This window comes from Adiantum capillus-veneris, chromosome 23 (assembly GCF_014529385.1).
Source record: "Adiantum capillus-veneris isolate H3 chromosome 23, ASM1452938v2, whole genome shotgun sequence".
In the NCBI taxonomy this organism is placed as follows: Eukaryota; Viridiplantae; Streptophyta; class Polypodiopsida; order Polypodiales; family Pteridaceae; genus Adiantum; species Adiantum capillus-veneris.
Genome location: NC_140953.1, coordinates 80,821,745 through 81,398,460, shown reverse-complemented (window position 1 = coordinate 81,398,460; position 576,716 = coordinate 80,821,745). Strand labels below are relative to the sequence as shown.

Below are 576,716 nucleotides of genomic sequence, written 5' to 3'. Positions count from 1 at the left end.
ACTTGAAGTGGCCACAGTAGGTTGCTTCTTGCTCAACCATGATATACATGAACTGCCAAGCATGAAACAAAAACCACTTGTGGACACTCGCGTGTCAAAACAACCAGCCCAATCTGAGTCCGAAAAAGCATGTAAGTCTGGTGGCAATGATCCCCCCTTGGGATAAAACAAGCCAAGATGTAAAGTGCCACTAAGGTAGCGGAAAATCCTCTTGACTGCCTGCCAATGCTTAGACCCTGGGCTATGCATAAATCTGTTGACCTGTGAGACTGCAAACTGAATATCCGGCCTCGTGTTGCATACATAAATGAGGCAGCCAACAACAGTTTGGTAAAGAGTGACATCAGCAGGATCACCAGCATCATGTAGACTCAACTTCAAACCTGTTTCCATGGGAGTGGCAATAGGTTTGCAATCCTCAAGTCCAAACTTACATAGCAATGTCTCTATGTAACTTTTCTGACACAAGGCCAAATCTTTTCATCTTGAAAGTAGCATTCAAATCAGCCTTAAATTCAGCAATATGTCTCTCATTCGATCCAGTGATGATCAGTAAATCATCTACATAAAGAACCACAGTGAGAAGCACATCACCCTCACGCTTTACATACAATGTGCTTTCTGTTGAACTGTTACAAAAGCCTTGTTTGACCAAATGAGTGTCAGCTTTCTCATACCAAGCACGAGAAGATTGCTTCAACCCATACAAAGCCTTGTTACATTTGCACACTTTGTCCTCTTGTCCTTTCTTGACAAAACAATGAGGCTGCATTACATAAACTTCCTCAAATATGTCACCATTCAAGAAAGCAGTAACAATGTCTGATTGATGTACATCTCAACCAAAATGAGCTGCCAATGTACATAGAAAACGCACAACAATCATACAACAATTGGAAGCAAAAGTCTCTTCATAAGCTATGCCTTTTTGCTGTGCATAACCCTTTGCAACAAGTCGAGCCTTATGGCGATCAATCTCACCATCCGGCTTGCTTTTCAACTTGTAAACCCACTTTATACCAATGGCCTTTTTGCTAGGAGGCAAATCACATAAAGTCCATGTGTCATTTTCTAAAAGTGCATGATATTCTCATTGCATGGCAGCCATCCAATTTTCTGAATTCTGTGCTTCATCAAAAGACAGAGGCTCCTCAACATCATGTAAGCTAGACACAGCCAAAGCATAAAAATTTGATGCATAAGATGCATGGCGAGAGCCTGAACGAGTACAACTAGAAAAATGTGCATCCAATCTACTATCACGCAAAGTGTGCACCAGCCATTTTAGCATACCTCTAGCCTGCTCATTTTCAGCCCTTTCCTCATCAAGTACATCATGTACATCTGCATGAGTAATAGACTGATTTGTAACATTTTTAGAAACCCCCATAGGCTGTACATTTGCCTCATTGGAACGTACATTCGTATTCCCACCACTGAAAAGAGAACAAAGTGTCATAAATGTCCAATGAGCTTACATTACTGTCTCTAGTACATGACAGCAAGGGCTGAACAGAATCTTCCACAAACACTACATCCCGTGAAATCAAAATATGTTTTGTTTGTGGATGATAACCTGTAACCTTTGCTTTCAGCACTATAACCAACAAAAATACATTTGACAGCCTTATCATCCATTTTTCTGCGCTGTGCTTGTGGCACCAAAGCATATGCCAAACAGCCAAAAACACGCATGTGCTCAATAGAAGGCTTTCTATCATGCCATGCTTCATATGGAGTAATAGACTGCAAAGCTTTCGTAGGACGCCTGTTAATACATAAGTGGCACACATGAGAGCCTCAAGCCGAAAAGAATGCGGCAAAGCTTGGCTTTTGACCATACATCATGACATTTTTGTAAGTGACCTGCTTTTCCTCTCAGCAACACTATTTTGCTGAGGTGTATAAGGCACTGTACATTGGTGTTTTATCCCACGACTAGCCAGAAATGCATTGAATTCATGAGACATATACTCCCCCCCTCGATCGGAACAGAGGGTGCCCATAGTACATTTGGAGACAATTTCAGCCATAGCCAGAAATTGTTTGAAGCACAGAAAAACTTCAAACTTCGCTTTAAGCGGAAATACCCATGCATGCCTGGAGTAATCATCAATGAAAGTCATGAAGTAAAGGTAATTACCCAAGGACAGAGTTTGCATGGGCCCACAATTATCACTATGCACAAGCTGCAATCTGCATGTGACCCGAACTGAACCATCCTTTTGAAACTTAGAACGCTGCATCTTGAAGTGTTTGCATTCGTTGCTCTGTTTGAAAGCTATCAATTTTTTCCTCCCTCCCTTGTAGAATTTTCCTATCATGTAATGTGCTCTAGAAAGAAAGATATGCCCTTAATGGTGTTTAATGTGCACACACCAAAAGATCCTGCTTCAACCCTTGCACCTTCCACCAGGACCTCATGGCGAATGTTGATCATATGAGCACACCTGGTGGACTTCAATACCATGCTCATGATTGTGCTGGTGTCAGTGGCATCTGATTGACCATTCACAGCCGCTTGCGCATCTTGGGCCAACTTCAATCTCTTGGGTAAGGAAGCTTGGTCTTGAGCTTTCACCCGCTTCATCTTGACCTTCTGTTGCATATTGCAGGTGGGAGGATATCTTCTTTTAAGTCTCTACAACACACTTTCATATTGCCCAACAGTGTCCTGACCTTGTGGTGGTGGTCAAATTCTTGGATCTCTATAGAAATCTACAACTCATATTGGCCTTCACCTTGGAGCCTACACTCTGTGTTCTCCCATATAATGCTAGTGAGGTCTTTAATGAAGACGCCACTTTCACTAATTTGCTGTATGGGAATTGCCAAAATACATTCTTTTTGAATGACACGCATAATATTTTTCTTTTGATCTGGTATCATTTTTGCACTGGAAATAAAAAAAACATATGAACTATAGTTTCATGGGTGCGCTGGCTACTCTTACACTAGTTCAGACAACCCATAACCATGACTTGAAGACCTCAAAAAAATGTGCATGATTATAATGATACAGATTGAAAACCATTTTCACTTTAACATGCAATGTTTACTCGTGTAAAATGCGAAAAAAGCAAGTAACTCTTAAGAAAACCATCCAAGTCAAACAATACAGGTTAAAAACTTGAAAATTTTAGCATATTGTCTGAAACCATAGTATATGAGTTTATATTTTGCATGTTGCACTCTCACACTAGCTTAAACAAACTATACCATGACTTAAAGACTTCAAAACATTGTGCAAGATTATATTCATACAGGTTGATAATCATTTTTACTTTAAAATGCTATGTTTAATCGTGTAAAATGCAATAAAAATAAGTCACTCCTAAGAAATGCAAATCCAGCAGAATAGGTTAAAAACCCAAGAAATTTCAAAATATTTTGATAGAACAAAAGACTGAGTTTATATTTTGCACGTTATCACTTCAAAAAAAATTACCAACAGAAGACATATGCATCATGATGTACATATTGCCAATTTCATTTTAGCTCATTTTAAAACATTCAAAGTATACAAACCACTCATAAATTACAAGTTGCAAAGAACGTCTTGCTCTTTAAAAAGATTAAAATGAATGTTTTACATGCAAAATTTTTGCATATACTTTTTTAAATCGAAAGTTTATTAGCTATTTGTAGACATAGAGAAATAACATATATTACTTATGTAGTTGTAGCATTTAAAATAACAACAATGATTGATGAATAAAACATTCTTTTGAATATGATTATATAGTATATATTTTCACAAAAACACTTAACACTAGAATGGTAACCTAACAGGACATAAAAGTGTTCTTTTAGGGTTTTGGGAAAAAATTCCAAAACCATAGTAGATCCACTCATTTTGAAAAATCCTTTCATGAGCTTATAGTTCAATAACTACTACATATGGAAAAAATGAGAAACTTGTAATTTTTCTCATCCCTTGGTCACTACAAGCCTCCAAAGTTTATGGACCAGTGTATTTTGCCCAAAATAGCAATTTCTTACGGTTGATTGCATATAAATAAGAGTGGGGATTTTTGTAGGACATGAGATAAAATGCCTCGTTAACTTCAGTGGGTTGGTGACCAAAACATATGGTTGCTTTTACCTCACTAATTTTTTTTTGGGCAAAAAAAATAGGTACAAAAAGTTGCATTTTTGCCATTCTGCGGACCTATCATCAAAGTTTCTATAGTCACGCTCAATATAGATACTATATACATGTTTTCTTAGTTCCCTTTGGGCCTTTGGATTCAAAAGGAGCCATGGATCATGTCAAAAGGATAATGGTTCTCTTACAATTGGAACTTTGGGGGCGATGATAAAGTGCTAAATACAACAAACATGAAAAAATTGGGTTTAGCATTATATATCTAGCCAAGTTTGTAGTCTATGATTAGATATGGTTACTACCTACAAAATACACACAATTGGCCTAAGAAACTAGCAATATTGAGAAAGTTATAGTTGCTACTCTAAAATGTATCGTATTCTTCAGCAATCAAAAAACTCAACCATCATCATATACTATGCTAGAGAGTCTCTGGGGGAATAGAAAATGGCTCGGCTTTTGCTCTTGCTTCTTTGAGTATCGATCTCTTTCTCTTTGCTGATGACTTCCCTGAATCCATGAATCCTATAACTCCAATTTCAGAACTTAACGTCTTTTTCAGTCCTGAAAGCCAAAATTAAGCTTTTAACTATCCAAATGACTTAAAAATTGAAACATAAGCTATTCATGGCCTAAGGATGCAATGTATGTGGAAAAATGTGCAATTTGGGTGCAAAATCATGCTGGAGACATCATATGCGTATGATGTCTTTTGTGTCAAAATGGCTTGATATTGGTTGTGCTTGTAGCTGATAGTGCATACATCCATTCTATATGCCTGGATTTGAATTTGGGTCCCATTTGGTCAAGTTATGACCATTTTAGTCCTAGTCAGGCTCTTTGCAAGATATTGAGAGGGAATTGGATTTTGTGATCCAAATTGGATGAAACTTGGTGGTTTGCTCTCAAATGGCATGTAGATCACTTCTGTGTGGTAGTTGCAACTCTGAAATGCAAAAATCAAGTAGGGAGACATCATACGCGTATGATGTCTTTTTGGGTAAAATTGAACCATTTTGCATTGTAAGCTTGGATTTGGCTTTGTATAGGCTTAGACAATGATTTGATGAAATTTGGGTATAGTTTGGACCAAAATTGGCTCTGGAGACATCATACGCGTATGATGTCTTTTGTGTCATTTTTGCATGAGATTGATTCTGTGGGCTCCTCATATGATAGTAAAGGACTGTGTGTACTCAAATCTTGACTTGAAGTTGAGTATGATGAATTTTGGCAAGATTAGGCTTTAAATAGAGGATTTTTCGCTAATTGGGCTAATGGAGTGATCCCCTTGACCAAATGGTACCAAACTTCATGTGTGGCATGTATTTGATATATATAATGGATATATGATGAGAAATGATCAATTTTGGCTTTGTATGTGCAAATTGACATCATACACGTATGATGTCTTTTTGGTCAAAATGGTACTTTTTGGTTCCAGATAGCTTGTGCATGTGTTGAACAACAATCCTACAAAGTTTCATTGAGTTTGGAGCTATTTTGGCAAATTTAGGGCCATAAGTCAGTTTTATGCCCTACTTTGCGTCTTTTTAGTTTCCAAGTGGTTTTTCAACTCCAAATCTCATGATATTTTGTACATTTGATGTTGTTAGCATATAGAAAGAGGCTATGCATTCATGTGTTCAAGATGATGTGAAAATCATGCAGTGAGACATCATACACGTATGATGTCTCTTCTTGATAAAAAGTGTTTTTTGTGCAAAGCATGGTTTGTGCTAGTGTCCTAAGCCCTGCTAACTAGTTTTCAACCTTAAAAATCATCAGTTTAGTTAAAAGCCCCCTTTGTAGGCATTTGAGTCTCCGAAGTCGTCTTTTGGTGTTGGAGTTGATTTTGTTCGATTTTCCTCCTCGAGAATTGCATCTCGAGCTCATTTGAGGTGTTGGGAAGTCGTCTATGTGGTTGGACTCGACTTTGGTTCCTTCTTTTCCACCTTTAGCCATTTGGTTGCCCGAAAGCGTCTTTTTCACCATTGGTAAGTGAAACGGCTTTCTCTTGGGTTTTGCTTGTACACATGTGTCATTGATGGCTATTTGAAGCTGCTTGTGAAGTTTCATGGCCATTGTTCGTCAATTTTGGCCGTTATGCCAAAATGACGCTTTGTGTGTTTGCCGCCGAATCGGTTGTTTTGACCCACTTTTGGTGGTCCAAACCTGGAGATACTCCATGGTTGCATTGTCCTCAATGTTGTTAAGCTTCCTGAGAAGTTTTGTGTCGTTTCGACAACTTTTTCTTGTTTGCCGCTTGCAGGCTCTATTGACCTAGGGTTTTTCCAGTTGGTCTTTCTCAAGCTTTGAGATTTAGGAACTCATCTTCTACACTAGGGTAAACCACCTATTGGTTCTTGCATGGTTTGGTTAGGCGGTTGTGCCTCTACCTAGCATTCTACCCATTTCCACGTCTGCTCTTGTTTCTTTGTTTTGGTTAGTTTTCGCGACAAAAATTAGTGGTAAGCATCAAAAGCTTATGGCAACGAGTCTAGCTCTCATATATGGAGTCCTCTAAGCTCTTGTAGCAGTGGTAGAAGGCTGTAGAAGGTCGGATGCTCCTATGTGCTCTTTGCTCTTTCCAAGTGGGTAATAGTGCAAATGAGCTTGTAAGTGAAGTCAAAAATACTTAACTCTGGACTTCCCGGCTCACTTGTTACCAAATTTGACATGTGCTCCTATCTTGTTGTGTATTGCACTTTAGGATTTGAAATTTCTCAATTTGGATTCCGTTTGACCTGTTTCTGAGAAATCTGTCCACTTTGCCAAAATTCTACCATTTCGGGCTTTCCACAATTTTTTCCGAATTGTACCCAATTTTTACCATGGGTTGCCCTTGTCATCAGGATCATCACCATCTATTCTTTTCTTTTTTCTGATTTCGTTTCACCTGCTTTTTTATTTTTCTTTTACTTTTATTAAGAAAATCCTAAAAAATAAAGAAAAATAGCAAATTGAAGCCAAAAATTTCCAAAAATACACAATAATTAGCTGGTAACCTTGTGTATATGTATATACACTTATTTGTGGTTTCGCGGTTGGATTACCACTTATTTCCACTTTTTGGCTCCAAAAACACGCATATTTAGTCGTATTTACAAACTTAGAGACTCAAATTCATCATTTGATCTCTTATTATTGCAAAACAAAGTATATAAGGGCATAAATATTATCAATATCTGACATTGCCCCTGTAATATCATTTTCTTCTTCTTTTTTTTTATTGCTTGTAGTTCCTGTATACCTGTATACCTCCCCCCCTCCTAGTCTGAGTCCTCCCGGATGACTATGAAGTGTCTAAGGGGGAAGCATTGTAGTTGTTGTGGTCATGCCTGGTCAATTCAATTGTAGAGCGATGAAATAGCAATATTTCCAATAATACCGCTCTTTGTTTGATTGTCAGGTTTTTGGGCAATATTTGGGTTGTCCGTAGGACTTTTAGAGTAGAATCAGTATCTGGATTCTTCTTTACATTGTTATCCTTTTTTTCAATCCAAATCTACTTCCGATTTGCTTGTGCTTTCCACAAACTCTTTGCTACCCAAATCTGCTTGAATTTAGGTTGTGATGTCTCTGTCCTTGAGTACTTAGGATTCTCTGGTGATTGTACTGAAGGCACAAACTCTTTGCTACCCAAATCTGCTTGACTTTAGGTTGTGATGTCTCAGTCCTTGAGTACTTAGGATTCTCTGATGATTGTACTGAAGGGAGTTTCTGCTTACAAATCTTTGGAATCCAAATTCCCTTGCTATGGCTTTGTGCTGTCATCAACTTCTTTGGAATCCAGATCTGTTTCACGAAATTTGACTGTTTGAAATTACTCTGTTGTCTGGTGTTGAAGACTTTGTTTTCCACCTTTGTCCTCTCTGGCACAACCTTCTTTTGCCTCCATACCAACTTTGAGTCTGTCTTTATCTATGGTTGAGTTGTGCTTGTATTTTCTGTCTTCTTTACCCATGTCTGAGATTTCTTCTTTGAGGGGCATTCCAGTTGTGTAGAAGTGGCTTTTGGTTTCCATTGCTCCTTCTTAATCTCTTTAGGTCGTTTACCCTTGTCATTGAATTCTTCGGCTTGTACCTGTACGGTTGCTTCGGAGAACGGAATTGATTGACTTTCCTCCTCAGATTTGATGTTAACTGAATTAGAGCTCCAATTAATCATCGCATTGTACTGCTTTTGCCATGGTTGTCCTAGCAACAACGGATGTTGCGTAGCTTTGTCTTCAACCACATAAAACAAATGTGGATACATATATTGATTTATCTGTACGTGCAGTATTGTGCATCTGATTGCTTTAATTGAGTGTTCTGAATAACTCCTCAACTCCTGTTTGGCAATTTGCAGTTTAGTGTCATGTTTCAATTGCTTGTACAAACTGACTGAAAGCAGGTTAGCCTGTGCTCCTGAATCCAATAGTGCTCTGGCTTTAACCTGGTTTGTGCCCACTTTGACCTCGATGATGGGTTCTACTTTGTCTTCACCCATTTCAGAAACATTGACTGCGTTTATTCGTAAGGCTCCTTCATTGTACTGTCTCTGACGCAGTAGTCTTCTTTTCTCCATTCTTTCTTTTGCTTCTGATTGCGCTTCCTCAACAATCTTTTTCTTTTTCTGAAGTCGCATCTTATCTTGATGTATTTTGAGAAGCATCTCTTGGGTTAGTGGCAAATGATACTTCTTCAATCTGCATCCACTAATCCAGTTTGGCATTTCTTCTCCGTCTAATGTAGCAAGCTTGACGGCCCCACTTGGTGATAGATCTTTAATCACAAGAGGTCCCATCCCTCGCTTTTTAAGTTTTTTTGCATGTTGTTTTAGAGTGTATACTAGGACAAAGTCCCCAATCTTAAACTCTTTAGTTCACACATGCTTATCAAAGAACTCTTTTTGTCGCCTTTTCTTAGCGTAGATTGAAGCCACGGCTTTTAAGCGAAGCTCATCTAGATTTTCAAGGTCGTTTATTCTATCTGAAGGCTCATGTCCTGTCCACTCTAATTCCTTAGCTACTCTCAGTGTTGGAATTAAAAATTCTGTTGGTAAAATAGCATTCAAACCGAAAACCATGGTATATGGGGTCGTTCCTATGAATGTTTTATATGCTACCCTATACGCCCATAATGTCGAATGCAATTTCTGGTCCCAATCAGTTCTGGACTCAGATACAATCTTTGTAAGGATTGTGCATATGGTTTTGTTCGTCGCTTCAGCTTGTTCATTGGCTTGTGGATTATATGGAGCTGATTTTCTATGTATTACCATGAATTCATCTAGAAGGATCTCTATCACTTCATTTATGAAGTGTGTACCTCGATCGCTCATAATTTCTATTGGTAATCCATATCGTACAAAGATGTTTCATACAGAAATTGTGCCATGGTCCTGGCATCTGCTTTTTGAGTTGCTTTTTCCTCAACCCACTTTGTTAGATAGTCCGTCGTCACAATGATGTATTGTGCATGAGTCCTGTATGCAGGAGGTGAGATAGGTCCAACATAATCAATCCCCCATTTTGCAAAGGCTCTTGCTCCCATCATTGTTCTAAGCGGCATATCATCTCTTTTCAGTGGTAATTTTGTCCACTGACAGTCATCACATCGTTTTACGTATTCCTCAGTGTCCATGTGTAATGTCTGCCACCATATTCCTGCAGCTTAGACAATTTTTGATGTCTTATCACCTGAGAAATGGCCTCCACCTACTCCTCCATGAGCTTGCTCTAGGATTATCATATACTCAGACTTTGATGCGCATATCCTAAGCTGGTTGCCCTTTCCTCTCTTATAGAGTTGATTTCCTATTAAAGCATAATCTCGCGCTTCTGTCTGTACAGCTCTCTGACGCGCTTTTGAGGTTCCCTCTGGAAAAGTTCTATTTGTGAGATATTCAACAATATATTGACTCCATTCAGGAGTGATCATTATCTGATAAAATGTTGAATACTCAGCTTGCGGTTTTGAGGAACATGTAATACATAATGTGATATATTCATGTACACTCTCTTTCATTCCTGGCCAGTAGACTCCCAGTTGTAACAGATTCCTGTACGTGTTCCTTCTTGAACAATGAAAAGCACATTCCTGAACATGTGCTTCTCGCAGATATATGTTATATTCTTCAGGATTGATGCACACCCTTAAAATGTTATCGCTTCCTAAGTGATACAACCTTCCTGCAATCAACTGAAGATTTTTGGATTGCTGAATAGTAACTTGTTTCTAGTTGTATTCTTTTCTATCATACTCTCCTCCATAGGTTAATAGACTAACAACATCCTGAGACCACTTTGGTATCATTTCTATGTTGAATAAGTACGCATCTGGCATGTCGTCATGTACACCTATAGGGTCTTCTCCATTCGTCAACCTTGAAAGGTGATCCGCTCTAAGATGTGTCTTTCCTTTCTTTACTACTACCGTGAAGTCGAATTCTAATAAGATGATGAACCATCTCACTATCCGTCCCGTATTGCATGGTTTGTTCACTAGGTAGAGCAAGGCTTGATGATCTGTGAAAAACACAACTTATTGGCTAGAAGATAATGCCGAAATTTCTTCACAGCATAAATCATTCCTAATCCCTCTCGCTCTATTGTTGTGTAATTCCTTTCAGCGTTGTTGAGCTGTTGACTAGCATAGCAGAATGGAAAATCCATGTTTCCTTCTTCTTGTTGAGCCAGGATGCATCCTATTGCATATGCCGAAGTATCTATATGCACATGGAATATCTTCTCCCAATCCGGTGATTTCAAGACTGGAGCAATAATGAGTGCCTCTTTGAGTTTCTTGAAGGATTCCTCACACTCCTCTGTCCATTCGAAATTACTATCAGCTTGTAAAGAGGTTGGCCTATTATAGCGTACATGTAAATGAATCGTCTATAATATCCACAATGTCCCATAAAGCTCTGCACTTGTTTTGCATTGGTTGGTCTAGGCATATCCACTATTACTTTTATCTTTTCCATATCCGTGGATATTCCATTATGTGAGACAATATGTCCCAGAATTCTGCCTTGTCGAACCATAAACACACACTTCTCAGGATTGAGACAAATGCGATATGTCCTACATTTCTCGAATACCTTTCTTAGGTGTTCTAGATGCTCATCTCTCAGAAGAGAGTGTACACACAAATCATCCATGTATATTTCTAGAAATAACCTCAAGTACTCTTTGAAAGCATGTGTCACCAGCCTTTGGAATGTTGCGGGAGCATTAATTAAACCAAATGGCATAACTCGATACGCATAAATTTCCCACTCCGTTGCAAAAGTTGTTTTGTGTTGATCCTCTAGCGCAATGGAAAGCTGATTATATCCTGAAAATACATCTAGAAAGGAATATGCTCTTTTCCCCGATACACGTTCTAAAACATGATCAATTATTGGCAAGGGATAATTGTCCCTAATTGTTGCAGCATTTACTTTCTTCAAATTGACACACACTCGGAGTTTCCCATTTTTCTTAGGCACTACCACAATCGGAGATACCCAGTCCGTGTGTTCAATCTCATATATGAATTCAGCTTCCATTAGCTTGTCTATTTCTTCTTTGATTCACTTAGCAAACGTGTCATTATACGTGTACGGTCTCTATCTGCTAGGCTTAGCGTCTTGTTTCAATGGAATAGTGTGTTGGCATATTGATGGATTGACTCCTTTCATGTCCTTGTACGACCATGCAAACACATCCCTGTATTCTCTGAGAAGACTTAAAAGTCTCTCTTCTTCTTCAGGAGACAAATCTGTAGCTATGTATACCGGTCTCGGATCCTCTCCTGGAGCTGCTAAATCAACCTTTTTAGCGTCCTCCGGTCCATCATAGGATTCGTTCTCCTTTCTTTCTCTGGTAGGCTGGGTTAATATCACCTTCCTATCCTCTATCGTAAATTTCCTGTAGTGAGAGGAAACATCCATGTTTCCCTTGATATTGGCGTTTTCGTCCTCACCACTCTCGATTTCAGTCGTCCAAACTTCTTTCAAAGTTTTCTTTAACTCTCTGTACTTGTTTCGACGTTGTAATTTGGACTCTTTGTTTTCCTTGTTTCTCATGTTCTTTTTCGCTTTATCTGTTTCTGTTTTCGTTTCACTGGGTTGAACTTGATTTCTTGAGCTTCGTTTGTCTTTCCGTGAGCTCGCTTCCACATTTCCTCTCATTCTTCCAAAAATCTTGTCCTTGACACAATCTTCCGCCTTTACTAGCATTAGGAATTGGTTTTTCCCTCTTATCCTAGGCATAGGATTGTTTCTAACCCCTTTCGTTTTTCTCTTTTCTCTATAGCGTTTCTAGCGTTTTTCAGTCTGATTTGGGAAGTCGTAGAATCTGACATCCTTTATGGTTTCCTCGTTCTCGCTTGAGTTGTCTGTGGACTCATTGTCAGCTTCATTTCCCCATTCTGGATGATCGAGAATGTCGTGAAACATCTCCTCTTCATCTTCCTTGTCTGGTGTATCAATCTTTTCAGTCTCCTTTTCGAGTACAGCTCTCATCATGAAGTACGGAACCACATCATATCCATCTTTATCATAGAACTTCATTGTGGGACCGTCTTGAATTGCACAAACATCTAGGGTTGCTAGAATGTGTGTCCATTCTAATGTTCAAGTGCATCCTCTGGAAAGGGTTCACCTATATAAGTTTCGTCTTCAATTGCCCTTCCTAAAACACATTCTTCGTGCTTCAGACTTCCACAGTTCGAAGCTCCACACATCCATAACTCTTTGGGTTTGCCTACCCAAGCTGGAAACTCTGATCCTGCCAAAGTAGCTGAATCAAACTCTTCAATTGGTGTTCGGTTCACATCCTTGTAGCTATGGTCTTTTAGGTTCACACGAGTAGTGGTTTCCATATGTCTCAAGTATATGTGGTCGTAATCCCAATCCTGGACCATTTTCAATTGTCTCATGAACGGTCTTCCAAGTATAATATCATAGTTATTCTCCTTGCCAAAGTCAACAATAGCAAAAGTATGCTTGTACTCAATTCCGCAAGAAGTCACTACGACTTTCTCTAATAGTCCCAAAGGTCCCTCCATATGTCCATCCGCTAGTTGGAGTTTCAACCTCGTTTTTCTTATCGCCGATTTCCCCCATTTTTTCCATATTTCTTTCGTAGCAATGGCTACCCTAGCCTCGCTGTCAAGTATTGCCATTGTGTTAACTCCCTGGAATTGAACTGGTAAGGTTGTATTCCCCTCTTCCCCTTCACAATACTCTCCGACCTTGTTCAAACGTATAGGCTTAGCATTTTTTTGTGGCTTACTCAGCTCTCATATGCCCTCTTTGCAGTTTTGTAGTTGGGTCTTTTATCCCAAATTTCTCTAAGCATTTTCCTACAGTTGCCCACATGTTTAGTCGTAGTCTCAAAAGCTCAACTAGGGTGATAGTGCATGTCACTGGTGTTGGCAAAATCTCTATCAATCCTTGCGAGTCCATAACTTTTTCCGAAGAGATTCCTCGTGAGGGAAGCGCTCTAATCTCAGATTTTGCTTCATATTCTCCTAATTATGAAGGCAAGGTATTTAGCAAATGAGGTGTACTCACACTACTGTTCTAACACAGCCTCCATCTCCCCAGTAAGAATGCAGATCTAAATCCACTTGAGATCCTACCTCAAATTCCTCTATGGAAGGATTCCTGATGTCCTTTTCCCCATTAGTTTAATTAGCTTGACAACTCAGCTCGTCTGCAAAGTCTGCCTCTCTCACTTGTTTTCAAAACTCATTGTAATCCTCATCTCTTCCATAAGACCTCTGTATCACAGGATGAAAACTCTCTATTTCTTGATCTGTTGTGTTCATCACTATACGTTCATCCCCGTGCATTTTTTCAGGCTTTTGTGTACTGTTAGGCTTTTCAACTACCTGAGAGAGGATAGTCTCTTGATGAATTGGGTTTTCTGCTCCACAATTCATTGGTTCTCTAGGTGGTGCTAACAAGGCTTGTGCAGTCTCTATCATTCTTTGACACATTTCGAGTCTCTGCTTTTACAATTCCGCGTTTGGATAAGTCAACCACCGTTGTTCTTGAGTTTGGTTGCTCTTTAATCTCGCTTCGTAAGCTCTCATCAGTGCATCCAATGGTTCGTGTACTTTGTCGACTAACACTGATCCCCCTGAGCTCACGCTCGTTGTCTCTTTGACGCTCTTCAGTTTCGACTTTTCAGAGTCCATTTCCTGTATTCCGTTTTGACTCTCAAGTTTCTCTAATATGTCTTTTGTTTGTTTTAATTCCTTAGCTAGAATCATGTCTTGTTGTTCTTTTTTCAGTTTCATGCGTGCTTTCCTAGCTTTCCATGTGTTTCTATGGCTTCGTCGTCCTTGACTAGCCAATTCAATCTTTGACTTTCCATTCTCTGGTTCTCTAGTGGTTTTCTTTGCTTGAGCTCTAGTAACAACTTGCGTTGGTATCAGAGTTTCATTTTCAGACCCACTGCTAGTAGGAATCGACTCTAGCATGTTCAATGTCGTCTTTTGCACTTTGTTGGGATTCTTTGAACAATCCTCAATGAAGAGAGTGACACCACACTCTGTGCAATATGCATTTATTCTAATGATCTCTGTGTGTGGACAAACATTCATCAAATGGTCACCTCCACACTTATAACAGGGTCCTAATGCAGGTCTTTGTGTCCCTTGATTTGCCCTTTATGGATAAGCTGGTCTTTGGCCTGACAACCCTCCATGAGCTATGAACATAAGTGTTCTTGCGTCATAATAAGTCTGAACAGGCACTTAAGCTTGTTCTTTCTGATTCTCTAGGGTGGGTACATATCTAATGCCCACTGGTCTCGCTCCTGGTAAAGGTGGTTGTTGCCCCAATACCGGCTGTGGTCTTTCTATCCCCATAGGTCCTGGTACGTTTCCGGTTGGGTATCGAGGTACTGGATGTACCTAAGGTGGTGCTATTTGAGTTGGAGGCGCATACTGACGCTCCTCACATAACCCTGGTTGTAATAGCACTCCTCTGTTGAGTGATTCGTCCGTTTTTGTTCCATCGCACACCATTTCGTTAGTTTAGGCATTGGTTTAGGGTAAGGTGCTATTATTCTTATAGCATCCTCTATCATTTGTTCCATGTTCGGCACTGTTGTTGTTTGGACATTCTTCTTAGTGGCGGTCTCGCTAGCTATGGATGATGATCTACTGGATGCGACATCCGTATCCATTGTCACCTCTCCATAAACCGCACAGTTATCCACTAAGTACAATGCTTCTCTGGTCACTTGCTCAAAACTTGTACAAGCTTTCAAGTGCAAATCTTTCTTGAGAGTGTCATTTCTCAGCTCATGGAAACCTCCGCCATTCAGTGGTTGAAACCATGTCAATGTCTTCCCTTCTAAAGTAAGACCAAATCCTTCGTATTGTGTGTGGAAATCTGTTATCTGCTCAGCTCTTAAGACTTGCTTAAAGAGTGAGACATGTGCATACGGATCTCCTGATTTGCTATACTTCTTCGGCATACACTTGGCCACTTAAAATGGTCTCATGCGTCTATTGTCTGCCACCAATCTCATTGCTCCTGTATCCCAACTAAAACTTTCTCTCGTGTCATGGACTTCATGGGCTGCTCTAGTTGGCTCCCTTGCTACGAATCTACTACTAGGAGGCAAATGTGATGGTGCTGTTGCAAACATCGGACCTACCGTAGTATGTGTAGGGAATGGAACTGCACTACCTCGATTCGTAGACATTGAATTTCTAGAATGTAATGTTCCCATGGGGCTTGGCATAGAATACTGAGGTCGACTGAAAGAATCAGCTACGTGAGTCCTATCTCCACCTGTTGCCATCGGGTCTGGCACTACATTTGTAGGTGCTGGTCTTTGTGAGCTAGGAGTGACATAATACTGATGGAGTGGTCCCCCAAAGTATGTGTATTCTTCCAACTCCTTTTTATCCATTGTCGAGTATTGCCTTCCATACTTGTCGTATGCGACAATCTTCGTTTCTGATCCCTCTGTATAGGTGAAGACATAAAGTCTTTTCCGCTCTGTCAACTCTCCGACGTAGGGTTCCTCACATCTATAATAGAGATCTTCCTCTCCATTATTATACTTGTATAACCTCACGTAGACATTGTCTCTGTTGACTACAATAGAGATCTTCCTCACACATTGTTGGTGCTTTCTCCTCAAGTTCCTCATCTAATTTGGCTTTTGTGCCCATCAATCCCCACTTGTCCACAATGTTAGGATTCAGGACTACCAAGTAAATGATACCTTCATCATCTAGGTACCTATCTCTGCTATAGCTCACAGGCAGTAAGTCCTTGAACTCACTCGGTCTATCTTATATCTTTACACAATAGCGGTCCATACCATCTCTGTAGATCTTGGCACCTTGCTCATTGTCGTATTGATACTTTATGAACAATAGCTTCATTGTGGCTGAAGGGTTTGATGGTCCTGCTGCCATGTTTTCTCTTTCGTTTAAGTTCAAGTATCCTAAGTGTTAAGTGAAAATCTCGTAAGATCTCTCTGAAGAAGTATTGAAAATACTTCCTTCAAGGATCAGCTCTAACGGTCACACTACACTTTGGTTTACACTCTCCTCGGTTGATATAACACTCGCTTGTTCTATTTTGTCTCGGTTGGTTATTCTGGAGATATCTACCGGATCTCAAATTCATCAATCCCCCTAGAGGAACCTAACTTTTCAATCTCAACAGTTTGTTTATCCCAATTGTCTGTGAGCAAAAGTGATCCAAACTGAATGATACTTGGTGAAATGGTTTGTTTTGTCAGTTGGAAGACTTTTGTTACCTCAAGTGAAATTTTTGTATCATATTTTCTCAAAAAGACATTATACACGTATGATGTCTTTTTTCACAGATTTTGGATATTTTTTCTTTACTCACTCCTAGTAGCACCCTTATATTCTGTCCACTCACAAAATTCAATTTGAACTCTGTTTGTGCAAGTTATGGCCAGATTAGGCTTTTCTTGGCAATTTCCCGATTTTTGACTTACTTGGGGTCAAATGTGATCCAAATGACATGAAACTTGAAATACAAGCTCTAGACAACTAGTACAAAGGATCTGTGATAGCAAAATATCAAAATATGCCCAGAATTAGGTTAGAGACATCATATGCGTATGATGTCTTTTTGCTCAATTTTGGTCAAGATTCAATATTTAAGCTTTTCACAGTGTTTGTAACTTGACCAAAATGTGATCCAAATGACATGAAACTTGAAATACAAGCTCTAAACAACTAGTACAAAGGATCTGTGATAGCAAAATATCAAAATATGCCCAGAATTAGGTTAGAGACATCATATGCGTATGATGTCTTTTTGCTCAATTTTGGTCAAGATTCAATATTTAAGCTTTTCACAGTGTTTGTAACAATGTTGTCAAGTCAAATTTGAAAAATCACTTCAGCAAGTGCCAAAAGACATTATATGCGTATGATGTCTTTTGTCCCAGGTTTTGCCTGTTTTCAATTTTAAGCTTCTCCAAGTGTTTATCTTTGAGTTTCAAGTGTTTTTATCAAGTCTGAATGCAAAAATAAGCTAGATTAGGCTTTTCTTGGCAATTTCTCGAATTTTGACTTACTTGAGGTCAGATGTGATCCAAATGACATGAAACTTGAAATACAAGCTCTAGACAACTAGTACAAAGGATTTGTGTTAGCAAAATATCAAAATATGCCCAGAATTAGGTTAGAGACATCATATGTGTATGATGTCTTTTTGCTCAATTTTGGTCAAGATTCAATATTTAAGCTTTTCACAGTGTTTGTAACAATGTTGTCAAGTCAAATTTGAAAAATCACTTCAGCAAGTGCCAAAAGACATTATATGCGTATGATGTCTTTTGTCCCAGGTTTTGCCAGTTTTCAATTTTAAGCTTCTCCAAGTGTTTATCTTTGAGTTTCAAGTGTTTTTATCAAGTCTGAATGCAAAAATGAGCTCTGAATCAATTTTCCCTATTCTTTGCATTTTTTGCACTCTGACTTGGTATTTTGAGTTTCTAGGGTTGTTAAAGCCCTTGTTTTAAGTTGATCTTAGGGTATAACCCCCCTTGTGAACAGTCTGGTGATGTCAAACTTTCTGTTTTGGTCTCTGTTTAGCCCCTAAGACATCATACGCATATGATGTCTAAAGTTGCAGAATTCCAGTTTTTCAACACAGAACTCTTCCAAGAGCTCTCCTAAGTGCTCAGCAACACTCAGTCCCACAGAAAATTTCTCTGAACTTTGTTTATGAAAGTTTCACTACCAAATCAATGGTTTAGTGATCTAACATGCTACAAACACATCAAGAAAATAACTCACTGATTAATAGCTCTAGATCAGGATCAAATCAAGTCCTACCTAAGCTACTTCTAATCATAAAATGGGTTTTTACAATTGTGAGTATAAAGAGATTCACTACCACACACGGACTAGTAAATACCTCAATCTCAACAACCACTCAACACCAACAAAAATCAATCTAATCTAAACTAAAAAACTGTCAAACACGAAAGACCCAGGAATACCACAAGTTTCCTAGTACCTCTCAAAGATCCTCGGAGTCCACCACTCCTAGACCTTTCTAACTAAAATATACAAAGCAACAAAACAAATCACCTCGTAGGATTAGTCTAAGGTCACCTACTTAGGGCTCTCGTCCCCGGCAGCGGCGCCAAATGTTGTGGCGGTTATGCCGCTAGCGGTGGCTATGATAGCGAGAACTCAACCGACAAATAATAATGTCAGACGAGGACGGAGCTTGACCTGCAGGCGCATGGAAACAAATAGGTGGGTGTCAAATCACCTACTCGACCTTCTAATGACAATCACTACCAAGGAAATCAAATCTAAGTTCTCAAATACACAAGTGACTGAAATCCGTATTACGAACAAATGCTATCCGAAACATGATCTAGAGTCATCGAATCAACCTCAAACTCAAAGGGAGGTCTCTACACTAGGTAAGGACAATACCCTATGAATCTACAATACAATCTCAACCTGTAACCACTTCGTGCGGTAAACGCGTATGAAGACAGGCCAAAATATATATATATATATATATATATATATATATATATATATATATATATATATATATATATATATATATATATATATATATATATATATATATATATATATATATATATATATATATATATATATATATATATGTGACTGAATCTTGACTCTAATGGTACTAATGTGTAGCTCTACTCGCTGCGGTTCTATAGATATATGGCACGCTCAATTCCGACACACAGGTAGGGAGAAAACTCACCTCGCATAGAAGCCGAATACGCACATGCTTGGTATCGGTGCGTAGCTCTCGCCGTTGCTAACACAATGGCAGTGTCGCTTCTCCAATGGCGGCTCCGTAGCTCACGTAGCAAGAGGATAGACTCTCTCTCTCACACACACACACTCTCTCTCTCACACACAGTCACGGTGCTCAAAAACTCACCTTGATTAATGATTCAAAATTTTTTCTTAGGTTTACAAAAATTGGCTCTTATACCTCAGCCTTGGAGGTGTGAAAACATCTCTAATCTAATTACATAAGCAGGTGAAACTACTTGGGGAATACAAGCTGGAAGCTCAATTGAGTCCCGCTAATTACAATGAATCGGCTCCATAAAAAAATGAAATTTCAGAAAGACATTTATTACAATAAGTGTTTACAAAAACATGAGTGTGAGAAAAAATGTAGAGGTGTGGTCCTCGGCTCAACAATTGTTCGTTGGTTTATACTACTGATTGAGTTTGACTTCACGGTAGTTGTAAAAAAGGGGACCACACACAAAAGAGCAGATCATCTTTCACAACTATTTCATGGGGAAGTACCTGAGGGTGTCGATGATGACCTTCCTGATTCATATCTATTTAACATCAAAATGGTGCCGAGATAGAGCGAAGAGGTCATTCCTCTACTCACAATTGGCTCATTGCAGATAGAAAGACAACCATCAATTATCCATTAAACACAAAATCTCCAGCTTTTAGCAAGACGACTTTACATACAAGAAAAGGATGAGATATTGAGACTATGTGTATAGCCCGAAGATACCACCTACTACCTCAAACAGGCTCATATACAAAATACAGGATTTCACAAGGGTGAAACACAGACAGGCCAATGGCTACAGAGACTGCACGTCTATTGGCCATACATGGAACACAGTGTCCATACATATGTAAAATCCTACGATAGTTGTACAAAACAACCCCAATGGAACATGCCACCGTGTTTCGAGTAGTACAAGCACCTAAATGGAGTGCTCACATAGTTGAGTACTTAAAAAACCAGACCTTTCCAGAGGAATGGAGAAAAGCAAAAATGAAAATTGTAGAAGAAGAGGCCAAAGAATATCTTCTCATTGCCAACCAACTATATAGGCGGGGAAAGGAGAAACAACTACGGTTGTGTGCTACAAAAAGTGAATATTATGTTATCTTAGAACAAGCACACTCAAGACAGCCAGGGGGACATTTCTTTTCTGATAAAACGGCAAGGCTCGTGCTACACTTAGGCATATGGTGGCCAACCCTGTTCATGGATGCAGAGACATATGTCAAATGTTGTGATGAATGTCAACACACAAAACCACCCTAAAGGACAGATGAAATGCCACTTAGGCCAATGATGGGATTACGTGCTTTTGCCAAATGGGGCATTGACTTCATTGGTCCCATCATACCTCTAGGATATAGGACACACGCACAATACATCATAGTAGCAATAGACAACATGACGAAATGGGGGGAAGCAAAAGAAACCCCAAAAAATGATGCAAGAACTACAACTCAGTCCCTTTTTGAAAACATCTTTACGAGATATGGACTACCAATCTAAATAGTGAGCGATAGGGGAACACACTTTTTAAACGATGTCATTGAAAGCCTCCTTGACAAATTCATGGTGGTCCATCACAAATCGGCACCCTATCATCATCAAGCTAATGGGTAGGCAGAGAGTACCAACAAAATCTTATGCACCGTACTCAACAAAATAGTCAGCGACTCAAGAAATGATTGGGATCAAAAGCTACACACAACCTTATGGGTTTACAGAGTACCTTTTCAAACTTCCATCGAAACGACTCTCTTTAACCTAGTATTCGGTATTAATCCAATCCTACCACTGGAATTCCTATTCAAAACTCTAAGAGTGGCAACACAATTAGGATGGATGGGCCATGAGCTATCGGAGAGACTAGACATCCTGGAACAATTAGATGAAACCAGACTTAGAGCGATAGCTAATATATGCTCAAAAAAAAAATGAAAGCTTTCCATGATCAACATGTGATTGGCAAGGAGTTCCAAAAAGGGGATTACGTTCTAATGTATACCCTCAAACAACACTCCAAAAAACTCAATAAACGAGGGATGGGGCCTTTTGTAATACATGATATATCACAAAGTGGCACCATCAAGCTTGCAACAATAGCAGGAGAGGAGATGCCTAATTGCATGAGTGGCTGCAGATTAAAGAAATATTTGCTTCTGTTGACACCAAAATAACTCACAACACTACATGCAATAGCTCAGCGTAGACGTCACGCACAGGACATTCGGGAACAAGCACAACAACAAGCCAAACTCAAAATATTTTAAAATGCAAAGAGTAAGCAAACTTCTAGGGAAAGGCACAACAGAATGTTGCTATTGAGACTGCTCCGATAGCATCCATACAAACGACAGCTACATGGTTAGGAGAAATGGATCTATGCATTCATTTACAACTTACCGATGGTACCACCGAGCGAGCTTTAGTGGACACACGGGCCAGAGCTAATGTGGTTAACTACTCCACTTTTAGAAAAATCATGTATGAACATCTAATGCCAAACACTATGGGGTTCAAATTAGCAAACAAAGGCACTATGGACAGTCTGGGCCACATAAATTTACCAATCACCATTGTTGGAATTGTTAATCCGCATCAATTTCATGTGGTCGACGATCAGCATATTAACGAAGTAGTTATTCTAGGAGTGCCATGGATGCACACTTATCAAGCCACGTCAAACTGGCAGGACAATACCTTACTCCTCGAACACGAGGGCCAATCCTTTGCCACACCATTTGTTAGCAGCAAGCTAACACAAACATCATTTATCGGAGTTCTCTTTGTAGAACATTTATTATTTTGATAAATGAGGAATATTGTAACTCCTATTCTCTCGGATAAACTCTGTAATTAATGAGTCGGGGCTACAAGCTTCCAGATTGTATCAACCAGTCATTACCCAGCTTTGGTAGAACTCCAGATTATTAGTTTTGACCACCCAAAAACCTTGGCTAAGGTATAAAAGCCAATTTTTGTAAGTTTTTTATAAGTTTTTGGATAAGAAATACACAGCGAGAGCTAACGACGCTCACTTCTCTCCTTCTCGCGCTTCCTACTCCCTCTCCGATTGTCACATCGCGATTGCGTTTGTTGTATTGCAACCGCAGATAAGAGCTCTACGCATTGACGTAAGCCATTCATAGTCTTTTGTAGCTTTTGGCATCGTCGACCCACGGCCTAATTTCATCATAACTAGGAATTTCCACTTTTAAATCAAAAACTAAGCATAGGCGGGGTATTGGGGCATCATTGCTAAGCATTTAGATGCATTCTGGGTTGAAAACGACTAGGTCAAAAATCCACTGCTGTTAATAATCGTGATTTTGAAACTTGACCTAAAGTGGGGTTTGAGACCATAAGCATGTCTGCTTAGGTCTTATAAACTTGTCCTAGAAGCTTTGTTACGTTTGGATGTCATTTGATGCTGTAACGGATGTGATTTGCTTGCCGATGAGCGATTTGCTTTTGGTGATTTCAGTCACTTGAGGGTAGCTTGAGTTAGAGGCGAATTGTTACTTGTTTTCCAAGAGATTGACAACCTCTTGTAGCCTCTATGCACTAGTTGAGTCAGCTTCGTCCCATGGATTGACAATTTGATCGTGGTTCTCGCTAATACTACAATAAGATAGGATGGTGAGGTTAGACATGCGTCCCACATTTGGCGCAGTTGCCGGGGATTGAAGAGACCTAAACTAGGAAAACACGAGCGTTTTGTGTAGTTGTCCTTGAACTTCCTCTAGGTTCGCCTAGAGTTTAAAACTCTCTTTTAGAAACCGCATAGCATAAGATTGTCATCTTTTGCTGTGTAGAGGTAGCTTGGAAGTAATCGTACTTGGTGAGTGCCTTTAGGATTGTAGAATTAGATTAGTATTTGGACAATGATTGGTAGACGAGACAAGTCTTAAGATCAAAGCTCTAAAAAACATAAGAAAACGAGTGTTTGTGGATACTTTCCACGACCCCATTGCATGAGAATCTAGGAGTAGGGTAAGTGGGATCCGAAGTGGATTTCAGAACATTGCTCTCTCTGAAAGAATCAAGTGTGAGTTGTTATTAGACTTGATTCATAGGCTTAAAATAGCTCATATAAAGACTGTCTTTGAGAAAATTGCAAAAAAGTGCTCATTGTAAGCCTAAAGTTAATAATCGCGATTATTAACTTTCTACTCTAAATTGACCAAGGTTCATACCATTGCCTCATTGCATGTGTACAAAGAACTTTTGTAAAGGCCCAAGAGATTTGGATCACTAAACTGGCAAAAAATCTGGGTAAAAACTAGGTTGTATTGACTTTTTGAATCTTGAGTATAAATTGGGGAAAAATTTATCCAAACTTGTTGAAATTTGATTCATAGGTTTATGTTGATATGATAAACATGTGTACATGCTCAGTTGACCAAAAAATTATAAAAATTTGTCAGAAGTAAATAATCGCGATTATTTACATCTGCCTTATTTTTTAACTTTTTTGACCAAGTCTGCATACCACTAGTTTCAACATGTTGTAATAAGCCCACAAATCATCACTGGATTGAAAATTGTGACTAAAATTGCAAAGTCAGTCTGCGAACAGATAATTGATGACCATTGGACCATTGGACCAAAAATTGTCCAAACTTGAAACTTGGCTAGTGACCTTAATTGAAGGTGCTTAACAGATCTCTGTCAAAGTTGGGGCAAAAACTTGCAAGAATATAGCTATAGTAAATAATCGCAATTATTTACATCTGCTTCAAAACTTGATGGTTTTGCAAAGCTGAGTACACCACAAGGTCAGGCACATCAAGTAGACCTCACAAATCCATTTTGGTGAAATTTGGATCCCAAAAGTGAGACTTAAGCCAGATTCTCGAAATCAGAGTCTCCGGACACCAAACAGTTAATAAACTTAATCAGATTTTGTCCAAACTTGTTGAAACTTGTCCAGGGACTTTAACAAGTTGTATAATTGCTAAACCAATAAAAAAAGTGCCAAAAACTGACAAAAGTAAATAATCACCATTATTTACTTTTGCTATCCACAGACATCAATTTTGACTTTTGAACTTATACAGTGATAGACCAACATAATATAAAGCCACGGGGCAATTTTGGGTTCAATCGGATCAAAATTAATACATGTACATTCAGTTTACAGGTTACAGATTAGACCTTTGATTTTTTGCTAAAGTCGAATTTGAAAGTCAAATTTTGACTATCATAGCTCGATTCGAAGTGATACACAGAGACCAATCGCGAGAGTAGCAAAAACTCTATTGTCCTTATAGAAGAATAGCCTAATTGATAAAGTTTGTATAGATATCAGGTTGCGGACGAGGAATCAGTGGCTTGACAAAAAGTTGCAATTGAATCAAGTGGAAATTGACAATAAGTCAATCCAAAGATGAGTACTCTATCGAGGGCTTTATAAGTCTATATGAACCTTAGATCTGGTCGTGTACTAGAAAATCAGGGCATACTCGGAGAAACCTCCAGTAGAGTATCTACCGAAGAAAGCGTGAATCAAGGCAATTTCTTGCACACAATTCCTGAAGAAGTTTCAGACACTTTTTCAGATTCAACATCCGAAATGTCTTCTTACTTGACTCACTCGGAAACTGGAACGACAATGTGCTATAAGCATATACTATCTTTTTACTAGACTAACCGTCATGGAGCCCAGGTTTACTTGGACCCTAACGAGGAGTATGCAATTCACATTGATGACCATGGTATTGAGTTTGAAGAAGATGTGAGGGCAAACAAACAAGGAAAAATGTACATGGATCGAAGCGAAACTCAGTATTTACAAGTCGAAAACCTTGACGTGATAGACAAATGGGGGTTAGAAGTAAACACCATAATCCCGATTATGTCAGCAAAAGAAGGACCGCCAACTTTAGAATTCGAGGGATACGATCAAGTAGACTTGAAGCCTTTGAAACGGCTTAGTACGGATAATCCTTGGATTGGAGTCTATTATTGGGAAGATAGAAACATGAAATATCTTCTGTGGACTTCTCATGCCAAACCAAGACAATTAACGGCCATGAAGATAATCTATATCTTCAAGATCAAAGATAAGGGATATGCAGACCTACCAACCTACTTGTTTAGGGATTGTTATAACAACAACTTTGTTATGATGAATCCTGAGGAGGTAGAACAAACCAAATACCAAGGGTATTCCATACGGGATCGGATATTGGGGCAAGGACCAGAAACATTTCCAAGGGATGAACACCCTGAGAGATCATTTGAGAGTAATGTGAAGAAACCAGAAACCACCTCATCACGTAGAAAAATGGGTGATACTAAAGCCACTCCAGGGCTACATGAGTCACTATTTCCAACAGGCTGGTTTGAAGGACTCGGAACAGGACCAACTCCCAGAAGACCTAGAGTTGAAACAAACAGACACGTCAGACGAGTTGATTTATAGAAATGGGTTAAAAAATACAGCAGATTAGAGGAACCATACGACCACTTAGCAAGCTTTAAGCAAGTGCTAAGAGCAGAGCGTATATTCGATTTCCATACTCAATTCGAGGGGTTTGGAATGACATTAGAAGGAAAAGCATTGACATGGTTCCAAAACATTCCACCAAGGTTAATCATGGACTTGAACACATTAGCTCAAGGTTTTGTAGTTGCTTGTTCAAAAATGGGAATCAAACATAATATGGTAGCTCACATCTATAGCTTTAAATAGAAACATGGTGAGTCTGTTAGGGATTGTGCAACTCGAATAAAACAATACATTGCTAGTGCCCAAAGATGGAGATACCTGCAGAAGAACAACTTGTATCTTTGTTTCTGGAGAGACTGCCAAACAAAGAACTTCATGCTATACTCTATAGTAAAAAGCATACAACCCTAGAAGCGTGTGTGTCAGATGCTATTGACTTCACTAACAATACATTGCTAGTGCCCAAAGATGGAGATACCTGCAGAAGAACAACTTGTATCTTTGTTTCTGGAGAGACTGCCAAACAAAGAACTTCATGCTATACTCTATAGTAAAAAGCATACAACCCTAGAAGCGTGTGTGTCAGATGCTATTGACTTAGGAGACAATTGCCAGATCTTCAACAAAGAAGATGTCCCTAAGGATAACCAAAGTGAGAAAATAGCATCCTATAAACCAGCACAAGTGGGGACGGCTGCTGCGGCACCACTCTCAGCCATAGAAGATATGCTAAAAAGGATGAACGACATGATAAACAACATGCAAAAAGCACCTATGAGAGTACCAGGACAAGGGATACCTCCACAGGGACAACCAATTAGGCCACAAAAATGGTGTGCAATTGAGGGTAAATGGACCAACCATGAGATCCACAAATGCTACTTCAGACCAAAGTATGATGGGAATTCTTAGTACGTGCCCATGCGGCCACAAGGACAACCCATGTATAGATATCAGCCTAATATGGCCCAAGCTCAAAGACCACCAATGGGTATGGAAAGACCTCAACCTGTGTTGGGACAACAACCTTCATATCCAGGACATAATGCAGTGCATGTAAAGTACATGCACTCTGAAGGAGTCATAGATGAACAAGCATTAGTGCCTGTTACACACTATGTAGAACCTAGTCCATCTACAGTAATGGTAGAAGGAGATTGGTATAATCCACATCCACCACCAATGGAAGAAACTGTGACTTATGCTCCACCAAAGCTAGCACCAATGTATTATGTAGCTAATCAAGGTGTCAGACCTCCCATGGGAAGACCCATGATGAAGCCAAGAACAGGAAACTATCATAATTGTGGTGTTGGTGATCATTGGAAAAATGAATGCCTAGAGCCTGACAAAAACCTCAAACCAATTGAAGCCTATTGCATACAATGTTGCAAAAAGGGAGGACACTTTCCGAAAGATTGTCCTAAAAATCCTTTGAACAAGGGTAAAACTGTAGTAAACGTAGTCCAAGTGATGCCTAGTAGCTCATCAGAGAGTGAGCCGATTGTTCCAATCAAGGTAATCACTAGAGCCCAGACAAAGAAAAAGAAACACAACTCCTCTAATGATTCGTAAAATACAAAAGTTTCTTCTCAAAGAATCAAAAGGAGTAGAAGAAAAAGATATGAGATGAGAAAACAAAAACAACGGGTTGAAATTGAGGAGAAAGCAAAGAAGCTAGACCATGACAAGTTGAAAGAAACTGGCAATGAATTCAAGGAAACAACCATGAAATCTGGAGGATCTATTCTGGTTGATAAAATCTTTGAGCCTATTAATGCCGCCTTTAAAGCCTACCAAGCTGGACTTAAAGCAGGCCAAAACATGAAAGACAAACGGAAAAACTATCCATCTCCAGACATGGAAGCAGCTAAGCTGGAAGCTTATCAAAATTTGGTAAGGATCACGCAGGAGATGCTGGAAAAACAAAAATCCAAGCTTGAAAGTATTGCAGAACCTGAAGAGCTTGTGGTAAAAGAAACAAAATCAAAATCCAATGTGGTGGCATAACCCCACCTTGAAACAAACGAACCAGAGCTTATAGTGCCTGACAGCGAAGATGCCTTTGACGGAATTCCATTCGTAGAGGAAGACTGGCCAGGACACTTATGGAAAAAAGTGAGAGAGATCAATGATGGGAGCCTAACTCTAAAGTCAGCTTCTATAGAGGAAGTCTGGTTGGATAACCTACCTTCTGATATGAACTTGGATATACAATCCTTGTACGGGGATTGCAGATCGGAAGCTTCATGAATGTCGAAACCATTGACCTTGAAACATTACCTTCTTACTTGGAAGATAACAAAGATGAATCCATCGTATGCAGGACCACTCAAGTAAAAAGAGCTGAACAAACCCTAGAAGTAGACAACATTCATTCAATCATGTCAATACCCATCCAATGCACTCTTACCTTGGGAGAACTGTTAAAACTCAGACCATACTTATGGAATGATTTACAGAAAATTCTAGAGAAGGTGGGGATAACGGGGTTAATCTCAAAGAATTTGGGAAAATTGAGAAATGAAATGGAAAACAAAGAGATTCGATCAGTTCCTAAGAACAAAGTCAGATATTATAAAGGTGAAATATAATGACATTGAAACCAAGGCAATACTGGATAGTGGAGCTGGTGTAGCCGTAGCCACTAGAGTAGTATGGGAATCCTCGGGACAGCCAACCATTAGACAAACTCAAATGAAATTACAATTGGCTGATGGACACATTGAGAGACCACTAGGGCTGCTTGAAAAAGTAATAGTCGATTCCTGTGGACTTGAATATCAACACACTTTTGCCATAGTAGACTTTGGGAAAAAACTCAACTATGAAATCATATTGGGAAGACCTTTCATGCGATAGGTACAGCTTATCCAAGATTGGGAAAACAACTATCTGTACTTGAAGCAAGATCTATAACAAGAGTCAATCTAAAAGATCACACTTATAGAGATATCATGAAAACACCCATCCAAGAGTTTGATTCAGTCTCTTTGGCTGAAACTAAACTCCCATCCTAGTTAAACAAAGACACTCCTATTTGGATGTGTGGAGCTTCGAAAAACAGAAGCTTAAGACGAGAAGAATGAATCCTAGAAAGGGACTGCACCGACAAAGCCTACGTACCTGAACCCTTTCCAGAGTATTTATTTGAGCCATTCGAGTGGACTCAAATTTTAGCAATAATGGATGTATGTGTGAATATGCCTATGCCTACTCAATTTTGCAATGAGGATGGCTACGACATAATTCCCATCTAAATGATTCAATCCTCAACATTGAAAACAAAGATGAGGAACCCAAGGACTTAATGAAAGCTCAACAGGTCTTTTCAGACCTCTATTACGATGAAACTAATGAGTTATATGAACACTCATCTACTTCACAAGATTTGGGGTCAGAAAAAGAGCATACGAGAGCTAAGTTACTCTTAAAAGGAGGGGAGGAAAAGTTTTTTGTCTTTCCAAACCAGAAATCAAGAAGACAAAAGTGGTATAGACGAAAGAGACACACCGGAATGGTGAAAACACGACCTATGCCATCATTCTCTAGTAAAACACAATTCCTGATGCAGGTAGATACTAATGATTGCGTCAAGGACAACATAACTGGCAGATATCCTCCAAACAAAAACTCAAAAATGTCTCAAACATCGAGAAAAACAAGGAAGGGTACTCAAGAAAAATCAAAGGATAAGAAACCACTCATGACCAGAGCCGAGCGGGAAAAGAAATATCAAGAGTTGAAAAAAAATCTAAAGGAGATATACACGTCCGAAATGGAAACAACGGAAGAGGATGGTAAGGATGTAATTCCTGTTCCATCCCATTACAAAAAATATACTCTCCAAGATTGGAAAATCATAGTTGAACAACCTATTAGGGAACTACGGAAACAAGGCGAGTCGTAGGAAGGGCCTGAAAAAGCTAAAAAGATAGAATTGGCTGAACACGGAGAAGAGCCTAAACCTGCTTACATTGAGAATGACCTAACAGAAGAAGACAAAAAGCTTTTGCTAAGCTTGTTAAAGGAATACCAAGATATTTTTGCTTGGTCTTATAAGGATCTCAAGGGTGTTGATCCAAAAATCTGTCAACATACCATACCCATGAGAGATGATGCAAAACCAAGTAAGCAGATACCATACACGTATAGCGAAACATTTGCCAGGAAGATAAAAGAAGAGATTGAAAAACTGAAGGAAGCCGAATTCATTTACAAAATTGAACACACAGATTGGATGTCTCCAATTATGGTAGTATCCAAGAAAAATGAAAAATTACGAGTGTGTGTTAATCTCAAAAAGGTGAATGCAACCATTAGAGAAAAATTTCCTCTTCCAATAACTGAGCATGTTTTAGAACAAGTTGCAGGAAAAGAAGCTTACAACTTCTTAGACAGCTTTTCGGGATACTGTCAACTTTTGGTTGACCCAAAAGATCAGTACAAAACTGCTTTTGCAACAGAATGGGGTATATTTGCCCATCGGGTTATGCCATTTGGGTTAACTAATGCTCCAACCACGTTTCAAAGGTTGATGAGCCATGCTTTCAAAGAATATCTTAGGAAATTCTTAGAAGTATATATGCATGATCTATGCATACATTCATCAATCCGGGTGATCATTTTGAACACCTCAAAAAGGTATTCAAAAAATGTAGATTTTTTATAGGATTTGCTTAAATCCTGAAAAGTGCACATTCATGGGAAGACAAGGAAAAATTCTTGGACATATAGTGTCTAAAAATGGCATAGCTACTAATATTGAGAAGATTCATGTCATTGCTCTTTTGCCTAGACCAACAACAGTAAAGGGGGTACAAGCCTTCATGGGGAATCGTGGATATTACCGACGATTCATCTACATGTACACTATAATTGAAAAACCCATGTCTAGCTTGATTACGCACTTTGAATGGACCGAGGCGTGTGAAGAATCCTTCAAGAAGCTTAAGCAACCTCTCACCTCAACTCCAATATTGAAAGCACCAGATTGGGATAAGATATTCCACGTACATGTAGATGCTTCTAACTTTGCTATCGATTGTATACTAGCTCAACCAAGAGATGGGAAAATTGACTTTCCTATTTCTTATGCTAGCCGACAATTAAACATGGCATAAAAGAATTACACCACCACCGAAAGAGAAGGACTAGGAATGATCTATGACATTAAAAAGTATAGATATTACTTATTAGCCAAAAAGTTTTTGTTCTTTATGGACCACCAAGCTTTGTTGTATTTGGTCAACAAGCCATGCAACACGGGGAGAATAGTGAGATGGTTCATCATTATTCTGGAATTTGATTTCATTGTGGTTGTAAAAAAAGGCACTACACATCAACGAGCAGATCATTTGTCAAGGATTGTTTCAGGAGAATACCTAAAGGGGTTGACGATGATCTACCAGATGCCTATTTGTTCTCCATAGAAACGATACCTAGATGGTCGAAAAACATTGTGTCATTAATGGCAATAGCTCAAGTGGATTCACAAATACCACTTCCTATCACAAGCGGATTAATCGAGCAATCGGCTATGTATCAATTACTAGCTGGAAGACTATAAAAAAGAAATCAGGACGGGATATTGTTTTTATGCATTAATCCTGAAGAAAAAGAACAGTATCTAAGTCAAGCACATTTTACCATAGTAGTACTTCACTTTGTGGAAGACCAAACTATGCAACAAATCTTGAGACTTGGAGTATTTTGGCCGACTATGATGAGAGATGTTAGATCTTTTGTAAAGGATTTTCCTCAATGTCAAAAACAGACACCCATTCCTCATGTTACATTGTTTCAAATGTCACCTGTTCCTAAGTGGAGTAATTATCTGGTTACTTACTTATCGAGCCGAACATTTCCTGAGGATATGAGTAAATGCCGTCAAAGAGCAATTGAAACTAAAGCAAGAGACTATGGTCTTATTGGGAACCAATTGTATCGGAGAGGTAAAGATCAACATTTGCTTCTTTGTATAAATAAAAACGAGTATATTTCGATTATAGAACAAGCACATGCTGGATTAGTTGGAGGTCACTTTTCTAGTGAGACCACCGCAAGAGCAATCTTGATGGCAGGCATATGGTGGCCAACACTTTTTGCAGATGCTAAAGAATATGTTCGAAGGTGTGATGCTTGTCAACAAGCAATGCCAACACGAGTAGATAGCATGCCCTTAAGACCAATGATGGGAGCTGGAGCTTTCGCAAAATGGGGTATAGATTTTGTTGGATCGATACAGCCACCTGCTTATAGAACCCAAGCTCAATATATCATTGTAGCTACGGACTATTTGACCAAGTGGACCGAAGCTAAAGCAACTCAAAAAAATGATGCCAGAACCATTGATGTATTCTTCTATGAGTGTGTATTCACTAGATATGGATTGCCAATAGAGATTGTCACTGATCGGGGAACTCATTTCCTCAATGAGGTAATAGAGTATTTGCTTAATGAGTTTATGGTCATCCATAACAAGTGAGCTCCCTATCACCCACAAGCAAATGGACAAGTTGAGCATACGAATAAAATTCTTAGCTCGGTACTGACTAAAGTGGTTAGTTCAGGAAGGAGAGACTGGGAAATGAATCTCCATGCTCCTCTATGGGCTTATCGAGATTTCATTCAAAACAGCTTTAAACGCCATACCCTTTAACCTTGTTTATGGTCTTGATGCCATACTGCCAATAGAATTTCTATTGCCGACATTAAGGGTAGCACAGAACCTTGAGTGGACTAGACACAAATTGTCAAAAAGACTCGAAGATTTAGAAAATCTAGACGAGCAAAGGCTAACTGTTGTAGCTCATATCTATGCACAAAAGTGGAAACAAAAACAGTTTTTTGATTCCGACTTAATCACAAAAATCTTCAAGAAAGGGGACTTAGTTTTAGTTTATTCCCTTAAGCAACACATTCTCAAGTTCAAGAAAAAGGGAAACGGACCGTTTATCATTGAAGATGTATCTCCAAGTGGATCAATAAAATTGTCCACCCTAGATGGTGAACCAATGGCTAATTGGATTAGTGGATGTCGTTTAAAGAAATACAATTTTCCACTAACCAATGAATTGCTAGAAAGAGTGAATGCAGCCAAACAAAGGAAGATCAAACGATAGCAGGTTATTAATGAAGCCCTAGAGGAAGCTCGGCTTCGGGTACTCAAGCGAAAAGCTGCTCTCAAGAATCAACAGATATCGATTCCCATCAACACTCTGGAAATAGATGATCGACAATGGGAATTACCTAAAGATGCAATTTCAACATATGATGACTGGTTGGACGAAATGGATTTGCGCGTCAAAGTACAGCTCAACAATCATAGCACCAATGATTTGGTTGACACAAGAGCTAGAGTAAATGTAGTCAGTTATTCCACATACAAGAAGGCAACAAGTCAAGCATTGACGGCAGGAATAGCGACAATCAAAGGATGTAACAAGAACCCAACTCCAACATTGGGAGTAGTCAACTTGAACGTGATAGTACATGGATGTTCATGTCCTCATCAGTTTGTATGCTTACCAGATGAGCACATGAATGAAACGATGATTCTTGGAATTCCCTGGATGCGAACATACAAAGCAGTATCAGAATGGGATACAAATCAGCTTAAGCTATCACCTAAAGGAGGGCAGCTCATTGTTCCAATTGCACCAAGCAAGGAGGAGTGGAAAAGAAGCAATCAGCAGACCAAACCACGCAGTAGTCAATCTTCTCCATCCCCTCAACAATCAAATGCTACATGTAGGATGCAAGGAGGTCAGACAAATTTGGGTACCTAAAGCACAGCTTAAGGATAAGCGGATTCAAATCTGGGTGCCTAAAACTTAAGTGACAAAACAAAAGAAGATTCCAAGGGTTAAAATATAGAGACAAGCATCTCCGAGCAAGGAACTTAACATCGAAATGGTTTGGAAGAAAAAGGATCACTTATCTTCTCCACAAACCCTAAAACCAATCAAGAAATGGCGAGTTAAGTCTCCAACAGACTCTACCACACCATGCAGCACCAAGTCGACCAAGCTACCAATGGCGAGAAAAAGCTCAACAACAGTCAAAAGTTCTACCAACAGCTCAAGCAATCAGTGTGCTAAAGCATCCTCATGGTACAATCAAGCAGAGAGCACACAAGCTACAAGATTTTCTCTTTGGAAGACATCAACAGTAAACCTCGACATCGAAAATCCATGAGTTAATTACTCAAGACCCAACTCTTGCACAACATATTGGTTTAAATTGCATTGATCTTCATAGCATGATAGAGCCAATCACGGCTATGCATAGACACAATTGTTCAACCCATGCACACAGTCGTCCTGGAGTACGCCATCTAGGAGGGGTGGAAGGGCACTAAGTACTAAGTAATTAAGGACAATGTTTGAAGAGGGAGGAAAAAGTTCGATGTTAACGTGTGATTTTTTGCAAAATTATTTATTAATGCCCTTATAATTCATCATTGAGGAAAAATTCACTGATAATATCTTCCCGAAAAGTGTAAATAGTGTATATACTATCAGAAAATCATAAAAAATAGTCATTTTTGGGTATTTTTCATCATTTTTATTGATAATGAGACTTAAAATTAGAAAACTCCAACAGAAAACAATAAAGCTATGTTTTTCAAGGGATTCTCTTAATTATTGGATTTTTACTTTACTTTTTTATAGCATTTTTTCTATTTTCTTTGATTTTTTCAAATAAGCAGGTCAAAAATTAATAATAAATAGCCGAGAAGCCCAGATGGAAAAACGGAAGACACGATAGTGATCAAAAAGATGAGGTGGACAAACACAAAAAATTTCAATGAAATCAGAAGATGGAAGTGGGATGCCTAAATTAGGCGGCCAGGCCTACTTTTGCAAAATTCTTGCAGAATGAGCTACAGGAATCCGATCAGGGAAATTTTTGAGTCTAACATAGATTTCACGGCCTAGTAGGACTAACGGGGGAATCTGGGGAAATTTGGTTTGGGAAGTCCGAGTATAGATATCCAAGGTAGGCTAAAACCACCTCATTTCCACTTGGAGCCTTTGCAGAGAGAGATTTCGGTCTCTTTCGCGCGACTTTTCCGGAGCCCACAGTTGACCATTTTCAGCGCCGTCTGAAATGAAACATGAGGGGTAAGTTCTTTACTCAACAATGATCCATTTTGTATGGCCGGTAGCTAGTTTAAAGCCCTAGAAAAAACCCTAGAAATCGAGCAGTGCACGAAGACCTACGACCTAAAACTGACCATAGCGGCCTGCCAGCTTGACCAAATCAGATGGGATTTGAACCATAGCATGACCTAACATAATAGAACCTTTCTATACCATCAGATGACCATTTGGATGGGGTCGAGGGGGTCCCTAGTATAAATGTTAGGTTTTTGGCAAATGCCAGAATTCCGATCTGACTCCACAGATGGCTTGCTAATGAGGTCCAGATACAATGTATATGATTGGTTTGGTGAAATCCATTAAGCAAATCCCTCAAAAAGCAGAAAACGGCTTGAAGGTTACAAAGCGTCAAATTCGATATACGGGATCAAACTTACTCCAAATGAGTCAAAATTGGACAGGTTGCTTCACGACTATGTTGCGGACAAGTCCAAAGCCTCAAAGTTGGCCGACGAACCCAACAGGAAGTGTAGTCACAAAAAGCAGTGATTTCATATTCGACAGTGCACAAAATGATGCCGGCATGACCAAATTTGACCAAATTCAATTTAGGACTTGTATTAGGTGTATGAAACATGTCTAGGTCAAAATTGATAGGTTTTGCAAAGATTTTTTCACTGTTGTAAATAATCGCGATTATTTACTTTTGCATCAGTTTTGCTTGGAAATTGTCACCTCACCTCACCTATCATCTGTACACACCTATTACATGCCAAAAATCAAGTATGAGCCAAAATGACCACCCATTACTTGTAAAACTGTCAAAAAACGCAAAGAAGTCTTTGCAAGCCAAATTCTTGGTTATGGACAACATTTCTTGATCCAAATCACTTCATATCTCATACGCAAGGTGTATACAATGCCTAGAACCAATTTGTACCAAAAAATGTCAATTTTGGAAGAAAAGTTAATAATCGTGATTATTTACTTTTTGGTCAAAATTGAGAAATTTTGATATTTTGCCATCATACATCCAAAGTACATGATGTGTTAAGCCCACTAACCAATTTTGAATCAATTTGGAGCTCAAAATCTCAAATTTCCTTTATATCTATTGTTTCAGAAACCTAAAGCCAAAATCTGGTACCATTTTTACCCTGTGCATCCAAATGAGCCCATATTTCACCCAGAGCATGTATTTGGTATATAATTCAAGCCTATACAGCCAAGTTTGCAAAAATTTGAAAATTTTCCTCAGCTGTAAATAATCACTATTATATACTTTGGTTGCAAAAATTTGTTTTGACCACACAGTTTTGTTCCTTGCATGTTTTTATGCATCTTTGCTTGTCCAAAAATTGATTTGAAGCAAATTGGACCAAATTGTCATCATTTCAGCCTAAAGGACATTTCAGAGATAATTTCGATAAATCTACTAACTTTGCACTCTATTCAGTGAATAGGAGCCATGCAAGCAGAAAAGAAGCTCAACCAAATGGAGAAACTACAGGAACTGCCCGCTTATCAACTAGACCCCGAGTCAGTCAAAGCAGCAAAGGCATCCTACCTCTCCAGAGAACAGTTAGAAGAGCACCACACTATGGTCTTCACTGGCAGGTTCAAAAGTAAAGAGGGGCATCAAGTGGAGTTGCAACTCCTGCCCAAAGAAGTCTATGATGTAGCTGCCAAGCCAGAAACAAAGAAGCTAACCACAGGCTGGGGCTCAGGGATTTCTACGAACAAGAGCCTTGCAGAGTGGATTTCAGAAGGCTTATGAGCTTCTATCAACCATCAAAGAAGACGGAACCGCACAGATATCCGACACCCAAGGGAACAAGGTCGAAGTAGTGATCACAAAAGAGATAGTGGCAGAGGCACTTAGACTGCCCACAGAAGGAATGACCATGCACGCAAGGGATAGAAAAACCGCAGGCACATTTACCAAAGAGATAGCCGCGGATACATTCACCGACCTCATTAACAAACAAGTGGAAGAGCCAGCACGTTTGTACCACCAGCACTTCCATTTCTTGGCAAAAAGGCCACTAAGGTACACTACACCAAATCACACCGTGGCCACCACATTCACTCAGGTTCTCAAGTCGACAACAAGACAACCAGTGGACCACGTGCAGTATGTCTTGACAACCTTGAAGGGCACCAAGAAGGAAGGCAAAATCAGGTACTTGGGTACGCCAGAGGTCTTGACTCGAATAGCATATCATGCCATCAGCATGGCCGACAACCTATCGCCTGCTCTAGATCAGAATACATGGATATTGGCAGCACAACCCTCTCCAAGAGCTATAAGGCCAGGAAAAAGATCGTATAAATCTGATGAAGAGTCAGCTGACAGCTTGCCGGAAATGCACAGCAGTGAGAGCTCTGACAACGAAGAAAAGAGAGCTCGGAGAGAAGAGATGAAAAGAAAAGTTGTGGCCGCACACCAAGAAGAGCCAGCTCAAAAACAAGCACGCTTTGAAAGACAGAAACAGGCGTACCAATGCAGTAGGCAAGCACAAGGGAAGGACCCAGAAAAATGGGTACCTACTGGACTTAAAGGCCCTCAAACAAAGCATCATACAAGAAAAGAAACTGAAGATCCAACAGAGCGTTTAGAAAGAATATACCAAGAGGCTGAAGCTCTAAAGCTGAAGGAGGCAGAAGAAGCTGCTAAGAAAGACAAGGAGGCAAAAGACCAAAGGCAAGCCGAGGAAACGGCTAGACAAGAACAAAGTTATGGATCTCCCCAACCCACCTCACCGCCTACAGAACAACAAGACCATCCCATGCCTAGCCCACCACCATCACCGGTGGGCAAAGACACCAATGAAGAAGTGGAGCCTGAGAAAGACAAAGATTCTGAGTCCACCAAGAAAACAGAATCCGCACAAGAAGCTGACCAGCATGACAGACAAAAAGAAAAAGAGGTCGAGCCGGAACAGGAGAAGGCCGAAGAAGATACTCAAAAGCCAGAAGAGAAAAAGGCAAGTGGATCCTAACAAGAGTGATAAAGAAGCAAATGCACAAAAAGAGTCTACCACTGCACATGAGACAAAACTTGAGCCACAGAAGGAAGAAAGTCCAGCACCTGAAGAGACAGCAAGGTCAGAGCGAACACTCTCTACTTCTACTCAGCCAAAAACTACCGAGGCATTAAAGCCTCAGGATACCCAAGAAGAAAACGGACCATCTACCTCTACACAAGAACCACCAGCAATTACGATGCACCAGCAAGCCATACATGAGGCTGTAGGTACATCTCAGCTGGCACGACAAGAGGAGTGGCAGTCAAACGACGAGGTAATAATCCAAGTCAATGAATATCCACGGCAGATGCAGGAAATGACGGAGAGACTCTGCTCAACAGCACTAAACCACAACACAAAGGCCAATGAACTTAAGATGGTGATCGACGCTCTCCAAGGAGAGTTAGAAGACAGGATGACTGTCATCACCGATCTTCAAAGGCACGTGCAAGAGATGAAGGCAGAAGCGGAATAGCATCAGTTAGCCAGAGATAGGCAACAAAAAAAAATGGAGGAGTTAGGTGATCTACTCACTAAATTGTATGATGCCTGCAAAGCAAAAGACGAGCAGCTGACAGAAGTTACGAATGAACTTCTTATGACATCTCTGTCAGCTCAAAAAATTCAGGTGCAATTAGATGTTGCCAATGCCTCGTTACAGTATTTTGAATAACATCTAATTGCACCTGAATTTTTCCAAATACTGATCCAATTCTTACGGCAAATCAGAGAAAATCCAGTTGTGGCCTCAATCAAAGGAACTGACGAAGTGTACAAGGCACTCGAGAAGAAAAATAAAGACCTTGAATTGGATTTAAAACTAGAACAATCATAGTGCAAGGACCTTGCACTGATGCGGGTTCAGAGAGAGGAGGAGCTTCTAAAGGAGATAGCAAAACTAAAGCGAATTAATCAACTCCTCAGTGATGGGAAACCAAACACGCAGGAAGAGGCAGGCACTTCAGAGCCGCCACAGATAGACATACCCTCGGTCGCGTTTGCTGAGTTTGAGACACAGTCCACAGCAGAGCCGAGTGGTGATGAAGATTTTCAGATTAACATCACGGATGAAGACACGGTGCCAATGATCCAGCTGTCAGAAGCTGAAGAAGATGCACTCAAGGAGAAGATCACCCTAGCGGTGGATGAGCATGCGAAAGCTACAATGGATTGGGAGTTGAGAGTTTTATACTCTGTCAAGCCACTCAACTCACTCTGTCAACGTTAGATCAACGCTCAATGGCACCAACAATCCCTGCCGTACCCTCTCATCAAAGTGAAATTATTACAAGTGAAAGAAAGCCTGTACAAAGATATGCAAGAAGATGGCGCAGATAAAGACCACCCAAAGTGGAGGTTAAGCTGGCTGAACGAGAATCTGAGATACCTGATTCTATTCACAAGAGCACCTGTAGCCCTCAAAGAGATCCAACCTTCTGTCCTGTATCCAAAGTAAGCACATGGCAAGCGCATGAAGCACTGGAAAAGAAGAGGCCAACTTGGCTTAACTTCCCCAGGCTGCGAGCTCCAAAGAGAGGCCAAGCGACAAAGGAATACATGGTGAAAACCCTAACGGGCGCCATATCTTTCTTCAAGAGTCTACCAGACCTCTCCTGCGCCATGTTATATAAGATCTACAGAATGTTGCTAACATGTATACAAGTTTTTAATGAGCTTGAGCAAACAGGAGCCCTATGGCTATCATTTTTGGAAGGAAACAAAGGCTTATGCTACGATCTGAGTGGGCAACCTTCAGAAGAAGTCCTTTATGGATTCTATGCTAGATGTATGTTCTTGCCATTGAATCATATGCTGGCCTTTGAATAAGCTTTCTACACTACATTCTTTACCTGGCGAACGAAGATATTTGCGTCGATGATTAGCAACCTAACATCCAGGTTTGTAGTCTACTCAGTGGTGGAGCTGAAGAATAAGATGACAATGCAATTTTTGCAAGTGCCCGACAAAGAACGAAGAATCAGATACCAAAAGGCACTGGATGCGCGAAAAGACCACCTCGCCAGCCGTCAACCCAAAGACTATTTCAGCCCATAAAGCTGTGTCAAGGGACGACACAGGCGAGAAGGGGGGAATGTTAGCAGCAAGCTAATACGTACACCATTTATCGGAGTTCTCTTTGTAAAACATTTAATATTTTGATAATCGGGAATATTGTAACTCCTATTTTCTCGGATAAACTCTATAACAATGAGCCGAGGCTACAAGCTTCCAGATTGTATCAGCCAGTCCTTATCCAACTTTGGTAGAACTCCAAATTATTAGTTTTGACCACTCGAAAACCTTGGCTAAGGTATAAAAGCCAATTTTTGTAAGTTTTTTATAAGTTTTTGGATAAGAAATACACAGCAGGAGCTAACAGTGCTCACTTCTCTCCTTCTCACGCTTCCTACTCCCTCTCCGGTTGTCACATTGCAATTGCGTTTGTTGCATTGCCACCACAGGTAAGAGCTCTACGCATTGACGTAAGCCATTCATAGTATTTATTAGCTTTTGGCATCGCCGACCCACGGCCTAATTTCATCATAACTAGGAATTTATACTTTTAAATCAAAAACTAAGCATACGCAGGGTATTGGGCATCATTGCTAAGCATTTAGATGCATTCTAGGTTGAAAATAACTAGGTCAAAAATCCACTGCTGTTAATAATCGCGATTTTGGAACTTGACCTAAAGTGGGGTTTGAGACCATAAGCATGTCTGCTTAGGTCTTATAAACTTGTCCTAGAAGTTTCGTTATGTTTGGATGTCATTTGATGCTGTAACCGATGTGATTTTCTTGCCGATGAGCGATTGGCTTTTGGTGATTTCAGTCACTTGAGTGTAGCTTGAGTTAGAGGCAAGTTGTTAGTTGTTTTCCAAGAGATTGACAACCTCTTGTAGCCTCTATGCACTAGTCGAGTCAGCTTCGTCCCATGGATTGACAATTTAATCGTGGTTCTCACTAATACTGCAATAAGATAGGATGGTGAGGTTAGACATGCGTCCCACACCATTTGTACAAACAGACCATGTATGGGAACCTCTACCATCACCACATGAACAAGCTCAGCGATATTCCACAACAGTGGTCAAGAAAATATGTGTTAAAAAATCCATCATGAAAACCAATCCTTAGCAATTGTGGATACCAAAACGACAAACCAATACAAAACCTACATTGCTTACACAAAAATAAAACCTCCACGAATTGCCTACAGCTCTTGTTACACGACCTAAGCCAATAGACCACTATCTTCGACAACCAAACATTGTCAAGTGGGTATGGCAACCAAAACAAAATCGCTCACATGATGCCTCTTATAGCAAATTCAAACCCAAGCAATTTCAGTGGCGACCAAAACAAAGCCAAAAAGCATCACAACCATCAGCATCAAAACTTTTGCAGGTCACAGCAAACACAAAGCGCGTCTTCTCCAATTACTATTGTTCAGACCATGCAGCTTCAAGGCAACCTCGCCACCAACAACACTGAACATAGTGTTCAGAACCTCTCTCTTGCACAGCATTTAGCTTCCCCATGCATATCCTCCATCAGCATCATAGAGCCACACTATATGGCTATGTGTAGACACGCGCTTTGTTCCAATGCACTCTAACACATGTTCGTCGAGGATGACTCACTCTAGGAAGGGGGGAAAATGCAGCAGGATTATTGCTTGTATATATTATTATTATCATCTTACGTCTTTTCTTTTCCTTTTCTTTCTTTTTCTTTAAAAAGTCTTTGTCTTTGTGAAAGCTCCTTTGTGGGTGTAGGAATAGATGTAGTGTAATCCCTCAATCAATCTAGGTCATATTTGGTTACATTCCATAGGACATTAGGAATAACAATCTTCCCATTTGGGGCTCGTCTTAGAGTAGCGGAGGTGGGGAGACATTTTAAGTCCCTTAAATCCTCCCTAGCCCCCAAAGAGTCCTTTTTGCCCGGAATGTGGTCCTATAGGGTGTGAGAAACATTCTTGATTATGTGCATGGGATCCAAGAGATATTGTACTTTTAAGTCCTTCCAATATGAAAGCCTAAAAAATATGAGTACCTTGGTATATCTTTTGGTGGAGTAAACGAGGGTGGATCACTATTGTAGTGCTCTTTCCAAATGGTTACCTAATCTGCCATTGTAAGGTTTAGTGGTGTCTTTCCATTTGTTGGATCTTTGTATTTGTTGTGACTTTGGAGCATAAAACAATGGTTGTTTGGATAGGCTACCTTGTGTAAGTAGTATGGCTCCTTCGTCACCAATGATGGCCCACATGTAGGACATGAATTGTGACCTGATGTGGAAAACCATGCATTCATATCAAATCGATAGAAAGGGAACAGGGAGCTTCAAACTTCAAATGACAGAAAGAGAGAGAAGAATGAACGTAACATTGGCCAAGATAGTCCTGCATGGTCCACATAAGGGTACCCGTTTCACAATGGCCTCTCTTGTCTCCTTTGGAAGTGAAACATCCACAATGGGAATGCCCTTCCACAACTCCTCAATGAGGGGCTTGAGGTAGACATCAATATTTCCACTTTGTACTTACCTAGTACAAGCAAAGAGAGAAGTATATTTCCCTTCTTGGTAGTCTCCCATGGTGGAATTATGTAGTTGATGATTACCAGGGCCAAGTGCTCCATGATGTAGACTTGTGTCAAAGGGTGTAACACTGTCACTTGCCAACCCAAGCCGCAAGTGTGGAGGCTCTAGACCGAACTCAGGACAATGAGTTTCAATGTGCCTCCATGTAGGTGAATCGGCAGGGGCATACATCATCCCATCAATTGAGTGGTGGTTGGCGGGCCACGTGAGAAGATCCACTATAGACCTACTTTGAAACATGTGGTGAATCTAAGGGATAAGTGGAAAATGTCTCAATACCTTGCAGAGTACGTGAGTCCTGCTCACACAGTTCTTGTAGGGTGCTTCCCCACACACGGGACATGATGTAGTGAGTGCATGTTCATTGGGGTAGAGTACGCAATCGTTGATGCATGCATGGATGCTCTCATACTCCATGCCAAGTTCGGTGAGAAACAACCTTGCTCATCAATGATTCGGAGGCATGTGGTGATGTTTAGGAAGCATTTTGCCCAACAAACTACAACAAGAAAACAAATTACTCCAAATGCAATGAGAAAGCAACAAGAATTTATAATTTGCAAAAATGCTTAAATAGAACTTACCCAAGAAATGTATCTACACTTGCATTGCTCCAACCAAATTTTGCTTGCAAGTTTAGGAGATCCAACAATGCTCGAATTACCGAGTACTAGCCACCATTGTAAAGAGGTGTTCAAGCACTTGATAGAAATCTCTCCTCCATTGCCAGTGTTCGTTTCATACAAGTTCTACATTCCTCCTCACACATGTTGGCTTCATGTGCCAACAAATCATCCACCATGTCAAACATGTGCTCGTCCTAAAATTTGAAGTGCCTATAAGACGTGTATGGAGGCGCTATTGAAGTGGAGCTAGTCCCATAATCACCTCTTGCTATGCCTTCCCTCAATAGCACTTGCCATTGTCTTTCAACCTTGCGTGCCTCTCTACCACCACGAAACACAAAACAATGGATAGCATCCTCAAGCGATAGGGGGGATCCACTTTCATCTACTCGAGCATAGTGAGAGTAAAACTAGAGTAAGTTCTTGTTAGTAGCAAGCTAACTCGGATAACATTTTTCGGAGCTTTTATTGTAAAAACACTTATTATTTTGATGAATCAAGAATGTTGTAACTTCTACTTTCCAGATAAACAGTGTAATTGATGAGCCGGGGGCTACAAGCTTCCAGATTGTATCAACCTATCTTTAGTTAGAGCTCCAGATTATTAGTTTTGACCACAAAAACCTTGGCTAAGGTATAAAAGCCAATTTTTGTAAGTATTTTATAATTTTTGGATAATAGAAACAAAATATGAGCTAACCGCGCTCACTTCTCTCTATCTCTCACTTCCTACTACCTTCCCAGTTGTCACATTGCAGTGCCGTCTGTTGCGTTGCAACTGTAGGTAAGAGCTCTACGCATTGACGTAAACATTTCATGGTAATCCGTAGCTTTTGGGATCGTCGATGATCCACGGCCTAGTTTCATCATAAGTAGGAATTTAAGCTTCAAAATCATAAAATAAGTGTAGGTGGGATATTGAGGCATCATTGCTAAGTATTTAGATGCATTCTGGGTTGAAAACGACTAGGTCAAAAACTCACTATAGTTAATAATCATGATTTTTGCACTTGATCTAAAGTGCGATTTGGGACCATGTGTGCTTAGGTCTTAAAAACATTTCCTAGAATTTTTGTAACGTTTGGATGTCGTTTGATTTTGTAACGGTTAAGATTTGTTTGCCGATTAACGACTAGCTTTTGATGATTTCTCTCATTTGAGTGTAGGCACTTGAGTTAGATGCGAGTTGTCTGATGTTTTTCGAGAGATTGGCAACCTCTTGTAGCCTCTATGTACTAGTGGAGTCAGCTTTGTCCCATGGATTGACAAGTATAATCGTCGTTTTCGCTATGTCTACAATAAGATAGGAGTGAGGTTAGACACCCGTCCCACATTTGGCACCGCTACCGGGAATCGAAGAGACCTAAACTAGAAAAAAACACGAGCGTCTTGTGTAATTGTCCTTTAACTTTCTCTAGAATCACCTAGAGTCAAAACTTTCTTTTCAAAACCGCATAGCTTAAGATTGTCGTCTTTTGCTCTGTAGAGGTAGCTTGGAAGTAGGTTGTACTTGCTAAGTACCTTTTAGGATTGTAGGATTGTAGGATTAGATTAGGGTTTTGAGAATGATTGATGGGCGAGAGAAGCCTTAAGATCAAGGCTCAAAAAACCATTAAAAAAACAAGAAAATGAGTGTTTGTGGACACTTTCCACAACCCCATTGCAGTAGAACCTTGGAGTAGGGTAAGTAGGATCCGAGGTGGATTTCAAAACATTGTTCACTCCAAAAAAATCAATTGTGAGTTGTTTATGTGAAGTTGCAAAATTTCAGGTCTGCGGCTTGAAACAGCACCAAAAGATTGTCAACCAATGAATCCGGCTGGAGATTCTGCTTTAAAAGCTGTATGAACCAGTGGGTAAGCGTAAGGACGTATTTGAGGTAAAAATTCAAGAGTTTGCAAAAACTCAGATTACTTACTTTTTCTTGACATTTTAGGCCTAATTAAGTTTTGACTTGACTCAGAGGCTTAAAATAGCTCATGAAAAGACAGTCCACTGAAAAAGTTGAAAAAAGTGCTCATTTTAGGCCAAAAGTAAATAATCGTGATTATTTACTTTTAGCTCAAAAGTAACAAAGGTTGGTACCAGAGACTCTATGCATGTGTACAAACATCTATTTAAAGTCCCATGGAATTTGGATCACCAAACTGACAAAAAACTTGATAAAAACTAAAATCTGTATGGATTGTCGAGAACTTGAGTGCAAATTGGGAAAATTTTGTTCAAACTCAGTGAAACTTCACTCATAGACTTATATTGAAGTGTTAAACAAATGTACATGCTCAGTTGATAAAAAAGATGCAAGAATTTACCAGAAGTAAATAATTGCGATTATTTACTTTTGTCCCACTTTTCAACTTTTTTGACCAACCCATTATACCACTAGTTTTAACATGTTATATTAAGTCCACAAATCAAATCTGGTAAGACTTGGATCATTGAAGTGAAAATTGTGGCCAAATTTGCAAAGTCATTCTGCAGACACAAAAATGTTGACCATTTGAACATGGATTATCCAAACTTGATGAAACTTGGCTAGGGAGCTTAAGTTGAGCTGCTTAACCATTATGTGTCAACATTGTGGGAAAAAGTTGCATAAAAATATCGAGTAAATAATCGCGATTATTTACATCTGCTACATTTTTGCACATTTGAGTATACCACAAGGTCAAGCATGTCAAGTAGACCACACAAATTAAATTTGGTGAAATTTGGATCACAAAAGTGAGACTTAAGCCAGATTCTTGAAAAACTGAGTCTGCGGACACAAAGTAGTTGATAACTTGAACAAATTTTGTTCAAACTTAGTGAAACTTGTCCAGAGACCTTAATAAGTTGAATACTTGGAAAATCAAGCCAAAAAGTGCAAATAATTGAGAAAAGTAAATAATCACGATTATTTACTTCTGATACACAGAGGCAATACTTTGGACTTTTGAGCTTGTACGGTGTTAGAACAACATAATACAAGGCCACCAGTCAATTTTGGGTTCAATCAGATCCAAATTAATACATGTTCACTCAGTTTCTAAGTTGCAGATTGTCCTTTGGCTTTTTGCAAAATTAGAATCTTAAAGTCTCAATTGCTGACTCACTTAGCTCAAATTGAAGTGATACACATAGACCAATCACAATAGTTAGCAAAAATTGTACAGTCCTTGTGAAAGAATAGCTAACTTGATTAAAACTGATACAAGAATCAGGTTGGAGACAAGCAATTGAAAGCTTGACAGGAGTTGTAATCACGTCAATTTGAAGAAGCTGATAACAAGTCAATCCGACGGTAAGTACTCTATCTAGGGCTTCACAAGTCTATATGAACCTTAGATTTAGTCGTATACTAGCAAACAAAGGCATATTTGGAGAGACCACTAGTAGAGTATCCACCAAAGAGAGTGTGAATCAAGGCAATCACTTGGACACTATCTTTGAAGAAGTCTCATACACTTTTTCAGAATCAACATCTGAAATGTCTTCCTATTTGACTCATTCAGGAACCGGAACGACAGTGCGATATAAGCACATACTCACCTTTTATAAGACTAATGGCCATGGAGCTCAGGTTTACCTGGATCCTAATGAAGAGTATGCCATTCGCATTGATGACTATGACATAGAGTTTGAAGAGGAAATTGGGGCAAACAAACAAGGAGAAATGTATATGGATAAAAACGGAACTAGTATTTAAAATTTGAAAACCCTGATGTGATAGACAAATGGGGGCTAGAAGTAAATACCATAATCTTGGATATGGCAGCAGAATAAGGACCATCGACTTTAGAATTTGAGGGATACGATCAAGTTGATTTGAAGCCTTTGAAACGGCTTAGCACAAATAATCCTAGGAGTTGGAGTCTATTGTTGGGAGAATAGAAATATCAAAGATCTTCTATGGACTTCTCATGAAAAATCAGGACAGTTAACACCCATGAAGATCATCTATATCTTCAAAATCAAAGACAAGGGTTCAACAGATCTACCAACCTACCTTTTTAGGGATTGTTATAACAATAATTTTGTCATGATGAGTCCTGAGGAGGTGGAACAAACCAGATACCAAGGGTACTCCATAAGAGATTGGATATTGGGCCAAGGACCAGAAACTATTCCAAGAGAGGAGCTCCGTGAGATATCTTTTGGGAGTAATGTTAAAAAACCCAAAATCACCTCATCATGAAGACTAGGAGTTGAACCAAATAGACGTGTCAGACCAGATGAGTTTTAAAAATGGGTCAGAAAATACAGTGGATCTGGGGATCTCTATGACCACTTAGCGAGCTTTAAGTAAGTGCTAAGAGAAGAACGCATATTTGATTTCCATACTTAGTTTGAGGGATTTGGAATGAAATTAACAAGAAAAGCATTGACATGATTCCAAAACATTCCACCAAGGTCAATCATGAACATAAATACGTTAGCTCATGAAGGATTTGTAGTTGCATGTTCTAAAACGGGGATCAAACATAATACTTTTGCTCAAATCTATAGCTTCAAATAGAAACAAGGTGAATCTGTTAGAGATTGGGCAAGTAGAATAAACATTCTTTCCATCAAGAAGTGAGTACGCCCATTTTCCCATGACTTTAAGTCACTTTCTTCTTGGATGACACTAGGTATGGCTAAGGGTCTATGGACTTGGTGAGGTTGTTGTTGCGTAGGGAACACGGTGTCTATAATCTGGATCGCCTAGGTGCTGGTCCTAGATCCCTTTGGGTATCTTCTACCAAACTCGTTAATTGCTTGACTCGCTCCATCTCCTCTGGAGGGTTTGGATAAGTTCCTATACAATACATTGCAAGATGTCCAGAACTAGAAATACTTGCAGAAGAAAGATTAGTATCATTGTTTCTAGAGGGACTGCTAAACAAAGAACTTTATGCTATATTGTATAGCAAGAAACATATGACCCTAGAAGAGTGTGTGTTAATTGCTATTGACTTAGGAGACAATTGTGATATTTTCAATAAAGAAGATATCCCTAAGGATAATCAAAGCGAGAAAACAGTATCCACCAAACCAACACAAGTGGCAACCGCTACTGCAGCACCGCTTATAGCCATAGAAGACATGCTCAAAAGGATGAATGAAATTATAAATAACATGCAAAAAGCACCTAGGAGGGGACTAGGGCAAGGGATACCTCAACAGGGACAACCAATTAGGCCGTAGAAATGGTGTGCAATCGAGGGTAAATGGACCAACCATGAGACCAATGAGTGCTATGACCGACCAAAGTATGATGTAAATGTTCAATATGTGCCTTTGAGGCTACAATGACAACCCATGTACAAGATTTCGGCCTAATATGGCCCCAGCTTAAAGGCCATTGATGGGTATGGAAAGACCTCAACCTGTGTTGGATCAACAACCTCCATATCATGGACATAATCCAGTGCTTGTAAAGTACATGCATTCAGAGGGACTCATAGATGAACAAGCACTAGTGCCTGTTACACCCTATGTTGAGCCTAGTCCGTCTATAGTAATGGTAGAAGGAGATTGGTATAATTCACATCCACTACCAATATAAGACCTGTGATTTATACTACACTAGAACTTGCACCGATGTACTATGTAGCTAATCAAGGTGTGAGACCTCCGATGGTAAGACCCATGATTAAGCCAAGGACTAGAAACTGTCGTAATTGTGATGCAGATGATCACTTGAAAATGAATGCCCAGAGTCTGAGAAGAACATTAATCCAGTTGAAGCTTTTTGCATACAATGTTGCAAAAAGGGAGGACACTTCCCTGAAGATTGTCCAAAAAATCCTCTAAACAAGGGTAAAGCAGTAGTGAACGTAGTCCAAGTGATACCTAGTAGCTCATCTGAGAGTGAACCTATTGTTCCAATCAAGATAATCACCAGAGTCCAGGCTAAGAAAAAGAAACATAACTCCTCTGATGATTCGGAGAATACTAAGGTTTTCTCTCAAAAGACCAAGAGAAGAAGAAGTAAAACATATGAGACGAGAAAACAAAAACAAAGGGTTGAAATTGAGGAGAAAGCCAAGAAACTATTCCAAAAAGTGAAAGAAACTAAAAGTGAAATCAAGGAAACCACAATGAAATCTGGAGGATCAATTTTGGTAGACAAAATTTTTTGAGCCAATCAATGCAGCCTTGGAAGCTTACCAAGTGGGACTTAAAGCAGGCCAAAACATGGAAAACAAATAAAACACTATCCTTCTCCAGACATGGAAGCAACTAAGCTTGAATCTTATCAAAATCTGCTAGGAATTACTCAAGAGATGCTGGTAGAACAAAAACCCAAGCTCAAGAGTATAGCAAAACCTGAGGAGCTTGTGGTAGAAACCAATAAAGAGAAATACAAAGTGGTGGTAGAACCCCACCTTGAAACTAAAGAGCTAGAACTGATAGTGTCTAACAGTGAAGATGCCCTAGATGGAATTTCGTTCGTAGAAGAAGACCGGCCAGGACACTTGTGGAAAGAAGTTGGAGAGATTAATGATGGGATCCTAACTCTGAAGTCAGCTCCTATAGAGAAAGTTTGGCTGGAAAATCTACCTCCTGATATGGACATGGATGTACAATCCTTGTATGGGGATTGCGGCCCTGAAGATTCAAGTATGTCTTGACAGGCTGCTATGGTCAGTTTTTGGTCGTAGGTCTTCATGCACTACTCGATTTCTAGGGTTTTTTTAGGGGTTTAGACTAGCTACCGGCCGTACAAATTGGATCATTGACGAGTAAAGAACTCACCCCTCATGTCTCGTGTGAGACGGCGGGCAACTGTGGACTCCGAAAAAGACGCGCAAAAGAGGTTGAAAAGCTCTCTCTGCCAAGGCTGCAAGTGAAAATGAGGTGGTTTTAGCCTACCTTGGATATCTATACCCGGACTTCCCGAACCAATTTTCCCCAGATTCCCCCGTCAGTCCTACTAGGCTGTGAAATATATGTTACTCAAAAATTTCCTTCATCAGATTCCAGTAGCTCATTTTGCAAGAATTTTGCAAAAGTAGGCTTGGCCGGCTAATTTAGGCTTCCCGCTTCTATCCTCTAATTTCATTGAAAATTTTTGTGCTTGTCTGCCTTGTCTTTTTTATCACCATCGTGTCTTCCATTTTTCCATCTGAGCTTCCTTGCTATTTATTATTAATTTTTGATCTGTTTATTTGAAAAAATCAAAGAAAACAGCAAAATGCATTAAAAAGGTAAAGTGAAAATCCAATAATTAAGAAAATCCCTTGAAAAACATAGCTTTATTGTTTTTTGTTGGATTTTTTTTATTTTTAAGTCTCATTATTAATAAAAATGATGAAAAATACCCAAAAAGGACTATTTTTTGATGATTTTTTTATAGTATATGCACTATTTACACTCATTGGAAAGATATTAGCAATGAATTTTCCCTTGATGATGAATTATAAGGGCATTATTAGGTAATTTTGCAAAAAATCACACGTTAACATCAAACATTTTCCTCTCTCTTCAAACATTGCCCTTAATTACTTAGTACTTAGTGCCCTTCCACCCCTCCTAGATGGCATACTCCGGGACGACTATGTGCATGGGTTGAACAATCGTGTCTATGCATAGCCGTGGTTGGCTCTACCATGCTTTGAAGATCAATGCAATTCAAACCATTGTGTTGTGCAAGAGTTGGTTCTTGAGTAATTAATTCAAGGGTTTCTGATGTCGAGGTTTGTTGCTGATGTCTTCCAAAGAGCAAATCTTGTAGCTTGTGTGCTCTCTATTTGATTGTACTATCAGGATGCTTCAGCACACTGATTTCTTGAGCTGTTGGTAGCACTTTTGTTTGTTGTCGAGCTTTTTCTCGCCATTGGTAGCTTGGTCTGCTTGGTGCTATATGGTGTGGTGGAGTCTTTTGAGACTTTACTCGCCATTGCCTGATAGGTTTTACAGTATTTGGAGAAGATAAGTTTTTTCTTCCAACCCAATTTCATGTTAGGTTCCTTGCTCGGAGATGCTCGTCTCTGTGTTTTCACCCTTAGAACCGTCTTTTGTTTTGTCGGTGAAGTTTTAGGCACCTAAATTTGAATCGGCTTATCCTTAAGCTGTGCTTTTGGTACCCAAATTCTGTAGCATTTGCTTGTCGAGGGGATGGAGAAGATTGACTACTTCGTGGTTTGGTCTATTAATTGCTTCTTTTGCATGTCTCTTTGCTTGATGCAATTGGAACAATGAGTTGCTCGCCTTTAGGTGATAGCTTTAGTTGATTTGTATCCCAATCTGGTATTGCTTTGTATGTCCGCATCCAGGGAATTCCAAGAATCATCGTCTCATTCATGTGTTCATCTGGTAAGCATACAAGCTGATAAGGACATGAACATCCATGTACTATCATGTTCAAGTTGACTACTCCCAATGTTGGGGTTGGGTTCTTGTTGCATCCTTTGATTGTCTCTATTCTTTTTGTCAGTACTTGAACATCCATGTACTATCACGTTCAAGTTGACTACTCTCAATGTTGGGGTTGGGTTCTTGTTGCATCCTTTGATTGTCGCTATTCTTGTTGTCAATACTTGACTTGTTGCCTTCTTGTACGTGGAATAACTTACTGCATTTACTCTAGCTCCTGTGTTGACTAAGGCATTGGTGCTATGATTATTGAGCTGTACTTTGATACGCAGGTCCACTCTGTCTAACCAGTCATCATCTGTTGAAACTGAATCTTTAGGTAATTCCCATTGTCGGTCATCTATTTCCAGAGTGTTGATGGGAATTGGTATATGTTGATCCTTGAGAGCAGCTTTTCGTTTGAGTACCCGAAGCCGAGATTCCTCTTGGGCTTTATCAATAACCTGCTGTCCTTTAATCGTTCGTTGCTTGGCTGCATGGATTCTTTCTAGCAATTCATTGGTTAGCGGAAAATTGTATTTCTTTAAACGACATCCACTAATCCAATTAGCCATTGGTTCACCATCTAGAGTGGACAATTTTACTGCTCCACATGGAGATACATCTTCAATGATAAACGGTCCGTTTTCCTTTTTCTTAAACTTGGGAATGTGTTGCTTAAGGGAATAGACTAAAATCAAGTCCCCTTTCTTAAGGTTTTTTTTATTAAGTGGGAATAAAAAAATGTTTTTGTTTCCGTTTTTGTGCATAGATGTGAGCTATAACAGTTAGCCTTTGCTGATCTAGCTTTTCCAAATCTTCAAGTCTTTCTGACAATTCATGTCCAGTCCACTCAAGATTTCTTGCTACCCTTAATGTCGGCAATAGAAATTCTATTGTCAGTATGGCATCAAGACCATAAACAAGGTTAAAGGGTGTAGCATTCAAAGTTGTTTTGAATGAAACCCAATAAGCCCATAGAGAAGCATGGAGATTCATTTCCCAGTCTGTCCTTCCTGAACTAACTACTTTAGTCAGTACCGAGCTAAGAATTTTATTGGTATGCTCAGCTTGTCCGTTTGCTTGTGGGTGATAGGGAGCTAATTTGTTATGTATGACCATAAACTCATTAAGCAAATACTCTATTACCTCATTGAGGAAATGATTTCCCCGATCACGGACAATTTCTATTGGTAGTCCATATGTCGTGAATACATACTCATATAAGAATGCAGCAGTGGTTCTGGCATCATTCTTTTGAGTTGCTTTAGCCTCAGCCCAATTGGTCAAATAGTCCGTAGCTATGATGATATATTGAGCTTGGGTTCTATAAGCATGTGGCTGTATTGGCCCAACAAAATCTATACCCCATTTTGCGAAATCTCTAGCCCCCATCATTGGTCTTAACGGCATGCAATCTACACGTGTTGGAATTTTTACTCGTTGACAAGCATCACACTTTCGAACATATTCTTTGGCATCTGCAAAAAGTGTTTTACGCTGATCTTTGGGGTCAACCAAAAGTTGATTGTATCCTGAAAAGCCATCTAAGAAGCTGTAATTTTCTTTTCCTGCAATTTCTTCCAAAACATGTTAGTTATTGGAAGAGGAAAGTTGTCTCTAATGGTAGCTGCATTCACCTTTTTGAGATTAACACACACTCATAATTTTCCATTCTTCTTGGGTACTACCACAATTGGAGACACCCAATCTGTGTGCTCAATTTCGTAAATGAACTCGGTTTCCTTTAGTTTTTCAATCTCTTCTTTTATCTTCCTGGAAATGTTTTATTATACGTGTATGGCCTTTGTCTACTTGGTTTCACATCATCTCTCATGGGTATGGTATGTTGACAGATTTTTGGATCAACACCCTTGAGATCATTGTAAGACCAAGCGAAGATATCTCAGTATTCCTTTAACAAGCTCAGCAAGAGCTCTTCTTCTTCTTCTTCTTCTTCTTCTGTTAGGTCATTCACAATGTAAGCAGGTTTAGGCTCTTCTCCTAGTTCATCAAAGTCTAGTTCCCTTCGTAAGCAATGTAAGCGATTTTTAGGCCCTTCGTAAGACTCACCCTGTTTCCGTAGTTCCCTAACATGTTGTTTGATTATGATTTTTCGATCTTGGAGAGTATACTTTTTGTAATGGGATGGAACACTCATTACATCCTTACCATCCTCTTCCGTGGTTTCTATTTCGGTCGTGTATATCTCCTTTAGATATTTTTTCAACTCTTGATATTTCTTTTTCCGCTCGACTCGGGTCATGAGTGGTTTCTTATCCTGTGGGTTTGCTTGAGTACCCTTCCTTGTTTTTCTCGATGTTTGAGACATTTTTGAATTTTTGTTTGAAGGATATCTGCCAGTGACTTTGTCCTTGACACAATCACTTGCATCTATCTGCATCAGGAATTGTGTTCTACTGGAGACTCATGGCATAGGTCATGTTTTCACAATTATGGTGTCTCTTTTTTGTCTATACCATTTTTGTCTTCTTGCTTTTTGGTTTGGAAAGTCAAAAAAAATTCCTCCCCTCCTTTTAAGAGTAGCTTAGCTCTCATATGTTCTTTTTCTGACCCTGAACCTTCTGAGGTAGTTGAGTGCTCATCTAACTCATCAGCTGCATCGTAATAGAGGTTTGAAAAGACTTGTCGAGCTTTCATTAAGTCCTTGGGTTCCTCATTTTTCTCTTCAATGTTGAGGATTGAAATCATTTCGATGGGAATTATGTCGTAGCCATCCTCATTGCAAAATTGAGTAGGCATAGACGTATTCACACATACATCCATTGTCGCTAAAATTTGAGTCCACTCAAATGGCTCAAACAAATGCTCTGGACAAGGTTCAGGTACATAGGCTTCATCTGTGCAGTCCCTTTCTAGGATACATTCTTCTCGTCTTAAGCTTCCGTTTTCTGAAGCTCCACACATCCAAATAGGAGTGTCTTTGTTTAACTAGGATGGAAGCTTAGTTTCAATGGAAGAGACTGAATCAAACTATTGGATGGGTGTTTTCAAGATATCTCTATAAGTGTGATCTTTTAGATTTACTCTTATTATAGATCTCACTTGCTTCAAGTACAAATAATTGTTTCCCCAATCTTGGATAAGTTGTACCTGTCGCATGAAAGGTCTTCCCAATATGATTTCATAATTGAGTTTTTTCCCAAAGTCTACTGTGGAAAAAGTGTGTTGATATTCAATTCCACAGGAATTGACTATCACCTTTTCAAGCAGCCCTAATGGTCTCTCAATGTGTCCGTCATCCAATTGCAATTTCATTCAAGTTTGTATAATGGTTGACTCTCCCCAGGATTCCCATATTGCTTTAGTGGCTATGGCTATGCCTGCTCTACTATCCAATATTGCCATGGTTTCAATGTCATTATACTTTCCCAAATTTTTCGAGATTAGCCCCGTTATCCCCACCTTCTCTAGGTTTTTTTGTAGATGATTCCATAAGTATGGCTTGAGTTTTAATAATTCTCCCAAGGTAAGATTGCATTGGATGGGTGTAGACATGATTGAATGAATGTTGTCTATTTCTAGGGTTTGTTCAACTCTTTTTACTTGAGTGGTCTTACACACTATGGATTCATCATCGTTATCTCTCAAGTAAGAAGGTAATGTTTCAAGGTCAATGGTTTTGACATTAATGAAGCTTTAGATCCGTAATCTCCGTACAAGAATTGTACATCCATGTTCAAGTCAGAAGGTAGGTTATCCAACCAGACTTCCTCTATAGGAGCTGACTTTAGGGTTAGGCTCCCATCATTGATCTCTCTCACTTTTTTCCATAAGTGTCCTAGCCAGTCTTCCTCTACGAATGGAATTCCGTCTAAGGCATCTTCGTTGTCCGGCACTATAAGTTCTAGTTCTTTTGTTTCAAGGCGGGGTTCTGCCACCACATTAGATTTTCCTTTAGTGTCTCTTACCACAAGCTCCTCAGGTTTTGTGATACTTTCAAGCTTGGGTTTTTATCTTTCTAGCATTTCTTGCATGATTCTTACCAAATTTTGATAAGCTTCCAGCTTAGCTACTTCCATGTCAGGAGAAGGATAGTTTTTCCATTTGTTTTTCATGTTTTGGCCTACTCTATGTCCTGCTTGGTAGGATTCCAAGGTTGCGTTAATAGGCTCAAAAATTATCAACCAGAATGGATCCTCCAGATTTCATGGTTGTTTCCTTGTTTTCACTTCTAGTTTCTTTGAACTTTTCCTGGAATAGCTTTTTTTCTTTCTCCTCGATTTCAACCCGTTGTTTTTGTTTTCTCATCTCATATCTTTTACTTCTACTTCTTTTGATTCTTTGAGAGAAAAATTTCGTATTCTCTGAATCATCAAAGGAGTTGTGTTTGTTTTTCTTGGCCTGGGCTCTAGTGATTAATTTGATTGGAACAATCAGTTCACTCTTGGACGAGCTACTAGGTATCACTTGGACTACGTTTATTATTGTTTTATCCTTGTTTAAAGGATTTCTATGACAATCTTCTGGAAAGTGTCGCCCTTTTTGCAACATTGTATGCAATAGGCTTCAACTGATTTGAGGTTTTTGTCAGGCTCTGGATATTCATTTTTCCAGTGATCATCAGCACCACAGTTATGACAGTTTCCTATTCTTGGCTTAATCATGGGTCTTACCATAGGAGGTATGACACCTTGATTAGCTACATAATACAGTGGTACAAGCTCTGGTGGAGCATAAGTCACAGTTTCTTCCATTGGTGGTGGATGTGAATTATACCAATCTCCTTTTACCATTATTGTAGATGGACTAGGCTCCGCATAGGGTGTAACAGGCATTGATGCTTTGTTCATCTAAGACTCCTTCACAATGCATGTAATTTACAGGCATTGCATTATGTCCTGGGTACGGAGGTCGTGTCCCAACACACATTGAGGTCTTTCCATACCCATTGGTGGTCTTTGAGCTTGGTCCATATAAGGTAGATATCTGTACATGGGTTGTCCTTGTGGCCTCATGGGCACGTACTGAACATTCCCATCATACTTTGGTCTGAAGTAGCAATAGTGGGTCTCATGGTTGGTCCATTTACCCTCAATTGCATACCATTTTTTGTGGCCTAATTGGTTGTCCCTGTTGAGGTATCCCTTGTACTGGTCCCCTTATAGGTGATGTGTGCATGTTGTTCATCATGTCGTTCATCCTTTTGAGTATATCTTCTATGGCTGAAAGTGGTGCTACAGCAGCCGCTCCCACTTGTGCTGGTTTAGTGGATGCTGTTTTCTCGCTTTGGTTATCCTTAGGGACATCTTCTTCATTAAAAATATCACAATTGTCTCCTAAGTCAATAGCATTTGACACAACTCTTCTAGGGTTGTATGATTTTTACTATAGAGTATAGCATGAAGTTCTTTGTTTAGCAGTCCCTCTAGAAACAAGGATACAAGTCGTTCTTCTGTAGGTATCTCTAGCCCTGGGCATCTAGCAATGTATTGTTTCATTTGAGTTGCACAACCCCAAACAGACTCACCATGTTTCTATTTAAAGCTGTATATTTGAGCTACCGTATTATGTTTGATCCCCGTTTTGGAACAAGCAGCTATAAATCCTTGAGCTAATGTGTTCAAGTTCATGATTGACCTTGGTGGAATGTTTTGGAACCATGTCAATGCTTTTCCTTCTAATGTCATTCCAAACCCCTCGAATTGAGTATGGAAATCAAATATACGTTTTGCTCTTAGCACTTGCTTAAAGCTTGCTAAGTGATCGTATGGATCCCCTGATCCACTGTATTTCCTGACCCATTTCTGAAAATCAGCTGGTTTGATACGTCTATTTGGTTCAACTCCCGGTCTCTTGGCAGTTGGTCCTGTTTCGAGTCCTTCAAACCAGTCTATTGGAAATAGTGACTCATGTAGCCCTGGACTGGCCTTCATGTCACCCATTTCTCTACGTGATGAGGTGGTTTCTAGTTTCTTCACATTCCTCTCATATGATCTCTCACGGTGTTCATCTCTTGGAATGGTTTTTGGTCCTTGTCCCAATATCCAATCCCGGATGGAATACCCTTGGTATTTGGTTTGTTCTACCTCCTCAGGAGTCATCATAACAAAGTTGTTGTTATAACAATCCCTAAACAAGTAGGTTGGTAGGTCCGCTGATCCCTTATCCTTGATCTTGAAGATATAGATAATCTTCATGGTCGTTAGTTGTCCTGGTTTGACATGCGAAGTCCACAGAAGATCTTATATGTTTCTATCTTCCCAACAATAGACTCCGATCCTAGGACTATCCGTACTAAGCTGTTTCAAAGGCTTCAAATCTACTTGATTGTATCCTTGGAATTCTAAAGTTGGTGATCCTTCTTTTGCTAACATATCTGGGATTATGGTGTTTACTTCTAACCCCCATTTTTCTACCACATCAGGCTTTTCGACATGTACATACTGAGTTCCATTTCTGTCCATGTACATTTTTCCTTGTTTGTTTGTCCTAATCTCTTTTTCGAACTCAATACCATGGTCATCAATGCGAATAGCGTACTCCTTGTTAGGGTGCAAGTAAACCCGGGCTTCATGGTGGTTAGTCTTATAAAAAGAGAGTATATGCTTATAGCGCATTGTCGTTCCGGTTTTCGAGTGAGTCGAGTAAGAAGACATTTAGGATGTTGAATCTGAAAAAGTGTCTGAGACTTCTTCAAGAATTCTGTGCAAGGAATTTCCTTGATTCACGCTTTCTTCGGTGGATACTCTACTGGAAGTTTCTCCAAGTATGCCCTGATTTCCTAGTACATGACCAGATCTAAGGTTCATATAGACTTCTGAAGCCCTGGTTAGAGTACTCACCTTTGGATTGACTTGTCGTCAATTTCCACTTAATTCGATTGCAACTTTCTGTCAAGCTATTGATTTCTCGTCTGCAACCTGATTCCTGTACATATTTGATCAATTTAGCTATACTTCTATAAAGTCGGTAGAGTTTTTGCTAACTCTCATGATTGGTCTATGTGTATCACTTCAAATCGAGCTATGGGAGTCAAAGTTTGACTTTCATATTCGACTTTAGCAAAAAATCAAAGGTTTAATTTGCAACCTAGAAACTGAGTGAACATATACCAATTTTGATCCAATTGAACCAAAATTGCCCGGTGGCTTTGTATTATGTTGGTCTAACACTGTATAAGTTCAAAAACCAAAACTGATGTGCCTGGGTAGCAGTAGTAAATAATCACGATTATTTACTTTTGCTAGTTTTTTGTACTTTTTGGATTGGTTTGGCAAGTATACAACTTGTTAAAGTCCCTGGACAAGTTTCATCAAGTTTGGACAAATTAGAACCAAGTTTATCAATTGTTTTGTGTCCACAGACTTTGATTTCAAAAATCTGGCTTAAGTCTCACTTTTGTGATCCAGATTTCACCAAAATTGATTTGTGAGGTCTACTTGATATGCTTGACCTTGTGGTATACTCAAATGTGCAACTTTCTCAAGTTTTGAAGTATATGTAAGTAATCGCGATTATTTACTCCAGCTATATTTTTTGCAACTTTTTGCCCCAAATTTGACACAGATCTGTTAAGCACCTCAAGTTAAGGTCACTAGCCAAGTTTCATCAAGTTTGCACAATTTGTGGTCAAATGGTCATCAATTTTCTATTCGCACACTAACTTTGCAAATTTGGTCACAATTTTCAATCCAATGATCCAAATCTTACCAAATTTAGTTTGTAGGCTTATTACAACATGGTTAAACTAGTGGTATACTGACTTGGTCAAAAAAATTTGAAAAATGGGACAAATATAAATAATCGCGATTATTTACAACTGACAACTTTTTTCATCTTTTTGGTCAACTAAGCATGTACACATGTTTATCACATCAATATAAGCCCCTGAATCAAATTTCAACAAGTTTGGGCAAATTTTTCCCCGATTTACACTCAAGACTCAGAAAGTCAGTACAAACTTTAGTTTTTATCCAGTTTTTTGCCAGTTTGGTGATCCAAATCTTTTGGGTCTTTACAAAAGTTGTTTGTACACATGCAATAAGTCAATGGTATGAACCTTGGTCAATTTGGAACAGAAAGTTAATAATCGCGACTATTAACTTCAGGCTTGAAATGAACACTTTTTTGCAATTTTTTCAAAGACAGTCTTTATATGAGCTATTCTAAGCGTATGAATCAAGTAAAAACTTAATTTGGCCTAAAATATCAAGAAAAGGTAAATAATCTGAGTTTTGGCCAACTCTTGAAATTTTTACCTCGAAGTATCTTTGAGCTTACCAACTAGTTCAGACAACTTTTAAGCTTACTCTCCAGTCGGATTGAGTGGTTTCAAGTCTTTTCGAGCTGTTTCTAGTTGTAGACTTGAAATTCTGCAACTTCCAATGACAACTCACACTTGATTCTTTCAAGAGAGCAATGTTCTGAAATCCACCTCGGATCCTACTTACCCTACTCCTAGATTCTCATGCAATGGGGTTGTGGAAAGTGTTCACAAACACTTGTTTTCTTGTCTTTTATGGTTTTCTGAGCATTGATCTTAAGACTTCTAAAGGCACTCAGCAAGTACGATTACTTCCAAGCTACCTCTACACAACAAAAGACGACAACCTTAAGCTATGCGGTTTCTAAAAGAAAATTTTGAACTCTAGGTGAACCTAAAGGAAGTTAAAGGATAACTTCACAAGACGCTCGTGTTTTTCCCTAGTTTAGGTCTCTTCAATCCCCGGCAGCGGCGCCAAATGTGAGACGCATGTTTAACCTCACCATTTTATCTTATTGTAATATTAGCAAGAACCACGATTAATTTGTCAATCCATGCGATGAAGCTGACTCGACTAGTGCATAGAGGCTACAAGAGGTTGTCAATCTCTCAAAAACAACTAATAACTTGCGTTTAACTCAAGCTACACTCAAGTGACTAAAATCACTAAAAGCCAATCGCTCATCGACATACAAATCGCATCCGTTACAACATCAAATGACATCCAAATGTAACAAAACTTCTAGGACATGTTTATAAGACCTAAGTAGAAATGCTTATGGTCTCAAATCCCACTTTAGGTCAAGTTCCAAAATCGTGATATTAACAGCAATGGATTTTTGATCTAGTCGTTTTTGACCCAGAATGCATCTAAATGCTTAGCAATGATGCCCCAATACCCCACCAATGCTTAGTTTTTTATTTGAAAGCGTAAATTTCTAGTTATAATGAAATTAGGTTGCGGGTCGGCGACGCCAAAAGCTACAAAATACTGTGAACTGCTTAGTCAATGCGTAGAGCTCTTACCTGCGGTTGCAATGCAACAAACGCGACTGCAATGTGACAACCGAGGAGGGAGTAGGAAGCACGCGAAGGAGAGATGTGAGCGCCGTTAGCTCACGCTGTGTATTTCATTATCCAAAACTTATTAAAAAACTTATAAAAATTGGCTTTTATACCTTAGCCAATATTTTTGGGTGGTCAAAACTAATAATCTAGAGTTCTATCAAAGCTAGGTAATGACAGGTTGATACAATCTGGAAGTTTGTAGCTCCGGCTCATTAATTACAAAGTTTATCCAAGAAAATAGGAGTTATAATATTCCCGATTTATCAAAATAATAAGTGTTTTACAAAGAGAACTCCAAAAAATGGTATCCGTGTTAGCCTGCTGCTAACATGGACACATCGAAAGACCCTTAGGATTGCTTGAAAAAGTGATAGTTAATGTTGGATTGATTATCAACACACTTTTGCAATAATAGATTTGGAAAGAAACTCAATTATGAAATCATCTTGAGAAGACCTTTCATGCGACAAGTACAACTTATGCAGGATTGGAGAAACAATTATATGTACTTGAAGCAAGTGGGATCAATAACAAGGGTTAATCTAGAAGATCACACTTATAGAGATGTAATGAAAACGCCCATACAAGAATTTGACTTAGTCTCGCCGGTTGAAACTAAGCTTCCATCTTTGTTGAACAAAGACACACCTATTTGGATGTGTGGAGCCTCAGAAAACAAGAGCTTGAAACTAGAAGAATGTATCTTAGAAAGGGATTGCACAGATGAAGCTTATGTACATGAACCCTTTTCGGAGCATTTTTTTGAGCCATTTGAGTGGACTCAAATTTTGGCAACAATGCATGTGTATGTAAATACGTCTATACCTACTCAATGTTGCAATGGGGACAGCTATGACATGATTCCCATACAAATGATCTCAACCCTTCAAATTGAAGACAAAATTCAAGAATCCAAGGACTTAATGAAAGCTCAACAAGTCTTTTCAGACCTCTACTATGATGCAACGGACAAGTTGCAAGAACATTTAGCTACCTCAGATGATTTGGGGTCGGAAAAAGAACATGTGAGAGCTAAACTACTCATGAAAGGAGGGGAGGAAAAGTTTTTTGACTTTCCAAACCAAAAACCGAGAAGACAGAAATGGTATTAAAAAAAAAGAGACATGTGAAACTTGAAATCTAGACCTATGCCATCACTCTCTACTAGAACACAGTTTCTGATGCAAATAGATGCACATGATTGTGTCAAAGACAAAATCAGTGGTAGATATCCTTTAAACCAAAAGCAAGAAATATAAAAAACATTGAGAAAAAAAAGAAAGGAAACTCAAGCAAAACCTAAATTCTAGGACAAGGATTCAACCATGACACGAGTTGAACGGAGAAAGAAGTATCAAGAGTTGAAGAAAGTTCTAAAGGAGATATATATCACTGAAATGGAAACCACTGAGGAGGAAGGTAAAGATGTAATGCGTGTTCCATCCCATTACAAGAAATATATTCTCCACGACCAAAAGATCATTTGTTGTCAGGGAACTAAGAAAATAGGGTGAGTCCTACGAAGGACCTGAAAATGCAAAAAAGATAGATTTGGCCGAACCAAGAGAAGAGCCTAGACCTGCCTACATTGCAAACGACCTGACGGAAGAAGAAGAAGAGCTTTTGTTAAGCTTATTGAAAGAATACCGAGATATCTTTGCTTGGTCTTATAAGGATTTTAAGGGTGTTGATCCAGAAATCTGTCAACATACCATACCTATGAGAGATGATGCGAAAGCAAGCAGACAAAGGCCATACACTTATAATGAGACATTTTCCAGAAAGATCAAAGAAGAGATAGAAAAGCTAAAGGATTCCGAACTCATTTGTGAAATTGAACACAGAGATGTGTGTCTCCAATTGTAGTAGTACTCAAGAAAAATAGAAAATTAAGAGTATGTATCAATCTCAAGAGAGTGAATGCAGCTACCATTAAAGACAACTTTCCTCTTCCAATCATGAGCATGTTTTAGAATGAGTTGTAGGAAAAGAAGCTTACAGCTTTTAAGATGGCTTTTTGGGATACAATAAACTTTTGGTTGATCCCAAGGATCAGCATAAAGCATAAAACTGCCTTTACAACTGAATGGGTTATTTTTTCCTATCAGGTTATGCCTTTTGGAATAACTAATGCTCCTACCACCTTTCAAAGATTGATGAGCCATGCTTTTAAGGAATACCTTCCAAAAAAATTGCAAGTATATATGGATGATTTAAGTGTACATTTATCAATCCGGACTGATCATTTTGAACACCTCAAAAAGGTCTTTAAAAAATGTAGACTTTATAGGATTTTCTTAAATCTTGAAAAGTGCACATTTATGGGCAGACAAGGAAAAAATCTTGGACATATAATGTCTAAAAATGGCATCACTACTTATATGGATAAAATTCATGTTTTTGTTGAATTACCTACACCGACAACAGTCAAAGGGGTTCAAGATTTCATGAGACATTGTGGATATTACAGACAATTCATTTGTATGTGCGCTATAATTGTAAAACCTATGTACAGCTTGATTACACTCTTTGAATGGACTGATGAGTGTGAAGAATCATTCATGAAGCTTAAGCAAGCTCTCACTTCAGCCCCAATATTGAAAGCACCAAATTGAAATAAGATATTCCACATACATGTAGATGCTTCCAATTTTGCTATTGGGTGTATAGTAGCTCAACCAGGAGATGAGAAAATTGATTTTTCTATTTCTTATGCTAGTATGGCAGAAAAAATTATACAACCACCAAACAAGAAGGATTAGGAATGATCTATGCCGTAAAAACGTATAGACATTACCTATTAGCTAACAAATTTGTGTTCTTTGTGGACCACCAAGCCCTATTGTAATTGGTCAACAAGCCATGAAACACAGGAAGAATAGTGAGATGGTTCATCATTCTTTTGGAATTTGATTTCACTGTAGTTGTGAAAAAGGGCACCACTCACCAAAGAGCAGATCATTTATCAAGGATGATTTCAAGAAAACCACAAAAGGGAGTAGACAATGATCTAGCAGATGCATATCTATTCACCGTGGAAATGATACCCGATGGTTGGAATATATGGTATCATTGATGACCATAGTTGAAGTGGATTCGCAAATACCACTTCCTATTACAATTGGATTAATTTAGCAATTAGCTATGTATCAATTACTAACTAGAAGGCTATACAAAAGAGATCGAGATAGAATATTGCTTTTGTGTATTAATTTTGAGAAGAAAACCCAAAACCTAAGTCAAGCACATATTACCATAGTGGGACTTCACTTTGCAGAAGACCAAACTATGCAACGGATCTTGAGACTTGGACTATTTTGGCAAACTATGAGGAGTGATGTTCACCCATTTGTAAAAAACTGTCCTCAATGTCAAAAACAAGCACCCATACCTCATGTGACATTGTTCCAAATATCACGCGTTCCTAAGTGGAGTAACTATCTAGTTACTTACTTATCGAGACGAACATTTCCTGAGGATATGAGTAAACTCCGCCAAAGAGCAATTGAAATTGAAGCAAGAGACTATGCTCTTATTGGGAACCAATTGTATTGAATCGAAAAGGATCAACATCTGTGTCTTTGTGCAAATGAAGACGAATATATTTCCATTATAGAACAAGCACATGCTAGATTAGTTGGAGGTTACTTTTCTAGTGAAACCACTACGAGAGCAATCTTAATGGCAAACATATGGTGGCCAACACTTTTGTAGATGACAAAGAATATGTTTGAAGGTGTGATGCATGTGAACGAGCTAAAATGCCAACCCGTGTAGATAGCATGCCTTTAAGAACAATGATGGGGACTAGTGCTTTTGCAAAATAGGGTATAGACTTTGTTGGGCGAATACAGCCACCTGCTTATAGAACCCAAGATCAGTATATCATTGTAGCTACGAACTATTTGACCAAGTGGATAGAAGCTAAAGCAACCCAAAAGAATGATGCCGAAACCATAGCCGCATTCTTGTATGAGAATGTATTCACAAGATATGGACTGCCAATAGAAATTTCCAGTGATAGGGGAACTCGTTTCCTCAATGAGGTAATTCAGTATCTGGTTAATGAATTTATGGTCATCCATAACAAATCGACTCCCTATCATCCACAAGCAAGTGGAAAGCTGAGCATACAAATAAAATTGTTAGCTCGGTATTGACTAAAGTGGTTAGTTCAAGATGGACTCATTGGGAAATGAATCTCCATGCCACTCTAGGGGCTTATAGAGTTTTGTTCAAGACAGCTCTAAATGCTACACCCTTTAACCTTGTTTATGGTCTTGATGCCATACTCCCCATAGAATTTCTATTGCCGACACTAAGGCTAGCAAAGGATCTTGAGTGGACAGGACATGAATTGTCAGAGAGGCTTGAAGATTTAGAAAAGCTTAATGAGAAAAGACTAACAGCTATAGCTCACATCTATGCCCAAAAGAAAAAACAAAAATAGTTTTTTGATTCCCATCTAGTCACAAAATCTTCAAAAAGGGGACTTAGTTTTAGTACTATTTCCTTAAGCAACATATTTCCAAGTTTAAGAAAAAGGAAAACGAGCCGTTTATCATTGAAAACGTATCTCCAAGTGGAGTAGTTATGTTGTCCACCTTAGATGGTGAACCAATGGCTAATTAGATTAGTGGATGCCGTTTAAAGAAGTACAATTTGCCACTAACCAATGAATTTCTAGAAAAGGTGCATGCAGCAAAGCAAAGAAAGATAAAATGACAGAAGGTCATTGATGAAGCCCAAGAGGAAGCTCGGCTTTGAGTACTCAAAAGAAAAGTTGCTCTCAAAAATCAACAAATACCTATTTCCATTAAAACGTTGGAACTAGATGACCGACTATGGGAATTACAGAAGGATGCAGTGTCAACAGATGATGAATGGTTAGATGGAATGGATCTTCTCATCAAAGTACATTTGAACATGTTACCATATACATGTGGTAGTGATGTGTGTGAACACACTAAGACCGCCGGGGCATTTTTTCCCTCTTTAGGAGGTTTTTTCCCCCGAGCATTGTATATACGCCCATCACTCTAGGGCTATCAATCTTTTCATTGCACACTAAGTAATACACTCTCTATTGTGTGCCTTGAGCTTCCTTCGTCTTCTCCAAGCTGTGTGCATCTCTCTACAACCCTAATTCCAACAATTGGTATCAGAGCAAGTTGCGTCTTCCCGGGCTTAGTCACCAGCTGCTCCAGCACACACCTGCTCACTTTCTTCGATTCCAGTGAGCTTTGGTAAGCGTTCGTAGGTCGAGAAATATTTTGGGCAAGCTCGTAGAGCTCGGTCTGCTCAGATTTTTGATTTGGCTCATTTCGGCCTCCGTTTCCACTACAGGCAGGTCTGCACAAGCAATTTTGTCATTTTGTGCAGAATTTCTGTAAGTGCGGTTTTCTGCATAACAAGTGCCTTATAGTCTTCTACGGTTTGTGCTATATAGCACGTCTTGTTCCGGCTCCATTTCTCCTATTTTTGGACAGTTTTCACATCAGGTGCAGCATTTACCATGGCTGACAACAAAAACACAGATGTGTTCAAGATGTTTGCTGCTGAGGACAGGTTGGATGGGGACAATTACCCTATGTGGGCTTATATGATGCAACACGTTCTTGTGTCAAAGGGCGTGTGGAATATTGTGCAGGGCATTGATGTACGTCCTGGTTCTCAGGATGTAGGCGATGTTGAGGATGTTGCAGGTCTTGCTGCAAGGATTGCTGCTGTTAGAGTTGCTTTGCCTACGGCAGAACAAGCTCATTGGGATGTTAAGGATGCGCACGCTCATCCATTGATTGCGTTGTCTGTGAAGCGCACCATTGTTCCTCACATCCGTTCAGCAAAATCTGCAAAACAGGCTTGGGATATTTTGGCTGGTCTTTATGCAAGCCGCAATGAGGCTAAAATTGCTTTGCTGCATAAAGAGCTGGAGTCGAAGATTATGCATGAGGAAGATGATATGGACACTTTCCTTGCTAGTGTCAGGATATCAATGAGCAACTCATTTCTGCAGGTGAAGTCATTTCAGACAGTTCCCTAGTGCAGACTATTCTTGATGCATTATGCACATTGCTGTTGCAAGAGTCACTTTCTAGAAAAAACAGGACTAGACAGCATGCAGGAGAACAGGATTTTATTGCTTCTCAAAGAAAGGGTGGTAACAGTAATGCAGCCACTTCTTATGGTTCTGCTGCGAGTGGCAAAAATTTTGTTCCTAATCCTTCTGCTGGCAGCAATTCATCTGGAAATTCTGGTGATAAGGGCAAAAAGAAGATGCGTTGCCATTATTGTAAAGCTAATGATCACTTGATCAAGTCGTGTCCTAAATTGAAGGCCAAAGAGGCTAAGAAGAAAGAGAGTGGTTCCACTGCAAATGCTGGTTCCACTACAAATGCAGCCATTGTTGAGTCTTATGTCAAAGGAGATTGTAATGCTGATGTTGATGCAGAATTGGCTTTTAGTGCAGAGTGCACTTACAATCCTGTTGTCCATGATGCATACATGTCAGTTGCTGTAGATTCACATGTGTGGTATTTGCACATTGGTGCTACAAAGCACATTACCTCACATCGTGAATTGTTTACCTCTCTCAAGTCTGTCCCTCATGGCAATTCAATCACTTGTGCCAACAATGCCTCTTATCCGGTTCAGGGAGTTGGAAAGATTGTGCTTACTGCTGCTAATGGCAATTCTTTCACACTTGTTGATGCACTTTATGTACCTGGGATCAAGAAGAATCTCTTGTCTATATCCACACTTGCTAGACTTGGACTTGTAGTCAAATTTGTGGATGACAGATGTACAGTTCATGATCTCAGTTTTGGTGATGAAATTGTTGCATCTGGACTTTTGTGGTCTGGGCTGTATAAGCTCACTTTGTATGACAAGTGTGGACAAAATTTTGCAAATGCAGTTGCAGATTCAAAGGCTATTTCAAATGCAAAACTTTGGCATGCACGTTTTGGTCATCTGAATTTTGCCAGTTTGCTGCGTTTGCAGAAATCTGATATGGTTGCTTCTTTGCCGCCTCTTGAAGCACCTGTCAAACATGTTTGTGAAGGTTGTATTCTGGGTAAAATGCAGCGTTCTAAGTTTCCAAAGGATGGTTCAGTTAGGGCCACATGCAGGTTGCAGCTTGTGCATAGTTTGTGGGCCCATGCAAACTCCGTCCTTGGGCAATTACCTGTACTTCGTGACTTTCATTGATGATTACTCCAGACATGCATGGGTATTCCCGCTTAAAGCGAAGTCCGAAGTTTTTATGTGCTTCAAACAATTTCTGGCTATGGCTGAAAATGTCTCGAAATGTACTATGGGCACCCTCCGTTCCGATCGAGGGGGGGAGTATATGTCTCATGAATTTAATGCATTTCTGGCTAGTCATGGGATAAAACACCAATGTACAGTGCCTTATACGCCTTAGCAAAATGGTGTTGCTGAGAGGAAAAACAGGTCACTGACGGAAATGGCACGATGTATGGTCAAAAGTCAAGCTTTGCCACATTCTTTTTGGCTTGAGGCCATCATGTGTGCCACTTATGTACTTAACAGGTGTCCTACGAAAGCTGTGCAGTCTATCACTCCATATGAAGCATGGCATGATAGAAAGCCTTCTATTCAGCACATGCGTGTTTTTGGCTGTTTGGCATATGCTTTGGTGCCACAAGTGCAGCGCAAAAAATTGGATGATAAGGTTGTCAAATGTATTTTTGTTGGTTATAGTGCTGAAAGCAAGGTTACAGGTTGTATCATCCGCAAACAAAACGTTTTCTGGTTTCACGGGATGTAGTGTTTGTGGAAGATTCTGTTTAGCCCTTACTGTCATGTACTAGAGACAGTAACGTAAGCTCACAGGACATTTATGACACTTTGTTGCCTCTTTTCAATGGTGGAAATATGAATGTAAGTTCCAATGAGGCAAATGTACAGCCTATGGGGGTTTCTGAAAATGTTTCAGATCAGCCTATTATTACTGATGTAGATGTACATGATGTACTTGATGAGGAAAGGGCTGAAAATGAGCAGGCTAGAGGTATGCCAAAATGGCTGGTACACACTTTGCGTGACCGTAAATTGGATGCACCTTTGTCTAGTCGTACTCATTCAGGCTCTCGCCATGCATCTTATGCATCAGATTGTTACGCTTTGGCTGTGTCTAGCTTACATGATGTTGAGGAGCCTCTATCTTTTGATGAAGCACAGAATTCAGAAAATTGGATGGCTGCCATGCAATCAGAATATGATGCACTCATAGAAAATGACACATGGACTTTATGTGATTTGCCTCCTGGCAAAAAGGCCATTGGTACGAAGTGGGTTTACAAGTTGAAATGCAAGCTGGATGGTGAGATTGATCGCCATAAGGCTCGACTTGTTGCAAAGGGTTATGCACAGCAGAAAGGCATAGACTATGAAGAGACTTTTGCTCCCACTTGTCGTATGACTACAATGCGTTTTCTATGTGCATTGGCAGCTCATTTTGGTTGGTATGTACATCAATCAGACATTGTTACTGCTTTCTTGAATGGTGACATATTTGAGGAAGTTTATGTAACGCAGCCTCGCGGTTTTGTCATAAAAGGACAAGAGGACAAAGTGTGAAAATGTAACAAGGCTTTGTATGGGTTGAAGCAATCTCCTCGTGCTTGGTATGAGAAAGCTGACACTCATTTGTTCAAACAAGGCTTTTGTAACAGTCCAACAGAAAGCACATTGTATGTAAAGCATGAGGGAGATGTACTTCTCATTATGGTTCTTTATGTTAATGATTTGCTGATCACTGGACCAAATGAGAGACATATTGCTGAATTTAAGGCTAATTTGAATGCTACTTTCAAGATGAAAGATTTGGGGCTGTTGCATAATTACTTGGGTATACAGTTTAAGCAGTGTGATGGTGGTATTGCCTTGTGTCAGAAAAGTTACATAGAGACATTGCTATGTAAGTTTGGACTTGAGGATTGCAAACCTATTGCCACTCCCATGGAAACACGTTTGAAGTTGAGTCTACATGATGCTGGCGATCCTGCTGATGTCACTCTTTATCAAACTGTTGTTGGCTGCCTCATTTATGTATGCAACACAAGGCCGGATATTCACTTTGCAGTCTCACAGGTCAGCAGATTTATGCATAGCCCAGGGTCTAAGCATTGGCAGGCTGACAAGAGGATTTTCCGCTACCTTAGTGGCACTTTACATCTTGGCTTGTTTTATCCCAAGGGGGGATCATTGCCTCCAGACTTACATGCTTTTTCGGACTCGGATTGGGCTGGTTGTTTTGACACGGGAGTGTCCACAAGTGGTTTTTGTTTCATGCTTGGCAGTTCATGTATATCATGGTTGAGCAAGAAGCAACCTACTATGGCCACTTCGAGTTGTGAGGCTGAGTAGAGGGCAGTCTTCACAGCTACGGTTGAGTGTGTATGGCTCAGACGCCTTATGGCTGATTTGGGTGTTGGACAGGACACTACCAACACTATCTACACTAACAGTCAGAGCGCATTGGCAGTTGCGAGGAACCCAATTTTTCATGCTCGCACAAAGTACATTGAGGTGCATTACCACTATGTCAGGGAGAGGCTCTCAGCAGGAGAGATCAGCTTGGCTTATGTGCCAACACGGGACAACCTTGCAGATCTTTTCACAAAGGCATTGTCTCGTGAGAAGCTTGAAGCTTTTCGCAAAGCTTTGCGCTTACTCCCCTTTGTGGACTGATCATGTCCTTAGGGCATGGAATTTCCCTTTACTCATGTGCCAGCTCTCGTTCACCGCATCACTCCAGGGGGGATTTGTTACCATATACATGTGGTAGTGATGTGTGTGAACACACTAGGACCGCCAGGGCATTTTTTCCCTCTTTAGGAGGTTTTTTCCCCCGAGCATTGTATATACGCCCATCACTCTAGGGCTGTCAATCTTTCCATTGCACACTAAGTAATACACTCTCTATTGTGTGCCTTGAGCTTCCTTCGTCTTCTCCAAGCTGTGTGCGTCTCTCTGCAACCCTAATTCCAACAGAACAATCATAGCACAAATGCATTGGTCGATACACGAGCCCGAGTAAATGCAATCAATTATTCCACGTACAAGAAAGCAACAAATTAGTCTGACTTCAGGAATATCCACTATTAAAGTATGCAATAAGAACCCAACACCGATTGGGAGTAGCCAACTTAAATGTGATAGTACATGGATGTTCATGCCCTCATCAATTGGTATGCTTACCAGATAAATACATGAATGAAACAATGATTCTTGGAGTCTCATGGATAAAAACGTACAAGGCAGTACCAGATTGGGATACCAATCAACTCAAGCTATCACCTAAAGGCAGACAACTCATTGTTCCAATTGCACCAAGTAAAGAAGAATGGAAAAGAGATTACCAGCAGAACAAACCACAAAGCCATCAATCTTCTCCAACCCATTGACAAGCAAATTCTACAAGTATCATGCAAGGAGTCAGGTATATCTGGGTACCAAAAGCAGAACTCAAGGACAAGCTGTTTCAAATTTGGGTGCCCAAAACATCATCTATTGTACAAAAGAAGGTTCCAAGTTTCAAAACACAAAGCAGAGCATCTTTGAGCAGGGAACCTAAAACAAGATGGATTTGGAGGGAAAAGGAGCACTTATCTTTTCCCCAAATTGTAAAATCGATGAAGGAGTGGAGGGTTAAGTCTCAAAAAACTCAACCACAACATTTCATTGAAGAAAAACCAAGATACCAATGGTGAGTTAAAGCTCAACAACCACCATTATTGATACCGACATCTCAAGAAATTAGCGTGCCAAGGCATCCCGATGCTACAATAAAGCAAAGAGCACACAATCTACAAGAATTGCTCTTTGGGAGACAGGAAAAGAAAACCTCGACCTCAGAAACCCTTGAGTTAATTACTCAGGACCCAACTCTTGCACAACATAATAGTTTAAATTGCGTTGATCTTCAAAGCATGGTAGATCCAACCAAGTCTATGCATAGACACGACTATTCAACCCATGCACACAGTCATCCCGGAGTACGCCATCTAGGAGGGGTGGAAGGGAACTAAGTAATTAAGGGCAATGTTTGAAGAGGGAGGAAAAAGTTGGATGTTAATTTGTGAATTTTGCAAAATCACCTCATAATATCCTTAAAAATCGTCAAGAAGGAAAATTTACTGATAACTTCTCCCCGATGAGTGTAAGTAGTGTATATACTATCAAAAAACCATCAAAAAATTGTCTTTTTTGGTTATTTGCATCATTTTTTCTTGATATTGGGACTTAAAAATGAAAAATTCCACCAAAAAACAATAAAGTAGTGTTTCATGATAGATTATCTTAATTATTGATTTTTTACTTTACTTTTTAACGCATTTTATTAGTTTCTTTGAATTTTTTCAATAAACAGGTCATATATTAATTATAAATAGCAAATGAGCTCAAATGGAGAAATTGAAAGGTATTTTGATGATTAGAAGGACAAGGCGACATGCACCAAAAAATTTTAATTGAATCGACAGATGGAAGCGGGAAGCCTTAATTAGGCTACCAAGGCCTACTTTCGCAAATTCTTGCAGAATGAGCTAACGGAATCCGATTGAAATTTTTTTTGAGTCTAACATAGATTTCATGGCCTAGTAGGACTACCATGAGAATTTGGAAAAAAATAGTTTGGGAAGTCCGAGTATATATATCCAAGGTAGCCCAAAATCACCTCATTTCCACTAGTCACTCTTGGAGGAGAAAACTCTCTACCTTCTTCATGCACGATTTTCGGAGTCCACAGTCGTCCATTTATGGCACCGTCTCACACGAGACATGAGGGTTAAGTTATAATCTTATCAATGAACAATTTTATACGGCCAGGTAGCAAGTCTAGGCTCAGGAAAAACCCTAGAAACCCAGCAGTGCACGAAGTCCTACGATACAAAATTGACCATAGTAGCCTGTCAGCTCAACCGAATTGGACGAGACTTGAATTGTAGCATGCCCTTATATAATAGAACACTTTTATATCACCAAATGACCATTTGGCAGGGGTCAAGGCGGTCCCAAGAAGATAATCTAGGTTTTTGCCATATGCCAGAATTGGATTTTGACTCCATAGGCAGCTTATAGACTGCGTATATACACAATGTAACGGGATGGTTTTATGAAAACAGTCAGTGCAAGCTCTTGAACATCAAAAAACAGCTCGAAGGCTACAAAATGTCAAATTTGTCACATATGAAGTCAAACTGACTCCTGGGCCAAAACTGGATGGGTAGCATCAGGACTATGTAGCAGACAAGTCCATAGCTTCAAAAGTGACTAGCCAATTCTACAGGCCATCTAGTCACAAAAATCGGTGATTTCAGAGTCGACAAGAGCACGAAGTGATGCCAACATGATCGAACTTTACCAAGTTCATTTTAGGACTTGTTTTAGATGTATTAAATATGTTTAGATCATCAAATTGTCAATTTCCTTGCAAAAAAAGTGACTGTTGTAATTAATTAGGATTATTTACTTTTGTGCTTCTTTGGCTTGGAATTGATCTCTTCACTTCACCTATCACTTGTACACATCTATTACAAGCCACATGTCAAGTATGAGCCAAATTAATCAAGAAAAACTATAAATTTGTCGAAAAACGCGCCAAAGTCTTTTCAATCCAATTTTTGAGTTATTTGTTATATTTTTTGATCCAGATCACCCCATGTTTCACACACAAAGTCTACATCATGCCTAGAATCAATTTGCAACAAAAGATATACATTTTGATGAAAAAGTTAATAATCGTGATTATTTACTTTTTTGCCAAAATGGGTGCAAATTGCAACTTTGAACTTATGCGACCAAAGAACATAATGTCCCAAGTCCACTGATCAAGTTTGAGCAAGTTTGGATCTCTAAAACTCAAAATCTCTTTATATCTACTATTTCAAAGTCTGAAAGCCTAAATCTGGCACCATTTCCAGCCAGTACACTCAAATGAACCACACTTTACTCAGAGTACCTAAATGCCATATGTTTCAAGTCTATGATGTCAAAAATGCAAAAGGTTGAAGAAAATACCCAGCTGTAAATAATCATGATTATTTACTTTTATTGTAATTTTTGCATGGACTGCATGATTTTGATCTCTACATGTTTTTATGCATCTATGCATGCTCCAAAATTGATTTGAAGCAAAATGGACATCATTTGTCAGCAATCCAAACTCAGGGCATTTCAGAGAGGATTCGTAGAATTCTCTAACTTTGACACTATACTCACTTAGCAAGAGCAATGCAAGCTGCCAAGAAGGCATAGAAAAGGGTGTCCCAAAAAAAAAATTTGCAAGAGTTGCCACCGTACCAATTAGATCCAAGTTCAATGAAGACGGCAAAGGCAACTTACTTGTCAAAAGAACAGTTTGAAGAAAACAACACAACTGTTTTCACTGGCAGATTCAAGGAGGAGAAGTAGAACCCCCTCCACGGCCACAAGCAGAAGCCACAACACAAACCACAGAGCCACGAAATGAAACGGCCCAAACCTCTAAACAACCTCAGGTAGAGCCTGAAAATTGGAAAACAAATGACAAGTCATCATGCAAGTGAATGAATATGCCAAGCAGATGTAGCTGATGACGGATAAGATGCAAACACCAGCACTTAGCCACAGTGCTAAGGCTAAGAAGCTTGAACTAGTCATTGATGCTCTACAAGGAGAGACGGCTGACCAAATGAACATCATTGCAGATCAAAGACAGATCCAAGAGCTGAAAATTGAAGCAGAACAACACCAGATTGCAAAAGAGAAACATCAAAAAGAGATGGAAGAGCTGAGAGAGCTTCTGACTAAATTATCCGATGCCTACAAAAGTAAAGATCAAAAACTGATAGAAGTAACCAATGAACTATTAACCACTTGATTTTCCACTCGAAGAACCATAAGAAGTGGCTGCATTGTTGTTACCCACCCTTTCTTTGAGCAACAATAAAAGCATGTTCAATTGCACGTTGTCTAGTCCTGTTCTTTCTGGAAAGAGACTCCTGCAATCGCAATATACATAATGCATCAAACTTGACTAGCATAAGTCTCCTTGGGTCATAAGTCTCCAAGTACTAGCACAAGTCTAGTAAGAATCTGGTAAGACATCAAGAACAGTTTGCACAAGAGAACTGTCTGAAATGACTTCACTTACAAAAATAAGTTGCTCATTGATATCCTTGACACCATCAAGGAGAGTTTTCATATCATCTTCCTCATGCATAATCTTCGACTCCAGCTCTTTATGTAGCAATGTAATTTTTGCCTCATTGCGGCTTGCATAAAGGCATTGCATAAAGACCAGCCAGAATATCCCAAGCTTATTTTGCAGATTTTGTTGAATGAATGTGAGGAGTAATGGTGCACTTCACAGACAATGCAATCAACACATGAGCCTGTGCATCCTTTACATCCCAACGAGCTTGTTCTGTCATAGGCAAAAGAACTCTAACAATAGCAATCCTTGCAGCAAGACCTGCAACATCCTCAACATCATCTACATCCTCAGAACCAGGATGTATATCAATGCTTTGCATAATATTCTAGACACCCTTTGACACAAGAACATGTTGCATCATGTAAGCCCACATAGGGTAATTTTCCCCATCCAATTTGTTGTCCTCAGCAGCAAACATCTTGAACACATCTGTGTTGTTGTCAGCCATTGCGAATGCCTGCACGTGATGTGAAAACTGCCCAAAAAGAGAAGAAACCAAGCGAGAACAACACGTGCTATATAGCACAAACCATAGAATACTGTAAAAGGGACCTGTTATGCAAAAAATGGTAGTGATAGAAATTTTGCACAAAATGACAAAATCGAAGAAAGTGAGCAGGCGTGTGATGGAGCTGTTGGTGACTAAGCCCGGGAGGATGCAACCTGCTTTGATACCAATTGTTGGAATTAGGGTTGCAGGAAAACACACACAGCTTAGAGAAGACAAAGGAAGCTCAAGGGACACAATAGAGAGTGTATTACTTAGTGTGCAATGGAAAGATAGATAGCCCTAGAATGAATGGGCATATATACAATGCACGGAAAAAAAACCTTCGAAAGAGGAAAAAATGCCCCATCAATCCTAAGTGTGTTCCCACACATCACCTTCATAGGTCTAGTAGACTGCAAAAGATAGTGTTTTAAAACCCTAGCCCCTAGGCTTTCATTGATGATGTCGGTGATACTAAGTTGGTTATCCCCCTCCACATGACCCTTCCCATTGGAATCAAAAGACACAACATTGTTGATTCTTACCTTTCCAATTGGTGTTTGCATTTTTTCTATGACTAGTTGTATTAAGCTCACTAGCTCATCCTCATTGTCTGAAATGTCCACATATAATTTTGGTTGGCATGAAGCTATGCCTCCCTTGTGAGGTTATTGTGGATAGGTTAGTGTGCCATTCATGCTAATGGCATGCTTTAGAGAGGTTAGTGTAGAGCTTGAGAGAGAGACTATTGCGCAATGCAATATAGAGTATAATTGCAAATGATAGACTTATATTTATTGAGCAGAATGTGCCTCTATATAGGTTTATACAAAGAGACTGTCTTTTGACACATGAGCACAAGATGTGGCTGCCTATGCACAAACACAAGTGGCTAGTCATTGCACATGGGTTGTAAGAGGTTCTTATTGGTTTTATGATGGCAGTGTCTAGTTACTCTTCACAAAGTTCAATATTTGCAAGCCACAAAAAACAAGCTCCGAGTGTGTAGAATCTCTATTGACAGACAGCTGCATAGGACAACTTTTCAAAATAAGGAGTTATTCACGGCTTTGGAATCTATGGAGAACTTTAGTGGGTCCAATGCTTCTATGGGTGATGACAATAAAGCATTAAAAAGAAAAGAAACGGTCGATGACGAAGCAGTGTGGGCAAGTCGGTGTATGGATGGGGATAATGCGCCAAGACTAGTAGCACGTGTGGGAAGGCCCACTATCTTGAGGCAAATAGGCACACAGCTAGTATGAAATGGGAAAAGAAGATAGAAGGCAGCTTGCTCTATACGATGAGGGCAAGAGTAGGAAAGTGGGTGTAGTTTTGTAGCAGCCAAGCACTGTAGTAGCAAGAGGATGCAGCAGGGATGGCGGGTGAGAATGGGTGCACCAAGAGCGGAAGATTGCTGATGCGCCTGTAGTACCGTCAATGGAAAGGCTCGGGTGAGTCTCTTGATGAGAGCAAAGCCGTGGTGTGAATGGGTCATGGTAGTTTTCTCTAGAGTTGAGTTGGTAGTTGGCGACAAGTAGTGAGGTCACCAGGTCGACGTGTTGTTGATTTGGCAAGTTTTACTGCAAATGGATGAGGCAGATGAGACTGATGGTTGTGCTAAAGTAGGCAATCCCTGTGTTGAGCTTCGATCTGAGGTTGTGAAGCTCGTGTTGATGGGGTTAGGAAAGTGCAGCAATGAGGTTAGGTGGTCGAGTGAGGTTGAATCAGGGGTAGGTGCTACACTGGCTTGGCCTCGCATGGCAATAAAGGGTAGCACTTCACAGGCTGAGTTGCTGGGGTTAAATCTGGATGGGCACCCTCCTTGCTCTCCTTTTTTATAAAAAAATCACGTGCGTGCGCGCACACACAAAACACACACACACACACGACAAAGCTCACAACATCAAGAGAAAGGGATAGCATTTAAGGGACATTCTCCAACGTATTCAAAAGAATTTCAAAGTCCTTTTGCATAGCATAAACAATTTGAGGTCATTTTCCCACATGGTTTTTCCCTCTATTGTACATATATGTGCATTTATCTTCCTTTGCATTTTCACAATGTGCCTTGGATCAAAACATTAACAACAACACCATCAACACATTGGCTACTACAACAAATGACAAGAATGCTGACAACAAAGTACAACACCTTTTGCAAATTTGTGTGGAGGAGAAAATCCTCCAAAACAAACAACAAACCAAAATGTGGTTAAGCATTCTCTCTTGTGTACCTTACCCTCTATTTGTGCTAGGGGAGGCTTGTGTGTGCCTACACCCGGATATCTTGTGTGCTTACACCCTTTGTGTTTAGGGGAGGCAAATTTTTGTTCAAGGGGAGGCTTGTGAATTGTGTGCCTCACCCTAGTGTGTTTTGAGGGGAGGATTGTGTGAGTGATATGCAACCAAAATCCCAACAACTGGCTTGAGCCTCAAGCTCCTACACTTTGCATCATCATGATCCTCAAGCTCTTGAAAGCCTCTGGCCACTATCAAGCGAGTTAGTTCTAATGGTACCTCCGTTTTCTTCATCATTTTCATGTTGATGTTGACCTTCTTCATGCATGGTGTTGGTCCGTTCTGACAAAGTTGTAATCTCCATGGCAAATGGAGTAAAATGCACATACATTGCAATGGTGGTGCTCATTGATGATTTTTGTTGTTTATTTAGTGATCTTCTTATCCTAGCCGCATGTAGTGAATCACAGTTGATTGAGGCATGTGTAGATTTACTCTTGAGTCTGCAATACTTTGTAGCATGGTTGGTCTTGCCACAAATGCGCCAAGGGTTGATTTCATAACAATCCTTTGAAAGGTGATTTGTTTTGCCACAGTGTGTGCACTTTAAGTTTCTTTTGTGATTGTGGTTGTAGTGGCTGGATGAGACCACATAAGCACCATTTAATTGTTGTTGACTGCCTTTGAGTTTCTTTTCGTGCTCTTGAAGAGAGTTTATCGTAGCTTCAACTTTATGGATTGCTTATGGAGCGTGGAGAAGATGTGTCATCTCTAATCAATAGGCTCAAAAGTATTTGCACACAGTTGACATATATAAAATGCCATGTAGATAATGAAGATCAAATTGTTGTGCTTCTCAAAGTGGTACCAGATAAACATGCAGTTGAAAGATTTTGAAGAGAAGAATTAGTGCACACACACACAATATTCAAAATGACTATGCAAAATAAATTAAGCAAAAAATGCATAAAGCAAGAATAAGCTAATAAATTAAGCACACATGTATTGTAACTACTCTAGAAAGAGTAGTGGCCCAAGGTATACACCAAGAACATGCTCAAGAACAAGAGCGATTGGCAAATAGATTAGTGGTGATTCTATTATGCAATACATGGAAGTGTGATTAGCAATTGCAATGGCTAAGGGAGAGAGAACCACTGTAATCTATCATAGTGAGAATGCTTAGGATCAAAAATAGATTAGGGATTACCAATCGAAGCCAAGCTCTAATACCAGTTGTTATGTTATGGTGGATAGGTTAGTGTGCCATTCATGCTAATGGAATGCTTTAGAGAGGTTAATGTAGAACTTGAGAGAGAGACTATTGCACAATACAATATAGAGTATAATTGCAGATGATAGACTTACATTTATTCAATAGAATGTGCCTCTATATAGGCTTATACAAAAGAGACAGCCTTTTGACACATGAGCACAAGATGTGGTTGTCTATGCACAAACACAAGCGGCTAGTCATTACACATGGGTTGTAAGAGGTTCTTCACATGGGTCTAGGTGGAAGAGGTTGTTCACACAAGAGATGCAAGAAAACCACGCATCCCAACATCCCTCAGCTACACCAAAATGAAGAATAACGTAGCAACTTAATAAAGAACCATCAAGCAAGCAAGTAGTATGCATTGTCGTCTACATAAAATTGTAGCTCCAATGTAACCCCACCATTGACCATCCCATCAACATAAGAAATAACAGAGATTAATGTGACATTAGGAGGCAACAAACTCTGAAGATAAGATAAGCTAACAAAGAGCTACTTCTAGACTGATGGTGACCCTCACTTGTCAACTCAATGACACCTTCCATGTGCAGGAAATATAGTAATGGTATGCAAGAGTGTTAGCTAATGAAAAGAAGAAAAAGGTGAAGAACAAAGTTTTTAGGGTCCCTTATATATATAAACAAAAGATAACGAGTTTCTCTTTTATGATGTTGGCAAGGGTTTAAGGGTTGAGTTTGGAGAACAATAACACAAGATTTTGTTTTCTAGGAGAGAAAAGTAGAAATACATATTTTTATGTGAGGATACTTTGGTTGTGACATATATTCACATTTGTGGAAGGTAACTATATTGTATGGAGGTTGAATACTTGGCACTTTGCATGGAGTATAAACATAACTATTTTTCCATCATTACTAGGAGAGATAAGTTGCGAGAATCTATTATTGTATGGAGGTTGAATATTTGGCACTTTGCATGGAGTATAAACATAACTATTTTTGCATCATTACTAGGAGAGATAATTTGCATGGACTAGAGTTGCACTTTTAAGGATATAGTATCCTCTTATCTTTTCACTGAATTTAAGGTGAAGGCATAGACTCTTGTAATCCACCTCAAAATCAGTACCACCCACTAGTGTCACTTGTGTATTGTCTCAGTTATGTCCCACACACTAGTGTCACTTCATGTATTGTCTCAAGAAGAGCTGAAATTTGGGGCATCTTCCTCACAATGAACCACATATTTGTCTTTTCTTACTATAATAAATCCTCTTTGAGCTACCATGAGCCACTTTGAAGTGATAATAATGTGGAGGATTTTAGCAATGAATGGGAGCCATCAAGAGATGAAGTAGCTGATAGTGACTCTACCAACTATCATGAGAGGGGAGACTAGGTGCATGGTGTTGAATTTTATGAGGATACATAGGAGGAATTGAAGGAGGAAGAAGATGATGATGACAGGGATGAGGACAAGGGAGATGTTGTGAGTGGCGGTTCTAAAAACAAATGAGAAGGCTATAGTGACGAGGATGAAATGTCCTCTAAGGAGGACTAAAACAAGAATGTGTGATTATGTCCTGAGTAGTGGGCTTGGCCCATCAACAATTTGTACCTTGAAGTTATTCCACTTATGTAGCTTGAAGTTAAAGCTTCCACTTAGTAAGCAAACCACTTATGTAACTTAACACCTTGTACCTTGAAGGTAGAAGTTTTAACTTAGTAAGCAAACCATAATTAACTTAGTAAGAAAATATGTCAAATTTGGTTCATGTTTGGAAAGTATTCTCTTCAATATGCACAATGATTGTGATTGCCTAAGTAAATGTTCATTAAATAGAAATACTCGCTTTTGTGATGACTAAGACCCACCAATTCATGCAAAGTGTGTGGCACGAGATCGTTCATAGATTTCAAAGTTAACCTAATTCCAATGGAATTTGCATGTAGGCAGAGTTCACTTGTAGATCAAAAGATTACTGCCATTTTTGTATGCACTTTCTCTACTCATGTACACATACAACCTTCCACTCTTTAAGAAATTTCATTTCTTTACAGCTCACTACCATGGCAATCAATTGGTTAAAGGCCATCCCTTCGTGCGTCACAGATGATGCACATCATAGTCGGCTCACCTACGTAGGCACATGTGTGCCTACGTGTGCCTTAGTACCTACCATGACATTCCATTGGATGAACACAAAGTTTTCTAGAATTTAGAGACCAACATTGCTTATGGTAATGCTATCAAAACTTACTCAAATAGATAGCCAAGAGGTGTTCATTACAAGTGAGTATGTATCTAGATGTCTCAAGCTATCTTTGAATGGAATTTACAAGAAATCAAAGTTTTCAAGGGTGAAAATAGCTATGGCACAAGAGTACTTTTTCAAGCAACAACAGGGAGAATCTTATGTGGTTTATGGAAATATTGAGAAGATTAGAATCATATATGAATGGACCCTCCAACACAAATGGATCCACCTCAAGGGTGATAGAATGGACAAAGAATATTTGGGATTGGTCCCAAAGGTAGAGGTAGGATAGCAAGTGGCAAAGATATGACACTCTATCAAGGATTTAAATGCCCAAATTGTAGCTTCAAACTTGATAAAGAATCTGGTGGCAAAATTGGCACCAATCGACCCTAAACGCAAAGATAAAGCAAAGGTGGATGTGTCAAAAATTGGAGAAAGATGTTGTTCTGACATAAAGTAGTAAAAAATCCACAACAATAGTAGAGATTATGCACATGCCAGAGACTGCACACTGCCAAAGAAGAGAAAAACAATGGCACTTGGGTGGCACATTATCCAATTTGCTTACCGGTTTGGAAAACCAATAAGCAAATCCACATGGTCTTTAAGTGAGAATATTTTTTGCAATTTCAATAAGCAAGTTTCCAAGACGCCAAAGGATGTGTCAATTGATGCACATATCCTCTCAGCAAACCATGGTTACTTCGGGTTCAAAACGTGGAAGCCAACTTCAACGAGTACTTCTTGTGTGCGGAAATTGCCCAAGGAATTCATAAAACATAGATGGCTTGGTATGTCACAATTGATCTTTCCACCTTGCATAAACATTAACAAGATCAAGCTAATTGCTTGCAATCTCTAGGGCCCCAATAGATTCAATATGATAATCAATGGTTCGCCGTTGAGGTGCACATTACTGTAATCCAAAGGGAACAAGAGGGACAAACCTCTCAGCACATCGAATAAAGGCAAAGGTTTCTAGTTTTGAGTGATCACAACAAGAAGGAGGCTTAGGAAGCCAAGGCAATTGTAGCCAAAGCTACAAAGAAAGAAAAGTAGGTCGTTGAGGACCATGTGGAATTTCACAATGGATGACCTATCACAAATCGGCACCATTGAATAAAAAAACCACAAGATTAGGTCAAGGGTTGCCTCTACCAACAACGCGGAATCCATGATCGCTAATAACCAAGCGGCTCCTTTGCAAAGTCTATATAACACACACATGCTGAAAAAATCAAGAAGAAGTTGAAGTAATATGTCAAGGTGTTAGCAAATGCTTTTGATCTACCTCTCACATGTAAAGTCCTAAAGGAGTGGAAAGAAGATAATGAAGACAAGTATGATGATGAAGTGTCGTAGGAGGAAACTACTTATACAACCAGCAATGATTCTATTTCTTATGATCAAAATTGGCAAAGGTCTCTATTCACAACTATAGTGCAACACTTAAAAGGATTGAGCCAAGATATACTTTGGGACAATGTCACTATGGCAAGGCCGTGACATTGGAATCAACTTGCACAGTTCGTGGAGAATCACTCACTATTACCACAATGCACATTTCGGCCTTTGCAACCTCGACCAGTGAGCTTCAAATTGAATCCACCCCCATTAATAGCTCCACCAGATGATTTGTAGCCGAAGGTGGAAAACCCTAAAGTGTTATAGTGGTAACCCACTAAGCCATGTAATAAGTATAATGATGAGTTTCTAAGTTATACCTTCTATTTTCAAGCCTTGTAATTTTCCTGTTGTAAAAGTGGAATGGCTGCTTTTATGATCTGTTGCCAATATACAAGAGGATATCCTACCAAATAATTGATTAATGGAAGAAAAAAAAAGATTGCTTTAGAGTGCTCCATATTTAAAGTTTTGTTGAAGATTTTGAAGTTTTATTGTTGCAACCTTGAAAGTTGTAACTTGAACTTGATGAAGTGTAAAAGTGTGAAACCTATGCCAAGTATTTGTCACAACATAGATGGAAGGTCAAAGTCGTCAAAAGTCCTTTTTAAACCATTAGGTGTGCTATATTCCATACTTCCAGCATTGCATTATAGAATATAGACTTTCTCCCTCCTATGTGCAATCTCAGTGCTTCATTCCATTTGAGGGAGGTGCATAGAGCATGCACAATTTCATATAACTTTGCAAGCACAGTGCTTGTGTTGGTCTTGACTATCCAGCATCTAGTAGGCTTTGTAGGCGATCTAAGTAGTCCTCATAAAACTTCATGGTAGCAAAATTTACCTGAGCTTTTAGACTCCTCAAAGCAAACCTCCAAGATTGGGATGTAGGACTAGATGATTCTTTTATCATGTTGGATGAAGCTAGACAAGTGCAATTAGTACTTTCTAGCATACCTTAAGATAGCAAGGCACTTTCTATAGACCTTGAGTTTTTTATATGGGTCCTCCTTTAGCTGCAAACAAAAAACAAGGAAACTTGTACTTATTACCTATAAAGGAGGAGGAGGGGTAAGATTTCCAGCACATCTTACCTCAACAATCACATTCATAGTGTCCTCCACCAAGTGAAAGATGTCGCTTGATGGCCTTTGAAGCACACACAAAAGCATATGGGGGATTAGCAAGTGGGAGATGCCACCTCTTGATGGCCTTTTTCTACACACAAGAAATCATGCTTTGGGGAGGCATGGCTACAAGAAAGGTCCACAGATTAGGTGCTTTTGCAAGAAAGAATTGTGTTGGTAGTCTTTTATTCTATCTAGTATAGAGGTGTAATTTCAAGTAGGTTGTTTTTTTTTGGGTCGGGGGAGGGGGGGGGGGGGGGGGGGGGGGGGGGGGGGTGATGTTTCCTGTATGCATAGAAATATTAGCAAGGATAGCTTGAAAGTGATGTCCTGGGTCAAGTGATGATGTTGTGGATTTTACAAGGCCTTATTTGCTTCAATCAAATCCACCACCAAAGGAGATTTATGGTTCCAATAGGTTGTCAAAATGTGTCATTCTCCAAGGGAGACCAAGTAGCGAGTTTGTGACTCTCTAAGAGATCTATGAGAGGAGAAGAAGCAAAGAGAATAGACTATAGTTTTAAATTATTAAATGTTAGTTGTAGATAAAAATGGATGTTTGATATAGATGAGAGAGAGAAAAAGAAGAATCTGAGTGAACAATTTTCTATGTGCATTGGCAGCTCATTTTGGTTGGCATGTACATCAGTTAGACATTGTTACTGCTTTCTTGAATGGGGACATATTTGAGGAAGTTTATGTAACACGGCCTTGCGGTTTTGTCAAGAAAGGACAGGAGGATAAGGTGTGCAAGTGTAACAAATCTTTGTATGGGTTGAAGCAATCTCCTCGTGCTTGGTATGATAAGGCTGACACTCATTTGGTCAAACAAGGCTTTTGTAACAGTCCAATAGAAAGCACATTGTATGTAAAGCATGAGGGTGATGTACTTCTCATAGTGGTTCTTTATGTAAATGATTTGTTGATCGCTGGACCAAATGAGAGACATATTGGTAAATTTAAGGCTAATTTGAATGCTACTTTCAAGATGAAAGATTTGGGGCTTTTGCATCATGGGTATACAATTAAAGCAGTGTGATGCCGGTATTGCCTTGTGTCAAAAAAGTAACATAGAGACATTGCTATGTAAGTTTGGACTTGAGGATTGCAAACCTATTGCCACTCCCATAGAAACAGGTTTGAAGTCGATTCTTCATGATGCTTACTGGTGATCCTGCAAATGTCGCTCTTTACCAAACTTGCTATTTGGATGCCTCATTTATGTATGCAACACGAGGCTCGATATTCAGTTTGCAGTCTCACAGGTCAAAAGATTTATGCATAGCCCAAGGTCTAAGCATTAGCAGACTGTCAAGAGGATTTTTTGCAACTTGGGTGGCACTTTACATCTTGGCTTTTTTTATCCCAAGGGGAGATCATTATCGCCAGACTTACATGCTTTTTTGGACTCACATTGGGTTGGTTGTTTTGACACGCGAGTGTCCACAGGTGGTTTTTGTTTCATGCTTGGCAGTTCATGTATACCATGATTGAGCAAGAAGCAACCTACTCTCGCCACTTCTAGTTGTGAGGCTGAGTACAGGGCAGTCTTCACAGCTACGGTTGAATGTCTATGTCTCAGACGCCTTATGGCTGATTTGGGTGTTGGAAAGCACACTCCCAACACTATCTACACTGACAATGAGAGCGCATTGGCAGTTACGAGGAACCCAGTTTTTCATGCTCACACAAAGCACATTGAGGTGAATTACCACTATGTCTGGGAGAGGCTCTCAGCAAGAGAGATCACCTTGGCTTATGTGCCAACACAGGACAACCTTGCAGATCTTTTCACAAAGGCTTGTCTCGTGATAAGTTCGAAGCTTTTCACAAAGCTTTGGGCTTACTCCCCTTTGTGGACTGATCATGTCCTCAGGGCATGGCACTTCCCTTTACTCATGTGCCATCTCGCATTCACCACATCACTCCAGGGGGGATTTGTTACTATATACATGTGGTAGTGATGTGTGTGAACACACTTAGGACTATCAAGGCATTTTTTTCCCTCACTAGGAGGTTTTTTCCCCTTGCATTGTATATATGCCCATCATTCTAGGGCTCTCTATCTTTCTATTGCACACTAAGTAATACACTCTCTGTTGTGTGCCTTGAGCTTCCTTCGTCTTCTCCAAGCTGTGTGTATTTTGCAACCCTAATTCCAACATGTCTGAGACTCTCTCCCATCCTTGTAAAGTGGAGGCCTCGTCCATAGACCCTTGCATTTGTTGAACCATCCACCGCATAGCAGTATATACCACCATATTCATCAATCATAGCTCACATATCTTCATTAGAAGCAAAGTTATTTCCTGGGACTCGCCTTCATTCACCACTGGACATGACTCCTGCATTGGAATCTCGACCATCTTTGGCAACATTACCTCTCCACTGGCAATACACTCAACTCTAGCATCATCAAGCCATCATGCTACAACCAACTGCTCTTTAATGTCAATCAGATCCACTTGCCTATTAGCTTCAGCTGTTTTGTACTTCAATCACCTCTTCTACTACTGCATCATGCTTTGCCAAGGTAGAGAAAAACTCTCCCCACACTGTATCATCTTGGTCGTCAGCCATAGATAGGGCCACTTCACCCCTTGCGGAAAGAATCTACACCATCTCTATCTCCATGCCTCCATTTGTAGGCATAGAATCCTCTACTTGGTCTCCATTAAGCACAATGGCTTGCTTTGTTACTCGCTCTTCTTGAACATTGGCTATCACCATATCATCAAACACATAATAAGGCAGCTTTACTATTACCAGCTCAAGTTTCAAACTCTATTTCCTCGCCATAGGATGTGGAATTATCCGCTCTATCCTCCTCTCTCTCACTCCTAGCAGCTTAAGCTTGTTTCTTCTTCATCGCTGGCATCACTTTGTATCTTCATCTTCATCCGTTTGCTGCTTCACAAATGCTTGACCATCTCCATGGATTTGCACATTTTCTTTATCCTCTTTTGAATCCTCAGTATCTGCAACTTCGTTGCACTCTGCTACCTTTTCAACTTTCCACAAGAATAGGCTTTACCACTTTAATCCTCTCTGTAACCTCAACATTTGCTACTGCTTTTTCACCCTGGTTCACTTCAACATGAGGCTTATCCTCATTGACAAGCTCATCCACCATCAGCACATGCACCTCACAAACCGGAAACTCCAAGGAGCATAACCAACCATAGGCCTTACCTCAATAGGCTATGCACTTTAAACAACCAAAACCACCTTTGGTTGGATCAAAGAACACTCCACTACCACTGCAACAGGCACAAAATCTGCAGGCTTCAACAAGCCGATCTCTAGCTTTTGCTTTACCTTTCTACTCTTCATCTTGGCTAGATAGACCATGTCTTCATATGTATCCGCATCGTACTCGACCTTTTCTCTAATCCTCATATGCAAGCACTCTAACAGCTTTGATAGCTTCAAATACTGATTGCCTTTTATCCCAGTAGCAATTTTTAGCTGCTTCCAATAGGCTTCAAACTGTTCAAGAAAAACGAAAAAATATTTACTTACATCCTGGCGTACGGCCTTCAACTTTGCACCAGCTTCCTCCAGAGTAATCACTTCTCAAAACAGCTCCAAAAACTAATTTTGTAGCTCCTTCCATGATCCTCAATCACTTCTCTTTAAATCATCGAACCAAACCTTTGCCCGTCCGTGCATCAGCAGCGGCATCATATGCAACTTCTCTGCATCCGTCACCATATGCATCAATAGCAACCATAACTCGAAATCTGCTAACCAAACTTCAGGATCTTCAACCCCCGTAAGTATGGGGCCAAAACTTGGCTCCACCATCTCTATCATCTTCAAATTCGACGACCGAACACTTCGACCATCCGCCAACCCCTTTGTCGACTACCTAACACCGCTTCAGAATTCGAATAGGAGGATCCAGCTCCTCACTGGGTTCACCAGAAGATAGAGAGGGGGAAAGGGGAACACGCCCAAAACACAACACAATGCCTCACTATAGCCCAGGGTATACACAGTGCCCCAATCCACTAGAGTTCACCTTCAAAACTCGACACTAGCAAACCACTGCTTTCACACACCCATATGCACACTCGCTTTGAAACGCACCAAACAGACCCGATCATTTTTCTCTACTCAACTCGCAACCTCCCACATGCACACAACCTCTCTCTATCTCTCTTTCCATAATAGACCTCAGGGGGGCACACACGCCGACACACGCCCAGAAATGCACGTACACAAGCAGAGAAGAGAAGGGAGAAGGGGGATCGATGCCAAGAGACAGCACACCAATGATGGTTCCATTAGCATCAACACAACCATGTACGAAAATGCTCAGTCAGCATAGCTTCGACGAGCTAAAAATCCGAAGCCTCCAGCCCTCTTTGGCTATCCATTCCCATCCAAAATGGCCAAAAAAAAACCTTGTAAATGCATGAGAACTCCCTCTTATAGGAGGTGCCAACCCCAAAAAAAAAAGAAAAAAGATGGGCTCGTCTGCTTGTGCACCTCAACAAGAGCTTCTTTTGGTATTTCTCCATGGACTACACACATTTGGCATTACCTTGCATGGAGGACACCTCGGCAACTTCTACCTTCTCACTTAGCTGCTTATGACAGCTCCCCTTTTTTGGCCTTGTCCGCCCTCATTTCATCCTTGGAGATGCCTATTTGGAGCTCCCCAACTTGCTCCTTCTCTCTTGCCTCATCTCTCCTCTCTCTCATGCTCTCATATGCATATGATTCATCCCCTACCCCAAGCACTCGCGAGGTTGCTAGGGGGGGGGGGGATGGGGCTTTCTTCCTTCCCTTCAAAAGAAGAGCACAGGAGAGAGCCCTTTGGGGCGTGCCATGTCAGCACACCGACCGTCACCGCCCACTGGCGTCTCCACTGCTGCCCATCGGCATCAAATCCAAAACACGGCCAACCACCACCCAACACCGTCGCACGGAAAACGAGCCACCACCCTCGCCTGCACAGCGGCCAAGAGGTTTGACCTCCATCGCCACATAGTAGGAGAGCTCCCTCTATCTTGTACACTTCCATAATGGGCCACGATCCGAGACTTATACATCACCCTCTAGGCTTTGAGCTGCACATATGGGATTTTTGTCAATGCCACATGGATGCTAACTTCCTCCAAAAGCCTCCAAAGTTCACCAAAACTCTCCAACTTAATTTTATAAAAAAACAATTTTTTGTCCGCATTGGATGTCCTGCCATTCACTGCCCACAAATCCAACCCAAAATTTGTAAAGCCACCAACAAAGTTTGCATTATCGATTTCAATTCCCCCTCATATTTCTGCATTCCAAGATCTAAAAGGCCACAAATCGAGGCCGCAAAAATGCGAGGAAACCATTTGTAGCCAACCCCAAGCACCTGCACCCAGATTGTGACCGGCCACAAGTTCGAATTGCGAGCTTTGATTTTCATGTAGTCTCCTCTTGTTAGCTCAATATGGTGCATACTACCCTTGCAAACCATGTCAAACTCCAAAAACCTCCAAATGGCACAACTTCTAATGCAGTCGGGTAGGCACATAACTGACCCCCGGCAAAAATTCCAAGCCCTGTATCTTAATATCCGTGACTTTGATCGCCAATCTAAAAAGACCAGCAGGCTCCATAAATAGAAGAGAATCTCATGATAGATGTGGACAATTCAATAGAAGAAAATTCTTGAACTTTGAACAAAACTTTGACTATACAGATTCGCCATAAGATGAGCCAAGATTGAAAACAAATAATTCTTGAACTTTGAACAAAACTTTGACTGTACAGATTCACCATAAGATAGCCAAGATTGCAAATGCAAAATTCCAAATTGAACTTTATATTCTTTAACATGTTTTAATTGTATACAATGTTTCTTCAAGGAAAAATTACAATGTCTATTGTTTTGGATTATGGTGTTTTGAATGTACTTCTTTGTCAGTGAAAATATTTCTTATTGCACTAGGGGTGGTTTGTTGAGCTTGCTTGAATTTTACTCATTTTCCATTCCCAACATATAATATACTCCTTGTTTGTCGAGCACATCCTCTAAAAAACAGGTTTATAATTAATCATAGGTCTAACACCACAGTTCACTCGGCCCCATTGCAGTATTGTTACACATGTAAAATGGACACTGATGTTGGGGAAGATTCTCCTTATATGGATGTACTACTTGGGATGACTGAGTCGGACAATGTGGATTGGGTCCACTGGTGATACCTCTAATGACTAGGCCATGATATCCTCATGTGTCATAATCCCCTAATGAATCTATCAAGCAATTGATTATTACTGAATTGCTCATTTGGATTACAACGAGAATTCAAATGCTTCAAGCGACTAATAAAGTCTCTCACCGACTGTCCTTCCTCTCGTTGAGCTTTCCCTCTTGTATGTATTCTTTTAAGAACAATCTCCTAAGGGTAGGGTAAATCTTTTTTTTTTTCACCCTTAGGGTTCTATACCAATCCCGAGCCTTCCCACTTAAGGTTAGGCTTAAAGCGTTACTCTTATGCAAGTCATTGTGTTCTCCTAGAGAATTGCATATTTGTTCAAACACTTCTATATGCTTTCTCACATCCTCGTCTCCACAAAATTTTTGTGTGAGCTTGGCTATTTGTACTGCCTTACTTCTAGGCTCTCTATCAGGTGTGTTACGCATATTCTCAGCAATAGATCGACCGATAGCTTGAGCAAATGTTGCCAAGTCACCTAAGTGAGCAGGCACCGTGGGTGAAGGTGCTCCAGAGACTACATGTGGATTAGGTATTGGCATTGGGCTTGGCGCATAGGAAGCCCTTGAGTTCCAAGTTTGGTACGGTGTTCTGCCATGTGGTGGCCCAAAGTTCATATGTGTGGCCCTAGGCATAGCAGACGTCGGATGTGACATGCTAATGCTAGCCGGTATGGTCCCATTGAAATAAGAGATTGGGTAATGTGGTTGTGGAGCATAGGTTGTTGAAACAAAGGAAGGGGTAGGGGCTACACAAGTACGAGGACCCATAGGTGTATACAATTGGTACACACTTGTAGGTACTGTTGCCGGCATTGAGCTACCATGTAGTGGTGCTTTACTAACAAATGAGGTCCATGGCGTGTTTCTTGGCATGTCCAACATTGGGATAGGCATGGTAGCCGTGGTCTCATCAAGAGAGAGATGAGCTAAAATTGGGAAGGTAAAGCTATCACTTGTGGGCTCAGATTGCACTAAGACCCCTTGCAAAAAAACAGATGGAGGATCCATCGGACTTACCGAGGGAGCCTCCATTTGCGATAAGGTTGGTTGTTTAGCCTTCCCTGTATCCAAGAATCTCATGAGACCCGTTGAAGGCATGTAGATTCCCTTGTTCTGTCTCTCTAGCTCAATAACCCTATGGATGACCTCACAAACTCTTTGTTGTTGATCCTCTACACTAGTAGCACCCGTTGTGGATTGTAAGACATCTAACCAACCCACGTGATAGGTGTGACCTGTGTATAGGTTAGTTAGAGTTTTTGTTTGTAGTTCGTACTCCCAGTTCTCATTTAGTAACGCTCCATCTAGGATTGAGGTGCTAGGGGTGTCTTTTGAACTAGATGCAATGTGACTCTCTATGGGTTGACCGTTAGTGGTCGCTAATTCAGGAGCACTCGATTGCTCGACTAGCATGGTTGGTGACATAGGGGCCTTTCCTTAAGTTCTCTCCATTGCTCCGCCTTGCATAAGCTCTCAATTTCTTTTTCCATCGCTGCAAGGATATGTACCGCTCAACCTCTTGCACTTCGGCAAGGCTTCTACCATTAGGTAATATAACCTCGGAGGAGAATAGCTCTGAAGATTCAGGGGGTGCAGTGAACAGAGTATTCACTTGCACACTCTCTAGAAGCATGGGATTTACATTGGTAAAAAATGGCAAATCTACCGAGGCTCTACTAAAGGTTTCCTTCAAGCGACTAAGCACGCTCGGCCCGGACCGTGGGCCCATGGCATGCATGTGTTGGCTTGAGCTATCGGGATTAGGCATTGGGTAACCCTCCATGATGTCGTAGTCAGAGGAAGAGTCACTAGACGCTATGTTTGGGTCTTGGGTTGTACTACCTTGGGTCTCGGTCGAGGGCCCAGTACCTACGGTAGGTGGGTATTGAGAACCCGCGTAAGTCGAAGTGCTCGCTAGTTGCTCGATCTCTAGCACATGACTAGAGCACAGATGCATGTGCCTTTGGCAGCATACAAGCGTCGGAAAATACCCTCGAAGATTTACCACTTGATTTTTTGGGCGTTTTGCACCTCGTTTTCACTCGTTTTTTGATATTCTTTTAATGTCTTTTTATTATCAATTTTTGGATTGGAGTGTGTGATAGCTTGAAACAACATATCGCTCAGGGGGACTTGGTGTGCTTTACAGCATAGCGTTCGGTTACCCGAAGCTCCGTTGGTCCTCAAAAGGGTCGATTTTTACTTAGACATGAGGCTAAAAATAAGTAATTCTAAAGGGTGACTGAGGCTTGAGCCTGAGCGTGGGCTTGGGCTTGGGCCTAGGGAATATTCTTGATCTCGATCCTACCTTTAAATTATTATTTTTTACTTTTTTTTTGGATAAGGTCGTCGCGGTTGCGTCGCGTGCGCGAGCACACACACACACCTAACCTACCTGCTTGCAACTAACAGAGCTATTGTTACACACTAACAAAAATACTACAACAACTAATTAACTAACGGATCTACTTACTGTACCTCATAGATCTAATACCTTAAAGCTGACACCTTATCAATAGAAAACACTACCTTACAACAAAAAAGCTAACACCTTATTAACAGAAAGCAGTACATTGCAGCAAAAGCAAAGGTCACAAATCCTTCTCAAAAAGCCACACACCTTCTTTCTCTACCTTTCCTACATTTCATCATGCACCACAAAGCAGCAGAGAGTGCTATTCAAGCTTAATGCAGGGCATTTTCCCGACAATAGCACCAAGAATGTGCACGTCTATCGCACGTGTCAATGCAAGGGACTTGCCGTACACTGTGTGTGAGCCACAAATGGCTGCAAGCACACAGCCAGACTAATCTAGCAAGCTCAAGAGAGCAAGGGTGTGTCACTCACCGCCCTACAGTCGCCTTCAAGGAGGATTCCTCGCCACAAAGAAGAGGGATCTACCGCCGTTCCGCGCTCAATCGCCGCGTTGTCGCAATGCTCTCTCTCTCTCTCTCTCTCTCTCTCTCTCTCTCTCTCTCTCTCTCTCTCTCTCTCTCTCTCTCTCTCGCATACACACAAGGAGATGAAGAAGAAGAAGAAGATGGAGCAAGATCACTCTTCAATTGGACAAATGAGAGAATGAGTGATTTTTAGGTTTAGGTGACTTTTATATGAGCTCTCCCATTCACATTTGAGCGCCCATGCTTAGCCAACTAACCCTTGAATGTTCCAGTTAGAGTGCACCTCTCATTGGTGATCACTCTTACCCTTTTCCTATTGGACCGACAAGCCCGGCCCATGACTACTAGAAGTGGACGCCGGTGGTTAACAGGCCGGTACATCTGAGAGGGCCATTTTAGTGAGTTCTTTGATCAACGATATATTGCTTTGTAACTTACTTGTCCTGCAAAATAAGAAGAATTATATTATGATCGTGGATAGTATGAAGCTATTCAAGAGCCCAACCTTGGGTTCTGGGGCACAATGAGTAGGCAACGGTTCGAGGGCAGCATCCCCATGGAACTTTTGAAGGAATATTCCTAGAATGTTCCTTGTGATACTAGGCCATATGTACTTGCCATTAGTATTATGGTTGTTGGCTGGTGGCAGGTGGTCAGTGGCCGATGGTCGTAGACCGTGGGTTGGCATAATTAATACCACACACACACACACACACACACACACACTTATTTGCCAACCAACCATAGCACTATATAAGGAGGCCATATCCATTAACCATAGCATCCTATATTGAAGGGTAATTAGCCCCTTGTATTCTTGCCTACTAGCTCTAGTTGTCTATCGCCCTCTAAGCTCTACCTTGAGAGCGCACAGGTGGATAATGGCAACACTTTTTAATAGTGCTAATTTAGATTTTGAATTTCCAATCATCTACTTTGCATTGTATCTCTCTCTCTAATCTCCTTCTTGCAAGATCCAACCCAAGAGGAAGGGACAGAGCAATGTAATTCTCAACCTCCTAAAGCAAAGGAGCCCTTGATGAATTCAAGGGAATCTAGTTCTAACTGACAAGGACTTTTGATCAACATACGGTGCAACAGATTCCATGAAGCTAGAATAAAGTAGATTCAAACTCTTGGAGAGATATGGAAAACTATACAAATCTAGCTAAGAAGTAGAAAAACTACATGCATACAAGAGCCTTGTTGACATAACACAAGCTCTTCTTGAGGAAAAAGAGACGGGACAAGAACAACCACCTAAGGAGGATGCAAAGCAGAGATTGCTACAAAATTCAAAGACACCATAGATGCAATAAAAGACCCCCTAAGGATGGGCCAAAGTCAAGGTCAAGGCCCTTGGACTCAAGAATAGCAAAAGACACCAAAGATCTAATGGCTCATACCTCAAGTAGATGTTGATTGGTCAAACCATCTAAGGAATGTAGTAAACAAGCCCAAGATGGTAGAAAGACCTTTGAGTCTATGCCAATTGAGGAAGTGGTTCTTGCTGAATTGGCATTTAACATAGAGATGAGATCTTTTATGGTGGTGAGGCGGACTCACAATTATTTGCAGATTCTAATGTTGACACACTTAGGACCTTACCTTCTTATTGATGCCTATCAAGACAAATCAAAAGTTAAGAAGCTATTATCTCATATTAGTAAGGAACATGTAATAGGGATGAACACAACTACAATCTTTTTTATCCACACCATGAGCATATTTATGGAATGATTTCCATGGAAAACACTAAGAAAACCAACCATCAAACCACTAGAAAAGTAATGCCAAGCCTTTTGTGGAGAAACCACTTGTGTGAATGAATCTTGGGGGGATCATTGATCAAAGTCTCCCTATATCACATGCATTCAAGAGCTTATTAACAATACCCCACTCTACATGTTATAATGTTGGCATATTGGGAAAACCCCCACCTCCCTCTAATGTAGACCTAAAAGTATACATTTTGGGCCTTTAATAATCCTCTCCGATTAACTCACATGAAATGATACAAATTGAAAGTTACTGTCATCGGGCATGGATCACTTCTGCTCAGGATTGTCAAAGTTATTGAACACATTTCTCTACACATGTTCTATATTTTGCTAGCAAGGAAGTGGCTATAATATATTTTTCTTGGAATACTGTAGATTTAAAAGCATAATGTTCACATGCATTGGGTTGGGAGTGGAGTTCACTTTGAGTAAGCATATGAATGGCTTCCAATGATTCCAGTGGGGAGGTTTTTCTAAGATGCAATGAAGGTATTTTTAGGAAGATACAAACTACAAGGGTATGATACTTGGCATTTCAACGGTTTTGAAGGAGAATAATTGGTCGATACAACATCGTCAAAGCTTCAATGTTTCTAGGACAAAGAGAGATCATGTGAAAAGTGAATCTAGTTCCTACTATGCACTAACTTCACAATTTATCAAGCAAGGGGGTCAAGTGCAATAAAATAGATACTTCTAGGAGACATTACCCAAAGTAGAATCTAGGCTCTACAATAAATCTATTAATGGTCAAAATCTAGGGCTAAAGTACAACTTGTTCTATCATTTATTAGAATAAATCAAGATAGAAAACTCATCTATGAGGCTAGGTATGGAATTGGTATGGACAAAAGCTTGTCAAGATCAGCAATAGTTACTTATCTTGGATGAAGTACCAATTGCTTGCCCCAAAAATACCATTGTACAAGGTAGGATGGTGCCATCTACAAGGTGCTTTGAATGATGGACGAGTTTCAACTTGGTTTGACATAGGTCCTCCAATACTAGAGCTAACAAAAAATCAACAATAAGCAATGCGAAATTTGGACTCAGACAAAAATCAATCACCAAAAGGTCAGCATGGAAGAGTAGGCATAAGGATATTTATAAATTTCGTTTACCTAAAAAACCTCCTAGGAATGGGGGAGCCACACCTACAAGAATCTCTATGAAAAAATATTCAATGGCCATATGAAAGACGTGCACTAATGGAGGAAGAGCCGGTAGAAATAGCTACAGGTCAGGAGCTTGAACAAAGACTAGGATATAAGGAATGTGGATGGAAACACATTCTTAAGGATTGTCCAATTCTTTTGCAAAGCCCAAAGGAGTCATGAAACCTTAGTTAGGTTTAGCTTGTTTTAGGCATAAAATCATCTTAGCATAAGCTATATTTTTTGGTGTATAACCAAGAATCATTTCCACACACACACACACACACACACACACACACACATATACAAGCTAGCATGTGTATAACCAAAATAAAGAGAAGATTATTAACATGAGATGACACAAGAATGAGGACTAGGTTTCATAAGAGCGAAAGCTCTCTCAAAAGGTTTTTCATTACTCATGCTCTTGGAGCTCTTTACAACAAAAAGAAGATTAAGTATACATAGGACCATGGAGGCTAAGATATCCATGACCCAAGCAACTTAGCCACTTCCTTGATCATCACATGTCGTTCTCCTCTTGTTCAAAGCATCAATGAATAATTGATACAAGAATCCATAGGGTCTTGTTTATGAGCTTGACAAGAAGAAACTCCATGACATATAGTGAATGTATTACTAGTATAAGCTCCTAAAATTTAAGACATTCTTGGATAATCCCATCAGATGACCTCTGTATTTTGAAATCGGCTTTTGACTTCTTCTACAAAGTTGTAGAGCTTCAAAAGAGCTAGATTTTTTTTTTTTTGCAATCCAACCTTGTATGAGCAACTTATGCCTGAGTTAGTGAAGAATAATTTTTCCATTTTTTTTTCAAAAATATTAACTTTGAATTTCTAGAGGAGGTGGAAGAGTTCAAAGTATGGCATTGTGAACATGGAGGCTTAGCTTCTTTTGGCATTTTTGAAGAATTTTATGAATGTTCTAGGCCCTCATGCCCATCCACATGCCCTTTTATCCGCTTTACCTATCGTTCCCACCCACATTAAGCCATACTTTGCTATTTTGCATCTTGTAAGATCTTAGGGGAATTTTCCATGCACTTATAAAGTGGCATTCATATTTTGACACTTCCTTAACCATGAGCATTGAGTGCACTTTCTTGCATGCCTCATTGTCCTTCAATAAGTGCATTCTTGTGCTCTCTCTCTCTCTCTCTCTCTCTCTCTCTCTCTCTCTCTCTCTCTCTCTCTCTCTCTCTCTCTAAGCATAGCCATTTCTTGAAAGAGAAAGGCCATGGTAAATGCTAAAATTCATCAGAATTTAATTTTGATGAAAAGTCACCTACTAGATTAGAGATACTGTTATGGAGCAACTTCACTATGAAATTCTATACACTCTGAGCCATTATACACCATCAACTAAAGATCTTTGAAGAGGAACAAGGCATTAGGAGGTTCCACTATGTACACATTGTGATTTTAAGACATGTAATTCTAAAAGCCACTTACCACGATAGATGCAGGGAAATGTGAATAGTGTAAAATCAAACATGTGCTCCAAAATCAAGGATTGGTAAGCTCAAAGCAAGTGGCTAGACTTAAAATGTTAATTAATGTCAGCCTCATCAAGTGGCTAAGGGTCTTTCTGATGGGGTAGTAAAGCCCAATGTGCCGCGCCTAAGTGTTGGGCGGCCGGAGACTACCGGGAACTAACACTGACCATTCATTCTACATAAAAGAATAAGGACTCATAACCCTAACACTATTGTGTTTGGAGTCCACCCAAACCTGTGTATCCTCTCTTCTCCATTGCTGCACACACACATACGCTCTTGCACGCGCTCTTCAACTAGTATCAGAGCTCAGGGATTGGGAGCACCATTCGAGCTCGGCGGGGAGCCAAGCGGAGAAGCAGCAAAAACTGCAGCACATTTTTGTAGATCTGTTTTGGCCTACCAGATCTGTTTTGGCCTACCAAAACATCTTCATTTAAGCCGATTCCTTCCATCACAGACCGGTTTTTTGTCCTCTTCAACTTTGCAGAAGAAAGTTTTCTCAAAATCTTCACCAATTTTGAGATACGTCACTCAGACTGCCTGTAGGTCGTGAAGTAGAAGCTGTAGAGTTTTACAGATCTGTTTTGATCTGTAAAAACAGCTTATTTCAAGTCCATTCCTGAGATCCCGAACCATTTTTGAGTGGTTTACAACTTTGCAGAAGGAAGTTTTTGCAAATTTTGCATAGTTTGAGAGATATTCAATTCAGACAGCAGGGTGATCTACCCTCGTCGGTTTTTCTGTGTACAGGTTTTCATTGCAGACTCTTTCTACAATGTCTGTCACATGCATATTTGATGTAAGGTCTTAAGGGTCTGCTCTATCAAACAAACCGCCATAGCGGTTACAGAAAAGGGTTTCTGTGGTTGATGTAAGATCTTATGCGGTTTATGTATTGTGATGGAAATATGCAAAGCCTATTGTTGAGGGTCGTGGTAAGGTTTTATTGACCTGGGGGATTCTCAAGTGTGGAGATCCTTTCGGTGATATAGGTTTTCGAGCGAGCCCCCGACATCCCCATAGTTTCGGCATCGACATAGGATGTATGTTTATGCAGTTAGTGCAGTATTGGTGTGCATCTGCTGACCCTCCATTGTTGGCATTGCTGTCATCTTTATGCGTATGCCTTTGACAGTGTTCAGTTGGTTGGAGACACTCTTCTCGAGTTGGAGACATTGATAGTGACAGTTCTTTGAGATTTTATCTTGCCGGTTTAGCAACTTTGATCAGCATTTCAGTCATTGTACACATTTGTTTTGGGTTCAGAAGTCAGTTTTGCAGGGGAGACTCTATCGAAATTTTCTAGGTTTTCTATCATCTTCTTTAGTGGAGCGGATCTATCACTTTTGTTCTTTGTCGAGTGATGGCTTCATCATCGGAGAACTCTTTGTTCAACATTGAGAAGTTAGATGGCACTAACTTCCCATTTTGGAAGGAACAAATTTACAATGTCTTAGTACAGAAGAAGCAGATCCGGCCGATAAAGATGAAAGGGATAAAGCCTGAGGATATGTATGAGTATGATTGGCAGGAGTTGGATCAGCTTTCCAGGTCCACCATCATGCTGACTTTGTCAAAGAATGTGTACTTCAATGTGAACATGGAAAAGACTAGTTATGAGCTGTGGAAGAAGTTATGTGACATGTATGAGAAGCAAAGTGTAGCATCATAGGTTTATTGGCTAAAAACGTTAGTTGATTTGAAGATGGATGGTTGCACACCCATGTGCAACCATCTCAATGAGTTCAACACAATTTTTAGTCAACTTTTTGCGCAGGGAGTCAATTTTGACAATTCGGTCAAAGCAATGTTCTTTCTAGTTACGCTGCCAGAAAGTTGGGATACTTTTCACACAGCCATAAATAACTCAGCACCTCCTGATGGTTTAACATGTGCTAATGTTGAGGGCAGTTTGCTTACTGAAGAGGTTAGCAGGAAGAATCTTTATACTTCTCATGGTACTAGCAATGCTCTCGTTGTTCGTGGTCGATCACAAGAAAAGGGCAAGTAGAATCAGAGAGGAAAATCTCGTAGCAAATCACGTGGCCGAAAAGACATTGAGTGCTATCATTGTCACAAAAAGGGTCATATGAAGAAAGACTATCGAAAGTGGAAACAAGAGAAAGGTAAAGACAAGAAGTCGAAAGAAGGCAAGACCAAGGAAAGCAGTATAAAGATTGAAGAGATCAACAATGTTTTTGTTGAAGAATCTGATGGAGACATTTATCTCACATTTGCCATAGATTCATCTTTTTTGGTTGCCACTGATGACTATGCTTTACAGGATTGGGTTATTGACTCAAGTGCATCGTTTCACGTGACTCCTCACAGAGAGTGGTTCAGTACATATGATGCAGCTCGTAAAGGTCGTGTTCGGCGACATAGTTGGTGTCGGCGATGTGCAGCTAAAATTTCAGAATGGTTCTTCATTCATGCTCAAGAATGTGAGACATGTGCCGAAGCTTACCAAAATCTTGATTAGTACAGGACAATTGGATGATGCAGGATATTACTGCACGTTTGGTGATAGTTCGTGGAAGATCACCAAAGGTTCGTTAGTGGTAGCACATGGTTCAAAGTCTGGGACTTTGTACATGCTACATGTATCCAATGTTAAAAACCATGTAATTTGTGTAACCGAGCAGCCAAGTGTTTGTTTGTGGCATTGCCGGTTAGGACATATGTCTCAAAAGGGAATGAAAATCTTATCTCATTTTGGTTATGTGCCTGGCTTCAATTTCTCAGACTTTTCAGTTTGTGAGCATTGTCTTTATGGTAAACAAAAACAGTTACCACACAAAAGGGGAAGCACTTGAAAAAGTAAGCCATTAGAGTTAGTGCATAGTGATGTTTGTGGACCTATGCTAAACGTATCCATGGGAGGCTCATTGTACTTTGTTACATTCATTGATGACTTCTCAAGGCAAGTGTGGGTATATCCTCTCAGGAAGAAGGATGAAGTTCTTTCAAAATTTCAGAATTTTGTGCCATTAGTGGAGAATCAGTCTGGCAAGAAAATAAAGTGCTTGAGGTCAGACAATGGTGGTGAGAACGTCACTAAAGCCTTTCAGAATTTTTGTGATTCCAAAGGCATCAAAAGAGAGTTGACTGTTCCATATAACCCTCCACAAAATGGTGTTGCTGAGAGGATGAACCGTACCATACAAGAGAAGTTACGTAGCATGTTGTCTAATGCAGAGTTGCCTAAAGGATTTTGGGCTGAAGCGTTAGCAACTGTTGTCCATCTTATTAATAGATCTCCTAACAAGGCTTTAGGTGAGAAGGTACCTGAAGAGCTTTGGTCTGGGAAGCCACCTTTTTACAAGCATCTTACAGTCTTTGGCTGTGAAGCGTATTGCCATGTTCCAAAGGAGTTTCGAAGCAAGTTGGCTCCTAAGTCAAAGAAATGCATATTTCTTGGCTATGGAAATCCTGGCGAGATGGGATTTCGGTTATGGGATCCTGAAGCTAAAAAGATAGTTTGCAGTAATGACGTATACTTTAATAAAGAAAAGATGCATACGAAGCATGTGCATACAGTGGAGGTCAGGAGAGTTATCTTCCAAGAAGATGGAATTGTCCACAATAGGGCTGAAGTGCCTACTAACAGACAACAAGTACAGAATCCTCCTGCAGTTCAAGATGTTGCTGAGGGACAACCGGCTCAAGCAGTTATTAGAAGGTCTATAAGAGTTTCAAGGCCTCCTGATAGTTTACTCCCTCATTGGACTACATTATGTTGATAGATTGCGGAGAGCCTTCCTGCTATAAGAAAGCCATGTCAATGGATGACAAGGCAAAGTGGGAGAAAGCTATGCAATTAGAAATGGACTTGTTGCATAAGAATCAAACTTGGAAGTTGGTTCGGTTGCCTAAAGGTAAAAAGGCATCACCATGAAAATGGGTGTACAAGCAAAAAATTACACCTCATGATAATAAACCCAAGTACAAGGCACGACTTGTTGCTAAAGGATTTAAGCAGCAGCAGGGTATTGACTTTGATGAGATCTTTTCTCTGGTTGTGAAGATGACTACTCGGCGGTGTGTACTTGTGTTGGTTGCTAAAGACGACATGGAACTTGACCAGATGGATGTCAAGACGGCGTTCTTGCATGGTGATCTTCAAGAAGAAGTTTATATGGAGCAGCCAGAAGGTTTTTTTGAGAAGGGCAATGAAGACTTGGTGTGTCAGTTAGAAAAGACGCTTTATGGTCTAAAACAGTCATCAAGGGAGTGGTATCGTAAATTCTACTCGTTCATGCTCTTTCAAGGCTACAAACGTAGCAATATGGACCATTGCCTCTACACTAAGTGAGCTAACGTTTGTAGTTTGCTAATTTTGGTCCTTTATGTGGATGATATGTTAATTGCCGGAAAGTGCAGAGATAAGATTTCAGCCTTGAAGTCAGAGTTACATGCAAACTTTGAAATGAAATACATGGGTAAAGCAATCCATATCCTTGGCATGCGCATTAAGCAAGACCGATGCAAGAAATTGGTCTATTTGTCTCAATCTCAGTACATTGCTAAAGTGCTCAAGCATTTCAATATGGAAAAGGGGAAGGCATTGAGCACTCCATTGCCTCCATATGTGAAACTTTCTAAAAATGATTGCCCTAAGTCTCAAGAGGAAAAGGTTGAAATGGCACAAGTGCATTATTCATCTACAGTTGGGAGTTTGATGTATGCTGTGATTGCTACACGTCCTGATATTGCTTTTGCAGTGGGAGTTGTTAGCAAATATATGTCAAATCCAGGCAAGAAACATTGGGAGGCAGTGAAAGGGGTTATGCGATATTTGAATGGTACAAAATACATGTGCATTTGCTTTGGAAGAAAGGAAGCATGTGTAATTGGTTACACGGATGCGAAGTATCACTTCATTTGTAAGATGCTTGAGGACAAGTGATTGCAGCTTGCCAAGATTCACACCACTGAAAACCTGTTGATCTTCTAACAAAGGGCTTACCTTCAGAGTGGTTTGCACATTGTCGGGCACTCATGGGCATTGGTAGATAATCATGGTCATTGTCTACCTGTATTGTATATATATATACATTGTCACCCCAGCTTAAAGGCACATTGTCCTTTGAGTGGGAGGTTGTTGGGTTGGTAAAGCCCAATGTGCCAGGCCTAAGTGTTGGGCGGCTGGAGACTACCGAGAACTAACACTGACCATTCATTCTACATAAAAGAATAAGGACTCATAACCCTAACACTATTGTGTTTGGAGTCCACCCAAACCTGTGTCTCCTCTCTTCTCCATTGCTGCACACACACACACACACACACACACACACGCTCTCGCACGCGCTCTTCACTTTCAAGTCTATCTCATGAAAATAATGCAGATTCCTCAAGTCACATTGACAAGATTGGAGGATTTCTCCAAGATGAGTTAATTGGGTGGAACAAAGTACCATCTTGTCCAAAATGGAAGCATTTGGGTGAAATAAAGTACAACTACATTAAAATGGAAGTAAGTGGGTTTCATTTGGCTCCAATAGAATCTATTTTAAGCCACTTGAAACCCACTCACACAAAGACTCATCAACTCTAATTTGATGCAAAAGGATGTAATTAGTATAAGTGATGCCATTAGACCTGCTTGAGTGAAAAGGAGCATATTGGTGATGAATGAGGGCAATTAAGAACCCAATTGACCTCATTGGATGTGAAGGCCATGCCAGGGATCGTCGGTTGCACCACCTCCAAATGGATACACTACGATTCCTAACATCCCTACCGCTTGAGACCAACACCAAGACAGGACTCCTGCTCTTTGATGCCAACTCATGTTGGAATTAGGGTTGCAGAGAAACGCACACAGCTTGGAGAAGATGAAGGAAGCTCAAGGCACACAATAGAGAGTGTGTTACTTAGTGTGCAATGGAAAGATAGATAGACCTAGGTGATGGGCGTATATACAATGCTTGGGGGAAAAAACCTCCTAAAGAGGGAAAAAATGCCCCGACAGTCCTAGTGTGTTCACACGTATCACTACCACAAATCCCCCCTCGAGTGATGCGGTGAACGAGAGCTAGCACATGAGTAAAGGGAAGTGCCATGCCCTGAGGACATGATCAGTCCACAAAGGGGAGTAAACCCAAAGCTTTGTGGAAAGCTTCAAGCCTCTCACGTGACAATGCCTTTGTGAAAAGATCTGCAAGGTTGTCCTGTGTTGGCACATAAGCCCAGCTGATCTCTCCTGTTGAGAGCCTCTCCCTGACATAGTGGTAATGCACCTCAATGTGCTTTGTGCGAGCATGAAAAACTGGGTTCCTTGCAACTGCCAATGCGCTCTGACTGTCAGTGTAGATAGTGTTGGCAGTGTCTTGTCCAACACCCAAATCAGCCATAAGGCATCTGAGCCATACACACTCAACCGTAGCTATGAAGACTGTCTTGTACTCAGTCTCACAACTCGAAGTGGCCACAGTAGGTTTCTTCTTGCTCAAACATGATATACATGAACTGCCAAGCATGAAACAAAAACCACTTGTGGACACTCACGTGTCAAAACAACCAGCCCAATCTGAGTCCGAAAAAGCATGTAAGTATGGCGGAAATGATCCCCCCTTGGGATAAAACAAGCCAAGATGTAAAGTGCCACTAAGGTAGCAGAAAATCCTCTTGACAGCCTGCCAATGCTTAGACCCTGGGCTATGCATAAATCTGCTGACTTGTGTGACTGCAAGCTGAATATCCGGCCTCGTGTTGCATACATAAATGAGGTAGACAACAACAGTTTGGTAAAGAGTGACATCAGCAGGATCGCCAGCATCATGTAGATTCAACTTCAAACCTATTTCCATGGGAGTGGCAATAGGTTTGCAATCCTCAAGTCCAAACTTACATAACAATGTCTCTATGTAACTTTTCTGATACAAGGCAATACCACCATCACACTGCTTAAAATGTATACCCAAGTAATGATGCAACAGCCCCAAATCTTTCATCTTGAAAGTAGCATTCAAATCAGCCTTAAATTTAGCAATATGTCTCTCATTTGGTCCAGTGATCAGCAAATCATCGACATAAAGAACTACAATGAGAAGTACATCACCCTCACGCTTTACATACAATGTGCTTTCTGTTGGACTGTTACGAAAGCCTCGTTTGACCAAATGAGTGTCAGCTTTCTCATACCAAGCACGAGGAGATTGCTTCAACCCATACAAACCCTTTCTTACATCTGCACACTTTGTCCTCTTGTCCTTTTATGACAAAACCGCGAGGCTGCGTTACATAAACTTCCTCAATATGTCACCATTCAAGAAAGCAGTAACAATGTCTGATTGATATACATCCCAACCAAAATGAGCTGCCAATGCACATAGAAAACTCACAGTAGTCATACGACAAGTCGGAGAAAAAGTTTATTCATAATCTATGCCTTTTTGCTGTGCATAACCCTTTACAACAAGTCGAGCCTTATGGAGATTGATCTCACCATCCAGCTTGCGTTTCAACTTGTAAACCCACTTCGTACCAATGGCCTTTTTGCTAGGAGGCAAATCACATAAAGTCCATGTGTCATTTTATATAAGTGCATCATATTCTGATTGCGTGGCAACCATCCAATTTTCTGAATTCTGTGTTTCACCAAAAGACAGAGGTTCCTCAACATCATGTAAGCTAGACACAGCCAAAGCATAACAATCTGATACATAAGATGTATGGTGAGAGCCTAAACGAGTACGAGTAGACAAAGGTGCATTCAATTTACAGTCACGCAAAGTGTGCACCAGCCATTTTGGCATACCTCTAGCCTGCTCATTTTCAGCCCTTTCCTCATCAAGTACATCATGTACATCTGCATCAGTAATAGGCTGATCTGTAACATTTTCAGAAACCCCCATAGGCTGTATATTTTCCTCATTGGAACTTACATTCGTATTTCCACCACTGAAAGAGGCAACAAAGTGTCATAAATGTCCTGTGAGCTTACATTACTGTCTCTAGTACATGAGACAGCAAGGGCTGAATAGAATCTTCCAAAAACACTACATCCCGTGAAACCAGAGTAAGTTTTGTTTGCGGATGATACAACTTGTAACCTTTGCTTTCAGCACTATAACCAACAAAAATACATTTGACAGCCTTATCATTCAATTTTATGCATTGTGTTTGTGGCATCAAAGCATATGCCAAACAGCCAAAAACACACATGTGCTCAATAGAAGGCTCTCTATCATGCCATGCTTCATATGGAGTAATAGACTACAAAGCTTTTGTAGGACACCTGTTTAGTACATAAGTGGCACACATGATGGCCTCAAGCCAAAAAGAATGCAGCAAAGCTTGACTTTTGACCATACATCGTGCCATTTCCATAGTGACCTATTTTTCCTCTCAGCAACACCATTTTGTTGAGGTGTATAAGGTACTGTACATTGGTGTTTTATCCCATGACTAGACAGAAATGCATTGACATCATGAGACATATACTCCCCCCCTCAATCAGAACGGAGGGTGCCCGTAGTACATTTCGAGACATTTTCAGCCATAGCCAGAAATTGTTTGAAGCACATAAAAACTTCAGACTTCGCTTTAAGCGGAAATACCCATGCATGCCTGGAGTAATCATCAATGAAAGTCACGAAGTAAAGGTAATTTCCCAAGGACGGGGTTTGCATGGGCCCACAAACATCACTATGCACAAGCTGCAATCTGCATGTGGCCCGAACTGAACCATCCTTTGGAAACTTAGAACGCTGCATATTACCCAAAATACAGCCTTCACAAACATGTTTGACAGGTGCTTCAAGAGGTGGCAAAGAAGCAGCCATATCATATTTCTACAAACGCAGCAAACTGGAAAAATTCAAATGCCCAAAACGTGCATGCCAAAGTTTTGCATCTGAAATAGCCCTTGAATCTGCTACTACATTTGCAAAATTTTGTCCACACTTGTCATACAAAGTGATCTTATACAGTCCACGGCACAAAAGCCTAGATGCAATGATTTCATCACCAAAACTGAGATCATGAACTGTACATCTGTCATCCACAAATTTTACTACAAGTCCAAGTCTAGCAAGTGCAGATACAGAAAAAAGATTCTTCTTGATCCCAGGTACATAAAGTGCATCAACAAGTGTGAAAGAACTGCCATTAGCAGCAGTAAGCACAATCTTTCCAACTCCCTCAACTAGATAAGAGGCATTGTTGGCACAAGTGACAGAATTCCCATGAGGGACATACTCGAGAGAGGTGAACAATTCACGATGTGAGGTAATGTGCTTTGTAGCACCACTGTTGAAATACCACACATGTGAATCTGTAGCAATTGACAAGCATGCATCATGGACAACAGGATTGTAAGTGTGCTCTGCACTAAAAGCCCATTCTGCATCGACATCAGCATCACAGTCTCCTTTGACAGAAGACTCAACAATGGTTGCATTTGTAGTGGAACCAGGGTTTGCAATGGAACCACCCTCTTTCTTCTTAGCCTCTTTGGCCTTCAACTTAGGACACTTCTTGATCAAGTGATCATTAGCTTTACAATAATGGCAATGCATCTTCTTTTTGACCTATCACCGGAATTGCCAGACGAAGTGCTGCCAGCCAGCAGAAGCATTAGGAGTAGAAGTTTTTCCACTCGCAGCAGAACCCTAAGAAGTGGCTGCATTGTTGTTACCACCCTTTCTTTGAGAAGCAATAAAAGCCTGTTCAACTGCACGCTGTCTAGTCCTATTTTTTCTCGAAAGGGACTCTTGCAACAGCAATGTGCATAATGCATCAAACTTGACAACTTCTCGATTTCCTTGGGTCATAAGTCTCCAAGTACTAGCAAAAGTCTGGTAAGAATCTGATAAGGCATCAAGAACAGTCTGCACAAGGGAACTGTCTGAAATGACTTCACCTGTAGAAATAAGTTTCTCATTGATATCCTTGATACTAGCAAGGAAAGTTTCCATATCATCTTCCTCATGCGTAATCTTAGACTCCAACTCTTTACGCAGCAAAGCAATTTTAGCCTCATTGCGGCTTGCATAAAGACCAGCCAAAATATCCCAAGCCTGTTTTGCAGATTTTGCTGAACGGATGTGAGGAACAATGGTGCACTTTACAGACAACAAAATCAATGCATGAGCCTATGCATCCTTTACATCCCAATGAGCTTGTTCTGCCGTAGGTAAAACAACTCTAATAGCAGCAATCCTTGTAGCAAGACCTGCCACATCCTCAACATTGCCTACATCCTCAGAACCAGGATGTACATCAATGCCCTACACAATATTCCAGACGCCCTTTGACACAAGAACGTGTTGCATCATATAAGCCCACATAGGGTAATTGTCCCCATCCAACCTGTCCTCAGCAACAAACATCTTAAAGACATATGTGTTGTTGTCAGCCATGGTAAATGCTGCACCTGATGTGAAAATTGCCCGAAAATAGAGAAATGGAACGAGAACAACACGTGCTATATAGCACAAACTGTAGAAGACTGTAAGGCACCTGTTATGCAAAAAATGGCACTGACAAAAATTCTTCACAAAAAAATGACGAAATTGCCTGTGCAGACCTACCTGTAGTGGAAACGGAGGTCGAAACGAGCTCGAATACAAAAATAGAGCAGACTGAGCTCTACTAGCATACCTGAAATATTTGTCGACCTGCAAACGCTCGCCAAACCTCACTGTAATCGGAGAAAGTGAGCAGGTGTGTGCTGGAGCAACTGACGACTAAGCTCGAGAGGACGTAACCTGCTCTGATACCAATTGTTGGAATTAGGGTTGTAGAGAAACGCACACAGCTTGGAGAAGACGAAGGAAGCTCAAGGCACAAAATAGAGAGTGTGTTACTTAGTGTGCAATGGAAAGATAGATAGCCCTAGAGTGATGGGCGTATATACAATGCTTGGGGGAAAAAACCTCCTAAAGAGGGAAAAAATGCCCCGACAGTCCTAGTGTGTTCACACACATCACTACCACATGTATATGGTAACAACTCAAGGGGGTGATAAAATTCAGTTTTTCTCATATGGAATCCTTAACGCCAAAATGTCTTTTCTTGTTGATTCAACTTTCAAATCGAAGCCATCATACTAAATTTGAACTCTACCTTCTAGGGTCAACTCTGAGAGTTCTCTAATTCACCCTTGGTGTCAATGACGCTTTTTTTATAGTTTTGACTGAGCACAGCCGTTTGTGCGTTCCCTTAAGATGAATGCATTTATTAACTACACAAATCCATCGTTTCTAAGTTTGATTTTCGCTCCATAAATAGAAATCCCTCTCCCCATTATTGACTTAACTTAATGGACAACATAAAATTGGGTTCAACCTTCCGGCTAACAAATTAATCCTCCAAAATCCACCCTCCCACCAAACTGTTTGATAAATGCACCTTTCCCAAGGTAGTTATATGATACTAGGAAAACGTTATTCCAAACATGTCAAGCCAAGAATACATTTAAAGCATTAGAAAGCAGGATGAAAATCGTTGCATACCCTTATAAGTGTACCTTTATCAGTCGTTCCCAGATTTTTTCTTCTTAGAATATTTTTTTTCTTTTTTGGTTTAGTATTATTAAAGTTATCTAGTTATCTTTCAAGCAATCACATATACTTCTCTAGGCATATTTCTATCCTCGACCCAAGACTCGGGTATCCTGTCTCCTCTGCCACGTGTGGAGGCGACACATTTACACAATTTTCAATTCTTATTTTTCCTTATTTTGTTTGGTAAAGTCTTATAATTAATCTACCTTAAGTTCCTTTTAGATATATATTCCAAGAAGTAGAGCAAAGGTCTGGTTGATGAGAACAATTATGGGATAGCCCAATTAGGTTCCTAGCCTTTCCAAGGTTTCTTTATACCAAATATCTGATCCCAGCTTGGATCCATTTTCCTTCCTCCATTCCCGTCAACAACAGGTCTACCCGGACTAAGCCAATTTCTAGACGCATCTATGGGTCTCACCACCCAACCGAGACTCACTCCCATCCAATCTCAATTCTAGGACATTGAATGAACTCAAGCTTAAAATATAGACCAACAATTATCAGTCCTAGCCAGAAAGGAGATCCTTTGTTGCATTCCACATGTAACACCTGCATCGGTCTTTTTCCAAACATGTAAAACAAATTTCACACTTAATCTTCTATATTATGCTAAGGCTATCCACATCAAAACTTCTCAATAAAGTTTTTAATCCTAGTTGAAATTTGCATTAGGTTCATTAAGTTATAATCCCTAAGTTTCTAGTTACTTCTAATGTATACTCAAAGCAAAACCTTAAGAAAACAACAAGTCTCTTGGGAGTTAAGATTTTTGTTTCAACATAAGTTTCAAGTTAACCCCATCTTGTACGATTCCCATTTGTTTTTTTCGTATCACTTGCCATCCATGGTGTATCTCCATGGAAGTGGTGGGAGTTTTATATTCAAGCAACACGGTTGTCACTTCCGTGAAGCTATCCCTTTACTCTCTCTCTCTCTCTCTCTCTCTCTTTCTCTCTCCCCCCCCCCCCCCCCCCCCCCTTGTAGTTGCAAAACAAATCTGAAAGTAAACAAACTTGAAATGAACAATGCATATGTTCTCTACAATGACCCTTGCCTAAGTGTGAACCATAAGTAGTAAACACTAACATTTAGAATGCATCAACTTGTGATCTTAAGACAAATAATCTAAAACTTCCTTTGATTGATTAGGTCTCCCCAATCTCAAAAAAATAAAAAGTCTTTCAAAACATATTAAGTGTATAAGTAAAGGGTGAGTTTAGGAAATGAAAGGACGGACGAAGGTGGAAAGTCTAAAGACATATAAAGGTGGAAAGTCAAAAGACCTTATGTGTCCTTATAAAGAGGTGGTCTACTTCACATTGTAAGATTAAATGATTAAATGATTATGAAAGATTAAATGATGGTTTATGCAAAAGTAGAATCCTTGGAATGAGTGATAGTGTAAGAGTAATTTGCAAAATTCTTAAGAGTGTACATACTAGTGTCATGCAAAATGCTCATGCAATGGAGTAGGAATGATTAAGAATCTCTTCTTTAATATGGGATTTAGGCTTACCTCCACTACCATGGAGAGGATGAATCACGTAGCTAAGAGAGGCTTAGAGTTTTGGGTGTTTTCCAATTGACAAGATGGGAGATAACCTTTCTTGGAATGGAAAAATCCTTTGATTATGATAAAATTGCCCTTCAAAATTCAACTTCCTCTTGAGAGAATAAAATATTAACTTAATATCATTAAAAATCTTACACACATAATTATACAAAATTAAGAAAAAGTTGTGAGCTTTTCATGGGAGCATTTTATTTGGAGAAATTACGATTCCTCTTTTGGAAAATAAGGTTGGTTTCCAAAACAATTCCATTACTTAGTAGCCTTTGATTTATGGCATTTACCTTTATAAGAGTAATTTAGGAAAGAGAATAAAAGTAACTTAAAAATCAATAAAAGGTTTATGCGAGAGATTAAGAGATAATTAAGGATAATACTCACCATTCATCATGCATACTATTTAGGTAAATATGATCTCCAGTCACCTATGGTTAAAGAGAGTGCTTCTACTCTCTCTATGCCATATTAGTGTGATAATCTAAAGAAACTTGAAATAATGAAAATATTTATGTAAATATGATCTCCAGTCACTTATGGTTAAAGAGAGTGATTTCTACTCTCTCTCTATGCCATATTAGTTTGGTAATTTAAAGAAATTTGAAAAAACAAAACTTGAAATAACATCGTGGTTAGTTGTTAGCAACGTTGTTAGTTATGATTAGTAATGAATCATAATTAGAAAGAAACAACAAAATTAAGAAGGTGTTCTTCTTTCCAAGCAAGCAAGGGAAAGGCTTGCTTATGGAAATGTGAGAGCTTAAGCATAAAGTGAAGTAAGCATGAAAGGTAAATCACTTTTAAGCAAGTGCAATAGCATAAAAAAAACAAGAAAACATTACTTTACTGTGTGTATGGTAGATTCTTCTCCTCGCCTTAGGAATTATCAGAGAATCTTGGTGGCACAGCCATCTCTTTCCCTCTTCACTTCACTTGAAAACCACCAATTGCGCTACTTGGAATGAGAGAATGAAAAGAGACAAGGGAGATTCAAGCTATGGAAAGCTTGAGGGTTAGGAGAGAGGATAGGGAGAGTGTAAGAAAAGAAGAAGATCAAGTCATGACAAACTTGATTAGGGTTTTGGATATGGCTTCTCTTGGAGAGAGGAGATGTGTGTAGAAGGGGTGTGAGAAAGAGGCTTAGCTATGGCTTCCTCAAGCTCACTCTCAAGTTTGCACCTTGAAAAATGAAGGAGAGAAGTGTAAAATGAGAAGAGAAACCCTCTTTTTATGCATAAATGCCTTCACTTATCTTGATAGCTTACCTTCCTTATCGATAAGTTCTTTTTACTTATTTTGATAACTTATCTTGCTTTTCAAAACTTCTTCAACAAGTTACTTACTCACCTTATCCTTACCTTCTCTTTTTGTATCCTTATGCTAATTTTATTAGGAAAAAAAGCTAATTTCTCATGCATTGGTTATGTCCATGTCCTCATGGTGCAAACCAAAAGCGTCTTGCGAGTAGACTAGTGTGCTTGGATTTAGCCCGAATTTACCCCGAACAATTTTTTTTTGAGTCAATGGTTTAGATGGGGTTAAGAGTAAGGACTAGCAGGAGGCCCTTACATCGGACCAAATTGCATACAAATTAAATAAATGTATGATCAATTGGCCATTTGAGCGTAAACAAGTCCAATTGAATGCAAACACCAACCAATGGCATCCATTTGTACCAAGAGTGCCCTACATTTGTTTATGCCATGGTGTACTTCAGTGCGCTTGATTGGGCAATTTTGAGGGAAATTAAGTTGGTTGCAATAGAGGGTGATAGAGTTGAAATAGGTGTAGATGAATACAATAAGGTCCAATTATGCACTTGAGACCCAAGTGCATGCCTTGATACCAAATTAGATTTCAAGCACAATCAAATCCCAATAGAGTTAAGTTGAGCACGAAGGGGCACAAATTGCATGCAATGAGGATCCACTTGCATCCATTTGTATCAAATTCCAGGCATTATAAGGAACTGGATCCAAATGAACCAATTTTGGATCTCTTCTGTGGAAGCAATCATACTCAATCAATTTTTTTAAAAAAGCCAATTGGGTGCGAGAGAATTAAATAGAGTCCAACGGGGTATAAGAGAGTGCAATCAAACCTAAAATTGGGCGTGCAAGTCAGAGTGAGAATCAAGTGCAATCACGACCCAATTGGGGTCAAACTTCAACGCAAGTAATCTACAACCAATCAAGACCTAATTTGACACAATTTAGTCACAATTAAGTGTGATCTAGCCCAATTGTGATCCAAATCAAGCAATTTGAGACCAAACTACTATATTTGAGTACAATAATAGAGCCCATTTGGATACAATTGAATCCAATATAGTCAAATTGAGCACAAGTGAGGACAATTAACACGCAATTGCATCTATCGATACTCTATTGCACTCAATTGGGCACATGTGAGTACAATAATGTCCTTTTCGTTGCAATTGGACTCAATAGAGTCAAGTTGAGCATAGGCCCAATGGCCCTCAATTTGATCTCAAGTACACGCGTTTATACCTAATTGCACCTCATTGGAAACAATTGCATTTGATCATGTCTATTTCAATGCTCTCTTCATTGCCGAAGCAATCATTGAAAGTTCTCAATAGCTTCTTCTGGTAGTACTACCATGACGGTTAAGTGTTGTTTGTGGTTACAAAGATGGACTATTTAGTCCACAACATCCACGGCACTAAGTAACACCCATCATTAAATAAGGGGCGGTAGGGGAATTGACGATCGAAATGAGTGGGTGGAATTTCGAGGCAGGGTAAACTCGGAGAACACAAAAACAAAGGCATACAGAGGCTCCCCCAATCCCCACGACTCTGGATTTGGACCCACGACCTAGCGGACCAGGTTTCAAATCATGTGGGCTAACCACCTCATCCGTGCGCACATTGTGTATCCCATCTCATGTTTATAATGTTATATTGTGAGCCAAAACATGATGCCCGGGTTTTGGGGTTTAATTATTGTCCGAGTTTAGTTTTAATATGACACCTGCGGATGCGATTGCCCCGGTTTTCGTGTGTGGGCTTTTGAGCTTTGGATCCCTTCACCCTCCTTCAATAAATGCTTGGTGTTACTTAGATCTGAGGACCACTATGGCTGTTCAAATGAAAATATTGGCTCTCACCAGTGTTCGAGAAAAATCACTTTTCCAAACACACGAAATTTCCTTTCTTGAATTTTCCAAGAGGAAATTTTAGAAATTTTGAGTTTTTACACTAATTTTCTCTATTTTGAAGCGGAATTTCTCCTTTTCCCCTTGCCTTCAACCAGCATTTTTGAAATTGAAAACGGCAGGATATTAAGCTGAGACACATTTTTCCCGAACACTGGGGCCCATCACCCTCCTTCACTAAATGCTCGGTGTTACTTAGTGCCGAAGAACAGCATGGCTGTACAAATGACACCGTTTGCAAAATCTCGTTTCTAACGCCTTCTTCCGAAGGAATTGAATGTTCCTCGATCGCCAAGCTGGCCAGCGATGCGATGTTCTCGGAATGGAGGGTTTCTCATTCTGCGATTTGGATCGCTCGTGGCCATCAAGTCGTAGAAGGGCGTTTTGCTGAATTGAGCGGTTGAAGAATTTCTGCGCTTTCCTTGGCCTTATGCTTTCTTTTGTTCTACTCTACACGCTCGTCTGAAGGGACACGCAGTTGTAGAGATGGGACCGCCTAATGCTGCTGAAGCCAAAAGGCTTCCTCCAGAGACTGCTACATTTTACCGGTGTCTCGGATTTGAGGTATAACGCTGTCTGATATCCTATCAGCATGCACATATGGAGACGCAAAACACACCACACTCTTTTTTTTTCTTTGGGAAATCTTGTTGAACACCACACACACTCTCTCTCTATCACTCAAGTGTGGTAGATTGGTTATGCCACTTCCCTCTGGAGCACGAACAGAGAAGTGTTCTTTTGTGAAAGAGGGTTAAAAGCATTTATAGGAAAGCTGATGCATCTCTGAGGTGATATCACTAACATCTTAGACAAAACATAAAAATTGCCCAAGGGAAAGCTTGAAAAACTGAAAGGGATCTGCATCAAAGCGAAGGAACATGCAACCGTTATATTGATGCCACAGGTCCAACAAAGCCCAAAATTTGACCCACATGAAGAAGACAACAAATTGTTGTAAGGAAGGTGGGAGAATGCCAAAAGCCCAAAGCCTTTTGTGGAAGACCATAGAGGGGAAACGGAGCAGCATACAAGCTGCTATGTGGTGAAGAAAACCTCTAGTAATTCCACAATCCACAACGAGAAGAGCAGATATGACGTGCACTGAGAAAAGAGCCCACCGAGAGAACTCCAAACAAGCATTGCCAGAGAAATAATTGCTTCTTCAAAGGCAAACGGCTCTTCCCGAGGGCGGAGAGTGGCTTCTTCCACCAGGTATCAAACTTGTGCATTAACCATAGGGCATTGCAGTGGTCAGCAATCTAGGGTTGTGGTAGAAGAAGAGAAAAAATCTTACTAGCCGACATAGCTTCAAAGGACGTGTCTTGGAAAAGACATGCAAGGCTCAAGCATCATTAAGCAAAGGCGGATTGGGCAAATAATCAAGCATCATGTGTTGAATCTCTCTCCAGAGCTGACAATAATATACACCCAATTCAAAACTTAGAGGGACAACGAGAAATTAAAAATTGTAGTCCGCCTCATCAACCACATCACCAACCACTCGAAGGCCACAACGAGAGAGAAAATATGCCTGACGAGGCGAATGGTCGACCCAAGTAACAGAAAATGCTTGACTCCAATGAAGACTCTCCAATCGAAGTGAATTTTCTTCCTGCTGCTATCGACCATGCCATGATAAATGAATTGTAACATCTTTCCAAGCAAAAATCAAAATGGAAGTAACAAGATATCTAAGAATGCATCCTTCCATCTTGCCAAAAACGACCTCCCAAAGAGATGGCTGCCAATGACCAAAGGAGGAAAGTAACAACATGCCGGCACAAGTAGGCAAGCATAAGAGCCCAAGGCTGAGTTTGTTGCACAAGAGTAGGCAACATCATAGCTTTCCTAGCAAGAACATGTCGGCGCAAGTCCAAGATATTGAAGCGCTTGGAAGTGCAAAGTTTCCATATCGACATCAAAGGCAGGCCTTTTTTGTGAGCATGAATACGCCACAAATGAGACAAAATATGATATAAGAGAAGTGAGACAATGGTGAGGCCAATGCAACAATGACAAAAAGAATTGAACCTAAATCATCGAGATACTTTGAACAATTTGCAAGCGAACATGTAATGGCCATGTGAATATTTTCCAGTAATGCAATTTAACATTCAAGCGTTGCATAACCCAATCCACTTTTTGAATGTGAGTGACATTTCATCCAATTGGATACCCCAAATGCCTGGCAATCACATCCGGAGGGACAATCTCTCTTGGTCACAACAGATCATGTCAATCACAAGGATTTAGCAGGAGAAGCTTCGATTTGCGCTCTAAGACCAATTGCAAGCCCATACAGCTCCAAAGCATCCATAATCACTTGAGTATCAGCCTGGCAAATGCGAGGCATAAACAAAAAGTTGTCGGCATAAGCATGCCCAATGAAGTTGTGTCCCGATGGTAACTATAAGCCATGAAGACGACTAGCGGAAGTCAAATGATCAAGATGCATCAACAAAGGTGTGTGGCAATGGCATACAACAATGCACTAAGGGGGATAGCCCTTCCTGACTAAATAGTCAAGAGGCCAAGATTTTGTCAGTTCACCTTCAAAGATCCCCGAAGACGAACTGCAAGCATACAAGAAATAAACAATATAAGATACCGCATCGTAGTTGCAATGTAGTCCCATTGCACAATGTCAAAAGCCTTTTCAATGTCAGCTTGCATAACAAGTATATATTGTTGCGTTTACTTTGCATATTCCATGCCAATTAGAACATTGGCCAAGCTGTCAGTGTTTTGGCGACGTGGTGTGAAACCATAGTGCGCCTGATGAATTGCTGTAAGAAGGTGATCTTTAATTCGGTTCACCAACAACTTAGCCAATATCTTATAAATAACAGGCATCAAAGTAATTGGCCGCCAATGAGAAAATTGCTCGCAAAGTGTTTACTTCGGCAACAATTCAAGCAAACCCTCTTTCCATGATATTGGCAAGTCTTGTTTCTTCTATGCCACATTCATCATGAAAAGCAAAGGCTCTCTAAGAGTCTCCCAAAAGGAGAGGAGGAAGTCCACAATAAGCCCATCCCAGCTAGGGAATTGCCAACGGCCCAATGCAGCAACAACTGTTGTGCTTGACAAACCGCTATAGATGACTGAGGAAGAGTAGCAAACACTTGTCTATAATGCGAGACCATGGCATCAACAAGTTCCTGTTTGGATGATGTCCAAGCGCCTGACACGCTTAATGTCCTGGGCAATCCTCGTGCGATGCAAATGCTTAAAAATTGTTTCGAAGCACAACCTCAGTCACAAATTGCTGGCGTGTCAAGCCACTGAAGAACGGAGCCGACTTGCAGATCCCAACCAAAGGGCCTAAACCCTAAGAAGCAAAAGCAATAGAAGAAGATGACATGGCAAACTGTACGGAACTCTGGATTTTGCGTTGGCTTGCTGACATGGCAGACTGTACGGAAATTCCGTGTTTCACATTGATTGTTGACGTGATAGACTGTACAGAATTCCGCGTTTCACGTTGACTGTTGACTTGGCAGACTGTACGGATTTCCATGATTTGTGCTGACAGGTGCTGAGTGGCACTATAAGGATTTTCGTAATTTGCGTTGGTAGCTTTTGGACAAGATGCTTTTGAGTTTAAGGCTTTTTATGTAAACTGCTTTTGGGCCTAGGGCCTTTAAATATGAGGCCATGGGCTCATTCTCTAGCATGCTTCAATGAGAAGATGCAGAGCGTGGGGTATCGGTTTGTACTATGTTGATGCAATATAAAGAAATACCGAAAGGGGCGCCAAGGTTTGGGGCCAATACTCTCTGGGGTGGAATTCCGCTACTTTGTGTCGCGTGTCGTCTCTCTCTTTCAGTTCAGTTGTTATTGAAGTGCTAAAAGTCTGTTCAGTCTATTCTTTTCTATTGGCACGTGGTGCTTGTCTTGTGATAGTGGTATCAAAGCATCAGGCGTGTGCTTTTCTAAAAGTATACTGGTCCTACGAAAGAGCAGACAGAGCAAACCAAAGATTGCTAGAATTTTATTTGAAGTATCTTCGGGTCTCGACCCCGGACTTATTAGCCACTCCTACCCTTACTTCATCGCGCATCGGGCGCGCTCCGGTCTTCACCGCTCATGTCTTATAGGGCATAAGCCAAAAAGATCACTTGGAAGAGAAGGATCCAAGATTTGTTTCGAGTCATTGTTTTTCTCAAAAGCAGTGCCATGCTATGATGATGTCTATAGCTACCAAGTCGCACACTCCAAGGACTTCGCAAGCTTTCGAGAAAATTTTTGCCCATAGTTATATGGGTTTTGACATCTTTCTTCGTAGTGCAACTTTTGGCAGAGTGGGGTATCCTGAAATGCTGCCATGGAAATCCTAGCAGATTATAACTTGAATTTCTCGACATCTCTCAGTAGGTGTCTCCTTTCGAGCTGATAACCTTGGACGTCCAGTGTGATTGTTATGTCTTGGGACTACCATCGCCGCCAAAGGAACACTGTCTGTCTGAGAGCTGATGGGCACACAGAGAGGCCACTTGGTTGCTAGCCGGCCTCACGTTTCTTGGGGTCCCATGGTAGAGGGTCCAGCCCGCACTCTCGACGATTGGCTCTAGTTTTTAGAATCTTCCGAGGAGGTTTAGAGCATACAGTTACGAGGCATGAGGCGAGGGGGCAGAACATGTGTCAGGATATTACAGAGGCTATACCAGCTGAGTGGCACACCCTCTTGAGGCATCGTCTTCTAGATGGATGGGGACCTTCACACGGCTAGAGGTCCTCATTGCAGTTCGTGCCTGCTCTGAGTCAGTACCACACATGTTCTTTGAGGTGTAGGGAGAGGGTCGCCTTCATAGAGTTTTAGTAGAGGCACCATCTGTAGTAGTGCTGTTTCCAAAGGATCCGAGTTGTGGGCATCTGTGAGAGGACTTGTGTCAGAGATCTTGACCCAACAGATTTCGAGTCAGGACACTGATAGCTGTGGGCTTGGGAGAGTCGTCCTTTGGGACACGAGTGCAGAGGGACTCTGGAGAGTGGTTCTGGCGGGATCCTTTCTCTTCGGCCGATCTCCCAGGGATTCCTTTTTACCAATACACAATTTGTTTGGGGTGACACATACTAGCTGCACGGAGCGAGGTTCACCCAACAGTAGCACTTCACTGGCAGGAGGAGGGCCTCACAATCGAGTTCTTGTAAGGCTTCTTGGAGCGGTTGTGGGACGAGGAGAGCTACCATGTTTTAGTGGCTGGTTGTGCATAGGGCTACAGTAGTTGTGTCACGTACACATCCAACCCTATGTGTCCGTGGACAAGCTACGGCATGACCAGGGTTTAATTCAGTCAAGTCAATCTAGAATAGGAAGTGATCTGGCACTTTTGTGAGTCTGTTCGCAGGCCGTACATGTCCAGACACTTAGAGTAGATGCATATCCTCTGGTTGCACACAACAGGACCATTAGATTCCAGTCAGAAACCATCAGGAGCATTTTTACAGTGCATAGGCCTATTTTCCCTATTTTTGACATTTTTCACTTGTTATTTTTAAGTGACTTTTGTTGGAAAGTAGGTAGGGCAATTTTGTTAAGTTTGTATAAATAGAAACCTAGCGCTAGCACTTTCTGGCAGAAGAGGCAGCAGGAGCATCTTGCTCAACAGGCAACTTCTCAGCAGGACACCCCTGAATAGCCTAGCGTTTTTGCTCCACAGCGGACTGGCTAGCGTTTTTAGACAAGGACTCAGATCAGCAAGCGTTTTGCTTCTGCATCGGCTTTGCGACAAGACTACAGCAGGTTAGCCTAGTGTTTTGCATTGCAAGGCCACCGGCAGCAGTAGAAGACAATTTTCAGCCCTAACGTTTTTGCATCAGCATAGCGTTTTGCAGTTTCACCGTGACGGAACACCAAGAAGCATCAGCAATTTCAGTTTTCAGCCCTTAGACACAGCAGAACAACCCCCCAACCTCGCAGATCTCACCTTCCCGTAGCAGATCCTTGCTGCATGGTCAGATCCCGCAAAGTTTATAGTGTCAGCCCGGAAAATGCGGATTTCAGCATCTGCGTTTTTAGCGCGTCGTCGTCGCATCGTCGTCATCGACATCGTCACCGACATAGAGTCAGAATTCAGCAGATACAAGATTTGCAGATTTCAGCCCTTAGCGTTTTCAGATTTCAGCCCGTCTCGTCGTCGTCCTCATCGTCGGCAAGTCCAAGCATTGTAGAGATTTGTGCAATCATAAGTAGACCGCTGTCGCCGTAGAGAGTGGGGCCCTTGGAGGAGGGTTTGACAACATTCTTGTCTCGTATTTCTTCTATCTCTATCTCTCAGTCTCATGCACTTTCATTCACAGTGTCCATTCACTTTGTTTGTGTCCATTGCACTCTCTCATTAAAAGAACGGAAGGCTCTCCCTTCCGTAAGTAAAAGGAACCCTTGAGCACAGTTCGGAGCACTCATCTTGAGCAAAGTTCAACATTCATTTCCGCTGCACCTTACAAGTTGGGAGTTGGTTGGTACTTAGCGGCTTCTCGACAGCCTGTGCTGCCTATGGCCATCCTTTGGAGAGCCAGCTTCATTGTTTGTGGCACTGCCCCATGGCATAGCAGGTTTGGCTTCAGGTTCTTTGGCTGGAGCCAACCCTTTCCACAGCTCGACAATACACTTGGGGTGCTGCAGCTTGGTCCACACTCACGGGCCTTGCACTCCACTTTGAGCTTGTTTCCACTAGCACGATGAGGGGGGTCGACCTACACGTGAGCTTTCCATAGAGCTCATCCCCCAGGAGTGGTGTAGTGACAAAGAGTGGTGTTGGGAGCTCATCTTGTCAAAGTCGACGATGCGGAAGTGTAGAGCAACGGGGCGAATACGCGCGCGAGAGAGAGAGAGAGAGAGAGAGAGAGAGAGAGAGAGAGAGAGAGAGAGAGAGAGAGAGAGAGAGAGAGAGAGAGAGAGAGAGAGAGAGAGAGATGAAATGAAATGAAATGTTATATTAACGTCTTCAAAAGGCCAAAGTGACCTATGGGACTAGAAAGTTACAATGCGGTGTATCTAATACAAAGTCAGATTAACAAAATAAGTTAAACTAGGATAACAAAATATAAATACTGCGGGATCCTAAACTAAGCAGTACAATGTGAAGACAATATGGGAGGGGAGTAGAGATCCATCTTCATCTGCACTCTGGACGACGAAAGAGTATGGCTCAAATCCTTTGCTGTAGCCTCCTTCGAAACTGTGTAGCTCCTCTTCTCCATCGAGGTCGTCTAGATCTCCCTAGCTCCAATGCTCGTTCTATGAGAATGCCAGTAATGCGGGTAGACCTCTCCACTGTTGGCTGCTCCTCTGTCTGTTCTTCTTGTTGTACAATATCTAGTGTAAAGAAATTTGTGATCTGTCTCTGGGGTTCTCTCTTTTCAGCTCTCCTCAGTAAAGTTTCTCTATGCCTGTGTAACTCAAGTAGATATAGACCAAGACATCTTTGATCCTCATAACTCATGATCCTAGATAGAGGCCCAAAACCTTCTCTGAATAGACAATGAAAACGGCCTCGTATCTCATAGTACACCGTGCAATGACATATGTAATGTACTTCTGTCTCTGGCTCTAGATGGCATAAGCGGCATATCTTGCTATCTGCTGGTGTCCCTCTGAATCTGCTAGTCTCAATCTCGAGCTGACGTGAGGACGTGCGTATCTGGCCCATGGCACAACGCAAACCATGAGAAAGATGCGTGTCCATATAGCTAGGTCGAATCACAAACCCATCCCCTGTGAGGTGGAGAAGATGCTCTCTATAGAAAGCCATCTTTGTGCCTAACTCCTGTAACGGCTCTATCCATGTCCTCCTCGTGTCCAGCTGGATCAGATCCTGACGAATAAGTCTATTAATCTCTACCCGTGTTAGAGACCTCAAGGGTGCCTGTAGAGTGTATTGAAAAGGAGGCAACCTGTCCATGGTGAAACCATGTGTCTGAAACCATGATGCCATGTGTGCATACCAGCATGATGTATCCCCATTAAGAGCTAATTGTCTGGAGGACTCTAGAGCCACCCTGGCATATTTGTCTCTGGTAGTATCCCATAGACTGTGTACAAAGGAGACTGATCTGGTAAGTGCCTCAATCTCTATAGGGGGGGCAGCTAATTCCGCTCGAATGATATCATGTGGTACGGAAGCCTTGGCTCTAATCAACTGAGAGATCATAGATACCAGGGGCTTCTCCATACGCCTCCAACCATCTTGGCCCATAGAAGGTCCCCAAACCTGCACCCCATATGACAGAGTAGAGGCAACCAAAGTATCAAAGAGCCATAAGTTTGTCCTAGGTTCCTGGAGCTGAACCTGCGAACACATCCTCTCCATTCCTCCCAGAGCCGCACCAGCTCTAGTTAGTCTAGTCTCTGCTGCTCTTCTCAAAGAAAATCTCGGCCCAGTAAAGACTACCCCCAGGTAAGTGTATGCATCTGTATACTCCACAATCTCCTGACCATATTTGAAAGTAGGTACTGATCTCTTGACCCATTGCGGTGTGGTGTTAAACACCATACCCTTGGTTTTACCTAGGTTTACACACAGTCCACTATCCTCTACAAAACTGCGTAGTGCATCCAAATGTCGTTGCATACCTTCTGGTGAGTCAGATATCAGCACAATATCATCAGCATATAGCAACAATGGATCCACGTCCCTGCCAACTGGGCACCCCTGTCACCCTCTCTGTCAATGTAATCAGACACCTCATCAACATACATACCAAAGAGAGTAGGAGACAATGGACAGCCTTGTTTCACTCCAATAGTAGAGTGAACTAAATTAGATACCCCTTCCGGAGTGCGTACATGTCCTACCACCGATCTGTACAAAGCCATAATCCCCCAAATCACCTCTATGGGCACCCCCATCTCCTGCAATCTGCGCATCAATCGAGCTCTTGGTACCATGTCAAATTCTTTGCGAAAATCCACAAAGCTACAGTAGATCCGTCTCCCATGTGCTCTGCCCTCCTCAATGATGGCCCTGAGTGTCAGAATATGATCAAGAGTGGAGAAACCCCTCCTGAAGCCGGCCTGACCCTTTGCTCCTACACCCTCGCCCTCTGCCCAATTACTCAAGTGTTGCTCCATAATAGATGCATACAACCGTGCCAATGTGTGTCCAACCATAATAGTGCGGTAGTTCCCAAGCTCTGTAGTGTCACCAGCCTTGAAGATGGGCACAATAGTAGACAACCTCGAAGTCTCAGGTAATCCCTCACACATGCCACGATTGAACAACACTGCGAGAACCTCCATCAGCATATCCCTGGCATGTATAAAGTGCTCCGCTACTAGACCGTCATGATCATATGCCTTCCCGGTCCTCATCTTGTCGATGGCCCTTTGTACCATCTCAGGTGTAAAGAAAGTGCTCGTAGCTGGGCAAGGCTTGGTAGGGTCTGGAAGGGGTTCCTGTCCAGGAACCGTATATAATGATGTCGCATATTGGCCCCACATATCAGGTGAAGTAATCACTGCGGGAGGGGAGTGCTCATGGAAGAGTCTCCATGCCTGTCCTGAGTCCCTACTCAAGAACATCTGATATAAGTCTCGCTCCATCTGAGCTAGGTAAGCTCGCTTCTTCCGTCGCACAAGGCGTCGGAAAGCAATCCGAGACTGTCTGTAAGTGATGACTCCTAAAAGAAATCCCTCTGAAGCTGGGCTCTCATCTCTCTGCACTCCTCATCATACCAACTATTCTGGGGCATGCTCCCAGAATGTCGTCTCTTGCCCGGCTGAGTGTGTGGGTATGCCACTGATGCAGCCCCATGCAGTGTCTCAGTCAGTGTAGCGCGGATTATGTGTCGTGCTCTCTACAGTGGGTGGTCCTCAGTGCAATGTGCGTGACAATCTCACTCAAACAGACGGAAAAGAAAGGAAACAACAGACATCAACAGAGCTCACAAAGGCACAACAGCAGACCAGAACATATGACTCGACTATCTCAAAGATTGATACAGACCGCGTGGCAGCACACTCAGCTCCAGCCCAGGACTCACAGGTACAATGGGGGTGTCGAGGCTCAGATGTGCCTGGATGGTGAAGATGTGCTCTGTGTATAGACTCGCTATAGACGACTACGTACAAGATGTGAAGAAGATGACGATGTGAAGAAGATGATGATAATGACCCAACAGCCCATAAATGTCATCCACCTAAGCCAATCTCCAAAGTGAGTGGTGGTGGTGACCTGGCCACGATGTCCACTAGACCACCGTCCGTATCCTGCCACGTTGCACTGCCCAACCTAGCCCAGAGAGTCCGTCCAGTGTGAACCAGACCAGACGGTTCACACCAAACCAACTGTACTAACTAAGTGTCCTGTGAAAGTGACACTGTAGCCTGCTACAGGTTGCCCGCCACAAGACCGCTTACCATCTCGGTGAGAGGAAATATTGAAAAACTAGGAAATACTGAAAAACTGTGAAATAAAACCAGTAGGTACCGCATGTACATCTTTCTTGAAGCAGGTGCTTGGCCCAACCATGCAAGAAATGAATGTAGCTGGCAAGAGAATTCAACACTTGGAGGAGGAGGTTTCTCTGCTCGAACACAGGATGGCGGATTCTTATACAGAGATGATGACAGTTAAGGAGAATTCTAGGAAGTTCCAAGTAGAGTGTGAAGAGCTGCAGCAAACTCTTGGCACTTCTTGAGCTGAAAACCAATGAAGTGTAGTTGCTCTGAAGGAGGCATATGAGAGGCTCCTGAAGGAATTGCAGAGGCCAATCGTAGTTGTTGAGGAAGAGCATGAAGTGTTCACGAAGCAGATTGGAATGTAGACTCTTTGACGAGGTTTCTTAGGTTGCAAAGGGAGCTTGAGGCTAGTGAAGGCACAATGTAGATCAGCGGGGTGGGGGAGATGAGGCTGAGGCTGAGGCTGAGAGGGGTGGGGAAGTTTAGATAGGGGCGAGTGGTGGAAGGGGGGGGGTAGGGGCGAGGGGAAGGGAGGGGGTGGGTAGGGGCGAGGGCAAGAGAGGGTAGGGGCAAGGGGATGGGTAGGGGTGAGGGGAAGGGAGGGGGTGGGTAGGGGCGAGTTGGGAGGGGTGGGGTAGGGCGAGGGGTAAGTATGGGGAACGAGGGAGAGAGGAGGGCAAGGGGTAGGTAGAGGGAGAGGGTGAGTGGGCAGGGGGTAGTGAGGGAAAATGGCATTGCAGCAGATACATATGATGATCAAGGACATCATCAAACTTGAAAACAATAGTGTTTTGGTTGTATCCCGTCTCTTTGAAGCTTCGTGAAGGGAGTTCGCTAGACACCGAGGAGAGCTTTGTTCTGGTTGGAGAAGCAGATGGTGTTGATGATGAAGGTTGGTGAACTCCTGTAGAGGGGATTTCTTCCTGCTTCTATGCTTCTTCAAAGGCTCAGGTGGCTCATTAAGTTTAGTAACTATGGAAACATCTGAAGAGGTTGTACCTTCAGGCAAAGAGTGAATAGAGACTCCATAACAAGGCATAGATTTGGTAGCCTCCAACCACTCCAGTAGATCTTCGTCGACCCTTCAGGTGTAGTAGGCTGTTCTTGTTCAGTTGGTTTCCATTGATAAAGAAACTTGCTGCGCCACTGGATCCATACCTCCTTCTAAGAGAATGGGCTGCATCGGAGAGCCAGAAGTATGTATCCACATTGCGTCGTTTCCCCAATCATGAAGTGCTTTAGTGTGTCGCAGCCATGGTCTTCCAATGAGCAAGGGAAATCCGCCCTCAACCTGGGGAAGACGAACCACAACAAAATCCAAGTTAAAAGTAAAGTCTTGTACCTACAGAGGCACATTGTCCACTATGCCCATTGGGTAGATTGTCCGCTGGTCGGCCAATGTAACTGTGAAGGGAGCAGGGCGAGTAGGCTGTAGACCTAGAGCTAACATAGTGAACTCGGGCATCAGGTTGATGCCAGATCCACCGTCCACTATCCAATCCAAGTTAAAAGTAAAGTCTTGTACCTGTAGAGGCACATTGTCCACTATGCCCATTGGGTAGACTGTCCGCTGGTCGGCCAATGTAACTGTGAAGGGAGCAGGGCGAGTAGGCTGTAGACCTAGAGCTAACATAGTGAACTCGGGCATCAGGTTGATGCCAGATCCACCGTCCACTATCCAATCCAAGTTAAAAGTAAAGTCTTGTACCTGTAGAGGCACATTGTCCACTATGCCCATTGGGTAGACTGTCCGCTGGTCGGCCAATGTAACTGTGAAGGGAGCAGGGCGAGTAGGCTGTAGACTTAGAGCTAACATAGTGAACTCGGGCATCAGGTTGATGCCAGATCCACCGTCCACTATCACTCCTGAGAATTGCTGACCCAAAACGGACAGTGTCAGACGAGGGCTTCTATAATCAATGAGTGGAGCAGCAGGATTGGATATCATATAGGACTCTGATGGTCGCACTCGGAGGTGCCCGCCACTAGGACCTGCTCCAGGATAAAGTGACTGAATAACAGCAAGGGTGTCACTTTTAAAATTTGCATCTAGTCGCAGCATGTCATAGAGGGACACTTGTTGGAAGGTGTTCTTCAAGACTGTCTCTGCTGTAATCTTTTCTTGTTTTACCAGTGGTTTCTCGGGTACCTTGATCTTTTGTAGATCGGAAACTGCTTCCAAGAAAGCGTCATTAATATCGGAGAGCAAAGATTTGGATTCTTTCATGGCATTGGGGGATGGCTTGTTAATAGCTGCTGCAGGCAGGGTAACCACTGGTGTGAGACTGTGTGGGGGAGTTGAACTTGCTGGAATGCCAAGACCGAGAGGCTAGAGCGGCTCTCTGGGCCCAGGTGAGGACCCCCGATGGCTCCTCTGCCAACTGCGGTGTCTTATTTTGAGGGGTAACCACGTGGGTAGAAGGGGGCGGCTGAGAAACGGTGCTCACTGCTATCAAATTGAGCTTGGGAAAGGCAAACTCATTCTGGCTTTGACTTGAGTTCGAAGCCGTGGATGCACGAAGTTTAGGGCAATCCTTACTGTAGTGATCCTTTGTTTTAGGGCAATGACGACAAGGAGGGGACCCTTCTGGCAAGGGGCATTTGCTTTGGTAATGCCCATATTCCCCGCATCTGTAGCAGAAAATGGGCCGATTCAAAGGGCGAGTCGAAGGGCGAGGTGGTCCTTGCTCTTGGTGCATTGAGTTGGAGGTGGAGGCATAGAAGCTTTGAGGTGATGAGGGAGCAAGGGTATGATAAAAGCTCTGAGACGGAAAAGTACTTGGCATACCTTGCATAGGAGGGGCTGTCAGCAAAGGTGGCATATGGTGTGGATGGCCACAAGGCGAAACCATGTTGGATGCTGGCCCTTGTTGAAGAGTAGGACCAAGACTTTGCTGTATTCGTCGCAATCCCTTGAGGTAGTAACAGTCCTTGTCCTCATGTCTAGATTTTTCACAGAAGTGGCAATAAACCCGAAGGGGGCATTCCTGTGGAGGGTGCCCTAGAGAGCGGCATGAGCTACACCAAACCGTAGCCTTAGTCTCTTGCTGACCCTTGAGCTCTTCTAGCTCGCGCTTGATCTGTTCCAATGCCTCGTGATGTGGAGGCTTCTCATGTCTAAGAGAGAAGGACCTTTCCTCTTGAAGAGCTCGCTGTAACTTTAGGGCTTCCAGTTCCCTGCGTAAAGAAGTTAAAAGGATCAGGACTTTCCAAAAACATAGAGGGGGTCTCTATGTGAGGGGGGTTGGTGAACAGCTTCCTAGCCCCCTCTATCCTCGTAGCAGCTGCAATGAACTCCTCCAGAGTGGCGTCGGGTCGCTCGGAGACTCTCGTAGATTTTGCTGAGAAGTTTTGGGAAGCGCCTTCTCTACCCACTTCTTAACCATAAATTCACCTGGTTGTTGGGGAAGCTTGGCAACCAGAGACTTGGTTTTCGTCAGAAGTTCGGCAAACGTCTCCTCTGGCTGGAGCACCATGTTGGACAACTCATCCAACACCTTCTCCTGGTAGTCACCCGGCTTGAAAGCTGCACAGAACTGTTGTCTTAAGGCTGCCTAAGTTGCAAAATGGTTCTCTGCAAACTGGCTGTACCATTTTTCTGCTAAGCCATCCAAGGTGGATGGAAATAGTACCAAATAAGCATCTTCTCTGTTAAGACCACTACCCCTACAGAGAGATACAAACCTCCTTGCATGGTCGTCAGCATCTTCTGAAGAGAGTCCTTTGAATGTAGGGATCTTGATGTTTACCTTAGCCAAAACGCTAGCCAACGGCTCCATGACCCCTTGCTGAGCCTGTTGCTCAGTAGCCTGCTGTAGCAGAATAGGAGATAGCTTTATTGGAGAAGGTGATCTGGAAGATGTGGAACCGGAGGGAGGAGTGGGTGATGTCGTATGTGGAGGTATGGGTGATGAGGTTGATGGACTTCTAAGAGGTTCCAAGGGTCGTCTTTTGTTGTAGTACTTCAGAGGACTCAGGAGTGCGCTTTGACGCTCGACTGACCGCCTTGTATGGGTCATGCAGCGACCACCAAACCAACCAAGCTTTGGGCAAGAAAACCTTGAATTGGTTGAAGACTGGTCTAGACTCTACTAGGCCAGGCAAGTGACTAGACTAGGCTGGACCAGGGACGACGAGGACTAGACCAGGGTTGAGGAGGACTAGACCAGGGTCGAGGAGGTCTAGACTAGGGACGAGGACAGGTTGGACCAAGGCGAGAGAGGACTAGACCAGTTGGGCCAGGCGAGAGGAGAACAGTGCAAGGCAAGGTCGACGAAGCTAGGCAAGGTAGGCGAAGCTAGATAGACCCAACTAGCTTCAAGGTTTGCACCTCACAGAGTGAGATTTCAGTTGAGGTCCCACCGTGATCACCAAAATGAGAGCACCTGTAGCGCGGATAATGTGTCGTGCTCTCTACAGTGGGTGGTCCTCAGTGCAATGTGCGTGACAATCTCACTCAGCTCCAGCCCAGGACTCACAGGTACAATGGGGGTGTCGAGGCTCAGATGTGCCGGGATGGTGAAGACGTGCTCTGTGTATAGAATTGCTCTAGACGACTACGTACAAGATGTGAAGAAGATGATGATGTGAAGAAGATGATGATAATGATCCAACGGCCCATAAATGTCAGCCACCTAAGCCAATCTCCAAAGTGAGTGGTGGTGGTGACCTGGCCACGATGTCCACTAGACCACCGTCCGTATCCTGCCACGTGTCACTGCCCAGCCCAGCCCAGAGAGTCTGTCCAGTGTGAACCAGACTAGACGGTTCACACCAGACCAACTGTACTAACTGAGTGTCCTGTGAAAGTGACACTGTAGCCTGCTACAGTCAGTAGAGTGGTGCACTCTTGCACTGAGAGGCCTATACCATTTGTGCGAGCTGTGCCTTCCAATAGACGGTCCCAGATCTCCTCTGTATAAACGAAATCAGTATCTGATGTAAATGTATAGCGGGTGTGTGACCTGCCTCCTGATGTCTGGGTTGTACTATACTGAAATTTAACGGACAGTGTCAAGAGAGCATGATCTACTGCTGTGCTCACTGGCTTGGCTCCCACTGTGAAATCCTGAATGCAGGGGACAAAGCTCAGTTGTGTCATAACATAATCCACTGTACTGGCCCCATGTTTGTGTGGAAAGCATGTGAAACCGGCTGCTTCAGGAAATCGCTGTAAGCCATTAAGTATGGCTAACCCATGTGTAGTCGTCATTTCCATGAGGTATCTCCCATACTCCGTCTGCTCTCTGTCATCTGAGGCTCTGTCAAGTCTCAACTCACCCACATCCAGCTCTCTAAGCATCTCATCTGAAGTGTCGTAGAAGACTGTCTGCGAGTTGCCCGTTCGGGCATTGAAGTCCCCTAGCAGAATGATATCACCATCCCTAGAAAACTCCCATATGTCATCATCTAGAATAGAGAAAAGCGACTGTCCTTTGGATGCAGCATACACTGATGTACTGGGAGGAAAGTAACATATAGCAATTTATAGGAATCGACCTGTGTCAGCTCTCAGTCTCACCCACATATATCTAGCATGATCATCTCTTCGTACAATATGCAGTAATGGTTGTAGTGTAGCGCAGATAGTGTGTCGTGCTCTCTACAGTGGGTGCTCCTTAGTGAAATGTGCGTGACAATCTCACTCAAAACAGACTGGAAACATGAAACAATAGATAACCACGCTCACAGACAGAACAGCAACAGCAACAGTAGACCACACAAATGACTCAACTATCTCAAAGCACTGATACAGACTCTGGCGTGGCAGCACACTCAGCTCCAGCCCAGGACTCTCAGGTACAATCAGGGTGTCGAGGCTCAGATGTGCAGGGAGAGTGAAGAAGTGCTGTGTGTCTAGACTCTATGCTCCAGACGACGACGCTGGACCATATATCCAGAAGATGATCCACCAACGGCCCATAAATGTTAGCCACCTAAGCCAATCTCCAAAGTGAGTGGTGGTGGTGACCTGGCCACGATGTCCACTAGACCGCCGTGCGTATCCTGCCACGTGTCACTGCCCAGCCCAGAGAGTCCGTCCAGTGTGAACCAGACTGAAACAACTGTACTAACTGAGTGTCCTGTGAAAGTGACACTGTAGCTTGCTACATGTAGTTCCTCTTTGAATAGCACTGCTACTCCTCTTGAACCTCTTCTCCCATGCTTAGATCTCGCATTTGTCTTGTGAGTTGTCTCCCATATGTATCCCATCACATGTGGCATCACCTATCCAGGGGCCTGATGAGTCTCTGAGAAGAATACAATATCCTTGTCTTTGAAACTGTCCTCAAATGCACCCACGTCCAACCTCATAGACCCATTACAAATCCAGGTAGCTATCTTCAGTATGGTCCCATAGGTCTCGCACCATCATGCAGTGCGCCGCTCTAAAATCACCACCCGTCCATCTCTGTAAAAGGCTATCTTTCCCTTCTCCCTTGCCGTTCTAATCTCTGGCATTACCTCTCTCATATGTGCGAGTTGTGAGAGAGTCAGGTCATCACCGAGGAAAATACCTGTCTTTTTGAGAGTAGGCCTCAAGAATTCCTTCTTCTCTTCCAACGAGGGGAAGCGTAGTATGAGAGCTCTCCCCTTTGAAGACTCTCCCGTGCCATCACTTTTCTTACCAACCCTCCACGCCTTTGTGTGCAAAGGCTTCTCCATCCCGATCACGGATGTAAGGCTTGTGACCTCTTTCTCCACATTGTTTATGTCCTTAAGACCGGTCACTCTCACATGTAGTGCTCGCATCCGCCTTCTTTGTTCCTCTTCGAGGGTCATGTTGATAAGCGTCGGTGTACAAGAGGTTTCTTAACCTTTCCCTTTCTTGGCGACCTCAATCCATTTTTCGGCCTCGTCCGCCTTTTTCTGTGTCCTTGTTATCATCTCCGCCCATGAAACTGTCTTTGCCACCCTCAGTTTCTCTTCCTCTGTGATCATCCTTACCTGTTCCTTGATTTCCTTGATTTCATCTATTAACGAGGGCTGAAATTCGCCTTCCTCTAGTCCACTGCTTACTCTATCAGCAAGCTCCTGTTTAAGGACTGAGACTTCTTTGTTGAGTGTCCGTATCTCGACGTTTGGGTTCTCCTGTTTGAGGGCTGAGACTTTTTCTTTGAGTGTTTGTATTTCTGCGTTAAGGCTCTCTTTCTCCTTCTTCCATTGTGCGCCTTTATTGAAGACTATCTGAAGGAGGTTGGCCTTCTCCTGCCACCATCCTTCCATCTCTGTTTTCCACTCTATTTCCCTCTCCATCTGCGCCATCCGCTTGTTCGTGAGCATGAAGGTTGCCTTTGCACGCGACTTGCAAACAGGTGAGACATTGACGGCTTCCGTGTCCTGTGCAGGGTCTTGTGCAGGGGAGATTGCTTCCATGTTTTGTTGTTCAAGAGATGTATCGGGCTCACTTACCATTTCGCAGAAGACATACACCAGATGGGGTCCCAGACCCCCCTTCAAGGGCCCCCCACTCCGTTGCCGGAATGGTATTTACTTTCGGTTGCACGAACCTAATGCAATATGCTGATGCAACACTGGGATGACAACAGATGCTGATGCAACAGTTCTTCGCGAAGGAAACCTAGGAACTCCGCACTGAACACTATGGTATTGCTGTTCTGCGCGCACACACACACACACACACACACACACACACACACACACACACACACACAGAGAGAGAGAGAGAGAGAGAGAGAGAGAGAGAGAGAGAGAGAGAGAGAGAGAGAGAGAGAGAGAGAGAGAGAGAGAGAGAGAGAGAGAGAGAGAGAGAGAGAGAGAGAGAGATGAAATGAAACGAAATGTTATATTAACGCCTTCAAAAGGCCAAAATGACCTGTGAGACCAATCTATTACAAATAGTGAATCTAATACCATGTCTGGGTACAAAAAGACTACAACAAAAATACTACTACTACTAGAATCCATCCTCATCTGCACTCTAGATGTCGAGAGAGTATGGCTCGAATCCTCTGTTGTAGTGTCTGTCGATGCTGTGTAGCCCCTCTCCTCAATCGTGGCCTTCTGGATCTCCGTAGCTCCAGTGCTTGGTTGATGAGAGTGCCGGTAGTGGTCGAATGAGTGTGGGCCGAGCTCTGCAATGATGGCTGCTCCTCTGGCTGTCCCATATCTAGTGAAAAAAAATTTGTAATCTGTCTCTGGGACTGTCTCTCTCTAGCTCTCCCCAGTAAAGTGTCTCTATATCTGTGTAACTCAAGTAGATATAGCCCAAGACATCTTTGATCCTCATAACTCATGACCCTAGAGAAAGGATCAAAACCCTCTTTGAATAAGCAGTGGAAATGGCCCCAAATCTCATAGTACGCTGTGCAATAACATATGTAATGTAGCTCTGTCTCTGGCTCTAGCTGGCATAAGCGGCATATCCTGCGATCTGCATGTATCCCTCTGAATCTACCAGTCTCAATCTCCAGCTGATGTGAGGATGTGTGTACCTGACCAATGGCACACCGCAAACCATGAGACATATGTGTGCTAGAGGGGTAGTGAGGGGCGAGGGACAGTAGGTAGAGGCAAGATGGCGTAGAGAGGGGCGAGGCTGTTGGTTAGGGTCTAGTATTCAGAAACGACAAGGGTCTAGTTCAAACAGCAATGCAGAAGGCCAGAGAGGGCAACATGGAGAGATTTAAGATGTTGAATCTGATGCTGTCTGAGGCTAAGTGTTTGCATATTCATCTGTTAGCTCCACATTGAAGGCTTTGCACTCACCTGGAGGTAAGAAGGGCGAGGAGTTATTCCTAAGAGAGGAAAAACTTGGTTGATCAATTTTACACAGATAGAGCGGAGAGAGAGTGAGGGTATAAATTTTATAGAGAGAGAGCACTGGTAATAGAATGACCAAAAGCCGCACTTAGAAAACATTGGAAGAAGAAGAAGAAGGAACTCAGTGCTACTGGAAAGAAGAATGGAAAGAGAATTATTGCGTAGAAATGTTTCCTAATGACCTAAAGTGTGTTACATTAGAGAGACCGCATTTTGAGCTTCAAAAAGTGTGAAGATGGACGATATGTTGGTGGAGGTTGTCTACTATTGTGCCTATCTTCAAGGCAGGTGATCCTACACAGCTTGGGAATTACCGCACTATTATGGTTGGGCACAATTTGGCACGATTGTATGCTTCCATTCTTGAGCAGTAGTTGAGTAATTAGGCAGAGGGTGAAGGTGTATGGGCAAAGGGCCAAGCTGGTTTTAGGAGGGGTTTCTCCACTCTTGATCATATTCTGACACTCAGAGCCATCATTGAGGAGGGCAGGTCACATGGGAGATGGTTTTATTGTAGCTTTGTGGATTTCAGCAAAGCATTTGACATGGTACCGAGAGCTCGATTGATGCGCAGACTGCAGGAGATGGGGGTGTCCATAGTGTTGATTTGGGGGATTATGGCTCTATATAGATCAGTGATGGGACATGTTCGCACCCCGGAGGGGATATCTGATTTAGTTCACTCCACCATTGGGGTGAAACAGGGTTGCCCATTGTCTCCTACTCTATTTGGTATGTATGTTGATGATATTGTGTTGATCTTTGACTCACCAAAGGGTATGCAACGACAATTGGATACGTTACACAGTTTTGCAGAGGATAGTGGATTGTCTGTAAACCTTGGTAAAACCAAGGTTATGGTGTTTAACACCACACCACAGTGGATCAGGAGATCAACACCGACTTTCACATATGGTCAGGAGATTGTAGAGTATACAGATGCATACACTTACCTTGGGGTTGTCTTCACTGGGCCAAGCTTTTCTTTGGGGAGAGCAGCTAAGACTAGACTGATTAGAGCTTATGCGGCCTTGGGAGGCTTGGAGAGGATGTCTTCGCAGGTTCAGTTCCAGAACCTCGGACAAAGTTATGGGTCTTTGATACTTTAGTAGCCTCAGCTATATATGGGGTGCAGATATGGGGACCTACTGTAGGCCAGGATGGTTGGAGACGTATGGAGAGGCCCTTGGTATCTATGATCTCTCGACTGATCTGAACCAAGGCCTCCGTACCCCTCTTTGGAGAATTGAGTCTCGGCATTGTCCATAAATACATCCAGATATCTACGTATACAGCCAATGTAAGTTTGAGCAGTTTTGATGCTTGTACGGAGAGCTAAGTGTTAAAATTGAAAGTTATGACCAACTTACAAGAATTGCATAATCCTGTTTTTTGGGCAAAATTAGCACTTTTATGATTTTTTTGGTGGCTTTCTTGATATCCAAATTCAATTTTTATTGTGTAAGTGTAATGTATAACATAAATCTAATCTTCCTTGAGTTTTGGGGGACCTAATATGCTATATAGCATAGTATATGATGATAGTTGAGTTTTTTTATTGCTAAAGAATACGATACATTTTAGAGTAGCAAGTATAACTTTCTCAATATTGCTAGTTTCTTAGGTCAATTGTGTGTATTTTGTAGGTAGTAACAAAATTGTGTCAAATGTAAGTGTTCTTTTGACGGTCATGTGTTTTGTTAACATTGAGAGCTGGTTGATCGTTAAGTTTGAAAAGATACAGGAGAGGGCGAAATGTAGTCCAAATTTTGACAAAAAGTTTGTTTGTCATCAATGCCCTCCTGTAAAGTTGTGGAGATTGATGTTCCAAGTATTTCACATTTCGACATACATATTTGGAAATTGATAAATTGGTGCATAGCTGCAAATTTTCTATGGTGTGGAATCGCCAGTCTTGTTTCACTATTACCTGCAATTTAATTTGGACACATTTACATTAGTTCTGTTGTCTAAAAGAACATTGTATTCAATTTATGCAGGGAGGTCGAAGAAACAATCTCGTCTACGTTGCACCAAATATATTGATTCATACATGTGGAAATTCTGTACAATTTCTTGATCTGGTCACCAAGTCTCAATCTAATCTTCCGGTTAGTTTGTCTTCCATGTGGGTAGAAGTTAGCATCGCCAAATAATCATTCACAGTTATCAGAAGTGTTAGTGCACATCTTCATGCATAGACCCTTTGTAGTATATAATGAATGTTTATGGTGAATGTGCAGAGTGTAGGCGGTGATGGCATTGGGTGCGTAGCTGTGCACCCATCAAAGACTTTCTTTGCAGTCTGTGAGAAAGGAAATCATCCTAATGTGTATATATATAACTATCCTTCATTGACCACAGACAAGGTATGTAGTCTTTGTATTTGACTTTTCGCTTATTGACTATGTCTCTGTGCTGTATGAACAAAGGTCTTTTCACGTCAAAATACTAAAAACAGTGAAGATCTTCTATAGATAACATTATCGTAGAATCATGCTGGGATGTCCAGTTAAATACTAAAATCAATGGAGGTCACATTCCTTCACATTGTATAAATAACATTGTTGTAGGATTCATGCTGTGATGTCCAAGTTAAGGCATTCAAGACTATACTCTGTTCTTTGTCTGTCTACCTTTCCTTGCCTTTCAGATAATGACGAACTCTGGTGCAAGTACTTAAAAGCATTACGGAAATTATTATTCCGTGAGTATGGGCCATTACTCAGGAAAAGTGTGCCATAGCTTATACTCCATTGGTTAGAAATTCACTAGAATATCCCCTAGAAATTTTGGACATTTCCAATAGAAGCCAGTAAAAATTGGTTGAACATTTTGACAGTTATTGACTTTTCAATCTCCTTCTGTGAAATTTATTCCTATGTTCTTTTCTGACATTTATATGGGAGCTCCACAAGGCCAGACACTGCTATATTCCAGATTGTGCTAGTCTAAGTACGGACACTCTTTTTAATCCTTCACCTTTAACAGATAGTAAGAATACCATCCTGTAAGCCTCTTCAGGCCCTCATGCCTTGAAGTTGATTGCACAAAAGATGTTTCCAGTCTCTTGTCGAGCCAGAATCAAACATGGCCGATCTTTCTTCTCCAGAATTTTGTTAATTCTGTGTTTTCTTCGGTGTAGCCGTGTACATGATTAGTGTCATTTAGCAATTTAATCTGAATTTGTACAAGCATGGAACTTTACAAAAGTCAATCAATGAGATGGGAACGTTAATGGGTGCTGAATTCTCCTTTTCCTTGTTCTCAAAGTGAAACTTACAAAATAGTACCAATGTTTTTAGCAAAGTACAAAATTCAATCCTAGATTTATAAAAAATGTATGAATAGTTGAAAGATGTCAGGACAAGGATCCATAAAGGGAGATGGAAGGCAAGGGGCTATATACAAAACAAGACTGTATCTAGGGTGGTCACGTGGCGATTCACCAGTCTCTAGCCCTCTAACTGGCAAGTGACTGACAAGGTGGCAAATCGACAAAACACCCACTATTGAACTGAGCATAGCTAACACTTGAACTCGAAAAGAGCATTGAAATGAGACACGGTGGAGCATAGTTCTCCACTTAAAAGCACTCCCTCCTAAGTCAGCCACCCCTTGCAGAAGTACTTCTTTGTTCATTGATTATCACAGATACATCTACAGGGGAGTCGCTCTACAACGTATAACGATACAATGCAAAGAGGCTCCCAATGCCTCACTTTTGAAGGCATGTAGGCCCAAAAGCAACTGATAAGAAAAATTAAGCCCATAATCATTGGCGCCCAAAAGGTCAACGCCCTCAATAACCGATGCCGGAAAGCAGTCCTGTGTCTACACTGCCATGCCAGCAGGCCATATGGCCATGCCACTTCATCACCCTCAAAATATGTCGCATCTCACGCATGCCTGAGCTTTGACTCGGGTCCTTTGGTCCAACCCGGTTCTACCTTGGCCAATGCTTTCCTCATCCAGTCTGGTAAGGTCATACTACGTCATCACTTTGGGACATAACCCCCCTCTTAAGAGAAGAGTAATTACCCTCGACTATGCCTGCAAACCGGAGAGTAAATAGTAAACCATCAACAGATGTAACTATAGAGGACACCACCGCACATCTGCCAACTAGGAAGAACAATTGGATCAGACTTTAGCACTTAAGAAACTGAGAAAGAGATCACACTATAGACACGGAGTGGTGGAGTTCCACTCCCAGAAGCATTTGCCCCAAACCATGGCGCCCCTTTCGGTATTTCTTTTGTATTGGTCTTGACATGGAGTACAAATTCTGGAAGGAGCACTGTCCAGTTTTGCAATTGCCTGAATTGAGAATAGCCTCTCTTGGGCATTCTTTATAGGCTCTTGCTTTTCACCATTAAAAGACAACCGGCTTTTAATATTTTAAAAACTCTTCAAAAAGTCAACTGCTATATAGCGCTACTCCAAAAGCTTTGGAGTCTGGTGTCAGATCTAACACGTCATAACTGAAAATTTGCATCATGTTTTACAAAATCCATGTCACATTGTACGAACTCCACGTCAGCAATGGAAACCCTTTGTCTCTTCTTTCTTGGTGAGGCTGGCACATCATCACTTTTGTGACATACCTCCTTAACAGAAGAGTAATCGCCCGAATTTATCCCTGCAAAAAATTCAACCCGATTCTTGAGCAAACACTGCCACCATGTATACATGTCAATGACCATCAGTCCAAGAGAGTACATTCTCTAGCATGCATCACACAGTACAGCTCCACGATCAGATTTCTATCCAGCTATCTCATCCTTGTTGGATCTATGGATATCCTTGCATAGTGATGTCAGTCATGAGACCCAGATCGTACTGATCTTTTATAGATGTCTTGATGCACTAAGACTGCATACCCAGTCTATCTCATCTAAGTTGGAACTATCAATGCACCAAATTCATATGCTTCACAAAATGCTATGCAATTGGTATAGATACACAAACGCAGTCACAAAACATAAAGACATAAATTGAGTTCATTTGGACAGTGCTCAGATTGTAGTATGCTCGAATAGAGTTAAATTCGAGCTACAACCAAATGATCCCCAGACTACAATCGATGCCATTCAGAGGTTCCATCTACAACTAAACGATGCCCAGACCGTAGCTTGCCCCGTTTAGAGGTTCTTGTACAACAAAATGATGCCCATACCAAAGTATGCCCGTTTTAGAGGTTCATCAAACAACATTGAAACTAGCATTTAAATCAGTATCGAACAAGTTCACACTACACCAAACAAAGTCAAACAAGTTGAAACGAAATTTAATTTAGTTTAATTAGTACTCAAATAGTATTTCCAACATATTCTCAAAATCTCAAACAAAATCTTAAACAAGTGGTTCTTCTTGTTGCGTAAGGGTGAATCTCTACCTGCCATGCTCCCACATGCTTTTAAATCCTTCTTCCTCCATCCTGCTACTTGATATCTGCAAACAAATAACAAGACCATCCAAAAAATAAGTTTAACACATGCTGAAATATTTTGTAGGAGAAGGATTGATTTGAGCTTTGATACCATTGTAACTGGCAAAGCATTGACAAGGGGGGAATTGACAATGTACCCACGATTGAACAGAGAACAACAAACACTTGAAGTTGAAAAGAGCACTAAAAACAAGACAGGATGGCGCGGAATTCTCCATCCACAACCGCTAGCACTTAGGTCAGGCGCCCCTTGCAGTACTTCTTTGTCAATGTTAGTGGCTTTGCAACTTGCAACCATACAATCATTTGCAAAGAGGTCCCTAAGACCCTGCATCCATACTACCATGTCAGTATGTTGTACTACCATGCCATGTCATCACCTGCAAAATGCGCCGCATTGCTTTTACGTAATACGTGCACCTGGGCTCTAACTCGGGTCTTTTGTTGCGGTGCCGCTTCGACTAGGCCAATGTTCTCCTCAATAGGTCCGGTATGGTCATGCCACATCATCATTTTGTGAAAAACCCCACATGGTTCTAGGCCAAGGGCTTGAGGAAGCGGCTTGGAGGTCTCGTTTATAGTGTTGGCCAATTTGAGATCTCACAAGAGATGTCAAATATCTGGTTTTCCCTTGCAACTCTAGTGCACCATATTTTGGATTGATCAAAATGTGAAGTACCACTCAGCGACTCCAAGACTTGTTCTGTAAGTCAACATCAAAGTACTCCCATCATTTAGAAGCCAAAAGGCGATCTCAAATAAACCTGCCCATTGATTACCTACGTTTGGTTATTACTCCCACAAAGCTCTACAAGTGTGCAGTCCATGTATTTTTGAGAAGGTCTGGATAAGTGGACCCATTTAAGGGCAACAACATAGGAGTCTCTAATTCTAACATTACTATGAGGCAAGGCTGACACGTACGGCCACGTAGCATCAATTCATGCACGAAAACATATGATACTAACCACACTACAAAAATAAGTGTACCCATTTAAGGGCAACAACATAGGAGTCTCTAATTCTAACATTACTACGAGGCAAGGTTGACACATATGGTCACATAGCATTAGTATATGTACGAAAACGTGTGGTACTAATAAAAACTACAAAAATTATAACGTACTGTGTATGTTATGTACGTGACAAAAAGACTTTTATTCTAGCCAAGAGTCTACTCTTTAAAAAATAATCATGAAGGAAAAGAGGTTATTGGCATTAAGGGCTAGAAAGGCTAGAGCCCAAACACATGGAAAAAAGCCAAAAATACACCCCACAATGTTCAAAAATGGTCATTTTGATTGGTTCACATAGGCCCCAACATTGATATAAAAACTATCGAACTGGTCTAGAACAAAACGTAATAGTTCATGGTACAAAACATAACGTACTAGTTGTCCCATATGTCGAACATGATCAACCTTGCTACGAGGTTATCAAAACATAATTTGTTTTTTTGGCAATGTTGTTTAAGCGTGAGAGAATGGTGGAGGATTTTAGTGTGCATGAGTTGAGGGCAAAACTATTTAGCAAGGCCATACTACTAGGATCTTCCTAACCATATCCAAAAGTGTCTCCTAAAGTAAATTGTTATGATTACCATGTCAAGAAAGAATTCCCTCCCTTGTTAGTCAGTAGTATTGTCCTCTTCCAAGTGCAAGCAACAATGCCCTTTTAAGTGGGGACCTCAACTCTAGTCTTTTTTCAATTGGCCTTTTTCTTGATTCCTCTAGTGTAAACACCTTGTATGGGTCACCCGAGGAGGAGGTTCCTAGCTGGTTGCTACGAGTTCTCTCCGCCGTTCCCAGCATGTGGTGCATCAATTAGGTGGCCATGGTGATGCCTACGCGTGGCTCTTGCCCGATGGTACGCGGCCCTTGCCCGACCATGTAACATGGCTAATATTTGGAAGGGATAAGCACCTCCCCCTGTGGGCCCTATGGTGTGTCGAAAAAAAAAAAAAAAAAAACACCTTGTATGGGAAACATTTGCACACTTAGCTAGTGTGTTTCATATGGTTGCAAAAAAAAAAAAAAAAAAAACACCTTGTATGGGAAACATTTGCACACTTAGCTAGTGTGTTTCATATGGTTGCAAAAACCACATTAATCCCTTTGTGCAAGGGTATGACAAACAAAATTTGCAGCTACATCTGTAGGAGCTCTCATAAATCTGTTACTCATAAAATATGTTCTTTGAAATTTGGGGAATCTCACTAGGGGACCTTATAAATTTCTTTGATAGGCTAGCGTTGTGTTAAACTAAAGCACTCTTGTAAAAGGAACCAAACACAAAAAAAGCGTGACTCTTCCTATATGCCTGTTTAGTGCTACCCATTATTATGGCTAATGATTGAGTATGCGTTGGACCACCATAGATACGGTTTTATTGACAACCGACCTCTAATCTATAGTTGTCCAAGCTATGCATGATAAACGTGATTATCTTACTCTTCCTGTTTGGACAAGCAGCAAAGTTAAGGTCACATATTGTCAAGTTTGGATCTTTGTACTTCTTTGGTCATTTTCAGGCTCTTCTTCGTAGGTTTGTAGTAGTATTCATATATGACATTATGTATCAAGAATTTGTTCCTTTAGAAGTTGTTGTGTGGAGTTTGATTTCTAGGATTAAGTGAACAAAATAATTTCCTTGTGTCGATAGAGTATGAAGTTGTTGAAGAGATGCACTGTCATAAAACTTGTACTCTTCTAATCTTCAGTTTTTTCACAAAAGCACCAAAAATCTTCATGTTGGAAATGAATTCTCCATTATTGATCTTCATCGCAAGATTTTCAAAACTGTTGTGAATGACTTTGCAAGAAAATTCAAATAGGCGAAAATATACTGAGAATAAGGCATTGCATAAGCTTGTCGAGCTGTAGAAAGAGTCTCAATCAAAGAAGATTCCGAAGCTGAGTCAATAACTCCCAAAAGATCAGTTAAAAGGATAAAACTTTGCTACAGGATTTTAGAAAAATTAGAACTTTGGTTAAAAGTCACAATAGAAAATTTGTGAGCAACTTGATAACACCAAAAACCTTCGTTGAAAAATACCGGTATGTGATCACCAAATCGCTTTTCTGTGGGGTGTGAAGTCCCTCAAGGTTTCGTGCAAGTCGACCTTTTCAACCTCTCTCTCCAAGTGACCTTTCCCATGGTCTTGCCGACCAAATATATTGAGGCTATGGAGGATGAAAGCAAAGCTCTCCTGGCTTTGATACCATGTGGATGAATACAGAGAAGAGAGGGTGATGGAGATGGAGGAGAAGCCTACGAGTAGGAAAAGAGAGACTCACGTGCAAAAAAAAATTTCTATATCAAAATTGAAGCTATACGATAACTTATAAAGCCTTAAAGGCCCATTCAAGCACTGACCATGCCCACACCACTGTCATCCACTCAAATTAGTGGTGTATGTTTCCTATCTCAAATAGGTAGCTTTATTGCTAATAGGTGTTAGCTTCCGCTGTAGGGACACCATTCCCATTTCCTGGTTGCCCTCCACCTATAGGTTATGGTACACATCAGCCTTCAGGGACCATACTCGTGGACTCAACCTCCCTCCAAAGTCACGAGCCGCCTAGTTTAGAGGGCTTACAGTAGCAGCTTGCACAACCGAGATCTCATTGTATATACTATCTTGCAGTGTCTTGGTTTATATCTACCTCACAGATTATCAGCTTTGGGTCTTTTACTTCCTACATGGTGGCTTTATCTTTTGCTCACCATTGGTCTTGTAGTGGGAAAATTGTTGCCCAGGTACAATGCTGGCAATTTCTATAGCACAGTGGAGTGTCATGAGATGATTGGACTGGGTGGATCTATTCATGATGTTGATGTGGCTACTTTTGGACGAGCAATTTGGGGGGAGGTGGATGAGTGATAGTAGGACCATTGGCGTGGCCTAGGCACTACTAGGCCTACCTGCTCTACCTCATCCACTCACCGGTGGTGAGAGATATGCTATTATTGTATGTATATCATTCTGGGACATTAAAATTATTGTCATCATCTTAGTGTCTATCAGTGTCTGTTATTGAGTTGGAGTTTAGAGTCACAAAGCACTCTGTCCTATGCTATCTAACCTTGACACCCCTTTTATGGTCTTGAGCTGATGCCCTGCCAGCAAGTGTCTCATGCTCTTATCTTGCAGGATATCGAGGCTTGATTGAGCAGTTCCCCTGTCTCTCTTGTCATCTCTCTCTAGTCTGTGTTTTGTTCTATTGTTCCGGTTTTGTTCTTTTACTCAGTTTGAGTTAATCACATTCTAGTGAATACTGGAGTGAGACAGTATAGTGCTCTGACGCCACCCACTTCACGCACCGAGCATTGGAACAGAATTCTTTGCTACAATTCTCGTGAGGCGTGTGCTGAAGAACATACTCAAAACCTCTTTGTTGAACAAAGTGGTGTGTTAGCAGGGTGTCAAATCTTTTATGCTGGTAGTGCATACAGGGAATGTCATCTTTTCTGCCACTCTTGCCTTGAGCCAAGATATTCCAAGCTTCTAGTGTCAATCATCTGATTTTCCGAGCACAAAAATAGTTGTCTAGGCCTGTCTCTAAAATGCCCATCAAGCATAGGGCCTCTTGGGGGGTTCAGACTACCAATGGGAGTAATCTCTCAACAGAACCTTATGGTGCAAAAAAGACACACAGCCAGAGCTTCCCTAGGTGCCTAACGGGTCAGGCACAAAAAACTGTTCTGATAATGATGGCCCATGCATGGAGCCTGCGTATTGGGATGGGCGTCCTATTCATTGATTATCAGACAGCAGAAGAGAGTCCTGATTAAACTGTCGAAAAAGTAGATGGAAAAAAGGTTGTGGCCAGGGAAAAGGGTCATCTTCAATGGACTGCAATCACCTCAAGACAATTTTCAGAATGTTTGTATTATCGTCATTTCCTTAGTGATCATGAAATTAAGTTTTCTTCAGTTATTTAGAATGTGTTGAAAAGTTAATCTGCTTGGTGCAAAACTTCTTTTTGTATAAATTCCAAGGGATAGAGTTTAATTTTTGCTAACAGTTGTGCACCTTTATGGTAGGTCCTGAAGCTAGGGACTGAAAAAGTCTATACAGCAGCCGCATTCAACTTTGATGGTTCTCAGCTGGCTACTGTATGTGCACCTTGGTCTCTTCTGATATTCTTCTTTGCACTCTCGTTTCGTTCTCAGCTGGCTACTGTATGTGCACCTTGGTCTCTTCTGATATTCTTCTTTGCACTCTCGTTTCGTTCTCTCTGCAAACCCAGAGGACACACACATGTACATTGTTCTGTCTCATAGGCTGACCTCTAGAAGAACTTAGTAAATCTCTTTTCTTTATTTCTTTCTTTCTCTGAAAAAATTATGATTTCTTATGTTGCTCTCCCAGGTAGGGGGTCATCCAGATTACTGGTTGACAGTCTGGGACTGGACAACTGAAAGCATCGTGCTTCAGTCTAAGGCTTTCTCACAGGATGTTTTTCAAGTAGGCATGTTGAAATCTACTGGTTGTAAATCTGAGGAAGTGTAGTTTCCATTTCAATGTTCAATTATGTTTCAGAATTTGCTACCCCTGTATGATAGGTATCATTTTCAAGGCACTTTTCGGGGCAACTCGTGACTTCTGGAATAGGCCATATTAGATTTTGGAAAATGGCGAACACTTTCACAGGACCAAAGCTTGAGGTACGGTTTTTGAATTAGCGTATTGGTATCCCTTTTTTGTTTGTAATTTCATGTTATATGATATGCCACTTCCACAGCCGTGTGGAATCGAGCAGTTGTGGATTACTCTAGGTGCTGTGATCCTTTTAGCTGAGAAAACCACATCTTTTTTGTTGCCTTCACTTAGCTGCGATTGTCCTTCACCTCCTCGGAGTAATCCATATGTATTCTTTGGCCTCTACCGAGCCTCCCTTTTGTCTAGGTTGTTGCCACTGCTGCCTTAATTTATCCTTTGCCTTCTACATCTCAGCAGCTCAGCCTAACCTCTGAATCCAATCTTCATGAACCGTCCAGCTTGCATCTCTACTGTGTGGCTCCATTTCCTTTCAATGATGCTTCTTGTCGGCCCTTATACTTCATGTTTTTGCTAAAACAGGGCTGTCTGTAATGTTTACTATGGTCATAGAGGTTGTTACTGACCATGAGGAACTGTCTTTCTGGAGGTCTTTAACGCTGAATTCTAGGGGTGAGCACTGATTGTGCTCAGGGTCTCTGTAGCAGACTTGGTTTTTGAACCTCTAGAGATGTGATATCAAAATAACCTCTGTGATGGGGACAAGAAGATAGTGTGCCAAGCTGGTCTAATTCTACTCTTCTGTCGCACATACCATGCGAACCAACCACCATAACTGAGAAAGAAGGCCATTGTGTAGCATCCCATGAGTAGTCCTAACTCACGTAGTGGCCTGAAGAACCTCTTCTTAATCACAGTGCCAAAGAAAAATAAGAGGAGAGCTTTATTGTAGTAGAAGCAGGGATGGGGGTGATTTCCTAAGTTCATTTGACATGCATAACAAGCTGAAAAGACAAGCACAATGCCACCCTAGTTATAACAAGGTAAAGCTCCTCCCATGCAAGTACAGTTAACCAGAAAACCAAACGGTCTGTCCCATTTGATACACGCACCAAACGCTTTGCCAGAAAAATCAATGCATCTTGTTTAGCATCAATGAACTCCTATGGGAATAGTTTTCTAGTCTTTCCTGCATCTACAATATGCAAGAAGTAAATACCCAAACAAGTGGATACAATAATATTGCTGAATTGTCATTGTCATCTTTACGGATCACTCCACCCATCTGAGATCGTTGCCAACCTACTTTGACAAGGACCGATGGATTGTCTATCAAGACCTTTTGCTCATCAAGCATTGTGATGCGCATCTTGTTGGGTCCAAAGGCCCTCTGGCCACCCCTCTTGTATATTTGTATACTCACTTATTCTTTGGGTGTGAACCACCCCTAGGGTCACTTAAGTGGCCCTTATAATATGTACCCTAAAATAATAAAACATAACGTTGAAAGGTGTACCGAACAGCACACGCAAAAGACCTGTGTCGATTTCTCTCTCTCTTGCTCATCTGCAACTTCATGCCCCCATTGCCTGCACTCAGAGAGCTTTTCGCTCCTTCAAACTGGTATCAGAGCAAGGTTCAAGCTTTCCGCCTACGCATAGCAGGTGTGTCCTACGATGTTAAAATTCTCTTCTTCTTCTTCTCTCTTCAACCTTAGCCCACAACGTCTTCTCTCTCTTTACCATGCTTTCGTTTAGGGTTCGCTGCTGTATTTTAGGGTTCGCGACCTGTTTTTAGGGCTCGCGACCTGTATTTTAGGGTTCAGAGGATCAGAGGCAAAGGATCAGAGGCATTCTAGCACGACACCCAGATTGTCATTGAGGGCCTATTCTCCATTTTCACATTTCACACTTCATTTCAGTTTTCATTTTTACTTTCAGTACTTTTTGTACTTGTACTTCAGACATTGTATTAGATTCACCACTTTTTATCTGATGGTCTCATAGGTCATTTTGGCCTTTTGAAGACGTTAATATATCATTTCATTTCATTTCATTTCTCTCTCTCTCTCTCTCTCTCTCTCTCTCTCTCCCCCGCTGCCCCTGCGCTCCCACTCTCTCTCTCTCTCTCTCTCTCTCTCTCTCTCTCTCTCTCTCTCTCTCTCTCGCTCGCTGCCCTGCTCTGCACCCGCACCCACACCCGCACCCGCTGCCCCTGCTCTCCCTCTCTCTCTCTCTCTCTTTACAAGTTTGGGGTAGATCATCTTGCATGGTCCACACGTTTTGGTGGAGATATCAAGAACTACCTACACACCAAGCAAGGAAGTTAACTCTAACTCACTCTCTCTCTCTCTCTCTCATCACGCCATCTCTCTCTCTCTTTACCATGCTTTCATTTAGGGTTTGCTGCTGTATTTTAGGGTTCGCGACCTGTTTTTAGGGCTCGCGACCTGTATTTTAGGGTTCGCGACTTTTTTTTTTTTTTGGGGGTTGTTGGACAGATCTGCGTTTTAGGGTTTGCTGCATTTTCTGCACTTTAGAAACATCAATCCTCTCTTCTCTCTCTCTCTCTCTCTCTCTCTCTCTCATGTCATCCCCAACCTCACCTATGGCAACAAGCAAACTCAAATATATGCTTCACTCCAAACGAATTTCCATCATTGAATTGGAAATGAAAGCATGGAGAAAAGAGATGGAAGATTGGAGGAACGCGAAGACCGTTTTCCTCCGAGAAAATGAAGAAAAGGAGAAGAGGTGGAAGGACGAGAAGGATCATCTTCTCAACAAGATCGCCACGTTGGAGAATAGCATTTTGGACCTCCACAAAGAAGTGTTGGAAACACGGTCAAAAAATGGGCTTGAAGAGGGGGAATTTCAGCCCTCTTTGAGGGAAGAAATTGACAACATCAATGAGGAGAAGAAGTCATGGGCCGCGGTCATATCCGAAACGCAAAAGAAAGTAGAGGAGGCCGAAAAATGGATTGAGGTTGCCAAGAAAGGGAAAGGTAAGGAAGCTCCTTGTACACCCACTCTTATCAACATGACCCTCGAAGAGGAACAAAGAAGGAGGGTGCGGGCTCTACATGTGAGGGTAACCGGCCTCAAGGACATAAACAATGTGGAAAAAGAGGTCACAAGCCTCACATCAATGATGGGGGTGGAGAAGCCTTCACACACAAAGGCATGGAGAGTGGGCAAGAAGAGTGAGGGTCCCGGAGAATCTTCAAAGGAAAGAGCTCTCATACTACGCTTCCCTTCATTGGAAGAGAAGAAGGAATTCTTGAGGAAGAGACCTACTCTCAAGAAGACAGGTATTTTCTTAGGCGATGACCTCACTCTCTCACAACTTGCGCATATGAGAGAAGTAATGCCCGAGAGTCAAGCGGCAAGGGAGAAGGGGAAGATGGCCTTTTACAGAGATGGTCGGGTGGTGATTGTAGAGCGGCGCTCTACATGATGGTGCGAGACCTATGGGACCACATTGAGGATGGCGACTTGGAATTGTAATGGGTCTATGAGGTTGGATGTTGGTGCCTTTGAGGACAGTTTCAGAGACAAGGACATTGTTTTCTTTTCAGAGACTCACCAGGCCCCTGGCCAACTGTTGCCACATGTGGTGGGATACAAATGGGAGACAGCCCACAGAACAGTCACGAGATCTGAGCATGGGAGTAGAGGTTCAGGAGGAGTAGCGGTGTTGTTTAGGGAGGAGCTACAGCCACTACTACATATTGTACGGAGAGATGATCAGGCTAGATACATGTGGGTGAGGCTGAGAGCTGACACAGGTCGATTTCTATATATTGCTATATGTTACTCCCCCCCCCCCCCCCCCAGTACGTCAGTATATGCTGTATCCAGAGGGCAGTCGTCTTTCTCAATTCTAGATGATGATATATGGGAGTTTTCTAGGGATGGTGATATCATCCTCCTAGGAGACTTCAATGCTCGAACGGGCAACTGTCAGACAGTCTTCTACGACACTTCAGATGAGATGCTTAGAGAGTTGGATGTGGGTGAGCTGGGGTTTGACAGATGCTCACATGACAGAGAGCAGACTGAGTATGGGAGATACCTCACGGAGATGACGACTACACATGGGCTAGCCATACTTAATGGCTTACAGCGGTTTCCTGGAGCAGCAGGCTTCACATGCTTTCCACACAGACATGGGGCCAGTACAGTGGACTATGTTATGACACAGCCGAGCTTTATTCCTTGTATTCAGGATTTCACAGTGGGAGCCAGACCAGTGGGCGTAGCAGTGGATCATGCTCTCTTGACACTGTCCGTATCTTTTCAGTTTAGTACAGCCCAGAAATCAGGAGGCAGGTCACACACCCGTTATACATTTACACCAGAGACTGACTCGGTTTATACAGAGGCGATCTGGGATCGTCTATGCACAGTTGCTCCAGGCCTCTCTGTAGAGGAGTGCACTACTTTACTGACTGAGACACTACATGATGCAGCATTAGAGGCATACCCACACACTCAACCGGATCGGAGGCGACATTCTGGGAGCATGCCCCAGAATAGTTGGTATGATGAGGAGTGCAGAGAGATGAGAGCCCAGCTTCAGAGGGATCTTCATTTAGGAGTCATCACCTACAGACAATCGCGGATTGCTTTCCGGCGCCTTGTGCGAAAGAAGAAACGAGCTTACCTGGCCCAGATGGAGTGAGACTTGTATCAGTTGTTCTTGAGTAGAGACTCGGGCAAGGCATGGCGACTCTTCCATGAGCACTCCCCTCCCCCAGTGATTACTTCTCCTGATGTGTGGGGCCAGTATGCGACATCGTTATATACGGTTCCTGGGCAGGATCCCCTTTCAGATCCTACAGAGCCATGTCCACCTACGAGCACCTTCTTTACCACTGAGATGGTAAAGAGAGCCATTGACAGGATGAGGACCAGGAGGGCTTACAATCATGACGGTCTAGTAGCGGAGCACTTTATACATGCTAGGGATATGCTGATGGAGGTTCTTGCAGTGTTTGTTCAATCGTGCCATGTGTGAGGGATTACCTGAGACTTGGAGGTTGTCTACTATTGTGCCTATATTCAAGGCAGGTGATCCTACAGAGCCTGGAAATTACCGCACTATTATGGTTGGACACACACTGGCACGATTGTATGCATCCATTATTGAGCAGGAGTTGAGTAACTGGGCCGAGGGTGAGGGTGTACGGGCAAAGGGACAGGCAGGTTTCAGGAGGGGTTTCTCCACTCTTGACCATATTCTGACACTCAGAGCTATCATTGAGGAGGGCAGGTCACATTGGAGACGGATATATTGTAGCTTTGTGGATTTCCACAAAGCATTTGACATGGTACCGAGAGCTCGACTGATGCGCAGACTGCAGGAGATGGGGGTGCCCACAGTGTTGATTTGGGGGATTATGGCTTTATACAGATCAGTGATGGGACATGTACGCACCCCAGAGGGGATATCTGACTTAGTTCACTCCACTATCGGGGTGAAACAGGGTTGCCCATTGTCTCCTACTCTATTTGGTATGTATGTTGATGAGGTGTCTGATTACATTGACGGAGAGGGTGATAGAGGTGCCCAACTGGCAGGGACGTGGATCCCATTGTTGTTATATGCTGATGATATTGTCTTGATCTCTGACTCACCAGAGGGTATGCAGCGACAGCTGGATGCATTACACAGTTTTGCAGAGGATAGTGGATTGTCTGTAAACCTTGGTAAAACCAAGGTCATGGTGTTTAACACCACACCGCAGTGGATCAGGAGATCGGCACCGACCTTCACGTATGATCAAGAGATTGTGGAGTATACAGATGCATACACTTACCTTGGGATAGTCTTCACTGGGCCGAGGTTTTCTTTGGGGAGAGCAGCAGAGACTAGACTGACCAGAGCTTATGCAGCCTTGGGAGGCTTGGAGAGGATGTGTTCGCAGGTTCAGTTCCAGGAACCTCGGACAAAGTTATGGCTCTTTGATACTTTAGTAGCCTCAGCTATGATGTATGGGGTACAGGTATGGGGACCTTCTGTAGGCCAGGATGGTTGGAGACGTATGGAGAGGCCCTTGGTATCTATGATCTCCCGATTGATTAGAGCCAAGGCCTCCGTACCTCACGCGATCATTCGAGCAGAGCTAGCTGCCCCCCCCATGGAGATTGAGGCGCTTACCAGATCAGTGTCCTTTGTGCACAGCCTATGGGATACTACTAGAGACAGATATGCTAGACTGGCCCTTGAGTCTTCCAGACAGTTAGCTCTACAGGGGGACACTTCATGCTGGTATGCACAGATGACTTCATGGTTTCAGACGCATGGCTTCACCATGGACAGGTTGCCCCCTTTCCAGTATTCTCTTCAGGCACCCTCGCTGTCTCTTACATGGGTGGAGATCACTAGACTCATTCGTCAGGACCTGATCCAACTCGACACCAGGAGGACATGGATAGAGCCGCCTCAGGAGTTGAGCACGAAGATGGCTTTCTATAGAGAGCATCTTCTCCACCTCACAGGAGATGGGTTTGTGATTCGACCCAGCTACATGGACACACATATGTCTCATGGTTTGCGTTGTGCCATTGGTCAGATACGCACATCCTCACTTCAGCTCGATATTGAGACTTGTAGATTCAGAGGGATACCAGCAGACAGCAGGATATGCCGATTATGCCAGAGAGAGCCAGAGACAGAGTTGCACTACATATGTCATTGCACAGTGTTCTATGAGATACGGGGGCGTTTCCACTGCTTATTCAGAGAGGGTTTTGGTCCTCTATCTAGGGTCATGAGTTATGAGGATCAGAGATGTCTTGGACTATATCTACTTGAGTTACACAGGTATAGAGACACTTTACTGGGGAGAGCTAGAGAGAGGCAGTCCCAGAGACACATTACAGATTTCTTTTCACTAGATATGGGACAACCAGAGGAGCAGCCACCACTGCAGAGCTCGTCCCACACTCATTCGACCACTACTGGCACTCTCATCGACCGAGCATTGGAGCTACAGAGATATAGACGACCGCGACTGAGGAGAGGAGCTACACAGCATCGACGGAGACTACAACAGAAGATTCGAGCCATACTCTCTCGACATCCAGAGTGCAGATGAGGATGGATCCTCACCATTTCTTCCATCTTTGTTTCACACACTGTTACATCCAGTTTACCGGGTACCTATTGTATCAGCTGCTACACCCACGTAGTTTTAGATTGTAGTAGTAGTAGTAGTATTTTGTTCCACTTCTAGTTCTTTTCTAGTTCTTTTGTACCCAGACATGGTATTAGATTCACTATTTTGTAACTGATTGGTCTCATAGGTCATTTTGGCCTTTTGAAGACGTTAATATAACATTTCATTTCATTTCATTTCTCTCTCTCTCTCTCTCTCTCTCTCTCTCTCTCTCTCTCTCTCTCTCTCTCTGTCTCTCTCTCTCTCTCACACAGCATCGACAGAGGCTGCATGAGAGGATTCGGGTCACTTTGGCTCGACATGCACGACGCCCGGTCAGACTACTGACCATGGAGGAGATTGATGAGATCCGCCAGCGACCGATGCTATATCTCCTGTGATCTAGCTATCCCAGCTAGCTGTTTAGCTGCTTAGTCCACACCTAGCAGTTTAGGATTCCATAGTATTTTATTTTGTCATTTTGTCATTTTGTCATCTTGTTACTCTGACTTTGTATCAGATCCACCACATTGTAACTTTCTGGTCTTATAGGTCACTTTGGTCTTTTGAGGACATTAATATAACATTTCATTTCATTTTCATCTCTCTCTCTCTCTCTCTCTCTCTCTCTCTCTCTCTCTCTCTCTCTCTCTCTCTCTCTCTCTCTCTCTCTGTTTCACACACTGTTACATCCAGTTTACCGGGTACCTATTGTATCAGCTGCTACACCCACGTAGTTTTAGATTGTAGTAGTAGTAGTAGTATTTTGTTCCACTTCTAGTTCTTTTCTAGTTCTTTTGTACCCAGACATGGTATTAGATTCACTATTTTGTAACTGATTGGTCTCATAGGTCATTTTGGCCTTTTGAAGACGTTAATATAACATTTCATTTCATTTCATTTCTCTCTCTCTCTCTCTCTCTGTGTGCCCTGCTCTGCACCCGCACCCGCACCCGCACCCGCTGCCCCTGCTCTCTCTCTCTCTCTCTCTCTCTCTCTCTCTCTCTCTCTCTCTCTCTCTCTCTCTCTCTCTCTCTCGCTGCCCTGCTCTGCACCCGCACCCGCTGCCCTTGCGCTCCCGCTCTCTCTCTCTCTCTCTCTCTCTCTCTCTCTGTGCATTTTCATTGAGAAGGGCAATAGAGACTAGATTGACCAGAGCCCATGCAGCATTGGGTAGATCGGATAGGATGTGTTCACAGGTTTAGTTTCAGGAGCCTCGGACGAAGCTCTGGCTCTTTGACACTTTGGTGGCTTCTGCATTGCTTTATGGAGCTGAGATTTGGGAACCTTCACTGGATCATCACGGGAGGACTGGCCGTAGTGATGGATGGGGGGACATGGAGAAGCCTCTGGTGTCTATGATCTCCCAGCTCATTAGAGCCAAGGCTTCAGTACCACGTGCTATTGTATGAGCAGAGCTAGCTGCCCCACCACTAGTGGTTGAGGCGCTCACCAGATCTGTCTCCTTCATACACCGCATGTGGGAACTTCCCGGAGATAGATATGCACGCCTTGCACTTGAGTCCTCTCAACAGTTAGCCATGCAGGGAGATACAACATGCTGGTATGGCGAGATGACATCATGGTTTCAGGCGCATGGGTTCAACATAGACAGATTGCCTCCCTTCCAGTACTCACTGGATGCTCCCTCTTTGACTCTTACACAGTTCGAGATCACCAGGCTCATTCGCCAGGACTTGACTCACCTAGACACCAAGAGGACATGGATATAGCCAGCACAGGAGCTGGGCACGAAGATGGCTTTCTACAGAGAGCATCTTCTCCAGCTTACGGAGGATGGTTTTGTGACGAGGCCCAGATACATGGACACCCACTTGTCTCATGGGATACGATGTGCTATTGGCCAGATACGCACATCTTCACACGAGCTGCGGATCGAGACTGGGAGATACAGCGGAGTACCACCAGAGGCTAGGACATGCCCCCTGTGGGACATCGAGCCTGAGACAGAGTTGCACTACACATGTCACTGCTCCGTCTACTACGAGATACGAGGTCGCTTCCATTGCTTGTTCAAAGAGGGCTTTGGACCATTCTCTAGAGTCATGCGGTACGAGGATCAGAGATGCCTGGGTTTGTTTTTGCTCGAGCTGCGCAGACACAGAGAGAGCCTGATGAGAGGAGAGGCTAGCCAGTCTTAGAGACAGATCACAGACTTCTTTAGAGCTACCAATGGACACCCGGAGGAGTTACTACCAGAGCAGAGCTCGTCGCCTTACACCAAAGGCACACTGATCGACTGAGCTGGGGAGATCCAGACGCCCACGACTGCGGAGGACTACATAGCATCAACGGAGGTTGCATCAGAGGATTCGGGTCACTTTGGCTCGACATGCACGATGCCCAGTCAGACTACTGACCATGGAGGAGATTGATGAGATCCGCCAACGACCGATGCTGGATCTCCTGTGATCTAGCTATCCCAGCTAGCTGTTTAGCTGCTTAGTTCACACCTAGCAGTTTAGGATTCCATAGTATTTTATTTTGTCATTCTGTCATTTTGTCATCTTGTTACTCTGACTTTGTATCAGATCCACCACATTGTAACTTTCTGGTCTCATAGGTCACTTTGGCCTTTTGAAGACTTTAATATAACATTTCATTTCATTTCTCTCCCTCACCCGCTGCCCCTGCCCCTGCCCTGGCCTTAATTTTTGTAATGATTGTATCTATGGAGAGCAAGTGAAGTTCTCTTATTCCTCTGGTGTCACTCGCAAATTGCATGTTCTTGATTTAGCACATTCTGATGTTTGCACTATGCCTGTGCATTCACATGGAGGTGCACGATACTTTGTGTCTTTCATTGATGATCATAGTAGAAAGACATGGGTGTATGTACTAAAGAGTAAAAGTGATGTGCTTGACTCATTTAAAAAATTTTATGCATTTGTGACCACATAGAAAGGACTTAAGTTAAAATCTATTAGGACGGATAATGGGGAGAGTATGTATCACGTGAGTTTAACAGCTTTTGTGAAATGCATGGCATTAAGTGGGAATTGACAGCCCCGTATAATTTATCCATAGTCACAAGGGACGCATGTGGAGGAGTGGGGACGCGGAACGGGGCTCAAATGGATTTTTAGTGTAAAAAAGAGGCTGGGACGGCAAGTGGAGACGAAAAAGTGGGGACGGGAAGCCCAAAAATGGGTGTCTCCTGTGTCTATGAATCCATCATTAAATGGTGTGGCTGAAAGATATAATCGCACAATCTGTGAGAGAGTGAGATGCATGTTGTCCGCAACCAATCTCCCTCAAGAGATTACTGGATACTGTGGTGAGCGCATCAAGAGTTCTTGCGGGATGAGATGGTTACACAGGGATCTAGGTGTATCAAGACTACTAGACGGATGAGATGAGTAGGATTGAAACACTGCGTTCAGTATGAACTAAGTGTGTGAATGAAGAGTTGATTTCCGAAGATGAATCTAATTTATATATGAAATTAATGTTTTCTTGAAGAACTTGCTATTTGTGTGTAGATAACAGGTGAAAATCGAGAATGAGATGATTTTTGGAGCAATTACAACTCCCAAATGAACCTGATATCGAATCATGAATTTTGAATCACGAATGATTCAATGGAACTCTTGTGCGTGCATCAATTAAAACGGCAGTTCATGTGCACAATCGCTCTCCAAATCGTCCGTTAGATAATGGCTTCCTTGAAGAGGTTTGGTCTGGCAAACCGGCTTCATATGACCATTTATGAGTTTTTGGTTGCGATGCATTTGTGCATAGACCTGTTGATCAGAGGACCAAACTTGACCTGAAATCTATCAAGGGCATCTTCATGGGATATGGAGATGAGGGAGAGATGGGTTACCGAGTTTGGATACCTCAGTACAGGAAGTTAATACGTAGCCGAGATGTAGTTTTCATGAGGTTAAGTTGCTGAAAAATGCTACACATGAAGTCATTGACAAGAAGAAAGTTAAGTTTTAGCATAATCAGCCAGCCATAAAGCCACCTTTGGCTGAAAATTTGATTCCTTTTAATGCTGAAAATGAGCAGCAAGAGAGGTTTCAGCCATCTATGGATTTCATTTTGTTGACTGATGAGGGGGAGCTTGTGAAGACAAAAGTAAGTGGAAGCTTGCTATGAAATCTGAGATGTAGTCACTATATGCAAATAATACATGGGAGCTTGTGCCTTTGCCCAAAGGTAGGAAAGCTGTTCCTAACAAAGGGTGGGTTTAATGTTAAATGTGTTGATGACAAACCCAAGTACAAAGCACATTTGGTTGCTAAGGGTTATGCACAAAAGGAAGGCATGGATTTTCAAGAGATATTTTCACATGTGGTGAAGATGTCTACGCTCCATGCTTTGTTTGCTTTATGTGCTATCTTGGATTTAGAGTTAAATCAAATGGATGTAATCAATGCTTTCCTACATGGTGACTTGGATGAGGAGCTGTACATGCAGAAGCCTGAGGGTTTTGTCATTCCAAGGAAAGAGCATTTGGTATGCAAACTAAAACGCAGCTTGTATGGACTGAAACAAGCCTTTAGACAATGGTACAAGAAGTTTGATACTTTTATGCTTAACCATGGGTTCTAACGCAATCATGCAGATCACTGCCTTTACACTAAAAAGGCTCCTGAGGGTAGTCTTATTGTGCTAGTCCTATATGTGGATGATATGTTGATTGCAGGCAAGCATAAGGAAAATTTGAATGCTTTGAAAAAGGAGCTGAATTCAGCTTTCTCAATGAAAGATTTGGGTGTAACTGAACATATTTTGGGTATGCGCATTGCAAGGGATAGAAAGAATCGTCTTTTATTCCTTTCTCAAGACAAGTATATCAAGAAAGTGCTTGAAAGATTTAGGCTGATGCTAAGCCTCTGGGTGTGTCTTTGCCACCACACACAAAGCTTAGCAAGCATGATTGCCCAAAAGATGATGCAGCTGTCCATGCTATGAAAAGCATTCCTTATGCATCAACCCGTGGTTCTTTGATGTATGCCATGGTTGCTACACGATCGGACATTGCGTATGCAGTGGGAGTTGTTAGTAGTTTTATGTTTAATCCTGGCAAACCACATTGGGAGGCATTGAAGATCATTTTCAGGTACGTGAAAGGTACACATGACACATGCATATGTCATGGAAAGGGTACATTGTTGTGGGGATTCTGTAATTCAGACATGGCAAGAGATCTTGACACTTGGAGATCTACTAGTGGTTATGTCTTTACATTCACTGGTGGAGCTATTTCTTGGTGTTCAAGATTGCAAAAGATTGTCGCACTGAGCACTACAGAAGCTGAATATATTTCAGTCAAAGAAGCTTCGAAAGCAGCCATCTGGCTTGGTCGTCTTGTGAGGACTTTTGGTCTTCCAGCACATGCTCCAGTGCTTGGTTGTGATAATCAAAGTGCTGCATGCCTGGCTAAGAATGCCATGTTTCATGCTTGTACCAAACACATAAATGTTCGGTACCATTTTATACGACAGATATTGGATGATGGCCTTGTCACATTGACAAAGGTCAGAACACAGGATAACCCAACTAATGTTCTCACTAAGTGTCTTGCTAAGACACAACATCAACATTGCTTACACTTAGTGGAGTTACTTAAAGGTACCACATCGGGCTTTTAAGTGGGAGATTGTTGGGTCTAAAGACCCTCTTGCCACCCCTCCCGTATATTTGTATACTCACTTATTCTTTGGGTGTGAACCACCCCTAGGGTCACTTAAGTGACCCTTATAATATGTACCCTAAAATAATAAAACAAAAACACTGAAAGGTGCGCCGAACAACACACGCAAAAGGCCTGCGTCGATTTCTCTCTCTCGTTCATCTGCAACTTCGTGCCCCCATCGCCTGCACTCAGAGAGCTTTTCGCTCCTTCACATCTTATTATAGTCTAGCCCTGAACAAGATTCTCAGGGACCAACTGTAGCAGGAAAAGTGGATCGTGCTCTCTACTGTCGGTGCTCCTCAATGTAATGTGTCACGCTTTCTACTGTTGGTGCTCCTCAGTGTAATGTGCTTCTCACTCCATCAGAATGTAAAAACTATAGAGCAATAGAGCAAAGCAAAATCAAAAGACACAACAGTAGACTCCAACTCAATGAAACTCGACTAACTCATGAAACTAGTACAGACTCTGGTTGGCTGCACACTCAACTGCAAGCCCAATCATAGGTACAATGGGGGTGTCGAGGCTCCAATGTGTTGGGAGAGTGCAGATATGCGGTGCTGGACACAAGATCCAAGACTCAAGACGCTAGACCATAGAACGTCTGGGAATCATACGACGACTAAAACCAACTGAGCATGTATATAACCATAAAGAGTAGCCAACGGCTAATAAATATCCTTGACAGTCCAGCTACATCTACCTCCAAACTATGGTGGTGGTGAACTGGCCATGGTGTCCACTAGACCACCACTCCCTGTTTCTACCACGTGTCACTACCCAAACGAGAGTCCACCCAATGTAAACCCAAGACAAATTGTAACTACCTATCTAGTGCAAGTGACACTCTAGCCCTGCTACAAGTTGCTTGCGCCATAAAACCACTCATCGTCTCGGTGAGAGAAGACCCGGGAAATAATTATGTAGACCAAGACAATTGAAAGGAATTGCGTATCTTCAACCAAGAGAGTGTGTCATCATCATTGCAACACCCAAAGTATCTGCCTCTGGAGGTGGAGCCATAAGATCTATCGTGGAAGCGTGCTGAACTATGGGCGGCTGTACCTTGCTTTCTACAAACTGGGCTTTTGTGAAAGGAGCAGCCACCTACTCAGGAGCAGATGGAAGCACCTGCCGTGAACCGCACTAAGCTCACCGACTGACACGGCCATGGCGATGTGCGCCAACAAATCCCTCACAAGGAACTCTGTGTGTTGGCTGAATCTGTTGCATATAGGCTGGTTGTTGTTGAAACCCTTGGTGAATATAGTTGAACTGCTGAGACTCAACACAGCCTAATCTCGTGTGTTCAGCTGCTGAGCCCCCATATCCCCTTGCAATAGCATTTCACGAAACCCTTGAACTTGAACTTTCAAATCATCAATAATTTGGGATTTCACGCGCAAAGCCTGATGCAAAGCAAAGATTTAATGCTATAATGCTCTCAGCCACATGCAAGGATCCCTCCATGGCTGGATAAGTGGCTGCATGCAGCTGGTGAGTTAGCAACTAACCTCTTTGTGCCAAGCTCAATGATAGCTATAACAATTTTGGAATCCTGCAAGATCTCCGCAGATAGCCTGACAACGAAGCTGAGTCTGCCGCAATTGGAGTCTAAGATCCAACATAGTGGCAATTGGTGTGGGGCTCTGGACATGTAATGCAGGGGAGCGCTCGACAGGAGCGGTAGGTGAACGTGAGGTAAGGAGAGGCGACGAAGCAATAGCAACAAGTGGTATCTGAGAGGTAGTAGCTGTGGCAGGAGTGAAGATAACAGTGGTAGCGAGAGGCGTTGGTAAAGGAGTGAGTTCAAATATAACTACAAGAGTAGATTCTCCCAGAGAGGTAATGCCTGAAGAGATCGAGCCGGGGATAGAAGAATTGACCATAGGTACAATGAAAACAGGAGCGGTGGCAAAGTAAGATGGGCGTGAGATGTGTGTCAGACGAGTCCGGCTCTCTGACTAAAGCAAGGGAAGGAGAGACTCAACCCTGTCCTTCACGACTTTGTGCCTTTTTTTTTCTTCGCATGATCTGCAGCACTTCCCAGAGACTTTCTTTGTGTCTTCCACCTTTGAAGGGCTAACATGAATATTGATTTCCTAGGCCAACATTGGGGCTGCAAAGCACTGGAAGCTCACTCGAGTTGATTGCACCTTTGCTCTTAATCCCTTTGCCCTCGACTACAGTTATGTGAACAATATCTGATGAAATCCATAGGGCAAATTATGTACCAGGTAGTAAAGACCATCATGATGTTGAAAAGTAGTGGGGATGCAGAATTTTCATATCCTCTGTTTGGCATCTTGCATGAGGAAATAGTACGTCATAAAATATCTAACTAACCCAAATGATTTTCTGATATTGAACTCATCATTTCATGTGGGAAAATAAATCGGAACAAGAGTTAGAATATAGACATGTGCTGATGGATCTATCTCAACACGGGACCAAAGGGAATGGGTCCAAATGGGAGATGGTTTGTCAAAGAGCAATGCCAACTAATGGAGCTTGAAAGACATTAGGGTTAGCTTTATTAAAGACCTCCAAAGGTTAGTGCCAAAAGTCCTTAGACCTAGGGCCTTAGGTTAAGCTAGGCCCATGCTTTAGGTGTTTAATAGTTAAAGTGCTAGGCATGCTTGATGGCTAAGGTCCTTGGCCAAGCTGGCCTTGTGCCTGAGGTGTCTAAGACTCAAGTCCAAGTTAAAGCTGAGGGGGGACGAGCCTACAAGCTAGGGGCATGAGAGAGAGAAAACCCATGCTCATACTAAGCCTGTACTTGTTTACTAAGGTGCTTGAGAAGCTTCCCATACTTGGATGGTAAGGTGCTTGAGTCAAAGAGGTGCCGTACAAAGGAGGGGGCGAGTCCAAAGCTAGGGGAATGTTTTGACTTAACCTCTCACTCACCCAAAGGGCACCCCTTCCTCAAGGGCCACATGGACACGTGAGGTTCTCCCCACGCTTATCCACATGGTGTGCTTGAATCCTATTGGCTAGGCTAAAGAGGGGTTCAATGAGCATTTAGATTAATTAATCAAATATCCAGATATTATCAAGCCCTCTCTCTCAAAGGGGTAAGGAGAACACTTGTCCTAATGCTACCCTTGTTGCTTGATATGCTTTATGCATGTGATTGGCTAGGATTACAGGGGTCCAATCATATTCAAGCTTGAGCTACAAGGGGGGGTCGACCAAGCTAAGCAAGGGGCTTGCTTGAGGGGGTATACACCCTCACCCTCTCACACACTCATTTTATACATGATCACTATGTGAAAGTGCAAGAGCTTCTTCTCGAAGCTTGAGAAGCTGAGAGCCTACACCAACACTCTTGGCTATGGATTGCAAATCCAACCAAGAGCCATGCTTCAATATTATGCTTGCCATCTTCTTCATCTCCATTACTAAGTTACTATGCTATGCTAAGCACTATGAGTGGTTGAAACCGGCCCGTAGGGTGGTAGGTGTTGGCTTTCACCTGAAATTCTTTACTTTAGACACACACAGAGCACTTTGCAAAGGAAAGCTGCGACGGGAATTAATACTTAATCACACACACGGCTCGGAAGCTAGAATGCTCCGAGAAGACGCCGACAACCTGTAGGCCTCAAAATTGGTGCCCCTTTCGGTATTTCTTTGTACTTGAGAGGGTAAATTACAAAATAGAGTCATGGGAATCCTTTACCTGTATCCCGCTAGATACCACCTGATTTGGCCAAATTTCAGCAGCATAACAGCCCCAAAACTTGCGCGAATTCAATTCCCCTGCTGGATCTCACTTGCACTAGTGTATACCTCTGATCCCTTCCCAAAAACAGTAAATTCAGCATGCTGTATTTATTGGTTTTTGCTCTGTTTTCAGCCCCAAACAGTCCCCTAGTTGTCCTTTGCCAGTGGGGCACGATTCCCAAGGGTTTTGGCGTCCTTATGGCTGAAAAACAGTCAATTTTCTGCACATACACGGCGCTGAATTTGCACCTGTACGGTGAGGTTATGACCCTCACCGATGCCTGCTCTCACCGATGCCTGCTTTGGAGTAGCAGCTAGCTACCCCTGTTCCTGCTCAAGGAGGCTCTTGCCTCAGCACAAAAGCATGAACCCACGCAGCTGTACGTCAGTCAAATGAAGAGCCCTCGTGTGGGGCATCACATAACTGCACGTAGGGGAGAGAGAGAGTAGCGTGTAGCGTGCAGGGCCTCACTCCTAGCACCACACTGTACATGGGAGGGAAAGAAAGCACTCCATAGCTCTTAACCTGTGACAAAAACCAAATGAAGCCTCTTCCCAACTTAAAATTCAGCGCCCATTTTTCTGCATGAGGCAAGTTCATAAAAAATTGCCACTTGGCGCATTTACAAGCATTTTCCCGTTTCGGGTTTGCCGCCTAAAAATCTTCCAACTGGTCGCTCAGTTGACTTCGCGACAGAGTTGTAAAATGTTCCCCTAGTCATACCGGAGGTAATGACGCGAACATATTTCACGGCCCAAAATAGCAGTTTCCTAAATTTTAGGAAACGATTCCGTTGGGCTCCCAATGATCTTGTGACCATCTATCCTCATTGGGACCGCATCCAAAAGTGCAATGTGGCCCAACTATTGGATACTTTCAGTTGGTAGTCCCACCTTGACTTTATGCCTTTATTGAGTTCACTTCCTAGTATCCAAAACTTGCTAAGTGCGACGGGGGGGGACCTATATGATCTTGCTTTGAGCCTAGACATCCTCTTACTATACAAATTCTAGTGCCGACCACTTCCCGTTTACGGGTGAAACTACCGTTCACATTGGCCATACAATGTCCGACCGTTTGCTACTTCAAAAAGAGGGTCTCAAAACTAAAACAAAACCCATTGGAAAGAAGCCAACAACTAAAGTTAGCAGTTGCCACGTCCTTGTGACATAGTTAACAGCTGCCACGTCCTCGTGATAGTGATGGTATGAAAGGACACTACTTTTTTCTCGTATGTTACTTCTTCTTCCTCTTCCCTACCCTCATTTCCTACTCTCTCTCCACCTTCGAAGGTGTTTGAGGTCTTGCGACCGAGGCCGGGAATAAGTTAATGCTTTCATTAGATTAAGTTACGGGCATAATTGTGGTGCATGAAGCTCTCTATCTTCATTGCACCATCAAGGTCTCAAGGAACACAAGGCTTGTATTGTACCAAGTCTCTCTTTATGGGAGAAGCTATAATACAAAAGCCTTTTGGAGGGGGACCGGCTCCACATAAATCCGGTCCTCAATTGTTGTCAAGTTCTTTGATTCTCTGTATTGTTCATGCCAAGCTAATTAAGTATAATGGTTATGTTGCTACCTCTAATTAAGTTCTCTCTCTATTTTCTCAAAGTATTCTCATAAAAATGCTCACTTCAGTTCTTCAAATTCTGCTATTCTCAATGTTCATAGTCCAATTCCGTTACATAGTACTTGAAGATTGCCATAATCTCTTTATTCTGCTGGTACTCGGACTGACCTGGATGAAAAAAGTCGTGGCATGCCTTGATGATCGCTTCTTTCGAGAGGTGAGAGTACGTATGGGTAGCTGATTTCACAAAGGGAAAGGTTGTCATTTCCATAGCATGACCTAGCCGAGTGGCAGTAAGGGTGTGGCCTCTCACCTTTGGAAAAAGCTCATTGTCCCAACTCAACATGCTCAAAAGAGGGGTCATGATAGAGCTAGCAGTAGTCTTCTTTTATGCAAGGGAGAGGCATTCTCTGGGTATAAGCTATGGACAACAAATGCAATACATCGCCATACCATTCCAAGGTCGTCCACGCTGAAGAGTTTGATATCTGGGAATTCATCCTCAACAAACTTGTAGCTTCTTCACCTGTTTGTTCTTGAGAGAGCTGGTCGGACAAGACATGATGCTTCTCGGCGCGAAGAACTACCTCAAAATCAAACTCCTGAAATAGAGGTAGCCACCTTCAAACCGGGCCTACAACTTGTGGCTTATTCAGCCAATAATGCAGAGCATGATGGTCAGTAATAACTATGAAGTGAACACCCAATAAATAATGACGGAATTCTTATAGTACATAAACAATAGCCAAACCTTCCCTCTTTGTTGTGTTGCAGTTGCGCTTGGCTTTGGTGAACTGGTGACTTGCATAATGAATGGGGCGATCAAGGTTGAATTCTTTGCTAGGTTGAGTCAGAACAACACCCACAACACTCTTACTAGCATCGGTATGTACATGAAAAGTGAGAGACCACTCTGGGGAAACTAAAATAGTGCCTCAGTCAGGCGCTCTTTTAGGTGAGCAAAAGCTTGGGCTGACCATTGAAAGGGTATGGCAACACTGATTAGGCGGGTTAGGGGCTGGGCAACAACCACATACATAGGAATGAACGTGATGATAACTTGTGTGGCCTACAAAGCTCTGAACATCCTTGGGGTTGATTGGGGGAGGCAACTTGATGATTGCCACTATCTCATCATGGTCAGGAGCTAAACCTTTGGCAGATACCACATGACCCAAAAACATACCTTGAGTGATCAAAAAGTGGCATTTGTTAGGATTGAGCTTAAGGCCACCTCCTTGCACTTGAGGACGATTGGAGAGAGCTGAGCTAGGTGCTCCTCCAAATTCTCCACTGGGGTGGTGGAACATTGAGTGCCGGAGAATTTTGAGAAATCATTTATGAGAATTCAAAGATAATCAGCGAGTAGAGGACCTTGTCCTCTGGTCGGCCAAAGTAATTGTGAAGGGGGCGGGTCGGGTAGGCTGTAGACCTAATGCCGACATAGTGAACTCAGGCATGAGGTTGATACGAGATCTACCATCCACACTCACACGTGAGAATTTCCACCCCAAGATGGACATGTGAGACAAGGGCTTCGATAATCAGTGAGGGGAGCAACGGGGTTGGAGATCATATAGGACTCTGATGGTTGCAATGGGAGGTGACCGCCACTAAGACCTGCTTCAGGGTATAGCAATTGAATAACAGCAAGGGTGTCACTTCGAAAACCCGCATCTGACCGAAGCATGTCATAGAGCGGCACTTGTTGAAAGGTATTCTTTAGGATCGTTTCCACTGTAGGTTTAATGGAGCTGTCGAGGATCCAAGTGTGCAAGGAGAGTGCAGATGTGCGGTGCTAGACTGAACACAAGACTCAAGGCTCTAGACTCATAGAACGTCTAGGAAGCATACGGCCACTTGAACCAATTGAGCATATATACAACCATAAAGAGTAGCCAACGGCTAACAAAATGTCGCTGACAATCGAGCTACGTCTATCTCCGAACTATGGTGGTAGTGAACTGGCCACGGTGTCCACTAGATCACCGCTCCTTGTGTCTGCCATGTGTCACTACCCAAATGAGAGTCCACCCAATGTGAACCCAAGACCAACTGTAACTGCTTGTCCAGTGCAAGTGACACTGTAGCCTTGCTACAGCAGCCTTGGTCATGGCTCACTACCCGTTTCCATTCATCAGTCCCCTAACACATCAAGGAGTTATTGCACTCAACGAGACTGTGTGCATTCTCCATCTCAGCCACTGTTTTCCGCTCCTTTTTCCACATGCGCAAACGCGGCTTGCCGTGGTGCATGCGTATCACTTTCCTCCTCCATTTCCTTTTAGATCTCACGTTTTAGTCTTTTTGTTTGAAGAGCTTTAATACTTGGATTGACTAGTGCTTGGTTGCATGCTTTTCATGCCATATGTTCTCCAATCTTTATAGTATTCTTCTTTAATTTTGCAAGTTAATGATTTTGTGATCTTGAGAATGCTTTAAATTGTTGGTGTTTGAATTTTTGTAGGGTCTTATTGGGAAGTTTGGCCAAGTGCCCCTTAGTGATATTTGCGCATTTGTGGAGCTACCTGATGGAAAGGTGATTGATGTTCTTGCATGGAGACATTGTGTATATGCATTTTCTGATAAGTAGAACTAGTAAACACACTTGCTGATTTTTCTGAACACCTTACATGGATTCGTAGTCCACACTTGTTGTGAGGAGGCATGGCAAGCCACACCAAAAGATTCTTACTAGCCTATGCTAGCACATGTAAAAGTATATAAATATGTAGAAGCCCAAAAATGGGTAGTATTGGGACTCCAACAATCCTAGCTCACAAACGTTGCACTATGCTCATACAAGGTCTCTTGATATTTTGATGCAGTTCATATCTCATTTTCTCTATTGAAGCATAATTTTCACTTTGAAAGTTTGGATTCCACTATTTGGGCAATACTTGAAGCCACATGACCAACCCTTTACCCACATAATTGATATGGCATGTATATCTGCTATATGCTGAGAGCACCCCGCTTAGACCAACCACACTTGTTATGGAATGGGCTTTAGAGGGTATATTGGTATCATGCACTAAATGCCACTGTTGGGCGGCTAGAAAGGAATATCAATTTCACTGAGGAAAAGAGGACAGTTTTATGAGGGGATGGGAACTCTCAACAACCCCTAGTCAAAACTAGCAAAACTGCATTCGCAAGTGGCACGATTGTAATCTGAAGTGCACTTTTCTGGAATCCCCAGTTCAAAAGGCCATTTCTGATAGACACAAAACTCCTTGAAGAAAATGGTCTAATGATGGTGAATATTGTAAAAGGATCAAAATCTGCCCTATCGAAGGTGGAAAAAGGTCAGTGTTTGGGTACGAACTGGTACAACTATTGAAGTATGGTATGGTACAAATAAGTGTCATTCACAAGTAAGTTTGTACATTGTATCAGTGGCACTATTTTTGTAGGAAAGGATCAGCATAGAGCTGTGACTTCTATGCTGTAGAGGATCACATCTTGAGATGTGACACTCGAAGAATGGTTATCAGCTACATATAACTGATGCAACTATGCTAAAATCTGCAGTCACAAAAAACTACCTAAAAGACAAATCACTATTGCAGGTGTGACCATACATGAGGCACAGACATCATTTAAAGTAACTGATAGCCTTGCTTCGCATGACCATTGCCTTCATAGACATGTAGGGTTGTGCCATTCACTGATCCATGACGAGAGGTTGATGCCACTGGTTGACATGTTATGAACGACTGGATAGAGTGGAGCTTTGTGTTTACATGTGCCCTCAAGCACCAAACCCTAGACCAATTTTCTATCATGTAGCAGGAACAGTGTGTCATGCTCTCTACACTGGGTGCTCCTCAGTGCAATATGCGTGAAACCTCACTCCAACGGAAAGGAAACACAACACAAAAATGGACAAAAAGTGGAAAAGACATAACAATAGACTTGGAACACCATGGAACTCGACTAACTCATGGAACCCGTACAGACTCTAGCTGGCAGCACACTTAGCTTCAAGCCCAGGACTCATAGGTACAATGGGGGGTGTCGAGGCTCCAACGTGCAGGGAGAGTGCAGATCTGTGGTGCTGGACCCAAGACATGAGGCTCAAGACGCAAGACCATAAAAAGTACATGATGCCTACGACGACTAGAACCAACTACACATATCTACAATCATAGAGAGCCACCAATGGCTAGCAAAATATCCCAGTCCAGCTACATCTATTGCCAAACTATGGTGGCGATGGTCTTGCCACGGTGTCTGTAACAAACTTGGACACCCCAAGTCAAGATTCTACGGCGACACAGCAGAGATTCACTTCAAAACAATTCACAATTCACAATTAGGTCGACATGGCCCGGCGTAGTTCCGTGCCTAGAGATATTGGCCCCAAAGATTGGCGCCCCTTTCGGTATTCTTTTTGTATTAATATATGTTCAAAGTACAAGAGAGTGGGTAGGTGCTCACTCTCAGACTCTGTGTCCAGATGCTCTGAGCAGTGAGGCCTAGCCCACTTAGTTACTGGTACAAGGGATGCCCAAAAGCAGAGCCCCAAAAGCATTAACCTGAAAAGCTTCTCACTCAAAAGCAATTATCCCAAAATCTGCAAAAAGCTGTCAGCGCAATTTTCGGCAGGCTGTACGGACAGTCAGCGCGAATTGCGGAGATCCGTACGCCAGCCACATCAACAGAATTCAGCGCTTTCTTTCTTTTTATTCTTGTGTCCGCAGGGGTCCCCTCGCCACTTAGCCCATAAGCTAGGACAACTTAGGGAGTTGCCACGTCACTAGTTTGTGACATACCCCCCTCTTGAAAGCATTGTAATTGCCCTCGATTATGCCTGCAAAACTGTCTTAGCAGACACTGGCTGTTAGTACCGACGCACTAGGCACAACACATCTAGCACATGTACCAATCGGCAGTCACATCATAGGACATCACTTGACATCACAGGACATCACATGACAAATCACATTCAAAATCATTCCAAATCTTAGACCATGATTAATCGGCAACGTATTTAGCAATCGCATCTAGAGCTAGTCGGGACCTCACAGATGCCCGATTAACTAATCCATATTACAATCATGTCTATAGAGATTTATGAGACCGAAATGTTGCAGTCATTTCTTCTTTCAGTTCCTGCACTCAAACAAGTCAAGTACAAATCAATCAGTATCATTTTTGGGAATTCCAATTCATAAAGTCATACAGCAGAATACTGTCAGCTCAGCAATATCCCTGAAACCCAAATGGACATCAGTGACTCTATATCAAAAATCGGGGCAATCTGTTGACAAAGGAGCGGAGTGACTCCCCTCTTGTGCAAACCCGCTACACTAGATTCGCCCATGCTGAATCGGGGTTTTATCGGAGTAGAATATGCTAAACCAAATGCTTCAAGGTAAAGTTCCACAATCTGAGGAGTATTTGCTAGGTCCTCCTCCTCCATCCACTTCACATCCAATGCAGGATAGTTCTTGAATTTAACCAAGGACCGCCTAATCACTTTACCTTTAATCTTTCTATCTTTATCTGTTCTGGAACGAGTATCTCCGCGCTTTCCTCCACTTTTGGTTGCTCATCTGGCTCCCCATCATCGGACACATCGCCTTTAAAAGGCTTCAAGAGACTCACATGAAAAGCATTGTGAATTCTCCAAGTATCAAGCAGCTTCACTCTAAAGGAGATATCATTTATCTTTTCTTTTATCTGGAAAGGTCCATAATATCTCATGCTAAGCTTTGGAAAAAGCCGCTCCTTTCCCTTTTTCTTTCTCAAGTGTGCCTTCTCAAATCGTAAGAGCACCCAATATTCTTCCTTTAATTTCAAATTGCGACGGGGTCGATCTGTTGCCTTTTGGTGTCTTTCCTGAGATTTCGCTAAAGCCTCCCGGACCTTGGCAGAAGCAGTGTCCAAGTCCCTCGTGTACTTGTCGGCTTCAAAAATCTTATCTTTCATGCTTAGGAAGGATGGAACCTTTGTAGCACCTTCAACAATCTCAAATTGAACCTTCTCTGTCGAAGAGTGGATTGTGTTATTATAGGCAAATTCCACCAAGGGCAAAAACTTTTCCCATTGAGTTTTCTGATCAGAAATGTAAAAAACTTCAATAAATCCAGTACGACTGAATTTGCAATCTCAGATTGCCCATCTGTCTGCGGGTGGAAAGATGACGAGAACTGTAACCGTGTGCCAATGTTCTCCCAAATAGCCTTCCAAAACAAACTCGTGAATTGGGGATCTCTGTCAGAAACTATTGTCTCAGGCATGCCATGTAATCTGAATATTTGGGCAATGAATAGTCTCGCTAAATGATCCAGCTTGATTGTTTTCTTCACTGGAATGAAATGAGCTTGCTTGCTAAATTTGTCAATAATAGTCCAGATACCATTGTGCCCACTCTGTGTCTTCGGGAGAAAGAGCTTTTGGCGGTTATCCATGCTCTTACTCAGTGGCGACACTACCTATTCGGAGCCGATTTTACGGTCTTCACTGATCATCAGAGTTTACGCTACTTTCTTGTCACAGAAGCAACTTTTGGAAAAGCAGATACGGTGGGCTAACAACTTGTCACCGTTTCACTTCCAGATTGTCCATGTACAGGGACAGAAGAACTTGGTGGTAGATGCTTTGTCTCGGAAGCCGTTAGTCTTTGCTATTTCTTCGATTCATCATAGAAGCTTCGAGGACATGGTCGATTAGTACGCCACATATCCAGATTTTTCAGATGTATTCAATCGAATACAGAATGGGGAGGTAGTAGCGGGATATTCCATTCGGGATGGCTACTTGATGAAGGAAACGATGTTGTGCGTTACACAGCCGTTGAAAGAAAAGATTCTAACTGAATGCCACTGTCCACCTTTTACGGGTCACCGCGGCATTGACACCACCTTGAAAGGTGTGGAACGATACTTCTTTTGGCCGAGACTCAAGAAGGATGTGGACGATTTTGTACGGAGTTGCTTGGTATGCCAGAAGGTCAAGTTCGACAGGCATAAAGCATAGGGATTGTTAGAGCCTCATAAATCTGTGCTGTCAATTCCGGCCTTGAAAACAATCGGCTCTCATAGGCAATGACATGGCCTTCTTGCATTAAGACTGCACCCAGACTACAACCACAAGCATCACAATATACTTCGAATGACCTTTTTTTTTTCCAACAAAAAGATCCTTCTATTTGTTAATGAAACTGCCCATAGGGCTACAACCACCTCTTCTAGAGAGGGCTACAACAATCATAAGGGGGAGACTCTCTCAATGAAAAAACAACATATGTACAATGAGGCTAAATCAAGAGATGGGAGGAGGGAAAAGCCACAAAGGTGGACGGTAGTGCCATCTCATCACCCCTTGGACCATGGTGAAGAAAGGCCCAGGGCGCCAGAGTCGAAGGAAAGCCTCTCTACGCTCTTGCAGGTGGATGGAGCTGCCCTGGAGTCTCTCAAACTGTCTTCTAAGAGTATGGACCAGCTCTAGCCAAAGATCTCGAACAGTCTCTGCTGGTAGTACAGGGCAAACCTCAAAGATGCGAAAGCAGCGGGCCCACCAAATGAACCAGAGTGTCAGGCCACAGATGAGCTCCCAACACTCCTCTCTCTCATTGCAGGCTGGGGTGTAGGTCGACCCCCCTGCATCACTATCATCCTGTTGGTGGAGGACAACTCAAACTAAAGCGCCTCGCTTGTGCGAGTGGACCAAGCAGCTGCCCCCCAAGTGTACTGCCGTGTCGTGGAAAGAGCTGGCATCAGCCGAAGGACATGAAGCCAAACCTGCTGTGCCAAAGGATAATCCCAAAGACAATGGCGTTGACTCTCCACAGGATGGTCACAAGCTGTGTATGCTACTGAGAGACCACTATGTACAAGCCAGCTCCCAACTGTTGTAGCCCGATGTGCAACTAGCCACTGGAACAAAGTGACTCGCCGCGGCTATCTGGAGTCCCACAACCTCGCCCAAAAAGCTGACAGGAGCTCAGGTGTGAGACCCTCCTCCTGCCAATGAGGTGTTGCAGCAGGATGAGCCTCTCTCCGTGTTGTTGGTATGCGACGTGCCAGACGAACAGTGTATTGAAAGAAAGGGACACCTGGGTGGTCGATTGAGGAGAAAGGGTCCCTCCAAAACAACTCCCCAGGATCCCACTGCACTCGTGTCGGTTTACAACACTCCCAAGCCCACAGTGGCAGTCGCAAGAGGTGCTGGGTCATGATCTATGACACAAGTCCTCCCACATATGCCCACAACACGATTCCTCTGAAAACAGCACTTTGCCACCTGTGGGGCCTCTACTGAAACACGGTGTAAACGACCCACACCCTGTAGCTCAAAAAACAGGGAGGGGACAGTGTCTGAGCAAGACCGAATTGCGATGAGAACCTCCAGTCGTGTGAAGGCTCCCATCCATGTGGGCGTTGCTAACTCGAGAGGCGTGAGCCACTGAGCTGGTACTGCCTCTGTGATGTTCTGACACATGCACCCCTCTCATGCCTTGAAGCTGGATGCTCTGAAGCTCCTCTGACAAGCCTGAAAACTATAGCCAGTCACCTAAAGTGCGTGCTGGACCCTCTGCCATGGGACCCCAAGAAACATGAGGCCTACTACCATGGGGTTCCGAACCAGAGGCTGTCTCAGGCGCTCCTCCGTGCAAGTAGGCTGATGCTGCTCCAGGCCTCTCCGCAGCTACTCCCAGGAACGGAGTAGACTCACAGCAAAACGGTCCTCCAGTCTCCTCCTCAAGCCAACTCTGCGCATCTTTGTGAAATCCATTTGGTCGAAGGTTGCCAGGGGCTTCCAGCTTGAGGCACTCTAGCACTAAGCCGTTGAAGCAGAAACTCCTTCCAGGGTTCCTCCCCTGGAAGTAATCCTCTGACAACAAACTTCCCAAGAAGGGCTCTACTCTTTTGTGCTGGGTCTATGATCCCCAACCCTCCTTGAGAACAAGGAAGAGTGATGACCTGCCAGGCCACTTTGACCCGGGCTATTTGGGTGTCACGTCTCGACCAAAGGAACTTCCTGATCAGCCTCTCTACCTGGCTGATGTAGGAACTTGAAAAGATCCAACAAGAAGTGATGTACCACATAGTAGCCAACAACACCTGGTTGGCCACTACAAAGAAAGTCGTGCGGAGCTTCAATGTAACAACTTCCTCTTGATGGAAAGGAGGAGGGGAGCAATCTGCTGCTCCGGAGACAAGTCCAAACCAACCTGACAGCTAAAGTATCGAACTGCAGTCCCTGGGGGAATCCATTGAACCCTCACCTGGCAACCAATCAAACGTAAGAACACTACCAACCAAGAAATCCACTCTCTTTCTCCAGTTGATCAATGCGCTTGATGCACAACAAAAGGTCTCAAGAGCTTGCTCACACCTGTGAAGGTTGGCCTCCTGGGCCCTCCAAGTACAAGGCTGAGTCGTCAGCAAACTCAGCATCCAGTGGCTCATCTCCCTCAATAGGGAGCGCTAGACCACGAAGACCAACCTGCTAGACCACGAAGACCAACCTGCTGTGAAACCAAAAACCTGCTCATCACCTCAGCATAGAACAGAAAGAGGAAGGGGGCAAGTGTCACAAATGGGTGACGTGGCATGGCATGGGCTGAACACACTGCAAGTGGGGTAGCAGATACACACACCCTGGTTGAAGTGGCACCCGGAAATCCCACTGAAATGTTGACGTGGCAGAAATTCCGCAAGATGCTGACGTGGCTGTACCGTAAGGCAGATTCCGCGTTTTGCGCTGTAAATAGTGGTAGTGTACGGAAATTGCAAGATTTGCGTTGATTTGCTTTTTGGAGCCCATTGCTTTAATTTTGGCAAGGCTTGGGATACAAATTGCTTTATTTTTGGAAGGCTTTTCACTTACAGCTTTTGGGGCTCTGCTCTTGGGCATCCCTTGTAACCTTTAAATATGTGGGTAGGTTCTCACAACTCAGAGCATTTGGACGTAGAGTCTGAGAGTGAGAACCCTCCCACTCCTTTGTACTTTGAACTCAGATTTTTACAAAAAGAAATACCGAAAGGGGCGCAAGTCTTTGGGGCCAATATCTCTAGGCACGAAACTTCGCCGGGCCGTGTCGAATCAACTGTGAACTGTTTTGAAGTGAACCTCTGCTGTGTCGCAGTAGATTCTTGACTTGGAGTGTCCAAGTTTGTTACAGCAAGAGGGCAACCTTGTCTGACCGAACGTGAGAGCATGAAACGATCACCTCTACCACCTGACAAAAGTACCTGGTTGTGTGCCCGTCAGTAGAGAGCTGACACACCTCTGATCCAGGCATCTGAGAAGCCCATCCTGCGTAGAGTGCCCTCCAAAAAGTCCCAGTCAACTCTATCGTAGGCCTTCTCAAAATCCAAAAGAAGTATCACCAGATCCTCACCACGGAGGCGCGCAAGGGCAGACGCCTCCCAGAAAGTAAAGATGTTGTTAAGGATACTACGCTCCTTAACAAAACCTGTCTGTCTCCCACGTATGATGCTTTCTAGAAGTGGCTGAATCCTTAAACTGAGAGCCTTGGCAAGAATTTTGTAGGCTGAGTTGAGGATGGTGATGGGCCGCCTCTGTCGAATCTCATCCAAGGAGCCACCCTCCTTGGGAATGAGGTAGATCAGGCCCTCACTCATGCTGTCAGACTGTCACAAACTGGTGACGTGGCTTCCCAGTACACACACACTCTGGCAGATGATGTGGCTGCCTCTGCCTTCTGCTGAAAACAGCCCCGCGGGAACCCTAACGTGACATGCTGATGTGGCAGGCTGATTGACAGGCTGACGTGGCAGTAGCGTACGGAAAAAGATAGGCAGTTTTGGGCGGCAGCTCTTTTTGCTTTTTGACTACGCACTTGCGAGAAAGAAAAGAAAGAAAGAAAGATTTTATTTACGTCTTCAAAAGGCCAAAGAAAATTGGCCTATGAGACAAATCCATGTACAAAAATGTGAATATCCTCTGGATATCTGGTATGTGCAAAATGACCGGTTAATAATGGCATCCTGTGTACAAAGTGTAGTGTGGTAAGTGACCGGGTAATAACAAAGCATCTGGTGTGCAGATGTGGGGGTGACCGGGTAATAACAAAACATCCGGTGTACATAGAGAGGCATGTATGTGTGTAGTGAGAGTGAGGGGAGGAGGGAGGTGTGGTACATCAGCTCCATCCAGTAGTGATGGCAGGGTGTAGTATTTGGTACATCCGTGAGCCTGATGTGAGGACTCTGGCTATGCCCGCCATGTCTAGTGTCTGCTCTGCCCTCCTCTGAATATATACTGTATGTCGATCCCTGATGGCCTGGACCTCTCGTCTGTGTCTCTGAGAGGCCCTGGAGCGATATCCTGGTAGTCGTGGTCTCCGCCTAGCTCTGGCCTCCTCAGCTCGTATCAAAGTCATCCCCTGATGTGTGGATGGCTGGGCTGCATGGGTACTCTAGCTTGGAAGTAGTCTGTGAGGTGTGTCTGCCTGTCCGATCCTCCACCTTCCCCCGTCTGGAGGGCTCTCTCTCTATGCTGGTGCATCTCCACCAAGAGTCTCCCAAGTAGTCTCTAATCTAATGATGTCATCATTGTCTGTAATGAGACCTCTGGCCTGTCAAATAGAGTGGGGTACCGTGATCTGATCTCCTCATAGTGAGGGCATCTGCAGTGGGTGGGGTCCGCTGTCTCATATCTCTCCAAGATATCGCTGCCTCTCGACTCTGAAGTGTATGGTACACATCCACCATTGTGTCTCCTCAAAGGCTCTCCTCTTACGTCTAGTAAGAGTACCCATCTGTCGGTGCATCTGTCTCTCGGATATCTGCCTAGTAATATGTTGTGCCCTAAGCCTCTGATATACTCTGATATAGCTGTCTGCACTCATCATCGTACCATCTATTCTGGGGCATCGTCCCAGATCGTGGTGTGTCGCTGGAGTGCATGGTCGAGGGAAAGCTCTCGAGCGTTGCTGAGTGGAGTATGGAGGTGAGCTCAGTGGTGTGTGTGGAGAGTGGGGCGTCAGGGTCTAGCTGGCTGATCCCTGTGTACACATGGTATCTGTAAATCTCGAAAAGCTCCTCACTGAAGTGTATAGTGGTATGCTGCATGGGGGACTGGGGAGGTGGTGTCGGTAAACTTGTCCTGAGAGAGAGGCTGAGATATGTATGATCCGCGCTGATGGGCCGTGGTGGTATGGTAAAGGAGCGTACAATATCCATGGCCCCTGTGGAGCCTAAGATGTAGTCCATTGTGCTCTGGCCTTTCCTGCCTCCTTGTCCTGTCTTGCCTCCCTTCTGGAAGCAAGTGTATCCACCTGACATAGGCCAACGGGACATCCCGTTGTAGATCAGGAGGTGGTGCCTTGATCCTAGTGCCAGTAAGTGTGATCCGTATTCGGTAGGGTCACTCCCTCTGTCCTCTGATGTCCTCCCTAGTCCCACATCCTCCGCCGCTATGGTATGGAGTAGGGTGGAATCATCAAAGTCTTATATCTCGCACTGTCGGCTCTGTGTGCGGGCATTGAAATCACCTACAAGTAGGATCTCTCCCAATGCCGCGTAGTGTAGGAGGTCCTCCGAGAGAACCGAAAAGGGTGACTGTGACTGTGGTTCCTCCTCCTCCTCCTCTACCATACTCTCATCGGCATTCTCCTTTGGTGGCTCCTCCTCTGTCGTAGATGCGCGTCGTATCTCTGTATGGTCTGCGAAATGTGACCCGCGTGGGGGGAAGTAGCACAGTGCAACATGTATGGCTCTGTCCGGGGCTAGTTGTATCCTCACCCACATGAAGCGGGCCTCTACATCTCTGCTCACTACTGTGACCCTGGTCTGTAGCTCTCTCCTCACTAAAAGAGCAATCCCCCTTGATCCTCGTGATGTCCCCTGTCTCCCTGTGGATCGTTTGTATGTGGACTCCCAGTGGTAGCCCCGGACATGTGGTAGACCTCTCTCTTGGCTCTCGTGTGTCTCTGTCAGCATCACAATGTCTCTCCCCTCCATCACCTCCTCGAGTCTGCCTGGCTGAGTCCATAGGCATCCGTCACAATTCCATACTCCGAGTGTGATCTCATGTCGTGTCGCCTCCATAGTGGTCTCCGTAGTCTCATAGGCCACGAATCCCTATGCGATGGGTTTTCCATCTATGAAGATTCGTCCATCTCTATAGAAAGCCTTCTTGCCTTCTTTCCTTGCTTGCGTGATTTTGGGCATACAAAGCTTTTGATGCTCCACTTGTGTCTTGGTAAGATCCTCATCAATGTAAATGGGGGCTCCTCCTAATCCTCTCAATGCAATCCTCTTCTTTAGGAAGGCGATTTTGTCCATGAGGTCTTTGAATTGTAGCATGAGCACCTCTTTTGAGGGTCTTTCCCTACCCTCCATGCTTTAGTGAAAGGGGTGTTGGTGTACCCAATTTTGGCACACAATGTTCTCCCGTCACTTTCCGGTGATGATCCATGCTCCTCTTTGATACCACTTACCCTTACATTGAGCATACGGGCTTCTCTCATCTTCTCCTCCTCGAGGGTGGAATGCATCCATAGTGTCTCTTCATGCCGCTTCTCTTCCTTTACTTCCTTTGTGATTTTTTTACGGACGACATCTACCCATCCTTCCTTGGTGGCCTCCATCTTGACCTCCATGGCTTTTGTGAGCTCCTTGGTGATTTCCTCCTTGATGGCTTCCTTATCGACCTCATGTATCTCCCCGTCTTCCTTGAGGTCTTTTGATGCCGCCACTTCTCCCTTCAAGACGCCGACCTCCTCTTTGAGTCCCGTGATTTTCTCCTCTAGTTGCTTCCGCTCTTCCTCCATTTGCTTTATCTTCTTCACCATCTTGCGTACCTCGGCGAGAGAGAGAGAGAGAGAGAGAGAGAGAGAGAGAGAGAGAGAGAGAGAGAGAGAGAGAGAGAGAGAGAGAGAGAGAGAGAGAGAGAGAGAGAGAGAGAGAGAGAGAGAGAGAGAGAGAGAGAGAGAGAGAGAGAGAGAGAGAGAGAGAGAGAGAGAGAGAGAGAGAGAGAGAGAGAGAGATGAAATGAAATGATATATTAACGTCTACAAAAGGCCAAAATGACCTATGAGACCAACTGATTACAATGATGAGTCTAGTACCAAGTCTGGGTACAAACAAGGAAACTGATAGGAGTGCTACCGACTCCTATGGGTGGCTGGTAGGCTGATCAATGGTATCATGCCATAAAGGTACAAAGTGGGGATAAATGTCACCATGATACAATATAACAGTAGTATGAAGCCTATCCTGATCGACACTCTGGGTGTCCTGCTAGAATCCTGTGGATCCTTTGCCGCAATCTCTGCCGGTGCTGCGTGGCTCCCCTCCCCATCAGTCCCGGTCGTCTCGATCTCCCTAACTCTATAGCTCGATCAATGAGAGTACCGCTGGTGTGTGGATGGGTGGGAACCGAGCTCTGTGATGGTGGTGTCCCCTCTGCCTCTGTGGTACTCAAACTGAAGAAATCTGAGATGCGTCTTTGGGACTGTCTCTGTCTTTGCCCTCTCAATAGAGCGTCTCTATGTCTCTGTATCTCAAGTAGGAATAATCCGAGACATCTTTGATCCTGATATCTCATGACTCTATCTAGCGAGTCAAAACCGTCTCTGGAAAAACAATGAAAGCGTCCCCGTATCTCATAGTAGACTGTGCAGCGACATATGTAATGAAACTCTGTCTCTGGCTCTGCATGGCATAACTGACATATTCTACTGTCTGCTGGTATGCCTCTGAATCTACCTATCTCAATCCCAAGCTGGTGTGAAGATGTGCGAATCTGGCCTATAGCACATCGTAACCCATGAGATAGATGTGTGTCCATGTAACTGGGCCGTGTGACAAAACCGTTTGTCGTGAGTTGGAGAAGATGCTCTCTATAGAAAACCTTCTTCGTACCCAACTCCCGTGCTGGCTCTATCCATGTCCTCTTGCTATCAAGCTGGATAAGATCCTACCGAATGAGTCTAGTAGTCTCCATCCGTGTAAGAGCCAAAAATGGTGCATCAAGAGAATACTGGAAAGGGGGCAGCCTGTCCATGCTGAAACTGTGCCTCTGAAACCATGAGCTCATCTGTGCATACCAACATGATGTATCTCCCTGTGATGCCAGCTGTCTAGATGACTCAAGAGCAAGCCTGGCATACCTGTCCCTGGTGGTGTCCCATAAGCTGTGTACAAATGATACTGATCTGGTGAGAGCCTCAACCTCCATAGGTGGGGCAGCCAGCTCCGCTCGTATGATGTCATGTGGGACTGAGGCCTTGGCTCTAATCAGCCTAGAAATCATAGATATCAAGGGTCTCTCCATATTACTCCATCCAGCACTGTCAACAGACGGCCCCCAAATCTAAACCCCGTAGTGCATAACTCAAGCGACCAGAGTGTCGAAAAGCCATAGCTTTGTTCGAGGTTCCTGGAACTGAACTTGCGAACAAATCCTCTCTAAACCGCCTAGGGCTGCATAGGCACGAGTCAATCTAGTGTCTGCTGCCACTTTCAGTGTGAACCTCGGTCCACTAAAGACCACCCCAAGATATGTGTATGCATCAGTGTACTCCATATTGTCGTGCCCATATGTGAAAGTAGGTGCTGATCTCCTAACCCATTGTGGCGTGGTATTAAATACCATGACCTTGGTTTTACCAAGGTTGACAGACAATCCACTATCCTCTGCAAAACTATGTAATGCATCCACATGTCTCTGCATACCCTCTGGTGAGTCTGATATCAACACGATATCGTCAGCATATAATAAAAGAGGGATCCATGTCCCAGCAAGCTGAGCACCTCTGTCTCCTCCTCTGTCAATATATTCAGAGACCTCATCAACATACATACCAAATAAAGTAGAGGACAGTGGGCATCCCTGTTTCACTCCGATAGTGGAGTGAACTATGTCAGATATCCCCTCTGATGTGCGTACATGGCCCATCACTGAACTGTACAATGCCATAATCCCCCATATCAGCTCTGTGGGTACCCCCAATTCTATAAATCGGCGCATCAATCTGGCCCTCGGTATTGTGTCAAAAGCTTTGCGGAAATCCACAAAGCTGCAGATATCCGTCTACCATGTGCTCGACCCTCCTCAATGATAGCTCTGAGTGTAAAGACATGATCTAGTGTGGAGAAACCTCTCCTGAAACCAGCCTGCCCAGGTGCCCGTATGCCCATAATCTCTGCCCAACTGCTCAGCCTATGCTCAAGGATGGATGCATATAAACGTGCCAATGTGTGTCCTACCATGATAGTACGGTAATTCCCCAGCATTGTGGGGTCTCCTGTCTTGAAGATAGGTACAATAGTAGATAATCTCCAAGACTCAGGGGAGCCCTCACACATGACACGGTTGAATAACCGTGCAAGCATCTCTGCCAACAAATCCCCAGCATGTATAATGTGCTCTGCTACCAAACCCTCATGATCCTGTGCCCGTGTGGTCTTCATCCTGTCAATGGCCTCCTTTACCATCTCAGTGGTAAAGAAGGTGCTCGTAGCCGGACATGGCTGTGGTGGATCTGGTAGTGGTGGTTGTCCAGGTACGGTGTATAAAGATGTTGCATACTGCCCCCATAGCTCTGTAGAAGTAATCACTGGTGGGGGGAGACTGCTCATGGAATAGACGCCAAGCCTCTCCTGAATCTCTACTAAGGAAGAGCTGATATAAATCTTGCTCCATCTGGACCAAGAAAGCTCGCTTCTTCCGTCACACTAGTTGTCGTGTAGCAATACGAGACTGTCTATAGGTGATCACTCCCAATGTAAGCTCGCGCTGTATCTGAGCTCTACTCTGTCGACACTCCTCATCATACCAGCTGTTCTAAGGCATGTGCCCAGAACGACGTCTCTGACCAGGCTGAGTGTGTGGGTATGCCTCTGTCGCTGCCCCATTTAATGTCACTGTAAGCATAGATGTGATCTCCTCCACTGTGTATACTGGCTCTGATGTGCATAAAAGCCTACGTATCTCCTCTGCATAGACTGAGTCAGTCTCTGGTGTAAAAGTATAGCGTGGATATCTACCACCCCGTGAGGCCTGAGATGTACTGTACTCAAAGGAGACTGAGAATGTCAAAAGTGCATGATCTACTGCTATCCCTACAGGCCTGGGCCCCACTGTGAAGTCCTGAATGTGAGAGATAAAGCTCGGATGTGTCAGAACATAGTCTACAATGCTGGACCCATGCCTGTGTGGAAAACAAGTAAAACCTGTAGACAATGGGAAAGTCGGTAAGCCATTCAGTATGGCTAAACTGTGAGTAGTCGTCATCTCCCTCAGGTATCTCCCATACTCTGTATGCTCTGTGTCGTGTGAGCATCTCTCAAGTGCCATCTCCTCTGGCTCTAGCTCTCTAAGCATCTCCTCTGAGGTGTCATAGAAGACCGTCTGTGAGCTGCCTGTACGGGCATTGAAATCCCCCAGGAGTATGATGTCTCCATCTTTGGAGAACTCCTAGATATCATCATCAAGTACAGAGTAAGGAGACTGTCCTCTGGGTGAAGCATATACTGAAGTGCTGGGAGGAAAATAGCATATGGTGATGTACAAGAAACGTCCAGTCTCTGCCCTCAGCCTCACCCACAAGTATCTGGCCTGATCATCTCTCCGAATTATGTGCAGTAGTGGTTGGAGCTCCTCTTTGAAAAGAATTGCTACACCTCCTGATCCTCTAGTCCCATGCGTAGATCTGGTGTTTGTCCGGCAAGCGGTCTCCCATCTGTATCTTGATATGTGCGGCATCAACTGTCCTGGAGCTTGATGAGTCTCTGAGTAGAAAACAATGTCTCTGTCTCTGAAGCTATCCTCAAAGGCCCCCACATCAAGTCTATACGAACCATTACAATTCCAAACCGCCATCCTGAGAGTGGTCCCATAGGTCTCGCACCGTCATGTAGAGCAGTGCTCTGTAATCACTACTTGTCCATTTCTGTAGAAAGCTAACTTTCCCTTCTCCCTTGCTGCTAGAATCTTTGGCATGACCTCTCTCATATGTGCAAGCTGTGAGAGTGTAAGATCATCTCCTAAAAAGATACCTGTTTTCTTGAGGGTTGGCCTCTTCTTTAAAAAGTTTTTCTTTTCTTCCATGGAGGGAAAGCGCAAAATGAGAGCCCGTCCTTTTGAACTCTCCCCATTACCTTCACTCTTCTTGCCCACTCTCCAAGCTTGTGTGTGCGAGGGCTTCTCCACCCCCATCATGGACATGAGGCTCTTCACCTCTTGGTCCACATTATCTGAATCTTTTAGGCCGGTCACTCTCACGTGTAGAGCGCGTACCCTTCTTCGTTGTTCCTCTTCAAGTGTCTTGTTGATGATGTCAGGTGTAGCCGGGATTTCCTTGCCCTTTCCCTTCTTGACAACTTCAATCCATTTTTCAGCCTCATCCATCTTCTTTTGTGTTTTGGAGAGAACGTCCACCCATGAGGTCTTCTTTTCTCCTTCCTCCTTTATTTCTTTGACTTGTGCTCGTATACTATTCAGCTCATCGATCATTGATGGCTGAATTTCTCCATCTTCAAGGTGTCCTCCCTCTTTGGTTTCGTCGAGTTCCTTCCTAAGGGCTGAGATGCTACCTTTTAAAGCTTGAATTTCATCCCAGAACTCCTTGCGTTCTAGTTCCCTCGCCTGCTCCTCCCTCTTGTTCCATTCAAGAATTAAATTCTTCTCTTTCTTCCACTCATCCATGTGGGCTTTGTATTCTTTCAACTCCCTTTCAATGGCTGTCATCCTCTTGCTTGTGACCATGTAGTGCGCCGCCATCTTTCCTGCCTTATTTGTTTCAGTTATTTGATTCACTTTCTAAGAGAGAGGAGAGAGCGACCTATACGCACCGCATTATGCATACATTTGTTTCCACATTCAGCCTACATGGCATATATTTGCTTTCCGTACGTGTCAATGTGCAATTTCTGTGAATTCTGCAGTTTCCAAATTCCTTGATCCCTGCAGTTCTGTGGGGAGCTGACTGCGTAGAGGCAAAACCACCACGCTGAGGGGTACTCTTGCGAGGAAATCATGCACAGTGTGTGCAGGACAGGTCACGTTCAGAGCTTGCAGGTGAAGACGTGCAGGGCTGGAGCATGTTAGCACGTGCAGGGCGTGCACAGGTGGGTAGAACGAGACTGGGCTGCTGTTACACTCTCGCGCTGCTTGCTGCCCCACAGGCCCAGCGCGCTGCTTGCTGCTACAGTCCCACGCTGCTTGCTGCCCCACAGGCCCAGCGCGCTGCCTGTTGCTACAGTCCCACGCTGTTGCCCCACAGCCCAGCGCGCTGCTTGTTGCTAGAGAGAGAGAGAGAGAGAGAGAGAGAGAGAGAGAGAGAGAGAGAGAGAGAGAGAGAGAGAGAGAGAGAGAGCTTTTATTAAAAAAAAAAGCTTTTGCTTTATTTGTGGCCAAGTATGGCATGAGAGAGAAAACCTCTTTTAGCTTTTTGGAAGAGCTTTTGATTTTCAGCTTTTGGGCCCTGCTTTTGGCATTCCTTGTGAACCTTTATATAGGTAGTTGGGCTCTCACTTCTCAGAGCATCTGGACGCAGAGACTCAGAGTGAGTCCCGGCTACCCACTTGTACTTTGCAACAGATTAATATAAAAAAGAAATACCGAAAGGGGCGCCAATCTTTGGGGCCAATATCTTTAGGTACGGAATTCCTCTAGGCCAGTGTTGAATCAATTGTGAACTGTGAACTATTTTGAAGTGGTTATTTGTGCTGTCGCAGTAGATTCTCGACTTGGAGTGTCCAAGTCCGTTACAGTGGTATCAGAGCACGGCCCATTTCTCTTCTACGGGAAATCTGATCCCTAATTTTTCTTCCGTGGAATTTATGGCTTCACGCAAAGATCAGGCGATTCGCTTTGCATCCGGAGATGCGGGAAGGGATCACAACGAAGATTCAGGCAAGGAGTATGGCCCGCCTCAGCCTACTCAGGCGGAGCGCCGAGAGATGGAGCGTCAATGATTGATCGGCGATGCAACAAAGATGATGCTCAATTTTGCGAAGGATCCAAAATTTGCAAAATATATGGGCGAGACCTCTTTCGATGAGGTGCATACGTAGTGGCAGAAGACCACAAAACCACCCCCCAAATCCGCTCTCAAGAAACCTCCTACTCTCAGGAAGTATACAGAGGAAGAATTAGAAGAGGTGGTTGATGCACGAATTGCTCAGCTTTTTGACGCGCAGAACAAAGTTAAAAAGCACGACAAAAAGTAGAAGAAAGACAATGACTTCCTAGGTTATTTGGGTCGTCAGTCTACTTTTGAAAAGGAAAGAAAGTAGAAGAAGCGTGTTAGATTTGAAGGAGTACCCAGTTCTTCTTCTTCTTCTTCTTTTGACAGTTCTTCTAGCTCATCTGACTCGAGTGAAGAAGACAGAAAAGGCAAAAAGCGAAACAAAGGCAAAGCTTCGGGAAGGGCAAGAAAAAGACAAAGAAGCCTAAGTCTCGCCTCGTGGTTGACAGTTCTACAGAGGACTCGTCTTTAGACAATTCGGACTTTGATGACAACTTCTTTTACGCAAAGAAGAAGAATTTTTAGAAAGCCAACCAGTATGACTTTCTGGAAGACAAAAGCAAGAAAGTCCGAGAGTTTAAGGAAGGTGGATAGTCAATTAAATTTGACACATTTTCTGGTTATAGAGATGCTTCGAAGGCTTTGACTTTTGTACAACAGTTTGACATCGCTTTCGCGGGAGGGCGTTACTCAGAGCACTCTAAGATTCGGAGAGCTGCTCTTATTTTAAGGGGAATGCTCGAACTTGGTGGTCCACGCTTCTATTAAACAAGACTGTGCCAGTTAAATGGCTGAAATTCAAGAGGCTTTTTATTTCTTCTTGGCTGACTCGAGAGTATGAACGCGACATAAGAACTGCTTGGCACCATCTTCGGATGACCAAGAAGGATACAGTGGACGCTTATTGCGAGAGATTCTGGAGCTCTTTTCTACTAGCCTCTTCATTTAAGAAGATCTCATTCAAGGAATAGATTGAGCGGTTTACCTTGGGTCTTCCTACAGAGATCCGAGATCACTGCTTAGAACAAAAATCAGCTTCCATTCAGGAGTTGATGAGTGCGAAACGGGGTTTTGCCATTCACTCTGGCAGTTTGATCTACCCCACAGATGAGATCATGATGCAGAGAACTGAACAGACTTCGGAAAATGAAAGTAGAAAGAAGAAGAGCACCCCAGAAACGAAAGAAAAGGATGCACGACCCTAGCTAACTCGGCGAGAGAGGATCAACTATATCAAAGAGGGGAAGTGTTTTGAATGCGGAGAAACTGGACATATCTCGGCGAAGTGCCCTAACAAGGCACCGAACGAACAGGATGAAGAAAGGCCAGAAAGTTCCAAAGCAGCTGAGTGACGTGGCAGAAAAGGCAGAATTGGTACCACATTGCGTGGAACCCGAACCGAATCAAATGAATGAAAGTATAAACTTTTGCCGCTTTTAGGGAAAAGGGAAAGATCAGGAAGCTCTTCTGAAGAAGCCAAGGCAAACTTCTTGAATTGGCGGCTTGATTTGGAATTACGTCCGACAAGCTGAGGCCACAGGCGGAGGTAGTTTGAGTGGCACTTGGACGGGATGTTGCTATTACACCAATCATTGGCAAACTTCGTTTGCAATGACAGAGGTGTTTAGGGCACGAGGATTTCTACGTAATTTCCTTGGGAGATTGTGACGTTCTACTCGAAATCCCTTGGTACCACAAGAACAACGTCGTGGTTGACTACCGGGCCGAGAAAATGACTTTGACAAAAGAAGGGCTCAGAGATTGTACTTGATGAACTTCAGTTTCTTTCCTCACTTTTCTGGAGAGAGCTGAATGATGATTGAAGGTCGAATATGTTTTGACCTGAATGAAGAACGCCGCGATTTTTCTCCACACTCATGCCGATTGCTTTTCAGAGGGCCTGTCAGGCGAGTTGTCACCAGCTCGTCCCGAGGATCATATCATTGATCTGCTACCTGTAACCACACCACCGAAACGGCCACCTTACTGTGTGAGCCGAGCCCAGAGACACTTGTTTGGGACACTTTGTCTCAGCAATAGGAGTGCAGATGAACCCGGCCAAGATAGAGACTATCCGTGATTGGCCCGATCTGAAGAATGTCCATGAAGTTGAAAGCTTCTTGGGCTTATGTTCTTACTACAGACGGTTCATCAGAAAGTTTGCAGAGGTTGCTTACCCCTTTGCATTTGTTTACATAGAAAGGAGTCCTTTTCTCGTGCTCTCCTCTTCTAGTCCGACAAGTCATGCCACATCATCACTTTGTGACGTACCCCCTTTGATTCTTTGACAATTTGTTGATGCTCAAAGTTTATATGTAGCAATTCTCTGATCTTCATTGTGGTTGAAAGGAGGTTGCTTGTTGTGAGAAGTCTCCAAGATTTATGTTAATTTCGCTCGGCTGCCAAATGTGCCAGTAATACAAGTGGAAGAAGATGGTTTAAGAAATGCTCGGCACCAGCCTTCAACATACATTATCAATGGCACAACCATGACGGGATAGTGGAGCATGCCAATGTTAGAGACGTGTTGTATAAATCTTTTCTATCAAAAGATAGTTTGACTGTCAAGATGTCAAATGGTATCTATTGAGGCATGATCTGTACATGGTTTGTCCCATGGGATGTTTTCTTTGTTGAAGATGTTTAATTTCTCCTCTTAGAGGAGAGGTTGAGGGTAATTTGAGTTGATTTGAAGGTTTATTCTCCTTACAAAGCATGGGGTTAAGATTGAGGATGCTCTTGTTTAGTATTTAGAGCCATGCAAGCCCCCAACACCCCCCCCCCCCCCCACCAAAAAAAAAGAAAGAAAGGTAGAAGCTCACAATCCCTTGGGAAATTGTAGAAGGAGAAATGTGTCATGTGTTCCATGTTGTGTGCTCTTTGGTGGGTGTCTCTTACTGCAGTGCGCACCAAACCTCACTCGGACGTAACATGGTACAACAACTACTATGACAACTAAATCAAAACAACAATAGTGAAATAACAATATGAATCGGGATATGAGTATCATAAACTTAATTGTGAACCACTTTAAGACTCAATGACTGGTGAACCACTAGACCCCCATAATACACATATGCCCTAGTAGGCAGCACTCACAGCTCTTGACCAAGGACCAGCAAGAAACAAGGAGGTGCACAGGTTGAGTAGTGCATGAAATGTGTTGGTGATGATGGAAGTGTGCTAGTGCTGTGTTCCAAACGAGAATCGATAGCTAAACTCAATACAATTGATGTAATCACTTCCAGGGAGGGATCGGATGGAAATAGAGAGATGACTACAATCTGCAAAACTGTAGAACACTTTATCACTTCAAATCAACTTGAATAACTGACTTGAAAGAGAGAGGGAAGTGTGTGTGTTTGTGTGTGTGTGAGAGAGAGAGAGAGAGAGAGAGAGAGAGAGAGAGAGAGAGAGAGAGAGAGAGAGAGAGAGAGAGAGAGAGAAATGAAATGAAATGAAATGTTATATTAACGTCTTCAAAAGGCCAAAGTGACCTATGAGACCAGAAAGTTACAATGCGGTGTATCTCATATAAAGTCAGATTAACAAGATAAATTAAACTAGGATAACAAAATATAAATAATGCGGGATCCTAAACTAAGCAGTACAATGTGAAGGCAATATGGGAGGGGAGTGGAGATCCATCTTCATAGGGATCCATCTTCATCTGCACTGTGGACGACGAAAGAGTATGGCTCGAATCCTTTGCTGTAGCCTCCTTTGAAACTGTGTAGCTCCTCTTCCCCATCGGGGTCGTCCAGATCTCCCTAGCTCCAATGCTCGGTCTATGAGAATGCCAGTAGTGCGGGTAGACCTCTCCACTGTTGGCTGCTCCTCTGTCTGTTCTTCTGGGTGTACAATATCTAGTGTAAAGAAATCTGTGATCTGTCTCTGGGGTTGTCGCTCTTCAGCTCTCCTCAGTAAAGATTCTCTATGCCTGTGTAACTCAACTAGATATAGCCCAAGACATCTTTGATCCTCATAACTCATGACCCTAGATAGAGGCCCAAAACCTTCTCTGAATAGACAATGAAAACGGCCTCGTATCTCATAGTACACTGTGCAATGACATATGTAATGTACTTCTGTCTCTGGTTCTAGATGGCATAGGCGGCATATCCTGCTATCTGCTGGTGTCCCTCTGAATCGGCCAGTCTCAATCTCGAGTTGATGTGATGACGTGCGTATCTGGCCAATGGCACAGCGCAGACCATGAGAAAGATGCGTGTCCATATAGCTAGGTCAAATCACAAACCCATCCCCCGTGAGGTGGAGAAGATGTTCTCTATAGAAAGCCATCTTTGTGCCCAACTCCTGTAACGGCTCTATCCATGTCCTCCTCGTGTCCAACTAGATCAGATCCTGATGAATAAGTCTATTAATCTCTACCCGTGTCAGAGACCTCAAGGGTGCCTGTAGAGAGTATTGAAAAGGAGGCAACCTGTCCATGGTGAAACCATGTGTCTGAAACCATGATGCCATGTGTGCAAACCAGCATGATGTATCCCCATTAAGAGCTAATTGTCTGGAGGACTCTAGAGCCACCCTGGCATATCTGTCTCTAGTAGTATCCCACAGACTGTCTACAAAGGAGACTGATCTGGTAAGCGCCTCAATCTCCATAGGGGGGGCAGCTAATTCCGCTCGAATGATATCATGCGGTACGGAAGCCTTGGCTCTAATCAGCCGAGAGATCATAGATACCAGGGGCTTTTCCATATGCCTCCAGCCATCTTGGCCTATAAAAGGTCCCGAAACCTGCACCCCATATAACATAGTAGAAGCAACCAAAGTATCAAAGAGCCATAACTTTGTCCTAGGTTCCTGGAACTGAACCTGCGAACACATCCTCTCTATTCCTCCCAGAGCCACACTAGCTCTAGTTAGTCTAGTCTCTGCTGCTCTTCTCAAAGAAAATCTCGGCCCAGTAAAGACTACCCCCAGGTAAGTGTATGCATCTGTATACTCCACAATCTCCTGACCATATTTGAAGGTAGGTACTGATCTCCTAATCCATTGCGGTGTGGTGTTAAACACCATAACCTTGGTTTTACCTAGGTTTACACACAGTCCACTATCCTCCGCAAAACTGCGTAGTGCATCCAAATGTCGTTGCATACCTTGTGGTGAGTCAGATATCAGCACAATATCATCAGCATATAGTAGCAATGGGATCCACGTCCCTGCCAGCTGGGCACCCCTGTCACCCTCTCTGTCAATGTACTCAGACACCTCATCAACATACATACCAAATAGAGTAGGAGACAATGGGTAGCCCTGTTTCACTCCAATAGTAGAGTGAACTAAATCAGATACCCCTTCCGGAGTGCGTACATGTCCTACCACTGATCTGTACAAAGCCATAATCCCCCAAATCACCTCTATGGGCACCCCCATCTCTTGCAATCTACGCATCAATCGGGCTCTTGGTACTATGTCAAATGCGTTGCAAAAACCCACAAAGCTACAATAGATCCGTCTCCCATGTGCGCTACCCTCCTCAATGATGGGCCTGAGTGTTCGAATATGATCAAGAGTGGAGAAACCCCTCCTGAAGCCGGCTTGACCTTTTGCTCGTACACCCTCGCCCGCTGCCCAATTACTTAAGTGTTGCTCTAGAATAGATGCATACAACCGTGCCAATGTGTGTCCAACCATAATAGTGCGGTAGTTCTCAGGCTCTGTGGGGTCCCCAGCCTTGAAGATGGGCACAATATTAGACAGCCTCCAAGTCTCAGGTAATCCCTCACACATGGCACGATTGAACAAGACTGCGAGAACCTCCATCAACATATCCCTGGCATGTATAAAGTGCGCGGCTACTAGACCGTCATGATCATATGCCTTCCCGGTCCTCATCTTGTCGATCGCTTTTTGTACCATCTCAGGTGTAAAGAAAGTGCTCGCAGCTGGGCAAGGCTTGGTAGGGTCAAGAAGGGGTTCCTGTCCAGGAACCGTATATAATGATGTCGCATATTGGCCCCACACATCAGGTGAAGTAATCACTGGGGGAGGGTAGTGCTCATGGAAGAGTCGCCATGCCTCTCCTGAGTCTCTACTCAACAACATCTGATATAGGTCTCGTTCCATCTGAGCTAGGTAAGCTCGCTTCTTCCGTTGCACAAGGCGTCGGAAAGCAATCCGAGACTGTAAGTGATGACTCCTAAGAGAAGATCCCTCTGAAGCTGAGTTCTCATCTCTCTGCATTCCTCATCATACCAACTATTATGGGGCATGCTCCCAGAATGTCGTCTCTTGCCCGGCTGAGTGTGTGGGTATGCCACTGATGCAGCCCCATGCAGTGTCTCAGTCAGTAGAGTGGTGCACTCCTCCACTGAGAGGCCTGTACCATTTGTACCAGCTGTGGCTTCCAATAGACGGTCCCAGATCTCCTCTGTATAAACGAAATCAGTCTTTTGAGTGAATGTCTAGCGGGTGTGTGACTTGCCTCTTGATGTATGGGTTGTACTATATTGAAATTTGACGGACAGTGTCAAGAGAGCATGATCTACTGCTATGCCCACTGGCATGGTTCCCACTATGAAATCCTGAATGTAGGGGATAAAGCTCGGTTGGGTCATAACATAATCCACTGTACTGGCCCCATGTCTGTGTGGAAAGCATGTGAAACCGGCTGCTCCAGGAAATCGCTGTAAACCATTAAGTATAGCTAATCCATGTGTAGTCGTCATTTCCATGAGGTATCTCCCATACTCCGTCTGCTCTCTATCATCTGAGTATCTATCAAGTCCCAACTCACCCCCATCCAGCTCTCTAAGCACCTCATCTGAAGTGTCGTAGAAGACTGTCTGCGAGTTGCCCGTTCGGGCATTGAAGTCTCCTAGGAGAATGATATCACCATCCCTAGAAAACTCCCAAATGTCATCATCTAGGATAGAGAAAGGCGCTTGCCCTCTGGATGCGGCATACATTGATGTACTGGGAGGAAAGTAACATATGGCAATATATAGGAATCGACATGTGTCAGGTCTCAGTCTCACCCACATATATCTAGCATGATCATCTCTTCGTACAATATGCAGTAATGGTTGTAGTTCCTCTTTGAATAGCACTGCTACTCCTCCCGAACCTTTACTCCCGTGCTCAGATCTCGCATTTGTCCTCTGAGCTGTTTCCCATCTGTATCCCACCACATGTGGCATTACCTGTCCAGGGGCCTGATGAGTCTCTGAGAAGAACACAATATCCTTCTCTTTGAAACTCTCCTCAAATGCACCCACGTCCAACCTCATAGACCCATTACAATTCCAGGTAGCCATCTTCAGTGTGGTCCCATAGGTCTCGCACCGTCATGCAGTACGCCGCTCTAAAATCACCACCCGTCCATCTCTGTAGAAGGCTATCTTTCCCTTCTCCCTTGCCGCTATAATTTCTGGCATTACCTCTCTCATATGAGAGAGAGAGAGAGAGAGAGAGAGAGAGAGAGAGAAATGAAATGAAATGTTATATTAACGTCTTCAAAAGGCCAAAGTGACCTATGAGACCAGAAAGTTACAATGTGGTGGATCTGATACAAAGTCAGAGTAACAAGATGACAAAATGAAATACTATGGAATCCTAAACTGCTAGGTGTGAACTAAGCAGCTAAACAGCTAGCCGGGATAGCTAGACCACAGGAGATCCAGGATCGGTCGTTGGCGGATCTCATCAATCTCCTCCATGGTCAGTAGTCTGACCGGGCGTCGTGCATGTCGAGCCAAAGTGATCCGAATCCTCTGATGCAGCCTCCGTCGATGCTGTGTAGTCCTCCTTAGTCGTGGGCGTCTGGATCTCCCCAGCTCAGTCGCTCGGTCGATCAGTGTGCCTATGGTGTGAGGCGACGAGCTCTGCTGCGGTGGTAACTCCTTCGGGTGTCCAGTGGCAGCTCTAAAGAAGTCTGTGATCTGTCTCTGAGACTGGCTGGCCTCTCCTCTCATGAGGCTCTCTCTGTGTCTGCGCAGCTCGAGCAAAAACAAACCCAGGCATCTCTGATCCTCGTATCGCATGACTCTAGAGAATGGTCCAAAGCCCTCTCTGAACAAGCAATGGAAGCGGCCTCGTATCTCGTAGTAGACGGGGCAGTGGCATGTGTAGTGCAACTCTGTCTCAGGCTCGATGTCACACAGGGGGCATGTCCTGGCCTCTGCTGGTACTCCGCTGTATCTCCCAGTCTCAATCCGCAGTTGGTGTGACGATGTGCGTATCTGGCCAATAGCACATCGTATCCCATGAGACGAGAGAGAGAGAGAGAGAGAGAAATGAAATGAAATGAAATGTTATATTAACGTCTTCAAAAGGCCAAAATGACCTATGAGACCAATCAGTTACAAAATAGTGAATCTAATACCATGTCTGGGTACAAAAGAACTAGAAAAGAACTAGAAGTGGAACAAAATACTACTACTACTACTACAATCTAAAACTACGTGGGTGTAGCAGCTGATACAATAGGTACCCGGTAAACTGGATGTAACAGTGTGTGAAACAAAGATGGAAGAAATGGTGAGGATCCATCCTCATCTGCACTCTGGATGTCGAGAGAGTATGGCTCGAATCTTCTGTTGTAGTCTCCGTCGATGCTGTGTAGCTCCTCTCCTCAGTCGCGGTCGTCTGTATCTCTGTAGCTCCAATGCTCGGTCGATGAGAGTGCCAGTAGTGGTCGAATGAGTGTGGGACGAGCTCTGCAGTGGTGGCTGCTCCTCTGGCTGTCCCATATCTAGTGAAAAGAAATCTGTAATGTGTCTCTGGGACTGCCTCTCTCTAGCTCTCCCCAGTAAAGTGTCTCTATACCTGTGTAACTCAAGTAGATATAGTCCAAGACATCTCTGATCCTCATAACTCATGACCCTAGATAGAGGACCAAAACCCTCTCTGAATAAGCAGTGGAAACGCCCCCGTATCTCATAGAACACTGTGCAATGACATATGTAGTGCAACTCTGTCTCTGGCTCTCTCTGGCATAATCGGCATATCCTGCTGTCTGCTGGTATCCCTCTGAATCTACCGGTCTCAATCTCGAGCTGATGTGAGGATGTGCGTATCTGACCAATGGCACAACGCAAACCATGAGACATATGTGTGTCCATGTAGCTGGGTCGAATCACAAACCCATCTCCTGTGAGGTGGAGAAGATGCTCTCTATAGAAAGCCATCTTTGTGCTCAACTCCTGAGGCGGCTCTATCCATGTCCTCCTGGTGTCGAGCTGGATCAGGTCCTGACGAATGAGTCTAGTGATCTCCACCCGTGTAAGAGACAGCGAGGGTGCCTGAAGAGAATACTGGAAAGGGGGCAACCTGTCCATGGTGAAGCCATGCGTCTGAAACCATGAAGTCATCTGTGCATACCAGCATGAAGTGTCCCCCTGTAGAGCGAGAGAGAGAGAGAGAGAGAGAGAGAGAGAGAGAGAGAGAGAGAGAGAGAGAGAGAGAGAGAGAGAGAGAGAGAGAAGATGTCGGAGCGGGATGCCCCTATTCACAGTTGGTTACCCTGAATTGCCACTGTCAGAGTTGTAGTTTCTGTATTTCTTTATCCAATAGAACTTGAGTAATTGAATTGAAATACAGAGGGAAGGGGGAGAGAAGATGTCGGAGCGGGTTGCCCCTATGCATAGTTGGTTGCCTTGATTTGCGACTGTTGGAGCTGTTGTTTGGGTATTTCTTATCCAATAAAACTCTTCTTGTACAAGGATCGGAGGGCTGAAATTGAGAGTTGGGGCTCAGGCAATGTCACAACGTCAATCTGCAAGTGAATTGTGCGTGTGCAAGGGGGGGGGGGGGGGGGGGGGGGGGGGGTTTGCTTATATAGGCTGTAAGGGATAGATCAGAAAAGCTGGGCGCCCAGATTTTTTGCCTCCTCCTCTTTTTGGGGATCTCCTAGCAAAAGCAACACCTTCTCCACACTCCAATTTTAGGGCGCTAGAGTTTTTAAATCCCTAATGAGTACCGTAAAATGAGGCACCAGCTTTTTAGTTAAAAATAGCAGTAAAATTAAGCAATTTTAAAAGAATCAGTTTTAGAGAGAGAAGAATCTGCCAATTCTAGAGAGAGGACATTGCCGGTTCTAGAGAGAAAATCTGCGGTAGATAAAGAATCAGAAATTCTGGTTCAGAGAGAAAAAATCAGCAGGTTCTAGAGAGAGAAAATCAGTGTGTGGCATAGAGGATTCAAGCTTTGACAAAGAGATTGGCATGGAACACCTTGAGAGAGAGAGTCTGTGATTGGTCAAATGAACGTAGTAATCAGTTGCATCTATGATCTTGATGCAAAAACCCTAACCCTAAATCCAGTCACCACTGATAATCCATTGAAGTAAGCACTCCCCTGGGTGGAAGAGCTGAAAGAGCATGTAACAGGCTAGACAGCGGCCGTGCATTTGTCGTTAAGCAACTGTTTAGTGGGAAAACACGGCAAGCACGAGGGGTCCCAAAACCCCGGCAAGATGTTCGAGGTCAAGCTCGTTCCTGACCTCCACTCGAAGGGGACGAAAACGTTCTGCCTTTGCAGCTTGGCTGAAGCATACGAGCTGTTTGACCGGCTCGAGCTTGGCGACCCTTTTCATCCTTTGCCAGTTACCATATATGTACAGTTACGAAGATCTATGAGCAAAATATCCACCAGTTGTCTCCGTAGTATAGTATAAAAGGTCCACTAGCTAGTGGGCAGACCCACTGGTCTAGACTGAAAAGGTAGACTTGACCAGGTCAGCCCACTGGTCTAAATCAAAAGCAGGCTAAGCTTAGGCTAGCGGCTGTCCTAGACCTTAGCGGTAGTCCTTGTAGCTGGGCAAGAAAACCCTTGTGCGTGCTTTTCATTCATGTGCCCTAAAAGGGATACTGTACAATATTTTAAAATCATAGTCGAGTGGTAAGCTGTGCATAATGGGAACAAGAAACACTTCTTGTCTTTGTCATAGCTTCTATTGGGCTGAGGCAGATTCGCCAGCAGGACACTTGAATGCAAGAAAGCTTGGTCTTGACATTTGTAAACATGCTGCATTATAAATTCTGATGTGATATACCTAAGAGGATGCTGGTGTGCACTTGTGCATGACCTAGTTGTTGATGTGATCAATTTTTTCAACTGCAATAGACGATGGAAATTAGTCCTGTTTCCAGGCACATGTACTGATGTTTTAGTTTTCCACTTTTAGGTTCTTTCTGGAACGGAGACAGGGACTGTGTTGGTTTGGGATGGTGGTCTGATAAAGTGTCAGCTTAGAAGACCTGGCGGTTTGCCATGCCATAATGGGATGATAGAATTTTTACAGTTGGATGAGAAAGAAAATGAGATGCTCACTGCAGGAGCAGATGGCTGCGTTCGCTTTTGGAGCCTTCAGGTACACGCCAAGTATCTTTGGTTGTTTTCTGGTTGGTTTGTATGTCTGTTACCAAAATTAGATGTCTTTTAACACCATCTGATCTTTTTTTAAGTCCTTTTCTTTTCATTTAAGGCTTCTCTCAAGAGCTAAAGAAATCAAATAAATGTGTCCATGGATCAGCATGTCATGCTATGGTGTATTTGAGATCACTCTGCCATCAAAGGACATTTTATGAATTCTCTAATCTAAAAAAGTGGAACCAATTATCTAGATATGAGAGGAAAGAACCTTTATTGTAACAAAAGGAAGAGAAAGTTAGACCTTATAAAAACTTGCATGATTAGGTAATCAGCGATAATGTAAAAGATTTGACTAACTTTCAACAGCTCTTGCACTTTGGGGAAATTTTTCAGAATTTGGAAGGAATAGAGCTCTTACCATGGTGAAGGAAATTGTTTACCTAGTTTTCTGACAGTAGGTTGGAAGCTATTGCTCGATTGCAGTATGTATTCCTAGCTAGCTAAAAGATTGGCTTTAGGAGCATGGTAAGCTGGCTTTATCTGGTTAAGGTTGTGAAAACTATCCAGATTTCTATTCTGTTTGGACATGCGAATGTAGGTGTGAAAACAATCTGGATTCTTTTGAGAACAGCATTCCCAGGCTGTACATGCATACTGATATAAAGGGAACCAAAAGCAGGAATGAAAATGGCAGTAGTGTCGGGAATGGGGAAACAGGAAAAAAGTGGAGTTTGAGAAGTTTTAGGTAACTATGAAATGGAATGAAATGATATGTTAATTTCTTCAAAAGGCCAAATCACCTATGAGACCAGTCCGTTACAAAATGGCAAATCTGATACCATGTCTGGGTACCAAAAAAGAGATGCTAAAATGAATCTAGAAGTGCTACTAGTTGGAACTGTGTGGGGTATGTGGTATCTTTGATACAATGGGTGCCCAATACAAGATGGTGATATAATGGGTCATGAATCTATCCTCATCTGTACTCTGGATGTCGAGATTGAATGGCTTGAATCCTCTGCTGCAGCCTCCATTGTTGTTGTGAAGCTCCTCTCCTCAGTCGGGGGCCTCTCAATCTCCCTAGCCCCAGTGCTATGTCAATGAGAGGACCGTGGGTATGAGTATGAGCTGTGATTTGCAGTGGTGACTGCTCCTATATCTGCCCATTAGTACAGGATGGAGCTAGATAGCTTGATGCATTCTCATGATTGTACTACCTTGAGCATATAGACATGCATATACCCCTAGAGATAGAGCTCCATCCCTCCTCAGATACCCCACTACCTACACTCAGTTCAGTTTTGTATCAGTTTTTGTTTCATTTGTCTTTCCGATAGAAGGATGACATACACACCATGTACATTTGATTTGTCTCATAGGCCGATTTCGGCCTGACATAGACGTTAAAAATCTTTCTTTCTTTCTTTCTTTCTTTCTCTTCAGATCTCCTCAGTAAACTGTCTCTGTGTCTGTGTAACTCAATTAGATACAGCCCAAGACATCTCTGGTCTTGATTGCTCATGACTTTGGAAAAGGGTCCGAAGCCTTCTCTGAATAGACAGTGGAAGCAACAACGTATCTGGTAATACACTGTGCATTGACATGTATAATGCATCTTTGTCTCTGGCTCTATATGGCATAGGCGGCATATCCTGCTGGCTGCCGGTATACCTGTGAATCTACCAGTGTCAATCTCAAGCTTTTGTGAAGGTGTCCATATTTGACCAATGGAACAACGTAAGCCATGAGATAGATGTGTATCCATATAGCTGGGTCGAATCACAAACCCATCCCTTGTGAGTTGGAGAAAGATGCTCTTTATAGAAAGCCATCTACGTGCCCAATTCCTGTGTTGGCTCTATCCATGTCCTCCTGGTGTCCAATTTGATGAGGTCCTAGAGAATGAGTCAAGTAATCTCCACCCGTGTAAGAAACAACGATGGTGCATCAAGGGAGTACTGGAAGGGAGGCAAGCTGTCCATGTTGAAGCCATGTATCTGGAACCATGATGACATCTGTGCATATCAGCACGATATGTCCCCCTATGAGGCTAACTGTTTGGAGGACTCAAGGGCCAATCTGCCATATCAATCTTTGGTATTACCCATGAGCTGTGCATAAAGGAGACTCATCTGGTAAGCGCCTTCATCTCCATGGTGGGAGACTGCTAACTCCGCTCTAATGATCTAATGTGGCACGGACGGCTTGGCTCTAATCAGTCGAGAGATCATAGATACTGAGGGCCTCTCCATACCTCTCCACCCATCCTGACTCACAAAGGGTCCTCAAAGGCTCAAACCTGAACCCCATATAGCATGGCTGAAGCTACCCAGGTATCAGAGAACCAAAGCTTTGTTTGGGGTTGGAACTGAACTTGTGAACACATCCTCCAAGCCTCCCAAGGCCGAATACGCTCTGGTTAGTCTAGTCATGGGTGCTCTCTTCTTAGGGAACCTTGGCACAAGGAATACGACCCCAAGATAAGTGTATGCATCTGTCTACTCCACAGTCTCCTGACCATAAGTGAATGGAGGTGCTGATCTCCGGATCCACTGCTGTGTGTATCGTGTTAAACACCATAACCTTGATTTTACATGGTTTATAGACAATCCATTATCGTCTGCAAAGCTATTAAATGCATCCAAATGTCGTTGCTTACCCTCCGGTGAGTCAGAGATCAACACAATATCATTAGCATATAACAACAATGGAATCCATGTCCGTGCCAGTTGGGCACCTCTATCACCCTCTGTCACTGTAATCAGAAACCTCATCTATATACATACCAAATAGAGTGGGAGACAATGGACACATTATTGGAGTCGATCGACGCATCCTTGACCAAGTGACATGCATCCCATCTTCAAAAACCATTTCTTGATGTCAAGCATCCACCCCGAACTTAGTATTTTGCTCTTTGCATGTCTTTTGGACCTTTTGACTTGCTTCATATGCGATTCTAGGAAGTCGATACAAAGGGCTACGTTGTGTCTTAAGCATGTACTCCACAACCCTTTGCATGCCCAAGACCTCAATGGGAAGCGATCCGGACTCAAGAAGTAAGAGTATGTAGGGTGTTTGTGTCTTGACTTGAAGAAAGTTGGTGAGAAAACGCTTTTGGACATTTTCAAACTCTTTCCAAGTAGACTTCCCGATGCTACCACTCCACATCTCCACTCCATAAAGAAGCACCGATGTCCCAAATGTGTCAAAGAGGTACTTTTTGAGAGCCCAACACTTGATCTCTCCAGTATTGCACATGTTCTCAAATGCATAATAAGCCCTCTTTCCGGCTTCCAAGTGATTCATTGCACAATCCTTCCATTTATGATTCGATGGAACCTCAAGGCCAAGGTACTTGAAGCTATCTACCACTTTAAGTTGCTCATTGTTGTATACAATGCATGGATTTTCGTCATTGAGGGTCTTTACAAGCATAACCTTGGTCTTGGATCCATTCACGATCAACCCGCTATGTAGGCAAAAGCGTTCCAAGACACTCATAAGCTTCTGTACATCTTCTAAGGTATGTGCCAAGAGCACTACATCATCAGCATAAAGCAAAAGCATGATCACCGCATTTCCGATCTTAACCTCTTCTTTGCCTTCTTGTTGCATAAAATCAAGAACCATGCATTCCAATTCATCAATGAGTAGCCCAAAGAGGGTTGGGGAAAGTGGGCATCCTTGTTTGACACCAATGGTGCTTGCAAAAAATTCTGAAATTCCATCTCCCATACGTAGTCGACATATCACGTTTTGGTAGATGCGAGAGACTTCATGCATAAATTCTCTCGGTACTTGAAGGCTTTGCATACGTCTCCAAAGATTTCCTCGCGGTACCATGTCAAAAGCTTTCTTGAAATCCACAAAGCAACAATACAACTTTTTTCCTTTTAATCGAGACGCTTCTATAAGAACTCGAAGAGTGACAAGGTGATCACTAGTACTATGATGCTTTCGAAAACCTACTTGGCCAAGTGTACGTTTGTCGTTCTTTTCCGTCCAATCACTTATCTTCATCTCCATGATACATCCAAATAACTTTGCCATCAAAGAACTAACCATTATAGTGCCATAGTTGTTCACATTGTTTACATCTCCTCCTTTGTGCAAAGGTTTGATCCAATTTGCACTCCAATAATGAAGCATGCCATGCTGAAGTGCAAGGTTAAACATACCGTATATCCAATATCGTGTTTTCTTGCTTGTCTATTTAATCTTTTTTGCCTTGACACCTTGAAGGTCCCCTGCCTTGCGATTAGCAAGTTTCTCAAGCGCGCGGCATATATCTTCAATGGTAAAGAAGGGAGGCATAAAAAGAAGGGAACTACAACACTCCATCTTATCAACATTGGATTGCTCATAGAGGTTCTTGCAATGCATATACATATCCTCAAGAGTCAAGTCATCAAATCTCTCAACACGCTTGCCTTTTAGATTTTGCCAAAACTTGCCACATGCATGTGCTTTCTCTTGCGCTAAAAGAAGTTGTTTTTTTTGACTTTCCACCTTCTCCTCTTTTTTTAAACAAGTGCTTTGTATGTGTGAACGTTCCAAGTAAACTTCCTTGTCTTTGCTTGCATCCAACCTTAGCAAGTGTTTTTGCGCTTGACTACATTCCATGTCAAACCATTTCTTCTTGCTGCTACCCTTCTTAGACCTTTTGCAAGACATATGTTTCACCGAAAACCATTCCTTTGCACGAGAAAATTACTTCTTTGAAAAATTTCCACTTGCATAATGTTGGGCCCTCTTGATGCTCTATCATGCTTAACATTTGGTCCACCATATCAGCATATATAAGTGCTCATTTGAAGTCTAAACATAGGTACGAATGATTCACATCATGATTGGAGGCTACATGCTCGGGTCTTTTACCACACTTGAAGTCAATACATAACATCCTATGATCCGATTCCGGATTCCATTCACGAAGTATAAAGCTTTGTATGCATTCTAGAGTGGCTTCCAAAAACAACATATAGTCAATCACGCTATCACCATTGTGTTTTCTATATGTAAAGTCATTGGTGCCTTGCCATAAAGATACACCATTTGCAATGAGCATTCCGGTACTATTGTACATATGTAGAAGTGACTTTCCATAGTCATCCAGTTCTTTTGCATCATTAGAACTTCGATTATACATGTATGAGCCATCCATTCTTCTTGAGACATGCGGCATGTCGACTTGTTGTGTGTCGTGTTGTAACGTATTTGTGCGAGCATTCATGTCTCCTGGTCCTTGTAATGAGCAATGTTTTCCTTCAGTTCAACAAAGGGCTGATCTCTATCCATATCCAAACGAGTATAAAAGTTGGGGTAATAGTGAGAAATGTAGCAACCAGCCACAAACATGACTTGACCATTTGGTGGGCTGATTTCCAGCCATAAGTAGCGTTTATACTTATCTTCTTTGACAATGGAAACATCTTTCATACCCTTTTTGATCATACATGCTATGCCTCCTTGGCCTCTACGTTGCTTTGTATTTTTGGCCCACATCAAAGAATGCCCATCGTATTTGTCAAATCAAAGAGTTCGTTGCGCATCATGCTCCCATGTTTTGACAAGAAGTCTCACATCGAAGTCATTGGTAAGCTCATCAATGCCAATTCTCGCATTCCATGAATACCCGTTACAATTCTAAGAGCTTATTCGCAACTGTGAGTTGGTCTCATAGATCATGTGTCCCTATTTGTTGGCTGGACTTGCATCCTCCTCAAGTGACTTTTCTTCTTGAGATGACACCTTAACCTTCTTGTTTCTTTCCTCATATGCATTGCGACGTACATTTTGTTGCATAAGAGTGAGATCCTCATATACATTACAACCCGTTCCTCTGAGGTAGACCCAACTATTGTCAAGGATAATCTTTCTCTATATCTCATCAACCATGGTACATACAATAGGTCTTTCTCCCGAGCGAGGGACTCCTTGTTTTCCAACTTGATGTGCACCATAAGCCATGATTCTAGACATGCCAAAGTACGTAGCAAAAAACTCTTCAATAGCAATCGCAAGAGATTGGGGTGTTTCCATGCTTTCCTCCTTGATTCCACGAATGACGATGTTCTTTGAACGTTTTTGCCGTTCTTGCAATTCTTCAGTTTCCACATTCTCTACATTCTTTGCTTGGATAACGACTTGCGTGAGAGAGAGAGAGAGAGAGAGAGAGAGAGAGAGAGAGAGAGAGAGAGAGAGAGAGAGAGAGAGAGAGAGAGAGAGAGAGAGAGAGAAATGAAATGAAATGTTATGTTAATGTCTTCAAAAGGCCAAAATGACGTATGAGACCAAAAAGTTACAATGCGGTGAATCTGATACAATGTCTGAGTACCAAAAATAAAAAAGGTACTATAGAATCATAAACTGCTAGATGTGAACTAAGAAGCTAGCTAGAATTGTGTAGGATATAGTTGGGGGGGGGGTTAAAGTAGTGAATGAGGGATAATACAACACAATGTGTGTGTCTGTGTGTGTAGATAAAATGGGTAAGAGCTGACACAAAGGTGGGTACAAGATAAGCAGGGTGTACAATCCTCAAAAGAGCTAAATCACAGGAGATCCATCATCAGTCGCTGGGGTAAGAACCAATACAAAGGTTGGTACAAGATGAGCAGCGTGTATAATCCTCAAAAGAGCTACATCACAGGAGATCCACCATCGGTCACTGGCGGATCTTATCAATCTCCTCCATGGCCAGGAGTCTCATCGAGCGTCGTGCATGTTGGGCCAAAGTGACTGGAATCCTTTGATGCAGCCTCCATTGATGCTGTGTACTCCTTCACAGTTGGGCGTCTGGATCTCCCTAGCTCAGTTGTTCGATTGATCAGCGTGCCTTTGGTATAAGGAGAATGTGAGCTCTGCTGTGTTAGCTGCTTCTCCGGCTACCCAATGTCTGCGCTACATAAGTTTGTGATCATCTCTAAGGTAGGCTAGTCTCTCTTCTCATTAGGCTCTCTCTGTGTCTGCGCAGCTCGAGCCAAAAGAGTCCCAGATATCTCTGGTCCTCATATCCCATGACTCTAGAGAGTGGTCCAAAGCCCTCTCTTAAGAGGCAATGAAAGCGGCCTCATGAGTCATATCTCATAGTAAACTGGGCAGTGGCATGTGTAGTGCAACTCTGTCTCAGGCTCCATCTGACATAGGGTACATGTCCTGGCCTCTACTGGTACTCTGCTGTATCTACGAGTCTTGACCCGAAGCTGGTGTGAAGGTGTGCGTATCTGGCCAATAGCTGGTGTGAAGTTTTATCAAGGTTGACAGACAAACCACCGTCGTGGGCAAACCTATGCAAAGCATCCAAGTGATGCTATATCCCCTTCAGAGAGTCGGAGATCAACACAATATTATCAACATATAACAATAGCGGAATCCATGTCCCTGCAAGCTGTGCACCTCTATCCCCATCTCTCTCCATATAGTGAGAATCCTCATCTACATCCATACCATATAGAGTAGGAGAGAGCGGGCAGCCTTGCTTCACCCCGATCGTGGGTGAACTAATGTAGATAGCCTGCGTACATGCCCCACTATTGACGTGTATAATGCCATGATTCTTCAAGAGTCAAATCAGCTCTGTGGGAACCCCCATCTCCTGTAGTCTGCGCATCAATCGAGCTCTGGGCACTGTGTCAAATGCTTTGCGGAAGTCCACAAAGCTACGATAGATCTGTCTCCCATGTGATGTGTCCTCCTCAATAATGGCTCCGAGTGTCAGAATGTGGTCAAGAGTAGAAAAACCTCTCTTGAACCTTGCTTGCCTAGCTGCACATATACCCTCCCTTTCTACCCATCTACTCAGCTGTTGCTCAAGAATGGATGCGTACAATCATGCCAATGCGTATCCAATCATGATAGTACGATAATTCCCAAGCTCCATAGAGTCTCCTGACTTGAAGATAGTTACAATAGTAGATAGAATTCAAGTATCAAGCAGACTCTCACACATGTCACGGTTGAACATCACTGCTAGAAGCTCTGCGAGCACATCCCTGGCATGTATAACTTCTTCTTCTTCTGCTTCTTCTTCTTAGGGTTTAGACCCCTTGATCGAAATCTGCAGGTTGGCTCGGTTCTTCACTGGCTTGACATGTGAGCAATTTGTGACAGTGTTCCGAGAACATGGTCTCTGCTTAGGTTGGGTCTGTGGGTATGCCTCTGTTGATGTTGCATCATGCAATGTCTGTGTCAGTATAGTAGTAAGTTCCTCCAGAGGTTTCTCTGGTTTCTCAGTGCATAGGCGTCTGTAGATCTATCTATGTAGACAGTCCGTCTCCCGTGTAAAGGTGTAGCGAGTAGGGTCTGCTACTCATGGCATGTGTGCTACACTAAACTGGAAAGAGATGGTCATCGACACAAGGGCATGATCTATTGCCACACCAACAGGTCTGGGTCCAACTGTGAGGTCGTGGATACTAGAGATAAAGCTCGGCTGTGCCATGACATAATCCACTGTGCTGGCTCCATGTCTGTGTTGGAAGCATGTAAAACCTTTTCAGCGGGAAATCTCTGTAGGCCATTCAAAATGGCCGATCCACGTGCAGTTCCTATGTCTATCAAGTGCCGTCCATACTCAGTATGTTTCACTTCCTATGATAATCTGCCCATCTTTGCAACATCCAGCTCCCTCAGCATATCCTTTGAAATATTATAAACTACTGTCTTGTGATGGGCATCCTAGCATTGAAGTCCCTGAGGATGATAATGTCACCATCCCTAGAGAACTACCATATGTCATCATCCAAAATAGAAAAGGGGGACTGTCCTCTAGGTGGTGCATATACTGATGTACTCGGAGGAAAGTAGCAAATAGCAATGTAGAGATATCTTCCTGTCTCTGCCGTCAATCTCACCCACATGTACGTAGCCTGGTCATCCCTGTGGGCTATATGTATCAAGAGAGAGAAGCTAATTGAAGCCTTGTGGTGGCCATAGTTAAGGCGCAGCCTTTGAAGTTCGAGCACATCTTCTTTAGAACATAACCTTTCACACATGATGTTTGTCAAGAATAAAGGCTTTCCAAATTAACAAATATGCCACACTTTCGATCCTCTACTTCAATCGTACGATGAGGGTTTGGTTAAGGACCTTCAAGAAAAAGAGGTTGTGTGAGAGGCTAGGAGTAAGAGTGGCAGGCTCAGTGTTTTTTCCCTTTTTCTGTCTCTTTTTTTTTTTTGGCGGGGGGATGGGGGGGTTACGGGGTGGGGGCCGAACATGAAGAGAAGAAGCGGGGACGGGGTGTGAGGGGTTTGAGGATGATAATGTCACCATCCCTAGAGAACTATCATATGTCATCATCCAAAATAGAAAAGGGGGACTGTCCTCTAGGTGGTGCATATACTGATGTACTCGGAGGAAAGTAGCAAATAGCAATGTAGAGATATCTGCTTCTCTCTGCCGTCAATCTCACCCACATGTACGTAGCCTGGTCATCCCTGCGGGCTATATGTATCAAGAGAGAGAAGCTAATTGAAGCCTTGTGGTGGCCATAGTTAAGGCTCAGCCTTTGAAGTTCGAGCACGTTTTCTTTAGAACATAACCTTTCACACGCGATGTTTGTCAAGAATAAAGGCATTCCAAATTAACAAATGTGCCACACTTGTGATGCTCTGCTTCAAGCTTACGATGAGGTTTTGGTTAAGGACCTTCAAGAAAAAGAGGTTGTGTGAGAGGCTAGGAGTAAGAGTGGCAGGCTCAGTGTTTTTTCCTCTCTTTTTTTTTCCCCCTTTTTTTTTTTTTGGCAGGGTGGTGGGGGCCGAACATGAAGAGAAGAAGCGGGGACGGGGTGTGAGGGTAGCAGTAGAGAGAGTGGTAGCATCGATTATTATCAGCTATCTGTGGCATTGCACTCCTATCTGTGGCATTGCACCGTGCCCATTCCTGATAAAATATTCAGTTTTTGAATGTTACCATGTGCAACACAAATTGTGTAGCTTGTAGGGTATGGTTGTATTCACAAGTAGGACCTCCACTGCTGGGCGAAGCCACTATTGAGCCTTTTCATTGAGTAATTATCATTCTTATCAATCTTGCCAAAATAATATTGTCATGCTGAAAATCATAAATGCAATGTTTCTGAGTCATTGAAACTTATGCAAGCAGTAATTCAAGTTTCCCCCCGAATCTTAAAGCCAATTGAAGAATTCGTTGTGGGAGTTCTGTGAAAAGTAGAGGCAGAAAGCGATTGTTAGTGCACTAAAACTCTTCCAAATTTGTAGAAAGTGCTTTAGCATCCCTTACCTTCCATGGCTACGAAAGTGCCAATATACTCCTTTATAACCCAGGCCAGAACATTCACAGACAGTGGTTTAGAATCCTGTACCTTTGTTGATGCCCTATCGCATCTGAAGGGATCTAGTCTCTGACAATTTCTTGTAATTCTATCTACTTTGACAATCACTGTTCCAGGGACCTACTAACAGCTTTTGTCTTTTAATGCTTCAACACATCCGATGCTTCTAGTAAAGAGTGGAGTTGCAAAACATTCTTGTCTGCAAATATTTGTTTTCTTTTGCTAGTTGATTTCTTTCTTTGAAAACAAACTGATTTTCTGAATACTACCTCCTTTTTATTGGTTAACTTGTTCTAAAATTTCTACTATGCCCACATATATTGCTGGGTGTGGTTTGCTGCGTCCTTTCTTGATTTCTCTAGTATTAGGTTTAAAAAAAAAAAGATTTTTTGAATACCACCTCCTTTTTGTTGATTACCTTGTTCTGAAATTTTAGTATGCCACACATTTATTGCTGGGTGTAGTTTGCTGCCTTTTTTGTTGATCTCTCTAATATTAGGGGATGTAAAGTGGCTGGATGCAGCTGATGATGGAGATGAGAAGACTGTGTGTGAGGTCAACCCTTTACGTGAACTTCATGTGGATGACAATTGCTCAATCAAAGGGATAATAGTATCTGATGACCACTGGCTTATTCAGGTATAGACACAAGATGCTTGAACTCTAATTGTTGTGGAGCGAACTTACCTGCAGAAAATGAATGAACTGTGATTTAAAATGTGCACTTTAAGGTGGTTGTCTCTGCTTACTTCCAGTAAAGGTGGCACAAACACCTCTCAATAATTTCGTAGTACATAACTTGAAAGACTTTTAGCGTGAAGTCAAGTCAACAATGTAGTTACGAATTTTAAACACAGGTTGTCATGGAATTTTCTATGAAGACAAAACAGTTGGGACGTGACAATGTCCTTTAAATTTAAATTGCAGTGCCCATTATTATATGATATATCCCATGAAGAAACTAGGAAACTCTACATTTGCATGCTTTGAACAGTGAAAACATCCTTTTAATTTTTGGATAGAAGCATGCCACAACTAACTTGACCTTACAGAATGCCGTGCAAGAGTGTATCAGTAATTTCTGCTTGACACGAGGAGCCGGCTGGTTACAACTACTTGGGGGGGGGGCGGGGGGGGGGTAGAGAGTGGTGGACTTGGGAGGGGATCTTGGGCTAGACGAAGGAGGGAAGGGGTGTGAGGGTTGACCCAGGGCGGGGAGGAGGCTAGGTGTCACTGGGAGGGGCTTCTTGGTTTCTTTTTATTTAAGTCTTTCTTGCTTTTCTCTCAAAAGTTTTGAAATGGGCAAGCGGACACCTCCTGGAGCTCTAGGATAATGCACGGCTGGTGTGACAAAGGCCAAGGCTAATGTTTGAGCTAGGTGGCATTGAAATCCACGGTATGTGCCGGTTTAAGGTATCTGGTTGATTTTTTCAAATGTGGACAAAGTTAGTTATAAGGTTATGTGCCAAGTGAATTAATGAGAGGGCAATATTTGTCCTGAAAAATTCACCTGTCTAGGCCAACTATGGTGCTGGTAGCCTCCACAATGGAGTGTTAGCATATGGGGATTGTTATTGACCAAAGTCCCTAGTCTAGACTATTGGACTAGTTGGACCTACTTGTGATGCTGACCGGGAGACTTCTGAACGAGCACTTTGGTGGGAGGTGGACGACTGATAGCCATGCCATTAGCGTGGCCTAGCACCTTCCTAGTCTATTCACAACCATAGCCTACAGGGTGTACCACATCTACTCACCACTTGTGCGAGATATTTAATCATTGTGTATATCAGACTAACAATATCAATTGGGAGAATCCGTATCTGGTCTTCTAGTGAGTCTTGTATTCTTGAGTCTTGAGTCACACCTACACCAAAAAAGTCTCCATTGCACAGTGGAGCCTCTATAGCCTCGTATCCTGATAGTCCTTGGTATCGAGCTAACTTGTGTGCTACCAGCCTGTGATTCAGATGGTACATTTTGATTACAAGAGTTCAGCCGAGTATTGAGTCTACTATGTTCTTCCATTTTCATTCTTACAATTGTGACTACCTTTCCTTTTGGTGTCTTTCAATAGCTAGCTATGGTAATTTGGGTTTTCTTCTAAACGAGGTTTCTTGTCCATGCGAGAGAGAACTAGCACGACACAAATTTACTTTATAGGTGGTCTCATTATTTATACGCCCAGTGGGACCCATCTAAAATCTCAGTTAGAGTTGGACTTAAGGTTGCCATAAACAACTACTTTGTAGCATGGTAGTCTAAAGCTAGTCTGTGCTTGTCCAGGGTATCGCTAGTCCTGATGTAGTGCTCGTTGTCACAAACTGCTGACGTGTCAAGTCACTGAAGAACAGAGCCAAGCTTCAGATCACGGTTGAGGGGCCTAAACCCTAAGAAGAACAAGCAACACCAAAAGAAGTCCTACCAACTAATGGGACCCCTGTTGGAATTAGGGTTGCAGAGAAACACACAGCTTGGAGAAGACGAAGGAAGCTCAAGGCACACAATAGAGAGTGTATTACTTAGTGTGCAATGGAAAGATCGATAGCCCTAGAGTGATGGGCGTATATACAATGCTCGGGGGAAAAAAACTCCTAAAGAGGGGAAAAATGCCCCAGCGGTCCTAGTGTGTTCACACACATCACTACCACATGTATATGGTAACAAATCCCCCCTGGAGTGATACGGTGAACGAGAGCTGGCACATGAGTAAAGGGAAGTGCCATGCCCTGAGGACATGATCAGTCCACAAAGGGGAGTAAGCCCAAAGCTTTGCAGAAAGTTTCAAGCTTCTCACGAGACAATGCCTTTTTGAAAAGATCTGCAAGGTTGTCCTGTGTTGGCACATAAGCCAAGCTGATCTCTCCTGCTGAGAGCCTCTCCTTGACATAATGGTAATGCACCTCAATGTGCTTTGTGCGAGCATGAAAAACTGGGTTCCTCGCAACTGCCAATGCGCTCCGACTGTCAGTGTAGATAGTGTTGGCAGTGTCCTGTCCAACACCCAAATCAGTTTTAAGGCGTCTGAGCCATACACACTCAACCATAGCTGTGAAGACTTCCCTGTACTCAGCCTCACAACTCGAAGTGGCCACAGTAGGTTGCTTCTTGCTCAACCATGATATACATGAACTGCCAAGCATGAAACAAAAACCACTTGTGGACACTCTCGTGTCAAAACAACCAGCCCAATCTGAGTCCGAAAAAGCATGTAAGTCTGGCGGCAATGATCTCCCCTTGGGATAAAAGAAGCCAAGATGTAAAGTGCCACTAAGGTAGCGGAAAATCCTCTTGACAGCCTGCCAATGCTTAGACCCTGGGCTATGCATACATCTGTTGACTTGTGAGATTGCAAACTGAATATCCGGCCGCGTGTTGCATACATAAATGAGGCAGCCAACAACAGTTTGGTAAAGAGTGACATCAGCATGATCGCTAGCATCATGTAGACTCAACTTCAAACCTGTTTCCATGAGAGTGGCAAAAGGTTTGCAATCCTCAAGTCCAAACTTACATAGCAATGTCTCTATCTAACTTTTCTGACACAAGGCAATACCACCATCACACTGCTTAAACTGTATACCCAAGTAATGATGCAACAGCCCCAAATCTTTCATCTTGAAAGTAGCATTCAAATCAGCCTTAAATTTAGCAATATGTCTCTCATTCGGTCGAGTGATCAGCAAATCATCAACATAAAGAACCACAATGAGAAGTACATCACCCTCACGCTTTACATACAATGTGCTTTCTGTTGGACTGTTACGAAAGCCTCGTTTAACCAAATGAGTGTCAGCTTTCTCATACCAAGCACGAGGAGATTTCTTCAACCCATACAAAGCCTTCTTACATCTGCACACTTTGTCCTCTTGTCCTTTTATGATAAACTTCGTCAAATATGTCACCATTCAAGAAAGCAGTAACAATGTCTGATTGATGTACATCACAACCAAAATGAACTACCAATGCACATAGAAAACGCACAGTAGTCATACGACAAGTGGGAGCAAAAGTCTCTTCATAATCTATGCCTTTTTGCTGTGCATAACCCTTTGCAACAAGTCGAGCCTTATGGAGATCAATCTCACCATCCGGCTCGCGTTTCAACTTGTAAACCCACTTTGTACCAATGGCCTTTTTGCCAGGAGGCAAATCACATAAAGTCCATGTGTCATTTTCTATGAGTGCATCATATTCTGATTGCATGGTAGCCATCCAATTTTCTGAATTCTGTGCTTCATCAAAAGACAGAGGCTCCTCAACATCATGTAAGCTAGACACAGCGAAAGCATAACAATCTGATGCATAAGATGCATGGCGAGAGCCTGAACGAGTACGACTAGACAAAGGTGCATCCAATTTACTGTCACGCAAAGTGTGCACCAGCCATTTTGGCATACCTCTAGCCTGGTCATTTTCAGCCCTTGCCTCATCAAGTACATCGTGTACATCTGCATCGGTAATAGGCTGATCTAGAACATTTTGGCATACCTCTAGCCTGGTCATTTTCAGCCCTTGCCTCATCAAGTACATCGTGTACATCTGCATCGGTAATAGGCTGATCTAGAACATTTTCAGAAACCCCCATAGGCTGTACATTTGCCTCATTGGAACTTACATTCGTATTTCAACCACTGAAAAGAGGCAACAAAGTGTCATAAATGTCCTGTGAGCTTACGTTACTGTCTCTAGTACATGACAGCAAGGGCTGAACAGAATCTTCCACAAACACTACATCCCGAGAAACCAGAATACGTTTTGTTTGCGGATGATACAACCTGTAACCTTTGCTTTCAGCACTATAACCAACAAAAATACATTTGATAGCCTTATCATCCAATTTTCTACGCTGCACTTGTGGCACCAAAGCATATGCCAAATAGCCAAAAACACGCATGTGCTCAATAGAAGGCTTTCGATCATGCCATGCTTCATATGGAGTAATAGACTCCAAAGCTTTCGTAGGACACCTGTTTAGTACATAAGTGGCACACATGATGGCCTCAAGCCAAAAAGAATGCATTAAAGCTTGACTTTTGACCATACATCGTGCCATTTCCGTCAGTGACCTGTTTTTCCTCTCAGCAACACCATTTTGCTGAGGTGTATAAGGCACTGTACATTGGTGTTTTATCCCACGACTAGCCAGAAATGCATGAAATTCATGAGACATATACTCCCCCCGTCGATGGGAACGGAGGGTGCCAAGAGTACATTTCGAGACATTTTCAGCCATTGCCAGAAATTGTTTGAAGCACATAAAAACTTCGGACTTCGCTTTAAGAGGAAATACCCATGCATGCCTGGAGTAATCATCAATGAAAGTCATGAAGTACAGGTAATTGCCCAAGGACGGAGTTTGCATGGGCCCACAAACATCACTATGCACAAGCTACAACCTGCATGTGGCCCGGATTGAACCATCCTTTGGAAACTTAGAACGCTGCATCTTACCCAAAATACAGCCTTCACAAACATGTTTGACAGGTGCTTCAAGAGGTGGCAAAGAAGCAACCATATCAGATTTCTGCAAACGCAGCAAACTGGCAAAATTCAGATGACCAAAACGTGCATGCCAAAGTTTTGCATTTGAAATAGCCCTTGAATTTGCAACAGCATTTGCAAAATTTTGTCCACACTTGTCATACAAAGTGAGCTTATATAGCCCACGGCACAAAAGGCCAGATGCAACAATTTCATCCCCAAAACTGAGATCATGAACTGTATATCTGTCATCCACAAATTTGACTACAAGTCCAAGTCTAGTAAGTGCGGATACAGACAAGAGATTCTTCTTGATCCCAGGTACATAAAGTGCATCAACAAGTGTGAAGGAACTGCCATTAGCCTTAGGACATTGCTTGATCAAGTGATCATTAGCTTTACAATAATGGCAACGCATCTTCTTTTTGCCCTTATAACTAGAATTTCCAGACGAATTGATGCCAACAGAAGCATTTGGAACATAATTTTTGCCACTCGCAGCAGAACCATAAGAAGTGGTTGCATTGCTGTTACCACCCTTTCTTTGAGAAGCAATAAAAGCCTGTTCAATTGCACGCTGCCTAGTCCTGTTTTTTCTGGAAAGTGACTCTTGCAACAGCAATGTGCATAATGCATCAAACTTGACAACTTCTGGATTTCCTTGGGTCATAAGTCTCCAAGTACTAGCAAAAGTCTGGTAAGAATCTGGTAAGGCATCAAGAACAATCTGCACAAGTGAACTGTCTGAAATGACTTCACCTGCAGAAATAAGCTGCTCATTGATATCCTTGACAATAGCAAGGAAAGTGTCCATATCATCTTCGTCATGCATAATCTTCGACTCCAGCTGTTTATGCAGCAAAGCAATTTTAGCCTCATTGCGGCTTGCATAAAGACCTGCTAAAATATCCCAAGTCTGTTTTGCAGATTTTGCTGAACGGATGTGAGGAACAATGGTGCGCTTCACAGACAACGCAATCAATGCATGAGCCTGCGCGTCCTTAACATCCCAACGAGCTTGTTCTGCCGTAGGCAAAACAACTTTAACAGCTGCAATCCTTGCAACAAGACCTGCAGCATCCTCAACATCGCCTACATCCATGCCCTGCACAATGTTCCAGACGCCCTTTGACACAAGAACATGTTGCATCATATAAGCCCACATAGGGTAATTGTCCCCATCCAACCTGTTCTCAACAGCAAACATCTTGAACACATCTGTGTTGTTGTTGTCAGCCATGGTAAATGCTGCACCTGATGTGAAAACTGCCCGAAAATAGGAGAAACGGAACGGGAACAACACGTGCTATATAGCACAAACCGTAGAAGACTGTAAGGCACCTGTTATGCAGAAAACGGCACTGACAGAATTTCTGCACAAAATGACGAAATAGCCTGTGCAGTACTGCCTGTAGTGGAAATGGAGGCCGAAATGAGCCCAAATCAAAATTCTGAGCAGACCAAGCTCTACGAGCTTGTCCAAAATATTTGTCGACCTGCGAACGCTCGCCAAAGATCACTGAAATCGGAGAAAGTGAGCAGGCGTGTGCTGGAGCAGCTGGCGACTAAGCCCGGGAGGATGCAACCTGCTCTGATACCAATTGTTGGAATTAGGGTTGCAGAGAAACACACACAGCTTGGAGAAGACGAAGGAAGCTAAAGGCACACAATAGAGAGTGTATTACTTAGTGTGCAATGGAAAGATAGATAGCCCTAGAGTGATGGGCGTATATACAATGCTCGGGGGGAAAAACCTCCTAAAGAGGGAAAAAATGCCCCGGCGGTCCTAGTGTGTTCACACACATCACTACCACATGTATATGGTAACAACCCCGTCCAATGGGGCCCAAGTGACATAAAGGAATAAAAATAAAGGAGGACACACACACACACACACACACACACACACACACACACACACACACACACAAAAAGACACTTGCCTAGGAATTGATGACGTGGCAACAGTACGGATGCTTCACGAATTGCATTGACATGCTGATGTGGCAGCCTGTACGGATTTCTGTGATTTGCGTTGCTGACGTGGCAATGGTACAGATTTTCATAAATCACGCTCATAGCTTTTGGGCTAGATGCTTTTGAGTTTGAAGGGTTTTCATGTAAACTGCTTTCATAGCCAAGGGCCTTTAAATAAGTGCAGAGGACTCAGTCTCTGGCACGCTTCGGTGAGAAGGTGCAGAGCGCGAGTACCGACATTGTACTGAGTTCAAGTAATGAAAAGATATACCGAAAGGGGTGCCAATGTTTGAGGCCAATACTCTTTGGGGTGGAATTCCGCTACTCCATGTCGCGTGCTCCCTCTCTCTCTCTCTCTCTCTCTCTCTCTCATTTTCAGTTGTTATTGAAGTTCTAAAAGTCTGTTCACTCTATTCTTTTCTAATGGCACGTGGTTCCCATTTTGTGATAGTGGTATCAGAGCATCTGGCGTGTGCTTTTCTGAAAGCATTCCGGTCTTACAAAAGAGCAGACAGAGAAAACCAGAGGCTACTAGAATTTATCTGAAGTATTCGCTCCCGTCTTCACCGCTCTGTCTTATAGGGCATAAGCCATAAAGAACCCAAGACATGGCATTCATGGATTCAACAAAATATTTGCAGTTTCTTCTCAAGGAGCTTCAGGACATTGTTTTGCGGCATTCTCAACAGAATCTTCCGATGCTGCGAAGTTTTCAACAATTTTTGAATTACATGTTACGCCCTCTAATGCCTCCAGTGGTACCTCCTCCAGCACGAGGAAGTACAAGAGCTTCCAACCGGAAACCTTCCTAGCCGTCTGTTCCGATCGGGGGAATCTTCAGGAATATGGTTCAACCATCTGACCGTGATCCAGTGCAATTGCCTGTGCCACCACCATTGCGCCCACCTCCCCCACCACCACGCCACCAGGCCACAATGGTTGGAGCCCATATGGATACCCTTATTATCCATACCCGGGATACGCGTCTAACCAACCCAAAGATTTCAAGGATGGCGGCATGACAGTCGAAATTTTCACTTTTTACGGGGTGAAAGATCAGAAGAAAGCATTGCAACTCCTATAGTAGTTCGACAACATCTATGCTTTGGGGAACTATATAGAAGAATCCAAGATTTCTAGAGCAGCGGGATTTCTTAAAGATAATGCTATGCAGGATTGGAGTTCAATCGCGACATAACCGCATGCTTCAAGGACCTGGCAAGCTTTCAAGACAGATTTTGCACGCAGTTACACGACTTCTATGTTTGAAGTTTGGATTTTGGCAGAGTGGGGCAACTTGAAAATGCTTGCTACCAAAACCATGGATGACTATAACCAAAGGTTTCTCGATGTGTACCTTCTGGTGTCCTTTATGTTCGTTCCCTTGGAGGCCCAATGCGAGCAATACACCATTGAACTACCATCACCATTGCAGGAATATTGTCTCTCCAAGCAAGTCTCCACCATGCAAGAGCTTATGGACCACGCCGTAGTCGGCTACAAATTGATGCAGGGAAAGTTGGAGTTTACCGCAGTAGAACCTCCGGCCACTAACCACAACTCTCGACAACAACGAGCAAGTTCTCCAGAGTCTCGTGACACCCAGCCTCAAAGGCCTCGTTTGACACAACGTCAATGAGAAACTCTTTTACAAGAAGGCTGATGCTTCGGATGTTTTCAAAAACGACATACATTTACTACATGTCCTGAGCAAGCCTCGACGTCTTCAGAGCAACCTTCTGCTCCCACGACAGAACGATCCGCAGGGCCACCTTCAGCCAAGAGAGCTAGACCCTCTATTGGACTAGTCCCTGGTATCTATGGCATACGCCTTGAAAGTACAAATGAGTTGTGTCGAGCATATGGCAAAGTCAACGGCTTCAAAGCCTTATTTTCTTTGACCCGGAGCTACAGAGAACTTCATCCATCCAGAATTCTTGAAGCAGATGCACTTTGATTATGATGTAGAGGGTGGAGAAATTGAAGCTGAGCTAGCCACAGGGCAAACTTAGAAAGTGGTACCGCTCATTGGTGCTCTTCTAGTGACTATCCAAGATAAGCATGGAAAACCCGATTTCCACATTGTGAAGTTGGGCAATTGTGACGTTCTCTTGGGCATGCCCTAGCACGACAAGAATGATGAGACTCTCTAGGTTCGGAACCGAACCATCGCTGTGATGCACAAGGACAAGCTATCGTTCTCAAAGTTCGGTTGTCCAAACAAAAGCCTCAATGAACTCTCTAGTTGTTTTGATAGCTAGATACTTTTGAACACTATTTGAGAAAGTTTTATTTGAATTTTTTTTGAAATGGATGCTATATTTTTTCAACTTGTCTTGGTGCCGATTTGAATTGTTTGACTCTGGTTTGAATACTGGTTTCAATGATTGGTGATTTTTACTCACGGGTGGAGAATTGAGAAACGCTGTTTTGGTATTGTTTGAACATCTGAACGATGTAGATAGGATTTTTGGGGAGCGGAGCGTTTCGTTGTATGCTTGAAAACCGCGGAACGACGCAGACAGGATGTCTGGGGAGCGCTTTTTTGTCTACTTGAAAATCTCCAAACGACGCAGACGGGATGTTTGGGGAGCGTTTGGTTGTATGCTTGAACGTCCAAGCGACGAGACTGCGGTTTGGGGAGCGTTTTGTTGTACAGTTTTTTGAGCTCATGGCCCGGTCCTTTTTAGGTTATTTGCGGGGGGAGTGACTAGGTAGTCGTTGAGTAGCTTCATATCGCAGATTGTTTGTCTCGGAGGAGTGTGCAGTGGCGCTGTTCGTTGTCTCTTGTAACATGCATATGTAAGCATTTATGTTGCATTGTGATGTGCCAACCACTGAATATTCCTAATTGGATGAGATTGCCTGGGTATGTAATTTTAGTGCATCAAGAAACCCATGGAAGATCAGTGCGATCTGGTTGTGATGGCTAATTTTACTACGCCGGAATATCAAGAGTTCCGATCTGGACGAAAGGAGAAGCCAACTCCTTGATCAAAAGAGTCAAAAGGAGAAGCCAACTCCTTGATCAAAAGAGACGAAAGGAGAAGGTAACTCTTTAACAAAAAAAAGGAGCAACTGATTGTCCCTCGGAATGTTCTTCGGAAATTTTTGAGCTAACTTGAGTTGTTTTGCAAATATGTTGTAATCGCGGGCGATACTTTCTTTCAAGAATGGGGGATGTCACAAACTGTTGACGTGTCAAGTCATTGAAGAACAGAGCCAACCTACAGATCACGGCCGAGGGGCCAAAATCCTAAGTAGAACAAGCAACAATAGAAGAAGAAGTCCTACCAACTTATGGGACCCCGTCCGATGGGGTCCAAGTGACGTAAAGGAATTAAAATAAAGCAGGACCCATACACACACAAAAGTCACTTGCGCAGGAGCTGATGACGTGGCAGTAGTACGGACACTATACAAATTGAAAGACATGTTGACGTGGCAACCTGTACGGACTTCCGCGATTGCCTTGCTGACGTGGCAGCTGTATGGATTTTTGTAAATTATGTTGGCAGCTTTTGGGCATCTGCTTTTGGACTAGATGCTTTTGAGTTTGAAGGCTTTTCATGTAAACTGCTTTTCATAGGCTAAGGGCCTTTAAATAAGTGTAGAGGGCTCAGTCTTTGACACGCTTCAGTGAGAAGGTGCACAGTGTAGTACCGGCATTGTACTGAGCTCAAGTAATATAAAGAAATACCGAAAGAGGCGCCAAGTTTTGGGGCCAATACTCTCTGGGGTGGAATTCCGCCACTTCGTGTTGTGTGTGCTCTCTCTCTCTCTCTCTCTCTCTCTCTCTCTCTCTCTCTCTCCCACTCTCTCTCTCTCTCTCTCTTTCAGCTTCAGTTGTTATTGAAGTGCTAAAAGTCTGTTTAGTCTGTTCTTTTCTATTGGCATGTGGTGCCCACCTTGTGACACTCGTTCAAGTACTACTAGTCCTGGTCTTGTACTCCTTCAGGTACTACTACTCTTTACTCTGATCTAGGGTTGACTACCATCTAATCGGGTCTAGAAGTGGTCCACTGGCTGCCTTGGTCTAGTGCTCGGCCAAGCGGGTCTACTTGATCTAGAAGTGGTCTGTTGCTTGCCATTTTCAGTGCTTGCCAAGTAGGGAAACTTGGTTTAAGGAGGTCTACTTGCCCACCTTGTCTACTTCATCCAAGGTGGCTCAAACCTCATCATCAATAGCCCATGTATAACCCATGCTAGGCAATCTAAGGACACGCTTGTGAGCCCGCTGAGGAGTCTTCTTTTTTCATACTAGTGCCAACACTTCATTCCACCTGGAAATCCTTCCGGACCCCTCCTAGCATTTCACAAGAGTCAACATCAAGTTTCCCACATTCAAGGACTGTCCATTGAAGATACAGATGATCACGTCAGACGGTTTGTCTCATTATGCAGAGGGCGTGATCTCAACCTCCAAGATGTCAAGAAATGGTACAACCATTTGAGGTGAAGTACTTTACTGAGTGGGATACTTTGGAGATGCCTGTAGTGCCTTCTTACCAGGATACTATCAGGAGAAGGCCCTCGATGAATTGGAGAATATGTGAGACATTGGGGGAGCTCTAACCATGGCTAGGACTCTTGTTACTAAAGTACCCCAAAATCCTGGTAACTTTAGGATACCGAAGTGGGGTGGAGAAAGTTCTTCCCAAGCCTTTGCAACAAAAGCTGAGGGAGTCATTGAAGTAGGATTGCACTCCACGTTAGATGAATTCATTGGTGCCGGCACCTTGGTGATCATCTCCCATCTGTCTGTTTTGGAGACTACTTCTGACCCAGCTTGCCTTTTCCACCCCTATCCAATAAGGAGTGGAACCCTAGTGTGTTCAAATTGCCATGAATGCTCATCTGAGATTGCGGGCTCAGGTGGAATGGGCCAAAACTGAGTGTTTTTTCGCCACTTAAATAGTCTCAAGGTGAACCCACTTTTTTGTCTTGCAAGACTGGGGTAAGGATAGCGTTGATCACATGCATAAAAGAACTTTCTATTGTATTAAGGTGAACTCAGACCTTGACTTTTCCTGGGTTGACACAGACAATCACATAACATAAAAAATTATAATGTATTGTGGATGTTATGAATGATAAAAAACAGAAGACGTGTTATTTTAGTCTAGAGTGTGGTCTTTAAAGAATAAACATGAGAGAAAAGAGCTTGCTGGGGCCCAAACACGAAAAAGACATCCCACAACGCTAAAAATGGTTATTTTGGCCTGTCAACAGTGACCCCACCATTGACTTGCAAACCTGGCTAGAGCAAAATGTACTAAGTCATGGTATAGAACCACGTCGTGTAAGTTGTCTCGTACGTCGAACGTGAACAACATCTACTCCTGCTGTATCGCAAGATTTGATTAGGATAGCTTTGATCATATGCACATGATAGCTTCTTGTTGGCATAAATACATAACACAGAGAACAAATCCAACACAGAAACTGTAATAATATTATTACATTTGTTAGTTATCACTTTACATTTCCAAGTTTCAAATGTTCGTCTATACATAGAATTGACCTATAATGCATGACGAAAATGGTGTTAGTCATCACTTTATATTTCCAAGTTTCAAATGTTTGTTTATTCATAGAATTGGTTATGATGCAGGATGAAAATGGTGTTTTATGGAAAGTTCATGTGCCTTCATTTGAAGTTGAAAAGGTGCTTGAATTCCATGCGGGTTTCATAACTGGGTTGTCAGTTTCTCCTAGCAACCACTTTTTGGCTACTTCAGGTTCTGATTGCTCGGTAAACTTTTGCATCGTCACGCAGTTTGTCCTTTTCAAGCTTCAGATCAGTTTCCTATTCATTGGCCCATGTTGCAGAGAACATGAGTTGGGGCTTGACATCTCTATCCCTCACTCTGACATTCATCTCTCTCTAAAAAAGACATGCATGAGTGTATGTGGATCCCTATGCAGGCATTGAAACAATGTTGAATACAAAGGAAACATGAAAGAACTTGGGGGCTATCTGGGGATAATAATCTGTATTAGAGATAAAAATCCTCAATTGATTCTTGTCCGTGTCTTGTGTATGGCTCCTCGTTGATTCATGTTTGACTTCTTTAAATCATAGAGGCTCTAATAGTGGAGACAAATACAGGTAAGGCTCTTCCATTTCGAAAAAAAGCAGCAAGTGTATGCAAGGTGGTTTGCAAGTGGAGCAACATCAATTCTTTGGCCATCAAAGACAGTTGATCCCCATTATAGGACAGTTATTACTGGTTTCGCAGATGGTGTGATTAGGATCTTATCAAAGGGTACTCATCAATGGAGGCTTATTGATGCACATAAGCCGCATACAGTAAGAAGTTTCTTGCTGGTCTTTGACATCAAGAGTTGCAACATGATTGTGTTAAACTTTCCTACAATCATAATCATTCGATTTCAATTAACAAAGAAACACATAAATCTTGCGAGTGTTTAAATGTCATTAGATAATGAGCTAGGCATTAAATGTCATTAAACGTCATTTTATGTTTTTTTGATGAGGAACGCTAGATTTTTTCTAGAGAATAGAGGCTCCTAGAGCTCCTGTTCAATCCAAAACTTGGTAGAGGGCTAAAATTTTCTCTCAAACTATCCAACAGATGCCTTTCCTCTTTTTAGTTAGATAACATTTTTACTTTTACGTGAAAAGATTAATTTAAAACACCTTGTACTAAAGATTTTGGACTGCTATTCTTTGCTTTGAAGATGGATGTGACAGCTTTGAATTACACTGTCGATGGGGATCTTTTAGCAACCTCCTCGTTGGACTCAACAGTTTTCTTTTTTCACTCATCCAATGGATACAAGCCACTAGGGTATAATTCTTATATACAAAGAGAGGTTAACCATATATTTTATGTTTGTATTAATTCACGACCTAGGGTAAATCCCTTCCGTACAAAGGGAGGCTAACAACTATTCTAACATCAAAAGAGTGATCTGAAAGACATGAAATTTCCAACTTTTTAAAGTCTCTTTGTTATCAACTATTATGTCCAAACAAATTTCTCTTGGTAGATTTATCAAAGCGCTATTAAGTCCGAACAAATTTTTCTTGGTAGATTCATCAAAGCCCCTGGCCCAGTTACTTGTATTGATTGGTCCCCAAATGGATTGAATTTACTTCTTGGATGCAGTAATGGAAAAATCATGGAGATTGCTCGACCTGGTACCATTTGCAAACAACTTACTTGTGACACACCCTCTGCATCATTTAATAACTGTTGGCTTTTTCTGCAAACTTTCCACCCAAAAAGCTCATGTTAATTTTAGGCTGTGTTTAAGCTTTAGAACTTACAGGGATTGTTCTTTTAGCTGCATCTTTGGAGGAAATCATTATTGATCTAAGGTTCTGCACTTTGTGCAGAATGGAGTTTATCTAGAGGCAGAAAGGTGAACCAGCAAGCGGTTGTGCATCCGTAGCTCTCTTGGAGAGAGTGCGGCCTACATGAAGACATGGCTACACAAGGAGATGCCGGCTACTAGGATGTGCTCTTGGGTATCTCAACTGAATAACGACAAGATTGTCATTCTTGAATGTGGAATCTAGGTGAAGCATGTCGTAGAGGGAAACTCGCTGAAACCATCAATGTGTGGTCAAAGAGGCTTGTTCTTCTTTGTTGCTTGCAGACGGCTTGACAGATTGTGGGATGGGAGTAGTAGCTAGAAGAGACAATCCTAAAACTACCCTTTTGGTCCGTGTGAGGACTCCAACTGGTTCCTCTTATTGCTACAGCTTGTCTTCTTGAGCGACTAGATGGGTGGAAGGTGGTTGCATAAGGGTGGTACTAACTAATATCAAATTGATCTTTGGGAAGGTGAAGTCTGATAATAGTTGGCTCAAGCCCCGATTTGACGATGTTGAGTCACGTTGTTTTGGGAAATCCTTGGTCTAATGAAATAAAATGTTACACTAAACGTCTTCAAAAGGCCAAAATGACCTATGAGACCAAACCGATACTATCCAAGTGGATAAAATAAAATGTCTGGGTACAAAATAAAATGAAGTAAAATAAAAGCTGAAATGAACATCATTGTCCGAGGATGTCCGACATTGGGCGCTGTTTGAGGATGCACTACATCGGTCATTGAAGAGCATTGTCAATGTGTGTCTCTGTATATAGTTGTACTAGATGTCTTCCATGTAATGATCCTTGGTATTGGGGTAGTAGCAGCATGGAGGAGACCCTCGAGGAAGAGGACACTTGCTTTGATAGTGCCCATAATTGTAGCAGGGCTACAGTGTCACTTCACAGGACAGGCAGACAGTTGGACAGTTAGTTACAGTTGGTTTGGTTCACACTGGACGGATCCTCTGGGTTGGGGGGTGACACGTGGCAAGGTACCGACGGTGGTCTATTGGACATTGTGGCCAGGTCACCACCACCACTCAGTTTGGAGATATACTTAGTTGACTGGACATTAAAGAGCCGTTGGTGGCTCTTTATGGTTGTACATATGAGTAGTCGTTTTGGGGCCAGTGGCATTATCTTCACGTAGTCGTTTAGAGTGAGTCTATACACAGAGCATGTCTTCACCATCCCTGCACATCTGAGCCTCGACACCCCCATTGTACCTGTGAGTCCTGGGTTGGAGCTGAGTGTGCTGCCATGCCAGAGTCTGTATCAGTCTTTGAGATAGTCGAGTCATATGTTCTGGTCTGCTGTTGTGTCTTTGTGAGCTCTGTTGATGTCTATTGTTTCCCTTTTGTTCAGTCTGTTTGAGTGAGATTGTCACGCACATTGCACTGAGGACCACCCACTGTAGAGAGCACTACACATTATCCTCGCTACAGGTGCTCTCATTTTGGCGATCACGCTCGGACGTCAACTGAAATCTCACTCTGTGAGCTGCATCTTGAAGCTAGTTGGGTCTATCTAGCTTCGCTTACCTTGCCTAGCTTGGCCGACCTGGTCCAACTGTTCTCTCGCCCTGGTCCAACCTGTCCTCGTCCTTGGTCTAGACCTGCTCGACCCTGGTCTAGTCCTCCTCGTCCCTGGTCCAGCCTGGTCTAGTCACGCATGGTCTAGTAGAGTCTAGACCAACAGTTCAAGGTTTTCTTGCCCAAGGGTTGGTTGGATTGGTGGTCACTGCATGACACATACAAGGCGGTCAGTCGAGCGTCAAAGCGCACTACTGAGCCCTCTGAAGTACTATAATAGAAGACGACCTTTGGTACCTAGTAGAAGTCCATCAACCGCATCACCTATACCTCCACATATACCACCCATTCCTTCATCTGGTTCCATATCTTCCAGATCACCTTCTCCAGTAAAGCTCTCTCCTATTCTGCTACAACAGGCTACTGAGCAACATGCTCAGCAAGGAGCCATGGAGCCGTTGGCTAGCGTTTTCGCTAAGGTAAACATCAAGTTCCCTACATTCAAAGGACTTTCTTTAGAAGATGTTGACGACCATGCAAGAAGGTTTGTATCTCTCTGTAGGGGTCGTGGTCTTAACAGGGAAGATGCTTATTTGGTACTCTTTCCATCCACCTTGGATGGCTTAGCAGACCAATGGTATAGCATTTGCAGAGAGTCATTTTGCAACCTGGGCAGCATTAAGGCAACAGTTTTGTGCAGCTTTCAGGCCCGGTGACTACCAGGAGAAGGTGTTGGATGAGTTAGCCAACATGGTGCTCCAGCCAGAGGAGACTTTTGCAGAGCTTATGACTAAGACCAAGTCTCTGGTTGCCAAGCTTCCTTAGCAACCCGGTGAATTCATGGTTAAGAAGTGGGTGGAGAAGGCGCTTCCCAAAACTTCTCAACAAAAACTCCGAGAGAGTCTCCGACCCGACGCCACTTTGGAGGAGTTCATCGCAGTTGCTACTAGGATAGAGGGGTCTAGGAAGCTGTTCAACAACTCCCCTCACATAGAGACCCCCTCTGTGTTTTCGGAAAGTTTTGCTGATCCATTGACTTCTTTACGTAGAGAACTTGAAGCCCTAAAACTACAACGCGCTCCTCAAGAGGAGAAAAGTATCTCTCTTCGCCAGGAGAAACCCCCACATCTTGAGGCTTTGGATCAAATCAAGAGAGAGCTAGAAGAGCTTCGGTCTCAACAGGAGACTAAGGCTATGGTATGGTGCAACTCGTGTCGCTCTCCAGGACATCCTCCATAGGATTGTCCCCTTAGAGCTTATTGCCACTTCTGGGAGAAGTCTTGGCATGAAGACAAGGATTGCTATTATATCAAGGGATTACGGCAGATACAACAAAGTCTAGGTCCTTCTCTCCAACAAGGGATTACGCCTGCATCAAACCTGCTGTCACCATATAGCCATCATAACCCGATGCCACCTTTGCTGACAACACCTCCTATGCAAGGTATGCACAACAACTTTACATCCCCCAGCTTTTATCATGCTAGTACTCCTTCAGTTCCCCAAAGCTTCTACATGTCAGCATCCTGTCCAATGCAGCAAGGGCTGAGACCACCTCGCCCCTCAAATAGGCCAATTTTGTGCTACAGGTACGGGGAGTATGGACACTATCAGAGCAAACGTCCCTTACCAGAAGGGTCCCCTCCTTGGCGACATTGCCCTGAAGCTAAGGATCACTATAGTAAGGATTACCCAAAACAACGAGCGTCCACATCTGCAAGCACAAGCCAGAACCAACAGGAGTTTACATTTCCAAAGCTTAACCTCATCACAGTAAGCTCCATTCCACAGGCACCGCCTTCCACTCTTGTAGTTGCCTCTCAAGAAGGGTTGAAGCAAGTGGAAGAGCTGGCTAGGGTGCTCACACGGGCACAGAGAGCTGCTCTTGGCCTCAGCCTCCCTGGTGGTCCAATCTTTCCATCTCCTGTCACACAAATGAGTCAAACTCCAGTAGTAGCTGACAAACCAGCAGGTAGTGTCAAGAGCCAACCTACCTCGCCTCTATCAGATATTGATGGTGCCTTCATCGAAGTAGTAGAGGAGTTGCAGAAGCTTAAGATACTAGAGCAAGCTTTAATCAAAGGAAACAAGCCCACAACAGAGTCTATCTTGAAAAACACTTTTCAGCAAGTGTCACTGTACGACATGCTTCGACTTGATGCAAATTTTAGAAGTGACACCCTTTCCATCATCCAGTCTCTGTACCTTGGTGCAGGGCCTAGTGGCGGGCACCTACCTGTGCAGCCCTTGGAGTCCTACATGATTTCATATCCAGCTGCTCCCCTCACCGACTACAAAAGTCCTCGTGTCACTGTGTCTATTCTTGGGCATCAATTCTCAGGCGTCATAGTGGATGGTGGCTTTGGGATCAATCTGATGCCAGAATTTACTATGTTGGCCTTACGTCTGCAGCCTACCCGTCCTGCTCCATTCACTGTTACATTGGCAGACCAGAGGACAGTCTACCCTGTGGGCATAGTAGAGAAGGTGCCTCTGATGATACAAGACTTCACATTTAGCTTGGATTTTGTGGTGGTCAGTCTTCCTCAGGTGGAGGGAGGATTTCCTTTGCTGATTGGTAGACCATGGTTGAGGCATACTAAGGCACTTCATGATTGGGGCAACGACGCCATGTGAATACATACTCCTGGCTCCCCCATGCAACCAATTCGGCTCGAAGGAGGTATGGATCCAGTGGTTCATCACAGCTCATTGTCAGTACGGTCCAATCCTGACCCTGAGCAGCCCATTCCACCTGACGGGTCTGACGAAGACCTGCTGCAGTGGTTGAAAGCTACCGCCTCGATGCCATGCTATGTGGTCTCTATTCAAAACTCACATGTACCGGTAACACTCTCTCTTCCAACTCCTCAGGCAGACACAGATGTGAGAAGTCCTACACTAGACAGTAGTCCTACAGCAGACAGTGGACCAGTCCGAGACGTACGTGGGTCAGCCCCAAATTCTCATGATTCAGATGATCCTCCTATGGAAGCCCTCGGCCTCGGGGAACCTATCACACATCACCGAAGGGGGAAAAAATCTCCTCTGCATGAACTCGCCAATGATTCCCCCCTTCCTCTAACATCTCCCAGGTCGGATGTCCCGCCCACTCAAAAGCACTCTGTTATGTGTGTGTCTGAAGATTTACCCTTCGATGAGCTTCCACCAGGATGGTTACAAGAAGAGTATGCGGAGTTTCCAATCGATCAAACGCCAGCACATGATGTCTCGAAGCTCCAAGAGGCAGCTCATTTTTCAACTTCTGAAGTACCCTCCGCAGTTACACCTCCTGACCCTGTCAAAAAAGTCAACCTGGGCGACCTTGACAACCCTCAGCATGTCCTCTTAGCAGCTTGGTTACGGGAGCATCCCACATTACTTGACTAGGTAGTTTCTTTTTTTCACTCGTTTAAGGATCTAAATGGACTTGTAGGTGGAACTGCAGTTACAGCTAGATTCCCAGGACTTCTTCCAGAATTTGCTCCGCATGTTAATGAAATTGGGAGATGTATGGGTTTTGTGGTTGGAGATGCTGCGATTCTTGATGATGAGGATCGCACAATCTCCATAAGGATGGTGCTCTTCCCATCCTTGGCCGAAGAACCCTCCGCAATTTATTTCGCTCCCGACCATTCATGGGGGAGAAATTTTACAGAGGGTTTTCTTTATTGGTCTTCCTGGTCACTGCTTTGTTTGTGGCAGAAAAGGCCATGTTGCTGCAGATTGTACTTGACGCAGGATTTCTCCTGATCAAAGGCAGCAAGCTTCAAAACAAGATGCACTTCATGCGAATGGGGGATTGGAAGATCACTTGGTAAGGAGAAGAAGTGAAGCAGAGAAAGTTAGGAGGAAGGAAGGGAAGAAAAGAAGACGATGAGCTAGGAGAACAGAGGCTCCAAAGCTTGTGTATAGAAGAAGAGAAAATGTTTCTCCTCTCTCCTCGGATACTACTTCTTCACCAACTCTTCATGATCCGCCAGTTGATCCTCAGGGCAGTGGTTTGGATATCAACAGCAGTTCCGAAGGCATAAATTCAGCTTATGAGCGGCATTTTCCTTCTTTGGTAGAAAGTGCTAAGAAGTCTGCTGAGTTTTTGAAGACGCCTAGGAGGTCTTCAAGACTTAACCCCCATATCTAGCCTTGATTTGAGGCAATCTTGTATCTTAGATTGCCCTAGGTTTTTATTTTTTGGTGATACCATTTATGGTGTTCTCTCTGTATTATTCTGATGTAATTTTACCTGGGGGTCAGTGCCCTTGAGGTGATTTTAATAGAAAGATTTTTTCTTTTGGGGAAAAAAAAAAGGATGTTTTTGCTTGGTCCTACAAGGATTTGGAAGGGATCCCACCAGAATTGGGTCTCCACACAATCCCTCTGGTTGAAGGGGCTAAGCGTGTCAGAGGCTGAGCTTATAAGCTCAACACGAAGTATGCAGAGGCTGTCAAGTCAGAGCTCGAAAAAATGCAAGAGGCAGGGATCATTGTACCTGTGGAGCACTCTGAGTGGTTATCACCCATGGTGATAGCGCCTAAGAAGCAGTCCAATAAACTTCGGGTGTGTGTAGATTACCCCGCGCTGAATAAGGTAACTATTCCAGATGGTTTTTCCACACCTTTCATTGAGCGTGTGCTCGAAGATGTAGGAGGGCATGTTTTGTACAGTTTCATGGATGGGTTTAGTGGATACAATCAGTTGGGCATCCATCCAGGTGATCAGTTGAAAACGGCTTTTGTGACTCCCTGGGATATTTTTATCTACACTAGAATGTCTTTTGGGTTGAAAAACGCTCCACCTTCTTTCAATCGAGCGGTATATCTCATCTTTTGTCCTTTGCTTACGGATCATCTTTGCATCTTCATGGACGATTTTTTGACCTTCTCAGGTGCTCAATGTTCAACCCCCGTGGAAAATCCAGAGGAACACCTCGCTCAGCTCTCTGCAGAGAGGCACGGCTAAAACTCAATCCTAACAAATGTCACTTTTTGGTCACTGAGGGCACACTTCTAGGCCATGTGGTGTCTGCCAAAGGTTTAGCACCTGACCCAGAGAAGATAGTGGCAATCTTGAAGTTACAACCTCCCATCAATCCGAAATCATGTACAGAGCTTTGTAGGCCACTCAGGATATCATCGTAGGTTCATACGAATGTATGCACAGGTGGCTCAACCATTGACCCGACTCACTAGTGCTACACTGCCCTTTAAATGGTCAAAACCTGAGGCTGAAGCATTTGAATACCTCAAAAAGCGCCTCACTGAAGCACCTATTTTAGTGGCTCCAGATTGGTCTCTTCCTTTTCATGTGCATATGGATGCCAGTCAGCTTGCTGTGGGGGTTGTGCTGACTCAGCCTAGTAAAGAGTACAACCTGGATCGCCCTGTTCACTATGCAAGTCGCCTGCTCACCAAAGCAGAGCCCAACTACAGCACCACAGAAAGGGAAGGTTTGGCTATGGTGTATTCTTTACAAAAGTTTTGTCATTACTTGTTAGGGGTTCACTTCACTATCATCACAGATCATCATGCGCTACGCTATCTTCTGAATAAACCCCAAGTTGCAGGAAGAGTCTGGAGGTGGCTACTGATATTCCAGGAGTTCGACTTCGAAGTAGTGCTTAGTCCAGGCAAGCGGCATGTCATGGCCGATCATCTCTCTCGCATACACTCAGGTGAGTCCGAAACTGGGGTTGATGATGATTTTCCTGATAGTCATCTCTTTAAGGTCGACACGATCCCAGAATGGTATGGAGATGTGTTACTCCATGTGTTACATTTGCTTTCTACTGGCCTATATCCTGAAAATGCTTCTCCCTTGCAAAAAAGAAGACTCTTGTTGAAGTCTAGATCTTTCTCCTTGATTGGTGGACAGCTTTATAAATCGGGGCCAGATGGTGTGCTGCGAACGTGCGTCTCCCCTCATGAGGTAGACCACATTCTAGAGGATGCACACAGTGGTCCTACAGGTGGCCACTATCCCAGTCACATCACGACACAAAAAATTTTACAGACGGGCTTGTGGTGGCCCTATATATTTCGAGATGCTATTGCTCATTGCAAGATTTGTGATGTTTGCCAGCGATGTGCGCCTAAGCCTAGCAAGCAATCAAATCGCCCTCTCCAGGTATCTATGGCGTGGTTGCCCTTTGAGAGATGGGGTTTGGACTTTGTTGCTCCAGTTACTCCATCTGCTCAACCAGGCAATCGTAAGTATCTCTTGGTAGCAACAGATTATGCAACAAAATGGGCTGAAGTGGTGGCTACCATCGACTGCACAGCCGCCACTGTCGCAAAATTTTTGTATGAAAATATTTTTTGCAGGTTTGGGTGTCCTCTGGAAGTCACCAGTGATCGAGGTAGTCATTTTGTCAACGACTTGATCTCCACTCTCCTCACAAATTACAAGATTTTTCATCGCAAATCTTGCTCTTACTATCCTAGAGAAAATGGGCAGGATGAAAGCACTAACAAAGTACTAATCGCGCTTCTCAAGAAAGCTTGTCATCTGTATCCAACCTCTTGGGCTTAGGCTATCCTCGGCACAGTTTGGGCTTATCGCACCTCCTTCAAGGCAACCACTAACTACACCCCATTCCAGCTAGCTTTTGGCTTAGAGGCAATTGCACCATATGAGTTCAACTCAGGTTCAGCAAGAGTGGGAAGCGTTCGTGTCACAGCTGGGAGTGCTTCAACAAACCTCTCTCGTCTCTCAATGTTAGAAGAAAGCAGGAGATTAACTTCACATGCTCTCCAAGCCGAGCAGATTCGTCGCAAAGCGTGGCATGATCGCCATCTCCGAAGGCCGAAAATAATGCAGGGCTCCCAGGTGCTACTCTATCAAGCTAAGTATCTGAAGAAAGCTAAGAAGTTGATCCTAGGCTGGCAAGGGCCCTTCAGGGTACATGAGATTTTGCCACAGGGGGCTGTCCAGTTAGTCACTTTGGAAGGCGTTCCTTTGCCACTGGTAAATGGCTCCAGAATCAAGTGCTATTACTCCTCTGAGTAAACGGTCTGCAACTATTCCGCCATCTGTAATTCTATGTCCCATCTCTCTCCTCCCCACTATCTTTCCATTAGAACGGGTGTTCTGTTACTCTGTCAGTTTCTGCTCTTCTCCCCACTATCTTTCCACCAGAATGGGTGTTCTGTTACTGTCTCAGTTTCCGCTATGTCTGTAAGTTTCCACCTTTCCTCTAAGGTATCTTTTCTCCACTAAGTCTTGGCAATTGGGTATTGTCTTGAACTTCTTCAGTCCAATCACTCCTCCTCTAATTGTTTCTATCCTCAGTGTTATTTGCCGTTAAGTACTAAGGTCTTTCCAGTTAAGCTTCTAGTCGGAGTCTCCAAAGGTCGTGGTTTTGTTCAGTTTGAACAAGTGGAATCTGCTTAGATGGCGATTGAGAAAGTGAACGACATGTAATCAAGGACTTGATGAGGCTCACAATTCAATAATGTCTATGTGAAGAATATGGCAGAGTTTATGTCAGAAAACCTTCGGTCCCATTAGCAGTGCAGCTCTTATTCTAACTCCAGGAAGGGGCCATTAGAGCTTCTGTCCTTTTGCACTCGAAAACTTGCTACGAGTAAAAATTGCTTGCGAGCCTTAATCTCCTAATAGCCTTCTTTTCTCTAAGCTTCAACAACCAACATATCTAATTCTCCCATTCTGAATCTGTGTTGGTCTAATTCTCCCAATCTGAATCTGCAAGCAGAAACTTGTCTTCCTTCTCTTTGTATCTGCCCACTGCGTCCTTCTCTTCCCGGTGTATCTGCCCACTGCGATTCTCGCCCCTATTCTCTCCCTCGACCCTATCTCTCTACCCAACCTCTCGTCCCTACAATCTACCCAACCTCTCGCCCCTACTCTCCCTCACCCCTCTCGGCCCTACCCTAACCACCTCCTCACCCCTACCCTCTAACCTCGCCCTCACCCTCGCCCATACCCTATATCCTCGCCCCTACCCTCTAACCTCTCCCTCGCTCCTACCCTCTACTCTCGCCCCTACCCTCCCCCTTACACCCCCTCGCCCCTACCCTACCCCAACCCCCTCGCCTGACTTCCCTCGCCTCTACCCTCCCCTTACTCCCCTCGCCCCTACCCTACCCCAACCCCTCGCCTCGCCCCTACCCACCCTCTCCCTTCGTCCCTACCCACTCTCTCTACCCTCGCCCCTACCCACTCTCTCCCCTCGCTCCTACCCACTCTCTAAGACCCTCGCCCCTACTCTCCCTCACCCCTCTCAGCCCTCCCCTAACCACCCCCTCGCCCCTACCCTCCCCCTTACACCCCCTCGCCCCTACCCCACCCCAACGCTCTCGCCTTACTCCCCTTGCCCATACCCTACCCAAACCCCTCGTCCTCACCAATCCCCTCGCCCACCCTCCTCTTCTTGCATCCATCCGCCTGCTCATCGCTTTTTTGAAAGTGCCGCCTACTCGTCTTCCTGCTTAATCATTGCTTTTTTAAAGTGCAGCCTCTTGCGTAATCAAGCGTTTCCAAGTACAGCTTTCTGGGAAATATTTTTTCCAAGTACAGCGCTACATCTCTGAATCTGGGAGTTCCAGAGTTCACCCTGCACACTGGCCAGGCCAGGTAGCTAGCTTTACGATGGCTGGTACAAGCAAACAAGTTAGGAGGAAGAAAGCTCTCTCTCCACAGAGGCCAACTGAAACATCCCAAAGTTCTGCAGAGGAAGAGGATGTGGATACCTCCCGCCATGGCCTCACCGATGTATCCTCCACTGATCACAGTGATGAGAATTACAAGGCGTCCGACTCAGGCTCTGCTTCCGACTCAGTGTCTTCTAGCAAAGAGGAAGAGGAAGATAATGAACAAGAAGATGCTGTGAAAAACCAAAAGAAGAGGAAAGCCATCATGCAGGTACTGAGTCATCAAATTCCTTGGCGTCCTTCTTCCAAAACCCAAACCAAGTTCACTTTGAACTTCCATCTGCAGCAGCCTCATCCGTCTCTTCCAGAAGTCTTATCAAAAGACCAGCTACATACGCTAGGTCTCTCAGCATTAGCAGACACCGTCTGCCTTCTGATATTCCCATGGATATGGTGCATGCAGTTCTCAAGTTTTTTCCCAAAGTTAGAGGACACCCACTGACTGCTACACGCATTGGTAACGCTTTGGGGATGACAACCTTTCCTGCACTAAAACCGGCTACGAGAACCTATTCACAACTTTCGAAAGATGCGACAATTGAGGCATGCAAAGAGCTACTTAGTACGAGTCATGCTGACTATGCAAGGAAGAAAAAGCTCTGGGCCATTTTCAAGTACTACTTTTTGGTCAGAGATCCTAAAGTCGGCAAGGGAAAGGGCAGATGTGACGTGCCTACTATATTCTCGCACTGCGAAGGCCTATACTGCCTCATCCACACCATCCTGTGTGGCTTTCATCAAATTCTATTTACCTCTTTACAGTCGTGGGCAAAAAGATTCGGAGCTCAGGTGCAATCTGTGCAATCTAGCTTTCAATGCTTTGCAGCTCCCATGTTGGCTTGGGTCATTAATATACTTGTTAGTCCTATGGAGGTGGATGCGGATATGTGACGTAAAAGCTCTAAAGCAAAAGGGAAAGATATTGAACACACAATGGATCTCCCTGGGAAGCCAAAGAAAAAGAGGGCAAAGGTAGTGAAGGACACCGTAGAATCTTTAGTATCCCTGCCAGTTTCGGAAAGCCAACAGCTTTGAGTGAAGCAACCTGTTCGACGTTCCTCGCATTATGCCGCTACGGATTTCATGGTAAGTTCAGGTGGTGCAGATCACACTATGCATGTCACAATTGTGGCTTCTACAGTGTGTGTTCCTATCTCTATTGCTGCTATTTTTACCCCTACCACAGTGACTAGCTACCACGTCCCAATGGGAGTTGCTTCTTCTCCTATGCCTAGTCCTGCTACAACCACTCCCACCATCTCTACTCCGACAGAGAGGCATGCTCCCAGTCCACCACGAGTAGTGCCACTTGCCACACCAGTCCCACCAGCTGTACCACTTGCCAGCTCTCTTCACACGGACATTGTTTACAGTTTACAGGACCTTTCACAGGGTCGGATTCTACATCATTTTTTCGGCTATCTGAGGATATATTGCAGGAGTCTAGGCAAGCCATTGCCACCATTGAGCTTGGAGCAGAGCGTTTAGCAGCCACACACCAGCGTCACGCAGCTACTTACGCAGCTATGGAGGGATCTCTGCGAGTTGCTGAGAGCGCCATTGCCGATAGGGACGCCACTATTTTCGCACTCCAACAAGCCCTGAAGTTAAAGTCTCAAGTGATTAGTGACCTTCAAAATCAAGTACAAGGATTTAGAGAATTGCTCTTACATGAAAATAGGGCAACCCAGCCTACGATGATGGGTATGGGGTATGGGTGGACTGGAGCAGGTATACTAGTGCAGCATGCAACAACGGGTCCTTCTCAACAATTTATGGGACTTTACTCACAGACTCCAGTTCCCGTTGAGTACTACAATCAACAACAACAGTATCCTTCTCAGGGGTTTCAGTCGTCACCATTGCCTCAGATGCAAAATGTGACTTGTTGTGACGGAGTTGCTGGAGCACATCGCCATGGCTGTGTTACTCGACGTCCTCAGTACTCTACAGGACTGGTGCTACCATCTGCCCAGCAGTAGCAGGTGGCTGGTCCCTTGCCAGGGGACACACTTTCTGACACTAGAGCTCACATACAACAGGGCCCCAGAATCAATTTGATGGCTCCACCTCCAGAGGCTGATACTTCGGATGCAGTAGTGGCCACCACTCTATCTCTTGGATGACAGATTCAGGAGCTCACCATTGTACATATGAGTAGCTAGTAGTTTTCTTTCATCACCGAGACGGTGAGCGGTCTTGTGGCGGGCAACCTATAGCAAGTCTACAGTGTCACTTCACAGGACAGGCAGACAGTTGGACAGTTAGTTACAGTTGGTTTGGTTCACACTGGACGGATCCTCTGGGCTGGGGGGTGACACGTGGCAAGGTACCGACGGTGGTCTAGCGGACATCGTGGCCAGGTCACCACCACCACTCAGTTTGGAGATAAGACTTAGCTGAGTGGACATTTATGAGCCGTTGGTGGCTCTTTATGGTTGTACATATGAGTAGTCGTTTTGGGGCCAGTGGCTTATCTTCACGTAGTCGTTTAGAGTGAGTCTATACACAGAGCACGTCTTCACCATCCGTGCACATCTGAGCCTCGACACCCCCATTGTACTTGTGAGTCTTGGGCTGAAGCTGAGTGTGCTGCCACGCTAGAGTCTGTATCAGTCTTTGAGATAGTCGAGTCATATGTTCTGGTCTGCTGTTGTGTCTTTGTGAGCTCTGTTGATGTCTATTGTTTCCCTTTTGTTCAGTCTGTTTGAGTGAGATTGTCACGCACATTGCACTGAGGACCACCCACCGTAGAGAGCACGACACATTATCCTCGCTACAATAATCATCACAGCTGTAACACAAAATCGAGTAGCTGCGTGGCCAAGAAGGCAGACTGGGTGGTGGTTGTGTTTGCTCAGGGATGGAAGCTTTCCCCGTGTAGAAGCTCTAAGGTGGTAAAGATGTATTATCATAGTAAAAGCTTGGGGGTGGAAAATGAGCCTACATAAGAGGATCCGTCAACAAAGGAAGCATATGACTTGGGTGGCCATAAGGAGAAACTAGTTCGATGTGGGAGCAAACCCATGTTGAAGAGTAGGAGTGAGGCTTTGCTACAGATGTCGGAGCCCCTTGAGGTAGTAGTAGTTCTTTTCCTCATGTCCCCCTGTAGAGCAGGGCTACAGTGTCTCTGGCACATGATAGACAGTTAGTTACAGCTGGGTTGGAGTTCACATTGGACGGACTCTTGCTTGGGCATTGACACGTGGCAAGTGATATAGACAGGGGTCTAGTGGACACTGTGGCAAGATCACCACCACTGTAGTTCGGAGATAGGCTTAGGTGGATTGGGATATTTTGCTAGCCGTTGGTGACTCTTTAGAAAATACATATGTGTGGTTGGTTCGAGTATTCTCGAGTCCATGCACAACATGTCTACACCATCCCTGCACATTTGAGCCTCGACACCCGCATTGTACTCGTGAGTTCTGGGCGTGGAGCTGTGTGTGTTGCCATGCCAGAGTCTATATTGGTTCATTTGAGTTAGTCGAGTCCCCTGCTATTCAGGTTCTACTGCCGAATCAAGAAAAAGCACAGCAGTGCCCTAGCCGTGATTTCCCGACAGCAGTATGAACTTTGGGGGGAGAGACCAAATGGGAGCGGATCAATAGCCTTGGCCTATGGTTCATATGGTGGAACAGGGGCTTCACCATTTTTGAGGGTCAATCCAGGACTCCCTGGTGAACCTTAGATTGAAATTAGGCTTGCCACCAGACTTTACAATTGTTTGGTCTTGTCATGGATACTTTGCTTTGCAAATTGCCTATGACAGTGCGAACCTTCTAGTTGGGATTGGTTCATGCACTCAAAGGACAGTATGATGGCATCCATGGTAGTTCCAAAATGGCTATTTGACTGCACCAGGTTTTCATTGAGCTGCGTAGACCGGGACCTTTCTTTATGGTGGATCACAGCATTCACTGCCCCATTATAGATGGTATTCACCCCTCCCCCGCCCGGGGGGGTCTAGTGGACACTGTGGCAAGATCACCACCACTATAGTTTGCAGATAGGTTTAGCTGGATTGGGATATTTTGCTAGCCGTTGGTGACTCTTTAGAAAATACATATGTGTGGTTGGTTCGAGTACTCTGGAGTCCATGCACAACATGGCTGCACCATCTCTGCACATTTGAGCCCCGACACCCGCATTGTACTCGTGAGTTCTGGGCGTGGAGCTGTGTGTGCTGCCATGCCAGAGTCTATACTGGTTCATTTGAGTTAGTCAAGTCCCATGCTATTCAGGTTCTACTGCAGAATCAAGAAAAAGCACAGCACTGCCCTAGCCGTGATTTCCCGACAGCAGTATGAACTTTGGGGAGAGAGACCAAATGGGAGCGGATCAATAGCCTTGGCCTATGGTTCATATGGTGGAACAGGGGCTTCACCATTTTTGAGGGTCAATCCAGGACTCCCTGGTGAACCTTAGATTGAAATCAGGCTTGCCACCGGACTTTGCAATTGTTTGGTCTTGTCATGGATACTTTGCTTTGCAAATTGCCTATGACAGTGTGAACCTTCTAGTTGGGATTGTTTCATGCACTCAAAGGACAGTATGATGGCAGCCATGGTAGTTCCAAAATGGCTAATGGACTGCACCAGGTTTTCATTGAGCTGTGTAGACCGGGACCTTTCTTTACGGTGGATCACAGCATTCACTGTCCCATTATAAATGGTATTCATTTTGGAAGTGACCCCCCCCCCCCCCCCCCCCGGGGGGTCTAGTGGACACTGTGGCAAGATCACCACCACTATAGTTTGGAGATAGGTTTAGCTGGATTGGGATATTTTGCTAGCCGTTGGTGACTCTTTAGAAAATACATATGTGTGGTTGGTTTGAGTACTCTCGAGTCCATGCACAACATGTCTGCACCATCCCTGCAGTTTTGAGCCTTGACACCCGCATTGTACTCGTGAGTTCTGGGCGTGGAGCTGTGTGTGCTGCCATGCCAGAGTCTATATTGGATATTGGTTCATTTGAGTTAGTCGAGTCCCATGCTATTCAGGTTCTACTGCAGATTCAAGAAAAAGCACAGCAGTGCCCTAGCCGTGATTTCCCAGCAACAGTATGAACTTTGGGGAGAGAGACCAAATGGGAGCGGATCAATAGCCTTGGCCTATGGTTCATATGGTGGAACAGGGGCTTCACCATTTTTGAGGGTCAATCGAGGACTCCTTGGTGAACCTTAGATTGAAATCAGGCTTGCCACCGGACTTTGCAATTGTTTGGTCTTGTCATGGATACTTTGCTTTGCAAATTGCCTATGACAGTGCGAACCTTTTAGTTGGGATTGGTTCAGGCACTCAAAGGACAATATGATGGCATCCATGGTAGTTCCAAAATGGCTAATTGACTGCACCAGGTTTTCATTGAGCTGTGTAGACAGGGAGGTGTGAATTTTAGTTTGATTTTGATGATTGCAGGCTTTGAAGTCAATTGAAGAACAGTGTTGATTCGGAATATTTTAAACCAACAAACAGAATGTGTGTAAATATGTTTGAACTCTAGTTTTGCTTGATGATTTCAGGCTATGATGTTGATTCAACAATGACATTTGAGTTGCAACTTCCTGCCAAGTTATACGCTTTCTCTCCACCTGAACTGAAAGAACTCCCTCAGAAGGCTCCAAGTAGCAATAGAGCTAAGGTGAAATTGCTGGTTTTGCCTTACTGATGGAAGCATGGCACTCAAGCTGCTAATACGCATATAACAGATTTTGTTCTGTCAATTACAGGAAGAAAACACCTTGACGTGTGATGAAGAGACTGGAAAACTAATTCCCTCCCATGAAAAAGAAAATGAAGAAGGCAAACATGTTCAAGGTGAGAAATCTGGAATAGATGAAGACAGTCATGTCAACCTGCCACTGCAAATCAAGGATCAGCTTCTAGAAGAAAATAGTGCTGCACAGCCTAGACGGAAATCGCAAAATCCAGAGGTTGATTCTGAAGGAGCAAAACTGAATCAAACTTCTACCACATCAGCTGGAACTGTCCTGAATGAAGACTCTAAAAGAAGTACAGGGCAGAATGAATCTGGGCAAGTTGCATCATCAGCTTCTCAGAACACCTCCCAAGATGCGTCTAGGCATAGTGTTCATGAAGCTGCCCAGGAAGGCAACAGCTTTTCAGTGAGGGCCTTGTTATATACGAAGAGCAACCTGAACACATTTTATGTGGCATTAGAGGTAAAGACGATGAAATGATCATAATCAATTTTATAAGAGGTTTGTTTTCTCTTTTTGACCAAAGAAGGAAATAATTAGCAATGCTGTTTAAAAATGTATTTGATGGTTTAAAACTGTTTGTTCATAAACACTGTTACTTGGGAGTGTTTTATCCAGATCCAAAAAGCCAACAGGGACGACCCCCCCCCCCCCCCCCCCCCCCCCCCCCCCCCCCCCCGCCCGCACCTGGCGGCTTCCCTTCCTCGCTCTTCTCATTTTCTTTTTGAGAAAATTGCTCAAATACTCCAGAAAAATGTGAAAATTCTCAATTTTGCCTCAAGTTTCAAAAATTCCGAACATACCCCTCATATTATGCCAAAAATTCACAAAATGCCCCTGAAAATTTTCTAAATTTACGAAACCCTTGTTAATCTCACAAAGATCTTTAGAGACTTCCTATTTTGCAACTCTCCATAGTAAGTGTGATTCTTTCTCAATAGAGGATGAGAGAACTAGGATTTTCAATGGTATTATGGGCTCTCGAGATGAATGGCTCATTATTTGTCCACACAAATGCCTCTATTTGTAAGTGTATTGAGGAATTGCACGTCTAATACAGTTATGAGATAGCTGACTATGGTAAACAAGAATAAACTATGCAAAATTGAGGCAATTTGTTCAAATTTGGTCAAGAGTATTTCAATTTTTTTGAAATTTGAGGGGTATTTTTGGAATTTCCACAAATTTCAGGGGCGTTTTGGTGATTTTTCCTTTCCCCCCTCCCCTTTTCGCAGATTCATTTTGGTAGAGTACAGCATTTTCTGTACACTACATCATGGATCTTGAATGGACGTTGCGAGCATCTCACTGCTACCCCAAATTTGTGCATTCTATAGAGTCTTTTGGAGCTCTGATAAGACCCAAAATTGCTCTGCTTCTAATACCATATCTACGTAATCAAGTTACATCATTTTGATGGTGCTTTATTATGAATCAAGGAACTCTATTCTTGACTATTTCATAGGTGGCAATACTTCAAAAATTTGTTTTCATTCCTTATTTGTAAAAGTAATGTTATACACAAGGAATTATGTGCATTGGTGATCTGCATGGCATGACTTGCAGAGGCAACCTTACACATGTGCAGGCTCATCTTCTGTAGTCATTGGTAATTTGCATGACAAGATTCTTACATGTCACTGCAGAATTCCTTTTATTTTAGTGGTTTCAGGTTCTTATAGTAATCCAGATTAAAAAACTTTGAGGAGAAAATTTGTTTTCTCAAAAATAGCTTCCATACTATACGAACATTGTATCTTTGGATTGTCTAAGATCTTTTCAAATGGTTTGGCTTTGGAGACAGGGGAGTGCATCAGGACTTATTTTTGAGTGCCATATTGACATGAAGGAGGTTATGGGAGTGACAAAATGGCATTCCATCCCTATCAAGTGTTTACAGTGAGTGTTTAATTGGATATTGATGTGTTTTGCGGTGATGTTTGTATATATAATTGGCTAAATTTTCGGTCTTATTAGATTGACCACTCACCATCCCTTGAAAAATAGGATGCGTAGACCAGATGTCTACAAAATTTTCCTCTATTACTTAGTTTTAAACAACAGTGTTACTGAAATAGTCTCACATGCCTCTCAAATATGGATGATAAACCACCAAATCTCACCCATAATGTCCTCACTCTTGAGTGATGTCTATGGATCAGCTACCGTCACTTCGAGTGCTCTCAGGATGAACCCACACTCACATTGCATTGTCCAGGAGATGAGGAAGATTATCGGGCGTAAAATCCGGGAGACTGTCTTTTTGACCAAATCTTTTTTCATTAAGAGACGCTGTCACAACTGATGGTGAGGCATGTGGACAATAGTACAGGGGCATAGTCACAACACAGTGTAAAATCCTGGGTTAATGGTTGATTGCTTCATAGCTGCTTAACGATCAGTTTCTACACTGGAGTTATTGGTGAGAGTTGCTGATTGATCTAAGACAGTATAGAACTTTCTTTGATTGGCTCTGGTACTGGCCCTGTTGACGATTTGACAGTCAAGAAATCCGTGTGTTTTTGGTGAGTCACCAATTCAGACCTCCTTTTTTAGGCAATCTTTGCATCAATCCCTTTATGATTGTGTGTCTCTACAGGAGAATGACCCGTCATTGTAGGCCCTTTTCTCAGGTGCGTTTTGACTATGTCTGTTCAGTATGAACTTGGGCATTTCTTGTATATGACATACTCTGTGGGTTCTCCTCATTTTGAGGTTTCCCACTAGTAATTTAAAAAGTGATACACCAAAAAAGAGCACATGAATCGATTGCTCTAGAGCACAACTCTAAACATCAGATGCAGGACATTTGTATAAAATATCCAAGACATTTGTCCAAAAAGCATGTTCATAACTGGAGTCCCACATCAAGATATGGTGCAAACTGATTGACCACCAAAAGTTTTTTTTTCTCCATTCATGAGTATTCACAAGAAACAGGCCAAGCTCAGGAATTGTTTTATTCACTGAGGCACTTTTTACAATCTCGACATTGATAGTAGCTTTTGATGCAGGTATTCTTCATCTCAGCAGTTCATTATTTCAGGCCATGATGATGGTGTTGTTCGAGTTCAAACAGCTCCTACACCTGGACAGTTGTCTCTTATGCAGCAGCATGTCTTCTGGGAGGTACAACATCTTTTATCTTATCATATGTTTCTCAGTTCATTTTGTAATGCCCTGGATGGTTCTAGCACATCAATACTGAATTTCTGTGTAATTGTGACCTGTCGTATGCTGTAGGGAAGACCACATGATGGCTTCACTGGTGCTGTTGGTGGAGCTATGATCAGTTTTAATCATGAATACCTTGTAAGTTCTGTATTTGTTTCTTAAGTTATGTCAAGCAAATACAATTCTGATGTCTTCCATTTTTTGGCACAGGTAAGTGCTGCTTATGATGGGAGTTTTTATGTACATGAACTCAAGCTTGAGAAGACTAAACACATGGATATACAAATGGAGGATGATAAACTAGGTACGGACCTGTCAAAGTCGACGATGCGGAAGCGTATAGACCAAGGGGAGAAAGCACGAGAGAAATGAAATGAAATGTTTTATTAACATCTTCATAAGGCCAAAATGACATGTGAGACCAATCTGATACAAAATAGTGAATCTGATACCCTGTCTGGGTACAAAAAGACATTTATGTACCCTGTTTTATACGGTCAACATTTATTTTGAGAATTTTACCAATGGCTTACTACATTATGGAAAACATCTTGAAAGAGTTTCTGGAAGTAATTCACATCTGCTAGTAAAAACTAGTTCTTGTATACACAGACAGAGGAAAGGATGAAGTGGGAGACTTAGGAATCGGAGTATACAGTATTGAAGAGGGTAGACAAAAAACTGAGCAAGACAACAAGCTAAGAATTGCTTTACAAAACAAGAGCAAATTGAAAGAGAAAGTAGAATCCATTCGTAGCTCCATTGCTGAACTCTTGGAAGCGAACAATGAGCGTGATATAAATGAGAGGCTGCCCTTGGAGGACTTTGAAGTGGATCCCAGCATCAGAAGGTTTTTTCAGCATCCCCTGTTATGAATTAAAAAAAATTGCCACTCAACTGACTGCTTACATGGTTTTAGACTTTTAAAAATGGACACTATGCTTGCATGTGAGAATGAATATGAAGCAAGAGCGTCTACTGAAAATCCATGAAGGCTTCTTGTAAATTTTCATTTCATACCCTCTTTTAACTAGATTCTTGTTTCTGTGTGAAGTATGATTGAAGTAGAAATCCAAAGCAAGGTTGCTGAAGTTAAGCAAGAACTGCAGTGGGAGAGTGAAAAGAAATCTACAGCCCTTGCAAAGTTGCGAAAACTTTTCCTAGATCCTTTAGAGGTAACATGCACATGTTAAAATAAAATCAATTATCTTTAGCTCCGATCATGTCATTTAGTTGAGTTTAGATTCTTGTTGTCAAAGAGAAAAATGGGACTGATGCACTATGCACTACAATACAAGTCTCAAAGGAACCTCATGAAGCCGGCTGGCTACCTTCTTCCATCCCCTTTTTCCCTCCCTTCTTGTAATCATGGAACCTGGACTAGTTGTGCAGTTATACTTTCTGCAGTGAATTGTGGACAGCAGAACGAGGCAAAGTTGTCAATGATGGTGTAATAAGAACTATTGGCATGTCAGTAATCCTCTACCTCTACCAACAAGGACACAAGATTTGTAAAACTCGGAATGTTTTCCCGAGTATGAATAGCGGTCTTGAGCTACTTGTACGCGGGCCCTAAACCATGCAAGCATGCTGCCACCTTGTTATTATCGTCAATCGTGACACCAACAGATGCAAGGGACTCACATACGTCCATAATCTTCAAAACATAGCCCATTTTCTTCAGATACTTACCAATTATAATGCCCATGAGAATGATGAACAAGCCCTCTCTTGATTGAACTTTGTGAGACTATGATGGGATAGGGAAATTTTATGTTTTGAGCCTAAGCCATGCAAGGATACATCACTTCTGTTATTGCGGTCTTTTACAGTAGTCAGGGATGACCTACAGGGCTTTGAAAATAAATTTGGTTCTGAACCAATAAGTGTGCAGAGGACTAAAATCTTCCTATGCTTGGGATGGTTGGAGTTTCATAGCAGGATATGTTTGACTCGACCGTTTGCTAATAGTGTGTATCAAATTCAGTGCAAGAAAAAAATTGACTAACTAATCTTGCCAAAAGAATTATGTAAAATGAGCAAACAAACTTTTCAGTGCCAAAAATTTGTAGATTTCTTTTCAAGGCAAACTGTTTCTTTGGGGAGTCATAGTAAGGGGTTTATCTCTAGCTACAATCTTCAAGCATATAGAACTTTCAAATGGCTTCTTTTTCTTATGCAGTATTTATCTAAGAACATTGGAACTAGTCAAACATATGTAGCAGGGCTAGTGTCACTTGCACTGGACTGCCAGGTACAATTGGTCTTGGGTTCACACTGGGTGGACTCTGGCGTGGACAGTGACACTTGCCTAGATAGTGACACGTGGCAGATACACTGATGGCATGGGTGGTAGTCTAGTAGATACCGTGGCGAGTTCACCATCACCACAGCTTGGAGATAGATTTAGCTGGCCTATCAGGGATATGATGCTAGTGCCCTTTATGATTGTAAATGTGTAGTTGGTTCTAGTCGTCCTATGCTTCATCTACTTTCTATGGTCTAGTGTCCTGAGTTGTGTGTCTTGTGTCTAGCACTGCACGTATGCACTACTATTGCACATTGGAGCCTCAACACCCCCATTGTACCTGTGAGTCCTGGGCTTGGAGCTGTGCGCGCTGCCCGCCACAGTCTATACTGGTTCTATGAGTTCGTCAAGTTCCATTGAGTTCTAATTGTGTTGTTGTGCCTTTGAGTTGTTTCCGTTGCTATATTGTGTTTTTCTTTCTTTGGAGTGGGGTTTCACATATATTGCACAAAAGAGCACCCATAGTAGAGAGCATGACACACTTTTCGTGCTACAAGTGCTCTCTTTTGGCATGCCCCTTGGGACTCAATTGAAGTGTCACTCTGTTGAGTGTACCTGGTTGAGGAGCTTTGTCGAGTCCACCTTCGCCCTTGTCCAGCTTGGTCTAGTCCACCTTCGCTTCGTCCAGCTTGGTCTAGCTGGTCTAGTCTCTTTCGCCCCTGTCTAGCTGGAATGGTCTAGCTGAGTCTAGCCTAGTCTACTTGAGTCTGGTCCAGTGGGTCTAGATTATCCAGAAAGATCAAGGTTCTTCGCGCCCAGAGCTTGGGTGGGTTTGTTGCTACTGCAGGACACATACAAGGCAATCTAAAGATCGACAAAGCCCACCACGGAGCCCTCTAGAGTACTACCACAGAAAGTCTTTTGTGCTGAGTAAAAGTCCCCCCCGCCCTGCTACCCCTACTTGCTCAACACCTACCTTGAATCCCTCAACCAGGTCCTCACCACCCCTGTCTTCTTCCCCAGTATACTTCCGACCAACCGTGTTATAGCAGGCTCTTCAGCGACAAGCTCTTGAGTAGGCAACCATGGAGGAGCTAACAAATATTCTGGCTAAGGTGAACATTAAGTTTCCCACTTTCAAAGGACTCTCCACACAAGATGCAAACGACCATGCTAGGAGATTTGTATCTGTGTGCAGGGTTCGTGGCCTCAATAGAGAAGACACCTATCTAATGCTCTGCCCATCAAGCTTGGATAGCTTAGCGGATAAATGGTATAGTGTGATTGTTGAACCACTTTACTACTTGGGCAACGCTAAGGTGACGATTCTGTGAGAGTTTCAGACCAGGTGACTTCAAAAGAAGGTTTTAGATGATTTGGCAAACCTAGTGCTCCAGCCCGATGAAACTTTTGCAAAACTCATGGCAAGAACAAAGTCTCTGGTCGCCAAGCTTCCCCAAGCAACCAGGAGAATTCATGGTCAAGAAGTGGGTCTCCAAGACTTTTCAACAAAAAGTACGAGAGAGTGTGCGACTTAAGGCAACTCTGGAGGAGTTTTTTGCTGCTACTAATAGGATAGAAGGGGCAAGGAAGCTATTCATCAACCCTCGTCAAGTAGATACTGCCTTAGTATCCATGGAAAGTCCGTTTGACCCCTTGATTTCTTTACGTACAGAAGAAGCATTGAAGTTACAATGAGATTTTTAGGAGGAGAGGTTTCTCTCTTCAACATCAGAAGTCCGCACATGAAGAAGCTTTGGACCAAATCAAGAAAGAGCTAGAGGAGCTTTGAGCTCAACAGGAATCTAACATTGTGGTCTGGTGTAGCTCATGTCGCTCTCCAGGGCATCCTCCACACGAATAACCCCTTTGGACTTATTGCCATAGTAACAGGGAATGGCCGTTTTCAGGTCTCCGTTCCCCGTTCCCATTCCAAGTTCCCGTTCCGAATCCCCGTTCCGTATTTCAAACGTGAGTACCCGTAACAGGGAATGGCATTTTGTTCCGCGTTCCCGTTCCCCGTTTCCGTTCCGGTTTCGCGTTCCTGGTAACTATGCTTATTGCCACCTCTGTGAAAAATCTGGAGATGAAGACAAGGGTTGCTCGTACCTAAAGGGATTGCGGAAACTACAACAGAGCCTTGCTCGTACTCTTCAACAAGGGTTGGTACGTGCATCCAACATGGTTTCCCCCTATGGACATCTAAACTATATGCCCCCTTTGCTAGCTACACCTCCTACGCAATGTATGCACAACACTTTTCCATCTGAAAGGTTTTATCAGGGTAGTGCTCCCTTGGCCCCTCTGAGCTTCTACATCTGAGCCTCCATCTCCATGCAGCAAAAGCAAAGACCACCTCATCCCAAGACTTGCCCATGGAATCGGCCCATATTGTGCTATACATGTGAGGAATATGGCCACTACCAAAGCAAACGCCCGTTGCTCGAAGGGTCATTATAGTAAGGACTGTTAAAAAAAAATGCACAAATATATCTTTGAGCCCATGCTCAGGATCACTACAGTAAGGAGTGATAAAAACAACAAGCATCTATATCTTCGAGCGCATGCCAAATCCAACTTGAATTCACCTTTCCTAAGATCAATGTGATAGCAGTTAGAACCATCCCCTAGCCGCCACATTCTGCCTTGTGTGGTTGCCCCTCAAGACAAGTTGCAACTAGTAGAGGAGCTCGTTGGTGTCCTCACTCGGGCACAGACGGTAGGTCCAACTCTTCCCTCCCCAATGAATACACCTCTTCGAGCAGCTGACAAGCCATCCCATAGTACCAGGAGGATCTTCATCTATGCTCTCCAATTTCGATGGGGCTTTCTTGGAAGCAATAGTAGCTGACCTACAACAGAGCAAGGTATCAAAGAAAACACTTGTAGAAAACGAAAAGCGTATAGCAGAGAATATTTTAAAGAATACCTTCCAACAAGTGTTGCTCTATGACATGCTTCAGCTAGATGCAGGTTTCCAAAGTGACACCCTTGCTGTGGTTCAGTCACTTTACCCTAGAGCAGGTCCTAGTGGCGGCCACCTCCTAGTGCAACCATCAAAGTCCTAAACGATATCCTACCTTGCTGCTCCTCTCACTGATTATAGAAGCCCTCGTCTCACTGTTTCCATCTTGGGGGGGCAATTCTTAGGACTGACAGTGGATGGTGGATCTGGCATCAACCCAATGCCCGAGTTCCCAATGTTGGCAGTAGGTCTACAGCCTATCCGATCTGCCTCCTTCACAGTTACTTTTGCCAACCAGGGGACAATCTATCCATTGGGCATTGTGGACAAGGTTCGTCTGCAGGTACAAGACTTCACCTTTACCTTGGATTTTGTTGTGGTTCATCTTTCCCTTGTTGAGGGAGGATTCTCATTGCTCATCGGTAGACCATGGCTGCGGCACACTAAAGCTCTACATGATTGGGGCAATGATGCCATGTGGATACATACTCCTGGCTCCCCAATGAAACCCATTCGCCTTGAAGGAGGGATGGATCCAGTGGTGCAACATAGTTCTTTGGTTGTGGAGTCCAACCCCGAACTCGAACAGCCTACTCCATCTGACGGGCCAAAAGAAGACCTGTTGGAGTGGTAGGAAGCTACCAAGTCTATGCCTTGTTATGGAGTCTCTATTCAATCTTTGCCTGAGAATACCCCACCTTCCAATGTCCTTATAGTAGCTGGCCACAGTGTACAGCCTAGCCAGGAAGCAAGTGTCGAGGTCATCGAGGTTAATGACTCAGTTATTGCTACAGTATGAGCCTTTGGGCTCGGTGAGCGTATAAACCATAGAGGAGCAAAGAAATCTCCTTTGCACGAGTTCGCCCAACACTCAACCTCCTCTATGTGTGACTGTCTGATCAAGGCAAAGCTCACCTCTGTGTCCGATGAGTTACCCTTTGAGGAGCTTCCTCAAGAATGGCTACAAGAAGCATATGCAAATTTCAATATTGATCAAACACTAGCTCTGGCTCATGATGTCTCTATGCTCCAAAAAGCAGTCAACTTGGGTGGATAGCAGCACTCGCCTAGACAGTGACACGTAGTAGAGACACGGGTGGCATGGGTGGTAGTCCGTGGCCAGCGCACTGCCACCACAGTTCGGAGATAGACATAGCTGGACTGTCATAGATATTTTGCAAGCTCTTGGTTTCTCTTGTGTCTTGAGTCGTGTCTCTTGTGTCCAACACTGCACATCTGCACTACCCCTACAAATTGGAGCCTCGAAACCCCCATTGTACCTGTGACTCTTGGGCTTGGAGTCGAGTGTGCTGCCAGCTAGAGTCTGTACCGGTTGTGTGAGTTCATCAAGCTCCATTGAATTCTGAGTTGGTTGTTGTGCTTTTGAGCTGTTTGTTCCACTGCTATGTTGTGTTTATCTTTCTGTTAGAGTTGGTTTCACGCATATTGCACGGAGGAGCACCCATAGTAGAGAGCATGACACACTTTTCCTGCTACAACCTATTCATATCTTGCCCGGTGGCCTATCAAGAATGAACTTCTATTTATTCAGTGTAGCATGCAGTAGGAAGGCATAGTAATTTATCAAATCAGTGCCTTTTTGGCCGTGACGACTCTATGGGGAGAGATGTAAATGCTATGATCATTGCTTTCGAATAGGCCATGCGTAATGCTTTTATTTTTAATTCTTACGGGGATAGGGGCCATATTAGACGCATTTGAGGTTTATTTCTTTGGTGGCTATCTTTGCTGATAGTTTCAGAGGTTATTTACAAGGAACAAAGCTGTCCTTGATTGCACACTATCCATTCTGTATACATGATTTACATTTTTGGAATCTGCCGAGGCTTTGAAAAACATTTATGAGTAGGCCATGTGCTTCATATCTTGAGTTCTTCTGATGAAACAACCAATACGACTAGAAAAACCATGTGAAGGATACTAGGAAGTAATAGTTTATAATCGCCTACACAGACATACTGAGTAAGCTTTTGGGCTAAGGGCTCTGAAGAAATTCAGCATAACAAAGCAATGTCTTGAATCGTCAGTGCCCTGCCCAGGGAAAAAGGGAGTGAGCTGTACGCTGAGACTGTCTCTGCAACTCTATTTGCACCATACCAATTAGCAAAAGCTAATTCCTGGCATTAACAATTTGTTGGGTTTATGCGCTCAGAGGCTGCATCTGCCCTAAAAGCTTGAGTCCTGAGTACAAAGCTTAAGAAACAAGACAACAGAATGAGAGAACACAAGAGGATGCAGATAGGAATCTTTCTCATCCTTTGAGTTTTCTTTTTCTGTTGCGCTCTGTGACATTTCCTTTACCCTTCCAAAACTCATGTTGACTTGCCTGTGCCAACTCCACCATGCCTGTTGGTTTTTTTGTTCTTACAATCAAGCTCCTTTCCAACACTCTAAGAAAAGGACAGATTCTCTTTGGTATTGAAGGGCATTCATTTACTGGTATCTTGAACCTTTTGGCTTGCAGGTTGAGCTCATTCTTCTACATGCATTCAAAACAGGTGCATGTGTTGCCACCTTTCGTACAGAAAAAATTGATCCAGATCTTCAGGTAATGAGCTCTTAAAACGTTGTTAGCTCATATGGACAATTTCTTCAGCATACTCCACCCTAAGAGTTTGACTGTATCTTCAAAGTTAGCAATCAATGAGGCAAATGCTCAGAAGGAGAGACCACCTGCACCAAGGGTTTCTGTTTTGACATTACTCAAAGATCCAGAGGAGGTTCCAAGGGAGAGGGTACATTGTGCAATTTTTATTCCAACCTAAGCTGCAAGCTAAATTGTAAACACATGTGGCAGCTTGTTGATGACTTCTATCTTAGTTACTCCATAAAATTTGTAGCTTGTGTGCTTGCTACATCACCTGACAAAGTTTTTTTCTTTCTTGAAAGAATGTAGCTACAATTGATCATGATGATCCTGAGGAGCATCACTTCAAGGCTCAGGACTCAGCAGCATTGCAAGACATGAGGCGCTTGCGATTGAAAAAAATGGTTGCTGATTATGAGAAGTACATTGATGGGAAACAGAATATGGTTATTCATCTCTCCTGCTTAGCCTGTTATTACAGCAATGGCATAAGAGATGCAAGAATTTTGAAAAAATGGTCTTCTTGTTTTTACAGAAATTTGAGAATGAAGATGACATCGCAGCTATCAGGTATGCTGAAAACAACATGGGGGATTTCAAACTCAAGTCAAATCTGGAGCATGTACGGCCAATCAACCAACAAACAAATGCAAAGAAGAAAAGAAATGAAATGCTCCTGTTGAAAGAAGCAGTTTTCAAGCAGAAAATAGAATTCAACAAAGAGTTTCTTGCTTTAAGGGACATCAAAATGCAGATATCTGATCAAATACACAAAAAAACTGCTAAAATACAGGAGATCAATTACATATTGAGGTATTTTTTTTGTCAAACTTTGTACAGTATTAAAGGACTGCTGCTATTCCTGTTAAGCATAGTATGTGACTTGTCTGGTCTGACCATGCATGATCAAGTCTTTCTGTCTATGTACTTGCACAGATCTTTAATTTATAGTACTTATTCTTCAGATAAGCTTGGTATTAAGAGTCCAAAAACATCGGGTCTTGTTTTTTCCCTTTTGTCTGGAAAAACAGAGCGGTATAACTGTGTACTTTCATGTCCATGCACATGAAAAATCCTATTACCACTAGGTGCATAAAGCTCTCCATACCAAGTAATCCTTTGGGCAAGAGTCAACTCTATGTAGGTCATGCTGAGTTTCCCTTATCGGCCAAGATTGCCGCGCACTGATATCCTGTAGCTTCCATCGCCATCCCCACCTGCTCCCTCTCCTCACCCTTCCAGCTCGCCCCCCCCCTCCCTTGGCCCTCCCTACCTAATTGCCTACCCTGCCTGCTGCCCTCACCACAGCTTCAGACCCTCGCCTACCCTGCCTGCTGCCCTCGCCAAACACCCCCCCCCCCCCCACCCCCCCCCTCCCAGCTCGCCTCCCATCCCTACCTCGTCCATCCCTAGTTGCTCGCCTCCTTACCCTTGCCCTCCCCTCCTAGTCGCCTATCCCCTCCCTCCCCCCCCCCCCCGCCAAGCTACAAAAGGATTGATATGGAGAGCTATGTCGGGAAGGAGATGGATGCTGCAGGGGCGGACGTTCCTCTTCGAGGAACCTTTTCAGGAGACCCTTATGAGGCCCTCTGACCCCCCCCTTCCGCTTCTGCAATAGGTATTCATCTTTCTTCTCACACCTTGCGCGCCATTCACGAATCTACCGTAAGCTTGGAGTCCTGTTTTTTGGCCTGTAAAGTGGTGGGAAGTCTATGCTCAGCAAGGCTATTGAAGGACTATTTTCAAGCTTCACTTCCTCACGTCAATTTTAAGATTGTGAATGTCTCCCCTCTCGGGAGGGGCTTCTTCAGGGTGCAGTTCGAGTCTAAAAGTCAAGCCATGGAGGTCTTAGCACAGGGCCCTGTGGACTTTCATTTTGCCATAGGCTTTCTTGCCAAATGGACATAGGGAATGGATCTAAATGGACTTGTAGGTGGAACTGCAGTTACAGCTAGATTCCCAGGACTTCTTCCAGAATTTGCTCCGCATGTTAATGAAATTGGGAGATGTATGGGTTTTGTGGTTGGAGATGCTGCGATTCCTGATGATGAGGATCGCACAATCTCCATAAGGATGGTGCTCTTCCCATCCTTGGCGAAGAATCCTCCGCAATTTATTTCGCTCCCGACCATTCATGGGGGAGAAATTTTACAGAGGGTTTTCTTCATTGGTCTTCCTGGTCACTGCTTTGTTTGTGGCAGAAAAGGCCATGTTGCTGCAGATTGTACTCGACGCAGGATTTTTCCTGATCAAAGGCCTCAAGCTTCAAAACAAGAGGCACTTCATGCGAATGGGGGATTGGAAGATCACTTGGTAAGGAGAAGAAGTGAAGCAGAGAAAGCTAGGAGGAAGGAAGGGAAGAAAAGAAGACGACGAGCTAGGAGAATAGAGGCTCCAAAGCTTGTGTATAGAAGAAGAGAAAATGTTTCTCCTCTCTCCTCGGATACTACTTCTTCACCAGCTCTTCACGATCCGCCAGTTGATCCTCAAGGCAGTGATTTGGATATCAGCAACAGTTCCGAAGGCATAAATTCAGCTTATGAGCGGCATTTTCCTTCTTTGGTAGAAAGTGCTAAGAAGTCTGCTGAGTCTTTGAAGACGCCTAGGAGGTCTTTCAAGACTTAACCCCCATATCTAGCCTTGATTTGAGGCAATCTTGTATCTTAGATTGCCCTAGGTTTTTATTTTTTGGTGATACCATTTATGGTGTTCTCTCTGTATTATTCAGATGTAATTCTACCTTGGGGTCTATGCCCTTGAGGTGATTTTAATAGAAAGATTTTCTCTTTTGGAAAAAAAACAAAACTCTATGTAGGTCACGGTTCTAGAGACTCTGATTTAGGAAGTTGCCAATGACACCTCTAACACCTCGGATCCTTGCTCGGTCTCAAATGTTTAGTACCAACAGAAAGGCTTGCACTACCTATGCCTCCCAAATATGACTCTTGAGCCAGGATAAAAAAGCGTGACAGAAGTCTATGAAAGCGTGACAAAAGTCTATGTAGAAGGAGAAATATGTCATGTGATCCGTGATATGTGCTCTTTAATGGGTCTCTCTCAATGCAATGTGCACAAAACCTCATGTAGCAGGGAGAACCTGTCGTGCTCTCTATAGTGGGTGCTCCTCAGTCCAATGTGCCTGAGATCTCACTCCAACAGAATGAAAGCACAGAAGACAGTGAATAACAGAGCACAACACCACGACTCAACAGTGGAACCGGAACAGCATGAGTATCGACTAACTCAAAGAAACTAGTACGGACTCTGGCATGGTAGCATACTCCACCCCTGCCCAGAACTCACAGGTACAAATGGGGGTGTCCAGGTCCAACTGTGCAAGGATGGTGCAGACATGCGTGTGCATGAACTCAAGGTGCTAGACTCAAGACGAATGACCATACAAAGTAGGTGTTGATAGATTCGACAACTAGAACCAGCCACACATATGTATATCCTAAAGAGTCACCAACGGCTAGTAGATATCCCAATCTAGCTAAGCCTATCTCCAAACTGAGGTGGTGGTGATCTGCCACAATGCCCACTAGACCACCATCCGTAACACTTGCCACGTGTCACTGCCCAGGCGAGAGTCCGTACAGTGTGAACTCCTAGCCAACTATGACCAACTGAAACTAATTGCCTGTCCTACGCCAATGACACTATAGCCTTGCGACAGGTTGCTCAACCACAAGACCACTCACCGTCCCGGTGAGAGAGAATAGTGAACTAGAGAGACAATGAAACTAATAGTAAATAATGCAGTTCAACACGTCTGAAGAAGAAGTTGTGGAGCAAAATTGATGAAATGGAGGGAATTGCAGAATATGGTGAAGAATTATGGCAACCTGCCATTGCAAGGGAGGATGAGCAGAAAGCAGAAACTCAAGAGGTAGGGCAACCTCCCTCAGGCAACCCTACCGCAGTGAGCCCAAGCGTTGCCGCATCTAGGAGTAGAGAGACATCATGAGCTGGGTCATCCACTTTGAGGGCGACATCTTTGTGGTGTAACCCGCCTTGAAGAAGCTTGGTGAAGTGTAGCACAGCAGATACAGAGGATAACTTTGGCTTGGTCAAATAGTCAGACATAGATGGGGTTTAGGTTGATGTGTGTGTGAACTCTTGTAGATCTTTAACATTGGCTGCTGGCTCAGGTGGCTCATTTCGCTCCGACATTGTAGAAAATTTGGATGAGGGTGTATCCTCAGGCAAAGGTTGAATAGAGACTCCATAAGAAAGCATAGACTTGGTAGCTTCCAACCACTCCAGCAGATCTTCGTCTTACCCGTTAGGTGGAGTAGGCTGTCCCAATCCAAGGTTTGTTTCCAGTGACAAAGAACTATGCTGCACTTTGGGATCCATGCCTCTTGCTAGGTCTACCAATGAGCAAAGGAAATCCTCCCTCAACTTGTGGAAGACGAACCACAACAAAATCTAAGCTAAAGGTGAAGTCTTGTGCCTGCAAAGGCACCTTGTCCACTATGCCCAGTGGGTAGACTGTCCTCTGGTCGGCTAATGTAACCGTGAAGAGAGTAGGGCGGGTAGGCTGTAGACCTTAAGCCAATATGTGAATTCGGGCATCAGGTTGATGCCAGATCCACCATCCACTATCATTCTAGAGAATTGCCGCCCCAAGACGGACACGGTGAGACAAGGGCTTCTATAATCAGTGAGGTGAGTAGCGGGATGGGATATCATATAGGACTCTGATGGTTGCACTGGTAGGTGCCCACCACCAGGACCTGCTCTGAGGTAAAGTGACTGAATAACTACAAGGGTGTCACTTTGAAAACTCGCATCTAGCTGCAGCATGTCATAGAGCGACACTTGTTGAAAGGTGTTCTTCAAGATTGTCTCTGTTGTAAGCTTTTCTTTTTCTACCAGTGGTTTCTCTAGTACCTTGATCTCTTGTAGATCGGCAAGTGCTTCCAAGAAAGCTTCATCAGTATCAGAGAGCAAAGATTTGGATCCTTTCTTGGCACTGGGGGATGGCTTTTCAACAGTTGAAAGTGGGGTATCCACTGGTGTGAGAATGTGTGGGAGAGTTGAACTGACCGGAATGCCAAAACCGAGAGCGGCCCTCCAGGCCAGAGTGAGGACACCCGCTGGCTCCTCTGCAAACTGCAGCCACATGGGCGGAAGGGGGTGGCTGAGGGGTAACCACATGGGCGGAAGGGGGCGGCTGAGGGATGGTGCTAATTGCTATCAGATTGATCTTGGGGAAGGTAAACTCATTTGGTTTTGACTTGGGCTCAAAGCCGTGGATGCACAAAGTTTGGGACAATAATTTTTGTAGTGATCCTTCGCTTCAGGGCAATGGCGACAAGGACGGGACCCTATTGGTAGGAGGCATTTGCTTTGGTAATGTCCATATTTCTCCCATCTATTGCACAAAATGGGCCGATTCAATGGGTGAGTCGAAGGGGGAGGTGGTCCTTGCTCCTGGCGCATGGAGTCGGAGGTTGAGGTGTAGAAGCCTTGAGGGGATCAGAGAGCATGGGCATGATAAAAGCTCTGAGAGGAAAAAGTACTATACATACCTTGCATACGAGGGGCTATCAGCAAAGGTGGCATGTGGTTTGGATGGCCATAGGTGGAAACCATGTTGGATGCAGGAGCTGGCCCTTGTCGAAGAGTAGGACCAAGACTTTGTTGTATTTGTCGCAATCCCTTGAGGTAGTAGAAATCCTTGTCCTCATGTCTAGACATTTCAGAAAAGTGGCAATAAGCCCGAAGGGGCATTCATGTGGAGGGTTCCTTGGGGAACAACATGAGCTACACCAAACCATAGCCTTAGTCTCCTTCTAAGACCTGAGCTCTTCTAGCTCTCGCTTGATCTGTTCCAAAGCCTCGTGATGTGGAGGCTTCTCCTGTCTAAGAGAGAAGGACCTCTCCTCTTGAAGAGCTCGCTGTAATTTTAGGGCTTCTAATTCCCTACGTAAAGAAGTCAAGGGGTCAGATGAACTTTCCAAGAGTATAGACGTAGTCTCTACCTGAGGAGAGTCGGTAAACAGCTTTGTTGCCCCCTCTATCCCAGTAGCAACAACAACAAACTGCCTCAAAGTGGCTTCAAGTCGGAGACTCTCTCTAAGGTTTTTTTGAGAAGTCTTAGGAAGAGCCTTCTCTACCCACTTCTTGACCATAAATTCACCTGGTTGCTGAGGAGGCTTGGCGACCAGAGATTTCATTCTGGTCATTAGCTTTGCAAAAGTCTCTTTGGGTTGGAGCATCAGTTTGGCCAACTCATTCAGAACCTTCTCTTTGAAGTCCCCTGGTCTGAAAGCTTCACAAAACTGTTGTCTCAATGTGGCCCAAGTAGTAAAGTGGTTTTCTGCAAACTGATTGTATCATTTTTCTGCTAAGCCATCCAAGGTGGATGGGAAGAGTACTAAGTAGGCATCTTCTCCGGCGACGACCCTGGCAGAGGGAAACAAATCTCCACGCATGGTCGTCGGCATCCTCGGTAAAGAGATTTGATATTCACCTTAGCCAGAACGCTTGTAAGCTCCTCCATGGTTGTCTGTGCAAGAGCTTGTTGCTCAAGAGCTTGCTGTAACACCGTGGGTAACAACTTTACCGAGGGGGGTGTCTGGGGAGGGGTAGAACTGGTTGAGGGAATGGAGGTAGCTGCAGGGGAAGGTAGGGGTAATGGGGCTGGTGGACTTCTACTTGGCACGAAGGGTTGACGCTTTTTATGGTAGTACTTCAAAGGACTTGGCAGTGGGCTTTGTCACTCTCTTGAGTGCCTTGTATGTGTCATGCAGTAACCAAAAGCCCACCCAAGCTTTGGGCACGAAGACCTTTAACTTACTCAACAGTGGTCCAGAGTCCAGACTCCACTAGGCCAGAGCGAGTGACTAGACCTATTGGCTAGACCTAGACGAGAGGGGAATAAACCAAGCTGAGAGACTACTAGACCAGGACGAGAGACTAGACAAGCAGGTCGAGAACTAAGCAGGTCGATGGGAAACTAGATGGGACCAAGCTGAAGCTGGCCCAGACCAGCGCAAACCAACCGATTGATACAGAGAGCTTAAACCAGGTAGCTCTCGACTAGACTTTCGACAGAGTGAGACTTCACTTGAGGTTCCACCGGGCGTGCCAAAAATGAGAGCACCTGTTGTAGCAGGGATAATGTGTCGTGCTCTCTACAGTGGGTACTCCTCAGTGCAATGTGCGTGAGATCTCACTCCAATCGAATGAAAACACAGAAGACAATGAATAACAGAGCAACAACACTACGACTCAACACTGGAACCTGAACAACATGAACATCGACTAACTCAAAGAAACCAGTACAGACTCTGGTATGGCAGCACACTCCGCTCCAGCCCAGAACTCACGGGTACAAATGGGGGTGTCGAGGCTCAACGCTGCAAGGATGGTGCAGATGTGCATGTGCATGAACTCAAGGTGCTAGACTCAAGAGACGAATGACCAGACAAAGTAGGTGATGATGATAGATTCGACAACTAGAACCAGCCACACATTTGTATATCCTAAAAGTCACCAACAGCTAGCAGCTATCCCAATCCAGCTAAGCCTATCTCCAAACTGAGGTGGTGGTGATCTGCCACAGTGTCCACAAAACCACCATCAGTAACACTTGCCATGTGTCATTGCCTAGTCGAGAGTCCGTCCAGTGTGAACTCCTGAACAAATGTGACCAACTGAAACTGACTGCTTGTTCTGCGCCAATGACAGTGTAGCCTTGCTACACCTCACTCTGACGTAACATGTTACAACTTCTAAATTAAAATAGCGATAGCAAAATCACAACTAATGGAACTAAATAGCAATAGGAAAATGACATCATGTACTAGAAGAAAAATAGCATAAACTAAAGTGTGTGGACCATTCTAGACTCAATGATTGCTGAACCACTAGACTCTCAGTGTCTACACATGTTTTTACCCTAGACATCGAGCCCTTCGCCTTTGGCTTCAAACACAGATGGAGCGTGACGAATGCTGATGCACCCTTTCCGTGGGGTCCAAGGTTGAGGCCCAAGTTTTTGCTACCTATAAAAGCATCTGACTGAGGCACCTATTTTAGTTGCCCTAGATTGGTCCTCTCACTCTCCATGTACATACTAATGCTAGTCAGACTACTGTGGGTACTGTACTGACTCAGTCTACCAAAGAATTCAACCTTGATCGCCTTAATTCACTATGCAAGTTGCTTGCCCACTAAAGCCGAGCGCAACTACAACACATCAAAGAGGGAAGGGTTTGCTATTGTTTATGCATCGCAAAATTCCGTCATTATTTATTGGGTGTACACTTCACAATAATTATTGATCATCATGCTCTGTGTTATCTGCCGAATAAGCCACAAGTTGCAGCCGGGTTTGGCGATGGTTAATTCTATTTCAAGAGCTTGATTTCAGAGTAGTTCTTCGCGCCGGGAAGAATCATGTAATGGCTGACCACCTCTCTCAAGTACAAACAGGTGATGACTTCCTAGATAGCAGTCGGTTCAAAGTGGACACAACCCTCGAATGGTATGGTGATGTGTTTCATTTGTTGTCCACCGGCTTATACCTAGAGAATGTCTCCCCGTTGTTGAAAAGAAGATTACTGTTGAAGTCTAGACCATTTACTTTGATTGGTGGTTAGCTCTACAAGGCTGGACCAAATTATGTTGTGCAGATGTGTCTCCTCATGAAGTAGAGCATATTTCAGAGGATGCCCACGGTGGTCCCACTTGTGGGAATTACCATGGTCACATCACAATACAAAACATTCTACGGAGTGGTTTGTGGTGGCTCTATGTATTTAGGGTTGTAATTTCTTATGTGAAGGGTTGTGATCTCTATTAGCGTTGTGCACCTAAACCCAGTAGGCAGTCCAACCATCCTTGATGGGTTTCAATGGCATGGTTGCCCTATGAACGATGGGGTTTAGACTTAGTTGCTCCAATTTGCCCCCTAACTCAACCAGTCAATCTGCTAGTTGCTACAGATTACGCAGGCCTCAACCGACTGCCCTGGTAACACTGTGGTAAAGCTCTTGTATGAGACTATATTTTGTAGGTTTGGGTGTCCCCTTGAGATCACCGATGATCAAGACAGGCACTTTGTCAACGAGATGATCTCGACACTACTGACCAACTACAAGATTTGTCATCGCAAGTCATACTCATACTACCCCAGAGCAAATGGGAAAGCGGAGAGCACTAACAAGGTTCTAATTGCACTCCTCTGGAAAGCGTGCCATTTGCATCCAACTTGATGGCCTGAGGTAATCCTTGGCACCCTTTGGGCATATCGCACCTCCTTTCAAGCAACGACCAACAACTCATTTTCAACTGGCTCTTGGCTTAGAAGCCATTGCTCCATTTGAATTCAATTGTGGATCATCTATGGTGGGCAGCCTTCTTGTCATAGCTAGGATTGCCTCTACCCATCTCTCTTGTCTATTCATGCTGGAAGAGAGTAGAGTGTTAGCTTCAAACACACTCCAGGCAGAGAAACTTCATCGCAAAGCATGGCATGAGTGTCATCTTCGCAAGCCTAAAACAGTGCAAGGCTCCATGGTGCTACTCTTTCAAGCTCGTTACCAGAGAAGGAAAGAAGCTTATTCTTCTTTGGCAAGGACCATGTAGAGTGTAGGAGATTTTACCCCAAGGTGTAGTGCAACTCACCACCCTTCAAACCGAGACAGACTCTGGCATGGCAGCACACTCAGCTCCAACCCAGATCTCATAGGCACAGTGGGGGTGTCGAGGCTCAGCTGTGCACGGATGGTGCAGACGTGCTGTGTACAACTCTGACGAGAGACTCTAGATGACTGACCGCACAAAAGTAGATCATGCGTCTCGACGACTGGAACCAACTACTCATATGTATCCCCTAAGAGTCACCAACAGCTGGCAGATATCCCAATCCAGCTAAGCCTATCTCTTTACTGAGGTGGTGGTGATCTGGCCACGGTGTCCAGTGGACCACCATCGTAACACTTGCCATGTGTCACTACCCAGGCGAGAGTCTGCCCAATGTGAACTCAAGCCCAACTACAACTACTTAACTACTGTTTGTCGTGCATCCATGACACTGTAGCGCTGCTACAGGTTGCCCGCCACAAGACCACTGACCGTCTTGGTGAGACAAACACTGAAAAAATAACAACTCACAGAGAATACTGAAACTAGAGAGGGCATTGAAACTGGCAGAGGAAAATGTAGACCAACTAGACTGAAGAAGCTGCGTGTAGAGAAGATAATAAGTTTTGAGGGAGAGGGATGTAGTCAACTGTAGGAGATGATGAAGAAGTATTGATACTGCCAGCACGAGAGATAATCTGCCAGAAGCAGAAATGGAAGAATGTGCCAGCATGAACAAAAGCTTGAAAGTCACAAGGGGACTGTAAATGGGCCAAAAGGCTAAGAGTTGGCTAGCAGAAGGCTTTCGGGCTCACGTCATCACTTGAATTCGCGAAATTTTCTTCGGTATTCTTCAAGACAGCTCAAAATTAGAATTTACCAATACCCTTCTATTTCTTTGTGGAGGATATTGTGAAGTAGGGGCGAGGGGAGTGAGAGGGTGGGTAGGGGCGAGTGAGTGTGAGGGGGTGGGTAGGGCCGAGTAAGGGGAGAGAAGGGGCGAGGGGAGTGAGAGAGTGGGTACGGGTGAGTGAGTGTGAGGGGGTGGGTAGGGGCGAGTAGGAAACAACAGACAACAGAAAAAAGCAAGAGACACAGACACAATGAAAACATAGCCGATACCACTTGAGTTGTCATAATGGTAGCAGTCCTACTCCGCTCCTTCGCGAGCTTTCCCAGTGTGAATGCTTTTAGTAAAGGCCAACTGAGCAATCAACTTCTGTGACTTCTACGCTAGTTGTTGGCTCAAGTGGCTCATTGGGCTCAATTACGGTAGGAACATAGGAAAAGGGTGTGACCTCAGGCAAAGGTTGAATAGATAGTCCATAACAAGTCATAGACTGCGACTTCTTTGAGCTCGCTGCTGCTGTTGCGCTACCCACTCGCCATCGCACCCTCCCCCTGCCCCTCCCCCCCCTACCCTCGCGCGCCACCGCTGCCCATTCCCCCCTGCCCTCGCCGCCCGCACCTGCTGCGCGTACGCCAGCGCGCTGCCCAGCCTGCCCGCAGCCCTATGCCCACCCTGCCCACCTGCTCGCCAGCTTTCCCCCACTCTCGCCTGCCGCCCCGTTTTCTGCCTCAGCCCCCCAGCCCCGCCTCCCAATCCTACCTCACGACGGCCATCCTGCTTGTCGGGCCTCGCCAGTACCAGTGACGGGTTCGGTCCTGCAAAAGCTTCGTTTTTCGACTACGTTTCTCCGTCCCTCCCCTACAGCAGCAGACACAAATGGAGGCTCCAGCTTCGCCACAGAGGGACTCTGATGAAGCCCCCTCGCCCGACCCCGCTGAGCCCACCATTCGACTTGCTCTCTCGCCTACAGAGCAAGTGAGCCTTGCGGCAGAGGTAGAGAGATTGCAGGCGACTTCGGTCATCTGTAAGGTTCTCGGCACTCGACCTAGCAGAGGAGGGCTGCGAGACCTTCTCCAGGCCCGCCTTCTCTCAGAGGTGGGCAAGATCTTGGATGTCCAGATTCTCGGACGGGGGTACTACCAGATTGAGTTCGAGACTTCCGAGATGGCTTCCAAGGTCATTGCTATGAGTCCACTGGCCATCCGAGCATCACGCGCCCACTTTTGACAGTGGCGACATGGTTTTGACCCGACTTCGGATGTGCTAGTAGAGGAGGCAGACATCCCCATCTCTGCCTGCTTTCCGGGTTTACGGAGGGAGTACCTACCACTTCCCTCCAGGATTGGCTCCGCCATCGGGACAGTCCTGGAGACACCTCGTACGGCAGCATCAGTAGCTGCCAAGGCGGCTTGCATCCCTTCAGTTCGAGTTTTGGTCAGAGATACCCACACGCTCCCGAAGGTCATCCTTTTGCCTCGGGTGAGTGGGGGTTGGTTTCGACAGAGTGTGGAGTACTCGGGTCTCCCGAACCAGTGCTTCATTTGCAGACAGATGGGCCACCTAGCGAAGGCCTGTCCACGGAGGAGACCACGACCCGCACCCCAGCCTCAGCCCCAACCTGCCAAGGCTGGGCCGTAGCCACAGCCAGCGACAGAGAGCACAGATTCAACGCCACCCTCCGAGCCTGGTGCTCCAGCGGAGGGGGGGTGGCAGCAGGCCCGTGGCCGTCGACGCCAGGGGCCACAGCGTCAGCCTGGCACTCAGAGTGGCCCCCAGGTGCCTACTCAGCAGCAGTGGGTTCCCGCGGGGAACCGCTTTGGGCCTCTTGAGCAGGAGGAGCCTCCACCTATCCTTCACCCTCGCCAGCCGCTCCGCCTTTCGATCTCCCCTCCTCCTCCTCATGCCCTCCCCCGCCCTCTGCTACCGCTCACCCCCCACCTCGCCCCCCCCATGTCTCTGCTGCCCCACCCCGCTTCTCCTCTCCCCCGCCCCCCCCAGCCCCTTCTCCCCCTCCTCCTGCTTCAGTACCTCAGTCGGCTCAGGAGACTGGACCCTCGCCGGCGGCTAGGAGATCTCTTGGCAGCGCCTTTGCCACGAGTCGCCTAGCGAGAGAGGGTCAGCCCTTCATGCGGCCCCCTCTGCAGTTTCAGACATCTTCTCTTGCAGCTATCCCGCGTGGTTTGACGAGCATTGACCTCCGACGCCGCTGGGATTTCTTCGATTACGGGTTTACTCGTTTTCTTGGCGACTCCGCAGCAGACCACGAGGCAGCCTGCTTCAGAGTCCACGCTTTGTTCCTCGCCGCTAGGGGGACAGAGGCCTTGGACTCAGTAATTGGTTTCTCCTTCCCCCTCTGTGGCAGGACTGAGACAGAGTGGTCCCTCGACTCAGTGGTGGGATGGTTGCATACACAGGTTCTCGAGTTCTCTCACCACATGGGAGAACTTGGCGTTACAGATTTGCTGCAGACGTTGTGGCCACTGGCCAAGTTTGCGGTGACACCCCCAGACTCAGCAGGATGTAGACACATTGTGGTGTACTTTTTTGCTGATACGCAGTGTTTGGCTTGCTATGTATTCATTCATGAGGACTCCTGGACAGAGGAGGTTGCTTTACGCACGGCTCGCTCTGCTTGGGCTTGGACTAGGCACTCATTGCAGTCTCGCCTATCTAGAGGACGCTCAGATGCGGATTACTCCCCATCCAAGCCTGCTTCGAAGATAGCTCGTCTTGCTGCTGCGGCAGCATCTGTTCTCTCTCGCTCCCCATGAGGATCGTCTCGTGGAACGTGCAGGGACTAGGTGGGCCCCAGTTTCAGCGACAGCGGGGCCGATTGCGTCAGGAGCTTCAGCGTTGCCTTGTGGGAGGCGAGATTGATCTCCTTATGCTTCAGGAGCACCATTTGTCTGAGAGCCGCATTCGGCGATGTGGTCAGATTTTGCGTGGACGCTATGATACCTTTTGGTCAGCTGCTTTTGGACCTGGAGGCATCCAGGGTGGGGTATGTATGACTATTGCGGACTTACTACAGTAGGCCATTGTGGACAGAGGGATTATTGTACCAGGCAGGGCTCAGTGGATTACTATGTAGGTTCAGGGTAGCCTTGTGGGTTTCCTGAACATCTATGCGCCCAATGTGGCGAGTGCTCGTGCAGAGTTTTGGTCACAGATTGTTGAGTCTTTGCCACAGGTTGACCAGTGGTGTGTAGGAGGGGACTTCAACATGTTGGAGGACCCTTCTGACAGGATCGGAGGCAGCCATGCTACTGTGCATGGAGTCGAGCTAGCAGCTTGGGAGAGGTTTTGTATGACGCTGAGGGTCTCGGATACATGGCAGCATTCTGGCTTTGTGAGGCCTCCAGAGAGTCTTGCCTTCTCTAAATCGGACCGCGGAGTGGGAGGAGTGAATCTATCGCGCATAGATCGCTTCTACACTAGTGACCACTTCAGTGACTTGGGGGGATCAGTGGGCATCCTGGCAGGGATATCCTTCTCGGACCATGCACCAGTGATTCTCACAGTGGCAGATAGGCAGAGGAGTGGGAGCACGATGCTTCGCATCCCAGAGCAGGTCTTGTTGGACTCAGCACTCAGAGAGAGGGTCGAGGCTCTATGGACAGAGGGCATGGACAGCCAGTCTCCACCTGCAGACAGAGTGGCCTCAGGCCTAGCTCAGCTTAGCCACTTCTTTCTCCAGGAGTCTCTGGCTCGACGGGCTGCAGCGAGAGAGGAGGAGCAGCGTCTCAGACGAGGCATTGCTTCACTACATAGGATGCAGGAGCAGCATCCAGACAATCCATGGTTGGAGGAGCAGTTACAGCAGGCTCGACAGGAGCTTGCTTGCACAGAGGAGAGGCGCCATGAGTTTGCCTTTCATCGACAGGCATCTCAGTGGACTCAGGTGGGTGACAAGGTGACAGGTGTTTTTTTTGAGACAGTGGGACCTCGGCACTCGCATGCCAAGGTCAATCAGTTGAGGAGACCCGATGGGTCAGTTGTTTGTGAGCCTGAGGATATGCGTGCAATCGCTACTGACTTTTACCGTGAGCTACTGTCGGCTGAGCCCGAGTCAGAGAGACGGGATGTATGCTGGGAGCAGGTTTGGGCACAGATGCCCTGTCTTGTGACTCAGGAGATGCGGCAGAGGCTTGAGTTACCTCTTCAGCTTGAGGAGCTGCACACGGCTCTTAGGGCCCTCCCTCGTGGTAGCTGTCCAGGTGAGGATGGGTTGACTCCCAGCTTCTTCTTGGAGTACTGGGACCTGCTTGGCCCAGATCTTTGTAGTGCCTTTCAGTACATTCTGCACACAGGAGTGATGCCGGATAGCATGAGTGAGGGCCTGATTTACCTCATTCCAAAGGAGGGTGGCTCCTTGGATGAGATTCGACAGTGGCGCCCCATCACCATTCTCAACTCAGCCTACAAAATTCTTGCCAAGGCTCTGAGTTTGAGGATTCAGCCACTTTTGGAGAGCCTTATACATGGGACTCAGACAGGTTTTGTCAAGGAACGCAGTATCCTTGACAACATCTTCACTTTTTGGGAGGCTTCTGCCCTTGCACGGCTCCGTGGGGAGGACCTTGTGATTCTTCTTCTCGATTTTGAGAAGGCGTACGACAGAGTCGACTGGGACTTTCTAGAGGGCACGCTACGCAGGATGGGCTTCTCAGAGGCTTGGATCAGAGGGGTGTCAGCTTTGTACAGACAGGCTCACAGTCAGGTGCTTTTGGCAGGAGGTAGAGGTGAGCGCTTCATGCTCACACGATCGGTCAGACAGGGTTGTCCTCTTGGCCCCTTTCTCTTTCTGTTCTATGCGGAGGCGATGAGCAGATTTTTGGTGTCACAGCAGGTTGGTTTGAGGGGCTTAGCACTCCCTCTACGGGGAGATGAGATTCTGGATGCTGAATTTTCCGACGACTCAGCCTTGTACTTAGAGGGCCAGGAGGCCAATTTACACAGATGTGGGCAGGCTTTGGAGACCTTCTGCTGTGCATCGGGCGCACTGATCAACTGGAGAAAGACAGTGGCTTTCTCGGTTGGTAGTGCTCCTGTGCCAGATTGGATGCCAGGAGAGGGTTTCAGGTGGATTCCTCCAGGGACTGCAGCTCGGTACTTGGGTTGTCAGGTTGGTTTGGATTTGTCCCCCGAGCAGCAGATTGCTCCTCTTCTCCTGTCCATCAGGAGAAAGCTGTTACATTGGAGCTCAGCCCGACTTTCGTTGGCTGGTAGAGTAGTAGTTGCCAACCAGGTGTTGTTGGCGACTATGTGGTACATCACTTCTTGCTGGATCTTCTCGAGTTCTTGCATCAGCCAGGTACAGAGGCTGATCAGGAACTTCCCTTGGTCAGGTCGCGACAGTCAGATTGCCCGAGCCAAGGTGGCTTGGTTGGTCATCACACTTCCTTGTTCTCAGGGAGGGCTTGGGATCATTGATCCAGCACAGCAGAGCAGAGCCCTTCTTGGGAAGTTCGTCGTCAGAGGACTTCTTCCAGGCGAGGAGCCCTGGAAGGAGTTCTTGTTGCAGAGGCTTCGTGCCAGGGTGCCTCAGTCAGGAGGCCCTTGGCAACCTTCGACCAGATGGATCTTTACAGAGTTGCGTCGAGTTGGTTTGAGCAGGAGACTTGGAGGACCGATTCGCTGTGAGTCTGCTTCGTTCTTGGGAGCTATTACGGTGTGGCCTAGAGCAGAGACAGCCGACGTGCACGGAGGAGCGCCTACGGCAGCCCCTCGTCTGGAACCCCATGGTTAGCACTCAGCGAGGCCACTTGGTTGGGAGTAGGCCTCATGTTTCTTGGGGTCCCATGGCAGCAGGTCCAACGCGCTCTCTAGGTGACTGGCTAGAGTTCACAGGTTTGTTAGAGGAGGTGCAGGTTGTCCAGCTATAGGGCATGAGAGGGGTTTAGAGCATGTGTCAGGACATCTCAGAGTCAGTTCCAACTGACTGGCTCACGCCTCTCGAGCCAGTGGCACCCCGGTGGATGGGAGCCATCACACGACTGGAGGTTCTCATTTCAGTCAGGGCTTGCTCAGAGACTGTCCCAGCCCTGTTCTTCGAGCTTCAGGGTGGGGGAGGACTACAGAGAGTTGCAGTAGAGGCCCCGCAGGTAGGAGAGTGTTGTTTCCAGAGGATCCGAGTTGTGGGCATCTGTGGGAGGACTTGCGTCATAGACCCTGACCCAACAGCTCTTGAGACAGGACACTGGAGGCTATGGGCTTGGGAGTGCTGTCCACTGGCACGAGTACAGTGGGATCCTGGTGAGTGGCTATGGAGGAACCCATTCTCTTCTGCAGACCGCCCAGGAGTCCCTTTCTTTCAGTACACTGTTCGGCTTGGATGTCATATACTTGCAGCACAGAGTGAGGCCCGCCCCGCTGCAGCACGTCATTGGCAGAAGGAGGGTCTCACACTTGAGTTCTTGGCAGCTTTTTGGCAGAGGCTGTGGGACTCCAGACAGCCGAGGCGAGTCACCTTGTTCCAGTGGTTGGTTGCACACAGAGCCACAGCAGTAGGGAGCTGGCTTGTACATAGTGGTCTCTCGGCCGCATGTACAGCCTGTGACCAGTTGGTGGAGAGTCAGCGTCACTGTCTTTGGGATTGTCCCTCAGCCCAGCAGGTGTGGCTACGAGTTCTTCGGCTGATGCCTGCCCTCTCCATGGCTCGACAGTACACTTGGGGGGCAGCGGCTTGGTCCACCCTCATGGGCCCGGCACTTCAGTTTGAGCTATCTTCCACCAGCAGGATGATAGTGATACAGGGGGGTCGACCTACACTCCAGCCTGCTACAGACCTTACTCCACAGGAGTGGAGCAGTGAGAGAGCGGAGTGTTGGGAGCTCATCAGCGGCCTAGCTCTCTGGTTCATCTGGCGGGCCCGTTGTTTCCGCATCTCTGAGGCTCACCTTTTACCACCAGCAGAGACTGTTCGTGACTTTTGGCTAGAGCTGATCCATACTCTCAGAGGACAGCTTGAGGGACTACAGGGCATCTCCGACCGCATGCGGGAGCGCCGCGAGGCTTTCCTTCGACTCTGGCGCCCTGGGCCGTTCTACTCCATGGTCCAGGGGGTGCTCAGATGGCACTACTGTCCACCTGTGTGGCTTTTCCCTCCTCCCATCTCTTGATTTAGCCCCATTGTACATATGCTGTTTTTTCATTGGGAGAGTCTCCCAACCATGCTTGTTGTAGCCCTCTCTTGCAGAGGTGGATGTAGCCCTATGGGCAGTTTTCATTAACTAATAGAAGGATCTTTTTCTAAAAAAAAAACAAGGCATAGACTTGGTAGCTTCCAACCACTCTAACAGATCTTCCTCTGACCCTTCAGGTTTAATAGGCTGTTCTTGTTCAGGGTTGGTTTCCATTGAGAAAGAACTATACTGCACCACATGATCCATGCTTCCTTCTAGGCGAATGGGTTGCATTGGGGAGCCAGGAGTAAGTATCCACATGGCATCGTTTCCCAATCATGAAGTGCTTTAGTGTGTCGCAACCATGGTCTACCGATGAGCAAGGGAAATCCTCCCTCAACCTGGGGAAGACGAACGACAACAAATCCAAGTTAAAGGTGAAGTCTTGTACCTGTAGAGGCACTTTGTCCACTATGCCCACTGGGTAGACTGTCCGTTGGTCGGCCAATGTAACTGAAGTGAGCAGGGCGAGTAGGCTGTAGACCTAGAGCTAACATAGTGAACTCGGGCATCAGGTTGATGCCAGCAGATCCACCATCCACTATCACTCGTAAGAATTGCCACCCCAAGACGGACACGGTGAGACGAGGGCTTCTATAATCAGTGAGGGGAGCAGCGGGATGGGATATCATATAGGACTCTGATGGTTGCATTGGGTGGTGCCCGCCACTAGGACCTTCTCTGGGGTAAAGTGATTGAATAACTGCAAGGGTGTCACTTCTAAAACTTGCATCTAGACGCAGCATGTCATAGAGGGACACTTGTTGGAAGGTGTCTTCAAGATTGTCTCTGCTGTAAGCTTTTCTTGTTCTACCAGTGGTTTCTCTCGGACCTTCATCTTTTGTAGATCGGAAACTGCTTCCAAGAAAGCTTCATCAATATCGGAGAGCAAAGATTTGGATTCTTGCTTGTCACTGGGTGATGGCTTGTCAACAGCTGAAGGCAAGGTATCCACTATTGTGAGAATGGGTGGGTGAGTTGAACGTGCTGGAATGCTAAGACCGAGAGCGTGTCTCTGGGCCCGAGTGAGGACGGCCGTTGGCTCCTCTACCAACTGCTGCTTATCTTGAGGGGTAACCACATGGGTAGAAGGGGGCGGATGGGAAATGGTGCTAACTGCTATCTAATTGATCTTGGGAAAGGTAAACTCGATCGGGCTTTGACTTGGGTTCGAAGCCGTGGATGCAAGAAGTTACGGGCAATACTTACTGTAGTGATCCTTCGTTTCAGGGCAATGACGGCAGGGAGGGGACCCTTTGGGCAGGGGGCATTTGCTTTGGTAATGACCATATTCCCCGCATCTGTAGCACAAAATGGGCCGATTCAATGGGCGAGGTGGTCCTTGCTCGTGGTGCATGGAGTTGGAGGTGGAGGCATAGAAGCTTTGAGGTGAGAGGGAGCATGGGTATGATATAAGCTTTGAGAGGGAAAAGTGCTCTGCATACCTTGCATAGGAGGGGTTGTCAGCAAAGGTGGCATGTGGTTTGGATGGCCATGAGGGGAAACCATGTTGGATGTAGGTGGTGGCCCTTGTTGAAGAGTAGGACGAAGACTCTGTTGTATTTGTCGCAATCCCTTGAGGCAGTAGCAATCCTTGTTCTCGTGTCCTAACTTTTCACAGAAGTGGCAGTAAACCCGAAGGGGGCATTAATGTGGAGGGTGCCCTGGATAGCGGCATGAGCCACACCAAACCATAGCCTTAGTCTCCTGCTGAGACTTGAGCTCTTCTAGCTCACGCTTGATCTGTTCCAATGCCTTGTGATGTGGAGGCTTTTCTTGTCTAAGAGAGAAGGACCTTTCCCCTTGAAGAGCTCGCTGTAACTTTAGGGCTTCTAGTTCCCTGCGTAAAGAAGTTAACGGATCAGAAGGACTTTCCAAAAACACTGAGGGGTCTCTACCTGAGGGGAGTCGTTAAGGGCGAGGTGGTCCTTGCTCCTGGTGCATTGAGTTGGAGGTGGAGGCATAGAAGCTTTGAGGTGATTAGGGAGCAAGGGTATGATAAAAGCTCTGAGACGGAAAAGTACTTGGCATACCTTGCATAGGAGGGGCTGTCAGCAAAGGTGGCATATGGTGTGGATGGCCACAAGGCGAAACCATGTTGGATGCAATTGCTGGCCCTTGTTGAAGAGTAGGACCAAGACTTTGCTGTATTTGTCGCAATCCCTTGAGGTAGTAACAGTCCTTGTCCTCATGTCTAGATTTTTCACAGAAGTGGCAATAAACCCGAAGGGGGCATTCCTGTGGAGGGTGCCCTAGAGAGCGGCATGAGCTACACCAAACCGTAGCCTTAGTCTCTTGCTGACCCTTGAGCTCTTCTAGCTCGCGCTTGATCTGTTCCAATGCCTCGTGATGTGGAGGCTTTTCTTGTCTAAGAGAGAAGGACCTTTCCCCTTGAAGAGCTCGCTGTAACTCTAGGGATTCTAGTTCCCTGCGTAAAGAAGTTAACAGATGAGAAGGACTTTCCAAAAACACTGAGGGGGTCTCTACCTGAGGGGAGTCGTTGAACAGCTTCCTAGCTCTTTCTATTTTAGTAGCAGCCGCAACAAACTCCTCCAGGTTGGCGTCAGGTCGGAGATTCTCTCTGAGTTTTTGAAAAGAGGTTTTGGGAAGAGCCTTCTCCACCCATTTCTTAACGATAAATTCACCTGGTTGCTGAGGAAGCTTGGCGACCAAAGACTTTGTTTTGGTCATGAGCTCTGCAAAAGTCTCATTTGGTTGGAGCATCAGGTTTGCCAACTCATCCAGGACCTTCTCTTGAAAGACCCCAGGTCTGAAAGATTCACAAAACTCTTGGCGTAAAGTGGCCCAAGTCGCAAAGTGGTTCTCTGCAAACTGGCTGTACCACTTGTCTGCTAAGCCATCCAAGGTAGATGGGAAGAGTATTAAGTAGTCATCTTCTCGGTTGAGGCCATGACCTCTTCAGAGAGAAACAAACCTCCAGGCATGGTCGTTAGCATCCTCTGTGGAGAGACCCTTGAAAGTCGGAAACTTAATATTCACCTTAGCTAGAACGCTTGTGAGCTCCTCCATGGTTGTCTGTGCAGGAGCTTGTTGCATTGGAGCTTGCTGTAACACAGGGGATGAGAATTTTATTGATGGGGGTGATTGGGGGGGTGTAGAACTGGTTGAGGGACTGGAGATAGTTGCAGGGCAAGGTCGGGAAGGTAAGGGTAATGGGACAGGTGGACTTCTACTGGGCACGAAGGGTTGATGCTTCCTGTGGTAATACTTCAGAGGACTTAACAGTGGGCTTTGTCGCTCTTTTGACTGCCTTGTATGTGTCAAGCAGTAACCAAAAGCCCACCCAAGCTTTGGGCATGAAGACCTTTAACTTGCTGAAAACTGGTCCAATCGCCACTAGACCAAGGCAAGAGAGATTATACAACTTAGCTGGACCTGGAGGAGAGAGACTAGACCAAGGTGAGTGACTGGACCACTTGGGTGTACCTGGACCAGAGAGACTAGACCGAGCCTGGCTAGACCTGGACGAGAGAGGACTAGACCCAGCCTAGAGACTGCTAGACGAAGACGAGAGACTAGACAAGCAGGTCTAGACGAGCAGGTTGCAAACTAAGCAGGTTGAGGGAGAAGCAGAGAGGACCAAGCTCAAACCTGTGTCAACAAACCGAGTGATACAGAGAGTTTAAGCCAGGTAGCTCCTCGACTCGACTTTCGACGGAGTGAGACTTCTGTTGAGGTCCCACCGGCGGGCGTGCCAAAAATGAGAGCACCTGTAGCGGAGATAATGTTTTGTGCCCTTTGTAGTGGGGGTGCTCCTCAGTGCAATGTGCGTGCTATCTCACTCCATAGAATGAAAATACAAAAGACAAAGAACAACAGAGCAACAACAGTATGACTTAGCAGATCATGAACATCACGAACATCGACAAACTCAAAGAAGCCGATACAGACTCTGGCATGGCAGCACACTCAGCTCCAGCCTAGATCTCATAGGTACAATGGGGGTGTCGAGGCTCAACTGTGCATGGATGGTGCAGACGTGCTGTGTAGAACTCTGATAAGAGACTCTAGATGACTGACCACACAATAGTAGATCGTGCGTCTCGACGACTGGAACCAACCACTCATATGTATCTCCTAAGAGTCACCAATAGTTGGCAGATATCCCAATCCAGCTAAGCCTATCTCCTAACTGAGGTGGTGGTGATCTGGCCACGGTGTCCATTGGACCACCATCGTAACACTTGCCACGCGTCACTGCCCAGGCGAGAGTCCGCCTAGTGTGAACTCAAGCCCAATTGCAACTACTGAACTAAGTGTCTGTCCTGCACCCATGACACTATAGCCTTGCTAACATCCTCTACAAAATCAATGAATCACAAGCCACACTTCAAAAGGAAGTATGATGTCTGGGTTCTTTACTAGCGAGTGGCTCCAAGGAAACAGCACTCCAATGTTTACTGAGTTTCCGGGTGCTGTTCCGCCCCGTTCCGGGTCATTGTTCCGGTTACACCACCCTGTTCTGGAACGGCGTTCCGTTCTTGACTCCGTTTCGGTAGCCGGACCTGTCCGGAACGCCGTTTCGGAACATTTAGGGTCCGTCCTGCCCATTCCCTGTTACTTTGGTTTGCTCTCGAATCAAAGAGTTCGCAGGTGCTGTGCCATTCCAACGAATCTTTGAAGAAATCTTGTGAAAGCCATAACGAAGTTGTGCCATTGTATGGCACCCCATGACTTTTCCCAAGAAGCGACCAAAGACAGTTAACTTCCCAATAAGATACTTACTAATGACCAAACGCATTGCTAATGGCATGTGCACATAGGAATTCCATCGTTTGTGTGCAAGATTGCTGTTTGGAAGTATAAAACAAGCTTTCTTGGCTATAGCATGCTTGTGTATTTTCAATATGTCCTGTTCTTCATGTTTTTTTGGCATAGATACTTTGCTCTCTCTCTCTCTCACAGACTCACAAGGAGTTGTCTAGGCACTTTATTAGCGTGTATATTGAAAATTGGAAAATACTGTCTAAAGGCTACCAAATACTTTTTTTCCCCCTCAAGGTCGCTTGATTAGTCAATTTGGTTTAATTTTTTTACGAAGCAGGGTCAAAGATGAGATTCTCTATGAACCACATCCTTTCAAAGACGAAAAGCCTGAAGAGAGGGATCATGTTTCAGAGAAGGTCAATTTGTTTTACTATGTTTCTGATAAATATTGCCCACATACTTTCCGAAAGGTGCTTCTCATGTATGAAAGAGACCGTGTTTTAAACAACGATGACCTGTGCAGATATTGTGACTGTTATAGCCTCGTTACATGAGCTAGCTTGAAAATGTCTGGAAGTAGGTGATGACTGACATGGTTAGTGTGTTCACAAAATTACTTGTGTAAAGGTGATGTGCAGCTCCTTTGGATGACCATATATATATATATTTAATGGCTCTCATTGCAATGCAGAGAAATATGGACATGTTGTTTGTATTTAATTTACCTCGACCACCATTTAATTCGTTCGCCATGCATTAAGTTTCCTTTGAGGAGGAGAAGGAATTGTGGGTGGTTTAGAGAGTAAAGAGAATTATCGTGTGTGCACAAACCAAGAAGGTGAATTAGAGTCCTAATGATGATTTTTTTAGTGTACAAGTAAGAATGGTCTTTATTGGACATAGGAATGTGCCGAAGAGAATTGTGTAGGTAACCTGCCTGTGTTAGCACAAGGGCTGCAAACAGCACAGCCAGCCCAAGTGTATCACTTGGTAAGGCCACATCTGCAAACAGCTAGGCCTGGCTGAAAACAGCTGCAGCTTCCCAAGGGCGCAAATCTGCAGCAGCACCAGGAACCTGCCATTGTGAGGGCTCCAGGTCTAAATCACCAGAAACATGTTGGGGTATTTAAGGTTTCAGGGTTGAATATTTCATCCTTCGGCTAAGAAAGTTTCTTTGTTTCTTGTGTATAAACAGAAGAAAATGACTTACACCTTATAGTTCGTAAATGTATCTGTAGGCATGCCTATTTGAAGCTGGCAAGACAGTGGGCACTTAGAATGTTATGAAACGTTGGAAGGTTCAAACACACCAGAAGACGAGACACAACCTTAAGTTTAGTGAAGTCTTAACGTTTACAACTAGAGAGACACACAAGCGGTCATGAATGGAACAGATATCAAACCACAACAATATTGGAAACAACTAAAGAGATACCTGCACAGGACACCAGAGGGGCAGAGTTGCCTCTCAAAGGCATTGGCCCCTAAACAGGCGCTCTAGTTGTATGTGTTAGTATTAATAAAAAAAATTGTGTCAGACTGCTCTGTGGGCCCGCTCACTGAATCTGGCTACAACTGGCACATAGGCTGCTCACTTATACGCTTTGTGGTTGCTAAAAGAAAACAAAACAGCTTTTAACAACAACTCAACTTTCAACTGTTAAAAGAAACTGCCCTCTTTGAGTTTGCCTAGAAAAGCACTTGCATGCTGGCTGCCACATCACAAAAATCTGTACGCACTGCCACATCAACATCAGTTTTTACGATAGACTAAGCAACAGTAGACTAAGGAACACACTCAGCTCCAAGCCCGTGACGCACAGGTACAATGGGGGTGTCGAGGCTCCAATTGTGCAAGGAGAGTTCAGGACTGCGGTGCTAGACACAAAACACAAGATTCTAGACTCATAGTTAGTATGAGGCATACAATGACCAGAACCAAGTACGCATGTATACAATCATAAAGAGCAACGAATGGCTAACAAAATATTCCTGATGATCCAGCTACGTCTATTTCCGGACTGTGGTGGTGATGAACTGGGAACAGTGAGAGGGTAGTGGTAGCGGGGGTGGAGGACTTCTAGTCGGCATGAAAGGCTGGCGCTTTCTATGGTAGTACTGCAGAGGGCTGCGTAGTGGGCTTCATTGATCTTTAGACAGCCTTGTATGTGTTATGCAGTAAGAACAAACCCACCCAAGCTTTGGGCACAAAGACCCTTGAACTTGCTGGACAATCTAGACCAAGCTAGACGAAGCTGGTCGATGGCGAAGGTGGACTAGACCAAGCTAGACCAGACCAGTCCAGACTAGTAGACGAAACCAGGCGAGGGGCTAAACTAGCTAGCTCCTTGACGATGTATGCTCAGTGGAGTGAGACTTGAGTTGAGGTATCACCGGGTGTGCCAGAAATGAGAACACCTTTACAAAGAAAAGTATGTCGTGCTCTCTATTGTGGGTGCTCCTCAGTGCAATATGCATGAAACCTCACTCCAACATGATGAAAGCACTATAGAGCAGTGGAACAAGCAATTTCAAAAGACACAACGACAGACTCAGAACTCAATGGAACTCGACTAGCTTATGGAACGAGTACAGACTCTGGCTGGCAGCGCACTCAGCTCCAAGCCAAGGGGCCAGGACTCAAAGGAACGTACAATGGCAGTGCGGTGCTAGACACAAGTCACAAGACTACAGACTCATAGCAAGTATGATGCATATGATGACCAGAACCAACTACGCATATATACTTTCATAAAGAGCAACCAACGGCTGTTAAATTATCCGTGATAGTCCAGTTACGTTGTTGGGAAACAAGCAAACTGAAACACCTCTATAGTGATGTCAACCAAGAGCGTTGAAAGAGAACTACAAGACACAAAAAGCTTTGCCAAATCCTTTTGAAACACCACAAGTCCAATAAGAGTAGACCCTTGGGAATTTACTAGCCGTTGCCCACCCAAGAGACTATGTCACATAGGAGCAAAACCCTGCCAAAGCACGGATTTACAGCACACGCCGACCAATGCATATGAAGACAAGGACCTCCCCTTTCATAATTGAACATCACAAACCCATAACTTCAACATCAATTCCACAATTCATAGATACATGCCCTCCCAATCTGCCTATACACAATTTGCCACTAGGCTGCCATAGCCATAACCCTGCAGAGAACTAGTCGTAACCTGATGAGCACAACTCCAATTGGGGCACTTTAAAGCTTGAGATAAAGCTTGAAAAATGACCGGCGAGAAAGCTGAAGATGACTAAAATTGATTCCATACGCCTCCATGAGCAGAATTGACGCGAACAGAAAGCTGTCCGAGCACAACTACACGTACAGAAGGCTAGTCGGGGCAAAAAACTGCATCCAAAAGCATCAAGAAGCCACAACGAGATAAAACCTATAAATTTCTGATGTTTGGCTGAACCTTTTCTAGTTTGTACATGAGTTTTTGTTATATACAAGTTTCGCTTCAAAAAACTCACTCACGGGCACTTACAGTAGCCTGACAGCTGTCACTAGACTAGTGACTTGTAGTGCATGTACATGTGCTTGCTAAAGCAAGCTAAAAAACCCACAAAAAGAAAGCCCACACACCCTTTTTACATCGGGCGTCATGTCCGTATGTACAAATTTACGAAAAACGGGGTGTCAAAAATGCGCCCAACAACGTCTATCTCCGGAGTGTGGTGTGGTGAACTTGCCACAGTGTCTACTAGACCACCACTCGTGTGTCTGCCACGTGTCAGTGCCCAAGCGAGAGTCCACCCAGTGTGAACCCAAGAGCAAGTGTAAGTGCTTGTCGAGTGCAAGTGACCCTGTAGCCCTTGGTCTTCCTCTATAGAGTGTATTGGCTATTGGTGTTCCGAGGCATCTGGTAGGAATGGTTATGTTGGTTCTTAATGCTCCTCTCTGAGGGTACCTCCAGTTTCCAGATTATAGCCAACAAGCAGTAGAGGAGGAGGCTCATCCTTTCAGGAATGCAGGAGCTAGAGCATTATGTTGTTGGCAGCTGCACAGTGGCTTTCTCTTGCTTGTGAGTTTCAGAATGGTGATCTACACCCTCAGCCTCCTAACTACAAGCAGAACAATAGCCTCTATCCCAGTCACTTACCATGATGTAGGCTTCTTGAAATGTGAAACAACTTTGAACCAGAGCACTTGGGCACTTGTTGATTATTAAGTACAGGTGCTGTTTTTTCATACCTTGTACATTATTGTGATCAAAACAAAGTCTACATGAAAGAAAGGCAGGTGTTATTTTTCATCCTGTCAAGTCCCTAAAAGTCTTATTGGTTGCTGCAGGATATAGAGGAGCACTGTCAGAATCTTAAGAGAATCGAAGAAATGCAGAAGGTTTGTAAGTCTTTGTCATAGTTTCTGAACAATTGTAGCTTGACAGTGAGGAAAATATATAGTGTTTTCATCCGTATCTCGTAAGTAAGTCATTTTGACAATGGACAAATCTTACGCGACTTACTTGAGTCTCCATTTCCAGGCACAGGAGAAGAAGGGCTTGGACTTCGGTGGCATGTCAACAAAGCCAAAACCAGACGAGAAGAATGTTTCTCTACAGCCCTCCGGCAAGAGACTGTCCCTCGATGAATCTAGCAGAAAAGAAGTTGACAAGCTGCAACGAGCTAATGTATCAGCCCAAACAAGGGTTTTTGCTTTGTCAGCTTTGGAGGTACAATTTCAAGGGAATGAAGTGGAACATACGGACACAAATGAACTGATTTCTGGAGCAAAATGTATTGTTTTGTAGCTTCATTCCTATCTTCATGAAACATTGCAGCAAGAAGAGCAGGATGCAATGCAGATCAAGCTGAAGTTTCAGAAGTCCAAACTTCTGAAGGACATAGAGCTCATGATTAGCAGCTTTGATAATGCTTTGCAAGAGCTACGGCATAAGCGTTTTCAGCTTGAAATAAATATCAAGAGAGCTGACTTGAAGATGATCACTTTGTATCAGGTGTAGATTATTCTAAGCTGCAACACATACTTATTGTGCATAACTACTTTGCTTTGCATGGATATCAAGATACTAACATGTTCTTTCAACTTTTCTCAACTCCACTCTGCTTTGTTCTTGCAAATTTTAAAGTTTTTCAATGAGGGAGTCTATAATCTTTTTGCAATGAGATGTGACGCTCGCTGCCTGCCCTCACCCTCTCCCCATGCGCGCGTACTCCCCCCCCCCCCCCCCCCACCCCCCAGCTGGTCGCGCACTGACCTGTCCTGCCCTGCCCTGCCTGCTGCCTATAGTCATCACTAGTGCGCAGGCCGCCCCAGCCCGCCACGCCTCAGCCCCTTTCACCGCGCCTCAGCCCGCCTGCCCCGCCTCACAATCCCACTCTCTACGCATCGCCACTCTCCCCTCCACCCCTCTTTTCTGCTCGGCTGAAGTCATCATCTCCTTCGACGTACTCGCTCACAGAAGGCTACCACTCGTCAACGACTCTTCGCCCTTTCTTCATGGCAGCAGACACTGATGGAGGCTCATGCTCCACCTCAGAGGGACTCTCAGGAAGCCCCTCGCCCGACCTTGTAGAGCCCACCATCCGACTTACTCTCTCGCCGACAGAGCAAGCGAGCCTCGCAGCGGAGGTGGAACGCCCAAGCGACTTCCGTCATCTGTAAGATTCTCAGCACGAGACCCAGCAGAGGAGAGGTGTGTGATCTTCTCCACGTCCATCTTCTCGCAGAGGTTGGCAAGATTTTGGATGTTCAGTTCCTCGGACGCGGCTTCTATCAGATAGAGTTCGAGATCCGAGATGGCGTCCAAGGTCATTGCGACGAGCCCCTTGGCCATCCGAGCAATTTGATCCCACTTTCGACAGTGGAGGCATGGTTTCAATCCAGCTACTGATGTTCCAGTAGAGAAGGCAGACCTACCCATCTCCGTCTGCTTTCCCGGTTTGAGGAGGGAGTAACCTGCCACTTTTGTCCAGGATAGGCTCAGAGATTGGGATTGTCCTGGAGACACCTCGCATATCAGCCTATAGCAGGCTACAATGTCACTTTCACACTGGACGGACTTTGGACGGACCCTTTGGGCTGGGGAGTGACACGTGGCAGGGTACCGACGGTGGTCTAGTGGACCTCGTGGCCAGGTCACCACATGGCTGACATTTATGAGCCGTTGGTGGCTCTTTATGGTGGTACATATGAGTAGTAGCGGTTGGTGATGTGATCATCTTCTTCACCTCTGATCTTGTACGTAGTCGTCTAGAGTGAGTCTATGCATAGAGCACTGCTTCACCATCCCTACACATCTGAGCCTCGACACCCCCATTGTACCTGTGAGTCCTGGGCTGGAGCTGAGTGTGCTGCCATGCCAAAGTTTGTATCAGTCTTTGAGAGAGTTGAGTCATATGTTCTGGTCTGCTGTTGTGTCTTTGTGAGCTCTGTTGAAGTCTATTGTTTCCTTTCTGTTCAGTCTATTTGAGTGAGATTGTCACGCACATTGCACTGAGGACCACCCACTGTAGAGAGCACGACACATTATCCGTGCTACAGGTGCTCTCATTTTGGCGATCACGGTGGGACCTCAACTGAAATCTCACTGTGTGAGGTGCAATTCTTGTAGCTTGTTGGGTCTATTTAGCTTCGCCTACCTTGCCTAGCTTCGCCGACCTTGCCTTGCACTGTTGTCCTCTCGCCTGGTCCAACTGGTCTAGTCCTCTCTTGCCCTAGTCATCTCTCGCCCTGGTCCAACTTGTCCTCGTCTCTGGTCTAGACCTCCTCGACCCTGGTCTAGTCCTCCTCGTCCGTGGTCCAGCCTGGTCTAGTCACTTGCCTGGTCTAGTAGAGTCTAGACCAGTCTTCAGCCAGTTCGAGGTTTTCTTGCCCAAAGCTTGGTTGGTTCGGTGGTCGCTGCATGACCCATACAAGGCGGTCAGTCGAGCGTCAAAGCGCACTCCTGAGTCCTCTGAAGTACTACAACAGAAGACGACCCTTGGAACCTGTTAGAAGTCCATCAACCTCATCGCCCATACCTCCACATACGGCATCACCCATTCCTCCCTCCGGTGCCACATGTTCCAGATCACCTTTTCCAGTGAAGCTCTCTCCTATTTTGCTACAGCAGGCTACTGAGCAACAAGCTCAGCAAGGGGCCATGGAGCCATTGGCTAGCGTTTTGGATAAGGTAAACATCAAGTTCCCTACATTCAAAGGTCTCTCTTCAGAAGATGCTGACGACCATGCAAGGAGGTTTGTATCTCTTTGTAGGGGTCGTGGTCTTAACAGGGAAGATGCTTATTTGGTACTCTTTCCATCCACCTTGGATGGCTTAGCAGACAAATGGTACAGCCAGTTTGCAGAGAACCATTTTGCAACTTGGGCAGCCTTAAGACAACAGTTCTATGCAGCTTTCAGGCCAGGTGACTACCAGGAGAAGGTGTTGGATGAGTTGGCCAACATGGTGCTCGAGCCAGAGGAGACTTTTGCAGAACTTATGACCAAAACCAAGTCTTTGGTTGCCAAGCTTCCCCAGCAACCAGGTGAATTTATGGTTAAGAAGTGGGTAGAGAAGGCGCTTCCCAAAAGTTCTCAGCAAAAACTACGAGAGAGTCTCCGACCCAACGCCACTCTGGAGGAGTTCATCGCAGCTTCTACGCGGATAGAGGGGGCTAGGAAGCTGTTCACCAACCCCCCTCACATAGAGATTCCCTCTGTGTTTTTGGACAGTCCTTCTAATCCTTTATCTTCTTTACGCAGGGAAGTGGAAGCCCTAAAGTTACAGCAAGCTCTTCAAGAGGAGAGGTCCTTCTCTCTTAGACAAGAGAAGCCTCCACATCTCGAGGCATTGGAACAGATTAAGCGCGAGCTAGAAGAGCTGAAGTGTCATCAAGAGACTAAGGCTACAGTTTGGTGTAGCTCATGCCGCTCTCCAGGGCACCCTCCACAGGAATGCTCCCTTCGGGTTTACTGCCACTTCTGTGAAAAATCTGGACATGAGGACAAGGATTGTTACTACCTCAAGGGATTGCGACAAATACATCAAAGTCTTGGTTCTTCTCTTCAGGAAGGGCCAGCACCTGCATCCAACATGGTTTCTCCCTGTGGCCATCCACACCATATGCCACCTTTGCTGACAGCCCCTCCTATGCAAGGTATGCAGAGCACTTTTACCTCTCAGAGCTTTTATCATACCCATGCCCCCTCACCACCTCACAACTTCTATGCCTGCACCTCCGACTCCATGGAGGAAGGACCACCTCGTCCTTCGACTCGTCCAATGAATCGTGCCATTTTGTGCTACAGATGCGGGGAATATGGTCATTACCAAAGCAAATGCCCTCTGCCCGAAGGGTCTCCTCCCTGCCGTCATTGCCCCGAAACGAAGGATCACTACAGTAAGGATTGCCATAAAATTCGTGCATCCACGGCTTCCAACCCAAGTCAAAGCCAGAATGAGTTTGCCTTTCCCAAGCTCAACTTGATAGCAGTGAGCACCGTTTGTCAGCCGCCCCCTTCTACCCACGTGGTTACCCCTCAAAATAAGCCGCCGCAGTTGGCAGAGGAGCCATCAGGCGTCCTCACCCGAGCCCAAAGAGCCTCTCTCGATCTTAGCATTCCAACAAGTTCAACTACACCACACATTCTCAGACCAGTGGATACCCTGCTTGGAGCTGTTAACAAGCCATCCCCCAGTGCCATGAAAGAATCCAAATCCTTGCTCTCTGATATTGATGAAGCTTTCTTGGAAGCAGTTTCCGATCTACAGAAGATCAAGGTACCAGAGGAACAACAACAGGTAGAAAAAGAGAAGCGTACAGCAGAGACAGTCTTGAAGAACACTTTCCAACAAGTGTCCGTCTATGACATGTTGCGGCTAGATGCGAGTTTCAGAAGTGACACCCTTGCAGTTATTCAGTCACTTTACCCTGGAGCAAGTCCTAGTGGCGGGCACCTCCCAGTGCGACCGTCAGAGTCCTATATGATATCCAATACTGCTGCTCCACTCACTGATTATAGAATCCCTCGCCTGACAGTGTCCGTTTTGGGTCAGAAATTCTCAGGAGTGATAGTGGATGGTGGATCTGGTATCAACCTGATGCCCGAGTTCACTATGTTAGCTCTAGGTCTACAGCCTACTCGCCTTGCTGCCTTCACAGTTACATTGGCCGACCAGCGGAGAGTCTACCCAGTGGGCATAGTAGACAATGTGCCTCTGCAGGTACAAGACTTTACTTTTAACTTGGATTTTGTTGTGGTTCGTCTTCCCCAGGTTGAGAGCGGATTTCCTTTGCTCATTGGAAGACCATGGCTGCAACACACTAAAGCACTTCATGATTGGGGAAACGACGCAATGTGGATACATACTTCTGGCTCCTCGATGCAACCCATTCTCTTAGAAGGTGGTATGGATCCCGTGGTGCAACAAGTTTCTTTGTGAATGGAAACCAAACGTGAACAAGAACAGCCTACTACACCTGAAGGGTCAGATGAAGATCTGCTGGAGTGGTTAGAGGCTACCAAATCTATGCCTTGTTATGGAGTCTCTATTTACTCTTTGCATGAAGGTACACCCTCTTCTAATGTTTCCACAGTAACTAAACCCAATGAGCCACCTGAGCCTATGAAGAAGCATAGAAGCAGTAAGAAATCTCGACCACAAGAGTTCACCACCCTTCAAACATCAGCCTCAGTGATGTCTGCTGCTACGACCAGAACGAAGCTCTGCTCTGGGTCTGGCGAACTCCCTTCACAGAGCCCGGCCTGCTTGACGAATTCCTTACTCTTGATAATTATCTTGCTAATGATAGTTCGTTCTGTCGTTGGCCCTTACCTTGCTCATCATGGTCTGTCACCTCTTCTCCCTTTCCCAACTCCCAACTCTACCCACCTCTCTCCCAACTCGAACCTACCCACCCCCTCCCTTGGCCTTCGCCCTAGTCCCCCCTCACCACCTACCCACTCAACCTCACACCCTCGCCCTAGTCCCTCTCCATTGCCTAGCACTCGACCTATTCACCCCACTCCCTCCGGCCCTCGCCCCTCCCCACCCCCTACCCTCCCCCTCTCGCTCCTACCCTCTCCTCCCCCTTCCCCCTCGCCCCTACCCTTCCCCTCACTTACCCTCACCCCTACCCTCCCCCTCTCGCCCCTACCCAATCCCTCCCCCCCTCGCCCCTACCTACCCCCTCTCGCCCCTACCCTCCCCTCCCTTGTCCTCGCCCCTACCCACCCCCTACCCTCCTCCTCTCGCCCCTACCCTCCCCTCCCTTGCCCTCACCCCTACCCACCCCCTACCCTCCCCCCTCGCCCCTACCCACTCCTCCTCCCCCCTCGCCCCTATCTTGTCCTCCCTCCCCACCCTCGCCCCTACCCTCCCCTCCCTTGCCCTCACCTCCCCTCGCCCCTACCCACTCCCCCTCACCCCTATCAAGTCCTCCCTCCCCACCCTCGCCCCTACCTACCCCCTCTCGCCCCTACCCTCCCCCCTTCACCCTCGCCCCTACCTACCCCCTCCCTTGCCTCGCCCCTAACCAGCCCCCCTCACCCCTGGTCAGGTTGGCATCCAAGTCGGGAATGCTTGTTGGGAGCGCTACTGCCTCGAGCATGGCATCCATCCAGATGGACAGATGCCCAGTAACAAGACTGTTGGTGGCGGTGATATGCCTTTAACACCTTCTTCAGTGAGACGAGACGGGAGCGGGAAAGCATGTTGAAAGGCATAAGGCGTTGCAAGCAGGACAATGTTTTACTCCACTTTTGAGGCATGTAAGGTCATGGTTGGGCCTAGCACCTGCTTAAAGAAATGTACGGATGCAGCACCTAGTGGTTTTCTTTCACAATTTTCAGTATTCCTCTCACCGAGACGGTGAGCGGTCTTGTGGCGGGCAACCTGTAGTAGCAGGCTACAGTGTCACTTTCACACGACACAGTTAGGACAATTGGTCTAGGCTGATTCACACTGGACGAACATTGGACGGACCCTCTGGGCTGGGGAGTGACACGTGGCAGGGTACCGACGGTGGTCTAGTGGACCTCATGGCTAGGTCACCACATGGCTGACATTTGTGAGCCGTTGGTGGCTCTTTATGGTGGTACATATGAGTAGTAGCGGTTGGTGATGTGATGATCTTCTTCACCTCTGATCTTGTACGTAGTCGTCTAGAGTGAGTCTATGCACAGAGCACTTCTTCACCATCCCTGTACATCTGAGCCTCGACACCCCCATTGTACCTGTGAGTCCTGGGCTTGAGCTGAGTGTGCTGCCATGCCAGAGTCTGTATCAGTCTTTGAGAGAGTCGAGTCATATGTTCTGGTCTGCTGTTGTGTCTTTGTGAGTTGTGTTGACGTCTATTGTTTCCTTTCTGTTCAATCTATTTGAGTGAGATTGTCACGCACATTGCACTGAGGACCACCCACTGTAGAGAGCACGAAACATTATCCGCGCTACACAGCCTCTGTAGCTGCCAAGGCGGCTGGCATCCCCACAATACGTGTTCTTGTTCGGGACACCCACACATTTCCGAAGGTCATCCTACTACCTTGGGTGAGTGGTGGTTGGTTCCGTCAGAGCGTGGAGTATTCGGGCCTCTCGAATCAGTGCTTCATTTGCAGAAAGATGAGCCATTTGGCAAAGGCCTGTCCTCGCAAGAGACCTCGACCCACAGTGCATTTCCAAGGCTGAGCATGCCTAGCAGCCAGACACTCAGGACACACATGCTGGTGCCTCGACTGAGACTAGCGATCAGATAGCTGACGATTGGTAGCAGGTGCCTGGCCGCCGCCGATAGGGGCCGGCTCGCCTCACTGCACCCCCCCCCCCCCCCCCCACCTCCACCACCTCCACTGCACCCTTGCACCTTCTCTCTCTGCAGTGGGGCCCTCAGCTTGATCTCCCGCCCTGTCCTCCAATCCTCCTCAAACGTAGGGGACTGGACACGCGTTTGCCGCGAGCGATCTCTTGGTAGTGCCTTCGCTTCAAGCCGTGCGGCTCGAGAGGGACAGCCCCACATGAGGCCGCCTTTTTACATGCAGACTTCTCCTTTTGCAGCAGTCCTCCCTAGAGGTTTGACTAGCTTTGACATTAGCAGACGTTGGGACTTCGTCCATGCGGTTCCTGGGCGACTCTTCTCCTGACCTGGAGGAGGCTTGCTTTTGAGTCCATGTCCTCTTTCTTGCAGCTAGAGGCATTGAGGCTTTGGACACAGCGGTAGGTTTCTCCTTTCCGATGTGCGGTAGGGATTCCACAGAGTGGACCCAGCACACAGTCTTGGACTTGCTCTAGACTCAGGCTGCTGATTTCTCACACCACACAGGGGACTTAGGGGTGACAGATTTGGTGCAGACACTTTGGCCTCTCACCAAGTTCACCGTGACGCTTCCGGATGCTTCGGGTTGCAGGCACATTGTGGTGCATCTGTTTGCTAACACTCAGAGCCCTCCTTGTTATGCATTCGTACATGAGGATTCTTGGACAGAGGATGTAGCCCTTCGAGCTACACGCTCGGCTTGGGTCTGGGTGGGACAGTCACTCCTATCTCGCTTGTCTAGAGGTCGTTCGGATGCGGATTACTCACCATCCAAACCGGCCTCAAAGATAGCAAGGCTGGCTGTTGTGGCAACATCTGTTTTTTCTCACTGACCCCATGAGGATCATCTCATTGGAATATGCAGGGATTATGAGGGCCCCAGTTTCAACGTCAGAGGGGTCGGCTGCATCAAGAGCTTCAGAGATGCCTTGTGGGTGGTGAGATTGACATTCTTATGCTACAGGAGCATTATCTTTGTGAGAGCCGCATTCGACGATGTGGTGAGATTTTGCATGGTCGCTATGAGACGTTTTGGTCAGCTTCATTTGGACTTGGAGGCATCTAGGGAGGGGTATGTATGACTATTGCGGACTCTTTGTAGCAGACCATAGTGGGAAGAGGGATTATTGTGCCAGGCAAAGCTCAGTGGATCACTATGCAGGTTCAGGGTTGCCTCGTGGGCTTAAAAGCATGGCCTAATCCAAGGAATCTACATGAGCTAAGAAGCTTTATTGGTATGTGCGTATACTATCGATGCTTCATAGCAAAATTCTCTCAAATAGAAGGACCACTACATGAATTAATTAAGAATAACGTTAAGTATGTATGGACATACTAAGGAGAAAAATGATTTTTACAAGCTCAAGGAGAAGCTTACCTCTCAACCAGTCCTCATTCTTACGAATCTCTCAAAGCCATTTGAGGTCCAATGTGATGCTTGTGGTGGATGCCTTGGAGCAGTCTTGCTTCAAGAAGGGCATGCCATAGCATATGAGAGTCAAAGACTCAATACGATGGACGAGTCTTGGGAATTTATGAGAAAGAGATTTTAGCTATTCTACATGCCCTAGACACATGGAAGCACTATTTATTGGGGACTCCATTTATTCTACAAACCGAACACCAAAGTCTCAAGTATTTCATGACGCAAACCAAGCTTTCGTCAAACAAATGAGGTGGGAAAATTTTTGTTCGAAATTTAATTTCCATATTGCTCACATTTTCGGGTAAACACAATCAAGTGGCGGATGCACTTTCACGACGACCAAAAGTTAATACGGTGTCTATAGCTACTCACAATGATCTATCTTCTATGATAGATGAGTATGCTACTGACCCTGACTTTAGAAACATAATGACAGCCCTTGCTTTGGGGAAGAAAGAGGATCCATTCACCTTGCAAGATGGTTATCTTCTCCACGGAAATAGGCTATGTATTACCCATTCCCTTCATGAGAAAGTTATATATGAATCCCATGCTCCTCCCTATGAGGGGCATAGAAGCATTCAACCTACTCTCCGAGGAGTAGAACGTACTTCTATTGGCCTACCATGAAAGTGGACATACAAGAGTATGTTTCAAATGTGTAGTATGCCAAAAGACTAAGTATGATAGAGGGAAGCAACCTGGATTCCTCCAACCATTGCCTATCCCAAATTCACCATGGGAGAGTATATCCATGGATTTCATCTTTGGGTTGCCCAAGTCTATCCATGGGAATATGGGAATATGGACAATAGTCGATAGGTTTAGCAAGCAAGCACACTTTATTCCTATAAAAAGATTATTAAGGCACACCAAATGGCAACTCTCTTTATATCTCAAATTTTTTAAACACCATGGATTACCAACATCCATCGTGTCAGACAGAGATCCTAGAATGACCAGTAACTTCTGGAAAGGTCTCTTTTAAAATCTAGGAATAGATGGAATTTCTCTTCGGCCTATCACCCACAAACGGATGGCCAAAGTGAGATAGCCAATCTTACGATACTCGATCTACTCAAGACTTACGTTACCGAAGTAGATCAAGGCTCACAATGGGAAAAGTACTTACTTCTTGTAGAATATGCCTACACTACAATATAGGGGAAAAGCACCTTTTGAGATCATTGAGGGAAGACCTAAAAGTCCCTTGCTACTCAAAGTACATGGGAAGATCTTCGTTGCCAATGAGTATAGCCTGGACCTACAAGAATCTTTTCAAAGATTAAGGAGGCTCTATCCATGTCTCAACAAAGGCAAAACGCTATTGCTGATGAGCATAGAAGGGCCTTAATGTTCAAAGAGAATGATTGGGTCTTACTTAAGTTTCCTAAGGCTCGATTAGGCAAACAGCGGGCAAAAATCCTACGGGACATCAAAAGTACTATGCTAAGCTAGCAAAAAGATACTATGGTCCTTTCCAAATCTTGAAACCTATCAATGAGACGGCTTACAACTCAAGTTGCCAACCATTGGCTCATACACAATGCTTTTCATGTGAGCCTACTTAAGACCTACAAAGGAGAGCCACCAATGAACCAATTATTGAAGACCCTCCCGAAGTTGAAGACCAAGAAGAGGTGCTACAACCCGAAGCTTATTCTATGGCATGAAGACAAGGTACTACGACATGGTAAGATTATCCGACAGTATCTTATTAAGTTAAAAAATTATCCTTTTGAAGATGCTAGATGGATGCAAGGAATACAGCTCAAGGATAGTATTGACCTTGTCAATGCTTACAATGCTTCATTAGAGTAAGCAAATGTACAAATTTCTTTTATTGACCCATGTTTTTGTCTTATAGACTAGTTTCTTTTTAATTGTGAAAAAATTTAAATAGTATGCATGCTTAGAATCATGTTCGTGATGACGAAGTCTCTCAAACACCAAGTAGAATTTGTCACTCTACTTTGGGAGAATGAAATGGACTAAAGAGCACACATTGCTTGTGGCAGCAGCTGTGTCTCCCAAGCACCACTGGATTGGTCATCCATCTGGAAAGATGTCGTAGGTAAAAAGGGATCCTCTACCCGCTAAGTAAGACATAACTAACCACTAAGGCTTTATCTCTTCTACCTCATAGTGAGGACGGAGTATGATTTCAAGAGAGAGGTACAGTCATAAAATCTAATATCTACATCCCCAAATGATTCTCTCATATTAAATTGATCATTGAATGTAGGAGAATAAACGGGGAACAAGGGTTAGGATATAACATGTGTTATAGATCTATTCAAACACGGGACAATGGTCTTGGGGCCCAAATGAGAGATGATCTATCAAAGATCAAGGCCAACCAACGGAGCATAAAGACCTTTAGGGTTAGCTTCATTGAAGACCTCCAATAGTTAGTGTAAAAGTCTGTCCTTAGGTAAGCTAGGGTTGAGCTTGAGGTGGGAACCGGCCCAAGCTTATTGTGCTTGAGGTGCTTCACGTGCTTGATGATGACTAACAGCTTGAGGTGCTTGATGACTGAGATGCTTGAGGTACTTGAAGTGCTTGATGATTGAGATGCTTGAGGTGCTTGTCATGCTTGAGATGCTAGGGTTGTACTTGAGGTAGGAAGCCGGCCCAAGCTTGAGGGCCTTAAGGGCCAAGCTTGTGGTGGGAACCGGGATCAAAGTTGAGTGACTTGAAGGTGTGCAAAGTCAACACTAATCCCTACAAGGAGGGGAGCAGGCCTACAAGAGGGGGGATGAGAGAGAACACCGACACACTCACTCAACGCAAGCTTAGTACAAAGAAATCAAAGGGACACTTGCTCAAGTTCCTCTTCATGTTGCCCTCATGGTGTGCCTAAAGCCTATTGGTTGGCCACCCAAGGGGTCCAATGATAATTTAGAAGATTTAATTAATTACTTTTACATTTATCATAGTCCCTTCTCCAAAGGGGAAAGGGGAACACTTTGTACCAAGGCTACCTTGTTACTTGATTTACATTCTTGTGTGTTTAGTGTGTCCCTTTTGTGATGGAGGTCGTGAGCGCAAACTCGGTACTTCTTGAGAGCTCTAGCCCCTCCCCCTTGAGTGGTTTGCATGCAATGGCATCACCAGCAAGAGGTTAGCTAACATGGAAAAAATTTTGAAGGCGTAGAAGACAGAGATGGAAGAGTGGAAGATGGAGAAGGCGATCTTTCTTCAGTGGAAAATCAGCGAGGCCGAGCTTCGAATTGTGGAGAAAATGGAGCATCGGGCCGAAATTGAAGACCTCAAGAATCAGATTTCAGCCCTCAAGAGAGACCTAGCCGAGGCAAGAGCCAATGGTGGACTAGAAGAGGGAGAAATCCAACCATCAGTGATAGAATATCTTAAGGTAATCAAAGAGCAAATGCAAGCCATTAAGGAAGAGGAGAAACAACAGGAACCAAAAACGTCTTCATAGACAGATATGATTACCAAAACCCATAAGAAAGTGGAGGAAGCGGAGAAGTGGATTTCGGTCACAAAGAAGGGCAAAGGCAAGGAGATATCAATCCCCACTCCCACCATCATCGACATGACACTTGAGGAGGAACAACGAAGACGTATGAGGGCTTTGCATGTGAGGGTTACCGGCCTCAACGATCGGGACAAAATTGATGAGGAAGTACAGGAGCTCATGGTACTGATGGGGATGCAAAAAGCGACACACAAGAGCATGGAGAGTTGGTAAGGAAAGTGGAGGCACCGGGGAAACATAGAGAGGAAGAGCTCTCATACTGCGCTTTCCCTCTATTGAGGAGAAGAAGGACGTTTTGAGAAGGAGGCCCACTCTCAAAAAGACTGGTATCTTCCTTGGTGACGATCTCACCCTTTCACAGCTTGCCCACATGCAGGAAGTCATGCCAAAGATTAGGGCCGCAAGAGAAAAGGGGAAGACATCTTTTTATAGAGAAGGAACGGTGGTCATTATGGAGAGACGCCCTACATGACGGTGCGAGACCTATGGGACCACATTGAAGATGGCTACCTGGAATTGTAATGGGCCTATGAGGTTGGATGTTGGGGCCTTTGAGGACAGTTTCAGAGACAGGGACATTGTATTCTTCTCGGAGACTCATAAGACGCCTGGACAGGTGATGCCACATGTGGGGGGATATAGATGGGAGACAACCCACAGGACAGTCACGAGATCTGAGCATGGGAGTAGAGGTTCAGGCGGAGTAGCAGTGCTATTTAGAGAGGAGCTACAACCACTACTACATATTGTACGGAGAGATGAGCATGCTAGATACATGTGGGTGAGGTTGAGAGCTGACACTGGTCGATTTCTATACATTGCCATCTGTTACTTCCCTCCCAGTACGTCAGTATATGCTGCATCCAAAGGGCAGTCGTCTTTCTCTATATTGGATGATGATATATGGGAGTTTTCTAGGGATGGTGATACCATCCTCCTAGGGGACTTACAATGCCCGAACGGGCAACTCTCAGACAGTCTTCTACGACATTTCAGATCAGATGCTTAGAGAGCTGGATGTGGGGGAGTTGGGGCTTGACAGATGCTCACATGACAGAGAGCAGACGGAGTATGGGAGATACCTCACAGAGATGACGACTACACATGGGTTAGCCATACCTAACGGCTTACAGCGATTTCTTGGAGCAGCCGGATTCACATGTTTTCCACACAGACATGGGGCCAGTACAGTGGACTGTGTTATGACACGGCCAAGCTTTATCCCTTGCTTTCAGGTTTCACAATGGGAGCAAGGCCAGTGGGCGTAGTAGTAGATCATGCTCTCTTGACACTATCTGTTTCACTCCAATATAGTACAGCCTAGACATGAGGAGGCATGTCACACACTCGTTATACATTCACACCAGAGACTGATGCTGTTTATACAGACGAGATTTGGGACCGTCTATGGAAAGGCACAGCTGGTACAGCTGGTATAGGCCTCTCAATGGAGGAGTGCACCACTTTCCTGACTGAGACACTGCATGGTGCTGCATCAGTGGCATACCCACACACCCAGCTAGGCAGGAGACCACATTCTGGGAGCATGCCCCAGAATAGTTAGTATGATGAGGAGTGCAGAGAGATGAGATCCCAGCTTCAAAAGGATCTTCTTTTAGGAGTCATCACTTACAGACAGTCTCGAATTACGGGCGCCTTGTGCAACGGAAGAAGCGAGCTTACCTGGCTCAGATGGAACGAGAATTATATTAGATGTTCTTGAGTAGGGATTCAAGAGAGGCATGGCGACTCTTTCATGAGCACCCCCCTCCCCTAGTGATTACTTCACTGTGGGGCCAGTATGCGACATCGTTATATACGGTTCCTAGACAGGAACCCCTTCGAGACCCTACAGAGCCATGCCTAGTTACAAGCACCTTCTTTACCATTGGGATGGTACAGAGTGGCATTGACAGGATGAGGACCAGGAGGGCATATGATCATGACGATCTAGTAGCGGAGCACTTTATACATGCTAAGGATATGCTGATGGAGGTTCTTGCAGTGTTGTTCAATCGTGCCGTGTGTGAGGGGTTACCTAAGACTTGGAGGTTGTCTACTATTGTGCCTATCTTCAAGGCAGGGGATCCTACAGAGCCTGGGAACTACCGCACTGGACACACATTGTCACGGTTGTATGCATCAATTCTTGAGCAACGCTTGAGTATTTGGGCAGAGGATGAGGGGGTACGGGCAAAGGGTCAGGCCGGTTTCAGGAGGGGTGTCTCCACTCTTGATCATATTTTGACACTCAGAGCCATCATTGAGGATGGCAGGTCACATGGGAGACAGATCTATTGTAGCTTTGTGGATTTCCGCAAAGCATTTGACATGGTACCGAGAGCTCGATTGATGCGCAGACTATAGGAGATGGGGATGCCCATAGAGTTGATCTGGGGGATTATGGGACATGTACGCACTCCGGAAGGGGTATCTGATTTAGTTCACTCTGCAATTGGGGTGAAACAGGGCTGCCCATTGTCTCCTACTCTATTCGGTAGGTATGTTGATGAGGTGTCTGATTACATTGACAGAGGGGCCCAGTTAGCAGGGATGTGGATCCCATTGTTGTTATATGCTGATGATATTGTGTTGATATCTGACTCACCAGAGGGTATGCAGAGACATTTGGATGCACTGCACAGTTTTTCAGAGGATAGTGGATTGTGTGTAAACCTTGGTAAAACCAAGGTTATGGTGTTTAACACCACACCACAGTGGATCAGGAAATTAGCTTACTTGGGGGCAGTCTTCACTGGGCCGAGATTTTCTTTGAGAAGAGCAGCAGAGACTAGACTGACTAGAGCTTATGTGGCTTTGGGAGGACTAGAGAGGATGCATTCGTAGTTTCAGCTTTAGGAACCTAGGACAAAGCTATGGTTCTTTGATACTTTGGTTGCATCTACTATGCTATATGGGGTGCAGGTTTGGGGACGATCTGTGTTGGGATTAAAGCCCAAGTGGCCTCTAATGCGGATATGGCTGGCCGCCCGCCTAACTCACTTACCTTTAACTCTTTGTATATACTAACTTATACTTTGTGAATACTAAGGTAATTGGGAGATAACCCTTCTAACAGTTCTCTGCGTACTGTACTGTGTAAGCTCACTGTGTGTGTGTGTGAGAGAGTCGACCCACGCTCCGCTCCGCGACTTCAATTGGTATCAGAGCCTTGGTTCAGTGCGGATTTGCGCAATCGCGCGCGCGCGCACTTTTCCGGCAGATTCTGGATCCGGAGTTCGAAAATTCACACTCGGCGTTCGGGGAGCGTTTCCATCAGGCGACCTGGGGTTTTACCCCCCTTTCGAAGCCGTTCATGCCCTCAGAATTTCGTTCTGAGCACTATAGCAGAAGATAGATTTCAGCCGCAAAGAAATCCGTCTTGTGTAGATTGGCAAGCAGGAGGTGGCCGACATCAATATCGGCATCGACATACATCACTCATTAGTCTTCAGAGCATCATCTATAGACCAGGTACACATATATATCATCAGATATATTTATTGCAGTCTGCATTGTTACTTCTTGTGCTTGCCAGGTTCCAGGGGAGGTGTGGCCATACGACGGCTTGACACCACTGGCATGTATTGCAGATTGATGTACTGTGATTGTGGGTCTGCTAGTTGTGAGTCACGCTAGCAGACAGACCGCCGCAGCGGTCATAGGACAATGATTGGTCTATTATAGGATGTATGCTAGTTCTGGGCAGTTTGCTGAGCCATCTGAGAGAGTCGTGTGTGAGGTTTTTTGAAGCCAAGCACTGGGGGCTGGGTTACCCAGTGTGAGGTGGCTTAGGTTGCTGGAGTTCCCCTCTACACGCATCCTCTTCGGCGACTTTTATCCCTTAGGATGTATGACTTTGTGTAGACACTGGATTGCATCTTATGCGTCAGGCCGTTGAGACATTGTTCAGGGTTCAGTCGTGAGACAGATACAGGTTCTGTCATCGCCCAGAGAGGAGACAGTGTATGCTTACAGGACAGCATATTACAGAGATTTTTTAGATTTGTCACTGGTCAGCTATTTATGATTGTTTTCTGAGCTATCTTTTGGTTCCCATAGCTCAGTTTACAGGGGAGACTCTGTCAAAAATTTTCAAAATACTGACAGTTCCTGAGGAGAGGTGTTCAGCTTGTTGATTACAGCTTGTTTACTGTGTACAGAGGCCAGTTTACAGGGGAAACTCTGTCGGATTTTTCTAAGGAGTAAGCAGTTTGGCAGATATGGCATCTTCTCAAAGTGAGACTCTTTACAACATAAAGAAGCTGGATGGCACAAACTTTCCATTCTGGAAGAAGCAGATTTGGCAGGTTTTGGTGCAGAAAAAACAAGTGAAGCCACTGAAGCTCAAAGAGGAGAGACCAGAAGGTATGGCTGAAGATGAGTGGGAAGAGCTTGACGAGTTAGCTTGTTCCACAATCATGCTGACACTGGCAGAAAATGTTTACTTCAACGTAGCAGAAGAGACTACAGCGTATGGCGTATGGCAAAAGCTATGTGGTATGTACGAGAAACAAAGTGCTGCTTCTCAGATTTACTGGCTCAAGAAATTGGTGGATTTGAAGATGAAGGAAGGGACAGCCATGTCAAATCATCTGAATGAATTTCACACAATTTTCAGCCAGTTAACAGCACAGGAGATAGTCTTTCCAGATTCAGTGAAGGCTATGTTTCTCTTAATCACTTTGCCAGACAGTTGGGATACTTTTCGTATAGCGTTAAGTAATTCTGTCGCGCCAGAAGGTCTTACAAGTGCCAATGTAGAAGGCAGCTTGCTCACAGAGGAAGTGAACAGGAAGAACATTGACAAAGGCAAAGGCAATAGTGCTTTGGTCGTTCGAGGGAGACAACAGTTTAAAGAGAAGAAGGGTAAGAAGGCACAAAACCGAAGTAAGTCTCGTGATTCGAAGTCAAAGGATGACATAGAATGCTACCATTGTGGCAAGAAGGGTCACATGAAGCGAGACTGTACGAAGTGGAAACAAGAAAAAGGAAAAGCAAAGAGTTCTGAGCAAGATGAAAAGAAGATTTCAGTGAAGATTGAAGAGGTGAATGTCACAGGATCTGGTTCAGACAGTGATTCTGGTATAGCAGCTGGTGACATCTTCCTTACAAGCAATCTTGATTCTGTTTTCTTGACTGCAGAGGATGGACATGCTATGAGTGATTGGATTATCGACTCAGTGGCATCTTTACATGTTTCTCCGCACAAAGAGTGGTTTACATCATATGTGGCTACTAAAGATTATGTCAGACTTGGCAATGAGCAGGTTTGTGACATACTTGGAGTGGGAGATGTGCAGTTGAAGTTTCAGAATGGCTCTTCTTTATGGCTCAAGAATGTCAGACATGTTCCAGCAATCCGAAAGAGCTTGATTAGTACAGGGAAGTTGGATGATGCGGGTTATGTGACAGTTTTTGGGAACAGCGCTTGGAAGATCTCCAAAGGTTCGATGACTGTAGCACATGGCAGCAAGTCAGGAACTCTGTACACTTTACATGTTTCAAAGGTTAAAAACCATGTAATTAATGTGATTGAGTAGCCAAGTGTGTCACTGTGGCATCGTAGGTTGGGACATATGTCAAAAAGAGGAATGGAAATACTTTCTCATTATGGTTATTTGCTTGGCTTTTCATTTCAAGATTTCGAGTTTTGTGAGCATTGTGTTTATGGTAAGCAAACACAGGAACCGCACAGATCAAAGAGGAATCGTAGGGACGAACGGTTAGCTCTTGTACACAGTGATCTATGCGGACCAATGCCTAGTTTGTCACTAGGGGGAGTAGTGTACTTTTGTACATTCATAGATGACTATTCTCGCAAAGTATGGGTTTACTTCTTGAAGCACAAGGATGACGTGCTCAAGGTCTTTAAGACATTCTTGCAGCTGGTGGAGAATCAGAGTGGTCAGAAGCTGAAGTGCTTGAGAACTGACAATGATGGAGAGTACGTTTCCAAAGCTTTTCAAGACTTTTGTGAAGCAAAAGGAATTAAGCGGGAACTTACTGCACCATATAATCCTTCATAGAATGGGGTTGTAGAACGTATGAATAGGACCATACAAGAGAAGGTCAGAAGCATGTTGTCAAATGCTGAGTTGCCTGATGGATTTTGGGCGGAAGCAGTGGCTACAGCAGTCCATTTGATCAACAGGTCTCCTAGTAGGGTTCTGGATAAGAGTGCAGTGGCCGAGATGCTACGGACAGGCAAGGCACCTTCGTATAAGCATCTCAGAGTCTTTGGTTGTGAAGCTTATAGCCATATTCCTAAGGAGTTCAGAAATAAGTTAGAACCAAAGAGCAAGAAGTGTATATTTCTTGGCTACGGAGAATCGGGCGAGATGGGTTACCGGCTTTGGGATCCTGAGTCCAGAAAGCTTATTCGTAGCAATGATGTGCATTTCAATGAAGCCAAGTTTTACGCTAAGCCAGAAAAGACAGAGGAGATCAGAAGAGTTGTCTTCAGGGAAGATGGACCTAGTGCTAGCACATCAAGACAGCATGGTCAAGCTCAGGAACAGCTTATAGTGGCTAGAGAGGCAGAATCAGTTGTGGTGAGACGTTCTGAGCGTGTCTCCAAACCACCTGATCGTTATGTGCCATCTCTAAATTATGTCATGCTCACAAATTGCGGAGAACCATCTTGTTACAAGGAAGCATTACAAGTGGTTGACTCGAAAAAATGGCAGTTGGCCATGCAGTCAGAGATGATAGCTCTGCATAAAAACCAGACATGGAAGTTGGTTAAATTACCACAGGGCAAAAAGGCTCTACCTTGTAAATGGGTTTACAGGTATAAGATCACCGCTCATGATAGTCAGCCAAAGTACAAAGCAAGGCTTGTTGCCAAGGGCTTTAAGCAAGAACAAGGCATTGAATTTGATGAAGTCTTCTCTCCAGTGGTCAAGATGACTACATTGAGATGCTTTCTTGCATTGGTTGCTATATTGGATTTGGTGTTGCACCAAATGGATGTCAAGACAGCGTTCTTGCATGGTGATTTAGATGTGGAAATTTACATGCAGCAGCCAGAAGGGTTTCTTGAGAAAGGCATGGAACATTTGGTATGCCAGTTGTTAAAGAGTCTTTATGGCTTAAAACAATCACCGAGGGCATGGTACCATAAGTTCCACCAGTTTATGCTTTCTCAAGGCTACAAACGTAGTGAGTTCGATCACTGTCTATATACAAAGAAGGCTAAGGATGGCAGTTGGCTGATCCTTATTTTGTATGTGGATGACATGTTGATTGCTGGCAAACACTTGGAAGAAATTTCAGCTTTGAAGTCAAAGATGGCAAAATCGTTTGACATGAAAGACATGGGTGAGGCAAGTCATATACTTGGTATGCGCATTGAGAGAGACAGATCAAAGAAGTTGATTTGGTTATCTCAAACAGAGTATATTGACAAGGTTTTGCAACGTTTCAATATGGAGAAGGGAAAGGCATTGAGTGTTCCATTGCCACCATATGTGAAACTTAGCAAACAAGATTGTCCTGTGTCTGAGGAAGAAAAGGCTGAAATGGATAAGATTCCATATGCGTCTGCAGTGGGTAGTTTGATGTATGCAATGATTGCTACACGTCCGGATATTGCATTTGCAGTGGGAGTGGTTAGCAGATATATGTCAAATCCCGGCAAGAAACATTGGGAGGCAGTGAAAGGTATCATGAGATACTTAAAACATACAAAGAGTATGCGCATATGCTATGGTAGTCAGGATTTGAGTGTCAGAGGATACACTGACTCAGATTATGCAGGAGACTTGGATAAGAGGAGATCTACATCAGGCTATGTCTTTACATTGGCTGGAGGTGCCATATCATGGCGATCTCGATTACAAGATTGTGTTACACAGTCTACTACTGAAGCTGAGTATGTTGCAGCAAATGAGGCATGCAAAGAAGCTATTTGGCTTGGTAGATTGGTAGCAGACTTGGGAATCAATGCAGATATGCCAGAGTTATATTGTGATAGTCAAAGTGCTATACAATTGGCAAAGAATCCAGTGTTCCATTCGAAGACTAAGCATATTGATGTGAAATATCACTTCATTAGGGAAGTACTTGAAGACAAGCATCTACAACTACTGAAGATCCACACCAAGGACAATCTTGCTGATCTACTCACAAAGGGACTTCCAGGAGAGGGCTTTGTGCATTGTCGTGAGTTATTGGGCATTGGATAGATGGCAGCCATGTAAATCTTTGTACATTTATGTTCATAGATTTACAGTTACTTAAAGTGCCACATTGGACTTTAAGTGGGAGGTTGTTGGGATTAAAGCCCAAGTGGCCTCTTATGCGGATATGGCTGGCCGCCCGCCTAACTCACTTACCTCTAACTCTTTGTATATACTAACTTATACTTTGTGAATACTAAGGTAATTGGGAGATAACCCTTCTAACAGTTCTCTGCGTACTGTACTGTACTGTGTAAGCTCACTGTGTGTGTGTGTGAGAGAGTCGACCCACGCTCCGCTCCGCGACTTCAATCTGTAGGCCAGGATGGTTGGAGACGTATGGAGAGGCCCTTGGTATCTATGCGCTCTCGGCTGAATAGAGCCAAGGCGTCCGTACCACATGATATCATTCGAGCGAAGCTAGCTGCCCCCCCTATGGAGATTGAAGCGCTTACCAGATCAGTCTCCTTTGTACACAGCCTATGGGATACTACCAGAGACAGATATGCCAGGCTCGCCCTAGAGTCCTCCAGACAGCTAGCTCTACAAGGGGATACATCATGCTGGTATGCACAAATGACATCATGGTTTCAGACACATAGCTTCACCATGGACAATCTGCCTCCTTTTCAGTACTCTCTACAGGCACCCTTGATGTCTCTGACACGGGTGGAGATTACTAGAGTCATTCGTCAGGGTCTGATCCAACTGGACACGAGGAGGACATGGATAGAGCCGGTACAGGAGTTGGGCACGAAGATGGCTTTCTATAGAGAGCATCTTCTCCACCTCACAGGGGATGGGTTTGTGATTCGACCTAGCTATATGGACACACATCTTTCTCATGGCTTGCGTTGTGCCATTGGCTAGATACGCACATCCTCACATCAGCTCGAGATTCACACTGGCAGATTCAAAAGGAGACCAACAGATAGCAGGATATGCCGCTTATGTCATCTAGAGCCAGAGACAGAGTTTGTACTATGAGATACAAGGCCGTTTTCATTGTCTATTCAGAGAGGGTTTTGGGCCTCTATTTAGGGTCATGAGCTATGAGGATCAAAGATGTCTTGGACTGTATCTACTTGAGTTACACACGCACAGAGACACTTTACTGAGGAGAGCTGGAGAGAGACGGTCCTAAAGACAGATTACAGATTTCTTTACACTAGATATTGGAACCCGAGAGGAGCAGACACCATTGCAGAGCTCTGCCCGCACTCATACTACCGCTGGAGCTAGGAAGATCTAGACGCCCGCGATTGAGGAGAGGAGCTACACAACATCGACGGAGACTACAGCAGAGGATTCGAGCCATACTCTCTCGACGGAGACTACAGCAGAGGATTCAAGCCATACTCTCTCGACGTCCAGAGTGCAGATGAGGATGGATCTCCACCATATCCCCCCCCCCCCCCTTCTTTCATTGTACTACACAGTGTATTTTGTATTTTGTTTCAGTTCTTTTTGATTCCGGACATGGTATCAGATTCACTATGTTGTAACGGCTTGGTCTCATAGGTCATTTTGGCCTTTTGAAGACGTTAATATATAATTTCATTTCATTTCTCTCTCTCTCCCCCCTAGCATCCCCTCTTCTTGATGGCCGTATAAGAGCCACACCTCTCTCACTTGAGAGGTTGACAATGCACCGACCCCCCTATTCAGAGCGTTCTATACACACTAGAGCTCTCCATTGAAGCTTGAGGATCAGTCCTTGTGATGTATGTGGATACTTTGAGCTCCCATCACCTAGAACAAGGTTTCTTTTGATCATAGGCTTCCGTGGGAGAAGACTGGTCGGGAGAAGTGGAAGGAGACTCTCCTTCTCTCGCGATTAGCTGCTGTAAATTCTCTGTTTTCAGCCCCTAAACACCTCGACTAGCGTGAATTTCAGCAAAGCATTCATAGAATCTCGTCCTTCTCAACCTACCCTGAGCATACACCAAGAATGGTGCGATTCCATCGCGAAAAGGCCTCCATTTTAGCATTGAAACGTGCACAGGTTACAATTTCCGGTTATGCGCAAAAAATTACAGCGAGCATATGTCTGTGCGTTTTGCGTGTTTCTCCCTTGTGTTTATTGCAAGAATGACTAAGTATGAAGGTGACCAATTAGCGGAAGATAGACTCTCTTCTCTTAGAGCTTCCGAGGAGGTTTGTGGAAGATAGACTTTTGCTTACGGGAGTTTCCAAAAATCTCACAGAAGAGGGGAAGAATCCTCCTAACAATTAGAGAGTTCTCTCAGTCTCTCAGTCAGAAGCAGAAAAAGGACAAGAAAGAATGGAGGACGGGCGTTTACCCCATTCCTGTGCTTGTAAAGATTCTCCCTTAGTAATAAAGATATTCTCTTAATGGGGACCAACCCATTTTCTGGTCCTCAATGATGTGTCAAGCTTTGCCTCTCTCTCCCCAATTCTCGAGTATATGAATTGCATTTAAAAGTGTTGCACTTCCGTGACATGAAGTGTTGCACCTCCACAGCCACCCAATCCCAAAGGCCTTGAGCCGTCATCCGTCGACCCATAAAATACAGCACTACTGACTTTTCATAGCATGCTTTCAAGCTCTGTATTGCGTCATCAGGACTGAAGTCCACTTGCATCGCCATGCCATCAACCCTCTTTCTCTGGCTAAACATATTTACCCCGTGCAACACCTCTTCAGACATAGTACGCTCCCCAAAAGAAAATGGTTTCAACGTTTTTCTCATGGCATCTTGTATTGAACAACTTTCCGAACCACGTTTTTTTCCCTCAGACGCAATCACCAAGTTAGTCGACACAACTAAATCTGAAATCGGCCCACATTGCATTTCATCCGCTCTCTGTTTATCATCCCCCATCAAGCATACATTTGCAAACAGCCCGCTTCAACATTGGTCAACTGATATAACTGGTTCAGAACAGGGTTCAACCTGATAGAATTTGGAAACTGCACGTGCTCTATCTTCTTGGAGAATTTTTCTCCCTATTGAAATAAAGACGGATGCTTGCATACAGCCTGCGTTCACAATGTCCATCCCGACTGTTGCATCATAGCTCAATGAACTATGAGGACTCGGCCTTGAAGACAATGTGCAAGCACATGAGACCTAACTCCAGAGCACCTGTTTTCGACTGGTGGTCTGTTCTGGTTAGACTGGTTCCATAGTTACCCGGAACGCGGAACGGGAACGGCGATGGGATCCCCGCGGAACGGGGGAACGGCTAGGGGTTCGGAACGGGAACGGCGCGGAACAGGAGGTATAAAAAACACCCAAATAGTGCATTTTTTAGCTTCTTGTGTTTAATATACGAGTATTAGAGTGCTTTGACTCTAATACTCACAAAAAACTCGTTTTGAAGACCATTCAATCTTGCTATGACTAGATGATGTGTGTGTGTGTGTGTGAGAGAGAGAGAGAGAGAGAGAGAGAGAGAGAGAGAGGGAGAGACTTGAGAGAGTGAGAGGGAGAGGGAGAGATTTGAGAGAGTGGGAGGGAGAGGAAGAGAGCTTGAAGGCTTAAAGCCTTGAGCCTTGAGAGAGTGAGTCTTGAGAGGGAGAGATCTTGAGAGTGTGAGAGGGAGAGAGCTTGAGCCTTGAGGATTAGCTTGTGGAGAGAAAGGGGGAGGGGGGTGCATTTTATGAGTCCTTGAGGCCTTGCACACTTCAAAAAGAAGCCCAAACATTTACTTCAATTTTTTCAATTTTTGCCAAATTTGTTTGTAGCCGTTGGCCGTTCCAGGGGCATTCCGGAACGTTTTGGGGGCGTTCGGAACGTTCCGGAACGGCCGTTCCGGTTTGCACTGGCCACCCGGAACGTCAAACGTTTCGGGACGTTTCGGAACGTTCGGGAAGGGAACTGCCCCCCCGGAACGCCGGAACGGGGGCTAGGGGGCGTTCCCCGGTAACTATGACTGGTTCAATGCGGGGTTCAATTGGTTCAACCTCCAAGTTTCTGTTCTTCTTCCCCTCCTCACTTGGTTAATTATCTTAAACGACCCATAATAACGATTGGAGATTTTACCTCTTTCCCTTGATGAGTCGCTTGTTTCTTTAGTCTTGCCTTCTTAAACTTGAGTAAGACCAATTGACCGAGTGTTAAGTCGAAATTCCTTCTGTGCTTGTCCGTAGTTTTCTTGGTTTTTTCTGAGAGCGTAAAATTGCTCTCCCGGACAAACTCAGCCGCTACAAAAATCTTATCCTTAGTTAAAAGGATCAGTGTAAGCAAAGGCTTACCATAAAGAATTTCAAAGGGTGCTTTCCCTATAGACGAATCTATGGTATTGTTATACGCATACTCAACAAGGGGCAAATACTTCTCCTAGTCAAATTGTCTGTCAGACACATATGATTTCAATATATCCAGTACCGTGGAAGTGGCTATCTCGCTCTTCCTATCGGTTTGAGGATGATATGTAGAAGAAAAAATCAACTTCATACCAAGGTTATCAAACAAGTCACTCCAAAAATTCCTTGTCATGCGAGGATCACAATTACTCACAATAGACTTGGGCATCTCATGATGCTTAAAGACCTGTGCTAGAAAAATCATAGCCATATGATTTGCTTTGATTGTTTTGTTTATTGGAATAAAGTGAGCTTGCATGCTTAGTCTATCCACAATGGTCCAGATTGCATCATTTCTAGTCTGAGTTCTTAGGAGATCTATAACAAAATCCTCATTCCCAAGGAGGGAGGCTCCTTGGATGAGATTCGGCAGTGGCGGCCCATCACTATCCTCAACTCAGCCTACAAAATTCTAGCCAAGGCTCTGAGCTTGAGGATTCAGCCACTTCTAGAGAGCATTATACATGGGACCCAGACAGGTTTTGTCAAGGAGCGCAATATCCTTAACAACATCTTCACTTTTTGGGAGAACACATAGTCAAGATATTCATTAGCAATATCTTTAAGTAACACGGGATGCCTTAGTCAATTGTCAGTGACAGGGATCCACGTTTAATGAGTCTTTTTTGGAAGGCATTGTTTGAGAACATGGGCACTACACTAAAGTTCCCATCTTTGTTTTATCCACAAACTGATTGGGCGGTCAGAAGAGACAACTTCTACTTTCCTAGATCTGCTCAAATGTTATGTGTCAGAGCACAAGGCAACTTGGGAACACCATCTCCCATTGGTTGAATATACTTACAATAAAATCGTGCATACATCAACAGGAAAGGCACCATTTGAGATAGTGGAAGGAAGGAAGCAAGTCCCACCCGTTTTGCAAACTAAGGACAAGATATTTGAGACGGACAAGCACGTGCAAGACATGGATGAAGCGTAAAAAAAGATAAAGATTGCTCTTGAGAAGACTCAAGCTAAGCGAAAGAAAGTTGTTGATCGTCACTGTCGTGAACTTGTATTTTCACTTGGTGATTCAGTACTTTTGCGCTTTGAAAAGGCCAAGTCAAGGAACGTTTGTTTCCAAAGCTCAATATGCAATATCATGGTCCTTTTCAGATTTCAAAAAAGATCAACGATGTAGCTTATAGGTTGAAGCTACCAGAAGGCTAAAAAATACATAATGCTTTTCATGTTAGCCTTTTAAGCCCTTTGTTGGTGTTGTGCCAGAGAATATGCTTGATAAGGAACAACCCAAAGAGGAAGAATTGGATGAGAGTCTTGTTCTTAAACAGATATTCGCACATAAGGAAAGGAAGGTTGAGGAAAGATTGCAAGACGCTACTTGGTGAAGTTCAAGAAGTACCCATCGTCGGATGCCAAATGGATGGAAGAGTTTGAACTAGTTGTGCACCTCAGTTGCTGTAACTGTATCTTGAAGCCTTTCACATAGAACCCACAGTGACTTGTTGTGGCTCTATGGAGCAAGGTGAGAGCATGGTTCATGATGCTCAAAGGAGTAGTTAAGAAATTGGATCTACTCTTTCCATACAGAATTTGGCTAGAGAAGTTTGTACTTGAGAGTACACTAGAAAGCTTCTATGCTTGATATATGTGTGATAGCCAGGTTGGTGGGGTTTTTTAGTCGTCCAATGCTACATTTCTTAAAGCATGTATATCTTTGATTCCCATCATAGAATAAATGTGATATCAAGAGATGTCAGCATGTATTATTGGCATGCAAGCGAGGTCGCTTGCAGTATTTCAAGGGTGGGGTATGTCACCAAGAGGTGTATTTTTCCTGTCGCCTTCTTTAAATATGTACTACATACCTTTTATTTATTTTATTTTAACTTGTTTTACCCGAAACCCTTGAAAAGATGCAAGTGGACATTGCATAGCTAGTGTGAAACGGCTGTGGCCGAACGGATTTCTCACATTGGGAATCTAGGGGTCAGACTGGTCGGGCCAGTTAGCACTGAATTCTGATGAGTATGGAACGTCGTGTGCACCAAAATGGAATTTGGGCCACTCGGCAAGTCATTACAACTTTATAAGTTGGTGGGTACTAGGAAATTAAACCAAAGAGGCAAATTGGACACATACCAGTAGGAGAGCAACCTGTAGACCAACTGAACTTTCTAAATATCTCATCCTAACTGGGGGGAGAGGGACTAATTTTTGAGTTATTATGAACACAATGTGTGTGTGACTAGTGGGTGCAGGTGATCACAGCTTGAATGGAAAGCTTGCCTTCTCCCTTGTCTCATGTAGCGCAACGATTTTCTCTCGCACATCTCTCTCTCTCCTCTTTGCACATATGGTAATGCCCCAGTAGTTGGGCTTCTCACTTGACCATGTACAATTCTGGGGGTTTTATTTGCGTTCGCCAAGGCAAAATCCTTCCGAATAGGTACCGGACTAGCTAATTGCTAATTCCCCACAGGTACGCACAGTTCCATGGCGAAGATTGCGAAAACAAAAATTTTTCTCGTGTGAAAACTCGTCTAATTCAAAGAACCGTCCCATTGCGTGCCGGAGCACCTGAGACAACGTAGGCGTGTTCGCTCCGCTCAAAACGATCCAAAACAAAAAATTACAGCCTGCTGTGTTTCTGTGCAGGTTTCGGGTTTCACACCTTTACTTCAAGAAATCACCAGGGGAGTCTTGGGAAAGGCTTGGGATCGTGAACAGGGTTTTGGGCACTCGACAGTGACAAAACAGAGAATTACACCACGCTGAATTTGACCTGCAGCTCACTGGAAAGCTTCCAAAATGCAAGGGAATATGTCCTAGAGGTGTACTTTGAGCTGCAAAGATTCCAAAATGCAAGGGAATATTTCCTAGAGGTGTACTTTTGACATACAGCGGTTTTGGTGCCGTTATGGTGCTGAATCAGGTCGGAAACCTACGATTTCAGTTCTTGACAGGTTTGGACAGCTTGGTGAGAGTTTGATCTAAGTGTTTGGATCGTCGATTTTTAATTGAATAAAGAACTATAGAAAGAGCCTCCAGTCTTTGAGGCCTACAGGGTGTCGGTCTTCATGTGCGCAGTGACTATCTAGTCTTTGGACGCATCTATGCTCTCTTTTCTTCTCAATGCTTTGTGTAAGGTTAAGAGGTAATTAAATTAGTGCTGCCCTCTACTGTGTACAGGCCGGTTATATCCTCCCTTGGAAGAAGTCCTCTGACCACAAGCTTCCCGAGGAGAGCTTTATTGTCGTGCTAGGTTGATGATCCGCAACCCTCCTTGAGAGCAAGGTAAAGTGATGAAATGCCAAGAGACTTTGGCGCGAGTCTAATGTGTGTCTTGCCGTGACCACAAAAAGTTCCCGATCAACCTCCATAGTGCTAATGCAAGAGCTCAAGAAAATCCAGAACGAAATGTTGTACCACATAGCTGCCAACATGATTTTGGTTAGCCACTACAATGCTGCCCAGCAAGAGAAGCCATGTTGATCTCTAATGGAGCAGTTACTTCCTGACAGAAAGGAGGAGAGGAGCAATCTAGTGCTTTGGTGACAGATCCAAACCAATCTGACAATCCAAGTAGCGTATTGGTGTCCCTAGGGGAATCCACCGAAAGCCCTTTCCAGGCGACCAATCGGGCATGGGAGCAGTGCCAACCTGGAAAGCCACTGTCTATTGATTAGTGCTCCCGATGCACAACAGAACACCTGAAGAGATTGCTCACACTTGTGCAAGTTGTCATCCCAGCCCTCCAGAAACATGTCCGACTCATAAGCAAACTCAACGTCCAAAAGCTCATCTCCCCGAATAGGCAGCTACAAGCCAAGCGAATCAATCTCTTGTAAGATCAAAAACCTACTCATCGCCTCAACAAAGAAGAGGAATAGGAAGGGAGCATGTCGAACCGGTCGTGTGAGCATGAAGTGTTCTCCTCTTCCCTTTGCCAACAACACCTAATTGTGCACACACCGGTAGAGAGCAGACACTCCCCTAATTTATCCATCTAAAACCCCATTCGACGCATAGTGCCCTTAAGGAAACCCCAGTCAACTTTTTCATACACCTTCTTAAAGTCAAGGAGTACCACAAGATCCTTCCTCAAAGACGTGCGAGGGCAGTCACCTCCCAAAAGGTGAAAATGTTGTCAAGGATGTTGCACTCCTTGACAAAGCCCGTTTGTCTCTCATGTATAATTCTCTCAAGTAGCGGTTGAATCCTCAAACTCGGGCCCTTTGCTAAGATTTTGTAGGCTGAGTCGAGAATGGTGATGGTTTGCCGTTGCGAATTGCGTCCAAGGAGCCTCCCTTCTTGGGGATAAGGAAGATCAAACCCTCACTCATGCTGTTTGGCATGAGTCATGTACCTGTTGCTAGCCATCAGCTAACTCGCCACCCATCTTGGAAGAAGTGTTAGTCTGTGCAACCTGTGTCTTTGTTTGCTGTTGTACCTCTGCAACCTTGAGAGGTTGAGCATGTGTCTCAAGTCAAGGTCTTTTGCGAGGACATGCCTTCACAAGATGACCCATTTGTCTACATATGAAGCAATGCATCACCCATAGGAGTTTGTACTAGAGAGGATGGACCAATCCATCCATACCATGTAGTAGGCGGAGTCTAGTAATCTCCGGTGTTGTGCTGTTGAGCCTCCATATCTCTGTGTAATAGCATCTCTCCCTAAACTTGAGCTTTTAGGTCGTTGATGATTTAGGATTTCATTGTCATGGCTTGGCGCAATGCAAAAATTGTAGTATCTCTAATGAGACAGGCACCATGTGCCAACACAAAAGAATAGACATAACAAAACAATTGAACTGAAAGAGATGCACGACACACGAGACGTGAAGTGGCGGAGCTCCATCCTAAGAGAGCACTGGTCCAAAGCTTGGTGCCCCTTTCGGTATTTCCTTATATTGCTTCAACATGGTACAACTCCCATGGCTCTGCTCTACATCTCTCGTGGGTAGACTGCCAGAGTAAGAGCCCATGGGTCATATTTAAAGGCTCCTGGCCTCCAAACACAGTTTACATGAAAAGCATTCAAGTTCTAAAAGCATCTTGCCTCCCAAAAGCTGACGCCCAAAGTTGCCAGCACGTTTCACGAAAATCCTTACAGCTGCCACGTCATTAGCGTAAAACGCAGGCATCCATACAATTTCTGCATCATCAACAATTTGCGCAAGGAAAAATGTGTGTGCGAAGTTTTTATTTTACTTCATGTCTCTAGGTCACTTGGGCCCCATCAGAGGGGTCCCATAAGTTGGTGGGAGAACTACTAGAACTAAGCTAACCATCGGCACAGTAGAACTAGTTCTCCCATAAGCTGCTGGGAGAACTACTAGAACTAAGCTAACCATCGGCACAGTAGAACTAGTTCTCCCATAAGCTGGTGGGAGAACTACTAGAACTAAGCTAACAGTAGAACTAGTGGCAGAAGTAGATGGAGAGCATCATGGAATGTGCGTTACCCTAGTGTGGCTCTCTGATAAAAGAAAAGGAAGTAGTGACTCCGCCGTGTCTTTCATCACCTTGGCCCTGTTCTTCTTTAGTGGTTGATCTACAACACTTCCAAGAGATTTACTCTTTGTTTTTTAATTAAACCGTCGCGTATCGTCATCCACGTCTACTGGGAAACATGGGGGTTACAAAACATTCGAAGCTCGACTAAGTGGATCGCGCTTGGGCTCCAAATCTTTTTGCCCTCGATTGTAGTGATATAAAGTATCTGATGAAACCCACAAGGTATAGTGTGTATCAGGCAGGAATGAGAGTGTGGGCGGGGGTGGGTAGGGACGAGAGTGTGAGAGGGGTTTGGTAGGGGCGAGGAGGAGTGAGTAGAGGCAAGGGAGAGGGTGGATAGGGGAAAGGGGAAGAGTGGGTTTACTAGAAGGTTTTACAAACCAAAATTTTGCAAAATCTATACTGGACTTCGTCCGTTGACAATTTGGAATAGACTATTGTTATCTCATTGGGAGGGTAGACTAAACTGTGGTGCCGAGGGTTGAGCTACAGAATGGAATTTTAGTCGTAGTAGATGGAGACTGTGAGAAGGTGAATGAATGCATGAAAAATAGAAAACTAGGAAAGAACAGAGGAAACACATGAAAGAGGAAGTTGTGTAGTTTGCCGAAGTCAGAGATGGAATTTTAGGTTTAAGGAAGATCGTACATGAAAAGCCAGAGGTAAACACAAGAGCTTAGAAAACCAACTGACATTATCAACAGAGTAGTGGAAATGAAGTTGCACTATCACCAAAATCAAGCAAGAGAATACAAGGAAAACCTTTTCCTCCTGCTCGCTGCTGTTCCTGCACGCTCCCCCCCCCCCCCCCCCCCTAATCTTGCCTCCCCCCCTCGCCATCGCTCTCCTCTCCCAGCCTTCGCCCTCGCGCTGGGTGCTACCCTTGCCGCACGCTGCCCCCCCCCCGCTTTCTCCCCTGCCTGCGCGCTGTCTGCTTCGCGAGCGCTTCTGAGCCTGCACCCAACCAGCGTGCAGTCCCGCCCGCTGTCCCCTCTCGTTCGCTGCCCGCTGCCCACGCCGTTCCAGGTCGTCCTTATCCTCCCCCCCCCCCACCCCCCCCCCCCCCACCCTTTACGCATTTTCGCCCCCTCCCCTCGGCCGCCCCGAAGGCCTCGCTTGAATTGCCTTGCAGTGGATTCAACGTTGGATTCTTCTTTCCCAGTTCTCAAGCGATAGCCTTGTCGCCCTCCCTTTTCCTTCAGAGCAGCATACACTAATGGAGGCTCATGCTCCGCCCCAGAGGGACTCCTCCGAAGCCCCCTCGCCTGACTCTGCTGAGCCCACCATTCGACTTGCTCTTTCGCCGACAGAGCAAGCGAGCCTAGCCGCTGAGGTACAGCGTTTGCAGGCAACTTCGGTCATCTGCAAGATTCTCGGCACCCGACCTAGCAGAGCTGTGTGACCTCCTCCAGGCCCTCCTCCTTGCAGAGGTGAGCAAGATCTTGGACGTACAGATTCTCGGACGAGGTTACTATCAGATCGAGTTTGAGACCTCCGAGATGGCGTCCAAGGTCATCGCCATGAGTCCACTGACCATCCGAGCAGCACGAGCCCACTTTCGACAGTGGAGACATGGTTTCGACCCTGCTTCGGATGCTCTAGTAGAGGAGGCAGACATCCCTATCTCGGTCTGCTTTTCGGGTTTGCGGAGGGAGTACTTACCACTTTTATCCAGGATCGGCTCAGCCATTGGGACGGTCCTGGAGACACCTCGCACGGCAGCCTCAGTAGCTGCCAAGGCGGCTGGCATTCCCTCAGTTCACATTTTGGTCAGAGACACCCATACGCTCCCGAAGGGTATTCTTCTGCCTCGGGTGAGTGGGGGTTGGTTTAGACAGAGTGTGGAGTATTCGGGCCTCCTGAACCAATGCTTCATTTGTCGACAAATGGGCCATCTAGCGAAGGCCTGTCCACGGAGGAGGCCTCGACCTACACCACAGCCTCAGCCCTTGCCTGCAAGGGCTGGCTAGTAGACACAGACAGAGATACAGCGCACACATGCAGAGCCACCCTCTGAGCCTGGGGCTCCAACGGAGGAGGGATGGCAGCAGGCCCGTGGTAGACGACGACAAGGGCCACAGCGTCAGCCTGGCACTCAGAGTGGTCCTTAGGCGCCTACTCAGCAGCAGTGGGTTCCACGGGGAACAGTTTTGGCCCTCTTGAGCAGGAGGAGGTCCCTGCTCCAACTCCCACCCCAGCTTCACCCTCGACAGCCCCTCCCTCCCCAGAGTTCCCCCCCTCTTCCTCATCCTCCCACCCGCCTCCTGATCTCGCCGCCTCCTCCCACCGCCCATCTATCTCTGTCGCCCCCTCCCGCCCCTCTTCTCCACCGCTCCTCCCCAGCTCCATCTCCCCCCCCTCCTACTCCAGTTCCAGAATTGACCCAGGGGGCAGGGCCTTCTCCGGCGGCTAGGAGATCTCTTGGCAACGCCTTTGCCACGAGTCGCCTAGCGAGAGAGGGACAGCCTTTCTTACGGCCCCCTCTGCAGGTAGAGACATCTTCTCTTGCAGCTATCCCTCGTGGTCTGATGAGCATTGACATCTGGCGCCGATGGGACTTCTTCGACTACGGCTTCTCTCGTTTTCTTGGCGACCCCTCAGCAGACCATGAGGCAGCGTGCTTCAGGGTCCATGTTCTGTTCCTTGCCGCTAGGGGGACAGAGGCCTTGGACTCAGCAGTTGGTTTCTCCTTCCCCCTTTGCGGCTGGGCCCAGACAGAGTGGACTCTCGACTCAGTGTGCCATGCTATGTATACATTCATGAGGACTCCTGGACAGAGGAGGTTGCTTTACGTACGGTTCACTCTGCTTGGGCTTGGGCCATGCACTCGTTACAGTCATGCCTATCTATAGGACGCTCGGATGCGGATTACTCGCCATCCAAGCCACCCTCCAAGATATCTTGTCTAGCTGCTGCGGCAGCATCTATTCTCTCGCTCCCCATGAGAATCGTCTCATGGAACGTGCAGGGACTAGGTGGGCCCCAGTTTCAGCGTCAGCGGGGCCGACTGCGTCAAGAGCTTCAACGTTGCCTTGTGGGAGGAGAGATTGATCTCCTTATGCTTCAGGAGCACCACCTGTGTGAGAGCCGCATTAGACGTTGTGATCAGCTCTTGCGTGGACGATATGATACTTTTTGGTCAGTTGCTTTTGGACCTGGAGGCATCCAGGGTGGAGTATGTATGACTATTGCGGACTCTTTGTAGCAGGCCTGTGGGCAGAGGGATTTGTAGCGCGGATAATGTGTCATGCTCTCTACAGTGGGTGGTCCTCAGTGCAATGTGCATGACAATCTCACTTAAACAAACTGAACAGAAAAGAAAACCATAGACATCAACAAAGCTCACAAAGACACAACAACAGACCAGAACATATGACTCGACTATCTCAAAGACTGATACAGACTCTGGTGTGGCAGCACACTCAGCTCTAGCCCAGGACTCACAGGTACAATGGGGGTGTCGAGGCTCAGATGTGCAGGGATGGTGAAGACGTGCTCTGTGTAAAGACCCACTCACTCTAGACCACTACGTACAAGATAATGCCACTGGCCCAAAACGACTACTCATATATACCATCATAAAGAGCCACCAACGGCTCATAAATGTCAGCCATGTGGTGACCTGGCCACGAGGTCCACTAGACCACCGTCGGTACCCTGCCACGTGTCACTCCCCAGCCCAGAGGGTTCGTCTAGTGTCCGTCCAGTGTGAACCAACCTAGACCTGTCCTGTGAAAGACACTGTACCGTGAAGGACACTGTAGCCCTGCTACAGGATTATTGTGCCAGGCAAGGCTCAGTGGATTACTATGCAGGTTCAAGGTGGCCTAGTGGGTTTCCTGAACATCTATGCGCCCAATGTGGCGAGTGCTCGTGCAGAGTTTTGGTTAGAGATAGTTGAGTCTCTGCCGCCGCAGGCAGATCAGTGGTGCATAGGAGGGGACTTCAACATGTTGGAGGACCCTTCTGAAAGGATTGGTGGTAGCCACGCTACTGTGCATGGAGTTGAGTTGGCAGCTTGGGAAGGTTTTGTATGACTCTGAGGGTCTCGGATGCATGGCAGCACTCTGGTTTTGTGAGGCCCAAGACAGTCTTGCCTTCTCTCGATTGGACCGCAGAGTGGGAGGAGTGAATCTATCGTGGATAGATCACTTCTACACTAGTGACCACTTCAGTGACTTGGGAGAGTCAGTGGGCATCCTGTCAGGAACCTCCTTCTCGGACCATGCACCAGTGATCCTCACAGTGGCAAACAGACAGAGGAGTGGGAGCACGATTCTTCGCATCCCAAAGAGGGTCTTGTTGGACTCAGCACTCAAAGAGAGGGTACAGGCTCTCTGGACAGAGTGCTTGGACAGGCAGGATTCTCCTGCTGACAGAGTGGCCTCAAGCCTAGCTCAGATTATCCATTTTTTTTCTCCAGGAGTCTCTGGCTCGCTAAGCCGCAGCGAGAGAGGCGGAGCAGCATCTCAGACGAGGCATTGCTTCGTTACAGAGGATGCAGGAGCAACATCCAAACAGTCCTTGGTTGGAGGAGCAGTTACAGCAGGCTCAACAGGAGCTTGCTAGCACAAAGGAGAGACGACATGAGTTTGCTTTCCACCGACAAGCATCTCAGTGGACCCAGGTGGGCGACAGAGTGACTGGTGCTTTCTTTGAGGCAGTGGGAGCTCGGCACTCGCATGCCCGAGGATATGCGTGCAATTGGTACTGATTTTTACCGTGAGTTACTGTCTGCAGAGTCCCAGTCGGAGCGTTAGGATGCATGCAAGGAGCAGGTTTGGGCACAGATGCCTTGTCTTGTGACTGAGGAGATGCGTCAGAGGCTTGAGCTGCCACTTCAGCTTGAGGAGCTGCACACGGCTCTTAGGGCCCTCCCCCATAGTAGCTGTCCAAGTGAGGATGGGTTGACTCCCAGTTTTCTCTTGGAGTACTGGGACCTGCTTGGCCCAGATCTCTGTAGTGCTTTTCAGTACATTTTACACACAGGAGTGATGGCTGACAGCATGAGTAAGGGCCTGATCTACCTCATTCCCAAGGAGGGTGGCTCCTTGGATGAGATTCGACAGTGGCGCCCCATCACCATCCTCTAACTCAGCCTACAAAATTCTTGCCAAGGCTCTGAGTTTGAGGATTCAGCCACTTCTAGAGAGCCTTATACATGGGACCCAGACAGGTTTTGTCAAGGAACGCAGTATCCTTGACAACATATTTACTTTTTGGGAGGCTTCAGCCCTGGCACGGCTCCGAGGTGAGGACCTCGTGATTCTTCTTCTCGATTTTGAGAAGGCATACGACAGAGTTGACTAGGACTTTCTAGAGGGCACTCTACGCAGGAGGGGCTTCTCAGATGCTTGGATCAGAGGGGTGTCAGCCTTGTACAGACAGGCTCATAGTCAGGTACTTTTGGCAGAAGGTAGAGGTGATCATTTCATGCTTACACGCTCGGTCAGACAGGGCTGTCCTCTTGCCCCCTTCCACTATCTGTTCTATGCGGAGGCGATGAGCAGGTTTTTGGTGTCGCAGCAGGTTGGTCTATAGGGCTTAGCACTCCCTATTCGGGGAGAGGAGCTACTAGACGCTGAGTTTGCCGACGACTCAGCCTTGTACTTAGATGGCCAGGAGGCCAACCTTCACGGGTGTGAGCAGGCTCTGGAGACCTTCTGTTGTGCATCGGGCGCACTGATCAACTGGAGAAAGATAGTGGCTTTCTCGGTTGGTAGTGCCCCTGTGTCAGATTGGATGCCAGGAGAGGGTTTTAGGTGGATTCCCCTAGGGACTGCAGTTCGGTACTTGGGCTGTCAGGTTGGTTTGGACTTGTCTCCCGAGCAGTAGGTTGCTCCCCTTCTCCTGTCTATCAGGAGAAAGTTGTTACATTGGAGCTCAGCACGACTTTCTTTGGCTGGCAGAGTAGTAGTTGCCAACCAGGTGTTGTTGGCGACTATGTGGTACATCACTTCCTGCTAGATCTTCTCAAGTTCTTGTATCAGCCAGGTAGAGAGGCTGATCAGGAACTTCCTTTGGTCAGGACGTGACACTCAGATAGCCCGAGCGAATGTGGCTTGGAAGGTCATCACTCTTCCTTGTTCACAAGGAGGGCTTGGGATCATTGATCCAGCACAGCAAAGCAGAGCCCTTCTTGGGAAGTTCATCGTCAGAGGACTAATTCTAGGTGAGGAGCCCTGGAAGGAGTTCTTGCTACAGAGGCTTCGTGCTAGGGTGCCTCAGGCAGGAGGCCCTTGTCAACCTTCGACCATATGGATCTTTACAGAGATGCGCAGAGTTGGTTTGAGCAGGAGACTGGAGGACCACTTCACTGTGAGTTTGCTTCGATCTTGGGAGCTCTTGCGGCATGGCGTGGAAAAGAAACAGCCTACGTGCACGGAGGAGCGCCTACGGCAGCCCCTCATCTAGAACCCCATGGTTAGCACTCAGAGAGGCCACTTGGTTGGTAGAATGCCTCATGTTTCTTGGGGTCCCATGGCAGCAGGTCCAGCGCGGTCTTTAGGTGACTGGCTAGAGTTCACAGGTTTGTCAGAGGAGGTGCAGGGTCTCCAACTACAGGGCATGAGAGGGGTGCAGAGCATGTGTCAGGACATCTCAGAGTCAGTACCAGCTGAGTGGCTCACGCCTCTTGAGCCAGTAGCACCCCGGTGGATGGGAGCCTTCACACGACTGGAGGTTCTCATCTCAGTGAGGGCCTGCTCAGAGACTGTCCCATCCCTTTTCTTCGAGCTTCAGGGTGGGGGACGCCTACAGCGAGTTACAATAGAGGCCCCGCAAGTAGCAGAGTGTTGTTTTCAGAGGATCCGAGTTGTGGGCATCTGTGGGAGGACTTGTGTCATAGACCCTGACCCAGCAACTCTTGAGATTGGACACTGGAGGCTATGGGCTTGGGAGTGTTGTCCACTGGCACGAGTACAGTGGGATCCTGGTGAGTGGCTATGAAGGGACTCCTTCTCTTTTGCAGACCACCGAGGAGTCCCTTTGTTTCAATACACTGTTCGACTGGGACGTCATATACTGGCAGCATAGAGAGAGGCCCGCCCTGCTGCAGCACCTCATTGGGAGGAGGAGGGTCTCATAGTTGAGTTCTTGGCAGCCTTTTGGGAGAGGTTGTGGGACTCCAGACAGCCGAGGCGAGTCACTTTGTTTCAGTGGCTGGTCGCACACAGAGCTACAACAGTTGGGAGCTGGCTAGTGCATAGTGGTCTCTCGGCCGCATGTGCAGCTTGTGACCATTTGGTGGAGAGTCAGCGTCACTGTCTTTGGGACTGTCCCTCGGCCCAGCAGGTGTGGCTAAGAGTTCTTCGGCTGATGCCTGATCTCTCCACGGCTCGACAATACACTTGGGGAGCAGCGGCTTGGTCCACCCTCAGGGGCCCGACACTTCAGTTTGAGCTATCTTCCACCAGCAGGATGATAGTGATGCAGGAGGGGCGACCTACACTCCAGCCTACTGTAGAGCTTACTCCACAGGAGTGGTGCAGTGAGAGAGAGGAGTGTTGGGAGCTCATCAGTGGCCTGACACTCTGGTTCATCTGGCGGGCCCGTTGCTTCCGCATCTTTGAGGCTCGCCCTATGCCACCAGCAGAGACTGTTCACGATTTTTGGCTAGAGCTGATCCATACTCTCAGAGGACGGCTTGAGGGACTCCAGGGCAGCTCCGACCGCATGCGGAAGCGCCGAGATGCTTTCCTTCGACTCTGGCGTCCTGGGCCTTTTTCCACCATGGTCCAGGGTGTACTCCGATGGCATTACCGACCAACTGTGTGGTTCTTCCCTCCCCCCATTTCTTGATTTAGCCCGATTGTACATATACTGGTTTTTTCATTGGGAGAGTCTCCCATCATGGTTGTTGTAGCCCTCTCTTGAAGAGGTGGTTGTAGCCCTATGGGAAGTTTCAGTAACTAATAGAAGGATCTTTTTCTCAAAAAAAAAAAAGCAAGAGAATACAAGAACTCATAAAGGAAAACACTCTGGTTACAAATGATTAGAGATGAAAGCGAAGAGAAGAATTGTGGTAAGAAAAGAGTGACAGCTTGAACTAGGAGGATAGGGATGCTACAAATTTAAAGTTCCAAATCATTTGGGGAGGAGAAAAGCTAGACATATGCCTAGTTTGAGTGATAATAGTACTTTACTCTAGATCCATTTATATGCAGCGAAGAAACACTATCTAGAGTGGTTAATTGCACCGCTCCTTGTGGTCAAATTTCTTGCACTCTATATATATGGCCCTTGCAAGGCGGGGACGAGCTTCTTTGTTTTTTTTTGATAGCGCGCAACACCAAGGACCCTTGCATGATTTTTGGCCTGCGAACATGACAGCCATGCCACTCAGAGAAGTGCGATATGCCCAGAGAGTGTCGAGGATTGCGGGAGTCCATGACGTTGGATGCAAATGGCATGCTTTTCGAAGGAGCACAATGAGAATTTTGTTAGTACTCTCTACTTGTCCATTGGCTCTGGGGTAGTATGAGCAAGACTTGTAGTATGGGTTCATTGCCTATCCATGAAACAGTAAAGTATGTGCCCAGTCACATCTTCGAGTACACGCTCGGTGAAAGGTGCTGGCATTCGGGATTTTGTTCAGAGTGCGATAGTCAATGCATATGTGGATTTTATTGGATTGCTTCTTAGGTGCGATGACCGTGGGTGACAGCCACTAGAATTTCTCCATAGGCACAATGATCCTTGCTTCTTGCATATTCTCGAGCTCCAGTTTGACAGCTTCATCATACTTGGGGTGTGAGGGTTGCTGAGGTTGACTTCCTCGACCGGTTCAAGAGGGAACACCTGTGAGGTTGTCTTAGAAGAGGAAGACGTCACTACTTCTTGGAGCTTTGAGACATAATGAGCGGGTGTCTGATCCTCGATATTGAAATCAGCATATTCTTCATGTAACCATCCTTGTGGAAATTTGTCAAAGGGAAGTTCATTAGGGGTAGAAGAGAGCTTTACCTGGGTCGGGGAGTCAGACACCGAGGAGGTTGAGAATTGGGGAAACTCTTCTAGAGGAGATTTATAACCTCTTTCTTTAATGGTCTTTAAGAGGCTCATCAAGCCCTTAGGCCTCGACAGTAGGAGCATCCAAGTCAACAGCTACCATGACCTCAACACTTGCTTCTGGTCTAGGTAGCACAGTGGGCCAGCTACTATAAGGACCGGGTAGATGGGGTATCTTCAGGCAAAGATTGAATAGAAACCACACAACAAGGCATAGACTTTGTAGCTTCCAAATACTCCAGCAGGTCTTCCTTTGGCTTGTCAGGTGGGGTAGGTTGTTCGAGTTTGAGGTTGGACTCCACTGCAAAGAACTATAATGCACCACTAGATCTATGCCTCCTCAAGACCAATGGGTTTCATTGGGGAATTAGGAGTATGTATCCACATTTCGTCATTGCCCCAATCATGTAACGCTTTAGTGTGCCGCAGCCCTGGTTGACCGATGAGCAAGGGAAAGATGCCCTCGACCTCAGGAAGGCGAACCACGACAAAATTGAATCTGAATGTGAAGTCCTGTGCGTATAGAGGCACGTTGTCTACTATGCCCAAGGGGTAGACAGTCCTTTGGTCAGACAAAGTTATTGTGAATGGGTCGAGCCTAGTAGGCTGGAGACCCAATGCCAACATAGTGAACTCATGTATCAGGTTAATGCCATATCCACCATTCACGATTACACTTGAGAATTGGTCCCTAGGATAGACACAGTGAGACGAGGACTCCTGTAATTAGTGAGGGGGCAGCGGGATAGGAGATCACGTAGGACTCTGAGGGCGCCGCTGGGAGGTGTCCGCCACTAGACCCTGCACCGGGGTACAGAGATTGAATGATTGCAAGGGTGTCACTTCAATGATTGCGTCTACCCGAAGCATGGTGTAGAGTGGCACTTGCTGAAAGGTATTCTTCAAGATAGTCTTTGTTGTAGATTTTTCTCTTTGGATCAGAGCGTTCTCTGGTACCTTGATTTGCTGCAAGTCACCTATTGCGTCCAAGAAGGCCACATCAATATCAGAGAGCATTGAGGTAGGTAGGCCTTTGGCACTATTGGATTGCTTGTCAGTTGCTAGAGGTGGAGTAGGTTGTGAAACTTGGGATGGAAGAGTTGGACCTCCTGGAAGAATGAGGCCTAGGGCTGCCTCGATTGAGGACACTAACGGGCTCCTCCACCTGCTACAACTTGTCTTGAGGGGAAACCACATGAGTAGCAGTTGACGGTTAAGGGATGGTGCTCACCGCTATTAGGTTAATCTTTGGAAACTTAATCTCTGGTAAGTTCTAATGCTGGCTCGCAGACGTCGATGCCCGTTGTTTGCGACAATCCTTACTATAGTGATCCTTAGCCTCAAGGGCCGAAGGCAATGACAACAAGGAGGAGACCCTTCGGGCAGGGGACATTTGCTTTGGTAATTTCCATATTTCCCGCATGTGTAGCACAAAATGGGCGTGTTGGATAGGTGAAATCGGGAGATGAGGTGGTCTTTGCTCGTGCTGCATAGAGGTGGAGGGTGAGGTGTAGAAGCTTTGAGGCACTCAGAGAGCATTAGCATGATAAAAGCTCTGAGATAGAAAATGGCTCTCTATACCTTGCAAGGGACAAGGGTGACATGTAGTTTGGATGGCCATAGGGGGAAACCATGTTAGTTGCAAGTAACAACCCTTGTTGGAGAGTGGCAATAAGCTCGAAAGGGGCATTCGTGTCGATGATGCCTTGGAGAGTGACTCGAGCTACACCAGACTATAGCCTTTGACTCATGCTGAGCCGTGATGTCTTTTAGCTCTCGCCTCGTCGAAAGCCTCTTGATGTGGACGCTTCTCTTGTCAAAGAGAGAAGGATCTCTCCTCTTGAAAAGCTCATTTTAACTTTAGTGCTTCTAGTTCCTTGCATAAAGAAATCAAGGAGTCGGATGGACTTTCCAAGAGTAATGAGGCAGTCTCTACCTGAGGTAGGTTGTTGAATAGGTCCCTTGTCCCTTCTATCCTTGTACCAGCAGTGACAAACTCCTCCAGAGTAGCTTCAAGTCAGAGACTTTCTTGCAGTTTTTGCTAAGAAGACTTGGGGAGAGCCTTCTCCACCCACTTCTAGACCATGAATACTCCTGGTTGCTCAAAGACTTTGTTCTTGTCATGAGTTCTGCAAATTCTCATTTGGCTTGAGCACTAGGTTAGCCAACTTATCCCGAACCTTCTCTTGAAAGTCACCTGATTTGAAAGCTTCACAAAACTGTCACCTTACAGTTGCCCAAGCAATAAAGTGAGTCTCAGCAAACTGACTACCATTTATGTGTTAAGCCATCCAAGGTTGACGGAAAGAGCACTAGGTAGGCGTCTTCTCTGTTGAGAACATGACCCCTTGAGAGGGATACAAATCTCCTAGCATGGTCGTCTACATCCTCTATGGAGAGTCCTTTGAAAGTGGGAAACTTTATGTTCACCTTAGCCAAGACGCTTGTGAGCTCTTCCATGGCAAAGATCCTTGAACTTGTTGGATAGTCCAGACCCACTAGACCAGACCCGACTATACCAGACTCGGCTAGACCGCTCCTGCTAGACAGGGGTGAGAGAAATTAGACCAGCTAGACTAAGTTGGATGAGGCAAAGACAGACTAGACTAAGCTGGATGAGAGCGAAGCTGGTCTCGACCAAGCTAGAGCACATCAGCAAACTAGACCAGGCGAGGGTTGAACCAGCTAGCTCCTCAACCATGTATGCTCAGTGGAGTGGAGTGAGCCTTCAATTGAGGTTCCACCAGGCATGCCAAAAATGAGAGCACCTGTAGCAGGAAAAGGGTGTCGTGCTCTCTGCTGTGGATGCTTCTCAGTGCAATATGTGTGAAACCTTCTCCAATAGAAAGAAAACACAACATAGCAATGAAATGAGAAACTTACAACAGAACAATAGACTCAGAACACCATGGAATTCAACTAACTCATGGAACTAGTACAGACTCTGGCTGGCAACACACACGACTCCAAGCCGAGGACTCACAGGTACAAGGGGGGTGTGGAGACTCCAATGTGCAGGGAGTGAAGATGTGCAGTGCTGGACACAAGACACAAGACTCAAGACAGTAGACCATAGAAAATAGATTAAGCATAGGATGAATAGAACCAATCACACATGTATAATCATAAAGTGCCACCAACGGCTAGCAAAATATCTCAGTCCAGTTACGTCTGTCTCCAAACTGTGGTGGTGGTGATCTGGCAACGGTGTCCACTAGAACACCACCCGTATCACTGCCATGTGTCATTGCCCAGGCAAGAGTCTGTCGAGTGTGAACTTCATACCAACTGTAACTAACTGCTTGTACTGTGCAAGTGACACTGTAGTTGTGCTACAGTGGACTCATCAAAATGATATTGGAAGCCATCTCGGAGTCTCAAACTCAATCTAGTAGTAACAATTCTAGAGTTGTATGTCGATGATGTTTCCCCATTGGGGGGGGGGGGGCAGAAGCAGCGAGCGCGTAGTTCCTACAAAGTTGCATCAGCTGCATGAGCCACTACTTGTTGCAAATAATTTTTAACGTACAGCCGAGCTAGTTATACAGAAAACAAGAGCTGACGTTGGTGCTATCAAGACATGCCACTACAAAGGCACCGAATGATGTCCCAATTCCACTTTCCTAATTATTCTCTCCTATGTCGGGGGTAAAAAAATCCAAAAATATTGTCTACGCTGTGCTATAATGGTCTACGTGAAAATGATCATTGAAAGAGCTTTAAGACAATATATGACATCAAGCATTTTGCCTCTATTGCAATCTTGATGGTCTTAGTATATTCTATGCCCTATAACTGTTTTCGAATTTCCATCTTTTTTAAGCTATTTGCAGTTACGTTCAAGTCTTTTGCATTTATACTTGCAATGCGGACCTGCTAGAGAGTAGCTATTGAATCTATTATGCATGACATCTTTCAGGAATTGAAAGTTTTAAGAACTATGCAACCAAAAGAAGAGGTTCTAGAGTCTAGACATGCTGCCAAACTAGCAGAATTGGTGGAAATTTCTGTAAGTAACAAGTACCATCTATAATTTTGCAAGAAAGTGTGAAAATTATCACTTAGACATGTTGCCAAACTAGGCAGAACTGGCACAGAAAGTGTGAAAATTATGATTTATGCATACATAAGTTAATGCATTGACTACTAAGGATTATATTCCCCACTTATCTCTGCTCACAGGGAAAAGTTTCAGAACAAGATAATGTTCTAGAGCAGAAGAAACAAGAGCTTCATGCTCTAAATGAAAAGAAAAAACAGGTACTCTCACAAAGTAGCTGGATTTGTGTTGTGCTACTGTAATACTAGAATGCAGTCCAGAAATGAAATGTTTTGATCTGTTTGTTTAAGTGATAAAGTAATAGAAGTTTTGACTCCTAGGAATGCTGCAAACATTATCCAGTTCATTCTGAAAAACTTGCAGGGTAAATGGCTTGTCTAGGAAGAGAAAACTGAAGTCCTTTTTCTTTCAACATTATTGCAACCTTTTAAAGCGCTGTCTGCAGAATTAGTTTTGCTTAAGCAAGGAGGAACCGCGATGAAAAGATTGGGGCATTAGGTTGCAGCAACAACTAGTTGAATGCTATTTTTCAAGTTTCAAGTGTAAAAAATATCTTGCAGCACTGTTACGAAGGGAAGGACCAGTACTTGCAGATAGGTTGCAGCAACAACTAGTTGAATGCTATTTTTCAAATTTCAAGTGTAAAAAATATCTTGCAGCACTGTCACGAAGGGAAGGCCTAGTACTAGAACTTGTAGACGTTGATAAAACCAAACAAATGCAATCATATCCACAAAATCCTCTGACGATGTGTCCGCATAACCCTGTGCTGGTATTCAGGGCCATTATTGGGTCACATTGTGCTATCCATCCATCTTCTCAATCACTTGAAAATTTTATGCACAGCCAGCCTGACTCTACTTGCATTCTAAAAATGTTTTGCTAGTTTTTGCTGATGGCATCCAAGTCTTATGCCCTTACAACCACATTTCCAAGTTTGTGCTATCCAGCCATCTTCTCAATCACTTGAAAACTTTATGCACAGCCAGCCTGACTCTACTTGCATTCTAAAAAGGTTCTGCCAGTTTTCGCTGATGGCGTCCAAGTCGTACGCCCTTACAACCACATTTCCTGCTTACAACACAGTTGACTACTGAATGAAACCAGCCAATGAAGCAGAGCTGCAAGGTCCTTAAGTAGCTTTTGAATGAAGAAGCAAAAGGATTTTTCTGGGCAAAGCAACCCAACTGCACAAGCTGATGGGAGGAAACCCTGCCTTACCCAGACTTGTGAATGCTTTCCTGGTTTCCATAGCTTTATCAATTGTATCTTTGAAGTCGCTCCATGATAACCTTCAAAACCTGAGCGAAGTTTTTCTGCCCACATCCTGATTAACAATAAAAACAGCACCCGACTGAAGTTCCAGGAGGGGGGTAGTCTGATAAACCTTACTATCCCGAACAGAATCTGAGTGTGTTCCTTGAGGCATCCTGAAACCGCCGGCCCATAGACTTTAGCTTTCACTTTATTCTTTACTTGAAAAACTTTATGACACAGAGGAACTTCATGAATAAACCTATGACTGGAATTAACACTTCACACAAACCACGGCCTGGCAACTAGAGCACTACCAAGCAGACAACAACACCTTGTAGGCCCCAAAGATTGACGCCCCTTTCGGTATTTCTTTAAACGTGAGATAAAACCTGCGAGTTCCTACGAGCTGTCCCACTTTTACTGGGCTTAAAGTGGCCTACTCTAGCCCGACTTTGGCAGCATAACCGCAATAGGAGGCTTCACAGACAAAATCCCCATGCCAAAGGTGACTTTCCCAACGCATACACACACATTCCCAAACCTGGCGAGAATGTGTAGCACGCTGAATTCTCTGTTTTCTGCCCTGAAAATGCACCAGATCACCTGTACAATGATCCCATCACTTCCCCGAATTTCTTGGGGGTATTAGGGATTTATTAGGGTCGAAACCCTAACCTAAAAAAATAGACAGCAGATTGTAATTCACTATTTCGAGCTCTGTTTCCCGTGCCGGTCGCATCATAGCAAGCCCTCAAGCTCCCGTAGCTTTAGGGCTACTTGGCCTTTGAATCGGACGAGATTTCTCGCATGAAATCTCTCCGAATTCACCTGTATCTGCGGAGGATTAGCAACTAGCTAATTGAGTACGCGTGCAAGAGGCTCTTGCCTCGGCAATCGTGCATGAACCCACACGATTGTACATACAAATGAAAAGCCCTCGAGCGGGGCATCACTTTTTTGTATTCAAAGGGGGAGAGAGGTGCACGAGAGTGGAATGATCACGCTACATAAGACAAGGGAGAAGGCAAGCTTTCCATTAAAGCTGTGATCACCTGCACCCACTACTCACACACACAGTAGTTGCCTTATGCCAAAAATCAGTCCCCCTCCCTCAATTTGGGCGCCCCCTCTTCATGCAAGCTGGCAGGTTGCTCTAGAGCTGCCAAGTGTCGAGTTTGCCTCTTTTGAGTTAATTTCCTAGTACCTACCAACTTATAAGTGTAGCAAGGGGCCTAAATGACTTTGAAATGAGTCTAGACTGTCACAAGACGGGCACCACGTGCCAATAGAAAAGAACAGACTGAACAGACTTTTAGCACTTCAATAACAACTGAACTAAGAAATGAAATGAAATGTTATATTAACGTCTTCAAAAGGCCAAACTGACCTATGAGACCAGAAAGTTACAATGTGGTGGATCTGATACAAAGTAGTAACAAGATGACAAAATGACAAAATAAAATACTATGGAATCCTAAACTGCTAGGTGTGGACTAAGCAGCTAAACAACTAGCTGGGATAGCTAGATCACAGGAGATCGACCATCGGTCACTGGCGGCTCTCATCAATCTCCTCCATGGTTAATAGTCTGACTGGGCGGCGTGCATGTCGAACCAAAGTGACCCGAATCCTCTAATGCAGCCTTTGTCAATGCTGTGTAGTCCTCCACAGTCGTGGGCGTCTGGATCTCCCTGGCTAAGTCGCTCGGTCGATTAGTATGCCTCTGGTGTAAACCGATGGGCTACTATGGAATCCTAAACTGCTAGGTGTGGACTAAGCAGCTAAACAACTAGCTGGGATAGCTAGATCACAGGAGATCCAGCATCGGTCGCTGGTGGATCTCATCAATCTCCTCCATGGTTAGTAGTCTGACCGAGCGGCGTGCATGTCGAGCCAAAGTGACCCGAATCCTCTGATGCAGCCTCTATTGATGCTGTGTAGTCCTCCGCAGTCGTGGGCATCTGGATCTCCCTGGCTCAGTCGCTCGGTCGATTAGTATGCCTCTGGTGTAAACCGACGGGCTCTGCTATGGTAGTAACTCCTCCGGGTGTCTAGTGGCACCTCTAAAGAAGTCTGTGATGTGTCTCTGAGGCTGGCTAGCCTCTCCTCTCATCAGGCTCTCTCTGTGTCTGCGCAGCTCGAGCAAAAACAAACCCAGGCATCTCTGATCCTCGTACCGCATGACTCTAGAGAATGGTCCAAAGCCCTCTCTGAACAAGCAATGGAAGCGGCCTCGTATCTTGTAGTAGACGGGGCAGTGGCATATGTAGTGCAACTCTATCTCAGGCTCGATGTCACATAGGGGGCATGTCCTGGCCTCTACTGGTATTCCGTTGTATCTCCCGGTCTCGATCCGTACCTGGTGTGAAGATGTGTGTATCTGGCCAATAGCACATCGTATTCCATGAAACAAGTGGGTGTCCATGTATCTGGGCCTCGTCACAAAACCATCCTCCGTAAGCTGGAGGAGATGCTCTCTGTAGAAAGCCATCTTTGTGCCTAGCTCCTGTGCTGCTGTCTGTATCCATGTCCTCTTGGTGTCTAGCTGAGTCAAGTCTTGGCGAATGAGCCTGGTTATCTCGGACTATGTAAGAGTCGGAGAGGGCGCATGAAACCATGATGTCATCTCCCTGTACCAGCATGTTGTACCTCCCTGCATGGCTAACTGTCGAGAGGACTCAAGTGCAAGGCGTGCATATCTGTCTCTCGGAAGTTCCCATAGGCGGTGTATGAAGGAGATAGATCTGGTGAGCGCCTCAACCACCAGTGGGGGGGGCAGCTAGCTCTGCTCGTACAATAGCACGTGGTACTGAAGCCTTGGCTCTAATGAGCCGCGAGATCATAGAGACCAGAGGCTTCTCCATGTCCCCCCATCCATCACTGCGGCTTGTCCTCCCATGACGATCCAGTGAAGGTCCCCAAATCTCAGCTCCATAAAGAAATGCAGAAGCCACTAAAGTGTCAAAGAGCCACAGCTTCGTCAGAGGCTCCTGAAACTGAACGTGTGAACAAATCCTTTCCAATCTACCCAATGCTGCATGGGCTCTGGTCAATCTAGTCTCGGCTTCCCTCCTTAATAAAAATGTTGGCCCACTAAAAACCACTCCAAGGTACGTGTAAGCATTTGTATACTCCACCTTCTCCTGGCCATATGTGAAGGCGGGTGCTGACCTCCTAATCCACTGTGGGGTGGTATTAAATACCATGACCTTGGTTTTACCAAGGTTGACGGACAAACCACTTTCTTGGGCAAACCTATGCAAAGCATCCAAGTGACGTTGCATCCCCTCCGGAGAGTCGGAGATCAACACAATATCATCAGCATATAACGATAGTGGAATCCATGTCCCTGCCAGCTGTGCACCTCTATCACCATCTCTCTCAATGTAGTCAGAAACCTCATCTACATACATATCAAATAGAGTAGGAGAGAGCGGGCAGCCCTGCTTTACCTCAATAGTGGAGTAAACGGGTGTGGATAGACCCTCTGGGATGCGTACATGCCCCACTATTGACTTGTATAATGCCATGACCCCCCAAATGAGCTCTGTGGGTACTCCCATCTGCTGTAATCTGCGCATCAATCTAGCTCTGGGCATTGTGTCAAATGCTTTGCGGAAATTACAAAGCTACAATAGATCTGTCTCCCACGCGATCTGCCCTTCTCAATGATTGCTCTGAGCGTCAAGATATGGTCAAGAGTAGAAAAACCCCTCCTGAAACCTGCCTGCCCGGCTACACGTATCTCCTCCCTCTCTGCCCATCTACTCAGATGCTGCTCAAGAATAGATGCGTACAACCTTGCCAATGTGTGTCCAATGATGATAGTGCAGTAGTTCCCAGGCTCCATAGGGTCTCCTGACTTGAAGATAGGTACAATAGTAGATAGGCTCCAAGTATCAGGCAAGCCGTCACATATGCCACGGTTAAACATAATTGCTAGAAGCTCTGCTAGTAAATCTTTGGCATGCGTGAAATGCTCAGCCACTAAGCCACCATGATCATATGCTCTCCCAGTCCTCATCCTGTCAATGGCCTCCCTCACCATCTCAGCGGTGAAAAAAGCATGTGTGTGTGGGCATGGATCGAGGGGTCGGGAAGGGGGGGCTGCTCAGGAACTGTGTACAAAGATGATGTATACTGGCCCCAAGCTGATGTAGAAGTGATGGCGGGGGGAGGGGGGGGGGGGGGTGCTCATAAAAGAGCCTCCATGCCTCACGTGAGTCTTGACTCAAGAATAGCTGGTATAGATCCTGCTCTAGGCGAGCCAGAAAAGCCCTTTTCTTCCGCCGCACTAGGCGTCGGAAGTCAATCTGTGACTGCCTGTGAGTAATGTCCCCCAAAAGCACCTCCTTCTGAAGTCTAGCTCTAGTGTCCCAGCATTCCTCATCATACCAGTTGTTATGGGGCATGCTTCCCGAACGGCGTCTCTGCTCAGGCTGGGTATGTGGGTATGCCTCTGTGCACAGGCGTCTCTAGATCCCATCTGTGTATACAAAGTCCGTCTCCCGCGTAAAGGTGTGGCGAGTAGGAGCTGCTGCCCGTCGCGTGTGTGCTACACTAAACTGAAAAGAAATGGTTAGCGACACAACAGCATGATCCACTGCCACACCAACAGGTCTGGGTCCAACCGTAAGGTCCTGGATACTAGAGATGAGGTTCGACTGTGCCATGACATAATCCACTGTGCTGGCTCCATGTCTGTGTGGAAAGCACGTAAAACCCCCGGCAACGGGAAATCTCTGTAGGCCATTCAAGATGGCCAATCCATGTGCAGTCCCCGTGTCTATCAAGTTCGTCCATACTCAGTGTGTTCTCCATCTTGTGATAGTCTGGATAGGCCCATCTCTGCAACATCCAACTCTCTCAGCATCTCCTCTCAAGTATCATAAAATACTTCTGATGATGGGCAGTCCTAGCATTGAAATCCCCTAGAATGATGATGTCACCATCTCTAGAGAACTCCCATACATTATAATCCAGAATATAGAGAAGGGGGACTGTCCTCTGGGTGGTGCATAAACTGACGTACTCGGGGGAAAGTAGCAAATAGCAATGTAAAGATATCTGCCTGTCTTTGCTCTCAATCTCACCCACATGTACCTAGCTTGCTCATCCCTGCGGGCTATATGTATCTGACGTACTCGGGGGAAAGTAGCAAATAGAAATGTAAAGATATCTGCCTGTCTTTGCTCTCAATCTCACCCACATGTACCTAGCTTTCTCATCCCTGTGGGCTATATGTATCAATGGCTGCAACTCCTCTCTGAATAGCACTGCCACTCCTCCTGAGCCCCATCCTCTGTTCTTTGATCGTGTCTCCTGTCTACAGGCTGTCTCCCATCTATATCCACTAATGTGAGGCATAGATTGCCCCGGTGCCTGATGTGTCTCAGAGTAGAAGATGGTGTCTCTTCTCGTAAAACTATCCTCAAAGGCACCCACATCAAGGCGCATAGATCCATTACAATTCCACGTGGCAACTTTGAGTGTGGTCCCACAGGTCTCGCACCGTCATGTGAAGCGCCGCTCTATAATCACCATTCGGCCTTCTACAGCATTCGGCCATCTCTGTAGAAGGCCGTCTTTCCCTTCTCCCTTGCCGCTTGAATCTCTGGCATTACCTCTCTCATATGCGCCAGCTGTGTGAGAGTGAGGTCATCTTCAAGGAATATGCCCGTTTTCTTTAGTGTAGGGCGCTTCTTCAAGAAGTCCTTCTTTGCCTCCATGGATGGGAAACGGATGATTAAATCTCTCCCTTTTGAAGTCTCCCCATTGCCTTGTGTCTTGTTCCCTACACTCCATGCCTTTGTATGAGTAGCCTCACTACCCATCATGCGGAGAAGTTCTTCAACTTCCCCTTCCACATCATCTCGGTCTTTTAGACTGGTTACTCTTATATGCAAGGCTCTAGTTTTCCTTCGCTGCTCTTCTTCTAGAGTCATGTTGATGATTGTAGGAGTGGGGGACGGATATGGTTTCTTTCCCTTTCCCTTTCTTAGCGACTTCTATCTATTTCTCGGCCTCATCCGCCTTCTTCTGTGTCTTCGTGATCACATCCATCCACGAAGACGTCTTTACCACCTTCTGTTTCTCCTCCTCTGTGATCATCCGTACCTGCTCCTTGATGACCTTGATCTCGTCTATCACCGAGGGCTGAAATTCCCCTTCTTCCAGTCCACTGCTTACTCTATCCGCAAGTTCTCGCTTGAGGGCCGTGACCTCTTCTCTAGGTGCCTGTGAATCCGCCTTAAATGCTTGTAGCTCTGCGTTCAAGTCCTCTTTCTCCTTCTTCCATTGCGCGCCTTCATTAAGAAACATTTGAAGAAGGTTGGCCTTCTCTTTCCACCATCCCTCCGTCTTTGCTTTCCATTCTTTCATCTCCCTTTCCATTTGTGTTATCTGCTTGTTTGTAAGCGCAAAATTTGCCTTCGTATGGGGCTCACATATCGGCGAAATGATCATGGCCTCCACTGGCAAAGCGCTCATGGCCTCCATTGGCGATGCGTATATAGCTCGATGCTTTGGCTCGGTTGAGTCCATGCGGACAGGGCACACTAGAAACCTATCCAAAAACAAGGATAGGTGAGCGAGGGTATATTCTCCTCAGCTCGGCGAACCCCCCACGGCTTACAATACAAAATGGTGGGGGGGGATCGGGGCACGTTGGCTCACCCAACTACTGGCATACAAAGATGTGGGTTCGTGGCCCACTCGAGGAATCAGCATAACCTTCAAAACAGCTCGACGCTCTGGCTCTTGCAGAGTCCAGGCGGAGAAAAGAAAATACCACAAAACAAACCCGATGCGGGTGTATACATCAACTCAGCCCACTACGGGCGTAAGCAACTGAGGCAGCTCAAATGAAGGCCTTGCACTCGCTGTCCTGCACACTCGTAGAGAAATGCACGTGGTCCCCCCAGCAGGGTCAGCTCACGGCTCAGACAAGCCCCTGTTGGGCGCTGGCTCAATCACGCGCAGCCCCCTCTATGGGAGAAGCCAGCCTGCTGCCTCAGCTTTGCTGCACCTGCGCCCTCTTCAGCCTACACGCTGAACCTACTGCAGTCTCTGCGCGCCTTGTACTTGCTACGTCACCTGCGTCACCTGCACACACACAGAGAGAGAGAGAGAGAGAGAGAGAGAGAGAGAGAGAGACGACACGCGACATGGAGTGTCGGAATTCCACCCCAGAGAGTATTGGCCCCAAACCTTGGCGTCCTTTTGGTATTTCTTTATATTGCATCAACTCAGTACAAGCTAGTAATCCAAACTCTGCACCTTCTCTAGGAAGCATGCGAGAGAATGAGCCCATGGCCTCATATTTGAAGGCCCTAGGCCCCAAAAGCAGTTTCACATGAAAAGCCTTCAAACTCCAAAGCATCTGGCTCAAAAGCAATGCCAAAAAGATTCCAGTGTAAATCACGAAAATCTGTAAAGTCTTCCATGTCATCGGTCAGTACAAAACACGGAAATCCATACAGTCTGCCACGTCATCAGTCAACGGAAAATCCAGAGCGTCCGTACGACTGCCACGTCATCCGCAAGCCTTTGCGTGTGTGCGGGTCTTGCTTTATTTTACTTCCTCTGTGTCTCTTGGGCCCCATCGGACGGGGTCCCATAAGTTGGTAGGACTTCTTCTACTGTTATTGCTTGTTCTATTTAGGGTTTAGGCCCCTCGGCCAGCATCTGCAAGTTGGCTCCATTCTTCAGGGCTTTGACACGTCAGTAGTTTGTGACATCTCCCGTTCTTGAAAGAGAGTAATCGTCCGCGATTACAGCATATTTGCAAAACAACTCAAGTTAGCCCAAAAAAAAATTTCGAGGGACATTTCGAGGGACAATCAGTTTGCTCTTTTTGTTAAGGAGTGAGCTTCTCCTTTTGGCTCTTTTGATCATGGAGTTGGCTTCTCCTTTCGGCTCTTTTGATTAAGGAGTTGGCTTCTCCTTTCGTCCAAATCGGAACTCTTGATATTCCGGTGTAGTAAAATTAGCTATCACACCCAGACCGCACTGTTCTTCCACGGGTGTCTGATGCACTAAAATTACATACCCAGGCAATCTCATCCAATTAGGAATGTTCAGTGATTGCCACATCACAATGCAACACAAATACTCACATATGCATGTTACAAGACATAGAAACATAAAGTCGCCGATGAACACTCCTCCCTCATAACCTAACAAGGTCCAAGCCGAGAGATATTCAACGACTCCCTCATCACTCCTCCCGCATAACCTAAAAGGTCCAACAGGCCGGGAGATATAGAGGCCTTTTATAACCAAACGCCCCTCAAACCGTAGCCTCCGGCGTTTGGAGGTGCTGAGAGTAACCAGTGCTCAGACTTCTTAATACTCCTTCCGCATAACCATCTAGGTTCGGGCCAGGAGTCACAACAACAATTATTTAACAAGCATACAACCAAACTCTCACCAGGCATCGGCCTGCGTCGTTCTGAGGTTCAAACTATACTAAAACAATATTTCTCACTTCTCCACCCTGGAGTAAAATCACCAATCATTGAAACCAGTATTAAAACCAGAGTCAAACATTTCAAATTGGCACCAAAACAAGTTCAGATCAGATACCATCCATTTCAAACAAATTCCAACAGGATCACCAAACAAGTTCTCAAACAGATTTCAAACTTAAAAAGCAATCTCGACACTTGTTGAGCTCGAAAAGTCGACTAACTTTCCATCCTAAAACTTGCACCAAAAATTAGGGTTAGGTTCATTCGATGAGGTCGTAGCCGAGCACAGCATGGTCCATCAGCTCCTGGACAAACAATGTTTATTTGGCGACGATGGTAGTCCCAAGATAGCAATCACACTGGACCTCCAAGGTTATCAGCTCGAGAAGAGACATCTACTGAGAGATGTCGAGAAGTTTTAAGATATAATCTGCTAGGGTTTCCATGGCAAGCGTTTCAGGATACCCCACTTTGCCAGAAGTTGCACTCTGAAGGAAGATGTCAGAAACCATATAACTTCGGGCAAAAATTTCCTTGAAAGCTTGCCAAGTCCTTGGAGTGTGCGGCTTGGTCGCTATAGACATCAACATCTGCATAGCACTGCTTTTGAGAAAAAAATAGTGACTCGAAACAAATCTTGGATCCTTCTCTTGCAAGTGATCTTTTTGGCTTATGCCCTGTAAGACATGAGCGATGAAGACGGGAGCACGCCCAATGCGCGATGTATGAAGAGTGGGAATGGCTAATAAGTCCGGGGTTTAGGCTCCTCGGCCGGCATATGCAAGTTGGCTCCATTCTTTAGGGCTTTGACACGTCAGCAGTTTGTGAGCTACACACCCTTTCACTACTCGGATTCTAGTGTTGAATGGCCCGACCATCTCGTGGAAACTTGCCCTTCCCGATAGCGCGTCCCAAAAATAGGGTCCCAAAAATTAAAGAAAAATCAAGAAAAAGAAACCAACAACTAAGGCTAGTGGTTGCCACAACCTCATGACACATCCTCCAGAGTCCCTCCTAGCTCTAGAAATCTGTGGATAAATCCTCTCCAAATATCAACAATCTGCCCTTGTAGATCAGCATCAGAGACCAGCCCAGCTATCTATCCTAGGAGTTCTAGATCAAAGGCTATGTAGCAAGCTACAATGCCACTGGTACAAGATGGGGAGTTAGTTACAGTTGATCTAGAGTTCACGCTGACTATCGCCTAGGCAGTGACCCGTGGTAGTGATACGGGGGTGGTCTGGTGGACACCGTGGCCAGATAACCACCACCAGAGTTTGAAGATAGGCTTAGCTAGATTGGGATATTTTGCTAGCCGTTGGTGGCTCTTTATGGTTGTATGTCACAAGGCGGACACCACGTGCCAATAGAAAAGAGCAGACTGAAACATATTTTTAGCACTTCAATAACAACTGAACTGAAAGAGAGAGAGACGACACGCGACACGGAGTGGCGGAATTCCACCCCAGAGAGTATTGGCCCCAAACCTTGGCGCCCCTTTCGGTATTTCTTTATATTGCATCATCAAAGTACAAGCCGGTACTCTAGACTCTGCACCTTCGCCAGGTAGCATGCCAGAGAATGAGTTGTAACCTCATATTTAAAGGCCCTTGGCCTAAAAAGAAATTACAGTAAAAAGCCTTTAAAACTCAAAAGCTTCTCGTCCAAAAGCAAAGCCAAAAAGCTACTAGCGTAAATCACGAAAATCCGTACAGCTTGCCACATCATCAGCCAACGCAAAACGCAGAAATCTCCCTGCTGCCCTTAGGGTTAGGGTTAGGGTTTTTACAGTTTTAGGGTTTTTAGCAACAAAATTAGGGTTTGTAGGTTTTAGGGTCAGGGTTTCTAGAATTAGGGTTTGCAGGTTTTAGGGTTTCTAACAGAAATTAGGGTTAGGGTTTCTGCCCTCAGGCAGCCACGTCATCACTTTGTGACAGTTTAGGCCCCTCGACAACATCTGTAAGTTGGCTCCATTTTTAGGCCTTGACACGTCAACAGTTTGTTACATCTCCCCTTCTTGAAAGAGAGTAATTGTCCTTGATTACAGCATATCTGCAAAACAACTCAATTTAGCTCAAAAAAAAAAAAAAAAAAAAAAACAGAGGGACAATCAGTTTGCTCTTTTTATTAAGGAGTTAGCTTCTCCTTTCTACTCTTTTGATCAAGGAGTTAGCTTCTCCTTTTCGGTTGTTTTGATCAAGGAGTTAGCTTCTCCTTTTTGCTCTTTTGATCAAGGAGTTAGCTTCTCCTTTCGTCCAAATCGGAACTCTTGATATTCTGGCGTAGTAAAATTAGCCATCACACCCAGACCGTACTGATCTTCCACGGGTGTCTTGATGCACTAAAAAATTACATACCCAGGCAATCTCATCCAATTAGGAATATTCAGTAGTTGGCACATCACAATGCAACACAAATGCTCACATATGCATGTTACAAGACATAGAAACATAAAGCCGCCGATGAACACTCCTCCCGCATAACCTAACAAGGTCCAGGCCGGGAGATATTCAACGACTCCCTCATCACTCCTCCCGCATAACCTAAAAAGGTCCGGGCCAGGAGATATAGAGGCCTTTTACAACCAAATGCCCCCCAGACCGCACCGTGCGTCGTTTGGAAGTGCTGAGAATAACCACTGCTCAAACTTCTTAATACTCTTCCCGCATAACCATCCGGGTCGGGGCCGGGAGTCACAACAACAATTATTTTACAAGCATACAACCAAATGCTCCCCTCCCTAGGCATCGGCCTGCGTCATTTGGAGGTTTTCTAGCATACAACGGAACGCTCCCCAGGCATCGGCGTGCCTCGTTCCGAGGTTTTCAGACATACAATGAAACGCTCCCCAGGCATCGGCCTGCGTCGTTCCGAGGTTCAAACAATACCAAAACTGTATTTCTCACTTCTCCACCCTGGAGTAAAATCACCAATCATTGAAACCAGTATCAAACCAGAGTCAAACAATTCAAATCGGCACCAAAACAGGTTCAAAACAGATACCATCCATTTCAAACAAATTCCAAACAGGATCACCAAACAAGATCAAACAAAACTCAAACTTAAAAAGCAATCTCGACATCAGTCAAGCTCGAAAAGTCGACTGACTTTCCATCTTGAAACCTGCACTAAAAAATAGGGTTAGGTTTCTTTCATAAGGTCGTAGCTGAGCACAGCATGGTCCATCAGCTCTTGGACAAACAGTGTTGCTTTGGCGGCGATGGTAGTCCCAAGATAGCAATCGCACTAAACCTCCAAGGTCATCTGCTCGTGAAGAGACATCTACTGAGAGATGTCAAGAAACTTCGAGTTATAATCTGCTAGGGTTTCCATGGCAAGCATTTTAGGACACCCCACTCTGCCAGAAGTTGCACTCCGAAGGAAGATGTCCTAAACCATATAACTTCGGGCAAAATTTTTCTTGAAAGCTTGCCAAGTCCTTGGAAGTGTGCGGCTTGGTAGCTGTAGACATCAACATCTGCATGGCACTGCTTCTAAGAAAAACAGTGACTTGAAACAAATCTAGATCCTTCTCTTGCAAGTGATCTTAATTGGCTTATGCTCTGTAAGACATGAACGGTGAAGACAGGAGCGCGCCCGATGCGCGATGAAGTAAGGGTGGGAGTGGCTAATAAGTCCAAGTTGGAAGGCAAAGATACCTCAAATAAATTTCCAATAGCTCTGTCTGCGCTTCTGTAGAACCGGTGTGCTTGCTTTCAGAAAAGCACACGCCTGATGCTCTGATACCATTGACACAAGGCGGGCACCACATGCCAATAGAAAAGAGCAGACTGAAACATACTTTTAGCACTTCAATAACAACTGAACTAAAAGAGAGAGAGAGAGACGACACGCGACACGGAGTGGCGGAATTCCACCCCAGAGAGTATTGGCCCCAAACCTTGGCGCCCCTTTCGGTATTTCTTTATATTGCATCATCAAAGTACAAGCCGGTACTCCAGACTCTGCACCTTCGCTAGGAAGCATGCCAAACCTCATATTTAAAGGCCCTTGGCCTAAAAAGCAATTACAGTAAAAAGCCTTTAAAACTCAAAAGCTTTTGGTCCAGAAGCAAAGCCAAAAAGCTGCCAGCGTAAATCACGGAATTCCGTACAGCCTGCCACGTCATCAGCCAGCGCAAAACGCGGAAATCTCCCTACTGCCCTTAGGGTTAGGGTTAGGGTTTCTACAGTTTTAGGGTCCATTCTTTAGGCCTTGACACGTCAGCAATTTGTTACATTGTACATATGTGTGGTTGGTTCCAGTCGTTGGATATCAGATTATCATCCATTTTGTATGGTCTAGTGTCTTGAACCTTGAGTCTTGAGTCCAGCACCGCACATCTGCACCCTCCTTGCACATTGGAGCCTCGACATGCCGCATTTTACCTGTGAATTCTCGGCTTGGAGCTGAGTGTGCTGCCAACGAGAGTCTTGTATGGTTCTATAGAGTTGTTGAGTTCTGATGAGTTCTGAGTCTACTATTATGCTTGAGTTGTTGCTCCATTGGTGTGATGTTTTCTGTGTTGGAGTGAGGTTTCACGCATATTGCACTGAGGAGCACCCACTGTAGAGAGCACAACACACTTATCCTGCTACAGGTGCTCTCATTTTTGGCACGCCCAGTGGGACCTCAACTGAAGTCTCACTCCACTCCATTGAGCCTTGAGGTTGAGGAGCTAGCTGGTTCAGCTCCTCGATTGGTCTTGTCTGCTTGTACGGTCCAGCTTGATCTAAACCAGCTTCGCTATAGTCCATCTTTGCCTCGTCCAGCTTGGTCTAATTGTTCTAGTGCGATCTCTCACCCCTATCTAGTAGGAGTGGTCTAGCCAAGTCTAGCCCAGTCTAGTCGAGTCTGGTCCAGTGAGTATAGACTACCCAGCAAGTTTAGAGATCTCGGTGTCCAAAGCTTGGGTGGGTTGTTGTTATTGCATGACACATACGAGGCAGTCCAAAGATCGGCAAGACCCACTACTTAGACCTCTTAAATACTACCATTGAAAGCGCCAACCTTTCGTGCCGAGTAGAAGTTCACCAGCCCCAGTATCCCTACCCTCCCACGCATCTACCTCCACTCTCTCAACCAGTTCTTGACCTCCCATGTCACCTTCCCCAACACAGTTCTCACCCACCGTGTTACAGCAAGCTCTTGAGCGACCGGCTCCTGAGCAGGTAGCTATGGAGGAGCTGACAAGCATTCTGGCTAAGATGAACATAAAGTTTCCAACTTTCAAAGGATTCTCCACAGAAGATGTAGAGGACCATGCTAGGAGATTTTTCTCCCTCTCAAGGGATCGTGGCCTTAGCAGAGAAGACGCCTACCTCGTGCTCTTCCTGTCAACCTTGGATGGCTTAACATATAAATGATACAGTCAGTTTGCTGAGAACCACTTTACTACTTTGGCAGCACTAAGGCAGCAATTTTGTGAAGCTTTCGACTGCGAAGAGAATGTTCTAGACGAGTTGTCAAACTTAGTTCTCCAGCCAAATGAAACTTTTACAGAACTCATGACTAGAACAAAGTCTCTGGTTGCCAAGCTTCCCTAGAAACCAAGAAAATTTATGGTCAAGAAGTGGATAGAGAAAGGCTCTTCCCAAGACTTGTGAGCAAAAACTCCAAGAAAATCTATGACCTGAAGCCACTCTGGAGGAGTTTTTTGTTGTTGCTACTAGGATAGAGGGGGCAAGGAAGCTTTTCACTGACCCTCCTCACATAGAGACTGCCTCAGTACTCTTGGAAAGTCTATCCGACCCTTTGACTTCTTTACGCAAGGAGCTAGAACCACTGAAGTTACAAAGAGCTCTTCAGGAGGAGAGATCTTGCTCTCTTTGACAAGAGAATCCTCCACATCAAGAGGCTTTGGACAGATCAAGGGGGAGCTTCTATGAAAAGTCTGGACATGAGGACAAGGATTGCTACTACCTAAAGGGATTGGGGCAAATACAACAAAGTCTTGGTCCTACTCCTCAACAGGGGTTAGCACCTACATTCAACATGGTTTTTCCCCATGGCCATCCAAACCACATGCCACCTCTGCTAACAACCCTTCCTATGCAAGGTATGTAGAGAAATTTTCCATCTTAGAGCTTTTATCACGCGAATGCTCCCTCGTCCCCTCAAAGCTCCACATCTCCACCTCCATCTCCATGCACCAGGAGCAAGGACTTCTTCGCCCTTCGACTCGCCCATCCAATCGGCCCATTTTGTGCTATAGATATGGAGAATATGGAAATTACCAAAGCAAATGCCCCTTGCAAGAAGGGTCCCCTCCCTGCCGTCATTGCATTGAAGCTAAGGATCACTACAGTAAGAATTGTCCGAAACTTCGCGCATCCACATCTTCGAACCCAAGTCAGAGCCAAAATGAATTTACCTTTCCCAAGATCAACCTGATAGCATTTAGCACCGTCCCTCAGCTGCCACCTTGTGCCCATGTGGTTGCCCCGCAGGACAAGCTGCAATTGGTGGAGGAGTGTGCGGGTGTCCTCAGTCGGGGCCCAAAGTGCAACTCACGGTCTTAGCATTCCAGCAAGTTCAACTCCCCCACATTATCTCACCAGTGAATCCCCTAGTACCAAGAGGATCTTCATCTTTGCTCTCCGATATTGATGGGGCTTTCTTAGAAGCAATTGATGACCTACAACAGATCAAGGAAATAGAGAAGGTTTTGATCCAAAAAGAAAAACCTACAGTGGAAACTATCTTGAAGAATACCTTTCAACAAGTATCACACTACAACATGCTCCGGCTAGATGCGGGTTTTCGAAGGGACACCCTTGCAATTATTCAATCACTTTTCCTCAGAGCAGGTCCGTGTGCGGGCACCTGTTAGTTCAATAGTCCTAGGATATCCTATCCCGTTGCTCCCCTTACGGATTATAGAATCCCTTTCTCACCATGTCCATTTTGGGGCGGCAATTCTCAGGAGTGATGATAGAAGCCCTCGTCTCACCGTGTCCATTTTGGGGTGGCAATTCTCAGGAGTGATCATGGATGGTGGATCTGGAATCAACCTGATGCGTGAGTTCACTATGTTGACCCTAGGTGTGCAGCCTACCCGACCTTCTCCCTTCACCATTACGTTCGCGGACCAGAGGAGAGTCTACCCATTGGGCATAGTGGACAAGGTGCCTCTGCAGGTACAAGACTTCACCTTTAGCTTGGATTTTGTTGTTGTTCAACTTTCCCAAGTTGATGGAGGATTTCCTTTGCTCATCGTTAGACCATGGCTGCGGCACACTAAAGCACTACATGATTGGGGAAATGACGCAATGTGGATACATACTCCTCGCTCCCCAATGAAACACATTCGACTTGAAGGAGGCTTAGATTTATTGGTGCAACATAGCTCCTTGTCAATGGAGTCCAAACCTGAATTGGAGCAGCCTACTCCATCTGATGGGTCAGAAGAAGACCTGTTGGAGTGGTTGGAAGCTACCAAATCTTTGCCTTGTTATGGAGTCTCTATTCAATCTTTGCCTGCGGCTACTCCCATCTCCAATGTTTCTACGGTAGCTGAGCTCAGTGAGCCACTGCAGCCAACAGCAACTATGAAGGTCACGAAGGTTGATAACTCAGCTTCTTCCTTTGGGGAAGCCTTTGGCCATGGTGAGCCTATAAACCATAGAGGAAACAAATCTCCTTTACAGAGTTTGGCGAGTCCTCAACCTACTCTGTGTCTCCAATACTATAATTCGCCGAGCTTCCCAAAAGATGGCCACAAGAAGTAACTCGGGGTGTCTCTCTCCTCCAAAAAGCGGCAACCTCTCATCTACAGAAACATCGTCAGCAATACCCTCTCCAGAACCAGCTCAAGAAACAAACGCGAGCAACTCTGACAACCCCCAACAAGTTCTTTCAGCTGCATGGCTGTGGGATCACTCGGTGTTGCTCAACCAGGTACATGTATCCAAGTGGAAAATCGCAGATCGTTATTCACCTAACTTCTTTGGTGTTAAAGTGGACCCAGCTTGCTTTTCTCTAGGCAATCCATCCAGAGGAAAAACCAATACAAAATTGGCTGGTGGTGCCGAGCTGTGGAGGTGGCCAGTGAAAGACTATTGCTATGGACAGGCGAATTCGGTCAGCCAAATCTCAGTCCCGTTCTGGTCTTGCTGCAATGGTATCACAAGAGGGTTCTCTACTGGTGGTGGATTACGAACTTCCAGTAGCAATTTTGGGTTTCTTCCGTATGTCACGTGTGAACGTGTGTTTCAGCTTATGGGATTCTTCCGTGTCCACCGTGACCCCCTGACCCACCCCCTCTCACTCTTCTCCTACTCCCCTCTCCTCGCCCCTCACCAACCCCCCTCGCCCCTCACTCCACCTCCTCTCCTCACCCCCTCCCCTCTCACCACCCCCCTCCCCCTCCTGCCCCTCACCACCCCTCTCACCCCTACCCACTCCCTCGCCTTTACCCACCCCCACCCTCTACTTCTCTTGCCCCTACCCACCCCCTAGCCCTCTCCCCCTCACCCCTACACACCCCCACCCCCTACTTCTCTCGCCCCTACCCACCCTCCGTTTTGAAGACGTTAATATAACATTTCATTTCTCTCTCTCCCCACCCCCACCTCTCTCCGTCGTCCAGAGTGCAGATGAAGATGGATCTCTATGAAGATAGATCTCTCCTTCCCTCCCAAATTGTCTACACATTGTATAGGTCAGTTCACACATTTCACGCCTTTCGCCCATTGTCTCCTACTCTATTTGGTATGTATGTTGATGAGGTGTCTGATTACATCGACAGAGAGGGTGATAGGGGTGCCCAGTTGGTAGGGACGTGGATCCCATTGTTGCTATATGCTGATGATATTATGCTGATATCTGACTCGCCAGAAGGTATGCAACGATAGTTGGATGCACTACGCAGTTTGCAGAGGATAGTGGATTGTGTGTAAACCTAGGTAAAACCAAGGTTATGGTGTTTAACACCACACCGCAATGGGTCAGGAGATCAGTACCTACTTTCAAATATGGTCAGGAGATTGTGGAGTATACAAATGCATACACTTACCTGGGGGTAGTCTTTACTAGGCCGAGATTTTCCTTGAGAAGAGCAGCAGAGACTAGACTAACTAGAGCTGGTGCGTCTCTGGGAGGAATGGAGAGGATGTGTTCGCAGGTTCAGTTCCAGGAACCTAGGACAAAGTTATGGCTCTTTGATACTTTGGTTGCCTCTACTATGTTATATGGGGTGCAGGTTTGGGGACCTTCTGTGGGCCAGGAGGGTTGGAGGCGTATGGAGAAGCCCCTGGTATCTATGATCTCTCGGCTGATTAGAGCCAAGGCTTCCGTACCGCATGATATCATTCGAGCGGAATTAGCTGCCCCCCCTATGGAGATTGAGGCGCTTACTAGATCAGTCTCCTTTGTACACAGTCTGTGGGATACTACCAGAGACAGGTATGCCAGGGTGGCTCTAGAGTCCTCCAGACAATTAGCACAGATGGCATCATGGTTTCACACACATGGTTTCACCATGGACATGTTGCCTCCTTTTCAATACTCTCTACAGGCACCCTTCAGGTCTTTGACGCGGGTAGAGATTAATAGACTCATTCGTCAGGATCTGATCGAGCTGGACACGAGGAGGACATAGATAGAGCCGATACAGGAGTTGGGCACAAAGATGGCTTTCTATAGAGAGCATTTTCTCCACCTCACGGGGGATGGCTTTGTGATTCGACCTAGCTATATGGATAGGCATCTTTCTCATGGTGTGCAATGTGCCATTGGCCAGATACGCACGTCCTCACATCAGCTCGAGATTGAGACTGGTAGATTCAGAGGAACACCAGCAGATAGCAGGATATGCCGCTTATGCCATCTAGAGCTAGAGATAGAGGTACATTACATATGTCATTGCACAGTGTACAATGAGATACGAGGCCGTTTTCATTGTCTATTCAGAGAAGGTTTTGGTCCTCTATCTAGGGTCATGAGTTATGAGGATCAGAGATGCCTTGGGCTATATATACTTGAGCTACACAGGCATAGAGAAACTTTACTGAGGAGAGCTGAAGAGAGACAACCCCAGCGATAGATCACAGATTTCTTTACACTAGATATTGTACACCTAGAAGACAGACAAAGGAGCAACCAACAGTGAAGAGGTCTACCCGCACTACTGGCATTCTCATAGACCGAGCATTGGAGCTAGGGAGATCTAGACGACCCTGATGGAGAAGAGGAGCTACACAGTTTCGAAGGAGGCTACAGCAAAGGATCCGAGCCATACTTTTTTGTCGTCCAGAGTGCAGATGAAGATGGATCTCTATGAAGATAGATCTCTACTTCCCTCCCAAATTGTCTACACATTGTATTGCTCAGTTCACACATTTCATGCTTTTCGCCTTTCACACCTTTCCGCTTAGTTTAGGATTCCGCAGTATTTATATCTTGTTATCCCTAGTTTAAAAATTTATTTTGTTAATCTGACTTGGTATCAGATGCACCGCGTTGTAACTTCCTGGTCTCATAGGTCATTTTGGCCTTTGGAGACGTTAATATAACATTTCATTTCATTTCTCTCTCTCTCTCTCTCTCTCTCTCTCTCTCTCTCTCTCTCTCTCTCTCTCTCTCTCTCTCTCTCTCTCTCTCTCTCTCTCCCCTGCGCGCTGCCAGCCCTCGCCTCCCCTCTCTCTCCCTGCGCGCTGCTCCCTGCGCGTGGCTCCCTCCTGCGCGCTGCCTCCCCTGCGCGCTGTCCCACCCCTGTGTGGTGCTCCCTCCTGCGCGCTGCCCCCCCCCCCCCCCTGTGCGCTGCTCCCTGCACGCCAAGACGACCAGCTCATCCACTGAACACACACACCCCATCCCCATCCCCTGCCCGCTGCCCCCTGCATACACACAAGCCGAGTGTTCTCTTCCCCTTCTCTTCTCTTCTTCACAATATGAAGAGAGGGTAGCTACGAAGACAACCATGTCTTCCCCCATCATCAAGACGCCGACAACGAAGACAACGTCCTTCATGCTCACGAATAAGAGGCTTGCACAATTGGAGAAGGACATGAAGGAATGGCGGATGGAGAGAGAAATATGGAAGGAGGAGAAAGCCAACTTCATCAAGCTATGGAACAAAGAGAAGGAGGACATGAGAGCGGAAATCCAAAATCTCAAAGAGGAGAAGGAGAGAAGGGAACGGGAGAACGAGAAGGAGAGGGAGAGATGGAGGAAAGAGCAAGTAGAGATGAAGGCACAAATCGATCTCCTTCATGCTTCCCTCACATCCCTCACCCCCGAGGAAGGAGAGATTAAAGGGGAGGCTAAGGAAGCCCTCAAGGAGGAGATCACCAAAGCCCTCACCGCAAGCATTGAGGACAAATTAGAGGCCACCAAAGAAGGATGGGTCGAAGTGGTCAAAAAGAACATCAAGAAGGTAGCAAGAGAGGAAGCCCAAAAAGATGAGGTACTCATCGTACACACAACCATCGAAGAGGAGAAGATGCGACAAGCTCGCCGTCTCAATGTGCGAGTGACCGGCATCAAAGAAGAAGAAGGGTCTACACCCGAGAGCGATGGGAAAGCCTTATGCAAGAAAGTGGGATACAAGGAAGAAGAGATCCCTTTCTCCAAAGTTTGGAGAGCCGGCAAAGATCCAAAGAAGAGAGCTCTCATCCTCCAATTCGCCTCCGAGGAGTCTCGAACTTCTTTCCTCCGAAAGAGGGTCATCTTGAGAGGGCTAGAAGGCCCCCCGATTTATCTTGATGATGACCTCACAAAGATGCAACAAGATCACCGCCGCGCGTGCATGCCTACAGTCCACCAAGCCCGCAAAGAAGGGAAGAAGGCAGTATATCGAGATGGTAGGGTTATCATTGATGGCAAGACCATCGCATAGGGACTCACGGCTTGTGGGACACACGAGGAGATTCATGTCACGGTTTGGAATTGCAATGGAGACCTATGGACACACCCAGAGAGACTTGAGGAGGTGATGAGAGGTCGAGACATGATTCTACTTACAGAGACACACGAGAGCCCAGAGAGAGGGTTACCACGGATACATGGATTCCAATGGGAGTCTCTACATCGGGGATGTATGCGCCAGCACACCACTCGCGGTTCAGGAGGAGTGGCCATACTCTTTAGACAGGGGCTTCACAGCAGACTACAGATTGTTGCCCGGGACCCACAGGCCCGATACATGTGGATTCGCCTCGAGCTCTCACGAGACAGGATCGTCTACATTGCCCTTTGCTACTTTGCTCCCACAGGCTCCAGATTCGCCCCTATTGAGCAGGAGTCACCGTACGCATGCCTCACGGAGGAGATTATGGAGTACTCTACACTGGGTGAAGTCTTCCTTATGGGAGACTTCAATGCTCGTACGCGCAGTGAGCAGTGTGAGGCATATGACCACGAGGACCCTGAGGCACTACACACTCTAGATGAGGAGGCTACTATGAGAGATACAGCAGACAGAGCTCCAGTCACAGCCTACGGACGACACCTACTTCGACTTGGCTCCCAGCACCGTCTCGTTATTTATAACGGGATGGCCCAGTGGCCCACCTCAGGGGGCCTGACTTGTATGCCACATGGAGTTACAGAGGGAGGGGGGAGTACAGTCGACTATATTCTGGGACCCAGGGAGGCTACACACCTTATCACATCCTTCACCATTCCACCCATACCCATCAGAGCCGACCACACATACCTCTCTTTCTCCATCACCGGAGATACCATCCCACACAGCTCCACAGCACACACTCCACACACCACCATCCATTTCACACATGAGCTAGCCTCTCTTTACTCGGCCGAGGTCGAGCATGGCCTATGCCTCCTCCACCCATCCACACCACTCTCAGTTCTCACATCACATATCTCTTCCGTTCTCCACACTTCAGCTATTAGCTCTTTTCCACACACCACTCACACAGGACGCACTCCCCCCCCCGGGACTATGCCTCAGAACCGCTGGTATGATGATGAGTGCAGAGAGTTATACCGACGCCTCCGTGCACGGCGAGCCTTAGGAGAGATCACAGAGAGAGAGGCCAGACGACATATGAAGACGCTGACACGCCAAAAGCGGCGAGCATTCGAAGAGGCACAGGAGCTTGAGCTATACCGCCTATTCATGAGCATAGATAGCGCGACGGCATGGCGCACCCTGCGCGAGCCACGTCCGACTACAGCTATTGAGGATCCACAGATATGGCATGATTATGCAGAGCGCCTTTATGAGGTGCCAGGGCAGCCTCCTATCCCACAGCCACACGGGCCACGCCCCACGTGCTCCTCCTTCTTTACAGCAGAGATGGTAGAGAGGGCCATATGCCGCATGCAGCACAGATGATCAGCTGACCATACTGGATTATAGAGTGAGCACATCATTTATGCGGCCTCCACTATAGCCCCGTTGATTGCACATGTCTTCAACCGGGCTATAGGGGAGGGCTTCCCAGAGGAGTGGACACAGCACACCATAGTGCCTATCCACAAATCTGGCGACACCCTGGACCCAGGGAACTACAGGACTATCATGATTGGCCACACGATGGCCAAGCTATATGGAGCAGTACTTGAGGCACAGCTCAGCTGCTACGCAGAGACCGAGGGTTTACGAGCTCCAGGCCAGGCAGGTTTCAGACGAGCTTTCTCCACCACTGATCACATCTTCGTTCTGCGCTGCCTCAATGATGGGGCAAAGGCGCGGAAGAAGAGGCTTTACTGCTGCTTTGTGGATTTCCGCAAGGCCTTTGACACAGTCCCACGCGAGAGACTCTTCCAGCGCCTTCACAGCATTGGGGTACCAACAGAGATGATTTGGGCCATATATACTCTCTACGAGAGGGTGACGGGTCGAGTTCGTTGCCCAGGCGGCTTTTCAGAGACCATTGCTAGCACCATTGGTGTTAAGCAAGGATGCCCACTCTCCCCGACACTCTTTGGGCTCTACATCGACGAGATCTTCGACTACATACTACGAGCAGGGGGAGAGGGGAGCGACTTGGCAGGTACTCCGGTCCACATCATGTTATATGCTGATGATATTGTGTTGATTTCAGAGTCACCCGAGGGCTTGCAACACCATCTTGAGGCCTTGGACGAATTCAGCACACACAGGGGGTTGACTGTGAACCTTGGCAAAACCAAGGTCATGATCTTTCACACATCCAGTGCAGTGAGGAGCGCTGCCACCTTCACAGCAGCAGGAGGACAGGTTGATGTAGTCACCTCCTATGTCTACCTTGGCATCACATTCACCAGCCTACCAGGACCCTTCACTATGAGGCAGGCTGCTGCTGACAGGCTCACCCGAGGATATGCAGCTCTGACCATGCTAGAGCGGAGATGCCACCAGGCACACTTTCAGGAGCCCCGCACGAAGGGGTGGCTTTTCGACACCTTAGTCACCCCGGCCCTGATGTACTCGGCGGCAGTATGGGCACCAGGATTGACAGCTGACCAGTGGACACAGCTTGAGAGGCCACAGGTATGTATGATCTCACGCTTGCTCCGCAGCAAGAAGACAGTGCCACATGACATTATTAGAGCCGAGCTCGCCACACCACCTATGGTTGTAGAGGCACTATTCCAGAAAGTCTGCTTCATCCAGAGGATGAGAGAGCTACCTCCTAACAGACTTACTCGTAGAGCATTTGAGGCAGCTATACAGCTATCAGAGAGTGGGCATGAGAGAGCATGGTACTCACAGGTCAGAGCATGGTTCGAGGGACACGGTCTTGACATGGAGAGCCTACCACCATTCCAGTACGACCCCCACTCACCATCTGTTCACCTCTCTCGCAGTGAGAGGAACTTGGTATTGAGACAGGATCTGTGGCAGCTATACACCAGGAGAGTCTGGGAGTCACCTGGCTTGGGGACGAGGATGTCAGATTACAGAGACCAGTTTCTCACCATACTGTCTGGGGGGTTCATACAGAGACCACGCTATATGGACACATATATGCCACATAGCTCACGGGTGGCGATTGGTCAGCTGAGAGTGGCTTCACACAGGTTAGAGATTGAGATCGGGAGACATACTGGTGTTCCCAGGGAGGAGCGAGTCTGCAGAGCCTGCACAGAGGAGGTGGAGAGTGAGGAGCACTTTGTATGTAGATGCAGAGCATACACTGAGATCAGAGGCAGGTATGAGGCCTTATTCAGAGGACAGCCCACTCTCCGAGAGATCATGGACTCTCGAGATCAGAGACAGCTCGGACGCTTCTTACTAGAGATACAGAGCCATCGGGACACACTACTACAGCCACGCACAGCTACACAGACAGAGGGGAGACAGTCGCAGCTCACAGACTTCTTTTAGAGGATTGCCGCCCCTCCCTCACCAGACACTCAGAGGGGAGTGACACTCCCACAGGCGGAGGTGAGCCGAGCTAGACGACGACCACGAGTCACAGGCTACAGGGGCGCGAGCTCCCACCACCGACAGATCGAGGAGATCCGAGCCCGGGAGCGCCATGCCACTGAGGAGCGAGTAGCTCAGATGAGGGCCGACCCGACAGCTTTCATCCGGGTAGCCTTGGCACCAGCCCCGCCCATGTACCACATCTTACATCCCCCCATTTGTACAGGATGGAGCTAGATAGCTTGATGCATTCTCATTCTCATGATTGTACTACCTTGAGCATATAGACATGCATATACCCCTAGAGATAGAGCTCCATCCCTCCTCAGATACTCCCCTACCTACCTACATTCAGTTCAGTTTTGTATCAGTTTTGTTTCATTTGTCTTTCCGATAGACGGATGACATACACACCATGTACATTTGATTTGTCTCATAGGCCGATTTCGGCCTGACATAGACGTTAAAAATCTTTCTTTCTTTTCTTTTCTTTCTTTCTCTCTCTCTCTCGGGTGAGTAGACCAGCAGCACAACGGAGCTGATTGCGGGGGAAGGCAGGGCTGGTAACGCGCAGGCTAGGAGGTTGACACAGTTACTATTCCATTGCGAACGCAGGCAGTGAGGCAGTCCCACAGAGGGTGCTGCATGCAGGTGGCAGTCAGAGCCCTGAGCGGGCCTATTGGAACCGCAAGCCAACCCAGCTAGGGGCTGTGTGTCTTCCTTCCTCTATAGGTGTTGGAACGGGAGCAGACCCCGCTGGGGCTGCTCTCTTATCTTTGGCGTGGTACATTCCCTACACCCTGCGGGGTATCCTTTTGTTCGCAGGTAGTCTCAATCCAGGGGGCTATGTGGTGTATGTTGGAGAGCTTTGGACAGGTTCGGATTCAGGACAGTAGGTGCAAGGCCCTCCATTACATCTTGCTTTATGGTTGATGCCTGCAGTGGGCTGTGGTCGTGCATTCACCCACTGTGGGTTGTGGATCATTGACTCTCCGCGTGGTCTCAGCTGATCTAGAGTGTTGAGACATTTTTGAGGCTTTCAGCTGGTCTCTCGAATGGGACTCGAGCTCACATCTTTGTATGCGAGGAAGGGTGAGCCGTGGTGCTGCGAACCCTATTTGACTCCTTTTTCTAGTGTGCCTGCCACTATAGATCCGGACATAGATTCTCTTTAATGGACTCAGCCGAGCCAGAGCATCGAGCTATACCCGCATCGCCAATGGAGGCCATGAGCGCTTCGCGAGTGGAGGCCATGATCATTTTGCCAGTATGCAAGCCCCATACGAAGGCAACCTTTGTGCTTACAAACAAGCGGATAACACAAATGGAAAGGGAGATGAAAGAATGGAAAGCAGAAACGGAGGGATGGTGGAAAGAGAAGGCCAACCTTCTTCAAATGTTTTTCAATGAAGGCGCGCAATGGAAGAAGGAGAAAGAGGACTTGCACGCAGAGCTACAAGCATCTAAGGCGGATTCACAAGCACTTAGAGAAGAGGTCACAGCTCTCAAGCAAGGGCTTGTGGATAGAGTAAGCGGTGGACTGGGAAGAAGGGGAATTTCAGCCCTCGGTGATAGACGAGATCAAGGTCATCAAGGAGCAGGTACGGATGATCACAAAGGAGGAGAAATAGAAGGTGGTAAAGACATCTTCGTTGATGGATGTGATCACGAAGACACACAAGAAGGCGGATGAGGCGGAGAAATGGGTAGAAGTCACAAAGAAAGGGAAAGGGAAAGAAACCACATCCGTCCCCACTCTTACAATCATCAACATGACTCTAGAAGAAGAGCAGCGAAGGAAAACTAGAGCCTTGCATATAAGAGTAACCAGTCTTAAAGATCATCTCCAGTCTTAAAGACCGAGATGATGTGGAAGGGGAAGTCGAAGAACTTCTTCGCATGATGGGTAGTGAGGCTACTCATACAAAGGCATGGAGGGTAGGGAAGAAGACACAAGGCAATGGGGAGATCTTTAATCATCCGTTTCCCATCCATGGAGGCAAAGAAGGACTTCTTGAAGAAGCGCCCTACACTAAAGAAAACGGGCATATTCCTTGAAGATGACCTCACTCTCACACAGTTTGCGCATATGAGAGAGGTAATGCCAGAGATTCAAGCTGCAAGGGAGAAGGGAAAGACGGCCTTCTACAGAGATGGCCAGGTGGTGATTGTAGAGCGGCGCTCCACATGAGGGTGCGAGACCTATGGGACCACACTCAAAGTTGCCACCTGGAATTGTAATGCATCTATGCGCCTTGATGTGGGTGCTTTTGAGGATAGTTTTACAGGAAGAGACATCGTCTTCTACTCTGAGACACATCAAGCCCCTGGGCAATCTATGCCGCATATTAGTGGATATAGATGGGAGATAGCTTGTAGACAGGAGACACGATCAGAGCACAGAGGGCGAGGCTCAAGAGGAGTGACAATGTTATTCAAGGAGGAGTTGCAACCATTGATACATATAGCCCGTAGGGATGAGCAAGCTAGGTACATGTGGGTGAGATTGAGAGCAGAGACAGGCAGATATCTTTACATTGCTATTTGCTACTTTCCCCTGAGTACGTCTGTTTATGCACCACCCAGAGGACAGTCCCCCTTCTCTATTCTGGATGATGACATATGGGAGTTCTCTAGAGATGGTGACATCATCATTCTAGGGGATTTCTATGCTAGGACTGCCCATCATCAGACAGTATTTTATGATACTTTGGAGGAGATGCTGAGAGAGTTGGATGTTGCAGAGACGGGCCTATCCAACTATCACAGGATGGAGAACACACTGAGTATGGACGACACTTGATAAACATGGGGACTGCACATGGATTGGCCATCTTGAATGGCCTACAGAGATTTCCCACTCCGGGGGGTTTTACATGCTTTCCGCACAGACATGGAGCCAGCACAGTGGATTATGTCATGGCACAACCGAGCCTCATCTCTAGTATCCAGGACCTCATGGTTGGACCCAGACCTGTTGGTGTGGCAGTGGATCATGCTCTTGTGTCGCTGACCATTTCTTTTCAGTTTAGTGTAGCACACAGGCTACGGGCAGCAGTCCCTACTCGCTACACCTTCACGCGGGAGACGGACTCTGTATACATAGATGGGATCTACAAACTCCTGTGCATAGAGGAGCCAGGGCAACCTCTGGAGGAGCTTACTACTATACTGACACAGACACTACATGATGCAGCAGTAGAGGCATACCCACATACCCAGCCTGAGCAGAGACGTTGTTCGGGGAGCATGCCCCAGAGCAGTTGGTATGATGAGGAATGTCGGGACACTAGAGCTAGACTTTAGAGGGAGGTGCTTTTGGGGGACATCACTCAAGCAGTCACAGATTGACTTCCGACGCCTAGTGCGGCGGAAGAAGAGGGCATTTTTGGCTCGCCTAGAGCAGGATCTATACCAGCTATTCTTGAGTCAAGACTCACGTGAGGCATGGAGGCTCTTTCATGAGCACCCCCCCCCCCCCCCCCCCCCCCCCCTGCCATCACTTCTACAGAGACCTGGGGCCAGTATAAATCATCTCTGTACACAGTTCTTGAGCAGCCCCCCCTTCCCGACCCCCCCCCATCAGGAAGTCAACTATACCTTTTCAACTCCAATCGAAAGTTTTTTGTCCATCCATACTTGAAACACAAATGGGTACTGCCATCTTTGGTTATGGTTATTGTGATTACAAGAAGAGAAGGGGGAGTTTGAAACTGATGCTCGAGGAGGAATTGTAGCGTGGGAAAGTTCGCCATGCCCACTTTGAACCAACCTCTAAATTTTAAAAGGCCTTTTAAGTGAGCAGTGAATTGCTAGAGGAAGTCAACTATACATTTTAACCTCTAACCAAAAGCATCATGCCCATCCCTACTCGAAATATGAAGGAATACACCTTGCCACCTTTGGTAGTGGTGTTGAGATCTCCTGTGATCTAGCTATCCCAGCTAGTTGTTTAGCTGCTTAGTCCACACCCAGCAGTTTAGGATTCCATAGTATTTTATTTTGTCATTTTGTCATCTTGCTACTCTGACTTTGTATCAGATCCACCACATTGTAACTTTCTGGTCTCATAGGTCACGTTGGCCTTTTGAAGACGTTAATATAACATTCATATCATTTCTCTCTCTCTCTCTCTCTCTCTCTCTCTCTCTCTCTCTCTCTCTCTCTCTCTCTCTCTCTCTCTCTCTGTGCGTGTGTGCACCCCCTACTTCTCTCGCCCCTACCCACCCCCCAACCCCCCCTCGCCCCTACCTAGCCCCTTGTTATCTCTACTCCCTAACCACCCCCTAGCTCACTCGTATTGACCCTAGCCCATACCCACCCCCACATCCTCGCCAAGTTCTTGTAGATGTTTCAATTGTGTCCCTTGCCGGCTGCTTGTAGATCCCACCCCAGTCTCCCTGTTGCACGCTTGCATTTGGCATCTGCATTTTTCCATGGATTGGATTACCTTTGCCTTGTTCAGCTCGCATACCTAAATTGGTTCATATTTCCTCTTAGTATTCTACAGTTTCAGTGTTCTCTTTCACCCAGATGGTGAGTGGTCTTGTGGCAGGAAATCTGTACGTTAGTTAGTCTGGAGTTGGTTTATGGCGGGAAATCTGTAGGCACAAGACAGGCAGTTAGTCACAGTTGGTCTAGAGTTCACACTCAACGGACTCTGGCTTGGGCAATGACACGTGGCAGTGATACAGGTGGTGATCTGGTGGATACCATAGCCAGATCACCACCACTGCAGTTTGGAGATAGGCTTAGCTGGATTGGGATATTTTGCTAGCCGTTTGTTAGGTGCAACGGAATGATTGTTTGCGCTTTGCTCATATATTAACTTAGCAAAATTGCCCTACCTACTTTTGTAGGAAAGTCACTTAAAAATAATAAGTGAAAATCCCACTAAATAGGCTAAATGCACTGGAAAATTCCCCTAACTGATGCTAATGGATTCTGATGGGAATTCCGATGATCATGTTGTGTGCAACCGGAGGATATGCATCTATGCTAAGTGACTGGGCATGCACGGTCTACGAATAGACTCACAAAAGTGCCAGATCACTACTAATCTAGACTTGACTGAACTAACTGAACCCTACTGTGGTGTAGCTTGTCCACGGACACATAGGGTTGGGATGTGTCATGTGACATCCCCTCCTTTTCAAAGTGAGGTACTGGTACCGAACTGTATGGCGTCGAGGGAGATCGCCAACAACATCCGGAATCTTGGAAGGGACTCTTCGCCGGCCAACTCTGCCGTGTGGGCCGAGCGGTACTTGAACTTCATAAAGGTCTGCAATGCTTGTTTCTTTGGGCCGCGCCGAAAGCGACTCAAAGTCTTCTGTGGCTCCTTTGATGCTTCAACTTCGTCTAGAGTCCTGCTTCTTTCGTCTTCAAGAATCTCCATGGCTGAAAATTCCTGAAACCATCTCCAACACAAAACCATGAGCATACCCATTCCATGTAAAGTGAAGGAAAAAAAATTGTGTCTTCTCTAAAGAGTGTGTATGCAATGTAGATGAACATAGAGATGGAGTGACAACCCGTTCATCAAACACATGCAAACAATGAGATCGAATCTTTTCTGTTTGATCAAAATCATTGAACTGTGGCAAATCACAATGGAAATGCCCATGCTTGGTGCTCATACTATCATGTGCTCGTTCAGAAACTGTGTCATGCCAAGGAAGAGACATGAAATACGACTTCCTGACATACAAACTTTTCAACTTTTCATGAACAATCCGCATACATTCTTGATCATGCAAATCATCATGCTTGTGAGAAATCACATCTTGATCATGCAAGTCATCATGCTTGTCATTGGCATCCAAATCATCATGCTTATCTTTGTCAATCAAATCATCATCATGCTTCACACAATCATGCAAATCTTGTGTGTCATGCTTTGGAGAAGAAGAGACTGAGAGAGTCTTCTTTTCCCAATCTTGTTGCATCTGTGCTTGTATTCGAGAAAAGAGTCGCAACATCTCTTGCCTTATTGCTTTGTTCTCGCGATCAAACTTAGCTTGCATTTCTTTGTTCTCTCGGTCAAATTCTGCTTCTCTTGCTTTGGCTTCCAAGGGTGCTGATGGTTAAAACGCCAGAAATGCTGAGGTTCTGTTGTGGATGAAAACGCCAAGGGAAGTGGGAGGATGGCGAGGATCTACTGCTTGGGGGGGGGGGTTACTGCTGAGAAGTTGCCTGTTGAGCGGGAAGCTCCTGCTGCCTCTTCTGCCATAAAGTGTGAACTATAGACTCACAAAAGTGCCAAATCACTGCTAATCTAGACTTGACTGAACTGACTGAACCTTGCTGTGGTGTAGCTTGTCCACGGACACATAGGGTTGGGATGTGTCACGCGACACCGTTGGTGGCTCTTTATGTTTGTACATGTGTGTAGTTCGCTCCAGTCGTCGGATATCAGATCATTATGCACTTTGTATGGTCTGAGTGTGCCGCCAGCCAGAGTTTTGTATGGTTCTATGAGTTGTTGAGTTCCAGTGAGTTTTGAGTCTACTATTGTGCTTGAGCTGTTGTTCCATTGCTGTGTGATGTTTTCTTTCTGTTTGGAGTGAGGTTTCACACATATTGCACTAAGGAGCATCCAACGTAGAGAGCACCACACACTTTTCAATGCTACAGGTTGTCCCTCTGCTACAGGCTGTCCCTGAAACCACTCACAAGAGTGCAACACATGTCCGAGAAAACCAGGGCACATATCACACCAACTTTGAATTATGCAACACATTAAAGGGGAGGAAGGCAACCATAAAGAGGCATCAATGAGGATCCAGCAAAAAGATGTCTGCTAGTTCCCCCTGTGAGGATGTTTGCACTCCAAAAGGTACCCCTTGCAGATGCAAGGGTGTCCAATCTCACCCACTCTCTTAGGAGTGTTATCCATCGATGCAATGTCTAAGCACGTCTGTGTGTTAGAATTCCTGGCCAAGAACCTTTTTAAGTTTTCAACTCTTATTTTTGCTATATGCCAATGATAGTGTGCTCATTTGGAACTCAGCCAAAGGCTTGAGCAGCACTTGGATGTGCTGTATCACTATTATGCTGATAGATGTTTGAGAATGGATTCTGGTAAAACACAAAAAAGAAGTTGCTCAACACGACACAAATCTGGCGAATCTTTTGAGCTCAATTAACGTTTGGATTGGAGTTGGTGGAATATTTCAAATCAAGTATATGTGGGAATCGCTCGTACCTACTAGTCATGCAGCTGAGGCTGAGGGGGATATGAGGATATGAACCCTTGGGGCAACTGTACAACAATGTGCATGCATCCAATTTTATGAAGTTACAATCACCCTAAAACTCTTATATGTGTCACTTTTATGGCAACCTCATCCCTACTATGTAAACTGGAGCCATTGCAAGGCCATGTTGCCTTGGGGAGAGATTTTTATGATGACCCACGGTAGACCACTTTGATAGCACACATGATTTTGTAACCAATTAACTGTCCTTCGTGAGTGATTCATCAATGGTCATAAGGGCCTTGTTTCAATCGCAACATTCTTGCAGAGGATATGGGAGCTGTCAGGACAGAGACACCCACACTTGGCACTTTTATCTGCCAAGCAGCTTGCAGTAGAGTTGAACACACAATGTTGGTATTCTCATACATACATTTGGCTGAGCTCCCATAGTTTGAATAGTGCCAGGAAGATTGAGTCGGATTGACGCACTTCCTCCCTACAGCCTGGTCTTTTCTTTGAAATGGATCTTCGTGGCTTGCAGTTGAAGAAGGTGCTAGATAGACATCATGATAAAGGATATGAAGAGGATATGGTTGAGCCCTCCATTGCCTTCAGGTACAAAAATGGAACACCTTCGGCACCGTTTTCCTCTCCTCATATGTTTTGTCAGCATGCCCACCCTACAAGGTATCTACCAACAATAAAATCTTATTTGCTAACTTGTAACAAGGAGGTGGAGACACAAGAGCATTACATTTGCATGTGAGTTGTACTATACAAGATTAGGAGGTGATATCTGGTGTTCAATAATGCACGGGGTCCTCTTACTTGAGCTTAAACAACCCTCTCAGAGCCACCTTCATATGTTGATAGAGACTTCTCATATAGACTTCTTTACAAACAGTAGCACCATACCTACTTCTATAGCTACTGCAGCTCCCTCCAAAAATGTATTGCATCAGATGCCAACGCAGCATGGGTCTATGTCAAAGCGAGGCACCCCAATCTTCCAGGGCCATGTCTATCATCCATCATCCGGTGAAAGATCAATACCATCATCACCCATCACTGGAGGCATTGATCGAGACTCCATGACCCCTCCTTTCTTCAATTTCTCAGAGGGAGATAATGAGATAAGCAGATCATATTCATGAAAAACTAGTCATGCAATTAATATGGAACGTTTGTAATCTTATCTCATTAACAGCTATTTTGCTTAGATCAGGATTTACATATTGGTTATATTCAATGATGAGACACTTACAATGGTGGTACTTTGTTTTTATCTCAGCGGTCATTTTGGTATTTTCCAAAAAAATGTTGATAATCTTTCTATCTTCAGGCTAAATGACAATAATTTTTCTTTATTAGCTGATGGAAGAGTTTGAAGAACGACTTGGGGAAAACCATCCAGCAAAGGAAGCTCTCTTGAAAATATATTTGCGAAAAGTTAAACTTTCCAAGGGAGTGGAAGACGAAGATGATGAAAATCTGGATGAGGATATGGACATGGATGATTCAAAAGGCTCTGAAGACGATTTTGATGAAGATGAGGTTTGTTTTCGTGTGACTTTTATGCATATGCTGAAATGCAGAGTCTGCAGTTTTATACCAAACAAGCTCTGAAGCTATAAACTGATAATTTACTACTCAATGCAGGTTGTTGAAGTTTGCCCCCCTGGCTGTGATCAAGAGCTTTACCAGAAGGTCTGTCAACTACGAGGGAGGAGAACAGTTGAAGACTCTTTCTTGCAAGAAAGCAACAAGCTGCTGGATGGTATGCACCTTCTTCGCTAAATTTGATTTCAAAATTTTGTTTGCAAAGTGCTCCTCTTTGCCAAAATTTCAAAACATCTTACAGAAAGTTCCTTTGTGTAACATTAAACATGTGCATCGTGATTCCTCTCCATATCTCTATTCTCCATATTTTGTGTTCCTTCATCTTCTTTTTTCGACAATAAAGAGATTTGAAGGATGTGGCTTATCACCTAGGCATCAATCGGCAATCTCCCACTTAGGACTTTAGTGACATATCACACATCAGTAGTACACCACCCTTTTGTTTATGTTGTAAAAAACGTCCTGCTTGCCTATTCTTTTGTTGCTGCTCTAGTTTCCAACTTACTTAAAGGATCTGCATAAGGATATTTCCTTAGTTGCTCTCGTTGATCATGTCCCCACAAATCTTGAAAATTTTTCTGAAATGAGAAAATCTTGCTATGGAGATATTAGCATGATTGTCAAGGCCACTAGCTTGGGTGGACTTCTTCATCCCACAACTGAGACAATTCTTTTTATTAGCCTTGGGAAAAGATGCTACCTTCATAGCAAGAGAAAAAGGAAGAAAGAAAACGACTTATTAACGTCTTCTAGATCCTGAAGCCGGACTATAAGACAGAGCATGGCATATGCGTGTGTCATCTGGGTATCCCAAAAAAAGGAAAAAAGTGCTGAAATAAAACCTGCAACAAAATAAAATTGACTGACACGGAGGGGTGTGTACATGTGTATGAGGGATGAGGGGGATGGAGCTCTTAACTCTAATGGATGCATAACCATATACATAGAGAGCGAGAATAAAAGATGCACAGTGCACAAATTGACTCATATCATTGAGGACCAAACGTTTGGGATCCATAAAAGCAGGTCTCAGTTCTATTATACCTGACTCAGTGGGTTGTTTTAATGCCTGAGCTAGTTAAAGGTTTATTTGACAGGATGTCTCTACAAAATACAACAATATTCCTTGTTTACCTTAGGAAAATCTGCTAGATTCTTAGCAAGAGAGAATAAATGACAACAAATGGCATTGAATTACATCTTATTATTGAGGACAAAAATTTTGGGATCCATAAGTACAGGTCTCAGTTCCTGTATACCTGATTCTTTGGGTTGCTTGTTTCTGTTCCCTAGACTCTCTTCATGGTATCAGCCGCAGTAATTTGTGCTATCTTGTCTTGCATCCAAGGAACTTTGCTCCATTCTATCTCATGTTTTGAACTCAATGCAGTGGCACAAAGGGAAAAAGAGAGTAAATTGAAGAAAAAGAAATCCATTGAAACAGCATTAGCAAGCCTTGAGAAAGAGATGGAAGACTTCCAAAAGGAAAAGCAAAATTGTTTGAATCAAATAGATGCAGTTCTAACACTGTACATGCACCAAGTGAGCTCTTCTATCTGTTTCTGCTTCATTTTTTCATGTTATAAGCTCCTACCAGTTGGCCTCTGATTTGTTTTCTCGTACCAGTTGGTTTGCTAAAAAGGATGCTCTTATGTATGAATTCAAATCGTTTGTGATTTTCAGCTGGAGCATCTCCCTGATGCTAAGCTACCTGATGACCTTTCTCAAGCCCTCATATTCAGCAACACGGTCATCAATGAGCTTAAAGAAACTATCAAAGACCATGGAACTGAAACCGCCGCACTCAAAAAGCTCCAAAAGGAGCTCAAAAAGGAACACATCACTCTTGTAAGAGAAAGGAAATCTCGAGAATCCAAAATAGAGGACTTGGAGCAACGTGTTACTGATGTTCAGATGCTTAAGTTTGGACAGGTATTTTCATATCAAAATTTAGTTGCTGCAAGGGGTCCCTCTGCTAATTCAGCAGCACACAAGCACTTTTGTATTATTTAACTTTTACAGCAGTGGCTTTATTACCATCATCAGTTTCCAATTGGAAACTGCAATGTGTGTCTCATTTTCCATTTTTTTTCTTGCCTGTGCTTTTTTTTTTTGAAGCCATTAGGAGATAGATACAGATGTCCAGTAATTAGATACTATAACATGCTCCTTGGCACACAATCTCCTAAATTACTCACAAGTTAATCCACTTTGTAAGTGAAGATCATCGATTTGGAAGTTCTGGACACAATGAGTGCCAAGAAAGATAACGACGAGCTGAAACTGCAAATAAAAACTCAAGAAGCACAAAATGCTACTGAAGTTGCTAACTGGATTAGACTAATCGATGATTCGATCGATCAAATTGCGAGTAAGTTAGATTCCAAATCAGATCTCCTTCATTTTCTTAATACCCTTTGGACGCATGTTGTATGGATAATTTTTGTAAATGTGCCCCCCCCCCCCGGTGAAAAAGCACATCAAGTATAAAACATGGTATAGGAACGCCCATATACCATGGGTCAAGAACCATACGTAGACATTGCCCATTGACAGGCCTTGTGCTACAAAGTGATATGCTATTCAAGTGGCAATTACATCCACCATGTCTAGAAAATTCTTGCAAGGAATAGCACAACTGCTCTTTGTTCTGTGAATAAGTAGCACATTTTGATCGATTGCTTACCTTGTATATTATTGTTATGATCAGTCTTATAGCTAAGCCTTCAAGCTTGTGTTCCTGCCAGGGGCTATGAAAGAACATGCTGCTTGTTTGCATGTCTCTGCTGATTTGCAGGAAAGTATACAGCTCCTTAACAAGGTAATTTTATTATCCTTTACTTGTACCTGCGGTTTAAAGTAACTCTTGTTGTCATAATGGCGCCCAAAAGAACAAGAAAATTTTGTCGAAAGTTGATAAATTCTTGTTCAACCTTGTGAGACAGAACATGAAGCAAAAGGCTGGAAGCCCATATAGGGACATATTTGTTGAAAAAAAGAAGGCGGAACTGGAATACGATCATTTGTGCAAGGTTATACCCTATTTCATTCCTACTTGAAAGAACATAACATTCTGTAATCTATGACATCTTTCTGTATTGTTGTGGTATGTGTGTGGGTGAATAAGAAGAGGAAACTGGAATAAACTTTCAATCACCCAAGTGTGGTAGATTGGTTATCCCAGTTCCCTCTGGAGTATCAGGTTTCGGGTGCAAGATTCGTTGGATAGATCTTTGGGACCTACGACATTAAAATTTCTCTCCTCTTCTGCGGATGAGCCATATGCAGTGATGCAAGAATGTAGTGTTTCCTTTCAATATTCTTCCTACAAGGGAACAAAAATGAATGAGCCAAAGACATGTGAATTTCCACAAGTGCAACACAATTGTGTGTGTGTGGTTGCTGCAAAGGTTGATACCAAAGGTAAAGCCAACCTGGCAGATTCCTGATGATTGGCAAATTCCCAAGAAAACTGCAAAACCTCGTGTTTCGCCTGTCTCAAGGAATTATGTACCTACTTTGGACGGGAGAGGTGGTGGAACTTTTGCATCTGCATCCCATGATCATAAGTCGCTAGTTGAAGCGTGGGATAGAGTGGTTCATTCATACAAAGACGCTCTGCTTGGGTCGACATCTGCATCATTGCCGATGTATCAAAATCCCCAGCAAGGGATGCATATGGCATCAGTTTTATTAAATGTTAGTACGGAGCCGGATGTGCCTATGGGCAATCCTACTTGATGATTGTGCCTTGTGGTTCTCTTGTAAATATTGTACAGATGCATTCTCCTCTTAGATGTTTTATGTATAATGTGCGTGGATTGTGCAACCATGACAAGTGGAAGCTAATTTGGCACTATGTATATACAAGTAAAGCAAATATAATGGTATTACAGGAGCATAATCAACACCATTTCATTGGTCAATCATCGTATTATGCGGGATTCTAGATTTCTTATGCTGGTATCGGCTCTTTTCCCGGAGTTTTAATGATGGTGTGTCATGAATTGCAGCCTGTTTTGGCCCATAATGATCCGGCGGGGCATTGGATGGTTGTTCAATGTCTCGTGCAAGGAAATATTTTGGAATTTGCTAGGATTTATGCTTATACTGCCTCGGCACAAAGATCTTGTCTCTGGCAAGATTTGGTCAAATATCCCTGGCGTTCACGTGCTTTTTGGTGCAGGGATTTTAATAATGCACCGGCAAACACGGACAATACAATTGGCCATTTGCATATGTTGAACTTTGAACTCAGAACGTTCTTCCTGAGATGCTATGGTCAGTGACACAGGTGTTTTGGATCTGTGGGCCAGTACTCGCTCCTCGGAGCGGGGCTACACTTTTGCTCATAATGCTCGCTCGGAATATAGAGCACGATTAGTGGATCGATGGTATGTATTGTGCTCTTCGCAATATGATATGTTTGCTTGTGACATGAGGATTGATCGCTCTTTTTCTCTTCCTCTTTGGCTCTTGATCCATATTGAGGCATTGGATGCACATTCCCCACTTCCCACTAAGCGATTGTTGCATATTAATAATGCATATCTCTCGCACAAGGAATTCCAAAACTTGATTGAGGCGGTGATTCCTCCACTTATTTCTCATATGTTTATCAATGTGGACGTGGCTTGGTATCGTTTTGTCATGCGGATCCAAGCAGTCATAAAGGATTATGGTTTGTGGTACATGCACCGGTTGAGAGATAAAGTACAGTAAGACAAGGTGACTGCTCAAGCCTTAGAAAGTCTTAAGAACACGAGACGGCTTACTCAGTGGGAACAAGATGAATTATTGCAGTTAAAGCCTCTTTGATGCATAATAACAGGAGGAAACTTGAAAAATGGAAAGTTAGATCAAGACAGTATGCTTTAATGGATAAAGGTTGTTCATCGAGATAGTTCTTTAAGCATTTGCATCACTCGAGGCAATCCGTATCTATCAAAAGGGTTAAGGTCGATAGTGGGAAATGGACGGTTAATAAAAGTGGACGGTTAATAAAAGTCAATTGGCGGATTTCATGGTGGATCATTTTCAACGGGTTTTGGCCAAGCCGGAGGCTCCCTCAAGTGAGGTTTGCAAGACAGATAGCTACTGTTGTCATATGTGCATCCTATATTGACAATGAATGATACAACTATCCTTGAGGCTAGTTTTACTAAGGCTGAGCTACATTACAGCTTGTTGCATCTTGGCCATTGGAAATCTCCTGGATGGGACGGTCTTACGGTTGAATTTTTCCTTCGCTTATGGGAGTCTCTTAAACAGCCTCTACTTTTCATGATCAATCATGCATGGACTACACAATCATTGCCGTAGTCGTGGAAGGAAGGATTAGTGAAATTGTTGCCCTAGCAATCGTTATGTGAATACTTCTTACATTGACGTCCGATCACGCTTATGCCAGTAGTTTATAAATTGTTGTAAAAAATGATAGCTTCTCGTATTAACAACTATCTGTTCTCAGGTATACATCCTGCTCAATATGGATTCATCTTTCGCAGGCAAATTTTGGATAATGTTGCTAATGCTTTCGTTTAGATTGAGTATGCAAAATATATTGGACAGGACGTATTTATCATGCAGGTTGATATAGAGAAAGCATTTGACACTATTCAATGGGACTTCATTGCTCAAATCATGACGGCTTTGGGCTTTAGTTCTAGATTGTGTCGGGTGGTCTATTTTCGATATGAGAATAGTCAATCTGCTGGAATTCTTGATGGTGAGCTGACTAGGTTATGGGATCTTGGTAGATCGGTTCGGCAAGGTTTCCCTTTGAGTGCTATGTTGTATGCTATTGCTACGCACCCTCTACTGTTGTATCTGGACTCCTTAACCATGTATGGGCATTTGCATGAATTGGAGTTTCCATCTCATGATCATTTTGTGGTGCAAGCGTATGCGGATGACTCCATGTTTTGGCTTTGAAATAGACCTGAGGATGTTCAATGCATTATGAAAGCACTACATCTTTGTGGGCTGGCTGCAGGTCTGCAAGTGAATTTTCAAAAATCTAAATTGTTATCGTTGCGTCAAATGGATTGGCACTCGGTATTATGGCAAGGTGAGATAGTGAATCCTGATCAAATTGTGAGACATCTTGGATATCCATTGGCTTGGTCAGTTAACATTGAAAAATTATTGGATTGGGTTGAGAACAAATTGAGGTCTAAATTGCACTATTGGAAATTATCCACTTGGCCACTACATGTAAGACTCAGAATAGTACAATTTATATTGGTGGCATACATGCAACTTTTCTTACCTATATTGCATTGGCCACCCCGTCGTCTTTGGGCCTTGATGTCTCGGATACTGGAGCACTTCTGGTCTACTTCTTCTCAGAAAAAGGGTCTGCGTCTACTTGCGATGGATAAGTTATGTACTCCAAAGCGTTGTGGTGGTGTGAATATTTTGCATTTGGGTTCTCATGTTATAGGAAGAAAGGCCACTTTGTTGTTGGTGTTGGTTGAGAAAAAGCAGCCTTGGTCGCAAATGTTTGCGTTTCGGTGCTCTCATGCGGTTTCTACACCAGCTTTTGGCCATTGGCAGCCGTCGTATTGGGATGTGGTTTTTGGTAAGTTTGAGGCCACAATACCTGGATGCCCCTTTGCTTCCAGTCTTGTAGTGGATAGGAAATTGGTCACACGGGAGTTGTTGTGGCATGGTAGAGATGATGCCTGTGGAAACTCACTTTGATTAGAAAGTTTACATTGGAGTTAGACTTTTTATCAAACTCTTGTTCAATGCTCTCCTAAACAGGCTTATTTTCTCTCCCAAAAAGGTATTGACAGCATAACTGATGTGACAAACGCTACTAGACAAGTGCTCTCATTTAGACAGGCCGCTCTTACCTTTGGGCTTGGGATGCACTATAGGCGCATGTGGAACAATATTGAAAACCTGATTGACTCCATATCTCCTGTTCCACCGCTGGTTATGGAAAACCGAATTTGTGATTGGTGCTACGCTAGTTTTTCGATCTCTTCGATTCTGCAAAGAAAGTGTACCGTCATCTGCAATCGTCCTCCTGGATCCATGAACACTGTAATAAGGTATGGAATACGCACAAGAGCGTTACATGGTGGCGGAGTAAAGTCTTGAAAGTGTGGCATGTGAAATTGCCTTTGAAAGAGCGACTGTTTATGTGGAGATGCGTCGTTGGGGTTCTCCCGATTGGCAAGTTTCTGCGATCTCGAAGATTGGCCTCTTCGCAATGTGTCCGATGTGGTACAGCATTTGAGAACATTCCACATTTATTGTGGTCTTGTTCTCACACGCTACAATTTGTGGATTGCATCTCCATGGCTCTTTGCACTAGTTTTCCTGCCATGCATTTCGGTAGATTTTTTTGGATCTTTGGAGTACTTCCGCCACTGCTTCGGCCGTATGCATACGCTTTTGGCTGGGTTATATTCTGGGCACTTTGGACGGTGTGGAGAGTACGTAATTCCCTCATGTTTCAGCAAATTCGAGTGTTATGTTTCCTTCTTCAAGACATCTCTTCTACAGGCTCTCCGAGTTGCCTTGACTTGGATGAGCTTCCCGTTAGGCATTACGAGCTCTACTTTGATTGTTTCTGATTTCCTGTTATCATGGGTTTTCCTCGTCTTGAGGTTTCCCATTGGTAATTCAATATGATATTACAAAAAAAAAAGTGTGTGTGTGTGTGTGTGTGTGGAGAGGCGTTAATCCAAGGTGAGTGGTTGAGCGAACCCTACTGCACTGCGCATCCTCTGTGCAGCGCGCCAGAACGAAGGTTCGCCCTCGTCTGTACGCGTCCCATCAGTGCTGAAGCAGCGGGCAATTGTCAGCCAGTTTGTCAGCGACAATGTGAGCAGGTCTTCACTTCAACAGCGGACAGAGCTCCAGTCCTTAGCGTGATTTGCAGCAAGGGTCTCTACGCATGTGTGGGAGGACCACTTGCTCCTTGCATCAGGGATCTACCACAAGTTAGGGTTCGGTCTAGGTGCTTATTCACCTGTGCAGTTGTGTGCGAGTGTGTAGGTAGGTGTGTGTGGGTGTGTGTGAAAACAGCAGGGTTTGTGTACAGCCAGCCTCTATGTGTGTGTGTGTGTGTGTGTGTGTGTGTGTGTGTGTGTGTGTGTGTGTGTGTGTGTGTGTGTGTGCGTGTGTGTGTGTGAATAGCTGTCAAGATTTAAAACACCAAAAAGAAAAGTGTGTGTGTGTGAGCTTCACATGGATTCGGTTGAGCAAGTGTATATACAAGCGCCGGAAAGCAATGGAATCTTCGGATATGGATGCTCTAAGCTTCATCAAAGAATGTTTGCATAAGGACTTCGAGGATGCACGTCAAGCCTGGGAAGGATCCGCTCCCGATGGAAGTGCGCATCTCTATATAGGAGCTTATGGATCTTGGTTCTCAATATGCACTTAACGCGGCGATTCTTTTTTTCCCGGGTAGAAGGCGTACGGCTCAGGATGTAGGCCAATGGGTTAATTTCCTATTCAAACGGCAAGCAGTTCGAGGGGTTTACTTTGGCGCGCCAGGGTTCTATGAAGTCTTGCTGGCCGACATGGATGCTCGGGATGCTCTGCTTGAAATGTCTCCTCTTTTCTTCAATATGCAGATAACTCATGTACTACCCTGGGCTCTCACCAAGGACTATCAGAGTCTCATTCGTCACAAGTGTCCCGTCTAGGTTGAGGTGGTCAACTTTCCTCTCACTTGGCTTTCTTCCTTTGTTGGCTGCTCAGCTGGGCAAAGTCATTTGCCCTCCTAAGCTAGACACAAACACAAACCGTTTTTGTATTCTATAGGACACAGATATCCCCACACCAGTAGGTATTTCGATCGATTCTGGGGATGTAGTGGTTGGAAAGCGTCCATTTAAGCTTAAATGAGGCAAATTTGCAAATTCTTGGTTCCGTTGTGGCAAATTTGGTCATATGTAGTCCGAATGTTTGGAACCAAATTTGTAACCACCTCCTTCGGCTGTCCCTACTCCTCAACCTCACTCATCTCCGAAATCTTCTACTAAAGTTCACACCAAAGGTGCTTCAACCTCCTCCCCGATAGCTGGGGCGAACAAAGGCAAAGGAAAACAATTACAATTGTCTGCACTTTCTGCTTCTCCAAATATTAAAGACAAAGGAAAAGAACAGGTTTCAACCTCTCAAACTTGGATAGTGCCCAAGAAACCTGCTAAAGCTGCTACAGCCCGTATTCCACCATCTTCTCTTAATTATGTGCCCCCTTTGAAGAATGTTGCTCAGAAAAAACTCCCTTGTGATGACAACACTTCTTTGGCTGAAGCTTGGGACAAGGTGGTTTGCTCTTACAAGGAAGTTGTTACAAGAGAAGCCTCTTCATCGCAAGGCGTCTTTATTTTCCATCATCCGTGTCTAGGACTTGATCCACCTCCTCAGGTACCTACAGCTTGGGAGGATGTGTCGATGGGCAGTGGCGCTTGAGTTTTGTCCCCTTTTTCCCGTTTCCTCGTCCACTGTATCTACCATATAGAATGGATAGCTCTTTGGATTTCATCTCGTGTAATGTGCGTGGGTTATGCAATCAGAACAAGTGGCGGCTTACCTAGTAGTATGTACATACATGTAAAGCAGACATTGTGGTTCTTCAAGAGCATAACCAACATCAATTTGCAGGACAGACTTCTTACTTTGCGGGCTACTAGATAGCTTATGCAGGATCAGTTGGCTATTCTGGAGTGCTTATACTTGTTCGACCTTCCCGACCTTCGTTTTCCACAGCTTCTGTAGATAGGGCACGGTTGTGGAGTGATATCTTCTCTTATTGTTGGCGTTCCAATGCATTGCTCTATGGGGATTTTAATAATGCACCAAACCTTGCGGATAATACTACTGGGCATTCTCATATGCTTCATATGGAACGGCAATCATGGGATCAATTTATGTTGACATATAATGGGCTTGATTTGTGGCCGTTTTTGCATGCGACTGATCCAGGATTCACTTTTTAGCATAATGCTCAATCTATGTATCGCGCTCGGCTAGATCGTTGGTATCTTTTTCACATGCAACAGTATGATGACTTTGCATGCGAGATAAGGATTGATTATGCTATGTGTCTCTCGGATCATTTTCCGTATGCTTGAAAGTTCGTTTTGGCTCTTTTGATGTCAATGACCGCCTACCCAAGAAGAGACTTTTGTACGTCAATAATGCTTATCTCAAGCATGAGCCTTTTCGCGCTATGATTGTGGATATCATCCCGCCTTTGATCTCCTAGATGTATGTTGATATGGACATAGCCTGGTTCCGCTTTGTTATGCGTGTTCAATGTGTTATCTAGGATTATGGCAGGGATTATTTGTCACAATTAAGGGAACAGGTTAATCAAGCAAAGGATGCTTGTAGCAGCTTAATGCACTTGGCTTATCATTCTTCTCTTAGTGACACTCAAATGACTGAGTTGCTTTCTGCTCGCGCTATGTTACGGCACAATGATGAGAAGAAATTGGCCAAATGGCAGACTGGAGTTCGTCAACAGGCTTTTGCAGATAAAGGATGTGCTTCTAAACAATTCTTCCAGCATTTGCATCACTCCAGGCGGTCTCAAGCTATACAGAGAGTTAAATTACCGTCAGGGAAGTGGACCTCTACTTTCCGAGAGCTAGCACTAGCCCTACACTCTCATTATGGCAAGATTTTTGAGGCCTCTTCTTCTCCCATGAGAGAAGCTCGCCAAGCACATCACATGTCTCTATCGCCTGTTACTCCCATTCTTTCAATGCGGCAGGCTCGAGACTTGGAAGCTGTTTTCACTGAGCCGAAATTGTATGCAAGCTTGCTTGATTTGGGTCGATGGAGAGCTCTTGGTTGGGATGGTCTCTCTATGGATTTTTTCTTGTCTTTCTGGGATTATTTGAAGTTGCCTCTGTTGTTCATGATGGATACAGCTTAGGAACAGCAGGAATTGCCCTCCTCTTGGAAAGAAGGTTTGCTCAAATTGTTACCTAAGCATGCATTGTGTGAAGAATTCTCTCATTGGCGGCCTATTACACTCATGCTCGTGGTATATAAATTAATGGCAAAAATGCTTTCTAACAGACTCAAGTGCTTTCTTTATGAAGCCTTGCATCAATCTCAATACGGCTTCATTCCATGACATCAAATTACTGATAACCTCGCGAATGTCATCATTGGCATGGAATATACTCAACAGGATGTCTTGGTCATGCAGGTTGACATTGAAAAGGCATTTGAGACTGTTCTTTGAGATTATATTGCGGATAACATGCAACACTTGGGATTTGGTCCTAGGCTATCCCGTGTTGTGCTTTTCTTGTATGCACACAACACTTATGTAGGCTAGCTGGATGGATCTCTCATAGAATCTTGGCCTTTGAAACGGTCGGTAAGGTAGGGCTGCCCTCTGAGTGCTTTGCTTTATGCGATCGCTACTCATCCCTTGTTTTATGTATTTGAATTCCTTGACTTCCACTGGTAGGCTACATGGCTTGACTTTACCTTTTGGAAGGCAGTTTGCTGGTCAGGCCTATGCAGATGATTCTTTGTTTATGCCTCACAATCACTATGATGATGCACAGCAAATTATGCATACTCTTCACTTGTTTGGATTGGCAGCAGGTCTCAAAGTTAACTTTTGTAAATCCAAGCTATTGCCTCTGGAAGAGTGTGACTGGCATAGGATATTGTGGCCCGAGGAGATTGTTCCTCCACATGTTCTGGTTAGCCATTTGGGTTATCCGCTGGGTTGGAATGTATCGTCTATGCAGAAACTGGATTGGGTGCTCCAACGTCTGCATTGCAAGTTAAATTACTGGAAACTGTCCACGTGGCCACTTTATGTGCGTCTCAGGATTGTCCAATGCATCCTTGTGTCTTATGTGCAGTTTTACTTGCCTTTGTTATCCTGGCCTCAGTTGTGCTTGCAGTCCCTCATGTCTAATATTTCAGAGCATTTTTGGTGGACCTCGTCTAGCAAGAAAGGTCTTCAGCTTCTATCTATGGACAAGCTGTGTTCTCCCAAGCGGCTTGGAGGGTTAAATATTTTGGACTTGCGACGTCATCTTTTGGCTTGGAAAGCTATGCTGTTGCCATTTTGGTGGAGCAACAGCAACCCTGGGCTCTCATGGTCACGCATTTGTGTACGCACGTTGTCACCCCATCTTTTGGTCATTGGAAATCGCCTTATTGGGATGTTGTTTTTGGGAAGCTTGAAGGACACATTCCTGGATGTCCCTTTACTTCTTCTCTCATTGTTGATTGGAAGGTTGTCACTTCGCATTTGGCTTGGAATGGTCGACAATCCTTTGTGGGTAACTCTCTTCGTTTGGAGAGTCTGCATTGGAGCAGGGCCTTCGCTTCGACCTTGGTTCAACGGTCTCCTCGCCAAGCGTATTTTCTTTCCCAAAAAGGAATCTGTCAAGTGCATCAGGTGGTTGATAACTCAGGTTATGTTCTTTCGTTCGCTGATGCAGTGTCCCGCTTTCGGTTGGGTCCTCACTATTCTCCTCTCTGGCGGGAAATTCAAACGATGCTTACTGATCACTCACCCATTCCTCCTTTGGATGTGGACTCTTGCTTCTCTGATTGGAATCTGGCTCCTACCCGATTGAACTACATCTCAGCTGGCAGTGTCTATCCCATCCTTCAATCGGATGTATGGATTGTGCATCATGGTAATCAGTTGTGGTCACTGTCTGAGTCATCCGTGTGGTGGCAACACACAATGTCTCGCATTTGGCAGAGTCACCTACCTTTGAAGGAACGTGTTTTCTTGTGGCACTGCTTGGTGGGAGCTCTACCTGTTGGCAGTGTCTTACATGCTTGGCATATTGCGCCTTCTCGCTGCCCCAGATGCCTTGAAGCTAAGGAAACCGTGCCACACTTACTGTGGCGTTGTTGCCACTTCAGAGCCTTCATTGGGCAAGTGTCGATTGCTCTTCAGCTGCGTTTTCCTTCCAGATCTTTTCACAGACGCTTTTGGCTTTTTGGGGTGCTCCAGTCACCGCAATCTCAATTTGCGGTGTTCTTCACCTGGTCAGATTTTGGACCCTGTGGGCCATCTGGCACCATAGGAACTCCTTAATGTTCCAAGGCACTTATGTTGACCCCTTTCCCTATTTCAAATTATCTCTTGGTCAAGCACTGCATTTTGCTTATAACGCTGGAGACATCACTCTTGATACCTACAAGATTTACTTTGACTATTTTCAGTCTTCGGAGCCTCATAGTGCTCCACTTTTTGTATCCCTTTCTTTTCGTAGGTTTTCCTCGCTTTGAGGTTTCCCACTTGTAAATCAATCAAAGCAGATTTTAAAAAAAAAGTGTGTGTGTGTGTGTGTGTGTGTGTGTGTGTGTCCTGTAATGTGATCACTCGGCATTTGGGTTATCCAATTGGATGGAATGTTACTCACTCTCAGAAAGTTAATTGGGTTATGCAACATTCGAATGTCAAATTGCATTACTAGAAGTTATCTACCTGGCCCTTGCATGTTCATGTGCGAATTGTTCAGAGTATCTTGATGGCATATGTTCAGTTCTTTTTGCAACTGATGCATTGGCCTCGTCGATGTCTTCAATCTCTTATGTCGGACATTATGTCCCATTTGTGGCGGACCCATGCTCTGAAAAAAGGCCTACACTTGATGTCGATGGAGAAGCTTTGCACTCCTAAACGTCTTGGTGGACTAAATATCTTGGATTTGCGCAGGCATGTTCTTGCGAGGAAAGCTATGTTGTTGCCTACTCTTGTGTAACAAATTTTAGCCTTGGACTCTGATGTTTGCATTTCTTGGTCAGTATGTTGTAACTTCTGCTTTTGGCCATTGGCAACCCTCTATCTGGGAGGTGGTTTTTGGCAAGATGGAAGGGCGCATTCCTGGATGTCCTCTTGCTTTCACTTTAGTCTCTGCCTGGAAAGAGGTTACGATACATTTATCGTGGAATCCTCGGCAGGAAGGTGATTCGATCCGTTTGGGAAGTCTCCATTGGAGCCGGGCATTCTCTCTTACTTTGGTCGACCGCTCCCCTCGTCAGGCTTGCTTTCTCTCTGGCCGTGGCATTCGTGTGGTTGAGGATGTGGTCGATGAGGCCGGGTATACTTTTGAGTTTTCCTTTGCTACTCGCCGTTTTGGATTGGGCATGCATTACCGTCAGTTTTGGAGAGAGCTTCAACGCATGTTGCTCGACTTTTTGCCTGTTTCACCTTTGCTTGATGGTGATCGCATGTATGATTGGGCCCTGCGGGAAATGCCTTTTCGAGATATTTATGCAGGTCGAATTTATGCTCTTCTGCTACCACAGCCATGGCTTGATGGTCATTGTAATGCCCTTTGGCGTATGCATAAATCTGACCTCTGGTGGAGGAGGCTCCTCTCTGCTTTGTGGAAAAGCCATTTGCCTTTGAAAGAGCGCCTGTTTCTTTGGCACTGTTTGCTTGGAGTGCTTCCCGTTGGCACTTTTCTTCGGGAGCGTCATATTCGTCCTTCTTGCGTTCGTTGCTCGACTGCAGAAGAGGATATTTGTCACTTGTTGTGGGATTGCTGCGTTACTAGAGACTTCCTTCGCCGTGTATCGGCCTGTATGCGACTTCGTTTTCCTGGGGTTGTCTTTCACAAAAGGTTCTGTGCATTTGGCATTTTTTCACCGACACTAAAGCGTTTTCCGGTCTTCTTTACGTGGGTCAGATACTGGGCTTATTGGACCTTGTGGAGTCAGCGTAATGCTTACATGTTCCATCGTACTCATGCGGACTCATTCCCTCTCTTCAAGATTTCTCTTAGGCAATCATTACGATTTGCTTTGGACGTTGGTGATATCACCTTAGAGATGCATCAGCTTTCTTATGAATGTTTTTAGCTACTCTCCATAGCTCAGTAGTTCTGGGCTTTTCCCCTTGTATATGATGCTTTCAGTGGGCTTTGAGGTTTCCCACTAGTAAATTAATCAGATCAATTTACAAAAAAAAAAAAGTGTGTATTCATGTATACATCTATACATACATACATGTAGAATTTCAATCTGAATCTATAGAACTCGATTCTACATGTCTGTTGCGGATACATGCGTGAATAACACATTATCAAGTTCACATTTTCCTAACAACTAAGTCACTCATATCATTGAAGCAGGTGGTTGCAGTTCAGAAGCAACGAATTGAGAAACTAAATCAAGAATTGAAGGCAATTAAGGATGAGAGACGCACAGTGTTTCCATGATGATGTTTACAAGCATTAGCAAAGAAGGTCATTCCAAAGCTTGGACTACAAGCTTTTTGTGGGGACATATTTGTGTAATGTTCAGTAGGGCTTTGTAAAGAAGGGGCTCATTACAGATGTAGAGGTACACAAATGTGAAATTGTTATATATTTTGTGGGGCTTGTATAGAAGAGCTTGGTGTATCACACAATGCCATGTGTGTTGTAAAGAGAATTTCCTCTCAGCTTTTTGGCTTTTTAAAACAAGCCTTAGTGAAGAAGTGAGGGAGGCATAAACTCGAGTATTGCATTAGGTTTTTTATTTATTTATATAAAAACTTTGCATGTGAAGCGTTGAACTTTTACTTGCTTTTAGATTGCAAAGGGCCCTCTAAACATTTAAATATGCCGTTTGACTTTCTCTTGTTTTAGAATCCATATGTAAGTGCCCCCCTTGCTTTGTATGTCTTTATGGACATTCTACTTCGGCACAGCTCACACTGCGCAAAAAAGGAATAGTAGAAAAAGTTGCTCCTTGTGTATGGCTTCCAAAGTGAAGCACAAGGCAACAAGAAAGTGATCCAAAAAAAAATTATCATGTCAAGCACTTTAAAAATTGCAATTTTTTCTCTTTAAATATTAAAAGTTTAGTTGGCCCAAAGTGTAAATAAATTATAAAGCTTATGCACCTCTCTCTTAGTCATTGAGAGTTTTGAGGACAATAATATAGCTTGTTGGTTGATACCAAACTTAGTTGCCTGAAGTTAATGACCGGCACATAATCAAGAGACTACTAACACAATTGTTATGTGAATAGTAGACTAGATGTTGGGAGGTGTAGCTAAATATGCATGTAAGCTTGTGAGATCCTATGTTTTCATGACTTGATGAGCATGGCTTGTCTTGTATTAGTAGCATTTTTACACCACACTTTTTGATATTCTAAGATTATCCCACCTTTTGCTCAAAACATTCAATTATGTGTGCACAATACAAGTTATACAACACTTACATAATAGAGCACTTTTGCAATTGCAATGTCAAATGCCTTTTTCATCCCTATGATGATGTTTTTTCATTCAATGGTTACTTTTTTGTTTGGATATTTTAGAAAAAAAAATTCTTCCCCACAAACTTGCACAAATGAACGAGAGGGACGGTGATTGAAAGGTTGCATGATAACTTAATGGATGCAATAAATAACTCATTTTGGGAAATTTATTTTTTACACACATGCAACCATCTTCAAATTTCGTATATCTGGAAAATGGAACATCTTGAACAAAGATCTATATAAGTGCATAAAGAAATTTGATCTTAATTTCACTACTTTAGGTTCTTACTTTCACCGTATAATTGACATGAAACCCAATCTATTTGTGATTATCACCATTTATAGATTCGAGTGTGGGCTTCAATCGAATCACTAATTAAATGACCCATTTTCCTTCATGAACTTGTAACTTCTTTTTCAAATTCAAATTTTTAACCACTCTTATAAATGTAGTTCTATGACTATTTGTAACTAGAAAAGACCCTCCCAATGAACTTGTGTGCCATAACACTTTATTTTGAAGTGGACATCTAGGCCCCCAAGTGTGTGAGAGCGAACAACCTCCTGATTGTAGATTGGAATCTTAAGTTAGTAGTAGCTTTTAAATGTATGGTTTGACAAATGATAGGTCTATAGGTGCACTTAAGCTTGATTAATTCATATGCAATGTTGCCTTGTGTTGAAACATTCTCAAAAGATTCAGGTTCCAAACCCTTCCGCTTGCCCTTTCCAATCTTAAGACAAAATATAAACATTAACATCAAAAGAAATTGTGTAATTCATGAGTGGTAAAAATGATCGGATTAGGTGATTCTAATTTTTCTTTTAATCCTTTTGCACCAAATATGTGCACTCTCTGCTTTTGAAAATGGATTTTCTTGCTTATACAAATGTTTTCGTAGGGAAACACGTTCCATATTAGCGCTTACCTCAGATTTCCCAATCTAATTAATCCCTATTTCAATCCCATGTAGGTAAAATTGACATAAATAAAATTCTTTTATTGGCACAAATATATAAATTTCAACATACCTCTCTTTAGACATGGAATTTGGGAAACTGGACAATTTTTGGATCATAAGAGCTCATAAGCATAGTTATCTTTGTTTTGGAAACTATGGATCCATAAAGGTAACTTGCATTACTTAAATATGTGTGGGCCTTGTGTGTGTAAGAATATCTATAACCAATCTTGGTTTGAAGTTTTGATTCATTCCTTCACATGGTACATGTTGGGTTATTTCTTCCTCTCAAATATGTTAAGTTGTAAACTAAAACCCATATTCTTCCTTTTCTCACATCAATGCATGAAATGTATGTAAGGATGCGTTTTGTGGGTGTTGGTGTCTTTGTTTGGGTTTAGAGATGCCTCAATAAAAAAAGTTCTCTCATCACACATTGGTGCCCCTAAGTAGTTTAGTTTGATGTGCTAACAAAGAACATGTTGAACTTGTTTCCCTTTCATTTTTCACAAAACATTTGTAGAAAACATTTGTATAAGCAAAAAAAAAAAAAAAAAAGTGGAAAGTGCACATATATGTTGCAAAAATATCAGAAGAAATATTAGCATCACCTAATCCATTCATTTTGCCACTCATGGACTACCCAATTCCTTTTGACGTTAATGTTTACAATTTGTCCTAATATAGGACTAAGCAGGCACAAGGACTTGAAACTTGAAACTTTTGAAATTTAATTTGATGTGAAATTTACACAAGGACGAAATGTGCACTTGATAAAAAGGAACTCACAAGGCATTAGCTTGATTTAGGCTTGAGGTGAATCGTTTGCTCTCACATGTTCCCTTATGCATGATGGTTGAGATTATGAATAGAACCAATGCACCTCTTTTGCTTTGTGAAATTTTATTTGACTTGTTTGCCTAGTTGCTCACACACATTTCTTCCTTTGGGTATGTTTGAAGTAGCTACACCCCATTATCTTGCATTGAGTGAGGTCTCTTCAGCATTTGAGAGATTGGGCATTGAATGAGTAGGAAAGAGTAGACAAAGTGTTCCAAGTGAATAGTCAAGAAGTAGAAATGATTTAGCTTGCAATTTTATGAATGTGTATCTCTCAAGAGTACCAACATAGTGTTGTGTATATATGTTTTCCATGCTCTAGGTAAAGTTCACGTTCACCATATTGATATTTTTAGTATGTTGGTGCGACTCTATACTACCATGTCCACGCAAACATCCATACATATTAGACTTTTAATGTATTCAAGAAATCTATTCAAAAAATCACACTTGGATTCTTTGCCATTTGATTTGTGTTGCCTTACTAAAGAAAGCACCTGCAGGTGTTATAAGTGCTCTTCGTAAGAGGCACTATACATTAGAATGTCATAGAGAAAAACAATGATCAATTTACCCGGATATGGTTTCAAGATATTACCCATGAGCATCATGAAAGTAGCTAGCCTATTGCATAACAAAAAACTCGTAGTAATGTCCAAACCTTGTTCAAAAAGCAGTTTTAGGTATATTAGCAAGCCTAATTCTCACTTGATGATACCTTCACCACAAATCTATTTTTGTAAAAATCCAAGCATGGGTGAGTTTATCAAACAAGTCATCCACTCCTTACAACATATATTTATTGTTAGTAACAACCGTGTTTAAACCACGATAACCTACACACATGCACATACTATCATCCTTTTTCTTCACTTGTAGAACGAGGGTTGCCCGTGGTGAAGAACTAGGTTGAATGAACCCTCTACTGAGATAGTCAGCAAAGTTGAAGTTCCACCTCAATAGCCTCAGAGTGACTCATTCTATAGAGTAATTTACTAATGGGCTTTCTTCTATGTCATGTAACATAGAACGCGACGACAATAACCTTGATGGTCAGTTTCATAGAAGCACATCTTTGTATTTCATTAACAGTTCTTTTAATTTACTAGCAACATCTTCTTGTTCTAGTGGTAGAGGAGTATCAATAAGTGGAAGATAAGAGAGAGAAGATTGCGGCGTTGAGGGATCTTTGTTTTGTAAAATGTTATCAACATTTGATGAGAAATGACAGAGAATAACACTCTCAATCCGGTACCACATCTGACCGATCCATATTCGTAACATGAAAATCCAAGGATATAAGATGCCCTTGAATCTCAAGAGGTACATGTATCCTTGTGTATTTCATAATTCAAGATCATAGGTGTTAATTATGGCTACCTTTGTAGTAGTGAAAACTAGAGGTCTAGGGAAAATTGAGCCACTTTACTAACTTATAGTTAATGAAATTGTGTGAGGCACCATTATCTACCAGGATTCTCACCTTCTGACCTTAGATAATCCCATGCATATGCACTAGTTTGTGTGGACTAAAAGTTGGTTTCCACATAGAGGCCATAAGACTACACTTGTGAATCTCTTCGGTATGTGTTACTTTCACATTAGAGAAATGAGAAGATTTTCTAAAGAAAGAAATTGCACCATTATACAGCTTTCTCCCTACCCTGGGTAACATATTTTTCCTTGGACAATCATTTTTTCTGTTTTTATTTTCAAAGAAGTTAAAACATAACTTATCCTTATTTCTTTTCCAAACTCCTCACTAAACAAATGGCCCTTAGACCTGTTCGGCCTTTTGGATGCATCAGATGCAGCTACCATAGATTTTCTCTTAATATTATGACCATGAAATGCACGTTCATTTGAAGTGTCAGGCATGTGTGTGCTATGCTTTTTTTTTTCATCTAGATCATCATAAATTTTGAGTTTTCACTAAATCTTCCTCGAGCATCTTGGGGTCCTAGGTTTTATGTGCTTCTTAAGCTCTAGTTTTAACCCACTGATGGACCCACTCACCTGCTCAAAGGTGTCTAGACCCTCCACCTTGAAGATCACATTGCGACAGTGTGTGATAAGTAGTCTCTTATGTTGACGCTATTGCAAGCATTTCAATTTCTATTTGTTTCGTCGGTGGGAAAAAAATATTTGCTAAATACACCCTCAAAGGCTGCTTATGTATGTGGTATGACGCCCTTCTCCTAAAGTGACATCCATCATTTATAGAGGCTTTATCCTGTAGTTTTAGACTAGTTTTTAGTGCCTTGATTGCATCCGCAATTCATCTAAATCGTGAATTCTATCCCATTTGCTCAAGAATATATTCATCGTATGTTGCCCTTCTCTTAGAGTGACATCCACCATTTATAGGCTTTAATGTTATACTAGTTTGCAATGCCTTGACTGCATCTAGAGTTTGTCTAAGATCATGTATTCAATTCCATTTTCACAACTTTCATTTACTCAAGAATTTCCTCTCCTTAAAAGGTTGGTGGCTTATTGTTTTTCAGTAAATCATCCGCCTCTTTTCTGAGAGAGACGTGGCGACATATATAGAGCGGAGCCTTGCTCTATGGACCATGGGTGTTCATTCTAGGCATAGAAGCCAAAGAAATTGGATATTGCATGTTAAACAGGGTCCTCAGCCAATTGTTAGATGAGTTGCACTTGTAGATCAGCTAGACATTTTACTCACAGTCGCATTCAACAATCAAAATTTGACTCCAAAATAGACATTCCTATTTGTAGTGCTCTAAATCCTTGCATATCAAGGAATTCTATAGTGTCGACCTGGCCAATTTTCATGCAGCACCCTACCATGAGAGTAGTCATGCAACAATAAGCTCAACAAGTGCAAGGTTTTAAAAATCAAAAGCATGATGCATGCGCATGTTCGAATCCATGGTGCAACAGTGCCATGTAAGTAAGAATAAAAGGAATACATCGCTCCAAAATTGCATGAAATGCAAGAGTGAGATAAAAAGAGCAACCTCCACAAGAGAATGCAATTGCTCGTGCCAAAATCGGATATAATATCGATTACGATTGCAAAAGTTCTCCAAATAACAAGCCTTTCTGGATAAGTAGGAGAGGTTATCAAATAAATGAAAATAGCTTCCATTTTTCAGAAACCCTTCACTCGACATGTTGCAAATCTTTGAAAAAATCTTCTTAATAAATGTGCCAAAAAAATTGCAAAATTTGCAGTGTTGTAGCTAATGGACTGCCTTGATGGTCGATACTAGAAGTAGGGACAAACCCAGAGGGCTTCACAACAGTCGAAGAGGAAGCCTTTAGGATTCATGGGGTGTGCATGCACGCTTACTAGTTTAATTGGCCAAGGTTATTCACCCTTGGCTGCCCATTGCGTGTAAAGAAGGTCACATAAACTCCATGGCGAGCAGGGTCGATAATGCCACACACACACAGAGAGAGAGAGAGAGAGAGAGAGAGAGAGAGAGAGAGAGAGAGAGTTCTTGATTTGGTGGTCGATGACACGCCTCCCTTCGTGCTAGAGATGTTGCCCATGTTGCATAGCGTGAGCCCTTCACCTTCCTCCTCTAAACATTTGCATGCTTGCAAAAGGATGCCCCTACTTTTAGCTTTGATACCACTTTGAGATAGGGTGGTCTCGTATGGTCATGTACATTTTGTCCACGTACGAAGACGTACAATATTCATCGAACTAGAAAATTTTATGTCGTACGACATGGTTATGTACGTACAAAAATAAAAACATGCAATCCTTAAGCCTAGATTCTACACTTGAGACAATTAGACAATTGATTATCACATTGGACAAGAAGACAACTTGCAAGTGCCAAGTGCCAAGTGCCGACACTCGAGAGTCAAGAGAATGAGACACAATGGACATGAACCGCGATTCGCATTACATATGTCATAAATCAAAAAGCTAAGTTGAGATTTCATAATCGAGATGATACAAAAAAGTAGGCCTTCTAAGCCTCAATCTTGCAAAAACTTGAAGTAGGGGCAAAAAAGATATGGGAGACACTAAAGTCTAAGAGCTTCCTCCGCTCTCATCATCATCATATTCCTCTTGTGAGATATGCTCATAGATGTCATCTTCATACTCACATGAATTGGATTGCGGTGTGTCATAATCTCCCTCACTAAGGATATTTCCCTCCTCGACATACTCCGGCTCTCTAGGGTTCATAGTGTTGGATCTATGACTAGGCACATCCTCCAAAACGGAGGCTGCCGCAATGAGCCGCTTCTCGAGCCTCGCCGCACATAGGTTGTAGGAGTAGTAGCCTCCATCTCAATCTCAGTATGTGTCTCTTAGGTGTTGTTGATGCTCTACCACATCCATGACCACGGCCACGAGCATGGGAAACTCTTGCACCTCTACCTCTTGTAGCCGCAGGCGTAGGGACTCCACGCATAATGATCGTCTTGCGTGATCATGTGCGAGAAACCCGGCGGTCAATATCCTCTAGCTCCAAGTAGAGCTCACGGAAAATTTGCTCCTCCGTCATATCACGCTCTTTGTTGACACTTTTGAGAGTCTCAATTGACAGCTTTCAATCATCAACATTGACCTATTTGACAAGTTATAGAAAAGAGTCAAGACAAAGCTAGCACATAGCCCCTATGAGTCAAGAAGCAAGTGTGTAGAAAGAGGGTTTACTTGTCTAGCCATAGGCATATCATGCATGGAGCGCAACATTCGGAGATTGGAGCGACAATAGACGAGCTGCTCCAATTGCTTTATTGATAGTTTTTGCAATTTTTTGTGTGGATAAGCGAGTATGCGGACAAATTTTTCTCGCATGCACCGGATGAGCAATCCTATATTATTCTAGCAGGCTACAATGTCACTTTCACAGGACACACAGTTAGTACAGTTGGTCTAGGCTGGTTCACACTAGACGGACTCTATTGGCTAGGTAGTGATGTGGCAGTAGGGATACGGACGGTGGTCTAGTGGACATCGTGGCCAGGTCACCACCACTCAGTTTGGGGATAGATTTAGATGGTTGACATTTATGAGCCATTGGTGGCTCTTTATGGTTGTACATATGAGTAGTAGTTGTTGGGTCATCAGATCATCTTCTAGATATATGGTCCAGCGTCATCGTCTAGTAGTGAGTTTATACACACAGCACGTCTTCACCATCCCATCACATTTTGAGCCTCGACACCCCATTGTACTAGTGAGTCCTGGGCTGGAGGTGAGTGTGCTGCCACGCCAAGAGTCTGTATTAGTTCTTTGAGATAGTCGAGTCATATGTTATGGTCTGCTACTGTTGTGTCTCTGTGAGCTCAGTTGTTGTCTATTGTTCCTTTGTTTCCAGTCTGTTTTGAGTGAGATTGTCACACACATTGCACTGAAGAGCACCCACTGTAGAGAGCACGACACACTATCCGCGCTACGGGTGCTCTCATTTTGGTGATCACGGTGGGACCTCAACTGAAGTCTCACTCTCTGTGAGGTACAAATCTTGAAGCTAGTTGGGTTTATCTAGCTTCACCTACTTTGCCTTGCACTGTGTAGCCTGTCGGTCTGGTCCTCTCTCGCCCTGTTCCATCTGGTCTGGTCCTCTCCTGCCCTGGTCCAACTGGTCTGGTCTCTCTAGCCTGGTCCAATCAGCTCTCATCCAGGTCTAATCCCTCCTCGTCCTTGGTCCAGCCTGGGTCTAGTAGAGTCTAGACCTGTCTTCAACCAGTTTAAGGTTTTCTTGCCCAAAGCTTGGTAAGCTTGGTTGGATTGGTGGTCACTGCATGACACATACAAGGCGGTCACTCGAGCGTCAAAGCGCACTACTGAGTCCTCTGAAGTACTACAATAGAAGACGACCCTTGGTACCTAGTAGAAGTCCATCAACCTCATCACCCATACCTCCACATATGACATCACCCATTCCTCCATCCGGTTCCACATCTTCCAGATCACCTTCCCCAGTAAAGCTCTCCCCTTTTCTATTACAGCAGGCTATTGAGAAACAGGCTCCTAAGCAAGGGCCCATGGAGGCATTGGCTATGGTTTTGGCCAAGGTAAACATCAAGTTCCCTACCTTCAAAGGACCCTCTTCAGAAGATGCTAACGACCATGCAAGGAGGTTTGTATCTCTTTGCAAGGGTCGTGGTCTTAATAGAGAAGACGCTTATTTGGTACTCTTTCCATCTACCTTGGATGGCTTAGCAGACAAATGGTACAGCCAGTTTCCAGAGAACCTCTTTGCAACTTGAGCAGCCTTAAGACAACAGTTATGTGGAGCATTCAGGCCAGATGACTACTAGGAGAAGGTTTTGGATGAGTTGGCCAACATGGTGCTCCAGCCAGAGGATACTTTTGCAGAACTTATGACTAAAACCAAGTCTCTGGTTGCCAAGCTTTCCCAGCAACCGGGTGAATTTATGGTTAAGAAGTGGGTGCTCTTCCCAGGACTTCTCAGCAAAAACTCCGAGAGAGTCTCTGACCTGACGCCATTGTGGAGGATTTTGTCGTGGTTGCTCCTAGGATAGAGGGAGCTAGGAAGCTGTTCACCAACTCTCCTCAGGTAGAGACCCCCTCTGTGTTTTTGGAAAGTCCTTCTAATCCTTTAACTTCTTTACGCAGGGAACTGGAAGCCCTAAAGTTACAGCGAGCTCTTCAAGAGGAGAGGTCCTTCTCTCTTAGACAAGAGAAGCCTCCACATCACGATGCATTGGAACAAATCAAGTGCGAGCTAGAAGAGCTCAAGTCTCAGCAAGAGACTAAGGCTATGGTTTGGTGTAGCTCATGCTGCTCTCCAGGGCACCCTCCACAGGAATGCCCCCTTCGGGTTTACTGCCACTTTTGTGAGAAGTCTGGACATGAGGACAAGGACTACTACTACCTCAAGGGATTGTGACAAATACAACAAAGTCTTGGTCCTACTCTTCAACAAGGGCTAGCACCTACATCCAACATGGTTTCTCCCTGTGGCCATCCACACCATATGCCACCTTTATTGACAGCCCCTCCTATGCAAGGTATGCAAAGTACTTTTCCCTCTTAGAGCTTTTATCAAACCCATGCTCCCTCATCATCTCAAAGCTTCTATGCTTCCACCTCCAACTCCATGCACCAAGAGCAAGGACCACCTTGCCCTTCGACTCGCGCATTGAATCGGCCCATTTTGTGCTATAGATGCGGGGATTATGGTCATTATCAAAGCAAATGCCCTGACGCCATTGTGGAGGATTTTGTCGTGGTTGCTCCTAGGATAGAGGGAGCTAGGAAGCTGTTCACCAACTCTCCTCAGGTAGAGACCCCCTCAGTGTTTTTGGAAAGTCCTTCTAATCCTTTAACTTCTTTACGCAGGGAACTGGAAGCCCTAAAGTTACAGCGAGCTCTTCAAGAGGAGAGGTCCTTCTCTCTTAGACAAGAGAAGCCTCCACATCACGATGCATTGGAACAAATCAAGTGCGAGCTAGAAGAGCTCAAGTCTCAGCAAGAGACTAAGGCTATGGTTTGGTGTAGCTCATGCTGCTCTCCAGGGCACCCTCCACAGGAATGCCCCCTTCGGGTTTACTGCCACTTTTGTGAGAAGTCTGGACATGAGGACAAGGACTACTACTACCTCAAGGGATTGTGACAAATACAACAAAGTCTTGGTCCTACTCTTCAACAAGGGCTAGCACCTGCATCCAACATGGTTTCTCCCTGTGGCCATCCACACCATATGCCACCTTTATTGACAGCCCCTCCTATGCAAGGTATGCAAAGTACTTTTCCCTCTTAGAGCTTTTATCAAACCCATGCTCCCTCATCATCTCAAAGCTTCTATGCTTCCACCTCCAACTCCATGCACCAAGAGCAAGGACCACCTTGCCCTTCGACTCGCGCATTGAATCGGCCCATTTTGTGCTATAGATGCGGGGATTATGGTCATTATCAAAGCAAATGCCCTCTGCCCAAAGGGTCCCCTCCCTACCGTCATTGCCCTAAAATGAAGGATCACTATAGTAAAGATTGCCCTAAACTTCGTGCATCCACAGTTGCGAACCCAAGTCAAAGCCAAAATGATTTTACCTTTCCCAAGCTCAATTTGATAACAGTTAGCGCCACTCCTCAGCCACCCCCTACTACCCATGTGGTTACCACTCAAGAGAAGTTCCAGTTGGTAGAGGAGCCAGCGAGCATCCTCACCCGGGCCCAGAGATCCACTCTCGGTCTTAGTATTCCAGCACGTTTGACTCCCCCACACATTCTTACATTAGTGGATACCCTACCTTCAGCTGTTAACAAGCCATCCCCCAGTGCCATGAAAGAATCCAAATCTTTGCTCTCCGATATTGATGAAGCTCTCTTGGAAGCAGTTTTCGATCTACAAGAGATCAAGGTACCCGAGAAACCACTGGTAGAACAGGAAAATCTTACAGCAGAGATAGTCTTGAAGAACACCTTCCAACAAGTGTCCCTCTATGACATGCTGCGACTAGACGCGATTTTTGGAAGTGACACCCTTGTTGTTATTCAGTCACTCTACCCCGGAGTAAGTCCTAGTGGCGGACACCTCCCAGTGCGACCATCAGAGTCCTATATGGTATCCAATCCCATTGCTCCACTCACTGATTATAAAATCCCTTCTGACAGTGTCCGTTTTGGGTCGGCAGTTCTCAGGAGTGATAGTGGATGGTGGATCTGGCATCAACCTAATGCCCGAGTTCACTATGTTAGCTCTAGGTCTACAGCCTACTCGCCCTGCTCCCTTCACAGTTACATTGGCCGACCAACGGACAGTCTACCCAGTGGGCATAGTGGACAATGTGCCTCTGCAGGTACAAGACTTTTACTTTTAACTTGGATTTTGTTGTGGTTTGTCTTCCCCATGTTGAGGGCGGATTTCCCTTGCTCATTGGAAGACCATGGCTACGACACACTAAAGCACTTCATGATTGGGGAAACGATGCAATGTGGATACATACTTCTGGCTCCCTGATGCAACCCATTCTCTTAGAAGGAGGTATGGATCCCATGGTGAAGCAAGTTTCTTTGTCAATGGAAACCAACCCTGAACAAGAACAGCCTACCACACCTGAAGGGTCAAACGAAGATCTGCTGGAGTGGTTGGAAGCTACCAAATCTATGCCCTGTTATGGAGTCTCTATTCACTCCTTTCCTAGAGGTACACTCTCTTCCAATGTTTCCATAGTAACTAAACCTAATGATCCACCTGAGACAGCTCAAAGATTGAAGGTCATAGAAGCTGCTCCTGATACACCCTTGGTGAAAGTCTTTGAATTTGATGACCTATGAAGAATCATAGAAAACGGAAGGAATCTCCTCTACAAAAGTTCACTCCCCCTCAAACATCAGCCCCATTGGTGTTTGCTTCTCCAACCAGAACAAAGCTATCATTTGTGTCTAGCGACCGCCCTTCACAGTGCCTGTCCTGCTTGATAATTTCCCTACACATTATAGTTGTCTACTCCCTCCTCGCCCCTATCTACCCCTATCCCCTCAACCCTACCCTACCCTCCCCCTCCCCAACTCGTCCCCCTTCCCCTCCCAAACTCGCCCCTTCCCCTCCCCAATTCGTCCCCCCCCCCCCCCCCCCCCCCAACTCGTCCCCACCCTCTCGCCCCATCCCTCCCAACTCGTCCCCCCTCTCTCCCAACTCGCCCCTCCCTCACCCCCAACTCGTCCCTCTCTCTCCCAACTCGTTGCTCCCCCTCCCCAATTCGTCCCCCTATCCTCTCCCAAATTCGTCCCCTCCCCCTCCCAAATTCGTCCCCCATCCTACCCAGCTCGTCCCCTCCCCCTCCCAAATTCGTTCCGCCCCCCCCCCCCCCCCCCCCCCCCCCCCCCCCACCCAACTCGTCCCCACCCCCTCACACCCTCTCGCCCCACCCCTCCCAACTCGTCCCCCCTCTCCCCCAACTAGCATGCAAAATATATGCACCGGGGTGTCCCATAGTCAAAACTAGTTGGCTCCCAATGGAGACACCAAAAATGATTGTACCCAAGTAGTCCAAAAAGCACAACAACCCTTGTAACTAGGTAAAATGTGCTTCACTTTCTACTAAACATCACTGCAAACATTATTTTCAAGGTGATTTTGACATGTTTGAAAACTAATTCTTTCCTTGCTCTGTTTTCTATTTAATTTGCTTATTTGAAAAGAGTTCAAATAACATTTATGAGTCCGACATATTTATAACTTATTTGGCAACACCACAGAGATACCAAAAATTGAATTTTGCGTTGAAAATCACTTTAATTTTGAGTACCAAGCAGTGCTTAGTCTAGATATGCAATAATGCATGTGCTTCCAAAAATATACAATTTGAAATGAAACAAGTCACTTTTCTTTCTTTGTTTTTAGTGAAATACGCACAAAAAAATTGGACTGAACATGGCCTTGTTCATACTCAAACATATCCAAAAATCTTATGCTCATTCATTCTTTCTCTCTCTATTTCATTTATGTGTTTTTAAAGTTTGCATTGTAGTAAGAAGTTCAATTGTCTTGGTTTCTAATTCTTGCTCTCACACACATAAGCATATTGCCCATCACACACATAAAGAGGAAATTAAAGAATGATTGTGCTATTAAATTGAACTTATATTCCCTCTCTTGCTCCCAAATGCATACATTAAAGCAATGCAAGTCAACTCTCTCTCTCTCTCTCTCTCTCTCTCTCTCTCTCTCTCTCTCTCTCTCTCTCATGAAACGCAATCGTTCTCATTTTCAAGATCATTTACACACAAGTGCAGGATGTCAAAAATTAAACACACATACACATACTTTTGAAATTTGTGCTCTAACCTGATGCAATTGGTTCTCTCTTTCTCTTTTTCTTGAATTTGAGCCTTGGCAATTTCATCCTTTCTCTCTGTTCTATCTTCAAGACATCAATACAGGTTCTTTCTCTCCCTCTTCAATCACAAACACATCTTGGAAATTCTGTCTCTCTCTCTCTCTCTCTCTCTCTCTCTCTCTCTCTCTCTCTCTCTCTCTCTAATACTCACACACCCATGCAGTCAATACAGACACATTGTCAAGAAGCGCACACACACACACACTCAATGCTCTCAATCTTATCTCCTATGCAATGTTAATGGCTCCTCAACCAATTTGTTGGTTGTAAAATACAAAAAAAAGGCAATGTAAGCATACATCATCAAAACTTCATGAAATCAATTTTAAATGCGCTTGCAATGATGATATTGAAATCTCAAGTGAAAAACTCTTCGACTCTTTCTGGTGAAACAATTCATGTGCAACACCACGTGAGCCCTAGAAAGATCTTGCTTTGATCTTTTCCGAGGTGGCGATGAAGAGCAAGAAATTGCATACGCACCAGTAGATTTAGCACTTGGGAGAGGCCAATGTTTTGTAATCCTTCGAAGCTCTATATGACCGTAAGAGTGAGGAGCTAATGTCTTTGCAATTTTCTTGACATCTACACTTAAGTAAAATAAAGCATTGAAATCAAGATTTTGCATGAGTCAAAGTAGAGATATTTGATGTTTGCAATCTTCTCTACCTACACATGCAAACCTCACCATCTGTATTAGATTAACAACAATACAATCTGTCTTCATAGCAACAATCCAACAAAGTAAACAACCCTCTTTGTAACAACAAAATTCTAACAAGGAAATGTTGGAATTATACATAATTGAAGCATCCCTATGGACGGAGTCTATGATCCACCTTTGTAAGACCTTATAATTTGATGTGTTAATTTTAATACAAATGGCGGCACCTCATCAACAACTTAAGAAGTCATGCAACATGCTCACAATTTGATTGACAATGTTTTGTTGTAGATGTGGAGAATTCAATTGTCTATTTCAATGTTTAAATGCAATTTTGCATTGTTAATGTAGTTGTTCATGAGTCTTTTACAGACCTTAAGGCTGAGCTGTGAGCTTCATCAATGTCGCAAAGTCACCTTGTGAAAATCACAATGGGATACAAAGTAAGAGATTTGTAGTCAAAACACACGAAAGAATATTTAATGACTATAAGGTTATTCTACTAAGAGTTTTTGTTTCAACACAAAAATCAATACCATTTTCAAACCATATTAGCTATTGTTTGAGTCCTGCAGTATTTAGCTTTGTTCTTTGAAACATCACCCAAGACAATTGCAAGAAAAAATGAACCACCTCTAGGATCCTCCATCATCCTACTACATCGATCACTTCCTATCCCCATGGAGCACATCGGAAACTCAAATGAATTGAGACTTGCATCAATGTATCCAACACTGTTTAATAAGTACGACACATTACTCGGGTGAAATTTAGGAACTAAGCCTTGGGTGCTGTAGCATTTCTTACTCCTTTATCTACATCAATCTTAACATTTTCAGAAAACATCAACCATCGCATTTACAAAGACATTATTGCTTACCAAATTGCTAAAAAATACGAAAAACGTAAAAAAGGAACAAGCATGAGCATAAGTTCAGACAAATCAATAATAATATGCAAATTCACTAACACAAGCATATTGCTACATATCATTGAAATTTGTTTGAAGACCTATATCACATCCTTAAAAGGATCATCGATTACTATAAGTTCCATGTGAATAAAACAATGTATTTCAATTTGTGCAAAAAGTATTGGGATACGTCTAAATCAGACATGTCATATAGATCCATAGTAGCAAACAAACACCATAGCACACATGTTATATGAAATCAAGAGTGCATATTGACATTCGTGAGCATGAAAATCAATTGTTGTCTTTATAGTCGAAATGAAGCAAACCATTTTACTTACACAAATATGCAATGCAAGGGTTCTCCTCCACAATTTTGTTTGTGCAATACTAAGAACAAGTGCAGTAAGAACACGAGATGAGGTTCACAATTTCAAGGTCCATGGCATCAGATGAACACATAAAGGTGAACATTCTTGTAAGCCTTTGAGGAGGGACGCAACACAATCAAGACCATCCCACCAATTTTCCATTGTTGTGTTTGAGTACTACTCTTATGCTGGACATAGGCTTAAGGTTGCATATTCCAAGGTTCTTTCTAATGAACAAGAGCCACATTCATTTCATATGCATATCAAATGTGTGCGCCCACAAGGCTTCTACTTCAATCCATGGAGCCTACCAAGAGTATCAAGAAAAAGGGATGAAGAGATTGAATGAGCACATCATATACAATTCAAATTCTCGGTCCATGATTGTATGTTTCCATACTCAAGCATTAAGACCTTCTTAAAAAGTCACAGTTACCAACACAAGGGGTCCTCAAAATGCTAAAGATCTTATGTGAGCAAAGTATTGATGACTAATCACAACTTTTTGAGGCTCTTAATGCCAAAAAAAAAGGAGAGAGAGAGAGAGAGAGAGAGAGAGAGAGGAGAATGGGGATGGCCTTGAAGACAAAAGTCATGTGTGGCACTTTGTAACTCAAAATCTTGGGGGCCTTTACACATTGGTATACATAGTTGCACCCCCCCGCCAATTGCAACAACACACACACACACACACACACACACACACACACACACACACACACACAGAGAGAGAGAGAGAGAGAGAGAGAGAGAGAGAGAGAGAGAGAGAGAGAGAGATGGGGATGGCCTTGAAGACAAAAGTCATGTGTGGCACTTTGTAACTCAAAATCTTGGGGGCCTTTACACATTGGTATACATAGTTGCACCCCCCGCCAATTGCAACAAGAGAGAGAGAGAGAGAGAGAGAGATCCATAACAAATTCAATTCATACCAGCAAAATAATTGAAAATTTAGAAGAGATGAATGACTTGCAATGAGAGTTTGTCCTATCAAAGCATTAAATCCTAAGAAAAATAGTATTCTAGAATATAGAACTTCTATTGTAGTCTATGAGTACAAGCATTGTATGGTCTACAATGACTCATGAGTACATTTCTTGATAATTTTAAAGCACAAAGAACCATGCATCATACCAATACGACATAAATCCATGGCTCCACAAACTGATTTCATTTGATGCATGCATGTGGCAATTCATATCACAAGTTTCTATGCCACCTAAACTTTAAAAAAAACAATGCAAAATAAAAAACTCAAATGTTCACATGATTCAACATAGCTATCAAAATATCCAAAATAGTTACAATCCCCAAAAGAATGGCATCTTCTATTGTAACCCACACATAGTGCTTCTGATCCACAAGGGGTTGCAATAACACTGCCACAAGTGAGTTCCTTGGATTGTAAAATATTGGCCCACTTCAACTCTTCAAGAAAAACCCCATTCTACTACTTGTCCACAGATTTGTAGAGAGACATTTTCAAGAAATATCATGAGGCCCGATTGGGCTATCTACACCGTACTCCTCCCCGTCTAAGGAGGAAGACTCTTCCCATGATTCAACATCTTGTAGCTCATAGCAATTACTTCTCTCAATTTTGACAACTGCGTGTTCACAAATTGATTGTTTTGTGCCTCCCAAGCTTCTCGCATAGCCTTGTAAGCATTAAGTCTAGCACAACTTCTGTTGGATGTTTGCACTCTTGTGCATATGTAAGAAAAACTCCAACATATAATGTTTCCGGAGCAAGTGCGACGGTTTCATTGCATGCCTGTAAGGTAGTGTGTGATATGTTCCCCACCAAATTAGATGCACCTGACATGTCCTCAACACCTTCGAAAATAGTTTTACCACAACTATTGTGACACGTGCAACCTTTATAAATTCCAATGCAGAGGTAGCATCCTGATTAAATTTTACCATGATGACGTTGGCTTTGATAATCTGCAATTCCTTGATGCTCATCATGGGCAAGGGTGCAAAGTCACCAATAGATGCTAGTAAGAATCGTAACACATCTTCATGGGTTGACCAGCAATATGTTTGCCCTCCATGGCTTCTTCGAGATGGATTCTGAAAACTCTTTGCATTGAGCATGTTGCTTTGGAGCATGAACATCAGAGCTCTTGTGCCTTACCATCTCCACTGAGGTGGACACTTGAACATGTCAAAAACTTACCCTTGTACCACCATCATGCAATTGCAACTTCTTTTCAGCAGCATACACCTGAAGCACCTCTTCCCACTATTCATTACAGGGCATGTCGAAAAAACGCTCCAAGAGCATGGGAAAGGCCCTCAAGTTAAAGACGACGCTCTCTAGAGCCTCATTTTCATATTCTAGCACCTGAATTATGGATGATACACAACTAGAGGAGTGTGTGCATCTAGTAGAAATTTAGCTGGGCTACAAGGATAAATTAGACAAAGAATTCTCTAGCTGATTTATTGAAGATATCAATTGAGTTGCACTGAGAGAGAATGGAGAGACAAGTCTAAGGTTTTGAGGACCAACTCCCCTCTTGAAAATTGATCTTATCCTTTGACTTGGCATAGTCTCAGTAAAATAGTAGGAAATCACTCTTAGTAATTTAACATTGTATCGATATGAAATTCTATCGGAATCATTGATAGGGCAAGACAGATGCATGTAAACCAATTGAGGTTTTTTTTAAAAAACAATTCACATTACCAAACCATATTGAAGATCACAATCAGATTATGGTTCCAAAAAAACACAAACATGGTCAAAATCTCCATGGCAAAGTCGAATTCTAATAACTAGTGAAATTTTGTTGAGCTAAAAGGAATTATTAGACAAATGTTCCTCCTACCAAGTCCTTGAAGCTATCAGTTGACTTACACAATCAAATAATGTAGAGATAAGCCTGAGGATGTTTGTGGGTTCCAAACCCCTCAAAAAACGATCCGATCCATAGAGAACTGGCATGCTGTTGATAAACTAGCAGGGGATCATGTCCACTACTACTACTACTACTACTACTAATTCAATATATGAATATGAATATGCTAAACCCCTTAAAAGATGATCTGATCCTCAAAAACCTGGCATACTCTCGATACACCAGCATGCATCACTTTCTAATATTGCTACTTCTATTAATAGCATTGATAGAGGATGCATGCCACGATACATCTTAATGTGTTCGGTATTTGGGTACACAAAATCTAGGAAAACTTGCTACAAATTTTTTTAGTCAAGATTCAAAGATTAATAGTATCGTACAAAAGGTACGAGACAAGGTGGGCTACATAGGGTAATGATGTGTACACTTTGAACATTAAATTGAATAAAGAGACTCATTAAACCGATATGTGTGGTGAACTCAAAATAGCCAATATGCAATAATAGACTTGTAAGTGATGGATGTAGCGTGGATAGTGTGTCGTGCTCTCTACAGTGGGCGCCACAGTGGGCGCTCCTCAGTGCAATGTGTGTGTCATCTCACTCAAAACAAAATGAAAACAAAGGAAACAATAGATAACAGCTGATCAACACAGAGACACAATAACAGACCACAACATATGGACTCGACTATCTCAAAGAACTAATACAAACTCTGGCGTGACAGTACGCTTAGCTCCAGCCCAAAACTCACGGGTACAATGGGGTGTCTAGGCTCAGATATGCAGGGATGGTGCAGACGTGTTGTGTATAGACTCGCTACTTTAGATGACGACGCTATACCATATATAAAGAAGATGATAATCATGACCCAACAGCTACTACTCACATGTACCACCATAAAGCGCCACCAATGGCTCATAAACATCATCCATCTAAGTCTAACTCCAAACTGATTGGTGGTGGTGACTTGGCTATGATGTCCACTAGACCATCGTCTGTATCCCTGCCATGTGTCACTACCCAGCCCAGAGAGTTCGTCCAGTGTGAACCATACCAGACCAATTGTACTAGCTATGTGTCATGTGAAAGTGACATTATAGCCTGCTACAGGTTGCCCGCCACAAGAACGCTCACCATCTCGATGAGAGAAACAACTAAACTGCTAAAAGATCGTAAAACTGCAAATTAAACCACTACTGCACTGCACTGTCATGGTGAAAAATAAATGCTATGCAGTCACTCAAGAGAGTGATTAGTCACCACACCACCTGAAGCATCAGTCTCTGGAGGTGGAGCCATCAAATCAATAGTGGAACTATGTTGTATGTGGGCTCTCCTATCCGTAAACTGGGCCGCCTGGGAAGGGGCCAATAACCTACTACTAGGTAGAGGATAGCACATGTTTTATAGTGTACTGAGAGGACGTTGAGTAACACAAACATGGCGGTGTGCTCCAACAATACCATCGCAGCATGAACTTTCTATGTCTGAGGCAATGGCGAGGATTGAAACCCCAGATGATACTGTTGATTGTAGTACTCAACTAGAGGCTCTGTGTAGAGTCCCATAAATTGTTGAGAAGGACCTATTGCTGCATTCTGCACTGGTGCACTGGATCCAGTCCATCCATACCCCACGCCCATCATCGTACGCTGGGTAGCCCTATTTTCATGTAAAAGCAAACCTCTAACTCTTTGTACTTGAGCTTGAAGGTCATTAATCATTTGAGACTTTAACTTCAAGGCCTGTTGTAGTGCAAAAGTAGTAGCATCTCGATCGACGATGTCGCTCTTAGCGACTCGCAGAGATCCCTCCATAGCTGCATAAATAGTTGTGTGACATTGGTGTGTAGCTGCCAATCACTCTGCTCCAAGCTCAATGGTAGCAATGGCCTGCCTAGACTCCTAGAATATATCCTCAGATAGGCAAAAGAGTGATATAGAGTCCGAAACTATGGAAGATCCCCTAATAGTATCAAATGGGAGAGGGCTGGCAAGTGGCACTATTGGTGGCAGTGGGGTGGCAAGTGGCACTACTCATGGTGGACTGCGAGAATGCCTCTCTGGTGGAGTAGAGACGGGTGGAGTTGCTGCAGTAGGACTAGGCATAGGAGAAGAGCTAGTCATTGTGGTAGGAGTAAAAATAGCAGCAGTAGAGAGAGGGACACACACTATAGAAGCCACACCTGTGACATGCATAGTGTGATCTGCAGTACCTAAACATACCATTGAACAAGTAGCGGGAGTATGCGAGGAACGTCGAATAGGTTGCTTCACTCGAAGCTACTGGCTTTCAGATACTGGCAATGATACTAGAGATTCTACTGTGTCGATCACCACTCTCACCCTCTTTTTTTTTTCCCTGGTAGATTCATTGTCTGTTCAATAGCTTTTCCTTTTGCCTTAGAGATTTTACACCGCATATACGTATTCACATCCATGGGGCTAACATGTATGTTAATGACCCAGGCCAACATGGGAACTACAAAGCACTGAAAGCTAGATTGCACAGATTGCACCTGAGCTCTGAATGGTTTTTCCTGTGATTGTAAGGAGGTAAATAGAATTTGATGAAAGCCACACGGGATGGTGTTGAGATGAGGTAGTGTAGGCCATGGCAGTGAGAGAACATAGTAGGCACGTCACATCTGCCCTTGCTTACTTTAGCAGCTCTGACCAGAAAGTAGTACTTGAAAATGGCCCAGAGATTTTTATTTCTTGCATAGTCAGCGTGACCAGCACTAAGTAGCTCTTTGCATGCTTGAATGGTCGCATCTTTCAAAAGTTGTGAGTAGGTTCTTGTAGCCGGTTTTACTGAAGAAAAGTTTTTCATTCCCAAAGCATGACCAACGCGTGTAGCCATCAGTGGGTGCCCTCTTACTTTCCGAAAAATCTTGAGAACCTCATCCACCATATCCATAGGAATATCAATAGGGAGATCGGACTCCTCTAATGGTGACAGACCTAGCATTTGTAGCTCATCTTTTGATAAAACTTCTTGAAGAGATGGATGAGGCTACTGCAGATGGAAGTTCAAAGTAAATTTGGTTTGAGTTTTGGAAGAAGGAGGCCTAGGGATTTCATGGCTGAGCACCTGAGTGTTGGACTTCTTATTTTTGTCTTTCACATCATCTTCCTATTGGAAATCATCTTCCTGTTGGCTTGAAGACTTTGAGTCAGAGACAGAGGCAGAACCGGAGTCAGACGCTTTGTAACTCTCATCACTATGATCAGTGGAGGACAGATCCGTGAGGCCATGGCTAGAGGTTTCTACGTCTTCTTCCTCCCCAGAACTTCGAGATGTTTCAATGGGTCTCGGTCGAGGGTTTTCTTCCTAACTTGCTTGCTTGTACCAGCCATCGTGAATTGTTCTTGTTTTGAACGCCTTTGTGCATGTATCCTCACAAACTTACAAACGCACTAAAGCGTACATGCACATAGTTAGCTGAGCAGAGCCTGAAAAGCATGAGATTTTTGAAAGAGGTCCTATCTATGGAGAATGTAGAAGGAGATGAACGTCATAGTGCTGCAACTCGATGGGGATGTTAAGTGAAGGTAGGACTAAAGGAAGGAAGAGGGTGCGCAATGGCGAGGGTAGGCTTGGGTAGGGACAAGGGACTGGGTGGTGAGCGGCAAGGGGAAGAGAGATAGGGGCGAGCGGGATCAGGGTAGGGGCGAGAGGGATTACAGAGGGGCCAGAGTAGAGAGGGGGCGAGGGGGATTATGGTCGAGGGGGATGAGGGTATGGGCAAGGGGGATTAGGGTAGGGGCAAGAGGGATTAGAGAGGGGCGAGAGTAGAGAGTGAGCGAGGGGGATTAGGGTAGGGGCAAGAGTAAAGAGAAGACGAGGGAGATGAGGGTAGGGGCGAGGGGGATTAGGGTAGGGGCAAGGGGGATTAGGGTAGGGGCGAGAGGGATTAGAGAGGGGTGAGAGTAGAGAGGGGACGAGGGGATTAGAGAGGGGTGAGAGTAGAGAGGGGGCGAGGGGATTAGGATAGGGCGAGAGTAGAGAGGGGACGAGGGGAGGGGAGATAGGCGAGGGAGGGGAGGGTAGGGGCGAGAGGGATTAGGGTATGGGTGAGGGGGATTAGGGTAGGGACGAGAGTAGAGAGGGGACAAGGGGAGGGGAGATAGGGAGAGGGAGGGGGTGAGGGGCAAGTAGATAGGGGGTGAGGGCAGTTAGGCCTAGGAGGTAGTACGTGGGTAGTGAAGGCTTATGTAGGAACTGCTCGACAAATTAGGAGACTATAGACAACTTTGTGACTGAAAGAAGAGTGGGAACTTAGAAAAGTCTCCCAATGCTCCAAGTGTGTTCCACTAGAAGAAGAAGATGATGAAAAGAGTTCGAACTTCATAGGAAACTATCACAGGAGACCTTACAGATCCAGTCGAGGAGTTCAACTAGAGAGACCCCAATAAGAGTGGCAAACAATACAGATGATAGAAAGAATTATAGGAAGAATGATTGGATTTCAAGAAGTTCAAGACGAAACAAGTACCCCAATTACGCAGTGTAGAGGAAGTATATCTTAGGAGGAAATGTGGAGACTCCTACAAGCATAGCAGAGACTGAGAGTGTGCAGAGACATTAACATAACACCAACTCTAGTGGAAAGGTACTGAAAAGAAAAGAGATGGAGATTTAGGAACCTATACTATAGGCATAAAATTACAGTTGGCGAAACAACTGCAGACTGTTTACTCAGAGGGATAATAGCACTTGATTCTGGAGCCATTTACCAGCGGCAAGGGAACATCATCCAAAGTTACAAGCTGGATTGCTCCTTGTGGAAAAATTTCCTGTACCATGAATGGACCTTGCCAAGCCAGGACTAACTTCTTTGCTTTATTTATATATCTAGCTCGATACAGTAGCACCAATGATCCTTGCATAATTTTTGGTTTTTTGAGATGGCGATCATGCCACGCCTTGTGATGAAGTTGAGAAGCCAAACGGCGTCTTTCTTCCAATAGGGCGAGACGAGAAATAGAGGTAGACCCCAAACTCCCATTGGCATGGAGACTGCCTACCCATGGAGATCCTGAGTTGAATTCAAAGGGTGCTATTGCTTCCAAACCAAAGGCTAACTGAAATGGGGTGTGGTTGGTAATGGCTTTGAAAGAAGTGCGGTAAGACCAAAGAGTACCGATGATAGCTTGAGCCCAAGACGTCGGATGTAGACATTCTTTCCGCAGAAGGGCTATCAAAACCTTATTGGTGCTCTCGGACTCCCATTTGCTCTAGGGTAATAGGAACAAGACTTAAGGTGAAAAATCTTGTAGTTGGCGAGCAAGGTTGAAGTCATTTCATTAACAAAGTGATTGCCCCTATCACTGGTGATCTCCAGGGGACATCCAAACCTGCACAAAATATTTTCATATAGAAAATTGGCTACAGTGTTGCCATTGCAATTAGTTGTTGCCAGTACCTCTGCCCACTTGGTTGCATAATCTGTAGACACCAGTAGATACTTTCGATTACCTGGTTGGGTTGGGGGAGCAATTGAACCCACAAAATCTATGCCCCATCTCTCAAAGAGCAGCCATGCCATAGAGCCTGCAGAGGACAGTTGGATTTCTTGCTTGGTTTAGGTCCACATCGCTGACACACATCACATTCTTTCGCATAGGGAACTGCATCCCAAAAAATGTAGGGCCACCATAGACCACTCTGTAGAATCTTCTAGGCGGTTATGTGACCAGGGTAATGGCCACCAGTGGGACCACAGTGGGCATCCTCCAAAATATTCTCAACTTCATGAGGGGAGACACATTGTCTGCGAACACCATATGGTCCGGATTTGTAGAGCTGGTCCCCCAATTAGAGTGAATGGCCTCGACTTTAAAATCAATCTTCTCTTTTGTAGTGAAGATGCATTATCAGGGTACAGGCCAGTAGATAGCAAATGCAATACATTGCCGTACCATTCCGGAGTGGTATCCACCTTAAAGTGACTGCTATCTGGAAAGTCATCTAACCCCTGTTGTTTCTTCACTTGAGTGTATGCGAGAGAGGTGGTCAGCAAGGACATGATGTTTGTCGGCCTGAGTACCACTTCGAAATCAAACTCTTGAAATAAGAGTAGCCATCGCCATACTCGACCTGCAACTTGTAGCTTATTAAGCAGATAGCGCAGGGCATGGTGATCAGTAATAACTGTGAAGTGGACTCCTAATAAATAATGGAAAAATTTATGTAAATCATACACAATAGCCAAACCTTCCCTTTCTATGGTGCTATAGTTGCGCTCTGCTTTGGTGAACAGGCGACTTGCATAGTGAACAGGGCGAAGTTGTACTCCTTACTAGGTTGAGTCAGCACAACACCCACAACCAATTTGTAAGAACTGGGGAACTAGACTCTAGGATCCTCCTCCCAACCTCCCTTTATATAGGCGGGCTCCTAGCCCCTTGCCCTAGACAGATCCCCTATCCACACTGCCTAGCCCGACCCTTGGCCGTAGTCTGTGACTAACCTAGTTCTTAGGGTACAAGACCCTTGTCCTGACATTACTTCCCCCTTAAGGAAGAGTTTTCATCCTTGAAAACACAAGTAGTACTATCTTCTTAAGAATACTGATGTTTTCTTTATTGACGTCCCATAAGTGAGCCAGTTGTCTGTAGGACCGATAATTGGTGCAGTGAGGAGGTTCAATGAAACCAAGAGCAACATCTTGATTTTCAACATTGTTGTCCGTTTGCAACCACTTGGGTCGGAATGGTAACTCCAGTTATAACTCACTTGAGTATTGTAAAGGAGTAGCCACAACTAAGAGTTGCCGAAAGGCATAACCAGTGTTCAGATCTTCTGAAGGTACTGGAATAATTCAAGGAAACCTTGGCGCAACTGTCCCTGAAGTTGAGAGCCATATTTCCAACTCCCCACCACAAGAGGTGTTCAAAGTCGAAAAATCGTACTTAAAGAAAATTCTAGAATAGGGAGAAAATCATCTATTTAGAAATGTGTTGTTTTAACGTATGCTCTTAGCAGATCCTTTAGTGCAATATTACTCTTTGTAATCTGTCTATCCCCTTGGATAACTGACAGTACTGAGGTGTGTTTTCCTCACGGTTTACAGACAATTGTCCCAAATGACTGGTAAACGGGGAATCGCAGTAGTGTACAACCATCGTGGTTAACTTGAGAAAATCTACAAACGCCCAAACCGAGCCATGACCTCTATTGGTGATTAGTAGACCCAAAAGTTATCTCCTAGAGATAGTGCACATAGAGTGCAAAATGCTTCATAAGCAACAACCTGAGGAATATGCATGCCGTTCCAAATCAGCCTTTGCTAAGCACTAGGGCCCATAACACCTAGTGTGCATGCATTTAGCAAAAACTAACCCGAACCCGTATATCCATAATAGTCCTTGTCAATACTTATGGCAAAATGTGATGCGCCTAACACACATTTAAAAGGAATGTAAATAGGTCTGAAAAGAAACTAAATACTTTTAGTTGCAATCTTTTGCAAGCCTTGATGAAACGTCTCAATCACAGTAGAAGGTGAAACATTGATCACTTATAGACAGTGAAACTTTTTCATTAGCAACATATAGCCTTGCTATATGTACAAACAACCATCTGTAATGTTGTTTAGCGGTACTTGTACCTTAATAAGTCATTCTGAGTATCCGACAATTTCTGGCCACGAAATTGCTCCTGATACGTCGTGCTAAAAATGGTCTATAAAACAGATGTGACCAGCACCTAGGGACTTTGTCGTGACACATAATTGAAATAATGGCGCCAGTGTCAGTCCAGAGACTCATATTCTCCACATGTGGAATATGTCTCATGTGAGGATGTGTAAAAAGGAACATCCTTCAAGTACAAGATGTACTTGTGTGTGGAGGTAACTGCAAACACTCTACGACGGGAGTGAGAGGGACCCTCATTAGTCTTGCTCCACTGGCTAAACCGAACTCCTTGAGTTCCTAGACCATGTTGTATCCCATGTGACAACATGTGCCAAATTGAACCCTACAAGTAGGTTCGTAACTGCATAAGGCAGAAAGACAGATTGGACACTTGGCCCAAAATACTTTGTGCCGACATGGGTATGTAATATTCAAGCGTACTTAGACGTCTTGAAACACCAAGAAAAGCATACTAAACATGGAATTGACACCAAATGAGTACACTTACCTGTATGCAAATGCAATAACATACTGTACACTTACATGTATGCAAAATGCAATAACATAATGTACACTTACCTCTATGCAAATGGAAAGGAGCATGTCCCGTACCTGTAAAACAAATAGTATTGCACTGGGAACCCTGGTTGTTGCCTTTGCAACCCAAGCCCTTGAATTAGAATCTACGTAGTCAAATCCCTTGATAAGACTTCTTTGTAGAAACTGCTCAACTAGGAGATAACGGTAACCAACATAGTTAACCGTGTACAGATTGAGTGGAATCAACTTAAAAAGTATGTTTGTCTGCTACCGCGTGGTAGATTGCGGAATTCTTTCCTTGAAAGTAGAACTGGGAGAGATCAATTGTGATCCTCAATGCAGATCAAACTGTGATCCTTAATGCCTATGGGGTGATGTAGCAATCACTCGTTGGGTCTTACCCCAAAACCGTATGTCCATAGATACTTTGTAGTGCTATAGAGAGAGCAGGAGACCCACATGAGTGAACTACCGATCCCTTACAACCATGTTGTCACCCCTGATTGCTGCGTCTATACTCCGTGGTAGAGATCAGCCGGTGTGAGGTTAAGATTATGAAAAAACGCACATGAGCATTTTCACTGAAAACATGTAGTGCAAAAATGACACCCTAAACATCCGTAATGACATCTATAATGACAAGACGCTTGCTTGTCAATTAACGTCAATGTGTACTCCATTGGGTAGAGTTGTTCGATCTTGAGAACAATCATCCAAGGAATACCAACAAGTGGATCTTATCCTAGATTTAGCAATGGCCCGTAGCCAGCGTGCGTGGTTCATAGACCTTATGGCAATGAGTGTTCAATCGATAAACCGATGAAAATAAATGTGAATGGCACCTTGCCCAATTTGTAGCTGAGAATTGTAGAGCATCTTGGCTCAGGAGAACTCAGTAGTGAAACATGAAACAAACTTCGTAGAAAATTTTCATTTTGTTCGTTAGAGAAAGAGATGAAGAACGAATAGAAGAGCATGCTGGGCTGAGGAACTTTCCTTAAATTGCTAGTGTGTGTGTGCCCAGAATGTGTGCTCTTAGACATTTTATGCATGACTGCCAGCTTATCCTATAAGCATGCAACCATCTGACTGTATGGTGTTCGCATCGCGAGAGGGAACACAAATCACATCTTGACCATCTACCGTGTATGGGTTGTGAATCCAGTAGAAGTTTTAGGTTGTTTTGTGTGCCTTGATAGCAACCGAAAATTATGGGAAACAATGCATAACTAATAGTGTCCTTGACAGAGTGATTTGTGAGAGCGTACTTTATACCCGGGGGATTCACTCTATATACAAAACAAGACGCCACCTGCGAGCGGATAACTTTGATAAAACCCCTATATACGACTCGTATTAGGGAATATGACCCCCCTTTCTATGCTTATACGACAATCAATGAAGAAAACTATCATACCCCTATCTTACATATAATATTTAAGTCTCACATGATCTAACTAAGTAAAACTAATCAAACTGTGTGTAGCATAATGACTGATAACATACTAAGGAACCACTTCTGTTGATAACTACATGTACCCTCAATGTGTCTTAGTTTGACTTTCAAACTATGTGCCTGATCAACCTGCACTCTAGCTACTCGTCCCCCAATTCTGACCCATCCAAAGCCTTTGTAAATCAATTTTTTGATATGCTCCAAATCAACCCTTATCTATGACCGGCTTGATGTAAATTTTGATGTGTGACGTGATATAAAACTTCCCCAAAATTCATCGGAGTTCTAGTGCACACCTATGACCAATCGTTATAAGTAATCAACCCGGGTTAGTCCCCCTCTTATAAATATGATACCCCCCTCCCTTATTTTTAAGCTTGGGGGATAAATTATTGGGGGACTGCCCCTAACTTATACGCTTATGTAACTTGTAAAAAAAAACCCCCTCCCCTGCACTTACGTGGTGCGGTAAGTTTTCCATGGTGAATCACCCGGGACATTATACCATCTGGGTAGCATGCCTTGCATACAAAACGGAAGCCCTTGGCTACCGTGACAACGTGAAAGTCAACACCCTAAGTGCCTTGCACCGGTTAGACTGGTAGGGATTCGATGAGATGATATCCTGAATAATGTAGGTGCCCCAAACTTGGTTGCCAACTGCTCTTGTCGCCGAGGCAATCGGAGTACGAATTAGAAGCCTTGTGTCATGTGAAATGGGCCAAGAATTTGGCTTTTCATAATACTGTCCAAAGTAAATGCGAAACGTAAAGTTGTAGGACACGTGTATCATATACACCCTAATTCAGTGATCTTGCATGCATCTCAGAATGTTTTCGGCAAATCATATAAGCCGAGATGATGTGACTGGTCGTACAAAAAATGACTACGGTAGAAAAAACAATTGGGGCATAACAGTACCCAATTCAAAAAAACGTACAATACGCTGAAAATCCATATTGAAGTATGAGAAAATGGCTAAGCATAACATGTTCAAAAGCCATATACCTACTCTGTCGTGCACCAAAACTGGAGTTAATTTATGTCAAATCACGAACTCATGCATCATGCTTAAGTTGTCCGACATGTGGGCACTGCTTTTTTTGATGTGTTCCTAAGCAAATAAAGCATAATTTTTGACTTTTTGCACGTTCAAAGTCGGATGGTGATAGGCGCTTCCTGATCATGTTGGTCGTGCCCCGATTTGTTCTGACAACTGAATTATTTCGAACATGTTGGACCTCTTTGGTCATAACTGGTAAATTGACAACCCCTTGGGTTGTTGGCAAGCGGGAAGCTGATTCTTGTAGCATTCTGTAAATTAGTTGTGTGAGATTTTCTACTTGCGTCACCAATATTTGGACCATTACAGCTAGCTTGCGAAATCGTGCATCAAAAGTTTGCCAGTCTTGTCGAGTGACATTCTCCCTGGCATCCGGAAATTGACTATCATCCTCTAGAATATCCGACACACTCTGAGGAGGAGGGTTGATAAATGAGGAAACAGAGATAGATCACTTGGGTTTGCACCATCCATCCCTGTTGCCACTATGATACTCTCCGTGAGAGTATTCGGCCCCATGACCTCCACAGGTGGAGCCAATTCCAGGTATACAAATTCAAACATGTGTTGATCATCAATTTCCACACTCATGGCAAATCTGTCACAAAATTCTTGAATATTGAGCAATTCATAAGTATCTTCTCCTGCGGTAGCGTCGCGGGTACTCTCCTTGAGAGTATCCGGCCGCGAGCCGTCATTGGCAGGGTTGGGAGTACTTTGCTCAAAATCGAATGTCATGTTGATATCTGAATCCATGGCTACACAGTGCAGAAAGAAGTACTCAGAAAAAAAAATCTAATTTTGGTAGCACTTGCAAAGTATGGCGAACTCCCCTTTGCGTGTCGTAGCACTTAATCGTCGAATAAACAATAATTTGCACCGGCGGGGTACAAATGGAACTCCGCACGTATATGGTTGAAGCTTTACCTTGAGTCGAAGCTTAATTGAAATTGAACTCCGCACCGTGTATGGTTGAAGCTTTACCTTTGAGTCGAAGCTTAATTGTTGGAAGCGTCGACTATTATGTTGCTTGAACGCCTCTTGAAGTCGTCGCCCCAAAAATATTCAGGTGCTGTAAATTTCTACAGGTACTGAGCGTAGTCCAACTTCGGGAGATTCGATGTGAAGCCGAGAGTTTGCCTTCCTTGTGTTGCTCTGGCTTGCTTTACTGACTTGGTTTGCTGAATTTCCTGTGGTAAGGGCCTCTTATAGTGGCCAAGGCCTAAGGTTAATGGCCCAAGGCCTCTCCAATGTGAAAATAGTGTTTTTTTTAGCAAAAAAAACGTAGGTAGCGACTCAGAGCAGCGTGAGTTCGAGGAGATGATGGTGTCGACAAACGAGACTGGCTATGGCCGCAAGCTCTTGGCAGCTTCCCTACCTCCCCATGGAGCCCCTTCCAAGCCAGAAACCTCGCGAAATCACCAATCACACACACACTTCCAAAACGGGACAAGCCGCCCGATTTGGCAAGGAAATTGTCTAAATTTGGAAAAGCCCCAAAAAAGCCACGGTTCTCACCCAAAGAGCTTGCTTTTAGGGACCTAAAGAGACCACGCCTAGAGAGAGAAAGTGGAAGAAACTCCCTAGCTTTGATACTGAAGGAGTACGAGCGGAAGTGCGACACGAGAGAGAGTGCGAGAAGAAGAGCACGACGATATGGTGAACTCGCTCTACTGTAATGTGTAGAGCATAGTGAGTTCTTATTAGGTTTTAACAAAAGAATATGTGTACATACCTGGCAGCCCGCCCACTTACCTGGGCGACCACATTGGGCTTTATACCCCAACAACCTTCCACTTAAAGTCCAATGTGGTACTTTAAGTGTGAGAGAAGCTACTATACAAGCTAATATACAAGAGGTGTAGAGAAGTGATGTACTACCATACACCTAACTGCTTGCAAAAATGCGCAAAGCTCTCTGAGGGAAGTCCTTTTGTAAGTATATCAGCAGGATTTTCTATGGTGTGAACTTTGACAAGCTGAAGTTGCTTATCCTCAAGCATTTCCCTGATGAAATGATACTTCACATCCACATGCTTTGTCTTTGAGTGATAAACTGGATTGCGAGCAAATTGTATAGCACTTTGACTATCACAATATAACACGGGCATCCCTTCTTTGATTCCCAAATCTGTTACTAGTCGATTAAGCCAAATTGATTCTTTGCATGCCTCTGATGCTGCAACATATTCAGCCTCTGTAGTAGACTGAGTAACAAAATCTTGTAATCTAGAACGCCATGATACTGCTCCACCAGCCAATGTAAAGACATACCCTGATGTAGACCTTCGGTTGTCTAAGTCACCTGCATAATTTGAGTCTGTAAAACCCTTTACACTTAGCTCTTGACTCCCATAGCATATACACATACTCTTTGTAGCTTTCAGGTATCTCAATATTCCTTTCACTGCCTCCCAATGTTTCTTGCCTGGGTTTGACATGTATCGACTTACTACTCCCACTGCAAATGCAATGTCTGGGCGAGTAGCAATCATTGCATACATCAAACTACCCACTGCAGACGCATATGGAATCTTATCCATTTCAACATGTTCTACTTAGACACAGGACAAGCTTGTTTGCTAAGTTTCACATATGGTGGCAATGGGACACTCAATGCCTTTCCCTTCTCCATATTGAAACGTTGCAAAACCTTGTCAATATACTCTGTTTGAGATAACCAAATCAACTTCTTTGATCTGTCTCTCTCAATGCGCATACCAAGTATATGACTTGCCTCACCCATGTCTTTCATGTCAAACAATTTTGCCATCTTTGACTTCAAAGCTGAAATTTCTTCCAAGTGCTTGCCAGCAATCAACATGTCATCCACATACAAAATAAGGATCAGCCAACTGCCATCCTTAGCCTTCTTTGTATATAGACAGTGATCAAACTCACTACATTTGTAGCCTTGAGAAAGCATAAACTTGTGGAACTTATGGTACCATGCCCTCGGTGATTGTTTTAAGCCATAAAGACTCTTTAACAACTGGCATACCAAATCTTCCTTGCCTTTCTCAACAAACCCTTCTGGCTGCTGCATGTAAATTTCCACATCTAAATCACCATGCAAGAACGTTGTCTTGACATCCATTTGGTGCAACACCAAATCTACTATGGCAACCAATGCAAGAAAGCATCTCAATGTAGTCATCTTGACCACCGGAGAGAAGACTTCATCAAAGTCAATGCCTTGTTCTTGCTTAAAGCCCTTTGCAACAAGCCTTGCTTTGTACTTCGGCTGACTATCATGAGCGGTGATCTTATACCTGTAAACCCATTTACAAGGTAGAGCCTTTTTGCCCTGTGGTAATTTAACTAGCTTCCATGTCTGGTTTTTATGCAGAGTTGTCATCTCTGACTGCATGGCCAATTGCCAATTCCCAGAGTCCTTCATTTGCACTGCTTCCTTGTAACATGAAGGCTCATTGCAATCAGTCAACATGACATAGTTCATAGATGGAACAAACCGATCAGGAGGTCGTGAGATCCGTCCCGATTTATGTAAAATAGGTGGCTGAGGCTCAGCCACAACCTGTGGTTCCACTCTATCCTGTCCTTGCTCCTCTTGAGCCCTGACATTTTGTCTTGCACGTGCAGGTCCATCTTCTTGGAAGACAACTCTTCTAATCTCCTCAACCCTCTCTGGTTTAGAATGATATTTGGCTTCATTAAACTGAACATCATTGCTGCGGATAAGCTTTCTGGATTCGGGATCCCAAAGTCTGTACCCCATCTCACCAGTATTACCATAGCCTAGAAAGATGCACTTTCTACTCTTTGGCTCAAGTTTGTTCCTAAATTCCTTTGGAACATGAGTATATGCCTCACAGCCAAAGACTCTGAGATGCTTGTATGAGGGCATTTTGCCCGATCATACCATCTCTGCCACTGAATCCTTCTGCAAAACCTTGCTAGGAGATCTATTTATAAGATGAACAGCTGTTGATACAGCTTCAGCCCAAAACCCATTTGGCAGTTGTGCATTAGACAACATACTTCTGACCTTCTCTTGTATGGTCCTATTCATCCTCTCAGCAACACCATTTTAAGGAGGATTGTAAGGAGCAGTAAGTTCACGTTTTATACCTTTTGACTCACAAAAGTCCTGAAAGGCCTTTGAAACATACTCTCCACCATTGTCAGTGCGTAAGCATTTAAGCTTCTTGCCACTCTGATTCTCCACAAGTTTCACAAACGTTTGAACACTGAACGCTTCATCCTTGTGCTTGAGAAAGTAAACCCATACTTTCCTCGAGTAATCATCTATAAATGTCATAAAGTAAGAAGCTCCCCCTAGAGATAGGTTAAACATAGGTCCACACAAATCACTATGAACAAGTGCCAACGGTGTATCTCTTCTACTGCTTCTATGCTTATGTGGCTGCTGTGTTTGCTTACCATACAGACAATGTTCATAGAATTCAAAATCATTAAATGACAAGCCAGGCAAATAACCAGAACGAGACAAGATCTCCATTCCCTTCTTGGACATATGTCCTAACCGGCTATGCCACAAAGAAACGTTCGGCTGCTCGGTTACATTGATTACATTTTTAGAGACATTTGATACATAAATCATGTAAAGTCCTCCAGACTTTACTCCATGTGCTACTGTCATAGAACCCTTGGATATCTTCCACATGTTCTGTCCAAAAGTGGTGACGTAGCCAGCATCATCAAGTAAACCTGTGCTGATCAAGCTCTTTGTAATTGCGGGAACATGTCTCACATTCTTCAACGTGAAAGAAGAGCCATTCTGAAACGTCAATTGAACATCTCCAACACCTAATATCTCACATGTATGCCCATTGCCTAGCCAAACATGATCTTTAGTGGTCACATAAGAGGTAAACCACTCCTTGTTTGGAGACACATGAAGTGATGCCCTTGAGTCTATAATCCAGTCACTCAGTGCATTTCCATCAGATGTTGTAAGAAGAGCTGAGTCCAGTGTATTCTTCAAGAAGTAGATGTCTCCTGACACTAGACTGTTATCCTCTGCAACAGTGTTTGCCACATTTATTTCTTGAATCTTCACTGAGGACTTGTTCTTCTCACCATGGTCTTCAGCTTTCTCTTTGCCTTTTTCTGCTTTCCATTCTCTGCAGTCTCTTTTCATGTGACCCTTCTTGCCACAATGGTAGCATTCTATGGCACTCTTGCCTTTAGCACTGCGGGACTTGCTACAAGACTGATTCCTCTTTCCACATTTGTAATTTTCTTTGGTCCTTCCCCTGACAACTAAGGTTGTTCCTTTGCCTTTGTCCATTGTCTTTCTGTTGGTTTCTTCAGTAAGCAAACTGCCTTCTACACCTGCTATGGTCAAACCATCTGGAGGTGCAGAATTACTCAAAGCTATGCGAAAAGTGTCCCAACATTCCGGCAATGTGATCAACAGGAACATAGCTCTAACAGGTTCATTAAACTTGACACCTTGAGCTAACAACTGACTGTAGATGGTGTTGAATTCATTCAGATGATTGGACATAGGTGTCCCTTCTTTCATCTTCAAGTCAACAAGCTTCTTAAGCCAGTATACCTATGAAGCTGCACTCTGCTTCTCATAAAGATCACTCAGCTTTGTCCATGCTTCATAAGCCGACATCTCGTCTGCTACATTGAAGTAAACGCTTTCTGCCAAAATCAGCATAATGGTAGAAAGTGTCAATTCATCCATTTTGCTCCATTCATCTTCGTCCATATCTTCTGGTTTTATCCCCTTGAGCTTTATAGGTTTTATCTTCTTCTTTTGTACCAACACGTGCCAAATCTGCTTCTTCCACAATGGGAAATTGGTTCCATCCAGTTTCTTGATATTGTAGAGAGTAGTGTCCTGCGATCTAGCCATAACTACGCTTCACAGTAGTTTACTTTCCTAGGAAGAATTCGACAGAGTTTCCCCTGTAAACTGACCTCTGAACCAATATAAACCTGTCAAATGAACCAAGAAAGCTTCAGATTCTGCAGAAATTTTGGCAGAGTCTCCTTTGTAAAATGGCTCTGGTGCACTCAAAAACAGACCAAAAACAGCTGAAAAAACCACTGTCTCTCTAACACTGTAAGCTGTGGGTAAACCTGTCCTGCACCTGTACTGTCTCTCACTGTCCTGTCACTATCCTATAAGCATAGACTACGACAATGCCTCAACGGCAGTAAAGCAAAGATGCAATCCCAACTATCTAACTCACAATCAATACATCCTAGCTGCCTATCTAAGGGTGCTCGAGGGATCGCTCCAAGACCTGTATCACTGAAAGGATCTCAACATTGGAGAATCCCTCAGCTCAATAAAACCTCACTCGACCCTCAACAAAGGCTGCAATAAATCTGACAGTACATAGACTTCCCACAAAGTCATGCATCCACAAATTTCCCACTGTATGTTGTAACCGCTGCGGCGGTTGTTTGCTGCGTGACTCACAGCCAACGAACCCTCAACAGACATACATCATCTCTGACAATACATCCCATGTGGAAGTACCTACAATGTCAAGATGAAATCTGGAATATCAAGCAACAAACACAAGCTACCTGATGAACTAGTGGATGTCGCCTACAGTCTGTGTGTAGGTGCGCCCGTGTCGTATGTGATACGCCTCCAAGAACTGTGAGCCGTCCTTCGTTGTGTAGACAGCCACAAATCAGCACTCTAGAAGTGCAAATATCCTCAATACTTGCAGTCATAGGCCGAAACCCCAAATTTGCAGAGTCGGATCTGCACCTGCCAAGACCACGTAGTCGAAAATGGCCTGCGCAGAGCTTTGTCGAAGCCGAACGGTGGCCGAGATGACCTCAGAATGAAATTCTGAGAACACCTAGCCCTTGGGTCTTTCCCATAGGATTTGGGGCCATGTCTTCGCGTATAGAATCTCACTCCAATATGAGCAGGTGACTCTGGCTACCTGCAAATGCTGCCCCAAGCCTCGATCTAAGCTCTGATACCAGTTGAAGGAGTACGAGCGGAAGTGCGACGCGAGAGAGAGAGAGTGCAAGAAGAAGAGCATGACGATATGGTGAACTCGCTCTACTGTAATGTGTAGAGCATAGTGAGTTCTTATTAGGTTTTAACAAAAGAATATGTGTGCATACCTTGCGGCCCGCCCACTTACCTGGGCGACCACATTGGGCTATACCCCAACAGATACCAGTGTAAGAACTAGGGAACTAGACTCTAGGATCCTCCTCCCAACCTCCCTTTTTATAGGCGGGCTCCTAGCCCCTTGCCCTAGACGGGTCCCCTGTCCACACTGCCTAGCCCGACGCTTGACCGTAGTCCGTGACTAACCTAGCCCCTTGCCCTAAACGGGTCCCCTGTCCACACTGCCTAGCCCGACGCTTGACCGTAGTCTGTGACTAACCTAGTTCTTAGGGTACAGGACCCTTGTCCTGACACAATTGACTAGCATCAGTATGCACATGAAAAGGAAGAGACCAATGGGGAGCCACTAGAATAGGCACTTCAGTGAGGCATTTTTTGAGGTATGCAAATGCTTCAGCCTTCGGTTTGGACCATTGAAAGGGGATAGTAGCACTGGTGAGTCGGGTCAGTGGTTGAGCCACCTGTGCATTTATGCACATAAACTTGCAATGATAGCCTCTTTGGCCTATGAAGCTTATGGAGGTGGTAACTTCAAGATGGCCACTATCTTCTCTAGATCAAGTGATAAACCTTTAGCAGACACCACTTGGCCTAAAAGTGTGCCCTCAATGACCAAAAAATGACATTTTTGGATTGACCTTCACGCGTGCCTCTCTGCACCTGAGAAAGACTACAGAGAGCTGAGCGAGGTGCTCCTCTAGATTTTCCACTAGGGTTGAACATTGAGCACCTGAGAAAGTTGAAAACTCATCCATGAAGATGCGAGGATGATCTGTAAGCAAAGGACAAAATATGAGGTATATTGTTGGATTGAAGGAAGGTGGAGCGTTTTTCAACCCAAATGACATTCTAGTGTAGATAAAAATATCCTAGGGAGTCACGAAAGCCGTTTTAATCTGATCACCCGGATGGATGCCGAATTGATTGTATAACTGAACCCATCCATGAAATTGTACAATACATGCCCTACTACATCTTCTAGCACACACTCAGTGAAAGATGTGGGAAAACCATTTGGGATAGTTACCCTATTCAGAGAACGGTAATCTACGCACACATGGATTTTATTGGACTGCTTCTTAGGCACTATCACCGTGGGCGATAACCACTCAGAGTGCTACACAAGTACAATGATCCCTGCCTCTTTCATTTTTTCTAGCTCTGACTTGACAACTTAACCCCTTCAACTAGAGGGATAGTATGGACACGCAATGCTGGTGGGATCCCATCCAAATCCTTGTAGGACCAATCAAAAACATCGTTAAAAGAGTGTATAAAAGAAACTACTTGATCGAGTAATGCGGGATGCTCCCATAACCAAGCTGTTAAGAGGACGTGCTGAGGGTTGTCAGTGTCGCCTAGGTTGACTTCTTTGACCGGGTCGAGAGGTGTAGCTAGAGAGGGTGCATCCAAAGATGAAGAGTGAGTTGTCTCTTAGAGCTTCGAGACATCATGGGCTGGTGTTTGATTGATTGGAAACTCCACAAACTCCTCTTGTAACCATCTTGGTGGAAGATCCTCGAAGGGTAAGTCTCTAGACACAGTAGAGTGCTTTTGAGTGGGCTAAGCGTCAGACCCGGGAGATGTTAGAGGAAGAGGTGGAATGTTGGAGAACTCATGCAAAGGAGTTTTCTTTCCCCTTCGGTGATGTGTTATAGGTTCACCAAGGCCGACGACTTCCATCAGAGAAACACTTAAATCATAGTGATCATGGACTAACACACTTTCTTCTTTGACTGACACACTTTCTACTGTAGGATTTGGGTCACTGGTGTCAGCCTGAGGAACCGAGAGTGAGTGTGTTACACGCAGTGAGGCTTGAATAGAGACCACATAGCACGGCATCAATGGGGTAGCTTCCAACCATTGCAGTAGGTCTTCGTCAGACCTATCAGGTGGGATAGGCTTCTCAGGGTCGGGGTTGGACTTTATTGACAACGAGCTATGATGAATCAATGGAACCATACCTCCTTCGAGTCCAATTGGTTGCATGGGGGAGCTAGGAGTATGTATCCACATGGCGTCGTTTCCCCAATCGTGAAGTGCCTTGGTATGCCGCAACCGTGGTCTACAGGGAGGTGAGGGGAGCAGCTGGATAAGAAATCATGTAAGACTCAGAGGGCTATACAGAGAGGTGCTCTCCACTAGGCCTTGCACCCGGGTACAGAGACTGAATGACTGAGAGGGTGTCACTTCTAAGGGTTGCATCTAGCCGGAGCATCTCATAAAGGGACACTTGTTGAAAGGTGTTCTTCAAGATTGCTTCCGGTGTGGGCTTAGCTCCTTTAATCTGGGCTTCCTCTAGAACTCTGACCTGTTCCAAGTCAGCCACACTGCTTCTAAAAAGGCTCCATCAATGTCCGAAAGCATAGAGACTAGCCTACTCTTAGCACCAATGAAGGGCTCGCCAATTTGGTCCAGTTGTGGAAGTGGAGATGGACGAGATGGACCTGTTGGCAAGCTAAGACCAAGAGCTACTCTTTGTGCCCGAATGAGGATGCCAACGGACTTGTTGTGGCCTAATTGTATGAGTAACAGGTGATGGTTGAGGGCTGGTGTTCATTGCGATCAGATTAATCTTTGGAAACGTGAATTCTTGTTGGTTCTGAGTTGGGACGAAAGATGAGGATACCCTTTGCTTGGTACAATCCTTACTGTAGTGGTCTTTAGACTTCGGAAAATGACGGCAAGGAGGAGACCCTTCAGGTAAAGGACACCTGCTTTGGTAATGCCCATATTCTCCACATCTATAGCGTAAGATGGGTCGATTTGATGGATGAAACGGGGGACGAGGTGATCTCTGTTCTTGTTGCACAGAGTTGGAAGCTGAGGTGTAGAAGCTCTGAGGGGCCGAGGGAGCATGAGTATGATAAAAACTTTGAGACGGAAAATTACCTGACATACCTTGGACAGTAGGGGTATTGAGCAAAGGTGGCATGTAATTTGGATGGCCATAGGGGGAAACCATATTGGATGTTCGTGGTAGCCCTTGTTGGAGAGAAGGACCTAGACTTTGTTGTACTTGCCGCAATCCCTTGATATAGTAGCAATCCTTGTCTTCATGTCCATACTTTTCGTAGAAATGGCAATAAGCACGAAGGAAACAGTCCTGTGGAGGGTGTCCTAGAGAGCGACACAAGATGCACCATAGCATAGCCTTAGTATCCTACTGAGACCGAAGCTCTTCTATCTCTCTCTTGATTTGATCCAAAGTTTTGTGATGTAGGGGCTTCCCTTGTCTAAGAGAGATGATTTCTCCTCTTGAAGAGCGCGTTGTAGTTTTAGGGCTTCAAGTTCCCTATGTAAAGAAGTCAAAGGGTCAAATGGACGCTCCAAGACTACAGAGGCAATCTCTACCCCAGGAGAGTCGGCAAATAGCTTCCTTGACCCCTTTATCCTAGTAGCAGCCGCAACAAACTCCTCCAAGGTGGCATCAGTCGGAGATTCTCTTGAGTTTTTGCTGAGAAGTCTTTGGAAAAGCCTTCTCTACCCATTTCTTGGCCATGAACTCACCTGGTGGCTGAGGAAGCTTGGCGACTAGAGACTTTGTTCGGGTCATGAGTTCTGTAAAAGTCTCTTTGGGTTGAAGCAGCAGGTTGGCCAACTCAACCAGAACCTTTTCTTGGAAATCGCCTGGCCTGAAAGCTTCACAAAATTGTTGTCTTAATTTAGCCCAAGTAGTAAAGTGGTTCTCTGCAAACTGACTCTACCACTTGTCTGCTAATCCATCCAAAGTTGATGGAAACAACACCAAATAAGCATCTTCTCTATTAAGACCAAGACCTCTACAAAGAGATACAAAACTCCTTGAATTTTTGTCTGCATCTTCTGAGGAGAGTCCCTTGAAAGTAGGAAACTTGATGTTTACCTTCTCCAAAACACTGTCCAACGCCTCCATGGCCTCTTGCTCAAGAGCTCATTGCTCAATAGCTTGCTGTAACAAAATGGAAGAGAGCTTTATTGGGGAAGGTGACCTGGAAGATGTGGAACTGAATGGAGGAATGGATGATGCCGTATGTGGAGGTATGGGTGATGAGGTTGGTGGACTTCTACTAAGTACTAAGGGTTGACGTCTTCTATTGTAGTACTTCAGTGGACTCAGTAGTGTGATTTGTGTTAAGTATGGAGCCTGATTTACCCTTGTAATTTTCTGTGGTAAAAGCGCACATTTGTAAGGCCCCCATTATGAGGAGAAGCCATCGTGCGTGAAGGAAAATCACTCACCGGAAACCAAAATTTTCACGGACAAGAATCAGGGGCAACTTTAGAGGCCTCGGGGGTGGAGGCCCTCAAGACTTTTTTTTTCGCCGGAATACTATGGCCGGACGGCTGCCGGAAAGTGGTCGGAAAACAACCGGTCGGTTGGCCGGTGGTCGGAAGTCAATGGCCGGTGGCCGGTGGCCAAATTCAATGGCCAGTGGCCAAATTCAAAAGCGGACTTGTCTTCTCAAGGGCGGCCACACATGGACGGATTGGAGGGTCCGATTTGGACTTATTCGCACAAGGGCGGCTACACATGGCTGTCTCTCATAAGAGAGGGTAGCCCTTTTGGCCTATAAAAGGAGGCCATTTCTACACACATTTTATAGTGTGAAGTTGATGCAACAAGGTGAGTGTGAGGTGGTGAGAGTGAAGCAAGGCGGGAGCTCTATTAAGGGTTTAATCCCTTTGTAAACTACTTCTTCTTTAGAAGTGCTAAAGCCATTGAGTGGCTGCTTTCCCGTGGACATAGCCCACACTGGGTGAACCACGTATATCGTGTGTGCTCTCTCTCTCTCTCTACTCTATAATCTCTTGTGTGTGAAATCTATCTCTCTCCATTAAGTAATCTACTCAAATATCTATTTAGCTACGTCTTATTTTCTAACACTTTGACACTCTAATGACCGCCTTGTGTGTCATGCAATGACCAAAAACCCAACCAAGCTTTGGGCAAGAAGACTTTTAACTGGTGAACACCGTCTAGACTCTACTAGACTAGGGTGAGTGACTAGACCACCTAGCTAGACCAGGGCAAGTGACTAGACCACCTGGCTAGACCAGGGACTAGGAAGGACTAGACCAGGGATGAGGAAGGACTAGACCAGGACGAGAGCTGGTTGGACCAGGGCGAGAGATGATCAGACCAGTAGGGTGAGAGACTACGATAGCTAGACTAAGCTGTCTAAGGTGAAACTAGACCAGACCAGCAGGCTGCACTGTGCAAAGTGAAGTAGGCGAGGCTAGGTAAACCTAGCTGGATCCTCGATTTCTAACTCAATAGAGAGTGAGACTTCAGTTGAGGTCCACCGGGTGTGCCAAAAATGAGAGCACCTGTAACGCGGATAGTGTGTCGTGCTCTCTAAGTGGGTGCTCCTCAGTGCAATGTGCGTGACATCTCACTCAAAACAAAATGAAAACAAAGGAAACAAGAGATAACAGCTGATCAACACAGAGACACAACAGCAGACTAGAACATATGGACTTGATTATCTCAAAGAACCGATACAGACTCTGGCGTGGCAGCACACTCAGCTCTAGCCCAGAACTCATGGGTACAATGGGGATATCAAGGCTCAGATGTGCAGGGATGGTGCAGACGTGTTGTGTGTATAGACTCGCTACTCTAGAGGACAACGTTGGACCATATATGAAGAAGATGATAATCATGACCCAAAGCTACTACTCACATGTACCACCATAAAGATCCACCAGTGGCTCATAAATGTTAGCCATCTAAGTCTAGCTCCAACCTGAATGGTGGTGGTGACCTGGCCACGATGTCCACTAGACCACCGTCTGTATCCCTGCCACGTGTCACTGCCTAGCCCAAAGAGTCCGTCCAGTGTGAACCAGACCAGACCAACTGTACTAACTGTGTGTCCTGTGAAAGTGACACTATAGCCCGCTACAATGGAGCATTTTAGTAACTTGATAGCATAACGCAAAATAATTTAGTAAGTAGCAATGTCATAAAGCTTCACAAGGGCTCACTCGCTTCAAAAAAAATGCTCTCGACACGTGCAGATTCATCACTGCTCACATACCACTTGTCCAAAAACTTGTCGCAGATTGTTCTGGAACCCATTAACAAAGAAGGAGAAAGATTCACAAAATTTTGATTTGCGTTTGCAACTCACAAGCAAAGACACAAGCCCCAAAATGCTAGTGATACGACTTTCTATTGTTAACAATGCCATTGCTTTTAACCCCAACCAAATATGGTACATGTCACACAAGGAATGCACCAGGTGCAAGTCATCGGCCATAGAAATATAGGGATGGAATAGATTACGGGAGCATGTGCCATACACCATAGCCATGAGCATGCAGGGGGATCGTTTCAAGGTAGCGTGCAATAGTTATGGCTCCTGTGCACCTTCTCGCAACCTTTCCCTATGGCCTTCCGCAAGCCCAAAAAAAACATATTTTTCTACATAAGTGTAATTAAAAATTCTAAAAAGGGGGGGGGGGAGAGAGTGGTGTATCTATCCCTTTGCTAGTGCACTAGTGCAATGCAAAAGGCACTATGGAAGAAACAATGAGACTTTCGTACTACACAAGTGTAGCCTATATGAACAAGGGAAAGGGGTCACGATGGATTTCAAAAACAATAAGAAAGTGATAAAATTGCTAGGTTGAATTAAATTGGTCTCAATGTTTGGGAAGGATTGCATGAGCTTAGTCTTGAGCCGATTGAAAATCGAGACTAGCTAGCTGTAAACCATGGTAAATGAAAGAAAAACGAATGAAATATGTGAGAAAGTCGTCCAAAAATGCAAATCTCAAAATTTCTACTGGTATTTTTGGTTTTTTTCTTTGTGAGGAGGAGACTCGATCAACAACCGCTTAATAAAAGAGACTTTCTCAAACATTAACACTAATTGGAATCAAGCACCGCCTACTTGGTACATTATATTTCTTTTCTACTGAAAAGCAAAAGCATGACATCTCCTTGTAAAACACATACAAAGTGAGATACGCTTACTAGCATAATTCACGAGAGAGAGAGAGAGAGAGAGAGAGAGAGAGAGAGTGAGTGAGTGAGTTAAAAGAAATTTACTTATGGATATTTTTTTACCATCATTTTTTCTTCTTTGGACAAAACTCACAATTATTAATATAGCAGAACAATTACAAGTTCCTATCAAGAAAGTGCCATTGCATTTTTTGATCATCTTATCACAATGTTGATTTTGAGAGAAAAATATTTGAGAGAGAGAGAGAGAGAGACAGCCATGCATCTATACTACATTGGCCTTTCATGAAGACGTCTAGTACACTAATCTTTTTGTCTCTAACGTTAATAAATAGATCTTCCCACACTTTTATCAAATTTTCTCTCTTGAGGATTCAAAGTTCCAACTGACACAGCCTTCTATAAGTCCCATTTGCAATGGTCTCGTGAACTCAGTACAGGCTGATTTGCGACACATTACATGCCAAAATCCTCATCCATTTTCAAAGGAGTCCATCAACACCATCACTTTCGCCATCATCGTACATGTACATCATGATTGTCATGGAACAAAATCGAGAGCCTATTTTCCTTTACAGATAGTGCAATGTGAGGTGAATGTGAGAAGCTCTAAGAGAACAACACCAAAGTTGTAAATATCTCTTGTTGGGGTTGCATTGCAAAATGCATGGCAATACTTGATCAACGTCACGTGTGTATTCACTTAATGAATTGGCCATTGCCTTGGGGGTGGTTCACCTTTCAGTACCCCCTATATAACGTGCGTCTCCGGGGTATTAAAAAAATCCCTCTTTTAACATGTCTTTATGAATAAAATGATCCCTTATTTTAAGATTTTTTTTCAAAATTGAATATAAAAACCCTTTATTTTTATGTATCTCTGTTAAATTGCCTAAAATTTTTGCATTTTAAAACCCATCCTTTCAAACTCACGTTATACATTAACATGATTACATAGTGCAATCCCCAAGGTCATTGCATATAAGCCAGATGAGCAATGGTGGGCATCAAGACATTGCCACGATCATGTGCATCAAGCCATGGAAGCACAATGAAGCCCATAGAGTGCAACATTGTGTAGAGGGTTCATGGCCACAAAGGGTGCATAGAAGGAGACTAAGCAGGTGCACAAGGACGCACCATGGGCTCAGTGTCGCAAAAGGCCGCAAAGGGTGTGCAAAGGGATACTGAGAAGGCGTACAAGAATGCACCACTAGCTCAGGGTCACAAAAGGCACGTAAAGGGAGACAAAGCAAGGGCGGAAGCGTGCACGAATGCACAGGTCCGGAGAGCAAAGCATTAGAGGCATTGCATGGCACATACATTGTGGATTGCATCATAGAGAATGATAGAGCATTGCATGGCAGTGAGAATGATAGAGCATGACGACCAACTACCATGTTCACATGAGAGAGAGAGAGAGAGAGAAACAATGCGAGCATACACCATGATCGCAACAAGATTCCTTATAATATATAACTAGTAGGGCCGGTCGGCTTCGTTCGCCTCTCTCTCTCTCTCTCTCTCTCTCTCTCTCTCTCTCTCTCACACACACACACACACACACACACATCATTGTGTGCTCGGAGGCTGCAGGGAACACTGCAGAACAAAGGATCTCGTGACATGTGTCGGGGGATTCCTCCCCCTTTTGACCTTCCAAATTCTTTACACGAGTTCTTTTAAAATTTTTACTATTCCTCCATCTTTTAATTTCTTTCTCGTTGAATATTGCATGTTTTTTCAAAGTTTTACTTTTTTATAAAATTGGGGGAATATAATCCCATTGTGTGTGTGAACTCAAATTGAACCCTAAAGGAAGTTTTCCCTTTAAAAAACCTCTTTAAAAAAAATCATATCTAAGGATAAGTATTTTGCATGTAAGGATTATTTTGTATAAGTCGAAATCGTACCTTTTCAATTGTGAAAAATTTCCAAAGAGAAAAGATTATTGTCAAAATTTTAACACATTCTAAAAATAGCTCTACTCATCCTTTTGTCAAGTAATAATAGCACTAAAGTGATTGAGTATCACAATGAGATACCTAATTATTCATGCTTTACACTATGTGCATACATGCCTTTGAAAATACACAAGTTGAGTTACTTATGCGTCCAAGTTATCTTTCCTTCAAATGATTTTAAATATTTTTAAATTGGCTGGACCTACTTGGAATCAAAATATAAAATGCAAGAAATGTAAAGCCATCTGAAGTTGTGAAATGAAAGGTGAAATTAAAAAAAATTAATTAATATATATGTGTATAAAATTTATTAGAATTATGTAAGGTGAAGCTTCACTTTAGCATTTTAAAACAATAGAATGCAAAACAAAGTGAGGAATCACGATGGCCAATTGAAAATAAGAGGGGAGGAAAGATTTATCGAAAGTAGGTTTTAATCAATGTTATAGTTGTATTGTTTTAATATAAAATTTTATTTTTTATATATAGGTGAAATAAAAAGATTCATTTAATATTATAAAATATAAATAACATTTAAGGTAAGTCTCAATCATGCCATTTTTTTATGTATTTCTAATCAGTATTCGCTATTCGCAAGTGGCTTATATATTATGAACGGGCTCCAATAATAAGGTAAATTGTACACATTGCACATTAGTATTTTGAAACAAAATAAAACAAAAAGAAAGTAAAATAAAAAGATACGTTAAAAATCAAAACAAAAGAATATTTTAATGCTTTCAAATAAGCATAGAAAATAATTAAACAATTTAGTGAAGTGATTATTTTTGGAATCCTCAAATGAGAGAATTGTTTATCAATATTTCAGTGTTTGAAAAAGGTGTGTCTGAGCTTAGGCTTAAGCTGATTGAAAATCGAGATTAGTCGGTTGCAAAGGATGGCAAAAGAGAAAAAACCCAATAAAATATACTAAAAAATAATTCTAATATTTTACAAATTTTAGTATTTCACCTAGTATTTCCATTTTGTATTTGTATAAGGAGGATACTTGCCGCTTATACAAAAAGGATTTTCTCGAATAACTGCATCATAAGATTCAAACTCCTATGGATATTTTGTTTAATGTTTTGATCTCTAAAGTCATTTTCAAACATGCAGAGAAAGTAAATGCTGCGTTGAAGGATAGCTTTCTATTTCAAAGTTTTAGCTTTCTATTCACAAGGCTTTTGAATCCCTTAAAGACGGTTGTCTCTCAAAGAAGGTGATGTAAGGAAACAAAAAGGACAACAAAGTTATTTTACAAAGACCCTTTCCATGTGGCGTTCATCCAACCAAAGAATCCAACAGTCTCAGTGTTGCAACAACCTTGCAGATGAACCTTATGGACTTCCACAGGACAAAAAACGTATATGTGTGTGTGTGTGTAAAATTTATTAAAACTATGTAAGGTGAAACTTCACTTTAACATTCTAAAACAATAGAATGCAAGAAAAGTAAAGGCAGAATGTGTAATGAAAGGTAAGTCTCCGTCATGCATTGAAAACTATGATAGTCCCGTAACCCAACCCAACACTAAGGGTTTCTTGTAGAAAGCCAACAAAAAGTATACAATGAGTGGTGTGCATTTCCACATCGCTATTGACCTCTCGATAGACTTCATGTGACCACTTGACCAATGTTGACTTTCCTTGACTTTGAAGTTTGGGGTGAACTTCATGTGACCACTTGACCAATATTGACTTGTCTTGACTTTGAAGTCGGGTGAAAAAGCATGAAAGGAAGGGTACTCCTTTAGAACATACAAATTTCCATTCCTTGAGTTTGCCAAGAGGAAATTTCAGAAAAATACCCTTCTAAATAGGGGTATTTTTCGAGCTTTCACACAAGTTTTCTCTATTTTGGGGCTGAAATTCTCCTTTTTCCCTTGCCCTCAACGGACATTTTTGAAATTGAAAACGGCACGATATTAAGGTGAGACACATTCTTTTTCGAACACTAGGTGGGAGGGGATTGACGATTGGGGTGATTCGGCCTGTCAGATGCACATTTGTAAATTCGAGACATTTGATAAATTCAAAGAGGAAACTAAACTCAAGTAGGCTTGCAACGGCCCGCACCCATGACTTGAACTCACGACCTCTCCACTACAAACCCGCTCTCTCACGTCGTCAGATCTGACGGTCCACAATTGATGCGTCCCCTCATTTTTCTCCTCCACCATTGATCCCCTCCCCTCATGTCCATGTTAGGTAGTGACGAGGTCTCTCCCCTCGTCATTATATGGCACAGCCATATGGCTCAATGGGGATCTAGACCCAAATTTGGGCGGGCGAGCCGGCTTTTATCTCAACCATTGTATCATGCAGTGAATTGAGGGTGAACTAGGGTGAACTAGGGGCAGATAAACTAGGGTGTGATTATGTGCCATGCCAACATGGACAGCAACACGCTATAGCATGATGGCAGGGCATTCGTGTGGCAACCGAGAGGTCTTGGGTTCGAACACACCCGACGAGACGAGTGAGCTCGGGGTCAACTAGGGGTGAACTTCCGGTGTCATTTTTGCCTCAAGTTCACCCCCTATTTCACCGCGTGATCGGACCGCTAAGATCAATGCAGCTCTGCGCGCCCAAATTTGGACCCTAGATCCCTCGTAGCTAGATCCATGTGAGATAGTGACGAGGGGACTCTCCCTGATCTCTCTAGTACTATTGCTGACGTGACTTTCCTTTGAAGTAAGGGGCAAAAAAGCAAGAAAGCAGGCGTAGACCCACGACACTACGAGACAAAGAGGGGCACGTGGGTTCGGGTAAGGGATCACGTCGAAGAGCACTAGCAAGCATGGGTAAGGCCACCCAAAAAATGGAGGCACTGTTGAGGAGCTGGAATTGGAACCCGCAACTTCGCACCCCAATGCTTTTGGAAGCATGAGCTAACCACACCGCCCACCGCGCACATGTGAAAGAACCCTCATTTTACGCAATAATATAAAGGATAAACCTAGATTGGCTTAGAATTAAACTCGGATGAGGCCCTTGGCCTGGTTTAGTTCTTGGCCGGGTTTAGTTTTAATAAGCCATCTGCGGTACAGGTCGCGTCGACGATCACGCGTGAAATTCTCGTCCATTGATCCCCTCAAACCCTGCCCCCCCGCCCCTTAAATGCACTGTGTCACTTAGTCATGAGGGACGAAGACCTTTAGAACTCTCTCTCTCTCTCTCTCCCCTTGACTTGAAGAAGAAGCTTGTGCTCTGGAAAAAGAAGTAAAGTGAGTGTGTCATTAGAATACTAGAAAGAGAAAGAGTGTGTGTGTGTCTGCAGAATATTAGAGAGAGAGAGAGAGAGTGGCTGTATGTGTGTGGAACAGTAAGAGAGAGAGTGTGTTAGTATAGAATACTAAAAAGAGAGAGAGAGAGAGAGAGAGAGAGAGAGAGAGAGCGCGCTCTCTTCTGGGGGCTTTATAAGAAGAAGCTTGGAAGGAGTGAGAGGCCGAGAAGCATAATCTAGAAGTTAGGAGAAGAATGGGTGGTGGGAAGACTGGGTGGCCGATATGGGTGGTACTAGTGGTGGCGGCTGCGCTGGGCATGATAATGATGATGATGATGATGGAGGGGGTGGAGGCACAGAGGAGCTGCATGTTTGGGCCCTGTTGTGGGCCGTTGGGCCATAACGGCAAATGCAACCCCGGCCTTTGCTGCAGCAAATATGGCTACTGCGGCCCTGGCCCCGCCTACTGCAACTAGAATGTTGCTCTCTCGCTCCCTCCCTGCAAATAACACAGGCGGCCTCGCTCAGCCATCCCCTTCTTTAGCACCAAAGTGTGTTCCAAATCTCTGAGTGCCCTATTTTGTTCTATGGTTGTACTCGTAAAAGTGTCCATTGGGCCTAAGCTTGTATTACTTTCCTCACTGTAACCAACATAACGAAAGGCTCTCATTTTCCATTTTACTTCATGTTCCGGGAATTCCTCCTCTCTCTCTCTCTCTCTCTCTCTCTCTCTCACCCAACAACTATTCTGACATCAAAAAGAGTGATTTCCAACATTTTAAGTTTCTTTGTTATTAAGTATTAAGTCCAAACAAATTTCTCTTGATAGATTCATCAAAGCACTCTTAAATCAAAACAAATTTCTCTTGGCAGATTCAACAAAGTGCCTGGCCTAGTTACTTGGAATTATTGGTCCCCAAATGGATTGAATTTACTTCTTGGATGCAGTAATGGAAAAATCATGAAAATTGCTAGCCTTGGTACCACTACAAACTCCATTATTTAATATTTTTTTCTTTTTCTGCAAACTTTCCACCCAAAAAGCTCATGTTAATTTTCGGTTGTGTTTAAGCTTTAGAGTTTTCTCGGATTGTTCTTGTAGTTGTATCTTTGGAGGAGTATGCGGAACAAATTGGCATCTGTTGATGGAACACCGCGACACCATAGTGTGGTCAAGACATTGCAGCAGATTGCAACGTGTGGTAAAGGGAGATCTGTTGTTTTGGGGGGGGGGGGGGATTTCCTTTTCAGTTGCATCGTGTACAAGAAGTTTTGGACAGATTCTCACAATACTTCCCACATTATGACTTAACGCAACATCATGAGCTTCTGTCTGTAAGGGAGGCACGGCATACCTAGCTAGGTACGATTGGGGGCTGGGGACCACCGGCCCCCCACCGGGGCTGGTGGTCCCCAGCCCGATGGTCCTCAGCCCCCCCCCCAATCGTACCTAGCTAGGTATGTGGTGCCTTTCTAGCAGAAGCTCATGATGTATGCATTGTATGAAAAACACTGAAAATTTCTCCCTTTTCCTACATGAAAACATTTCTAAATCTTCATGTGGTGGGAGATTAAGTTGCGCATCCTCGCTAGGCTGCGTGCAGGTACAAGTGAGCAGAGGAGGGCAGGGGTGCGCGCTTGCAGAGAGCAGGGAAGGACTGTCCGAGATGCCCATTGCAATGGCACAGACTTGGAGAGAGGAGGGCTGCGAAGACAGGGCAGCTAGGATCTCTCTCTCTCTCTCTCTCTCTCTCTCTCTCCCTCCTTCCTTCCTTGCTTCGTAGGCGACATGCTTCTCCACAGCGCCAGGCCTAATAGCATCATCTCTCTCATCGGCCTTCGTCGCAGTACCATCCCCAATAATGAGAGCTCAACTGTTCTGCCAGAGATTGTGTCTGTGTGTGTTGCTTGGGGCAGGTGGCGACGTCTATAGGGCAGTGGTCGACGTGGTTGCATAGCAACTCTCTAGCTCAGGTTGAAGAGCAGGTCATGCTGCAGACCAGCTCTCTATGGTGGTGCTGCAGACAAGGTAGCGATAAATTGGTGAGGCCAAAAGGCATCGAGCCCAGGGGAAAGGTTTGGAGAGAAGAGATTTGTTGCCAAGCATGGAGCCGAGGGGACTCAAGAGCAGCAAAACAAGCCAACACTAACGCGCACACGGCGGCACTGCTGCTGTGAGAGAGAGAGAGAGAGAGAGAGAGATCTCGACTGCTTTGGCAACGCAGATGAGAGAGAGATGGAGAGAATGTTTATTAGTAAACCTAAAAAGCTTAAAAGAATGCTTAAAAAAAAGTGTGCACAATTTGATAGGCACCACGTCTAGGCTATATCACTATCTGCAAGCGAGCGGTGCCAACAAGGGTGCAAGCGCACTCATGAGCACGAGAATCGAGAAGAACAAAGACGCTATAGCTTTACCCAATTAATCAAAGGGAATCTTCGCCACAAATAAATGAATAAATTTCAACTTGGACCAAAAACATCGTAACTATACATATCACCAACCAGCTATGCTAAGAAACTACATTAATCTTTTAGCAACCTCCTTGTTTGAGTCAACAATTTCCCTTTTTCACTCATCCAATGGATACAAGCCACTAGAGTAAAATTCTTATATATAAAGATAGGTTAACCGTATATTTTATGTTTGTAACAATTAAAGACACTAACTAAGAAAAATTCCTTCCGTACAAAGGGAGGCTAACAACTATTCTAACAGTGCTTCGTCAGCCTGTATAACCAGAAGTGGATAACAAACTGGTATACAGGTACAAGCTTTGAAGGCGATTGCAATTAGAGAGAGCAAGCATTGAACAAAAGTGTAGATCTGTAAGGAAGATTGTCGAAACGGAAGGTGAGAGAGAGAGAGAGAGAGAGAGCAGTTATTATCTGTTTTGCACAAATCTTCTTACGCCAAGTGAGTGTAAGTGTCTGAAACGATTTGATGAAAAAAGTATGCTAAAAAGTTGAGGAATTAAGAACGGAACTTTGAATGTAGCATGCAATGATTTCTTTACAATGAAATGGAAAAATCTTTTGTGGAGAAGAGGAGGAGGACTATATCGGTAAGATGGTCTTCAGAGTTGCGCGTGTGGGAAACTGGTTGACAGAAAAATAGCACGAAACGAATTGTTTATCCGCAATCTGAACGAACAACATACAATGGTGTTTTGTGGAGCAACCAGCTAGCACGACGATGTCGATGGTGATTTGTCGACCGAGTGTATTCCAAGCGATGTAATGTGGATGCCATGGGGTAGGTGGCTGAACTGGCTATGGAATGAACTCACTCCATTTATGCATGTAGTGTCTGAGCACCCGCTCTTGCAAATGTGGGTAAAGACAGTATTGCAACATGTACATTGCAGCCTGAAATTCTGACTGCTGCTCAATCAGATCAACTGGAATCGGCCTACCCATTCTAAACTGAAAAGAAAAAGCACGTCAATCAAAGAAGGTGATAAGTTGTCATGTCTGCCATAGTTTGAATGGAAAAAAAAGAAGACATTGTTGTAGCCAATTTCCAACGTTATGTGACAAAGACAGTGAACAAAACAATGAAATGATGATGGCAGAAGGTCACAGCTATACCTTCTTGTTTTTTTTCAAAAAATAATATTTTCTCAACCTTGGTGGATGTCCTGAACAAACGTTATAACCTAATGCAGTTGTTGTCTTGTGATGTTTAATATAGAAATGTTCTAAGTTTCTAGCTTTATGTATGTTGGTACTGGTTGCTAAAGTGGTAATTTCAAAATTGTCCTCGAAAGGACTATGTGTCTGCATGTCCGCTTGCATTCTCCTCGGGGGATTGCGCTTGTGCTGGCCGACGCGTTTATGGACGTTATTTGTAACTCCGATATACCTCCTATCGTTTTTCGTGCAGCGTATACTATAGACTATGTATTCTTGCCGCGACGCAGCTTTTTCTGGGGGGGAAGGTTGATGCTTGTCTCCGGTTGTTGATGAGTGTCTAAATCTGCAGTCCATGCAGATTGGTTACGTAAATAAAAAAATGACGGTGATACGGAGAAATGAATGGAAGCTAGTGATACTTGTTATCCATACTTGCCTTGGTCTGTTGCAACTGGCTCGTATGGGGAGGCTGGTTGTCCGTAATTTACTGCCTTGTGTTTACTGTAGTGCCATGCTACCTTCTGGATTGTGATAGGTGGGTTAGTTGCATCGTGCGTGTGGTTTGCCGAAGTCATGAAATTTGTCAAGATAGTGGCACAGTTGTCTTGATTTTCTTTTGAAAGTTCAGCCAAATCAATGTTGTAACCAAACCGCAGCTACTCCATCGTGTACAGTGTAACTCCTTCAGTTTTTGTGTCGAGGAGTTGTTGTGCTTCAACATTATGCAACATACTCTCATCATCCTCGCACTGGATGTCAAGCTCTTCAAGTATTTGCTTCATGAGACCTACAGGATGTAGGAGCAAGCATGTTAGCGCGACAGATAAAAGGCATTATATTTTTCTTTTCTAATAGTACCTGTTGTCATTCTGTCTGTGCTTGGTGTGGCCATCGTTTGGTCGAGAGCTTTATATCTTGCGTCGCACTTATTCATGAAGTTGCGACGCTCTTGAAAAGTATGGAACCCCTCAATATACGCATGGGGTTTCTCACCTGCTGAGTTTGCCAATCTCATCTGCTTTAGTCGTGATGTAAAATCTCTTAGGTTGTATCGCTGGTTGCGTTTCCTTCGCGTTGTTCGTGTATTGCTTAAAGAGTTGCACAGTAAGATTAGTGATTGATTCGCATGTGTATACACAGGCAGATGTAAGATCAGAGAAGCGTGCAAAATGTACCGTGTTGTGATCCATTGTTTGATTCAGTTTCCTGCACGTAAAAAAATTTATTTTGATGACCTCTTGCAGTATTTCTGAAGCATAAGATCCGACAAACATTTAAACACAAATGAATTAAGTGAAAAAGAGAAGAGCAGTAAATTTACAGAAGGTGGATCAGAGTGAGCAGGGGTGATAGGGAAGGTGTCTCAGTAGTGCAACATATTGAACATGAGAAGTCCACAGAAGAGAAGATGAGCAGTAAAACAAAAATTCATGCTTTATATAGAAGGCAATTACAAGGCGATTTCATCTGTTTAATAGAAAGAGGAATTGATACTTAAGAGGGCGTAGGAAACATTCCTGGCTAGAAGTTCAAAAATCTAGATGGTGTGAACATCTCTGGCGTAGGTAGCTCTAGTAAATGTAGACGGGTTCGCTCAGTGACGCGTGACAGCATCACGTATAGAAGGCCAGGGGTGAAAACTTCTTTTACAATGAGCAAGACGTTGGAGTTGATTGTTGCGCCTTGGGATTTGTGTCCAGTCATAGCATAGGCGAGAGCTAGTGGGAATGTGGATTTATGGTACCAGTGCCCATTGAATGTCCGTCTGCTATGCTTTGACCGTCGAAGTGTAAGTTCTTGTTTGGATGTGTCGAGTGTGACTTTCATTGCTTTGACAATTCCTTCCTCATCTTGGAGGATTTCGTCTACGCGACATAGGGAGCCATTGGCTGCTCCAATTGCTAAGTCTATGTTCTCTGTTATCTGCACCTTTGCTCCTTCTGCTATTCTGTCAATTGCGTGGAAGTCGGGATCTTCAAGCCATGCTTGGAGCTCACGGACGTTGTGTGCATTTGTCTTGAGGCCGATTTGGATGATGTGACTATGCCGATGGAAGCGTTCCAAGAGAAGGTTATTATAATATCAAGCGTCACTCTTGTGTGTGCAAATGATTGTCATATTCCTATCCATGTGTTGCTCTATTTGATCCTGCGTTATGATGCGGTCACCGAGCGCATCATGGATCTCTTTCTTTGTGGGGAGCCTGACTCTTATTGTATTGAGGAACTCTATGAAAGAGATATCTTTTGCATGGCGCACTGAGCAAGACATAATGTACGTAGTAGCAGTGGACCAATAAGTGGAGCTTGTGATGTGGCATGAGTAGCAATGATCACTTTGATGCCTGCAGACCGGCGGCAACTGTGCCAAATCACCGAACAAGAAGAGCTTTTTATCTTTGAATGGGTCTAGAAGTGTGCCGTTGGTGACATTCACAATTTGTTGTACTATGAGATCAAAAGTTTGCTTTGTCAACATAGAAATCTCGTCTATGATAATCGTGTCTGCTTCTTTGATGCTGACGTATCTGTCATCAGTTTCGGAGATTGACAGGGGATACTATTGTGTGCGCACTGGTATCTTGAATTGGTAATGGACAGTTGTTGCGATGCTGGTTAACCTCGTGGCCGCTGCACCAGTCGAAGTAGCGAGTGTGACAGTTTTCCCTTGCATTATGAGTTGGCTTCTGATATATCTTATGAGGAAGCTTTTGCCACTGTCAGGAGTGCCTGTGATCACATGCAGACCACCCTTTGCTGCTGTGAGCTTCTTGTAGATCTCTACTTGTTCAGATGTCAGTGACGTGTTCTGGACGTTTTGAAGCTCGTTTAGAAGGGCAGAGATACGAGAAGTCGTGTCCTATTCCTCGTAGTTTGTTTGCACATCTGGAGATTGAAATGAGGCAGCCTTTGTTGAGGATGTCTTTTGTAGTATCATGTTGTGAAATTGGTGTGTTTGATCTGTCGTGAGCATATTTGGTTGTGTATACTCTGTGATGTACATCTCAAGGTCCTCATCTGCCAGTATCAAATTTCTAAGTTTGCACTCAAGATAGTATGACCTAGACGTGTTCTCCGGCGAGATCAGCTGGGATTCGTTTCTGAAGGTGATGCTCTTTAACAGCACGTTGTAAAAGAAATCCTCTGGATGATGCCTTGGGTGGAAGTCTGTGAAACGGACCAGTCGGTGTTGCCGCTCCAGCGACTGCCCGTAGGTGTTCGCCTCTGAAATACTCTTTTTCCTTTGTTTCCCCTTCGTCACTGTGTAATTCTTGTGGAAATCGTAGAACGTAAGATTATCCAGACTTTGTGGCCGTGCGCAGTAAAGATCGACAGGGTGCAGCACGACATCATTGTTGTGAGAAATGATTCGTTGTCGTAGGGCCGGGGGTGATGAGTCGACGTATTGGACGGTGTCACTCTTTGAAATGATTGGGATTTGCAAACAATTTAATGCCACTCTTGTTGCTGAGATAGGCTTCGACAGTAAAGAGGCTGAGAGCAGCTTCAATTTCATAGTGTCAAGGCCACCTAGGCCTAAGCGCTCCACATCTTTTGAGCAGATGTTGAGATGGCCCATTGGTTCAGTTTTGAGTGCATACTTCAAGAGGTAGTAGGACAATGATGAATTGGTGACCCGCTGTATATTCATATGTGCACCCCATAGCGAGAGCATTGTAGGGTGGTATGGTACGACATTTCTGTCTTCATGCCGGGGCCTGAAGTATTGCCATCTGTGATTTTGTTCGTTGAAGACTGGGTTTGGATTTGGCTGCGCATGAAATGGAAACCCGTGTTTACATACTCCATCTCTTTGACCGTGGTAACAACTTGTACGGCACTTGTGAAGTTGTTTCCTGAGCATGAGTTGTCGGAGGCGGCTCACTTCTGCCAATACCACAGTGCTAGTTTCTGGCGGGATGTATGCAGTTATCTCAGCAGATAGTTGCTCTTTGTCTTCTTCATGCATCCACAGTATGACATGAGCATGCAGTGATCCTCTATTTTGGACCTTGTATCTAACCAAGTGGTGTTGCACACGGCCCAACACACCTTTCACAAGTATATATTTGGACATAAGCATTTGGAATTTAGTGTGGAAGGTGAGGGCGCATTTGAATGGGCAGTCTGTCCAAGTGAAGGAGGCGTTCAAATGACGTGCAATTAGCTCGATCGTGTCAATCTCATGCCATCTTGTGTCTGTGACCTCATCGGCAGTGAAAGTCAAGAAGAAATCAGGCATTCCCCATTCGTCCACCATTGATATCAAGTCCTTTAGGTTCTTGCGGTGCCACGAGCAGGAGCCTGGCATGCTGGAAGGGGTGTTGTACCGAAGCACATGTCTCATAGTATCCTCGTCAGTTGCTGTACGATTGGCCTTCTTGTAGTTGTCAATGTCCCTTTGCAACAAGCTCGTGTGTGTATTGTTAGCCAACATAAGAGACTGCTTTAGTTGGTACATTATGAGCAGGTATGGCTTGTACAAGGTGTAAACGGAGAATAGAGTTGATGCACGTATCTTTACATATATACTGAAGTTGATTTTACCATCATATTGGCCTTTCCCGAAAGGGAACAGGAATGGAAACGCTGTCGTCTCTATTGTGATGTTGTTCACGGAACTTGATGCGGCAGGCATGCCGTTGGGCTTGAAAGTAACTGTTCTCTCGAGCAATTGTTGACGGCCACGGAGCTGCAGAGAAGCAAATTCGTAAGTATCGCTAGCGGTGAATGCTCTTCTCCTGGCTGGTTCAACGATGTTTTCGATGATGCCAAACATCAAACTCGTGTCAAGCTGCGCCATCAGTGCAAACGGTGCGTTGTCTTGTTGGTGTTGAATGATCTTGCTCACACTATCTTGACTTAGTATGCAGAGGCCAAGCTTCTTATTCGGTCGTTCAACAATCGACATGTACTTCTGTAGTACGAAGTTGTTTTCAAGATTGAATGCAAGTATGTCTGCCACTTGTGATGTAGCTAGGTCTTGCTCTGTGAAGGTTGTTCTATGCTCTTTACTCCATGGTAGCAGAGGGTTATCTAATATTGAACGTCTGTCTAGTGTACCACTTGCAATTGTTGTCACTGTTGAGATAGCGTTGATAGATATGTCGATGACGCTCAGTAGCTGTATGTGAAGCTGATTTCCGTTCAGTATTCTTCTTGTGTAGTCTGGAAGTAACGGGACACAATATCTGCGACGTGCACTTGAGTTCTCACAAGCGGAGCACTGCACCCATTGCGTTTCTATTTGTGTAGCCTCTAAGCTGGATACCAGTAGACTGCTAGCAAACATTGCAACCGATGTCTCGTCTGGAGCTCGAGTACAATGAAAAGAGGCACTTCTTTGGATGAAAACTACACCACAAACAAAGCATATGCTTAAAGTTCTGAATGTCGTTGCTATTTCTGAACTCCATCGGTGTACTAAATCGACGATATCAATCCATGATTGTGAGCATGGTAGAAATCTAGCCTTCTTCTTGATTGAAGTGCGATGTCTTGCTTTCGATCTGCTGAGGTGTATCCTACGCTTTCGGCGATGGTCCATTGAAGGCTTCAGTCGGACTCAATCTTAATGGTTCAATGCAATCAGAACCTTGTGATATTTAGTTACTAGTCACGGCTAAGCAACGGACAGTTCAAGCGTTTGAAACAACTATGTACCTGGTGCTGGATTGCGTTGTTGTGGGGTTTCGGACTGAGAAGAGGCAAGCGGTAGCTGATTTCTTGAATGTCCCTTGCAAAGAATAAGTACAAAGCGTTAGAAAAGTAATAGCACAATGTTTAAGGCTCTGAGAGTAATCTCATTATTTGTATGTGTTCTTTATCTCTTATGTTATAGAAAAAAAAAGAAAACGTGCTGGTGTCCCTGCACGGGGGAGTTTGCACAGTCCTCCCCAATTTTTATAATACGAGGGAACGTGCCATTCCCATGGCAACATGCAATTTTCGGTGTGTTCCTTTTTACAGTGTCCTCAATGTTGAAGATTAAAATGTGGCACTTTGTACTCACGGCACGTTGGAATATGTCGCCGTTGCAAATGTAGAGGAGTTGTGTCCAAGTTTCTCTTGATCTTTCTGCAATGAAACACGGTAGAGTTAGGCCATAAGTAGTTGCGCCTGCAGAAACGAGCTGAGTAAGGTAGTTGAAGGTGGACATACATTCATAGCTGTTATAATTTCTAGTGAGACCCATTTATCCTCAGCATGGACACCCCCTACCCGTGCATAATTTGCACGAGGTGGACATGGTCTCAAAACATCAAATTAGTTATCCATGCAAGATGCACTAGCAAGTAATGAAGATCTACATGACAATTGACAGCATTGTGAAACAAGGAATCACCAAGCAAACAATTAGAGCTAACAAGACAGATTTGCTAGTATTGTTGTGCGTTGTGACTAGCCTCGGTCTGCTAATTCCATCTGTGTACTCCATGGCCCTCGAGGTCCTCTAACTACTCCTACGGACAACATGCAGTAGATCGTATTGCATCAACGATACTACCACACCATGCATCATCGTCGCAAACCCTGGAGCATTGAATTTTTGAGAGATGAATAGTGCAAAGGGGGACAACAAATTGCGCAAGATCTGATTGGAAAAGCCAGCAATGCATTGTCACCCAGTTGAGCCCCCTAGAGCTCCTTCGTATCGACAACGATAATCACCTACACTTGCATGTGCACGGCTACTCTAGAACAGGAGCGCAAGAAGTAGATTTTGAGAGTATTGCTCTTTGTCGAGTTGCAGGCCCGAACTCAAGAACGCAAGAAGCAAATTTTGAGAGTATTGCTCTTTGTTGAGCTGCAGGCCAGGACTAGCTCTGTGACACCTTGATTTGTAGAGCCTCTTTGTCATCCCAATCCCCTTACCGGCTTTTGAGCATCTTGACATTGTTTATGAAACGAAATCTAGCTCTGTGGCACCTTGATGAGACGTGTGTTTTATTTCAGACCTGGACTAGCTCTGTGACACCTTGATTTATAGAGCCTCTTTGTCATCCCAATCCCCTTACCGGATTTTGAGCATCTTGACATTGCTTACAAAACCAAATCTAGCTCTCCAATGTGCTTACCGCAGAACCATGAATGGTTCTCAGCTGTCACAGAATCTTGAGAAAGTATGGCACTATGCAAACTGGGTGCAAAAATTGCTAGACGGAAAACTCCAAAACGCACACGCCTCGGTGAAGAGGCATCAGGTATTGCCATAAGTCTGCAATCTGCGAAGCAAACTCTAAAAATTATTCAGAAAGCGAATTCAACTTCGTACCGTGTCCCATTCCCTTTCTATGGCCTTCTACACAGTCACAGTCTTAATAAGGAGCTTGACGCTGCGCCGAGCTAAACTCTCTTGTAAATCGTATCACACTGATTTTTGCCTCCCTTGCCAAGCTCCCCTCTAATGCTATGTTCACTGATGAAGCTCCCATCACCAAAATAGGCTTGGATCGACCTAGCGAGGTTTTGCAATTTGAAGGAGTACGAGCGGAAGTGCGACGCGAGAGAGAGTGCGAGAAGAAGAGCACGACGATATGGTGAACTCACTCTACTGTAATGTGTAGAGCATAGTGAGTTCTTATTAGGTTTTAACAAAAGAATATGTGTACATACCTGGTGGCCTGCCCACTTACCTGGGCGACCACATTGGGCTTTATACCCCAACAACCTCCCACTTAAAGTCCAATGTGGTACTTTAAGTGTGAGAGAAGCTACTATACAAGCTAATATACAAGAGGTGTAGAGAAGTTATGTACTACCATACACCTAACTGCTTGCGAAAATGCGCAAAGCTCTCTGAGGGAAGTCCTTTTGTAAGTAGATCAGCAGGATTTTCTGAGGTGTGAACTTTGACAAGCTGAAGTTGCTTATCCTCGAGCATTTCCCTGATGAAATGATACTTCACATCCACATGCTTTGTCTTTGAGTGATAAACTGGATTGTGAGCCAATTGTATAGCACTTTGACTATCACAATATAACACAGGCATCTCTTCTTTGATTCCCAAATCTGTTACTAGTCAATTAAGCCAAATTGATTCTTTGCATGCCTCTGATGCTGCAACATATTCAGCCTCTGTAGTAGACTGAGTAACACAATCTTGTAATCTAGAACGCCATGATACTACTCCACCAGCCAATGTAAAGACATACCCTGACGTAGACCTTCGGTTGTCTAAGTCACCTGCATAATCTGAGTCTGTAAAACCCTTTACACTTAGCTCCTGACTCCCATAGCATATACGCATACTCTTTGTAGCTTTCAGGTATCTCAATATTCCTTTCAATGCCTCCCAATGTTTCTTGCCTGGGTTTGACATGTATCGACTTACTACTCCCACTGCAAATGCAATGTCTGGGCGAGTAGCAATCATTGCATACATCAAACTACCCACTGCAGACGCATATGGAATCTTATCCATTTCAGCCTTTTCTTCCTCAGACACAGGACAATCTTGTTTGCTAAGTTTCACATATGGTGGCAATGGAACACTCAATGCCTTTCCCTTCTCCATATTGAAACGTTGCAAAATCTTGTCAATATACTCTGTTTGAGATAACCAAATCAACTTCTTTGATCTGTCTCTCTCAATGCGCATACCAAGTATATGACTTGCCTCACCCATGTCTTTCATGTCAAACGATTTTGCCATCTTTGACTTCAAAGCTGAAATTTCTTCCAAGTGCTTGCCAGCAATCAACATGTCATCCACATACAAAATAAGGATCAGCCAACTACCATCCTTAGCCTTCTTTGTATATAGACAGTGATCGAACTCACTACGTTTGTAGCCTTGAGAAAGCATAAACTTGTGGAATTTATGGTACCATGCCCTCGGTGATTGTTTTAAGCCATAAAGACTCTTTAACAACTGGCATACCCAATCTTCCTTGCCTTTCTCAACAAACCCTTCTAGCTGCTGCATGTATATTTCCACATCTAAATCACCATGCAAGAACGTTGTCTTGACATCCATTTGGTGCAACACCAAATCTAATATGGCAACCAATGCAAGAAAGCATCTCAATGTAGTCATCTTGACCACCGGAGAGAAGACTTCATCAAAGTCAATGCCTTGTTCTTGCTTAAAGCCCCTGGCAACAAGCCTTGCTTTGTACTTTGGCTGACTATCATGAGCGGTGATCTTATACCTGTAAACCCATTTACAGGGTAGAGCCTTTTTGCCCCATGGTAATTTAACTAGCTTCCATGTCTAGTTTTTATGCAGAGCTGTCATCTCTGACTGCATGGCCAATTGCCAATTCCCGGAGTCCTTCATTTGCATTGCTTCCTTGTAACATGAAGGCTCATTGCAATCAGTCAACATGACATAATTCATAGATGGAACAAACCTATCAGGAGGTCGCGTGACACGTCCAGATCTACGCACAATAGGTGGCTCAGGCTCAGCCACAACTTGTGGTTCCACTCTATCCTGTCCTTGCTCCTCTTGAGCCCTGACATTTTGTCTTGCACGTGCAGGTCCATCTTCTTGGAAGACAACTCTTCTAATCTCCTCAACCCTCTCTGGTTTAGAATGATATTTGGCTTCATTAAACTGAACATCATTGCTGTGGATAAGCTTTCTGGATTCGGGATCCCAAAGTCTGTACCCCATCTCACCAGAATTACCATAGCCTAGAAAGATGCACTTTCTACTCTTTGGCTCAAGTTTGTTCCTAAATTCCTTTGGAACATGAGTATATGCCTCACAGCCAAAGACTCTGAGATGCTTGTATGAGGGCATTTTGCCCGATCATACCATCTCTGCCACTGAATCCTTCTGCAAAACCTTGCTAGGAGATCTATTTATAAGATGAACAGCTGTTGATACAGCTTCAGCCCAAAACCCATTTGGCAGTTGTGCATTAGACAACATACTTCTGACCTTCTCTTGTATGGTCCTATTCATCCTCTCAGCAACACCATTTTAAGGAGGATTGTAAGGAGCAGTAAGTTCACGTTTTATACCTTTTGACTCACAAAAGTCCTGAAAGGCCTTTGAAACATACTCTCCACCATTGTCAGTGCGTAAGCATTTAAGCTTCTTGCCACTCTGATTCTCCACAAGTGTCACAAACGTTTTCAAAACACTAAACGCTTCATCCTTGTGCTTGAGAAAGTAAACCCATACTTTCCTCGAGTAATCATCTACAAATGCCATAAAGTAAGAAGCTCCCCCTAGAGATAGGTTAGGCATAGGTCCACACAAATCACTATGAACAAGTGCCAACTGTGTATCTCTTCTACTGCTTCTATGCTTATGTGGCTGCTGTGTTTGCTTACCATACAGACAATGTTCACAGAATTCAAAATCATTAAATGAAAAGCCAGGCAAATAACCAGAACGAGACAAGATTTCCATTCCCTTCTTGGACATATGTCCTAACCGGCTATGCCACAAAGAAACGTTCGGCTGCTCGGTTACATTGATTACTCTTTTAGAGACATTTGATACATAAATCATGTAAAGTCCTCCAGACTTTACTCCATGTGCTACTATCATAGAACCCTTGGATATCTTCCACATGTTCTGTCCAAAAGTGGTGACGTAGCCAGCATCATCAAGTAAACCTGTGCTGATCAAGCTCTTTGTAATTGCGAGAACATGTCTCACATTCTTCAGCGTGAAAGAAGAGCCATTCTGAAACTTCAATTGAACATCTCCAACACCTAAGATCTCACATGTCTACCCATTGCCTAGCCGAACATGATCTTTAGTGGTCACATAAGAGGTAAACCACTCCTTGTTTGGAGACACATGAAGTGATGCCCCTGAGTCTATAATCCAGTCACTCAGTGCATTTCCATCAAATGCTGTAAGAAGAGCTGAGTCCATTTTATTCTTCAAGAAGTAGATGTCTCCTGACACTAGACTGTCATCCTCTGCAACAGTGTTTGTCACATTTATTTCTTGAATCTTCACTGAGGACTTGTTCTTCTCACCATGGTCTCTAGCTTTCTCTTTGCCTTTTTCTGCTTTCCATTCTTTGCAGTCTCTTTTCATGTGACCCTTCTTGCCACAATGGTAGCATTCTATGTCACTCTTGCCTTTAGCACTGCGGGACTTGCTACGAGACTGATTCCTCTTTCCACCTTTGTACTTTTCTTTGGTCCTTCCCCTGACAACTAAGGCTGTTCCTTTGCCTTTGTCCATTGTCTTTATATTGGTTTCTTCAGTAAGCAGACTTCCTTCTACACCTGCTATGTTCAAACCATCTGGAGGTGCAGAATTACTCAAAGCTGTGTGAAAAGTGTCCCAACTTTCCCGCAATGTGATCAACAGGAACATAGCTCTAACAGGTTCATCAAACTTGACACCTTGAGCTGACAACTGACTATAGATTGTGTTGAATTCATTCAGATGATTGGACATAGGTGTCCCTTCTTTCATCTTCAAGTCAACAAGCTTCTTAAGCTAGTATACCTGTGAAGCTGCACTCTGCTTCTCATAAAGATCACTCAGCTTTAACCATGCTTGATAAGCCGACATCTCGTCTGCTACATTGAAGTAAACGCTTTCTGCCAAAGTCAGCATAATGGTAGAAAGTGCCAATTCATCCATTTCGCTCCATTCATCTTCGTCCATATCTTTTGCTTTTATCCGTTTGAGCTTTATAGGTTTTATCTGCTTCTTTTGTACCAACACGTGCCAAATCTGCTTCTTACACAATGGGAAATTGGTGCCATCCAGCTTCTTGATATTGTAAAGAGCAGTGTCCTGTGATCCAGCCATAGCTACGCTTCACAGTAGTTTACTTTCCTGGGAAAAATTCGGAAGAGTTTCCCCTGTAAACTAACCTCTGAACCAATATCAACCTGTCAAATGAACCAAGAAAGCTTCAGATTCTGCATAAATTTCGGCAGAGTCTCCTTTGTAAAATGGCTCTGGTGTACTCAAAAACAGACCCAAAAAAAGCTCAAAAGCACTGTCTCTCTGACACTGTAAGCTATGGGTTTTGTCACTGTCCTGCACCTGTACTGTCTCTGACTGTTCTGTCACTGTCCTGCACCTGTACTGTCTCTGATTATTCTGTCACTGTCCTATAAGCATAGACTGCGACAATGCCTCAACGGCAGTAAAGCAAAGATGCAATCCCAACTGTCTAACTCACAGTCAATACATCCTAGCTACCTATCTAAGGGTGCTCGAGGGATCGCTCCAAGACCTGTATCACTGAAAGGATCTCAACATTGGAGAATCCCCCAGCTCAATAAAACCTCACTCGACCCTCAACAAAGGCTGCAATAAATCTGACAGTACATAGACTTCCCACAAAGTCATACATCCACAAATTTCCCACTGCATGCTGTAACCGCTGCGGCGGTTGTTTGCTACGTGAATCACAGCCAGCAAACCCTCAACAGACATACATCATCTCTGACAATACATCCCATGTGGAAGTACCTGCAATGTCAGGATGAAATGTGGAATATCAAGCAGCAAACACAAGCTACCTGATGAACTAGTGGATGTCGCCTACAGTCTGTGTGTAGATACGCCCGTGTCGTATGTGACACGCCTCCAAGAACTGTGAGCCGTCCTTCGATGTGTAGACAGCCACAAATCAACACTTTGGGAGTGTCGATATCCTCAAGACCTGCAGTCGTAGGCCGAAAACCCCAAATTTGCAGAGTCGGATCTGCACACGTCGAGACCACGTAGTCAAAAATGGCCTGCGCAGACCTTTGTCGAAGCCGAACGGTGGCCAAGATGACCTCAGAATGAAATTCCGAGAACACCAAGCCCTTCGGACTCTCCCACAGGATTTGGGGCCATGTCTTCGCCTGTCGAATTTCACTCCAATTTGAGCTGGTGACTCTAGCCTCCTGTAGTGCTGCCCCGAGCCTCGATCTGAGCTCTGATACCAGTTGAAGGAGTACAAGCGGAAGTGCGACGCGAGAGAGAGTGCGAGAAGAAGAGCACGACGATATGGTGAGCTCGCTCTACTGTAATGTGTAGAGCATAGTGAGTTCTTATTAGGTTTTAACAAAAGAATATGTGTACATACCTGGCGGCCCGCCCACTTACCTGGGCGACCACATTGGGCTTTATACCCCAACACAATTTATCACAGGATCAGCCAGTTATAGGGCACCACGGCTCTGTCTAGTGGGTATAGTGGGCGAAGGTGGGCTCCGCAAAGAGACGCTCTTGGCTCACATTGTAGAAGAGCTGTAACAATCGCAATGTGCATTCAATCATGTGGCACATGTGGAATTTGTGAATGAAAGCCCTAATAGTATGGGGATCAGAGAGACACAATCATCCCTGATGTGGCAATTAGGAGGTCAATCCACAGACTTCCAAAGTGTGTTGGCGGGGAAAGGAAAATTGAAAGAAAGGCTGGAAACTCTACAAACATCAGGAGCATCTGTATGCATCGCCATCGACAATGTCTTTAGAGCACAAGACTTCGAAGATCTGCTTTCTGCAAGATTTGCAACTCTTCTGCCATCACTCCATATTTGCATCATAATCACATCATGAGCGACGAGTATAGTGGACATGCTGATTTCTCACTAAGGGGGAAATCCTCCGGTTCTGACAATGAAGCCGCCACTTCTTGCCAAGCCGGCTTCACGAGAGTTCCTTATGGCAATATATGCCAACCGGAGGGTGTACGACGCAATAAAGTCTTACAACGTAATACCGATTGGCTTGTTGCGTTAAATAAATCATGGTGTGCTGTACGTGGTTCCTTGCTACTAAAAACTCATCGCGCTACCGACAGAAACTGACTTCGTCAGCATGGGAGGTGGAAGAGAGACTTCCTTAGCATGCAGGGAGCAAACCCTCGGTAGTGTACGACAGGGCGAGGTCGGGTTGTAGGTGCGCATGGCTTTGTCTGCGCTGTCACTAATTAGCAGAGTTCCCATGCTACTGAAAACTCATCGCGCTACCGACAGAAACTGACTTCGTCAGCATGGGAGGTGGAAGAGAGACTTCCTCAGCATGCAGGGAGAAGACCCTCGATAGTGTACGACAGGGCGAGGTCGGGTTGTAGGCGCGCATGGCTTTGTCTGCGTTGTCACTAATTAGCAGACCCTCGCCATTATCCCACCAAGAAACCACTAGTTTGTGACATCTAGTGATGATAAATCATTACGTGTGTGAGAGTTTGGGTCTCAAGGTCAGAGATGGTACCACATGCTTTGAAGAGGCTCACGAATGTGTACGCATCAGGTTCAAAGCCATCCTCCAGCATGCATTCATGCATACACAGGGCATCATAAGCATGTCCGTAATCCGATTACCACATGCTTTGAAGAGGCTCACGAACGTGTACGCATCAGGTTCAAAGCCATCCTCCACAGACAAGGAATCGATTGTGGATAAGAGAGAGAGAGAGAGAGAGAGAGAGAGAGAGAGAGAGAGAGAGAGAGAGAGAGAGAGAGAGAACCTGAAGCTGCAAGAGAGAGAGAGAGAGAACCTGCTTGTGTCGTTTGGTAGTGAGGCAATCCTTGAGGTGCTCTGTTTCGCTTGTGGAGAAGACGGGCCTGCGTTTTTTTTTTAATTATGCTTGTTTGCTGCGTTTGACGGCGCTTTTTAGAGCTAATGGCGCTGCTTTTTTAAGAGCTTCACAGCGTCGGCGCTAATTTTTTAAAAGATAGCCACGTGGGCTGTTGAGGGGCCAAGCAGCAAAAACCTGCCGCTTCGCTAACGAAGTAAAGAGTGATATGAAAGACATGAAATTTCGAACTTTTTAAAGTCTCTTCTCTTTGTTATCATCTTTCTTTTGGGCCTACCCCAAAAGGGTGAGGCCATAATGATCAGTTCCCTTTGAAAAATGAGGATTTTTTAAAAGAAAATTAGTGTTTTTGATTGGTTAAAGAAATAAAAGATACTCATTCCAAAGACATGCAAATATCTTCACATCCTCACTGAATGATGAAAAGGAGAGTGAATGATAAGAAGGAGACTGAGATGTTTTTAATATAATCATCCTTCTTCTTGAGAAAAGAGAAAGGAGTAGCTTGCTGGTAGCTTGCTACTTGATAAGTGTTCCTATGATTCATCTGCCGACACATGCATCACAAGCCTGCCATGCAGACATTAGGGCTCTTCACCTATCGTCTTGCAGGTACAGGGTGTTGCCTCTGACTTTTATGGGTTGTACTGTGCAATTCACAGTTTCTAGCACAACACAAAATGATAGCCCAAATTGTAGCTTGCTGCTTGATAAGTATTCCTATGATTCATCTGCCAACACGTGCATCACAAGCCTGCCATGCAGACATTAGGGCTCTTCACCTATCGTCTTGCAGGTACAGGGTGTTGCCTCTCACTTTTATGGGTTGTACTGTGCAATTCACAGTTTCTAGCACAACACAAAATGATTGTAACCTATCAAGATAACTAGAAACAATCTTGCACGAGCTGTAGAGAGGATCCAAAGCACCCACTCTACTGTAGCAATCGTCGATTACATCAAAACTGGAGTGCTAACATGCACGACCATCAAGCTGGTGGCCGTTTATGATTGTGAGCAGGGAAGGTGTCTGCAATGCAATTCTACTTGCATCTTGGTTATGGGGTGACTGGACTAACTGTCTATTACTTGCCATGAACCATCCTACCACTTGCTATACACAGCGCTCAGACAACTTCCTACTATTCCCCCCCCCCCCCCCCCCCCCCCCCCCCCCCCCCCTGTCGATATCCGTCACTACAAGAGATACTTCACATTAGCGACGCTTGCAATGCGACGTTCAAAAGTGAAAATCCACTATGTCACTATGGGTGTCGCTATTGTCTTTGTTGCATAGTGATGCTCATAGCGACGCCGACAGGGGTGAAAAATAAACCGAGAGCGTCAGAAACTCAGATCTCAACGCTCTAGAAAAACAGGTAAACCCGCGCTCTCTCTCTATCTCTCTCTTCTCCACCCACACACACACACACACACACACACACACACACACACACACACACACACGTGTGCGCACGAGGAGAGGAAGGAGAGCCATGTATGTTCCTTCCCTCTCCTCTCTCTCATGTTCCCTTCCCCTCTTTCTCTCTCTCTCTCTCACACACACACATTGTGTCTTTGAGAGAGAGAGAGAGAGAGAGAGAGAGAGAGAGAGTACACCCATGCATAAACAAAAAACACATACACACACACATGCATAAACAAAGAATGCATACACAGACACATTGAGAGAGAGAGAGAGAGAGAGAGAGAGAGAGAGAGAGAAAAAACCAAAGAGAGAGGAGGAAAGAAGACGAAAAGAGAGAGGCAAGGGGAGAAAACAAAGAGAGAGAGAGAGAGAGAGAGAGAGAGAAAAGTAGAGAAAATATGAAATGAAATGTTATATTAAGATTTAGGGTTAGGTTAGATTTAAAATTACATTTAAGATTAGGTTAGATTAAGATCTAAGATTAAGTTAGATTACATTTAACGTATATTTAAAATTTATGCTAAATTTAAAATAAGGTTAGACTTAAGATTAGGTTAAGACTTAAATTAGATTTAAGATTTGGTTAGATTACATTTATCTTTAGGTTCGATTTAAATTTGTGTTGAGTTTAAGGTTAGGTTAGATTTAGATTCATGTTAGATTTAAAATTAGAACAAGATTTAAGATTAGCTAGGTTAAATTTAAGTTAGATTACAATTAGGTTTAAAATTTAAGATTAGATTAGATTTAAGTTTATGTTGAGTTTAAGATTACATTAGATTTAGATTTAAGATTAAGACAAGATTTAAGGTTAGCTAAGTTAGATTTAAGATAAGATGATATTTAGATTTAAGTTAAATTACATTTAAGTTTAGGTTAGATTTAAGATTAGATTAGATTTAGATTTATGTTGAGTTTAAAATTAGATTAGATCTAAATTTATGTTAGATTTAAAATTAGATTTAGGTTATATTTTAGGGCATGTCAACGAAGGCTTTGCCTCAAGAGCAAACACTAGGTACACAACAATATGTATATTCCCAGCAGAATCTGACACTTATTAACTTACCCACTAACCATGTTCAATTAGCTCAGAATCACCATATGTTCAATTAGGTTAGATTTAAGATTAGATTTTGGTCCTTTGCGATTACGGAAAAAAACTAGAGTTAGGCGAACGGGGGTCTCTCTCTTCTTCTCTACGGATGCGACCTTAAGTTGGAAAGCTTTCAACGGCATGATACTCAGATTGGAGGCCAACATGAAATGTGCTAAGTAATCCCTCGAACAAGGATCTGCTATGAAGAGATGTTAAGATGCTATGAATTGCTATAGCTAGAGAAGAGGCAAAGAGGTTTTGTCCACTACATGCAATGTCATGTAGATGTGGGTGTATAGATTTCTCGTACCCACAAATATAGGCATTGACAAATAAAGACGATATTATAACCCGGTGGTTCTGATCTCCGTGCACCTCTAGATCGTGGTGTGCGGAGATCGGACATGACTAGAGAATGTGAGGTAGTTTACAGTGGGAAGAGAGAGAGAGAGAGAGAGAGAGAGAGAGAGAGAGAGAGAGAGAGAGAGAGAGAGAGAGAAGATTAAATTTATATTTAGGTTATAAGGTTTTTACATTCATTATGAGTAGTAATGAGGATGTGCAGTCGTCCAACCAAAACACCTATCTCTCAACAAGGATCTTATGTCCTTGTAATCAATACAAGCATGCTGTGCGATGGACAATACGCGTTTCTTTGCAGCATGTTCACGAATTTGGCGAGTTTGATCCATATATTATAGATCAAATTGTTGCCAATTATAACTCGTCGGACTCTAACGCTGGCCAATAGGCAGGAACCTTGCAACCCAATAGATGTGTTCGCAGGCTCTTTGGTCAAGCAGCATACGTGAGGCCACAAGATGTAGCCTCTGACAGCTCGGAGGATGATCATGCAAACCACATTCCCAATGAGGCAATGTTTTGAGCCCGAGATCGATGAAATGATCAAGACGATCATGGATTCAAAAAGGCTTATTTATGATGATATGAAAAGTGAAGCCGATACGCCATTGTATGATGGAGCACGTGTGTCTACATTGAAGGCGCTCCTGGTTCTTCTTATCATGCAGGCAAAGTTTGGATGGAGTGACACTAGCGTCACAACGCTTTTCAGGTGATCTATTACAATGTGTTTACTTCAATAAAAAACTCTAGATGTATAAGATCTGATAGATTACTTACACAAGTGTACCGCATTTTTTTCGCTGTGTAGATTGCTCAAAAAGCACATACTGCCAGCTGATAATATGATGCCAAATTTCAGAGAGGAAGCAAGAAAGATCTTGCAAAAGTTGGGGATGGGTTACAATTCGATTCATGCTTGTCCTAACGACAGCATTCTTTTCAGAGGGGAATATATAGACACGGAGAAGTGTCCAAATGTGATTTCGAGTAGATCTCCATGGACAAAAAATTCCTCAAAAGGTTTTGCGACATTTTCCTATGCTTCCTCACATCAAGCATTTCTTTGACTGTAAGTCCATGGCCGCCCTAGCATCATGGCATGAGGAGAATAGCTCTTCAGATGGAGTGCTACGGATTCTTGCAGATTGCACAATCTGGAAACATATAGACGATACATGGCCGGATTTTGCCAGGGAAGCTCGAAATTTGCGCATAGGCCTGGCTATGGATGGCATCAATCCATTTGGTCAGAGATCAACATCTTACAGTGTATGGCCCATTGTCATCATCAACTTCAACCTTCCTCCGTGGTTGACTACCAAGAACGGGCACCTGTTTCTAAGCTTGATTGTGCCGGGGCGGTATAAAGTAAAGAATATGGATGTGTATCTTCGTCCACTATTAGAAGAGCTATAACAATTGTGGATTGGCATAGAAGTGGTGGATATGAGCCGACATACAGGTCGACGGAATGCTTTGATCAGAGGCATTCTAATGTGGACCATGCATGACTATCTTAGACTAACAGAATGCTCAGGTGATTTACACTCAAACTCAAACACTATAAATCTCAGTTTTTCTCAAGCTTATCTATTGTCATGTATATACATGCAGAGCTTCAAACAAGTGGATAGAGAGCATGTGTCACATGTGGACCTAGACTTAATGCACATTGGGCGCCCTCACTAAAGAAGAAAATCTACGAAGGTCATCAAGCGTATCTTCTAGAGAATCATGAGTTACGCGACAGCTTTTTGGGAAGAGAGCCACCGAGGATGACTACACAAGCATGGTTAGAGCAGAACGAGATGTGTGACGACGGTTTGCCCCAGGGATGAAGAGACTCTCTCTATGGTACGAGTTACCATATTGGCACAAACTCATGATCAATCACTTGCTCGATCCAATGCAAATATTCAAGAATGTGGATAATCTGTTGTGGGACCATCTGACCGGCAAGAAAGATACTTTGGGAGCCAGAGTTGACCTTAGAAATGTGGATCGTATGGATTTCACAATACGAGGATGCAAAGCAAGAGTGACAAAGGGCACGAATTAAGTGAAGACGGGGAAGACGACCGCCGATGCATTATTCGACGGGTTTGGAGAGCCTACCAACATTTATGAGCTTAAGATGGTTGCACAACAAATTAAAAAGCGCACAACAGTGCGGTGAAGAAGTGACCGGGGAGGAGTGGGGGAGTACTCTCCAGGTTGCGCGACCAAGGTAAGTTTGCAATGTACGATTAGCGACTTTCTAGATGTTTGAACGGCCACTCATAATCTTTGTTGGTTGTAGTATTGATAGCCATTTTTTCGGCTCTTTGTAATTGCCACAGTGAGTTACCTCACCCTACCAAAATCACCCAAACACTGTGGCTATCCCTACCATTTCACTGTACATAGGCGTGCGTGAGTCACGGGACTTTTCCCATATCTTCTTAAAAAACCCTCAATTAGCTAGTCATTGGGCTAGTTGAGCCAAAAAAATAAAAAAAATAAAAAAATATATGTATATTATGGCCCATGCGTATGTAAATATTTCTTTGTATATAGGGCCTAAATAAAAGATTTTTTCATAATTATTTTGGTATTTATTTAAATATTTCTACCTAGGTGTGTGCTATTTATGCTCTGTACATTGCCTCACCATTACCACAATTTTTTCTTACCATTTTTCATACTCTTTATTCCATATAGAAATATTTTCATGTAAGCTTCTCTTATATTTGGTGTAACTCCACCCCAACAAAAATCCAAAAAAACTAGTTTTATTTATGTGTATATTTTTTCACTATTGTGATTTTCCCCTTCCTACAGCTATTTTGTTTTTTTTTCTAAAAAATTAGAACACCAAAAATATTTATCTTTTTATGGTAGCCTCATAATGAGAGAGATTTCTTTTGACCCCTTTATATTTTTTTCCACTTATATTATTTATATTTGACATGTACATATTTTTTAGACCCCTCAATATTTGATTTTCTTAGTTGTACTATTCACTTATATCATAATCTCAACAATATCTTCAATTATAGACCTACCAAATAAGGTCAAGGGTAGGTGTTGGAGGTATTCAAAAGAATCATCCAAAGAAGGACCCCACAAGGACCTTGTGCAGTGGAAAAAAACGGTCGGTTTTGCTGAATTTTTAAAGTTCACTTGCTTTCCGAATTTGAAAAGGTGATACAAACAAAAGTTGTAGCTCGTGGGCTGAACTTTTGCCTCAAATTTTTTCATATTTTTTTGAGCTACGAGCTGTGAGCTATGATTTTATTAGTGGACCCCAGTTTTCCCATGCTATGCAACCACACTCTCTCTTCCACTTTATCATTTTCCTCTTTCACACACACTTCTCCACTCATCATCCCCATCTCTCTCACCACTCCTCTCTGCACCCTACTCACCTTCTCCTCAACCTTGAAGAATAAGAGAAACCATGGTGAACTCATACCTCCCACACACAATTCCATTCCAAAATTGACCACCTAGTCTCATTTTTCCTCCTCCAATTTACCCATATCTATCAAAAAAACCACAAAATTCAGCCTCTTCTCTTAAAAGACAGCATCATGGTGGTTGATTACTCAGCTTCAATTACCTTGTCTCTCAAGGAAGGTCAAGAGTGGAGAAAAAATGTACCGTCAAAGCTAGTGGACCGTCAACAAGCGTCAAAATTGGCCCTACTCAAGACACTTGGAGCATCAACCTTGTAAGAAATCCACCTTTTCTTACCTCTTAAGAGTTTTTCTTCCTTATTTGTATCCTACATGGATACTCCCATTGTAAATATCCAATTCCATTTGTAAATTAATACTAACTCTACTAACACTAACCCACTATGAAAAGTCCTATCACCTCCATTTCTCTCCTCTCTCTTTCCCCACCAACTTCTTGATAATTCCAAGCAAAAGAAATTAGATAAATGGCTGAAAATCTAACCCAACCATGGTTAGAGGAGTAACCCTAGCCTTCAAAATTGCTATAAAAGGAGGGTGTGGCTAGCACAAAAGGGGGAGCCATAAGCAAGAGCACTATGCTATAGCTTGAGAAGCCAAGCTCAACCTCTCTAGAAGGAGCTCTTGAGTGGAAGCTCATTGTCTTATGCATGTGCATGTGTTGTAATAGGGGATTAGCAAGGGAACTCTATGCCATTTGTAAGAGAGAGAGTGTTCATTCAATTGAGAGTAGGAAATCTATCATTTCTCCTACTAGTGTAAGCCCAACATTTGCTGAATCAAGGAGGGTGGATTTGGACTAAGCTTGGATACTTTGTCTCCCTTCCAACGTGAAGTAATGGACAACAATGATGCGTAAGTGTCTTGGTGTTTTTTGTTAAGTTCTTGATAGCTTGTCTCTGGTGTTGTCATCAATCTAGCCATAAATCCCACATATTGTAAGAGGGCGACAGGGTGGAGAGGACTCCCCTGGCCTTAAGACAGTGATTGGGGTGGTTTTTCTTGTGATGCGTTGTGGTGAAATTTACGCAAGCTATGTTGAACAAATACTAATCTCACTTTGATTTGTCATGACAGATTTGTAAGAAGGTATTAATGCAACAAGCACCCTCTCCCCCTTTTTCTCTCTTTCTTACATATATATATTTATGTTTGCTTGATCATTAACGATACACTTCAAAGCAGCCCGAACACCATCTCTCTCTCTCTCTCTCTCGTGTTTAAGTGTGTGAGAGTATTCCATTGGTGTTAGGGTTAGTGTAAATTCCTTGCATGTTTGTGGGTTGCTCTAACGATTCTCCTCTTTTGCGTCCTAGTTCGCTCTTAAACTAGGTGGTGCCCCTTGTGTAGTTGGGATTTGGCTGGGGGTTTGTTGTTTTGGTTTGTGTTGTGTTGTGCCCCAGCCCCATTGAGCAGCACGGGAGCCTTGAAGGGTGTCTAGAGGTTGCTCTTCTTGTTGCCCGCCCTGGACCGCTTCAGTATAAGTCATACACAGCAGCATGGTGTAAACGTCGACATTTTAGGGTGGAACGGATCGACAAAAAGCATTTTACACAAGATTGTGGAATCATGGCAAAATTTGAAGAGTTTAGTCGACGACAGTCCTGTGATGCAGATCATGTGGTGGCAGAACTCACTTACTTCGGCACGTTATAAGAGATTTTGAGGATCGATTACAGAGGATTTTTTGTCGACTTGTTCGACGTGCAATGGTTCAAGATAAACATGGAGGGTCGCAACGCTACTGTGGGCAGAGGAGAGTCTGATTTCCTTGAGGTGGATTCAACTAAAAAATGGACCAACCTAAGAGACACTTTTGTACTACCCAAGCATTGTTAACAAGTTTGTAAATATTTAACATCCAATTTTAGAAGTGATGTGCTTGGAAGCTCTCATGTAAGTTATCTGGATTTGGCAGGTGATATTTCATCTTACAAAGTCTGCATCAAACTGGTGGTACGTCATAGAGGTAGCCCCTCGTAGTGCACAGACGTGTGAGGGCTACCATGTGCTAATCACAGCGGCATCAATGGAGGAGATCGAAGAAGATGCTCAGTCAAAAGCCACTGTGGTGGTGCCAGACGAGCATCAAGCTGCTACTCTCTATGGGGTGCATGCAGAGGATCTACAAAATGAAACGGAGGACTTCTGCCTAAACGGAGAGCTCTATATAGACATAGGGAGTTATACTGAGCTATGTGAGGATGAGAGAGAGAGACCTCTTAAAGACATGAACATCATATTTGAACTATTTTGATCCGTTTTATAATATATATTGTATTCACGTGGCTTTTTATCCATTCTTGTCTATATGCTATACTTGAGAAATTTAAATTGTGTTTAATCGTCATCGCTTCCACTCCAGGTATGCTCCTTCTCTCTCCTCCCTCTCATGTCCGCCTTGTTGGGGCGAGCACTACTGCTGCCATGATCACTCATACTAATGGAGTCCGAGAATTTGCAACAAACTGCCCTTGAATATAGAAACCTGCATATACAAAATAGATTAGACATACCGCTCTCTCTCTCTCTCTCTCTCTCTCTCTCTCTCTCTCTCTCTCTCTCTCTCTCTCTCTCTCTCGTGATAGATAAAGATCTATCGCAAGTAATCGAGAAAACTATGGTAAATAGAAAAGAAAAGCTACATATAAAAGGCATGTTGTCTAAGACATAGCTTTTACAAGATATGTAGAATGCACACAGGAGACAAATTCACAAGAACTTCACAGGAATCTCTCTACACAGGAATCCCTCCCCCTTTATGAGTCCTCTCTCTCTCTCTCTCTCTCTCTCTCTCTCTCTCTCTCTCTCTCTCTACATGGGAATCCCTCTTCCTATTTTCTATAGTATAGATTATAACTTGTCCATGTTTTCTTCTCCATTCATATTTAGATTAAATGTTCGTGTGTTTAATGGAGGTATGGATGATGATGAGTTTCTTTCTTCTTTGTCACCCCAGCAGAGGAGGTGGTACAAGGAGCGTCATCGCTCTAGAGCACCATCACGTCGTTCCACTCTTTCAGCATCTCCCTCTGTTTTGGAGCATTCAACGCGCTCCGAAGCTTCAGTGTCGATGAGACGATCTTCACACTCGCTGATGCCTCGACACCACCTTGTATTTGATGAGGCTCCTTACCTTCCCCTTCTTTGCTCGCCCTCACACCAGCCACAACATCGCCATCTACGCCAAGTTTTGCACGGCTATCGGCCGTTCCTGGCTACATACCACTAACTACTCCTCCGGGAGTCACCCCAGTCGACACTCCTCATTTCGAGGCCCAGACTCCAGTGGAGACACCAGATGTCCGTACCCCCATCAAGGTGCCACTAGAGACCCCTGTCCAGACACCCAGGTTCACACGTCACAGGCGAGAGGGCTTGTCGTATTCAATCGATATCAGCAGCGACATCATCTTGGATGACGAAAGCAAGAAAATGATCTTGCGCATGCACGGTCTTTGCTCTCAGGTGTTTAGACATTACATATACTAAACACCTAGAGTAAAGTGCCAAATGAATTAAAAGACAAAGTCGTCAGCATGCTGCATGACGAGTTTCCCATGTCAAGTTGGGATGAGCGCTTCCATGAAGACCCGATGAATGTTCGAATGCGTGAATACTGCAAGCACAAGCATTTTGAACTACAAAAAGCAATAAGCATGGGTGGAACAAACCAAATTGGCTGGCCAAAGAAAACTGTAAGAATGCAAAGCGAGTAGCACGAGAATCCTGACAAGTCGAAGCAACAAAAGGAGGCAGCCAAAGCGCGAGTAGAGGCAGGGAGCTCGCACCACTTGGGGAGCGGTGGGTGGGCATCATTTGAGGCCGATTTTGTAAGTGTTTTTGTATTGCTCTTTAGGTTTGGTAGTTACGTCTATTTGTATTTTAAATTCTAACATAATGGATTCTTTGTATGTTTTGAACAGTGGTCAATGACAGGACGTGACCCCACACCGTACGAGCGCGAATACGTAGGCAGAAAGGGCTTAAACGCCCTGATGGGCATTCTGAGTTCTCCCAACGGCATGGTTAGTATTTCACTTTACTCTTTTACATTTGTTGTAATTTAATGATAAGCTAAGAAAATAAATTGTTTCGTAATGATATGTTTATACTTACAAAAAGTCTTACTGTTTTTTTTTGCAGAATTTGACAGATACGCTGCTTGGACGCGATGAGACGTTTGATTAGGCGACGTTAGTCTAGCCGTAGCCAGATAGCATTAGTTTTATTTTGTCATAGCATGTATAATGAGATGACGTGTATACATCTTTTTGTAACTATTAAAAAACAATGTATTTTCTCAATAAAGACAATTGTGTTGTAACTATTACATTTGCAAAGCTTAACAATCAAGTGATTTTTTCTATGATGTGTAAAATTGTCATTGATTTACTTTCGTCCAATTACTTTTATCAGTTTTGTATCTTTATTTTACAAACAATACTATGCATGATGGAGTTAATGGTTATATTGTCTTGTGGGTGACTACTTTGGGTCTATACCTTGCACTTTCTTTCAAAGGTGAATCTAGGCTTATCTTGGATTCATTTAGGTCTACTCTATTCTAGAAACATTCAATATGGTTGATGGGTGAATGCCTTGCCACCCAAAAAAATTTACTCTCGTGCGTCGCTATAAGCATCTCTATATAAGGTTCTACTAAGTCGCTATAAGCGTTGCTACAGAAGGACTGTAACCGTCGCTATATGGATCACTATACGCGTTGCTATATAGCAACGCGTATAGTGACACATATAGCGATGATTATAGCGATGGTTATAGCAACATTAGCAACGCTGTTAGCGACGGTCTTAGCGACACCGGGGAGAAAAAAACCCAATGTATTTTTGTCGTTAAAAGCATCACAAGTGCACATAGCCTCTTGTAGTGCGTTTGAGGTCTCTTGGACGTTACGAGTTCCCTCTCTCTCTCTCTCTCTCTCTCTCTCACTCACACACACACACACACACACACACTTTCACATAATCTCGTGTCAGTCTTTCTCTTTTGTAGCTCCTCCAACGGCCCTCTTCATCACCGCCTTCGAAAAGAATCAGCAACAAGTGTCTTTCTTTGCATCAACACCACCACCAATGGTGACCTGCATAAGCAGCATGCCTTAGCCACATCCAAATCAAAGTTGCTTCGAGGGCAGCGTCACTCATGCCAAGAGTGGCGCCCTCTCCGTCGCCGCCCTTCACCTGGTCTCTCGCTTCTTTGGTTCTACACTCTCACCTGGGCCATCGTCGTGCTTCTGGTTAGCTTCTCCTTTTCCCCCCTGCACCCTTGATTCTTCCTCGTCAGTGCTCTCGTGATCCTCGAAGGCGTGCACCTCTTCATTGTCCAAGTCTGTTTCGTGAGATCCATCTTCCTAAAGACTTCCTTTTCAAGGATACACAATATGACAAAGCCAATTGCCTAGACATCCTCGGCCAAGCCTTCAGCTTCATCTTCGCCTCTACAAACCCCGTAATCACCATCGTCCGTTTCATGGCTATTCCCTCTTTGGTGATGATTAGAAAGAACTAGAATATCGTGTATGAGCTCACACTTATGATTGATCAAAACGGGATTAGTGGCAATTTGATTGTGAATCGGACATCAGTAGAGGCTGCAACAATAGCGCATTTGACTATTGCAAGTAGAGCCCTCTTGCAAGAGTCTGCATGAATTAGTGCTTCAAGCCTCTGAGAGCAACCTTAACTACACCATCGCAATATTGACATTGGCATATTCTGGTATTGGAGAGCATGGGCACTACACTAGCTAGAGTTTCTCCAATTCTGAGAAGGTTGGGACAAGGCTGATAGCTCTATTTCTATGGACAGAGGATTTTTGTGTAGCCTCTGAGGCTACAAAATCCGAATAGGTTCTAGTATATGCATAAGCCTTGCTTGTACAACTTGTAGAGAATTGCACAATAGCGACTACATTTGTACTACCTGGCCTGTAATGAAAATGGCCTATGAATTTTGAGAGTAGCAAAGTCAGGAAATTAGATGAAGCACTTTTGTGAGATTACTTTGTGAACTTGATTGATGGTAGCAACATAAACATGGTACTTAGTTAACTTGGCATGAACAATACTTTTGCAAGAGAGAGAGAGTTTAGAGAACATGACAATAGTTGAGGACCGGATTCATATGGAGCCGGTCCCCCCTCCAATAGGCATTTGTATTATAGTTTCTCCCATCAAGAGAGACTTGGTACAATACAATCTTTGTGTTCCTTGTGACCTAGGTGATGCAATGAAGATGGAAAGCTTCATGAATCACAAGCATAACATAAACTTTGTAGAAAGCATTAACTATCCCAAGCCTCAGTCCCAAGGCCTCAAACACCTTCGAAGGTGGAGAGAGCTAGCGGAGAATGAGGATAGGGAAGAGGAAGAAGTAACATTCCATAGGAGAAAGAAATAATTCCTCACTTATCATCACTCTTCTTGCTAGCATACATAATATGAAGATGGATAAGATGGAAAGCTTAAGCATTGAAGCATGGCTCTTGGTTGGATTTGCATTCCATAGCCAAGAGTGTTTATGTAGGCTCTCACTTCTCACAAGCTTGGAGAAGGAGGTGGTGTTCCTCAACTCTCACCAGATGAGAATGGATCCACCAAATGAGAGTGTGTGTGTGTGTGTGTGTGTGTGTGTGTGTGTGTGTGTCCCCCTAGCACCCCCCTTGCTTGCTTGGGGCGAGTTGTGACTTTTCCACATGTTGCAAGCTCATTGGACCCCTCTCTCCCTAGCCAATCACATGCAGCATGCATTCAAGTACATGGGTATTCTTTGACAAGTGTCCTCCTTACCCCTTAGAGAGAGAGAGAGCTTGAAAATATCTAGATATTCATTGGATGGAATTAGAAGCTCATTGGACCCCTCTTTAGCCCAACCAATAGCATTCAAGCACACCATGTGGTTAAGCTTAAGTACAATCTTACATGTGTCCCATTTGCCCTTTGAGAAAAGGGGTGCCCTTTGGGTGAGTGGAAGGTTAGGTCAAAGATTCCCCTAACTTTGGGACTTTCATGCATAGGAAGCTTCTCAAGCACCTTCCTCATTAAGTTTGTAGGGTCTCTTTTTGACTCAAGCACCTTACCCCCCATGCATGCGAAGCTTCTCAAGCACCTTCCTCATTAAGTATGACAAGTACCTCATGAAAGGACATACGGAGATAGACATGCCAATAACTACCCAACCATACCTATATCTAGGCCCTTGGCCCTCCTATATATAGCCCCTGTACTGCATGTGTATCCATCGACCCTTGGCCAGGGCCGTGCCCTCCTATAGTCCTACCTTGGCATGACATTACTCCCCCCTTGGAGAAGCGTTGTTCTCCGCGAAAACAAAAGTGGTAGGATCTTCATAAGAACACTAATGTTTTCCAAAGTGGTATCCGTCATGCATCCAGCTATTATCCGTCATGGATCCAGCTGTTTGTTTAATCAAAACAAGGTACAATAGGAGGTTCAATGAAATCAAGAATAACATCATGATTTTGCACATTGTTGTCTTTTTGGAACCATCTAGTGTGTAGACTCCATTTAGAATGCACATGAGCATGCTTAAACGAGTTATCACAACAAAGACGTACCTGAAAGAGTACCGCTTTTGACTTTTCGTGAAAGTAACTTGCAGACATAACTCATCAGCCAAGTATAAGTCCTGGACTTGCTCTCAAATTCCATCAGTAAACAACCCCACCATAACTAGTGTTCAAGGTTGAGAACTTGATTTATACATGAAGAGACTACACCTAGTCGCAAACATGCTTTAACTTATAGTAAGCAAACTCCAAGTAGAGCAATAAATGCTTACTAATTGGATCGCTTGGTGCTAATGTACGCACTTTGCATATCCTTCAGCACAAGATTACACTTTGTAATCTACCTATCCCCTTGGATAACTAACAGTACTGAGGTGTTTTTCCCTCACGGTTTACAGACAGTCTTCCCAGATGACTGGTAAATGGAATCACAATATCGTGTAACATTGTTGAGGAATCAACAATGTCCCGAATAACCATCGTGGTTAACTTGAAAAATCCACAAACACCCAAACCAATCCATGACCTCTATTGGTGATTAGTAGACCCAAAAGTAATCTCATAGAGATACTGCACATAGAGTGCAAAATACTTCATAAGCCACAAGTTGATGAATACGCATGCCGTTCCAAATCAGTCTTTGCTAAACACTAGGACCCATAACACCTAGTGTGCATGCATTTAGCAAAAAATAGATCCGAACCTGTATATCCATGGTGATCCTTGCCAATACTTATGGCAAATGTGATGCGCCTAGCACACAGTTAAAGAGGAATGTAAATAGTTCTGAAAAGAAACTAAATACTTTCAGTTGCAATCTTTTGCAAGCCTTGCTGAAACGTCTGAACCATAATAGAAGGTGAAATAGTGATCACTTCTAGGTACAAACAATGAAACTTTTTCATTAACAACTTAGAGCCTTGCTATATCTATAAACAACCATCTGTAATGTTGTTTAGCAGTACTTGTACCTGAACAAGTCATTCTAAGTATCCGACAATTTTTGGCCACCAAAATTGCTCCTAATATGTCGTGCTGAAAATGGTCTAGAAAACAGATTGACCAGCACCTAGGGACCTTGTCGTGACACATACTTGAAAAATTGGCGCCAGTGTCAGTCCCAGAGACTCATATTCGCCACATGTGGAATATGTCTCAACTAAGGATGTCTGAAAAAAGAACATCCTACAAGTACAAGATGTACTTGTGTGTGGAGATAACTGTAAACACTCTACGACGGGAGCGATAGGGAACCTCATTAGCCTTGCTCTACACTGGCCAAACCGAACTCCTTGAGTCCCTAGACCATGTTGTATCCGATGTGACAACATGTGCCAAACCGAATCCGACATGTGGGTACATAACAGCATAATGTACATTGGACACTACGACCCAAAATACTTGTCCCGACCTACCCTTGGCATGGCCCTGGGGATTGAATTGAAAGTCCAGTTACCCGTATGCAAATGCACAGGAGTACGTCTCCCACCTGTGAAAAAACCAAGAAATATTGCACCGGAAGCCTTCGGTGTTGCCTTTGCAATCCAAGCCCGTTGGGTAGAATCTACATAGTCAAACCCCTTGGTAAGACCCTTTGTAGAAAGTGTTCAACTAGAAGGTAATGGTAACCAGCATAGTTATCCATGTACAGAATGATGAGAATCAACTTGAAAAGTTGAATTTGTCCGCTACCGCGTGGTAGATTGCGGAACTCTTTTCTTGAAAGTGTAACGGGAATAGATCAAACTGTGATCCTTAATGCCTATGGGGTGATTTAGTAAGCACCTGCAGGGTCTTACCCCAAAATAGTGCGTCCATAGACACTCGTAGTGCTATAGAGAGAGCAGGAGATCCACACAAGTGGAAAGCTTAGCTCTTATGGACAGCCATGCTGTTGCAACAGTATGTTGCATCTAATATCCATGGTAGAAATTAGCTGAGTTGAGTTTATGGTTATCAAAAACTCACTTGAATGTCACATTGAAACCATGTTGTGCAAAAATGGCACCTTAAACATCCATAATGGCAAGAATCTTGCTTGTCCATTAACGTCATTGTGTACTCCAGTGGGTAGATCTGTTCGATCTAAGAACAATCACCCAAGGAATGCCAACAGTTGGGTCGTACCCGAAATCTGACAAGGACTCTTAGTCAGCGTGTGTGGCTCATAGCCCTTATGGAAATTAGTGTTCAATCAAAGAAAAGATGAAGACTAATGTAGAGGGTGTCGTGCTCAATTTCTAGCTAAGAGTTAGAGCACCTTGGCTCATGCCGACCCTCAAACATGTATCAAAAGATTATTAAAAAGTTTTCATTATACTTCAAGGGAAAGAATAAAGAGAGAGAGAATGTTGGGCTTAGGAAATTTCCTTAAGTTACTGCCTTGTATATACCGCGCCCATGCTTGTGTGCATCTTATGTGTAGCGTGCAGCTTATCCTATAAGCATGCAATAATTTGGCTGTATAACGCTCTCATCAAGAGAGGTAACAGAAAGTACAACTCACATCTTGCTTCACCTATCGTGTAGGGGATCGTGACTGTATGAAAATGACTTAAATATGGCACTTTTCCTGTGACTTAAGTCTTAAGTCTTAGATGTAGGTTCCTTTAGTGTTGTTGTGCGTTGACAGCAACCAGAAAGCATGTTGAAAGAATCTAGAAGTGTCCTTGTCCTTGACAGAGTGTCTGGTGTTATAGCGGAAGCAATGTAATCTATGAGGTAGTGGAGTTGATTCCACTTGACCAACATGTCTTGCATGCGAAATTGTAAGCCCTTGGCTACTATGATGGCCTCAAGCGTGAGAGCCGAAAGCATAAGTGCCTTGCACAGTCTGCATTGGTAGTGATGCATCATAACGTGAGGTCACCACACATAAAAGGGGAACAAATTTCTAATCGTAAGAGTTCCCCAAACTGGCGTGCCAATGCACTTGATACCAAATCAATAGGCAGTAGCGTGGCACGCGTGAGAAGCCTTGCTTCATGTGAAATTGTCAAACCACTTTGCTTTACAAAACCGACAATATTTTCCAAATGAAATGTGTAAACATGGAAAAATAAACAAAACTGAATATGGTCTAACCTAGTCATCCTGCTGTAACCAATTGTCTGGAGATGTCGGAAGAAAAGCTCTCTCAAATATAGATCATAACCATCTCTGTTGCGCGAGAGAAAAATGGCATGAAATATCGTGCAGGCATATGGAGAAATTCCACAAGGGCGTGTGCTCATAGCATACCCCAAACGGAAAAAAAATCTCAAGGTAAGAGTCGTAAATTGAAGCCTTGCTTCACATAAATATGTTTGTGCTGAGAGCCAACGGATGTGGTGGTAGATATCATAACAAAAAAGAATCGATCGTGTCGAGCAATTTCAATTGAAATTAACCAGTATTGTGTGATAAGCATCCTCCGTTAGCTTCAAGAAACACTAAGAAGGAGTCGGCCATGCCAAGCAATGTACCCCCTTCATCAAGTCAAGCAATAGAATGTTCCAATCTCCTTGAGATTCCAAAACATTGCAATTTTGCTATGTTTTGCATAAAAATTGAACCACTGAGAAGCAGGGTTGCAGAGCAAGGTGGTTGGTACTCAAGCCATGCTTGATTCCAATCTTTAAACCAATCAAATTTTTGGTGCTTACAATAATTTTCACAAGCCATGCTTGTGTTGTGCATGCCTAAAGTGTATGCACGTCTGTTGCATATCATAGTTATCAAGCAGATGCTTAATAAATAAGAATCAAATGCATACCTTATTAAGTACACCTACCGACAAATCTTGTTGACCCAAAAATCGAATATGGTACCGAGGGGAAACTCAAATAGTATGAGAGTAGTAACCTAACATTGGACTACGCAGGCCGTGCGCATTAGCACCCTTGTACGGAGCCTTGCTCATTGCAATACCAATCATAGACGGATTGACCATTACTGCTAGGCAACTTTGCAGCCCTACGTAAACCATGAGGGTAATCAACTTGATAAAAACAAAATCAAAAGAGGTTACCTTGTTTCCGTTCTTGTAGAAATTTTTTTATTTTTTTTATTTAAACGTTTTTGGATATGTGTATTCGAAGCCGTGCTTCACCAATCATGTGTCGATGTTGGCCTTACTTTGGCCAGTCTGTATTCATACTAGGGCCCCTGGCTAGCTTTCAATTTTTCTACACCTCACTTGGCATGCCTTGATGAGAGCGAGACTCCTCGTATGTGAAATAATTGTCGAATAAACCGGGAATTAAGCCCCTTAAAACCTTTGAATTTATGTAGTATTGCTGCATCCTTAACCTCTACAGTACAACAGGTTGCTGAGTTGTTGAAAGCCCGCGAAGATGAGGACATGTTGAGATGGCGATGCTATGAGGGGGGTTGGCCCATGGGCAGCCTCCCTTAATCAACTTTAATTGCCCAAGGCCAAAGGCCTCTTTGGCCTTGGGGCGTCTGTGTGTGAAATCGAGCTCCCAAAAACGTCTATGTAGCGCTGCCAATTGCTGCAGAGAAAGGCGAGCTCGTAGCTCCCGCCGCAAGCGCCCAGCGATGGCGCTTCAGTGTCGGACTCTCTTGCTTTCTACCCTGCGAACCTAGCAAGCCAAGGCGCAATTGATTTCATGCAGGTCATCTTCGATCCTCACCTCGGCTAAGCCCGCCTTCCCGCGGTCTTCTTCTCCAGCGTCGGCTCTGCAGGGGCAGTGTCCCATGACTCATCTCCCATGACTTGACCTACTCCCCTCCTTCTCCTCCTTAGGGCGCCTGCCCACGGCCTTTTTCCTATCGTCATGTCGACCTCGACATCGACCTCGTTTGCAGCTGAGAATGCATAGCATGTAAGCACGGTCTCCTCCTTCGTCCAGGCCTGAGATAGAGAAAACTCGCATGAGAGAAGAGAGGCCTTGCTCTCGCATGAGAGAAAGAGAGAAGCCATGCAAATCTCCTTCCCCTCCCCTCCATGGCTGCTCTCCCCCGTGCTCTGATACCAGTGAAAGGACATAGGGAGATAGACATGCCAATAACCACCCAACCATACATATATATAGGCCCTTGGCCCTCCTATATATAGCCCCTATACGGCATGTGTATCCATCGACCCTTGGCCAGGGCCGTCCCCTCCTATAGTTCTACCGTTGGCATGACACCTCAGTCATCAAGCATGACAAGCACCTTAGGTGGAGTTTCCACCTCAAGCTCAGCCCTAGCTTGCCTAAGGTCAAAGGCAAGTTTAGGTCAGGTTCCCACCTCAAGCTCAGCCCTAGCTTGCCTAAGGTCAAAGGCAAGTTTAGGTCGGGTTCCCATCTCAGCTGAACCCTAGCTTGCCTAAGGTCAAAGTACTTTTAACACTAACTATTGGAGGATTTTAATGAAGCTAACCCTAAGGTCTTTTAAGCTCCATTAGTTAACCTTGCTCTTTGACAGACTATCTCTCACTTGGGCCCCTTTACCATTGGCCCCGTGTTGAGATGATCCGTAAGCACATGTCTATATTCTAATCCTTGTTCCCGTTTATTATCCCACATTAAATGATCAGTTTAATATGAGAAAATCATTTGGGTTGGTTAGAGAGTAGCGGAATTAGAAAATTAGGTAAGGCACTTTTGTGAGATTACTTTGTGAGCATTGCAGGGGAACTTGATTGATGGTAGCAACATGAACATGGTACTTGGTTAACTTGGCATGAACAATACTTTTGCAAGAGAGAGAGTTTAGAGAACATGAAATAGTTGAGGACCGGATTCATACGGAGCCGGTCCCCCTCCAATAGGCATTTGTATGTCTCTCCCATCAAGAGAGACTTGGTACAATACAATCTTGTGTTCCTTGTGACCTAGGTGATGCAATGAAGATGGAAAGCTTCATGCATCACAAACATACATAAACTTGTAGAAAGCATTAACTATCCCAAGGCCTCAAACACCTTCGAAGGTGGAGAGAGCTGGCGGGGAATGAGGATAGGGAAGAGAAAGAAGAAACATTTCATAGGAGAAAGAAATAGTTCCTCACTTATCATCGCTCTTCTTGCTAGCATACATAATAGCATAGTAATGAAGATGGAGAAGATGGAAAGCTTAAGCATTGAAGCATGGCTCTTGGTTGGATTTTCATTCCATAGCCAAGAGTGTTGGTGTAGACTCTCACTTCTCACAAGCTTGCAGAAGGAGGTGGAGTTCCTCAACTTTCACCAAGTGAGAATGAATCCACAAAATGAGTGTGTGTGTGTGTGTGTGTGTGTGTGTGTGTGTGTGTGTGTGTGTGTGTGTGTGTGTGTGTGTGGTGTATATCCCCCCAGCACCCTCCTTGCTTTCTTGGGGTGAGTTGTAGCTTTTACACATGTTTCAAGCTCATTGGACCCCTCTCCCCCCTAGCCAATCACATGCATCATGCATTCAAGTACATGGGTATTCTTTGGACAAGTGGTCCTCCTTACCTCTTAGAGAGAGAGAGCTTGAAAATATCTAGATATTTGTTGGATGGAACTATAAGCTCATTGGACCCCTCTTTAGCCCAACGAATAGCATTCAAACACACCATGTGGTTAAGCATAGGGAGGGTCTAACATCTGTCCCATGTGCCCTTTGACAAAATGGATGCCCTTTGGGTGAGTGGAAGGTTAAGTCAAAGATTCACCTAACTTTGGGACTTTCATGCATAGGAAGCTTCTGAAGCAGCACTTTCCTCATTAAGTTTGTAGGGTCTCTTTTTGACTCAAGCACCTTACCCCCCATGCATGGGAAGCTTCTCAAGCACCTTCCTCATTAAGTTTGTAGGGTCTCTTTTTGACTCAAGCATCTAACCCCCCATGCATGGGAAGCTTCTCAAGCACCTTTCTCATTAAGTATGACAAGCACCTCAAGTACCTTAGTCATCAAGCACGCACCTTAGTCATCAAGCACAACAAGCACCTTAGTCATCAAGCACGACAAGCACCTCAAGCTTAGGTCCAGTTTCCACCTCAAGCTCAGTCCTAGCTTGTTGCCTAAGGTCAAAGGACTTTTAACACTAACCATTGGTGCTCTTTAATGAAGCTAACCCTAAGGTCTTTTAAGCTCCATTAGATTCACATTGCTCTTTGATAGGCTACCTCGATATAACCATCTCTCCTTTTCGTCCCCTTTTGAGATAACTCTAGAAGCACTTATTGCACATTGCTCTTTGGTAAACTGTCTCCTTTTGGACCCTATTGAGATGCAACCATCTCTCCTTTTGGCCCCCTGTTGAGATAGGTCTAGCACATGTCTCTATTCTAGCTCTTGTTCCCATTTATTCTCCCACATTAAATGATCAGTTTAATATGAGAAAAACGTTCGGGTTAGCTAGATATTAGATTTTATGACATTACCTCTCTCTTGAAATCATAGTCATCCTCGACTATGAGGTAGGGGGAGTGGGTAGAGGCAAGGGAGAGGGGTGGATAGGGGCAAGGGGAAGAGTGGTTTTACTAGAAGTTTTTACAAACCAAAAATTTGCAAAATCTATACTAGACTTCGTCCATTGACAATTTGGAATAGACTATTGTTATCTCATTGGGAGGGTAGACTAAACTATGGTGCCAAGAGTTGAGCTAGAGAATGGAATTTTTAGTCGCACTAGATGGAGACCATGAGAAGGTGAATGAATGCATGAAAAATAGAAAACTAGGAAAGAGCAGAGGAGACACATTAGGTTTAAGAAAGATCGTACATGAAAATCCAAAGGTAAACACAAGAGCTCAGAAAACCAACTGACATAAAGAATACAAGAACTCATAAAGGAGAACACTGTGGTTACAAATGATTAGAGATGAAAGCGAAGAGAAGATTTCGTGGTAAGAAAAGAGGGACAGATTGAACTGGGAGGATAGGGATGCTGCAAATTTAAAGTTCCAAATCATTTGGGGAGGAGAATAGCTTGACATATGCCTAGTTTGAGTGATAATAGCACTTTACTCTAGATCCATTTACATGCGGCAAAGGAACACTCTCTAGAGTGGTTAATTGCACCGCTCCTTGTGGTCGAATTTCTTGCACTCTATATATATGGCCCTTGCCAAGTAGGGACGAGCTTCTTTGTTTTTTCCAGATAGTGCGCAACACCAAGGACCTTTGCATGATGTTCGGCTTGCAAAGATGACAGCCATGCCACTCAGAGAAGTCCAATATGCCCACTTGCTTCTTGCATTTTCTTGAGCTCTAGCCTTGACAACTTCATCATACTTGGGGGTTGAGCTTGTAAGCACGACCTTTGACTGGCTTAGCCCCCTCGACCAAAGGATAGTGTGGACACCCAATCTTTGTGGGGTTCCTTCTAAATCTTTGTAAGACTAGGTGAAAACATCCTTGAAAGAGTCATAAAAGAAACTTCCTGATCGATTAGTGTCGGATGATCCCAGAAATAAGCGGCTAAAAGAATGGGCTGAGGGTTGTGAGGATCGCTGAGGTTGACTTCCTTAACTGGTTCAAGAGAGGACACTTGCGAGGTTGTCTTAGAAGAGGAAGATGTCACTGCTTCTTGGAGCTTTGAGACATAATGAGAGGGTGTCTAATCCTCCATATTGAAATCAACATATTCGTCTTGTATGCATCCTTGTGGAAATTTGTCAAAGGGAAGTTCATTAGAGGTAGAAGAGAACTTTACCTGGGTCAGGGAGTCGGACACCGAGGAGGTTGAGAATTGGGGAAACTCTTGTAAAGGAGATTTCTTACATCTTTCTTTAATGGTCTTTAAGAGGCTCACCAAGATCTTAGGCCTCGACAGAAGGAGCATCCAAGTCAACAGCTGCCATGACCTCAACACTTGCTTCTAGGCTAGGCAGCATAGTGGAGCAGCTACTGTAAGGACCGGGTAGATGGGGTATCCTTGGGCCAAGATAGAATAGAAACCAAATAACAAGGCATAGACTTTGTAGCTTCCAAATACTCCAGCAAGTCTTCCTCTGGTCGGTCAGGTGGGGTAGGCTGTTCGAGTTTGAGTTTGGACTCCACTGCAAAGAACTATGGTGCACCACTAGATCCATGCCTCCTCAAAGCAAATGGGTTTCATTAGGGAGCTAGGAGTATGTATCCACATGGCGTCATTGCTCCAGTCATGTAACACTTAAGTGTGCTACAGCCCTGGTTGATCGATGAGCAAGGGAAAGATGCCCTTGACCTCAAGAAGGCGAACCACGACAAAATTGAATGTGAATGTGAAGTATTGTGCCTACAATGGCACCTTGTCGACTATGCCCAAGGGGTAGACAATCCTCTGGTCAGACAAAGTTATTGTGAATGGGGCGAGCCCAGTAGGCTGAAGACCCAATGCCAACATAGTGAACTCATGTATCAAGTTGATTACACCTGAAAATTGGTGTTGTAGGATATACATAGTGAGACAAGGACTCTTGTAATCAGTGAGGGGGGTAGCGGGATAGGAGATCATGTAGAACTCCGAGGGCGCCACTAGGAGGTGTCTGCCACTAGACCTTGCACCAGGGTACAGAGATTGAATGATTGCAAGGGTGTCACTTCAATGATTGCATCTAGCCTAAGCATGGTGTAGAGTGGCAGTTGCTGAAAGGTATTATTTGAGATAGTCTTTGCTGTAGGTTTTTCTCTTTGGATCAGAGCGTTCTTTGGTACCTCGATCTGCTGCAAGTCACCTACTACTTCCAAGAAGGCCCCATCAATATCAGAGAGCATAGAGGTAGGTAGTCCTTTGGCACTATTGGATTGCTTGTCAGTTGTTAGAGGTGGAGTAGGTTGTGAAACTCAGGATGAGAGTTGGACCTCTTGGAAGACTAGGACACAAACGGCCTCCTCCACCTGCTGCAACTTGTCCTGAGGGGCAACCACATGAGTAGCAAGTGACGGTTGAGGGATGGTGCTCACCACTAAAGGTTGATCTTTGGAAACTTAAACTCTGTTAAGTTCTAATGCTGGCTCACAGACGTTGATGCCGGTTGTTTGCAACAATCCTTACTGTAGTGATCCTTAGCCTCAAGGGCCCAAGGCAATGACAACAAGGAGGAGATCCTTCGGGTAGGGGAAATTTGCTTTGGTAATTTCCATATTTCCCACATATGTAGCACAAAATGGGCGGATTGGACTAGTGAATTGGGAGACGAGGTGGTCTCTGCTGATGCTGCATAGAGGTGGAGGTGGAGGTTGAGGTGTAGAAGCTCTAAGGCACTGAGAGAGCATTAGCATGATAAAAACTCTGAGATGGAGAGACTTTGTTCTTGTCATGAGTTCTGCAGCAAAAGTCTCATTTGGCTTGAGCACTAGGTTTGCCAACTTATCCCGAACCTTCTCTTGAAAGTCACCTGGTTTGAAAGCTTCACAAGACTGTCACCTTAGTATGTAGATGATGTTTCCCCACCACCGTTGGAGATTTTATTGGGGGGCGGGGGGGTTGGGGGGGTGATATGTCAATTGGTGCTATCAAGACATGCCACTATAAAGGTGCCCAATGATGACCCAATCCCACTTTCCTAATTATTCTCTCCTATGTCAAGGGTTAAAAAGTCCAAAAATATTGTCTATGTTGTGCTATAATGGTTTACGTGAAATGATATTGGAAAGAGCTTTAAGACAATAAATGACATCAAGCATTTTTCCTCTATTGCAATCTTGATGGTCTTAGTATATTCTATGCCCTATAACTGTTTTCAAATTTGCATCTTTTTTAAGCTATTTGCAGTTACGTTCAGTCTTTTGCATTTATACTTGCAATGAGGACCTGCTAGAGAGTAGATATTGAATCTATTATGCATGACATCTTTCAAGAATTGAAAGTTTTAAGAACTATGCAACCAAAAGAAGAGGTTCTAGAGTCTAGACATGCTGCCAAACTAGCAGAATTGGTGGAAATTTCTGTAAGTAACAAGTACCATCTATAATTTTGTAAGAAAGTGTGAAAATTATCACTTAGACATGTTGCCAAACTAGGTAGAACTGGCATAGAAAGTGTGAAAATTACGATTTCTCTGCTCACAGGGAATAGTTTCAGAACAAGATAAGTTTCTAGAGCAGAAGAAACAAGAGCTTCATGCTCTAAATAAAAAGGAAAAACAGGTACTCTCACAAAGTAGTTGGATTTGTTTTTTGCTACTGTAATACTAGAATGCAGTCCATAAATGAAATGTTTTGATATGTTTGTTTAAGTGACAAAGCAATAGAAGTTTTGACTCCTAGGAATGGTGCGAACATTATCCAGTTCATTTTGTGCATTGGCGTGAACAATGTGTCTATGCAAGGCCATGCAATATGGCCCTATTATGCCAATGAAAAAGATGCACTTGGTAACAAAATGTTGTGCAAGATGTGGGTGAAAAACTTGTAGAGTAAAGGGCTTGTCTAGGAAGAAAAATGGAAGTCCTTTTCTTTCAACATTACTGCAACCCTAATTTAGAGCGCTGTCTGTAGAATTAGTTTTGCTTAAGCAAGGAGGAATCGCGATGAAAAGATTGGGGCATTAGGTTGCAGCAACTACTAGTTGAATGCTATTTTTCAAATTTCAAGTGTAAAAAATATCTTGCAGCACTGTCATGAATTTTCATAGCTTCATTTATTAATTGCATCTTTGAGAGCCGCTCCATGATAACCTTCAAAATTGAGCAAAGTTTTTCTGTCCACATCCTGATTAACAGTAAAAACAGCACCCGACTGAAGTTCCAGGAGGGGGGTAGTCTGATCAACCTTACTATCCCGAGCAGAATCTGAGGTGTTCCTTGAGCATCCTGAAACCAGCCCATAGGGCGGTAGACTTTAGCTTTCACCCGATTCTTTACTTGAAAATATTTATGAGACAGAGAGGAACTTCACGAATAAACCTGTACTGGAATTAACACTTCACACAAACCACGACCTGGTAGCTAGAGCGCTACCAAGCAAACATCGACACCCTGTAGGCCCCAAAGACTGGTGCCCCTTTCGGTATTTCTTTAAACGTGAGATAGAACCTGCGAGTTCCTATGAGATGTCCCACTTTTACTCGGCTGAAAGTGGCCTACTCTAGCCCGACTTCGGCAGCATAACTGCAATAGGAGGCTTCACAGACAAAATCCCCATGCCAAAGGTGACTTTTCTAGCGCACGCAAACACTTTTCCAAACCTGGAGAGAATGTGCAGCACGTTGAATTCTTTGTTTTCTGCCCTGAAAATGCACCAGATCACATGTACAATGATCCCATCACTTCCCCAAAGCTCCTTGGGGTATTATCAGGGTTGAGACCCTTAACCTTAAAAAATACACAGTAGGCTATAATTCATGGTTTCAAGATCCGTTTTGCGACTGACTGTATTCATGGTTTCGATCTCCGTTTTGCATGTCGATCGCATCGTAGCAAGCCCTCAAACTCCCGCATATTTAGGGCTACTTGTCCTTTGAACCGGACGAGATTTCTCACGTGAAATCTTTCCGATTCACCTATACTTGCGGGGGATTAGCAACTAGCTAATTGAGTACCCGTGCAAGAGGCTCTTGCCTCAACAATTGCGCATTGCCCCCACGACTGTACATACAAATGAAAATCCGTCGAGCGGGGCATCACGTTTCTGTATTCAAAGGGGGGGAGAGATGCACGAGAGCGGAATCATCGCGCTACATAAGACAAGGGAGAAGGTAAGCTTTCCATTAAAGCTGTAATCACCTGCACCCACTACTCACACACAGTAGTTTCCTTATGCCAAAAATCAGCCCCTACCCTCAATTTGGGTGCCCCCTCTTCCTGCAAGTTGGCAGATTGCTCTAGAGCCACCAAGTGTCGAGTTTGCCTCTTTTGAGTTAATTTTCTAGTACCCACCAACTTATAAGTGTAGCGAGGGGCCTAAATGACTTTGAAATGAGCCTAAACACCCTTTTACTACTCGGATTCTAGTGCGATTGGCTCGACCATCTCGTGGCAACCTGCCCTTCCCGACTACACATCCCAAAAATAGGGTCCCAAAATTCAAGAAAAATCAAGAAACCAACAACTAAGGTTAGTGGTTTCCACAACCTCGTGAAACATCCTCCAGAGTCCCTCCTAGCTCTAGAAATCTATGAATAAATCCTCTCCAAATATCAACAATTTGCCCCTATATATCAGCATAAGAGACCAGCCCAGCTATCTATCCTAGGAGTTCTAGATCAAAGGCTGTGTAGTAGGCTACAGTGTCACTGACACAAGGCGGGCAGTTAGTTATAGTTGGTCTGGAGTTCATGCTGACTATCGCCTAGGCAGTGACACGTCGTAGTGATACGGGTGGTGGTCTGGTGGACACCGTGGCGAGATTACCACCACCACAGTTTGAAGATAGGCTTAGCCGGATTGGGATATTTTGCTAGTCGTTGGTGACTCTTTATGGTTGTACATATGTGTGGTTGGTTCCAGCCGTCCGATATCAGATCATCATCCACTTTATATGGTCTAGTGTATTGAGTCTTGAGTCTTGAGTCCAGCACCACACATCTGCACCCTCCCTGCACATTGGAGCCTCAACATCCCACATTTTACATGTGAGTTCTCAGCTTGGAGCTGAGTGTGCCTCGAGCCAGAGTCTTGTATGGCTCTATAGATTTGTTGAGTTCCAATGAATTCTCAGTCTACTATTTCGCTTGAGCTGTTGTTCCATCGGTATGTGATGTTTTATGTCCGTTAGAGTGAGGTTTCATGCATACTGCACTAAGGAGCACCCATGGTAGAGAGCACAATACACTTTTTCCACTACGGGTGCTCTCATTTTTGGCACGCCCGATGGGACCTCAATTGAAGTCTCACTCCACTCCATTGAGCCTAGAGGTTGAGGAGCTAGCTGGTTCAGCTCCTCGACTGGTCTTGTCTGCTTGTGTGGTCCAACCTGATCTAAACGAGCTTCGCTCTATCAGCTTGGTCTAGTCCATCTTCGCCTCGTCCAGCTTGGTCTAACTAGCCTAGTCTCTCTTGCCCCTATCTAGCAGGAGTGGTCTAGCCGAGTCTAGCCTAGTATAGTCCAGTGAGTCTAGACTACCCAGCAAGTTTAAAGATCTCAGTGTCCAAAGCTTGGGTGGGTTGTTGTTATTGCATGACACATAAGAGGCACTCCAAAGATCGGCAAAGCCCACTACTCAGCCCTCTGAAGTACTACCATTGAAAGTGCCAACCTTTTGTGCCGAGTAGAAGTCCATCAACCCCGTTATCGCTACCCTCGCACGCATCTACCTCCAGTCTCTCAACCAGTCCTTCACCTCCCAGATCACCTTGCCCAACAAAGTTCTCACCCAGCGTGTTACAACAAACTCTTGAGCGACCCGCTCTTGAGCAGGCAACTATGGAGGAGCTGATAAGCATTTTGGTTAAGGTGAACATAAAGTTTTTGACTTTCAAAGGATTCTCCACAGAAGATGCAGACGACCATGCTAAGAGAATTGTCTCCCTCTTAAGGGGTCATGGCCTCAACAGAGAAGACGTCTACCTCGTGCTCTTCCCGCCAACCTTGGATGGCTTAGCATATAAATGATACAGTTAGTTTGTTGAGAACTACTGTACTACTTTGGTAGCACTAAGGCAGTAGTTTTGTGAAGCTTTCAACTTTGAAGAGAAGGTTCTAGATGAATTGGCAAACTTAGTTCTCCAGCCAAATAAAACTTTTTTAGAACTCATGACTAGAACAAAGTCTCTGGTTTCCAAGCTTCCCTAGAAACCATGAAAATTTATGGTGAAGAAATGGATAGAGAAAGGCGCTTCCCAAGGCTTGTTAACTCTCTGACCTCAAGCCACTCTGGAGGAGTTTTTTGTTGCTGCTATAAGCTTTTCTCTGACTCTCCTCACATAGAGACTGCCTCAGTACTCTTGGAAAGTCTATCTGACCCTTTGACTTCTTAACGCCGGGAGCTAGAAGCACTGAGTTACAACGAGCTCTTCAGGAGGAGAGATCCTTCTCTCTTTGACAGAAGAATCCTCCACATCAAGAGGCTTTGGACAGATCAAGGGGGAGCTTCTAAGGCTGTAGTCTGGTGTAGCTCATATCAGTCTCCCGGGCATTCTCAGCATGAATTCCCGCTTCGAGCTTACTGCCACTTCTATGAAAAGTCTGGACATGAGGACAAGGATTGCTACTACCTAAAGGGATTGGGGCAAATACAACAAAGTCTTGGTCCTACTCCTCAACAGAGGTTAGCACCTACATTCAACATGGTTTTCCCCATTGGCCATCCAAAGCACTTGCCACCTTTGTTGACAACCCCTCTTATGCAAGGTATGCAAAGAACTTTCCATCTTAGAGCTTTTATCACGCCAATGCTCCCTCAGTCCCTCAAAGCTTCTACACCTCCACCTCCATCTCCATGCATCAGAAGCAAGGACTTCTTCGCCCTTCGACCCACCCATCTAATCGGCCCATTTTGTGCTATAGATATGGGGAATATGGGCATTACCAAAGCAAATGCCCCTTGCAAGAAGGTTCCCCTGCCTGCCGTCATTGCATTGAAGCTTAGGATCACTATAGTAAGAATTGTTCAAAACGCGCATCCACATCTTCGAACCCTAGTCAGAGCCAAAATTAATTTACCTTTCCCAAGATCAATCTGATAGCAATTAGCACCATCCCTCAGCCGCCACCTTATTCCCATGTGGTTGCCCCTCAAGACAAGATGCAATTGGTAGAGGAGTCGGCGGATGTCCTCAGTCGTGTCCTCAATCGGGCCCAAAGGGCAGCTCGCTGTCTTAGCATTCTAGCAAGTTCAACTCTCCCACATTATCTCACTAGTGAATACCTCTCTTCTAGAGGTTGACAAGCCATCCCCTAGTGCCAAGAGGATCTTAAAGGAACATACTGATCTTAAAGGAGTAGATCTAGAGGTACGTCAACATCGAATACCATTGAAACCACATGCTAGATCAGTACGACTGCAGCGATACCGAATGAATCCAAATTATGCCAAAAAGGTCAAGGAAGAGATTGATAACCTTTTAAAGGCTGGGTTCATTACTGAAGTAGCTAGTAGTGATGACTGGTTGTTCCCTATTGTGGTGGTACCCAAGAAAAATGGAAAGCTCAGAGTGTGTGTGGATTATAGGAAACTGAACGCTCAAACAGTTAAGGATCCATTTCCATTACCATTTATGGATATGTTGCTTAATGAAATCGCAGGATATGAGATGTATAGCTTTGTGGATGGTTATAGTGGCTATAACCAGTTACAGATTGCTCGTGAAGAACGGAGTAAAACCACTTTTATCACTGAGTGGGGAGCATTCATGTATCTGGTAATGCCATTTGGTTTTTGCAATGCACCAGCCACTTTTCAACGATGTATGATAGAAATATTCAGTGAATTCCTTCACCGATTCCTTGGCATATTTATGGATGATTTTACTATATATTCAACGTAGGAAAAGCATTTACTTTTTCTTGAAATGGTTTTCCAGTGTTGTTAGGAAAAGAGGATTTGTTTGAATCCATTCAAATCTATTTTCTTAGTTTGGAAAGGACAGCTACTGGAACACGTAGTGTCCAGGAATGGTATAGAAATGGCCAATGACAAGATCCAGTGTATTCAACAGGCCAAGGCACCTTGGAATGTATCAAAGTTAAGCTCTATTCTGAGATATATCAATTTAATGATAAGATCCAGTGTGTTCAACAAGCAAAGGCACCTCGGAATGTGTCAGAGTTAAGCTCTTTTCTGGGATATACTAATTTTTATCGACGATTTGTGCACAAGTTTGCTTCCCAAGCATTACCTTTGTATGAACTTACAAAGAAGACCAACAAGGTCGGTTGGACTAATGAGCCTCCAAACATGACCTTAGGATCATGTATGCTCTACTCCCTTGTAAGTTCATGCAGTGATAAGTAGCATGAGCTATAGGTTCCACCCTCGCCCCAATATGGCAATGTCGCATGAAACAAGAAGCCGTGAACTTGCAACCACAAAATCAAGTAAAGTATGTGAAGAGTTTATCTCATTGTTCTTTTCAATTTGTTGACAAAACTATTAGTGACCACAATGCAATAGCTCACCTTCAATGTACCACGATGCAAAATGGAAGCCTTCTTTCCTCCCAGTAGTTGCATGTGAACATGACTAACAAAGTTGGCAAAGGCAAAGAATGTGCTAGAGGAGGATTTAGAAGGTTGCTTACTAGGATAAGTGCAGCATTAGAGAGAGAGAGAGAGAGAGAGAGAGAGAGAGAGAGAGAGATTCCAGGAACATGAAGTAGAATGGACAATGAGGGCCTTTGGTTATGTTATGGTTACAATGAGGAAAGTAATACAAGCTAGTTCCAATGGAAACTTTTACGAGTAGAAACAAAGTGTAAGGCCAAAGACTTGAGAAACTTTTGTTACCATAGAACAAAATAGGGCACTCAGAGATTAGAGTGCTAAAGAGGCGGATGGCTGAGCGAGGCCGCCTGTGTTATTTGGAGAGAGGGGAGGGGAGGGGAGGGGAGGGAGCAACATTCTAGTTGCAGTAGGCGGGGCCACGGCCGCAGTAGCCATATTTGCTGCAGCAAAGGCCGGAGTTGCATTTGCCATTATGTCCCAATGGCCCACAACACGGCCCAAACATGCAGCTCCTCTGTGCCTCTACCCCCTCCTTCATCATCATCATCATCATCATGCCCAACGCCGCCACCACTAGTACTACCCATATCGGCCACCCACTCTTCCCACCACCCATTCTTCTCCTCACTTTCAGTTTATGCTTCTCAGCCTCTCTCACTCCTTCCCAGCTTCTTCATATAGAGATTCCAAACACCCCCCCCCCCCCCCCCCCCCCCCGCCACTCTCTTTCTCTCTCTCTCTTACTCTTCACACATGCAGAGACACTCTCTCTAATGTTCTACGAAACACACACTCTCTTTCTTTCTCGCTCTCCAACGCGCACACACACTCCCTCTCTCTCTCTCTCGTATTCTTCTCTCACACACGCTTCCTTTCATGCTTTTTCACCCAAGTCCCCAACTTTGAAGAGAGAGAGAGAGAGAGAGAGAGAGGAAGTTCTAAAGGTGTCCACTTCCTTTCATGCCATTTCACTCCAAAGGCATGTCACTTCAACATACTGGACAACCTAAGGTGGGCAGTAAATTGAGGTCGACACACTGTATTTGATTTGGATGGGTGCAATCCAAAGAGCACAACAGCGCCCACCTCCCCTAAAAATCGCATCGAGAGCAAAGCTTTGACGACGATGACAAAAAAATTTGTGTAACAGAAGTGGTCGGGAATGGAAGGCCACACCAAAGGGGTAAAGTGGGAAGATGTAGTCAGCGGGGCTTGAGCATAGATCCGAAACAACATTTCACGCAGCATTCATCTAATCTCCTCGCCAACGGGCTGCTTGTGTCCCAAGACTAGACCTTTAGGGTCATAAAATAAGGGGGACAGGGGTCCCACCAAAGCGCCCTAGTGTTTTACTGGGCCTTTTACTCTGCGCGCGCGAGAGAGAGAGAGAGAGAGAGAGAGAGAGAGAGAGAGAGAGAGGGAGGGAGAGGCCTCATCACTATCTAACAGGGACAAGGTGGGAGGGGATCAATGGTGGAGAAGAAAAACGGGGGGGTACGTCAATCACTGACTGTTAGATTTGACGGTGCGAAGGAGACCCAAACTTACAAGTTTACTTCGAATTTACAAATCTCCTCGCATTTACTATATGACATACTCAAATCCCCTATATTTCAATGAACGCAAATGGGCATAGTGGTTAGTTAGTGCACATGGCTCGCAATGGAGATGGCATACGTGGGTGAAGTCATGGGGTACGGCCACCTCAAATTTACAAACCTACCCGAGTTTACTTTTCTCCCCGAATATAACCAATGTCGATGTGCATCCGACGGCCCAAATCACCTCAATCGTCAATCCCCTCCCGTTCCACCTGTGTGAGATAGTGTGCAAGTGTGACGCCCCAGAATCTGGGCGCGTCGGGGAGGGGACGTTTTGTCTTCAAGGGCCTGGCTCGGACGGGACCGGCTCAGGTCGGGGTGTTTCTTCAAGGGGTCCTGGCGCGGACGGCACTGGCTCAGGAGGGCCCGCCTCGGACGGGACCGGCTCGGGTCGAGGTGTTGCTTCAAGGGGTCCTGGCGCGGACGGCACCAGCTCAGGAGGGCCCGGCTCGGACGGGACCGGCTCGGGTCGAGTTGCCTTCACGGGGGCCCGGCTCGGACGGGGCCGGCTCGGGCGTGGTTGCGTTCCATGGGTCGACGGCCGTTTACGTTTCGCGGGTCTTGCGTTCCGGGTCCCTAGCCCCACGTAGCCTCAGGCTCCGCCGCACTCATGGAGGGTCATAGCGTGCCCCGGGGAACCTTGCGTGGAGTCCCCACGGTGCGCGAGTGCATGGAGTGAGGCTAGTGTGTCTAGGTGGGGGTTCCCCTCCCGTGGCCGTTCTCGGGAGGCTCATACCCCTTATATACACCCCCGGTTGAAGAGAGTTCGACGACCTCGTCGAACGGAGGGAAAAGAGTGTTTGGCTATGCATGAGGCCAAGGGACTAAGGGGTGCATATAAGTGCAAGTGAGCAAAACTGTTCCCAAAATGCAAGTAAGTAAGCATGCTTTGTTTTTGTACTTTTTGAATAAAGTGAGTGTGTGTATTTTTGGGGTTTTGGCATAAGGCTGAAAATGTATGCTTTGAACACCCAAGTAGAATTCCCCATACTTGAGCATTCCCCGAATAGGTAACCCAGTGTGCGCGGAGCCACCTGCTGCGTTGGCCCGCACGGAGACTTCTTGAAAGCCGAATGTGAAGGAGAGTCCGTCGCAATGCAGCACTTGCGAAGTTGGTCCCTGTGTGGACGTCGTTTGGAGGGCAAGCTCGGGGCCCTGTGGTCTCTTTGTAGACTTGAATGGGTCTTCAGCTCAGCATGGGCCACAAAACGTGGCCTGGGTGCGACGAACACAGTTGGGTTGGTCCGTCGCGTTTTTGGTTGTTCCTGTTTTTGATATAAAGAGCCCTGTCTGGCTCGCATCTTTCATGTTGGAGGTGTGACGGCCCGCGGGTTGGGCGCGTCCTGAAGAGCCCTATCTGGCTCGCATCTTTCCTTTTTATCATGTGGAGGTGCCCGGCTCGGATCGGGGCCGGCGCGGGTCACGGGTGACGGCCCGGGGTTTGGACGCGTCACGGGGATGGAGGACGTGGGTTGCTTTCTGGAGCTCTTTTCACCAAGATTTTGACGACCCGCTCCGTGAGTTGGGTTGGGACCGTCGTGAGGATCGTGCGCGTCGGGCACGTCGGTCTGCCGCTCTTTTCCTGGAGCTCTTTGTACCAAGATTTTGACGACCCGGGCCATTGCGGTTGGAGTCGTCGTGAGGATCGTGCGCGTCGGGCACGTCGGTCTGCAGCTCTTTTCCAGGAGCTCTTTTACTGAGCTCTGATACCAAGTGTGACGCCCCAGAATCTCGGCGCGTCAGGGAGGGGACGTTTTGTCTTCAAGGGCCTGGCTCGGACGGAACCGGCTCAGGTCGGGGTGTTTCTTCAAGGGGTCCTGGCGCGGACGGCACCGGCTCAGGAGGGCCCGGCTCGGACGGGACCGGCTCAGGTCGAGGTGTTGCTTCAAGGGGTCCTGGCGCGGACGGCACCCGCTCAGGAGGGCCCGGCTCGGACGGGACCGGCTCGGGTCGAGTTGCCTTCACGGGGGCACGGCTCGGACGGGGCCGGCTCGGGCGTGGTTGCGTTCCATGGGTCGACGGCCGTTTGCGTTTCGCGGGTCTTGCGTTCCGGGTCCCTAGCCCCACGTAGCCTCAGGCTCCGCCGCACTGACGGAGGGTCATAGCGTGCCCCGGGGAACCTTGTGTGGAGTCCCCACGGTGCGCGAGTGCGTGGAGTGAGGCTAGCGTGTCTAGGTGGGGGGTCCCCTCCCGTGGCCGTTCTCGGGAGGCTCATACCCCTTCTGCCACTTCCCCCAACTTTCCAGCCCCGTTTTCAAGTGATTACTCGCGTCCCTTGTATTCGGCACTTTCTTATGATATTGATCATTCGTTCGCGTCCCTCATTCTCGTGTCCCTCTTGCGTTCAGTTTTCAAGTTGCGTTCTTGTATGTGCGTTTGCTTGCCTGCAGGTCCCGTTTGCATCGCAGGTGAGCCGGCGCGGCCCCGTTTCCGCGACGCCCCAAACGAGGGCGTCACACTTGGTATCAGAGCTCAATAAAAGAGCTCCTGGAAAAGAGCTGCAGACCGACGTGCCCGACGCGCACGATCCTCACGACGACTCCAACCGCAATGGCCCGGGTCGTCAAAATCTTGGTACAAAGAGCTCCAGGAAAAGAGCGGCCGACCGACGCGCACGATCCTCACGACGGTCCCAACCCAACTCACGGGGCGGGTCGTCAAAATCTTGGTGAAAAGAGCTCCAGAAAGCAACCCACGTCCTCCATCCCCGTGACGCGTCCAAACCCCGGGCCGTCACCCGTGACCCGCGCCGGCCCCGATTCGAGTCGGGCACCTCCACATGATAAAAAGGAAAGATGCGAGCCAGACAGGGCTCTTCAGGACGCGCCCAACCCGCGGGCCGTCACACCTCCAACATGAAAGATGCGACCCAGACAGGGCTCTTTATATCAAAAACAGGAACAACCAAAAACGCGACGAACCAAGCCAACGGTGTTCGTCGCGCCCCGGCCACTTTTGTGGCCCATGCTGAGCTGAAGACCCATTCAAGTCTACAAAGAGACCACAGGGCCCCGAGCTTGCCCTCCAAACGACGTCCACACAGGGACCAACTTCGCAAGTGCTGCATTGCGACGGACTCTCCTTCAGATTCGGCTTTCAAGAAGCCTCCGCGCGGGCCAACGCAGCAAGTGGCTCCGCGCACACTGGGTTACCTATTCGGGGAATGCTCAAGTATGGGGAATTCTACTTGGGTGTTCAAAGCATACATTTTTCAGCCTTCTGCCAAAAATCCAAAAATACACACACACTCTCATTTCAAAAATGACAAAAACAAAGCATGCCTATTTACTTGCATTTTGGGAACAGTTTTGCTCCCTTGCACTTATATGCACCCCTTAGTCCCTTGGCCTCATGCATAGCCAAACACTCTTTTTCCCACGTTCGACGAGGACGTCGAACTCTCTTCAACCGGGGGTGTATATAAGGGGTATGAGCCTCCTGAGAACGGCCACGGGAGGGGACCCCCCACCTAGACACGCTAGCCTCACTCCACGCACTCGCGCACCGTGGGGACTCCACGCAAGGTTCCCCGGGGCACGCTATGACCCTCCGTCAGTGCGGCGGAGCCTGAGGCTACATGGGGCTAGGGACCCGGAACGCAAGACCCGCGAAACGCAAACGGTCGTTGACCCATGGAACGCAACCACGCCCGAGCCGGCCCCGTCCGAGCCGGGCCCCCGTGAAGGCAATTCGACCCGAGCCGGTCCCATCTGAGCCGGGCCCTCCTGAGCCGGTGCCGTCCGTGCCAAGACCCCTTGAAGCAACACCTCGACCCGAGCCGGTCCCGTCCGAACCGGACCCTCCTGAGCCGGTGCCGTCCGCGCCAGGACCCCTTGAAGAAACACCCCGACCCGAGCCGGTCCCGCTCGAGCGGGGCCCTTGAAGACAAAACGTCCCCTCCCCGACGCGCCCAGATTCTGGGGCGTCACAGCAAGGGAGGGAGGGAGTTCTAAAGGTGTACGCTTCCTTAATGCTTTTTCACCCGGACTTCAAAGTCAAGGCAAGTCAATATTGGTCAAGATGGTCACACAAATTAGGTAGAGAGTTCACATCCACACCGAGGTAGTGGGGTCAATAGTGATGTGGACATGCACGTTTCATTAGTGTTAGAGCGAGACAAATACACCCCCCATTATATTCTTTTTCATATACACTTGCGTAGGAAGAAATACAAGTTGTGTCATTGTTTCTTCCATAGTGCTTTTGGCATTGCACTAGTGCACTAGCATAGGGAGAGATATACCACTTAGCAAAAGGGAGATACACCACTGTGTCTAGGAGAGAGACATATACACCACCCATTTTTAGAATTTTTAATGTTGAAAGTTGGGCTTTTTTTTTTTTGCTTTCAGAAGGCCACAGGGGAAGGTTAAAAAAAAGGTGCACATGAGCCATTGAACGCATGAGCCATAATCATTGCACCCTACCTTGAAATGTTCCCCTTGTATGCTCATGGCTATGAGTGTAGGACACATGCTCGAGTAATCTAATCCATCCTTGCATTTTTATGGCTGGTGACTTGTGCTTGGTGCATGCCTTGTGCGGTGCACATCGTGCTGGGCTCTATTTGACTAGGGCTGAAAGCAACGGCTTCGTCAACAATAGCAAGTCGTATCACTAGCATTTTGGGGCTTGTTATAAGGGCCTACGATGGGTGTTTTTTCTTGTGAGTTTGCAAAGGCATATCAAAATTCTATGAATATTTCTCCTTCTTTGTTAATGGGTTTCAAACAATCTGCGATAAGTTCGCAGACAAGTGGTTTGTGAGCAGTGCTTAGGGAACCCACTATGTAAAAATTGCACATAGCACGTGCGAACAAGAGGTATTTAAATAATCTCTTACTTGTATATTTTCAAGTGTTATATGTATCCCTTATGTATGCATTTTTGTAAAAAAACTAGCCCGTAGGCGTCCCCAATTCTGCAAGCAGCTCTCATTAAGAGGAATCAAGGAAGATACCCTGAGTGTCGAGTAAGGCGAGAGGAAAAGTTGACGTGAGGGCGGCCAGCTAGCACGAATTGAAGATCAACGTGGCAAATGCTGAGACGAGCACGGAGAGAGAGACACACTGGTTTCGTTGTGCATGAGATTGAGTGGTATCTTTCTCTTTGCGAGAGCCAGAGGCTATCTGGTGGGTCTGTGTGTGTGTGCAGGCTGAGCCTAAAGGCTGTCTGTCTCTGTCTCATAGCGCAGGCCATTAGGAGGGAGTGGTGTCTGCTCGATTGTGCTGTCAGAGGTGTGAATGGTCGTGCGCAACCTGATCACTGGCACAGCTGGGCGCATCGCGTGGGAGGGTATCCATGGGAGCTGCAGGCCAGAGCTTGCGACGTAGGAGGCTTCTTCGTTGCGCTATAGATGGCGAAACGCGGCCAAGAGAGAGGAGAGAGAGGGACGATTTTACGTCCTCGTTTTTGGGCGGGGTATCTAGCCAGATTCTGGTTAATAAGTGAATGGACCCATTAGTGTTGAAACTAGCCCTTATGTATGAAAATTTTCACCTTCTCAATTAAAAAAACCCTTTATGTAAGTACATTTTTACGTAATGTACCTAATTCTAAATCCCTTATTTTGTTTGCACATGCTATCTTATATATTTCCTAGTGGACACCCCGGGGAGCAGTGGTGAATCTGCATTGTGTCGAGAGCATGGATTTTGAAGTGAGTGAGCCCTTGTGAAGCTTTATGACATTCCTGCTTACTAAATTATTTTGCTTTTGTTATCGACTTACTGAAATGCTCCATAACTTACAAATATATTATTGGATATTGGCTATTTTGAGTTCACCATAGATCGGTTTAATGACTCTCTTTATTCAATTTAATGTTCAAAGTGTACACATCATTACCCTATGTAGCCCACCTTGTCTCATATCTTGTGTACAATATTGTTAATCTTTGAATCTTGACTAGGAAATTTTTTAGCAAGTTTCCCCAGATTTTGTATACCCAAATGCTAAACCTGAACACGTTAAGATGTATTGTGGCATGCATGCTCTATCAATGCTATCGATAGAAGTAGTAGTATTAGAAAGTGATGCATGTTGGTGTATCAAGAGTATGCCAGGTTTTTGAGGATCATATCATCTCTTAGGGGGTTTAACATTGTTCATATATTTAATTAGTAGTTATAGTGGAAGTGATCGCCTGCTAGTTTATCAAGAGCATGCCAATTTTCTATGGACCAGATCGTTTTTTGAGGGGTTTGGAACCCACAAACATCCTCGGGCTTATCTCTACATTCTTTGATTGTGTAAGTTAACTGACAGCTTCAAGGACTTGGTAGGCGAAACATATTTCTAATTTGTCCTCTTAGCTCAACAAAATTTCACTAGAGGGCTCTAGTTATCAGAATTCGACTTTGCCATGGAGATTTTGAACTTGTTTGTGTATTTTTTGAACCATAATTTGACTATGATCTTCAATATGTTTAGTAATGAGAAAACAATTTTTTAAAAAAACCTCAATTGGTTAAGATGCATCATGGCTTGCCCTATCAGTGATTCCGATAGAGTTTCATATTGATTTAATGCTGAATTAGTAAGAGTGATTTCCTACTAGTTTACCGAGACTATGCCAAGTCTGAGGATAAGATCAATTTTCAAGGGGGGGTTTGGTCCTCATAAATAACCTTAGACCTCTCTCCATTCTCTCTCTCTGCAACTTAATTGATATCTTCAATAACTCGGCTAGAGGATTCTTTGTCTAATTTTATCCTTGTAGCCCAGTTGAAGTTCTACTAGATGCACACTCTCCTCTGGTTGTATATAATCCAGAATTTAAGTGTTAGAATACGAAAGTGAGGCTCTAGAGAGCGTTGTCTTTTGCTTGAGGACCATTATCATGCTCTTGGAGCGTTTATTCAACATGCCCTGTAATGAATATTTGGAAGAGGTGCCTCGAGTCTATGCTGCTGAAAAGAAGTTTCAATTGCATGATGGTGGTACAAGGGCAGGTTTTTTACATGTTCAAGTGTCCACCTCGGTGGAGATGGCAAGGTGAGAGAGCTCTGATGTTCATTCTCCAAAGCAACATGCTCAATGCAAAGAGTTTTTGGACTCCATCTCGAAGAAGCCACGGAGGGCAAACATATTGCTGGTTAACCCATGAAGATGTGTTAAGATTCTTGCTGGCATCTAATGGTGACTTTGCACGCTTGCCCATGATGAGCATCGAGGGATTGTGGATATCAAAGGCGACATCTTTATGGTAAAATTTGATTAGTATGCTACCTCTACATTGCAATTTATAAAGGTTGCATGTGTCACAATGTCTATGGTAGCTGTTGTCGAAGGTGTTGAGGACATGCCAGGTGCATTTAATATGGTGGGGGACATATCACGCACTACTCTACAAGCATGCGATGAAACCGTGGCACTTGATCCGGAAACATTATGTATTGGAACTTTTCTTACATATGCACAAGAGTGCAAACATTCAATAGAAGATGAGCTAGACGTAATACTTACAAGGCTGTGTGAGAGGCTTGGGAGAGACAAAATCAATCAATATGTGAACATGCAGCTGTCAAAATTGGGAGAAGTAAGTGCTAAGAGCACAAGATGCCGAATTATTGGAAGAGTCTTCCTCCTTAGAGGGGGAGGAATACGTTGTAGACAACCGAATCGGGCCTCATGATATCTCTTGAAAATGTCTCTCTACACATTTGCGGACGAGTAGTAGAACGGGGTTTCCTTGAAGAGTTTAAGTGGTCCAATAATTTTACAATCCAAAGAACTCACTTGTGGCAGTGTTGTTGCAAGCCCTTGTGTATCGGAAGCATTATGTGTGGGTTACAATAGAAGATGCCATTCTTTTGGGGATTGTAACTATTTTGCATATTTTGATAGCTATGCTGAATCATGTGAACATTTGAGTTTTGTAATTTTCACTATTGTTTTTTAGTTTAGGTGGCATAGAAACTTGTGATCTGAATTACCGCATGCATGTGTCAAATCAAACTAGGTTTTGGAGGCATGGATTTATGTCCTATCTGTATGATGCGACATCTTCATGGTAAAATCTGATCAGGATGCTACCTCTGCATTGCAATTTATAAAGGTTGCATGTGTCACAATGCCTATGGTAGCTATTGTCGAAGGTGTTGAGGACATGCAGGTGCATTTAATTTGGTGGGGGACATATCACGCACTACTCTACAGGCATGCGATGAAACCGTGGCACTTGCTTCGAAAACATTATATGTTGGAACTTTTCTTACATATTCACAAGGGTGAAAACATTCAATAGAAGATGAGCTAGACTTAATACTTACAAGGCTATGTGAGAAGCTTGGGAGAGACAAAATCAATCAATATGTGAACATGCAGCTGTCAAAATTGGGAGAAGTAAGTGGTAAGAGCTACAAGATGCCGAATTATGGGAAGAGTCTTCCTCCTCAGATGGGGAGGAATACGTTGTAGACTACACAATCGGGCCTCATGATATCTCTTGAAAATGTCTCTCTACACAACTGCGGACAAGTAGTAGAACGGGGTTTTCCTTGAAGAGTTGAAGTGGCCCAATAATTTTACAATCCAAAGAACTCACTTGTGGCAGTGTTGTTGCAAGCCCTTGTGCATCGGAAGCATTATGTGTGGGTTACAATAGAAGATGCCATTCTTTTGGGGATTGTAACTATTTTGCATATTTTGATAGTTATGTTGAATCATGTGAACATTTGAGTTTTGTATTTTTCACTATTCTTTTCTAGTTTAGGTGGCATAGAAACTTGTGATCTGAATTACCGCATGCATGCGTCAAATCACATTGGTTTTTGGAGGCATGGATTTATGTCCTATCTGTATGATGCATGGTTCTTTGTGCTTTGAAATTATCAAGAAATGTACTCACTAGTCATTGTAGACCATATAGTGCTTGTACTCATAGACTACAGTAAAAGTTATAAATTCTAGAATACTATTTTTCTTTGGATTTAATGCTTTAATAGAACAAATTTGCATTGCAAGTCATTCATCTCTTCTAAATTTCCAATTATTTTGCTAGTATGAATTGATTTTATTATGTATGTATGTATATATATATATATATATATATATATATATATATATATATATATATATATATATATATATATATATATATACACATATTTATTGATTGTTGCAATTGGTGGGCGGTGCAACTATGTACCGATGTGTAAATGCCCCCAATTTGAGTTACAAAGCACCACACATGACTTTTGTCTTCATGGACATCCCCATTCCCCTCCTTCCTCTCTCTCTCTCTCTCTCTCTCTCTCTCTCTCTCTCTCTTTTGGCATTAAGAGCCTCAAAAAGTTGTGATGAGTCATCAATACTTTGCTCATGTAAGCTCTTTAGCATTTTGAGGACCCCTTGTGTTGGTAATTGTGCCTTTATAAGAAGGTCTTAATGCTTGAGTAGGGAAACATGCAATCATGCATCGGGAATTTGAATGGTATATGATGTGCTCATTCAATCTCTTCATCCCTTTTATTGATACTCTTGGTAGGTTCCATGGATTGAAGTAGACTATGTCCAACATAAGAGGTTCTTGATACTCTTGGTAGGTTCCATGGATTGAAGTAGAAGCCTTGTGTGCACACACATTTGATATGCATATGAACTGAATGTGGCTCTTATTCACTAGAAAGAACCCTCGGTGCAGATTGAATATGCAACCTTAACTTTATGTCCAACGTAAGAGTAATACTCAAACACAACAATGGAAAATTGACAGGATGGTCTTGATTGTGTTGAGTCCCCCCTCAAAGGCTTGCAAGAATGTTCACCTTTGCATGCTCATCTGATGCCATCGACCTTGAAATTGGGACCCTCATCTCGTGTTCTTATTGCACATGTTCTTGATATTGCACAAAAAAAAAAATCGTGGAGAAGAACCCTTGCATTGAATATTTGTGTAAGTAAAATGGTTTGCTTCATTTCGGCTATAGAGACAACAATTACTTCTCATGCTCAGGAATGTCAATATGTACTCTTGCTTTCATATAAAATGTGTGCTAGAGTGTTTGTTTGCTATGGATCTATATGACATGTCTGCTTTAGACGTATGTCAATACTTTGTGCACCAATTTGAAATACACTGCTTTTTTTTTCACATGGAGCTTGTAGTAATCGATGGTCCTTTTAAGGATGTGATATAGGTCTTTAAACAAATTTCAATGATATGTAGCCATGCGTTTGTGTTAGTGAATTTGCATATTCTTATTGATTTTTCCAAACTTACGCTCATGCTTGTGTCTTTTTTGTGTTTGCCTTACTTTGTAGCAAGTTGGTCTATTGCTCGTCATGATCTAGTGTCATCCAGCGTACAACTACTCCTTGGGTTGATCTTGTCTAGGTAGAAGCAGTCTTGCCCAAGGTGGACTAAATCCCTACCATGTCTTACAATGACTACCCAACCTTTGCCAAAAGATGATATGGTTGCTGCAAATATTTTTAAAGCTACCTCACCCCCTACCTAGGAGCTAGTAGACATCATCATTATCCTCATAGAGCAGACTCCAAAGCCTCCCCTTACAAAATTATCTTTGAGTGAGACTCTCCTACTAGTAGAACCATTGGGCCCAGGGGAACCTATCAAGGATCATTGTCGTAGAAAAATGTCTCCTCCCCACTATTCTTTGAAGCTATGGTAAACTGTCATACATAGATTCTTTGCTTTTACTAAAAAGTATCCCAGGATCATAGTGACCATGCTACCTTTAAAAGTAAGTTACATTATTAAAGAATAGTTTTAAGGTAGAGGAGAGTTGCCCAATGGTTTTCCATGGGCTATTGCTGAGAATTTTAGCTTCATTCCAAAACAAGAAAAATTTCATGTACCAATAGGGGTTGTCAAAGGATGAAATTGAGCACTTTAGATCTCACTCCAATTGAGAATGGCCTTGCAACCATGTGTAGGCTCATCCCATGTGATACGCCACATCAACATGGTTTGTACTCTCTCTCTCTCTCTCTCTCTCTCTCTCTCTCTCTCTCTCACACACACACACACACACACACACACACACACACATTGAGGCACATACATTGGCTTCATGTGTGTTGCACCTTCAATTTCCATGAGATTATGGAGCTGATTAACATTTTGACAAATAGATGCACACCAGGTGTGCAAGAATGGTGGGTGTGTAAAAGAGGTGTGAGAATGGTCAAAGGATGCACCCCTCCCCCCCCTAAAAAGAAGGAGGTGAACAACTTTATACATTTTGATCTTCCATAAATCCTACATATGATCTCCAATCTAAGCAAAGATTATAGATCTATAATCCACACGCCGGTCTCTTTCTGTAGATATGTTACATGATATGGTTTTTCTCACTAGATTTTAAATTCATTTTGGAGGGAAATTTTGAATTTAAAAAAACTAGCAAATTTGCTTGTTTGAGGTCAAAAGCTATCTTTTGATTGCTTTCTTAATACTAGAGGTTTGAATCCCTTAAACTGCCAAATAAAGAGGCCCTCCTAGACCCCATTCTCTTCCTAATGTGACTTGAGGTATTGGCCGAAGAGAATTTTGAAGATGGATGAGAAGACAAACATGGCTTTTTTAGTTGTTGTGTTGCATGTGGAGCACAACTCGGTTTGGGGTATTTGTTGAAGAGGATTTTGAGGATTCATTAGAAGAAAATGGAGTCTTTTTTCGGTTTTGCACCAAGTAGATGGACACTAAAACAAGCATCTTTTGATACTTCACTTTCTACTTTCTCATTTCCATGCTACAAAATGCAACTTTATAGGTTTTGCATCGAGTTGATGGGCACTAAAACAAGCATGTTATGATATTTCACTTTTTGCTGTCTCATTTTCATGTTGTGAAATGTTACTTTTCTCTTCATGCATGCGTCGTTCACTTTTTCTTTGGAAGTTTATTCTATGTGGTGTAGCATTTGGATTCTATGTGGCAGTTTTGTAATGATAGTTACGTGACTGTTTGTAAATATGAACCCACTTCTCTCTCTAACCAACCTACAATCATACTAAGAGCTTAATTATCCTTGGCTATAAAGCATCTAGAGTTCACCACTTTTGGTAAGCAATCATCTCTATTGTAAATGTGATGGTTGATGTTTATGAAAATGTTAAGGTTGATGTAGATAAAAGTAGTAAGAAATGCTACAACACCGAAGGCTTAGTTCCTAAATTTGACCCGTTTATGTTTTGAGTAATGTGTTGTACTTGTCAAATAGTGTTGGATACATTGATGAAAGTCTCAATTCATTTGAGTTCCCCATGTGCTCCATGTGGGTAGGAAATGCTCAATGTCCTAGGATGATGCAGGATCCTAGATGTTCCTGAAGGTGGGTCATTTCTTCTTGCAATTGGCTTGGGTGATGTTTCAAAGAACAAAAGCTAAATACTGGAGGACTCAAACATTATCTAATATGGTCTAAAAATGGTATTGAGTTTTGTGTTGAAACACAAAAGAAAATATCTACTAAAATCTTAGTAGAATAACCCTATAGTCATTAAATATTCTTTTGTGTGCTTTGACTATGAAGTTCTTACTTTGTATCTGGTTGTGATTTTCATAAAGTGACTTTGCTACATTGATGAAGCTCACAACTCAACCTGAATGGTCATAAAAGACTCAGAAACAGCTACATTAAGAATTCCAAATTGCATTTAAACATCAAAATAGACAATTGAATTCTCCACATCCACAACAAAACATTGTCAATCAAATTGTGTGCATGTTGCATGAATTGTTAAGTTGTTGATGAGGTGTTGTCATTAGTATCAAAATTAACAGATACAAATTATAAGGTCTTACAAAGGTAAATCATAGACTTTGTCCATAGGGATGCTTCAATTAATTATAATTCCAACATTTCCTTGTTAGGATCTTGTTGTTACAAGGAGGGTTGTTTACTTTGCTGGATTGTTGCTATGAAGGCACATTCTATTGTTGTTAATCTAATACAGATGGTGGGGTTTGCATGTGTAGGCAAAGAAGATTGCAAACATCAAATATATCGACTTCGGTTCATGCAAAATCTTGATTTCAATGATTTACTTTACTTAAGTCTAGATATCAAGAAAATTGCAAAGACATTAGCTCCTCACTCTTATGGTCATATAGAGCTTCAAAATATTTCGAAGCATTGGCCTCTCCCAAGTGCTAAATCTACTAGCACGTATGCAATTTCTTGCTCTTCATTGCCACCTCAAAAATGATCGAAGCAAGAGCTTTCTGGGCTCACAAGGGTGTTGCACATGAATTTTTTCACCAGAAAGAGTGAGTTTTGCACCTGAGATTTCAATATCATAATTGCAAGCGCATTTAAAATTCATTTCATGAAGTTTTGATGATGTATGCTTACATTGCCTTTTTTTGGTATTTTACAACCAACAAATTGGTTGAGGAGCCATTAATAATACATAGGAGAAAGAATTGAGAGCATTGAGTGGGTTTTTGTGTGCTTCTTGACGATGTGTCTGTATTGACTACATGGGTGTGTGAGTATTAGAGAGAGAGAGAGAGAGAGAGAGAGAGAGAGAGAGAGAGAGAGCGTAAAATCGTTGTTTTTTTTAATTGCAAAGAACTAGAGAGAGACATAATTTTTCAAGCTGTGTGCATGATTGAAGAGGGAGAGAAAGAACCTACATTGTTGTTTGAAGATACAAGAGAGGGAAAGGAGGAAATTGCCAAGGCTAAATTCATGAAAAAGAGAAAGAGAGAACCAATTGCAGCAAGTTAGAGCAGGAAATTCAAAAGTATGTGTATGTGTGTTTGCTTTTGATGTCATGCACTTGTGTGTACATGCTCTTGAAATAAGAATGAGTGCATTTCATCACAAACAAAGAGAGAGAGAGAGAGAGAGAGAGAGAGAGAGAGAGAGAGAGAGAGAGAGAGAGAGAGAGAGAGAGAGAGAGAGAGAGAGAACCAATTGCAGCAAGTTAGAGCACAAATTTTAAAAGTATGTGTATGTGTGTTTATTTTTTATGTCATGCACTTATGTGTACATGCTCTCGACATGAGAATGAGTAACAAAGAGAGAGAGAGAGAGAGAGAGAGAGAGAGAGAGAGAGAGAGAGAGAGAGAGAGAGAGAGAGAGAGAGAGAGAGAGAGAGAACTAATTGCAGCAACTTAGAGCACGAATTTCAAAAGTATGTGTATGTGTGTTTATTTTTTATGTCATGCACTTATGTGCACATGCTCTCGACATGAGAATGAGTGTGTTTCATTAGAAACAGAGAGAGAGAGAGAGAGAGAGAGAGAGAGAGAGAGAGAGAGAGAGAGAATTGACTTGCATTGCTTTGATGTATCCCTTTGGGAGCAAGAGAGGGAAATTAATTTAATAGCACAATCATTCTTAATCTCCTCAGTATGTGTGTGATGGGCAATATGCTTATGTGTATGAGAGCAAGAATTAGAGAACAAGACAGTTGAACTTCTTATTACAATGCAAACTTTAAAGACACATAAATGAAATAGAGAGAGAAAGAATGAATGAGCATAAGATTTTTGAATATGAACAAGGCCATGTTCAGTTCAAATTTTGGTATGTATTTCACGAAAAACAAAGAAAGAAAAGTGATTTGTTTCATTTCAAATGCTATATTTTTGGAAGCACATGCATTATTACATATCTAGAATAAGCATTGATTGTACTCAAAATTAAAGTGATTTTCAGTGCAAAATTCCATTTTTGGTATCTTTGTGGTGTTGCCAAATAGGTTAAATATGGCGGACTCATAAACATTATCTGAACTCTTTTCAAATTAGCAAATCAAATAAAGAACAAAGTAAGGAAAGAATTAGTTTTTAAACATGTCAAAATCACCTTGAAAATAATGTTTGCGATGATGTTTAGTAGAAAGTGAAGCATTTTTTACCTAGTTAGGAGGGTTGTTGTGCTTTTTGGATTACAAAGCTTGGGTACAATCTTTTTTGGTGTCTCCATCTCGAGAGCCAGCTAGTATTGACTACGGGACACCCCGATGTATATATTTTGCATGCTAGTACCTAGGTCTGTTAGTTGCTGAAAATCAGGGCTAGATAAGTCTCTCTAGCTTATTGTCTATATTTTGGGCATGTAAGATGACTGAGGTCTAGGATCTATGTCACTAGAATGAGTCAGCGAATTACCTGACCTTGTTAAGTGGAAGATATTTCGGAAAACTCCTCCACACCACAACTTCCATCCAATATACTCATTGGGGGTTGTGTATAGGCTGGTTGTGTAGTACCTTAGTAGAAGAGGAGACTTATATACACTACTATACTGAGGACAAGAGAGCTCTTTATGTAGATGCCTACAAATTAGAAATGTTTGAGATTGTAACAAACACACCCAATGACTTAGAACCTAAACATTTGACCCACATTGATACTTACAAAAAAATTCATTTGATTGCACACTAGAAGTTAGTAGACAAAGTATAATATATGATGATCGAATGTGACTCTGGTGGGGGGTATCATTGTGAGAGGTTTGCTACCACGATAGAAAGATTACTGGCATTTAGTGCCTTTACGAAATACCTAGCACTAGGGAGAGCAGTTCCATTGGTGTTAGACCCTTTCATAATAAATACACATAGAGACAATCTAGAGCCAATGGGAAAGATCCATTGCTAAGTGGATTGTCTAGACGTGAGGAAACCTATAAAGCATGTTGGGAGAACGAGAGGCTAATGTAGAGTGGCTAAAAATATAGAGAGTGGGATTTTGTGTTCCAAGACACTGAGTCATCTAACTTTGTGAGACCACTATGCCAACCAAGTACAAAACATAGGGGAAATACTCATTGCCAATATTGTTGTCAAGTTTCACACCCTCCATGTGTAATCAAAAGTCGGAGTGCAATGGTAAAAGTAAAACTAACCCAACTAAGATGGATGATATGCAAGTTGCCATAAGTGAGTAGAATAAAATCCCTTCTACTACCCTTAATGACTCTTTTACTCCATTCGTTTAGAGAGTGTGGAGAAGAAAACATTAAAATTAAATAAGAAGAAACCTTGATAGTGGTGTATGAAGCACTCAAGAATTAGTCTTGGTAAAGAGTACACATGTGTGTATTGCCATATGAGTGGAGTGGATTCAAACAAGAGAGAAGTCCAAAATAGAACTAGAGAAGCACGTAGAAAGAGGTGAGAGGAATTGATTGTTCAGGATCTTGCAAATCAACTAGAATGAATTAATCAACTGCTCTTAGAGCACTCATAGGGGGTAATTGTCGATCAATTAAGAGAGGGTAGCATAGTGGGCCAACCCATGCAAGTAAGAGAAGCGGTGGAGTAGCCCTTTAACTTTGAGATTTTTCATGACCTAGGGTCATTAATTTAACACTAGAATGGTAGCAGGACACTTTTATGTCCTTGGACACTTTTGTGTCCTGTTAAGTGACCATTTTTCTTGAATTACTTGAAGAGTATGAAAATAAATTTCTAAGTGCTATATATCCAAAAAGTTGCCTTATGAGCTGAAAAAAACTTGATATTATTTTTGGAATATCAATCTCACCATTAACCTTACTCTTGCACAACATTTTTGAACTTAAACTGTGTGAAAAAACGGGTCCTGTTTTTGGCATTTCCTCAAATTTTTGCAACTATACCACTCTAAACTTCATGTTTGTGAGGTTTAGATTGCTAGATGATAAGCACTTCTAGGGAGAACTAAGTGTTAAAATTGAAAGCTATAACCAACTTACAAGACTTGCATAATCCTGTTTTTTGGCCAAAATTAGCACTTTTATGATTTTTTTGGTGGCTTTCTTGATATCCAAATGCAATTTTGATTGTGTAAGTAGCATGTATAACATGAAGCTAATCTTCCTTGAGTTTTGCGGGACCTAATATGCTATATAGCATAGTATATGATGATGGTTGAGTATATGAGACATTTTATATGCTATATAGTATATAGAATATGAGACATTTTAGTGTAGCGAGTATAACTTTCTCAATATTGCTAGTTTCTTAGGCCAATTGTGTGTATTTTGTAGGTAGTAACCATATCTAATCATAAACTACAAATTTGGCTGGATATTGAGTAGTTTCTATGGGATTCTAGAGGTCATAATGCTAAACCCAATTTGTCATGTTTGTTGTATTTAGCACTTCGTCATTGTCCCCAATGTTCCACTTAGTAAGAGATTCATTATTCTTTTGACATGCTCCATGACTCCTTTTGAATCCAAAGGCACAAAGGAAACTAATAAAACATATATATAGTATCAGTATTGAGCTCAACTATAAAAAATTTGATGATAGGTCCACAGAATGGTAAAGGCCCAAAGGGAACCAATAAAACATGTATATAGTATCAATATTGAGCGCGACTATAGAAACTTTGATGATAGGTCCGTAGAATGGTAAAAATGCAACTTTTTTGTACCTAATTTTTTTTCCCCAAAAAAAAATAGTGAGGCAAAAGAAACCATATGTTTTGACCACCAACCCATCGAAGTTAACAGGGCATCTTATGTCATGTCCTATAAAAATCCCCACTCTTATTTATATGCAATCAACCGTAGGAAGAAATGGCTGTGTTGGGCAAAATGCACTGGTCCATAAACTTTGGAGGCTTGTTGTGACCAAGAGATGAGGAATTTTACAATCTTCTCATTTTGCCATATGCAGTAGTCCTTGAACTATAATCTCATGAAAGGATTTTTCAAAATGAGTGGATCTACTATGGTTTTGGAAACATTTTCCAAAACCCTGAAAGGACGCTTTTATGTCTTGTTAGGTTACCAGACTAGTGTTAAGAAGGTTGTTAACGCTACCTAAGACGTGAGTGCTAAACTTTTAGGAAGTCTCAAATTTTGAAAATCTTCTAGAGAAAATGGTAGTTCCAATAGCATGTGCTAGCTACAATACGACTGGTAGACTTTGCACAATTTGTGGGGCTATGGGATGAAGACCTCAATTCCATTTATAGAAATTTGAGGTCACGCATATAGCAAACAAGATAGTAGATAATGACCAAAAATTGCATATTTTTCCAACAACTTTCAAAGATGAAGCTACATGTTGGTATGGAAACTTACTTGTAACAGATAGGGTTTCCCTACCTAGAGCTTACAACTTCTTTCTTAGTCAAATTTTGTCATCATCAAGGGTTCCAATATATAATTGCTCAATAGCTAGAAAATCTTCAATTGGGAATAAATGAAAGTATTGATCATCATATCCAAATGATGGAAACTATAGTACGTAAGATGGGGGCTACGGGACCCAATGAGGACACCCACAAGCATAGGCTTGTAGATGGCTTAAGAGACCCAAATTCCCAACAATATGTAAGTTTGAGGAGACCAATTGAGCTAGAAAACTCCAAACATGAGGCTTCTAATTGGGAGGAAGTGCAATAAAGTCAACAAAGAGCCTAGTTTGGTGAGCCCCTCTATACCAACAGCTACATAGGGACAAGAACTTGTGCCTTCCTATGGGGTTACACCAGCTCAAGTTGTGGTGGTCGATACAAGCCAATCTCCTTAGTTATCTCCAAAATTGTATATGATAGCTGTAACATATATGCTACACATTGGTACACCCCCAACACCAACTCTCATAGAGGACAGGGTGTCCAATTGATGGCAGTCACATATGGAAAATTCAAAGAAAAACTTTTGAGTGCTATAAGACCTCAAGTGAAAGAGGTTTATGTTGTATCTCAATAAAAGACATTGAGCTTGAAAAATAATCATGTAGATGAGATTTTCTTTGTGAAGCAAGCTCATGAGTGCCCTCAAGCACGACCTTTGCAAACCAATTATAAATTCATGGATAGGAACAATACTACCTATGAAATTGGACCACCACCACAACCATTTATGCAAAGGGGTATTCCCAAAACATATCACTAGCAGCTACAACAACAAAGATAAGGGTTACCTACACAGGGTATACCACCTATGCGAAGGATGCAAGAAAAAATGAGTATAAAATTTCCTTATAGGCCTCCTTTTAGGAGAAATAATTTTAGATATAATAATCAAATTATGGGACCACCCAACCCCCTTGCTTGGTATAGCTATCGACAAGAAGGATATAATAATTTTAGATATAATAATCAAACTATGGGACCACCCAACCCCCTTGCTTGTTATAACTATCAACAATAAGGACATAGAGTTCCAGATTGTCCAAATCCTCAAGAATCAAGAACATGTTACATTATGTCAAATTTGTAGTGAGTAGGGACACTATGCAAATTCGTGTCCAAAAGGAATGACCACCCAACACGAGATGATAAAGGAAATCAAAAGTTCAATGAGGGTCGTAGAACCTTTGCCAATCTAGTAGAAGTTGAACAACCACATGGTGGACTTTCTCATAAATAAAAATCTAGAAAAGTGATTTTTGCCAGGGAACCTATGATGGTAGGTGTGTCTCAAAAAGCAGAACATGATGAAGGGCTAACAACCTCAACTTCAAGTAAGAAGAGTGAAGACTCTCTGGTTAAGGAATTTGAGGATATGTTGATGAGCAACCAATTGGTTTAAAGCTACAACAGAAGGACTCAGAGATTACAAAAGGTGTGGCTCCTTTTCCAAAGAGATTACAAACCGTCGTTATTCAAAGGAAGAGCACATAAAAGACCTTCAGTATATGCGAATTCATGCATGAATGCAAGATATAATTAGATTTGACCACTTTGGTACAAATATATCCTCTTTGTAAAAAGCAATTATACCATAAACTCATATGTTGAAGAGGTTCTAAGAAGATGAAAAAGTTAAAGAGAAGGGAGTTCAAGTAGTGGACATGATTATGGATTTAGAAGCCCCTACCATTTCATTAGAAATAGAAATCCATAGTGTGATAGGAATGCAGTTAGATGGTGGAGCACTAATGAAATTAATGACTGAGTAAACCATGGGAGAGTTGGGACTAAAACATGCGGAGCCCACGAACATAGTTTTATATCTAGATGACCAACGACATGTAAAACCTTTAGGGATTTTACAAGGAGTCAAGACTATAGTGGCAGGAGTTGAGTTTCATGTGAGTTACCTGATAGTTCAACCACATTCATATGTGGCATCCTTTCCAATTTTATTAGGAAACTCTGGCTTGTACAAGCTAGATGTGTTCAAAGTTGGCATAAGGGAGTGATCACCATTGGTCCTCGCAATGATAGGGTGGAGTTACGAGTAGTCTGTAAAGAATTTTTAAGTGAGTACAGAAGCTCACTATGTCAGAAGTTGAGGAGGTCACTGATTATACTGCTAATAAGTTGGAAGATGAAGAGGTGGATAAGCAATGCTTTCCATTAAAGATAGATAAGTATTTTCAATTTTTGCATAACAGATACCACATGCATATAGATGACTCTACATGAACACTATCTACATTAGAGGGTAGTGGTAATTATGATCATCACCTAGGAGTGGGTTAATATGAAGTTCATTATTCTTTGGATAATGTTTCTCATAAAGATATAGTGAGTGGCATAAAATGGTAACCATCTTTTTGCAACATTTTTCAGCCTACTCAACGTTCTCTTCCTCATATGTGTATATATTTTTCTACACTAATAAGTTATCTAGAGTAAATTCCCACTCTTCTTTTAAACTTTGTGGCGACACATACATTGTACTCTTCCCAAAAATGTCACCTTAGTCATATATTTATATTACCACCCTTTTCTTTTTTTCTTTGTAAATAAAAGTAAGCATACAATAACCAACTATCTACCCCCAAACTTTCTTACCTCTTGTGAATTAGTAGTAGAAAAATAATATATCCATCCTCCATCCCATATAGATAAATTACCATGGAAAATCAACTCTCCACTTGTCTTTACCAAAGATTATGGTCCATCTCTACAAGTCTTCTATGTCCCCTACATAGGTGGCACAATATCTCTTAAGAATATACATATAGTTTTTCTCCTTTCAAAAAGACTCAAATTGTATATTCTTTTCACAAGCAAATAATATTGGGCCCTCCTCTATTTGTTTAAGAATCATATCCTTTTGAAAAAGCATGATTCCCCTTGGATGCATACAAGCAAAGGGCCCATACAAGAAGACTTGGAAGCAAAAGGTTCCCTAGCCTAGTGTGGACCTTCCAAACCGAATTCCTTGGTGCATCGGAGTGAAGAATAGTCCAAATTCATATCAAACATGTTGAGAAGGTCAAATTTGCCTTTTGAAGCATGTCATTCCGAGATACAGGTAAAAAGTTATGGTCAAAATAGTGTAAATCTGTCAGATTCGCAGCAAAAGGGAACTGTAAATCAAGTAAATCAAGAGGGTGAGATCTTATTTTTCCCCTACTCATCTTCTAGAAGAGCAATGAGTGTTCAAGGTCACTTGCATGTGATGGGACCAACCTAAAGATGCTTTCTAAATGCCAAGACAGACAAGATGAGATACCCTGCAGGAGCCACCCGTAGGGCCTCATGGTGGGGCCCACCTACATTACGCACCCCTATGGAGCCTTCACGGTCTAAAATGATATTTTTGGTGAATAAATAGTCCCTTTTTATGTCCAATATTCAATGAGTGGTCAAAGGACACTTAATTAGGGCTAATCACTCACCCTAATTAAGTGTAGCATAATCCCACTCCTACACAACTATAAATAGCTCCCCTTGGAGAGACTCAAGGACACACACCTATATTTTCAGCTTCATGTTGTTTCTTGATCAATAGTAGAGAAAACCCCAACTCTCCCTCTTTCACATCCTCCCTCCTAACCCTCCTCTTTGGAGGAAGTGCAACTCTATCCTCCACTCTTTCTATTCTACAATCTCTTACTCCATCAACCCAATAAATCATTTGTAGCACCTCAATAACTTGTAAATACATCATGATCTGTAACATTTGATGGCCTAATAACTTATGTGTAGCGGAAATTAGCATGAACATAGTGGGAATTTCATTAGAATAGATTCCTAATTAGAATTACAAGAGTGCTTGGGTGGAGAGAGCAACAAAAAGCATAACACCTAGTTAGATAGCATCGACAATACTTTCAAAAGAGAGAGCAATTAAGCTATTGACAACAGTTGAGGACTGGATTTTTATGGAGCCAGTCCCCCCTCCAAAAGGCTTTGTATTATGGTTTCTCCCATCAAGAGAGACATTGTACAACACAATTCTTTGTGTTCCTTCAAGACTAGCTAGTGCAATGAAGATGGAAACTTCATGCACTAAGAAAAACACTTTAACAAACACAACTTGAATTATCCCCGTTCTCAGACCCAAGACCTCACACACCTTCGAAGATGGTGAGAGCTAGCAGGGTATGAGAGTAGATTGAGAGGAAGAAGGAGTATCTTACGAGAAAGATGTACATCTCCTCACATAATCACTCATATGTAGCATAGCTTAGCTTAGTAATTAGCTTGGTAGAGGAGATGAGCATGCATTGAAGCTTGGCTCTTGGTTGGATTTGCATCCACATGCCAAGAGAGTGTTGATGTAGGCTTCTATCTCACAAGCTTGGTGTAGGTGATGAGTTCTCCATTAAAGCTTGGGAAGAGATAGTCTTCTCTTTCTTCACACATGAGCTTGTGTGAGTGTGTGTGTGATAATGCCCTGCAAAAATCAGCCCCCCCTCTCTCTCTTGGGCGAGCCCTCTTGCTAATTGCTCTTGCTCAAGCCTCATTGGCCCTCCCCAAGTCAAGACAATTACAATTAAGCAGCATAAGTGATAGCCTTCTGACATGTGTCCCCCTTTCCCCTTTTGTGAGAGCTTTAGGTAATTAAATAATTAAACTAAACTCTCATTGGACCCCTTTGCCTCCTGGCCAATAGGAATCAGGCAAGCCATGGGGCTCCTGAATGCTCATTGGACCCCTTGGGAGACTGCCCAATAGTCTTCTAGGAGACTTAATTCTCATTGGTTTCTTTTATTAAATGTTTTTAAATTAATTAAACTAGATTTACCCTAGCTTAATTCTCATTGGTCCACTTCAAGGGTCATCCAATAGAAATTGGGCACACCTTGTGGGCATCTGGCCTAGGGAGCTGACATGTGTCCCTCATTCCCTTTGTGTAAAGGGAGCCTGTGTGTGTGTGTGTGTGTGTGTGTGTGTGTGTGTGTGTGTGTGTGTGTGTGGCTTTCTCTCTCATCCCCTACCTTTAGGGCTCGCCCCCTCCCATGTAGGGATGTACAAAGACTTTTAGGGCACACACAAAGCATCCAATTTTCCTTAGGGTTGACCTTTGGACACAACCTTTGAATTTTGGAACCTTAGCATTTTGGAAGTCTTAATGGGCTGAACCTTAGGGTCTTTTTAGCCCATTGTTGCACATGGCTCTTTTGCAGATGGCCCCCCCTTTGGATCCCTATTTTCCCTCCTTTGGATCCCTATTGTGGCCGGTCTTCTAGCTTAACCAATATTCTAGCTTTTTTTCCCCTGGCACTTCCCCACATTAAATGATCGGTTTAATATGAGAAAATCATTTAGGAGAATTAGATATTGATTATTATGACATGATCTCTCTCATGGTTATGTTAATGATCATTAAATCATCTTCAAAACTTTCAAGTGGCACAATTCGTGATGGTTAGCCAGCGTCTGTCCTCCCCTTAAAAGGTGTGCGAGAAATCAAGTAAGTGTTCTATTCTCAATTTACCATTGGTTTGTTTCTCCACACTTATTTAATTGGTCTAAAGAAATTTCTCACTCCAACTCTCTTTTGCTTCATTACATATGCATGTGGCTACCTCTCATGGTGATTTTATTTGTGTCACGGCATTGCATAGATGGAGATGAGCTCTCTATGCAAAGTGTGTTAGTTTGATGTAAGTGATTCTCTTGTGTGTTTGAGAGGCAAGTCTTGTGCGCATGATTTATTGATGAGTGCTTGAGAGAGGAGGAGTTCGGATGTATTATGGGTATTCTTATGGGGAGAAGGTGAATGCTATTCCACAAATTGTATATTTCATTTGATGCACGGCATTGGGTTGCATAATCGTTGATGGGGTTCAAGTGTCCAAAGTGTATATAGAGTAAGGGGGTTTTCAAAGTGTGTTGCTTGAGTGGGTGAGTGCAAGTGTTATTTTGATTGGTTTCCTTCTCCACTCCCAAAAGAAGGTGGTGCCCCAAGTAGTGTGCCTACCTCTTTACGAACATTTTGTGAGGGTAGGCCCATTGGTTTGGGTTTAGAGGCCCCATTTCAAAAAGCTCGCCCTCATAAAGTGGTGCCCCCACTGAGGAACATATTTCCAAGTTACCTTCAAATTTTTTAGTGATGAACAATGGAGTTCCCATCTATCCATTTCATTTTGCACAACACATTAGAGTAAATGTTCACATAGATAGAAAAGTCTTTTTCTAGCAACGCATTGTTTTTATGTTTGGTGCAGAAAGACTTAGAGAAATACTGGCATCACCCAATCCAATTATACTTCCAATCATCAATTATGAAACTTCTTTTGATGTTCACATTGTCATTTTGTTTTAAAGGCAGGAACAAGGAGTGGTGAAGGGGTGCTCAAGGGCCATATGAAGGAACGAGGTCTTCAAACCAGCAACGAGGAGTAGCACATGAATCACGATCAAAACAATGAACCTTTTAGGCCTATTGTTCGGCAATCCATTCATATAATCATTGCAACTAAGTTTAGGTTTCAATCTATCATAAGAAGGATATTTGGATCCACTCGCCTCAATGAAATCAATGCTTCAATTAATCCATTTATTCTACCTATGATAAAGTACGAATTAACAATGGATGTGTACATCTTCATTTTAATGTAATCAGATTTATAGTGTCAACAATCTTGTGCGGCCCGTAAGAGAAAAGTTTCTTTATAAAAAAAAAAGTCTAAACAAAATGTCAAGTTCTTTTCCCACGTTCTATGCAAGAAGTGGGGAAGATGCGCAAGAGTTTCTTGACAACTTGGAGATGGCACATCTCATATCCGGGAGAGACTGCAAGCAAGCTTCCTCTCCAAGTTCGGGCAAGGTGATACTTGTGAAGGACTATGGAAATGTCTTATTGGACATAAGCAGGTATCACTTGAAGACTATCCCTCTTATGAAGCAACCTTTGTCAATCTATGGGGTAGTTGGGAGGCTACATTAGAAAATCATGGTGGTGCACCTAACTTTCTAAAAAAAGAGAGATTCATGGTTGGATTGTATCCACTTTTAAAGGCTAAAGTAGAGCTAAAATAAAAAGAAGAATAATAAAAAGAAAGGGAAATGAGGGATAGTGAGGGTCAGAGAGTTTTAGTCCATGAGTGAGAGGCTTGAGAGTGAGAGTGAGAGTATGAGAGGTTCAAGGCTGGAGAGTGTGAGTGAGAGAGTGTGAGATAAAAAAGAAAAGGGTACATTCCCCTTTTATATAGGGGGGGAAGAGGGACGGGTCCACCTAGACGGCCAACCACCACGCAAGCTATCCACATGGACTACGGGCAGCACGCAAACTGCTTCATGGACTATGCCTCGCGGGTAGCCCACCTAGACTACGGGCGGCTCACAATCCAAGCAGGCTTCCCTTGTAGACGTGCTTCGTGTTCACAAGGACATACTGTTAGCAGCAGCTAACACAGGCTACACCGGTTATACATCAAGCGGGGGATATGCTATGGTTATGCATAATATTTCCAACACACTTTGTATAAGTCTTGGGCCCACTTGGAGTTATGCTAGCCGAGAGGGCTCAACCTTAAATCCATAGTAGAAGGGATTGTACTGAAAGCCTTTAAAAGGAAGCCTTTATGCAAGGAGGCTTCATTCTTGAGTATCCACTCTTGAGGATCCACTTTTGGGAGCTTACTCTCTCTTGAGTGTTCACTCTATGGCCTAGCCTTGAGCTTAATGCCTATGCTTAAGAGGCTAGTGCTAATCATTGTAATTAGAGTAAGCTCTTCTTGATTAATCTAATTCATATTTTCTCATTAGTCTACTTCTTCTCTACATTTCATTATGTCATGGAGTAGTATTACACTCTCATTATTCTAGATTTGAGAGAAGTATGTACTTCTTGCTATTAACCACTCCTATTCTTCTCTAAGCATTCAATTTGTGATATTTAGCATCACTAACTAGTTTGATTAATTTGGGTCTTAATCTTGTAATTAGTCTGTGTGCCCTATTGTTAGCTTCTGTGTAGATAGGTTTTATGAAACTCTAACACCATTCACCTTGTGTGTGTAGCTATTGATGAAGTGCCACGATTGACATGTGGTAATTAGTGTGTGCATATCATTAGTGTGCTTGGGGTTTCTAGTCTATGGTAAGTCGGACTTCGATGGACTTGATGTGTGTAGGAATTGATAGATTAGTGATTAGAGAATGATTAGAGCTAGTCTTGCCATGGCTAATCTCTACTTGCATTGGAGAGGTGATTTCTTGAATCCTCTATTTCTATTAATCCAATGCTCTTGCTTTCATGCCCTACTCAGGTTCCCAATCCACAGATTTGATAATTTTGTGTGGGTTGCGATTAGGTCATGCTACAATGCCTCCCAACACATACCCATGGGCGAGGCTCATGAAAGGCCTCGTCCATGGGGCAGTCCATGTGGCCAAGCCATGTGGACTGCCTTGTGGCCAACGTGAATCATGTGGCATGCCACAAGGGTGATGTCTACCCACATAGAGAAATAGAGGGGGGTGGGGGGGGGGGGGGGGGGGGGGGGGGGGGGGAGAGAGAAACATGTTGAGGTGGAAAGAGAGTGACAGAGTGTTGATTTCTAAAATAAAATATAAAAATTTTATTTTTTTAAATAAATATTATTTAATTAATCCTAAAAGGTTTTTATTTTTACTTGTTAAATAAACTTAGTATCTTTTAATTTTAAGAGCATCTTATGCTATAGTACTTTTAATTTCTCAAGTAACTTCCTGCTACACATTATCTATCTTATGGCTTGTATTCTTAACCTCCCTGCTTTCGTTCAACCTTTTCCGTTTTCTAATGGGAAAGTTATTATACTTGATTCTTTTAAAATCAAGCTTTTTCTTTCAAGTTTATTTCTCTAGATGCTATTATTGATATTTTGGAGGAGTGCTTGTCTAGTGCTTACAAACTTAATGTTGTAGCACCATCATCGACATCATCTCCTAAGAGCCTTGTTTCCACCAGGGCCTTTAGTATTTGAACCAATCACAACAAAATTCGTTGATTTGAGCACCCCCACCGATGAGAAACATGTGACAGTCCAAGATTGTTTGCAAGCTTCACACTCATAGTTGATGGAAATATTCTTGTGGATATTTTGAGTTCCACATCAAAGAAGAGCACCTTAACAAAAATCATATCTGACATTGATATTATTGTAAAGGTAATAGAGATTCCCAAAAGTTACAATGTCAAGGTCATTTTTTAGTTTCTACCGAAAAGGGAAAGTGTATGCAACGGACTCCATGGAACATTGATATGCTCCTCATCTCTGGGCAAAGACACAAACCTCCCAACACATCGACATCATCTCCTAAGAGCCTTGTCTCCACCAGGGCCTTTAGTATTTGAACCAATCACAACAAAATTTGTTGATTTGAGCACCCCCACCGATGAGAAACATGTGACAGTCCAAGATTGTTTGCAAGCTTCACACTCATAGTTGATGGAAATATTCTTGTGGATATTTTGAGTTCCACATCAAAGAAGAGCACCTTAACAAAAATCATATCTGACATTGATATTATTGTAAAGGTAATAGAGATCTCTGGGCAAAGACACAAACCTCCCAACACAGTCTTGTTCAAGGTTGCACAAAAAAGCCAATGCATTGGATTGTTGAAGTGCATCAATAAGGTTTTCCCCAAACTTGTAAACTATGGGTATTCTAGGTGTGCACATATTCACGGTAGTTTGTTGAGGGCACTAAAACCCGACCAAATGTGTGACACTCATCAGGCAAAGTAGCTTGTCACTTTTGTTCCAATGTTGCATTATGTATTGAAACTTGGGAATGTTTTGTGTACTAACAAGGGTCCCTCCTTGCTGTCATTTCCTTGAAGTGAAGGATCACTACAGTGAGGATTGTCCCAAACTTCGTGCGTCCATGGCTTTGAGCCAAAGTCAAAGCCAAAATGAGTTTAACTTTCCCAAGGTCAATCTGATAGCAGTTATCACCGTCCCTCAACCATCACCTTCTACTCATGTTGTGGCCCCTAATGACAAGTTCAAGTAGGTACATGAGCCCATTGGTATTCTCACTCGGGCCCAGAGGGCATCCTTGGGTCTTAGACTTCTGAATGATTCCCCTCTTCCACCCACATTCCCACCCATGGATAACTCGCTTCTAGCTGTCGACAAGCCCTCCCCTTGTGCCAAGCAAGGTTCCTCATCTCTGCTCTCAAATATTGGTGAAGCTTTCTTAGCAGTAGCCGACCTCAAGCAGATTAAGATGCCTACAAAACCACTTGTAGAAAAAGAAAATCTTACAGCAGAGACAATCTTGAAGAAGACGTTCCAATAAGTGTCGCTCTATGACATGCTATGGCTAGATGCAAGTTTCAAAAGTGACACCCTTGCATTTATTCAGTCACTTCACCCCAATGCAAGTCCTAGTGGTGGGCACCTCCCAATGCAACCATCATAGTCTTATATGATATCCTATCCCTCTGCTCCCCTCACGGATTATAGAAGCCCTTGTCTCACCGTGTCCATCTTGGGGTAGCAATTCTCAGGAGTAATTGTGGATGGTGGTTCTAGCATCAACATGATGCCCAAGCTCACTATGTTGGCTTTAAGCCTACAGCCCATAGCCTACACGTCCTACCCCCTTCACAGTAACATTGGCCGACCAGTGGACAATATACCCTGTGGGCATAGTGGACAAGGTGCCTCGCAGGTACAAGATTTCACCTTTAGTTTGGATTTTGTTGTGGTTCATCTTCCACAGGTTGAGGGAGGATTTCCCTTGCTAATCAATAGACCATGGTTGCGGCACACAAAAGCACTGCATGATTGGGGAAATGACTCAATGTGGATATATACTCCTGGCTCCCCTATGAAACCCATTAAACTTGAAGGAGGCGTGGATAGAGTGGTGCACCATAGTTCCTTCTCAATAGAATCAAATCCTGAACTAAATCAACCTACTCTATGTGACGGGTCAAAAGAAGATTTGTTGGATTGGTTGGAAGCTACCAAGTCTATGCCTTGTTACGAGGTCTCTATTCAATATTTGTCGAAGGATGCAGCAAGTGTGGGGGTCGCAAGTGTCTGATGAACTACTTTTCAACAAGCTTTTGCAAAGCATGTTCCAGCACAAAGTAGTTCTTGGACGTTCTTCAGTTTCTGCTATTGTTTCTTCCTTCTTAGAGGTTACTCCCTCGTTTACTTCTCTGTGGCCTTCCCTCACCCCTCTTCACCTCTCTCTCTCTCTCTCTCTCTCTCTCTCTCTCTCTCTCTCTCTCTCTCTCTCTCTCTCTCTCTCTCTCTCTCTCTCTCTCTCTCTCTCTCTCTCTCTCTCTCTCTCTCTCTCTCTCATCCTTGCCCACCCTCTACACATCCTACCCTCGCCCCTACCCACCCCGTCTCTCTCCCTCGCCTCTACCTACCCCAACCTTTCCCCTACCCACCCCCTAGCCCTCGCCCCTATCCTTTCCCACTTGTCCCTACCCTATCCTACTCGCCCCTACCCTCCCTAGTCTTGCCCCTACCCACCCCCTCTCTCTCCCTTGCCCCTACCTACTTTACCCTCAGCCCTACCTACCCCTACCCCTACCCCTAGCCCTCACCCCTACCCTCCCCCTACTCGCCCCTCCCCAGCACCACTCGCCCCTACCCTCTCTAACTTGCCCCTCTCTACCCCCACTTGCCCCTATCCCCCCTCGCCCTATCCCCTCCTCTATCCACCTCCTCAACCTCCCCTCCTCAACCCAAGCTATTTCAACTTACACCTGGAAAAATTTCGAATCTTGACGTAATACTCAAAGCATTTTTAGAGTGCTATTATTTTCTTTGGATAGGAAATATGCATTTTTCTAGCTTGCCCCTCTGCATCAGCCCTATTCTTTGCTTTGGATATTTCACTGCTTTGTGACTTTAGGTGTTTGGTCCATGCTTGGGTATTCTTCAGTCTTTGCTTTCTAAAAAGATTATCTCATTCTGGAGGAGTTTCTCGTACTTCTTCATCATCTACTACAATTACTTACATCAGCTTCTTCATCTAAGTTGGCCACATTTTTCCTTCCTTCTAGTTTCATTGTTCTCTCTCACCGGCTAGTGAGTAGTCTTGTGGTGGGCAACCTGTAGCAGGGCTACAGTGTCACAGGAACTGGACAAATAGTTACTTGTAATTGGGCTAGGGTTCACACTGGACAGACTTTTTCTTGGGAAGTGACACGTGGCAAGGGATACAGATTGTGGTTTAGTGGACATCGTGTCCAGATCACCACCGCCTCAGTTTGGAGATAGGCTTAGTTGGATTGGATATCTGCTAGCTAATTGTGGTTTTTTAGGAGATACACATGTGTGGTTGGTGGACGTATCATCATCTGGTCAATAGTTTGAAGTCAATTATCTTGAGTTCAAGCACAACACATCTTCACGTCTTCCTTGCACAACTGAGCCTCAACACCCCCATTGTATCCATGACTTCTAGGCTAGAGCGGAGTGTGCCTCCATGCCAAGGTCTGTGTTGGTTTCTTTGAGTTAGTCGATGTTCATACTATTCACGTTTGATGTCTTGCTATTGTTGTATGTTCTTCATCGTCTTCTGTGTTTTCATTTTGTGGAGTGAGATTTCACGTACATTGCGCTCAGGAGCACCCACCATAGAGAGAACGACACATTATCTCCAGCAGAGGGACTATTCTTCAAGCCAATGGTGCAAGATAAAAAATTTGTCAGAAACAACTATACACCATGGTAGAGGAGATGGGTCCCTTGGTGCAAAATATTTACTAGTCCCTTTTCATATAGCATAGTGATTTTTTTTTCAAAATATAATTTTTGTTATGCAGAAGTAATATGTTTGTAATGCTCCTGTCATTAGATTTATCCATTGATGATCTATTTCTTTGATGCGAAGTGGGCTGACCAAAGAATCATTTGGTATCGACGCACTTATCAAATTGAAATGAGATTGCACTTGTGACTTATTCCAAAGTAGCCAATTTTTGAGGCAGGGTAAGGAAGGAGAGAAGTGCATTGTTTTCAAAATATCCATGATGGGTCCATCATTTGGCATCGACCTAGTGAACCGTATGAGGAAAATGGAAAAGGAGATTTGCACAGTACTTGTGTGTAATTTGATCACTTTAGAAGGGTCACAAATTAGGTAACAACGGCTTCCATGCATATGATCCAAGGTGTGTTTTTTCACATACTATGTGTTACATATTGCATTGTTCCGCAAAAAATTGATTTTCATTCCTTTGTGGGATAGGATGCAAGACTTGCTCACTATAGCCACATGCAAAATGAAGGAAGTAGACATGGACTCACGGTGCCTCTTTTGGGAATGCTTTAATGACACATTGGGAAACATGGGTATGAATCTATAAATTTCTTTGGATTCATGACAGATGAAGCGCAAGCAAATTGGAATGTAGTGCGCTATGTGTTCAATGGCGGTACCGAAACTGTAATGGAGGGTCGGGAGAATTCTAACATATTTCATTGGAAGCAAATCATGAATCAATATATGGTGAAATACATAGTAGTATGTTGGTGGATACGCCGCGATGGATGTCAGCATAGCGGGAACTCACCTAACAAGATTTGTCAGCTAAGGACGAAGCTCAACCCGCAGGCGCGTGGAAGCAAGCATAGGGTGTCAACCTACACTCGACCGACTCTCGACTACTTCCTACAGAGGTCTCTACCCAATGTCTAAGTTATAGCCTTTAGGAGTACATAAGAGGAGATTTCCTACGACGCTTTCAAGAGCCAAATACCCATCAAACGTTCTCAAAACACCACAGATCTTGAAGGAAACCCTATTAACACCAAAAGGTCACTCTCCCTAAGGTCGATGAACCAAAACCCCAACCCTAAACACCTGGTGCAAAATCGTGTAAGATGTCTGGTCGAAATTTGCAGGTCGTCGTTTCCAAAAGCTAAAGTGCCTAATGTGTAGCTCTACTCAATGCGAACGCGTGGATATGCTGAAACGCGAAAACAGACAACGTATGCTCATCGAACCACCAGATGTAACTCGTGGATTGAACTCGCAAAGCCAGATCGTACACCCACAATGTAGGTGTTGGCACGTAGCTCTCGTCGGGGGCAACACGCTGCACTTCTCCGCATTCGATTCCGACCACCGGTGCGCGCGTAGCGTTAAGATAAAACTCTCACTCTCTCTTGTACACAGAGTACGCTCACTCACATAGACAGAACTTTTAAAAATGACAAAGGTTTTTTTCATTAAGGTCAGAAGTGGTATAAATACCTTACAATCTCAAACCCTAATGTTCCAATTTAACCATTCACTCAATCTAAATGTCAAAAATGGGATACAATCTGGAAGCTTCTGTAAGCCCCACTATTTATAAGGGTAAAATGACGGTTTTTCTCAATTAAAGAATAATTACAAAAAATAATATCCTGCCGAGCAATCATTCTCCATTGGGTGTGTCCAGCTGCTAACACTCCCCCCCTCCTAGTTCATGTCGTCCTCGACATGGCAGTAGAGTTGCTCCTTTAGTAGAGGTTTTCGCGCATCTTCAGAAGGGACTCATACCGCGCATGCTGGGCTAGTAATGTCGGGCCGAATATCTCTGTGTTGATGGTGAAGAAGCCGGTGTAGAAGGCTTCTTCAAAGGCCTGGAGGTGATACGAAGGCAAAAACATGATTCTCTGATAAAGTGCATGTATCACCTCATGGGAAGGTTGAGCAGACAGATCATATGCACATCTATACGTGTCTTGGAAGAAGAAGAGGCTGTCTGTTGCCTGTCCAGGTTTAAAGGTTTCCAAAACCACCAGAAGGGTTTTACAGATTTTTCTAAGCATGATGCAAGATAGGTCAGGCGAGCCAGTGAACAATTTAATGGCACCCGTTAGGGTTTTCACCATGTAATGCTCACTCATTCTCTCACCTTCCTTCAAGCCTGACAGCTTTGGGTAATTGAGCCATGTGGGTTGGCTTCTCTGCAGCATCTCGTGTGCTTTCCATGTCCGCGTCCTTGGTAGAGGGCAAAAACTGAGGTTGTCTCTGATTCTTTTAGGCGCCTCTACCAAATGAATTAAGTATTGCAGATATTTGGTGAGCCATGCCTTTCTCCACTTGGGCTGAGAATCCACGATCAGCTTAACTCCTTCTCGTTTGGAGATATCTACTTTGTATAATGGCACCATTGGCTCCTCTTTTATCCGTTTGTTGATTGTAGCAGCTTCATACTTTAGAAGAGGATATGGGAGAGAAGGTTGTAGCCATTCACGCCAAATGATATTGGCATCTATCTTCTGAATGGTCATAGATTTAAACACTCTCTACTCCCACTCCAATGCTTCTTTGGCCGTGTCTTTTATTGCCGCTTCTATTGCCTTCTATAGCTTTTCTTCTTCTTCTTGTGTCTGATCCTCGGGTTCTTGTGATGGTCCCACAAGGATGTCCTCGTGTATAGTGATGTCCACTAGATCTGACGCATTTTCTATGTCAATGCCTTCCATTGCTGCTCGCGCGGTGCTAAAATGTTGCTTTTAAGTCTGCTATTGGCCTTTCAGCTCATCTGTCTGCTTCTGATATGCCTTCTTTGCCTGTTCTGCTTGATCTCCCATGTTCACTAGGAGGTCGTTCAGATCTGCATTGATTTTTTTCACCTCCTCGAGCTTCCTCTTGATGTCTTCGTTTTCTGTTTTCCATCTCTTAAATTCCTCGTCCATCTTCTTTTTCACGGCTTCTAGCTCATTTTTCTTGGCCTTGTTCTCTTCTTCCAGGCGGTTTTGCATTACAAGAGATCCCTCGGCTAGCATCAGTCTTTGTCTTTTTTCTAGTGTCAACTCCTTTTGGAGTTCCTTCATTTGTTCTTCATACAGATCGTTCTCTGAAGTTGTGCCAATCGAGCTAGCAACTCTGACTCTGGCAGGAGATGCTCTTAGCCTTTGGATGGTCTGATCTTCTACTTTCATGTGATCTTTTAGCTCTATCACTTCATTCTGGCTTGCCTCATGTTCTATCTCAACCTTTTCCTTGGCATTCCTCAAGGTTTCAACCTCTTTGGACTCATCAGCAAGTTGTAGTGTCAGATTGTCCCTCTCTTTCTCCGCATCTGTCAGTGACTTGCGGATTTTCTTGTATTCCTCTTCTGCTCTTTGAAGCTTGTGTTCGGTTGATTGATTCTGTCGTTCCATCCCCTGGCATCTTTGTAATGCCGCGTCCAGGCTAGCCTGCAGCTTGGTTTGTCTCTCTATGTTCTCTTGGTCCTGTTTTTGCAGTGAGTCCACTTCAGATTTGATATGAACTTCATTTGTTTTGAGATTATCAATTTCACTCTCAGTAGCCATTGATCTTGCTATGAGCCCGGTTAGCTTTTGCATTACTACATCCCAATCATTGTTGGTGGATGTAGATCCACTATATATGTGGCCATCTCTTTCAACTCCACTAACCAAAGGCTCTGCATATGGGTCTCGTGCTTGCCAAATCAAAAGTTGCAGTAAATGCCCCTTCTTGAGAGTAACCAGCAGCTAGTAGATCAAGAAATATTCTAAAGTTTCTTTCTTCTGGATCCGGCTTCTCATCTTTTGGCTCACTTTCTGACTTCTGCTCTTCCACTTTGTTCTTCTCTTGCTTGGAATCTTTTTGTTCATCAGGTCTGTTCAGCTCCTCTTTTTGTTGGGTTTGTGGAGGGCTAAGGGGAGGTGATGATGGTGGTGGGCTGGATTCCCGGCTTGATGGTGGAGTTGGTTGCTTCTTCTTGAAATCCCGATCCGCCTTGGTTTTTCTCTCTCTTTCTTGGCCTTCCTGCTCTTCTAGCAGCTGTCGTCTCACTTTGTCCACCTCTTCTTCTGTAAAAGGGATATTGGGAATATTCTCCAATGTAGCGTCTAAGATCTCAAAGTTTTTGATATAATCTTCAAACCGATACCGGTGAACCCTTCGAAATGATCCAGACATAATTTCAAGGGATGGCTTCCACAATTTGCTTAGATCCCCCTTGAGTGCTCTCTTGGCTCTGAAAATTTCCATCAGTCTTTCTAGCCGTGCCGCTTTCTATGACTTGGTTTCCTTGATTGGCACCTGTAGATTTTCTTTATTTCCCTTCTTTGACTCTGTCGGCTCTTTTAGCACGATCTCTAACCGGCGCTTCAACCGTGTGGCTACCCTGGGTGCCTTTTGAGGTTCTTCTTCCTCGTCTTCCTTTAGCTTTAGCCAAACATTTTGTGAGGGAGGTAGAGGCCAGTTTCCCTTGGCCTGCAGTGCTCCATAGACAACTTTTGTTATCAGCTCACCAGGTACAATATAGGTGGGATTTTTGGTCCCCATCTTGACAAGATTGTCGTGGATGTAAGCAGCATAATTTATCTCTTTTGGTTTGCTCTTTTGCATTGCCCAGGTGAAAGTGGTGGCAATGGCTCCAGGTGGCATCCTGTATTTCTATGGCCGCTTCGTACACATGTGGAAGTATTGATTGTATAGTTGGCTCATGACAGCCACCTTCGGGTTTGCAATATCTTCAAATGTGTAGTTATTCTTCTTTTCTGAGTAGACCTTGACTTCATCTCGCCTCTTTGTCACACTGTCTCCTTTGTTTGAGATGTCAAGTGCAGCTGCCACCACCTTCTCTATGATGACAATCATTGTATCAGGCTTTCCTTGAAGATCTGTGACTCGGGCCACTCCATCTTCTTTGATTGTGGTGACGAATTCCCACACTCTTTTAATATCAATCCCTGCTGGCAAGGCTTCAAAGTAGTTATGGAGATCCAGCTTCTCCAAGTAATCTCCCATCTTGCTCGTGACAAATTCATTGAGCTCTTGAGGTATCATGGGTAGCTCCACTACATTTCCCTCAGGATCTTTGAATACTCCTAGGTAGATTCTCAGATCATAGGTCTCTAGCATATCATCTTGAATCCATGTGCTTGTGGGCTTCAGGGTTCCCTCTGCGATCACAAAAGGCTCCACTTCTTCTAAGTAGTCCTTTATAGTCATCCTCTTCTTCTTTGCAGGTGATTTTGCGGTTACCATGGATCTTGTTACACTCAGTAGTCCAAAGTTAGCGTTTTTTACATATTAGCTGATAAACTGAGTTCTGACTACCCAAATGACTTGGAAATTGAAATAAGAACTCAAAAGGAACAAGGGAAACTTTGCATTTGCTCACAATAGCTTTCTGGCTAAAAAATAATCATGTAGACATCCTACGCATAGGATGTCTACCTTCTCTATTTTTGGTGAAACTTGGTAGGCTTGTGGCCCTTGAGTTGTGCAACATGGCTATGTAATTAAAATTGGGTTTGGGCATCAAAAAGTGCAATTTTGGGCAGATTTAGACTTTAGGCTCACAAATTGGGTAAGATGTCCTAAACATGTGGCAAATGATAATCAATTGGGTTGAAATTTGATATACAGGCTTCTTGCACCATGTAAATGGTTCCCATGAAGTCAGTTCCTGCACACTAGGTCAAAATGACACTAGAGACATCCTACGTGTAGGATGTCTATTTTATCATAATGACTTGAAGTTGGTTCTGTGGGTAGCCCTTAGCCTGTGGAACATGGCCCTGCTCTTAGATTTTGATTTGGATAAGCATTGGTGTTGTTAAGATTATGTGTAGTGTTTCTAGGTTCAAAAAGTGCATCTTGGAGGTTTTGGGGGCCAAATGTGATGGGAATGGCTTGAAATTTGATACATGAGCTTGTGAAGGTGTTATAAAGACATCTAGAACTCAAAAATACCAACTGGAGATCAAATAGGTCATTTAGACATCCTACACGTAGGATGTCTATTTCATTAATTTTCACATCTGACCCCACAGTTAGCTTGGCAATGTGCTCATGAGTATATTGTGCAAGTTTCATGTGATTTGGACTAGTTTTGGTAGGTCTATGACCCATTATTGCCTCTATGCTCTGACTTTCCGTTTTTTGATGCATATGAGGTCAACTCTTGTCCAAATGTGATGAAACTTGATGGCTAGCATGTATAAGCTATTCAGAAGCTGTGTATGTAATGAGATGTTGAGTTTGGTTCCCAGATATGTCCTTGAGACATCATACGCGTAGGATGTCTCCTGATGAAATTTATATAAGAGATGTTGAGTTTGGTTCCCAGATATGGCCTTGAGACATCCTGCGCGTAGGATGTCTCCTGATGAAATTTATATAAGAAGTGCTACTAGCACATGCCATGAGCCCCCCTGAGTCCCTTTTAAGCCCTATTTCAACAAAAAAGTCAAATAGATAGATAGAAACTCCCTATTTGGCTTTCAGAGCCTCTGAGCCATTTTCTGACTCTTGGAGTGCCTTTCGATGATGAAATTTCTTGATGTGAGTCTCCATAGCTTCATGGTTCCTTGGGGATCCTTGCCATATGGTTATTGTTGACTTTGGCTTCACCGGAGCTCCATTTGGCAATTTGTCATCGTGGAAGGATCCGTGGTTGCATTCATATGTCGTCGATGACTTGTGGTGGTCTACCACCATAGGACTTGGTTGTTGATGGTCTAGGAATGCCGCTGGTGAAGTTTGGTGGCAAACGGACATGCGGTTTGGTCGTGAGAGCTAGTTGACGCTTTGTGTGTCTGATGCCGTTTCTGAAGCTTAGTGCCGCTTCGGGTTGCCTTATGGCCATGTGGGCTATATAGATTTGAAGATCATGTCGAGATGCTCCTACCCATGAGTTTTGGTAGAATTTGGGCGCCTTTCCACTAATTTACCATATGGTGGCCTCTTGCAGGGCTCTAGCAGTTAGGGTTTTTTCCAATGGTCTTCCACCGCCTTTGTGCATTCAAAAGTGGTCTCCTATGCTAGGGTAAACTGCCGATGAAGCCTTATTGCTTTTGGGTTAGCCGTTAGGTGGCCACTTCTACCTGTAGGTCTCTACTGCCCGTTTCCCGTGTGAACCCTACACTAGTTTTCGTGACAAAACATCAAACATACGCGAAAAGCTCAAGGTGGTGAGCCTACCTCTCATATCTGGAGCCTGTCGGGTGGTCATGCACGTCGTAGAAGCTGCTGGAAGTCCGGTTCGCTCTAGGTGGCAAGAGCTCTCTCTCAAGAAGGCAATAGTAGAAATGAGCTTTAAATGAAGTGAAAAAATCTTATAATGGTCCCCGAACCACTTTCCATGAAATTTGACATGTGCTCCCAACTTCTTGCAAGATGCGGTTTAGGCTCAAAAAATTCTTGATTTGGACTCCATTTGCTCAGTTTTCGAGAAATTTGACGTTTCGGACAAAATTTGGCCAAAACACATTTTCCGCTCCATTCACATAATTGCACCCCCATCGTACCATAGGTTGTCCTATAGTCATTGATTATCCCCATATTTTTTGTTTTTCATTACGACCGTATTTCACCTGCTTTTTGTATTTTTGAAGTTTTTCTGCCGATAATTAGTAAAATTAAAAAGAAAATAGAAAATTAATCCCAAAAAATCCCCAAAAATCATAATAACTCAAAAACATCACCGCAAAACATTATATACACTCTCAAGCAATTTTTATGGCTGGATTTCTTCGTTTTACCAATATTTTTCTCGAAAAATGACTATTTTTACCTATATACACACACCTAGGGGCTCTATTTGGCGTTTGGTCCCATATACTTGTAGATTCATGCTGTATAAGGGCATATGTACTTAGGTTAGTCCAAAAAATTTTGCAATCAAATGACAACCCTATAAAATAGTCGAAAAACATGCCCTTTTTTGCTCTTTTTACCATTGGGTCCGCATTTGAGAATGCCTCCCACCCCTCCTATCCGGAGTCCTCCCAGACGATAAGGTATCGCCTCGGTGTATGTGCAGTGCATGCGTTAAAAATTGTGCTAATGCGTGGCCGTGTAATGTGGCCCTATATAAGTCAATGCATGGAAAAATCAATGATGTGCAAGAGGAGGGAATAAGAAAAATGCTTATTGGCATTCGACGTGGAGGTTTCCTGTTTGTTGTTGATTTGGTTGGTGCATTTTCTCTGCAAGTAAAAGTTGTAACTCTACACCTCTCTCTTTGATCGTCTTTCTTGCAAAAGTCGCTTTGTTTGCCGCTATTGTCGATATGGCCATGGTTGTCTCCTTGGAGAGTATTGTCATGGCGGAATTGACCATAGACTTTGTCTCTTTTGCTTTCCATTTGTAGCTTTGTTTTGGAGGTTCTGGGAGGTTCATGGCCACGTTCGTGGTCGTCATTGTTGTGTTGTTGATCTGCATCCACATAGATCGATTTGCCTGTTTCATATGTAGTGTGTCTGCATGCCGATGTTGCTTGTACTGAAGGGAGTTCCTGTTGCTTTGGTTTTGGGATCCAAATGCAAGTCGCATTTAAGTTGTTATTGAGCATTCTCTTTGGGATCCATATCTTTTTTATTCCCTTTGTTTTTGGTTGAGCTGTGTGCTTCTATTGACTTCTTCTGTTGTATTGTGGTTTGTCTGCCATGTCACCTCTATCCTTCCGCACCCATACTTGTTTTTCGCGTGTTGCTAACCTTGATCTTTTCACGGTCTGTGTTGTTTTATGTTTGTAGTGAACATTGTTGGCAATTCCCTGGTTGTTCTCCATGGGTATCGTGTTGTACTTTACTGGCACCCATCCTTTTGGTTCTTTATCCCATGATTGTGGTGCTGTCATCTGGTTTGTCTGGGGTTGCTGAGCAAAGGCTACCACTTGTTGTGCTTGTGCATGCTTAATTTTGATTGCATCCGAATTCCAATCTATCTGCACATTATACTCTTTTTGCCAAGGTTGTCCCAACAACATGGGGTGTAGTGTGCCTTCATCCTCAACCACGTAAAACTTGTGTGGGTAAATATATTGATGTATTTGTACATGCAATATAGTCCAGCCCAATGTTTTTAGCGAATGTGATGTACTACTTTCCAGCACTTGTGGAGTAGGATGTAGTTGATCTTTGGGCTTGAGTTGTTTGTATAATTTGTAAGAGATCAGATTTGCTTGAGCTCCAGAATCGAGCAATACCATCGATTCAACTTGATTGCTACCCACTTTGACTGCAATTATTGGCTCCACTATGTCTTCACCAAAATTCATTAGTCGAATAGAATTTATTCACAACGGTGATCCACATTGTTGTCGTTGTCATAGAAGCCTTCTTTTTGCAATGCATTCCTTTGCTTTTGCTTGGGCCTCTTCTCGTACCCTCTGTTTCTCCTTCATCCGTTGTTTTTCTTGATGGATTTGTTGAAGCATATCCTGTGTTAGTGGTAAATGATATTTTTTTTATCGACACCCACTTATCCAATTTTGCATGTCTTCTCTTGCTAATGTAGCAAGTTTGACAGCTCCACTTTGTGATGAGTCACTAATCACAAAGGGTCCCATCCCTCGCTTTTTAAGTTTCTTGGCATGTTGCTTCAAGGTGTAAACAAGTACATAATCACGTGTTTTGAACTCTTTCGTATGCACATGCTTGGCAAAAAACTCTTTTTGTCTTCTCTTTTTAGCATAGATCGAAGCTACAACTCTCAATCGAAGTTCATCTAGCTTTTCAAGATCATCTATTCTTGAAGAGAGCTCATGCTCTGTCCATTCTAAGCGTTTTCGTAGAGTTGGAACTAAAAACTCTATGGGTAATATAGCGTTTAGACCAAACACCATATTGTACGGTGTCGTTCCGATTGATGTTTTGTAAGATACCTTGTATGCCCATAGTGTTGAGTGTAACTGTTGATCCCAGTCTGTCCTTGACTCTGATACAATTTTAGTCAGTACAGTGCACAGTGTTTTATTTGTGGCCTCAGCTTGTCCATTTGCCTGTGGATGATATGGAGCAGATTTTCAATGTATGACCATGAATTCCTCTAGCAGATACTCAATGACTTCATTAAGAAAATGTGTTCCTCGATCACTGACAATTTCTAATGGTAATCCGTATTGTACAAAGACATTCTCATACAAAAATTGTGCAGTGGTTCTTGCGTCTTCTTTTTGTGTTGCCTTCGCTTCCACCCATTTTGTGAGATAGGCCGTAGCCACAATGATATATTCGGTATGGGTGCGATATGTAGGGGTTGAAATAGGCCCCACAAAATCAATGCCCCATTTTGCAAATGCCCTTGCTCCCATCATTGGCCGTAGTGGCATCTCATCTCGCTTTATCGGCACCTTGGTGCGCTGACATGCGTCACAACGCTTTACAAACTCCTCAGCATCCATATGCAATGTAGGCCATCATATTCCTGCGGTTAAGAAAATTGTTGATGTCTTATCGCCTGAAAAATGGCCTCCACTTATTCCTCCATGTGCGTGTCCTAGAATCAGCAGGTATTCGCTTTCACTTGCACAAATTCTAAGTTGATTATCCTTTCCTCGCTTGTAGAGTTGATTCCCAATTAAATTAAAGTCACGGGCCTCCAACTCTATAGCCCTTTTCCGCGCTTTTGTTATGCGTTCAGGAAATGTCCTTGTTGTTAAGAAATCAATGATATATTGACTCCATGCAGGTGCAATGTTTACTTGAAATAATGTCGCGTGATCCACTGCTCGTTTGGCACTACATATAGTACAATTGTTAACATAAGCCTGTGTGTCAGCATACATAGTTGGCCAATAAACCCCTAATTGTTTCAGTCTTTGGTGTGTTTTCATTGTTGAAAAATAAAATGCACAATCCTGGACGTGTGCTTCTTCAAGATAACACTCAAATTCCTCAGGATTTATACATAATCGTAGAATTTGGTCCGAAGGAAAGAAAGCTAACAATTTTTTGAGGCCATTTGGGTATCATTTCAATATTGAAAAGATAAGCATCAAGTATGTCATCATCTACTCCTTCAAGAGCTTCCCCGTTTTGCAGCCTTGAAAGATGATCCGCTCGTAGATGATTTTTACCCTTTTTTACTACCACTGTCAAGTCAAACTCTAGCAATATAATAAACCAGCGTACAATTCGTCCAGTATTGCATGGTTTATTTACTAGATACAAAAGAGCTTGATGATCTGTGAAGAACATAAATTTGTTTGCGAGCAAATAATGCCGAAATTTCTTTACAGCATAAATCATTCCTAATCCTTCTCTTTCAGTGCTTGTGTAGTTCTTTTCTGCACTATTTAGCAGTTGGCTCGCATAACAAACTGGGAAATCCATTGTTCTGTCTCCAGGTTGAGCCAGAATACTCCCGATTGCATATGCAAATGCATCAATGTGAACATGGAATATCTTTTCTCAATCTGGTGCTTTAAGTACAGGTGCTGATACAAGGTTTTTCTTAAGCTTTTGGAATGAAGTTTTACACTCCTCAGTCCAGTCGAAACTGACTAATAAGCGATACAGAGGTTGTGCAATGACTGCATACATATATATGAATCTTCGATAATATCCGCAATGTCCCATGAAGGATTGTACTTGTTTGGCATTAGTAGGCCTGGGCAAGTCTACTATGACTGTGATTTTGTTTAGGTCAGTGGTTATGCCATTTCTTGAGACAATATGTCCTAAGATGCAGCCTTGCCTAACCATAAAAATGCACTTTTTCGGGTTGAGACAGATTTGATATGTTCTGCATTTCTCAAATACCTTTTATAAATGGTCAATATGTTCTTCTCATAGAAGAGAGTGTACACAAAGATCATCCATATATATTTCTAAGAATATTCTCCGGTATTCTTTGAACGCATGAGCCATTAACCTTTGAAAGGTAGCTGGGGCATTGGGTAAGCCAAAAGGCATAACTCTATACGCATATATTCCCCATTCTGTGGCAAACGTTGTTTTGTGTTGATCCTCTATTGCAATTGCCAGTTGGTTATACCCTGAAAACCCATCTAGAAAGGAATAAGCCCGTTTCCCAGCCACCCTCTCAAGTACATGTTCTGTGATCGACAAGGGATAATTGTCCCTTATTGTGGCTGCGTTTACTTTTTTGAGGTTCACACACCCACACACGCAGTTTTCCATTGTTTTTGGGGACAACCACAATGGGTGACACCCAATCTGTATGCTCGATTTTATAGATGAATTCAGCATCCATCAGCTTTTCAATCTCCTCTTTGATTCATTTAGCAAATGTGTCATTATATGTGTAAGGATGTTGTTTGCTAGGTTTGGCATCTGATTTCAACGGAATTGTATGTTGGCATATCGATGGATCAACTCCTTTGACGTCTTTGTAGGACCATGCAAACACATCTTTATACTTCTTGAGAAGTTTTGTTAGTAGTTCTTCTTCTTCAGGCTCTAAATCAGTTGCGATATAGATCGGCTGAGGCTTTTCACCTGGCGCAGGGAGGTCTATTCGTTTTGCATTTTTCGGCCCATCGTAAAATTCTTGGTTTATTCTTTATTTGACTGGTGGTGTCATTATGATTTTTTTGTCCTGGATGGTGAATTTTTTATAGTGGGATGGTACATTCATGTTTCCTTTTTCTGACTCCTCCTTACCATCACTTTCCCCCTCAGTAGTCCATACCTCTCGTAACGACCGTTTTAGTTCTTGGTATTTCTTTTTACGCTTCATTTTGGTCCACTCTGGGTCTTTTGTTTTTTCCTGTTTTGATTCCTGAGATTTTTTTGATTTTGTTTCTGTTTTAGTCTTCCGTACTTGTTTTATTTCCTCTTGCGTTCCTTTCGTTCGAACTTTTGAGAATCTTCCTGATATTTGGTCTTTTATACAATCCTCTGCTTTGACAAGCATTAGATAGTGAGTTTTATCTTTTATCCTTGGCATCAGGTTTCTCTAATTTTGTTTTCTGCTCTTTTTTTTCTATAGAATTCCTGGCGTCTAGGGTGCTGATTTGTAAAATCATAAAACTTGATATTCGTTGTTTTCTCCCCACGCTCGCTTGAGCTGTCTGAACACTCGTTATCTGCATCGTTATTTACCTCCAGATGCTCAGAGGAGTTATAAAACTCTTCTTGTTTTGGTGGTTCTACATTCTCATCTTTGTTGGTATAAGGCTTACCATGAAATAGGGTAGCACATCATAGCCGTCCTTATCACAAAATTTTGTCGTTGGGCTATCTGTAATCGTACAGACATCCAATGTTGCTAGTATGTCCCATTCCAGAGGTTCTAAGGCATCTTCGGGAAAAGGTTCCGGAATATAATCCTTGTCCTCTATAGTTCTTTCTAAGATGCGTTCCTCTCTTTTTAAGCTCCCACAATGTGAAGCTCCGCACATCCATAGCTCTTTTTTTTTCCCTAACCATGTTGGGAGTTAGGACCCTACCAATGTAGCTGAATCAAACTCTTCCACTGGTGTCTGGTTCACATCTTTGTAACTATGGTCTTTTAGGTGTATTTTGGTTGTAGTCTCGCCATGTCTGAGGTATATGTGGTCGTAACCCCAATCCTAAACCATCTTTAATTGTCTCATGAATGGTCTTCCCTAGATGATCTCGTAGTTGTTCTTTTTTTCGAAATCGACTATTACAAATGTATGCTCATACTCGATTCCGCACGAGGTGACAATTGTTAGGAAATAAGATGTAGCTAAATAGATAATTGAGTAGATTACTTAATGGAGAGAGACAGATTTATATACACGAGATTATAGAGTAGAGAGAGAGAGAGAGAGTACACACGATATACGTGGTTCACCCAATGTGGGCTACGTCCACGGGAAAGCAGCCACTCAATGGCTTTAGCACTTCAAAACAAGAAGTAGTTTACAAAGGGATCATACCCTTAATGGAGCTCCCACCTTGCTTCACTCTCACCACCTCACACTCACCTTGTTGCATCAACTTCACACTATGAAATGTGTGTAGAAATGGCCTCCTTTTATAGGCCAAAAGGGCTGCCCTCTCTTATGAGAGACAGCCATGTGTAGCCGCCCTTGTGCGAATAAGTCCAAATCGGACCCTCCAATCCGCCCATGTGTGGCCGCCCTTGAGAAGACAAGTCCGCTTTTGAATTCAGCCACCGGCCATTGAATTCGGCCACCGGCCGCTGGCCATTGACTTTCAACCACCGGCCACCGGCCATTAACTTCCGACCACCGGCCATCGGCCATTGACTACCGGCCACCGGCCAACCGAACGGTTGTTTTTCGACCACTTTCCGACCGCCGTCCGGCCATAATATTCTGGCGAAAAAGAATATTCCGGCAAAAAAAAAGTATCGGGGGCCTTTAAAGCTGCCCCTGATTCTTGTCCGTGAAAATTTTGGTTTCCGGTGAGTGATTTTCCTTCACGCACGATGGCTTCTCCTCATAATGGGGGCCTTACAAATGTGCGATTTTACCACAGAAAATTACAAGGGTAAATCAGGCTCCATACTTAACAATCTCCCACTTGGAGACTGATCTCCAAACCAAACCTGTGACTGCTTTCCATTCTGGCTTCTTATCCTTGAATTCCGATTGAAGATGAGCAAAAGCTCAACTTTTCCTTGTTGACCACCTTTGTAAACATGTCTGCAGGATTTTCACTTATATGCACCTTTCTTAGCTTTAGTTGTCCCTCTTCCAAAAGAGTGCGTATGAAGTGATATCTCACCTCAATGTGCTTTGTCCTTGAATGCAAGGCTGAGTTCTTCGCAAGATGGATAGCGCTTTGGCTATCACTGTACAAGACACAATTGTCTTGTTTGAATCCAAGCTCTTTTAAGAATCTGTGAAGCCACATAATTTCTTTGCTTGCCTCCGTCATTGCTACATACTCTGCTTTCGTGGTAGAAAGTGAAACCACTTTCTGCAGCTTTGAAGCCCAGCTTACTGTTGTGCCTCCAACCGTGAACACATAGCCAGTAGTGCTCCTTCGAGTATCTTTGTCACCTGCCATATCTGCATCAGCATACCCTTCTAGAAAAATATCAGTTCCTCCAAAATACAAAGCATTTGTTGTTGTCCCTTTTAGATACCTAAGTATCCACTTCACAGCTTGCCAATGCTCTTTACCTGGGTTGTCCATGAACCTACTCACAACTCCCACTGCATGTGCAATGTCTGGCCTTGTCCAGACCATAGCATATATTAGAGAACCTACCGCTGCAGCATATGGAACTTTAGACATATAGGCTATCTCCTCTTGTGTCTTTGGACACATATCCTTCGTTAGTTTAAAATGACCAGCCAAAGGTGTAGAAACTGGTTTTGCATTTTGCATTTCATACCAAGTATCCTCTTTGCAGCACCTAAATCTTTCATTGAAAAAGATTTGGACAGCTCCTCTTTTAGGTCTTTGATGTCCTGCATGTTAGCACTTGCAATCAACATGTCATCAACATACAACATTAGGATGATGAATTTCCCATCTCCCAAATTCTCCGTGTAGACGCAGTGATCCGAGTTGCATCTTGTGAATCCATGATCCAACATCCATTGATCAAACTTCAAGTACCATTGTCTTGATGCTTGCTTTAAACCATACAAGCTCTTCTTTAATCTGCAAACCATTTTCTCCTTACCTTTTACTTCATACCCCTTTGGTTGAAGCATGTAGATTTCCTCCTCTAAGTCACCGTGAAGGAATGCCATATTTACATCCATTTGCTCGAGATCTAGATCATGAGCAGCCACAAGGCTTAAGAAGAGCCTAATTGAGTTCATTTTTACAACAGGAGAAAATATTTCATTGAAGTCAATACCTTTCTTTTGAGAAAAACCTTTTACCACAAGCTTAGACTTGTACCTTTTCTTCCCACCTTCTTCTTCCTTTAGCTTGTACACCCATTTTTTTTGAAGTGCCCGCTTACCTTTAGGCAGCTCAACCAACTCCCATGTTTGGTTGCAATGTAGTGAGTCCATCTCCACTTGCATTCTCTTCATCCATTCTTCTTTGGATTCATGTTGCATAGCTTCTTCATATGATTCCGGCTCTCCAGAATCTGAGATCAAGAGATGGTTGAAGGAAGGAACAAACCTTTCTGGAGGTCTACTTGCTCTTGTAGATCTTCGGGGAATAGGTTGAGGCTCCTCATTTGGTTGACGTTGTTGCACATTGTCACCGTTTGCAGTCCTTGAGTCTTCACCGTCCTCAAGCTCCATGTACTCATCACCTGTTTCTTTTGTTTGTTTTCTTTCCAAGTAATCTTTGTACATATTTTGTTCGTTAAAAATTACATCCCTACTCCTTAAGATTTTACCATCTTCAGGATTCCATAGGCGATACCCAAAGTCTCCTTCTCCATAGCCAATGAAGAAACACTTTTTGGACTTTGCATCTAACTTTGATCTTAGGCTTCTATCTATGTGCATGAAAGCCTCACACCCGAGAAATGCATAATTCACCGGTTTACCTGTCCATGCCTCTTCTGGAACTCCCCCATCCAATGCCGTTGAGGGTGACCGATTGATTAAGTACACAGACGTACTTACAGCTTCCGCCCAAAGCTCAAGCGGTAGGCATGCATGTAGTCGCATGCTTCGTGCTCGTTCCATGATTGTCATGTTCATCCTTTCCGAAATCCCATTTTGTTGAGGTGTCCTTGGGGTTGTCCTTTGCCTCCGAATGCCATTGCTAGCACAAAAGCTTTCAAAATCTTGGCTGCAATATTCACCTCCATTGTCGGATCTGAGGCATTTAACCTTGGTACCTGTTTCATTCTCCACAAAGGCTTTCCACCTTTGAAATATGGAAAATACATCGGATTTATTCTTCATGACATAAACCCATGTTTTTCTAGTCGCATCGTCTATGAATGTTACATAGTACAATGAGCCACCAAGTGATGGTGTACTTGCAGGACCCCAAACATCAGAATGAACCAACTCAAGTTTTTTATTTTCTCTTTCATTTCCTGATTTTTGAAATTTTACCCTCTTTTGTTTACTATAAACACAATCTTCACAGAACTCTAAGTCCACTTCTTTCAAACCTGGTAGAAGCTTCTTTGTTTGAAGGATTTGCATTCCTTTGGCACTCATATGCCCAAGTCGGTAGTGCCACACCGCACTGTCAACTTCTGTAGTTGTTGCACAAGCTGAAGGTTGCGTGCTAACAGTACACAAGTAAAGTGTACCGACTTTTTCACCCTTGGCAACCACCAAAGATCCCTTTGAGATCTTCCACCGTTTGTTTCCGAATGCAATGTTGTGACCTTCATGGTCCTATGATCAAATTTTTGCGAAGAGAAGGAACATGCCTAACATCTTTAAGCTTCCATTCATTTCCGTTAGCAGTTTTGACAGAAACTATACCTTTGCCAACAATCTCACAAGCTTCATCATCTCCCAAGTATACATACCCAAAATTACCTTTGGTGTAGTTTTGGAAATGTTGCTTGTGTGGTGTCGCATGGAATGAAGCCCCGGAATCTACTATCCAGGAATTAGACACATAGTCTAATGAGAGAATTAGAGCATCTTGCTCTACTTTACCTGCCACATTGGCCTCCGATGTTGACTTGTTGTCTTGAGACTCTGTCTCCTTCATCTTCTTGGACCAGCAATCCTTCTTGACGTGGCCCTTCTTGCCGCAGTTCCAACATTCAAGAACCGACTTTGTGCGTGACTTGCTCCGCCTTGAGCGATCATGACCCTTTTGGTTTTTGAACCTCTCCTTAAGCCTTCCTCTTGTTTCCACTGATAGTGCAGCACTTGATGATTATCCTGTGCTTCTCCTTCGCATTTCCTCGCTTAGGAGAACACCCACAACATCATCAAAATTAAGAGTATTTGTGCCAGAGATAGAATTACTTACAGCCATCACAAGGTTGTCCCAACTATCCGGTAGAGATGATAGTATAAGGAGAGCTCGCACTTCGTCATCGAAATTGATTTTCACTGATCGAAGTTGACTTATATTTGTGTTAAAGTCATTTAGGTGTTCTGCAACTGAACCATTCTCTGCCATCTTTAGATTGAACAAGCGCTTCATAAGAAATACCTTATTGGATGCCGATGGTTTCTCGTAGAAGTCGTCAAGTGACTTCATCAAGTCCTCCGTGGTCTTCATCTCCGAAACATTGAAGGCCACCGTTGACGCCAAGCTTAACCGGATTGTTCCGAGTGCCTTTCGATCAAGGACAATTCATGCTTCATCTGCCATTGTTGCGGGCTTCTTCGCAAGACCGCCTAGTGGCAAATAGAGGTCCTTCTGGTAGAGATAGTCTTCAATCTGCATCTTCCAATGTTGGTAGTTTTTGCCGTTGAACTTCTCAATCTTGAGCTTCCCTTCCTCCGCCACAACTCCCACTCAATTCAAGGAATCCTTTCCTTGAGATAATTTAGCTACAAGCAAACCTTGCTCTCATACCAGTTGTTAGGAAATAAGACGTAGCTAAATAGATAATTGAGTAGATTACTTAATGGAGAGAGACAGATTTATATACACGAGATTATAGAGTAGAGAGAGAGAGAGAGAGAGAGAGAGTACACACGATATACGTGGTTCACCCAATGTAGGCTACGTCCACGGGAAAGCAGCCACTCAATGGCTTTAGTACTTCAAAACAAGAAGTAGTTTACAAAGGGATCATACCCTTAATGGAGCTCCCGCCTTGCTTCACTCTCACCACCTCACACTCACCTTGTTGCATCAACTTCACACTATGAAATGTGTGTAGAAATGGCCTCCTTTTATAGGCCAAAAGGGCTGCCCTCTCTTATGAGAGACAGCCATGTGTAGCCGCCCTTGTGCGAATAAGTCCAAATCGGACCCTCCAATCCGCCCATGTGTGGCCGCCCTTGAGAAGACAAGTCCGCTTTTGAATTCGGCCACCGGCCACCGGCCATTGACTTCCGACCACCGGCCATCGGCCATTGACTACCGGCCACCGGCCAAACGAACGGTTGTTTTCCGACCACTTTTCGGTCGCCGTCCAGCCATAATATTCCGACGAAAAACAATATTCCGGTGAAAAAAAAAGTCTCGGGGGCCTCCGCCCCCGAGGCCTTTAAAGTTGCCCCTGATTCTTGTCCGTGAAAATTTTGGTTTCCGGTGAGTGATTTTCCTTCATGCACGATGGCTTCTCCTCATAATGGGGGCCTTACAAATGTGCGCTTTTACCACAGAAAATTACAAGGGTAAATCAGGCTCCATACTTAACAACAATTACTTTTTCTAAAAGTCCTAGAGGCTTTTCCATGAACCCATATGCCAGTTGCAATTTCATTCTGGTCCACATGTTTGGCCGTAACCTCAGGAGTTCGGCTAATGTGATTGTGCATGCCACAGGGGTGGACAATAACTCAATCAACCCTTGTGAATCCATCACTCTGCTAGAAGAAAGTCTTTGAGATGGGATTGCTCTCACCTCAGACTTGGCTTCATACTCCCCTAGGTAAGAAGGTAGAGTTTTTAGCGAGTTTGGTTGGCTGTGCCCTGAACTAATTGATCCCTGGTCTCCCCCTTGTGAATGCATATCAAATTTCAATTGTGATCTTGTCTCAAAGTCTTCAATAGGAGGTAAGATCTCATTTTTCTCTTTTCTCGTGCTATTTATTTGGTAGCTCAACCTGTTAGCTTTGTTGGCATCACGGATTTTCTTCCACAGGTCATCTAGACCGTTACAATCCTTACCCATTTCTAACAATTTTTTAGGCTGAAAACCATCAATTGTCTCATCTTTTGTATTTGGCACTATGATAGGTTCTCTCCTAGACTCGAAGGCAGTCGTGAGTCCCTCCTTTGTGTCTACTTGTTTCTCTAAAGTTGGTTTGATAGGGGTTGGAGCTGGTGCTTCGTGCCAACTTGCAGGTTTACCAAGCGGGTTTTCTATCAAGGATTGGGTTGTTTCAATCATATTTTGACACATTTCCAACCTTTGTTTTTCTATTTCTACATATGGATAAGTCATCCATCTTTGCTCTTGGGTTTGGTTGTTTTTGATTCTGGCTTCGTATGCTTTTAAAAGTGTGTCTAACTACTCATTTACCTTTTCTGCCAACACTGATCCTCCTAATCCTGCACTTTTGGGTTCTGCTATTTCCTTGGGTGCTATGATTGCCGAGTGAAAGCATGTTAACCTGTCGCGCTTTTTGTGCTAGTTAGCAGTTTCAAGTTAGCACATCTTCGAAAAGTTGGGCGTCCGGTAAATTTTTTACAAATAATATCAAAATTTGTCGGAGGTTGTACATTTGGATTCCTTGTTTCAAGTGCTTTCTATTGATATATAATATGTCATAGATCTTGGAGATGTAGCTCAAGTTATTGTACTAGTTAGCATATGTCAAAATTGTGCTAGTTAGCATTGTCCGGGACATGAAAAAGCATGACAGGTTAACATGCTTTCACCCTGCCGCAGTGTGTGAGCTTAGACTAGTTAGACCCTCTAGCCGCTCTAATCTATCCTTTGTGTGTTTTAACTCCTCGGATAGAGTCGTTTGCTCTCGTTCTCTCCTGGCTTTCATACGCGCCTTTTTAGCTTTCCAAGTGCTTCTCTGATTTTTCATTTCTGAACTTGGGGCATCGGTTTTTGGCTCTTCAATTATGGGTTCATTCGTCATTCTTTGATCTTGGGCTCGTGTCACTGCCTGAATAGGTAATATTGTCTCGTTTTCTGACCCTCCACTGGACGGCACTGCTTCCAGCATGGTCAAGGTAGTTTCTCCTCTGCTCGGGTTCTTAGGGCAATCAGGAATCAAATGAGTAATTCCACACTCGGTGCAATATGCGTTGACTCTAATGATTTCATCATGAGGACAGTCTCTTAGCCAATGGTCTCCACCACACTTGTAGCAGGGTCCCTTAGGCTATTGAGGTGCTCCTTGAGCTCCTCTTTGTTGGTATGCATGTCTCTGCCCGCCCATGCCTCCGTTGGCTATGAACAACAATGTTCATTCATCCAAGCTATATCTTCCTTCTCCTACTGCATGTGCAGTTGTTGGTGGTCCTGCACTTTCCATCATGCTCCAAGGTTCTGGCATTGGGGGTTGTTTCAGTGGGATAATAGACAGGATTTGCAGCATATCCATTGGAATCTTCATAACTGGTCGTAATCCTGGTAGGGGTGGTTGCTGCCCCAACACTGGTTGTGGTCTTTCTACACCTACAAGTCCTGGTAGGTTGCTTGCTTGATACCTAGGCATCGGTGGAAGTTGAGGAGATGCTACCTGAGCCTGGGGAGCATAAGGTCGTTCTCTCACATATCCCTTGTTATAATAACATTCTACCATCACATGGTTTGTCCATTTTTTTTCAATAGCACAACACTTTGGCTGTTTAGCCTGAGGCTTGGCATGCAGGTTAATCTTTTTTAGCACTTCCTCTACAAGCTGCTCCTGGCTTACAGCTACTTCTCCTTTGGGTGTTGTCTTAGAGGACTTGCTTCCACTTTGTTGTGAGGATGAATCATCGTCAAGACCCTTGAATTCACCCTCTTTGTAGACCGCACAATTTTCTACAAGGTAAAGAGCCTCCTTAGTTAACTCATTTAACATCGTGCTCCTCTTCATATGTAAGTCCTTCTGGAGATCTGCATTCCTTAGTCCTTGAATAAATATAAGCATAAGTCTGGACTGAGTTGGCAGTTCTTCCACAAGGCAGAGCTTAACATCTCTTTTTAGTCATAGGGCTGCCTTTCGCACAGACTCCCCTTCTTTCTGTTTGAATTTATGGATTTGTGAGACTGTATTATGAGCTATCCCCCTTTGTGAGAATTCCTCGATAAACTCATCAAACACCTCCTCCATAGACTCAAAGTCTCTACGCTCCACAGAGTCAAACCAAGTAGCAGCATCCTCCGCTAGGGTCAGTCCAAACCCTGCAAATTGGGTAGGGACGTCTAACACCTCTTCATCTCTAATTACACGCACAAAGGCTGCTACATGATCCCTAGGATCTCTGTTTCCCGTGTATTCTTGTTTACCCATTTTTGCACCTGAGAAGGTCTAATTCTACGATGGTCTACAAATCTCATCATTGGTTCTCCTCGTCCTACTCGATATACCTCCTCTGACCTACGGTAGTGGAAGGGTTCCCCTCCCAGAGGTGCTCCTAAGCCATAATGTTTGACAGTTTTTGCAAGAAATGGTTCATCTCTTCGAACTCGTTCTACGGGTTGTCTTCCAGGCTCTGTTGACCCTTGAGTTTTTGGCTTACTCTCGCCTTGATACCGTGAATAGAGTGGTGGTTCTTGTAAATCCCTTAGCCCTCGTGCGGCTGGATAACCATCTCGGTTTTGGTCTTGTTCTAATGTCCCGCTTTGTCGAAGCCATGCCTGCAATGATGGCTGGGTTGCTGGTTGGTTCTGTTAGTTGAATGTCTGTTGTCGATTAGAAAGTGAGGTCGCGTTGTACTCTTCTGAAAATGGATTTGTCGATTTTCTAGGGGTGTAGGTGACCCTTGGCACTTCTTCGGGGGCATATGTTGATGTCTCTGGAACTGTTTCCTTTTTTACCTCCTCTGGGAGAATACGTTTGTATTCTCGCCCTTACCTATCAACAAAAATAATATCCTTCCCCGTAGCAATTTCATAAGAGCATAATTAAAGAACCTTGTCTTTGCTTAATTCGTTTGGGTAGGGTTCTTTGCATCGAAAATAAGAGACTACTCCCTCGCTCTCATGCTTGTAAATTCCCACATTCTCATTATAGGTAGATACCCTAGTTGTTTTCTTATCATACATAAAAAGAGCTCCAGGTCGATCAATGTTTGGAGGCGGTTCTTGAGTTTCTAAAACCATTTTTCCTTTTGCCACGTTATCTCCATATCTATTGTAATCCTCAGGGTTACTAACTATCAGATAGTGGTTCCCCTTTTCGTCTCGGAATCTATCTCCATCATCATAGACTCGCATTATCTCCAGTCTTTGAGCAGGTCTTTCTTCAATACAAATACACTTGCGTCCTCGATAGTCAGAATAAACTAGGGCTCCCCTCGAGTTTGTTCCTTCTAAGAAGATTATAGTGAACTTGGAATCGTTCAAAGGATTTTCGGAGGTGCTTCCTCCTAGCATTGGTCCCTCATCAGAGAAACATCCTGGCTGTTGACTACCCATCATGAAGAAGGACTTATCTGATGAAGTGTCAGTATCACTACCCTCCTCAATGATCGGTGCTAATGGATCTAGCCTTGCCTGAGTTACACTCCCCTCGGTGGACACTAAGCTACCTTGATCACCTGCCACCTTTTGATCTCTAAGAATGTGTCTTCCTGATCTTAAATTCATCAAACTTAGCAATGCAATTTATCACAAATCCAACCACTCACCTGGCAAAGGATCAGTTTCCGCCAAACTTCTTGCCTTGCAGCTGAATATACCTGTACACAAGCGTTTAATTTCGGCAATCGAATCAAAGCATTTAATCGCTAGAGGTGGTCTTAGTAATGATTGGTATAACTGGAGGGTTAACCTCAACCACTACTGTATTTTATACACTTCGGATGTTCTTGATTAGGTCTGTCAATCTGGAACTGTACTTCCCTCGAATGTTGGTCAGTTTATAGGGAAAGTCTTAATTCCGTCTTTGCCCCGTCAAAAGGTCAAACAAGGTCCAATTTCACTTCTGAAAGAAGTTATGGAACTCTTAAGTCAATTGGAACATCACTCTATTTCCTTAGTCAGCTTTTATCTTCACTAAGCCCGTGTAGACATCCTACACGTAGGATGTCTACCTGCTCTGTTTTTCCTGGATTTTGCACTATAGATTCCCCTTGATGTGCTGAGTCCACAGCTGTTTTTACTTTTTGATTTGGACACCTATAAGCTGGTCAATTGATCAGAAATCTGTTGCAACAGCCTGATGTTGGTCTGACCAGTCAAATCAACTCCAATTTGGACCAAAATTGACTAGGAGGCTTGCCTCAGGCTATACAACGCCCTGCTATGACTACAGTCAGTTTTTGGCTTCAATAACATGCAGTAGACATCCTACGCGTAGCATGTCTTAATTGCTCAAAATGGCTTCAAATGCAAAGCACAGACTCCTCTTAAGGTTCTGATCTTGGTATGCTCAAAGTTGGATTTGGAGTGCTAAATCACACAGAAAACATCCTACGTGTAGGATGTCTATATGGTCTATTTGACCCCAAACTTCAGCCACAGCTTCCCCTTGATGTCAGCAACCCAGTGCTATGCTTAGATTCAATTTTAGCTATCCTAGCCCTTTTCAGTCAAAGATGCTAAAGTCTGCTTAAAACCCAATCTTTCACCCAATTGAGATGAAACCTTTCTCAGGCACTCAATAAATCACGTAGATCATGCTCATGCTGCCATCCTATGGTTTTGGTCTTAAAATAATGCCTTGGCACAATTTGGGTAGGATGTCTGGCAATTTTCTTTCTATTTGGCGTAATCCTATCAAGATATAGTCAAACTTCCACTTTCCAGGTGAAAATAGGGAAAAACCTACCTTCTAAGCACACTCGTCAACTCATATGTTCAAAATTCCCACCAGAACACCCTGTAGACATCCTATGCGTAGGATGTCTCCTGGCTTGAAATTTAATTGTTTTCTGACAGAAGTACTCCTTATGCTCTGCAGCTCTCTCAGAAATACTCACCAAAACTTTTGAACTTCACTTCAGCTTCTAAACACTATTTTCTGTCTTTTACAACCTTGTGATGAATCTAACAGCAAATATAACATGCATGAAGTGCTCCAGATCATAAATCATGATGTCCTACTTACCCTACTCCTACTCATCATGTGAGATGGTGATATTGGTGTCTCGGTTGCTTCCTAGTCTCTCCGAACTCTCAAGCTATCCTTTCACCACCTCTACCACTCCTACTCCTGCTCTCTTCACGACAAGTCAACTGATACCTAAAACTATCTAAGTCTACCTAAGTCGAAGGATCTAGGCCAGACACTCGCTCCCTAGACTCCCCCTAAGACCTAGAGAGTCCTCCACCCTCTGATCCTATATAAATGTAAAACGAGACTCTGGCAAGGTAGAGAATCCCTATCCTCAAGGACTAGTCTTGGTCACCTACCTAGGGTTTTCGTCCCCGGCAGCGGCGCCAATGTTGGCGGATACGCCACGATAGACATCAGCACAGCGAGAACTCATCTAACAAGATTTTTCAGCTAAGGACGAAGCTCGACCCGCAGGCACGTGGAAGCAAGCATAGGGTGTCAACCTACACTCGACCGACTCTCGACTACTTCCTATAGAGGTCTCTACCCAATGTATAAGTTACAGCCTTCAGGAGTACATAAGAGGAGATTTCTTACAACGCTTTCAAGAGCCAAATACCCATCAAACGTTCTCGAAACGCCACAGAACTTGAAGGAAGCCCTATTAACACCAATAGGTCGCTCTTCCTAAGGTCCATGAACCAAAACCCCAATCCTAAACACCTGGTGCAAAATCGTGTAGGATGTCTAGTCGAAATTTGCAGGTCCTCGTTTCCGAAAACTAAAGTGCCTAATGTGTAGCTCTACTCAATGCGAACGCGTGGATATGCTGAAACACGAAAACAGACAATGTATGCTCACCAAATCACCAAATGTAGCTCGTGGGTCGAGCTCGCAAAGCCAGATCGTACACCCGCAATGTAGGTGTTGGTGTGTAGCTCTCGTCAGGGGCAACACGCTGCACTTCTCGGCACTCGATTTCGATCGCCAGCACGCGCGTAGCGTCAAGATAAAACTCTCACTCTCTCTCGTACACAGAGTACGCTCACTCACACAGACAGAACTTTTAAAAATGACAAAGGTTTTTTTCATTAAGGTCAAAAGTGGTATAAATACCTTACAATCTCAAACCCTAATTTTGCAATTTAACCATTCACTCAATCTAAATGTCAAAAATGGGATACAATCTGGAAGCTTCTGTAAGCCCCACTATTTACAAGGGTAAAATGATGGTTTTTCTCAATTAAAGAATAATTACAAAAAATAATATCCTGCTGAGCAATCATTCTCCGTTGGGTGTGTCCAGCTGCTAACATAGTACCATCATAAGCAACACACATAGAAATGTGTGAGAAGTGGAGAAAAGCACCATCCAAGGGGAAAGCTGCTATCAAAGCTCAATTCATACTATAATGGTGGAAACTACGAAATTGCATGGACAAAATCTTTCCATACATGTATTTATGGTTAAGTCAGTGGGAAGCGTGCATTGCCCATTGGGGTAGCATCATGACAAACATTGAAAATAACATGGACGTTCCCAAGACTTAACACACAAATCTTGCTGACAGCAAACATGTGAGTATTGTGGATAAATTTAGCAAGCAAGCTCACTTTATTCTAGCCAAGAAAACAATCAAAGAAAATCATATGGCTATGATTTTTCTAGCACATATTTTTAAGCATCATGAGATGTCCAAGTCTATTGTGAGTGATCAAGATCCTCGCATGACAAGAAATTTTTGGCGTTCCTTGTTTGATAACCTTGGCACGAAGTTGAAATTTTCTTATGCATATCATCCTCAAACAGATAGACAAAGTGAGATCGCCAATTCCACAGTGCTAGATTTGTTGAAATTCTATGTGTCAGACACATATTCTCACTGGAAGAAGTTTTTGCCTCTTGTTAAGTATGCATATAACAACACCTTACATTTATTTAGGGGAAGGCATCCTTTGAGATTCTTTATGGTAAGCCTTTGCTTCCACCGATCCTTTTAACTAAGGATAAGATATTTTGAGTAGATGATTTTGTCCAAGATATGGATACGGCCTACAGGTTAGTTCAGAGAGAAATTATATGCTCTCAGGAAAAACACAAGAAAGCTGCAGACAAGCACAGAAGGAATTTGCACTTACTAATCGATCAATTGGTCTTACTTATGTTTGAAAAAGCAAGACTAAATTATGGACCATTTAAGATAATTCACCAAGTGAACGATGTGAAATTTTGATTAGAGCTACCGTCTAATTGGAGGATCTATTATACTTTCCATGTTAGTTTACTCCAACCGTACGTGGAACCGTGTCCAAGTTAGCCTATTACTGAGGAACCATTTGAGACTGAGGAAACAAAAGAAATTCTCCGACTAGAGCAGATTATTCATCATCAAGAGCGGCCATTAAAGTCCAAAAAGATTACACAAAAGTATTTGGTGAAATTCAAGAATTATTTTACTTAGGTGCTTAGTGGATGACCAAGCAGGAATTAGCATCTTATCTCGAGGTTCCAGAAGGATATGTACAAGCATTACAATTGAGGATAATTGTTTGGAAGTCAGAGGGATGTTGCTAAATAGACTATTTTCTTATTTTTTGAAGTGGTTTCTATCTATGGAAATTAGGCTATTTAAATCTGTACGCTTGAATTGTAAAAGTTAGGAACAGTAGACCTACTAAAATTGATAAAATCCATCAGGTATGGACAACTCTAATGTGTCATATGATGGGTGACATTAAACATCGTGAAGCAATTGTACCGTTAGCTTCTTGGGAGAGATTGGGAAGTGGATATTCTTGATACATCACATGATGGTGACAAAAACATCAAAAATAGAATATTCCATTAGTCTGGCAAGAAATTCAAACTAAGAAAAGAAATATGCATAAGCATGCAGGCACAAGAATAAAGATGGGTTTTGAGAAGCTTTTTCCAAAGGCAAAATATTCTTAAGTGCTATCTGGGAAAAGCAGATGCTTTCGTGTGAGAAATCCATATTTGCATTGCATTTGTGCCTACGAAGTGCATCTAGGGATGCCTGGGAAGTGTTGTGTGGCACCAGTTTTCAGCTCACTGAGTTTTATTTTTTAAACAACTTCACACATTTTAAAAAGTTGACCGGCTCCCCACTTAATAAGTGGGCAATTAATAATTAAATAAAGCAAGGCCTATGTTAAGCTAAAATCAATGAGCAATCTCTTCTCCCTCCCGTTTGGCCGTCATCCCCCCCTCTCCTCTAGCGCTACCTCTGCAACTATTATTGATGGCATCGCACACTAGCTATTCCTATCGATCCCAAGTGCCTATAAATTCAGCCATCACTTTCTCTATGTCTCCCAAGTTCTCTATGTCTCCTAGTGTTGTCAACACTACCTCCTGAAGGCTCTATCATAGGAAATATGATGGCGAATGTGCAAAGCGAACATGCAAAGGTCACCTTTCTGAACTTGGAATGACATGTATTGATTGTGAATAATCTCTATGAGTTATTGTTTTGTGTTTGTGCTTTTTCATATACTATGTCATGGAGAAGGAGCAAGGAGGCCTTGGCCTACAGTCAAGGACTCCAAGAAGAGAATCGGGAATGGTTTGTAGAGTTTCACACTCTCTGTGTAGACAAAATTGAGAGCTTGTCTCTGAAAATTTCCCATAGGGGAAGGAATTGTCCATCGACTCTGAGATTTAAAGCGGAGGAGTTACTTCAGTTCTTGTGATTGTGAAAAAAATCTCCCTAATAAAGGTTCTCTTAGGGGGAGACCAAACCATCTTCTGGTCCCCAATACTGTGTCAATACTCTCCCTATTGATTATTTTTATGCGCGGAGGCTTGCAAGATGCAATGTGTCATACATGTGGGTTCAAACACCAATGAAGTGAACTAGGTAGAATCATTGGCTATGCTATCCTCGTTAAGCTTGCCTTTTCATTTGTCTTTGTTGTGCTTCCATTTGCATTTAAATTCAAAATCCCGAGACAAATAGAGCCTCTTCTTCCTTGGGAACTTTGAGATCACCTACTACAGGTCTAAGTGCTAGACAATGTACTTTTCAGAGTCAAGTATTGGTTGATGATCGTCACAATTGATGCTAAGGCTACACGGGGACAAACCTCGAGGGGACTCAAAAAACTACCCAAGGACACTAGAGCTTCTCAAAAAATTTCACAAGATAGGTAACAACTTTTTAAAATGTTGTCGACAGAGACCTCCCACCTACACAAAAAATTGGGAATAGAGCCTTCCTATCACTTTCATTTCAAAACACTCTTGAGAGTGATGCTATGAAGCCTTGCTATAATGTACATCTCAAAATTTCATATAGAGAGGCTCTCTACTCCCTACAAACAATGTCATGATGAAGCTTCAAAACGCTTGGGAAACAAGATATGTCAAATTTGATGATGAAAAATTGTAGCATTAGGGATAGAATGAGAGAGAGAGAGAGAGAGAGAGAGAAAGAATGTGCTAAACCAACCAGATAAAAAATCAATTATATTTGGGCTTGGGTTCACTTATATACTATCTAATAGGAATTTTTTTACGTCAAATAATTAAAATAAATATCTAAAAAGACAAAATAATAGCTACGATCACATTGGAGATGCATAAACTTTGACCAAAAAAAAGAGTTGTTATGTTAGAATAAAGTCAAACATCAAAAAAGGATAAAAGCCAAGAACAAAAAAGTGTAATAACCTGCAACATGCAACATGAATGTTAATGACCAATAGAAAAAAAAATCAAGTAGTTATAAGTCAAACAAGGAAGACTAGTTTGAAATCCCATGCTCGAAAGTCAAATGGGTAGATAAGGTTGAGAAGGCCTCAAACCTCCTTATTTGAGAAGGCCTCAATCCTCCTTATTAGGTTTTGGCTACCTACTCGCTCGACACGCTTCAAATAGCTGGAATCTAGATAGATTTCTTCATCGTTTGCTAGTTCCTCAAAGAAAACGGCATCCCATCGTCCCCTGCACGCTCCCTCTTGCTGTGTATTTTCTCTCTCTCTCTCTCTCTCTCTCTCTCTCTCTCTCTCTCTCTCTCTCTCTCTCTCTCTCTCTCTCTCTAATTGCGCTCTCTCTTTGTGTTCCACCATTGCCCCTAACAACATTTGGGTGACGCATGCCAATAACAGAGAGAAACCCTCTAGGTAGGGCCGAGAGCCTCCTCTGTCTTCTCGGGGCCTCTTTCCTATTTTGCACTCACATGCATGTGCATTACCGCCTCCCTCTATGCAGAGTCCCCTCTCTTCTTGCCGTCTTCACGTACACTATCCCTCCCTACTCCTGCCTGCATGCGTCTAGCCTGCGCACACACAGAGAGGGAGAGGCTTGTTGCCATGCAGTCAACTGAGAGAGAGAGAGAGAGAGAGAGAGAGAGAGAGAGAGAGAGAACTCAGAGAATCAAGATAGCTTTGCTCCTGGCGTCCCCACCCCTTCTTCGATCTAGATCCAAAAAAATATGTCTCTCTTCGACGCATGACATCTTCCACAAATAAAAGGAATATTTGGGAATTTCCACAAATTAAGAGGGATATTTTGGTACTGTTCCCAAGAAAATACACCTGCCACGATGGATATTTTGTGAATTTTTCAAATTTGAGGGGTATTTTGGGAATTTCCATAAATTAGAGGGATACTTTGGAAATTCTCACAAGAAAATACACCTGCCACGATGCCATCCATTTTCACTTTGATCAAAAGTGGGATATTTGCGCTTGATTCCCTTTTAATACACCCAAAACCAAAATTGGCGAGGCCTACTACTCTACTCGGTCCAAAGTGATTTTATTAGCGTCAATCTCAATAGATTCATTCCCTCATTATCTTTTTCCGAAGCATGCATGAATGGTGTTCCCGTGTCCACACAATTTCATCAGTACTCTGCCCTCCCTTATCATCGTACATGCAGTCCCCGCTGTCGAGAAATTTGCGGTCTTGCCAGGAAAGCACCGGGCTTATGGCTGTGAGAGTTTGTGAGAGAACTCAACAAAAACTATATGAAGGAGTTAAACCATAGATGCCATGAAGACTAGGGTTTGGAAAGAAGTGCAATCAAAGAAGACCCACTCTTTCTCTCTTACACTCACACACACAAAGAAAGAACACAAAAGAGAATGTCAAAACAACACAAAGATGAAAACATCAAGGCTATGGTCATATAGTATCATGGGTAGTATGAAAGGATTAATAGATGAGTTAATGGCATTCAATCTTGGCTGACCAAATAGGCTACCAATTGTTCTTTGGCGTTGTAGTTTTGTGCTTACCATAATACATATATTTTGTCTAGTGATTGGGATTAATTGTGTATACAAATCCTCTTGGTTCATTACAAGATAACTACGCTTACGTCAAAAGAAAAGTTATAGTCTATGAGAGGTAGTATAATGGGATCCGGTGATAGAAGTATTTCATTGAGACTTTCTGGGCCAAAGAGAAACACTATACGTTGTTGAAAGTGTATTTTACGGCTAATCCATACGTTAATTCTAATAGATCGTACAGAGTGAAAGCGATAGAAATTATCATCATGTGGATTATTCATCTAGGATAACTCTAGTATGTGTAAAATGTAGATATGAGAGAAGAGAAGCAAAGAGAAGAGAAGAGAGTTTCCCTCCCAAGCCCTATTCTTGCCCGTAGGCAATAAGGATACTGCGGGGAGAGATGTACCTGTAGCAAGGAGAACCTAAAATTTGTAGAGAGGATGAATTACTAAGAGTAAGAGAGATAGATTTGGTTAAGGAGATGATATTAGATATATATATATATATATATATATATATATATATATATATATATATATATATATATATATATATATATATATATATGTTGGATTAGAGATGAAAAAGAAAACAACAAGAAATCAAGAAAACATCAATGTAGAACACATCTTACTTGACAAACACTTTGGCACCATTATTGATAGAGAGAGAAGAAGAGGGGAGAAATCCACTTTGATTGATACGCCAAGTGCAAGACATTCTTTGATTAGAGTTGATCGTCCAAGGATAACGTACAAGAATGGCTAGTCTTCCTCTAGGAGAAAGTGTAGGCTTGGGCTTATGTTAATGGCTAAGTACAATTAAGCATTACTACTCACTCCCTCAAGAATTCCTCTCATCAATGGCTTGAATGCTTGAGTTCCTTTTCAAGGAAAAAGAGGTCCCCTTTTATAGGTGAATGGAACCCCCAAGGGTTTACACAAGAAGAGAGGAGCCAGTGTGAATAGAAACTGGAAAAGTTGGAAATGAGTTGTCCCTGCATGATGTAGGCGGGGTCCAGTATTTTGATCATATCTCCTCAACCGCGGCTCCAAATAAAAAAGTAAAAATATGGGCAGACACTTCAGCTCATTAGCTAGGATTTTCATTTTAAAATTTTTTTTCAATTCGCATTGGAACCTTGTGTAAAAAATTCATCAAAATAGGGTCCATTTCTGGCAGCAAAAGTCTTCCTGTGGTCCCCTTAGCCTAGACTTTCATTTGATTCCAAAGGACACCTCATGCCATATGAAAGAATGACATTTCTCATTGACAAAGTTTTATAATCATGCTTGCAATAATGCATTAAAATAAGTGTATCTTTGAAATCATGCCACCTAGTGTCCCACTAGGATTTGATTCCCTCCTAGTAGCTATTTAAAAAGAAATATAAGAAAAATATGAAAAATACATAGAATATATATATATTGGAGTTTGCCCTAGATGTTTGATCTAGCTAGGGTGTGAGATGATAATGAGATAGTAAAAATAAAGAATCAATGCTTTTTGCCCCAAGTTAAAGAGGCGGAGCTATTGATGCTTTTCCCATAGTATTTTTTTTATGGTAAAGTAAGAATAGGTTACCCTTGAGATAAATAATAGGATGAGATAGAAGGCTTATAATTATACTTAAATATGCATATGTACATTATAGGAAAGATAATTATGTATCTAAAAATTTACAAGATAACTCTTGTAGGATGCGTTCCCACTATGTACGTGTCACAGCACAACATCCACCCCCTCTAAACCTGTACATCCTCCGGCATGTGCCAACCTCATGGTAACTTGTGAAAGCAATTGTATCCCCTATCATCCCATGACCTCCTCCAGGATCATATGGGTAACTCAAAAACTTGTATTATACTAAGCATTGAGATTCTCTGCATCTTTTAATTCCTCTTGGATCAGAAGGAATTGTTATATACATCTGTCTCCAAAACATCTGTAACAAATCTCCATTATGCGCAAAATCTTCATGACGTAGAGACATAAGTTCCTCATCCTCCTCTTCAAAAAACACTTCCAGGCTTCCTGTAATATATTTGAAAGATTTTTGAAACTGCACTTCAACCTTCTCACCAACCTCTAAATCCATATGTACCTCTTTCGCATAGAAGTCTGAATCTGCATCTTCATTCTCAAAAGAGTCCTCTAGATAGCCTTTCTCAACATCGAGAGAAACCTCAGAAATATGCATGGTAAACCTCTCATCAATTCTCTCACCTTTTACCAAATACCTCTCCAGCTTTACATCATAAAACTTTGCATACCTCTCAAATATGGTGTCTAATTCCCTTTCCAATTCATCATGGTAGGTATGCTCCCGGTCACTTGTAACGACTGCTCAAAAACCTCCTTGGAGTTAGTCTCTGACACAATATCTTCACCCCTTCTTCCTTTTTGACCCATCCGTAAATTATCTTCAACTGAATCATGTCTCCACTCGTCTAGGGAGAACCCTTCTTCATTACATGACACTGGTGTCAACATAGAGCTAGCATCCTCTTCTTGCTTCAAGGCATCACCATGTATACCCTTCATATCCATAGCAGATAGATGCTCACAAACCTGCTTGCAATTTATACCCTGTGACACAAGACCTAAATCCCTTTTATGCCTTAGATATTGTTTGCATACCTGAAGGCAACCGAAATTCTTAGAACCCTGTATAGTCATTAGGAAATTTCAGAGGTCATTTGGAGGGCCATATGAAGAGAGAGAAAAATAGAGCGCGTCCAATGAGCATGAGGGCTACATTACGTAGGAAAGTACATAGAAAAACTCAAAAAATAGGAAAATAGCCTAAAAACTTTCACCAATCTAGGATTGTGGCATCGTAACTTCCTTGCTTTTACCGAGCTGTTAGGTGCTTGCCAGTGGTCCCACTATTGATATTCTCTTATGGTCATTAACGTACTGGAGGGTGACCATTAAGCCCGCACAAGATATTGGAATTCTAAAACACTTTCCCTCCATTAGAATGCTTTCAAAGTGAATCTCCCTCCACTAAAGCTTTTCTCTGAGAGCTATGGCTTCCACGTCTTCTCGCCCAAGAAGCTCTAGGTGTTTACTATCTCTCACACCAACAACCAACAGCTGCCAAGTAGTAGCATATCCTCAATTACAATATCAACTTCAATAAGTACAGAGAACCAATGGGTTGGACAAAGGATAAACAAAGGTTCATGGGTCCTCATGCAACCAAGAAGACCCAAGCGATCTAGTGGTATCAATGTTTACCGCTCAGCATGGAAGGCCAGAGTGTTGGATTTCAAAGTTGAAATCGGCAAAAGATCTGTAAAGGAAGTTCTTGTTTAGCATGTGTGTACCCATCCAGAGGTGATAGCAAACGGTGGAAATGTATCAGATATACATCAACCACGTTGCAATTGTAAGTACTCTTGACATTTGAAATTCATTTGATTTGTCATTTCACTTATTGATACTCTCATTATAACTTTTCTTATATATTTTGCAACGTTTATCCCTCTTCTTATGAGCAATGTCTCCATTCTTCACAGCTCAACTACATTAGATTTGTCATTTTTACTTATTGATACTCTTAGTTTAACTCTTGTTATATATATTGCAGATGTTTATCCCTCTTCTTATGAGCAATGGGAGCCTATGGAGTGCATAATAGGCCTCTTCCTTGTTGTTCATGCCCACATTGGTTCTCTACAATATTCAGGGAGGAGCAGCAAAAGCTTGGCTGATGAAGGAATATTTTTCTATGACCACTTCTACCAACTCAGTTCAGGGAATAAGAATGGCATGTTGGTGAAACTGCCTCTACCAACCGATTGGAACACTGTGGACTGGCCAGTTCCCGAGGAAACAATGGTGGAGGCAATGCGAAGTAAGCTCTACAAGAATATACAGAGGTCTCTACGTAGCTCTATTCCCACCAAACTGGTTAGAATTGCAAACTTCTGTCCTGCTTCACTCTTCATAGAGTTGTTTCATAGCTACAATATCCATGTTACGAAAACTATGTTCATGTGCAAGTCATTTCAGCAGTCATCCTGTGACAACCTTCTTGACAGAGGATGGTATGTAAAGGAAGAGTTGGCTTACGGTGCGAGGTCGCGCTTGATACTCTAGTGTTCAAGTACATGATTGCAAGCCAATCACTGTTAGTCTCCTTTTGGTATATGCGATCACAACTGCTCAAAGGTAAGTACATTCCTATGGACCAGGTTTCTACAGGTTTGGAAGATAATCCTGCTATGGATGTGGAAGTGATTGATAAAGAGCATGGCCTAATGTTGGTGGTTACAATAAGGGAGCTATGCAGTCTTCTGCAGTTGCGGCATGACATAATTGAAGAGTCAATGGACAGGGACCTATCAGATTTTTCCTTTTTCCTAGCTAGCCGTAAGCTGATACGGCGAAGGGAAAAAGATATTTTGTGCAAAGAGTTGGATGGTCGGGTTGAAATAGTGTCAATGTAACAGAGATTCTTGTGAACCCAAGTGTATACGAATGACTTTCAATACATGAAGTTTTTTGAGCTCATTTGTCAATTGTGCCCTGTGAATATAAGTGTGCTTGAAATACATTTCTTTAGCATGTCAAATCTCTCTCTCTCTCTCTCTCTCTCTCTCTCTCTCTCTCTCTCTCTCTCTCTCTCTCTCTCTCTCTCTCTCTCTCAATGTTAGACAAGACAAAGACACGATAGAAGAGTCATCTTAATTCATTAGAAAGTACAAACTCGTCCGTGAACAATGGACTGAGATACAATTTCTATAAGTATGGAATCAGAATGTCTTCAAGGTAAAAATCAAAGGAATGCCCCTCGAAAGAAGGTGGTGAGATAGTTGTTCCCGGTGGATTTAGTTCTCCCTTTTCAGGAGTATCATCAATTAGTAGTGTATTAGTTGCATCAAAGGGTACACCGATTTGGCTAAACGGTTTGTACAAAAGAGGTACATGTGGTTTTTTAGGGTGGTAGTGGCCCTCGACGGTAACACATTTTCTTTGATCATACAAAAAGGCAAAATCTGACGTGTGAGCGCCGCATACACCGCAAACTATTGTAACTAGTGGCGATAAGTTTTGCCTTTGCATTGAAGACCATATGGAAACTCTGAAGCGCGGAAGCAGAAACTAAATAAATTCCTTAGTTCCTGAATGAACCACGACTCGACAAGTTCCCATCCGAAATGTTTGCAAATCCTCAAAGGGTTCTATGTCACCGAGAGGCACGCGCATCAGTAGCAATCCATTGAGGTCCAAGACAATCAACCTCTGTAAAAGTTGACAAGTACATATAAGTAGTTAGAAGCTGAACATATTTTGCCATACTTGAAGAGACATTACCGGATCCAGGGTTTCATCCATAGGCTCTTTTGGCTCCTCCACTGGCTGACTTGGCTCTTTCATTGTCTCCTCCATAAGCCCCTCTGGTTGTACACTAGCACCTTCCATATGCTCATTTGACCTTTCCTCATCCTCGGCTCTTTCATCTTCGGCTGATATGACCCCCTTGTCCCGTTGCGATTCCACTGTATCTGATGCAGGGGTTTGTCGTGGTGGCACGTCATGTATTGTCATATCAATTGTGCGGTCGTCCAAGCCGCTATCTTCAGGTTCTCTGGGGCTCGACATAGTAAGCAGGTGTTGTATTAAACTTACCCGGTATCTTTGCAAATAATCATATGTGTAGTTTTTTAAAGCACTCTGCAAAATTGAAAGACCACATGGTGAGAAGTCTTGTATAAACTAAACCAAAACTGACTGAATGCATTGTCAAACGGTTACCTTAGTCATGAAAGGTTTTAATGCAAAGTAGATTTGTAGGACATATTTTGCATGGAGAAGACATCTCAAGCCGCAAGAATTTCCATCGGTTTGATTTGGGACAGGTACATCTTTGATAGGGGCCTTGTATAGTTCATACCTTCCACATAGCTAGCCATAAGCAAGCAGCAACCTCTTTATACAACTGCACAAAGCAGTATCAAGATGTTAGCTTGAGGCTTCAAATTTACATGGATATCTATAAGAAACACTTTCATGGACTGTTCTTCTGTCTAATTATCACTGACATTTGTGGATCAAGAAGAAACACCTCCGTGTGGGTGTGCGGTGGGAGTTAAATTTTGATCAAGCTACAGAGAGTATACCTGAGTTAGTAAACATATTATCTGAGTTTTCAAAGTTAGCAAGATAGTAACACTTACTTAAGACAAGCATAGATAATTGTGTCTGAGATCTGAGCATCTGGATTCAGCAATAAATTAATGTCCACTTTTTCCAGAGCCAGCTTTCTGGCTCCATCTACAAATGGTATCTCTGCAAGCAAACCATCCTTCATTGAAAGTAGAGTTTCTTTATTGCTTGCCTCTATGGACAGGGTCACATTGCATTCTGTTTGCCTCTGGGACTCCACTGCTACTTTTGCTTTCTCCTTAAGCTCTGCTTCCCTCATGTCCTCTATTTGGCGAGCAACTGTCTCTGCCCTTGCCCTTGTATTCACATCATGTGTGACATCTACAACTGTGAGTTGTGGCAATAGCTCAGGGGGGTATAACAAAATTTCCCTCATTTTCTTATCCCTGGAGACATTGGGGACCAGTAGTTTTTCATACCTCCACCTTATTCTTTTTAGTGTCTCACTATCTTTGTCCATTACAGTAACCCTGTGGGCATGGGCTGCTACAATGGTGATGTCACTGAAGTACTCGAGTAGGAAGTTCTCTGCTGCTTCTTGTAGAGCCATCAATGCCACCACCTTCCACCTTTTAGTGCCCCAGGTAGCTTCTTCACATATGGACCTCACCATCCTCTGAAAGGGAAGCTTTGTTATGCACAAATCTACACATTTCTGTGCCTTTCTGATTTCTCTGAAAAGTCCCATGCAGCTCTGTAACTTCTTCACCCTTGGACCTTTCAAAATTTTATTTGGTTTTCCAGGTCTCTTCTTTGGGGTTGTAGATCTGCTACTTGCCTTAGCTACTAATCCTGGTCCCTTGCCTGCCTTCCTTGCAGTGGCCTTTGTTCTAGCCATTTCACTGTATAAAAATAGAGGAGTCTCTCTCTCTCTCTCTCTCTCTCTCTCTCTCTCTCTCTCTCTCTCTCTCTCTCTCTCTCTCTCTCTCCTTTCTATAGCCTACCATATTTAAAGAGAGAGAGTGAGAGACTCCCATTACTAATGACGCGCGTGAAACATGTTTTGACCCCAAAATACACCTCCGCGCACCGTTAGTATAAGGGTACAGAAAGAATCTCTCTCTCTCTTTCTCCCGCCTTCCCCAGTCTCTACACTTTTTCTTCCTCTCTCTATAACACACACACGTACACAGACAAACACACACACTCGTGGATACACTCCATGTCTCTCACTCGTGGATGCACAGTACTAAAGGCGAGCAAAGAGCCATACAAACCGGACGTGCCTATCTACGCGCGCCTTTAGTATAGAGAGAGAGAGAGAGAGAGAGAGAGAGGGGGGGGGGGGGGGGGGGGGGGGGGGGGGGGGGGGGGGGCTCTGTGTGTGTGTTTGAGTGTGTGTTGTATTTGTGTGTGTGTGTGTGTGTGTGTGTGTGTGTATGTTATATTTGTGTGTTTGTGTGTGTGTCTGTGTGTGTGTGTGTGTGTGTGTGTGTGTCTGTGTCTGTGTCTGTGTGTTGTATTTGTGTGTGTTTGTGTGTGTATGTGTGTGTTGTTTGTTAAGACAGAGCTAGACATGGAATATACTCTGACAGAAACAGAGAGAGAAAAATAGACAGAGAAACAGAGAGAGAGGGAGAGGGAGAGGTAGAGGGACATTTCAGAAGCAGAGGGAGAGAGAGATAGAGAGAGAGAGGGCCAAACCTTCTAAGGACGCAGACCTGCGTTATGTCAAAGATGGGTCAAGTCAATCTTGCAGGTGCTTTCTGTCGGAGACGCAGACGACGTCTCTCTCTCTCTCTTTTTCTCTCACTCTCTTTGATGCGGTGTGGTTTTTCTCTCTCATCACCTTTATATGTGACGTACGAAAGTATACGGGCTCAATAATGACCGCACGTGTGGCATCATGCAATTATATTCTATTTTTAAGTAACACGTGTGGCGCCGCCGTGTGTATCCATTATAAGTGTGATTTTGAGAGAGAGAATGAGAGAGAACCATAGAGAGAGAGAGAGAAAGAGAGTGAGAGAGAGCCTCATTACTGCCAGAGAGTGATAGAGAGAGAGAGAGAGAGAGAACCATAGAAAGAGAGAGGGAGAGAGAGAGAGAGAGAGAGAGAGAGAGAGAGAGAGGGACTCATCACTGTCAGAGAGAGAGAGAGAGAGAGAGATTGACAGAGAAAAAGCAATGGAGGAGACACCTCCCATGGAGTTTCTGCAAACTCCACCAACAAAAGGTGATCTCTCACTCTGTCTCTCTGTATTTCCAACAGTTGGTAGGTAGCAAATTGTGTGTGTGTGTGTGTGTGTGTGTGTGTGTGTGTGTGGAAACAAAGAAAAACACATACTATTGTTCAACACACACACACATAGTCTTCTACGGTTTGTGCTTTATAGCACGTGTTGTTCCCGCTCTGTTTCTCCTATTTTCGGGTGAGGAAAATGTACAGCCTATGGGGGTTTCTAAAAATGTTATAGATCAACCAATTACTGATGCAAATGTACATGATGTACTTGATGAGGAAAGGGTTGAAAATGAGCAGGCTAGAGGTATGCCAAAATGGCTAGTGCACACTTTGCGTGACAGTAAATTGGATGCACCTTTGTCTAGTCGTACTCGTTCAGGATCTTGCCATGCATCTTATGCATCAGATTGTTATTCTTTAGCTGTGTCTAGCTTACATGATGTTGAGGAGCCTCTGTCTTTTGATGAAGCACATAATTCAGAAAATTGGATGGCTGCCATGCAATCAGAATATGATGCACTTATAGAAAATGACACATGGACTTTATGTGATTTTCCTCCTGGCCAAAAGGTCATTGGTACGAAGTGGGTTTACAAGTTGAAATGCAAGCCGGATGGCGAGATTGATCGCCATAAGGCTCGACTTGTTGCAAAGGGTTATGCACATCAAAAAGGCATGATTATGAAGAAATTTTTGCTCCCACTTGTCGTATGACTACTGTGCGTTTTCTATGTGCATTGGCAGCTCATTTTGGTTGGGATGTACATCAATCAGACATTGTTATTGTTTTCTTGAATGGTGAGATATTTGAGAAAGTTTATGTAACACAGCCTCGCAGTTTTGTCATAAAAGGACAAGAGGACAAAGTGTGCAGATGTAAGAAGGCTTTGTATGGGTTGAAGCAATCTCCTCGTGCTTGGTATGAGAAAGTTGACATTCATTTGGTTAAACAAGGCTTTCGTAATAACAGTCCAACAGAAAGCACATTGTATGTAAAGCATGAGGGTGATGTACTTCTCATGGTGGTTCTTTATGTCGATGATTTGTTGATCACTGGACCGAATGAGAGACATATTGCTGAATTGAAAGCTGATTTGAATGCTACTTTCAAGATGAAAGATTTGGAGCTGTTGCATCATTACTTGGGTATACAGTTTAAGCAGTGTGATGGTGGTATTGCCTTGTGACAAAAAAGCTACATAGAGACATTGCTATGTAAGTTTGGACTTGTGGATTGCAAACCTATTGCCACTCCCATGGAAACAGGTTTGAAGTTGAGTCTACATGATGTTGGCGATCCTGCTGATGTCACTCTTTACCAAAATGTTATTGGTTGCCTCATTTATGTATGCAACACGAGGCCAGATATTCAGTTTGCGGTCTCACAAGTCAGCAAATTTATGCATAGCCCAGGGTCTAAGCATTGGCAGGCTGTCAAGAGGATTTTCCGCTACCTTAGTGGCACTTTACATCTTGGCTTGTTTTATCCCAAGGGGGGATCAGTGCCTCCAGACTTACATGCTTTTTTGGACTCAGATTGGGCTGGTTGTTTTGGCACGCGAGTGTCCACAAGTGGTTTTTGTTTCATGCTTGGCAGTTCAAGAAGCAAGAACCCCAAGATTCTTGAAGAAGCTATAGTGCAAACTCAAATTTATGATGATGTAGATGAAAAATCAATGCATAGCACACACACGTCTGGCACTTCAAATGCACGTGCATCTCATGGTCATAATCTATGGTAGCTACATCTGATGCATCCAAAAATCCCGGCAGGCCTAGGGGCCATTTGTCTAGTGAGGAGTTTGAAAAAGAAAACAAGGATAAATTATGCTTTAACTGCTTAGAAAGTGGACAGGGAAAATAGATTTGTCCCTAGGAAAAATATGCTACCTAGGGTAGGAAAAAAGATGTATACATGGTGCAATTTCGGATGTATACAATAGGCTAGCTATTTTCATGATGCTCATGGATAATATCTTGAAACCATATCTAGGCAAATTGATCATTGTTTCTCTCTATGACATTCTAATGTATAGTGCCTCTGAGGAAAAGCACTTACAACTTGCTTTAGTAGATCAGCACAGATTAAATGCCGAAGAATCCAAGTGTGATTTTTTGAAAAGATATCTCAATAAATTTTTCTCTTAATACATTAACAGTCTAATATGTATTAACAATCTAATATGTATGGATGTATGCACGGACATGGTAGTGTAGAGTCGCACCAACATACTAAAAATGTCAATCGGGTGAACTTTAACTTAACCTACAGCATGGAAAGCATATATACACAACACTATGTTGGTGCTCTTGAGAGATACACATTGATAAGATTGCAACCTAAACCTTATCTACTTCTTGACCTACTCTCTTGGAACACTATGTCTACCGTTTTCCTACTCATTCGATGCCCAATCTCTCAAATGCTCAAGAGATCTCACTCAACAGAATACTAATGGGACATACTTGGTCGAATGCACTTCCCATTAATTGATTTCCATTGATGATTCCTTTGGAATCACGAAGGAATGACCAATTCAAAAGCAAAAGTCTGTTTCCACCTTAGAGACCGCTCAACCCCCCTGCGCCTCCTCTGTGACCGCCATGGAGGTCGGCTGCATCATGATGGTGGCCTTGAGCCCCCCGCCCCCCAAAATTCCCTCCTCCCCTCGCTCGCCATCACGTTGTGTCAACCTCAGATGCACATGGCAGCCCTGTCTCTATCTCGGCTTTCGAGATCAAAAAGCTCAACACAGCCTTTCTCTCTCCCATTGCCTTCGTGGTCCCATGTCGCCTGATACCACCTCGCCAAACTGTCGAAGTGAAGAGAGAGAGAGAGAGAGAGAGAGAGAGAGAGAGAGAGAGGATTGCACAATGGCGAGGCCAAACTGTTTGTCTCCCTTGATCAACTATGACTCCATTCCATGATCGCGAAGTGTCGTCACCAAGAACTCGCTTGGCTGTGATAGACGGCATCGACACGAAAGGGACAATATCATGTTATATGCGAACAGATGGCATCCCTCCTCCCCCTCTCTCTTTCTCTGTCTCTCTCTCTCCCCCCACGTGTCCCCCCCCCCGCCCCCCCCTCCTTTCTCCTCGAGCCTGCAGCAGCATCCATTGAGATTCCTGTCAAAACAAATGACAAAATGATTGTAGCCACATACTAGGAATATCCACTAAATAAACGAAGAAGCTACCTACTACTACTACTCGGATGTGGCTACTTCAAACATACCCAAAGGAAGAAATGTGTGTGAACAACTAGGCAAGCAAGTCAAATAAACTTTCACAAAGTAAAAGAGGTTCATTGGTTCTATTCATAATCTCAGCCACCATGCATAAGGGAGCATTTGAGAGATCATGCACAAGGGAGCATGTGAGAGAAAAAGATTCACCTCAACCCTAAATCAAGCTAATTCCTTGTGAGTTTCTTTTTATCAAGTGCTCGGTTCATCCTTGTGTAAATTTCACATCAAACTAAAGTTCAAAAGTTTCAAGTTTCAAGTCCTTGTGCTTGCTTAGTCATATCTCAAGAAAAATTGTAAACATTAACGTCAAAAAGAAATTGGGTAGTTTATGAGTGGCAAAATGAATGAATTAGGTGATGCTAATATTTGTTATAATATTTTTGAACCAAACAGGCCATCCCAATTTTGAATCAATTTGTTTAGCAAGAATATTAAGAGATTCTCTTCTCTTTCCAAAATGAAAACTCAGGGAGTCAACACTTGGACAAGTGAGAGTGAGAGTTTTGGTCGAAGGGGAGAGAAACGTGGTGATTTTTTTCACTCTATAGGCGGTGATGCAATCACACGGGTCGAGGTGAGGTGTGCAAACCTACCATCTGCCATGGGAGACTGTGTTTTGGAGAGCCAAAAGAACAACCCAACACGTGAGAGAGAGAGAGAGAGTTTGAGCGAACCTGCATGCTGACGCTCTGACTGAAGAGATAGAAAGAGGGAGAGAGTCACAAAGCGACATGGAGAGAAAGCAAGTGCAGGCGACCTCGAATGTGCGGAGCTGGAGGAGGGTTTGCCCTCACTCGCGATGAGGCGTTGTCCATGGCGGGGGAAGAGAGAGGAGAGATAGAAGAGAGAGGAACAAGGGCATCTGGTGAGATATTGCTTAATGGGAGCGTGTAGACCGATTTAGAACTGATGTATATGTGGACTTTCCACTTTTGTTTTTTGTTGTTTTTGCTTAAACAAATGCTTTCTACAAATGTTTTGTGAAAAATGAAAGGGAAACAAGTTCAACTTGTTCTTTGTTATTAGCACATCAAACTAAACTACTTAGGGGCACCAATGTGTGATGAGAGATTTTTTTTTTTTTTGAGGCATCTCTAAACCCAAACAAAGACACCAATGCCCACTAAATGCATCCTTACATGCATGAAAATACATTTCATGCGTTGATGTGAGAAAACAAAGAATATGGGTTTTGGTTTACAACTATAATGTATTTGAGAGGAAGAAATAGCAGAACATGTATTATGTGAAGGAATGAACCAAAACTTCAAACGAAGTTTGATTATAGATATTCTTTTTTTTTTTTCAAAACTAACAATTGTGAGTGAATTATATTGAGCATCCGAAAAAATTACAAGGTTTTGTCATGCTCATGTTAAGCTATGACAACATCTAGGAATCATAATTACAACGGCTATTAGGGCAGCTACTCTTATCGATGGTCAAGGTTTGCCCTCGTCCTAGGTATTCTATTTGCTGACAACAAGGCACAAGTAGTCCTAGATCAATCCTCCAAGTGATGCTTGCACCCGAGTTCCCATATTAGCACTTTGCTTTCCTGTATAATTTCTGCGAAGCTTGCCACCTCAAATCCTCCTTCAAAAACCCGGCGGTTCCTTATTTGCCATACATTATGAAAGAAGAAGTATCTGACAATCTGAGTGCTGACGAGGAGTGCAGGACTATCTGAGTTTTTACCTCCAAAGCATAGGTCAGTCTTGAAAAAACTAATTTTCCATGTTCTCTGGACCCACTTGCATACTTTCCCTACGAGGCCTTTTATAGCTGGGCATTTCATGAAAAGGTGGGCCAGATCTTCACTAGTCAACCTGCACCCAGAGCATCGATCTGACCCAATCCCTCTCTCCTGAATCTTCACCCCTGTCGGTAGAGCACCCCAAATAACCTTCCATAAGAAAGCCTTCATGTATTGTGGAACCTTTGGCTTCCATATGTTCTCCATTACATGCTCCCACCTTTCCTCCGGCCATTGCTTTTTCCATAGCTTATTAAGGGGGCTAGACCAATTCTTCTTTTGCATCATTGTCTGATAAATGATTTTAGTATGGGGTTTCCACAAGAGACTGCTTCCTGGCCATTTCCAGGCTTTCTAGTCCAACTCCGAGTCACAGAATGGCATCACTAGATTGTCAAGTTCTTTGATCACTTTGTGGACAAGCAAGACCTCCAAGCTATTGAGTTGGTACTGGGCAATCATAAGGTCAATGGTTTTCCAACTCTTGTTGACATTGTCCCAAAAGTGCTCAAGTCGGATCAGACCCTTATTATTCAACTTCCTTGCTGTCTCAATCCACCAATAGGGAGTTTGTGGCGGATCTACAACTTTGGAGAGCCAGGGGGACCACTGTAGGATGGAGTTCTTGAAGTATCTGGCTTCTTCCCCCCACTTTAAGACTCTTGCTACTCTATTGCATTTTCTTACCAATTCTCCTGCGCTGCCCCCCGTCTTAAGTTAGACCACGCCTGGTCCACTTTCCTCCCTTCGAGCCAAGTTTAGATGCTTCTATCATATCTCTGATCATAACTGCCCAAACTTGATCCTGTCTAACTAAGGAAACAACAAATTTGACGCAACAAGCTTCTGCATGGGTCACAGGGTTAAGAATCCCAAGGCCTCCTTGATTCCCCGACCGAGCAATCGATTCCCAAGTGACCCATTGCCATGGCCTGGAAATATTCTTGATATTCTTACACACACAAGGCCCACACATATCTAAGTAATGCAAGCTACCTTTGTGGATCCATAGTCACCAAAACAAAGATAACTATCCTTATGAGTATATGAATTAATGAGGCTTAAATGCACCTATAGACCTATCATTTCCAAACCATACAACTAAAAGATACTGCTAACTTAAGACTCCAATCTACAATCGGGAGGAGGTTGTGCATTCACATACACTTGGGGGCACACAAGTTCATTGGGAGGGTTTTTTCTAGTTTCAAATAGTTATAGAACTACATTTATAAGAGTGGTTAAAAATTTTAATTTGAAAAAGAGTTACAAGTTCGTGAAGGAAAATGGGTCATTTAATTTGTGATGAAGAGAGAGAGAGAGAGAGAGAGAGAGTGTGTGTGGTTTTTTTTTTTTTTGGGGGGGAGGGGGAGGGGGTTGGTTTAAATACCTCCTAAATGCGTGTGCTATGGGTAATGTTTGGAAGGTGGGCCCCTCGATCTTGGGGAATGTGCCATCTACGTAGCATAGCACATAAACAAGGGACTCAGGGAGTCTCTTGACCCTTAATCTAAATGTATCGATTAATGGTTGATGAGAGAGATAGCTATGGAAAGTCCGCTTCCCAACAAGGAGAAATGAGTGAAAAAGTTCTCTCTTTCAAACACTCAACCATCCCCATTTCTCCATTCCACACATACTTCTTTGATCTAGTCAATATTTATGAAAATATAATAGCCCTAATGGAAGCTTCTACACCAACTTGAGAGGGCTTATATAGCACCTTCACAAGCTCAAGGAAGATCTTGTGAAACCCCCTTATTCAAACCATCACATTCTCCACAAATCTTTACCTAATGCTTAAACAAAACACAATATCTACACACTCACACATTAAGCATTGAAAAGGAAACAATGGATAGAAAAGCAGGCACTCACACACAAGCATAATTTACCATTCTTCCATGCACTCAAAAAATAGAGATACATAAAATGGAAGCAGCTAGGTTTGTGACGATCATCGCCATTGGGAAGCAAAAGAAACCAAAGAGTGGAGTAGGACCCTCAGGGATATTGTGAATGTGTGAGATCATCCATCGTCAAGGGGTGGTTCCCCCATCAGCCGATGAAGTCATGAGCATGACAAGAATCTATATTTTTTGGATATGATAATATAATCCACTCACTATTGTAAGTTTTGCAAAAAAAACATAAAATGGAAAAGAATACTTCTTGTGTTACCATAGAAAGCCTAAGAAGGAAAAAGTGCAAGCTCTTGAAAATTGAGAAGAGAGATGAAAGCTTCACCTCTTATGTTCCCCTCTTCAGTCAAAGTATGCTCCAATTCCTTTGAGAAAATTATAGTTGTACTTGCATGGAACCCTCCTTTAGGGTTCAAACTATCGACAAATATTAAATTTTAATATAAATTAACATAGAGATATTTTAATTATAAAAAATAGCATAAATAAGCAATGTAGTTGATAAATGATTAACAGATATGGGTGCTATGAAAAATACTAATGTATATGCTTCAAAAACACGATCATAGTTTTGATCCTTTGCTAATTTGTGATTGAATACAAGGTAAAATGTTAAGTTGAAACTTAACATTTTAACCCTTTTCTTATTTGTGATTGAAACCCTTTGCTAATTTTTCATTGAATACAACGAACAATGTTAAGTTGCTTGAAGTATGGCAGACAAGGAACCATCATGTATTTGAAGGAGGTTTTGAGGTGGCAAGCTTCGCAAAAATTATACAAGAAAGCAAAGTGCTAATATGGACACTTGGGCGCAAGCATCATTCGGAGGATTGGTCTAGGACTACTTGTGCCTTGTTGTCAACAGATGGAATGCCTAGGATGGGGGCGAATCTTGGCCGTCGGTAAATAAAAGATCTCATAATGACAAGATTATGGACCTTGTGTATCAAGGATGAGGGGGCGGGTTGGTAGGGGTGGCTGCCGTGATAGCCCAATGTAATTATGGTCCCTGGATGTTGTCATGGCTTAACATGAGCATGACAAGACCTTGTAATTTTTTGGGCTGTTCAATTTAATTCACTCACAATTGTGAGTTTTGCTAAAAAAAAGTTGCTTGAAGTAATTTTGTCCTTATGAGATCTTTTATTTACCGATGGCCAAGACTTTCCCCATCCTAGGCATTCCATGTGGTGACAACAAGACACACGTAGTCCTAGACCAATCCTTCGGATGTTGCTTGCGCCTGAGCGTCCATAGCAGCACTTTGCTTTCTTGAGTGATTTCTGTGAAGCTTGCCGCCTCAAAACCTCCTTCAAACTGCTAATTTGTCATTGAATACAACGAACAATGTTAAGTTGCTTGAAGTAATAACTATCTCAATCAAGCATCGTATATGAATTTTTTATAATTTTCTTATTTCGCACTTGCCGTTGCTAAGTAAGTGTATCCCAAATATGTATCTCTCTCACCATCCTTATAGCCATTATATTTTATAGGTACAACCCCATGAATTTTTTTCCTCAAGTCGATTTAATATGCTGCTATGTAGCATTTTGCGTTTTATTATAATATATTTTCCATTTTAGCTACTTCAAAAAATTAGTAATGGGAAATTGAGAGACGAGTCAAAAACTTAGCAAGAAAATGAGAATCAGAATAACTCAACTTTGAAAGGGTGATTCAAATTTCCTATACAGAACGTTACAAGTTGTTAAATTGAAAGGCATGTTTGACATGACTTGGAATGAACATTCACTAACTTTGATTGATCACTTCAAAACCTTTTTTTGTTTCTAGGGACATCCAATATGAAAGGATAGACCAAAACTGGAAAGAACTTGCATATGTTCATGTGTTAACACCATGGAGAGGCAATTAGTTTGGAATTTGTGGGACGCATGTCTAACCTCACCATCCTATCTTATTGCAGTATTAGTGAGAACCACGATTAAATTGTCAATCCATGGGACGAAGCTGATTCGACTAGTGCATAGAGGCTACAAGAGGTTGTCAATCTCTCAGAAAACAACTAACAACTCGCATTTAACTCAAGCTACACTCAAGTGATTAAAATCACCAAAAGTCAATCGTTCATCGGCAAACAAATCACATCCGTTACAGCATCAAATGACATCCAAACGTAACGAAACTTTTATGGCATGTTTATAAGATCTAAGCACACATGCTTATGGTCTCGAACTCCATTTTAGGTCAAGTTCTAAAATCGCGATTATTAACAGCAGTGGATTTTTGACTTAGTCGTTTTCGACCCAAAATGCATCTAAATGCTTAGCAATGATGCCCCAATATCCCGCCTATGCTTAGTTTTTTATTTGAAAGTGTAAATTCCTAGTTATGATGAAATTAGACTGCGGTTCGCGGTTCGACGACGTCAAAATCTACGAATTATTGAGATGTGTTTACGTCAATGCGTAGAGCTCTTACCTGCGGTTGCAATGCAACAAATGCGATTGCAATGTGACAACCAGAGAGGGAGTAGGAAGCGAGAGAAGGAGAGGAGTGAGCGCCGTTAGCTCACGCTGTGTATTTCATTATCCAAAACTTAATAAAATCTTTACAAAGTTGGCTTCTATACCTTAGCCAAGGTCTAAAATGTGTAATGTCCGGCGCCCATGATCTTTGAGGCTCCACACTTATTGTATCTGCAACCAAGTACACTGAGTGACCTATGCTCTACATCTTGGAACTCTTATTGAGCCTATAACATGTTACAATTATCACAATGGCTAAATAAATCAAAAAATTACAATACATGGCCATTTTGGATAAATGTGAAAAGTGTGTAACTCCAATCTTCACTGCTTCTTCATATTCATCTTCGATGTGCATTCATAAGGCTTTGATCTTTAGTAGCTCCTATTAAGTGACGTCGGCTCATTTAACATTCCCCCCTTCTGATTTTAGTGCCCTTCCTTGGGCACTGTTGAAAAGTGTCCGTGGAGGCTGTGGAAGGTTTTGATTGGTTGTTGATGGGCTGATCGTCTGCATTTGTCTTTGAACTTATTGATGAGGTTCAATTTGTTGTAGCATCTTCATTGGTCCGAATATGTCTGATGTGAGAGATGAGGTTGCATTTGTCCGTTGTAATAGCATAATGAGGAGGCTTCTATTTATTTACAAAAATTATGTACAAGGGAAATAGAATGATGAGGTTCTAAATTAGGGTTTAATACCTGGATGACCAAAGGAAAAAAACCCATTGGGAAAAAAGTACCTTTGGGATACACGCATTATTGGAGTACTTATTAGCATAGAAAATATTAATTAAGTACTCAAAGGATTATTTGTTGATAGATATGGAAATAAAGAGACAACAAATATGAAAGGGTAGCATGATGGAACATTTGTTGCCTGTTGTAGTCCACTCAAGGTGCATAGGTGGAAGCAAAAAAGAGTGTCTAACGCATATGTCCAATGATGGGACATCCTATTTATGCATACACAAAAATACATGAAAAACAATATGTTGTGCAAGAAAAATTTTGAGGGGAAATTCAAAAAGATGGTGTAGCTATAAAAGCATATGGCATGGCTTTGCAAGCTGACACCCCTTTAAGAATGGTTTTTGTTGACGAGGATATGTGCTCTCATCTTATTGTGCATTGTGCATGAGTGTTGGACTCTACGACACTCCACCACTTGTAAGTTAATAGACTTCGACTCTTATGCTCATCTCATCCAACATGAGCAACATGACTTTATATATGCTCAACTCTTCGAGTTTGAGCATAGGCCTAATAACTACGACTCTTAGCACAGAGTTTAATATGACTTGAAGCTTTGAAACTAATGCTTTGCTCATTTTATGGCTCAACAGCCCGACTCTGACTATGCCAAAGAGTGTTTTTTATACCCTGGTGACTTGAATTTTCACATTCTTGTGCTTACTACAAACATTTCTTCAAGTAAAAGTAAGCTTGAATCCTCAAAAAGAGGATTAGTGAAGGACCAAGTTGGCATTGAAGGTTTCTTTTGCCATACCTGTTTTATCATGTTTGAATCTGCATTCTTGTTGGTTGGGTTATCCTTCTTTGACTGTGAAGACTCCATTATCCGTTTGATTCTCCAAGTAGGCCTGTTGATAGGAGTCTTTAATGTTGTTGTAGGCCTCTGTTGGCTATCGGCATCTGACTTTTGACTAGGAGCATTGGAAGACTTATGAATCCAAATCTCTTGATGACCTTTGTATCTCCTTTGTTGACTTTGTTGAGCTCTAGGTCTTGTTGAGCTCTTGAGATCTTCATGCAGGTCTGGTGTAGTTGCAGTTGGCTTGTGGTTGACTAGTAGCCAAATCTTTGTATACCTTGTGTAAAATCCTTGTTCAAGGGGAAGACTCTTTAAGATCCATATTTTTTATGTATCCTCTTGAAGGTTGTGGTAGACTTTAGCCTCTTTCGATGTTGTTTTTCTGTATACCTGCTTCTTAGGTATCTTAGGATATTGTCGAGGTTGATACCTTGTGGGCCTTCTTTCTTGGGAGGGACTTGAAGTTACTTCATATGCCCTAGCCTGTGGTTTTGGCAGCCATATCTGTCTGTTACCTTCATAGTACTCCTGTTCCTTTAAGTTCCAGTGTGATGCTATCCATCCCATGTGTTTGTCTTTCTGTGTTGATTTCCCATCTTTAACCCAAATCGGATCATTGACTTTGACTAAATCACTCGGAACAAACACTTGCTTAACTTTTCTTTTCTTTCTTGAGTACTTTGGCTGATATACCTTTGCTTTTTTGGGTGTCTTCATTGAGGTTTCAGTTGGGTCAGCAATTGACTTCAAGTTTTGAAAGCCTAACTTGCTTGAAGAAGCTGAGCTATGAGGTTCTTTGATGTAGAGGCATATGCTTTCACACCTTCTTTGTTAAAAGGTGGAAGTTCCACTTTAGCTTTACCTTTGTCTGCACGATTTGTCTTTGATTCTAGGGATTCCTGCAACTCTGAATCTAGCATTAACAGTACCTGTAATTGTTGTTGGCTACCTCTTGGAGAAGAGAGTATTAGCATTTTATCTTCTTTGTAGGCCTTGTGTTGGTCTAACCACTGATGTCCAAGGATGACATATGCAAGCATTTCCTTTGAAGGCTTCACTGAAACTTCACATGCTCTTCTTGATTTTGGATGCTAAGGGTAGCAACCATTTCTTTTTTACTTGTATGCAAACCTCGCATTGTTTTGCTATCATGTTTGCATGGAGTGATCTGGAGGATCCTTTGGATGTTCTCTGCAACCATATTGTATTTTGCTTCTTTATCCAGTAGAGCATTGCATCTGACACTTGCTCCTTTTGTAGTGCTCAGAACTATAGCTATTCTCATTGTTGGTTCTATTGAAGATCTTTGTATTTGTTTTTACTTTTCCATGGTCTCGTCTTGATCTAACTGTGTCTCTATGGACGGTGACTTGAGACTTTTTATTCCACTCTGACTTGCATCGGCTAATTTAGCTGGCAAGGAGTGATTGATCTTTGGACTTCCTATTGCTTCATGGTTGTCTGCAACCTTGTTCTTCTTTACTTCTAGCTTTGGTGGCATTCTCTGCTCAATAGCTATTGTGGTTGCTCTTTGTTCTGTTTGATCTACACTTCTTATTGCCTAATTTGCTTTAAGCTCTTCTGAAGTTCTGATTGATCGAGATGAATCATCTTCAATAAGATCTGCTTTGATCTAAGTCTCCATTTTAACTGTGCTTGAGGACTTTTTGCTGTCGTCCGCTGGTGACCAGTCTTGGTCTTCATTCTTTGATGTCTGTGATGACTCCGTCATGTTTGAATTCTGTATCTCTAACATCTTCTCGGCCATTGGCAATCCCATTATGATGTCTTCTGGCATATCTTTTGTTGTGATCACGTGGAATTGAGTTGTGATGATTTGTGAACTTACTTCAATGGTGGTGGAGATGAGTCCCCAGCATTCTGCTCGTTTGTTTCATGGCATGCTCACAAATTCAGGAGCATCTTCCAGCTGTGGTTGTCCACATCTGTAAGGTTTTCAGTTTCTAAAACCTTAGAAATTGTACAAAGCCTGATCAAATTAACTTGGTTGTTAAGAAAACATTATAGAATGATCCAACTATGGTAAATATTGGTATTTTTGGAACCGTAACCAGAGCTTTACTAGGGTTAGAATTTTTCAGAACTGAATTCCGATAAAATCTGAAAAAGTTACAGGCTCTGAAAGGTTACACTATGAATTTAATTAGTTAAGTAAAATTGAATGGTTTCAGTAATTATTACTGCTAAAGACTTTTTATCATAATGTTCTAGAAATTGCAGATATTTCCAAAATTAATCATTAAAAGTCAACAAACTAGCACAAAATCGATTCTGTGTATCTGGGGGACTGTGTGGGGTAATGATGAACTTTCCCAGACTAGATTTAGTAGCAGGGAGTGTTTTTGGAGCTGTAGGGCTGCTTGGGATGCAAGTTACTGCCATTTTCCAGCCTGTGAGTGTCTAGAAACCTATAAATATGACCCTTGCTTCACAATTTTGAACAGACTCGGAGCCTTGATACATTCTCTCATCTAGAGAGGCCTTTACGCAGAAAACAGTAGAGAGCAAATCTCTAGTCGGTTAATCAACGGTAATTAGCACTAACCTTTCTTAATAAACAAAGCTAAGTTAACCTATTTACAAATTTCTTAATTAATTGAAGATTAAACCTATGTATACTCAAAAATTCTCTCTTAATTCAAAATTTTCTGCTGATTATTGTGATTAAGCTTAGGGATACTAAGCTAATTAATTATTATATTATATTAGGACTGAAATTACTCATTTTAACCATAAATTAATGATTATTATACTAATTAAGTTTAGATTAAGATGAGATAATTATCAAAGCTTTGTTAAACTGTCATTATGCTAGGAAAATTATCTTGTAGTTTTTTGAGTAATTTTCATAATTAATTAAGCAGAATTACATTGTTTATGAGAGAAAAGTAAAGGGAAAAATGATCAAACTAATCCAAAATGCTTTGAGATATTTATGAGAGAGAAATCAAATCTTAAGAAACCCGTGATAATCATCTTAACCTCAGATAATTAGTTTACCTAATTATCTTAGCAGAATTACACTATTTTTAGAGAAAATTAAAAGCGAAAAAATAACGAATTGATTCAAATGCTTTGAGATTATTATCAGAGTTCAATCACATCTTTTGCAACCCATGAAAAGTATCTCAAACTTAGATAATTAGCTTAACTAATTATCTCAATATAATTACATTAATTTTAGGAGAAATTAAAAGGGAGAAAATAGAAAATTGCTCCAAAATCATTTAAAATAATTATCAAAGTAAATCACATCTTAGGAAACCCTTGACAATTATCTTAACCTCAGATAATTATTCTAACTAATTATCCTAGCATAATTATATTGTTTTAAAGGACAATTAAAAGGAAAAAAATAGCAAATTGATTCAAAATGCTTTGAGATAATTATTAGAGGTAAATCACATCTTATGAAACCCGCAATAATTGTGTTAACCTCAGATAACTAGTTTAACTAATTATCTCAGCATAATTTCACTGTTCTTAGAAGAAATTAAAAGGAGAAAAATGCAAATTGATCCAAAATTCTTTGAAATAATTACCAAAGGAAAATCACATCCTATGAAACTTGTGAAAATTATCTTAACCTCAGATAATTAGTTTAACTAATTATCTCAATAGAATTACATTGTTTTTAGGAGAAAATAAATAGAGGAAAATAGCAAACTGATCCAAAATGCTTTGAGATATTATCAAAGAAAAACCACATCTTAGGGAACCCTTGACAATTATCTTAATTTAAGATAATTAGTTTAACTAATTATCTCAGTAGGAAAACATTATTTTTAAGAAAAAATTAATAGGGGAAAATAGTAAATCAAACTAAAAACCTTTGAGATAATTATCAGAGGTAAATCACATCTTAAATAACCCGTGATAATTATTGTAACTACAGATAATTAGTTTAGTGAATTATCTTAGTAAAAAAACACTATTTTTGAGGGTAAAGTAAAGGGGGAAATTAGTAAATCATGTGATATTATTACATACTATTTATCAGAGTTATACTACATGATAAAAAGGCCGTGATAATTATGTCAAGATTAGAAACTTAGTATAGATATTTATCTAAGTTAAATTATACTAATTCTAGCTGAAAACTAAAGAAGAAAATTAGTAAATCATGCTATATAAGTACATGCTATTTATCAAGGATATATTACATGATAAAAAGGCCGTGATAATTATGTCAAGGTTAAAAACTTAGTATAGATATTTATCTAAGTCAAAATATACTAATTCTGGCAAAATTTAAAGGGGGAAATTAGTAAATCATGTTATATGATTACACTCTATTTATTAGAGCTAGATTACATAATATAAAGGTGGTGATAATTATGTCAAGGTTAGAAAAATAGTATAGATATTTATTTAAGTCAAATTATACTAATTTTAGTTGAAAATTGAAGATGGAAATTATAATTAAATTGAAAAATAATAAGATAATTACCAAAGATTAGAAATATCATTATCTACTTGTGATAATTATACCATAATTTATTAGTAAGTTTAGAAAATTTGAATTGACTAAAAGTCCTACTTTTGGCCAAAGATTAATTAAAATAAACAGACTTTGCGGTCAAAAGTTTTTAGGAAAATTATAGTAAGTGTAGACCTGTGATATAAAGTTGAGAAAATGAAATCTTTGAGAGAAAATAAATAGAATAAATATTAAGCTTAAAATAAGCAGATTCCAAGCTTAAGATTTGATGGGGAATTAGGAAAAAGATATAGAAAATTATAAGAAAATTAGGATAGCCTAGAAAACCCTTAGGAAAGCTGTGAAAAAAGTTATCATGCCTATTTTTGGCAAATAAGAAATTACTAGGTCAAGAATTTACCAATTAAGACTATAAATTTAACCTAGATTTTGGTAAAGTTGGATACAAAGGTTAAGTCTAGCTTTTGGATAATTTACATAATGATTAGACGTCCTTTTTATAAGGAATAAGAAGTTATGGCACCTAAAAGGACCCGAGCCAATCCTACATGTGATGATGAGGGTAGAACTCTAAAAAGAACTAGAGCATCACACGACGATGAAGTTGGGCCTAGTAGTAGGCCTACGGAGGAGAGTCTTCAGGCGCCAGCGTAGCAGCAGATGGCTGATCAGCTCCAGGTGGGTTTCCCATTATTCAATCAAGTCTTTAAATAGTTTAAGTTCTTTTATAAGTTAACATTGCATACGTAAGGAGTGAGTAAGAATCAGAAAAGGAATAGTTGGTCAAAAGGTAACTTCCAAGAAACCAACGTGCATTTGTTCATAAAATAGGAAAGAATTGTTTGGGTTAAAACTGATTGAATTAGGAAAGATATGATTAATCATCCTTAAGACAGCTTGTCTCAAGACACCTCTGACTCCTTGGTATATTTTGATGAATAATGATGGCTTTCCAGCCACGGATAGGTCGGTTACCCCCATGAACGTTGAGTTTCTACTCCGTGTCATGTCTTGATGTTTCTACATAAGTTAGGATACCGTTTTTTTTATCCTAGGGGAGCCGCCCGATTGTATGGGCAACTGGTTTGGTGTATGGGCATCCGGAACCTTGGGTGGGGGTTTATCCACTCCGGATTGTGAATAAGGAATGGGTGCCCGTTTTTCACCCTTAGGTGGTCTTGAGACAAGAAGAGTACTGGTCATAGTTATTATGGACAATGTTTTGATTGACAGTACCCTGTCTTAAGTTTAAAGATGTCTGGTTGTTAAAAGAATGTTTTCAATATTGTTTTCAAGGGCTCTTTTAATGAAATCCTGTTATGAAGGATAAGGAATCATTATTTTAATTGTGATAAGAACGTGGTAGTAATTAAATAACAAAAGAATCATGTGTGAGTGTGGGGTGGTAAGTGGGGATTGACTAAGGTTATCAATCATGGATGGGTGGACCTGATTAGTCAAGTAACTATCCATCCTTCACACTAAAACGTTTAGAAAACTTCTTCACTTGGAAGAGGAGTCCACCAGCGGCTGTACCCTCACATCTGTTGGGGGAAAAAAGTGTTGGTTGAGGATACCTTAGCCCAATTGTGGTAGTTATAGGGCCGAAATAGTTTTTTGGACTTTTAATACGTTGTCCCGTTTCCGCTGCGAGACAGGACTAGGTCTTCTTCTAAGGCTATAGACCCAAGCCATTGTCAATGGTAAAGGTCTATTCCTTGGATTTTTCTTGTTTAGAGACTCTGATTTTTATCAGACCTAGAGCCCTGTCAAGGATGCCATCCCGATCTTGGTATTGGCGGGTTGGGGATTTCACAACATCTTTTTCAAGTGCGAAAGACATGAGGTTTTTGTCTAGTTGAAAATCTAGCTTTACTTCTCCTGACAGCTTTTCTTCATTTTCACCAACAATGTTGCACTTGATCCTCCCAGAATTTATTTTTGTATTGAGTGCTTTCGTGGTGGCGGTGTCCCTGGATTGAACTTCTTCTACATTGGCTTTGCTTTGATCATTTGATTCTGTTGATGTTGACTCGTATGACTGTGATACTGCACTTTTTTGCAATTGTTGAGCATTGTTCTCCTGCATTTGAGTAACGTTTGACCTTAAAAGGTCCATTGTATTTTCTGGTAGAGTCTGTTTCTTCAGAGGAGATTTTGGTGGTGACCTTTGTGTAGCCTTTTGGACTTTAGCTCTCATTGATTTCGACTTTTCTGTCACCTGTTCTGGCAGCTTGAGGCTTTGCATCATCTTCAGATAGTCCAAGACTCCAGGTCTAGCATCCATAGGGGCTTGTACAAGGTCATGAACCTGCTGAGAGTCATTGCCATTTGCATCTCGATATGCATATGCGAGCTTGGTCTCATGCACTCGTTTGAACACTATGGGATTTTTTGGCTTTTGACTTTGACTCGAGGAGATCAACTAAAACTTTTGTCCCTGATGATCTTCATAGAAGAATTTTTCTACAGATTTTGATGGTTTCTGGGTCAATGGAAAACTTCCAACAACCATATGATCTTCCAATAGTTTTTGCTTTGAAGGGGTCTGCTAGCTAGAAGTTCTTTGGCTTCTAACTGGTGTAGCATTTTCTGGTACTAGAGCTGAGCTTGATGAATTTGCAGCTCCCCCCTTCCTAGGGTGATCACTATAGCCTGCTTCATTGTGAGAGCTCAAAATTTTTTGGCTCTGGTTGAGTCTCACCTTTTGGGATTGTGAATGCACACTTTGGGTAGCACTATTGATGTTTGGCTTCTGTAAGCCTTCTGTATAGTTTTCTATGTATCTCCGTGAAACATGACAAATTATTCCCCAAGTCAAGCTATAGATAGCATTATTTTTACCCTGATATTGTCTATCCCATGGGTCTCCTATGATATGAGCTTTTGTGGTTTCAAGACCAAGGCATCATAGATGCTAGACTCTCGTTTATATCTACAATTTTTTTGGTCGAAGTATATGCTCATTTGGTCACAACATCGAATCTTTATTTTTTATGGAGGAGAATTTGGCTCTGAACAGATTTCTGGAGTCACTCGGGTAATATCCTTCAGCTCCAGAGGGGGTGGCTATAATAGATTATTTTCTCTGAAATGAACCATCCTTCTTTATCTATCACTGGACGCACTTCTATGAGCTGGTATGTGGGCCGTTTAAACACCAGTTGATCCTTTTTGTATAGTTGCCCTTTTTGGTCTACATAGTGTGCATATGAATTATGTGTACCATACAAAGCTAACATCATTCTGTCTGATGTGTCCCTTAGACTCGTGAATGATTGTACACTTGTGACAGTGGATACAAAATCATTTGCAAACCTAACAATCTTTTCAACCTTCGGTGATATCTAAACACCTTGACCAAATTCATGCAAGAAATTGTTGTTCAAAGAATCAACTTTAAGCTTTTCAGGTGCCTGTGCAGCTTTATGCTGATTTTGAACTTGCAATGTTTTTGCTGGTGCTTCTAATGGTAATGCAGAATCATCCGATTGCATTAAAAGTGACGAGTTAAATGCACTTACATCGAGATTTGCATTTCCAATCTTCTTTGTACCTTGCTTGGCAGTTGATATGTCCCTGTTGTCTGGATTTCTTGGACAATGTTTAGCAAAATGTCCACCTTTTCGTCCACAATCTGGGCAATACGCCATGACTGGTGGTATTTCATTTGGTTCTGTCATGTCAAGCTCTAGTTGAGAAGTTTTTGCTTCTATGTTGGCCAAGTTGTCGGCATCTTCTTTTAAAAGTACACTAAGCAACAAGTTGTAGAATGCTCCATCTTGACCTTTGTACTATCTTTGGCTCGTTTATCCAATTAGACTGGCTTCAATTGGTTGATCTGTTGGATCTTTCATTTCTGGTTCTCGATTATAGATCTAACCACTGTAGTCCATGTACAAGGACCTTGATTGCATATGCACTAACTGTATATATTGTTGCTTGTGCAGCTTTCTAGATAAATACTTGGGTTGACTATCTGAAGTTCTATCTGCACTTCATCTTTGAGCTTGCAATACCTGGCTCCACTGAATTCTATGAACATCTAGGAGTTCTCTAAATTTGGCTTTACTCTGATCAATAAGATCTTGGCTCCTGTGTTGCTTTTGCTGCTCATTAGATATCTATGGCCTTCTGAATCTGCATATAAGACTTTATCTCCATTGTAGCCATATAGTTGTAAAATATGCTCTGTTGCACTTGTACTTGTGTTACCACTGCTACTGGCTTGCTCTACTGTACTTGAACTCTCAACTCGAGATGAGTCCATGTCGACTGGTTCTGTAAAAACTGTCTCCTAGCATATTTTGGTATTGATTAGCAAAAAAAAAAATTGCTCGGGTTTGATAAGACTACTTTTGCCAAAGTACTTTTGGTAGTTGATTTCTCTTAGACTCACAAGAGTTGATTAACTCTAGCTCGAAAGTGTCAGAATTGATTGCAGCCCTTGAAATGATGAAAATCTAGGCCTTGAATAACCTAACCTGCAGATTAGATTGTTATCCGTTTTTTCCACTTGACTTGAATTCAACTCTTGTCAAGCTCCCAATTCTTTGCATGCAACCTGGTTCTTCAGTCTGAGCTAAGTGAGTAAGCAATTGAGATTTCCAAATTAAATTCTATCCTTGCAAGGAGCTAAAGGACTAATCTGCAACTTGAAAACTAAGTTATCATGTATTAATTTTGATCCGATGGAACCCAAACTTGGCCAGTGACCTTGTATTATGTTGTTCTAACCCTATACAAGCTCGAAAGTCCAAAATCTTGTTTCTGGGGCTCAAAAGTAAATAATCTCGATTATTTACTTTTCTCAGTTTCTACACTTTTTAGGATTGTTTTTCCAAGTAATTACCTTATTGTGGTCTCTGGACAAATTTGGTTGAATTTGATCAAGATTTGTTCACGTTATCAATTGTTCAGTGTCCGTAGACTCTGATTCCACGAATCTAGCTTAAGTCTCAATTTTGTGATCCAAATTTGATTTGTGGAGTCTACTTGATGTGCTTGATCCTGCGGTATACTCAGTTGTGCAAAATTTCTCAATTTTGGAGCAAATGCAAATAATCGCTTATTTACTACAAGGATTTTTTTACATTTTTTTCTCAAAAGTAAATAATCGTAATTATTTACTTTTGGAAATTTTTTGCGTAATTTTGGTCAACTGAGCATGTACACTTGTTTAACACATCAATATAAGCCTATGAGTCAAGTCTCACTGAATTTTAATAGGATTTACCAAGTCACACTCAAGTTCTCAACATTCAATACAGATTTCAATTTTTATCAAGGTTTTGGTGTGTTTTGTGATCCAAACTTCATGAGCCTTCACAAAAGATGTTTGCAATCATACTTAGAGTCTATGGTATCAGCCTTGGTCATTTTTAGCTAAAAGTAAATAATCGTGATTATTTACTTTTGACCTAAAATGAAAACTTTTTTCAACTTTTTCCGTGGACGGTCTTTTTATGATCTATTTTGAGCCTCTGAGTTACGTTAAAACTTAATTTAAACAAGATTCATCAAGTCAAACTCAATTTCTCGACAATGAGTACAGATTTCAGTTTTTACCAAGTTTTTAGTCTGATTTGTAATCCAAACTTTATGAGCCTCCACAAAAGATGTTTGTAATCATGCATAGAGTCTCTGATATCAACCTTGATTAGTTTTGAGCCAAAAGTAAATAATCACGATTATTTACTTTTGACCTAAAATGGACAATTTTTTTAACTTTTTCACTGGACAGTCTTTTTATGACCTGTTTTAAGCCTGTGAGTTAAGTTAAAACTTAATTTGAACAAGATTTGTTCAAGTTATCAACAGCTTTCTATCCGCAGACTTAGTTTTCAAGAATCTGGCTTAAGTCTGAATTTTGTGATCCAAATTTTTATCAAAATTGATTTGTGTGGTCTACTTAGCATGCTTGACCTTGTGGTGTACTCAAATGTGAAAGATTGTCAATTTTTGAAGCAGATGTAAATAATCACGATTATTTACTCTAGCTAAATTTTTACAAGTTTTTGTCCCAATCTTGACACAGATCTGTTAAGGAACTCAACTTAAGGTCTCTAACCAAGTTTCATCAAGTTTTGATAATTTTTTGTCAAATGGTCATCAATTTTCTCTCCGCAAGATTGATTTTGCAAATTTGGTCACAATTTTCAATCCAATGATCCAAATCTTACCAAATTTGGTTTGTGGGCTTATTACAACATGATAAAACTAGTGGTATGCTAACTTAGTCAAAAAGGTTAAAAATGGGGCCGATGTAAATAATCGCGATTATTTACAACTGGTAACTTTTTGCATCTTTTTGGTCAAGTGATCATGTACACAGGTTTATCAGATCAATATAAACCTATGTATCAAATTTCATCAAGTTTGGACAAATTTTTCTCCAATTTACACTAAAGACTTGGAAAGTCAGTACAAACTTTAGTTTTTACCCAGTTTATTGGCCAGTTTGGTGATCCAAATCTTTTGTGCCTTTACAAAAGTTGTTTGTACACATGCAATGAGTCAATGGTATGAACCTTGGTCAAATCTGAGCTGAAAGTTAATAATAGCGATTATTAACCTTAGGTCCAAAACTGACACTTTTTCACTGGACAGTCTTTTCATGATCTATTTTGAGCCTATGAATCAAGTCAAAACTTAATTTGGCCTAAAATGTCAAGAAAAAGTAAATAATCTGAGTTTTTGCAAACTTTTGAAAATTTACCTCAAATGCATCCTTATGAGCATAATTTCCAGCCAGTTCAATGATTTTGGTGATGTTTCAACCGTAGACCTGAAACTCTGCAACTTCACATAAATAACTCACAGATAATTCGTTTGGAGTGAGCAATGTTCTGAGATCCCACCTCGGATTCTACTTACCCTACTCCTAGGTTCTACTGCAATTGGGTTGTGAAAAGTGTACACAAACACTTGTTTCTTGTCTTTTATGGTTTCTTGAGCATTGATCTTAAGACTTGTCTTGCCTTTCAATCATTCTCCAAATCTTAATTTAAATCTACAATCCTAAAGGCACTCAGCAAGTACGATTACTTCCAAGCTACCTCTACACAGCAAAAGACTACATTCTTAAGTTATGTGGTTTCTAAAAGAAAGTTTTTGACTCTAAGTGAACCTAGAGGAAGTTAATGGACAACTACACAAGACGCTCGTGTTTTTCCTAGTTTAGGTCTCTCTCGATCCCTGGCAGCGGCGCCAAATGTGGGACGCATGTCTAACCTCACCATCCTATCTTATTGCAGTATTAGCTAGAACCACAATTAAATTGTCAATCCATGGGACGAAGATGACTCGACTAGTGCATAGAGGCTACAAGAGGTTATCAATCTCTCAAAAAACAACTAACAACTCGCATCTAACTCAAGCTACACTCAAGTGACTAAAATCACCAAAAGCCAATCGCTCATCGGCAAACAAATCACGTCCGTTACAGCACCAAATGATATCCAAACGTAACAAAACTTCTAAGACATGTTTATAAGACCTAAGCACACATGCTTATGGTCTCAAACCCCACTCTAGGTCAAGTTCCAAAATCGTAATTATTAATAGCAGTGGATTTTTGACCTAATCATTTTCAACCCAGAATGCATCTAAATGCTTAGCAATGATGCCCCAATACCCCGCCTATGCTTAGTTTTGAGTTGAAAGTGTAAATTCCTAGTTATGATGAAATTAGGCCGCGGGTCAACGAAGCCAAAAACTACGAATTACTGTGATGTGTTTACGTCAATGCGTAGAGCTCTTACCTGCGGTTGTAATGCAACAAACGCAACTGCAATGTGACAACCGGGGAGGGAATAGGAAGCGTGAGAAGGAGAGGAGTGAGTCCCGTTAGCTCACGCTGTGTATTTCATTATCCAGAATTTGATAAATCTTTACAAAGTTGGCTTTTATACCTTAGCCAAGGTCTAAAATGTGTAATGTTTAGTGCCCAAGACCTTTGAGGCTCCACACTTATTGTATCTACAACCCAGGTACACTAAGTGACCTATGCTCTACATCTTGGAACTCTTATTGAGCCCGTAACATGTGACAATTATCACAATGGCTAAATAAATTGGGAAATTATAATACATGGCTATTTTGGAAAAATGTGAAAAGTGTGTAGCTCCAATCTTCACTTCTTCTTCATATTCATCTTTGATGTGCATTCCATAAGGCTTTGATCTTTTGCATCTCCTATTAACTGACGTCGTCTCAGTTAACAGAATTAGAGCTAATTATCAAGATATTACAGAGGATATAAGGCAACAAGCCAATCTATCACCTTTCTTTGTTTAAGTCACTGAAGACTTGGAATCAACTACTCCTTTTACTAAAAACCATTTACAAGATGGGTATTTAGTGCTTGTAGCTAGATTTGGCATTAAACAATTTTGTATTGTGTTTTAGAGTGATATCGATATGCTCCTCCATTTTGTAATTTACACTTGGATTGCAAAAGAGCTTAAAGTTAAAACCTACACCTTATATTGAGTAAACATTGTCTTACTTTGGAGATAATAAATTCTATGGAATACACATATTCCTCAACATGTATCTATTTTAAGACACAATAGGATGAAAAGAGATTATTAAAATTTCAATAGCTCAACCCATATGTCTGCAAAATGATTTGGACTAAGCTTATCCCTAAACATGCATCTACTTTGAAACAAAAATCGATAGAGATAGGCCCACAAAACAAGATTTTGGAGGTACAACATATGCTCATAAAGAAAATTTTGCTCACAACTTAAAAAATTAGTCATGCAAATAGGATTCGATTGAAGCCCACACTCGAATCTATAAATCATGACAGTCACAAATAGAATGGAATTCACATCAATTGTATGGTGAAAGTAAGAAACTAAAATAGTGAAATTGAGATCAAATTTCTTCAATCAAGATGTTCCATTTCCCCAATTTACGAAATTTGAAGATGGTTGCATGTGTATGTATAAAATAAATATTCCCAAAATGAGTTATTTATTGCATCCATTAAGTTATCATGCAACCTTTCAATCACCTTCCCTCTCGTTCATTTGTGCAAGTTTGTGGGCAAGAAAAACTTTCCTAAAATATCCGAACAAAAAAGTAACCAATGAATGAAAAAGCCACATTCATATCATAGGGATGAAAAAGGCCGCTTGAGAATGCAATTGTAAAAGTGCTCTATTATGTAAGTTTTGTAATAAACTTGTATTGTGCACACATAATTGAATGTGTTGAGCAAAATGTGGGATAATTTTAGAATATCAAAAGTGTGGTGTAAAAATGCTACTAATACAAGACAAGCCATGTGAATCATATAGGGTTAGCTCATCAAGAATCTTTGACTAAGTAATGAAGACATAGGATCTCAAAAGCTTACATGCATAATTAGTTACACCTTGCAACATCTAGTCTACTATTTACATAACAATTGTAGTAGTCTCTTGATTATGCGCCGGTCATTAACTTCACACAACTAAGTTTGGTATCAGCCAACAAGCTGTTTTATATAACAATTGTAGTAGTCTCTTGATTATGCGCCGGTCATTAACTTCACACAACTAAGTTTGGTATCAGCCAACAAGCTGTTTTACATAACAATTGTAGTAGTCTCTTGATTATGCGCCGGTCATTAACTTCACACAACTAAGTTTGGTATCAGCCAACAAGCTGTTTTATCGTCCTCAAAACTTTCATGACTAGAGAAAGATGCATAATCTTTATAATTTATTTACACGTTGGGCCAACTAAACTTTTAATATCTAAAGAGAAAAAAATGCAAATATTTAAGTGCTTGACATGATTAAAAAAAATTTGGATCACTTTCTTGTTGACCAAGGCTTTGGAAGCCATACACAAAGAGGAGCAACTTTTTCTATTATTCCTTTTTTGCACAGTGTGAGCTTTGCCAAAGTAGAATGTCCATAAAGATATACAAAGCAAGGGGGGCACTTACATATGTGCCAAATGGCACATTTAAATGTTTAGAGCGCCCTTTGCACTCTAAAAGCAAATAAAATTTCAACGCTTCACATGCAAAGTTTTTATATAAATAAATAATACTCGAGTTTATGCCTCCCTCACTTCTTCACTAAGTCTTGTTTTAGAAAGCCAAAACTTTACAACACACATGGAATTGTGTGATACACCAAGCTCTCCTATACAAGCCCCACAAAATATATAACAATTTCACATTTGTGTACCTCTACATTAGTAATCAACCCCTTCTTTACAAAGCCCTACTGAACATTACACAAATATCTCCCCACAAAAAGCTTGTAGTCCAAGCTTTGGAATGACATTCTTTGCTAATGCTTGTAACCATCATCATGGAAACACTTTCCGTCTCTCCTCTTGAACTTCCTTCAATTCTTGATTTAATTTCTCAATTCTTTGCTTCTGAACTGCAACTACCTGCTTCAATGATATGAGTGACTTAGCTGTTAGGAAAATGTGTACTTGATAATGTGTTATTCACGTATGTATCCGCAATAGACATGTAGAATTTTATTCTACAGATTCAGATTGAAATTCTACATGTATGTATGTATAGATGTATACATGAATACACACACACACACACACAATTGTATTGCAATTGTCGACATTCACATGTCTTTGTCTAATTCATTTTTGTTCCCTTGTAGGAAGAAGATTGAAAGGAAACACTATATTCTTGAATCACTGCATATGGCTCATCCGAGGAAGAGGAGATGAATTTTGATGTCGTAGGAACAATCCAAAGAGACCTCAAAGATCTATCCAACGAGTCTTGCACCCAAAACCTGATACTCCAGAGGGAACTAAGATATCCAATCTACCACACTTGAGTGATTGAAAGTTTATTCCAGTTTCCTCTTCTTATTCACCCACACACATACCGCAAACAATACAAAAAGATGACATAGATTATAGAATGTTATGTTCTTTCAAGTAGGAATGAAATAGGGAATAACCTTGCACAAATGATTGTATTCCAGTTCTGCCTTCTTTTTTTCAACAATATGTCCCTATATGGGCTTCCAGCTTTTTGCTCATGTTCTGTCTCACATGGTTGAACAATCTTTTGACAAAAAATTCTTGTTCTTTTGGGCACCATTATGACAACAATAGTTACTTTAAACCGCAGGTACAAGTAAAGGATAATAAAATTACCTTGTTAAGGAGCTGTATACTTTCTTGCAGATCAACAAAGACATGCAAACAAGCAGCATGTTCTTTCATAGCCCCTGGTGGCAGGAACACAAGCTTGAAGAATTAGCTATAAGATTGATCATAACAATAATATACAAGGTAAGCAATCGATCAAAATGTGTTACTTATTCACAGAACAAAGAACAGTTGTGTTAATCCTTGCAAGAATTTTCTAAAATGGTGATCGTAATTGGCAATTGGATACTTGATTGATGATTACCATGTAGATGCCACTTGAATAGCATATCACTTTGCAGCACAGGGCCTGTCAATGGGCAATGTCTATGCATGGTTCTTGCCCCATGGTATAGGGGCGTTCCTATACCATGTTTTATACTTGATGTGTTGTTTTTGGGGGGAGGGGGCACATTCACAAACTTATCCATACAACATGCATCCAAAGGGTATTAAGAAAAACCCTTTATTCCCATGCCATGAGGTAATAAAATAACCCATTCTTTAAAAATTCGGTTTTTCTTTTCCACGTTGCAATGAAAAACCCCTAATAGGTTTTCTTATGCAAGAGAATGTGAAGAAGTTCTCAATCAATGGAATCATCATTACATTGTTCACTTTTTTATATAATGACAACACTTGGCTATGACTTTTGGTAATTCAAGGTTTGAATTAAGGAGATCTAATTTTGGAATCTAACTTACTCGCAATTTGATCGATCGAATCATCGATTAGTCTAATTCAATCAGAAACTTTAGTAGCATTTTGTGCTTCTTGAGTGCAATGTTAGAACTGCATCTATTTGATTCAAACAATTTTACTTTTCCTTTTGGAAGTCTTCCATCTCTTTCTCAAGGCCTGCTAATGTTGTTTCAATGGCTTTCTTTTTCTTCAATTTACTCTCTTTTTCCCTTTGTGCCACTGCATTGAGTTCAAAAAATGAGAAAGAATGGAACAAAATTTACTCTCTTTTTCCCTTTGTGCCACTGCATTGAGTTCAAAAAATGAGAAAGAATGGAACAAAATTCCTTGGATGCAAGGCAAGATAGCACAAATTACTAAGGCTAATACCATGAAGAGAACCTAGGGAACAAAAATAAGCAACCCAAAGAATCAGGTATACAGGAACTGAGACGTGTATTTATGGATCCCAAAAATTTCGTCCTCAATAATAATATGTAATTCAATTCCATTTGTTGTCCTTTATTCTCTCTTGCTAGGAATCTAGCAAATTTTCCTAAGGTTTACAAGTAATATTGTTGTATTATGTAGACACATCATGTCAAATAAACCTTTAACTAGCTCACGCATTAAAACAACCCAATGAGTCAGGTGTAATAGAACGAGTCAGGTGTAATAGAACTGAGACCCGCATTTATGGATCCCAAACGTTTGGTCCTCAATGATATGAGTAAGATACAGAACATATAATTAACTTAAGTTATGCATAGAATGTCCAATTTTGAAGCCAATTGTCTTGGACAATTCCCTAATTATTAATACACTTAAAAATGCTTCAAAAATTAGAAGAAGGACTTTGAGTGGAAGAAAAAATTATTGATAGAAATTGAGGTACATTATATTTGGCATTGATATGTTGAAAACCCTTCAATAGTGTTTACAAAAATGAATGGCTTACAGTGAGGAGGGATTTACCTCCTCTCAAGACTCTTTTTTTAATTCTAAAAGAATTCCTAGCCCGAGCTTTAGACTATGCACATCTACTGGCTTCTTGTTGGTTACAAGTGAAGCTGCTTTGTGGCCTCCTAGTCTTGATACCATAATCATTGAGTATGGTTTCTTATCTAACTAATTTGGAATGATATAATCTCCTAACTTTCCATTCAACCAAATTTTGAACTCACTAGTCATTGAACCATTAGCGACTTATCAACTTTTCAAAAGTCTTGCTTCGATGACATTCATATCTCTCCTAAGGTTCCCACTCTAAAAAGATTGCCATTTTTTTTGTTTGATAGGTTTTCCTAGCATAGGGTTGGTCTTATTTGACTTCTAACTTGCAATGCTAAGTGTTCAATGATTTTTAAAACTTTGATTGATGTTGTTATTAGCATCCAATTAGGATTGATATATATGTCGTAGATAATGATTGTGAAAAGGATGCAAATATCAATGCCCAAAAAGGAAAAAAAACAAACCTATCACGAGCTCAATTTGAGCTATTCGTGAAAAGAAACGATCTTCATCTCCCCCAAACTGTGTTGCAGGTAATCCTAATACCTTCTCTCCCTCCACCCCATCCTAATTCCCAAAGGAGTGGAAGACACCTTCCCTTTTTCCCTCTCTCCCTCTAATATGCTCTACGGTGGTGTGCGCAAGGCAATCAAAATTTTGTACACCTCCCGACACGCGCCGTGGGCACAAAACTCTCTACACCTAGTGGAGGGTGCTATGATGGACCCACTTATGAATGAATATGGTGAGGAGTACCGAACTCCACCCAAGATGACCGCCACCTTCTTACGAAAGATGCAGGATAGTGTGATGTCATCAAACTCTATGAGAGCAAGCAAGCTCAACATGATCAAGGATGAGACCATGTATGAAAAGGTTCAGATGATCATTTGCATTGAACTCAATCTCATGAGAGCAGACATGGAAAAAAAACTTGTCAAATTTAAGGAGGAATGCAAAGTCCAGTGGTATAACAAACTAACAATAGAAATGCAAAAAAGGATGAGGGAAAAAATAGAGGGGTGAAAGCATGTTAACGTGTAACGCTTTTTGTGCTAGTTAGCATTTTCAAGTTAGCACATCTTTAAAAAGTTGGGCATCCAGTAAAAGTTTTACAAATAATATCAAAATTTGTCGGAGGTTGTACATTTGGATTCCTTGTTTCAACAGCTTTCTATCAATATATCATATGTCATAGATCTTGGAGATGTAGCTCATGTTATTATATTAGTTAGCATATGCCAAATTTATGCTAGTTAGCATTGTCCGGAACATGAAAAAGTGTGACACATTAACATGCTTTCACCCAAAGGTAGCACAAGTCCTTTGGAGAAAGGAACTAGATGCAGCAATCACCACCTTTATGGTTTGGAAATTAGAGATGGAGAATCATATGAATGCAAAGGATGCTTTGATTGAAGAACTCAAGACAGAGTTTGTAGAGTGCAAAAGTATATAAGAAAAAGATAAAGATGACCAGCCCAAAGTGATAAAACATCAAACAATATCAATGAGCAGGTAAAAACTTTTAAGGAGGAGCAACCAAAAACATGAGAAGCTTCCTCATGGGTAGATAGGCTATTCCAAATGTAGAAGAAAGTGGACGAAGCAAAGAAGTGGATTGAGATTGCAAAGAAAATGAAAGAAGAAATATCTACTACCATCACTAACTTTGACTTGGAGGAGGAGGGAGAGTAGTGATTCTAGAAAAAAGCACCACATGACGGTGCCAGACCCCTGGCGGATTCACCATGGAAAAATTACCGCACCATGTAAGTGCAGGGGAGGGGGGTTTTTTTACAAGTTATATAAGTGTATAAGTTAGGGGCACGGCCCCAATAATTTATCTCCCAAGCTTAAAAATAAGGAAGGGGGGTATCATATTTATTGGGGGGGGGGGGGGGACTGGGATTACTTGTAACAATTGGTCACCAATGTGCATTAGAACTTGGATGAATTTAGGAGAAGTTTTTTATTGGGTCACACATCAAATTTTGCATCAAGTAGGTCATAGATAAGGGCTGATTTGGAGCAGATCAAATGTTGATTTACACCAGCTTTGGATGGGTCAGAGTAGCCAGGGTTTAGGTTGATCATGCATATAGTTTTAAAGTCAAACTAAGACACATTGATGGTACATCTAGTTATCAACAGAAGTGGTTCCTTAGTACATTGCCAGTCACTATACTACACACTCTTTGTTAGATCATGTGAGACCTAAATTTTATATGTAAGATAGAGGTATGCTATTTTTCTTCATAGATTTTCATATAAGCATAGAAGGGGGGTCATATTCCCTAATATGAGTGGTATATAGGGGTTTTACCAAAGTTGTACGCTCGCAGGTGGTGTCCCATTTTGCATATAGAGTGAATCCCCCGGGGCCAGACCTATGGGACAAGGCTAAAACTAGCAGCATGGAATTGTAATGGGTCATTGAAGCTAGAGGTGGGTGCCTTTGAGGATAGATTCAGAGGAAGAGACATTATTTTCTACTCGGAGACACACCAAACTTCCGATGGCACGTTGCCTAGAGTGTCGGGGTATCGTTGGGAGACTAATTGTAGACGGGAGGTGGGATCACAGTATAGAGGACGTGGGTCAAGAGGTGTGGAAGTCTTATTCAAAGAGGAGTTGCAATACCTCATTCATATTGTCCGTAGAGATGACATTCCAGGTATATGTGGGTCAGGGTGAGAGCAGAGACTAGGAGGCCACTTTACATTGCAATATGCTATTTTCCACCAAGTACATCTCACTATGCATCCCCCAAGGGACAATCACCTTATATGATTTTGGATGAGGATATCTGGGAGTTCTCTAGACATGGGTATGTTATCCTTCTAAGGACTTCAATGGCAGGATGGGCCACTCTCAGACAGTCTTTTGTGATACCTTAGAGGAGATGTTGAGAAAATTGGATGTCAGTGATATGGGTTTGTCCAGGTGTTTGCATGATGAGTAACACACGGGTTATGGGGGATATTTTACAGATATGGGGACTGCACTTAGACTAGCAATTTTGAATGGTCTACAAAGATTTCTACGTTAGGGAAAATTTGGACTCTCAAAGGGGACCTATATGGAGGTTTAACTTTGCCTCTCTTGTCCAAAGTAGGCAACCCGATGAAGTACATAAACGCTTTGTCAAAACCCTATCAAACCAACATATCATTGGAAATATCTTAGAAAGTAGGTTCTAAATCCCCAAACTTGAACAAACTTGGAGTTGATTTGTAGAAGTTATGGCCTCCCCACTAAAGCTGAAATGTGGGGAGAGCTTCCATTTATAAGACGAAGTTGTCACATCAAAAAATGAAATCTTCTATAATATAAGGAATCTAATGGCATGCTATATATCAATGGATAGATCTCAATGAGCACATTCAATATCCAAAAGATTTATACCCTCTATTCAGGATTTTATAGTTAGGCCCAGGCTTATCGGTATAGCAATATATCATGCCCTTCTCATGTTTATCGTCTCTTTTCAGTTCAGCACAGATCGATTGACACAAAAATCCACACATACCTTATACAATTTCACGTCAAGGACAAATTTTGTTCACATACATGGAATATACATACGCTTATCTATTGTGGAGCCAACCCTTCCATTAGAGGAGCTTACCCAAATACTGACAAAGACATTACATGATGCAGTAGCAAAGGCATACCCACACGGCTAGCCTGCGCACAAACGCTGTTCTGGGAGCATGCCCCAGAACAGTTGGTATGATGAGTAATCTACAGAAATGAGAGCCACAATTCAAAGAGAGGTGTTTTTGGGAGTCATTACTCATAGAAAATCACATATTTCCTTTTGATGGCTTGTGTGATGGAAGAAAAGGGCTTATCTTGCTCATCTAGAGAAGGAGTTGTGTAGGCTATTTTTGAGCCACGACTTAGGTGAGGCATGGAGATTCATTGATGAGCACTCCCCTCCACCAGCTATCACATCTAACGAGACTTGGGGTGAGCATGCAACATCTCTTTACACAGTTCTAGGACAATCGCCTCTACCAGACCCCCTGATGCCATGTCCAAAGACATGCATTTTCTTTACCGCCGCTGAGATGGTGAAGAAAGCTATTGACAGGATGAGGACTAGGAGAGCATATGATTATGATGGATTGGTAACGGAGCACTTTATACATGCCCAAGATATGCTTGCATCACATCTAGCATTGATGCTCAATCGAGCCATGTGTGAGGGTTTTCCTGATACTTGGAGTATGTTGACTGTTGTGCCTATTTTCAAGGCAGGAGATCCAATGATGCTTGGGAAATATCACACCATTATGATTGAACCCACACTTGCCAGGTTATATGCTTTTATTCTTGAGGAGAAATTGCGTAGATGGGCAGAGAGACTAGGCATACGAGCATCAGGACAGGCAGGTGTTAGGAGAGGTTTTTCCGCTCTTGATCACATATTGACACTTAGAGCTATTATTGAGGAGGGTAGATCACATGGTAAGAGGGTTTACTACACTTTTGTGGACTTCCATAAAGCATTTTACACAATCCCTAGAGCTTGATTGATGTGCAGGTTAAAGGAGATGGGTGTACCCACAGAGCTTATTTGGGGGATCATGGCCTTGTACAAGACAATTGTGGGTCTAGCCCACACTCCGGAGGGGGTGTCTAAACTTTTTCACTCCACTCTTGGGGTGAAGCAGGGTTTTCCACTCTCCCCTACATTATTTGGTATTAATGTGGATGAGGTTTCACAATACATTAAGAGGAGAGGCGACAGAGAAGTGCAATTAGGCAGGACCTGGATCTCATTGCTAGTATATGCAGATGATATTGTCTCAAATTCACCAGAGGGAATGCAACGACATTTGGATACATTGCATACATTTGCTAATGATAGTAGCTTATTGGTGAACCTTGGCAAGAACAAGGTTATGGTGTTCAACACCACACCACAGTGGGTTAGGTGCTCTAAACCTACCTTTGCATATCACAGGAGATGGTAGGGTATACAGATGCATACACTTACCTTGGTGTGGTATGTAGTGGCCCAATGTTTTCTTTGAGAAGAGCAGCAGAGACTAGGCTAACAAGAGTGTATGTGACTTTAGGGAAGATGGAGAGGATGTGTTTGCAGGTTTAGTTTCATGAACCATGAACAAAACTATGGATTTCTGATACGTTGGTCACATCAACTATGCTTTATGGGGTGCATAATTGGGGGCCATCAATGAACCACTATGGGGGGATATGCGTTCAAAACATGAGCCGAAGCCTCTGGCTGTGGGAGGTGTGAAAGAGAGAGAACAACAAACACTGAAAGATCTGGTAGTCACTGTAACCATCAATAAATTGAGTTAAAACATTGAGTGCATCTTAATGCTTAGCCAAGGCAGACTATTAACAGCACTATCACTTGGATTATCTAATAACTAGGAGTTTAAGCTCCCCTTTTACAGGATTAACCAGGCCATTAATGACACCGAGACTTAACATGATGATTAATCAATCTATATCTGATGACAATGATGGAAATTGTCTCGTGTCACGTTATCTACTTCAAGTGCCTCTTGGATTCTGCAAACTTTACTTTTACTCACTGCTTCAATCTTCATGCTTCAATTATTGTCAAACATTCTACAGCTTCTTGCTATGTGTACTTTGCACTGTCTTAATTGCCACTCACAAGTTTTGACTTTCTTCTCTTCTTCAATTTCCATCCGAAGCTCTCAAAGCTCCCTTCTTTGTTCGCTTTCAAAAATTTTGTGGTTTTCATCCTTTTTCTTCGTGCTTTGCCAACCTCAGGTTTAAGGCCGGCACTTTTGCTCGGACTTCTTGATCATGCCTAGCTTTGCTTAGTCAAAAGAGATAGAGAGAGAGCCCTTACTTCTTTGCCTTAAACCCCCTCTGCTGCTCTTAATTGCTTTCCTTTCTTAATCATCAAGGTCAAGAGAAAGCACACCTTTGAAGCCTTCAAGATCAAGAAAGAGAATGATAAAAATCCTCAAGAATCACCCCTACTTTGCTTTCTCTTTCTTCCCTTTTGTTCATGTTTCATCCCTTCAAAGAGAAAGAGAGGAGAGCTTTTCCACACACACACACACACACAGTCTCCATACTTGTGTCCGACAGCAAGAGAAAGAGCACCTCACTTCCTTGCCTATGCACGAGAGAAAGAGAGAGACTCTTGCTTTCTTACTCCGAGAGATTCCCAATCCCCTCTCTCATGCAATTCCCCCCTTTTTTATTATCTTCCTCCTGATCATACTCCCCCTTCATGCATTCCCTCCTTTTAATAGCCCTTTATTATTTTTAGGACCGACAGCGACGTCATTGTGGAGACAACCATCGGTGACGTGCCAAGGCGGATTCAGGATAGCACCAAAATCTCCGGCAATGCCTGTAATTTTTTTGCCCCAGCCTCTTGAGCACTTCTTGCTTCATGATGGAGCTCATCTGAGTTGCTTACTGTGCACTATGAGCCCTTCTCCCTTCATTGATGTTGCTCCTCGCCGCCTCACACCATCACCATGATTTTCTTTTACCTTTTTCCCGCTTATTGACCCTTTGGGTGGCCTTATTTTCATTTTCTCTTGGGCGGCCATTGCCTTTTGACGGCTAACAGCCCTTTTCTCTTGGGCGACCCTCCCCATTGGAGCATGGGCAACCACTTTCCTTTGGCCTTGGGCGAGCGAGGTTAGTAAATGCCAATCTGAGAGACCATCCAAGATGCAAGCCATCTACTCATACAACATGTTGAAGATTTTGAGTGTGACTCCTCAATTGTCAGGCAACTCTTTTGCTTCCCCACTACTATGTTTGGCATTCTTCGAACCTTTTAAGTGAAATATCATTGAGAACTTTTTGTGCCTTCGAAAGGACACCACATTTGGTATACATAATGGCCAAATCAGTGCTAAACACGGCTTTACTTTCATCAACTCCTAGCTGACAACATCATCTTGAATTTACTTACCCAAATCCTGGACACTGTCTATTGTCCTCAAGATGCAAGTACAGGTGATTGGATTTTCCCGAAGGCATTCCCTTCGCACTCGGCATTTTATTGCTCATATCAGCATCTTGGATAATGCCAAAAATCATCCAGCTCAGCAGTGCCGACAACTGACACTAGCCTCAAGCCATATTATCTCATCATAGAACGCATACAAACCTTGTTGAGCCTCTAAAATTCCTAGATGGCACACTGACCGAGGCGACCGACCTGGCACAGCGGAACTGGTCCCAAGGGAAAATTTAATCTAACAATATCTTGGTAACCGTAACTCCGATTGTTCATCGAAAAAATTGATGTGCTCCACAAAGTGAGCACTTTAGACCCATGCATTCATTTCATATATGTCTCCTCAACTTCCATTGCCCAATCCGGTTCGGATCTGCATCAACTCAAACTTCAAACTGCCATAACTTCTTTATCGTAGCTCCAATCAACGGGCCATAAAGATAAGCTAGTAGAGCACTTTAAGGACTATAGTTCTATATCATAAACTCCCATCTATAATCACTTCAAGAATACTTTTTTTTAGCATCATTAAGGCATCATTTCGACCTTTTAATCCGCATCTGGCATACATTGATTGTAAAACTAGCTTGTTAGCAAGCCCTGAACAATGATCATTAATCAGGTAAGCTTCAATTAAGTTCAATGTGCATCTTCCTGGTATCTTTCTTAGCATGGTAGCGGATCTGCATGACATCCACCCCCTCTAAACCTACAAAGCCTCCGATCTATGCCAACCACACTTTAACCTACATCTGCTATATTTACCTTAAGCTTTTTGCCATCAGTAGACTCACGTAACTAGTAAACATATGGAAAATAATATAAGGCCTATACCATATCATCAATGTTCTAGCTTTATCATCAAGGTAGTTGTCCATCAAAAATCTTTGAACCGTATCTACCATATCTTCAAAGCATTCAATTATGGCCTTGATTAGTGAACCCTGCCAAACTCGAGTTCTCCAGTTAATGACGCACATGGGTTGACCATCAAGCTCTCTTTAGGAAACCTTGTCAAGCTCAAGTATGCCTTACTCTGTCTGCACACGGAATGGACGTCAAGTCCCTTACTTCAAGTTTGGTAGTAGAACCAACTCAAAAGATGTGAAGATACTTCATCAATTGTCCAAATAAGTCAAGTGGAAGCCAGCCACGTAATCTTATTGATCACATAACCAAAACCTGTACCATGCAACCTGCTACAAGAAATGATTGATATCCTTTGAATTTGCAACTTGCACTTCAGTAGCCCCCAAGATCAAATGGAATAATAAGGAATTTCCCACACACTAGAGCAACATAATATCCACATGAGCATACATTTCCCGTATCAATCAACATCAAGATTTTTTGGTGCAAATATGCTACCCCTGGTTCGAATAGCATGCAATTACTATGCATACTTAACAATATCCATCCATATTGAATCTGCTTATGAATATCCTTAGAATCTCTTGGATCAAACACCAATGAGATCACATAGCATTGATGGGCTCCGCAATATACTAGACCTTCACTTGAAGCATAGTGCAACACCCACATCCCGTAAACTTTTGGCAACTTAAGCTCATTACCAGCAAGCATTAAAGAATTTTGACTCCCTTTTACTGGCATTCAAGACATCACTAACATAAGAATCATTAGGAATAACAATCAAATCCAGCCACATTTGGCACATTTTCCAAGGAAATGAAAAACCATGTGCACTTTTTGTAGTATCAATGGTGATTTAACATCATCACCCCCTCTAGCTAGCTTCATAGCCATTACAAAAAACCTTCGAAGTCTCTGGACCTGTATCATCAGAGGAATTTTTACCTGTTAGGGTTTCAACTTGATCATGAAAAACAACTTTATCTTGTAGATTTTCATCCATAGCATCCTTGGGAAAATCACCCTTGGAAGTCTCAACATTCATCAAAACTCTAGGAGCTATCTCCTCATGCAGCCCATGTACAAGCATAGATGCAAAATCCATGTCGATAACATGTTCACAATCATCATGATTTAGGCAATCTTCATACTCATCCATGTCATCCTCTGCTTCCTCATCTACATCCATGTTACTTAGAAATCCATCATAGCATTGTAAAGGCTCATCTGGCACCCCCTCTAAAGAGATACACACATCAGAAAGCTCTTCTATATTGTTATAATCATCTCCTTCAAATCTAGTCAAGAAATCATCAATTATGGCATCTTCTTCTGTGATAACACCATTTACAAACATGATGTTAGTAGCAATCATACATTCATTGGCATTCTTAGGCTCATCCTCCTCTGCTGGGTCCACAATCTTGGTCACTTCATCATCTATTGTGTACATAATAACTTTATTTATGCAATCATCTGCAGCAAACATGTTGTTCTTCTCGACTATAGTGCTGATAGTTTCATTAGTATCCTATAGAGTCTCATCTCTTGATGAACTCCTTCAAAAATAATCCATGTCAAGTTCAGCAACTTGTGAACCACTTGTTGTATAGTCTATTGGAGGTAGCGTCCATGCGAGAAATCTTTGAAAAAAATCATATAAATATGTTTCAGTATTAAATACATCATTTACCTTTTCTACGTTGCTTAAAATATGCTCCTCTGGAACTGAATCTGTTAGTTCCAATTCTGTATTTGCTTTGGCTTTGGCAGAAATATGCTCCCAGAATTGATCGTAATTAAGGAACTGCATCTGATCCCTTTCACCTTTAGTGAAAATAATTTGGCTTTGTTCAATAATCTCCTTTATTTCCAAATCTAGAGTCCTTGAGATTTCACGAATAAATTCTTCTACAAAATAGTCCCACCATATGGGATAAATTTTTTAACCTACTTTTTAAAATTTGAGTTTACAACCTCTTCAAAAGTTGCAATCATCCATATTTTTGGAACTTTTTGGCTCTTTATCTCAGCTTCATAACATGCAATAAAACCTTTTGGATCATATCCTTGAAAAACATGATACTGCTCCCATACAGCATCAAGTGCTAGCTCGACAGCATCATTAACCTGCTTTTTTGTCTCCATTGCTTTCATCAATAAATTGAGTTAAAACTTTGAGCACAGCTTAATCCTTAGCCAAGGCGGACTATTAACATCACCGTCAGTTGGATTATCTGATAGCTAGGAGTTTAATCTCCCTTTTTATAGGATTAATAAGGCTGTTAACAACATCGAGACTTAACATGATGATTAATCAATCTATAGCTGATGACGGTGATGGAAATTCTCTCTTGCCGCTTTATTTGCTTCAACTGCCTCTTGGATTTTGCAAACTTTAATTCTACTCAGTGCTTCAATCTTCATGCTTCAATTATTTTCAAACGTTCTGCAGCTTCTTGCTCTATGTGCTTTGCATTGCCTTAATTGCCACTCACAAGTTTTGACTTTCTCCTCTTCTTCAATTGCCATCCGAAGCTCTCAAAGCTCCTCCTCTGCTCGGTGGTTTGCACCTTTTTTCTTCGTGCTTTGCTGACCTCGGGTTTAAGGCCACCACTTTTTCTCGGACTTCTCGATTGTGCCTAGCTTTGCTTAGTTAAAACAGATAGAGAGAGAGAGCCCTCACTTCTTTGCTTCAAACCCCCCTCTGTTGCTCTTAATTGCTTTCCTTTCTTGTTCATCAAGGTCGAGAGAAAGCACACATTTGAAGCCTCCAAGATCAAGAGAGAGAACGAGAAATATCCTTAAGAATCACCCCTCCCTTGCTCTCTCTTGTTTCCCTTTCCTTCATGTTTCATCCCTCAAAAGAGAAAGAGCGGCGAGCTTTTCCATAGAGAGAGAGAGAGAGAGAGAGAGAGACACACACACACACACACACACAGAGTCTCCGTAGTTGTGTCCTAGAGCGAGAGAAAGAACACCTTGCTTCCTTGCTTATGCACGAGAGAAAGAGAGAGACACTTGCTTCCTTGCTCTGAGAGCTTCCCCTCCTTCCTCACGCTAACCCCCACAATCCTCTCTCTCATGCGATTTCCCCCTTTTTTATTATCTTCCTCTTGTTGGTCCTCCCCCTCTGTGCATGCCCTCCTTTTAATAGCCCTTTATTATTTTTAGCACCGACGGTGCCATCGTTGTGGGAACGACCATCAGTGACATGGCAACCCAGATTCTGGACAACACCAAAACCGTTGGCAATGACTGCAATTCCTTTCACCCCAGCCCCTTGAGCACTTCTTGCTTCATGGCGAAGCTCATATGAGCTGCCTACTACATGCTATGAGCCCTTCTCCCTTCCTTGCTCTTGATGCTTGCCACCTCACGCCATTGCCATGCTTTTCTTTTACCTTTTTCCGACTTACTGACCCTTTGGGTGGCCTTATTTTCATTTTCTCTTGGGCGACTGTTGCCTTTTGACGGCCAATGGCCCTTTTCTCTTGGAAACCCTCCCCATTGGCTCATGGGAAACCACTTTCCTTTGGCCTTGGGTAGGCGGGCGAGGTTACTAAATGCCGATCTAAGAGACCATCCAAGATGCAAGCCATCTACTCATACAGCATGCTGTTGATTTTGAGTGTGACTCCTCAATTGTCAGTCAACTCTTTTGCTTCCCCACTTCCATGTTTGGCATTCTCCAAACCTTTTAAGTGAAAGCTCATCAAGAACTTTTTGTGCCTCCAAAAAGACACCACATTTGGTATACATATCAGTCAAATCAGTGTTAAGCACAACGTTGACTTTCATCAGCTCCTAGCTCACAACATCATCGTGAAAATACTTGCCAAAATTCTGGACAGTGTCTCCTGCCCTCAAGATGCAAATACAGGTGATGGTTGGATTTGTCCGAAGGCATTCCCTTCGCACTCGATTATTTATTGCTCATATCAACATCTTGGATAATGCCAAAATCCATCCAGCTCAGTAGTGCTAGCAATTGACAACGGCCTCAAGCCATATTATCTCATTGTAGAATGCATACAAACCTTGTTAAGGCTATAAAATTCCCAGATGGCACACCGATCGAGGCGATCGACGACCTGGCATGGAATCGACCCTTCGAGAAATTTAATCTGGTGATATCTTGGTAATCGTAACTCCAATTGCTGATCTAAAAAGACCTGTGCACTCCACAAAGTGAGCACTTTAGACCCATGCATTCACTTCATTTATGTCTCCTCAGCTGTCGTTGCCCAATCCGGTACGGATCTGCATCAACTCAAACTTCGAACTACCATAACTTCTTCACCATAGCTCCAATCGACGAGCCGTAAAGACAGGCTGGTAGAGCACTTTAAGCATTGTAGTCATAGATCATAAACTCCCATCTATAATCAGTTCAAGCATAGTCCTTTTTAGAATCATTAAGGCATCAATTGGCCCTTTAAGGCCGCATCTGGCATACATTAATCATATTACTAGCTTGTTAGCCTTGAACACTAATCATTAATCAAGTAAGCTTCAATTAAGCTCGATGTGCATCTTTCAAGCATCTTTCTTAGCATGGGAGCAAAGCTGCATGACACCGCCATAGCCAGGGCTAGCAGTATGGATGAAAGTGCATGGAGAGGCATGTGGTATCTATGACTTCAGGGATGATTAGGGCCAAGCCCTCTATACCACGTGAGATTATTTGTGGAGAGCTTGCTACTCCACCACCACTGGTCATTGAGGCACTCACCAAGTTTGTTTATTTCATGCACAGTATCTGGGATCTCCCCATAGATAGATATGCCCATCTAGCTTTGAGTCTTCTCAACAGCTTGCCTCACAGGGAGACACCTCTTGTTGGTATGCACACATGACAGCTTGGTTCAAGCTGCATAGTTTTGACATGGATAGACTACCCCCTTTCCAGTATTTTCTGGACACACCCTCCTTGTCTCTCACACAGACCAAGATCAATCAGCTCATCAGAAGGACTTGATTCAGTTAGACACTAGGAGGACATGGATACATCTTATGAGTGTGCTTGGCATGAATACATGGACACTCATCTATCTTATGGATAACGATGTGCTATTGGACAGATGCACACATCGTCCATCAATTAGAGATTGAGACTAATAGATTAAGAGGAGTGCTAGTAGAGGATAGGATTTGTGACCTATGCCATATAGAGTCAGAGACAGAGTTACATCACATATATCACTGCCCAGTCTACTATGAGATACAAGGCCGTTTCCACTGCCTATTCAGAGAGGTTTTTTTACCATTGGCCAAAGTCATGAGATATCAAGATCAGAGATTCCTTCGACTATTTTTATTGGAGCTATGCAGACACAGGGAGAGCCTCTTGAGGAGACCAAACATAGGAGACACTCACAGAGGGAGATCATTGATTTTTTCAGACTACATGTACGACATTCACATGAGTAGGTATCACAATAGACTTTGGAGTCCACCTGTACCACAGATACACTAATTGATAGGGCCATTGAGCTGAGAAAATCCAGACGCCCACGATTTTGAGGGTCATCAAGATATCGGTGGAAGTTGCATCAGAGCGTCCGGACTATTCTGGCATGACATGGGAGATGCCTAGTTAGAGTACTCACTGAGGAGGCATTGATGAGCTCCACCAAAGACCGATGTTGGATATTATAAGATAGGATCTTGATTCCATCATCTTAGCCTTTCATTTCATTTTATCCCATTTCATTTTGTTCCATTTCACTTTAGCTCAGTTCAGTTTTAGTTTTTCAGTTTTCAGTTTTCAGCCTTTTACACAGACATTGTATCAGATTCGCCATTTGTAAACTCTTTTGTCTCATAGGTCACTTTGGTCTTTTGAAGACATTAATGTATCATTTCATCTCTCTCTCTCTCTCTCTCTCTCTCTCTCTCTCTCTCTCTCTCTCTCTCTCTCTCTCTCTCTCTCTCTCTCTCACTCTCAGCCGTTTTTTGACCTAGTAGACAACAGTTCACTCTTTTGACCATAACTTGCTCATCCGAACTCCGATTTAGGTGATCTATAGCCTCAATCGAAGAGCACGAAGCCCTCTACGCATTGATGTAAAGACAGAATTTTCTGTGTAATGGAAGGCTTTGCTGTAACAGCATCTCAGAACTGAAAAAACTGTCAAAACTTTGCGTTTTTGTTGCCGACTTGAAGGCAATGTCAGACAAAACTCGCAAGGGTGGAAAAGCCACACTCGCCATGGAGAATGATGCAAAATCTCCAAGGAATTTGGATGCTAATCCAACCACATCATCTACAACAACGGAAGCAATGATCATGGCTTACTTGATCTCGTTACAAGAAACCGTCAACAAACAAGGTGAAGAGTTGCGCGCACTTGCAATGGAGAATGGTACTTTAAGAGTTCTCGTTGTGGAGAATGAGCACCTCAAGAAGGTTCTTGAAATGCAAACAACACGCTTGATGCATCTTGAGACTGAAGTTCAAGAATGTAAACGCTCTCTTGTTGACATGAATGTATTGAAAGAGCGCTTGAGCAAAGTTGAGAGTGATCATGTATTGAAAGAGGAAACAATAGATACAATACGACATGATGTATGTGAGATGAGAAATGCATCCAAATCATGGGCTGATATATGTAAGGATAATGTGGTTTCTACATCTCCTATCACGCAAGCCGTTGTCCAAGCAAAGAATGTAGAGAATGTGGACACTCAAGAATTGCACGAACGACAAAAACGCTCAAAGAACATCGTCATTCGTGGAATCAAGGAGGAAAGCATGGAAACACCCCAATCTCTTGCAGTTGCTATTGAAGAGTTTTTTGCTACACACTTTGGCATGTCAGGAATCATGGCTTATGGTGCACATCGAGTTGGAAAACAAGGAGTCCCTCGCTCGGGAGAAAGACCTATTGTATGTACCATGGCTGATGAGGTAAAGAGAAAGATCATCCTTGACAATGGTTGGATCTACCTCAAAGGAACGGGTTGTAATGTATATGAGGATCGCACTCTTATGCAACAAA

The 576,716-nt window shown here is 43.4% G+C and overlaps 2 protein-coding genes and 2 pseudogenes across 4 annotated transcripts; 3 read left to right on the top strand and 1 right to left on the bottom strand.

The window, feature by feature from the left end:
• Nucleotides 1-113,878: 113,878 nt before the first annotated feature.
• Nucleotides 113,879-364,823, top strand: LOC147428061 (cilia- and flagella-associated protein 44-like). 3 transcript variants are annotated; one of them, XM_086497687.1, is made up of 36 exons: nt 113,880-114,256; nt 134,885-134,995; nt 135,128-135,253; nt 143,383-143,454; nt 143,711-143,806; nt 143,905-144,006; nt 164,437-164,508; nt 193,082-193,267; nt 204,077-204,205; nt 216,642-216,768; nt 234,105-234,223; nt 234,312-234,764; nt 236,107-236,201; nt 237,317-237,431; nt 237,546-237,614; nt 237,687-237,780; nt 238,089-238,326; nt 238,531-238,651; nt 245,175-245,258; nt 245,344-245,445; nt 245,600-245,743; nt 245,833-246,110; nt 267,997-268,075; nt 271,969-272,019; nt 272,162-272,350; nt 272,459-272,635; nt 315,293-315,382; nt 315,556-315,633; nt 349,057-349,239; nt 349,345-349,462; nt 350,696-350,847; nt 350,989-351,237; nt 351,529-351,676; nt 352,053-352,126; nt 352,251-352,337; nt 364,413-364,823. In XM_086497687.1, exons 1-36 carry the CDS (start codon nt 114,179-114,181, stop codon nt 364,497-364,499), a joined length of 4,773 nt encoding a protein of 1,590 aa, XP_086353813.1. In that variant the 5' UTR covers nt 113,880-114,178; the 3' UTR covers nt 364,500-364,823. The 3 variants fall into 3 exon arrangements, 2 of the variants coding, with proteins under 2 accessions (XP_086353814.1, XP_086353813.1); XM_086497688.1 differs by lacking the exon at nt 315,556-315,633 and having other exon boundaries at nt 113,879-114,256; XR_015186080.1 differs by lacking the exons at nt 351,529-351,676; nt 364,413-364,823 and having other exon boundaries at nt 352,251-352,325.
• Nucleotides 308,932-310,274, top strand: LOC147428062 (uncharacterized; annotated as a pseudogene).
• Nucleotides 364,824-381,348: 16,525 nt separating the features above from the next.
• On the bottom strand, nt 381,349-382,161 carry LOC147428060 (CBS domain-containing protein CBSX5-like; annotated as a pseudogene).
• Nucleotides 382,162-470,383: 88,222 nt separating this feature from the next.
• Nucleotides 470,384-472,200, top strand: LOC147428059 (CBS domain-containing protein CBSX5-like). Its single transcript, XM_086496798.1, has 5 exons — nt 470,384-470,514; nt 470,588-470,711; nt 470,771-471,058; nt 471,548-471,634; nt 472,060-472,200. The coding sequence occupies exons 1-5, from the start codon at nt 470,384-470,386 to the stop codon at nt 472,198-472,200; spliced, it is 771 nt and encodes a 256-aa protein (XP_086352924.1).
• The last annotated feature ends 104,516 nt before the right edge of the window (nt 472,201-576,716 follow it).

Bases quoted from the DNA above. Each gene is read 5' to 3' on its own strand.
- LOC147428059 (XM_086496798.1), top strand. From the start codon at position 470,384: ATGCCCTGTAATGAATATTTGGAAGAGGTGCCTCGAGTCTATGCTGCT. The intron at 471,059-471,547 runs GTAAGTGCTAAG...AAATCTGATCAG, and splicing joins AGCTGTCAAAATTGGGAGAA to GATGCTACCTCTGCATTGCA. The intron at 471,635-472,059 runs GTGCATTTAATT...TACAATCCAAAG, and splicing joins AAGGTGTTGAGGACATGCAG to AACTCACTTGTGGCAGTGTT.
- LOC147428061 (XM_086497687.1), top strand. From the start codon at position 114,179: ATGGGACCGCCTAATGCTGCTGAAGCCAAAAGGCTTCCTCCAGAGACT. The intron at 237,615-237,686 runs GTAAGTTCTGTA...TTTTTGGCACAG, and splicing joins GTTTTAATCATGAATACCTT to GTAAGTGCTGCTTATGATGG. The intron at 245,744-245,832 runs GTTATTCATCTC...TTGTTTTTACAG, and splicing joins TTGATGGGAAACAGAATATG to AAATTTGAGAATGAAGATGA.